Source organism: Ovis aries, chromosome 11, assembly GCF_016772045.2.
Source record: "Ovis aries strain OAR_USU_Benz2616 breed Rambouillet chromosome 11, ARS-UI_Ramb_v3.0, whole genome shotgun sequence".
NCBI lineage: Eukaryota > Metazoa > Chordata > Mammalia > Artiodactyla > Bovidae > Ovis > Ovis aries.
Genome location: NC_056064.1, coordinates 14,624,414 through 15,166,409, shown reverse-complemented (window position 1 = coordinate 15,166,409; position 541,996 = coordinate 14,624,414). Strand labels below are relative to the sequence as shown.

General features: G+C 48.3%; 8 protein-coding genes, 2 long non-coding RNA genes and 1 pseudogene across 31 annotated transcripts; 6 read left to right on the top strand and 5 right to left on the bottom strand.

Annotated features, from left to right (window-relative positions):
- The first annotated feature begins 29,870 nt into the window (after nt 1-29,870).
- Nucleotides 29,871-29,992, top strand: LOC114117055 (small nucleolar RNA SNORA70; annotated as a pseudogene).
- An 83,087-nt stretch (nt 29,993-113,079) lies between these two features.
- LOC121820705 (uncharacterized) lies at nt 113,080-115,193 on the top strand. The gene is made up of 2 exons (XR_006061399.2): nt 113,080-113,355; nt 114,892-115,193. It is a non-coding gene; the product is annotated as an uncharacterized LOC121820705 (long non-coding RNA).
- Nucleotides 115,194-283,632: 168,439 nt separating this feature from the next.
- On the bottom strand, nt 283,633-329,180 carry CCT6B (chaperonin containing TCP1 subunit 6B). 5 transcript variants are annotated; one of them, XM_004012466.6, is made up of 14 exons: nt 328,910-329,180; nt 327,015-327,078; nt 326,328-326,462; nt 323,353-323,526; nt 317,615-317,718; nt 313,774-313,884; nt 313,454-313,613; nt 306,728-306,810; nt 306,123-306,219; nt 305,452-305,599; nt 298,462-298,595; nt 296,619-296,721; nt 294,636-294,708; nt 283,633-294,136 (listed from the first exon to the last, which is right to left on the bottom strand). In XM_004012466.6, exons 1-14 carry the CDS (start codon nt 329,044-329,046, stop codon nt 294,064-294,066), a joined length of 1,596 nt encoding a protein of 531 aa, XP_004012515.1. In that variant the 5' UTR covers nt 329,047-329,180; the 3' UTR covers nt 283,633-294,063. The 5 variants fall into 5 exon arrangements, with proteins under 5 accessions (XP_004012515.1, XP_060250775.1, XP_042111355.1 ...); XM_060394792.1 differs by lacking the exon at nt 326,328-326,462 and adding an exon at nt 323,050-323,148; XM_042255421.2 differs by lacking the exon at nt 326,328-326,462.
- Nucleotides 329,181-329,209: 29 nt separating this feature from the next.
- On the top strand, nt 329,210-334,648 carry ZNF830 (zinc finger protein 830). Its single transcript, XM_012186671.5, has one exon. It carries the CDS (start codon nt 329,238-329,240, stop codon nt 330,357-330,359), a length of 1,122 nt encoding a protein of 373 aa, XP_012042061.3. The 5' UTR covers nt 329,210-329,237; the 3' UTR covers nt 330,360-334,648.
- Nucleotides 334,649-334,755: 107 nt separating this feature from the next.
- On the bottom strand, nt 334,756-350,664 carry LOC132657329 (uncharacterized). The gene is made up of 2 exons (XR_009595318.1): nt 341,698-350,664; nt 334,756-334,970 (listed from the first exon to the last, which is right to left on the bottom strand). It is a non-coding gene; the product is annotated as an uncharacterized LOC132657329 (long non-coding RNA).
- A 75-nt stretch (nt 350,665-350,739) lies between these two features.
- On the top strand, nt 350,740-374,110 carry LIG3 (DNA ligase 3). 5 transcript variants are annotated; one of them, XM_027975290.3, is made up of 20 exons: nt 350,740-350,829; nt 353,142-353,689; nt 355,616-355,759; nt 358,437-358,643; nt 359,258-359,409; nt 360,220-360,386; nt 360,493-360,570; nt 361,104-361,272; nt 362,616-362,771; nt 364,122-364,253; nt 364,618-364,697; nt 365,650-365,737; nt 366,450-366,527; nt 366,782-366,905; nt 367,439-367,581; nt 367,924-367,998; nt 368,647-368,793; nt 369,252-369,459; nt 369,816-369,898; nt 371,120-374,110. In XM_027975290.3, the coding sequence occupies exons 2-20, from the start codon at nt 353,146-353,148 to the stop codon at nt 371,351-371,353; spliced, it is 3,009 nt and encodes a 1,002-aa protein (XP_027831091.2). In that variant the 5' UTR covers nt 350,740-350,829; nt 353,142-353,145; the 3' UTR covers nt 371,354-374,110. The 5 variants fall into 5 exon arrangements, with proteins under 5 accessions (XP_027831091.2, XP_042111346.1, XP_027831092.2 ...); XM_042255412.2 differs by having other exon boundaries at nt 350,740-350,825; nt 371,120-371,638; XM_027975291.2 differs by lacking the exon at nt 371,120-374,110 and adding an exon at nt 370,093-370,232.
- Nucleotides 373,940-448,865, bottom strand: RFFL (ring finger and FYVE like domain containing E3 ubiquitin protein ligase). 12 transcript variants are annotated; one of them, XM_042255416.1, is made up of 8 exons: nt 448,685-448,865; nt 447,678-447,859; nt 394,404-394,591; nt 385,427-385,819; nt 381,359-381,442; nt 380,274-380,484; nt 379,095-379,118; nt 373,940-376,625 (listed from the first exon to the last, which is right to left on the bottom strand). In XM_042255416.1, exons 3-8 carry the CDS (start codon nt 394,581-394,583, stop codon nt 376,444-376,446), a joined length of 1,074 nt encoding a protein of 357 aa, XP_042111350.1. In that variant the 5' UTR covers nt 394,584-394,591; nt 447,678-447,859; nt 448,685-448,865; the 3' UTR covers nt 373,940-376,443. The 12 variants fall into 12 exon arrangements, with proteins under 12 accessions (XP_042111350.1, XP_027831093.1, XP_042111347.1 ...); XM_027975292.2 differs by lacking the exon at nt 447,678-447,859; XM_042255413.1 differs by lacking the exon at nt 447,678-447,859 and having other exon boundaries at nt 448,457-448,715.
- A 7,663-nt stretch (nt 448,866-456,528) lies between these two features.
- RAD51D (RAD51 paralog D) lies at nt 456,529-469,526 on the bottom strand. Of its 3 annotated transcripts, none has more exons than XM_042255409.2 (10): nt 469,254-469,526; nt 468,927-468,988; nt 468,618-468,736; nt 464,249-464,330; nt 463,862-463,996; nt 463,275-463,370; nt 460,549-460,639; nt 460,282-460,433; nt 458,814-458,978; nt 456,529-458,649 (listed from the first exon to the last, which is right to left on the bottom strand). In XM_042255409.2, the coding sequence occupies exons 1-10, from the start codon at nt 469,333-469,335 to the stop codon at nt 458,536-458,538; spliced, it is 1,098 nt and encodes a 365-aa protein (XP_042111343.1). In that variant the 5' UTR covers nt 469,336-469,526; the 3' UTR covers nt 456,529-458,535. The 3 variants fall into 3 exon arrangements, with proteins under 3 accessions (XP_042111343.1, XP_004012509.2, XP_042111344.1); XM_004012460.6 differs by having other exon boundaries at nt 460,363-460,433; XM_042255410.2 differs by lacking the exon at nt 463,275-463,370.
- A 1,551-nt stretch (nt 469,527-471,077) lies between these two features.
- FNDC8 (fibronectin type III domain containing 8) lies at nt 471,078-482,688 on the top strand. The gene is made up of 4 exons (XM_004012462.5): nt 471,078-471,286; nt 479,430-479,796; nt 481,768-482,004; nt 482,536-482,688. The coding sequence occupies exons 1-4, from the start codon at nt 471,078-471,080 to the stop codon at nt 482,686-482,688; spliced, it is 966 nt and encodes a 321-aa protein (XP_004012511.2).
- Nucleotides 482,689-484,560: 1,872 nt separating this feature from the next.
- NLE1 (notchless homolog 1) lies at nt 484,561-494,047 on the bottom strand. The gene is made up of 13 exons (XM_027975296.2): nt 494,000-494,047; nt 493,726-493,869; nt 491,150-491,367; nt 490,461-490,540; nt 489,550-489,626; nt 489,279-489,376; nt 488,754-488,946; nt 488,122-488,257; nt 487,910-487,956; nt 487,006-487,208; nt 485,274-485,433; nt 485,109-485,179; nt 484,561-484,904 (listed from the first exon to the last, which is right to left on the bottom strand). Exons 1-13 carry the CDS (start codon nt 494,021-494,023, stop codon nt 484,892-484,894), a joined length of 1,464 nt encoding a protein of 487 aa, XP_027831097.2. The 5' UTR covers nt 494,024-494,047; the 3' UTR covers nt 484,561-484,891.
- An 8,037-nt stretch (nt 494,048-502,084) lies between these two features.
- On the top strand, nt 502,085-532,652 carry UNC45B (unc-45 myosin chaperone B). Its single transcript, XM_004012459.4, has 20 exons — nt 502,085-502,169; nt 502,785-502,952; nt 503,653-503,689; nt 505,002-505,177; nt 506,585-506,674; nt 510,443-510,610; nt 511,426-511,594; nt 513,415-513,585; nt 516,000-516,171; nt 519,055-519,355; nt 520,601-520,695; nt 520,848-520,989; nt 521,706-521,846; nt 523,421-523,548; nt 524,612-524,678; nt 525,495-525,608; nt 525,932-526,047; nt 527,071-527,188; nt 530,128-530,283; nt 531,817-532,652. Exons 2-20 carry the CDS (start codon nt 502,785-502,787, stop codon nt 532,075-532,077), a joined length of 2,790 nt encoding a protein of 929 aa, XP_004012508.2. The 5' UTR covers nt 502,085-502,169; the 3' UTR covers nt 532,078-532,652.
- The last annotated feature ends 9,344 nt before the right edge of the window (nt 532,653-541,996 follow it).

The following is a 541,996-nucleotide window of genomic DNA, read 5'->3' as shown; positions in this document are numbered from 1 at the left end:
CCACCAAGCTCCTCCGTCCATGGGATTTTCCAGGCAAGAATACTGGAGTGGGCTGCCATTTCCTTCCCAGGGGATCTTCCTGATCCAGGGATTGAACCCATGTCTCTGATGTTTCCTGCATTGGCAGGTGGGTTCTTTATCACTAGGAGAACTTATATGAAAAAAAGAAATATAAAATATATCATTAATAATATTTTATATTGATTACCTGTTTAAACAACAGTTTGGACATCTTGGATTGAATAAATGTATTATTAATTTCTCCTGCTTATTTTTTGCATTTGGAAAAGACCCTGATGCTGGGAAAGACTGAGGGCAGGAGGCGAAGGGGACAACAGAGGATGAGATGGTTGGATGGCGTCACCGACTCGATGGATATGGGTTTGGGTGGACTCTGGGAGTTAGTGATGGACAGGGAGGACTGGCATGCTGTGGTTCATGGGGTCGCAAAGAGTCGGACACGAATGAGCGACCGAACTGAACTGAAAATGTAGACTAGAAAACTCTATACGTGACTCACATTTGTGGCTCACGTATTTCTATCCAATAAGACTGCTTGAGATCATTACTGTCAGGAGAACACAAGTTATATGAAATCCTGATTATAACAACAATATCAGTGATTTTGCTGACATAATGGCAAGAAAGATAAATTTTACGGAGTAAATACGTAATCATTTAAGCATTACTCACATCTTGTTTTTTACATGATTTTGACACTAATCTGTTCTAACTTTCTCATGATTCTGATGTTATCAAGTCTTTTATGGTTGCATTTGAGGTGCAATTTACATACTGTGAAATGCCCTTATTTAAGAATACAGTTGGATGAGTTTGGATCCGCGTAAACACCATATTCCCAACCCTTTAATCTAGATATAAAACAACTTCATCAGCCCACACAGGTCATTCGTACTCCTTTCAATCCCCGGGGAAACGGATTTTTCTGATTTCTATCATCATAGATTCATTTGGCCTGTTCTTGAACATCACATCATCAGAATCATGCATTATCACTTTGGCGTCTGGCTTCTTTTATGTGTCTTTATGGCATTCCTCATCCCAGCACCAGCCCCACCCCTTTAAAGGCCACAGGGACATACACGCGTGGTAATAAAACACTCCTCAAGATTTGCCGCCATAGTCCTGTATATTCTTTTCAGTTTTGTCATTATGAAGGTATGTTTGCCAAGGGAGGAGGAGAAAACACACTTTATTTGCCTGTCTGATCGCTGAATCATTGACATTTCGGTATTTAGACGTGGCATGTGGGCATTATTTGCACTTGCCCAGGGCTCTGCCGATGGTAGGCATGGGCTGGCTGAGGAGGGAGGGGACGCAGAGGCCAGAGCTGCCAGCGAGTGGAGCCTCCACCTTCCGTAGTTCAGGAGGCTGGCCTGGCTGGTGGGACTCAGCCTCCGGGGCTTCCTCGGAGAGGATGCTGCAGCTGTCTGAGGGCCAGTGGAGAAATCCCTTACACAGGAGTTGAGTGCAAAGGTGAAAAGTCCAAGGTGTGCAGGAGACCCATGAAGGGAGGAGCAAAGCAAAGGGTCCTGAGACAGCGAGCTAAAACCAGCCCTGCTCATTTGACTAACAAATACTTCTTGAGCAGCTGTTGTATGCCCTCAGCGTGCTAAGGTCCACGTGGATGACGGAGAAACGTGAATGAAAGACGTCCCCTCTGCCCTCATGGAGCTTATTGGTAATTGATAGAAGATAATCAAATAATCATATCCGCAAGGGATAAAACCTACAGAATCCAGCCCAAACTTTCTAGACAGGCACTCAAGCCTTTGTTCCTGCCACCCATTCACCCAGAGAAGCTCTTCTGGCTCTTTCTTCCAACTACAGAAGCCTGGACTCATTCACCAAAGCTCAGCTCCAGTGCCTCCCCTTTGTGTAATCTTCCTTGGTGTCTCTCATCTGAATTTTCAGCCTCTTCCCTTAAGTTCCTGGAGCACCTTCCCTGAATTTCTCTCCTTGTGTATGGCATGTTTTGGGGGGGTCATTTGTCTCTGCCTCCGTACTTCCCACCACTGGGGGGTAGGGGGGTGGAGAGAGAGTGGGGTGCTTGAGGGCTTTGTTTGAAACCTGGTTCCACCACCTAGAAGCTCTAAGACATTAGCTGGGTGGGTGATTGTGTCTGAGCCTCAGTTTCCTGGTCAGTACAATGGGAACAATGACAGTTACTTTGTAGAGTTCTGTGATGATTAATTATGGCACAGGTACATTAAGTAAATGTCAGTTCCTACACACCACCACCACTCCCCCCATGCCTCCCACCTTTGCTTGGAGGTCCAGGATCCTCATAAAACTGGACTTGACCACTCTCAACTGGCCTTGTAGCCTCTGCAGCCAGCCAGACAGAGCAGATAGGTAGCTAAAGCAGGGAGTGAAGGGCAGAGAGAGGAGCTGGAGGCTCAGGAGTCCCGAGTTCCCTGGCCCACAGAGGAACTCAGTGGATCGGTTCCCATCTGTGTGTGGCTAAGGGTAGGGAAGAGGCGGCTTCTCTTGGGAGCATCTAGGCCGCCAGGTTGGACCCTGTGTGGTGGCAGGACCAGCCCAGAGCAGCTGGGGTCCAGGGGGACACTGAGTGGCAGGAGCAGGCCCAGGCTGCTGGAGCACCGCCCATCGCCACTTCCCAAGTCCCACCTCATCCCCATTCCCGGAATGTGGCAGCCATGCCACCAACAAGCCTGGCAGCCTCTGGCCCCTCGGTTTCCAGAGCAACCTGGGAGCCCAGGACCTTGCCAAGCCAGCCACCACGAGCTGAGGTGTCCCGGCCTGAGCCCTTGTCCATCCCATCACCAGGCTGCATCTGGGCTCTCAGACTTGACTACGGACTGACCTGGAACACAGCCCCAGCCCAGGTCCAGGGACAGCCCCCGCCCCAGATGGAGAAGGCTGGATGGGAGTCTAGATCCTGAACTCACTGCTCCATCACTGATTCATTCTTTGACCTGGGCTTGAGCATCCCTTCTCTGTGTCCACTTTCTCACCTATAAAATGGGAAGAATAAGCTCTGGCCGCCCTACCTCCCACAGCTCTGTGATTGTGAAATGAGACCACGCGAAAGGATGCATTCACGTGTGGGTCCACCCGCTGTGTGATCTCAACCAAGCTGCCGTCCTGCTCCGTGCCTCAGTTCTGTGAGGCAGCGCTTGGACAAGATGAGTGTAGGGCTTCCTCCCCTCCCACCCCACACCTCCATCTTCCTGAAAAGGGAAAGAGCATCTCCTAGCAGCAGCTGCCTGGAAGGAAGGCAAAGTTTCCATTTTTGCCCTTAGAGGAAGCCGAGGCTTGAATTTCACATACCCCCACCATCTCCAGCCATCCTCAGAGATCTCCAGGGCGAGTCCCCGAGTCCTAGAGGAAGTCCAGGGTCTCCTTGTCCAGAGAGATAAGCTCCCAAGCAGATGCCCGCCCCTGCTATCAGCAGCCAGCCTTAGCTGGGTCAGCCCTTCCCTCCCTCCCAAGCCCATTATCGCCATCCCTGGCAGCTCTGCTTGGCAGCTCACACCACCACACCTGGCCTGGCTAAGTCTCTCTGCTTCTATCAGTCTTTCCCTGCCCTACTTCTGTACCTTTTTCCAAAGTCATTACAACCAATGGGGATTCACAGCTGGCCCGCTGAGCTCCAGGCACCGCACCAGGCAAGGGTGACGCACAAGGACCTGAGACACAGCCATTCTCAGTGGGGCATCTGGACAAAACTGACCCCAGTGATGGAAGCTGATATACTGTCTCGTGTGTGTGTGTGTGTGTGTGTGTGTGTGTGTGTTAGTCACTCAGTTGTGTCTGATTCTTTGCAACCCCATGGACTGTAGCCTTCCAGGCTCCTCAGTCCATGGGATTCTCTAGGCAAGAATACTGGGGTAGGTTGCCATTTCCCCCTCCAGGGGATCTTCCCGACCCAGGGACAGAACTCAGGTCGCCTGCATGGCAGGCGGACTCCTCATCATCTGAGTCACCAGGGAAGTCGAGTTTGAGAGCCCAGAAGGAGCCTGATGATGGGATGGACAGAGGCTTTACTCTTGGGGCTCAGGCCAGGGCACCTCAGCCAGTTGTTACATTACAACCTATAATCTCATAGGTCATAGTAACAGCTAACATTTATTGAGCACATCCAGGTTCCAGGGAAGGGCTGAGGGATTTACAAGCATTATCCCCTGGGAACACCACAGCACTGTGATGCTGTGCCGTTACTTAAATGAAACGGTCCCATTGCCATTAATTTTGGCGGGGAGGCCACAACATGCAGCATGTGGGATCTTAGTTCCCTGACCTGGGATCAAACCTGAGCCCCTGCATTGGAAGTGCAGAGTCCTAACCACTGGACCGCCAGGGAAGTCCCCTATTGCTATTTTAGAGATTTGAATACTGAGGCTCAGAAAGACTATCCTTGCTCTGCAAAGAGGTGGCAGAACCAGAGTTTAGACTCAGCCTGCCTGACTTCAAGTACCTTGCTCTTCATCTACTACATTACAATGCAGCTGAATGAAGAGGAGCCATTCATTATGCCTAGGATCGTCTTGAATGCTAAAAGGAGATGACGTTCCAACAAAATTGGCCTTGGTAGATGAACAGGACTTTGCCAGGCAGTCAAGGAAGGAAGGGCATTCCAAGCAAAGGGGCCAGCATGCACAAAGGCACAGAGGTACACGACAGGTCTCAGTTCAGTTCAGTCACTCAGTTTCATCCGACTCTGCAACCCCATGGACTGCAGCATGCCAGGCCTCTCTGTCCATCACCAAATCCCAGAGCCTACTCAAACTCATGTCCATTGAGTCGGTGATGCCATCCAACCCTCTCATCCTCTGTCATCCCCTTCTCCTCCTGCCTTCAATCTTTCCCAGCATCAGGGTCTTTTCCAATGAGTCAGTTCTTTGCATCAGGTGGCCACAGTATAAGGGTTTCAGGTCCTTCCAATGAACACCCAGGACTGATTTCCTTTAGGATGAACTGGCTAGATCTCCTTGCAGTCCAAGGGACTCTCAAGAGTCAATGGGTCTGGGGAACACCAAGCTCTTGAGTATACCAGACCTGAGAGCAATCAGAATTAATGGGGCCATGCAGGTTCTCTTGAGTCACCCCCACCTCCAGCCAGTGAGAAGCTGAGTCCCCAGTGGGCCCCACCCTGAAGGCCAGGCAGCCAGAGCTGAAACCCAGCCCCAGGTTTCCAGGCTAGGACTTTTGCTCCCATGGCAAGCTACCTCTCTGTTTCCCCTCTGTTTCTCCCTCCCCATCTCCCTCAGTCCCTGCAAACCCCTTCCTCCCCTCCCTGCCCCACCCCACCAGCTATGGACACTCCTAACCTCCTGTCACCCAGGGCTCCCCTCTCTCCATCTCCTCCTGCATCTGGCCTTCCGTTCACTGCCCCACCAGCTCTAGTGTGCTTTGTCCATGATGCAGAGGGCACCTTCCTCAGCCTTAGCATGGATCATTTACAAGTCCACGTTCAGTGCTCAGGTCACGAACTGCTCGCCGGCAGGTAAACACAGGTCTCAGATCCTTAGCTTGATTCAGCCCACTTCCGGACTGGGCACAGGTGTGCAACGCACAGCCCCTGCAGTGATGCCCTGTCTGGACCAGCCAGACCAGCCCGAGGCTGTCTATGCAAACATGCAAATGCAGGGCCCCTTTCTTGAGCTTTTTCCTTCGACCCTTGCCCTGCTGTCATTCACATCCCAGCTGATGATAATGCAAATAATTCTTGCCCATGGAAATGCTAATTGTTTTCAGTCAAATGCCGTTGCTTGTTGTTCTGCAGCTACAGATTAGATTTGCCAGGTTTTGCATCTGTTTGTAAATTCATTTCAGGATGACTTCTTTGACTCTATGCGTGAGGTACTTTGAATTCTCCTTCGAACAGGTTGTATCATCTCATGGGGCCCCTCACTAATTAACGAGTTAAATACAATCTTTGACACATGTTCATTTTATTTCAGTATGAGAGTCATGATGGTACTTTTTCAAAATAAATGATCCTTTAATACTCCAGCGGCCAGCTTGGCATCTGGACCCTGGGATGGTGAGGGTTAGGGGCAGGGTGCCCCTAGTGACAAGAGTGTGACCCCAGAGGTCTCACTGGCCCCAGGACTGCTGCTCCTGGCTAGCTGTTCCCTTGCCATCAGGCATGACAGGTGGGGAGCAAGGACGGAAGGGTCCTAGTGATTCTTCTGGACAGTTGGTCCACTATGTTTTCGCTAACAGAAGCATGGAAAGACATCAGAGCTTCCTCCGAAAGGGAAGCCCCAGTCCCACATTCTGAGCAGAAAGGGGCCGTCTTCCCAGTCTTGCCCAGTCCATGGGTCTCAGAGAGGAGGGCTCTGGAAAATGGGCACTCGGGATCTTTCGCTGGGCTCCTCGGGCAGCATTAAATGAGCACCTGCTGCGTGCCAGGAGCTCCAAGAGTGGAAACCACCAGGAGGGCCCCCATCTGGTCTCTTTCACCTTCCCTAGGCCCCAGCCCTGCTGCCACTCACTTCCCAACTGGCCCCACCTTCAGATGGGGCCAGATAGGCCCTCTGTTTCCACCCTCAGCAAGCATGGCCCCTCAGATCCTCCTGGGGATGTGGGGGCTTCTGGACTCCTGGGCAGCTGACCTGTCTCAGCGGCCACTCCCCACCACCCCAGGGAAGACTTCCTTACTTTGGCACCTCCTTCCCCGGGGAGGAGATCAGCACCTTTTCCCACCAAAGCCCCTGGCAAGCCTATGGCTCTTTGGGGCCCCCGGTGTGGGTCAGTGAAAAGAGAAGCGGACAGCGCGTCACGCACCTGTTATTCTCTGAAGGCCTCATGCAGGGGCTTCACCTGTTCATTTTCCCACACAGAGGACAGGACCTCACCCCATGAGGCTGTGAGCATGAACTAGAACCACGCTGAGAAATCTCAGCCCAGGGCCCAGAGCACAGTAAGCTCTGAATAAACGCTGGCGGCTAGCATTGTCTTTATTAATTATTAATGCCCCCAGGAAAGGTTAAGTGAGGTCAGCGTTGTTCATTCCATCCTATAAACTGGCAAATTGAAATCTAGATGATAAGGAGATTCAAAATGTCTCCAAATGTAAGTGCAAGTACAGAGCCAGAAAGCAGGAACCGAGGACCCCCACCCACCCCAATTTGAATTCCCCCCATCAATTCCCCAGGAAGGAAAAAGGCCAGGGCCATTTAATAAGCAGAGGAACCAGAAGGATTATGCTGCTGCAAAGGCCTGGCCATCAAAATCCCAGGAGTCCGGGGCCCAGTTTGCTGTGCCCACCTCAATGTAGTTAGGGGGCCCTGTAGGCAAGCAAACTGCTCCTGGCACCAAGGTTCAGTGCTCCAGGCACCCCCTCCAGGGAGCATAGGGGCGGAGACCCCTCCACCCTACCCCCACCAGCCTCTGCAGGCACCGCTCTGCTGGAATCTGCAAGCTGGTTTCCTGGAAAGCAGGCGATCTGAAAGCCCCCACAGAGGCTCAATAAAGAGCTTCTGAGGCTCGACTGCAAGCCTGGAGATGGAGGGAGGGAGGGAGGGAGGGAGGGATGGATGGATGGATGGGTGGATGGATGGAGGGATAAGCAGGAGAGCAGAGTCAGATCTTCCCAGGAGATGACAGTCCTAATTCCCCCTGGAACCCTTGACCCTTGGGAGCCCCCTTGCACCCCCACTTAGGACCTACGCTCTGTCTCATGGCCTCAGCCTGAGGGTGCACTGCCTCCCAGTCTCGCCTCTGCTCCCCTCCATTCCTGGGTGACCTTGGGCAGCAGGTTCTTTCACCCTAGGCTTTGTCTCTGCAGAAGCAGAGGGTCCCACCCTGAAGGCCCCACATAAAATGACCCTTAAGGGGACCCACCCCAGTGGAGGCAGAGGGTCCAGGACTCTCAGGAACACCCACCCCACCACCCGCTGAGATGCCCTTGCACTGGGGTAGGAGACACATATGAAAGGCCCTTAAAGAGGAGCTGCCCACCAATGCCTGGGGCCTGGTGTGGTTATCCGGACAAAGCTCACAGCATACAGCTGGAGAGAAGAGGGGAAAAGGCAGAGACAGAGACCAGAGACATGAGGGAGATAAATAACAGAGAGAAAGAGAGATGGAAGAGAGAGGGAGAGATGGAGACTTACGAAGAAGCAGAGAAAGAAAGAGAGAGCTAAACAGATTCACCAAGGCAGAGAACACACACACACAGAGATACACCTACAAATCCAAATATAGACCTGGAGGAAGACAGGCGGTGAGAAAAGAGGGAACCTATCATCTATAGCAAGAGAGAGGACGAAGGGAAGGGAGGAGGGGAAAGACAGAGTGAGCAAAAGGGAAAATGGAAGAGGGAAACGGACAAGATGCAGAAGACAGAGCAGCAGAGAACGGACAGACAGAAGCAGGAGGACTGTCAGGACTGGGAGCGGGGCCAGCAGGGGAAAGGGCAGCCGCAGAAGCATCCTGGCCCCGCCAGCCCCGCCACCCACGTGGCTCCTGATTTCCTAAAGGCATGAGAACGATAACCATTAATCTCTATAAATAATTTTATCCACCAAGCCTCCTAAATGGGTTCTCTGTGTCTATGAAAGCTTTTAAAAACCATTTGCTTGGTAAACATGCAGACAGCAAAGAAAGACCTTTTCCTAGCAGTGGAAGGGGAGGCTGAAAGACCAATTAGGCAGAGGGGTAATTAAAAGGGAGAGTGTGCCTGCTAGCCCCGTGCCCACCCCCTCCCCTCCCGGCCTGGGAGCCAGCAGAGGCCGCCTGTCTGGACAGGTTCCTGGCCCTTCATCCAACTCCGCACAACCACGCCCTGGGGCTTGTAGGGCCACACCTCCATCACTGCCCTGCACTGTCAGCCACCCACACAGAGAGGGCATCTTATTCTTTTTAATATTATTACATTTTATTCATAATTAATTTTTTTAGAATATAATTGCTTTACAATCTTGTGTTAGTTTCTGCTGTGTGGCAAAGTGAATCAGTTATACTTAGATTCCCCTCCCATTTAGGCCACCAGAGCACTGAGGGGAGTTCCCGGTGCTATACACTATGCTCTCATGAGTTCTATCTACACAGAGTTATCTACTCTGTGTTAAATACACAGAGTTGTGTATTTATGCCAATCCCAGTCTCCCAATTTATTCTACCCTCCTTCCCTCCTTGGTAACCCTAAGTTTGCTCTCTACATCTGTGACTCTATTTCTGCTTTGCAAATAAATTCATCTGTACCACTTTTCTAGATTCCATGTATAAGCCGTATTATACAATATTTATTTTTCTCTTTCTGACTTACTTCAGTCTGTATGATGGTCTCCAGGTCCAGGCACATCTCTGCAAATGGCACAGTGTTATTCCTTTTTATGGCCGAGTAATATTCCACCATATATATATATATATATATATATATATATATATACACCACATCTTTATCCATTTATCTGTTGTTGGACACTTAGGTTATTTCCATGTCCTGGCTATTGTAGATAGTGCTGCAATGAACATCAGGGTGCATGCATCCTTTCAAATTCTGTTTTCCTCCAGATATATGCCTAGGAGTGGAATTGCAGAGTCACGTGGCAGCTCTTCCCTGGTGGATAAGACAGTAAAGAATCCGCCTGCAATGTGGGAGACTTGGGTTTGATCCCTGGGTTGGGAAGATCTTCTGGAGAAGGGAATGGCTACTCACTCCAGTGTTCCTACCTGGAGAATTCCATGGACAAAGGAGCCTGGCAGGCTACAATGTATGGGATTGTAAAGAGTCAGACACAATTGAGCAACCATCAGTTTTTTTTTTCCCTTGGTAACTCTAGTTTTAGTTTTTAAAGGAACCCCCATACAGTCCTCCATAGTGGTTGTATCAAGGAGGTGGAGGAAAGAGAGTATCATATTCTTAACAGAAGCCCGAGGGAGGTGAAACCTTGGCACTGGTATTCTGATGGGTTTAGCAAGTTCTTCTTTGTCACTAGTCTGAGTCTCTCAGGCTTTCCCACGCCCTACAGCCTTTAGATCTGAGTTTTCCCAGCTTTCTAAAAACGGTGACCTCTCAGACAGGGAGTTTCCTATCCCTGGATTTCAATGTCTAGTATCAGCCCCAGGACCTCCTTTCAAATAGGTTTCATGGCCCCTCCTGTGCCCATCTCTGGATTGGACCACTTTGTCATCCCTCTTAAATCTTCACTTGGAACCAGACTTACCCAAAGAAGAACTGCCTTCCACTTATTTTGGCTCCTGTTTTGTATGACAATGGCACCCCACTCCAGTACTCTTGCCTGAAAAATCCCATGGATGGAAGAGCCTGGTAGGCTGCAATCCATGGGGTCTCTAAGAGTCGGACATGACTGAGCGACTTGCCTTTCCCCTTTCCCTTTGTATGACAAAAGCCCAGAAGTTAGCTGCTTGGGTATCCATACCTCCCCCACCAACCCACTGCTGCTAGGTATCAGCTGACTTATCTGCTAAAGCCCCCAAATCTTCATTATCCTGCTAGCATAGCCTCAAAGCAGGATGTCCTCTTTGTCCCTGTAAAACTTCATCTTGTCAGATTCTAGTCTTTGCTACAAACAACCAAGATGCTCTTGGATCCTGATTGCAGCACTCAGCTTATTTGCAATGCCTTCTGGTCTCCATTCAACCTCTGGGCTGGACTCAGGGGCACTGCTGGGGACACTCTGGGTGTCGCTAAGTACAAGGCTCCTGTGTCTCCCCTTGCTCCTCAGTGGTGATCTATGTGTGTGCTGCTCTGGTTCTTTGAACTGCCCACCACCTTCAAGCGCCCCACTCATGCTACACATAGTGAGTGGCCTAGCTATGCCAGAGAGCAGGGACCCTGGCTTCACTGGGCAGGCCCCCACATGGCCCAACGTGGTCCACTGATGCTGAGTCACCTTCATTCAACACTCTTGGACCCCACAGTTCCTGGCTCGAGGAAATTAGAGGTCACACGGGCTCCAAACAGCAAAGCAGGAGCCGGCACACTCCCACCAGTTGTGATGAAGCAAGAGCCTGCCTTTCTGATGTCCAGAGGCCTTGATGAGAACAGCTGTGGGAGGAGAAGCTACTGGATGGCGGATCATTTCCACGCGCTGTTACTTAACAGCTCTCGGCACAAGGCCCAGGTCTCCCAGGGATGTGGTAGCTTTCCCACATGTGGTAGCTATTCCACCTGTGTCAAACTGAACACAGAAGAATAGCCCAGGACTCCAGCCAGCCTTTCCCTGAGTCCTATGTCCAGCAGCAGCCACAGCCAAGGAGGGTAGGCAGGGCACAAGTCACTGGCTAGAACTCATTCTGGGTTAACAGACATCTCAATTTAGTGCCTTATATCGTGTCTAAGATTGTAAATTTTGTGTGACTGCAGCTCTGCCGTTTGGCTCCCTGAGAAAGTTGCTTAACCTTTCTGAGCCTCTGTTTTCCGATGTGTAAAATGAGAACACTACTGCCGCCTTACAAGGGTCATCTGGATATTTAGTGAGTCCAAGGAGCCATGGGGGGGCGGGGTGCTTCAAGTCAGCCCCACAAACAGGCACAAATCCATTTCCCAAAACTCTTGGAACCAGATTTTTAAAAAATCCTTCAGTGCCTACTCTGTTTCTTTCATGCTGCCCCCAAGGATGCACACCACTGTCAAAGACACGCATGTATCTGCAGAGAATCACGGGACTATTGACAGGAAGCAACGTGAGTAAACAGTATGGTTACAGCCTCATTTCTGGTCAAAGCGTTAGTCACTGAGTCATGTCTGACTCTTTGTGACCCCACGGACTGCAGCCCGCCAGGCTCCCCTGCTCATGGAATTCTCCAGGCAAGAATACTGGAGTGGGTTGCCATTTCCTTCTCCAGGGGATCTTTCCAACCCAGAGATCAAACCCGGGTCTCCCACACTGCAGGCAGATTCTTAAATCATCCGAGCCACCGTGGAAGCCTTCCATTTCTGGTCAAAGTCTCCATGAAATGAGTTTTGAAACAAAGCTCAGGTTTCTGGCATCCTTGGCTTCCTGAATTGCAGGTTCCCTGATGGATGGCTCAGCAGGTAAAGAATTCACTGGCAATGCAGGAGACGCAGGAGATGGAGGTACGATCCCTGGGTTGGGAAGATACCCCGGAACAGGAAATGGCAACCCGCTCCAATATTCTCCCCTGAAAAAAGTCTCATGGACAGAGGAGCCCGGGGGCTACAGTCCATGGGGTCGCAAAGAGTCAGACACGACTGAATGACTAAGCACGTGCACACTGAATTACTGTCCCTATTCAGGAGATGAGGTGACAGAAGACGCCCAGCCCATGTCCTCAGCCCAGGCTGCGGTCTGTCCATCTGCGTCTGGGACCTGAGTCCTTCCATAGCCTCCTTACCTTTTAGAGGGATCAGCACATAATTTTCTCTTCTGCCTCCCATCCAGCGCCTTCATATCAAGTCCTCTTTTCCATCCTGGCAACCTCTGAGAGGCAAACTGGGAAGGTTTAATGTCTGTGAACGAGGCATCAAGCCCAAGACTAGGGCGTGACCTTTGCAGCAACCTTTCCAGGGGTTTGTCCCTTCTGCCCCCGACCTGCCTGCCTAGCTGGCCTCTCTTCCCAGCCCAGGCCATCTCCCAGACAATGTCCCTCCCCCAGGCCTCTCGCAGGCCAGGGTCAAAGGTCCACTACAGCTCAGCACCCATGGGGGCCTGTGTGGGCTTACTCATGAGCCAGAGGCAGGCATGGAGGGGATGGGACGAGGGCTGAGAGCCCTGCCGTGACACAGGACTGTGGGTCAGGGGCATGACTTCCCAGGACTCTGGAAAGCTCTCTCCACCTGGCCTGCATTCATTGCCAACATGCCCTAGTCCTGGCAGGGGGAGCATCACCAGGAATGTAGGCTGGCGATGTCTTCCTGCTGGGCACCTCCCCAGTTCACAGGCAGTGCCTCCCCCAGCTGCCTTCCCAAACCCCAAATGGTCTCAGGTTTACTGACGGTCTGGGTACTGGGCCGCCCCCAGGTTCAACCGCCCCTTCTGTCTCAGTCCTGTGGCTGGGCTCCCAGCCTGAGGTCATCATATGTATCCTTCCCACTTGCATGCTAAGTCGCTTCAGTCATATCCGACTCTTTGCGATGCTGTCTATGGACCACAGCCCACCAGGCTCCTCCGCTAGAGGGAGCTGCCATGACTGCTTCCCAATGCCGCTGTAACACAGCACCACAAGCTTGGTGGCTTAAACACATTTGTTATTCTACGGTTCTAGGGGCCAGAAGCATATCACTTGGCTAAGACCAAGGTGTCAGCTGAGCTGTGCTCCTTCTGGAGGCTCTACAGGAACATCTGTTTCCTCGCCTTTTCCAGTATCTAGAGGCTGCCCGCATTCCTTGGCTTGTGACCCCTCCATCTCGAGGGTAAGTCTTCACCATCCATCCTTCCAACCTCGTTTTTGCCATCATATCCTCTTTGCCTCTTCAGCTTCCTTTCTCCATATTTAAGGACCCTTTTGATTATTGGGGTCCACAAGGATAATGCAAAACATTCTTCTTACCTTAAGGTCAGCTGATTAACAAACCTCATTCCACCTGCAAGCTTAATTTCCTTTGCTATGTAAATTAACACACCCATAGGCCCTGGGGATAAGGATGTGGATGTCTCTGAGAGGCCATTGTCTGCCTACACCATTATGCCAACAACCTTGGAAGCCAGGGAACCAGCGTACTGAGGGCAAAAGAGTGTGGGCTGGAGAGTAAGGAGGTCTCAGCTCACAAACTGTTCTGCCCCTCAGTGCTGGTGTGACCGTAGATAAGTGACTTAACCTCTCTGTGCTTCAGCTGTCTCATTCATTCAACAAGGATGGTGGAATACCTAGGTATGCTGAGCAAGGACTTCCTCTCAAGGAACTATGTCTTAGTGGGAGGGAGATGGAAAAGAACCAGATCAATATATTAAATGTCAGGTGGTAGGAATAACTGTTATAGCGGTAGACCAGCAGGGTAAGGGTATAAGCACTGAAGGGTAGGATGGGAAGCTACTTTAGGAAACATAGTTGAGAAAAGCCTCTCTGGAGAAGTCACAGTTGAGCTGGAAAAAGTGAGTGTGTGGATCAGGGCCTGTGCATGAATATCGAGAAGGACATTCCAGGCAGATGTGAACAGAGGCAAAGGCCCTAAGGCAGGAGTGTGCCCGGAGAGTCTGAGGAGCGGCAAGGAGATCAAGGTGGTAAAAGGAAGCCAGTGGTGAGGACCTTGGAGAGACAATGGGCTTCCCTGGTGGCTCAGATGGTAAAGAACCCGCCTGCGATGCAGGAGACCCAGGTTCCATCCCTTAGTCGGGACAATCCTCGGAGAAGGAAATGGCAACCCACTCCAGTATTCTTCCTGGAAAATCCCATGGACAGAGGAGCCTGGCGGGCTACAGGCCATGGGGTTGCACAGAGGTGGACACAACTGAGTGACTAACACTTTCATTTTTTACTTTTTTGTGAGGAGATAATGGGGGTCACAGTGGGGGCCTGGTGGGCCATGGGGGAGGGTTCTTTGGGTTTTACATTAATTGAGATGGTGAAGTTGAGAGTAATAACCTTTCAGGAATTAATGGTCTGTAAGAATACATAGCACAAGGGCTGAAACACAGCAGCAGCTTAATAAACTGAAATCCTTAACTTCCGGGGCAGAGGCCATGTCTCCTGGTGGATCCAGGAGCTCTCTCGGGGGTGCCTGCATCTCCCCCATCAGACTAGAGCATCCTCCAGGTGTGAGCTACTTCTGGGCCCTGCAGAGCCTCCTCTGAGCTTAGACATCACACCCTAGAGCCCAGCCCTCTCCTGACAGCCTCCAGCCTCCCAGCCCTGTGTGTGTTTTCTCAGTATTTCCCCGCAGCTCCTGTGGTTCTGTTAGTTTTTGTTGCTCCTGTATTAATTGGCTTTTCTGTCCTTGGGATTATTTGATTTCTGCCTAATTGCTTGATGATAGCAAGGCTTATTTTCGTTCTTATCTTTCCCAGAAGACAGGGAAGGTGCCGGAGAGTGGGCCAGGCCGACTGCTCAGGGCCCATCTGGTCTTCTCTGGGGCAGCCCTCCTCTCCCACCCGGCCTCTGAGGTCCCCTTCCCGCCTGTCACCCTAGAGGAGGCAGAGCAGGGAGGCCAGAGGGTGCAGCTCTAAGCTGCAGGTTGGGGCCACCCAGAGTGTTCGCAGGTGGTGGTGGGTGCCGGTGTGGGGTCCGGGGCGGCGGGCTTGCAGATCTGGTTAAACCCCTTCTGTGGAGCACGAATCCAAGCCGCTGGGCTTGGCCTTGAGTACACACCATCACTCACTCTCAGCAGCTGGAAGATGGGAGCCCTAAGATTATGGCTGAGACAACAGAGGCTCCCAGGGAACCTGCATGGGGCCACAAGGCCTGGGCAGGGCAGGAGGAGAGCCAACTCTGCCAGAAGCTAAAGGTGGCCCTCCCTTTTCCGTGGGTGGGCCCTGCCCACTAGAAACTCTCCGAATGGTGACTGACAGGCAGGGGAGCCAATAGTGACCACTGAAGGTAGCCACTGATGGACCTGGGTTTGGGTGGACTCCGGGAGTTGGTGACGGACAAGGGAGGCCTGGTGTGCTGTGGTTCATGGGGTTGCAAAGAGTCGGATACGACTGAGCGACTAAACTGAACTGAAAGCAGGCATCGGGCCCACCCTAGGGCTCAGTGAAAAAGGCAAGTTGAAAAATCTCTACAGCGTGATCCCATTTCAGTTGAGTGAATGCTACACAAATGCACGTAGAAAGATCCATTCTTTCAACAGGTGTTTACAGAGAGTTCTACGTGCCTGCTCTCATCTGGTTACTAGGGATACAGGATAGGGAGACAGATAAGACCCTGTTCTCCTGGAAGTTACATTTCAGAAGGAGCCATGGGTCATAGACGAATAAACTAGTAACTGGTAATTCCAAATAATAATACATGTTGGGGGATAAAATAGGGAGCAACAAGAAATGTCGTGGCAGGGGAAGACCTCGCCAAGAAGGTGGCATTTTTGTTGAAATCTAAGTGATGGGCTAGTCGTGTGATAATCAGGGTGAGACTGTTTCAGGCAAAACAGGAATAGCTCAGGCAAAGGCTCTGAGGTGGGAAGGAGCTTGCTGTGTTGGAACAGACCTTTGGGAGCAATTGCAATTTTCCTCTCTGTGTTGGGCAGAGAGGAAAGCAGGGGCCAGATCAGAAAAGGCTTTGCAGCTATGGTGTGGCTTTGGAATGCTATGTTAACAGGATGCTATGGAAGGATTTTGAAGTCTGTGTAGGAAAATGTCTGAAAAGACATCTGGTATGGTCTGAATGGGCTTCCCTGGTGGCTCAGTGGTAAAGAACATGCCTGCCAACACAGGAGACTCAGGTTCGATCCCTGGGTCAGGAAGATCCCCTGGAGTAGGTAATGGCAACCCACTCCAGCATTCTTGCCTGGCGGGCTGCAGTCTATGGGGTCACACAGAGCTGGACACGAGCTGGCAACTAAACAACAGCAGTGCTGTGAAGAGTGGTTATCACTGAGCAGAGAGGGTTGAGGGGGGTGAAAGAGGAAAGGATAGGGTGTCAGACAGCAAGACTAGTGTCAAGTTATAAGATAGGACGCAAACACCCACACACTCGGTGGGGAGACGGGGAGGACCCAGCACCGACAAGGCAGGAGGCTTCAGCCAGAGGCCTGGGGTGGGGACGGCGGAAGTGGTGCCCCGCCTCCAGTGGGAGGGGCGCTGGACAGAGGATGGGAAGTAGCTGGAAGCTGTGGGTAGCCCCAGGGGACCCTGTAAGGTTAGGACCGACAGGACGTGGGCAGAGGGCCAGCTCTGCAGACTAGGTGCCCATGGTGGGGAAAGGGAAGGGTTGGGGGAGGAAGCGGCAGCCTCTGGCTTTTGGGTGCTGGGTCTCTAGGAACTATTTTTCCATGTGTTCGTTTACTCAGTGAGCACGTTTTAACTGTCTCTGAAGTGCCAGGATCACTCTCATCATCAGGGGCAGGAGATTGAATGCCTTCTCGGAGCTCAGAGCACAGCAGTAAGGGCTGTGTCCACTTGCCAGACTTACCCCATTGAAGAAGGAAGAAGGGGGAGGGAAGGAAGTTCTCTGAATGAGTACAGGTGCCAGGCCTATGCTGACCTCTTACATTCACTGTATGGTTTAATCCTCATAACAGCTCTAGGAGCAAGAACACTGCACATGATTTACACGTGAGGAACCTGGGGCTCAGAGAGCTTAAGGGATTTGCTCAAAGTCTCACCACTGTAAGCGTGAGCTGTAATTGGAACCCAGATCTGTCAGAATCCAAACCCTGGGCTCCTCTGAGGCCACCATGCTGGAGGTGGAGAGGGGTCTTATTTTCCCACGCTGGACAGGGCAGGTATGGACCCATGGGTGGTAGGTGATCACTGGGTGTGAGGTTGAGGGGCCAGCTACCTGAGACTGACCCTACTGGAGGGAGGGGATGCTAGGGAGTCAGACCCCTTCATGCATGTGATCTTGGCCGAAGCCCTATAGGGAGCACCCAAGCAAGCTTCTCTGAGCTGTCCCCTGGCCCTTGAAGCTCTCTCTCTGGGGACCCTCAGGGTCTAAGCTTTGGGGACTTCTCTTCTACTACACTGGTGCTCCCAGGGCTGCTCAGAAACCTCAGTCACACACACATACACACACACGCGCGCGCGCTCACAGTCTGTGCTCTCTCAGCCCAGCATTCAAAGCCCTGCCCAACGAGGCCCCAAACTCCTGAGTTTCATTTCTAACATCTAGCGCCTCCCAGCACACACACCCCATCCTACAGCCACGCAGGGATCGTTGGTGGCCAGGAACATAAAGCCATCCATTCTCATTCAAGGGAGGTTAACGGGAACACATGGTAAAGAATTCGCCTGCTAACGCAGAAGACACAGGAGCTGTGGCTTCAACCCCTGGGTCGGGAAGATCCCCTGGAGAAGGAAATGGCTACCCACTCCGGTACTCCTGCCTGAAAAATCTCATGGACAGAGGAGCCTGGCGGGCTGCAGTCCATGTGGTTGCAAAAGAATCAGACACAACTTAGTGATTAAACCAAGCAAGGGAAACACACAGGACAGCTCATGGGGGCTTCTCTCCGCTCCCTTCTGCTCCTCAAGCACTCCCGCTTCGTCTGCCTACTCACATTCCCTGGGCTGGCACCAGTTCCCGCTCCCGGGATGAGCTTCCTGTCTGTTCACCTGCTCACCACCATCCATCTGACTAGGTCTCGGGGTTCAAATTCCCAAGAGCAGGGCTCTGATTGGCTCAGCATTAGGTCAGGTGTCCATGTCTGGTCCAATCAGCTCCGTTGACAAGCAACTGTGTTTGCTGGACATTGGACTGTGTCCTGTCTAAGGGTCTCTAAGAATGGGCAGCGAGCCTAGAACCATGGTTGACATTGGGCCATTTCTTGATCCTTACACAGACCTATCTGTGCCAGCCTTTGCTCTCGCTGTCCCCTCCGCCTGGAACACCCTGCCCACAAATCTGTGTCCCTCATGGTCTAGACCAAGTATGATTTAGATCTTCATGGTGTAGATCCATGGTGTTGCTCTCCAAGTCCCCCAGCTGGGTAACAACCGCCCACCCTCAACACCTTGGGATGGCCCCCTCTCCCACCTCCCCCACCAGTGGCCTCATCTAATGATTCCCTCCTGGTTTGTCTGGGCTTCCCTCCCACACACATGGATTTGGTCCTGCTCAGCCCCAGTTTGCCCAGGCACCACAGCTTTCACCCCCGTCTATCTCCCCACCCTAACCGCCGCCCGCCCTGCCCACCGTGCCCTGCGCTGATGCCCAGACAGACTGAGTAAAGGAAGAGCCAATGCAAGTTCTGGAGAGCCGGTCAGGCTGGCGAGGCTCTCACTGGCCAAAACCACCCACCAGGCTTTTCCACAGCAAAGCTGACTCCCTCTCGAGACTGAGAAAGCGTATCCTTGCCAGCCCAGCCTTCAAGCTAACCTCCTACCCTCAGGCCAGACCGATTCAGCCAGACTCCCCCAAGGGCCCCCATCTTCCCCGGCTTCTCATCCTGGAGCCCACCTCCTCCCCTTCTTAACACCTCATCTGGAACTCAGGTGGGGGCTCCTCTCCCACCACCCTGCCATACCTGCAAAGACTTCTAAAGCAGAGATCACAGTCAAAATGCTCAGAGGCTAAAGATAATAATCCCACCCACCTTCACTCCCTTTGTCTGCAGAGCAGGGTTTGACTTGGACTTTCCATTCTAAACCCCATTAATTTTTCCCCCTCTCTTCTTTTTTAAACACAGGGTGATATCAATCCTCTTTCCATAGATGAGAGGCTTTCAATTTTGGCACTAGAACTGGAGTTTGATTTATTTATTGTTTGATCTTTTTTTTTTCAAAATAGATTTTCAGAATAGAATTTTCTTTTTCCCAGCCAAAGGGACCCCCTGATCCTCTGGACCAAGCTAGAGCTTTTACAAAAATAATTGCTCAGATCCAGGAGGAGAGGTGACCCGCCCAAGGTCACACAGCACAGGTGGGCTGAGGACCCAGGTCTCCCGACATCCCACTTCTGCACTCCCCTCTTTCAACTGCAGATGGTCATTTTTTATAACTAGCAGAAACTATGTGCTTAAACAGGAGAGAGCTAGACCAATGAGCATCACCCAAGAGAAGGCAGAGGGCTTCCCTGGTGGCTCAGATGCTAAAGAATCTGCCTGCAGTGCAGGAGACCAGGGTTCCATTCTGGATCGGGTAGATCCCCTGGAGAAGGGAATGGCTACCCACTCCAGTATTGCCTGGAGAATCCCATGGACAGAGGAGCCTGGCGGGCTACAGTCCATGGGGTCGCAAAGAGTCAGACACAACTGAGTGACTAAGCACGCACACACAAGAAAAGGCAAAAGGCAAAACCAGCTCTTGCACAGCCCAGCACAATTAGGAGGACAGTCCCTGCAGGACCGCAGACCTGGCGCCTGGGCCCTGGGAACAGCGCTAGACCCACAGCCGCCTCTAGAGCCCCTGGCACCTAAGCAGGGCCTTGGGCCCTAAGAAACAGTGGCCTCGATGCCTCTGCCTCTGATGCTCCAGGTGAGGCCAGGGTCCCGGGGCCTACTCCTGGCCTGGCTGCTGTCATCACAGAGCCTGAATGCGGGGGGTTCACCAGGTGCCAGGCCCTTTGTACACAGAGTCACATCCAGCCTTCCCACTGACCCCGTGCGGCTGGATGTGCTGCACTCTCCAGATGATGAAACTGAGGCTCAGAGGAACCCAGTAGCTTGTTCAAGACCACACAGCAGGTACAAGGTATAGATCTGGGATCAGAAGCCGCCTGGCTCCAGACCCCACAGTCTTCCCCATATTCCTCTCAAATTAGGTTTCTTTGAGTTCCACCACCGAGAAGGAGCCAGGGGGACAGAATCAGAATAGGGCTGAAAGACCATTCTTTCCACTAATTAAAAAAAAAAAAATGCTGTCTGTCAGGAGTGCCCGGGGCCATGCAAATCAGCAGGTGGTTGACCTCATGGCCAACCAGGGTGCACCCCAGCCGGCAGCATCAGCAGATCAGACACTTATCTGGGATCAGGCCTGTCTTCTCTTCCCCTGGAAGCTGGCCCTGCCTGCGTGTTCCCAGCCATTCCCAGGCCAAGACAGCTGCATGACCCAGAAGAGGGGCGTGGTCCTGAACCATGGGGTTGGGTGGCATCAAAGTAAAATTAGATAGAAGTGGTAAAGAATCTGCCTGCCGATACAGGAGACGCAGGCTCAATCCCTGGATGGGGAAGATCCCCTGGAGTAGAAAATGGCAACCCGCTCTAGCATTCTTCCTTGAGAAATTCCATGGATAGAGGAGCCTGGCAGGTTTACAGTCCACGGGGTCACAAAAGAGTCAGACACGACTTAGCGACTAAACAACAACAAGGCTGTGCCAGGGCCAAGGATGGACCTGTCCCCATTCCAGAAAGTCCTGCCCTGATGGAGGAGAGGGGAGAGGGAGGAGGCTCTGGCAGGTGGGAAAATGCAGCTTCTCTCTCCTTGGAACTTGGGTTTTAGGGGGACTCTCCATGGAATTGGTGCTCGTCTGAGTGAAAGCCCACTATCTTGAGATGACCGTCAGGGCCCTGTATGACCTGTGACCTCGCTGACCTTATGCCCTGTTCTGTCCCCGGTGCTGGCTCCTCCCAGCCACATCTGCCACCTCACTATTCCTCAGGTACCCCAGGCCCAGTTCTGCCCTTAGGGCCTCCGCAATTCCAGTTCCCTCTTCCTGCACCTCCTCCAGACCTCACACACTGATTCACCTCTTCTTGTCCGGAACACAATCTAGAATCGCAAGTCAGCCCACAGTTGCCCAACCACCCTTTCTTGCCTTTACGCCTTAACATCTCAGGCCATCTAGTATATTTTGTTCTAACGGATACGTGCATTTGTTTGTCTGTCCCCAAAAAAGCTTTGCGAGGGCAGGGCTTTCATCCATTTTGTTCCATTCTTGGAGTTTCCAACAGTACCTGGCGCATACCCGCACAGCCCTTGAATGAGGTCTTCAGCTTTCCAGAGGCAGGAGCCAGCGTCACCTGAGCCACAGTCTGAGTTGGTGTTTGGAAGCGGCAAACACCAACTGCTTCCAAACACCAACCACTTGTCACATCCAAGCACCTGTAAGATCACCCAACTGTGAACGAGAGAGTGTGAGGGAGGGCAGTGGGAGGCAGGCCAGGGCAGGAAGGAAATTTCCATCGGGTGGTCCCAATTATCACGGTAATTATAGCCTCACATTTCTCTCCATTGCAGCATATGCTCCTATTCAACCCAGAGGGTCTAGACCAACACTGAGGGTGTGTGTGTGTGTGTGTGTGTGTGTGTGTGTGTGTGTGTGACAGACAGAAAGAGAGACAGAGAGTCAGAGACAGAGAGAGGGGGGAGAGGAGGGAAAGAAGGAGGAACAGAGAGAATGGAGGAGAGACAGAGACAGAGAGGGGGAGGGAGACGAGAGAAATTTTTAGCAGAACGTATTCAGCGTCAGCTGGCAGCCACAGACCCATGGTACCCAAGGGGTATATGCCAGCAAGAACAACTGCCTTCTCCCTTCTAGTAAATCCCTCACAGGGGCTGTGGGACCTGAGTTAATATGGAGATTCTAGGAAAGAGCAATTAAGAGCCCCCTGCCCCCGGGCTGTATTTACTTGACATCCAACATCTGGATGAAAAGTGAAAGATCATCATTGTCAGAGTGTTTTATTTTTCTCTGCACAAAGCTCGAGGTATTTAGAAGAAACATCTGGGTGATGGGCTGGCTGATTCTGCTTTTTGTCCAGATGCTCAGCATTACCTGGCTCAGCCTGACTGTGGTTGCTGTAGAGGCAGGTTCAAGCTAAAGGGAGGGAGGGGGATGGAGATGATGGGGGAGAAGGGGGCCACAGTCCTGTCCTTTGACACCGTCTGTCCCTCGGTTCACTTGAGTCTTTACCACCTGCCTCCTCCAAGGCTGGAAGGATTCGTTTTCCCTAACCCCCTCACACAACCCCCAAGATGCACAGGGCTAGGAGACGTTAACGTTTATTCAGCATCTTCCACTGGGAATCGGCGGGCCCAGCACAGAATTAGCTGGCATCTTCCTGCTCTTGGATTATACAGGCAGTGACTGTGATCGAATCTGGCAACCAGATTTATGAATCAGTCGATATTTATTGCGGGGAACAATCCATCTTCATGTCTGGTCTGTGCACACACAACCCTGCTCCAGGCATGCCCAGGGACCTTGGTGCGAAATGTTGGAAAGGTCTGGGTGAACACCTCTAAATAGGGGGCAAACGAGAGGGGTTTGAAACCATAAAAAAAAAAAAAACAAGACAAAATATAACGTGGGGAGGTGTAGCTGGTGGGGATGGAGGGAGGAGGTAGTTCCCTTATCCATCCCACGTTTGTCCTGGTCTGCCCTTCTCAACCCTCTTCCAATCTCTCATATCCTCCAAAGAGCAAAAGTCAATCAATTATGAAGTTAAACAGGTTGCAAAATGTTGATGCAATGTGTTCCAAACCGAACGGAAAGGCTGTGTGTATGTTCTAATTATCTGTGTGCTTTTTCTCTTCCCTGCCCACTGGCCCATTAAAGAGACTGAGCCCGGCAGCCCAAGCCCCCCAGCTCCTTCTGTTGGGCCAATCAGAGAGCCGAGGTTGTAACTCAGCTGGTGAATGGCTGGAGGAAAGTCTACTCAGGATTCCTTCATTTGCATGCTTGCACTGACTGGCTAAGCCCCTGGGGTAGAAAGCAAGCTCCTAGTTAAAGCAGAGGGAATCCAGGCATCCCTCCATCCAATGGCTGTCAGCTCCTGCTGAGGTCTCGGAAGGATGGTCTGAGGCTTCTCAGACTAATTGGAAGAAATGAGAGGTGGAATTTAAGAAGTAAAATAGTGCCCCCTTCTCAGCCCTAACTCTGTCACCTTCCCCAACCACTCCTTATTCCTCTGGCCCTCTCCACCATGGCTACCGCCTTTTAGGCACTGTGCCCACTGTGCCCACTGTGCTCCACAGATCCTCCCCAACCCCCTCCGTGGAACTTCCTGTAGGAAATAAAAGGCATAAGGGACACTGAGGGAAAAGGGAAATGTTTGAGGGGCTTAGTGGCCTTCCAAAAATAATAGAGCAGAGTCACTACCAGGAGGGAGAAGAAAGACATTCTGAACCTTGTTAATTTCTGCAGCTTCACACCATTTAGGATCACGGGAGCTTTTCTAGCTGTGATAGAGGAGCTGGTTGACGGGGGGGTGTAGTCAATGGCTGTGTTGGGGAGAGGGAACCTGGCATCATCTTCACCTACCCACAAGGCCTTGGCCTGAAGTTGAACAGAGGAACTGCTTTCTTGTCTTAGAGAGACGATAGCTCTGGGGGTGAAGAGGGGAGGTCAGGCTCAGGACCTAACTCCACAAATGGTACAGACAGGAAATGGACTGGGCTAGCCCCCATCTCCCAGATGGGAGGAGAATGGAAAGTACCCAGAGGAGATAAGACAACTATCCCCCACCCCATCCAAGGACCAGGACACCTGGGCTTTAACTGGCTCTGGTCAATCACTTTACCCCTGCAGATGGGGGATCACACCTCCCCCATACCCCTACACCTTTCTCACACCTCCCCCAGAGCTAGTCACACAGGACAAGTGAAGGATTGGAGTCTCCATGGCTCCAAAGGACAGAATCTGAACTGATGGGTAACAGACAGGAGATCAGGCTTACGCTCAGTGTGTAAAGGAGCTTTCTGCCTTCAAATAGAAGCCCCTCAGATAGTAATATAGCTCAGTTCAAACACCCAAGCTGAGTTTGGATGACCATCTGTTGCAGAGTATAATTTCTGGACATTTTCAGGCACTGGATGGACTCATCTGTCAGCTGTCTCTAACTCTTGAGGATTCCATGATTCATTCATTGAACAAATGTTTCTTGGTTGCCCACTAGACCTGTCTCTGTCACTGATGTACAGTGTGACTACCAGTTTTCCTCTCTGAAGCCAGTTTCCTACATCCAACATGAGAGCGTTGGGCCAGTGGACCTGAGGGCTCTTTCGGCTCTGAGTGTTCTAAGCAGGATCAGAAGGAATTGCCCCCTCATCCTCCTCCTTCTCCTGCTTCTTCCTATTATTTAGCGGAGTTGGGATAGAATGAACTTCTCCTGGCCTGGGATGCCATGTAAAACAGATGAGCCTGTTGCCATGGAGACCAGGGAGCGACTTGTCTTAAGGGGATAGGAATTGGGTGGGGGTTGAAGGCAGACACGGGTGATTTACTCCTGCAATAGCCCAGCCCAGAATCTACATGAATGTTAAACGGGGTGGCTCCAGGCAACCACTCAGCCAGATGCATCAGAAACCACTTAAGATGAAAGACCCAGAACATTTGTACATCTCGTCCCCAGGGATGCCTGTGACTTTCCGGCTCCCCACCCCCACAGCACAACCTCGGGCAGGTCAGCCCCTCTCTGGCCAAGGGGATCTAACTCAATTCTGCCTCTGGCAAAACTAGGGGAATGCAGGGTCTGTCCTGAATGGGGAGGGGTATGGGCAGTTCTAGAGGGCGCTGGCTGCGGGAGCTGAGGGAAGCTGATTTCTTGGGCTCCTTACAAAAAAAGAGTTTTCTGGCAATCATCACTGTCTAACCACAGGTGGGCTGCCCCAGGAAAGAGTGAGCTCCCCAACCCTGGAAGCATTCAAACTGGGCTGAGAAGATCCTCCATCATGGACTCTGTGAGGCATAAGACCTGCTCTGTAGGATTTTCTGGAAAGGATTAAAATGAAGCAAGGTACCTAAAGTGCTTAGTACAGTACCTAGGCCATATTGAATATCTGATAAGTGGTTATTATTAGTATTCTATAATTAGTAAACCAACAGTGAAATGGGAGCTCCCCATCAGTGACTCTCAAGCAGGAGATAGAGCCTGGTAGCTTCCAAAGGCAGCTGTTTCAATCCTGATATCCTGTAATAGCAGAGACAAAAGAAGAATCATGGTTACAAGCAGGTGCTTTGGAGTCAGACAGGCCTGGGCTCAAGTCCCAGCTCTGCATCTTACTTGCCATGTGACCTTAAGTGAGTTAACTTCCTCTGAACCTCTATTTCCTTACCTGTAAAATGTGAGGCATAACACCTGCTTTGTAGGATTTTCTGGAAAGGATTTAAATGAAGCAAGGTACCTAAAGTGCTTAGTACTGTACCTAGCCCATATTGAATATCTGATAAGTGGTTATTATTAGTATTCTATAATTAGTAAACCTACAATGAAATGGAAGCTCCCCAGATGCATGTTGTTTTTTTTTTAATATTCTACTTATTTGGATGTGCCAGGCCGAGGTTTAGTTGTGGCACACAGAATCTTCCATCTTCAATCCTTGGTGCAGCATGAGAACTCAGTTTCAGGATGTAGTATCTAGTTTCCTGACCAAGGATTGAGCCCAAGTCCCTCTACAATGAGAGCTCAAAGTCTTAGCCACTGGACCACTAAGGAAGTCCCTCCCCAGCTGTTTGGACTGGATTTGGCCAAGACAGTTGTCTTCTGCTCTGCCATCTACTGTGTGATTGTGGGCCAATTTCTTAATCTCTCTGAGTCTCAATCTCCTCATCAGCATAATGGGGCTAATAATAGTGCTCACCTCCTAGAGTTACGGTGAGGATTGATTTGTGATTAGGACTGAGGTAGCCATGTGCTATCATCACCATCATTGTCTCATCCGTGTCCTCGACTCTGGCTGTCTCCCCAGGGCCTCGTACTTATTAGGGCTGAGAGATTGGCTTAGAGACAGTGGTTCCTGAGTAAGACAATGACGCTTCAAAGTTTAGTGGAGATGGCAGAGACTGAAAGGGAGAAAAAGGAAAGGAGGCAGCCGGAAGGAAGACCCGAGAGAGCAAAGCCAGCAACAAACTGGTAACAACAAAATTGGTGATGGAGAAGAAGAAGGACTCAGCAGTGGCTCTACACTCGTAGGGAAGGGAGGGGACTGAGAGAACAGAAGGAAAAGAGCCCAGTGGGAATAAGGAGGAGTGGAGACCCCCGATCTTCATGCAACGTAAATGTCCCTTATTCAGTTGGCAGACGTGTCTTGAGCACCTACAGTGCATTAGGCAGTAAGAATATACATATGAACAGATATGTTCCTGATCTTAGAGGAAATGTTTTCAGCTTTTCACCGTTGACTGTGGTGTTAGCTGTTGGTTTGTCGTATATGGCCTTTGTTATGTTGAGGTATGTTCTCTCTATGCCCACTTTCTGGAGAGTCTTTTTTTTTTTCATCATAAATGGGTGCTGAATTTTGTCAAAAGTTTTTAGTGCATCTATCAAGATGATCATATGACTTTTATTCTTCAATTTGTTGATGTGCTGTATGGCACTGATTGATTTGCCAATATTGAAAAATCCTTGCCTCCCTGGGATAAATCCCACTTGATCATGGTATATGATCCTTTTATTGTATTGCTGGATTCAGATTGCTAGTACTTTGTCGAGGATTTTTGCGGGGGAAAATAATGTTTATGCCAAAATAAAAGGGAGAAAAATAAAGCAAGAAAAACTAAGGGAAAAAAATATGAGGACTGAAGAATGGCTAAGATTCCATGCTCCCAATGCAGGGGGCCGCAGTTCTATCCCTGGCCGGGGAACTAGATCCCACACACGGCAACTAAAGATCCTTCCTGCCACAGTAAAGACTGAAGGTCTTGCGTGCCACGGCTAAGACCCTGTGCAGCCAAATAAATAAATACTGGAAAAAAGAATATGAACAGACATGGTTCCTGCCCCCAAGGACTTTGTAGTATCAGTGGGGGTAGCAAAGACTTCCCAAATACACGCAATGACATGCAACAGCTGCTTTATCGACATTATCTGTCCAAGCAGCTGCTGAACCAGGAAATGATTGATTTCACTAGGGTTAAAGCAGAAAGGTACTCATCAGTTGAGTAGAAGATTTCCAGGAAGCTAGGGGAAAACATACTCTGTCTGAAAGGAAAGCATGAGAAAAATACCAGTGAGTGAAAAGCCATGTCACATCCTAGACTTATAAGTCTCTCTGATATTCAAGACTATCAGATCCAGAACTGAGGCTGGAGATGCCCCAAGGGACTGTGGCCTGGACAACAGTGTGGATCATAATACAGAAAGAGGGAAGGGTCAAGAAGAGTGTTATATCGGGGTATGGTAACCTAAAAGGGCAAGAGATAGGAGTTTATAGTACGGGTTTGGAATCAGACATATAAGAGGAAAATTCGATTGGAGAAAATCAAGGACAATTCTTCCTTTAAGGTAGGAGGGAAGGAAGAAAGTAAAAAAAAAAAAAAAAAAAAAAAAGGCAAAACACTTTGATTTAGAGGGTGGGAACTGACAGGCCTAGGAAGTCCACCCTTGGCCTTTCCAGAAAAGTCAGAGGCAAGGATATTAGTTAAAACAAAAAAACTAGGGAGGGTTAAGGGGCCCAGCCAAGCTAGATTATCAAGGAAAAAAAAAAAACACCACAGTTTCCTAATATCAGGAACTAAAGAGGGACTACATTTCCTATAAACATGAGAAAGGTAAATAAGAACACCATAAACAACTTAAACAGACTGGATACATTCCTTGAGAAATACAAGTTTCTAAAACTGACACAAGATAAAATAGAAAAAGATAAATAGCCCTATCTCTATTAAATAAAGGGAATTTTTTGTCGAAAACCCATCCCATAAACAAAATTTCCATATGGATGATTTCACTATGAATTTCATCAAATAGGAAAGAAAGAAAATTGTCAATCCTACACAACCTCAAAATGGAGGAAGATGAATATTTCTAAGTTGTTTCATGATGCCAGATTAACCATGATATTAAAACCTGACAGAGAAATTACAAAAAGAGGCTGCTGCTGCTGCTAAGTCGCTTCAGTAGTGTCCAACTCTGTGCGACCCCATAGATGGCAGCCCACCAGGCTCCCCCATCCCTGGGATTCTCCAGGCAAGAACACTGGAGTGGGTTGCCATGTCCTTCTCCAATGCATGAAAGTGAAAAGTGAAAGTGAAGTCGCTCAGTCGTGTCCGACTCTTAGCAACCCCATGGACTGCAGCCCACCAGGCTCCTCCATCCAAGGGATTTTCCAGGCAAGAGTACTGGAGTGGGGGGGCCATTGCCTTCTCTGAGAAAATCCCTAGGAATCTATAAAATAGCAACTAGAACTAAGAACTGAATTGAGCAAAGTCACAGAATAAAAGAGCCACACTCATAGATCCATCGTATTCCTCTACACCAGCAGCAAACCACCGGAAAATGAACTCTTTTTTTTTTTTTTCTTATTTTTTTAAATTTCTACTCCCTCTTGAATTTCTCTCCCACCCACCCCGTCCTACCCCTGTGGGTCATCACAGAGCCCTGAGCTGAGCTCCCTGTGCCATCGGCAGCTTCCCGATAGCTGTCTGTTTCACACACAGGAGGGTATACATGCAGTGCTACTCTCCCAACTCGTCTCACCCTCCCCTTCCCCCTCTGTGTCCACACGTCTGTTGAAAGTGAAATCTTTAAAAATTCCATTTATGCTAAAAAGGCCAAAAAAAAATACTTAGGAATAAGTTTAACAAAAGATATGTAAGACCTACACGTTGAAAATGATCCCCTCAAAATACCAGATAAGTTAAAGAGAACTGAGAATAAATGTTCCTGTATGAGAAGACTCAATGTTAGTCAAATGTCATTTCTCTCCAATTTGACATAGAGAGTCAACAGAATCTCAATCCCAATTTCCAGCTGACTTTATTTGTAGAAATTTATAGGCTCATTCTAAAATGTACATGGAAATGCAAATGACCTAGAATGCCCCAGGTAATCTTGATAAAGGAAAGGAAAGTTGGAGAATTTATACTACCTAATTTCAAGGCTTGCTATAAAACTGGTGCGCTGTCATCAAGACTTTATAATGTACAAAGAGAGACATGTCATTCAATGGGGCAGAATTGAGAGCCCAGAAATAGACCCACATTTAAATGGTCGTTTGACTTTTCAAGGAAGAACTGAAGTAACTCTACAGATAAAGCAGTTCTTTCCAACAGGTGTGGTGACCTCCTCTTACACTAAGATACATAAAACTTAATTTGAGATGAATTGTTCCCTGGTGGTTAAGACAGTAAAGAATCTGCCTGCAATGCAGTTGACCCAGGTTTGATCCCTGAGTTGGGAAGATTCCTTAGAGAAGGGAATGGCAACCACCTCCAGTATTCTTGCCTGGAGAATCCCATGGACGGAGAAGCCTGGCGGGCTACAGTCCATGGGGTCGCAAAGAGTCAGATATGACTTAGCAACTAATACTTTGACTTTCATAGATCTAATCTCAAAAACTAAAACTATAAAATTTCCAAAAGAAAACAGAATATCTTCATCGCCTGGAGACAGGCAAAGTTTTCTTAGGAAGGAGGCAAAAAGTAATAATAATCAAAAGAAAATATGATAATGTAGATTTCATAAAAATGTATAACTCCTGCTCATCAAAAACATAATTAAGAAAATGATGATATGCAATGGCTGCAAACAACAGCCTCCTCAATAGTATATGCAACCTGTTGCTTGCATAGACTGCCCTGAGAGACCCTAGAGACCATGCTTTCCAGTGAACAGTTATGTCCGACTTCATGTTGTCACCAGGCAATGCTCTAGACAGGTATTCAGGTGTCTTCAGAAAGCTCCAGGGCACAGTGACCAGGGTCCACCTTTTCCAAGTCACCACGTCTGTCACCTCAAGCTGCAGGACCAGAAGCATGATTGAGGTTCTACACAGCGCCTGGTTCAAGTGCCCTGGTCGCCAGAAGACCCATGTCTCCAAGAAGTGGGGCTTTACCAAGTTCAGTGCAGATGAATCTGAACCTATGGCAGCTTGAACTGTGGCTCATCCTGGATGCCTATGGGGTCAAATACATCCCTAGTCATGATCCCATAGATGAATGGTGAGCCCTGCACTCTTAAGGACTTTGGCACTGCTCCCTCCTTACTCACACCCACCAATAGACCCAACTTCCTGTTCAAAAAACAGAACGGATAACAAGTCACAGACTAGTAGAAGACAGTGCCGAACACTCCATTAAAGGACTTGTATCAAGTATATATAAAGAGCTGCTGCTGCTGCTGCTGCTGCTAAGTCACTTCAGTCGTGTCTGACTCTGTGCGACCCCATAGATGGCAGCCCACTACAATGCAATAAGTAAAACATGACTAACCCAGTAAAAAGAAGGGTGAATGTTTGAACAGACTTTTCACAGTAAGTTAGGTGTACTGAGCACATGTCTGCTCTATGACCCAGCAATTCCACTTGCAGGCATTCACCCAAAAGAAAGGAAGACGTAGATCCACACAAAGATGTGTATAAGAACATTCGTGGCCACTCTGCTCATGGCAGCCCCTGGAAAACAACCTCAAATAAACTGCTCATGAAGACTGATGGATACACAAACTGTTACCCACTTCCTGATGATACAAAAGGGACAGAGTATTAACACATGCAACAGAATGAATGGATCTTGGACTTCCCTGGTGGTGCGGTGGATTCAAACCCAATGCAGGGGGCATTGGTTCGATCCCTGGTCCAGGAGGTGAGGTGGATTCAAACCCAACGCAAGGGGACATTGGTTCAATCCCTGGTCCAGGAAGATTCCACACGCTGTGGAGCAACTAAGCCCGTGCAGCACAACTCCTGAGCCTGTGCTCTAGAGCCCAGGAGCCACAACTACCAAAGCACGTGCACCTAGAGCCTGTGCCCCCAAGAGAAGCCATCGTGATGAGGAGCCCATTCACTGCGGGGAAGAGTAGCCCCGACTCGCTGCAACTGGAGAGAGCCCACACGAAGCAACAGAAACCCAGTGCAGCCAAAAATAAAGTGGATGAACCTCAAAAGTGTGAGTACATATTATCTGATTCCACTGATGTGAAATTTTAGAAAGGTTTTCTTTTTTGTTTTTAATAAAAATGGATTACTTCTGCAGAATGAGAGCACCGATTGACTGGAAAGGGGGTATGAACAGATTTCCTAGCTGATAGAAATGTTCCATAACTTTATACGGATTGGGGTTACTCATGCAAAGTCTTTGTCAAATCTCAGAGAATGCGCCTACAATTTGTGCATTTTACGGTTTCAGGCATGTAAATGTAACTCCCCTCCCCCATGCATATGCACACAAAAAACACATGCAAATATTAATTCTACTTAATTATATGCATGCTGAAGTGTCTGGAATGCAGTATACTGATGGTCTGCATCTTACTTTAAAATATACCAGAAATAAGATGTATTGAATACTAGATATATGGAGAGGTATTTGATGAAAGAGATACAGCAAAATGTTGACAGTTGTAGAATCTCCATGCCAAATACTCAATTGTGAGTATTCAACATCCTATCCAATTTTCTATGCTTAGAATTTCAATAGGGAAGTCAAGACAGGGGTTGCAGGACTGGTCAAGAATGGGAAAAACTCAGAAGAGCCTTGAGGTGAGGGCAGGAAGGAGTGGTCAGCATTTTCCAGGGACAGTGAGGGTTCAGCTGGGGTTCATAGGCCTTATTTGTAAGAAAGGCAGTCAGCATACTTTCCCAAAGACACATGTCAATACTAATCAACAGCCACCCCCAGCCAGCCTGATCCTACCCAATAGGATACCTGAGAACAGAATGGTTCATCACGTTTTCCATCTCCCAGGGGAGGGTGTCTTCCTCTTTGGACCAGAGGTTCTCCAGGGCAGGCGCTAGGTCTTCCCCATCAGTCCAGGAGCTTACTTCAAATGGGACGTAGATCTTTCCCATCACACCAGGAGCTTACTTAGGCTAGAGGTTATGTATCTTCCATCAGCCTGTGGAAGACTAATGGGGACTAATTCCATCATCAGACCAGAAGGCCTCTCTGGATGTATCTGCCACCTGACAGGAGCTGCTCAGAGGGCTGCCAATCATTTCTCTTTATTTCTTTCAAGACTCCCACTTGAGCTGTGTGGCTTGAACATACTCAGTAGAGAGGAGGGAGGGGTGATTGACAGGATCCGAGCAAGACTGCTCTACCTTCAATCATCCCAGAAGCAGACACTCACTTATATGGGTTTCACATTTAGCCAGGGAAAAGTGATATTAATTCACCAGAGTGATTGAGACTTTATATACCCTGAAGTGAAGAAATTCTAACTTGAGGTTCCCCCAGCAACTGTAGCTGGGCAACATCACCCCCAGGCATCAGCAGGAGGTCACATATCTCAATAGCTTATTGGGCAGGAGGGATCGTAGCCACCTCCACACACCTGGGCTTACAGGAACTAAGGGAGGGGTATACCCAGAGACCCAGAGAGTGAGGGTGGTACTGAGGCCCCAGGAAAAAGAACAGGCAAGAGAAGAGAGGGGAAGAGCCAAAATATGTTTCCCCAGTCGCTCTCCTCTGTGTGTGCATGTGTGTGTCTCATGCATATACACACAGAAAGACAAGCAGTTCAAACTTAAATATGATTTCGGTTCACAAGGGTAAGTTCCCTAGCAACTGAAGACACAGTTGCAAGGTGCTACATATAAGACGCTGGAGTAGACACCTGGCTGAGAAATGGGACAAATCTGGTTGCTGTATGGGGTACAAGAGCTATTGATCGCTCATCCTTCAAACCAGTTTCCCTAGTCCCCGCCCCCAACCCACAGATACCTCTGACCCCTGTAAACTTGACTAACTTCCAGATTTTCTTTGTGACTCAGCTTCTATTGTCATGATACTCGTTGTTATTATTATTCTGGGTGAAATGGAGAGAGGGCCATCAAACTGGGCCATGAGAGCTAATGTGTCATTTTCTATGTCAGAGTTTTTCAAAATGTCATCTTGTATTGCTTCCAGAAGTAGCAGACTAGATAACATAAAAGGTCTTTTCAGTACAAAACAACTAACTTTTGCTAAAAGAGACTTGGGTGCATTTCTGGGGTCAACATACATAACAGAATTATGTGGTAGTCCCATCCAGTCCCCCAAATTCACTGAAACTAAGGCAAAACAACTCAAAGGTAGATGTTGGAATAAGTCGAGGATATCTATTTCACCATTGCTATTTGACATTGAACTGCTAGAGCAATTAGACAAGAAAAATAAAGGCATCCAAGTTGCAACGCATGAAGTAAAACTATCTCTATTCATGGATGACATGATTCTATACGTAGAAAATCCAGAATAATCAACAAGAAAGCTACTAGAACTAAAATTCAGTAAAGTTGTAGGGTATAACATCAAAAGATCAGTTGTGTTTATGCACACCTACAGTTTAGAAGGGAAAGTTAAGAAATCAGTCTTAGAATAGCATCTAAAAGGATGAAATATTTAGAAATAAATTTAACCAAGGATATGAAAGATGTATACATTGAAAACCACAAAATATTGCTGAAAGAAATTAGAAAAGATCTAAGTACATGGAAACACATCCCATGTACATGAATAGGAAGGCAATATTGTTTAGATGTCTATGCTACTCAAAGTGATCTACAGATTCAAAACATCCCTTATCAGGACTCCAATCACATTTTGTAGAAAAACAAGTTAATCATCAAATTCATGTGAAATTACAAGAGATTCTGAAGAGCTACATTTTCTGAATATCAAAACTTACTACAAAGGTACAAAAATCGAAAGAGTGTGGTACTGGCATAAGGATAGACATGTAGACAAATGGAGAATTGGAAGTCCAGAAGTAAACTCATACTTCCAAGGCCAATTGGTTTTAAATAAGAGTGCCAAGTCCATTGAATGGGAAAGGAACAGTCTTTTCACCATATGGTTCTAGGACCACTGAGTTTCCACATGCAAAAGAATGAAGTTGGACCCCTACCTCAGAGCAAATACAAATGTGAACTCAAAGTGGATTTATGACTTAAATATAAGAACTAAAAGCATACATTTCTTACAAAACATAGTGGGAACTCTATATAATCTTGAATTTGGCAATGGATTCATAGGTTTGATGACAAAAGCACAAATAACTGAAGAAAAACAGATAAACTGGGCTTCATAAAAATCAAAAACTTTGTGTATAAAAAGGCATTATCAAGAAACTGAAAGGACAACCTACAGAATGGGAGAAATTATTTGCAAATAATTTGAAAAGGGCTAAATCAACTCGATGGATGTGAGTTTGAGTAAACTCTGGGAGTTGGTGATGGACAGGGAGGCCTGGCATTGCTGCAATTCATGGGGTCGCGAACAGTCGGACACGACTGAGTGATTGAACTGAACTGAAATATCCAGAGTGTATAAAGAATTTCTACATTCAACAGAAAGATAAACAACCCAATTTCAAAAATGGGAAAAACGACTTGACTAGACTTTTCTTCAAGGAATATTTACAAATGGCCAATAAATACATGAAAAGATGTTCAACGTCATAAATCATTAGGGAAATGTGTATCAGTACCTCAGTGAGGTACCAGTTCATGTCTACAAAGATGGTATTGATAATAATAATAAATTAACAAGTGTCAGCGAGGATTTGGGAAAATTAGAATTCTTGTGCATTTCAAGTAGAAATATAAAATGGTACAGACTCTGGAGAACAGTTTGGCTGAAAAACCAAAAACTAAGCATAGAATTTCTGTATGACCCAGCAATTCCACTCTTAGGTATACTTTTTCGGTATACCCAAAAGAACTGAAAACAGGGATACAGATAATAGTATGCCAATGTTCATTGCAATAATAGTCACAGTAGCCAAAAGGTAGAAACAACCCATACATTCATCAGTGGGTCAATGGATAAGCAAAATGTGGTATACACACACAATAGGATATTATTCAGCCATGAAGTTGTGATGTATGCTGCAGCATGGGTGAATTACCGTCATATCAGGACTGGGGGCGTGGAGCAGATTGTGTAGACTGCTGGCTTCTACTCTAAGTCAAATGCCATTGGAAAATTCTGAAGGGAGGAGATATGAACTGACTTTTGTTTTTAAAGAACTACTTTGGAGACAAGGAGGGAAGCGTGGAAATCAGTTCGGAGGCTATTGAAATTACCGGGTAAGGAATGATGATGGCTTGACCCAGAATGTAGCAGTCGAGGTGGTAAGAAGTAATTTGCGTTTCTGTAAACAATGTCACTAGGATACACAGACAGCTTGGAGTGTGAGAGAAGAGCCGAGTCAAGGATGACACTCAAAACTTTAGCCTGAGCAAAGGTTCAATGGAGCTGACATTTTCTGGGAAAGGGAGACTGTAGGAGCAGATTTGGAAAGGGAAGAGCAAGAGTTTATTTGCCCATTATTTTTTTCTTTCCTGATCTTTTTTTTTTTTTTTTTTTTGAGGGCTGCCAAAGTGAGCCTTCCTGTTCCTTTTTTATTTTCTTTTTAAATGTATTTATTTTTAACTGAAGGATAATTGCTTTACAATGTTGTGTTGGTTTCTGCCATGCATCAGCATTAATCAGTTAAAGGTATACATGTGTCCCCTCCCTCTATTGTTTGCCTGCTGCTGCTGCTGCTGAGTCGCTTCAGTCGTGTCCGACTCTGTGCGACCCCAGAGACGGCAGCCCACCAGGCTCCTCCGTCCGTGGGATTCTCCAGGCAAGAGCGCTGGAGTAGGTTGCCATATGAGATGTTTAAGAAGAGATACCGGGTAGGCAACTGGTTACATGAGACTGGAGTGAGATATGTCAGAGGTAAGGAAACAAATATTCAGGTTTAAGACACTTCCTTAAGGTCACACAGCTAAAAAGTATCTAGACCCAGGACTCAAACCCAAAACCTGGGTTCTTGACCTCTGTGTTATACTGCTTCCCCAGTAACCCACGGTGAAACAAGACGGGGGTTTTGGTTTGTGTGTTTGACTTGACTGCACTTAGGCGTTGTTGCTGCCTGCGGGATCTTTAGTTACGGCATGTGGGATCTAGTTCCCTGACCAGGGATTGAACCCTGTCCTGGGCACTGGGAGCAACATGGAGTCTTGGCATGGAGTCTTAACCACTGGGCCACCAGGGAAGTCCCCTCAAGACGTGGTGTTTGATGAAGGAGAACAGAGTGGAAGTTTTCAGGCTGATGACTATAATCCCCCCTGTCCCATCCTGAGTTGTTACTCAGGATTCATCTGCAGTCCCTCTCAGCATGCATGTATTTGTCTTTATAAGAAAGCATTTCCCAGGAAATGGGCGTCCCATGTCTCTCCGTGCATGTGAGTGAATAGAGTGGGAGGAAGGGAGAGTTGTTGAAGATTTTTTCTTTCTTTCTTTTCTCCTTTTCTTTTTTTTTTTTTTGAAACTGTCCTGGGGACGTGGTGTTGCTGCTGGTGGTAGCAGCAACTGCTACAATCAGAGCTATTTCGAAGCAAAGAACTAATTTACTGCATGAATGACTTTAGCTCAAAAGAAGAAATAAGGACGATCAGGAGTCCTAAGGGAGCAGAATAATAGGGTAATTTACACGGGGAGATGAGGGAGACGGGAGAAACATGCAGGGTAATTCTTTTGCATAATCTTTATTTTATATTTTTGCCCTTTTTCCCTTTGCATCCTTGGGGGCAGAGCCTCAGCTCAGACATGCTTCTTGGCCATTCCCAGGGTTGATCCCTGAAAAAAAAATGAAAGGGCAAGGAAGATCGGTTGATCAGGCTGTGAAAGAGATAGTCGGTCAAGAGATGGTTTCATGACTGTTCCCTAAAGCCAGGTTCTATTAGAGGAATGGTCTGCAGGAGGCCCCGATTGAGCCTTAAGATTGCTGAGGGATTGCAAAGGAGAGCTTCATATGCCCAGCTGAATGCAGTGTACAGAGTAGATGCCATCTTCCACCAGCCTCAACTGGCACCAAACTAAGAGCTCACTATTACCCCTGCTATGGACTGAAATTCCAGATTCATATGCTGAAAACCTATGGCTCATTGTGATAATATTCGTTCAGTTCAGTTCAGCCACTCAGTCATGTATGACTCTTTGCAACCCCATAAACTGCAGCACGTCAGGCATCCCGATCCATCACCAACTGCCGGAGTCTACCCAAACCCATGTCCATTGAGTCGGTGATGCTATCCAACCATCTCATCTTCTGTTGTCCCCTTCTCCTGCCCTCAATCTTCCCCAGCATCAGAGTCTTCTCAAATAAGTCAGCTCTTCGCGTGAGGTAGCCAAAGTATTGGAGTTTCAGCCTCAACATCAGTCCTTCCAATGAACACCCAGGACTGATCTCCCTTAGGATGGACTTGTTGGGTCTCCTTGCAGTACAAGGGACTCTCAAGAATTTTCTCCAACACCACAGTTCAAAAGCATCAATTCTTCAGTGCTCAGCTTTCTTTATAGTCCAACTCTCACATCCATACATGACCACTGGAAAAACCATAGCCTTGACTAGATGGACATTTGTTGACAAAGTAATGTCTCTGCTTTTTAATATCTAGGTTGGTCATAACTTTCCTTCAAGGAGTAAGCGTCTTTTAATTTCACAGCTGCAGTTACTATCTGCAGTGATTGTGGAGCCCCCCAAAATGAAGTCAGCCACTGTTTCCACTGTTTCCCCATTTATTTCCCGTGAAGTGATGGGACTGGATGCCAAGATCCTAGTTTTCTGAATGATGAGCTTTAAGCCAACTTTTTCACTCTCCTCTTTCACTTTCATCAAGAGGCTTTTTAGTTCTTCTTCACTTTCTGCCATAAGGGTGGTGCCATCTGCATATTAAGGTTATTGATATTTCTCCCAGTAATCTTGATTCCAGCTTGTGCTTCCTCCAGCCCAGCATTTCTCATGATGCACTCTGCGTAGAAGTTAAATAAGCAGGGTGACAATATACAGCCTTGACGTACTCCTTTTCCTATTTGGAACCAGTCTGTTGTTCCATGTCCAGTTCTAACTGTTGCTTCCTGACCTGCATTCAGATTTCTCAAGAGGCAGGTCAGGTGGTCTGTATTCCCATCTCTTTCAGAATTTTCCACAGTTTATTGTGATCTACACAGTCAAAGGCTTTGGTATAGTCAATAAAGCAGAAATAGATGTTTTTCTGGAACTCTCTTGCTTTTTCCATAATCCAGTGGATGTTGGCAATTTGATCTCTGGTTCCTCTGTCTTTTCTAAAACCAGCTTGAACATCTGGAAGTTCACAATTCTCGTATTGCTGAAGACTGGCTTGGAGAATTTTGAGCATTACTTTACTAGCGTGTGAGATGAGTGCAATTGTGTGGTAGTTTGAGCATTCTTTGGCATTGCCTTTCTTTGGGATTGGAGTGAAAACTGACCTTTTCCAGTCCTGTGGCCACTGCTGAGTTTTCCAAATTTGCTGGCATATTGAGTGCAGCACTTTCACAGCATCGTCTTTTAGGATTTGAAATAGCTCAACTGGAATTCCATCACCTCCACTACCTTTGTTCGTAATGATGCTTCCTAAGGCCCGCTTGACTTCACATTCCAGGATGTCTGGCTCTAGGTGAGTGTGAGTGATCACACCATTGTGATTGTCTGGGTCATGAAGATCTTTTTGGTATAGTTCTTCTGTGTATTCTTGCCACCTCTTCTTAATATCTTCTGCTTCTGTTAGGTCCCTACCATTTCTGTCCTTTATTGAGCCCATCTTTGCATGAAATGTTCCCTTGGTATCTCTAATTTTCTTTAAGAGATCTCTAGTCTTTCCCATTCTGTTGTTCTCCTCCATTTCTTTGCATTGATCACTGAGGAAGGCTTTCTTATCTCTCCTTGCTATTCTTTGGAACTCTGCATTCAAATGGGTATATCTTTCCTTTTCTCCTTTGCTTTTTGCCTCTCTTCTTTTCACAGCTATTTGTAAGGCCTCCTCAGACAGCCATTTTGCTTTTTTCTTTTCCATGGGGATGGTCTTGATCCCTGTCTCCTGTACAATGTCACGAACCTCCATTCATAGTTCATCAGGCACTCTGTCTATCAGATCTAGGCCCTTAAATCTATTTCTCACTTCCACTGTGTAATCATAAGGCACTGGATTTAGGTCATACCTGAATGGTCTAGTGGTTTTCCCCACTTTCTTCATTTAAGTTTGAATTTGGCAATAAGGAGTTCGTGATCTGAGCCACAGTCCTCTCCCGGTCTTGTTTTTGCTGACTGAATAGAGCTTCTCCATCTTTGGCTGCAAAGAATATAATCAATCTGATTTCGGTGTTGACCATCTGGTGATGTCCATGTGTAGAGTCTTCTCTTGTGTTGTTGGAAGAGGGTGTTTGCTATGACCAGTGAGTTCTCTTGGCAAAACGCTATTAGCCTTTGCCCTGTTTCATTCTGTACTCCAAGGCCAAATTTGCCTGTTACTCCAGGTGTTTCTTGACTTCCTACTTTTGCATTCTAGTCCCTTATAATGAAAAGAACATCTTTTGGGGGTGTTAGTTCTAGAAGGTCTTGTAGGTCTTCATAGAACCATTCAACTTCAGCTTCTTCAGCAACTGGTTGGGGCATAGACTTGGATTACTGTGATATTGAATGGTTTGCCTTGGAGACGAAAAGAGATCATTCTGTCGTTTTTGAGATTGCATCCAAGTACTGCATTTTGGACTCTTTTGTTGACCATGATGGCTACTCCATTTCTTCTGAGGGATTCCTGCCCACAGTGGTAGATGTAACGGTCATCTGAGTTAAATTCACCCATTCCAGTCCATTTTAGTTCGCTGATTCCTAGAATGTCGACGTTCACCCTTGCCATCTCTTGTTTGACCACTTCCAATTTGCCTTGATTCATGGACCTAACATTCCAGGTTGCTATGCAATATTGCTCTTTACAGCATCAGACCTTGCTTATATCACCAGTCCCATCCACAGCTGGCTGTTGTTTTTGCTTTCGCTCCGTCCCTTCATTCTTTCTGGAGTTATTTCTCCACTGACCTCCAGTAGCATATCGGGCACCTACCGACCTGGGGAGTTCATCTTTCAGTGTCCTATCTTTTTGACTTCTTATACTGTTCATGGGGTTCTCGAGGCAAGAATACTGAAGTGGTTTGCCATTCCCTTCTCCAGTGGACCACATTCTGTCAGACCTCTCCACCATGACCCGTCCGTCTTGGGTGGCCCCACGAGCATGGCTTAGTTTCACTGAGTTAGACAAGGCTGTGGTCCATGATAGTATTAGGATGTGGGAACTTAGGGAGGTAATTAAGTCATGAGGGTGGAACCCTAATGAATGGGATTAGTGCCCTTATAAAGAGACCCCAGATGTTTCCCTCCCATCTTTCTACCATGTGAGGATATACGAAGTAGGCAGTATATAGCCCAGAAGAAGGCTCTTGCCAGGATTCACCATGCTGGAAAATTGATGTCAAAATTGTAGCCTCCAGAACTATAAGAAATAAATTTCTATTGCTCATAAATCATCCAGTCTATGGTAGCATTTTTTATTTTTTTTCTTTATTTTGGCTCCACCACCTCTCAGTTGCGGCACATGGGGTCTTCAATCTTTGTTGCAGCATGAGGGTTCTTTCATTGCAGCATGCGAACTCTTATTAATTACGGCATGTGGGATCTAGTTCCCTGACCAGGGATCAAACCCGGGCCTTCTACATTGGGAGCACGGAGTCATAGCCACTGGGCCACCAGGGAAGTCAGTATGGTAATTTGTTGCAGAGCCTGAACTAAGACCAACCCAGATTCTTGGTTTCCCAGCCCAGAGAAGATCTGGGATTGCAGGATGCTTAGAACACATTTGGTCCTAAACCCACATATTCTAAGTCAAGGAAACCACCAAGGCCTGGGCTCCAAGTCTTATTCCAATACATACTAGCTATATGACCTTGGCTAGACCCTGGAGTCCTGAGTTTTCTCATGCATAAAATCAAGATTGTCATTTTCTTCACTGACACGTATGAGGAGCAAATGAGTTGGTCCCTGACAAAGTTCTTTATAAAATGCAAAGTACCATATAAATGTGAGTTACTGTTACTACTTACTAGTGAAGGAAACTGAGTCCCAGGGGAATTAAGTGATGCATGCAAAGTCACATTGCAAGTAAATACAGATGAGAGCTTGAACCTAAATCTCCAGTGTTCTTTCCGTAGGAAAGACACAGTTGGATAGCGGTTAGGGTACAGACTTTGGAACAGGCTGCCTGGTCTGCCATTTGCCAGCCATGGGACTTTGGTTAAATCAGTTAGCATCCCTGTGCCTCGATTTCCCCATCTGTAAAATGGAGATAATAATAGTGCCAACCTCAGAGAGCTATTATGAATATGTGAGTTAAAATGTGTGAAGCATTTAGAATAGTACTAGCAACTGGTATTTAATACATGTCATTTAGTAACAGCTATCATTGTTACTCAGGAAATATGGGCTAAACCCAGGTAAACTCAAGGCATGTGGGGACCTACACTTGAGGATTCTCTCAAAGACCAGGAAAGGAGAAAAGAGAGTCATGTGCAGCAATAAGAATTCCAGTCAGGGTGAGTTATAACTTCAAGTGTGGTAAAGGAAAATGGTCCTGTTTTAGAGTGAGGAGACCTGATTTCTGGCCCCAGTTCTGCCACCTAAGACAACCTTTCCAAGATCCAAGTGCCTTCTCTACAAATGAAGCTCACAGTACTTTCCAAGCTGTTCATGCTACAGGACTTTGAGTACACCCAAGTGGGACACACCATAGAGTATGAAGTTACCTTTACAACTCCCATACCAGACTGGGAACTGTTTAAAGAAAGGAATTCACTTTATCATCCTTGTGTCCAGATCCCGGCATACCACAGTAGCTCAATTTTTGAGTGAATATTTGTTAGAGATTAGAAAGTGTCATTAACTGTTAGAATTATTTCTGGATAGGTATCAACTGCACCTCTTTGCCTTTTTAAGAACATAGGAAGCAGCAGGAGCCTTACCCCCACAAATACTCCTCTACCCTATGACCTGGGCAGATTGTGGGAGATCTTTAAAGTGTAAAGATTAAAGCAGATAGGAAGAGAGGAGCCCAAGATCAAAGATCAACCCAGAGTTAAGTTCCTGATGCTGACAGTGACCATGAGCACTGAACCAAGATTGGGGTGGGGATGGGGAGGAAACCCCAAAGCCTAGTTCAAAGCATCCTGCCTCCTGAATTCTAAACTGAGCACCACCAATCTGACCTGGGTACCAGGTTCATCCTTCCTGGAGGCAGAAACATGGACAAATCGACTTTGACCACATTTTGTTTCCTTGGTCATGAAATTCAACCTTAGCCACAGTTTTATGTGCCCTGACCTTCCCCATTCCAGACCTCTTTGTCACTCACCATAATTAAACAGTCACAAAAACTCCATAAAAGTCCAGTTATTGCTACAAACAGAAGATTGGGAGTTATTCTCTGTTACCTGTACATAAATGTTCCTACTTAATGTGTAAAAGCACCTATTCTATGATTGAATGGGCTCTAGGTTTATGGTTGTAGCTGTTGCGTTCCTGTAGCCTGTGGTTTTATGGCCCTAATTCCATACTAAACCGTAGTTTTAATTTTCTCCTCCTACCCTGAAGCCAGAGTTTCCTGGATGTGGGGGAAGGGAGAAGGTTCCTGCCCAATCACTCTAGGCCACCTGTCACAGCAAAATTTCTCACTAGAGCCAAACCAACCCACCTGCTCTTCCATCAAAGAAGAAGGTCACCTACCCGGTGGGGAGGAGGCCTGAGCAGCCCAGATGCCCTCTGTGCTGGAGGCCTGGGCTTCGAAAGTAGCAGGTTTGTCCTGTAAGTGTGCCAGGGCAGTGCCAGTTGTTCACAACCCCAGGAGATAGCCAGGCTAAGGCAAAGGAAGAGCAGGGACAGATAAACAGGTCAAGAGAAGGAGACTTGCCAGCTGGAAGACCTGACCCTAGCCATAGGCATAGCATCATTGAACAAAGAGAAATTGGAGGACGGCAGGTAACAAGCTCTGTCTCTGTCCGTGGTGCTGACTCATTGTAACACTTGGTTCCGACTGTTTCTCCCTAACTCCAGGATTCCAGTGACTCCTGTCCAATCTTCCTTTGCTTTCATTTCCTCTCTTCATGACATTTTAGCAGTTTTTACACTGCTGTAGAATACACAGAATTGTAACCTGTGTCTCACAATTGATGCCATTGGTTTCAAGTAATGTTGATAATTCTATCACACTCACAACATTTCCAAGAGTTTTCTTTTGAACACATTGAGGACTCCTCCCCATAACACATCATTTCCCCTCACACAGTCCTTACTCACGATGTAGAGGTGAGAAGTGGAGAGAGAAAGAATGGCATCAGCAGGAGCTATTGGGTGAGCAAAGCTGGTCCCAGCAGGACACCTCTCCACTTGAAGATTTAGTAGTCTAGGGAGCCACCAAACAGCCTTTGTGGAGCAGAGTGGGTTGTTTGGACATTTCAAAATCTGAAAAGCCACTTAGTGTGACCAAAAGAACTCTCCCAAGAGGCATAGTTGGAGGGCACAGATAAAGAGGAAGAAGCCCCACCTCAGCTCCACTCTCCAGAGAAGGGAGATGGATGGACTCGCTCTATGAGGAAATCTGGCATTTTACCTGCTACAGCCAAGACAGGGCTAAGGATGGGAAATGATAGGTGGTTTGATAGGACTCCCTACGGGGATTCTTTCAGGTCCGTTCTCTTCTTACCTGTGGACTTGTCGTTCATTTTGGAGTGGAAGAAATATGAGTTCTGAACTGGAAACAATCATCTATCACTTGCTAAATGGTGAGTTTGGGCTAGATATTTAATCTCTCTAGACTTCGGCTTCCACATCTGTAAAAGGCATGATAACAGCATCCCTCGTCACAAGATTCTCATGTGGATGCAATGAAATAATAAGTGTAAAACACCCAAAGCATGAGGAGGACTCAGTGAATGGAGGGTGAGTCTCTTCTGTCCTCCTTTTTATGCTTCAGTCTTCTCAGATACACAGTGAGACTTTGAACATCTGCTCAGAAACCCCAAAAGGCAAAGGCCCTTTGAATTTCAGATTACTGAAGCTCGAATCCTTACCCTACTCTAAAGATAAGACCAGAGAGGAAAGTGGGATTTTTGAGACCAGTTCTAATGTTCTTAAGACTTCGTGGGGGGGGGGGGGGGGGAGGGGGATCATAAAGTCATGGATATTAGTTATTGGTAAAAGAATCATTGTCATATCATGGAATGAATCACTCACACGCATCCAGTGGGGGAGAAGAGCCATTTAAGTAAATAATCTGTTCCTTTTCTGTTCCGTGTCCCCATAGTTCTCCATGAACCCTTCGTCCATAAAGATGGAAATATTGGGGGAAATAGGCATTAATAGAAGTTTTAATCAATGCAACATGGATATGAACTTGAGCAAACTCTGGGGGGTGGGGAGGGACAGGGGAGCCTGCCATGCTGCAGTCCATGGGGTCATGAAGAGTTGGACATGACTTGGCGACTAAACAACAACCACCACCAATGCAACCAGGTGGTGGACATCACTATAAAGTAAGAGGGTTGGGATAAATGTCCTCTAAGCCGGGAGAAATGTCAATAACCTCAGATATGCAGATGACAACACCCTTATGGCAGAAAGTGAAGAGGAACTAAAAGCCTCTTGATGAAAGTGAAAGAGGAGAGTGAAAACATTGGCTTAAAGCTCAACATTCAGAAAACTAAGATCATGGCATCTGGTCCCATCACTTCATGGCAAATAGATGGGAAAACAGTGGAAACAGTGTCAGACTTTTTATTTTGGGGCTCCAAAATCAGTGCAGATGGTGATTACAGCCATGAAATTAAAAGATGCTTACTTCTTGGAAGGAAAGTTATGACCAACCTAGACAGCATATTAAAAAGCAGAGATACTACTTTGCCAACAAAGGTGCATCTAGTCAAGGCTATAGTTTTTCCTGTGGTCATGTATGGATGTGAGAGTTGGACTGTGAAGAAAGCTGAGCACTAAAGAACTGATGCTTTTGAACTGTGGTGTTGGAGAAGACTCTTGAGAGTCCCTTGGGCTGCAAGGAGATCCAACCAGTCCACTCTAAAGGAGATCAGTCCTGAGTGTTCTTTGGAAGGACTGATGTTAAAGCTGAAACTCCAATACTTTGGCCACCTCACGTGAGGAGTTGACTCATTGGAAAAGACCCTGATGCTAGGAGGGATTGGGGGCAGGAGGAGAAGGGAATGATAGAGGATGAGATGGCTGGATGGCATCACCAACTCAATGAACATGAGTTTGGGTGAACTCCGGGAGTTGGTGATGGACAGGGAGGCCTGGCATGCTGCAATTCATGGGGTCGCAAAGATATCAGACACGACTGAGCAACTGAACTGAACTGAAGCTTCTTCAGCCCTGATTTTGTTACAGGTATACTAAGGCTTACACAAGCTGCTTGTAAGCAGGGCTTGAACCCTGTGCTTTGACACTTGTCATCCTTAGATCTGCTTATAGTGCCTTTCACAGGTGTGCACAAAACTCGATGGCTGATAAATGGGCAACATTATGACTAATTGGCTCAGATATGCCATTCTCATTGGCCCCAAGGTCTTCAAAACCATGGACCTTCATGAACCATGGAACCTGTTCCCAAGAGGAAGTTGGTCGGGAAGACTCACAAAAGAGAAGAAAAACAAGAACAAAACCAAGAATGTCAAGAGCTAGCAGAGACCTGAGAGATTTTCTAAATTTAATTAACCATTTTACAGATGGGAAAGCTGAGGCCCAAAGAGGAGGAAGGACTCTTCTGAAGCCATACAGTGACTAAGTGTGCTCTTATGACTCCCAGACCGTTTTTTGCAAACTCAACAAATACAAATTCCAACAACTTCAACTTGCTAGAGGTAGATGATGTTTCTATGTCTGTCCCCAATTTGAGCTTTTCTGCTCCAAATGACAAGGAAAAGACAAGAGAATCCTTTTCTCAAGGTTTCTTTGTGAAAATGTCTCTGTCAAGCAAATTTAGAAAGTGAGAGTTCCTATCCTGGGCATGAAATTGCACACACACACACACACACACACACACACACACACACACTCAATTCAGTATTATTGGGTTCCCTGCGGGTGACTCATCTCCCATCAGGAGAAAAACCCACCTGAGGGCAGAGACCTTCCTCTTCACCCCAGCATCAAGGTGAATACTCTTCATCAGCCATCTTTTTGCACTTGAACTTTATTTTCCCCTTCCAGCCCCCTAGACTTCTTTAGACCAGCTTTCACTAAGCAAGCAGGCTGTCTTCCTCACTGGCCCAAGCATACCCTCTGGGAGGTAGCCACAAGGTCTCTTTGGGCTGGGGACACCTTCCTGCTAGGAGTTACGCCTCCTTCATCAGGCTCATATTCCCACAGGACCCCAGCAGGCAGAGCCTGGTCTCTTCCTCCTGCTCCTCAATACATAGGATGCTAGGGTAAGCCCCAGGGAATGGAATAATTATAAGAAAATTATACTCGGGCCAGAAGTCTTTTCAGGAACCAGACACCTTTCTAAAAGCATGAAGGGAAGTGCAACACCCAGGAGGCTGAAACATCTCTCACTACATTTTTACAGGTTCGCATCCTACCTCCTGTTCTCCACATTCCAGCCCCAGAAACATCTTCATTATTCAGTGCATCCAATGGCAGGAAAGCATCTGCGATACATCTGGGAACTTTGGTGCTAAGCTGCTAATTGGGCTCTGTGGCTTGGAGGGAGGGGTCAAGGAAAGAGGAGTTGTTGTGCCACCGAGAAATTTATTCAGGCTTCCTTGCACACTGGAGCCCTGAGACTGAGCTGTCTCCTTGCTCCCTTCCTGGTGGCAGACATATACCTGCAGAGCTAGAACCGGTAACCAAAGGACTTGGAGTCTGAAGGTGGCAATGAGGAGGTCCTGCACAGCATGAAGACTCCACTCTAATTCACTGATGACAAAGGTCAGCCCAGATGCTTGGATAACCCTCCAAGCTATTCTTGGTTCTCAACTTCAGGCTGGGGAGGGAGCCCCCAAACTCTCACCTCTTCAGTGCAGAAAGAGCACTGAAAGGGACTTTGGAAATCATCTAAGCGAATCTTCTCATTTTACAGATGAACAAATAAAGGCCCAGAGAAATCCATCTGGCAATTTAGCATTGACATACTTCTCTGAAACTCAGAACTTCCAACTCTTGAGCCACAGAGAGGCACCGTGGTAAAGTATAAAAGGCTCTGGAGTCAGACAGGGCTGATGTCTAAACCCTGACTCTGCCACCTGACATGCTGTGATCTTGGGCTAATCACTTAACCTCTCTGAGCCTGTTTCCTTGGTGATGATGGGGATTGTGTGGATTTAACGAGATGGCACGTGTGGAAGAGCTTCATACACAACAGCTGATCAAAGAAGTGAATTCTCTTTCCCTAGTCTGGATTTCCTCTGCACCAACAGTCTGATCCCCACCCCTTCTCAGTCCCATCAGAAATCTGTTCTCCCCACCAGCCTACAGGACAGCTGCCCTTTCCTTTCCCGCCACCATCAGAGTGCTCCCAACTCCCTCTACCAGAGTTAGTTGGGGAAGGAGGGTTCTTGAGTCCCTTCTGGACTCTCTCCCTTCACTCTGTTTTGTCTTTCCACCCATCTCTGAGGGACAGCAGAAGTTCTAATACAACCAAGCAGAGGCAGGGATCAGAACAAGGTGGGAGGAAGCCAGCAAGGTCAGCAAGCTGGCCTCTTTGTTCCTGGAAAATGAGTGCAATTTCCCTTTCTTTCCACAGGAAGCTGGGTCCAGTGAGGCTGAGACAGCTAAGGGGTTGCCGTGGTGAGTAATGGCCCCGGCAATGACTCTGACCTCGGCTTGTACCTCATGCCCCAAAGATGAACTTGGGGCCTATGAGTCAAGGGGAGTGACAGCTTCAACTCGGCTCTGGCCCTCACCCCAGCCCCTCAATTCTTGGCAGTATGTCTCTTCTCCAGGGAGTCCTCCAATCCCGGTCTCGTGAGAAGCCACCAGAGCTCATTTGGTGCAGAGCAACAGGGGGAGATGGATGCCCAGAGAGGCGCAGGGCCTCATCTGAAGACACATAGCCACTCAGAGCACTGAGACCTCTGAGCCATCAGTGCTCCCTCCAGCAGGGGCCTCGGGGCTTTCTGACACCCTCCTGGGCCCTGCCACTAGCCCACCTGCTTATCTGCAAAGGAAGGAATGAAAACCAGACAGACCTAGATGGAATGTTAGCTTACTAGCTATGTGACCTCAGGTAATTACCTAACCCCGATGTTCCCATCTATAAAAGGTGATAATGATGGCATCTCCACAGCCATCAAAGAGTTGATGGATCGGCTATTTAAAGCGCTGCGCACGATGCCTGCACACAGCAGGCGCTTAATATGTATGAGTTCCTCTCAGCCCCATTCTCAGACCCTGCGCATTTTTCCAGCAGGAAGGAATCCGCCTGCAATGCAGGAGATGTAGGAAATGCAGTTTTGATCCCCGGGTTAAGGTCCTCTGCAGCAGGAAGTGGCAACCCACTTCCGTCTTCTTGCCTGGGAACTCCCACAGACAGGGGAGCTTGGGGGGCTACAGTCCATGGGGTTACAAAGAGTCGGACATGACTGAGAGGCTGAGCACGCGCGCGCGCACACACACACACACACACACACACACACATTTATTTGTTTGCTCATTTTGCTGTCCTGGGTCTCAGTTACGGCATGTGAACTCTTGGTTGCAGTATGTAGGATCAACATGTAGTTCCCTGACCAGGGATTAAACCCACACTCCCCCTACACTGGAGTGCAGAGTCTTAGCCACTAGATCACCAGGGAAATCCCCCAGAACCAACCTCTTAATTGCTCTGCTATCTCTGATGCACTGACCCTTTGCACAAAAAGACACACTGTCTCACACACACACACACACACACACAGGAAGACAGGAAGCTGGTCTGGGCCCTAGAGTGAACCCTCTACCGGGAAAAATGCAGAACTGTGTCTCTCCACAATTCCCTTCCCTTGCCCAGCCCCCTCCATGAGGGAGAAAACCACCCTCCTTTCCCCTCCCTGCCCCAACCCCATCTCCCTAAGGTCCCATCTCCTTGGTCCCCCAGGGGCCTCGGTTGTGTTGCAAAGATGTGCTGGCAGTCAGGAGGCAAGAACAGAATGAAATATATGTAACATCTTATTAGTAAAGGACATCTGAGCCTCTAATTAAAATTTGCCTAATGACCCAACTTCTCTGTCATTTTCGCTCTCGGAGACATTAATTTAAGGTGACAGGTACTTAGGCAAAGGGAAAATTAATTTTTCCTTTAAAAAATTAAAGAGGAAAAGAGTGGCCTGCTCCCTTATTTATTGATTTCTCATTAAAATGTTTATTTTTCAAATTCCCTCCCACTCTTTCCCAATAAAACCTGAGGTGGAGAATAACTTGATGAAGGGGAAGAGGTGGAAGGAAAGCATCATGGGGGTGGGCGCCCAGGTGCCCTGGGGGGAGTGGGCAAGCTGTTGCCCTGGGTGGGGCTGGGTGCGCCCTCTGCCTAGGATCCTGGATGGTCACTGAGAAGCTGGTTGCTGGTGATTCCGGGTGAACTTGTATTTATCCAAGCTGTTTGACTTGGCTGAGCCAATGGTGTCTGTTTCTTCAGAGAACAGATGGTGGGTACGTCTCCCTCAACACCAGGTTGCAGCCTAGCTTTCTGCCAGGGAGGAATTCCCTGAGCAACAGGCTGCAGCCTCCAGCACGCTCCAAGGCTGCAGGGACCCAGCATGAGATGCCTAGGGAGGCAGCCAAGGCATGTCTACGGGACCCCTGTGTGGTCTTTAGCCTCCTGACTACACGGGTCTCCAAGGACACAGGCGGGGGATGAGCCAGGCGTGGGGTGCAGCCCTCCAGTCGGGGAAGAAGGACACGGCCAGGATGACGTTCCAACCTCAGAGTCCCACTGGGGATTGGTCTAGAGAATACAGAAACATTGCCCCACCCCCTCCCCTGTTTATGAATTTGTGTCCAAAAGTCTCCCCTTCAGATTCCCTGATGCTGGGAATCCCCGGGCAGTCCAGTGGTTGGGACTCTGAGCTCTCATTGCTGCGGGCCAGGGTGCAATCCTGGTCAGGAAACTAGGATCCCACAAGTTGCACAGTGAGGCCAAACAGTTAAAAAAACAGTGCGGGGAGGGGGGAGCATTTTCCTGGAGCTTTCTGCCTTTCCCCAGGAGGCCTGTGCCTTTTCCTCTGTATTTCCATCCCCTCCCCAGAAGCTCTCTGTCCCATCCCTGTTCCTAAATCTTTCTAATGCTCTATCCTTCAAGAGGGCTTCCCTGGTAGCTCAGCTGGTAAAAAATCCTCCTGCAATGCAAGAGACCCCGGTTCAATCCCTGGGTTGGGAAGATGACCTGGAGAAGAGATAGCGTACCTACTCCAGGATTCTTGGGCTTCCCCTGTGGCTCAGCTGGTAAAGAATCCTCCTGCAATGCAGGAGATGCAGGTTCGATCCCTGGGTTGGGAAGATGCCTGGGAGAAGGGAACAGCCACCCACTCCAGTATTATGGCCTGGAACCAGGGGTTCATGGTAGACTGAGGTGGGGAGAATGGAGGGGCAGAGGGCAGAGAGGTCAGGAGGAAAGAGACTCTTCCTTTCTAGAGACTGGAAGTCTTATTGCTATGTTACTAACTTCTCTCTGTCTCTCTCTGCCTCTCTGATTCTCTTTGTCTCTCTCCGCTCCTGTCTCTCTCTCTCTCTGCCTCTCTCTGCCTCTCTGTCTCTCTCTGCCTCTCTGTCTCTCTCTGCCTCTCTGTCTCTCTCTGTCTCCCTGATTCTCTCTCTCCTCTCTCTGCCTCACTTATCTTTGTCATCCCCTCTCTCTTTCCCCCTCCAGCGACATGACTGCTGCTGGGAAATCTGTCAGGTTTTGCTTCCTGGGGAGCCAGGAAGGCTTTTCTAGCAATTAGGCCAAGGCCTCTGATCCGAGAGATCGCTGAACACCTGGCGAGCAATAACTCGCTCCACTGGGCCCTGCAGGGGGACAGGAGACGGGGGAGAGAGCCAGAGGGGGAGCCTCCCTCCATCTCCTGGTCAAGGGAAGGCCAACTGCAGGCAGGAGCGGGGTGGACGTGGCCGTGGTAATGTGGGCCTCAAAAAGTCCTACCCCATAGGCCGCCTTGCCGAGGGCCACTGGCCCCGCCAGGCCCCCACCAGGCCCCCGGAGCCGCTGTTCCCCATCATGCATGGGCCGGGTAAGAAGCTCGTGGGCAGAAGAGGCACCCGTGCAGGCAGAGGAAAGAAAATGGGATTTCGAAGCAAAAGAGCCAAGCTTGAGCTTCACCCTTTCCTTCCTGTGTAATCTTGAGCATGTCGCTTCATACCTTTGGGACTCAATGGCTTTGGAAGTGGGGCTTCTCTGGAGGCTCAGCTGGCAGAGAATCGGCCTGCAATGCAGGAAACCCAGGATCAATCCGAGCTGGGAAGATCCCCTGGAAAAGGGAATGGCAAGCTACCCCAGTATTCTCGCCTGGAAAATAAAATGGGAATGTTAGCAGCCACCACCGAGGGCCCCTGGGAGGGACAGGTGAGCCAGTGGACAGGAACTTGGTTTGGAAAGTGACTTAGGACCCCCTCCCCCGCATCCACCCGTGCTGCCACCTCTCCACCCACCGACTGCAATTCCACTAATGCAAGGAGGTAAAAAAATGTGTCAGGGCTTTAAAGATGCCTGTTCATCTTGCTTTGCATGCATTTGCATATTGAGTTCAAGAGGCTCGTCCTAATTCTGAGGATGGAAAATAAAATAAATTAACGAACGCGAGATTAACAAATGGGACTCCTGCTGCAGTTGTCTCCCCGCTGCTCCAGGCTTGACACCTGGGAGATAAAGAATGTTCTCAGGGCAATCAACATTTAATCCTCTCTGGACCCTGCCCCTCCTACCCCCAGCCAGAGGTCGGTACTGGGGGAGCTGGAGGTGGGGATCTTGAAAAGTGGGGGCCAGGCCCAGGCCCAGGAGCAAGGAGTTCCCCTCAGCTTGCTCCACTGTGAATTTGCAGTGCAGGTATGATGTACAAGATCATGCCCCCTGGACCACGCGGCCTAGGTCTGAACCCCAGCTCTGCCACATCCGGCTCTACAGCTTTGTGAAAGTCACTAAACCTCTCGGGTTTTCGATGCCCTTAAGCGTCAAACAGGAAAAATTGTGACACCTAACCCATCGAGTTGGTGTGAGGGCTGAATGAGTTATGTCTATAGTACTTAGAGCTGAGCCCTGAATAGGCAACTTCTTGGTAAGTGTCCTGGTGTTTATTTATCTATTTTCATCATCACCATCACCTCAACATCACCAGCAAAGCCATCACCATCAACAGCATGTGGTAGAAAATGTCTACAGGACTAGGAACCAGAGAGCCAATTCTAGTTCTCACTTTGCCCTTCATCCACTGTGTGGCTTTGGGGAAATACCCTGGCCCTTTTGGCCTTCGTTCCCCAAAGGGTCCCAACCCAGGCCCCATTCAAGCTGTGACACCAACAGATCAGGCTGAGGAAGCTCCCAGCTTGCTCCAAGGCTGCCTGAGAGCAGACTCTGAGGCATCTTGTCATATGCAAAACACACGTAAAACACATAGAAATCACCATCTCCATTGCACTCTGTGGCTCCTGCAGCTCCCACACATGAGAAGGGCCCTTGGGGCCTTCCCTGTGCAGGCCCAGAAGCTGGGACACTGCCTAGCCACCTGAGGGGAGCTCCGTCTTCTTTCTTCCATCCTTGCCCACATTGCCCCCCTTCCCCCCACCACTCTGGCCTCCTTACCCTCTGCCTGGCTTGGCCTGAGAATCCCTCACCACCTGGGAGACGGCAGATCACTTATCACCAAGGTGTATATTTGCCTTATGCTGGGCCCTTCACCCATTTTTTTTGTTTGTTTGTTTTGTCTGTTTGTTTGTTTTCACAATTCTCTCTCACCGCTGGGAGGGTGGGTGTCAAGACCCCCACTTTACAGATGGAAAGACTGAGGCTCAGAATGAAACAACTTCTGAGAAGTCACCCTGATAGGAAGGTGAGTGGGGAACCAGGAGACTCACCATGCTGGAATTCCTTTCCACAGGCTGTGGCTCAGAGAGAGAGAAAGGAGATAGAGGTGGGGAAGACTGTCAATCCTCTTTCCCATCTTAGTGCCCTGGCGGCCAGCAGCTTCTCTGCTCAGGGAGCGGGCACCGGTAATCGAGGCTGAGAATCGATGTGGCTGTCTGCCAGGAGATTCCTGGAGCCCCCACTGATTGATGGTGTCTGAGAGTCACCACTGAGGGCCACCCCCGTGACCGTGATCTTTGACCCATTTATGAGGGCTTCCCCAACTTCCCTCCAGCCCAGCATTCTGGAATTTCAGAGGCTGCTAAGCTGTGTCGGGGGTCAGAAAGCAGATGCTAATAGCCAGGTGCTCCCAATTCCCTCAAGGAATCCACTTCCCCTCCCAAATCCCAGAGGGGCCAGGCTGTGGCCTGGGGAGAGGGTTAGGAGGGAAATGAGACACTCTCGACCATCAGTCAGCACCCAAGCTTCCACTAGGACCCTCCTCAGGCACGCCCTGGCCAGCTCAGCTCTGCCAGGACCTGCCTACGCGCTGCACTCACAGCCTCCGCAGTCGTCTCTCCATCTTCTACCTTCTAAGGCCCTTGTTCAGCCTGAGGCCCATTAAGTTGATTAACAGGCACATTCCAGAATGGCGGGATAAATTTCAGTCCCTAGAGGACCCTCCTTCCCCACCTCCACCTCCTCCTCTCTGTCCTGCTCACCTCCTCCTCCCCCTCCTCCTCCTCCTCTCTGTCCTGCTCACCTCCTCCTCCCCCGCCTCCTCCTCCTTGTCAAGCCCCTGCCCTGCCCACCCTGCTTCTACCACTCACTTTCTGGTCCTCCGGATTCTAGAGACAGAGATGTTGGAAACAGAGTGGGCCAAGACTGGACCAGGCTGACATTTGAGATGTGTAGTTGGAGAAGGAGGAAACGGGAGTTTTTCTGCAGTGATCATTGATTTAATCCTCTCATTGGCCTTTCCAGGAAATGAGTATCCCTGTTTCTTATAGATGAGGAGACTAAAACCCAGAGAGGTTGAGTAGTGCCTTGTCCAAGGTCACCTAGCTCAAGGTCGCCTAACAGAGACAAAACCTCCCTTGTTCTGAAGCCAAGCCCTGCGCTTGTGGGAAGCTGGTTTGACACAGAGATTCCTAAGCCCTCTCGCAGAGATGCTAGGTCCAGCTGGGGTGGGGCCCAGGGATCTGTATTGAGCCACCACTTTTAGTAGTTCAGATCTGTAGACAGGTTTAAAAACCACTTTATTAACCCAAATTCTTCATTTTACAAATGTGAAAACTTGAGACCCGGAGAGGGTATGTGATTGGCCCAAGGTCACACAGGAAAAGGCCAAAGAAGGACCTAAGTCCCAGCTCACCACCTGGAGGACCATTAGCAGAGAGCAGCCCCGGGTCTCCTCTGGCACCACCCCCCACCCCATCTCTACCTGCACTTCCCATAGAGTGGAAGGCCAGGGCAGGGCCTTCTGCAGGAAAGAACAGCTCCTTCTCTGGGCCTCATCTTTTGCATCTGCAACTTGAGATGTGATTTTTGTCTCCTGGAGAGGAGAAGGAAACCCCACAAATGCAAGGAAGGATCCTGGCCAGTTCCTTTGTCCATGTTGGGAGAGCAAGAGGACAAGCTGCCTGCACAAGTGTGGGGTTTATGCGAATGATCCCTACCCTTTGTGTTGTTTGGGTTGAGATCTCGTGGCTGCACCAGGACCCCCGTCAGAGGGACCCTGGGTGGCAAGGAAGCTGCCTGACTTTGACAAATCAGCAGGCCTTCCTTGTGGCTGTTACCCCCCATGGATGGAGGAAATGGGTCAGAGCCCAGAGATGACAGCAAGATGACCAACCAGCCTGGGATTTGCGAGGACTTTCCCACTTTATCACTGATGGAGCCCCACAGCCTCCATCTTGGAAAAAAAAAATAGACCACTGGCCACTCTAGACAATAAATCACATCCTGAGGGTCACACGGCGTGAGTCCCCGCAGCCTCCTTCTCCTCCCTTTTCCAAGAGTTCTTTTCCTTTTTAAGGTGAGGAGTAGGTAGCAGCATCCAGTGACAATAAATAACAACAATAATAATGTGAGGCTTCTTCAGTCCTAAGGTGCTATTGATTTTAAGTGAAATCCAAGTTAACAGCTTTTCAGAAGCAAAAGGAGACCTGTGTTACTATATTATATTATTAATCCATTACAGTAGGATGCTTCATGATGGCAAAATGAAAATGTTAGAAAGATAATGGGGGAGTCTCCCAACTGAGGAAATACAGTTGTGGCAATCACCCTAATAGAGGCACAGCCTCACACGTGTAGCCCCTGTCCTTTGATGAGCACCATGCGGTATGACAGGTGAGGAAACTGAGGCTTTGGGCGGGCACACACCCTCCCAGGCATCCTCCAGCTAAACTCAGCTGAAAGTCTGTCAGTCTTGCGGACGCATGGACCTCTCACTCCTTGGGGCTCCCAGAGCAGACACTCAGCCAAAGAGGGTGGAGTCAGGGGAGGCTCTCTGTATCCTTCTGGGGACTAACAGCATTAGCTCCAGCCGTATAACACCAATGGCCTCGTAATTTATATTATGGTTTTCATTACTTCCCTTCTCTGCAGGCTTGTTCAATAAATTACCATTTTTATGAATTCCAAAGTGCTCGGTGGAGGGCAGAGCTCCACCTAGCTCCGACTGCCGTGGAGAGGACAAAGGAAGGGGGGTGGCTGGAGAAAGGAAAGGGGGTTTCCCACATCCTGCATGCCAGGGACTGGACAGAGGACGGAAAACCCAACAGGCTTGGAGGATGCCAGTCTGGGATCAGGTCACTCCACATCCTGGCATTGGGAGCTGGGGCCTCCCTTCTGCATTTGTAATACACACGGCTTGGCGGGGGGGGGGGGGGGGGGGGGGGGGAATCAGTCTTCCTTTGCAGATCCTGTGAGAGGTCAATAGGATGATGGGCGTAGCATACCTTGTGCATTATAGTGATAAGTGCCGTTTTCCTGTCTTGCTTGTAACCACCTCCCTGCCCCTCTCAGGCAAGTCAGTGAGTTCCCCCCCGACACACACACTCCGTGGAGCCTCTCAGGATTGCCCCCACTTCAGGCCTCCTCTTCTTCTGCCCTTCTCAGTAATATAAGATAGATCAATACTTACTGATATGGAAAATCTCCAGTGTATATCTCAAAGTTTAAAAAGCCAGATGTAGGGGCTTACCTGGAGGTACAGCGGTTAAAAATCTGATTGCCAATGCAGGGGACATGGGTTTGATCCTTGGTCTGTGAAGATTCCACATGCTGCGGTGCGTACTAAGCCCACGTGCTCCAACTATCGAAGCCCATTCACCTAGAGCCTGTGCTCCGCAACAAGAGAAGCCCCCGCAATGAGAAGCCCATGCATGGAAGTGAAAGTCGCTTAGTCTTGTCCAACTCCTTGCAACCCCACGGACTCTACAGTCCATGGAATTCTCCAGGCCAGAATACTGGAGTGGGCAGCCTTTCCCTTCTCCAGGGGATCTTCCCAACCTAGGGATCGAACCCTGGTCTCCTGCATTGCAGGCGGATTCTTTACCAGCTGAGCCACAAGGGAAGCCTAAAAATATCGGAGTGGGTAGACTATCCCTTCTCCAGTGGATCTTCCTGACCCAGGAGAGTGGTCCCTACCCGTAGCAACTAGAGAAAGCCCGCATGAAACAACAAAGACCCAGCACAGCCAAAACTAAATAAATCAATAGGCTGTAGCCCATTTGTTGCTACAAATATTCATTTTTTAAAAAGCAAGACATAAACCAATTTGTAGAGTATGATTCCAATTTAATACAATATATTGTTACATGTATGAATATACAGAGACAGATCTGTATAAGCACAGAAAAATCAGTGAGTAGATTTCATAAGTGGTTCATAGTTTGTAGGAGTTCCCACGTGGCTCAGTGGTAAAGAATCCACCTGCCAATGCAGGAGACCCAAGTTCAATCCCTGGGTCGGGAAGATCTCCTGGAGTAATGGCTCCCCACTCCAGTATTCTTGCCTGGAAAATTCCATGGACAGACGAGCCTAGCGGGCTGCAGTCCATGGGGTCTCAAAGAGACAGACATGACTGAGCACGCCCTTTTTCTTTTCTTTTCTTTTTCTTCATAGTTTGTGAAACTTCTGAGTGATAAGACTTAATGACGAGGGCAGCAATTTTATTTTTGTGCAATTTTCCATAGTGGGATGGAGGTGATTTTTCTTGCAGCAGGTATTTTAAATATATTTTTCACATGGAAAAGGGAAAGAAAATATGACTCCTCCCGTGAAGAATACAAAATTCCCAGTTCCTCGTTGCTCTAAAAAGCAGCAGCCAGAGGTTAGCAGCTGATGCTCCCACGCCGTGGACTCTGAAGCCAGAAATTTCAAGGGGAGTGTTTTACTCTCAAGTGAGCTGGACCCTGGGCCCTGCTCCTGCCCTCCTACCCTTCCCCAGTCTCTGCCCCACTCTCCGACCAGAGGCCTAACCCTGTCTTCATGCCCAGTGAGCACTGCGTGTCAGAGGACCTGTCTGCACACCCCTGGCTCTCTCTTAGAGGGGGACTCAGGGCCAGTTAGGAAGTAGAGCTGTTTCCTTCACCATCTTGATGCACCTGTACCCTCTGCAGTCACCATGGCAACACAACTGCAGCAGGGGGCGCTGCCCAGGAAACAGGTTGCCTGGAAACAGTGCTGAGAATGGGCGGGGTCCGACCAGAGACAGCCCCTTCCCCTCTTTCTGAGGGGGAAGTAAAGAGAGGAGAACCAGGCAAGAGAGATGGCCCTCCATCAGGAGTGGGGAATCCAGCCAGCATCTCCTTGCTCGCTACCTAAAGAGACAAGGACAGAGATTCATCAGGACCACTACAGGTCTTGTAGTTGCTACTCTGTCTGGAGAAGGGTAGCCGATAGCCAGGTTAAGAGTCTGGGCTCTGGAGGGACCTCCCTGGTGGTCCAGTGGCTAAAGACACCGTGTGTCCCATGCAGGGGACCCAGGTTTGATCCCTGGTCAAAGAAGTAGATTCCACATGCTGCAGCTAAGACCCAGCACAGACAAATTATCTAATTAATTAAAAAAAAAAAAAGTTTGGAGTAGACAACTTCACCTGGTCAATAAACTATCAAAAATTTTGGGCTTTCCCTGGGCCTCAGTTTCTTCATCTGTGCAAAAGAGGGCTAATAGAAGTACCTGCCTCTCCTTGTTCTTGTGAGGAATAACTGTCTACTCTATAGAGTAGAAACACAATACACGTCAGCTCTTGTTATTAAAGTGCCTGGCATACATTAAACACTCAATGAAGTGAAAAGGAAAGTATTAATCTTTCAGTTGTGTCCGACTCTTTGCATCCCCATGGACTGTAGCCCTCCAGGCTCTTCTGTCCATGTAATTGTCTAGGCAAGAACACTGAAGTGGATTGCCATTCCCTTCCCTGGGGGAATCTTCTTGACCCAGGGATTTAACCTGGGTCTCCTGCATTGCAGGCAGATTCTTTACCATCTGAGCCACCAGGGAAACCCCTAAACACTCAAAAAGCATGCTACTTATTAATTCCTCTTCATCCTAGTGGAGTTCAGACAGCTTGCACCTTCCATCGACCCTCAACAATTATTTGTTGACATTTACACTCTGCCAAGCTTTGTTCTTGGCCCTGGGAATAAAAGATTTAATAAAAAATAGTAATTCTCCCTTTGTGGGCCTCACAGACTAAGGAGTTGTGGAAACCCATGGAGGGACAATGTGACACCGTGACCCGTGCTGGATGGAAGCCAAAGAGGCCTGGGGGCGGGGGTGGGGGTGGCGGTGGAGCTTTTCCTGAGTCAGTAACACCTGAGCTGAAATTTGATTAAGATGCTGGCCAAGGAGAGAAAGGCATCCAGGCAGGAACAGCATATGTGAAGGTACAGAGGCAAGAAGGAAGCAGCAAGTTACATTTGCAGAATGGTGGTGCGGTTGGAGTAAAGGGGGAGCAGAGAGACCAAGGCTGGAAAGACGGGCAGGGGGCGGATGGTGAACGGCCTCAAATGCCGCGTGAGGGTTTGAAAGTCATTCTGAGGACAAGGAGAGCCCCAGAGAAGGGCAGAAGGACACCTGGAGAGGGCGAGGGTGAAGGCAGGGGGTATCAGGAGGGTCCCTGGATCAGGCAGAAGCCACGGAAAGAGAGGAAGGGCCAGCAGATCTCTGCCCTCTTCCCAGGGCACCATCGGGGGCTCGTGGCCCTGCCGACTTCCCGCTGCAGCCCTCACCCCACGGAGAGCAGGATATGGCTAGAAGAACTGGCCGAGCCTAGTGCCTGGAGCACTTGATCAGCTCCTCCTGGGTCCCTGGGTAGCTGTCACGGCCTTTCCTATAGGGAGCCTCCCAGACAGTCCAAGCAACACAGGCCACCGGAACAAGCGCCATGTCTCCCAAGAGAATGCCAGGACGGTGGGCAGCGCCCACATCACAAAGCCATCTCATCTTTCTGTTCCAAGAAAATCGAGGTGCACGGCAGCACACTCACACCCCGGATTTCAGGTCAGGGCTCAGGTACTCAGGAGCCTTGGAGACCCTGATCTCTGGCTCTTGGAGATGGAGACCCTAGCACCCCTCTATGAGGGAGTCACCCCAGTTTCCGAAGCTCCTTTCTTCAGAGCCAGGAGAACTCAGCTGTTTGGTGGAACTGGAACTGCTGTGAATGGGAAATGGGATGCAAAGGTTTCAGCCAGCGGGAGCCCAGTAACATCACCCTCCCCGAGCTTTGCAGATGAGGAAGCAGAGGGCCAGTGAGGACCCACTTGCTCAAGGCTGCGAGGGGCTCCAGGAGGAGGACTGCAGACTGGTGGGGCTGCTTCAGGAGGCCTGGCTCCCAGAGCTGAGTGCCGCCGCCCCACCCCAGCTCCCCCACCACCTTGGGGGTGACAGGTGAGGAGAACAAACCAGGCTTCAGAGCCAGGCTGCCCCGGCATGAATCCCAGCTCTGCCCCTCCTGAGCTGTGTGGCCTTAGCAGATGAAGTGAAGCTCTCTGAGCCTCAGTGTCCTCACTTGCAAGGTGGGGACCGCCACAGGCCTCTTGTTAGGGGAAGCACACTGATTGAACCCACCCGCCCTGGCCAGGCACCATAGTAACCATTTGCATGAGTTGTTTTATGACAGGAGCTCCTGATAACGAATACGGAACTAATAAGCCACCGCCAACCGGAAGGGTTCAGGAAAGGTTGAAAGGAGACAGTGCATGTCCGTCCATTTCCCAGAATCCCACTTCCCCAGCCTTCCAGAGCACTGGCCGGGCAGTGCCCGCCACCCCAGGCGCTGTGCAGTCTCAGCTCCAACCTGACTCAGACTGCCTGGGCAGCCCGACCTGCTCCTGTTCTTTTTAAAAATCTTTTTTCTTTTAGCCTGACCCTGAGCTCTGCTCAGTTGAGGGAATAAAGTGAGAGTTCCGATGGCAGAAAGGAATGGGGCAAAAGGTGCTGGGAGCGAGATTCAGGTTCCCCATGAGCCCAGAATTTTACCCATTTTCAACTGGGCTCAGGACAGAAGGGGTTTGGCACACAGCCCTAGAAAGAGGCATCACTCAACTGAGAAGAGAGGGCAAGGATGGGAGATCAGGGACCCGGGGACCACCAGCTTATAAACCCTGAACCTGGGAAGATCCTCTTTAAAACAGCTACCAGCCTGAGCCCTCCTGAGTTTCTTCAGGTCTTCCCCAGCCCTACCTGCAGCCTCCCAGGAAAGCAGGAAGGGAAGGAGGAAAAGGAGGGAGGGGAGGCCCCGCCCGCAGACCATGAGGTCCTACAGAGGAAGAACTGGATCTTATTCCTTGTTGGGTTCTCAGCATCAAACACAGTAAACTGCCTTTAATTGAAGTTCAACAAATACATCACAATAGAATCAGCAAGTATTTATTAAGCCCCCACTGTGAATCAGGCTCTCTGCTAGGAGAATTCACACACATCGCCTCACATTAGCACCTCTGTGTGCTCAGAGTGTTGCAGGAAGGGGGACCCCTTCCAGGGCCCGAAACTGGGCTCTTGTCTAACACTCAGAAATGAATTGTCCGAGGAGACACATGTGCTGACAAAGCAAGAGATTTTATTGGGAAAGGGCACCCGGGTGGGGAGCAGTGGGGTAAGGGAACCCAGGAGAACTGCTCTGCCGCGTGGCTCGCAGACTCAGGTTTTATGGTGATGGGATTAGTTTCCGGGTGGTCTTTGGCCAATCACTCTAATTCAGAGTGTTTCCTGGTGGCGCATGCATCGCTCAGCCAAGATGGATGCTAGTGAGAGGGATTCTGGGAAGTGGACGGACATGCGGTGTCTCCTTTCAACCTTTCCTGAACCCTTCCGGTTGGTGGTGGCTTATTAGTTCCGTATTTGTTATCAGGAGCTCCTGTCATAAAACAACTCATGCAAATGGTTACTATGGTGCCTGGCCAGGGCGGGTGGGTTCAATCAGTGTGCTTCCCCTAACAAGAGGACTGTGGCGGTCCCCACCTTGCAAGTGAGGACACTGAGGCTCAGAGAGCTTCACTTCATCTGCTAAGGCCACACAGCTCAGGAGGGGCAGAGCTGGGATTCATGCCGGGGCAGCCTGGCTCTGGAGCCTGGTTTGTTCTCACCTGTCACCCCCAAGGTGGTGGGGGAACTGGGGTGGGGCGGCGGCACTCAGCTCTGGGAGCCAGGCCTCCTGAAGCAGCCCCACCAGTCTGCAGTCCTCCTCCTGGAGCACTTCTGCAGCTACGGCCCCAGCTTCCTCAGCCTGTTCCCTGGAACTCGGCTCCCTGTCGATGCCTCATTCATTGTGTCCCCGAGTAAACATCTACCAAGAAATGGAGATTTCCCAAAATGACTTTTTCAGTGAATCTGACCTTCGGGGCTTGCTTGGAAAGGGCACTGTGACGGGCATGTCCTGGTGGCTGGGGCACTGAGTTGGAGGGTCAGGGCAGGAGGGCATGGGGCCCGGGGAGATGGGCACAGTGTGACCCCACCCAAGTGGCCATCCCATACCTCTGCCACCTGGAGACCGGGGTGCAGGCTCTAAGCGGTAGTGGCCAAGGAGAAGGGAGGGGATTAACCCCCACGAGAAGCAGCAGCGCCTGCAGGAGGAAGAGGTTCTGTCCACAACCCGGGGCTGCGTTTAGTCTTTAAAAAGCCCTGCGAGGAAGGCATTTGGGGCCCCACTATATCTGCAAATGAGCCCTGCAGAAGGGAAGAGACTTTTCCAAAACTACGCAGCCTGGAAGTAGCAGAATCAGGATTTAAAGGCAGATCTCCCTGGCCCCTGTTTTTTCCTGTGGCATCACACTGAGTGGGAGACTCGAGCTGAATGTCCCCTGCAGGATGTTCCCGCAGCCATGTGGACCACACCCAATGGGGAGGGGCACATGGCCTTCTGGCAATTACCCAGCAGATTAAGCCCACAGAGAAACAGAGGTAAGGGGGGAGGGAGGGAGTTGAGTATATTTGCTTTGTAATTCTTACAAACTTCATTCAGTTATCATATAACGTAAAATTCATATAAAATATATTTCATTCAATCAAACCTCCATTCAGTCGACCTCCATCACTTCCTGGATCCCTCCTTCCTGACCTTTAGGGGTCAAGTGTTCCTCTGCTCTGTCACTGCAGGGACCCCCCGCCCCCCAACGACAGACTCAGAGAGCCCACCGGTTTTGCCTCTAGATGGCCATTTGGGACCCTCTCAACCAACCCTCCCTGCATTTGGCAGATGGAGAAGTTGGGGTGTAGAGTGGAGCAGGGACATAACCAAGCCCACCAGCCCATGGGAGGAGGGGGGCTAAGACAAAAATACTCACCCCCTGCCATCCTCCCCTTGTGGGAGGGCCTCTTCCCACAGTCTTGGGAAGGGGGTACCATTTGAGAAGCCTGGGCCTTCAAGCCAGTACCAACCGGTGGGGATTGAGGATGCAGGAATGACTGGATTCATGCTGCCTTAGTCCAGTGGGTAATTAATTCTCAGGGTTTGCAGGGGGGTGAGATGACACAGCATATGCAGAAGATGGCCTTCCAGGGACAGAGGAGGTTCATCACCATGACAAAGAGCTTAGCGGGGGCCAAGCATTCCACAGGCCATCTCATGAAGCCCTGTTAAATGAGAGCATCACTGTCCTGTTTGACCCTGAGGCCCAGATCGCAGGATGAGCGAGTGGCGTGGCCAGGGCCCAAAGTGCCCAGAACGGGGACCCCAACACCCTCCCCATCTCTTGGAGCCCCCGCCTCCTCCCCTATCCAGGTCAGAGTTGGTGAGGATGAAGTGCAGCCCCCCTGCCCAACCCAGGTGCCTCTGAGCACCTGGAAACAGGCTGTGCCGGGAGCAGTGGTGGGGGCAGGCTAGGAGGCAGCGCTGTCAGCTCCCACCTGCGTGGGTTTGACGCCCGCTGCAAATTTCCGCTCCCTTTCAGGGGAGGTGACTGAAGGCACCGGAGGGGAATCGCATCTTCCAGGAGGAGGAGGGGTGTTCACTGGATGATGACTCCATGTCTATTCTTAAGCAGGGGGCTGGGGCCAGGTGCCCCCTCCTACCGTGACCTCGGTTCTCCACTGAGGCCTGCTGTTCCCAGACTGCCCTTTCAATCACAGGAAACCTCCACTGAGACCCGGTGGGTACTCGGGCTGGAGGCTGGGGCTCAGCTGGAACTCTCAGGCTGCCCTTGGCGGGTGAGCAGCCTGAGAGCTCTCCCCAGGCCAGCTCCGAGCTTCCTCTGCGTTTGTGACAACAATCAGAGATGAGAAGTTCTTCATCAAGTTCAACCTGTCATGAGAAGGGCTAAGACACCAACCCAAGAGAAAAGGGACCCAAGTTCCAATCCTGGTTCTGCCACGACCATGCAGGGTGCCAACCCCTGGGTCAAAGGCGCTTGATTGGAGAAACTTTTTTCTTTTTTTTGGCCATGCTATGCAGCATGTGTGGGATCTTAGTTCCCCGACCAGGGATCAAACCTGCGCCCCCTGCATTGGAAGCATGGAGTCTTAACCCCTGGACTGTCAGGGAAGTCCGACTGGGGACTCTCGAAGCCCTATCAACTCATGGTTCAAACCCAAGACTTCCTGCAGATCGTGTTCATCTGTTGCTCAGACCCCCGAAGAGGCAGGTGGCCCCTTCTTCCACTTACCCTGCCCACTTGAGTCACCGTGAAGCAATGAAGAGGGGGGCTACCCCGCAGTTCTCAGGCCCAGGTCACCAGTTGCTCCGTCTGTGACACCAGGGTGTTGACAAGATACCCTCTCCTCCCCCATGAAGAGCTGTGCCTTCTCCATCAGAAGGGGCCTCCGCCAGACCCACAGTGGGTCTCCCACCACCACGAGGGTCCCGTTTACATGGAAATGCTGCTTCCCTCCATCCTCAGATCTTCATTAGGCTCAGACTCCCCCCTCTGCCCCCCTGCCCACCAGAGCTCAAAGCACCAAACCGGGTTGGAGCCTCTTAGAGCTGTACTGCCTCTTGTCAAGGAGATGTCTGATCTGGGGAGCAGTGCATAGACACGCCTCAGACCTTGCTGAAGCTCTGAAACCCCCCCAGCCCTCAGAGAGCCCCTGTGAATGCCAGTGTCCATAGGCCTGGCCTGTAAGCAGGGCCAGAGACCCGCACCTCCCCCTCCCGTGAAGACCCCAGTGCTCCAATCAGAGGAATGGCAGTAGCTGCTGCCCACTGCCCACCAGCCCCCCTCCCCACAGGTCAAGGACAGAAGTGGTATTTCTCCTTCCAGAGGCTCAAGAGGAGTTGGTGAAGGGATAGACCGAGATTGGGGGCTGGGGGCAGAGGCAGCGGGTCTGGAAAGGAGGGCCTAAGGTATTTTCCTGCGTCTCTTGCAAATGTTCTATACAGAGAGCTCCAGGGCACAAATCTTCCAAAAGGAAGCTCTTCAACTCGGGCTGCCTTTGCACAGCGAGATTGTTGTTACTCTGCAGAGGATTCCAAATCAGTGAAAACAGCCAGGCCTCTGAAGGTGCTTCTTCATACTCTCCATGAGATTGAGGAATCATCAGTTGCCTGCATTACGGAAAATCCCACCACGTTAAAGGATGACTTTAGAAGTGGGTGGGGAGATAGGGAGGTTGATGAAATCCTGGGGAAGCAACAGCCATTCTTTCATTTGTTTGTTTGCTTATTTCGCTGCGCTGGGTCTTAGTTGCAGCTTGAGGGATCTTTGATCTTCATTACAGCATGCCGGACCTTTGGCTGTGGCACGTGAATTCTTAGTTGCAGCATGTGGGATCTAGTTCCCTGACCAGGGATCAAACCTGGGCCTCCTGCACTGGGAATGCGGAGTCTTAGCCACTGGACCACCAGGGAAGTCCCCAAAAGCCACTCCAGAAGCTTTGGAGGAAGGCAGCCCCCTTGCCTGGCTTCTTAGAAAGATGAGCCTGGTGAGTCCCGTTGTGGAATCTACCAGGTTTCTCCCCATCCCCTTCTGTCAAAGGCAATTTTCCAAAAGTTTTCTCATACTAAGTCCTGAGTGAAAAACTAGGGTCCCCATCCTCCGAGGGCCCTTAAGGAGCCAGGTCTCCAAAGACTGAGGCTACGCAAGTCTGTCTACTCCTTGGCAGAAACACAAGTCTCCCTGGCTTCAAAGAAAAGAGGCTTAAAAAGGTTTGGGCACCAAGACGCAAACATCAAAAGCCTCCTGCCCACTGCTAACCAGATGCGTTAATTGCAAAGGAAGCTGAAATGTACATATTCAATTTCCCTGGAAATGTACCTGTCAGGCCGGAAGGGAAGTCCAAGGCTCTCCTTGGCCTATTGCACCTGCCCTCCTCCCTGGCCCCCAAGCTCCCAGCTCCTCCCTCCACGTGAGTACTGAAATCTCTTCTTCCTTGGGTTGACTGCTCATTCTCAGGGTGTTTCGGGAAGGGAGGAGAAAGCTCCTCCAGAGACACGTCAGGGTTGAAGGCAGAGGAAGCCTTTCATCTGTAGAAAGTGGGACTTCCCTGGTGGTCCAGGGGCTAAGACTCCATGCTCCCAGTGCAGGGGGTCTGGGTTTGATCCCTGGCCAGGGAACTAGATCCCACATGCTCAGCTAAAGATCCTGCGGCCAGAATGAAAGTCAAAGATCTCACAGCCTACGGCTAAGACCGTCGCAGAGGAAGGAAGGAAAATTGAGGATGCTTTGCTTCTTTCTCTGGAGCAAAGGGGCATCTGCCCAAGGACTGAAAATGACAGAGGCTCTGCCCCATCCCAGGGGTGCCCAAGGCCAGCAGGAGAGACCCAGTCCTGGCACCAGAGCCTTCAGTTTGCTGGGAAAGACACAGCCTAGCTGGAGAAGCAGGTTTCCCCTGGTCTGAAGGAGCAGAGACAATTCATGCTCCCCAGGAGCCCCACCCTGACAGAGGAGACGTAGACCTGACTCAGACTCGCTCCTACTCCGATGGGGGCGATAGCTCTGCCCACGATCCCCAGGCTGATGGTCGGTCCACTTGTCCAATATCTGATGCACAATCAAACGGTCAGAGCTTCCTTAGCCCTGCGCAGTCCCTGGATGAGCCTTTACCAGCTTTGCTACAAGCAAGGACAGCTGCCGGGCGTCTGAGCACCAGATGTTCTTCTCATCTGCTTCGGGCCCAATCCAGGGACCCAGGACCTCTCCCCAACTCACACCTCGAGTCTGAGTGGTTCTCAGCCTGAGCTACCCTGCCTCACTCTCACCCACTACCCCTCCATCTATCTTCCCCACCAACATTCCGGGAAGGCTGGATTCCGAAAGCAGAAATAGTAGTGTCCGCTCAGCCTGGCAACAGTCCCTGAAAATCAGCAACAAAATCAGCAAACATTATCGAGTCCTAACCACGTGCCAGGCATGGGCAATGTGCTGGGGAGGAAACGGCCAATAAGAACGGCCAATAAGATACAGTCCTGTCTCCGCCCCCCGCTCCCAGGGGAATCCCCTGTCCCAAACACCGAGGTGTCACACAATCTGGTGCCTACAGATTGAGTGTGCCTGCATGAATCCTGAGAAAATGCAGAGGAGGGAATGATTAAGTCTGCCTGGGTGGGGGTGGGGTGGAGAGGTTCCTGGGAGGAGGGGCTGTGTGGCTCCAGCCTGGAAAAATAAACACGAATTTGCCAAGTGGATGGGGGAGGGGGGGAGAAGCATTCTGGCAGGAAGAGAAAATACAGGCTCCGGGAAGGGACGTAGTTAGTGGCACTGAGAGATAAAGAGAGAGGCAGACTGGCTGAACAACCTGTGGCCCTCAAACTAGAGCCTGCCTCACCCCCGAGTTTCTGATTCAGAAGGTCTGGGGTGAGTGGGGTGCAAGTGACGGTGATGATTCTTACTAGTCCAGGGCCTATAACTTCAAGAACCGCAATTGTAAAGGACGGTGGCAAATTGCTTTATTATCCCCAGTTCTTCAATTCCTCCTTGTAATAGAATTACATGTCTTTTCCTTTTGTCATGGAGCTCGCCTGCTCCTATTAGAGGAAGCAGAGTATATTTCTCTGCCGCCATTGGGCTTAGCCACGCAACTTGCTTTGGCCGATGAAGTGTTAGTGGACTTGCTATGTGCAGAGACTTTAATCTCGTTATGAGGGTCAGCTTGGCACTCGTGCTTCCGCCATCTGGCATGGAAAGAGCTTGCTTTGGGTAGTTGCTGGTCCCTGGACAAGAGCCATAAGTCACAGACCTGCCCCAGACAACCTGAAGACTCTGGAGTGAGAAAAACAAGGGTTTATGGTTGCAAGCCATTGAGGTTTGGAGGACTGTTTGTTACACAGCATCATCATAACAGAGGCCTGATGAATACGAGGGTTTTGAACAATGTAATAGGAACCTGGGATCAGTACAGGGAGGCGAATAAAACTGATTGTGGAACAGGTCTAACTGGGCAAACTCAGAGGCAGGGAGGCCAGGGAGAGGCTGCTGCCATGTTTCAGACAAGATATGGGATGGGCGTCCCAGTGAGCGGAGGGGAGAAGGTAAGGTATGGAGAGGACAGAGATGCTAGAGCCAAACCCGCGGGGCCTGGCTAGTAACTGGCTGAAGAGAGGAGGGAGACAGCAGAAGCTCACAAGTATAGTCACCCTCCTAGACAGCAGGGAGGAGATGGAGAAGTTCAGAAAGAACACAGAGGAGCCTCCACAATGCTCCAGGGAGGCCTATCACAGCCCGAAAGCCAAAACACATAGAGCTCCCCCTGCCCCCCACCACCCACCCTAAGCTGGGTCCCAGCCGGGTGCTCGCCTAGGCAAGCTTCATTTCCTCCGCCCCCGCCCCTACCCCCGCCCCGCGCTGCCCCTCTGCCAGAGCACCATCCAAGAGCTGCAGGGCGACTTGCCTGGCTAAGGAACCGGAGCCTCTGCAATTTATGTTGTTTTTCTCCGATCCATTTGGTTCTAAGTCAGCTGTAGACGAGCTTCGCCCACAACCGCTAGTCTTTTAATTTAATTGTGTGCTGCTAGGGTGTTTTTCCCCCTGGCAAATACATCAAAATTGTCACATTGTAAATAAACAGCCTTCTTCCACCGTTCAACACCCACCATTCGCTGCCCTACCCTACCGCCCCAACACACACTCACACAGCTGCAACATCTGGAAGGAAAGGAGGCCAGCCCTGGGCGTGGATCCCCCTGGAAAGCAAGGAATCACTTCTGGAAGAACGTGAGCCCTGCCTTCTGAGCCAGAGGACCTCAGGGATAGAGTCCCCTGCAAACCTCTGCCATTTAGAAACTGCCTGGAGCCCTGGAGAGGCTGGGCTGCAAACTGGACCATAGGGGAGCGTTCCTAGCTATCTGAGCCTCGGTCTTCCTATCGGAAAAAATGAGCTTTGCAATGAGTCAGAATACAGAGCTACAATCAGATCTTGTCAATGGCATAAAGTTGGACTTCTCTGGTGGTGTAGTAGCTAGGAATCCACCCGCCAGTGCGGGGGATATGGGTTCAGCCCCTGGTCTGGAAAGAGTCCACATGCTGAAGAGCAACTCAGCCCATATGCCACGACTGCTGAGTCATCGCACCCAGAGGCTGTGCTCAGGAACAAGAGAAGTCAGCACAGCAAGGGGCCTGGGCGCCGCGTCGAAGAGTAGCCCCCACTCAGCACCACAAGGGAAAGCCCGAGCAAAGCAGCCAACACCCAGTGCAGCCAAAACTAAATAAATAAAAGTATAAAAAATTGTACAAAGTTACAGTGTCACAGTCACAGGTGCACGCTTGGGCTTTTTCCTGGCTCCATCATTTGCTGTGTAATCTTGGGCAGGTTATTTATCCTTTCTGTGCCTCAATTTCCTTGTCTGCAAAATAGAACTAACAAAGGTGCCCGAATCAAAGGACAGGGTGAGAAAGAAAGGTGGTACATTTAAAGCATCTAGAACAGGGCTTCCCTTGTGGCTCAGACGGTAAAGAAACTGTCTGCAATGTGGGAGGCCCAGGTTCGATCCCTGGATCGGGAAGATCCATCCCCTGGATAAAGAAATGGCAACCCATTCCAATATTCTTGCCTGGAGAATCCGATGGACAGAGGTGGGCTCCATGGAGCTGCAAAGAATCAGACATGGCTGAGCAACTAACACTACACTAAGAACAAGGAGCACATGGTAAGGGACTGATGAATGTTCGCTATTAATGTCATATCCAGGGGAAACTGATCGGAGAAGCACAGCTTCCCTCTGGGTTACTCAGCCTTGAACTTCCAGGGAGAGGCAGACAGTCTGAGGGCCAGGGGACCACACAGCAAGGATTCTTTTTGGCCGAGTTCTCACCCTTGGAAACCAGATTCACCAAGGAAATCAAAGTTGTGGTGGCGGGCACCCCCACTGGGGGGGGGGGGGGGGGAATAAGTAAAGAAAGGGAGTCCCCATTGGCACATTCCCACAGAACAAAAAAAATGCAAGTCCCTCCTCTTAGGTTGAGGTGCCAACAGAAAAAAAAAAAAAAAAGAAATTCACTCATTCCAGAAATATTAATGCAGCCCCTCCTGTTGGAAGCACTGAGAATAGAGCCGTGAAGAAAACTGGCAATGCCCTTCCCTCCTTGGGATATCCCCTCCGAGGGATGTGATGGGAAAGTCCTGGGTTCTGACTTTAAGGGCCATCTCTGTGGACCCCATCTTGTCACTTTTAGCTTCGTGATCTTGAGTGAATCATTCAACACCCCCTCCTCACCCCAGTTTTCCCCTCTAAGAAGAGGAGGTGATGGCAGCTGCCTGTAATGTTGCCACAAGGCTCAAAAGAGAGCACGTGCCTCCAGGGGCTCAGTAAATGCCTGTTTCAGGGTCTGTTATTTCAGTTCTTTAAATCTGTGCAGAAGGGATGGCTGGTTGTCTCTCCCTCGTCCCTGAGTGATGGATTGGAACTCGGGGTTTTAGCTGGGCTCACAGTCTTCCAGGATCAACTACGTTTCCCAGGCTCCCTTGCAGCTCAGTCCGCACATGTGAGGAGTGGCTGTGCTCTTGGGGAAGGTGACTGGGGGCCCTCCAGCTCCACTGTTCCCTACTCCCTTCCAACTGGCTGGAAGGCAGACCCAGTGGACATGCTGTTGTGTCATCTTGCCCATGCCAAGGAGGGCAGCACCTGGAGGAAGGTGGAATGGTCAGATAGAAGGGATTCCCAGCACTGAGAGATCCAGCCTATAAACACGAGATGAAAGAAAGAAAGAAGTTTTGATCTTGTTCAAGCCACTCTTGTCTGAGGCTTGCAGTACAGCAACAGAAAAAGTATCCCAGGTGAAGTAAGACTATTTTTCCTGAGTCACCACAGCTGTGCCTTGACTGTGAGAAGTGTAAAAAACACGAGGAGACAGGTTTTTGCACACAAGTAAAGTGATGTGTGCCTGCAAGCACATGGCTCCGATGGAACCTGAGGGTGCAGGTAAGAAAGGACCGGTGCGCCATCAAGGATGAGAAGTCTGGGTTAGTGAGGAGGGTGATGAAGACGGAGAAGTGTGTGATGACCTCAAGAGGTCTTGTTTGGAAGATGAGAAGACAGATGATAGAGCTGGCTACAGGGCGTGACGGGGAGATAAGCGGAGGGGAAGGGAGGTGAGGAGTCCAGTCTGGACCCACGGAGTTGAGAGGTGTACACGACCTCCATGCAGGGGAGACTTGGGGGCTGGAGGTGGAGACGTAGGGACCACCTCTCTAAGGCGATGAGGGCTTCCCAGGTGGTGCTAGTGGTAAAGAACCTGCCTGCCAATGCAGGAGACGTAAGAGACGTGGGTTTGATCCTTGGGTCGGGGGTCAGAAAGACCCCCTGGAGGAGGGCATGGTAACTCATTCCAGTATTCTTGCCTGGAGAATCTCATGGACAGAGTGAGCCTGGCAGGCTACAGTCCATAGGGTCTCAAAAAGCTGGACACAACTGAAATGACTTAGCTTGCATGCATACTCTGTAAGGAGATGAAGCCCAGGTCTAGGAACAGGGCCGACCAAAACCTTTGGAAAGGAGACGGACAAACACTCAAATACGTAAGCACATGATGTTATACGTACAGAGAAGGAAAAGAGTCAGATGCTATCTAAGCCAATAGAGAGGCTGTGAGGAGGGGCAGGGCGAGCCTCCAGGACTCGACGATGTTGAAATGGAGACCACACTGTGTGTGGGAGGGGGCTTACCAGTAAATCAGAGGTGGGAACTGGGGAGAGAGGGGAACAGGCAGCTAAAACAGCATAAGCTAAGGCCCTGTGGTTGGGAGACTTCAGCACCATGGACAGCAGGAGCAATGGCAATACGTCATTCCTCTTGGCTGTCCAAAATGAGAATCCCCTTCCTATGTTCGAGGAGGCCCCTCCTTTACTGGCCAGACCAGCTTCCCATCCCAGGCACTAAAAATGTCAAAGAATCACACTGTCAGTCTCCCTTGCAGCTAGGCGGCAGGCGCCTGACCTGGGCCTGGTCACCCGAGGCATGTGTGCCTTGCTCTGTCACCCAGGACCCCATCCTGTGCAGAGAACACACAGACATGTCTGTTTCGTCATTTAGGATTGTGACCTGGCAGAGGAGCCGTACTTTATCCAGATCTCACCCTTTATACAGAGCCCCTCTTTGCCAGACAGAAGTCTGCTTCCTGACCTCCAAAGACACAAACTTGCCATCATCAGAAACCCCTGTGCTTGTTACACAGCCCTCTTCGTGGACCCAGATGCCTGGCCTCAGATACAGACTTCCACCTGGTTCTATAGAACCCCACGCAGCTTCACAGAACTCAGCTCCTGGCTTTTCCACAAACAGATTCTAATACTGATAGGACTACTTCTATTCTCCATCACCCTGGTTGGTTATGCAGAAACTTGCCCGGCTACACAGACTCCTGCGGTTTTCTTTAGAAACATGCTCAGTTGTGCTGAACCCTCGGAGATTTTGTAGAAATCCGTATTTGCAGAATTCTGCTTTGTTACAGAGAAACCTGCTGGGCTCTCCACAGCCCTGCCCCATTAGAGAGAGCTGGGCATCGTTACGGCAGGATGGTTGACTCGGACACCTGCCCTGGGGCTCAGGACCCTGCTGTCGGCCTGACCCCTGCTTGCCAACCATATTGCACCATAGAACCCACTGTGGCTGCATAAAGGCCTCCAGGGAGGTTCAGAATCCTGATTTTTTTAAAAAAATAGATCCCAGAATTGGTACACAGAAACCTAGGGGGTTACACTGAATCCATCTTCATTACGTAGGACCCCAGCCTGGTACATCTTCTCCTGTGAAGCCCAGCATCACCCCTGTGACTTCCCTAAGGATGCGGCCGGCATTCTAGGAGGCTCAGTGGTAAAGAATCAGCCTACCGATGCAACAGATGTGGGTTCGATCCCTGGGTCTGGAAGAACCCCTGGAGAAGGAAATGTCGCCCCGCTCCAGTATTCTTGCTTGGGAAATCTCATGGACAGAGGAGCCTGGCAGGCTACAGTCCAGGTCACAAAAGGGGCAGACACGTCTTGGCAACTAAACAACGACAACAACAAGGGCTGCTGCACCTGTGGGTGCCTTTGTGAGTGGAGGGATGCGGAGAAGGGCTGGAGGTGGTCCTGGGGGCTTAGTCGCTCAGGCATGTCTGACTCTTGTGACCCCAAGGACTGTAGCCTGCCAGGCTCCTCTGTTCATGGGTTTTCCCAGGCAAGAATACTGGAGTCGGTTGCCATTTCCTCCTCCAGGGGATCTTCCTGACCCTGGGATCAAACCCAGGTCTCCTGCATTGCAGGTGGATTTTTTACCATTTGAGCCACCAGGGAAGCCCTGAAGAGCTGAAGGGTCCTCCCAATATCACCTTCCTTTAGGGGAGGCTGGGAGGACTTGTACCCACCCCACACCCGGGGTCCAGGCCCCTTTGCTCCATCCTCCCCTACCAGGGAGGACTTCAGCTTAAGCTCTGCCAAGCAAGGGGCCAGCAGCAACTCTGCTCAAGGCCTCGAGGGAGGGGCCTGAGAATCTACCGTACTTCCCTCCAGTGCTGGCCAGGGCCGCCTGGGCACAAATCTACTTGGACAGAAATAATCAGCCGAATTAATTTAGCTTTAAATAGCAGCACTGAGAATGTTTCCACAAAATTTTCTCCGAGGAGAGCTAAGCAGAATTAATGATAGCACAATATCAGAGAGAAACGTTATTTATTAAGGCCTAATCATTCCGGGGGGGGGGGTTGTCATCATAATATAATAAAGTGGAAATCAGCCAGTCCGATCCAGCCTGGCCCCCTTAGGAGCCAAGGAGCCCTGGGAGAATGGTGGGTATCAGGGGAGCTTCACAGAGAAGCTTCCTGCAAAATGAACAGTTTCTCCTGGGATCTCCCTGGTGTGGGGGGCCTGATCAGGCTCCCTTGTTCCAGCCACATTTCCTATCAGCTGTGTCCACACCAGCCCATCTGCTTCTTAGCACCCCTGAAGGTGAACAGCCTTGACAATCAGTGGCCAAAACTCCGTCAAGAAATGGAGCTCCCTGAAAAGAAGACCTGCCCCACCCCCACTTCCTATTGGCCCTCACCATAAAGCATCCTTCATCCGTTTCTTCTCTCAACTGCTTTTTGGGCTTGTTTTTGTCTTTGTTGTGGCACACAGGATCTTCCATCTTCGTTGCAGCATGTGAGATCTCGTTCCCTGACCAGGGATGGAACCCGGGCCCCCCGCACTGGGAGCATGGAATCGTAGCCACTGGACCACCAGGAAAGTCTCATCAACTGTTATTTATTGAGCACCTAAAACTGAGGGCCCAGCACTGTCCTAGATGCTGGGGATAGAACAGTGGGAAGACGCAGATGAGTAAATAAGCACGATGATACCTGGCAGTAATCGTGTTACGGAGACAACGAAGGGACGGGGGGACAGGAGAGGTGAGCGATCTGGGCAGCATGATCAGGGGGAAGCGCTGAGAGAAGGCAGCAGGGGAGCTGAGACTTTCAAGGAGTTGGTCCTGTGAAGATCTGGGGTGTGAGAAGGACTTCAGGCAGAGGGAACAGCTCGGGCGAAGACCTGGAAGAGGGGAGAAGCTTGGCTTTCTGAAGGAAGCATGAGAAAGGCAGAGGACCGGGGCCTGGAGGGTGAAGTGGGGAGTGACCGTGCCTATGCCTCTAGCTGTGGGACCAAGAGTACAGGGATGGGCCAAAGTCACCAAGGGCAAGATGAGATTCAGGGGGAAAGAGTGAGGGGCCGCTGACTCTACAGCCACTGCCCACCCTGAGATCTCCCTCCCGTTATGCCGCGACCTCCAGTGTGCCTGGCACTAGTGTGAGGCCTGGGAGGTCTCCACCTACACAGGTTACAGGCTACCAGACAAGGCAAGAAATTGGTTCACTTCAGTTCAGTTGCTCAGTCGTGGCCAACTCTTTGCGACCCCATGGACTGCAGCACGCCAGGCCTCCCTTGTCTATCACCAACTATCACACTCATGTCCATTGAGTCGGTGATGCCATCAACCATCTCATCCTCTGTCGTCCCCTTCTCCTCCTGCCCTCAATCTTTCCCAGCATCAGGGTCTTTTCAAATGGGTCAGTCCTTTGCATCAGGTGGCCAGAGTATTGGAGTTTCAGCTTCAGCATCCGTCCTTCTAGGGAAACATTTACTAACCAGTGGCTGCGTGCCATCCTCCACTTTTCTTAAGGGCCGTGGACAGAGTAGGAAAGGTCCGGAAGGAGACAGGCCTCCATGCGTTGGGGACATGCTTTCCAGGCAGCAGTCTGGGCCTGTGGTCCAAAATGCAGGTTCTAGGATCAGAAAGACATTTCATCTCTAAACGTCAGTTCTTCAACTCTAAAATGGGATGAGGGACTTCCCTGGTGGTCCAGTGGTTAAGCATCTGCCTGCCAATGCGGGGAGCTCAGGTTTGACCCCTGATGTGGGAAGATCCCACATGCCGTGTGGCAACTAAGCCGGTGTGCCACAACTATTGAGCCCACAAGCTGCAACTGCTGAAGCCCACGTGCCTAGAGTCTGTGCTCTGAAACAAGAGGGGCCACTGCAATGAGAAGCCCGCACACCACAGCAAAGAGTAACCCCTGCTCGCCTCAAGGAGAGAAAGCCCACGCACAGCAACGAAGACCCAGCATAACCAAAAACAAATCTTTTCTTTTTTAACTCTAAAAAAGTAAAATGAAATAGGATGATCATACCTACCTTGTGGAATTCTGTAGGAGATTGTGGAATCTTGTAGGAATTCTATAGGGTACAAGTCAGTTCCTGTTTGGCTGACTGGAGGCAGACTCAGGGAGGCCACTCTGTTGCAGACGGTGGCAGCTGGGTGGCTTCTGGTTTACGTGGCTCTCCTACTCCACGGGCCAGCCACCTAGTTAGTTCTTGTCACAGGAATGGCAAAAGTGCAAGACAGTAAGGAGAAACACTCCATCTCTTCAAGACTGACCTCAGAACTGTCACTTCTGCCCCATTCCACTGGCCAAAATAAGTCACGTGGCCCAGCCCAGAATCCAAAGGAACTGAAGTCTGCTCTGTCCATTAAGTGGAAAGAACTGCAGAGTCCCATTACCAAGGGCATGGACAGAAAGAGGGTTAAGATTTGGGGACAGGAATGCAATCTACTATGGGTGGTATCATTTGAGTGCCTAGATCCAGCTGAACCTGAGTCAGATTCACCACGTGAGTCCAACTGATTTTTCTGCCCTGTTCATACCTGGACAGAGTCCATCTTTTGCTTAACGTGGGAGGCAATTTTCTTCTAAGAGAGACAAGAGGAGCCCTAGGATATATTGAGTCCCACCATGTGATAAGTACTGTGCTAGAAGCTGTCACTGAACTTTCACACTTGACCCTTATATAGTAGCTCTAATGAAGTAGCTACTTCATTAGCTCTGTGAAGTAGCCCATCTTGCAGGTAGGAAATAGAGTTCATGGGGTGGTGTGACTTGTCCATGGTCTCATGGTGAGGACGGAGGTGAGTGGTCAGGGTTGGAAAGTGCCCAGATGGTCTGCTTGAGAACGAAGCAGGTGCATTTCTCACTCCATAACTGTGATCGTTCAACTTGAGGGTGGGGGCACAGATCAACTGTCCCACCCTCCCTTCAACCAACCAAACTAACAAAAATAACAACTGATTTTCCTGAGTCCTTCCCGTGTGCCAAGAAGGTAACTGCTAAGCACTTTAATGTGTTAGCTCAGGTAACATTTTTTTTTTTAATGTGGAAAGTGAAAAATGAAAGTGTTACCTACTCAATCGTGTCTAACTCTTTGTGATCCCATGGATTGTACCCACCAGCCTGTTCTGTCCACGGGATTCTCCAGGCAAGAGTACTGAAATGGGTCGCCATGCCCTCCTCCAGGGCATCTTCCCAACCCAGGGATCGAATCTGAGTTTCCTGCATTGCAGGCAGATTCTTTATCTTCTGAGCCATCAGGGAAGGACCCTTTCTAAACAGACATTTCTCCAAAGAAGATATATGGATGGCTAACAAACACATGAAAAGATGCTCAACATCACTCATTATCAGAGAAATGCAAATCAAAACCACCGTGAGGTATCATTTCACTCCAGTCAGAATGGCTGCGATCCAAAAGTCTACAAGCAATAAATGCTGGAGAGGGTGTGGAGCAAAGGGAACCCTCTTACACTGTTGGTGAGAATGCAAACTAGTACAGCCACTATGGAGAACAGTGTGGAGATTCCTTAAAAAACTGGAAATAGAACTGCCTTATGACCCAGCAATCCCACTGCTGGGCATACACACTGAAGAACCCAGAATTGAAAGAGACACATGTACCCCAATGTTCATCGCAGCACTGTTTATAATAGCCAGGACATGGAAGCAACCTAGATGTCCATCAGCAGATGAATGGATAAGAAAGCTGTGGTACATATACACAATGGAGTATTACTCAGCCATTAAAAAGAATACATTTGAATCAGTTCTAATGAGGTGGATGAAACTGGAGCCGATTATACAGAGTGAAGTAAGCCAGAAAGAAAAACACCAATGCAGTATACGAACACATATATATGGAATTTGGAAAGATGGTAATGATAACCCTGTATGCGAGACAGCAAAAGAGACACAGATGTATAGAACAGTCTTTTGGACTCTGCGGGAGAGGGAGAGGGAGAGGGTGGGATGATTTGGAAGAATGGCATTGAAACATGTAAAATATCATATATGAAATGAATCGCCAGTCCAGGTTCGAAGCATGATACAGGATGCTTGGGGCTGGTGCACTGGGATGACCCAGAGGGATGGTACAGGGAGGGAGGAGGGAGGGGGTTCAGGATGGGGAACACGTGTACACCCATGGCGGATTCATGTTGATGTATGGCAAAACCAATACAATATTGTAAAGTAATTAGCCTCCAATTAAAATAAATTTATATTTTCTAAAAAAGTATATAAAATAACTAAATAAAGTGTTTATTAAGTTTGTCACAGCATTGCTTCTGTTTCATATTTTGGTTTTTTGGCCATGAAGCAGGTGGGATCCTAGCTCCCTGACCAGGGATCGAACTCCTACCCCCGGTTCATTGGAAGGTAAAGCGTTCACCACTGGTCTGCCAGGGAAGTCCCTGCTCAGGTAATCTTCACAAAGGCCCTGGATGTTAACTATTAGTATTATTTCCATTTTACTGATAAGGAAACTAAGCCTCAGAAATTTAGAAAGCTTACCCAGATAGTAAGTGGTAGAGCCAGGATTCCAACATCTCCTATCTGGAAATAGAGTCCGGCCTCAGAGCCTCCATTTAGACCAAAGGTGAAAGTATTAGTTGCTCTTTGAGATCCCATGGACTGTAGCCCGACAGGCTCCTTTGTTCTTGCTATTTTCCAGGCGAGAATACTGGAGTAGGTAGCCATTTCCTTCTCCAGGGGATCATCCCTACCCAGGGATAGAGCCTCGGTTTCCTGCATTGCAAGATTTTTATTGTCAGAGCCACTGAGCCACCAGGTAGGTTGGACAAAACAGAGGGTCCTTAAAACCCCGGGGGCAGGTGGGAGGGCCAGAGGCTTCAAATCTAGATCACCCCGCCTCTTCCCAGGGGACCATCCCCCAGGCTCCCCCAGATTCTAGGCTCACCCCTTAGTGCCTGGTCACCAGCCTCTGTGCCCATGAGCCAATCCCCTCTCTGGCCGCAGACGTGATAAATAGCTCCAATTATCCCCTCTGAGCTCCCATTTGATGTAATGTTTTATTAATGGCAACCATCAGAGAAAAGCATTAGCCTACTGCGCGCCACGAGGCTGCTGACCTCTGTTCTGAAGCCTGTGCCCGGGTGCAAAAAAGAAGGGGTACAGGGGAAGGGCCCGCCCCCCTGTCTAGGTCCTCGGGCAGAGCAGTGACTTCTCATGCCTCCCCGCGCAGGCCCCAGGCTGAACGAAAGCCACATTTCAGCCTGGCACGTTCCACCCATTGCTAATGCTTTGTTGCTTCTTTGACTGACAAATTAGGGGTTTGAACAAAACTCGGGTGAGGGAGGGGGGAAGATGGCAGCTGCCCACTCTGCAATTAAGAGAGGCTGAGAGAAAAGGGGAGGACACTGAGCCATCCCACAAACATTCCTTCATCTGGTTCGGTTTGGGCTGAGCATTTTGAGTGGGTAGTTAATCACTGATGAATTTTCCACCTGGAGCCTACCGTCTGGGTCATCACACTGATCCAGGCTGAAAGTTCCCACCCAGGTTTCAGACCTGCTGTCCCAGGCCATCTGAGACTCAGGCCGGGCAAGTTCCAGTCATCCCATTAGAAAGATGGAAAACAGAGGTCTGGAGAGAGGCAGTGCCTTCTGCCAGGTCAAGGTGGGTGAGCCAGCACTCGCGTTCCAGGCTTCTGACCCAACCCGGATCCTCCTACACAGCCATGGATGCTTTGCAATGGGGAAGGGGTGTGGGTATGTTCTCCCTACCTCCCATGTAGATGCTGAGTCATCAGTCACCGGGCAGAGCCTGGCAAATCTGGAGGGTGTGTGTTTGTATTCGCATGGATGCAGTGGAACCTCACCTGAGACTCACCTCTTCCCAATATTAACATAGAAAGGAACCTGATGCTACACATTCAGTCAATAAACATGTACTCCCACCGGCATGAGCTGTGGGAAGAACGGGAGACCAGACCAGACTCTGCTCCCAAAGCATCTTCAGATGTTAACAGACCGCTTCGTGCGTGTGTGCTAAGTCACTTCAGTCATGTCCGACTCTGCGACCCTATGGATCATAGCCCGCTGGGCTCCTCTGTCCTTGGGATTCTCCAGCAAGAATACTGGAGTGGGTTGACATGCCCTCCTCCAGCGGATCCCCTCTAAAAATGAAGTGAAGGAGGCAGGCACAGAGGGTCCAGGGGCCCCTGATAGAGGTGGTGTGTTGATAGTTCCAGCCTATGGATGGAAATGGTATTAGCTAGGAATGCCTGAGGCACCCACCTGGTCCGTTTTATTCCTTGAAAGCCCCACAGACGCTTAACCCCACAGGGCCAACTTTGTGGTTGAACCAGAACTTGTGGTTCTCATTGTCATCCAGGACACTCACTTCAGTAAAAACCATCAGGGAACTTTGGAGATGTATCAGTCACTGGTCTTGGAAGGTGCACAGCACACCGGAGGTCCATACTGTGGAGAGAGAGAGAGTACAGACCTGGGGCTCTGTCTTTATTAGGGTCTAAGTGTGAGGTATCTAGAGTTTTCTGGGTTTCTCTTTATGGGTAACTTAAAGCATAGGATCAGGAGTTGGGGTGTGGGAAGGGAGAAGCAAGGCCAGTCAAGCAGTCCATTACGTAGGTTACCCAGGGCTTTCTGAACAAAAGCCTTTCCTGGGTGGGGCAAACTTAATTCCTTACTTGATTGTTTTGTCAGTAGCTGTGCCATAAGCTGGCACTGGGTTTATTCATGATGGATATCTTGTGAAATGGATGCCTTGGCCACCCAAAGCTTAGTGTCAGGCACTTTCTGGGCTCTCCTTGGTAGGACAAGGTCAAGGAAAACCCCAAGGAAGAAAAAATATCCCAGATGGGACTGAAAAAAGAGTGGGAGGGACTTCCCTGGCGGCCCAGTGGTTAAGACTCCATGCTGCCAATGCAGGGGATGCAGGTTCAATCCCTGGTTGGGGAAGTAAGGTCCCACAAGCCAAAAATAAATCAATAAAAGATAAAAAGCATAGACCTAACCAAGTGAAAATGTTAGTTGCTCAGTTGTGTCTGACTCTTTGCAATCCCATGGCCTGTAGCCCACCAGGCTCCCCTGTCCATGGAATTCTCCAGGCAAGAATACTGGAGTCGGTAGCCAGTCCCTTCTCCAAGGGATCTTCTCAACCCAGGGATCAAACCCATGTATCCTGCATTGTAGGCAGATTCTTTACCATCTGAGCCACCAGGGAAGCCAAATAAAGGGGGTGGAAATCCAAGCAAAGGGAACAGTGCAGGAAAAGAATGTGTGAGACTCAAACTCCTAGCAGAAGGAGGCATTGGCTGCAGAGCCCGAAATGACACTGAGCTTGAAAGGGGACAAGACCACCCCCTCCCACCCCCAAGGCCAGGCTAGGAAAGCTGTGCTTCCCCTGCAGGACCCATGCGTCTCTAAGCAGGAAGGTGAGGAACTGATGCTTCAGAAAGAGCATCCTGGCTACAGTGTAGAGAAGGGAAGGGAGGGCAGTGAGAGGCTGTGCCCATGGTGCAGAGCAAGGAAGGCAGGGACTGTGGCCTGAATGAGGGAAGATGGCAATGGAGATTCGACATTGATGAAGGGACTTCTAATTGACTTGCAGAGATTGGACAAGGAAGGAAGCATCCACGTGTCACCCTGAAGGGACAGGGAGTCTGGGAGCAACATGTACACTCTGCTATATTTAAAATGAAAAACCGGGACTTCCCTGGTGGTCCAGTGGTTCAGAACACACCTGCCGGTGCAGGGGACACAGGTTTGATCCCTGGTCTTGGAAGATCCCACCTACGGCGAGGCAGCTAAACCTGCGAGCCGGAGAGCCAATGCTCCGCAAGAGTAGCCACCGCGATGAGAAGCCTGCACACAGCAGCTGGAGAGCAGCCCCCACTCCCCGCAACCAGGGAAAGCCCACAGACAGCAACAATGACCCAGAACACCCAAAATAAATAAGCAGATAAATTTTAAAAAAATATAAAACGGATAACCAACAAGGACATAACAGGGAAGTCTGCTCAGTGTTATGTGGCAGCCTGGATGGGAGGGGAGTCTGGGGGAAAATGGATACATGTGTGTGTACAGCAGAGTCCCTTTGCTGTCCACCTGAAACCATAGCAGCATTGTTTACCAACTATATTCCAATATTAAATTAAAAGTTTTTTTAAATGTCACCCTAGTTTCTAACACAAGATACAGTGGCTGAAACAGCAGGAGGTTTCCCTGAGAGGAAGTTGAGATGGAGGAGACAAATGTCCATATTTTTAATGAATATTTTTAAAGTGTAAAATCAGATAATGTTGGATTTCCTGGGGCCCTCGAGCTGGATCAGATGGATGGTGAAAATGAGAAGTGGTAATCAGAAAGGAAGCTGTTTTCCTTATGACAATAAAACCTAGTACCTCCAAGGCTTGGCTCTGGTATAGGACCTCCTGTTTGGGGAGGGGCGCTGGACCTGTGATTTCACGCCCCTCTGTGATTCTCTCTCTCCCATCCCTGGAGCCTCTGCTTGCTGGCCTGCCAGGGCAGTGTTGCTACCCTTTTAGCTCTTTTTTTTTTCTTTCTCTCTCTTTTTTAAAATATCATTAACATAGAATAAAATTAGCTTTTGCTTGATTATAGTTCTTTGAATTTTAACACATGTATAGATTCATGTTCCCACCACTACAGAGCAATTCCATCACCCCAGAAAATCCTCACGCTACCCCCTTTTTAAGTATTTTTCCCACTCCTCTCACTTGGCAACCACTAATCTGTTCTCTATCACTATAGTTTTGCCCTTTCCAGAATGTCATATAAATAGAATCGCACAATATGTGACCTTGTAAGACTGGTTTGTTTGTTTTTTTTTTACTCAGCATAATGCCTTCAAGACTCATGTAAAGCGTTATATGTCTCGATAGTTCTTATTGCTGAGGCGTATCTCATTGTATGGGTGTACTACATTCATTCATCCCCCAAAAGACAATGGGGTTGTTTCCAGTTTGGGGCGACTATGAATAGAGCTGCTGCTGCTGCTGCTAAGTCGCTTCAGTCGTGTCCAACTCTGTGCAGACCCCGAGGACAGCAGCCCACCAGGCTCCTCTGTCCACAGGATTCTCTAGGCAAGAATACTGGAGTGGGTTGCCATGTCCTTCTCCGGAATAGACCGGCTATACACATTCAAATGCAAGCTTTTGTGTGAATGCAAGTTTTCATTTCTCTAGGGTGGACACCTAGGAGTGGGGATGCTGGGTTGGATGATGTGTATGTTCAATAAGGAAACTACCAAAGTGTCTTCTAGAAAGACTGTACCATTTGCATTCCCACCAGCAATGATGAGCATCGCAGTTTCTGCCTATTCTTCACCAGCGCTTACTTTTATCAGTATTTTCCACTGTAGCCATTCTATTGCTGTGCTGTGCTCAGCTGCTTCATCAATGTTCGACTCTTTGAGGCCCCATGGACTGCAGCCCACCAGGCTCCTCTCTCCATGAGATTCTCCAGGCAAGAATACTGGAGTGGGTTGCGATGCCCTTCTCCAGGGGATCTTCCTGACTCAGGGATCGAATCTGCATCTGCCGTGTCTCCTGTATTTCAGGTTCTTTACCGGTGAGCCACTGGGGCAGCCCTAGCCATTCTGTTACCTAACTAATAGCAGACACGAAATAGTGCCTCACTGTGGTCTTAATTCGTAATCCCATACTGGTTAAGGATGCCAAACATCTTTTCACGCACTTGCTTGCCCTCTATGTATACTCTCTCCTTTGCCCATTTTTTAACCAAGTTGTTTGGTTTTTTTGTTTGTTTTTCGCTTTTATCTTTTGGCTGCACGACACGTGGAATCTTTGTTCCCCAACCAGGGATCAAACCCTTACCTGGTTAAGCACAGAGTCTTTATCCCTGGACCTCCAGGGAAGTCCAAATTTGGGGGGCTTTTATTATTGAACTTTGAAATATACATATATTACAAACCCTTCATCAGATATGTGAGTTGAAAAATATTTTCTCTGAGTCGAATATTTTGTCTTAAAAGTGTCTTTCACTTAGCAAGAATTTTTCATTTTGATGAATTCTGATTTATCAAATTTTTATTTTACAGACAACGCTTTTGGTGTCATATCAAAGAATTCTTTGCCTAGCCCAAAATCACTAAAATTTTCTCCTTTATTTCTTCTAAAGATCTTATAGTTTATGTTTTTTTTACATTTAGATCTATGCTCCATTTTGATTGAATTTTTCTACAAGATATAAAGCTTAGAGTGAGGTTCACTTTTATACCTATGGATACCCAATTATTCCAATACCATTTATTGCAGGGAAAAAAATTTTCCTTTCTCCATTGAATTGCCTTCCCATTTTTGTCAAATGATTTTATTTGTATAGGTCTGTTTCTGGACCTTCTATGCTGTTCTATTGATCTATGCTTTTTTCTTTGCATATATGTCTTTCTTTTTGCCATTACCACACCGCCTTGATTACTGTATAAGTTTTATAGTAAGTCTTAAAATTGGGTACTGTGAGTCCTTCAAGTTTATTCTTCTTTCAGAATTATTTTGGCATTCTATCAATACTTCCTTTGCTTTTCCATATAAATCTTAGAATCAGCTCGTTTATATTTACAAAAAAATCTACTGGATTTTCATTGAAATTGTATTAAATCAATAGGTACATTTGGAGAAAATTATTTTTATATTTTCTTTTATTATTTTTAATCTTCTAATACATCCATATTATATGTCTGTCCATTTATTCAGGCCCTCTTTGATTTCTTTCATCAGCATTTTGTAGTTTTCAGTATGCTAAACTTCTACATATTTTGTTACATTTATGCATCATTATTTCACATTTTTGGAACTATTATCATGAATGATGGTGTTTTTAAATTTTGGTGTCCAAGCATTTGTTGCTCACTTTTAGAAATATGATTGATTTTCTGTGTTTATTTTGTACCCTTGGTTGTAGGAGTTTTTGTTTTTGTAGGTACTTGGAACTTTCTACCTAGACAAACATTTGGTCCTTGAATAGAGACAGTTCTATTTATTACTTTTCAATCTTCAAGCCTTTATCTATTTTTCTTTCCTGAATGCATTGGCTAGAACTTCCAGTGCTGAGTGGACATTCTTGACTTGTTGCTGATCTTTCAGAGAAAACATTCTAATTTCACCATCAAATATGATGTTAGTTGCAGGTTTTTATAGATATCCTTTGTCAGGTTGAGGAAGTTCCTTTATATTCTTATTTTCCTGAGAGTTTGTATCATAAATCAATATTTTAGTTTATTAAACGTGTTTTTTGCATTTGTTAATGTGATCATGTGGGTTTTTTCTTTAGAATGTTCGTACAGTGATTGTTATTTAGGAATTTTCAAATATCTAACCAGCTTGGCATTCATGTAACAAACTCTACTTAGTCAAAGTGTGTTATTCTTTGTATATATTGTTAGAAGCAATTTGCTCTTCCCTTTTTAGTTTCTTAAGAGAGAACCTAACATTACAGATTTAAAATCTTTCTTCCTTCCCAATATATTTGCTTAATGCTATAAATTTTCCTCTTACTATTGCTTTACTACTTGCCACAAATTTTGATACGCTGTGATTTCATCTTCATTCATTTCAAAATATTTTCTAATCTCCCTTGAGGCTTCTTATTTGACTCATGGATTATATAGATGTATGTTGTTTATTCAAAGTATCTGGAGATTTTCTTGTTATCTTTTCATTATTGGTACTTAGTTTAATTTCATTAAGAGAACATGTCTTGCCTAACTTCTATTTAATGTTAGTAATATCTGTTTTATGACCCAGTATACTGCCTATCTTCATGAATGTTCTATGTGCACCTGGAAAGAATGCACAGTCTACTTTACTTGGGTTGTTCTGCAAACAACTATTACATTCAGTTGACTGACCGTGTTGTTCATTTCTGCTGATTTTTTTGTCTATTCATTCTTTCAAAACCTGAGAAAGGTGTTAATGTTTCCAATTTTAATTATGGGTTTGTCTATTTCTCCTTCTAATTCTGTCTATTTTTCCTCTGATGTTAAGTGAATCCATATTAGATTTTTTTGTCTTCTTTGTGAATTAATTCTTTTACCATTATGTAAAAACCCACTTTAACCCTATTAATTTTCTTTGCTCTGAAGTCTACTTCATTTTGTATTAACAGAGCCACCCAGCTTTTTTAAAATTAATGTATGCACAGTATATATTTTCCCATCCTTTTACTTTTAACCTATTTATATCAATATATTTGATGTGTCTTGTAGATAACATGTGGCTTCCCAGGTGGCTTGTGGGTAAAGACTCCACCGGCAATGCAGGAGACGAGGGTTCAATCCCTGGTCCAGGAAGATCCCCTGGAGGAGGGCATGGCAACCCACTCCAGTATTCTTTCCTGGAGAATCCCATGGACAGAGAAGCTTGATGGGTCCAAGGCGTTGCAAAAGAGTTGGGCGTGACTTAGCGACTAAACAACAACAACGGAGATCATTCACATTTAATATAATTACTGACATGTCCGGATTTAGATCTACCATTTTATCAGTTTCCTGCTTAATTCCTCCATTCTTTTGTTACATGTTTCTCTATTTCCTCCTTTTCTGACATATTTTAGGTTAGGTAAACATTTTTTGTATTTCATTTAAAGGTATCTATTATACATTTTATAATATCTCTTTTGTGGCTTATTTGTGGTTGCTCTAGGAATTAAATCATATATATTCTAAATAACTTCTTCATGGTCATTTAGTAAGTGATTGGCAGCCAGAATCCCTACCCTCCACCCCACCCCAGGCAGCCTGGGCCAAAAGCATGAACATAACTACACACCCTGGTTCCAATCTGGCCCTATAGGAAGCCCCATCAGTTCAGTTCAGTCACTCAGTCATGTCCAACTCTTTGAGAGCCCATGGACTAGAGCACGCCAGGCATCCCTGTCCATCAATAACGCCCAGAGTTTACTCAGACTCGTGTCCATTGAGTCGGTGCTGCCATCCAACCATCTCATCCTCTGTCATCCCCTTCTCCTGCCTTCAATCTTTCACAGCATCAGGGTCTTTTCCAATGAGTCAGTTCTTTGCATCAAGTGGCCAAAGTATTGGAGTTTCAGCATCAGTCTTCCCAGTGAATATTCAAGACTGATTTCCTTTAAGATGGACTGGTTGGATCTCCTTGCAGCCCAAGGGACTCTCAAGAGTCTTCTCCAATACCACAGTTCAAAAGCACTAATTCTTTCGTGCTCAGCTTTCTTCATAGTCCAACTCTCACATCCATACATGACTACTGGAAAAACCATAGCCTTGACTAGATGGACCTTTGTTGGCAAAGTAATGTCTCTGCTTTTTAATATGCTATCTAGATTAGTCATAACTTTCCTTTCAAGGAGTAAGTGTCTTTTAATTTCATGGCTGCAATCACCATCTGCAGTGATTTTGGAGCCCAGAAAAATAAAGTCTGACACTGTTTCCCCATCTATTTGCCATGAAGTGATTGGACCAGATCCCATGAACTTAGTTTTCTGAAAGTTGAGCTTTAAGCCAACTTTTTCACTCTCCTTTTCACTTTCATCAAGAGACTCTTTAGCTCTTCTTCGATTTCTGCCATAAGGGTGGTGTCATCTGCATACCTGAGGTTATTGATATTTCTCCCGGCAATCTTGATTCTAGCTTATGCTTCATCCAGCCCAGCGTTTCTCATGATGTACTCTGCATATAAGTTAAATAAGCACAGTGACAATATACAGCCTTGACGTACTCCTTTTCCTATTTGGAAACAGTCTGTTGTTCCATGTCCAGTTCTAACTGTTGCTTCCTGACCTGCATACAGATTTCTCAAAAGGCAGGTCAGGTGGCCTGGTATTCCCATCTCCTTCAGAATTTTCCACAGTTTTTGTGATCCACACCGTCAAAGGCTTTGTCATTGTTAATAAAGCAGAAATGGATGTTTTTCTGGAACTCTCCTGCTTTTTTGATGTTCCAGTGGATGTTGGCAATTTGATCTCTGGTTCCTCTGCCTTTTCTAAAACCAGCTTGAACATCTGGAAGTTCATGATTCACGTACTGTTGAAGCCTAGCTTGGAGAATTTTGAGCGTTACTTCTCTAGTGTGTGAGATGAGTACAATTGTGCAGTAGTTTGAGCATTCTTTGGCGTTGCCTTTCTTTGGAATTGGAATGAAAACTGACCTTTCCAGGAAGCTTCATGAGACACAGCAAAGAGCCCAGAGCTGGTTATAAAATGTCTTGACTCCAAGAGATGAGAAGGGTAGGCCATATCACCCCATCAGACCAGGGCCCCCCAGGGCTTCAGTTACCACGTTTTCAGCTGCTGTAAAAGAAGAAACAGCAAAGGTATCGTTCCTAAGAATGATGCCCCAGGACGCAGCACCTTCTGTCACCTATTTCATCATCAATAACCCATGAAGAGAGTTACTGAGAGCTCATGGCCTTGACTTCTAGGTCAGGATTGAGAACAGTATCCTAGGCTTGCTGATAAATGAGACTCATCAGGAACTCAGGCAGTGACCTCAGGATCAGAGGCAGGGAACTCAAACCCCAAACTTCCTTCCACCCCAGGGCTCTCAGGCTTCTAGGCCCCTCAGTCTCCACCCCTGCCCTGCTCCCTCCCTCTGAATCTTCTCAGCCTCACACCCCATCCCTCCAGCCTGGCCCCTGCCCTTCTGTGGGATCTCCTTCTTATTCATCAACTAGTTTTCCCTAGTTCTTCATTACCCTTTCCCCTTCTCTCCTTCTCAACACTTCCTCCTCCTGCACGCTCCCTCATCTCTCCCTATTCCTTCCTTCTTGTCCATTGCAGATTCATTCATTCATTCAACAATTACCAAGAGCCCATTTCTGGGATAAATGTGGACAATTCCAAGAAATGAGGACATTGTTTTGCCCTGGAGGAACTCACAGTTCTAGTAAGAGAAACAGATGAGAATGCAATATGACAAGTTCTTAAAACATCCAGGCCCCTGGGCTGATTTCAAGAAGCTTTTCCCTCCCTCCCCACACCCTCCTGAATCCAAGCAGTCTCAGTCCCAGTGTAAGAAGCTTCCCAGCCTCATCCAAAGACAAAGGCACCTCTTTCTCTGGCAAAGTGAAGTGAAGTCCCTTAGTCGTGTCCGACTCTTTGCGACCCATGGACTGTAACTTACCAGGCTACTCTGACCATGGGATTTTCCAGGCAAGAATGCTGGAGTGGGTTGCCTTTTCCTTCTCCAGGGGAACTTCCTGACCCAGGGGTCGAACCCAGGTCTCCTGCATTGCAGGCAGATGCTTTACCATCATTTCAGCTCCCACTTGCCCTCTTGGCTAGCAGTCTTTGTGGTGTGTACAACCTACACAACAGGTCATGGCAGCCCTGCCCTGGGAGTCACACCCCAATGAGAAGGCCTGCTTCTCTGGACCTTCCCGGGCCTTTGGGCAGAATCAGAAATGTCTTTGCAAACTGAACAAAGCTCCCCAGACAGATGAGGGAAGATCACACGGTGACTACCAGGTGCTGCCCAAACCTCTACCATCCAGGCTGGCGGGGGCCTCTGGTCTTGCTTCTTTGGCTGAATCCCACTCCTTCTCTTCCTCTCCCCCACTGCTTGAGGCTCAGGAAGACAGTGCATCCCTTGTCTGTCTTCTTTCTCTGCAGTTGGAATCGACAGGTCCTCGGGCAGAGAGACTGGCCCCTCCTCTGACAGCAAACTAGTTCTAGACAAATGAGTATTGGTTTTGCACTGTTTGATTTTCATTTGTAGCTCTCCTTTGATTTTTTTTTTCCCCCTGCAAAATTGGTTAAGCCATGATAGCATGGCCTGGACCTGAAGCTGCGCTGAAGGAGAAGCTCCCGGAGGCTGGCTCTTTCAATGGGCTTTCTGCTTTGTTTCATTTCCCACCCCACCCCCCAACTCACCTGTCTCTTTTGGATTTGTGAGAAAAGCAGGAAGAGAGGGAACTCACACACACCGAGCATCTATTAGTGCCAGGCACTGTGCAGGTGATTGATGCCAGTTGTCTCATTCTAGCTTCAAAAGACGACACTAAAGAAGCCGGTTGGGTGGAAATTATTCTTCTTATTTTTCAGATGAAGAAAATGGGGCTCGGAGAGGTTCGGAAACCTGTTCAAGGTTGCACAGCCAGCTGGGGAACTCCCTGCTTCACCTGCCAGCTGACTAGGTGGCCCCCAGCAAGGGGTCCTCACTAGACCTCAAGCTGCCCCTCGGGGAAATGGAGCGAGTCTGGGAGGACACCTGGCAGAGTGCAGGAATTGGGAGGAGTGGAGGGTGGTCAGTGGGGCGGTGGAGTGGGTTGGCTCCCAGGTCTGCCTGCTGCATGGCCAGGGAGCAGCCAGTCCTCGTATTCAAAGCAGAGACCTAAAGATTTGACTCATTACCTCTCTCCCCATCCTCTGTGAGTTTACGCAGTTGCCAGGCTTTATAGAACCGGGGCTGGGGACTTAGCACTTCCTCCTTCAGGTCCTGGGGTGTGTTTGATGGGGGGATCCTCTGTGGATTGGCCAAGCCCTCAGTGATGTCCAGCTTGAGACAAGCGTAGCCACAACTGATTGCCGGGGTTGGGGAGGGAGAGGGAAGGGACTTCTGGGGAGCAGCAGGAGGTGAAGTGGAAAGGCCGCTGGCTGGAGAGTCAGGAGACTGGGGTATGAGCTGCTCCCATTGCCACACCTCTTAGCTGTGTGACCTTGGATGAGTTATTTCATCCCTCCAGGGCCGTAAAAATAACCAAAAGCAGATATGGGAGGGTTTACTGTCTTCCAGCCACTGATCTAAGCATTTTGCAAATATTAACTCATTTAATCCTCAAGATAGCTCTAAGAAGAGCATCATCTTCACTTTACCCGCATGAAAAGAGGGGAGTTGTGAAGATCAAACAAGGCAAAGCAGTAAAGCAGTTTTTACAGTGTGTGCGGAGGCAGGGAGGCGTGTGTGTGTGTGTGTGTGTGTGTGTGCGCGCGCGCGCGTGCATGCGCACACACACGTGTGGGCAAGGAGAGGACATCATTGCAGAACTCACCTCTGCCAGAACCCATCAGGGAGGAGGAGCCTCCTGAGGCCTGGCCATCCCCAGAGAGGCTGACAACTTCTGTGGAGACCTCCTTGCCCTGGCCTTGGCCTGACCACCATCCATCACTCAATCTGCAAACATTTGAGGGTGGGGCACAGGCCAGGTCTGTGCTGTGATCACAGCCAGAGGGCATTCCTGTCTCTGTGTTTTGGAGAAAAAGAAAGCAGAGTGAAGGGTTCCAGAAGGAGGGTTGGTGGGGGGATTTTTTAAAAGATGACCTCTGAACAGATTCCTGAGGGAAGAGGGGCAGAGGACCGGCAAAGACAAAGCCTCTATGGTGGGGACAGGCTCCAGGGTTCAAGCAGCCATCACCCAGCCTGATGGAGAAGAACAAGCGAGCAGGACCAGGTCTCCCTCAGCCTCGCGGACCACATGAGGACACAGGGCTAGTTGTAAGCAGAGCTTGGAAGATTATGAGCAAAAAAGAGGGTGACACCCTCCAATGGGGAGCAGGAGGTGACTCTATATCTGGTATTGAATGACCTTTCTGGGACTCTTGTTTGAACCTCTCCCAATCCCTATCCTTTCCCACAACTCTTTTGGGGCCGCAGTGGTCCTAGGATAAAGCTCGGGTTCCCGGGTGTGACCCTGCCCTCGTGGCCTCCCGATCAACGACCTCCCTTCCCAAGTACAAACAAGCTCCAGGCTCACTAATGCCCCTCTTCTGCGACTGTCCCTAAACCTTCCTCCTCTAACCCTGCGGACTCTGCCGGGAACACCAGGCTCCCCACCTGCGCTGGACAGCCCTCCCCAGTGCCTCCGGGCTTCCCATCTGGCTCAGCAGCAAAGAATCCACCTACAGATTCAGGAGACTCGGGTTCTATCCTTGGGTGGGGAAGACCCTCTGGAGGAGGAAACAGCAGCCCACTCCAGTATTCTAGGAAATCCTGTGGACAGAGGAGCCTGGCGGGCTATAGTCCATGGGGTCACAAAGAGTCGGACACAACTGAGCAACTAAAGAGCAACACCTTCATCTTCATCTCAGCTCATCGTTTCCCGTAGGAAATCTTTCCAGCCCCGCTGCTGCACAGCAGGTGAGAGCCCCACACGGTGCTCAGGGCCCAGCTGGTGGCTGTTTCTCGAAAGAGCTGGCACTACCTGCCCTCTCTTAAGTCTCTGCCAGACACAGCCAGCTCCTGCAGGCTGGGACTGGAAATGACCTGTCACCGCGTCCCCAGCCCCTAGCATCATGCCTAACGGACACGGGGCAGGTGCCTAGCAAACACTGAATGAACTAATAACAATATTGAAATAATAGTATCCCAGCAAGGCTGCCCCACCTCTCCCACCCCTGCTGCACGAGGCTTCCAGGCTCCCAGGGCGGGAGGCCTGGGGAGAGAGCCCCGTTTTGCTTCTCCAGGGAGAGGCGCACAGGCTGGACCAGGCCGAATCTGAGGGGGCCGGGAACCAACTGCGATGCCGACTTCCAGAGCCGGCCCGCCAGCAGCGCTCGTAAACGGCCCACTTACATTTATAGCCATGTTCTTATTAAGCACCAGGAAAGAAGAGATGAATCATACTCACCCCTCCTGCCCACAGCCTGGGGAGGTGGAGGCCACCAGCCAGCCAGGCCTTAAATCTCAGGAAACTTAAAAGTCACAAGTGCTCAGGGCCAGCCCTGTATCACCAGGGACAGCTGAGAGGAATGCAGTTTCTCAGGCAGAGCCTGGACGTTTGCCCTGCCAGGGTTCAGGCTGAGGGCACGAGAAGGGGAGGGGAGGATGGAGGAGGTATTCCTATGTGAGAGGCATCACAGGCATGCTAGTCGCTTCAGTCGTGTCCAACTCTTTGCAACCCCATGGACTGGAGCTTACCAGGCTCCTCTGTCCATGGGATTCTCCAGGCACAAATACTGGAGTGGGTTGCCATTTCCTCCTCCAGGGGATCTTCCCCACCCAGGGATCCAACCCGAATCTCATGTCTCCTGCATTGGCAGATAGGTTCTTTATCACTAGCGCCACCTGGGAAGTACTAGGAACAGGAACTAAATGCCGTGTGACCTTGGGAAGATATGATGACCTCCCTGAGCCTTTGGGTGACACACTTCTCCTTGGAGAACAGAATCTCGGTGTCTTAGGAAACCACCCCCAAAGATATGTTTTGCTTCCCCTCAATTCGCCCATTTTATAGGAAAGGAAAGTAGAACTCAGAGGGGACCCTGGCTTCCTGACTCCCAGTAACCACTGCCCTGAAGTTTAGAAGTGGGGTCAGTTCATAGTCCTTCATTGGAAGGACTGGTGCTGAAGCTGAAGCTCCAATACTTTGGCCACCTGATGCGAAGAATCAACTCTGGAAAAGACCCCGATGCTGGGAAAGACTGAGGGCAAGAGGAGAAGGAGGCAACAGAGGATGAGATGGTTGGATGGTGTCACTGACTCAATAGACATGCATTTGAGCAAACTCAGGGAGATAGTGAAGGACAGGGAAGCCTGGCGTGCTTCAGGTCATAGCGTCGCAGAGTCGGACACGGCTTTAGCAACTGAACAGCAACGACAGTTCACAGACTGGATGTGGCCTTGAAGGTGAGGTGAGAGACAGCGTTTACAACCACATCGTCCCAGAATCCTCACCCCAGCCCTAATCCAGGAGCCACAAAGCCCATCACCCTCCTGGAACAGAAGAGGGGCCCTTAGGGGATGTTCTGCCCCTCCGCAACCCCAGGCTCACTTCCCTGTAGGGGGGAGGGGTGCGGATGTTGGTACCCATCTTCCAGGGGAGGCAGCTGCAGCACAGAGCACCTGCCAGGCCTGGAAACGTGGATGGAGACCTCCTCAGGCCTCCTGAGGCCTCTTTAGCTTTCTTTTGTATGTGTAATTGATTTCAGCAAGATTTATTAGGGTTTTTAAACCTTTTTATTGTGAAACATAACACAAATACCCTAAAGTGAATAATCCATACCTGTAGAGCTTAATGAATTATCTAAAGTGAACACTCAGGAAACCACCTCCCTGAACCCAGGACTTAGGACTTTGCCAGAAGTCATCCGTCCTCACAGGTGTCTTCTCACTCCCCGCTCAGAGGAATCATGTCCCAACCCTGATGGGAGTTTTTGCTTTTTTTTTTTTCCCCCTGTTCTGTACTAAGCTGACTCACCTAGGAATTTAAGAGAATGAAGACACTCAGCTGGAAGGCAAGAGGCACGTTTCCAGTTCCCCGCCCCTCTGGAGGCCTCAGTTTCTTCTTCTGAAAATAGAGGATTGAAGCCACAGCAGTCAAGAATCCTAACTCAACAGGAACAGTTTCCCCTGGATGAGCGTGTGCGTGCAGTGGTTCGGGGCAGGGGTCAGAAGGAACCTGGACACACCCTGATAGGGTGCTGCTTTCATTCCCGGATCTCTTCCTGCACCCCTACTCCCCTCCCCCTTCCTGCTCTCCAGCCCTTGACCCTCACTTTCTCCTCTATCTCCCTTCCCCACTACCCTCCAGACGCAGAAGGGAAAACGCTTCTCCAAGACAGAGAACAATGGCGGTCAGCTCCAAACTCCTTTGCTCATACCAGCCACTCCAGCCGGCAAAGCGGGGGCCCTGGCTGAAGGCACCTGCAAGGCCTGATGCCGAGGAGATGGGCGCAGGTTGCCTGGTCACTGGACTCCCGGGACTCACTGCTGACCACGCGTGCCGGGGGAGAGGTGTCGGGGGTCCTAAGGCTGAAACCAGCCAGCTTGTCAGCCCTGCTGGGCTCCTGCTTCCCAGCCTAGGTTAAGGTCAGGGCTTCTCAGCAGTAAACTGTGATTGCTCTGTTGCCTTTCCAGCTGAACGATTTTAGTTGAATAATTTTGCACCATCTCAGCACAGTGTGAGAGAGCCCCAACCTGAGGATAAGGAGCTTGCACGGCAGGGGAAGGGTCAAATGGGGATGTAAAGAGCTCCCTACAAACCAGCCTCTGCAGGGGACCCAGGTTTCCTACTCCAGCGGCTGCTGGTCATCACCAGTTACAGCAGCCCCTCCCTCTGCGCTTTGCTCCAAGCAGACCCCAAAAGGAAAGCGCCCATGGGTGGCTCCCAGCCTTGCGTGATCATGGTGGGTTCCACGACGACCAGTGCAGAGGTGCTGCGCTGGCTTTCAGTCAGTTCACTTCAGTCGCTCAGTTGTGTCCGACTCTTTGTGACCCCATGGACTGCAGCACGCCAGGCTTCCCTGTCCATCACCAACTCCCAGAGCTTGCTTAAACTCATGTCCATCGAGTTGGTGATGCCATCCAACCGCCTCCTCCTCTGTTGTCCCCTTCTCCTCCCAGCTTCAATCTTTCCCAGCATCAGAGTCTTTTCCAGAGTTAGTTCCTCACATCAGGTGGCCAAAGTATTGGAGCTTCAGCATCAGTCCAGTGAATATTCAGGACTGACTTCCTTATCTCACTGCACCTCCACCACGTCTACCCCCACCCATGCAGGCACACCTGGAAACAGGCATTGCCATCCCTAACATGCAATTAGGAGAGAGAAGCTCATTCTTGCCTGAGACCCTCAACCCAATCAGGACTGATGGAGCCAAGGTCAAGCCCAAGATTGACCTCAAAAGAGGGAGTGCTCGGGACTCCAAGAGACGGCTCTGGACCTGGGTTGGAAGTGGAGATTCCAAAGCAGAAGGCCTCTCTAGGACAGCAGAGTCCAGTAGAGGACTCTAAGGGGTCTCCCTGAAGAAGAAACGGGAAAGCGTGCAGTTAGAAGATCTGGGAGAAATTTAGAATCACAAGCTACAGCCCCCTAGAGGGCTTTGAAATCTTCTTCATTTTACAGATGAATTCCACAGTAATCCCAGAGAAGTCAAGTGGCTTAGCCAAGGTCACCCAGCCAGGGAGGTGAGACCAGAGCCAAGTGCTCCCAACCCCATGACCCCACGCTGGGCTGGGCCTCCCCTCTTTCCCCAAGGCCAACCCAGCTTCAGTTCCAGCAAGGCCAGGTCAAGCTGGAGCCAGATGAAGAGGGGTGGGGGTGGGCAGTGGGGGGCGGTGCCCAAGCAGGCCCAGGCAAGGGGGGCACCTCCCCAGCTGTCCCACCCCGACTCATTACTATTCCTGGCATCACCCCCTCACTCCCCTTACCGTGGAAACCCAGCAATGCCGAGAGCTGGAATTTGGATGTTTTCCCAGCATTGGGACTGTTAATTAAAACTAATAAATCTGTCACTTGGAGTTGGATTGAAGAGGAGAAAGGGTGAGACAGGAGAGGGAGGGGGACCCAGGCTCCTCACACACACCCCTGCGAGGCTCTGTCCCTTTCAGTCCTGCCTCCTGAATTATCTTCTCCTTCGGCCACTTCCTCATTCCACGATTGAGCCTCCCAGCTGCTAGCCACAGCCTCTTCCCAGGCACACTCTGCTTCATAGAATGAAGGAAGGAAGAAAGACTGGCTTCTAAGGCAAGGGCTGACCGGCTACCCCCTGCCACTCCAAAGGATGGCGCAAAAAGCATTTAAACCAGCTGGACAGACCCGGGTTCAAATCCCAGCATTCTAGTCATGTGAACCTCTGGGTGTCATATTTTCCTCTCCAAGGTTCCCTTTCTTCAAATCTAAGATGCAGATTATATTTCCTCCTTTGAAAGAATATTGCAAAGATGACAGGCAAAAGTATACGAAATGACCTGTCAGCAACTGAAAGGTGGCTCTCTTTCCTGGTCTCTGTGATCTCCTATCCTGATCTGCACTTCCTTCTTTCCCATCCCCCCTGACTCCCAGTCTCACAAGCGCTGTCAGTCATGTTAGTAAGAATAGAAATAATGCCGCCTCATATCTGCAGAGTGTGTGTAGTCACTGAGTGGTCTCTGACCCTGCAACTGTAGCCCGCCAGGCTCCGCTGTCCATGGGATTTCCCAGACAAGAACACTGGAGTGGGTTGCCATGTCCTCCTCCAGGGGATCTTCCCAACCCAGGAATCAAACCTGGGTCCTCGGCATTGCAGGCAGATTCTTTACCATCTGAGCCAAGATACACAGGAAGTGCTCAATTAACATGCCTTGGATGGATGAATGAAGTGCTTCCGCAGCTGCAGGGGACATCCATTCCACTTGTCTGCCCAATACTTTGTCCCCTTTATTTAGTAACGGCTTCTCCTTCACTTAAAGAACTGCACCCCGCACTCCAATGCCGCTGAGTTTTCCTTCCTCTTCCTGCTATGCAGATGGTCATGTGACCAGGCTGGTCCAATCAGAGCCTTTCCCAGGATTTTTTCTCTGGGGGACTGGAAGGGACTCTTTCCTCTTCACTCATGAGGTCAGAGGGTGGGTGGCCCAGCACTAGCTTTTCTCAATGACAAAGGTGAAGTTATACGCACAGAAAGACAGAGATGAGAGCTGAAAAGAGGTTGCCCAGGTCCACTGGTTCTCCTATGACTGGGTTATGTGGAAAAATGGAATTCCCGTTTTTTCATTAAACAGTAAAGCTGGGATTCTGCCATTTATAGCCATCAACTCACAAAACATCTATTATCTCATCTAATCTTCTCAGTAACATCCCCAGTCAAGCCAGGAGGGATTGTCCACATTTTATAGATGAGAAAGTCAAGTCCAGAGAAAGTGAATTCATTTCCTGAAACCACACAGCTGGTAATGATGGAACTAGACCCGGTAACCAGGAGTGGTCTTTCATCCAGGGTGATAGGTGCTGTGATTAGGGGCCCCTATATATTTAATTCCTTATTATCAATAACCCAGCGACATCACCTGCTATCAATATCTGCCCTCACACAGATGGGGAAACTGGTTGGAGAAGTAAATTACCCAAGGTCACCAAACTAGTCAGTGGAGTTGGCCTAGTTCTGTCTGCCCAGAGCCAGTGCCGCTAGTCACCTGCTGCACTGCCTCTAAGTCGAGTCTCTGAGGCCACCTCTCCGGGAGAGAAGCATCTCGAGCCAGTGAAAGAGCACTGGGAGACAATGAAGGACCAGGCACACGTGTGGCTCTGTGCAAGGACTCTAGGGACGCAGAGACAGCCAGACCATGCTGCTTCCCCCAAGGAACCCCAAGACATCGCTATAAATTCCATGCTGCAGAGTGTGAGGGTCCTAATAGATGCTCTGGTGACGTGCTCTGCAGCCCAGGGGAAGGAGAGGTGACTGCAGCTTGGGGAGGGAAAGGACCAGGAAAGCATGGCGGGGCGAAGAGCACTGAAAGAGGGCCTTAATATAGGTAAGATCCGTCCATGTGGACATGGTGTGGTCAGCGCATGGTGGGCACCACAAGCAGAGGGCAATGTGTAAGTGAGCACCTTGAGATGGGAAGTCCAGGGGTATGGCTGGCCAGGAGGAAATGGACCTATTTCCATAGTGTGCATGAATGGAAAAGACAAGACCGAGAAGTGAGTAGAGGCAAAAAGTCATTGGCCTTGCACACCAGGATGAGAAGTGTGGGCTTCATTTAGCCAAAAATGGGGACTCATTGGGGCCTTTTGAGTAGGACAGTGACCCTGCCAGACAGGAACATTAATATCCAAGACAAATTAGGAGGGAGAAGCCAGTTAGAAGGAGGCCATCAGAAAGACAGTGAGGCCTGAAGTAGGCCAGGGGAGGGAACAGCGAGGGACAGCAGATGACCCCAACGACATTGAGGAGGCAGAATGGTCAGGGAAGGGTGGCTGTGGGAGAAAGAGCTCAGATTTGGGCTTGGACCTGGACTGCCTGGCTCCCAGAGTTGCCAGGCAGGTCACCAGGACCTTGAATGGACAGCAAGGACACTTGACTGTCTGATGGCATCCCAGGAGCCAGATCCCAGCCTGACATCTAGTGGGTATTTGATGAACGCGGAAGGAATGATGGGGGTGGGGGCTGTGGATGGACAAGTGAGTGAATGAATGAAGAGATGAATGAATGAGTGAAAGAAGCGGGGGGAGGGAGGTGGAGAGGCAGAGCAGCTTCTTCCAGTGCCTCCAGAGGAAGCTTCCTGACCCTTTTTCCACCTCCCCCAGCTCAATCCCAAGCCTGCACACAGCCCTGGACTGAGACAGGGTTTCCACAGCTGCAGGACATTAGGTGGAGGAGAAGGAGGGAGGGATGAGCGAGAGGGGAAGGCAGAGGGGAGGGCAGGGAAGGTTTAAACATGATGAACTGCTCGCCATGCACCATCGGCATCCCTCCGCCTTCTGAAAAACAGGAGTACTTATTAATAGAAGCAAATGATACTTAAAACCCAGTTAGCGGGGCTGTGATTTAAGACACCTCTGTATTTGTTCCCCACCAGCCCTGCCAGTTTGGGGAACAGATGGTGGCCACTCCTGGGACTGTGACCTCAGCCAAGCCAGGGATCAACACAGGGAGAAGCCCAGAGCTTCCTTGATGTCGGGGGGCCTGGCCCAGGAGACCAATGGTGTATAAGCTCACGTGGGGCTTGAGAGCTGGGATCTCCTGCCTTCAGGCAGCCCTCCAGTGGGGACCACTCCTTCCCTTTCAGACACATCACTCACCTGCCAGTCAGTTATCACACTGCAAATATTAATGGGAATATACAGATGTGAGAGCAGGACCCTCAAGAAGATAGAGCACCAAAGAAATGATGCTTTCAAACTGTGGTGCTGGAGAAGATTCTTGAGAGTCCCTGAGACAGCAAAGAGATCAAACCCATCAATCCTAAAGGAAATCAACCCTGAATACTCATTGGAAGGACTGAAGCTGAAGATTCAATACTTTGACCACCTGATGGGAAGAGCTGACTCATTGAAAAAGACCCTGATGTTGGGAAAGATTGAGGGCAGGAGGAGAAGAGGGCAACAGAGAATGAGATGGTTGGATGGCATCACTGACTCAATGGACATGAACTTGGGCAATCTCTGGGAGATGATGAAGGACAGAGAGACCTGGTGTGCTGCAGTCCACGGGGTTGCAAAGAGTCAGACACAAATTGGCGACTCATCAACAACATTGTGGACCCATTCTCATTAGATCTTCACAGCAGCAGTGTGAGCTCTCTCCTCAGTTCACAGATGAAAACACCGAGACTCAGAGAATGTGACTTCCTCCAGTTCACGCAGTCAGGGGCGGTTGCTGGCCCAACATGAAGCATAAAGGGGTGGCTGGTCACCTCCCACTGCCCCCCTCACATTTGTGCAAAACAGGGATTGGAGAGGGAGAACCAATGCAAATGAATCCTTCCCCTGCCAGGAATAGAAAATGCCACCCAGGCAGGAGGGCAGGCAGAGGAGTCCTCAGAATCGTCGTATTGATGAGAATGAATATTACTGCAGTTTTTTCTTTGTCAGGTCCTCCTGTGCACTAGAAATGAATCAACTCATTTAACCCCATGGGAACAACAGTAACTATCTCTCCTGTACAGGTCACGTCTCTGGGGAGGGAAGAGGCTAGTCCCTGCACAGCCAGGACACGGCACAGCCTGGACTCAAACCCAGGTCGTTCAGCTCTGCAGCAAGGGCCCTACACCTCCTCCAGTTCCAAAACTGCTCTAAGTTTTGAGCAGGGTTAATGCTGCCCCTAAGTTCTCTGGTTGGTTAAGTGGAGACAGTGACAGTACTTGACATACAGCATGGTTATAAAAAGCTAGCTGAGAATATGGCTACTGTGTGCGTTAGTCGCTCAGTCATGTCCGACTCTTTGCAACCCCATGGACTGTAGCCTGCCAGGCTCCTCTGTCTGTGGAATTCTCCAGGCAAGAATACTGAAGTGGGTTGCCATTTCCTTCTCCAGGGTATCTTCCTGACCAAGGCATCAAACCCTGGTCCCCTGCATTGCAGGCAGATTCTTTACCATCTGAGCCAACAGCATGGTTATAAAAAGCTAGTTGAGAATATGGCTACAGACTCTGAGTGAAGTCGCTCAGTCGTGTCTGACTCTTTGTGACCCTATGGGCTGTAGCCTACCAGGCTCCTCCATCCATGGGATTTTCCAGGCAAGAATATTGGAGTGGGTTGCCATTTCCTTCTCCAGGGTATCTTCCGGACCCAGGGATTGAACCCTGGTTTCCCACATTGCAAGCAGACTCTTCACCATCTGAGCCACCAGGGAATCCCTAAACTGTCAAATGCCGTATAGTGGATCTTGGGGGATCATGGTCCCTGGGGCTTGGCTGGCACCTAAGGAGCCACTTTTTGTGTTCAAAAGACAGAGAGGGACTTCCCTTGTGGCTCAGTGATGAAGAATCTGCCTGCTAATGCAGGGGACATAGGTTTAATCCCTGATCTGGGAAGATTCTACCCGCCAAGGGCAACAAAGTTCATGAGCCACAACTACTGAACGTGCTCTCTAGAGCCCCTGAGCTGCAACTACTGAAGGCTTCAGGCCCTGGGTCCTGTGCTCTGCAACTACAGAAGTCACCGCAATGAGAAACCTGGGCATTGCACCTAGAGAAAGTCCACAAGCAGCAACAAAGACCCAGCACAGCCAAAAAAAAAAAAACAGAAAGGAGAGGAATTGATGGGAGTAGACAGGAGGCCAAGCAGGTGTGCGGACAGGGAGGCAGAGGCTGGGAGGCAGCTGGACAGGAGGAGCTGGGAGAGTGCCAGTGGGGAAAGACAGAAAGATCGAAGTCACTGAGTGCAAACTGGGGCTCCTGGGACTTGCTGTCACTGCCCCTCTCTGATCCCAGTTTTCTCCTCTGAAAATAAAGTGAGGCGGGGAGGTAGGGACAGTGTTGAGTGGAGTGAAGATGCTCCCTGAGGTCATGCCCACTCTCTCTGCACTGTTTCAATTTTCCTGAGAGCCGGTCTGCAGCACAGTGGAGCACAAGAAACAGATTTGGAGGTGTGGGTGTGGTATAATAGCCAGCACTTCACAAGCGTTGCTGCTGGAGTCCTAGAACGCCAAGAAAATGTGAATGTCCCCACTTCATGCCCTCCATCCCACCCATCCTATAATCTCCCTACCAACTGCTCCTAGATACTGAGTAAATGGAGCATGGGGGACATAGCAGATAGTCATGGATCTACTCTGAGCCTCAGTTTTCCTCATCTGTATAATGGGGGCAGAGACTGTGGCAAGGTGGTTGCTTAGGTCCCTAACAGCTCTGCTAGTCTAGGGTTCTGGTCTTCAAATGAAGCTTATTTTTCATGAGGTTGTCTGTGTCTCAGAGGATAAGAGCTAGGAGAGGGTGGGAGCAGGGCTAACTCGGTTCTTCCTGGGGCACAACACCCTCCAGAGGAAGATGAGATGGAAGATGGGTGCCCTGTGGCTGAGGAGAGGAGAATAAAGGAGGGACTTTAACAACTCTGTGCTAGATTCTGGATCAGCTTGGAAAAAGAATGCCACTTCCTCCAGGAAGCCCTCCCCGACTGTCCTGGGTGCTGACCACCTGAGTACATGGTGATCATCCCCACCTCCTCCCCATTTCCAGCCCATTCCCACATGGGTACCCCCGCATACTCACAGGCACTGACGCTCCAGCCCTACATGTCCAGGTGTCCCACTGACTGACCACATGTCCCCACCACACTGACCTCTGAGCCCTAAGACTCCCTAGAAACGTGAGAAGTCCCAGCATCGGTCCTGCTTTCTGATTGCCTTCCACTTTGAGTTTGCAGGCTTTTTGACCTCTGGTGGACTTCAAGCTCAGATAATACGCAGCACTTTACAAGGAAAAAAATAATAATAATTAAAGAGAAAGCTGGGAAATAAATACAGAGCCTGCCTCCTTCTTAGGCCACTGTTCTGACTGGGCTCTGGGAAAGATCCTGTGACATGGGGCCCCTAAGAAGCCACTCCATTATGCGAGGTTCCCAGTGTGTTCAAACAATGAGACTTTGCCAAATTCAGCTTACAAAAGGTATGGTATATATTACAACTTCACATTTAGCAATTTAAAGCTTTAACACAAAAATTACAATGTATTTAATATGATCGCTCTATTAACGAAATAATTACAGGTTCATTTTTAATTAATTCATAACATGCTGCAGATGGTGAGATCTGGTTGTAGGACTAAGTTTAAAGTTACAGGTTGAACAGTCTCTTTGGAACCTGTCGGGGGCCTCTGAGACAGGAGAAGTAAACTCATCTGAAGTACACAGCAAGGGTGGAATGTGAGCACAGGGGACCCAACCCAAAAGCATCTCCCACCCCTTCGTGCCCCCCACTCCATTCCCCCGTGACAAGCTCTGCTCCCAAACCTGTCACTCCCCTGAGATACCCTAAAACCTAGACCAGGGAGGAAATTTCTTGCTTAATAGTCCAGATTCCTCCATTGATCAGATGGGGGAACCAAGGCCCTGGGCAGCAGAAACAGCAGTGGATTTGGAGCCAAAAGAGTCTGTTTCCAAACAGACTTACTAATTTCAGTTACTACTTCTGTGGCCTCGGAAAACTCAGTTCACCCCTCTGTGCCCCCAGCCTACTTATCTGTGAAGTGGGCACAAGTAAAGCCCACCTTCTGGGCTTCCCTGGTGGCTCAGAGGGTAAAGACTCCGCCTGTAATGCAGGAGACTGGGTTTGACCCCTGGGTTGAAAAGATCCCCAAGGAGAAGGGAATGGCTCTCCACTCTAGTATTCTTGCCTGGAGAATTCCACGGACAGAGAGGAGTCTTGAAAAGAGTCGGACATGACTGAGCAACTTTCCCCTCCTGGCACTGCAGTGAGGTACGCAGCAACAGACATTGATGACATGACTCCTGTCTGGGACAAATGAGCACAGCATCAAGAAGACCAATAGCAGGACTGAGATTCAGACCCGAGCCAGGGTGCCACGCCTTCGCTGCACTCACCCGGGCCTCCATTCTGAGTAGGAAGTGGACTTGGAGGACAGAGCGACCCCTAAGTCCAGGGTCAGAGGGAGAAGCTCTGTCGCCTGGCTCTCACCCTTCAGCCGTGAAAGCAGGGAGAGCTTGGGGTCATGGAGAAACTGACCACCTGGGAGGTCTACCACTGGGGAGCTTCCCATCCCACCCCGCCCCTGTCAGACCCAAGCAGAGCCGTGTGCACCCAGAGGCCTCTGTCTGTGCAGGAGAGAAATAGAATCAGTCAAACTGGCTCCCGCGCTGGGGGTTAAGGGACACTGGGAAGGCTTGGAGCCTGGACAGAAGGGCCCCCAGCAAGCCCGGCTCTGGACTCCAGGGACTGACTCAGGGACCTGCTCCCCAGCAATCCTCCCCATTTCTCTTTCATCTAAAAACCAGAGCCGGAGCCCCAGGATTCCAAGAGTGTTGAAGAGGACAGCCATGGCCCACCCCTGCCTCCCAAGCCCTCTCTGGGGGGCAGGGGCCGCAGGGAGGGAGCCTCCAGGTTGGGAGCCACAAAGCCGTTCAGCAAGGAGAGGGCCCCCTTCCCTGGCCCCCACCTGCATGGAGCACCCATTGGGCGGAGCCAAAAGCCTCCTAGCGCTGGAGTCAGTCTTTGAACTGGGACCCTCCTCCACTGCGTCCCTTCCCTCACCTGCATACGCTGTTGAGGTGAAGCTTCTAGAACGCAATCTGACCGGGCAATCCTCATTTCATCTCTCATGACTCCCCTCACCTGCAGATCAGTGAGCAGACCGTGCGGCAGGGACCCGCTTCCTCTCTCGTGACTCAGTGCTGGACACACAGTCCGCTGCCCGGGGAGGCCAGCTCTTCTCTGTTGAGCACCTTGCAGGTCAGCCCTTTCCAGAGGGGAGCCTGAAACCCTCAAGCCAGAAGGAGACAGACTCCGCCCCAGGTCAGCAGGTAGCAGGTCAGTAGGTAGCAGGTCAGTAGGTAGAAAGGCCACGAATGTCCCCTCTGTAGGGCTGCAGGGTTATCAGAGTTCCTGGAGAAAACCCAGTTTCAGGCAGAGAGAAAAGAAATCTGACTCCCAGCTGCTACAGCCCTCCAAGGACCCCTCCCACAAGCCTCCCTAAACCAGCCTAACAGGCTGCCCCCAACCCCGGGAGGCCTCTGCCCATCCCCCAGACTCCCAGACTCCCTGTTACAGGTCAGGGCAGCTACCTGGGCCTCCAGGACCAACCCCACCATAGGTCCCACCCGCCTCCTTTCCCACCCCATTCATCATCCCCTGCTTATGCAGTCTGTCCCCAGCTGGATCCAGGCCTCCCACACCCACACACTTTGTCCCAGGGCTTATCCCAGTATTGTCCTGCACACCCCCTAGTGAAAGTGAAGTCGCTCAGTCATGTCCAACTCTTTGCGACCCCATGGACTGTAGCCTATCAGGCTCCTCCGTCCATGGGATTTTCCAGGCAAAAGTGCTGGAGTGGATTGCCTGGGCCCTATCTCCCACCACTTCCCACACTCCCACCGCTCTGGATCCCCACTGACGTGGACATGGACGTAAAAGTCACTCAGTTGTGTCCAACTCTTTGTGACCCCCATGGATTATACAGTCCATGGCATTCTCCAGGCCAGAATACTGGAGAGGTTACCCTTTCCCTTCTCCAGGGCATCTTCCCAACCCAGGGATTGAAGCCAGGTCTCCCACATTGCAGGTGGATTCTTTACCAGCTGAGCCACAAGGGAAGCCCAAGAATACTAGAATGGGTAGCCTATCTCTTCTCCAGCAGATCTTCCCGACCCAGGAACTGAACCGGGGTCTCCTGCATTGCAGGTGGATTCTTTACCAACTGAGCTATCAGGGAAGCCAGATCCCCACTGGTCATTGGCAAATGCACCCACTCCTTGACTTTCTCTGAAGGTTGCCTCCCCTTCTTGCTTGAGTACTGGTTCCCCTCTGAGAACACAGGTTCTCCTACAGCCATTTCAAACAGCATCTATTTTTCTTCCACACTCCTTGCTCGTCAGTTTCACTTGCCAGCAATTTCCCTGGCATCTTCCTTTAACATCTTTGAAGGGCTCGGCATCAGATCCCTACCGCCCGCTCCCCGCTAGTTGCAGTCGTCGACTCTCAGGCGTCTTCTCCAACGTCACAGTTTGAAAGCATCAATTCCTCAGCACTCAGCCTTCTTTATAGTCTAACTCTCACATCTGTACATGACTACTGGAAAAACCATAGCTTTGACTAGACAGACCTTTGTGGGCAAAGTGATGTCTCTGCTTTTTAATACGCTGTCTAGATTTGTCATAGCTTTTTTCCCCTGAGGAGCCAGCATCCTTTAATTTCATGGCTGCAGTCACCGTCTACAGTGATTTTGGAACCCAAGAAAATGAAGTCTGTCATAGTTTCCCCATTTGTTTCCCATTTATTTGCCATGAAGTGATGGGACCGGATGCCATGATCTTTGTTTTCTGAATGTTGAGTTTTAAGCCAGTTTTTTCATTCTCCTCTTCCACCTTCATCAAGAGGCTCTTTAGTTCCTCTTCGCTTTCTGCCATAAGGGTGGTGTAGCAACTGAAAAACACAACAATGATATCCTGAACAACAACAGCAGCAGACCTCACTCGCTGATGAGCTAAGCCCTCCCCTCACAGCCTCCTCCATCAAACTCCAGTCACTCGGCAGCATCCGTGAAGACGGGTCCGTCAGTATACCGGCCTCTCGATTCTTTTTGCTCTCCTTCTTCCATCCTGCCATGTGCTCACTCTCTATACCTTGTATCATCATGTCTTTACCTCTGCTGAAATCTTGATTATAAATATCTCTGAAAACACTCTTCCAATCACCCCTCTCCTTCCAACTCACCCACTGTGGTGCCCTCATCCTAGCAGCACTGACCTCATCGAGGCCCCTTCCACTTTCTCAGATCCGTCACCCTTGATGCTGCCCCCCCTTAACAGCCCTCGATTCCATGGATCAGCCCTCCAGCCATCCCTCCACAAGTGCCCCCCAAACTCTTGGGTGGTTGTAACAGAGGCCTCAGCCGATCCCACAGGAGCTGTGGAGTAGGTTGGTCCTTCCAAGACATCCCAGGGAGGCAGTCAAGCCTTACCACCTGCACCAGCCTGTCCTGGCTGTGGGATGGCTTCCCCAGACCCGGGACGCTTCCCTGATTGGACCAGACAGCTCTCTTCCACTGACCACAATGCCTAGCAAAGGGCTCAGCTGAGAGCGCTCAGTCGCCCACTTTCCTAGCCACAGAGGAGCAGGGATGCAGCTCCCCACCATGGTGCCCGCAGCCTCCAAGACCCCGTGTGCCCTGTCTCCCAGCCCCCAGTGCCTTCCCACCACTCGCCCCCATGTTCATTCTGCTCCAGCCACGCTGACCATCATTCAGCCCATAGACCATGCCAAGCTCGAGAACTTTGCTCATGCTGTTTTCTCTGGATCTCAGTTTCCCCATTTGGAAAATGAAGGAAAGAATCACATCGCCTTACAGGGTGGTTGAGAGGATAAAAGGTGTCAACACGTGTAAAGAGCAACGCTTGGCATGTGGAAGGGTCATGTAATCAATGACAGTGATGACAGGAAACTCATCCCCGTTTCCTGCTGTAAATAAACACCCTAAAATGCACAGGGCAGCTTCCCCTCAACAAAGAGATTTCCAGCCCAAAACATCAGTAGCGTTAAGGCTGAGAAATCCCGATTTCCATGTTGATCTTCTGTCTCCTCCACAATGAGAAGCTTCGTCTTATCCTCCCTTATGGCCCCAGTATTGACACCTTGTAGATGCTCAGTAAATAGCTGTTGACTGGCGGGGCTCATATGCCCTCGATATGGAGCAGGGGCGCTGAAACCTTCGCTATGTGAACATGTGATCGCTCAGTGACTTCAGAGCCTAGGATTTTGGTGAATCAAGCTTGGCTGACCTCTCCAATTTTCAATCTACAATTTGTTCATTTGTGAAACAACATAAATATTCATTCATGCAACCGACACGTACTGAGAGCTCACTGAGTCCTTGCCCATCCACCCTTCAGAACTGGGAGCTCCATGGGTTCATCCTTTGAGGCCTGCTGACATATCACCTCCCTGGTGAAGTCTTCCCCCATCCTCGCCCTCCCCAGGAGCCCACTCCCCTCCTTCGGTTTTCCAAAGCCCTGTGTTTGCAGTGCTGTGAGCTTGAAATGCTCCTTTAGTTCTCAGCCTTATCAGATCCCCCACTTTTATAACAAATAGCTCACAATGGCTCTCTTACAATCCTGAAATGAAATTCATAGACTGTATAACCTACCTAGACACATCGTTTGAAAATAAATCAACATAATGCCTTAACTATAATATAAAAGTAAAATAAAGAACATTCCTAATAAAATACATATTTCAATATGTAAATGCTCAGGTTCAACTACTCAGGAATGAAGAAGTCAGAACTCACACCCACACGCCGAATCAGCATGAGGGCCGCAACCTCAAAGCCTGCCTGACACTCGCGGGTTGGGTCTGGGACTCAAATACCACAAAGAGCGTTGCCATCGGAAATGTGATTTTCCAAAAGTGATGAATAACTCCGGGTAATGTTTCCAACAGAACAAAATACAATCTTCCTTCAATTTACACGGTAGTTGTATTCCTGGAAATTCAGAGTGTATTAAATCTGTGACACAAATGCTTTCTGTTTATATATAAAATGGAGTTAGGTCCAGACTCAAGTAATTATGAACAGGTTTTCACCCACTTAAATGTCAACCAGGATATCTGAAAGCCATGCAGGACGTGAGATGACTCTTGGTTATGCAGGACTATCCCGGGTGGTTTGTAAGAGTTTAGGAATCACTGGCCCTTCCCATCAATGCCAGCAACACCTCCTATAGTAACTGTGACCATCAAATTGCCCCCATTTATTCCCAAAACTCTCCCTAACGGACAGCACTGTTCCCGTGGAGATTCTCTGTTCTCATTCAGTTTTGAATTTTTTAAATAGTTTTTTATTTTCAATATCTTGATAGCTTCAGGTGCAGAGCAGAGCAGTTCAGCAATTCAGCCATACATATCTGTGTATTCACTCTCCACCAAACTCCCCTCCCAACCAGGCTGCCACATAACATTGAGCAGAGTTCCATGTGCTATACAGTAGGTCCTTGTGGTTATTATCTATTTAAAATATAGTAGTGTGTACGTGTCCATCCCAAACTCCCTAACTCTCCCTTCCCCTCGTCCCTCCCACCGGCTACCATAAGTTTGTTCTCTCAAGTTCTCTTTCTGTTTTGTGAATAAGTTCATCTGTACCATTTCTTTTTAGAGTCTATGTATAAGGGAGATCACGTGGACCTAGAGATTGTTATTCTGAGTGAAATAAGTCAGACAGAGGAGAAGTATCGTATTTTCTCATTTGTTTGTCTCTTTCTCCAGACTACGGACCACCAGAGGGTGGATGAACTTGTCCCGTCCATCAGTGTGTTCCCAGAGCCTAAGAGCTGGGGAAATGATGGGTGCTCAGTAAAGACTGATTACTCCAGCCCACCCACATCCCCTCAGCCAAACCCAGAGGCCACCTCCAGATGGGCAGGCCAACTGCTTCCTAAGCCACAGCCTATGGGAGTTCTCTGTCCCCATGGGGTGCCAGCCCATGAACAGGGAAGCCTCAAGGTGCCAGGGAGTAAACCCACCACGTCGGGGGATAACCCCCCAGCTTCCTCCCTGTTCTGTAGCGTGGATCCGGGGGACACTGGGCAGTGTCTCAGAGGTCCCCATGAGTCTGAGCACTGCCATCCTGCATTAACACACCCCGCCTGGCTTCCCCCTCCCCGGTCTCACTTCCTTACTTCTCAAGGCTTCCCGCCATCCCCCCCACAAACACAGCACTTGCCCCAGACTCCATTTAGGGTACTGCGGCTACATTACAAACCACCCCGAAATGGTTGGTAACAGTGGCGATTTCTTATTTCTCCCGATTCTGCGGATGGGTGGGTGGTTCCTGTGAGGAATGGCTGAGCCTTTCAGCTACATTCAGTCTGAGGGTTGAAGCTGGCCTCATCCACATATCAGGCAGGTGGTACTGGCCCTTGACCAGGGAGACTCCATTCTTCCCCTCGTGATGTCACATCCTGCAGTAGCTGGACTGACTTCCATGCATGGCCCCATGGGACAGTACCCCCAGACAGCAAAGGAGAAGGCTGCAAACCTCCCGAGGCCCCGAATCACAAACACCCTTTGCCCTGCATCCTGTAGGTCAAGGCAATCTTAGGCCACCCAGGTTTGGGGAAACAGACTCGTATGGATGGGAGTCGCAGTGAACAGTGTGCGGGCCAGGACAGGAAGGGTGTGATCATTAAGATATCTTCCACTTGGGTCTGCTTTTTTAGGGGGTGAGTTCCACATTAACAGCAGAAGATGGAAGCCTCATGAGAAAGTGCTCTGGAAACCAAACTAAAGCACCCCGCCCCACCCCAGCCTCCGGGGCAGACTTGGGCGGGTAGCTCGTGAGACACACAGGCTGGGAGGCAGCCGAGACCTTCTCAGCATCTCTCGTTCCACCACCAGACTTGTATTTTTCCACAAGACTGCATAGTTCACCAAAGATACAATTACTGAAGGCAGAACATAAACAGCGCGTGCACGCCTGTGGGGGTCTGTAATTCAGATGTGTCTCCAGGGATAATTAAAACCTCCTCTGGAAGCACAAAGTCTTGAAATAGGGCCCCTGCAGTGTGCCCTATGCCTGCCGAACCCTGGGTGGTGGCTGGGGACTCCTGGGGCAGAAAAGGAACCTAGGATGGGAGACGGAGACAGCCAGCAGTCCTCAGAGAATTCTCTCCAGGAGGCCTCGGCCAGAGAAAATGGACACCCCGCTGCAGCGGCAGAAGGGAGTTCAATGGCAGGGAAAACTCATCACCAGGGCCATTTTTCACCCCAGCACAGGGGTGCCTCCCTTGCCGGCAGATGGGAGAGGAGAGATGGAGAGAAGACTTATGGGACAGGGGCGTAAGAGGTGCTGGACGGGCCTTCTAAGGAAGGCCGGAGATCAGGAAAAGGAAACTTCCTCAATAAAGGAGAGGAAGGGACCCTGGAGACTTGCAGACCTGCTCTGTGGCAGGCAATAGCTAGACACTCCACACCCATTCTCATTCAATCTGTTCCCATTTTACAGATCTGAAGACTGAGTCTCAGAGACATGAGCTGCTATGCCCAAGAGCACCACGTTGCTACATGGCAGAGCAGGGACCAAGGGCTTTTGACTCCAAAGCCGATGGAAGCATCTAAATGAGGGCAACAGGCCAGGTGAGATGTCTGGACAGCAAAGAGAGAATGCTTTCCAGAGGGAGCAAACATTTCTGCCTTAAAATACTGGAAGGCTAGTTACAGAAAAGAGACGCGCCTTAGTCTGCACGTCTTCAAAGGCCAGAAATAAGGCCAGGAAGGAATTGTTATCAAAAGATAGATTCCAGTTTGATACAAGAAAGAACTTTTAATAGAAATGTCCCACACTGGAACAAAAGGGCTGGGTGGATAGGGAATGAGCTCCCCATCCCTGGAAGCATGTAAGCACAGCCTGCATGCTCATCGGCACTTCTACAGAAGCGTTTAGCTCTGGTTCCTGTGAGTCTCCTGAAGCTTGAGGATTCCTAAGAGCGGCTAGGGTCCCCTAGCTGGGGTGTCCCTAGAGTACAGAAACAGAGTTGGGGCAAGGGAGGTTTGGTAAGTCATGGACCAACTCTGGGCCCCACTTACTCTCTTTCCTGCCTCCAGACAGCCTCATCTCATTGCTGTTCTCCCAGCAGAGCTAGGGAAGGAGAGGTTGGGGGGACGAGTGGAGTCAGGCAGCCCCCAGCCCCACCTGCGTGCTGAATGGCAACCAGTTAACCTGCTGACCCTTAATCAAAGGCTCAGAGCACAGCAGCTGCAGGATGGATGCAGGCATTTCTCCAGCTCCAATTACTCCACAGGGGGTTCATGCGGTAGCAAGAGGCAGAAGGAGCGGAAGGCAGAGACAGGAGAGATGGAAGGGTCCTGGGGGGGGCACACAGCCATGGTCTCAGCCCGGGGCAGGTGCAGAGAGGAGGAGGGTCTCCTTCTCCATCCCCGACCACTGACGCCTTCCACTCCAGCCCCAGCTCCCAGAGCTCAGCAACCCAGGAGGACCCCCACCTGGGATGGGAAAGACCTGGTATTGGGCAAGGGAGAGAGGAGATTGAGGACCTGAGGCAGCCCAGGCCCTGGTGGTACCAGAGAGGTGGGCCACTGGAGCCATGAACCCCTCCGCCCCCCAAGCACATACTGGGGGCTGGAGGCGGCACACGGGGGCCGTCTTGAGGTTGTGGGAGGCATCTGTCCATCCTGGGGAGCCCTCCCACACCCCATTCCACCTGTGATGTCACCCTGTGTTCTCCTGGGAGTGGTCAGCCCTAAAAGTGGAGGAAGGGCGGCATGGTTAGAACACACATTCAACCCCCAAGATCCTCCCGTCTAGAATTTCCAGAACGAGGTGGCCTAGGAGCCCTGCCAGCTCACCTTATTCTCCCCCCTCATCTTCTCCTCATTCAGAAAAGCCTGACAGGTGGGCAGGGGTCCTGGGACCCAAACCTACCTGTTGGGAGGTGTGGAAGCTCCCATTTGAGAAGTGCAATCTGACAGGGGAGACACAGACCCCACCTGGAGAAAATCCCAGTCTGATAGGGGAGGCAGAGTTCTGAGATCAAGAACCCAGTCTGAGCGAGGAAGACAAACACACAGACAGGGACTCGCAAAGGCTGATACAATGAAGAACACAAACTTATGGTTACCAGAGGGTAAGGGGAGGCAGAGATAAATTGGGACATGGGAATTGACATACACACACAACTATATATAAAATAGATAACTAATAAGATGAGTTGTGTAAACTCTGGAAGTTGGTGATGGACAGGGAGGCCTGGCGACCTGCGATTCATAGGGTCGCAAAGAGTCGGACACGACTGAGCGACTGAACTGAACTGAACTGAAGAACCTAGAATCTGCCTGCAATGTGGGAAGCCAGGTTCAATCCCTGGGTTGGGAAGATCTGGAAAAGGGAGTGGCTACCCACTCCAGTATTCTTGCCTGGAGAATTCCACAGACAGACAAGCCTAGCTGGCTACAGTCCATGGGGTCACAAAGAGCGGGACAGGACTGAGGGACTAACACTTTCACTTTTTCACTGGACAGCACAAGGAACTCCACTGAATATTCTATAATGACCTATATAGGGAAAGAATCTTAAAAAAAAAAAAAAGAGTAGATGTTTGTATGTGTGTAACTGAGTCACGGTGCTGTACAGCAGAGTCTAACACAAAACTGTGAATCAACTGGAGTCCAGGAAAAAAATTGTTTTTAGAAAGGCTCACAGGGCAAGAGGGTCCCCTGCCGTCTGTCACACCTGCAGACGCCCGTGCTGGGAGGGCAGCGTATACGCACAAGGAGGGACAGGGGTCCATCCTGGCCCCGCGCCACCCCCCCCATCACCCCCACCCCCACCCCCGCCAGGAGGATGTAAACTGGGAAATGGCTTCTCTTCCTCCAGATGCCGCCTCAGAAGGCGATTCCCAAGGCTTAGGAGCGCCGGTTTGTACAGCTGCGGGAGCCAAGGAAGAACAGCTTATTAATTTAATCCTTAAGCAAATTTACAAAATTGTCAGTGGATTTGCAGGAAGCCGAAGGAAGTGGTTTCCGGGGGAGCGGGGAGCGGGGAGCGGGCAGGGCGGGAGGAGGCCGCCGCCTCTGCCTTGCACACAGCACCTCCGGGCAGGGCCCCTGACTCTCTGCGTCCCTCCCTCCCAACCTCTTCTCCTGAAGCAGAACCTGCAGACCCGTCAGGAGGACGTCGGCCATGTTGGCCAGGAAGAGGAATCATTCTGAGACACTAAGTGCTTCCGCACGCCGGGCATTGAACATGCACGGTCTCATTTCGTCCTTATCTTTCCTACAGTTCTTTCAGCCTTACTGAGGTATGATTGACAACTAAAACTGAAATTAGGCGGGGGCTGTGTACAATGGGGAAACTGAGTCCTTGAGACACCTATGGCCCAAAGTCTGCGAGGGGCAGAGGCAAGATGCGTCAGAGCCAGGCTGTCTGGCCCCGGAAGTCCGCCTGCTCGCGGGTCTGCATCCTCCTGGGTCTCTCGCCTCTTTCTCGCCTGCCCTTTTGGCTTCTGTCAAAACGAGGAGACACCATCCCCGATTCCTACTTCCCACCCCCAACGGGGACTGTGGGCCTCTCATGCTGTCCCCAACGGCAGTGCCAAGTGTCGGCCTGGCTAACCCCCAGCCTCGAAGCACCTCTGCCCCGCAGTGCCAGGGTAACCGTCTCTCTCTCAATCCTCCCATCCTCCTGCCCCCCTCCCTCGGTCCCCTGCCCTCCCCCCTCTGTCCCCTGCCCTCCCCCCTCTCCTCTCCCCCCTCCTTCCCCCTCCCCCCCCTTCCTCCTCTATTCCTTCCTCCATCCTCCATCCCAAGATGGAAGCCGCCTGAGAACGTGGGCACATGTTCTGAGCCTTTCCCTGGTGCGTGCATGCTAAGTCGTTTCAGTCGTGTCTGACTCTTTGTGACCCTATGGACTGCAGCCCAACAGGCTCCTCTGTCCATGGGATTCTCCAAGAATACTGGAGTGGGTTGCCACGCCTTCCTCCAGGGGATTTTCCTGACCCAGGGATCAAACCCACGTCCTTTATGTCTCGGTTCTTTACCACTAGTACCACCTGAGAAGCTCTCGCTCAGTCCCCAAGGAAGCCAGAGCCCCTCGGTGGAGCCTCAAGGAACCCCTACAATGACTTCCCTATTTGCATAATAAGGTCTGCACCCATTAGCCTTCTGATTTGAAGAGGCTTCTGGGAGCCAGCCGACCCAGCGCCAGCTGACTGAGTCTCAGTCCCCAGGGAAGACAAGACCGGTTAACCTGCGTGGAGAGTTCACTGATTAAGCACCGATGAGAAATGAGAGAACCGCCTGACCAGCCTGCAACCCCACCCAGGCCACTGAGCCTGATCCCTGGTCCAGCTCCAGCACCTCCATCCAACAGATCCCTCATTAGCATCTTAATGTAACAAGCATATGCAATGAGGCATCAGAGAAAATCCCCAGCATTTAAATTCATTAACAGTCTCTGGAAGTCTTCAGTGTGGAGGTGGAATTATCGCTAAACTGCTTTTAACTTACCACCTGTGCACTAAACGGCTGAGGAGCCCGGCTCTAGCGTTTGGGGGCGAGGGCTGGGGGGTGCTGGAGGGCTGTGGCCATCTGGGTGCCCAAATTCAAGCCCGAGGATGCCAAAGCTCCTGGATAGAGAGCTGTGTTTTCTAGATTCGGTCCCACCTCCTAATGATGAGTGAAAAATTCAATCAACCAGCTGGCTGGTCCACTTAGGAACAAACAGCCGCCTCGACTGATATTGATGTGGCTGCCCGTCTCAGGGTAAGTTTTGTGACCCTGCTTTCTCTCTGCTTGGCGTCTGATGGATGATGGAGGAAATGTCTCTCCTTTCCCAGGCATGGCCTCCCTCTGCCTGGCCCGACCCTGCTCATGCATCAGCCACTCCTCCAGGAAGCTTCTCGTGACACCCGTCCAGCCCCATCACCTCCATCACCCTGCGCATCCACCGTCCCAGCGCGCAGCCAGCAGTGCGGCCATGGCCTCACTAAGATCTGTCTCCCCCGTGTGCTCGAGGACCCCAGAGGGCCACATTCAGCCTCTATGTATCCCAGAGCCCAGCTGACATCTGGCACAAAAGATACGCTCCACAAAGATTCACTGAATTAATTAATTGATTAAATGTTCCTCCTTGCCTGCAGTGTCGATCACCGTGCCTGATTCATTGCAGTTTCTCAATAAATATTTGTCGAATAAATGTTGAATGACAGATAAGCCATAGCTGCAGGGATGGGGTGGAGTAAGGAGGTTAGGATTCAGAAATTCAATGCTTTCTTCCACAAATATTACTTGAGTAACTAATCAGAATGATGGTTAATATTTATACTAGGCTTCCTAGCTGCAAAGTGAAAGTGAGTGAAAGTGAAGTCGCTCAGTGGTATCCAACTCTTTGGGACCCCATGGACTGTAGCCTACTAGGCTTCTCCGTCCAAGGGATTTTCCAGGCAAGAGTACTGGAGTGGGTTGCCATTTCCTTCTCCAAGAGAGCTTCTCGACCCAGGGATTGAACCCTGGTCTCCCACATTGTAGGCAGACACTTTACCGTCTGAGCCACCAGGGAAGTCCATTGGTAGGTCGGTATAAAACCCTGACAGGGTTTTCTGCCATAAGCCGTGTGAGGTCACTGCGGAACCGCAGAGCAGGGCTCCTCACTTGCTTCACTCAGGGTGTGTCATTCATTCACACAAGCACACTGTAGAGTTAGTAAATTGCAGCAGAAAACACGTTTGCTAGGAGAACAAAGAAGTAGAGCTCCAAGCATCCTTACCTTGTGCTAAAGAAACCCGGATGAGCCCCCAAGCTGAAAGGTTGCTGCTGAACAACAAAAGATGCTGGGATTCTTGGCCTCCAAAGAAGAAGTCAATCCTGGGACAGTGACGAGGCTTGATCACTTAGACAGAGCATTTGTGTAATAAAGTTTTATTAAAGTATAAAAGAGAGAGAAAATTTCTGATACAGACATCAGAAGGGGGCAGAAAGAGTGCCCCTCCTAGCTGCAAAGCACAAGCTAACTCATTTAATATTCATGACAACCTTAAATACAGAGGATTCTAATACTGTCCTCATTTGACATGTGGGAAAACTGAGGCACAGAGCAATTGAGCATCTTGCCGAAGGTTGTATGGCCAAGGAATAATGGAGTGGGGATCTGAATCTAGGTGTCTAGTTCAAGGCAAGCTGTCAAGAGAAAATGTAAAGGGAGTCATATGTGTAGTTTTATATTTTCTAAACATCCTATTTTAAGAGTAAAAATAAATAGGTGAGATTAATTTTAATATTTTACATAACCTAATATATCCAAAAAACTATCATACCAACATATAACCAATATAAAAAAGTATTAATGAGATGTTTCAGTCTTGTTTTCAAGCTTCTGAGACCCAGTGTGTATTTCAGACTCACAGCACTTCTCAGTGTGGATGCTTAACACTGCACGCGCTCAATGGCCACCTGCAGATGTGTATCAAATGGGGCTCAGCTGAAGTCTGGATTCCTATGCCCTGTGCTCTGCCGTCTCTAACTACCTCGTGTCTCACAGATGCTGAGGACACAAGGATGAATCAGACAACGTCTTGGGAAAGACACACAGGACATGGGGCGGGGCGTGTGGGTGGGATGAACCGGGAAATTAGGATTGACATATATGCACTATTGATACTGTGTATAAAACAGATAACTAATGGGAACCTACTGTAAAGCACAGGAAACCCTACTCAGTGCTCTGTGGTGGCCTAGATGGGAAGGAAATCAAAAAAGAGGAGATAAGTATGGAGGAAATGTATGGAGGAGATATGTATGGAAGGAAATGTATGGAGATATGTATGGAGGATATGTATGGAGATATGTATGGAAAGATATGTATGGAGATACGTATGGAAGGAAATCCAAAAAAGAGGAGATATGTATGGAGCTTCCCAGGTGGCACTAGTGGTAAAGAATCTGCTTGCCCATGAGGGAGACACAGAAACACAGATTCAATCCCTGGGTTGGGAAGATCCCGTGGAATAGTTAATGGCCACCCACCCCAGTATTCTTACCTGGAAAATTCCATGGACAGAGCTGCCTGGCAGGCTACAGTCCATGAGGTCACAAAGAGTCAATATATATATGAGTCATATATACGTGAGCTCACACACACATATATATGTATACATATAGCTGATTCACTTTACTGCACAATAGAAATTAATACAACATTGTAAAGCAACTCCAATAAAAATTAATTTTAAAAAAAGACACATGGGAAGTGATGACACTGTGGTGAGCGTTGGTAACAAGACATGAAAAGATCGTGATAAGAGCATGACATTGTTGACTTGCACAGAAGGAGCACCTGATCAAGTCTTGAGAGTGTGGCCTTCAGAAAGTTAAGAAAAGCTAGAAATCAGAGACCTGAAGTTTGAATAGAGGCCAGCCAAGGAAAGAGTCAGGGGAACAGCACGTGCAAAGGTCCAGGGGTGGGAAAGCAAACAGCAAATCCCTGAGACAGCAGACAGTTCATTCAGAACAGTGGGATCAGGAGTCTGCAGTGGGTGAAGATGCTGAAAGCCGAGGCTGGAGAGGTAGGCAGGGGCCAGAACGTACTGGGTTGTACGTAAATCTCAGTGAATGGGTTTGGACATGATCCTGGGATACACAGGGAGACACTGAAGGATTCTAAATGAGGAAGCAATGGAATCAGATGTACCTTTCAGAATGAGGCCAGAGAAGTTAATGCCACAGACAGGAGGTCGTGGCCGAGGTCTGGGGGATGGAGCAGAGGCCATGGCCCAATTGGAGAAAAGATGAGGAAGTGAAGTCAATGGGACTTGGTGACTGTGTGTGATGGAGACAGAGAAAAATTTGACCCCTGGGTTCCTGACAGGGCTACTGGGTGAGTGATGGGTCCATTCATTGAGAAGAAGGAAGACAGAGCAAGCTTGGAGAAAGGATATAGAGTCTGGATTCTGTCATCTTGAATTTCAGGTAAAGGATGGACAGGCTTTAGAATAGCTTAGGAGAGAAGGCAGGGCTGGAGGTACCAATGGGTCATCGTGGACTGTGGAAAACTCTCCGGACTCTGCACTTTTTGGAAGACAAGACACACACAAATTGTGGCCACAAGTTCTCCTGCGGTTACATGCAGTTAGGTAAAAGGAAGAAAACATCCTGAGGATTTAGGGCCAAAGAGACTCCATTAATAAGGGAATAAGTCTCATTCCATCTGTTAACAGCTTTAGGGAGTAGACAACAGAGGCCCAGAAAGGCTAAGTGACTTGTCCTAAGCCACACAGCCATGTAGGGGTCAAGCCAAAGCCTGAATCCGAGTCTCCCGACACTAACTCCACTGTCCTTTCATCCATCCATGCATCTATCCTGCAGTTACTTATTGAGCACCTACTATGTGCAATGCACTAGTCACTGGAGATGGACAGTTGAGCTCTGGCATGCCCTGTACAGGATTTAAAGATGAGAGAGGGCCGGGAAGAAAGGAGGGGGCCGTGGTATAGACAAGACCTTGTGGTGGGAGCTAGTCACAAGACAGTGAGGGAGGGACTCCCACATGCAGAAGATCCAGGCTGGGGAGGGGGCAGATGTGGAGGGGTTTGCACTTTTGCACAGCCCTGGCCTTGTGGACCCAGACGCCTCGTCTTTCCACACCACCAGTGACTCCGTCCAGCTCTAATGCCAGCAGAAGAGCATGGATGGCACAAAGAAGTCCTGTCAAAACAAGCAGGCCCTCCCATACTCAGTTCTTCATGGGACCTCTCTGCATGGTTCACCCTGGGGACGCAAGGTCCAGTCTGGCTTGGAAGCCATAGCTCATGGCACGGCCTTGCCTCCGCGAACCTCCTCGGCGCAATGGAGATGGTGGACCAGATCCACCCTTCCCTTCCCAGCGGAGCCCTGCAGTCACTTCACCGTTTATCAACCACCCAGACGCCAGAACCCAGCTTGGGGAAGCCATCCTTCCAGGAACGGAGATCAGCTGGGGCTTGGAAAGCTGTGTGACTCCCAAAGACGTCGTCAGCCCAGACCTTAGAGCTCGTGGGATACGCAAGGAGCAGAAGAGGAGGCTGGGAGGCTGTCAGATCAAGCCTTGAAACTCCTGGTCTTCCTCACCCTCCCACTTTGTCCTCACGGTACCCAGTTACACATGAGAATGCTCGGGAGCACAGCCAGCTGCACCCAAGGGCAAAGCACACCACTCTAGTTTGCCCCCATTTTCAGGGGACCATGTGGCCTTCCAGGTTTAAGAAAGGAAACGCAGGATGCCCATTTAAATTGGAATTTCAACCGCAGATAATTTTTTACAAGTAGTGCCCTTCAATATGGGGCTTCCCAGGTAGCACTAGTGGTTAAGAAGCCACCTGCCAATACAGGAGACATAAGAGACACAGGTTTGATCCTTGGGTGGGGAAGATCCCCTGGAGGAGGGTGTGGCAACCCAGTCCAGTATTCTTGCCTGGAGAATCCCATGGACAGAGGAGCCTGAGCGGGAGGTGGGGGCAGTGGGGTGCGGGAGGGCTGCTGCAGTCCATGGGGTCAAGAAAGAATCAGACACGACTGAGCGATTAAGCACAGCACACAGCAGCATGCACACACATCCTTCAGTACTGGCCCAATAGTTAAATGAAAGACTCCCCCAGCCTCTCAGCTTCAGAAAGCAGGAAGGGCCTCCCCCTGGAATTCTCTCCTGTTGCCTCTGAGGAGTGAACAAGAGAGGCTATTTCAGATGGAAACACATGGAGAAGTGTGTCTCACTACACCTGGAAGGCCAGTGGTCCACTGAAAACGGAGCTCATCTCTGGAGCCATCTATGAACAGGATTAGGGCTGCAGCACCCAGCAGCCTAGAGCAGCTGCCTCAGGTGAGCCAGCTGTGATCAGTCACCCCAAACTGCTCCATCACTCCCAGATCACCAGCCCTAGGCCCCACAACAGCAGAGCAGGATGCCCCACTATTTGGAGAGGAAGAGGCTGGGTGGGGAGAGATACGCTGATTAGGACAAGGCCACCAGTTTACAGAGTGGGAGGCCTGGTGACTGAGACTCAGGCCCAGGAGCCCCAGGCATAGGAGGAGACCCTCCTGCTTCGGCTGCTGCTAAGTCACTTCAGTCGTATCCAACTCTGTGCAACCCCATAGACGGCAGCCCACCGGGCTCCCCTGTCCCTGGGATTCTCCAGGGAAGAACACTGGAGTAGGTTGCCATTTCCTTCTCCAATGCAGGAAAGTGAAAAGTGAAAGTGACTGCCTCGCCTGGTCCAACCCAAATGACGGGCCACGAGACAGGGCTCCAAACGAGTGCAGGCCCAGGCCTGAGAAGGAGCTCGAGTTCTTCATCCACAGGCAGTTGAGTAAATCCCTCCCATCCCAACATCATGGCACCCAGTTACAGATAAGAACACTCAGGAGCACCCCTGGCCACACCCAAGGACACAGCACATCAGGCTAGTTTGCCCACCCTAGTTTCAGTTCAGTTTAGTCACTCAGTCGTGTCCAACTCTTTGCGACCCCATGGACTGCAGCACACCAGGCCTCCCTGTCCATTGCCAACTCCCGGAGTTTACCCAAAATCATGTCCACTGTGTCGGTGATGCCATCCAACCATCTCATCCTCTGTCATCCCCTTCTCCTCCTGCCTTCAATCTTTCCCAGCATCAGGGTCTTTTCCAATGAGTCAGTTATTCACATCAGGTGGCCAAAGTATTGGAGTTTCAGCTTCAGCGTCAGTCCTTCCAATGAATATTCAGGACTTATTTCCTTTAGGATAGACTGGTTGGATCTCCTTGCTGACCAAGGGACTCTCAGGAGTCTTCTCCAACACCACAGTTCAAAAGCATCAATTCTTGGGTGTTCAGCTTTCTTTATAGTCCAGCTCTCACATCCATACACGACCACTGGAGAAACCATAGCTTTGATTAGACGGACCTTTGTTGGCAAAGTAATGTCTCTGCTTTTTAATATGCTGTCTAGGTTGGTCATAACTTTTCTTCCAAGGAGACCTAGTTTAGCCTGTTCCTAAACACACACACAGACCTATGCACACACACAGGAACACACAAGAAGTGAGAAGATGAAGAAGAAGAAGAATGCCACTAATATCCCTAGCATTTTCCAGCACAGCCCCCATGCCCTGCCCTCCCAAATCCCAAGACAGACTCTTCACTGTTTGGAGACCAGAAAACGGGTAAGCAGCAAGGCGGCCAGCCCCACCCCCACCCCCTAAAGCCATCACGTGGCCCACCAGCTAATCAGCTGTGGGGTGATGAGAGCCCTACACGCCCAGAGGTGGGCACTGCCATTCTGAGACTTAGCTTCCCTTAATAAGGGGCAAGCACAGCCCAGGAGATGGAGTGGCAGGGTAGGGGCCGGCCTGGGGTGGGGGGAAGAAGCAATATGCCTCCGGAAGCCCTTTATTCACTCTAATTAATTCACTCCGTGCGCTGCAGGGAGCCCAAGAGAAGGGAGAAGGACGTGGGAGGAAGACTGGAGATTGGGAACCAGTGCTGTGGCCTGGAGAAGCATGAGGGAGAGAGCACCTGGACTGTGCAGACGGGGAGAGGCAGGCCCATGAGGGAAGGGAGGCGCCCAGGGCCAGACGCGCTGGGGGCGGGGCTGCTCCTGTTCAGCTCAGCGGAACCCGAGCCCTGATGATGCCTCTTCCGGCTAAAGGGCTCATCCGGAGAGGAGCTGGGGACTGGAGGGGTGTGACGGGAATGGGGGCCTGGGCCGGGTGGCCAGGGGAAGGGCAGCTGGCAGGACCAGGCGGGACGGGAAGCTTTCCATAAAGCTGGAATGGCTGTCCCTGTCAGACCGCGCCCAGAAGCTGCACACACGCTTCCCTCTTGTTGGAAAGACTGAGGCCATGAGTGGGAGCAGCTGGCAGCCTGGCTCGCTCAGGTACCCCCAGAAGAAGGTGTGCCGCAGGGCCGGGCGGGCACCTTCACGTTCCTGCCGTCAGGAGGAGAGGCCGCCTGGCTCACCTTGGGACACACACTCCAGAAAGCCCACAGGTGGCAGTCACGTGTACATACACACAGACCCACACACAGAGCAGTGCGGGTGCAGGGGGTGGGGAGGTGGGCATCTGAAACAACAGCCTGACCCCCAGCAGCCCCACAACCGCCCCCCGAGCCCCCATACTGACCACGCAGGGAGGGGCCCGACCAGGGGTTCTTCCAGCTGGGCTAGTCTCACGTTTATCAGCATCACTGTCTGTAACAGACATTTTGGAATGCCCTCTTGAAGTGAAATTCAGAGAATATGACCTATTTGTCATCTAAACAAAGAATAAATGAGGGGAAAGATTATAATGATATAATGCACGTGGCTGTGTATGAATGCTTGTGCACGACCAGCCACGAAGATGCCTGAGGCAGCCTCACTCTCGCAGCTGAGCACATCATGAGGACAGAGCGACGAACGCCGGCAGGTCAGCGGGCTCTTTTCGGGACTCTGACACCAGCACCAGCGTAGCTGTCCACTGTGTAGTTTCCCAACTGGCCAATGGTTCTCAGTAGAGCACTCATCAAAACAAAATCCAATCTTCCTTCCATTTTCTTGGTGGCTGCATTCCTGGCAAATGTTGTATATTTCTGCATGCGCGCGTGCGTGCGCGCTCGGGCACACACACACACACACACACACATACATATAACACGTTTATAAATATATAAATTCAGGCCCCCAAATAGCAGAAGCATAAATAACACCAAATTAAGTTGTATTGCCAGCAAGTATACACAGGTGTCCCACATACGTGATGTCTGGAATCTTCAGTCCTGTCTGCTAGACGCCAGGGAGCCCTCACTGCAGGGCTGTGGTTCAAAATGCCCCATGGGGGCAGTACTGCCCCCACAGAACCACCTGGGAGCCACCACCACCATCTCTGAGGTTGAGTTCAGGGTGCCGCTGGCCACCTCAGAGGATCGAGGTGAAAGACACAGGAGGACCTAGGACGAGAACTAGTTTGGAGACAGCAGGCCCTGTGTAAGGACGCTCATTACCAAGGAGGCAAAGGCCAGCTGGTGACCACGACTTGAGCATGGAGTGGGTGCAAAGGAGACTCACCCAGGCCAGGCACCTGACACGCATTATCTGTAAGGCAGGCTTGGGGGCTGTCCTTGCACTGGGGGCAGGAAGGGGCGCAACTGAAGCTCTAGGAGGTTAGTTAGTTGAGTCCACGTTTATCTGAGTCCAAAACTCTTACTCTCTCTTTCTTTCTTTTCTTAAAATATTTATTTATTAAATAAATAGAGCTGGACCATAAAGAAGGCAGGCCACTAAAGAACTGATGCTCTAGATTCAAACTGTGGTGCTAGAGAAGACTCTTGAGTGTCTCTTGGACTGCAAGGAGATCAATCCTAAAGGAGATCGACCCTGAATATTCATTCAAAGGACTGATGCCGAAGCTGAAGTTCCAACATTTTGGCCACCTGATGCGAAGAGCCGACTCGTTGGAAAAGACCCTGATGCTGGGGAAAGATTGAAGGCGGGAGGAGAAGGGGACAACAGAGGATAAGATGGTTGGATGGCATCACCGACTCAATGGCCAAGAACTTCTGCAAACTCTGGGAGATGGTGAGGGACAGGGAAGCCTGGCATGCTGCAGTCCATGGGGTCATGAAAAGTAGGTCACCACTTAGATAGTAAACAACATTTATTTTTGGCTTTGCTGGGTCTTCCTTGCTGCACCCAGGCTCTCTCTAGTTGCGGCAGGCGGGGGCTGTTCTCTAGCTGCAGTGCATGGGCTTCTCACTGTGGTGGCTTCTCTTGCTGCGGAGCACAGGCTCCAGGGCACACAGGCTTCAGTAGTTATGGTACATAGGCTTACTTGCCCCATGGCGTATGGAATCTTCCCAGACAAGGGATCGAACGCACGTCCCCAGCATTGCAGGCAGATTCTTAACCACTGGACCACCAGGGAAGTCCTCTTACTGTCTCTAAGACCCTCTTGCCCTCAGGAAAAGTCTCGGGGAGGAACAGGTATTTGCAATGATGACGTGCCAAGGTGAAGTAGGCCAGATAACAGATGGCCTTGAATAGTCAAGTAGAGAGTTTAATCTTGACTCGATAGGGACCAGCAAGCCAGTGAAAGTTCTAGAGCAGGGAAAGAAGGGGCCCAGATCTGCCTTTCTGCAATGCCCTGAACTGGGTTCCACAGCCATTTCTCCTCTCCTCCAGTCTAGGCTCAGCTCAGTCCTACTCCTAAACCAGGCCTCTTCCTGGCGCTGACGCTGTCAAGGAATTCCTCCCAGTTTCCTGGAGCAGTTTTCAAGCCATAATTAATTGCACAGTAACGAGGATCTAATTGCCTTCCCCCTGCCAGCACCCCAGAGATGATGGGCTGTACCTGGAAGAAGGTGTGTTCAGAAGAAACAAGTTAATTAACACCCTGAACAAAGAGGCTGCTAATTGCATTGTCTCCATGACTTGGGAAGACGTTTTTTTAGGAATGGGAGTCTGTTGCCTTGGGCTTACTGTCAGAAGAAAAACCTCGGGTCTCTGGGTGAAGGGGTTCTGCTCCCTCTTCTCCCAACAGTAACAGCCAGCCCAACTGCAGAAGCGACGACCGCGTTGTCCCAGGCAGAGCCAAGCACCCAGGTGTCTCCCTATCCCCATGTTACAGATGGACAGACTAAACCACTAAGACACAAGGCTGTGGCAGCTCAGTAGCTCGGCCGCCTTTCCACAGGGCTCCCGCCCGCCATAATCCAACAAGGAGGGTGGAGAGGACAGGGCGGAACTGGGGCAAATGCTTCTTCTACATTCTCCTCATTCCAGAAGGAGGAAGCATGTGCCAAGAGATTGATTGGGAAGGCTTAGATTTCAGGGAAGAGTGAGAAAAAGCCCTGCTGTTCTCTCCTAGGGCTGCCACCCACCAGGGGCTCTGCCCATCTCACAAGGGAGCCTGGCAGGTGGGGAGTGGGTGTCTGCATTGGGCCCTCCTGTGGACCTCAGCCCTAAGACCCCCTGAATAGGAAGGGCGGGCACAATGCCTCTGGTGAGCCCCTTGGTACTCATCCGTGGACTTAGCATAGTTCCTGGTGTGTGTCCCCTTGTCTGGGCATCAGAACAGCATGGGAGGGGGCTGCCCATGCTTTTGGAACTCACCAAGAGGTTGGTAAAACCCTTTGTGGCCCCCAGACCCAAAAGTCCTCCTGCTCCTCGTCATTCACCTCCCCCAACCCCTACCATGGTTTACCGTCCAGAGTGAGGCCATCACCCTTGTCAAACCTGCGGACCTGAAAGCTTCTTGGCCCCGGGAACCTGGCTTCTTATGGGGGTGGGTGAGCCCACCCCCAGAAGGCTCTCCCACCAGTTTCTCTTCCCAGGCAGACAATCCCCTGGCAGGGGCAGGGAGGGAGAGCAGTACTGGCGGGCAAGCATTTTGGAAAAATCCGCCTTCCATGATGAAATGGAGGGGAAAGCACCGGAGGCTGAGCCCAGCAGAGCTGGCTACAGGCCCATGGCCAAGGCAGGAGGGAGGGAAAGGTCACAGCGGCAGGGGCTTGGCTCTGAGGGTGGGCTCAGTTCAAATCAATTCAGTTCAGTCATTCAGTCATGTCCGACTCTTTGCAACCCCATGAATCACAGCACGCCAGGCCTCCCTGTCCATCACCAACTCCCAGAGTTCACTCAAACTCATGTGCATCGAGTCAGTGATGCCATCCAGCCATCTCATCCTCTGTCGTCCCCTTCTCCTCCTGCCCCCAATCCCTCCCAGCATCAGAATCTTTTCCAATGAGTCAGCTCTTCACATGAGGTGGCCAAAGTATTGGAGTTTCAGCCTCAACATCAGTCCTTCCAATGAAAACCCAGGACTGGTCTCCTTTAGGATGGACTGGTTGGATCTCCTTGCAGTCCAAGGGACTTTCAAGAGTCTTCTCCAACACCACAGTTCAAAAGCATCAATTCTTCACCGCTCAGCTTTCTTCCCAGTCCAACTCCCACATCCATATATGACCACTGGAAAAACCATAGCCTTGACTAGACAGACCTTTGTTGGCAAAGTAGTATCTCTGCGTTTGAATATGCTATCTAGGTTGGTCATAACTTTCCTTCCAAGGAGTAAGCGTCTTTTAATTTCATGGCTGCAGTCACCATCTGCAGTGATTTTGGAGCCCCAAAATAAAGTCTGCCACTGTTTCCACTGTTTCCCCGTCTCTTTCCCATGAAGTGATGCGACCAGATGCCATGATCTTAGTTTTCTGAATGTTGAGCTTTAAGCCAACATTTTCACTCTCTTTTTCACTTTCATCAAGAGGCTTTTAGTTCCTCTTCCCTTTCTGCCATAAGGGTGGTGTCATGTGCATATCTGAGGTTATTGATATTTCTCCCAGCAATCTTGATTCCAGCTTGTGCTTCTTCCAGCCCAGCGTTTCTCAGAATGTACTCTGCATATAAGTTAAATAAGCAGGGTGACAATATACAGCCTTAACGTACTCCTTTGGCTCAGGGCCTTCCAAAGGACCCCAGTTCTTGCAGCTGGAGGTTTCAGGAAAGGCTTCAGGAACTCTGAGGAGGTGTGGAGGGAACGCAGATCAAAGGCTGGGACTGAAGTCAGAGATGCGGGAATCTGGCTCAGGCTGCCTTCATGCTGGCTGGCCTGCTGGTCTCTAACTCTACCAACTGCCACCGGAGCCCAGAGGATCCACGAGGGATCAGTGAGCACAGAGGGAAGGGGCGTCAGCAGGAAGGTGCCCATGGTCAGCCCTGCTCGGGGCCCATGGTGAACAGAAGCCAGAGCTGGCCAGGGTTGGGCTCCACCCTGAGGGTCAGAAGGCCCTTCCCAGGCACCTGGCAGAACCCCGCTCAGTTTATCCTCGCTAGAGGAGAGAAGGCAGCAATAACTTGGGTTGTGGACATCCTGCTTGAGAAGCATCACACCAGACTGAGGAGGGCACCGGGTGCTTGGAAAATATTATAAATATTGAGAGCTCCAGCCAGCCAGTCACTGTCATACTGTTCTTCACGCATTATCTCATTAACTCTCTGGTACAACTTTATACAGTGGGTATCTTTATTCTTGTTTTACAGGTGAAGAAACTGAAGTTCCAAGATGTCAAGTCATCTGCTCAAATCCCACAAAGCCAACAAGTGTCAACTTTGGATTCAAACCCAGCTCTGTCTCTCAAACATGTCCTGTATGTTCAGGAATGATGTTCGAAACAATATTCATTGAAAGGACTAATGCTGACGCTGATACTTTGGCCACCTGATGCAAAGAATCAACTCATTGGAAAAGGCCTTGATGATGGGAAAGATTGAGGGCAGGAGGAGAAGAGGGCGACAGAGGATGAGATGGTTGGATGGCATCATCGACTCAATGGACGTGAGTTTGAGCAAACTCTAGGAGTTGGTGGAGAATAGGGAAGCCTGGTGTGTTGCAGTCCATGGGGTTGCAGAGAGTCAGACATGACTGAACGACAATAACAATGATCAGTCCAGCACAGATGCCAACCCTGGATGCCAGTGTAAACAGCTAGTACAGCTAAATAGCTGGCTGCTTCAGATAATCACTGCGTGGGGGCCTGGCTGACCTTCCCAGCACCAGCCCCCACCCCAAACACATATACTCACAAGACCATCCATCTGAAATACCAACAGGAAGTCATCCCCACATTGTCCTCACAGGTGCGAAAAGGATCTCAAACCCAATGAGGCTGAGCCCCCGGCATCCACCAATCAAATCAAGCCACAGTTGAGTGGTCTGGTGTGGTCCCCAACACACATCATCCTGCGGGCCCTAGTCCCCAGAACCAGAAGACCTGGTCCCCTCCACGCGGTCCCATTCCCGCACGTGCTGGGGGCAGAGCCACAGCTCAAGTTAGCTCTCAGGGAAAGCGATCTGCAGTGCGTTCATGTCCTCCGACCTGGTAACTCTCCTGTGGGAGTCAACCCTTGGGAAATAATCTAAACAGAAAGAAAAAAGGGAGTGTGACAAAGATGTTCGTGGCAACGCTGTTCGCAAGATTGAAAACTTGGCCACCATCCAAATGCCCAACAAAAGCAGTAAGCAAACGGTGGTCGTATTAATGTGTTGTGGTTATTAAAAATGACAGCCCTGTACACTAAGTGGATACAGAACAAACCTTCACGTAAAATACCGTTAAGCAGAAAAAGGAGATGTCTTCTCAGGCTGGCTACCACCAGGCAAAACAAGAGTGTGTGTTAACAGAGGCTGGAGGAGATGAGGAGAGATAAAAGTGGCTTATCGTTCACCTGGGCTGGGTTCTTTTCCCCTGAGAGTTGTTCAGCATCAAAATTTTTCTTAAAGATTTTGAAGTTATCCAATAGCAATGGAGGAGAATTAACTATGGGAGAACAATACTGCCTTCGAATCTACCAGAGTCCTAACTCCCACTGAGTTCTGCTTCCTTGCTGCCCTCCCCCAACCCCCACCCCTAGAAACCCTGCAGACATATGTGCAAATCAGCATTTGCCTTCCTTTCAGAAGGACGGTTAACAAACTGCTTTGGAGACAGGAGATGTCAGGAAGTTCTTCACTGTCCACACATCTCCTGGAGACTTTAACAGAAGTGAAAATTGGATCCATGGAGGCACCTTGGCCATGAGTCCTAATAGAAATGGACCCAAAGGTGAGAGAAGTAGAGAAAAGCCCCGGAGAGATGAAGAGAAAGTGATGGGAAGGAGACAGTGAGTATGAAGCTCCATGAGAGTGCTTTTGGGGGAAATCAGAAGCGTAGCTGGTTCCAGGCCCAGAAGGGATGAGGAAAATCCTTCTGTGCAGAAGCTGCTGTGCAGAGATAGGCAGCCTGCAGAGCGGAACAGGCATCGCATTTGCAGTGAAACTGGGGGGGGTGGGCGGAGGGGGGTGACGGGCCCTTGGCTGAGCTGAGTGAGAAACACAGAAGAGCAGAGAGAGACATAAGGGAAGCGGCGAAAGAGAGCTAAATGCATCCCCTTCCTGGAGGAGGGCACGGCAACCCAGTCCAGCATTCTCGCCCGGAGAATCCCATGGACAGAGGAGCCTGGAGGGCTATGTAGGCTATGGAGTCACCAAGAGTCGGACGTGACTGAAGCGACTTAGCAGCAACTTCCTTGCCCCTCAGCTCCCTCCCCCTCCTTAATCATTTCAAAATTCAGGGCTGTGAGCCTGGGAGGATCATAGCATCTGGAGGGCTTCTGGTTACATCACCACCTCCACCACCATCACCTCCATGTCAGACTGATGAGGACCCCTGGCCTTAAGCCAAGGAGGGAATAATAGAGAGTAACTCCAAGAGCCAGTCCCTCAGGAGCAACCTTGGATGGCCATAGTGGGATCTCCCTTTTACAGATGGAGAAACTAAGCCTCAAGGAGCCGACCTGACTCCATTCTGATAAAGGATGGAGCCGCTTCTTGATCCCAAAGGCTGTATTTTCTGCCATGCCACATATCAGGGAAGGAAAGAGCCCCACCAGAGATAAACAGGGTACTTGGAAATTTGTGACGTGTCCCATTTCTTCAGGCCTTTGTGCTAGTTGAATTATGGCTAAACAGCCAGAACAATCCAGAATTTCAGGACCAGAAACAGCAGGAATTGGCTACGTTGTAGGGAAATGGAAGTTTGGAAGGGGGGCTCTTTACGTGGCTGTCTGAATTTGCCTGTTCATGGTCACAGTCTGGCTCAGCATTATTCTTGGAAAGAGAGGAAGGCACTCAGCGCCAGGTATGTGGTTGTAGGATCCCGCTGGGCTGCTTCGCGAGGAAGGGAGTGGGTCTAAAACAAAGCCCCCCTATCTTGGGCAAGGCAATGAAGTTCACTGTGTTGAGTCAAGCATATGCCACATAGTCAGGCCATGGGCCACTGGAAAACCAAGCAAGGGCTCTCCTCAGAGGTGGCCAGCCCGGGAAGGCCCTCCCTTAAAGGGCTGGACTTGGCCAGTCAGATTCTCCTTGCAGAATTTGAGTTGGAAAATACACACAAAGTTCATCAGGCCATGAGGCTGCCAGAGAGCAGGAGTGACTTAAAAGTTAAGAGTAAGTAGAAACTGTGAGGCGTGCAGATGTTGAGAAAAGAAGGAAGCTGTTGATAGCAGAAGCAGACCCAGAGAGAAGCCTCCATATGGGACACAACTGAGCCACATTCATACGCTCAGCAGAGGAGCCAAGCAACACTCAGTTCTGCGAGGGGAACAAGGAAACCAGATGCCTGGACCCTGAATTTTTCCCAGATCCAATGACTATTGAATCTTGAACATCTCACAGGATTCTTTCCTGTCAACCCTGCTATTGTAGCTTTACAGATATGTTCCATTTGTTGAGGAAACTCAAGTGAACGTCTCTGCTCCTTGCAGTCTGAATGTCTTAACTCAGAGCCCAGACCTCGGTTCGATGCCCTTTAAAATTTTCCCACCCTGCACTTCCCATTCCTGCCCTTTGATCTGGCTCTCCCTCTAGACTGTAAGCTCTCTGAGATGTTGACCTGTGTACCATTTTATCCCTGGAATTTGACAATATTGGGGAAAGAAAGAAGAAAGGAGGAAAAGACAGAGGGAGGGAGAAGCAGGAAGAAAGGGTGACGTGGGCAAGTTTGTGTGGCTAGACAGCCTGCCCAGCTCGTGGCAAGCAGCGCACTGTGGGCCGAAGTTGGCCTCCATCCTCTCCAAGCCGACTGCACCCAGAGCCACCCCTAGCCATCCAAGCTGCGTTTCCCACGGAGGTGCCACGGACATGCTGGGGAAAGCAGTTCTTCATTGGTTAGGATGTCCTGTGTATTCAAAGATATTTTCCACCCCAGGCCTGTCCTCATCAACACCGGGAGTAGCTCCCAGTCATTGAGAAAATCCAAAATATCCCATCTCTGGATGCCCTTCAGGTGCTGTCCCTGGTTCCTCTGATCACATCTTTCCCCCTCAGAAAACCGTGCTTGGGTGCCACAGAGCGCTTGTAACACTGATGGCTAACATCCATAGGATACCTTCTCCGTGACAGGCTCTTTTCTTTTCTTCTTATTGTTGGTGGCACTGGGCATTCGCTGCTGCGAGCGGGCTTTCTCTAGTTGCGATAAACGGGGGCTGCTCTTCACTGCAGTGCACAGCTTCTCTTGCTGTGGAGCCGGGGCTCTAGGCTCACCAGCTTCAGTAATTGTGGTGCACACGCTTGGCTGCCCCTCGGCAAGTGAGATCTTCCCAGACCACGGGTTAAACCTGCGTCCCCTGCACTGGCAGGTGGATTCTTAACCACAGGACCACCAGGGAAGTCCAACAGGCACCACTCTAAGCACTTTAACTGTATTCATTCATTTGCTACTCGGAGCAATTTTTATTGCAAGGTGAGTAATGAGTTTACAGCTGAGGACAATGAGGCTTGGAGAAAGCTAAGCCACATGCCCAGAGCACAGTCCCTAAGTGGCAGAGTCGGGATTCAAACCTGGATGAGTCTGACTCGAGCCTACACTCTTGACCATGACCCCAGGCTCCAGGCTGTGCTTAGTCGCTGGGTCATGTTTGACTCTTTGCAACCCCATGGACTGCAGCCCTCCAGGCTTCTCTGTCCATGGGGATTCTCCAGGCAAGAAGACTGGAGTGGGATGCCATGCCCTCCTCCAGGGGATCTTCCCAACACAGACACAGAACCCAGGTCTCCAGCATGGTAGGTAGATTCTTTACCGTGTGAGCCACCAGGGAAGCCCAGGCTCCAGGCTGGCTGCTTGCAACCAGCTCATGCTCCAGAGCTCTTACAAACCCACCCTGCCCCATCCCACCCACCAGCGCTGCTGGATCACTCACTGCCGCCATAGCACGCTCGCATTTGTTGCTCTGTTGAAGCTCCTCCTGAAGCGTCCTTCTCTCACTCACCACGAATTAGGTGTTTCTCAGCCTCAGAGTTCCTACTTAGATAATGCTTTCTTCGTGAGGCTTGCAAGCTTCCCCCGGGCAGAATAAACTAGGCCATTCCCTTGTCCACCAGTGGGCCCATAGTCACGTCCGGTGAAGCCTGTAATGCAGGCTGCCTTGGAGCCCAGCTGCTTTGTGGGTGTTTCTGCATGGCTGGGCCAGCTCTGAGCACCTGGAATCTGTTCCCAGCACGTGCTGGTGGCCCAGCCTTGTTCTCCCAGCCATCGCCAGCTGTCTCGCTATATCACTCCACAGCTCCAGCTGGCCACGCTCTAGGTGGCCTCCCAATCTGCCATTTCTAGAGATAGCTTAAACCACCACCTTCCTCACTGGTGGCATCCAGGATCCCAGGACCACCACCAGGGTTGTGTCATTTAACCTCAAGCCTTCCTGTCACCCAAGCTGGTGATGGGCAGCTAGGAGCCAGAGTCATCACACCTTCACTCTACCCTCCTGGCAGGCAGCCAGCCCTGTCCCCAGCATACATTTCCCTCAACACAAGACTCATGCCCCCTCTCCCTCAAACTCCAATCTAGGTCCACTCCCAGCCATTAATAATAGCTGCACCATTGAGTGGTTCGTTACTCAGCAATTTGCAATCATTAATTAGTGGAAATTGCAGATTGGGGCCATGAAGGAGGATGGCATGATTAAGCTTGTTTGGAAATCAAGCTAATTGAGCGATGGAGAGGGACGGCTGTCTGGTCCTTCCTGTACTTGCTGAGGCAGCCTCCGGCCTTGGACCAGGGGTCAGATTCCCCCTGGGTGAAAGAGGAAGAGGTGCCCAGAGATACCTCGGAATGTGAAACTGGAGAGTCTAGAAAGACACTGGGATAGACATGAAAGGCTAACACGGCCAGCATGACGATTCTTTACACTGATATTTGTTCCCAAGTTGCCCACTGCCCCCTTGAACCTCTATGGATCCTCTACCTCTCCTCTTAACCCCAGACAGCCTCTTTGAAGTATTCTGAACTCCTTGGGTGTTATTCACCTTTGGAAACTTTGCAGACAGCATTTAAGAGAAAAGGGTTAAACACTCTTCCCCACCCCAGCCCACTCTGGCGAAGGATGCTGAGTAGACATCTCTTCTCTCTCCCAAAGCTGAAAGAAAGATTCTGCTGCCCCGCCCATATTTCTTCCCGAGGAGGCACAATTATCTCCTGCACTTCCTTTTCCAATGAGCAACAAGAAGACACGCCCCTGATATACGGGCAGCCGGCAGGCGCCCTGTGCTGGATAAGGATGCATCTGAGAGCTGCTGCCCCTAAGTCATCCCTCCACTCCTTCATCTCTGGGGACAAATCTCAATGAGGAAGGCAAAATCTAAACAGCCTGGCAGATCCCGGGCAGGCTCCTGGTCTCTCCCCGCTGCCCCCAGCTACCAGCCCAGGACCCAGGGCCTGGAGTTCTCTCCCCAGCAGGTAGGATGATGACCCAGAGGTTTGCAGCCTCCTCTTACTGTATGTGGCCCACCTCCTAGGTGTCCTCCCATTCTAGCACAGGCTGTCCCCTCTCTACGCCTATGCCCAGGCTGTGTTACTAAATACCACTTAGCAACTTCATTATCTGGTCATTCCGCATGCATCAAGTGTCTACCGTTGGCACTACTAATAAAACACTGACTAGGATGAGATTAACAAGCTCCTGCCTGGTGTAACAAAGGAAGACTGTCTCACTGACAAGTAATTAAAATGTAGCGTGGTGGGTGCGATGGTAGAGAAAGAGCTCCAAAGGATCCCTGAAGCACAGGGGTGGGTCCCGGAAGATAAAGAGAAGTTCAGCAGGTGGATAAGTAGCTGGGAGAAGGTTGCGGCAAAGGAATTAGCATATGCTGTGGTTCAGCCATAAAGAAAACGCCCACGTGGGGGACTCGGAGCAGTCTGCGGCTGCAGGATCATGAGGAATAAGAGTCATGGTGAGACGCAGAACCTCAGGGTCTCACTGTGCCAAGGGGTGTGCAGCACGGCCACTGGTGACTGTGAGCAAACACTCGCCCTGGCATGAGTGAGGGATGGCTAGATGGGTGACAGAAGTGACAGAGTGGTGGCAAGGGTTCGGGGGCCCTTGGTCCACCGAGAAGGGCTGAGGCTGGAACCAAGGCAGGGCAGTGAGCACGGTGAGGACCAGTGGACTCAAGGGACATCCGAGAAGGACAGTATATCCACTGAAATCCTACCCAGTCTTCACAGCCCAATTCAAATAACCCCCTCTGCATGCAATGTCCCTGAGTCCTCCACACCTATAATAACGGTCTCTTTGTCCCGTCCTCAGATCATGGACCTCTTTATCAAATCGGTAATCACAATCTACTCGCCCCATCTCTCCCGAATACTGCCTGAAAGTAGGGACGATGTCTTATCTTCTCAGAGCCTCTGCCTTGATTGTGGTTGACGAGTCAAATCGAAGTGAAATACAAGGAGGCTGTAATTCTGGCACGTGGTCCACAGGTGAAGAGGCTGCCCATGAGGGAGAGAACGCACTCCTCACCCTGGGAACGCTCTGGCATAGGCTGGCCTTCCCTCCTCGGGGGCCCTGCAGATGGGACTCAAGTAGGGTGTGAGGTCAGGAGGCACGCCCTCTGAGCCCACGTATTTTAGAGAAGCTACCCTCCCTTCCCCCAGAGAGGGAGAATCACTTACCCCGGGTTGCACAGCAAGTCCACACAGGGTGCAGATGGGTACCTAGCCTGAGTAACCCCACAAAGTGGATTGACGCCGTGTTCAGGAGCTTGGAGTCCCTTTTCTGGAAGCAGCATGACGCCTGTCCACTACCCTTTCTCTACCAAATCCCCAAGTGATATGGCCTGAGCAGGCACTGTCTAGTGTGACATGGAAGTTTTTCTGGTTCCTAGATGTTAAACCTTCCACCCCGGGAATGGCATGACGGGGGAAAATCTGGAGAGAAAGAGAGACACGGCAGAGGTCAAAGTCCAGTGAACAGAGTGGTTGCAAAAGAACTCAGATGCAATGACCCCTTCTTGAATTCAACGAGTATTTGTTGAATGCCTACGGAATACTAGCGCCTGGGATTGGTCCCTATCTCTACCCACTCATGCAGGCTACAAGGCCCCTGCACTGACCCTGAAAACCAAAATGAGGGTGAGGGAGAAACAAAATGCACTGAGGCTCTCTGATTATCTTCAGGTGTAAATCAGCGTCTCTTAAACTTCAGTGTGCACAACCAGTCACCTGGGATTTTGTTCAAATCACGTCCTGGTTCTTTAGGTCCGAGCTGAGGCCTGAGATTCTGCATTTCTAACAAGCTCCCAGGTGATGCCAGCGCTGCTGGTGTGCAGACCATGCTGTGAAGAGCAAGGCTGGATCTCCTTTCCCTCCCACAAAAGAAAAAAAAAAAACACTAAGAGTGTCGGGAGTCCATTTTACAGATGAGGAAGCTGAGGCTCAAGGAGGTAAAGAACCAAAGCAGGGAGTCCTCATGCCCAGGAACTCTGGTGGGAGACAGAGCACATACTCCTAGAGAAATCCCAGCTGCTGGAGGAAGATATGTCATTAAGAGGCAGCCCCAAGTCTGATGAGAGAGATAGAGTTTTATCCTGAGTATGCCCCCAGTAGGATGACAAGTATACAGCCTAACCCAGTGGGAGTCTCCCAGTCCTGTGGGGAGACAAGCCCTTGTCTTGGGAGCCCCAGTCTGTTTGTTAGGGGCACAGCCCCTGTCCTTTGGGAGCTTCCAACTGGCTCAGAGACCCAGGGAGAGGAGAAGGAAAGGACCAGCTCCTGACCCATGCTTCCAGCACAAAGTTCTGCCGCCCACATTGGAGAGGAAATGCAGCAGACAGAGGGTTGATGGGGAGTCCCTTCCCAAGCCACTCTCAAAACCCAGCCTAGAGCTTCCCTGGTAGTCTAGGGGTTAAGAGTTTGCCTGCCAGTGCGGGGCACATGGGCTCAATCCCTGGTCCGGGAAGATCCCCCACGCCACAGAGCAGCTAAGCCGGTGTGCCACACCTGCTGAGCCTGCGCTCTACAGCCCACGAGCTGCAACTCCTGAAGCCCCCGCGCCCGCAGCCCGTGCTCCACAATGAGAGAAACCACCGCAGTGACACATCCTTGCAACGCAACGAAGAGTAGCCCCTGCTCACGGCAACTAGAGAAAACCCACATGCAGGATCAGAGACCCAGCGCAGCCAAAAAAAATCAAAATTAATAAATAAATCTTAAGGAAAAAAAAAAAAAACAGCCTAGATGCATGGAACTCCTACTCTGGAGGGTGGCCCCCAAGCCTGGGTGGGCCCGGCTATTTAACACTGTAAATACCACGCTTTCCTGCAGCCATTAGGCCCGTAACAGCTCCCATCTATCCTCAACCTAGCCCTGCAACAGCGAACGCTGATGGCGCAATTAGGCGACAGAGAGTGGGCCGTAAATTGTGGGTGCGGCCGTGCCTCTGCCAGGCAAACTGAGGAGCCCCCGCCTGTGCTCCCACGTCCCAGGCTCCAGTGAGGAGTGGTGCTGGTCCTCAGGACCCCGTGTCCCCACAGAGACTCCCCTCGGAGGCTGGGGTCCTGAGCACCAGAAAGCCTAGGGCCTGTTAAGGCCCACAGGAACCCAGAAAGCTCTTTGAATAGCTCCACCCCATGGGTATTTTTACGCCAGAAGCTCTGGGGTGCCTCTCTTGAGCTTTTTTAGGCCATCCTCTAACAGCTGTCACACTGTGTCTGGAGGGGAGGCTGGGCCTGCTCCCCCTAGACCATGAGCTCGGCCAGGTCCGTGCCTTCTGAATACATCTGGGTCCAGCACACCCTGAATACTCCCGCTTAGAGGGTGTGAATTCTAGCCCCTGGTAAGGTGCCTCCCCTGCTTCCCTGGGCAAGGTGCGTGCTTTCTCTAGACCCAGTTACCCATCTATCAGATGAGGGGAGAGTTTGCACACTGGAGGCCCACTGGCCCCACCAATGTGTGTTTTTATGGTTCACAAGACGGGGGAAGGGGGAGGCTTTAATTCAATTGTTTGGCAATACTTATACAACGGGGCTTCCCCGGTGACTCAGATGGTAAAGAATCTGCCTGCAACAGGGGAGACCTGATTTTGATCCCTGGGTCGGGATGATCCCCTGGAGAAGAGAACGGCCACCCACTCCAGTATTCTTTTTTTTAATTATTATTTTATCCACTGTTGTTGGCTGTGCTGGGTCTTAGTTGCTACAGGGTTTTCTCCAGTTGCAGCGATCGGGGACTCCTCTCTAGCTGCGGCTGCCGTGGCTCCTGTTGGGGAGCACCAGCTCGAGGGCATGAGGGCTTCAGCAGTTACAGCACTTGGGCTCAGTAGCTACGGCTCCCAGGCTCTGTGGCGCCTCGCGCTCCAGATCTCAGCTTCAACATCACTTTCTCCGGAAGGACTGCCCCAAACTTAGAATCCAGGTGAAATCTCCATACAGTGCCACCTTCCAGCACCTCACCTCTTTCCCTTCATAGCACCAGTTGTGCCTGTAATGACTTAGGCATTTGTGGGATTGTTAACTAATGTCTCCTTCCCCACTGGCATAGGAGCCCTAGGGGGCAGGGTTCAGATGAGTTTTATTCGCCTCTACATATCCACCCTTTAGCATACGGCTTAGTTACACAGTTGTTGAATGAATAGATCACAGAGCCCCTTTTGTCTGCAGGAACTGCGCTAAAACATAGTCTTTTTCCTGTGTTATGCCCATCTCCCAATGACCACCAGGGAGACAGTATCCGATGCAAAAGCAAGAGAGTTTTTATTACCAAGCTCGAGCTGGGGCTCCCACCAATACTGACACAGCAGCTATAGGGAGGAGCCCTGAGCTCTGGGTTACATTGCTTATGTAGGGTATTCTCACCGAAAAATTCGAAAAACGGGAGTCTCCAGGTCTGATTGGTCACCTTCTGGTGAAGGGTTAGGTGTTGAGTTCTGATTGGTTCCCATTTCCCAGGCTTGATTTGAATTTCCCGGGCTGGTCAAGGGTTCTGATTGGTTCGCAGGTGGTGGGGTGAGGTCAGGGGATTTCCAAAGGCTCTTTTCCCGGAAGCTTACAAAATGGAGTAGCTTAGATTCTTCACCGGCAGTAGGCTCATGACTCTGTTGGCTAGTTAAACTCCAGTTTAGCTGAAGTTAAAAGTAATCCAATCCTCCCCTTCTCAATAAAAAAAAAAGTTGAGTGAAGATTCTGAAGCTAAAATCATCCCGTGATTGGGGCAGACCCAGGGCTGGAACCCAGCTCCTCTGCTTCCCAATCCAGCCTCCTCTTCCCTCTGCGGTCTGTCATTTCATCTGCCTGTTAATGGCCACACACATATCCACCTCCATTATCCCATCAGCCCTGCTCCACCATCTCTATTGCTCCATTTAACCCCCTGGGGTTTCTGTTTGCTCTGACTCTACCCCGTTGCTGCTTGCCCGAAGACTGCTGTCTGGGCCTCCTTGCATCTCTGAGTGTGGATGAGCAGGAAGATTTAATGTGGCTGGTTTGGTATTTGTCTCTGCAAAGCAAACCCTTCCCCTGCTGGGAAACTCATCATCACCAAGCATCAAGCTCAAGCTGAGCTCCACTTAGCTGTTTGCAAATGGTGGTGGGGAGCAGGGGCATATGGGTGTGTGAGTGAGAAGCTTGAAGCCCAGAGAGGGGGCCTGGGGAGAAGGGGGGTGCTGGTGAGAACCCACAGAGGTAGGGCAACTGCAGGGAGGCAACTGAGGTGTGTACAGGCATGTGAGGATGGCTGGCTCACTGTGGGCAATGCACCAAGGCTACAGGTCTGCCCTGTCCAAGTCACATCCCTAAATTCATCGTCTTCTTTATCACTTATTTGCTTGTTTTTGGCTGTGCCGGGTCTTTGTCGCTGCGCGTGGGCTTTTTGTGTCAGTGGCTTCTCTTGTTGCAGAGCACAGGTTCTAAAACACAGGCTCGGTGATCGTGGCCCCCCCAGGCTTAGTTACCTGCAGCCTGTGGGATTGTCCCGGACCAGGGATCAAACCCGTGTCCTCGGCATTGGCGGGCAGACTCTTTACCACTGGACCACCGAAGCAGCCCTACCACCTTTGAATCACAAGCAGACACACTGGTCATCCCAGTTTCTGCAGGCAACTTCGGGGAGTGGATCCGTTATCTCACCAGCTGTGAGTCCCAGGGAATTCACTTAATCCCTATGGGACTCACTCATCTTGAAAATGGGAACCTGTGAAGCTGCCCTTGGGATGTAACGTGATCACTCACAGACACACCCAGTGAGGGGGTCACACATCACTGGACCCGTGACCAGCGCGCTCTCCTCTCTGTGACGTGTATCCAGACTCCCTACTTTGACTCACACAACAGTGAGGCTCACGCATCATGACTGGCCCATGACTACCAAGGAGGCCACCAAGGAGGTCAAAATGGGATGCGGTGGGTCGTGGCCATGCTAACACCTCAGGTCCTCATCCATCCCCGCATCTCCTCCAGCCTCACGCCGCCCCTCCTTGTTCCTTCCTGATGCCAATATTCTCTGACTCGCAGGTGGGGTAATTTATTCTGTGGTCTGAGTGTCTTTTGCTCACCCCCCTGCTGCCGTATCTGTCTTAGTCCCCCTCCCCTCCACCCCACAAACATAGAGACAAAATACTCACAGATGAAATGGAAAGGATGGAGTGGGGGCTGGGGGGAAAGAAGAGAGCAGAAGGGGACAAAATCCCGCCACCATCTCAGCCTCCCTAATTGAATGACTCTCCTACCTGACTCTCCTTGTCGGTTCCCATGTTCCTTCATTCCCTCTGATAGCCCTTAAAATCATCCCCCCCCCAATCTCATCAAATCCCTCCCCTTTCCTCCCTGCTTGTTCTCTAAGCTGCAGATTACTTTTTCATAAAATTCAATTTCTAGCCCTTCTCATTACTTACTCACTTAATGTGGCTGGCAAGGGGGGTGGGGGGGAAGGGGAGCGGAGGGGGGTGGGGGAGGTGGTGTTCCACGCAGCACTTATCCAGCCTGGTTACCCAGGCCCCTCGCTGAGGTGTATTAGAGTCTGATACAAGCAGATAATGGACTTTTGTCCCACGGAGGGAGCCAGCACTGGCGTCTTCGAAGATTGCAGCATCGCATCAGAGGGTGGCAAGCCTCACAATTGTCTCCAGTGACTCTTCTCCTGCTGGGAAGAGTCCACTGGGGGAGCCATTTGTTCAACAAATATTTGCTGAGAGCCTTTTATAGACAAGGCACACTATTTGGTGCTGGAAGTGTAGCCATAACGAGAGGTCCCTTACCTGGACCTGGTGGCCAGGGAAGAACTGGGGAGAAAATGACGCAGATGAAAAATCTGAATAGGATTAATAAGCTTAAAGGGGGAAATCAATATCTTAGCTTGGCTTCCTCTCAAAACAAAGCCTGAAACAAGGTCCTGTGAGCAGGTATTATGTCTGGGAGATAATCTCAGGGAAATAGAGCAAGGGAGTAGGGGGCGTGAGGCGGGCAAAGAGAGAAAACCAATCAAGAGGAGATTATTGACCTAGTTGTTTTTACAGAAAACTCAGGGCTGTCTGAATAACCATGCAGAATGAACCTCAGAACTATCCTTTTGAAGGAAGGAGGCTGGAGCATTCACCTGACTGCTGTCCCTGTTGTTTGAGGGTGGTCCCCAGAGGGATTCATTTTCCACACTTCCCATGCTTCATACGTGTGAGTTGAGCACACCTCTGGCTTTAGGGAAAGCTCTGAGTCAGGAAAGCAGAGAGATGTTCCTGTGTATGCTTGAGATAGGATGCTAGCGACAGGCTCAGATTTGTTCACCGGAGCTGCACTGAAGTCAGGTCAGCTAAGGGAATGAGGCAGGGGGCATAGAAAGGGTCCGCTACAGTCCACCCCTTGCAGTGCTCAGATCTGCTCGTTTTGGGCTTAGTTGCTCAGTCGTATCCGACTCTTTGCGGCTTCATGGACTATCGCCTGCCAGGCTCCTCTGTCTATGGGGATTCTCCAGGTAGGAATACTGGAGTGGGTTGCTGCGCCCTTCTCCAGGAGATCTTCCCCACCCAGGGATCCAGCCCAGGTCTCCCACATTGCAGGCGGATTCTTTACCATCTGAGCCACCAGGGAAGCCCAGAGACCATTTGTACTTAGTCACTCAGTCCTGTCCAACTCTTTGCGACCCCATGGACCGCACCCCACCAGGCTCCTCTGTCCGTGGGGATCCTCCAGGCAAGAATCTTGGAGTGGTTTAAGTAAAATTATTCAGGCAGGACAGCTAGTGGGTCAAGGTATGACACCAACTGCCACATCAGGTCCTGAGGCTACAACTGATATTCATAAATTATATCCCCACCACTGATACCGCTTTTCCTTCACCTTCAGTCAGCCCTTTAGTTGGCCTGGGTCAGTTGCTTTCTCCTCGAGAAGGGTGAGCCCTTGCTTTGCTTACCTTCCTCAGGCAATGTTGCTGCAGCTGCCCATTCAGCAGCAACATCAGGCATGGAAACATCATGCCTGTTCCAGTGAATCCCTGAGCTCCAGACCGAGTCCTCCTTGCTCTCACTGGGCAGCAGTAAGCCCCGCTCTTGGTGGAAATCATGGTCAGTTACCCCCACTCTCTCTTTGCTTGCTATTCCACTGACATGAAGAACCCAGCACGCCCAGGCTCGCTCACGGTGTCACCCAGAGTGGAGTCCTGCAGTGTCTGCTGAGAGAACCAGTGCCTTTCCTGCACTAAAGCCTCGAACTGTGCAAACAGAAAGCACACATTCTCCACGGACCTCACTAGAAATGATGGTTCCTGCTGTTGTCGTTTAGTCACTAAGTCATGTCTGACTCTTGTGCGACCCCGTGAACTGTAGCCACCAGGCTCCTCTGTCCACGGAATTTCCCAGGCAAGAATTTTGGAGTGGGTAGCCATTTCCTTCTTCGGGGGATCTTCTCAGCCCAAGGACAGAACCCTCATCTCCTGCATGGCAGGCAGATTCTTTGCCACTGAGCCAGCAGGGAAGCTCAGAAATGATGGTGAGTGGACCCGAGTCTACTTCCACCCCTTGTTTTCCAGACACACGTATCCTAGCTTTGGGAAACACAGCAGCATACATAAGCTGTTGCCTCAATACGTGTACCGTATCCTGGAGGGCAGTACCGCAACCCTACAAAGTGTCTTTCACAAACCGGCACCTTCCCTAAGCCTCTAATAGACTATTCCAGTATTTAGTCAGACCAGCTGCTTCCCGACGGTGTGTTATATAGTAGTGCGTTACATATCTCATAACCATGCTGACCCTTCACCGTGAAATGAGTCTCCCGGCTGAGATGATGTATTTGTGGGATCCCAAGCTGATAAATTGGGCACACTTTAACCCCTCAAATTGCAATTCTAACAGAAGTATTGAATATAGGAACAATAAACCGAATGAGGAGGCCAAACAGATGAACTGAGCAGGGATACAGTGGAGACCACAACATTGCTTTTCTTTTTTGTTATTATTTATTTTTAATTGGAGGAAATTGCTTTACAATGTTGTGTTAGGTTGCGCTCTACAACATGAATCAGCTGTAAGTATACATAGATTCCCTCCTTTCTGAGCTTCCCCCTGACCACCCCCCTCGTCCCACCCCCGCTAGGTCATGTCTTAGACCTTTGCGTGTTTCTTTGCTCCGTCGTGTCCGACTCTGTGACCCCATGGACTGTAGCCCACCAGGCTCCTCTGTCCACAGAATTCTCCAGGCAAGAATACTGGAGTGGGTTGCCATTCCCTTTTCCAGGGAATCTTCCCTACCCAGGGATCAAACCTGAGTCTCCTGTTATTATTACAGGCTAATTCTTCACCATCTGAGCCACCAGGGAATCCTTTAGATCTTTGAGGGTGGCACTAATCTCTGCAATTCCAGCTGCCTAGCTTTTGACCTTCTGTCTTGGTTATGGGGCGGGGCGGGATGGGGGGGAAGTTCCAGAAAGATTCCATCTGGCTCTCTTACCATAAAAACTCTTGCTCCACAGTGAGGGCACCAATGTGAGTGTTCTGCCAATATCTAAGTACATCCATCCCCATAATGCACACAAGGGTAGAGAAATGTCTGCAAGAAGAGCCTATGAACCAATTAGAGGTACTGTAAAGTGAACAGAATCAGGACTCCATTTATCAGCTGGCTTTCACATACCCACAGTCTAAACTGAGGAACTTTGAAGGTGTTATAGGTTGCCTAACATCAGTGATAGTTCAGACCTTGCATCCAATAGCCCTCAAAAGGTCTAGCTATTCCTTTCTTTGGTGAATGGTCATGGGTCCCTTTAGGAAAAGATTAAGGAAATATTTATTGCTTATGCTGTGGAGGCAATGCAAGTTCTCCCTCTAGAGGACTTGGTCTTTCCATCAGTTATGGGCTCTGGGTTTAAGAACCAGGTCAGGACTGGAAAGTGGGTGAGAAATCATGATTTTCTATTGCAGTGGCTAATATCAGCCATCAGTTGTTGTTGTTTTTTTTTTAAATTTCTCCCCTTCATACAAGTCATAGAATCTCCTACTTGGCCACTATCTACCTCGTCCCTAGGAACAGCACGGTGTATTGTCAATCACCACAGTTCCCTGAGTTTTGAGGCACCCTAGTGGCCACTCTCATCTTGCTTCTCTCTATGATAATTATGTCCACATGCAGACCACAGCTAGTCCAGAACTTTCTTGTCCCCACTGACACAAGGGAACTCAGTTCCATGGCTACACCAGCTACCGTCAGCTCTAGCCTTCAGAGGACTAGTGCTCACTAGATCACTGCTCAGTGATGCTAGAAACCCCCTCACTCATACACTCCGGATGCATTTAATGGTGAGTGTCCTCGGACTTCCCTGGCAATCCAGTGGTTAAGACTCTGTGCTTCCTCTGCAGGACGCACAGGCTCGATTTCCGGTTGGGAAACAAAGATCCTGCATGCCACACGGTGTGGCCAAAACATTTAAACATTATTGTTTTAAAAATGGTGTGTCCTATTGGCCCTCTCAGGGCACATAGATTTAGGTGGTGGGTTTCTTGGTTTCATGTAATAAATCCATTCTAACACAGCCACGCCTCTGAGTCTTCTGACCCCATCCTCAGTGCTCTGCCAAGGCCATTCTGACATCCTCAAGGGGCATTTGCAATAGCATGCTAGGACTGGCTCCAGGAGGCCTTGCCAGAGCATTAAATCCTGAGTCATGGGAGAGTGTCCTCATGTCAATAAATCTGTTTCCAGCATATATTCCACCCCACTCCAAGTCTTAACCCTCAAATTCCACTTCCATACAGATTTCCCAGTTTCTACTCTTGTGTATCAGCTAGATCCTCCTACAGCTCTTTCAGTGAATAAGCTATTTCCTTCCTTAAGAGGAGTTATGTGTCTTCCCTTGAGCTAGGCTAAGATTCATCTTCAGTTATTGATCTGGGTGGAGGCAGAGGGTAGATCTTGAGGTTGGACAAGAATCACCTTCCAAGCAGTTGCCTTCAGGCAAAAGGAGACGCAGATCCACTCCCACGAGGGGAGGGGACTGCGGCTCTCAGTCAAGAAGGTTCAGGAAAGCTGGGAGTTCAGCGTCCTCAGGTGCATCACTGAACATCTTCGTCTCATCCTCCGGGACCCGCTCCTCTTTCAGACCTGACTTGAGCCGAGGAGTCCTGCAGAGATTGCACATTCAGGCTCCTTTGCAGTCCTGCTCCCTTATCATTAACTCCCAGGCCTGGGTTCTGGCATTGTCTGCCCTCTAACTGTGCCTCGCCCAGTCCACTGAGTGAGAGTCTCGGGAACTGAGATCCTTCAGTACATCAGAAGTTATTACACCCCCACTAGCCACCTGCAGTGGTAAGGGATGTTCCAGAATCTCATGCGGAAGATGTATTCTCTAGGCCGCTTCTAGCATCAACTGTCAGGCTTGGGATTCCCCTAAAAGCGGAACTTGAGACAAGGTACTAGGTACAGGTAGTTTACTTGCGGGCGGGGAGGGGCTTCCCCAGAGGCTTAGTGGTAAAGAATCTGCCTGCAATGCAGGAGATACAGGTTCAATCCCTGGGTCAGGAAGATCCTCTGGAAGGGGGCACAGCAACCCACTCCAGTCTTCTTTCCAGGAAAATCCCAGGGACAGAGGTGCCTGGAGGACTACTGTCCCTGGGGAAGCACAGAGCCAGAGCCACAACTGAGTGACCGCGCACGCACGCCGTTTACTTGCGAGATGATCCCTAGAAACCAGAGTAAGGAGTAGGGACAGTGAGACAAGAAGAAAAGAGGGAAAACAACAAAGGTACTTGTTTGAGCTAGTTTCAGTGTAAACAACTGAGGCTGCATCCTGCTGGGCCCCTCCCATGGTACATAAGACCGTGCGGAATATACTTCAGAATTGTTTCTCTAGGCTTGAGGTGGGGACTGAGTTCACTGACTCCTAGCCCCTACTAGTGCCCCCACTGATGTAAACTACCCTTCCTCTCCATTCCAGACAGTGCCTGTGTGCAGGCTCAGTGATTTCCTTGGGTTCAGAGAGAGGCCAGTATCAGAAAAACAGGAAGGGAATGCAGCCCATGTTTGAGATGGGGCGATAAAGGGGTACGTGGAAGAGTCCGAGTTCCCTGGTGTCTCAGACAGTAAGGCATCTGCCTACAATGCCGGACACCTGGTTTTGATCCCTGGGTCAGGAAGATCCTCTGGAGAAGGAAGTGGCAACCCATTCCAGTATTCTTGCCTAGGAAATCCCATGAAGAGAGGAGCCTGGTGGGCTACAGTCCATAGGGAAACAAAGAGTCGGACACGACTGAGCGACTTTACTTCACTGGACCAGTCCAGGACAGCTACACTGAAACCAGCTGGGCTGAAGGGGTATGACATGAAATAATAATAATAATAAGCATCTGCCACAAATAATGTTTCTGACAGCAGGAACAGCATGTGCAAAAGCCTGACAGAGAGAAAGATGTTTTCTAAAGGATTTGAGGGGGGAGGACTTGAGACAGAATTCAGGAAGACTCTCACAGGCTGGGTTAAGATTCTGAATTTTATCCTGAGAGAATGTGAACGCCATGTAAGGGTTTTAAGCAGGGGAACGAAATGATGATGACTTTATTGTAGAGCTCTGTGGTAAAAGCCACTAATTGTCCCCAGTACCACCACTCACCTTCCTCAGTGCCTCTGGTTCATCAACAGGCATATGACTGGGGCCCAAGTCTCTCTTGCATCTGTGTGTGGCCACGTGACTCAGTTTTGGCCAATGGGATAGGAGTGGAAATGGTTGGTGTATTGTCTAGGAAGTGTCCTTAAAAGGAATGTCCTCCTCCTTGCTGGCTGGATTGCACATGTAATAGCTGGAGCTGTGGCAGCCATTTTGGTCCATGAGGTGGCAATGTGAAATCAGTAGAGTACTGAAATAAAAAGGAGCTTCAGTACCTGATAATGCCATGGAGCAAAGCCACCATTATCTAGCTCTGAAGTGCTCACCTGAAGACTTTTCCATATAATTTTAAGTCTCTCTTACACTGTAAATTCTAATTGGCATAGGGCTGGAGAGTGAATGCAGACACATTAGTTAGAAAGTCATTGCAAGAATCCAGGCAAAGGATAGCTTGGTCTGGAGTGGTACAGTAGAAATGAATGAATGAGAGAAGTTAATGAATTGGAGATACTTTTGAGGTTAAATCTACAGCTTGGTGTCTGTGGGAGCATATATGGGATAAGAGAAAAGGAGAACTCTAGCTGATGCTCAGGTAACAGGCTTGAGCAAAGAGGTGGTGGTGGAGCCTAGATTGGGAGTGGAGACTAGGTGAGCAGATACTCTTTGGTCCTAAGTGGGGACTGAGATACGTGGTACCAGGTCCCCAGAGGTACCTGTTCCCATGAAGGAGATCTTGAACGAGCTTCCAAAACCAGCTCAACACTCACCTTTTCAGTAAGCCTTCTCAGATCATCCCTGTATCCCCACGCTCAGGACCATTCAACTTGCCCCTTGCATTTGACATACCTAACATCCATTTCAGTGTTTCATATGCATCTCAGAGAATCTCACTGAGCATCAAGTCTGTGTTCTGTGTAGGGTGGAAAAATGGTTTGGTTGGAAGCAGAGTTAACTCAGGTAAAGTGTTAGACAACAGGGGTAGAAATAAAACTGAAGTCTCCACCCTCAGGTGACTCACAGGAAAGATGGGAGATGAGTAAAGTGAATACTCTCAGTTTCAAAGAATCCATCAGTGTTTGTGTGTTCTGGGTACATGATTTCCCCCAAAGAAAGTGCTTGTCCCTGCATGAAAGGTTAGAGAAATCATCACAGATAAGGGAGCATTGGAGTCAGGTTGTGACATTAAGATAAAGGCAGACATTCCTGGCAAAGATATTTGTTGTACAAAGACTTCTGAGAGTGAATCAGTTTCCTGATTTCAGAGAATTGTTAAGCAGTTGAGTATTCCTAGGAAAGTAAATTTTTCATGGTTTTTGGAAGAAAGAGGGATTGAGAACGCAAAGTGCAGTTCGAGACTTCTCTGGTGGTCCAATGGTTAAGAATCCACATGCCAATGCAGGGGACACCAGTTCGATCCCTGGTCCAGGAAGATTCCACATGCTGAGGGGTGACAAAACCCATGCACCTCATCTACTGAGCCTTGGTGCCCTAGAGCTTGTGCTCTGCAACAAAAGTCACCACAATGAGAAGCCTCAGCATCGCAGCTAGAGAGTAGCTCCCACTCACAGCAACTAGAGAAAGCCTTCAAGCAGCAAGGAAGACCCAGCACAGCCAAAAATAAACAAATAAATTTTTTTAAGTGCAGTCAGGACCCATGTCAAAGGGAACTCTATGAGCTATACTATGTGGTCAGGATGGTAGTTATGGCAACAAAGGGGGTGGAGATAAAGAATTTTAGGCAGGAGAGTGCTGAGATATATAGCAAAGCAGTCATCATAATTACAATAATTGCTAACATTCATTGAGAGCTTCCTATGTGTCAAGATGGGTGCTAGGCATCTTATCTAGACTACCTCATGTACTCAACACCCAGTACAGTAAGGATCATTAGCATCCTCATTTTTACAGATGAGGAAACTGAGGTCCAGGCAGATTATGGAACAAGCCCAAGGTTACACAGCTAATAAGTGGTAGAGCTAGAATTCCAATCAGAGAGGTCTTCCTCCAGAGCCCATGACCTTAACCAAGATGCTAAGGCTAACACTAACAGTCCCTCTATTGCTTATGCAATGAGATGTGTAATGAGATACTTTTCTTTGCAACTGTGCTTTAAGTCATTTTGTGTAGAGCAGTGGGGAGAAGGGAGAGGTGAGTGTTTGTACAAAAGGAGTTTTCAATAAATATCTCTGACCAAGGGAGAAATTGAGACATAAATATGGAATTCTAGATGGCTAAAATCAAATGCACTTCAGAGATAACTAGTCTAATTCTCTCACATTCACAGGGATGAAACTGAGGCTCAGAGAAGGGGGTCACACCAACAGTTAGTGGCAGGATCGGACACTGGTATTTTTCCTACGCTATCAGGGGAAGTTAGCAGTGCCCCTGTAGTCTGCTGCAATGCAGAAGAGCCAGGTTTGATTCCTGGGTTGGGAAGATCCCTTGGAGAAAGAAATGGCAAACCTCCCCAGTATTCTTGCCTGGAGAATTCTATGGACAGAGGAGCCTGGTGGATTGCCATCCACAGGGTCGCAAAGAGTCGGATATAACTGAACAACTAACACTTTCACTTTCCCATAGCCTATTCCTTACCACTCTGCATAGCACTATCTTTTTGGAGATACTGGCAAATTACACTCACTCCCTGGAAGTAAAAGAACAGCTTTGTTCTTTTTATTTTTATTTTTTTTAATTTATTTTTATTTTATTTTGCTTTACAATACTGTATTGATTTTGCCATACATTGACATGAATCCGCCACGGGTGTACATGAGTTCCCAATCCTGAACCCCCCTCCCACCTCCCTCCCCATATCATCTCTCTGAATCATCCCCGTGCACCAGCCCCAAGCCTCCTGTATCCTGTATCGAACATAGACTGGCGATTCGTTTCTTACATGATAGTATACATGTTACAATGCCATTCTCCCAAATCATCCCACCCTCTCCCTCTCCCACAGAGTCCAAAAGTTTGTTCTATACATCTGTGTCTCTTTTGCTGTCTCGCATACAGGGTTATCAGTACCATCTTTCTAAATTCCATATATATGTGTTAGTATACTGCATTGGTGTTTTTCTTTCTGGCTTACTTCACTCTGTATAATAGGCTCCAGTTTCATCTACCTCATTAGAACTGATTTAAATGTATTTTTTAATGGCTGAGTAATACTCCATTGTGTATATGTACCACAGCTTTCTTATCCATTCATCTGCTGATGGACATCTAGGTTGTTTCCATGTCCTGGCTATTATAAACAGTGCTGCGATGAACATTGGGGTACATGTGTCTCTTTCAATTCTGGTTTCCTCAGTGTGTATGCCCAGCAGTGGGATTGCTGGGTCATAAGACAGTTCTATTTCCAGTTTTTTAAGGAATCTCCACACTGTTCTCCATAGTGGCTGTACTAGTTTGCATTCCCACCAACAGTGTAAGAGGGTTCCCTTTTCTCCACACCCTCTCCAGCATTTATTGCTTGTAGACTTTTGGATCACAGCCATTCTGACTGGTGTGAAATGGTACCTCATTGTGGTTTTGATTTGCATTTCTCTGATAATGAGTGATGCTGAGCATCTTTTCATGTGTTTGTTAGCCATCTGTATGTCTTCTTTGGAGAAATGTCTATTTAATTCTTTGGCCCAGTTTTTGATTGGGTCATTTATTTTTCTGGAATTGAGCTGCATAAGTTGCTTGTATATTTTTGAGATTAGATGTTTGTCAGTTGCTTCATTTGCTATTATTTTCTCCCATTCCAAAGGCAGTCTTTTCACCTTGCTTATAGTTTTCTTTGTTGTGGAGAAGCTTTTAATTTTAATTAGATCCCATTTGTTTATTTTTGCTTTTATTTCCAGAATTCTTGGAGGTGGATCATAGAGGATCCTGCTGTGATTTATGTGGTGAGTGTTTTGCCTATGTTCTCCTCTAGGAGTTTTATAGTTTCTGGTCTTATGTTTAGATCTTTAATCCATTTTGAGTTTATTTTTGTGTATGGTGTTAGAAAGTGTTCTAGTTTCATTCTTTTACAAGTGGTTGACCAGTTTTCCCAGCACCACTTGTTAAAGAGATTGCCTTTAATCCATTGTATATTCTTGCCTCCTTTGTCAAAGATAAGGTGTCCATAGGTGTGTGGATTTATCTCAGGGCTTTCTATTTTGTTCCATTGATCTATATTTCTGTCTTTGTGCCAGTACCATACTGTCTTGATGACTGTGGCTTTGTAGTAGAGCCTGAAGTCAGGCAGGTTGATTCCTCCAGTTCCATTCTTCTTTCTCAAGATTGCTTTGGCTATTCAAGGTTTTTTGTATTTCCATACAAATTGTGAAATTATTTGTTCTAGCTCTGTGAAAAATACCACTGGTAGCTTGATAGGGATTGCATTGAATCTATAGATTGCTTTGGGTAGTATACTGATTTTCACTATATTGATTCTTCTGATCCATGAACATGGTATATTTCTTCATCTATTAGTATCCTCTTTGATTTCTTTCATCAGTGTTTTATAGTTTTCTATATATAGGTCTTTAGTTTCTTTAGGTAGATATATTCCTACGTATTTTATTCTTTTCATTGCAATGGTGAATGGAATTGTTTCCTTAATTTCTTTTTCTACTTTCTCATTATTAGCGTATAGGAATGCAAGGGATTTCTGTGTGCTGATTTTATATCCTGCAACTTTACTGTATTCATTTGTTCTTTTTCTTTTTAAACATCAGAAGTCCCAAAGCAAAGCCAGAATCAGCCCCGAGAAACTTGGCATACACACTGTGAAGTCTGGGGCCAGCAGGTAGTCAGTTGAAGGAAGGGCAAAACTCTCCCCAAAGCCATGACAGGGAGGACTTGAATCACAAAAGAAGAAAAGTTTGGCGGGTCAAATAAAGAGTTCCAGCAAAGTTCCTATATGCCAGAGTGGGAGCAGGTGATCCTGCCCTGGGCTCACTACCAACCTCCATGGTCAAGGTCAAAGCCAAGCAGACAGGTGCCCAGGGTTGCCAATAGCAAACAGTCAGAACTCTGCATCCAGCCAAGCCATCAGTCCATCACACACACACACACACACACACACACACACACACACACACACCATCCCAGGATGCCTGATATCTTTCTAGTGCTTCCACAAGGAAGTTAAGATGCAAGACATTTCGAATGATGCAAAGGCCAGAAAGTGCACAAAAGCTTATGGGTTCTTTCTGCTTTGCCGACACGTCATGGTTATATTTGTTATATCTGTGCTCTGTGCTCGGCCTGCAAGGGGAGCTCATGGAACAGTACAGAGGAAAGAGCACTGGACTCACAGCCAGAAGGTTCTGGTCCCTGAGCATCTGCTGTGTGAACCTGGGCTTCTTATTTACCCCTTCTGAGCCTCAGATTGCTAATATGAAAGAAACCTGAAGGCTCTTTTGAGTTCTAGGATCTTATTAAATATGATGAGTGAGTCTCCGACGTTCCCCCTTCCAACAGACACCTATCGCTCCCTGCTCTGGCTGCTCCTCTTACCAAGAATGCCCTCCCAGTTCCCCCCCATCAGTCCAAATCAGAGCCCAACTTTCTTCAAGAATCTTCTAATTAATCCCACGACAATGCACTCCTTACTATGGAGCCCCTTAGCAAGTCTGTGCTATTTCTCAAATAAGTTGTGTTACAATTCTCCATGCATGAGGGAATTAGCTCTCCAACTGGATGGTGAGCTCCCCCAGGGCAAGGAGTCCCAACTCCAAATCCTTTCCCCCAAGGGTACTTGATAAATGTCAGATCATGCCATTCTATCCCTCAACCGCCTTCAGTTGACTGTGGGCCAATGCCATTCATTCACTCAGCATGGGTTTACTGAACACCTACTCTGTGCTGGGTACTGGAGATACAACAGTGGAATCGGCACAGTCTCCCCCACCTTCCTCCAGCAAGGATGGTCCATTCCTCTTGCCTTCCCCTTTTGACTTATACTTGGGCCACCTGATGTGGAAAGCCAAATATTGGAAGAGACTCCAAAGCTGGGAAGATTGAGGGCAGGAGGAGAGGGGAGTGACAGAGGATGAGATGGTTGAATGGCATCACTGACTCAACAGACATGAGTTTGAGAAAACTCTGGGAGATAGTGAAGGACAGGGAAGCCTGGCATGCTACAGTCCATGGGGTCACAAAGAGTCAGACACGGCTTAGCAACTGAACAACAATGTTAAATTGTTGGCATTCCCTCCTCTCCATTCCTTTCCATTTTTATAACTCCTAGAGAATGGAGAAGAGAAGGAAAAGAAGGAAGCATGAGAAGAGAAAGCACATAAGGAAACAGGATTATCAGAAAATGTAAACCCAGCCCAACTGTCAAGGGCTTTGAAAAACTCTGCTAAATTCCATCCTCTTGGTTGGGATCAGGAAACCTGCTGCCCAGTGAGTAGGCCAGGGTAGGGTCATCTAGTGAAAGACAAAGTCAGGCCACTTCTCATTCATCCCAGAGATTCTCCCCTGCCAGGCACCACTCACTTTCCTTCCTGATTCATCCATTAGCCCCACAGGCTGTCTATTGCTTCACTCAAGTGATACAGCTGAGTCAGAATGCCCAGTTGAATGGCTGGATGAGCCAGTGAGTACCAGATGCACCAACCCGCCATCCCTGGTATCTACCCTAATTGGATCAAGAACAAAACTCCCTTTCCTAACTTTTCCTCTAATGCATGCTACAGATGAGTGCTCCTAGTGATAACACCCCAGCACCTGCTATGCCGGAGCACAGGAGGCCAGTGGGCAGTGCCCAAAGGCCCAGCACCCCTCTTGCTGGCGTCCCCACCCACTCCCTTCCTGGCCCTGCATCCAGGACATGCACTCTGGAGCCAGAAGAATGAAGGGTCAGCCTCCAGGGGACAGAAGGAGGTCCCCCCCCCAAAGCATTGGGTATCCCTTTTGTGGAGCATGTACTTCCTCTGACTTATCCTCGTGTCCTTGGGCTCTCAGAGGAGAAGATATTTTGGTGGGATGTACATACCCATTAGCTCTTGGCTGCTGGGGCAGAGCATACCATCAGCAACCCCTGCCAACCAACAACTTCCTCTCCCCTGACTCCCAGACAGCCCTCCCCCATAGCACCAACACACAGTGATGAGGGCGATGGGTCTAAGTCTTTCCCGGTCAGATTAGGAGGTCCTTATGGGGAAGAACTTAACCACAGAACCATGAGCTCCCAAAGGACAGAGGCCACTCTTGTCTTCAGATCAGGGCATCTGTGAGTGGGGGCCTTTTATCCCTCTCTAGATTGGGGCACCTTTCCCACAAGACTTTACCCCCTCCATCAGACTGGGGATATGTCAAGGAAAGGTCTGTTCTCCCTCATAGACTGGAGGCTCCCCCAGGACAGGGCCTACTAGATCCAGTTTCTGTAACCCCTTCTGTGTGCCACATGCTTTCCAGAACAAAGGCTGAGAGCTGGTGTGAGGAGTGGCCAGTCCAAGGGAGGCAGCATGGTGCCCCATCCTCAAGGCCAGCAGCTGAGACTGGAGTCACCACTTCTGCACAAAACAACCACCTGAAGAAATTAGGAAGAACTGGGGCTTCCCTGGTGGCTCCGTGGTAAAGAATTCACCTGCCAGTGCAGGAGACACAGGTTTGATCCCTGGTCCAGGAAGATCACACATGCCTCAAAGCAACTAAGCCCAGGTGCCCCAACTACTGAATCCCACGCACCCTAGAGCCCGAGCCCCAGCTCACCACAACTAGAATAAAGCCCAAGCAGCAATGAAGACCCAGCACAGCCAAAAATCAATACATTTTAAAAAGAAAATGGAGTGCCAGTATAAAATGACCTAACTTAGGCAAAAAAAAAAAAAGAAGTGAATGTGTCCAGAACAGGGTAGTCAGTGTCTGTCCCTCTCTGCACAGACTTCAAAGCAGAGCTTTGAAATCAGAATCCCAGCTTTCTAGTATGCAAGCTATGCCACTAGGGCCAGCCTCAGGACCTCAGTTTCATAAACTATAAACTAGAAATAACAAAGTCTACCTGTAGGGATTTAGTGAGGCTCCTGCAACATGAGAGGCAAAGCTAGAGGACTGGGTGCTGACCACCAGGCTGAGGGAAGAGGGACCCTTTCATTGTAACGTGTGCCCATTTCCTAGATTTCAACAATCCCATCGTGGACCATTTCCAACTACCAGTGCGGCGTCACTGAGAACAGAGCTGGGAAGACATGTGCTGAGCTGGCTTTCAGGAGTCAGTTTGAGCTGGTTCCAGTGCATCATCATTTAGAACATGCGAGATGCTCTGGAAACTATAAGCTGTCATGTGCTACCTGGTCAGGTTACAGCTACTCCATTTTTTTTTTCCTTTTTGTTTTTAATGTCTAAGTGTCACACTTAAGAGGGGCCTGGGCAAGCTGGAGTAGGTTTGTAGGAGGGTGAGCTAAGGATGGTATGGTAGGGGCCAAACCAGCTAGTTCACCAAACCATTTCCCATCTCCCATTGGACTCACAACCAGACCGTATTTCCCAGCCTCCCTTGTGGCCAGGGGCAGTCACATGACTGAGTTCTGGCCAATGGAGTGTGGGCAAGAGTGATGTGCATCACCCAGACATGACCCACTCACTGGCTAAGGGCGAGAACTTGACAGTCCTATGGGAGGGCAGAACCTAAGATGCCAGGAAAGAGGATGTGGAATCACAGCCCTGAAGGCTGAAAGCCTGTGCTGAACAGTTAGTTACACGAGAAAGAAGTCAACTCCTGTCCTGTGAGGGAAGCCTCTGGGATTTGGGCTTGGTGGGTCATAGCAGTTACGACCCACTCCGACCTCTACAAATGGACTCACAACCCCACCATGAGAGGACAGCTGTGGAACTGCTGCCCTGGAGGAGAGGAGGTCCAGTGGAGGACTTAATACATTATCCTCAAATCCAGCATTCTTGCCTGGAGAATTTCATGGACAGAGGAGCCTGACGGGTCAATGGGGTCATAAAAAGTCAAACATGACTGAGCAACTAACACACATACACTTAATGACTGTTAAGGTTGTCCTGTACAACCCCAGAGAGCAGCTATAGGACCAGTGGGAGGAAAGTTACAGGGATGCAGATCCAAGCTCAACAGGCAGGAAGGTGTGGGCAGAGGGAGACCTGCAATCCCAGGGGCTGTGCAAATGGGCAGGAATGCCATAGAAGCTACTCGAACATCAGCTAGCAGCTTAACATCAGCTTCATACTTTGAGCCTATCTTCAAGACCTTGGAGTCTGTGATTGTCGATCTATCATTTTCTACTAAGATGCTGCCTCCTCCATCAGTCCTGGATCTTACGAAGGCCCAGGCTTGATTCTTGAATGAGACAGAAAAGTCCTCAGGGCAAAATTCTAATTCTCATTCAGACTCACTCCTGTTCATCTCAGCCCCAGCTCCCAACAAGGACCCCATAACCAAATGTGGGGACAAGACTCTGAGTTTGTGGAAGACCTGGTCACTAGGGTTTTGGAGGGTTTTGGCGGGGAGTTGTGTGTGTGTGTGTGTGTGTGTGTGTGGTTGTTATTGTTGTTTTGGCTGAACCCTGCAGCATGCAGGACCTTAGTTCCCTGACCGGGGATCGAACCCATGCCCCCTGCAGTGCAAGTGTGCATTCTCAGCCACTGGACCACCAGGGAAGTTCCAACCTGGCTGCTAGGGAAAGCTACCTTCCTGAGTGGGAGAGAGGGGTGGGGAATGAACAGACTAGGCTGCACAGGGAGGGCAGACAGGAGGAGGAGACTGACCTGGAAAGCAATTTGAGCAGGAGGAGAGGAGGGCCAGCTGTGCCCAAGCATCCAGCAAAGGCAGAAATCTTCATCTCTCTTGGCTTCGACCAAAGAGGAAGGCTCAGCGGGGACCTTGGTAGCATAACCTCACGAGAAAGAAGCTCCGGCTCGGCTCTCCAGAGGCTTCTTGACGTGAGAACCTGGGCTGTGTTCTCCATCAGCTTCCACATGTGTGCATGTGCGTGCATGCAGACACACGCACACACCCTTCCAACCTCTGCTCTGGCCTGCTATCGCAACCATTTCCCAAAGCCAAGCTCCCAAAAGCAAACTGAAATTTCTAGGAGATCTGGAGGCTGGGTCTGGGGGAGTGACTGGGAAATAGAGAGAAAAGGTGTTTTCCTGAAAGAATCATTAAGCTATATGCAATCCTGAGGTCTCCTCTCCTGCCCATGCCCAGCCCACCTCCACCAGGGCCTCCCATCATCATGGGCGCCGCATGAGGGCCAAATTGAATTAGAATAATTAACTTTTGGTCACACTTTTAATTTGGTGCCGGAAATAAGAGAGCTAATGGAGATTAAACAAGCTCTGATGCTGGAGACCAGCCTGAAAGCTACACAGGGAGGCCCCGGGCCCTGGTGGGGGGGCCGGGCGGTGGGCACACACACAGCCAGAGGGAAGAGGCTGAGCAAGAAGAATGTGGTGTGTAAACCACAGCCTGTCCATGTGAGCTGACGCACGTGTCCCTGCTGTGTGCCCATGTGCACTCGCTGCCTGTGAGAAGGCCTGTGTGTCACGCAGGCAAACGCGTGCTCGTGTGTGCCTGGACATAGGAGGTTTGCACACACAAGTGGCTCTTAGTACATGTGTGAGCACACGTGTGCACACATTGCTTTAAATCCTGGGCAGGCAAAGCTGCCTGATATTTATGGGGTCCTAGCAGTTCTGACCTGAAAGCAGCCTTCATAAATGCCTTCAAACCCACCAGCTGCTTGAGGCTCTTGCACCTCACTTTCCCCAGGAGAGCACACACCCCATCAACCCATGCTTTCCCTGCTGACGAGGGGCTCACCACCCCCACCACCACCAAAGGCGGCCTGCAGAGCCCTGCCTGTGAGGAAGCACTTCCTCCAGTGTTCACCCGTAGCCCTGGATCTGCCTCCAGGGTTGCACAGAGCAAGGCCTCTCCCACTCCCTCAGCGTCACAAGAAGGAGTGACTGTTGCCTTCTGGATAATCTCTTCTCTAGGTGAGGCATCTGGTTCTTCCCTAGGGTCTGAAAGAAAGTGAAAATTGCTCAGTCATGTCCAACTCCTTGCAACCCCATGGACTTCTATAGTCCTTCTCCAGGCCAGAATACTGGAGTGGGTAGCCTTTCCCTTCTCTAGGGGACATTCCCAACCCAGTGATCGAACCAGGGTTTCCTGCATTGCAGGCAGGTTATTTACCAACTGAGCTAGAAGGGAAGCACCCCTCTAGGGTCTTCCTCTTCAAAATGGGAGGCTTATTTTTCTGCTTAAAGAAAATAAAAGAGCTCTGACGTGTATATATATATAGGCTGCATTGAGTCTTAGCTGCAGCATGTAGGCTCTTTCACTGAGGCACATGGACTTTCTATTTTAGTTGCTCTGTGGCATGTGGGATCTTAGTTCCCCAACCAGGGATCGAACCTGCATCCCCTGCATTGCAAAAGTGGATTCTTAACCATCAGACCACCAGGGAAGTCCCAATGACATCTTTTTAAGGGAGAGAAGAACCTCCCTAGACCCTCCTACAGGACTTCACCCAACGTAACACACGCACATGACCCCAAGCACTCTCTCACACGCCAAGGCATGAAGGAGATGGGCTGGGGTACACACCCGCCAGAGACCCTTGGGCTCATCTGCTCCAGCCACGGTCAGACTTCACATGGGTCAGAATCCTCTGGTGGAATTTACTAAAATACAATTCCCAGGCCCTTGACCAGAGGTTTAGATGCTGCAGGTCTCCAAGGGGCACCCGTCCTCTGCACTTTTAAGAAGCAGCCAGCTGACTCTGATGCAGCTTCCCAAGAACTGTCATTTGGGAACAGTTGGAGTCATCCAGAGCTCCCATTTTACAGATGGAGAGACTGAGGCCCGCAGAGAGAGATGCTCAGAGTGAGGTAGAAACTAGGCCAACACTGGTGCCCCAGCTTCAGCCCCTGGCGCCCCGTCCTGCCACCCACCCAGCAGGAGTAAACACAGACTGTGCCCCTCCCACCCTGCTTCCCCCAGGGGAGCCCATCTCCCCACCACAGAGCAGGGACACCCCAGTCTAGGACAGAAGCATCCTTCTTCGAATCTGACATTCCCATCAGTTCCCGCATGTATCCCCTGCCAGGGGGTCAGGAAGAGACAGGCAAGGATGAGCAGCCTCGCATCTGCTAAATGAATTGGTCCCAGCTGAGGAGCTGAGATTCACAGAGGCCATCACTGCATCAGAGGGAAATTCCCATCAGGCAGTGAGAAATGGATAGGGAGGTCAAGACCTCACTGAGGACACCCAGGCTGGGAAGATGAGCCAGACGTGGGGAAGGCAACCTGGAGCTTTCCACCCAGAGAAGACAGCAGACACGCAGGGCCTGGGAGCAGCCAGAGGTCTCACCTCCCCCAGAATCCAGAGTTACCTTCCAGAGGATCTGGCCACATCCATCTGCCACTGTCCACCCAGAGGCCTGAGGTCTTCTGATCAAACCTGGCCCTACAAATGCAGGGACCCGAGAGGACAATTGAGGACGTAAGATCACACAGCTTTTCAAGGCAAAGTCCAGTCTCCCAGCTCCTAGCCTGTGTCCTTTCTACTTGCCACTCTCGTACTTGCTATAAAGCAGCCAGCACCGACTGGAATGATCTCAGATGGAGAATGAAGAAACAGAAATAACAAGGATGACCAGATCTTCTCCCAGCAAAAGGAAAGTAAAACCAAAGTGCCTGAGACCAAGCCAGAAAAACAGTCTTTCACCAACACTGAACTTCCTCGTTACCTACAACCACTATCTTCCTCCTCTGGTCCCCAAGACACCCTCGTCTTCCAGGATTAAGTGAGAGCAAGCATACGCCTTCAAAACTGAGTGCCCCAGACACTGAACGCAGGAGCCTCAAAGGGAAGAAAAGGGAATTTGACTTCTTTTAAGACTGCTCCGTGATTTCATTTGGCCTGAGGTCTTCTTCCTCTTGAGCAGGGCACCGGGGTCATGTTCCATTTCCAAGTCTGCTTTGAAGGTGGGATTCCCCAGAGGAGAAGGAAGGGCATCGCCGGCTGCTTGGAAGTCACTCACTGTCACCGTCACTTGCCGTCTCCAGCAGCGATGGCCCCAGCAAGCCCCAGCGGCCCTCAGCCTCATCGCCCTAGATGAGACAGGCCCGACAGGCCCCCAGGAGACCTGGGTGCCCTGCGGACCAATGGGAGAGTGAGAGCTGAGGGAAATGAGCGGAGGGAACTGCCCGATCCTCTTGCCTTGGTAGCAGAGAGGCAGCAGGGTTCAGAGCCCAGCCTGGGCAGGTCCTTCCTTCTCTCCAGCTGCTGGGAAGGGTGTGAGCAGGGGAGGGAAAAGAGGGGTCCTCAGGGCTGGGCGCTGCCTGTGAGAAAGGGCTTGACAAGGAGATGGTCCAGCTGGGAGATGGGTGCTAGGGTTTCTGCCCGAAGCCAGCCCCCACCCGCTGTGCTCTTGGGAATAAACACCTCACTTTCTCAGGGCCCCACGTCTCTGGCTTCTTCCCCTGCCCTACTTCTGGAGGCAGAGAAGGAGGATGAGAAGGGAACAAGAGACACTGTACTGTTTTGAGTCCAGGGTACAGCGTCCTCCCGGCGCCTGCCCCCTCGCAGGCCCAACTGTCCTTGGCCCTAGTCTCCCCCATCCTGCAGGAGCAGCCTATCCGGGACCCTTCCCGACCCCCGACGCCGCCCACCCCACTTACTTCCTCCATCGAGCATCTCTCCCACCTCCTTTTCCCATCTTTGCCCCCAGGATAAGCACTGACAGAAGCATCCTGAGTTTCTGAATAAGACACAGTGATCAGGAGGCTGACCTCATCCAGGAATCAGGGGAGGCACCCACCCCGACCCCACCCCAAGAAAGTAGCTTGGTATCTGAGACCTGAGAGGTGAGAGGGTTTGCCTACAGAAGGCGACTGGAGAGGCGTGTTCTTAGAGGGACAGCCTCTGAGGTAGAAAAAAGCGCGACTCACTCACTCAAGGATTAAAGCGAGCCTCTACAGAGAGGAATGATGGGAACCACAACACTTAGGAGGAATCAAGGGCCCTGGGGCCCCTGAGGTGTGGGGATGAGGAAGGAGGCACTTGTCAGGCCTTTCCAGTAGACCCACTCTGTCTGGATCTAGAGGCCCCCGCATCTCTATGAAAGTTCAGTCAAAGCTCCTTAAGTACCTAAGCCGCAGGGGCCTTGCCTAGAGAAAAGTGAAAAATACCTCATAAGCTGGTGTGATGCTTTAAATTAAATGACATTGGTCTGAACAGCATCAGCATGTAATATATACTTGACAGAATTGCTTGTCTTGCCCTCCCCTCCTCTGTCTAATTCAGAAGCTGGGTTTGCAGATTCAGGCTTTCTTCCCTCTGGGGTGCACAGCATGGAGGTGAAGGTCAGCAGTCCCCATGACTCCCACCCCTTCTGCCGAGTAGAGCATGCTCTGAGAGCAGGAACCACACCTTTTCATCTGGGAACTGACGCAAGCTGGCTCATGTCGAAAACGGTCTCCCTGCTTCTGCTCCCGCCCTCCTCACACAGGGCTCAACCCAGCCATCAGGGCATCCGTGAAAACTGAAGTCAGGTCCGGGCTCTGCTCCGCTCTAAACCCTCTGATGCCTCCCTCTCACTCGGGGTAAAAGCCAAAGTCACGACTAAGGCCCGCCAGGCCCTACATGCTCTGTTCCTCCCAGTCCCTTTGCCTCATCGCCTACCACTCTCCCCTGCATCCTTCCTGCTCCAACCACACGGGCGCCCTCGCTATTCCTCACCCCTGCCAGGCCTGCTCCCGCCTCAGGGCCTGTACACATGCACAGATATTCACCCGCCCCGCCCCTTTCAGGTCTTTACTCAGATGTCACCTGCCAGGTGGGCTTCCCGGGTGGGCGCTAGTGGAAAGAGCCTGCCTGCCAAACAGGAGATATAAGAGACGTGGGTTCGATCCCTGGGTTAGGAAGATCCCCTGGAGGAGGGCACGGCTATCCATTCTGGTATTCTTGCCTGGAGAATCCCATGGAGAGAGGACCCTGGCGGGACTCTCTGTAGTGTTGCAGAGTCAGACAGGACTGAAGCAACTTGGCATGCATGCATTTAAAAAAGAGAGAGAGAGAGAGAGGGGGGGGGTGGGGGTGGCAGTGCTGGGGGGAAAAGGAGGGAAGTTTCCTCTTCCCAAAGTCCCTGAGGTCCTGAACGTCTCATCTCAGACAAAGGCCTTCTAGTCCTTCAGCGCTTGAGCACATGGTCTGATGAAGAGGACACACAGTCAGCTGTGCCTCAGCATGTGCTTTTGCTCATTCATGCCCAACTCTTGGCAACCCCACGGGCTGTAACCTGCCAGGCTTCTCTGTCCGTGAGATTCTCTCTCCATGGGATATTCTCCAGGCAAGAACATTGGAGTGGATGGCCATTTCCTTCTCCAGGGGATCGCCCCCACCCAGGGACAGAAGCGGCATCTCGTATATCTCCTGCATCGTGTCTTTCCCTTACCGGACGGGCCATCGGGGAAGCTTGTGTCATCTCAGACACAGGCAGGTATCATCACAAAACTGTTCACAATAGCTAGGATGTGGAAGCAACCTAGATGTCCATCAGCAGATGAATGGATAAGAAAGCTGTACATAAGCACAATGGAATATTCAGTTCAGTTCTGTTCAGTCACTCAGTCGTGTCCAACTTTGTGACCCCATGAACTACAGCACGCCAGGCCTCCCTGTCCATCACCAACTCCCAGAGCCTACCCAAACTCATGTCCATTGAGTTGGTGATGCCATCCAACCATCTCATCCTCTGTTGTCCCCTTCTCCTCCTGCCCTCAATTTTTCCCAGCATCAGGGTCTTTTCAAATGAGTCAGCTCCTCACAACAGGTGGCCAAAGTATTGGAGTTTCAGCTTCAAAATCAGTCCTTCCCATGAACACTCAGGACTGATCTCCTTTCTCCAACACCACAGTTCTAAAGCATCAATTCTTCGGTGCTCAGCTTTCTTTATAGTCCAACTCTCACATCCATACATGACTACTGGAAAAACCATAGCCTTGACTAGATGGACCTTTGTTGGCAAAGTAATGTCTCTGCTTTTGAATATGCTGTCTAGGTTAGTCATAAATTTCCTTCCAAAGAGTAAGCATCTTTTAATTTCATGGCTGCGGTCACTATCTGCAGTGATTTTGGAGCCCAGAAAAATAAAGTCAGCAACTATTTCTACTGTTTCCCCATCTTTTTGCCATGAAGTGTTGGGACTGGATACCATGATCTTAGTTTTCTGAATGTTAAGCTTTAAGCCAACTTTTTCACTCTCCTCTTTCACTTTCATCAAGAGGCTCTTTAGTTCTTCTTCCCTTTCTGCCATAAGGGTGCTGTCATCTGCATATCTGAGGTTATTAATATTTCTCTCAGCAATCTTGATTCCAGCTTGTGCTTCATCCAGCCCAGCGTTTCTCATGATGTACTCTGCATAGAAGTTAAATAACCAGGGTGACAATATACAGCCTTGACGTACTCCTTTTCCTATTTGGAACCAGTCTGCTGTTCCATGTCCAGTTCTAACTGTTGCTTCCTGACCTGCATACAGGTTTCTCAAGAGGCAGGTCAGGTGGTCTGGTATTCCCATCTCTTTCAGAATTTTCCACAGTTTATTGTGATCCACACAGTCAAAAGCTTTGGCATAGTCAATAAAGCAGAAATAGATGTTTTTCTGGAACTCTTGCTTTTCCATGATCCAGAGGATGTTGGCAATTTGATCTCTGGTTCCTCTGCCTTTTCTAAAACCAGCTTGAACATCTGGAAGTTCACAGTTCATGTATTGCTGAAGCCTGGCTTCGAGAATTTTGAGCATTACTTTACTAGCGTGTGAGATGAATGCAATTGTGCAGTAGTTTGAGCATTCTTTGGCATTGCCTTTCTTTGGGATTGGAATGAAAACTGACCTTTTCCAGTCCTGTGGCCACTGCTGAGTTTTCCAAATTTGCTGGCATATTGAGTGCAGCACTTCCATAGCATCATCTGTTAGGATTTGAAATAGCTACACTGGAATTCCATCACCTCCACTAGCTTTGTTCGCAGTGATGCTTCCTAAGGCCCACTTGATTTTGCATTCCAGGATGTCTGGTTCTAGATGAGTGATCATACCATTGTGATTATCTGGGTCATGAAGATGTTTTTTGTACAGTTCTGTGTATTCTTGCCACCTCTTCTTAATATCTTCTGCTTCTGTCAGGTCCATACCATTTCTGTCCTTTATCGAGCCCATCTTTGCATGAAATGTTCCCTTGGTATCTCTAATTTTCTTGAAGAGATCTCTAGTCTTTCCCATTCTGTTGTTTTCCTCTATTTCTTTGCATTGATCACTGAGGAAGGCTTTCTTATCTCTCCTTGCTATTCTTTGGAACTCTGCATTCAAATAGGTATATTTTTCCTTTTCTCCTTTGCTTTTCATTTCTCTTCTTTTCACAGCTATTTGTAAGGCATCCTCAGATAGCCATTTTGCTTTTTTGCATTTCTTTTTCTTGGGGATGGTCTTGATGCCTATCTCCTGTACAATGTCATGAACCTCCGTCCATAGTTCATCAGGCACTCTGTCTATCAGATCTAGTCCCTTAAATCTATCTCTCACTTCCACTGTATAATCATAAGGCATTGGATTTAGGTCATACCTGAATGGTTTACTGGCTTTCCCCACTTTCTTCAATTTCAATCTGAATTTGGCAATAAGGAGTTCATGATCTGAGCCACAGTCCACTCCCAGTCTTGTTTTTGCTGACTGTATTGAGCTTCTTCATCTTTGGCTGCAAAGAATATAATCAATCTGATTTCAGTGTTGGCCATCTAGTGATGTCCATGTGTAGAGTCTTCTCTTGTGTTGTTGGAAAAGGGTGTTTGCTATGACCAGTGAGTTCTCTTGGCAAAATTCTATTAGCCTTTGCCCTGCTTCATTCTGTACTCCAAGGCCAAATTTGCCTGTTACTCCAGGTGTTTCTTGACTTCCTACTTTTGCACTCTAATCCCCTACAATGAAAAGGACATCTTTTTTGGGGTGTTAGTTCTAAAAGGTCTTATAGGTCTTCATAGAACCATTCAACTTCAGCTTCTTCAGCATTACTGGTCGGGGCATAGACTTGGATTACCGTGATATTGAATGGTCTGCCTTGGAAACAAACAGAGATCATTCTGTCATTTTTGAGATTGCATCCAAGCACTGCATTTTGGACTCTTTTGTTGACTATGATGGCTACTCCATTTCTGCTAAGGGATTCCTGCCCACAGTAGTCGATATAATGGTCATCTGAATTAAATTCACCTGTTCCAGTCCATTTTAGTTCTCTGATTCCTAGAATGTCGATATTCACTCTTGTCATCTCCTGCTTGACCACTTTCAGTTTGCTTTGATTCATGATCTAACATTCCAGGTTCCTATGCAATATTGCTCTTTACAGCATCAGACCTTGCCTCTATCACCAGTCCCATCCACAAGCGGGTTTTGTGTTTACTCTGGCTCCATCTCTTCCTTCTTTCTGACGTTATTTCTCCACTGATCTCCAGTAGCATATTGGGCACCAGCAACCTGAGGAGTTCCTCTTTCAATGTCCTATATTTTTGCCTTTTCATACTGTTCATGGGGTTCTCAAGGCAGGAATACTGAAGCGGTTTGCTATTCCCTTCTCCAGTGGACCACATTCTGTCAGAACTCTCCATCATGACCCATCCGTCTTGGGTAGCCCCACGTGACATGGCCCTAGGTTCATTGACAAGCTGTGGTCCATGTGATCAGATTGGCTAGTTGTCTGTGACTGTGGTTTCAGTCTGTCTGCCCTCTGATGCCTACTGCCTTACTTGGGTTTCTCTTCCCTTAGACGTGCGGTATCTCTTCACGGCTGCTCCAGCAAAGTGCAGCCGCTGCTCCTTACCTTGGACGTGGGGATCTCCTCTCTGCCGCTCACCACTCCTGCACCATGCAGCTGCTGCTCGGCGTGCCTGGAATATTACTCAGCTATTAAAAAGAACGCATTTGAATTAGTTCTAATGAGGTGGATGAAACTGGAGCCTACTATACAGACTGAAGTAAGTCAGAGAGAAAAACACCAAAACAACATATTAATGCATATATATGGAATTTAGAAAGATGGTAATGATGACCCTATATGCAAGACAGCAAAAGAGACACAGATATAAAGAAGTCTATTGGACTCTGTGGGAGAAGGCGAGGGTGGGATGATTTGAGAGAATAGCACTGAAACATGTATATTATCATATGTGAAATAGATCACCAGTCCAGGTTCGATGCATGAAATAGGGCACTCAAAGCCGGTGCACTGGGATGACCCTGAGGGATGGGATGCGGAGGGAGGTGGGAGGGGGGTTCAGGATGGGGGGCACGTGTACACCCATGGCTGATTCATGCCAATGTATGGCAGAAACCACTACAATATTGTAAAGTAATTAGCCTCCAATTAAAATAAATAAAAAATTTTTAAGGCAGATATCAAATCGTGGCTGGTGTTTTAGGAAGAGGTGAGGCGCCCAGTTCATTCTGAGCACTCCATGATCAAAACCACCCACAGCTAGAGCTCACTCACACAAGGGAAGGAAGCGAGCGCCAGCCACAGGCACCCCTGCTGTGAAAGGCTGGCATGAGTTGGGAATTCACCGTGATGGCAGCCCCCAGCCCCAGCCCCAGGGCAGAATCCAGAACAGCCTCTGGCTTCCGGGCTGAGCCCTCCCCAGTACTGTCGAGATCACCAGGGCCATGAGCAAGCTCTTGAGTGAGGCCTGTCTCGGTGCCTGGGGGCCCAGGGAGTCACTAACCCTCTGATTTTCTATCGTGAGAATGTGAGTGACGATGGTCCCTGCCCGTCCCACCACATGGGCTTTTGCACAGCTCAAGTGTGTGTGAAAATGTAGACTTCTATGCAATTTCTCCTGATCCTTAAACTCTCCCCCACCCAAGTCGATTATTTCAAGATTCAGAGAACGAACACCCCATCTTCCCTTTCATTCCCAAACCAGATTAAAACTTTACATTTTGAGACTCTCCTGGTGGCCTAGTGGTTAGGACTCGACATTTTTCACTGCCAAGGGCCTGGGTTCAATCTCTGGCCAGGGAACTAAGATTCAAGCAACAACAACAACAAATATTCTACATTTTGCAGAAAGAAAACTCATCTCTCTGGATCCCCCTGCTTGCTTCTATCCTTGTGTTTCTTTTTCTTTTTTCACTCAGTTCGACTCCTCTCTCTAACTCAGCCTCCCTTTGTGTCTCCATGCGTGTGGTCCGTGTGTCTGTCTGTCTCTCTGTCTCTGCTTTCCCCTCCTCCATCTCTGTCACTTCGAGCATCTCTGACTCACTCTGCTCATCTCCGCGTGCTCTCTGCCTCACCCTCGCTTTCCGGGTCTCCTCCTCCGCCTTCTCTCTCGTCGGAATCTCCGTTGCATCTCCGTCTGTCTTGCTCTCTCTCTCTGTGCGTCTGTCTCTGTGTCCTACCATCACTCCCTCTCTTTCTCTGACTTTCTTTCCGTCTCCCCCTGACTCTCTCCTCTCTCTCTCTCCCTCCCTCTCCTCTCTCTCTCTCTCTTCTGTCCTAATTGCTTCTTGTCCGCAGGAGGATTTATGTAACTGACAGCGGTGGCGGCAGCCAATCGGAAAGGCTGCTCACAGATAGAAAAACTTAATGCTTCCCCAGCCTCAGGAAAATGAGCTGCCATCCTCCTGAGGGCTCCTTTGCTCAGAGAAGCCTGGGCGGTCCCCCTTCTCCTCCAGAAAACAGAGCGGCAGCACTTTAGACAGCACCCTTATGCCCCAGCTCTGCCTGGGGACCTTTGCATCTCCTGCCTCCCAAGGAGTAAGAGTCACAGTCGGGCTCCACTTCTAACTAACACGGTGGAGACGGTCCCAGGCCAGAGGCAGGGTGCCTAGACTCACCTCACGTTGGTGGAGGCTGTGGGCAGATTATGGCCCCACTCTGAATCTGGTTCCCCATCTGATTATGGCCACAACCCTCTGATTCTAAAAAAAAAACAGGAGGGAGCTTCTGGCTGTAGGGGATTCAAGTGATCCCAAAGCATATCACCTTCTGATTTCAGCAGGGCTGTGGTCAGCGTTTCAACAGAGGAGACGTCAGGACCGACGGAAACCCACAGCAGAGGGGCTAAGAGAGTGGCTTGATGACCAGGGGGTGGAAAGCAGATTCTGGGCCAGGGGCAATGGGGAAAGCCTTCTGCTGTGTTCACCTGCCCTGCAAGTTGGTACCTGGGGTCCCTCCATGGGATCTAGTTAATTTCCCCACCCTCTTGGTCAATGCCCACCTGGCACCCAGCAGATCAGATTCGTGGCAGCAACCAAGGGCCAGAAAGGAAGTAGGAGAGAGGTGGGGTGCAGGCAGGAATGCCTGATTCCCAGAGCGGCTGAGAGAGAGCCACCTACTGAGCATCTGCTCTGTGACTTGCTCGTTGCAAAGCGCAGAACTGAGCTTCGCTCAGAGAGGTTACGCCACTTGGCTGAAGTTGCCCAGCTCATAAATGACCACCCATGAGTTGGAAAGCACACCCCAAAGCCTGTGCCTTTTCTGTGTTCACGGGGACTTTTTAAAGGAGAAGAGGAGAACCTCAAATAAGGAGAGGAAACTTGGAGACAGGTTTTTTCCTACTGTTTTCCCAGTGGCCATCCTCATCTGTGGGAAAAAGGTTAGTGGGGGTGGGCTTGCTTGGTCTGCAAAAGAGAATCTGGGAAGGAGTTTCAGAGAGGCACTCAGTTTCTGCTTTCAGGTACTTGAACGGCTTACATCAGGGAGGCAAAAAAAAAAGTCATCTATTGTCACAAAATAGAGACCCTGGGCCCAGCCTGCAACAAGAGGGATGTGAGCAGACTGGAGGAAAGACTTCCCACCCACCGGAGAACTGGTACAGGCTTGCGTTCATCGCTGTAACTTACATAAATAAGGGAGGGGCTCCGTCCCTGAAATGTGTTGAAAGAATTCTAACCTCTGCGGACACAGGAAAATCCTCCATGTCAAATGACCTGTTAGCAGCTCCTACAACTCTTCAAGCCATGCGTGGTGCTCAGATGCTCAGTAGTGTCTGACTATTGGTGATCCCACTAGGCTATTCTGTCCATGGAATTTTCCTGGCAAGAATACTAGAGTGGGCTGCCATTTCCTCTTCCCAGAAATCTTCCCAACCCAGGGATCAAACCCGTGTCTCTTGCTTGGCAGGCAGATATTATTTTTTTAACCACTGAGCTACCTGGGAAGCCCTCTTGAAGTCACAGGCAAAGGTAAAGACACCACCAGACACATTCAGACACACAGTTCTTAGAGGCTTGAACACAGACTTTTCCCCCATGAGGCTCCACAGCCCACCTGCAGCCCCCACCCCCACTGCCCCTGGGTGGTGGCCCTGCAAGGACAGCTTCCTCCGAAGGGCTGATGGGCACCGGTGCCCCTGCAGACAGGCAGGAAGCTGGAGCCGACAGGGCTATCTCCTCATCGCACCAGGCAGCCACCTCTGAGCCCTCTCCCTTTCAGGAAGCCAAGCCAGGAAATTAACACGGAGCCGAGATGCCGCCAGACACCTGCCCGGAAATTCAAACCTGCAGCTGGTGGGGGCTGGCTTAGGAGAGCAGAGTGTGATGGGAGGGGCTCTTTGCAGAGGAAGGTAGGTACCTGCAGGGGGTGGGCACCAGCTCTTTTTAAAGGGGGTATGGCTGTCACAGATAACCAACCTGGGCTGCCTGGAGAAGGGGCCAGGAGGGACACCGTCAGCTGGTTCTGGGGAGCCTGCTTCACCCAACAGCAGGAGGCCTCAGAGCAAGAGAGTCCTGGCAGCAAGTTGATGACTTGTTCTGCAGCTGCTGCTGCCTAAAAATCCCCTGAGGGAAGCAGGAAGAGGGGACAGAAGTGATGACAAGGCTTCTCCTTAGAGCTGAAAGCTGAAAAGACGCTGCCCTGATTCTGAGGCAAACACAGGTATTACAGCCAGGCAAATCCAGGCTCAAATCCACACTTTGCCAGTTACTGGTTCTGTGACCTTGTGCCTCAGTTGCCTCATCAATGAAATGGGCATAACAATAGCAAGGCAGGCCAACTGTTCCAAAAAAGAACCCCCCAAATCTCAGGTGGCTTAAAAACATATATTTTACTTCTAGTCTAATGGTAATACCTTGAGGGCAAGGAGAGTTGCACTCTATATAGTCGTTCAAGGACACAGGCTCTTCTTTTCAGACTATCACAGGGCTCCGGGACTCTCTAGACCAGGGTTTGTGCACCACTGACACTTGGGATGGCCAGTTCTTTGTTGCAGGGGCTATACTGTGCTTCTTTGTCAGCATCCTTGGCCTCCATCCACTAGGCACCAGGAGCATGCCCCCAAGTTGTGACAACCAGAAATGCCCATGCCTCTGAATACTGTCAAACGTCCCCAGGGAGAGGGGGACAAAATTACCCCACTTGAGAACCACTGCTTCCCATGCCTCCACAGCTAACCAGCAGAAGAAAAAGAGAACACACGGAGCCTCTCAAAAAGGGTCTGAGGGGTCAGCCTGGAAGAGGCAGCATGCATGACGTTAGTCACACTCCAACAGGTTGGTTGAGGTTACCTGGCCCCACTGCAGGGCAGACTGTGTATACAGGAGGGAAAGGAAACAGGGTCTTGGGAGCCTCTTGGGCTTGTTGGGATGATTTGATGAACTGAAAATTTTATGTAAATAAGATACCTGGCATCTGGGGGGGCTCTCAACAGATGCTAGTGACTCACACTCTTGGGGGGTCTGTGTGAGCGCCACTCTACGCTCTGCCCTTGGAGTGCCCTCTCTTCTCAGATCCCCACTTGCTGACGTGGAGCAGAGGTACAGGGAGGGCAAGTGACCCCGCAAGGTCGCGGAGCTGGTGGCTCTGAGATGCTGGCTCCAGCGCCCACCTCTCAGCCCACTTGCTCTACTCAGCTAGCTGTTAGTCTCCAGCCCCAAATCCTCTCTCTCATCCTGCTGTTACATGTAACGTGGTCACCCAACAAATCATAGTTTCACAAGACGCTTTCTCTGCACAAAGACGGAAACCCGAGCCCCAGGAAGGGAATGCCCAGGGCCGCTCAGCTAGAAAGCAGCAGAGCCAGGACGAGCAGCCGGGGCCACTGGCTGCGCAGGCGGCACCCTCTCTTGGGGAGGAGGCCACCTCCATCCTCACGCCATGCTTTAGAGCCTGGGCCCGCAGGATGCTGCATTGGCCCCTGTCACCCTGCCACCCCTCCAACATAACCTTAGCCATGCTCTTCCTTTCCCTCAATGCTGCAACCGTACCAGAGTTCCCAGGATTTCCCTGAAGACACCATTGTTTCAAGCCTCCGTTGATTTGGGCTAAGCTCTTTCCTCTACCTGAATTGTGTCCCCTAGGTGGTGGTGGTTTATTCACTAAGTCATATCTGACTCGAGTGACCCCCATGGTCTGTAGCCCGCCAGGCTCCTCTGTCCACGGGATTTTCCAGGCAAGAATACTGGAGCGGGTTGCCATTTCCTTCTCCAGGGGATCTTCCCCACCCAGGGATCATATCTGGGTCTCCTGCATTGCAGGCAGATTCTTTACCAGCTGAGCCACCAGGGAAGCCCTATTCCCTAGGTGGTACGTAGCAAACTCCTATTCATCCTTCAAAACCTTCCTCCCTCTATCTTTACCACCTCCTCCCCGCAGCAGCACTAATTATAAGAACACTTCACATCGACTGAGGGCTTATGCATTGTCCTAGACCCACCACATGCCTCATTTAATTTTCCAATGCTATCACGTCATGGGAAATAGATGGGGAAACAGTGGAAACAGTGTCAGACTTTATTTTGGGGGGCTCCAAAATCACTGCAGATGGTGACTGCAGCCATGAATTAAAAGACACTTACTCCTTGGAAGGAAAGTTATGACCAACCTAGATAGCGTATTGAAAAGCAGAGATATTACTTTGCCAACAAAGGTCCGTCTAGTCAAGGCTATGATTTTTCCAGTGGTCATGTATGGATGTGAGAGTTGGACTGTGAAGAAAGCTGAGCGCCAAAGAATTGACACTTTTGAACTGTGGTGTTTGGAGAAGACTCTTGAGATTCCCTTGGACTGCAAGGAGATCCAACCAGTCCATTCTGAAAGGAGATCAGTCCTGGGTGTTCTTTGGAAGGAATGATGCTAAAGCTGAAACTCCAGTACTTTGGCCACCTCATGAGAAGAGTTAACTCATTGGAAAAGACTCTGATGCTGGGAGGGATTGGGGGCAGGAGGAGAAGGGGACGACAGAGAATGAGATGGCTGGATGGCATCACCGACTCGATGCACGTGAGTTTGGGTGAACTCCTGGAGTTGGTGATGGACAGGGAGGCCTGGCATGCTGTGATTCATGAGGTCGCAAAGAGTCGGACACGACTGAGCGACTGAGCTGAACTGCACTGAACTGATGAGCAGAATGGTCTTCTGAAAACTGCCCCTCTCCTTAAAGCTAAGTGGGTGCGACCGCCGCACTGCAGCACAGTGATGCGATGTGACTTTACAGGCTAAGTGATAAAAGGTCATGCGGCTTCCACCTTGGGCTCTTGCTTTCCAGACGTTCCCTCTCTCACAATGCTCCCCTTCCCAAGCCCACCACGCCGTGAGAAGTCCCGGACCCACACACAGGCCACTAGTGGCTCTGGTCTCTGGTCCAAGCCGTGCCTTGGAGTCACAGGAGAGTGACGGATGATCCCAGCCCCAGCCACTTTTTCACCCCTAGGCATTCAAGTCTTCCAGCCAAGGCACCAGATTGTGGAGCAGAGACAGGTCATCCCCACTGGACCCCGACCACAGAACCTGTTGATACATAATAACATGGTGGCTGTTTCATGTCACTGAGTTTGGGGAGTTTGTTATACAACAAATAATCATCATAATTCTGTTATGGTCCAACCCATTTTACAGCTCGGAAAAAACTAAGGCAATGAGAGGGTAAGTAACCTGCACAGGATCCTAAAACTAGGAGGGAGTTGAGTCAAGATCGAAACTCAGGCCATCAAATTCCAGAACTGGCCTGCTTATCTGCTTTTCTCATGGCCAATTTCAAACGATGGTGTAATTGACCAAAATTAAATGTCCTCCTCTGACTTCAGACTGAGCTTGAGAGCAGGGATGTGTCTGCTGTCTTGATTCCCTGCAGTAGCTCAGTTCCTGGCACAGAGCTGAGGCTGAGGACGGCTTGCTGCCCTGGCCTGAGTGCCCCAGGGAAGCCCCTGAGGGGGTGGGGTAGGGTGTGGACCATCGAGCTGAGCCTGTCTGTGCCATGGTCTGCTCTCCAGATTTCTCTCACGCTGCCCTGCTGTCCCCCAGGCCCTTACCCGCCCAAGCCTTTGACTCACTGTCTGTTTAAACTGATAATTTTCTGCCCAGTCTGCTCCCTGTGCCCCGGTGGCCCAGCTGACAGCTTCATTAAAAATGGACACGGTTGGCGTCTCTCAGTCCAGCAGAGCCCGCGAGCGGGCGTCATCCTGGACCCATCATCACACCCCAGCCACCTCCCCACTTCTGCCACCAACAGCACGTGGGGCAGCCCAGCTTAGAGTCAAGGGTTTGAACCTCCACTAGTTACAACCAGGAAGCCCTCCCCTCCTAGACTGGAGGCAAGGGACAGACTCCTGAGGGTCCCAAAGAGATGGATCCATGCTCAAAAGCTTCCCCACAAAGGAGATGAAGCCGGAATCAAGAGTCAGTGGAGACGGCTGAGTGCAGACCGTGGCTCCACGCTGGGACACCTCTGGCCTTGGAACAGCCCCCGCCATCTTCTGCTCTGCCTTCCAGCCGCAAGAGGAAAGTCTCGGAATGATTCCTCTGGAGGGGACTTTTCAGGGGCTGCACGAGCCTCCTGGAGGCTGGTTTTTATAGGAGAGGACTTCTCCCTCAGCGCCACTGCCCCCTGCTCTCCCACCGGTGACCTCAGGCAGGACACTCAACTTCCCCTTCCTTATCACCTCACACCAGAGGCCAGATACCCTTCACCTGAGTGAGAAGACAGGTACAGCCAGGACCAGCTCAGCTGACGAAAAGATGAAATAAGTGCCAAGTTTTAGTAACGCTTTCCGATATCTCAGACCCTCTTCTCTGTGCCTTCCCTGCATGAGTTTATTCATCCCAATGACTCTAGTGGGTCAGAAACGAAAGTGAAGTCTCTCAATCCTGTCCAACTCTTTGCGATCCCATGGACCGCAACCTACCAGGCCCCTCTGACTATTGGATTCTCCAGGCAAGAGTACTGGCGTGGGTTGCCATTTCCTTCTCCAGGATATCTTCCCGACCCAGCGATCGAACCAGCTTTTCCTGCATTGCAGGCAGACGCTTTACCATCTGAGCCACCAGGGAAGCCAGTGGGTCAGCACTGTTGTTATTCCCATTTTGCAGATGAGGAGACTGAGGCACAAAGGGGTCAGAGAACTTGGCCAAGGTCTCATGTTCAGTTCGCAGGTGGCAGAGGCAGGAGCCAAAGTCAAGCAGACCGGATCCAGAGTCCTGACCATGTAGCCTTCCCACCGTGCTAAAGCCAATGTGAAGTGCTTAGCACAGTGCGGCACACACAGTAGGTGACCGAGGACACTTAGGCCGAGGCAAGGGCCACACAGGGCCCCAGAGGACACGGGGAGGGTCTGCCAGCCCTCTCCAGAGCAGTGGGGGCAGACTGTCCCCAGCTGCTGGTAGCTCAGCCGCGAGGATGAGGAAAGCAAGGCGGCCCTCTCCAGCTTGCCTCGTCCTTTTGTCCTTCTGCTGGCATGAGAAAGGGATCCAAGAGTTATTTACTGCAGAGATTTCATCGTGATGTCCTCACCCTTACTGTACATCCTTTAAAGGTGAAGTAAAAATATCTAAAGGGTACAGAAAACGTCTTTTTTATTCAGCATCATAAAAGTCATTGGCAGATGTCCCTCTGGAAGGGGAAAAAAACAGCATAAAATTCTACAGTGACATTGCTCTGGGAGAACCCTCATGGCCAGCCCTAGTTGGAGGGTGTGCCTTGGGGGTGAGACTGCTACTGGGACCCCGCACGTGGCTTTGGGCTCCAGCAGGTGGACCTGCAGCTGCATCTCCAGAGCCCACAACTGGACCAGCAGAGTGGGAACGTGTGTGGGGGGTGGTTAGTTGCTCAGTCATGTCCAACTCTCTGTGGTCCCATGGCCTGTAGCCCACCAGGCTCCTCTGTCCATGGGATTCTCCAGGCAAGAATACTGGAGTGGGTTGCCATTCCCTTCTCCAGAGGATCTTCCTGACCCAGGGATTGAACCTGGGTCTCCCGCACTGCAAGCAGCTTTTTTACCATCTGAGCCACAGAGAGGCCCTGGGAGCGTCACCAGCGCTTGTTAGATCGAGGCGTGAACACATGAATGAATACTGGAGTGAACACCTCCCCAGAACTTCCCCAGAGCCTCCCTCTCCAGTGGGAGGGCTGGCCGTGAACCAGAGCATCATGGCGTCTAGTACTCTGAGACTGACTTCCCACCCAATCAACAAACGGAGCACACTCTCACATCCACGCCTTGTGCTCTCTCCTTCCGTCCTGAGGGGGTCTAACTCAGGCCTCCTACCTCCATTTGTCTGCTCAATATCAATTCTCACACCCTCTACTTGCCACCTTTATCTCTAAGGGGCCTCCTCCTCCTCACTGGGGCCAGTGCCCCCCTGAGTGCCCCTCCAGGCTCTCTGCACAGAGTATCTAGGTATCTGTTTTTTTGTTTCCTCCCAGAGAAAGTGTATTCCTCAGAACAGGGCACCTGTTAGGCAGTGCCCAATAAGGGTGTCTCAGGTGAATGAGTGGACAGATGAATGAACAAATGACATTTGCGTGACCCTTGACACTCCAAGAGCTCTCACAACCCCTCCCCTGAAGTGCGGTGGTATCCCAGGACTCCCCTGGTGGTCCACTGGTTAAGAACCCACCTGCCAGTGCAGGGAACATGGGAGGTCCAGGAAGACCACACACACCATGGGGCAGCTCAGCCCGTGCGCCACAAGGACTGAGCCTGTGCTCTAGATCCCGGGGGCCGCGGCTCCTGAAGCCCAACCGCCCGTGCTCCGCAACAAGAGAAGCCGCTGCAACAGGAAGCCCCTACACTCCAACTAGAGAGTAGCCCCCGCTCCCACCGCAACCAGCGAAAAGCCTGTGTGCAGCAAGGAAGACCCAGGACAGCCAAAAATAAATTTTTTTAAAAATATGGCATCCAGCTTTGACATCACAAACCTCGTTTTACAGGTAAGAGAACAGAGACTCAGAGAAAGCAAGACAGTGCCTGAGATGCAATGAGTGTGGGTGTCCTTGAATCCAGTTCTCCATCTTTTACACTTTCACTTTGCCAAGTTGAAGCTCACAGACTGTCACTCCTGCCCAACACACCCACAAACACAGACACAGACACATATGTACGCACATGGATGCCTGTACACATGGACACAGAGGTGTGCTCACATGCCTGGATGCACAGATGCACAAACACAGAGCATCTAGATACATATATGGGCAGGCACACACACACACACACACACACACACACACGCAAATTCATGCCAACAAGCAGAAACGTTAGGCTTGAAAAGAAAAACAGGAGTTGAGGAGAGAGAGAAGTCTCAAAGGCCTCCCTCAGTGCCTCCCACCACCATCAGGCTCTGCCTTTGATTTTCAACTTTTAATTTTCACATCATCAGTTACTACATCAAAGCAATCTTACTTCAGGTGCCCTGGACCCAGGCTGTTTCTAGCCGCCCTGATTCCAAATTCCTCTTCCCACCGGGCCCACGTTGCCAATGGCATTTCACTTCTCATTAAATTCCACGTGGGGAGCATGGGGAAGCCGGGGTGATGGCAGTGAAACCACCTCTCACTTCTGCTTCCAACACTTGTTCACTTTTGTTTAAATGCTGCTTAAGGAATCATGTTGGGAGTTCTGGTTACATGCGCCAGAGAAAACCTCCCCCCCTGCCCAGCCCAGCAGGCTCTTGGGGAGACAGAGTAAGAGGATGGATGTGGATGGGTTCTGTACCCTCTGAAATGCTCTGCACACACGGGGAGGTCAACCTTCACCTCCCTTCCTCCCAACAGGGCACTGAAATGACTAAGGGATTTTGTTAAGACATAAACAAGACGAAAAGAACAGGAGAGGAGGCCATGAAATTGGTGAGGCTGAGGAGGCGATGGGTGAGAACAGACTGACTCTCAAGGCCCGAGAAGGCTGAAACCTCAGTGGGCAGTGGGAGAATCCCAGGCCCTGGCTGCCTCCAGGTGCAGAAGCCCAGGAAGCCTCCAGTACTAGGGACACAGCTGCTTCTGAAAGTGGGGTTCTGGACTTCCCTGGTCTGGCAGTTATGACTTTGCTTTCCAATGCCGGGAGTACTGGTTTGATCCCTAGTCAGGTAGCTAAGATCCCAAATGCTTCATGGCAACAAACAAACAAACAAACAAACATAAAAGAGAAAAAATACTGTAACAAATTCAATAAAGACATCAGATTTTAAAACGGGGTTCCAGTCAGGCTGAAACTGGAAGCACTGGCTGAATGTCTGCATATGAAGTCATCAGAGCACCCGGACACCATCCCTACCCCCCTCCCCCTCCCCCAGCATAAAGAACGATGGGTCTGGACAGCTCTAAACTCCAGCAACAGACCCTCACTGTGAGCAAGATGCTGTTGGAAGACAGAGGTATTAAGTAAAGGTCTACACACCTTCTTCCCCCACTCAATTTCCTGAACATTGGCAGCCCAGCTTCTACCACCAAGCCAGAGCTCAAAGGATTCCTCTCTAATGGATAAAACAGTGCAGACCAAGGACAGACCGAGGTGTCCCCCAGACACCTCCACCCTGTTGCCTCGCACCAGGCCCATGTATGTAGCTTCCCAGGTGGCTCGTGGTAAGGGCTCCACCTGCCAGTGTAGGAGATCCAGGAGACCTGGGTTCAGTCCCTGGGTTGGGAAGATCCCCTGGAGAAGGAAATGGCAACCCCCCAGTATTCTTGCCTGGAGAATCCCATGGACAGAGGAGCCTGACGGGCTATGGTCCACAGGGTTGCAAAGAGTCAGACACTGTTTTGTGACTGAGCCCACACACACGCATGCAAGCCCAGGCACACAAAGTTTCCAGGCAGCCAGAGCATCCAATACAAAATATGAAGGCTGAAACAAACAAAATCTGGGGGAAAGGGGCTCAGATAAAACAGAAGCAGTTGAGGAACAAGCAGGATATCTCAAAACCCTATGGTTATCCTTGGGGAAATAAGAGAAATCTGTGAAACAAGAACAGGCTCCTATTTAAGAAAAAAAAATTTTTTTAAGAACATCCTGGAAAAAATAAAAAGAATTCTGGGAATTAGAGAAAGTAAGAGAAAATTCCACTGGAGGGTTGGTGCATAACACTGAGGAAATCTCCTAGAAAGTAGAACAAAAGGAATAAGAAATTTTTTTTTAAGTGAAAATGATTAAAAAAAATTTTCAGTCAGTCCAACAATGTAATTAATAAGTGATCCAGGAAGAGAAAGAAATCGAAGTAAGACAATTATCACAGAAGTAATATGAGCAAATGTTTTAGCACTGAGGGATATCAGTTTCCAGATTAATGGGTCCCCTGGTACCAAGGTGCTTCGTGGGCCAATTTCAGAACTCCAAGGATGAAGAAAAGATGTTAAAGCCACCACAGAGGAAAGAAAAAAAATCTGGTCACATACAAAAGATCAGGAAGCTGCCTAGCATTAAATTTCTCCTAAGCTGTCTCAGAAATTTTATCTCCCAGGCACCACCAAAATAAAACTATAAACCGAGGTGTGGGATCCAGGAAACGTGATAACACAGACAGAAAAGAAGCATGGAGGTTTCAAGGTAGTGGTAGAGAAACACCAGGATTGCAGCCACGCAAGTGCGTGTTGTAGGAGAAGGCTGGAGGGCTCCGCAACGAATGTCTGCAGAGAAAAAATGAAGCCAAGGGACCAGGTGATGGACACCCAGAGAGCAGCGTGCAGGGGCTCCAGGCTTAGGAGAAGCACGCTTCTTCTAAAGTGCTTTCTTAAGCTCCTAAGATGCTAAATCTCTTCACCTACCACCCCTTAACAGAAAGCAGTTTGTGGCTCACCCTAAAGCACAGCTGGTTGCTATGGAAATGGCTGTATATATAAGCAGAGCAAATACCTTGGGCACTCATTTGTCTCCAGAACTGGGCAGGGGAAGCGATTAAGGCATGGCTTACTCGAATGAGAAGTGGGAGACATTATATTAGGGTTCAGAGACGATGTTTACTTATTTATTCAGAATCATCAACATCAGAGTGAGGTTATCTGGTGAAGAGAGAGAAGACAGCATAAGAAGTTTTAGTGGGAACCTCACTTCTAGGGGAAAAGATGGCCCAGAATTGATGTTACAGTGTTAGCTGCCTTTATTTATTCATTCATTCATTTTGGAAGGGAGAAAGAACTTCAACCATGAAAATTCAAAAAGTCCTGGACATTGAAAACAGGCAGAAAACAAAAGATGATGCAGTGTGAGCCTCTCACGGTACAGAGAGGCGCCTTGGGTCACACAGCAAGTTAGCTAGAGACCAGGACCAGAGACCAGTCTCTTTACCATTCCTGGCCACGTGCTTCCAGAACCTTCTCCAAGGTCACCTACCTCTCATTTAAGCATTCCACCAAAATAGAATCAAGCGTTTATTCTGCACCAGGCACCGAGTGTACTTAAACAAAGGAACACTCTTGTAACAGGAGAAGCATGTCAACAGAAAACAGGCGCGTGTGAAACAATGGGATGTGTGATTCAAGGCAGGTCTGTGCCAAGTGATGTGGAAAGGGAGTGCACGTCAGGCTCTGGGGGTTGGGGAAGGCGAACCCGCCTCCACACCCACAGGGCCTTAACTGAGGGGTTTTCTCCAAGGGGATGAAATGGGGTGGGGCTGGCATTCCAAATGGAAGACCCTGCCTGCGCATAAGCAGGACTGTTCTGCTGGGCTGGGAAATGGACTCAAGGCTGTGAGCTGAGGATGGAAAGACGGGCTGGACTCCAGACTCACGGAGGCACTTTTGGAAGACGTACTAAAAAAGATGTACAAGCCAACCTATAGAATAGGTCTACCAGGACAGCCCAAAGGTGGAAATGGGAAGGGAGGGGGAGGAAGTGCAACTCTGAGGCCTGGGGATAATCAAACATGGGACAGGGAAAGGCTCACTCACCTTTTCTCCCACCCTCAGGTCTTGCCTCCCTCCCTCCTAACTCCTCAACCTCCCATCCCACCCCCAACCACCAGGTCCCAGCCTACAAGGTAATTATAAAGAAGTTAAACCGAATTACACACGCAGGGTTTATTTTGTGTGTTTCTGCTGCTGCTGCTGCCAATTACGGTGCAATTAGACTGCCTTCATTAGCAAATGAGATTAGAATTAACATTGTTAATTACGCGTTCTGTTAAATGGGGACGCGGTGTGGTGGGGAGGGCCCCGGGGGAGGGAAGGGAGGGGTGGAGAGAATGCCCGGCAGGGTGGAGGGAGTTGGCCATCTCCCCAGGGCTCCAGGGCCCATGGGAAGTGGAGGAAACCAGGATTTACCCACTGTCAGGACACAGGTGGGGTGAGATGGGCTAGAAAGCGGATGCTTTGCTCCTTCATGACATCCAGTCTGTGCAGCACCTCACACACAGTACTCACTTCATCCTTGCCTCCCTGTGTGAAGTAGGTCTTAGCATCCCCACTTTAAGAGGGGAAACTTGGTGCTCAGAGAAGTTAGGTGACTTTCCCAAAGTCACACAGCTTTAGCAGATAGTAGAGTCAAGCACTTCTCCATGCCTGAACACCAGGACTTTTGGTTCTCGGAAGAAAGAGGGCCCACATGTGAATTAAACTTTATGTAGTAACAGTTTGAAGTCAACTCTTTTGATACTTAGGTTTGCCCCAAGATTAAAGAACTATTAGCCTCATTTTCTCATGAGGAAGCTGGGAGTCAGAGTTTGACCCAGGGTTGATTTATTGCCCTGTAGGTCAGATCTGACCTACCACTTGTTTTTGTAAATAAAGTTTTATTGAAACACAGCCATGCTCATTTACTTGTATGTTATCCACGGTTTGCTTTCAAACTAAAACAACAGAGCTGAATAGTTGCAACAGTGACCATGTGGCCCATCAAGTCTAAAATAATTACTCTCTGGCCCTTTACAGAAAAAGTTTGCCAATGCCTGGTTTAAACAATTAACATAAAGTCATAAAGTGCCCACATAAACGTGTAGGATTTGATCCCAGTTCTTCTGAACCCCAATCTCAGACTCTTCAATAACTTTTACCCAAAGGGAAAGGGGGCAGTTCTGGAAAAAAATAGGTTCCAGTGAGTTCAGAGACCCTTTAATTGCCCCCCAAGAGGTGACTCATAGCAGACAATTTGAATCATTTCATCCTGACTTCAGAAATTTGATGTTTGGCTGCTTTAAGGAACAATCAACAGAAAATTCAATTATGAGTGATTTTTTAAAATAAAGAGTTCATTATTTCTTATAACAGAAGGCCAGAAGTAAGGCAATTCCAAGTTTGGTTAAGATCCAGGTTCTTTTCTCTTTTCAGTCACCTTTCCCTTGTGATCTCAATGTGGCTGCCAGAGCTCCAGCCATCACATCCTCACCAAACAACAACCAAGGGTGGTAGGTAGCTGCTGCTTCTAGCAAGTCAGTTTTTCAGATCTTGGAAAGCCTTTCACAAAAGGCACCCTGTCTCCCCTTAGTTGTCACTGTCCAGAACTGCACAGCACGCCTGTGCATGAGCAATCAACAGCAAAGGAAACGAGACTATCACATTTTGCTTAGAATAATCAGGATTCACTTCTAGGGCAGGAAGGATCCCAGACTCCCCCGAAAAACATGGCTGCTAGTATCTGAATTCTGATAGCAAGAAAGAAGTAGGGGAGAGAGAGGGCTGTTGGGAAGACAATGGATGGAAACTTGAGAATTCCTATCCCACTGGCCACATAAAGAGTCTTATCCCCTGTGGTCTAGGCAGTAAGCACAATCCTTCTTCCTCATCTCTCTTTCCAAATCCCTGTTGCCTCCTCCTGTGTGGGCGGTCAGGAAGAGCCAGGGGAAGTGTTCATCTCCGCAGCAGCCTAGCCTCTAATTAATTCAGAGTAAGCACATCCCTCTAGAGTCCCTTTGGCCTTTGGTCCTCTCTCCCACATCCCAGGCCAGAAAGGCCAAGGTTTCCCTGCATTCCCCATGGTGTTGTCTCCTTCATTTGTGTTACCTATGCTTCCTGTTCGATGACCTCACAAACCATGAGTTATGCACCAAGGAGTAGAGACCCGAGTGACCCCAGGCAGTGTGCTAAACCCACAGGCCACCCTTGCTGAGAGGGTGCTCAGAACTGTGCCCACCTGGGCTCAGTGCCAGCACTGAAGTGCAGTACAGATGGCCTGGGCCAGGCTGGACAGGGCATATCCTGGGGCTCCAAGCTTCTCCTTCCCCTCCGTCCCTGCACAGGCTGGCCATTCATTCCCCTGCTTCAAGGTTCCCAGCACGCTCTCTGCCTCTCTCCCTTCCCTCCCCTGCCTCCCCAAAACACACTCTTCAGTTGTTTTAGACCCTGGGCAACTGGGTTCTCGCACCTTTGCCAGAACTTCCTTCCTGCCATCTGGACAGGATTGGTGAGGCAGAGAGGTTACCCAGGCATTTAAAGAAAGTTCGGGGAGAAGGATGTCAGGCAAGGTGGGTCCCATCTGGGTGCCACCTGTCACACACAAAGGCTCGGAGGCAAATTCCGCAAGGCCACATGGCCTTGTTAAGGAAGAAGAGTTATAGGGAGTGGGGGGTGAGGGGTGGGGGGACTATACCTGGAGCCAGCGAGCAAAGGCCCAGGTCTCTTTCCTCCTATCCCTGATGACATTGCACTGGAGCTGGGCCACCTCCTGATGGTCACTGCAGACTTGCATTTCAGGCGATGCTGCTGGCAGGCTCAGCCTTGGGGAGCTTGCCATTGTGTAAAGGAGGGGAGGCCTGTTCCCTCCCATCTTAGGTCAGTCGGGCAATGTAGACGCCATGGAAATCACCTCAAACCTGGGGGCCTGTCAGGTGGTGACCTCAAAGAGAAAAAATCTAACTCACGTCCCGGGGGGAGGGGCCAGCCCTATGGGTTAGACAGAGACGTGACAGAGCCCAATGAGAAAAGGAAGAAGAGGTTTAAATGACCTCTCTCCTGCCCTAGTTCAGATTTGGAAAGGCCGGGGGCCCTGGAGGAGAGGTGTACATGCTTGACTGTCCAGAGCAGACACAGACTGTGATGCAGGAACGGGACAGATGGAAAGTGACCCTGGTCCCCCGGGAACATGGGTGACTCACTGAGGCTCAGCTTCCTGAGGGGCTGGAGCTCCCCCAGCCCAACTCTGACCTGCAACTTCCCACAGGCCCCAAGGCCCCATGTGCCGGGCAGCTGTTTCACAACCAACTCCTTCCCACTGCAGGCGCCCACGTCCAGACTGTCTGGAGCCAAGTAGTCTAGATTTTCTCCCCTACAAACAGGTAGATGAGCCTGGGGTCAGGGGGTCAATGTCTCCCTGCAGCGTGCAAACCCCCTCCAGTGCCCACACACGGTCGGGCCCAGACAGCCTAGGGTGATGAGACAGCCTAGGATGATGGGGAAAGCGGGGGCCAGGCCTGCCCTTCTCTTGTTCATCCTGCTTTGTACATTTCCCCTTTCTCAAACAGAGATGCTTCCCAAATGCCAAGTGGCATTTATTTTTGTTTGGGTTTTTTTGTAGGGTTTTTTGTTTTTGCTGCATTGGATCTTCCCCATGGCATATGAGATTGTAGTTCCCCGACCAGGAATCGAATTTACATTCCCTAGGTTGGAAAGTGGATTCTTTACCACTGGACTACCAGGGAAGTCTCCCCTTGTGGCATTTGGAATTTCCAAGTTCCAAGCCCTGGTATAAGTAGCCACACCAAAGATGTCCTACCTGGTCTAAGTTGATACAAAGGGAGAAATGTGGGAGGCGGGAATCTTCTGAGCACCCCAGGCATGCCTAGTGCCTTATGAAAGGGATTCTGAGTGGTCAAGGTCTGACAGCCTGAGGCTCAGTTTCCCCATCTGTGAGATGGACGAAATAACATAAGTTGTTGGATGGCTGAGATGACGGGGTGTGGGGTCTGAAGCCAAAGTCAGGGGGAATTGGAAAGGCCCAGTTCAGGGAGAAGCCAGCCCTCTGTACACTCAGAGAGGAATGTGGTGCCCAGAAAGGTTAATTAGGGCTAAATCCCCAAAGGCTTTGAATACCATGTCAGGGTCTCCAGACTTATCTGCTAGGCAATAGGGAGATATCAAAGGTTTACTAGCAAAGTGAAAGTGAAAGTCGCTCAGTTCGTGTCTGACTTTTTGCAACCCCATGGACTATACAGGTCATGGAATTCTCCAGGCCAGAATACTGGAGTGGGTAGCCATTTCCTTCTCCGGGGGATCTTCCCAATCCAGGGATCGAACCCAGGTCTTCCGCATTACAGGAAGATTCTTTACCCACTGAGCCCCAAGGGAAGCCTCTTATTAGCAAGGGAGTGACTTATCAGAGCTATGTTCCCAGCAGAAAATTAGGATGGAAATTTGGAAATGTCAAAAAATAAAAACCAACAGAAAATGGAGTTTGTCATCTGTCATCTTGGTGAAGAGAATATTCCAGTCCCGGGTAAATGAATTTAAATGACTAAAGACATCCCCCAGTGAGTGGGAGCTGGGTTGCTAAGGCCAGATGGTATGATACCTTCAGACCACTGACAAATTCATCTCCCATAGGTGGCCCCCCCCCCAGAAAAAAATGTCAGCTCCCGGCCAGATCCCATCCACCTGACATTCCTGTTAATAACAAAGCCTAATTAGCATGGCTTTTAAGCATCCATTACATTAATTTAAAGCAAAAATCTAATGGAGCTTTATTGGAATTTTTTTTCAGCAAAATTAACCCTGCGGGTTTCTTACACATGTTTTCATTAGGGGCTGTGAGCAGTGAAGATAGTCAGAGAATTAGAATTAGCCCTTGCGGGTTTTGTTCTAATCCAACTCCTCTGTCCCCGAGCCCCCAAGTATGTAGGTCTTTGTTGAGCAAAACTCTTGCCCCCAAACAAAATGGTCCACATAAAGGACCATTATGATGGTGGGAGATTTAAGCCCCAAGATTTGAGCAGATGTCTCTCTAATTCAAATACATCCCACTCCACCTTAAAAGCTGCAATTCTGGGATCCTGAAGAATCTCAGGATACCAGGATAGGATCCCTATGTAGGGAGAGATTCACCATCAGATGTTTTAACCCAAACCCATTCCCCACTCTTTGTCCTGACTATCTTCCAGCTAGGGGTGGCCATCCTAAAACAATAGGCAGAAGGCTCAGAGAAAGGCATACTTCCCTGATTTATTCAAAGACAAAACTGACTAGAATGCCTTCTACCCATTCATCCTGCCCTCTTCTTCCCACCAGGAACATGGGTGTAAGGTGTGGAGCAGTAGCAGCCATCTTATGCAGTGAAAATAAAAGACCCAGCCTGGGGAATGAAGGCAGGTGGGGGGCATGTAAGGGAGTGGAGGGTAAAGTGGAAAACAGGAAGATTCTGGACCGTGGTACAGTCCTCAGCAGTCTGAGATCGACACGTACACACTGCTATAGTTAACATGAATAACCAACAAGGACCTGTTGTATAGCAGGTCCTGCTCAATGCTATGTGGCAGCCTGGATGGGAGGGGAGTTGGGAGGAAATGGATACATATATATGTATATATGGCTGAGTCCCTTTGCTGTCCACCGGAAACTATCACAACACTGTTAAACAGCTATAAGTTCAGTCACTAAGTTCTGCCCGACTATTTGCAACCCCATGCAAACCTCTGTCCTCCACTATCTCCTGGCATTTGCTGAAATTCATGTGCATTGAGTCGATGATGCTATCTAACCATCTCATCCTCTGCCAGCCTCTTCTTCTTTTGCCTTCAGTCTTTCTCAGCATCAGGGTCTTTTCCAATGACTCAACTTTTCATATCACGTAACCAAAGTGTTGGAGCTTCAGCTTCAGCACCAGTCCTTCCAATGAATATTCAGGGTTGATTTCCTTTAGGATTTACTGGTTTGAAATCCTTGCAGTCCAAGGGACTCTCAAGAGTCTTCTCCACCCCCACAATTTGAAAGCATCAATTCCTCGGTGCTCAGCCTTCTTTATGGTCCAACTCTCACTTCCATACATGACTACTGGAAAAACCATAGCTTTGACTATACCAAGCTTTGCCAGTAAAGTGATGTCTCTGCTTTTCCATATGCTGTCTAGGTTTGTCACAACTTTCCTTCCAAGGCACAAGCATCTTTTAATTTCATGGCAGCAGTCACAGTGATTTTGGAGCCCAAGAAAATAAAATCTATCATGGCTTCCACTTTTTGCCCATCTATTTGCCAGGAAGTGATGGGACTAGATGTCATGATCTTAGTTTATTGAATGTTGAGATTTAAGCGAGCTTTCTCACTCTCCTTTTCACCTTCATCAAGAGGCTCTTTTTGTTTGACTATATTCCAATAGAAAATAGAAAGTTTTAAAAAAAAAAAAGAATCAGTTCCGTTCAGTCACTCAGTCATGTCCAACTCTTTGCGACCCCATGAATCACAGCACGCCAGGCCTCCCTGTCCATCACCAACTCCCAGAGTTTACTCAAACTCATGTCCATTGAGTCGGTGATGCCATCCAACCATCTCATCCTCTGTCGTCCGCTTCTCCTGCCGTCAATCTTTCCCAGCATCAGGGTCTTTTCAAATGAGTCAGTTCTCCACATCAGGTGGCCAAATCATTGGAGTTTCAGCTTCAGTGCTTCCAATGAATATTCAGGACTGATTTCCTTTAGGATGGACTGGCTGGATCTCCTTGCAGTCCGAGGGACTCTCAAGAGTCTTCTCCAACATCACAGTTCAAAAGCACCAATTCTTCAGCACTCAGCTTTCTTTATAGTCCAACTCTCATGTCCATACACGACTACTGGAAAAAACCATAGCTTTGACTAGATGGACTTTTGATGGCAAAGTAATGCCTCTGCTTTTTAACATGCTGTCTAGGTTGGTCATAACTTTCCTTCCAAGGAGTAAGAGTCTTTTAATTTCATGGCTGCAGTTACCATCTGCAGTGATTTTGGAGCCCAGAAAAATAAAGTCTAACACTATTTCCACTGTTTCCCCATCTATTTGCCATGAAGTGATGGGACCAGATGCCATAATCTTAGTTTTCTGAATGTTGAGCTTTAAGCCAACTTTTTCACTCTCCTCTTTCACTTTCATCAAGAGGCTTTTTAGTTCTTCATCACTTTCTGCCATAAGGGTGGTGTCATCTGCATATCTGAGGTTATTGATAGTTCTCCTGGCGATCTTAATTCCAGCTTGTGCTTCATCCAGCCTAGCATTTCCCATGTGTACTCTGCATAGAAGTTAAATAAGCAGGGTGACAATATACAGCCTTGACGTACTCCTTTTCCTATTTGGAACCAGTCTGTTGTTCCATGTTCAGTTCTAACTGTTGCTTCCTGACCTGCATACAGATTTCTCAAGAGGCAGGTCAGGTGGTCTGTATTCCCATCTCTTGAAGAATTTTCCACAGTTTATTGTGGTCCACACAGTCAAAGGCTTTGGCATAGTCAATAAAGCAGAAGCAGATGTTTTTTCTGGAGCTCTCTTGCTTTATCAATGATCCAACGGATGTTGGCAATTGGATCTCTGGTTCCTCTGCCTTTTCTAAATCCAACTTGAACATCTGGAAGTTCACAGTTCACGTACTGTTGAAGCCTGGCTTGGAGAATTTTAAGCATTACTTTACTAGCGTGTGAGATAAGTGCAGTTGTGCGGTTTTTTTTTTTTAATTTTTTAGTCAACAGACCCTAACAATCTCACCCCACTCCAGTAAAATTACACTCCATGACAAGCTTACAAACCTAATTCAATGGAAGGTGTTTAAGCCAGCAAGGCAGCTGGAGCCCTGCCTGAACCAGAGGAGCCTCAGGGACACTGCTAGGAACCAGAGCTTCAAAGCACACCGTTCACAAAACAACCAGCCTTCAAGATGTCTCAGGGCTCTGCTGGCTCTAGTGTCCCCTCCAGAAACATCAAGAAGTTCTGGAACCTGGAGGCCAACGCGGCAGGCAGAGTTCTAGAGCAGTGCCTCTCTGCCTCGAGTGTGCTCACAGTCCCCGGGGGATCCTGATCAAAAGCAGGTCCTGACTCAGTAGAACTGCAGCATGGCCTGATTTCTCACAAGCCCCCAGTGATGCTCACGCCCCTGGTCCATGGACCACACTCTGAGGTGAGGTCTTAATATTATTTTCAGCACCACCATCATCATCTCTACCCAGGCCATTTCTCTTGCCCTGCCTCACATTCCCAAACAGGCAGACAGCCCAGGGCAGTGAGGAGAGTACAGTTCTAGAATCAGGCAGATGGGGGTTGAATGCTGACTCTGCCGCTTCACTCTGGAGCTTGGGACATCTTGCTTAGCCTCTCTGAGTTGAACAGAACAGTCACACTACACAGCTTGGAGCACCTCACGGATACTACCAGGCTGGCTGAGTCAAACTGTAAAGGTTGGCAGGGACTGCAGCTCAGCCAACTCAGTCATCCTTCTGGAGCAAGGCAGCCCAGCAAGACAAGGTCAGGGCTGACATAGGGTGAGGGGGTGGGGAGATAGAAGTCAGCTGGTGGGAGGGAGTGGGAGAGGAAGGAAGAAGTCAGGGTGGGGATGTCAGAGCATTTTGACAATAAAGGAAAGTGCAAATTACATGCAAATGGCATCTCTCGCTAACAGTAATGTGGTGGTGGTTTAGTCAGTAAGTCATATCTGACTTTTGAGACCCCATGGACTGTAGCCCACCAGGCTCCTCTGTCCGTGGGATTTCCCAGGCAAGAATACTGGAATGGGTTGCCATTTCCTTCTCCAGGGGGGTCTGCCAGACACAGAGATGGAACCCAGGTCTCCTGCATTGCAGGCAGATTCTTTACTGGCTGAGCCACCAGGGAAGCCTGTGACTGGATAAACTTACCTCTGCCTGGAGAGATCCCCCGTCTCTGCAGCATGAGTCCAGAAGTGGCCCTGACCTCAACTTTCCAAATACCAATCGCCAAGGTGGGAAGAAGTCATCACAAAAACTTAGCAACCATCTGATCCAACTTTTACCCCCACTCTGCACGTGGAGAAATTGAGACCCAGAGAGGTTAAACAACTTGCTCAAGTTAATTGGTGGCTGGTCTCTTGTCTGTGGCTCTGCATGAAATAGCAACAGAGAATAAGGGGAGCCCTCCTTCATACAAGCCCTAAAAAAGGGGCAGGCTGAAGGAGGCAGGGAGGGTGTGACAAGATGCTATCATTGAGCCAACAAAGACAAAGCCCTTTTGTCCGGCCAAGCAACCAAGACAGGCAATAAAGATGTCAGAGCTCTTGCTCCCCAGTTAGTGTTAGTTAAAGAGAATCTTTAACCCAGCCACCCGCAGACGACAAATCTAGCTGCCCTAGAGGCCCTACTGCTGCTGCTGCTGCTGCTGCTGTGTCGCTTCAGTCGTGTCCAATTCTGTGCGACCCCAGAGACGGCAGCCCACCAGGCTCCCCCGTCCCTGGGATCCTCCAGGCAAGAACACTGGAGTGGGTTGCCATTTCCTTCTCCAATGCATGAAAGTGAAAAGTGAAAGTGAAGTCACTCAGTCGTATCCGACTCCTAGCGACCCCATGGACTGCAACCTGCCAGGCTCCTCCGTCCATGGGATTTTCCAGGCAAGAGTACTGGAGTGGGGTGCCATTGCCTTCTCTACTTCTCACCAACTCCTTGAGGATCTTGGCAAGACCACTAACTGCAGAGCCTGGGGTGGGGAACGGGACTCCACTTTGAACACAGTATGGGAAAAGCACTAAGACTTCGGTGTAACCCAAGCCTGTCTCTGCCACATTCTGGCTGTGTGACCCGAGGCAAGTGCCTCCCCTCTCTGGCCTTCAGACTCCTTGGTTATGAAATTCTCCCACACTGGAAACATTCAACTACACACAAAGGTGCAATGCCTGGCACACACAGGCCCTCAACACACTTGACTTCCTGCCCTCGTCTCGCCATCCAGTGAAACAGACGCTGCCCTGCCCCCGCGGAGCTTTGAGTCTGGGAAGAGAGAAATGTAGTCTTTGAATAATTCAGAAGCCTTTTACTCTTGGGCACCTGGGATGATATTTTCCTAATACTAGAAGATTTTTTTTTTCATTGAGATTAAGGTTTACTCAAGTCAAGATGGAAATGAGTCTGACTTTTTGAGCTCACAGTGAAAGACAATGTTAGGGGAGAGGAATGATCAGAAATGAAGAGTTAGAGATCACTGAGTCAGCTGCCCAGAAGTGGACTTCTCCTGGGCAGCAAGGGAAGTCAAGGGACAATAGGAAGCCTCAGCGAGGCCACCCTACAGGACCTCAGGAAGCGTTGGCTAGAGGCTGCAGGGCAGATGTGTGGTCCAGGCCAGAGAGAGCCGGGGCCCCCACTCCGCTGAAAGCACGGGGGAAGGCAGCAACAGGGGAGGGGAGAGGCGGTTGGTGGCCCCCTGAGAAGCTCCACGCCTCTCGGTCCCCTCCTTGCTGGGCCCATCTGAGTCCTGCCCTCTGGGAGCCCATCCCTCACCATCACAGGAACCTCTCAAATTTCAGCCAAACTTCAAGGTCCTCACAGTCCCCCAGGTACATGGAATCAAAGCTGTGCTCCACCAGCTTTCTGATCATTTCCTGCCCTATTGTCTTTGAAGGTTTGGTCCACTGCTTATTCTTCTCCTGTAAACACCCACCTCCAGGGTGCCAATGAAGCGGGGGTCTAGCTGGTCCACTCTGACAGCTCTCTTGCTCCATGTCACCCCGGCTCCTGCCTTGCCTGCCTTGGAGATGGGGTTGCAAAAGCCGTGTTTGCCCGGGGCCCATCTGGAATAACCAGTCAGAGCACCTCCTGGGCGTGTCCAGCAGTGAGAACAGAAATGGTTCTGCATGGAAACTCAGAGAACTTGTTCTTAGCCCAGTGTTGCTGTGTGATCTTGGGCTCTCACTGGCCCTCTCTGAGTTTTACTTGTAAAATGTCCCCAAGGTCCCTTCTGGCTCTGACATCCTGACCCCCTCCCCACCAAGCCCTCACCCGTCACCAACGGGAAGCTGAGAAGGAAATGAGAGGAGAGCTGGCCTGTGCTGAGGTCACCCAGAGCTCAGGGGACTGTCAGGGAGGTGAACAGAGCTGATATAGGAGCTTGCCTTGGCCCCAAACCATCCAGGGAGGCCGGTGGTCCTGTGGGGAGGAAAGGGAGGCCCCACCCTGCTTTGACCGCACAGAAACCAGTTGGAGACTTAGAGCCGAGAGTTAGCTTAGAGAAAGAGTGGTGCTTATTTGGGTAGTTATACAAACTGATGGCTGCAAAGACTATGGGGAAAACTGATTATCTGATTAGGATGAGAAGGGGGAGGAGGGCTCCACAGACTGCAGTCATCATCCATCCTTCAGAAATTGGATCTGCTGCTTTCCCAGCCCTGCCAAGCCCAGCAAGTTCTTCCCCCATCACAGAGACGTGGCCGTCAGAGGCCCAGGGAAAGTGGGAGACTGCTCAGGGCCACATGGTAGGGTGGACACAGGGCCGACTGAGACCTGCCCCATACTGACAGCCTGGGAAGGCTCTGCCCGCCTTCTCCAGGGAAGCCCAGCTTTCTTAGTCCTGCCACGGGACTGCTCTGGGCTTTTCCCTGGAGGGTGGTGTGGTGTGCGGCCTCCGAGACGGAGCCCGGTGATCCTCGCCTCCTGAGATTCGCTCCCTCGTGCAGTCCCCTCCCAGGTTATGTGACAAAGTAGATGTGACAGAATGACCTGCTGTGGCTTCAAAGCAGGGTCACTGAAGACGCGGCCACGTCCAGCCAGCCACCGCGCTGTGGCTCCAAAGCCGGGTCACTGAAGACGCGGCCGCGTCCAGCCAGCCACCACGCTGTGGCTCCAAAGCCGGGTCACTGAAGACGCGGCCACGTCCAGCCAGCCACCACGCTGTGAGGATGCTCCAGCAGCCCTGCTTCTCCAAGAAGTCCATGTGTGGAGGAGCCCAGGCCTCCCGGCCACGCCAGCGTGAACCGGCCAGGCCCGTGAATGAGCCCTCTGGGAACCGGGCCTCTGCAGGTAGGCACTCCAGCCCATCAAGCCCTCGGATGGCTGCAGCCCCAGGCCAGCATCTTGACTAAAATGAACTCAGGACCCGAAGCTGAGTCTCTGCTAAGCTGCTCCCAAATATCTAACCCAGACAAACAGAGACAGTAAATGTTTGTTTGTTTTTTAAGTCACTGTGGTTGCTTGTTTGTTTCTTCCGCTAAGATTTGCTTATTTATTTTTGGTTGCACTGGGTCTCTGTTGCTGCATGCAGACTCTAGTTGCAGTGAGCAGGGGCTGCTCTTCATTGCAGGGCACAGGCTTCTCATTCCAGCGGCTTCTCTTGCTCTGGAGCTCGGGCTCTAGGCACGCAGGCTTCAGAAGCTGGGGCTCCCCTAGAGCACTGGCTCAGTCGTGGTGGCACGTGGGCTTAGTTGCTTCGAGGCACGTGGTATCTTCCCGGACCAGGGATCGAACCAGTGTCCCTTGCATCGCTGCAAGGACAACCACTTCTGCTGCAATTCTTACCCACCGGACCACCAGGGAAGGCCTGAGTTTTAGGATAATTGTATATGGACAGGTAACTGACACAAGAAGGAACAGGCCAGAGCAGCAGGGAACCCCCTCCCCGCCCCACAGCTTGGCTTTCTATTCAGGCCCCCAGGACTTGAAGGAGTTCAGGGTCCTGAGATGGGAGGCTGGGTGGTGAGGGTTGGTTTTCAGCAAAGAGTAGCAGTGATTTCTAGCAGCGGTTGTGACCATCGAATGATCTGTGTCCCACCAGTGCCTTCTCAGCCACGGCCTGAAGATCCCGAGGGTACCTAGGGCCCCACAGCCTGAAGATCAAGCCCATGCATCTTCACGAGGTGTGAGGACCCTCCACAGCCTCGGTCCTGGCCACGGTCTCCTGCCTCTCCCACCAAGCCCTCCAGCCTCATCTCCCAGCCCTGCCACATCCCGGCCCCGGCATCCCTACTGTCCTCTCACGCTGGGCCTCTCACTGTTCCCTGGACAAGAAGAGCCCTCCGGGGACCCTACACCCTGGCCTAGGCTGCCCCCTCATATGGAGCAGGGAGTCCTTCTCGTTAGTCACCTGGCAGACTCTGGCCTGAAACCTCAGCATAATGGCTGGCCCTCTGGGAAGCACCCAACTCTCTCAGGCCGGTGGGCTCACTCTCGAGCCTGCGCCTGGCACCCCCAGCACCTGGTGATGTGCGCTTCACCTCCCCTTCTCTCTCTCTGAGAGCAGGGCTCTGCCTTTCTCATCTACGAGCCTTCATCACAGGGCTCTGGGCTTGGCATGTTGTCCTTCCCCAATAAACTGTTTTGTTGAGTTAACGAATGAATAAATAAACAAATGTGTCCTTGAGCCATTCACCCTCATTCTCTGGGGCTCAGTTATTCACCTCTAAAATAGGAATAATCATTCTCCCCTTCCCCGTTCACTTCCCAGACTGTCAGGGTGATCCCCTGGGACAGAGGACATTAAAACTGTGAAGTGCGATAAACCCATAAGGAGGGCTTTGCTTCCCTCTTCTGAGACATCAGCACCGCTCTGCCTGACTGCCCTCTCCCGGAGCTTCCGAGCCCAAGGAGCTTTGCAGGACCTTATGGGAGGAATACAGAAACTCGCCCTCCTCTGTGTCCTGACCCCTTCCTTGGAGCAATTCTGCTTCCCATGCAGCCCCCATCTTCCCCAGCAGCATGTGGAGGCCCCTCCAGCCATCATCTACTCCCTCTCCTTTCTTTTTCCCCTCACTCTTTTCAACAAGCAAACTTGAGAAATGGTAAACGTTTTCCCATTATTCAAATGGCATGGAAATTACCTACTTGGCATTCCTCTTTGACATGGAGCCTTTAATTAGCCACTGGCTCCCTGGTCCCCAGGTGTTTCTCCTGCTCCACAGCTCCTTCACTTCCTCGGCCCCCTCCCTCCATTAGCATCCTAATCAGAGATGCCCAGGCTTCCAGGGAAGAGAGAGAAGCAGCAGTGTTTCCAGAAAGAGCCCATCCTCAGCTGGAGCAGACGAGCCTGGGTTCCCATCTCTGCTCCCATCTCCAACGCTCCAGCGACCTTGGCCTTCTGAGGGGTCGAGCTGGACTCAGATCAGGGCTCTAGTCGCAGCGTATACCTCCAGCCCATTCCACAAAGTATCATTGCCCCGGACTCACAGATGCCTTTCCCAGGCTTGCCTGCCCTTGCATGTCTGCACACTCAGTCGCTCAGTCATGCCTGACTCTTCGCTATTCCCTGGGCTGCAGCCTGCCAGGCTCCTCTGTCCACAGAATTTTTCAGGCAGAAATACTGGACTGGGTTGCCATCTGCTCCTCCGGGGAATTTTCCCAACCCAGGGATTGAACTGAGGTCTTCTGTATTGCAGGCTGATTCTTTAGCACTGAGCCACCTGGGAAGCCACTTGCCTTTGGCTCTTGCTCTATCTACTCAGCCTTCCCTCTTTCAAGGGTTTAGCTCCACTGCTTCCTTGCCTATTGCGTTGGGGAGCTTACATCCTGAGGACGCTAGGGATATGGGAGAGCTGATCTGTGGGGTCAGTTCTCAGCCTGGTAGGATACAGGTGGGTGCCCTGTTCAAATCAAGGCTCAGTTCAAGTCAACACATCTTTATTAGCAGGTGCTGGTTCCTGCAGGTCATCCACAAGGAGTGGGTGCCGGGTGTCACAAGCCTGCAGGACCGTGAGCCATTGTCCTGACTCTAAAGGACCTGGCAAACTAACTGAGAAGACTAGACTGTCACATGGGATGCCATCAAGAATAGGAGAGGATGCATAGATTCTGGGCAAGTCATTCCACCTCTTGGGTGTATTCGTTATAACACTCACTGGGGACTTCCTTGGCGATCCAGTGGTTAAGATTCTGTGCTTCCAGTGCAGGGGCCCAGGTTCGATATCTGTTTGGGGAACTAGGATCCCACATGCCAAGTGGCACAGCCAAAAAACAGCTAATGCTAGCTGCCACAACAGGTAAACCTGGAATCTCAGGGAAGTGCTCCTCTTGCTCAATAAAGTCCAAAGAAGCACTAACCGTGTGAGCGCACAGTCTCCCCACAGTCACTGCCAGGCTGTGCGGTCCTCACCTCAGCAGGCAGCTGCCAAGGCCGCCCCGGGCCTGGGCGTGCGGCCAGCAAGTAGGGGAGAGAGGCTGGAGGCCTTAACCAGCTGGACCCAGGAGTGGCACACAAGTCACACCCCATCAGGGAGAACCAGACTAGGAAATGCAAGCCTGTGGGAGCAGCCAATTCCCCGCACAGTGGAGGGGCAACACAGCTAGCTCGCTCTGCCACGTAAGCCTCAGTTTTATGATCTGTAAAATGAGGGCAAGGAGGACTTGTGTGAATATCAGGACCGGAAAGAACCTCTCCTCATTTTACAACTGAGTCCACGGAAGTCTGGAAAGTTCCATGATTTGCCCCTGATCACAAAGGCACGTACAATAATCTAGGTCTCTGGACACCCAAACCCACGATAGAAATTCCAGCTATCACTCACAGAGACCCTCATCACACAGGCCCTTTATAAATGTTGACTCTGATTCTCAAAACAATCTGTGAAGGAGGTATCATGTCCCCATTTTACAGATGAGAAAACTGAGGTTCAGAGAAACCAGCTTGCCCAAGGTCACCTGACTGGTGAGTAGCAAAACCAAGAGCTGACTCTTCCCTAGCTATGTCTCCTTTCACTGCACCAACTTCTTCCCAAACAGCTAGTGATGAGTCCTCCCTACAACAAAGACCAAGACCCCAGGCCTCCCTGTGTTCTGTCTCCTTAGAGCTGAAGTCTCCTTCTTATCCTACCCATCCTTGACCTCTTGCATGGGAGGTCACACCATGGGCAGCTATCGCTATCAACAACCAGCAGAGGCAGAGAGGCTGAGCCACTGCCCCAGTCACACAGCATGGGAGGAACTGCAGCAGCAGGACTGGGTTTAGCTGTGACTTTCCAGCGGTGCCTTCAGTGTCAGGAACTCGAGCTCCATCTGCCTTATTGCTTCACAGCCTCTCTCCTAAGCCCACCTCATGGTCCACCGTGGCTGCCCCGCAACTAGTCACTACCTCTGCACCGCAGCCCACATGAAACGGAGAATAGGGTGACCAGACGTCCCCCCTCCTGTTATGTACACTTACTAGAAATCGTACATTCCTTTGGCTAGAACTTGGTCACATGGCCATACCTTGCTGCAAGGGAACGTGGGAAATGTAGTTTTTGTTCCAGGTGGCCTTGCGTCAGGTTCTTACTGAGGAAGAGGAGAGAATGCATAAAGCAATCCCACAGTCTCTTTCCCAGAAACCAGTTTCTGACTCAGCTCCCAATCCAACACCGGGCCTATGACAACACTGCCAGGTGATGGAAACAAGGGCTGCAGCCTTGGTGCAGCCCCAGGAGAAGAAATGATGGGTCCCCAGCTGACTCCTCTCCAAGAGCCTTGGCTCATATTTCTGACTGTAAGAACTCAGCCCCAGACAGGTGCCTATTGGGAATTAATCCTCAGTGGGGTTTCTCTGGCTTCCATCTATGAGACTGGCTTATCTGTGCATTGGGAATGGGTAAGTGTCCCTCTCCACAAGGGGAGACAAAAAGGTTGTGCCTCCTTCTCTCTCACTGACTCACTCCTCCAAAATACGTTCTCTGCAGAGAGGTAATTTAAAGGGGTCTAAGGCCTCTTCTTGCAAAATTCAGACTTAAATTGAAGAAAGTAGGGGAAACCGCTAGACCATTCATATATGACCTAAATCAAATCGCTTACAATTATACAGTGGAAGTGGCAGATACAAGGGATTAGATCTGGTAGACAGAGTGCCTGAAGAACTATGGATGGAGGTTCGTGACTTTGTACGGGAGGCAATGATCAAGACATCTCCAAGGAAAAAAAATGCAAAAGGGTAAAATGGTTGTCTGAGGGTGCCTAACAAATAGCTGAGAAAAGAAGAGAAGCTACAGGTAAAGGAGAAAAGGAAAGGTATACCCATTTGAATGCAGAGTTCCAAAGAAGAGCAAGGAGAGATAAAGCCTTCTTCAGTGATCAGTGCAAAGAAATAGAGGAAAACAATAGAATGGGAAAGACTAGAGAGCTCTTCAAGAAAATTAGAGATACCAAGGGAATATTTTATGCAAAGACGGGTACAATAAAGAACAGAAATGGTATGGACCTAACAGAAGCAGAAGATATTAAGAAGAGGTGGCAAGTATACAGAGAAGAACTATACAAAACAGATCTTCATGACCCAGTTAATCATGATGGTGTGATCACTCACCTAGAGCCAGACATCCTGGAATGTGAAGTCAAGTGGGCCTTAAGAAGCATCACTACTAACAAAGCTAGTGGAGGTGATGGAATTCCAGTGTAGCTATTTCAAATCCTAAAAGATGATGCTGTGAAAGTGCTGCACTCAATATGCCAGCAAATTTGGAAAACTCAGCAGTGGCCACAGGACTGGAAAAGGTCCGTTTTCATTCCAATCCCAAAGAACGTGCAAAATGCCAGGCTGGATGAAGCACAAGCTGGAATCAAGATTGTCGGGAGAAATATCAATAACTTCAGATATGCAGATGACACCACCCTTATGACAGAAAGCGAAGAGGAACTGAAGAACTCTTGACGAAAGTAAAAGAGGAGAGTGAAAAAGTTGGCTTAAAACTCAACATTCAGAAAACTAAGATCATGGCATCCAGTCTCATCACTTCATGGCAAATAGAAGCGGAAACAATGGAAAGAGTGAGAGACTTTACTTATGGCAGCTCCAAAATCACTGCAGATGGTGACTGCAGCCATGAAATTAAAAGACACTTGCTCCTTGGAAGAAAAGTTATGACCAACCTAGACAGCATATTAAAAAGCAGAGACATTACTTCGCCGACAAAGGTCCATCTAGTCAAAGCTATGGTTTTTCCAGTGGTCATGTATTGATGTGAGAGTTGGACTATAAAAAAAGCTGAGCGGTGAAGAGCTCATGCTTTTGAACTACAGTGGAGAAGACTCTTGAGAGTCCCTGGGACTGCAAGGAGGTCCAACCAGTCCATGCTAAAAGAAATCAGTCCTGGGTGTTCATTGGAAAGACTGATATTGAAGCTGAAACTCCAATACTTTGGCCACCTGATGCAAAGAACTGACTCATTGGAAAAGACCCTGATGCTGGGAAAGCTTGAAGGCAGGAGGAGAAGGGGATGACAGAGGATGAGATGGTTGGATGGCATCACCGACTCAATGGACATGAGTTTGAGTAAGCTCCGGAAGTTGGTGATGGACAGGGAAGCCTGGCGTGCTGCAGTCCATGGGGTCGCAAAGATTCAGACGCAACTGAGCGAGTGAACTGAACTGAAGCCCTCTTCCCCTAACTTCTCCTGGAGCCCCACTGTTACTGTCAATTTTGTAAGTCAACTTGACTGGGCCATAGCGCTTCCAGACATTTCATCCAGGGTTCCTCTGGGTGTGTCTGTGAGAGTGTTACTGGATGAGATTAACATTTGAATTGGTAGACTGAATAAAGCAGGCAGCCCTCCCTAATGTGGGGGCTCCTCCAGTGGCTCAGACTGTAAAGAATCTGCCTGCAATGCTAGAGACCTGGCTTCAATCCATGGGTCATGTAGAACCCCTGGAGAAGGTAATGGCTACCCATTCCAGTACTCTTGCCTGGGGAATCCCATGGACAAGAGAGTCTGGAAGGCTACAGTCCATGGGGTTGCAGAGTCAGACACTGAGTGAGCAACTAACACACACTCCCTAATGTGTGTGGGTCTCACCCGATCAGTTGTGCTCGTGCTTAGTCACTCAAACTGTCGACTCTTGGTGACTCCAAGGACTGTAGGAGCCGTGCCAGGCTGCTCTGTCCACGGGATTTCCCAGGCAGGAATACTGGAGTGGGTTACCATTTCCTCCTCCAGGCGATCTTCCCGACCCAGGGGTCAAACCCGCATCTCCTGTGTCTCCTGCATTGCGGGTGGAGTCTTTACCCGCCTAGCCATTGGGGAGGGCTGACCAGAACAAAAAGACTGTTGGAACTCCTCAGAAGAAGGAGAAGAAGAAGAAGAAGATGGAACTCCTCCTGCCTGACTACTTGAGCTGCGACATTGGTTTTTCCCACCTCCAGACTCAAAACATCAGCTCTTTTGTGGGTCTCGAGCCTGGCAGCTCTCAGACTAGAACTCACACCATCAGTTCTCCTGGCTCTCAGGCTTTTGAACTTGGTCTTCAGCTGCATCAACAGCTCTCCTGTCTCCATCTTGCCAACTGCAGACCTCAGCCTCCATAATTGCATAAGCCAGTTCTTCAACATAAATAAGCATATTATTTATTTATTCACTTACTATATGTAATAACGGAGAAGGCAACGGCATCCCACTCCAGTACTCTTGCCTGGAAAATCCCATGGACGGAGGAGCCTGGTAGGCTACAGTCCATGGGCTTGCAAAGAGTTAGACATGACTGAGCAACTTTACTTTCACTTTTCACTTTCATGCATTGGAGAAGAAAATGGCAAGCCACTCCAGGGTTCTTGCCTGGAGAATCCCAGGGACAGGGGGAGCCTGGTGGGCTGCATCTATGGGGCCACACAGAGTTGGACACGACTGAAGTGACTTAGCAGCATACATAATAAAATATATCTCCATCCTATTGGTCCCGTTTCTCTGGAGAACCCTGACTTGTGCACATACCTGCTTGAGGACCAAGTGAACTGGGGTCTGGGCCAGCCCTGAGCTCTACTTTTTCTCAGCTGGGAGCTCCACAGTTCACCTAACCTGCCTGAGCCTTGGCTTCCTCACCTGTAATGTGGCATCATCATAGCTGACTCATGAGCCTGGTACAAATATTGGATTAAATGGGATTACCAACAAAGTTCTGTATAGTCAGAACTATGGTTTTTCCAGTAGTCACATACAGATGTGAGAGTTGGACCATAAAGAAGGCTGAGCACCAAAGAATTGATGTTTTTGAACTGTGATGCTGGAGAAGACTCTTGAGAGCCTCTTGGACTGCAAGGAAATCAAACCAGTCAACCCTAAAGGAAATCAACTCTGAATATTCATTAGAAGGACTGATGCTGAAGCTAAAGCTCCAATACTTTGGCCAGCCAATGCAAAGAGCTGACTCACTGGAAAAGACCCTGATGCTGGGAAAGACTGAAGGTAAAAGGAGAAGGGGCCAGCAGAGGATGAGATGGTTAGATAGCATGGACATGAATTTGAGCAAACTGCGGGAGACAGTGAAGGATAGGGGAGCCTGGCACGCTGCAGACCATGGGGTCCCAAAGAGTCGGACGCAACGTAACGGGTGAAAAACAACCACCTAATTGAGAGGGCTGGCATGTGGTGGATGCTTCCCTTTCCTTCACCCACCCCCACCCGTGAATTGGCTAGCAAGCAGTGGCTCTATGCTTCTGGAGGTAAAAGTTATCTTGGATTCATGTATCCATATGGGGGCATGCATGAATATGGACACGCTGCCTTCCCTGGAGCTGCCCACAGCCCAGCCTCCCTTGACAGATTAGAAACCAAGTTCCTCATCCTGGTGTCCTTGAGTTTTATGAGGATTTCTGCATTATGTGAATTTGACACCATGATATAAAGAGATTAATAAAGTCTCACTTCATAGGCAAAATTTGAAATAATGTGTATCCCAAACATTTTTTTAAACATGAAGGATGTTGAAGCTGGCAGTGAATTGTGAACTAAGTTTCCACACTCGCCACATGGCAATGCCACTTTAGCAGATGAACCGGAACACCTAGCAACCTCTGTCAGGATTTGCCCCCCAAAGCCCTTCCCACACCAAGGCAGGATTTATACATTTCTGAGATGCCTCCTCTTCTTATTTTTCCCTCTCATCTTAATTCTGGCTCACCTGGAAGGCTGGCAGGGGTGGCCTTGGCTAGAGTCCCCTGTGGCTGTATCCCCCCAGCCACAACCCCCAACCCCACCCGGCTGTGACAATGCCATCCATCTGCCACCCCAAGGGTTGATCAGAAGTCTAACCCAGGACCTCAGGGCCACCCCAAACACTACATTCTATAGATTAAGAGAGAACCAGGGTGAGACAGAGGGAAACCCCATCAAGGCATATTGGCAGGAGGGCCTTTGATCCATCATGATGGTGCTTTGAAGGCCCTTTATGGTGTTAAAACATTTCTGCCCCTTCTCAGGGCAGAGCACCCAGGAGTGGAGGCTGAGGTCCTGATTCTGTCACTAACCAGAAGTGAGGCCAAGGCCTCAAGTCCCTCAGCGGTGACACCAGGAGGGATTAGGTGACCTTCATGGTCTCCTCCAGGCTGATTATTTGATGATGTGAGTGGTGGACACACGCCTCCTTTGCACGTCAGCACCCACACCCCCTTCCCCTTAGCTTAGCCTCCCTGTTGGGAAGCCCCCAACTATGTGTGCTGGGGGCAAGGGTGGAGAGTCCCCTCTGGGGGAGCGTCCTGACTGGGCTGGCCTGCAGCGGGCAGCTGTCTGTCCTCTTCTTGCTCCGTGGCTGCTCCTGGGTTCCTGCTGCCCCCGAGACTAGCCTGCCCACCTCCTTAGGGTCCAGGGAGGCCCTGTGAAATTTACATGCCCATTTTGTTAGTTTCCAGAGTTTCCATTGCTGCAGATAACCTGGCTGATATATAAGCCACGCCCATGCCCTGAGCACACAGAACCATTCTTTAGGATGGCACGCGTGCCCTATAGTACATCCTTTCGTTCTTCCCTGTCCCCACTCCTTTTCATGATTATCAGTTATTGACGTCTTTCCCTACTTTCAAGGAAGAAAAAGAAGGCGGTAAACCCAGGATGAACTATTAAGAAGTATGGGGTTCAGAGAAATTAAAGACCTAACAGTATAGGGACTTCTCTGACAGCCCAGTGGTTAAGACTTTACACTCCCAGTACAGGGGATGCAGGTTCGAACCCTGTTTGGGGAACTAAGATCCCACATGCCATGCTCATCATGGCCAATTAAAAAAACATTAAAAAAAAAAAAAAAGAAGAACTATAACCTCGAAGGTAGCTCCTCTCCAAAAAATATATCATAACCAACAGAATTGCATTGCTTTGAACCAGACATTGTTCATCCAACAGCCCTCTGCTGAGTGCCAGCTGGGTGCCGAGCGCCAGCTGGGTGACAGGCACCATAGGGACAGGGGTGAATATGGACACACCTACCCTGGAGCAGCCCACAGTCCAGCCTCCCCTGACAGATTAGAATCCAAGTTCCTCCGCCCAGTGTCCTCATGTTTTATGAGATTTTTACATTATATGAATTTGACACCATGATATAAAGAGATTAATAAAGTCTCGCTTTATATGCAAAATTTGAAATAATGTGTATCCCAAACATTTTTTCTAAGCATGAAGGACGTTGAAGCTGGCAGTGAATTGTAAACTACATTTGCACGCTCACCACACGGCAACGGCACTTTAGCAGATGAACAGGAACACCTACCAACCTCTGTCAGGATTTGTCTTAAATTATGCAGCTTTCTGAATTATACAGGGCCTTCTGGAGAGTGCGTTTTGCACATGAGGTGACAGGTCTGGTGTTCGGAGTTCTGGCTGTGGCATCAGAATGCCAGGTTTCTACTGCTGTGTGATCTTGGCCGAGGCTCTTGAGCCTCTCTGTGCCTCTATTTCCCCATATGCACAATCAAGCCCCCCAGGCTCCTCTGCCCATGGGATTCTCCAGGCAAGGATACTGGAGCGGTTTGCCATGCCCTCCTCCAGGGGATCTTCCCGACCCAGGGATCGAACCCACAACTCCTTTCTTGGCCGGTGGGTTCTTTTCCACTAGCGTTACCTGGGAAGCCCTCCAGGGGCATTAGAAGGATTAAATGCATTCTTCCAGGCAACATGCTGGGGAGACAGCCTGCCCTGACTGGAGCAGGCGGTGTTCTCGGCATCTCCCCAGGCTATGGGTTGGTCCCACGTTATTATGAGGAACATGAACTGCTGCCCAGAATAGAAGCAGTTGCCTCAGCTCCTTGGAAGACCTTGACCCTTGAGGTCCCCAGGGTCGCACTACTAGAGACCTTCCCCCGCCCCCTTTATCTTGGCTGCAGCACACAGGCCTCTCATCACGGTGCGTGGGCTTCTCTTGCTTTGGAGGCCGAGGTCTCTAGAGCACACACTTTCCTAGTTGCAGCAGAAGGGCCTCTCTAAATGCAGCACAGGGGTTTAGGTGACCCACAGCATGTGGGATCTTAATTCCCTGATCAGGGATTGAACCCACATCCCCTGCAATGGCGGACAGATTCCCAACCACTGGACCAGGAGGGAAGTCCCCCAGAGACCTTCTTTACAGAGGCAGGGCTCTCCCATTCCAGCCACATCACTGAGCCTTCCGGCCCAGGGGGCTATGGCACCAGCCAGACCCTAGACGCTGACCACCTTTGTGCTCTTATTTCAGGAAATTCACAGACACTCTAGACTCTTAACAGAGCCACATCTTCATCCAGAGGAGGAAGCTAAGCAGATACCATGGATCCCAGAGCGAAGCTTCTCGCCAGCACCCCATGGTTCCAAAAGCCTGCCTCTTCAAAGGGCTCATCATAGCTTTTTAAAGTCAATCTAACATGATAAATCCTATCCTGAAGCTTACTCTGGTCTGGGGAAGCAAACAAGGCCAGGAGCACTAGAGAGGCCTCCCCAGAGGGAGGTGCATCTTGAATAAATCCAAGGAGCCCGGTGATGGGATGGGGGTGCCACAGATCAGGCAGAGGGAACAAAGGCATGGCAAAGAAAGCGCTTGGCACTTTCTCGGACTTGCCAGTAGCTCCACACATGATAGGAAGAGAGTCCACCAGGGTCTCACTCACTTCAGTGAAGTGAATTCTGCAGCAAGTGAAGGGGGCTCAGGGAGGCCCTCTCAGAGGGGTCCATGGCCTTCTTTGCGCTGCGGCCGCCTCTGGCAGTCTGGTAAAGCCCATGGGATCTTGCCTTTAAAAGCATAAAACAAAGCATATAGAACTGCAAAGGGAACCAATTACAGCAAAAGTAGTTCTTACTTTCCGAAGATTTTTAAAAATAAATGTGAGCTCCTAGTAATATATGAAGCTCTTTATCAATGCATTAAATGACAAGACCTCGTGGCAGGAAGTAGGGCTGAGCAAAAAATTGTTTTTCAAGATATGTGAGCAACTATGATATGATGAGAAAGCGCCTATGATTTCTAGTGGTGACAAAGCCCCAGTACTGCTAATTCTGCTGTGATTCGTTGCCTACATTCATAATAAATAATATTATACTCAATTGCATAATGATAATGTACCCAACTGCAGTTAAATGTTAGGGGAAATGAAGATGTAATGTTTTCAAATCCAAGTTCCTGAAACCCCAGAATTCTCTTTGTTCTCCTGGGATCCCCAGGATGCCAGAAACAAAACCCTTGCCTTTCAGGAAGGCCCAGCTTTGTTTTCAGAGCACAGGCGTTAAGCGCATTGACCTCTTCCTTCATTACTGCCACAGGACCTCACACCAAAATCCCCACTGTCTGGTGCCTCAGTTTTCTGCGAGGATCAAATGAATTGACAGAGGGGCTTCCCTAGTGGTCCAGTGGTTAAGAATCCGCTTTCCAGCGCCAGGGACATGAGTTTGATTTCTGGCCAGGGAACTAAGATCCCACATGCCCTGGGGCAACTAAGCCTGAGTACAGCAATTACTGAGTCCACATTCTCTGGGGCCCACACGCCACAACTAGAGAGAATTCCATGCACCATAACTAGAGAAGTCTGCTCAAGCACTGCAATGAAAAGCATGCCTACCAGAATGAAGACCCAGAGCAGCCAAAATATAGAAATAAATTTTTTTTTAATTATAAAAGATGAGAGCTTTAAAAAAAAATCATTCATGTTGATGTTTGGCAGAAACCAACACAATTCTGTAAAGCGATTATCCTTCAGTTAAAAAATAAATTTTTAAAAATAAAATAAAATTTTAAAAAATGAGTTGGCACGCATAAAGAAGTCAGAATCGTGACTTACAGTAGCAGACATAGTAGGGCATCAGTAAACGAGGGTTCACTCCTTCCATTCTAATTCTCAGCCCCCAAAGAGAAACCCTCAGAGGGGGTTGCGTTATTTAGCAATACTAACTGAAGTCACGTTAATAAGAACACGACGCGCAATTAGCAGAGTTATTTCAATTCTGAGGTTTGCTTGACTAGGAAAGCCTCACATTTGTCCTTCCCCATATTCTCTGCTAATTACAACGGCTGCCGTCCATTGCAGCTGCCACACGACCGCTGCATCTAAAGTAGTTGTTAAGGCAGCATAATGGCGCGCGCTGACTAATTGGCCATCCCGCTCAGATGAATGGAGTCAGACGGTGGAGGCCGGCCAGGACTGAGCCCTAGGACCCCAAGCCACACAGCCCCAGGGAGCTCTCAGGCCTCCAACTGCCCTCCCAACCTGCCCCTTTTGACCAGGCACGAGATGGGGTAGAGATAGGAGTGCTGAACACACTGGCCCTGGGGACCGTGACTGGGGCCAGCCCTGCCACTAGCTTGCTGTGCAGCCATGGCTTGGCCCCTGAGTGTCCCTGGGCTGCGCTTTAATCATCTATAGAATGAGGAAGTGGAGGCTCTTGAGGGTCCTCTAGCTCCCACTCACCTTACTGTACTTTGATTATTCCATGACAGGTTCTCTTTAGAGTGATTGGGAGTTCTGCCCAGTCCCCTGAGGACGAGGAAGTGTGAGAGGAGACTGGCAGAGACAGTGGTACTCAGGGAACATTCCCAACTTTCTTGCAGTTAGATGAGGCCACATAACCGGTTCTGGCCCAGGTCTGTGAGCAGAGGTGACCTGTGTCACTTCCAGAGCAAAGCAAAGAGCTGGCTCATGGTTGCCCCACAGCCTCTTCTCGTGCTGCGGTCGTGAAGCTTTGAGGGGAGATGAGGAATTGAGCTGAGAGGGGAGCAGCACAGATTGCCAAGTTGCCCCTTGGAGGAGATAGCCAATGGACTTTGCAGCAAAGGTAAGAAGCAAACCTTAATTGTGTTGTGGCGTTAAAGATTTGCAGGTGGGACTTCCTTGATGGTCCAGTGGTTAAGAATCCACCTGCCAATGCGGGGGAAAGAAAGTGAAGTCGTTCAGCCGTCTCCGACTCTTTGCAACACCATGGACTGTAGCCTACCAGGATCCTCCATCCATGGGATTTTCCAGGCTAAAGTACTGGAGTGGGTTGCCATTTCCTTCTCCAGGGGATCTTCCCAACCCAGGGATGGAACCCGGGTTGCCCACGTTGTAGGCAGACGCTTTACTGTCTGAGCCACCAGGGACATGGGTTCAATTCCTGGTCCAGGACAATTCCACAGGCTGCAGGGCAACTAAGCCCATGTGCCACAACTACTGAGCCCCATGCCCTGTTGCCGATGCTCCACAACAAGAGAAGCCGTAGCAATAAGAAGCCTCTCATAGCAATCGAGCTCAGCCAAATATAAATAAAATTTTTTTAAAGATTTGCAGGCTGCTGTTACTATAACTTGGAGAAGGCAATGGCAAGCCACTCCAGTACCCTTGCCGGGAAGGTCCCATGGATGGAGGAGCCTGGTAGGCTGCAGTCCACGGATCGCTAGGAGTCGGACACGACTTCACTTTCACTTTCATGCATTGGAGAAGGAAATGGCAACCCACTCCAGTGTTCTTGCCTGGAGAATCCCAGGGACAGGAGAGCCAGGTGGGCTGCCGTCTATGGGGTCGCACAGAGTCGGACACAACTGAAGCGACTTAGCAGTTAGCAGCAGTTACTATAACTAAACCTGGCCTCTCGCCTCATACAGTTATTTTCCCAAAAGTATTCAAATGATGGGCTTTTAAATAAAGGATTAAGGAAGTAACTGATTCACAACACTCATAGAAAAAGAGGTGTACTATGTATAGCAAGATCCCCTGGAGGAAATGGCAACCTGCTCCAGTGATCTTGCCTGGGAAATCTCATGGACAGAGGAGCCTGGCAGGCAACAGTCCCTGGGGTCCCAAAAAGTTAGACACGACTGAGTGACTAAAGAACAATAGCAAGAGGGCGTGGACTTTCTCACAATGAGGCTGGCTCAGCAACAAGAGGAGTGATCCTCCCAAGGCCCCCTCACCAGGCTCCCCATAACCTTTCGAGTAGGGAACTTAAAAAAAACTTTAGTGCACCAGAAATCTATAAGCAATCCCAACCATGGGAACAGGGTAGAGAATGAGAGATCAGACATTCTCAATTTTCACTTGATGAGTTACAAAGAGGGGGGAAGAAAATGGGTCCAGTGATGGAAGACTCACACAATGAATTTGAATTTCAAAACTGAAAAGCAAATGTTTGGGTATGGGTTTTACTCTCTCAAGAAGGACAGTGAAGAAGAATGAAGTCCAGTTGGGTTTCCCCCCTTCTCAGCCACAAATCTGCCCCCCAGTAGGTTTCCCTTTGCCTTCTCCTGGAGGGGACTCCAGGATGTGGGAAAGAAATGGCTTGTTTCTCATCTCTACAGGGTGAAGGAATACTACAGAACTTAACGCTTCATTAAAAAAAAAAAAAAAAAAAGCAAAAAAACTCAAAGTTCTTGAGTTGGGAAATCATTCTGGATTGCCCCAATCCTAAATCAAGGACCCTAGCATCGATCAAGAGCCTACAGCAGCACAGAATTCACAGTCAGAAGAATCTTAAAGCAATAGAACAGTCCTGGGGAGGAAAAAAATAGAACAGGGTCAGCAGCCTGCTCAGCCCCAAGGCCTAACCCACAGAGGGGCCGTTGGCTTCCTCTTCTTTTTCTTGGAGATGCCCAGGTGAGAGGCAAGCCGGGCCCTAGCCTACCCCTTCCCTGTGCGCAAGCTTCATGCCCAGGCAGTGCAGTGAGCGGTGAGCAAGCTTTTCTTGTGCAGCAAATAAATAAATAAATAGTGTGACTTTGTGTTTGAAGGACGAATGCCAAGTTTCCTCTCCAGGGCCCTCTCCCAAACCTCCGTATATCACCTCCACATGACCAAGCTGTCAGGCCTGCCACCCTGAGCTCTGCTTGGCTGTGATAAACATGAGACAACACGTTTCCTACCCCCTCAGGCCCTGCAATCAGGGAGAAGGGGTGGGTGGAAAAAACCCATCCAAGCCATTCCGGGATTTATGTTTGAAACTGTTTTCCTTTGTCAGGGGAGAAAACAACCAGATGTTCCTAAAGGTGAACCCTATAAATCAGGGCAGATGTGTGGATGCATCTCGTCCTCTTTGGCAACTTGGCTGGGCTTGGTTTTGCACCCAATCCTGGCTGCGCACATCCACACACACCCTGCCACCTCCCTTTGACTTTCCTACCTCTTATCTCGCTTTGAATCAGCCTCAACCCCTTTTCCAGGAAGTCTTCCCAGATAATGCTCATTAGGGCTTCCCTGGTGGTCTAGTGGGTAAGAATTCACCTTCAAATAAATGCAGGGAACAAAGGTTTGCTCCCTAGTCCAGGAACTAAGACCCCACGTGTTTACAGGACAACTAAGCCACGTGCCACAACTAGGAAGCCTTCACACTGCCACAAAGACCCTATATGCTGCAACTAAGACCCAATGCAGCCAAATAAATACATATTTTAAAAAAAGATTATGCTCATCTATTACCCAGCCTTTTAACTTGGGCCCTTTCTCAGCCCCCCGATGTGTTTAGGTCATTCTGTAATTGTTTACTCTCTTCTTCCCATAAATGGCCCAGGAACTCACAGAGAGTGCTCACTGCCTCCCCCACCAGACCAGGAGCTCCCCCGGGACAGGACACATCTCCTCAATCTGTCCAGGCCCTCCTAAGGACAGAAAGCATGCCTCCCCAGCTCTCTCCCTTTGGCAGATCAATCACCCTGCTTTAGGACGCAGGGGGAACAACGTGACTGCACCTTCTAACTCAAGGTTCTAACAAGGGGACATGGTGAAGTCTGAAAGCACCTGCCATATCTCTGGACATACTTGCACTTTTCTGGAAAGGATCCATTGCTGTCAAGCGATCCTCAGATGGATCTGTTCAGAGGCAGGGTGAGACCTCTAAACTTTTAACTGCTGTTAAAAGAAAATAGGATCGGCCAGTACAGAGGCCAGCCATGCAGAGAATATTCAATGAGAGAGGCAGTAGCCCAGAAGGCACTCGGCTTCCCCACCAACTTGCTGTGTGACCCTGGGAAACCATGGCCCCTTTGTGAGCCTTGGTTTTCTCGTCTGAACACCAGGATTTGAGTTTGGACTCATTCATGCGACAAACAATGGATACTATGTAGGTTCTAGGCGGTGTGTTAGGTCCTGGGGATAGAGAGCACAGCTGAGACCAGGAGATAACTGAGAAAGACACAGGCTCCGCTCTCAGGGAGCCTGCAGTCTAGTAGAGAAGCTAAGATTTGTAATAATACTAACAGATAGTAGTATACTATTAGATAATACTGTCTACCAGGCAAACCCTATGACAGAGATGCTAGTATTATCCCCATTTTACAGATGAAGAAACTGAGACTCAGAGAGGTTCAGCAAATTGCCCAAGGTCACACCGCTAGGAAGTAGCAGAGCCCGGATAAGAGCAGAGAGAAAATATTGTGGGTATCAGGAGAGAGAAGGCTTCCTGAAGGAGGTGGCTTCTGACCTGAGCCTTTGCAAGACAGGGGCAATTTGAACATGCAAATACTTAAGGAAGGGGAAATAGGAAATTCCGTTGACTAGATAGTCAATAGGAAATTGCTGTATGACTCAGGGAACTCAAACCGGGGCTCTGGGACAAGCTAGAGAGGTAGGATGGGAGGGAGGTGGCAGGGAGGGTCAAGAAGGAGGGGACAGATGTGTCCCTATGACTGATTGTTGTTGGTGTTTGGCAGAAACCAACACAATAAAGCAATTATCCTCCAATAATAAATAAATAAATTTAAAATTAAAAACAAAAAAGAAATTCTCTTAACTGGAAGTTCCAATAGCACTTGGCCCCTACTCTCTGCCAGAACCACCAAGCATAGCCCCAGGAGAGCGGCAGAACCCAGGCCAGCCCCCTGAACAACAGCGCTGATAGAGGAGGCAAGAAGGATGAGGGGCCGCGTGAGAGGGAGGAGACAGGAAGAAGAAGGCGGCTTCCCAAACCAAGTCTTGGCCAAGCTCCTGGGAACGGGGTGAAGGGGAAGCCAGAGGGCAGTGGGGCAGTTGCTAACAGATCAGGGAGGAGGGCGTATGGCACATGTGGGGAGGGGAAGGCCGTCTCCCCAGCACTCTGAGAATTAAATCCCCAGTGGTGACCCGTGCACACTTGGAACACTGTGCAGACATAAACCACAGTGCTGGGGAGGATATTTATTGACGTGGGAAGAATGTTCACGTATATTTCAAGTGAAAAGGCAGGTTGCAAAATAATATGTATGGTACCATGCCGTTCTTGCAGGAAGAAAAATATCTTTATATAAGTCTGGAAGGATATACACCCAAAACTTCAACAGTGGTTATCTGGGCAGTAGATTGTGGATGGCTTTTATCTTCTTTACATGTACCTATATTTTCTAGTTCTTCTACGATAGCATGCATTATCAGTGTAATTTTTTAAGTTTGTTTTTTTAATGCAGTAATCACATTGAGGATTTTGGCAGGGTGGTGTAGGCAGGAGAAGAAATGGGCCAGCCACCTAGGGGCAGCGGTGGGAGAAGATGGCAGGGCTTCACCAGGATGGGGATGAGGTGGGGATGGGGTAGGGTCGGGTGGGGAGGAAGACCATGTTTCCTTGACAGGACAAGGGACTTTTTCTTTTTAGCTTTTTTTTTTTTTTCTTTTGGCCATGCCATGTGGCATGCGGGATCTTAGTTCCCTGACAAAGGACCAAACCTGTGCCCCCTGCAGTAGAAGTGGAAAGTCTTAGCCATTGGACTACCAGGGAAGTCCTCAAAGGACTTATAAAGAGGACTACCTCATGGGGCCCAGCCTCCTCCATCTTCTGCCTCCCAGTCTCCTCAGAGCCCAGAGGTCTTCCCAGCCTCTGGAAGTGAAGGGTCCAGTCTGGAAGCCCACAGCCTTCCGATAGAGGACAGAGCGGAGGGGGTGGGTCAGCTGGGGGTCCCAGGAGAGATGTGAGTTTGGAAGGCTAAGCTAGTTTAGCCTTTTGGAGGAGAGGGGGCGACAGAGGATGAGATGGTTGGATGGCATCACCGACTCAATGGACGTGAGTGTGAGCAAGCTCTGGGAGATGGGAAGGACAGGGGAGCCTGGCGTTCTGCAGTCCATGGGGTTGCAAAGAGTCAGACACAACTGAGCAACTGAACAACAGCAAAGCTAGTTTTGAGAGAAAGCCGAGCCTCAGGGACAGAAGGGCACCTGGCATGGAACAGGGGCCCAGGGTGTTGGGAGAGACGGCCTGGAAGGTTACTGCAGGGGACCACCAAGGGCAGGACTCGCCAGGGACGGAAGCCCTGGGAAGCGCTTGATCTGACAGGAAGTTTAATGAGCTCCAGGCTGGGGAGGGAATGGAGGGCGAGCCTTCTCAGCTCTTCTCCGAGAGCAAGGAGGTAGGAAAGACTGGGCAGAAGCCACGGTAGTGACAGCCTGCATCACGTGTTTGCTACTCTCTTTACCCCCTTCTGTTTCCCCTGATATTAGTGTGTGTGCGTGCTAAGTCCTTTCAGTCGTGTCTGACTCTGTGCGACGCCATGGACTGCAGCCCTCCAGGCGCCTCTGTCCATGGGCTTCTCCAGGCAAGAACACTGGAGTGGGCTGCCATTTCCTCCTCCGGGGAATCTTCCCGACCCAGGGATCGAACCCGCGTCGCTTATGTCTCTTGCACTGGCAGGTGGATTCTTTACCACTAGTTCCACCTGGCAGTAAAACCCTAAAAATAGCTGGGACTCTCCTGGACGGCATAAGCAGAACTTCTAAAACATCCATGGGCTATCTTTAAAGGTAGTGAGCTTCCTGTCCCTGGAGGTATTCAAAGAGAAATCAGGCCACCATCCTGGCCTGCTTTCAAGAGTTATGCATCAGAAAAACAGTCAGACCTCTGCAGTGCCTCTCATTCCCAACATCGTCTGAGTCAGTGAAAACGGGGTTTAAGGCAGCAGTGGCCGGAAAGAAGGTGCCAAGAGAAAAAAACCTGCCCACCCCCATCTGTGCAGGTCTCATCCGCACAGGGTCTGAGGGGCAGACTGCACACCTGGCACCCCTCCCCTGCTTCAGTCAAAGGGGCGGTCCGGTCTGCCTCGTGCGTATGCTCTTCACGTTCAGGGCCAGGAGGAAAGAAAACATGCCCGGTGTAAAGGGAAGGGGGGTTCACAAGGTCACAGGAAACTTTGCAAATTGAGATATAAGCCTCATTCTAACATTAGTCTTTCAGCGAGTGCACTGAGGTGAAAGCACGGACCCCTGAGAGCCTTTAGTGCGGCCTGGAATAAGAGGAAACATCAGCACCATTATTGGTTGTGAATACAGGAGAATCGGCAAAGCAAAAAAGCTATAAACATGTGGTAGGTCGTGCAAAGTGAACGGATACTAATGTAGTCACCCTGTTTACCACTCACACGCAGCCAAATAGAATAACCACTGCATTGGTTGTTAGATGGGGAGGACTGAGAGAGAGGCTGACTTGAGTTTGCTGGAAGGAAGAACCCCCCAGTTAATTAGGGCGGCCCAGCAGCGGGGGCCTGTCGCTCAGGGAGGCTGGGAGGCCCCTGCCCTGAAATACTCAAGCAGAGGCTGTCCGCGATGGGGGGCTGGCTGGGTCTCTTCCGCTCACCCCTCGGATCCTCTCTCGTCCTCACCCTGCCCTCGGCCCAGCATGGACTCCATCCCAGCCTGACTCCCTCTGCCTGGTTTCTGGATGATTCAAGGGCATTTCATTTCTTACACACTTCATTTCTGTTTCTATTACACTGTGTTATATAATGAAATAAGTATACCACTCACCACAGTGCAGAATCAGTGGGAGCCCTGGGCTCGTTTTCCCGCAACCGGATGGTCCCATCTGGGGCGTGATGAGAGAGTGGCACTGAAGTGTGTAGCTTCCGTCCAGTCTTCTTTGTCATCTCGCTTTGGTTGCAGAAAACCTTCTTCACAAAGATAGAACATTGGAAATGGAAGGAGTCTTTTCGGTGCTTTGTGGCGATCTCAGGAAATTCTGCCTTGACTTGCATCCAGAATGTAAGGAGAACTGAAGTTGTCCCAAACATACTTTGAAGGCCCCCGTCATTTGCCATCTCAAGCAGTTGACACTCTTCTAGCACGGAAGAATTCATCTGATTTATTCAGTCTGGCCAGTGGGAGCCGTGGCAGGACATAGGAGAGGGGAGAGGTCCTTGTTCCCCACACACCTTCCCTGCAGGGCCATCTTGGGCCTCAGGACCTTGAGACAGAAGGTCTCAGCCCCCCGGCGGAGCACTCTGCACCACACACAGGCTGCCTCTAGCTTCCAGGTTTCACTCCGTTCTCCCCATGTTGCAGCCCAAGAAGGGGCATAGACAGCCCTGCGGGGCTGCACTGTCCCTGTGGCTTCCCTACGCCCTGCCCGACCTTTGTAAATTGCACCTTTATTAAAACCTTCCTTTATTAAAACATTATCCTAATGTGAGCATGCCATCTGTTTCCTTCTATGATCCTGGTTGATACATGGGGGCTCCCCATCAGAGAACAAAACTAAACTATATGGCCTCTCCACAGCGTACAATTAATTCAACAGTACCATGAAATGTGAGGCAGAGTCACTTTGTCATAGGCCTTATTTCATTACAGTACTAAACGTTATGTTATCAGCCATTATCAAATGTAACTTGTGGCTTGTGTGTGTGCGTGCTAAGTCGCTTCAGTTGCGTCCAACTCTTTGCGACCCTATGGACTAGTAGCCCGCCAGGCTCCTCTGTCCATGGGATTCTCCAGGCAAGACTGCTGGAGTGGACTCCTCCAGGCGATCTTCCCTACCAAGGGATTGAACCCACATCTCGAACGTCTCCTGCATTGGTAGGCGGGTTCTTTACCACTAGCACCATCTGGGAAGCCCAGTGTGTGGTTTACAACTTCCAAAACCACTGCTGCTCACGGCCACTGTCTACAGACCGGGAAACTGAGGTCTCTCAGAATCTTACCCAAGGTCGCAGCCAAACACAGGAAGCCAGGAACCTAAGGATCCCAGCCCAGGGTGCCTTCCCTGAGCAGAGCAATCCAGTGGGCCCTGGCCATCCTTCCTTGACCCCCTCCTACCACTGAGGCAGCTGCCCCTTCTCTCCCCAGTCTTCTCCCCTCCTCGTTCCCTGGTGGGAGAGGCCGTTGGGAAAATGATGAGGATTTTATAGCATTCCGTGGTAAGCACTTAATAACTCTCCAGGCTATAGATCTGTGCTTCGAATGGGCTGGGGATAATTCACAGTAAAATATGACTTTTCATTTATCACATTGACGTGTAATAAATACTTCCCAGTGAAGCTTGGGCACAAAAGGGGGTGGGGTGAAAGACCTCAGATGAGGCTCCATGACTGGGCTTTGGGGTTCTGGTCCATGGCAGGGGCACCCAGAGGACCAGAACCCTGGAACTGGGAAATTCCTTAGGGATTTCCAGCCAGTGAGGCACCACAGCGCCCCCACCAGCCTCACCACCATTGCTGGGGAATCAAGCACCTCCCTCCTGGAGCCAAACTCCCCACAGAGGCCAGCGGGGGGCCTAAAACCAACAGCCCAAGCAGCTGCCTGCTCCTCCCCTCTCACATCTGGTTCTGAACTGTCTCAAGAGTTTCTTATCTCCCTCCCCTTCCCCTGCCCCCTTTCCATCCCACTGCCACTATGCTAATAACTGGGCATCTAGCTTGTTTCCCAGTTTCTCACAATTAAATAGTAATCATGCTGCTAAGTCACTTCAGTCGTGTCCGACTCTGTGCGACCCCATAGACAGCAGCCCACCAGGCTCCCCCGTCCCTGGGATTCTCCAGGCAAGAACACTGGAGTGGGTTGCCATTTCCTTCTCCAATGCATGAAAGTGAAAAGTGAAATGGAAGTTGCTCAGCCATGTCCGACTCTTCACGACCCCATGGACTGCAGCCTACCAGGCTCCTCTGTCCATGGGATTTTCCAGGCAGGAGTACTGGAGTGGGGTGCCATCACCTTCTCCGAAAGTAATCATACTAGCTGCCCTTTATTCTGCATTGCCCATGGGTCAAGAGCACTGGCTCATTTCATTCTCAAAACTCCTCATGGCACTATCCCCACCCCCAGCTCTCAGGGGAGGGCGCTGACCCTCAGAGGGCTGAATGCCTTGCCCAAGGTCATGCTGTGACCTGTCTGACTACAAGTCCCACCGTCTCCATGGCCAGGGGTCTTAGGTCAGGCTCCTCTGAAGCAGATCCTAGAATAAGGATCTGAGGACAAGACATTTATGTAGGAGGCGAGCCCAGAAGTACCAGCAGGAAGATGGAGCTGAGTAAATGGGGAGGAAAGAAGCCAAAACATAATGTGCTATGAGCAGGTTAGCACAGAAGATGACTGGGGGGCTCTGGGAACAAGATAGAGCACACCTCAGGATAACCCCACCCTGTGAGCGAGGAGCTGTTTGTATCTACCAGGCTTCTCTGTGTAATTAGAGAAGTGTGTTCACTGCCCCTGCTGAGATGGCTAAGCAGATTCCAGGAGCCAGAGAAAGCCCTGGGGCAGAGTCCTAGGTTGCATGCCGGCAGTTGGCAGCCACTGGGTCCCCGTGTGTGAAAATAGTGGGTGCAAGGGGCCATGGGCAGAGCACTAGCAGCAGCACCTCTCTGCTCAGACCCTAACCTGGACTGCTGTTCCTGTTTGCCTGGACAAGCATAGGAGTCACCTAACTGTTCTCCCGGGCTTGGTCTTACACCACCAGACATATGCCCCAGCCCCAGACAATAAGCACATTCCACCTTAGTCCACATAGCAAAGAGTTGGTTGGACAGTCTGGGAGGTAGGGGGAGAGAGGGAAGGTGGGTGGGGGGTGGTCCTTGACCACACGAAGGCAATGACAGGGTCTGAATTATCTTTGAATCCTCACTCAGTGCCTAAGGCGGGATGCGGTGCCCATCAGACACTCAGTGAATTTTGTTCTTGCTCAGTTACTAAGTTGTATCTGGCTCTTTGCGATCACATTAATGGCAGCATGACAGGTTCCTCTGTCCTCCACTATCTCCCGGCATTTGCTAAAATGCATGTCCATTGAGTCAATGATGCTATCTAACCATCTCATCCTCTGCCGGCTCCTTCTCTTGCCCTCAATCTTTCCCAGGGTCTTTTCCAATGGGTTGGCTCTTCGCATCAGGTGGCTAAAGTATTGGAGCTTCAGCATTAGTCCTTCCACTGAATGTTCAGGACTGATTTCCCTTAAGATTGACTGGTTTCATCTCTTTGCAGTCCAAGGGACTCTCAAGAGTCTTCTCCAGCATCACAATTTGAGAGCATCAATTCTTTGGTGTTCAGCTTTCTTTCTGGAGAAGGCAATGGCAACCCACTCCAGTGGAAAATCCCATGGATGAAGCAGCCTGGTAGGCTGCAGTCCATGGGGTCGCTAAGAGTCGGGCACGACTGAGCGACTTTACTTTCACTTTTCACTTTAATGCATTGGAGAAGGACATGGCAACCCACTCCAGTGTTCTTGCCTGGAGAATCCCAGGGACGGGGAAGCCTGGTGGGCTGCCGTCTCTGAGGTTGCACAGAGTCAGACACGACTGAAGCGACTTAGCAGTAGCAGCAGCTTTCTTTATGGTCCAACTCTTACATCCATACATGACTACTGGAAAAAACATAGCTTTGACTATACAGATCTTTGTCAACAAAGTGATGTCTCTACTTTTTAATATGCTGTCTAAGTTTGTCATAGCTTTTCTTCCAAGGAGCAAGCTTAATTTCATGGCTGCAGTCACTGTCCTTACTGATTTTGTAACCCAAATAAAATCTTATCACTGCTTCAACTTTTTCCCCTTCTATTTCCCAGAAGTGATGGGACTGGATGTCATGATCTTAATTTTTTTTTAATATTGAATTTCAAGCCAACTGTTTCACTCTCCTCTTTCAACCTCATCAGGAGGCTCTTTAGTTCCTCTTTACTTTCTGCCATTAGAGTGGTATTATCTGCATTTCTAAGGTTGTTGATATTTCTCCTGGCAATCTTGATTCCAGCTTGTGATTCATGCAGCCTGGTATTTTGCATGATGTACTTTGCATATAAGTTAAATAAGCAGGGTGACAATATATAGCCTTGTCATTCTCCTTTCCCAATTTTGAACCAGTCAGTTGTTCCACATCCTGTTCTAACTGTTGCTTCTTGACTCACAGACAGGTTTCTCAGTGAACTCTGCTGCATTTTAAGTAAATCCTCCCAGGCATGCTTTATAGTGAAGGGAGCTAGCTTCTCTGGTAGCCCCTCTGCACCACTCCTACTGAAGAACTGATCACTCCCCTTTGCTCTGTCCAGTTCAGGCTACTACCCCAGCCTCCAGTGCGTGACTGCCTCTTCGGGAGACTGAGTCTCAGTCACGCCTTAGTGTATGTGTGTAACACACACACATGCACGCACACACACACTCTGCTCAGAGCTGAGCCTAGAGCCTGACTCAGTCAAGCTTACTATGATTATACAGTGGAAGTGAGAAATGGATTTAAGGGACTAGATCTGATAGAGTGCCTGATGGACTATGGACAGGATATTGTACAGGAGACAGGGATCAAGACCATCCCCATGGAAAAGAAATGCAAAAAAGCAAAATGGCTGTCTGAGGAGGCCTTACAAACAGCTGTGAAAAGAAGAGAGGCAAAAAGCAAAGGAAAAAGGGAAAGATATAAGCATCTGAATGCAGAGTTCCAAAAGAATAGCAAGGAGAGATAAGAAAGCCTTTCTCAGCGATTAATGCAAAGAAATAGAGGAAAACAACAGAATGGGAAAGACTAGAGATCTCTTCGAGAAAGTTAGAGATACCAAGGGAATATTTCATGCAAAGATGGGCTCAATAAAGGACAGAAATGGTATGGACCAACAGAAGCAGAAAATATTAAGAAGAGGGTGGCAAGAATACACAGAAGAACTGTACAAAAAAGGTCTCCACGACCCAGATAATCACAATGGTGTGATCACTCACCTAGAGCCAGACATCCTCGAATGTGAAATCAAGTGGGCCTTAGAAAGCATCACTACGAACAAAGCTAGTGGAGGTGATGGAATTCCAGTTGAGCTATTTCAAATGCTGAAGGATGATGCTATGGAAGTGCTGCACTCAATATGCCTGCAAATTTGGAAAACTCAACAGTGGCCACAGGACTGGAAAAGGTCAGTTTTCATTCCAATCCCAAAGAAAGGCAATGCCAAAGAATGCTCAAACTACTGCACAATTGCACTCATCTCACACACTAGTAAAGTAATGCTCAAAATTCTCCAAGCCAGGCTTCAGCAATACATGAACCGTGAAATTCCAGATGTTCAAGCTGGTTTTAGGAAAGGCAGAGGAACCAAAGATCAAATTGCCAACATCTGCTGGATCATCGAAAAAGCAAGAGAATTCCAGAAAAACATCTATCTCTGCTTTATTGACTATGTCAAAGCCTTTGACTGTGTAGGTTACAATAAACTGTGGACAATTCTGAAAGAGATGAGCATACCAAACTGCCTGACCTGCCTCTTGAGAAACCTGTATGCAGGTCAGGAAGCAGCAGTTAGAACTGGACATGGAAAAACAGACTGGTTCAAAATAGGAAAAGGAGTACATCAAGGCTGTATGTTGTCAGCCTGCTTATTCAACTTATATGCAGAGTACATCATGAGAAATGCTGGGCTGGATGAAGCACAAGCTGGAATCAAGATTGCCGGGAGAAATATCAATAACCTCAGATATGCACATGACACCACCCTTATGGCAGAAAGTGAAGAAGAACTAAAAAGCCTCTTGATGAAAGTGAAAGAGGAGAGCGAAAAAGTTGGCTTAAAGCTCAACATTCAGAAAACTAAGATCATGGCATCTGGTCCCATCCCTTCATGGGAAAGAGATGGGGAAACAGTGGAAACAGCGGCAGACTTTTTATTTTTCTGGGCTCCAAAATCACTGCAGATGCTGACTGCAGCCATGAAATTAAAAGATGCTTACTTCTTGGAAGGAAAGTTATGACCAACCTAGATAGCATATTAAAAAGCAGAGATACTACTTTGCCAACAAAGGTTCATCTAGTCAAGGCTATTGTTTTTCCAGTGGTCAGGTATGGATGTGAGAGTTGGACTGTGAAGAAAGCTGAGCACTGAAGATTAATGGTTTTGAACTGTGGTGTTGGAGAAGACTCTTGAGATTCCCTTGGACTGCAAGGAGATCCAACCAGTCCATCCTGAAGGAGATCAGTCCTGGGTGTTCATTGGAAGGACTGATGCTGAAGCTGAAACTCCAATACTTTGGCCACCTGATGTGAAGAGTTGATTCACTGGAAAAGACCTTGATACTGGGAGGGATCGGAGACAGGAGGAGAAGGGGACAACAGAGGATGAGATGGCTGGATGGCATCACCAACTCGATGGACATGAGTCTGGGTGAACTCTGGGAGTTGGTGATGGACAGGGAGGCCTGGCATCCTGCGATTCATGGGGTCGCAAAGAGTCGGACACAACTGAGTGACTGAACTGAACTGATGTGTAGGTCAAATGTATGTCTAAGTGACTAAGTTACTGAACTCATTCTGAGTGGTGCCATGATCCCAGCTTGGGAAATTCTTTGGTCCAGGGCAGCATGTGGCCGCTGGTCCGGTGCAAGGACAAGGAGAGACCATAGATGTTTCCATGATGGTGAGAGGCTGTGAGATGCTCACACACCGTGACCACCAGGGGCGCTCTTTCCTCCTCTTGGAGTTCTGACTCTAAGACCAATGACCTGGTGGGTGTCCGAGCATGGAGACAGGGAACTAAAACAAGGATGACTGGCCGGGGACCAACAGTTGGTTCTGACTGCACTGCATCAGTGCAGACAGCCAGGGCTCTGGGATGCCATTCAAGTTATTTTCCACCTGGAAAGCTGATTTTCCTAACAAAGCTCCATGATTTGATAGGAAAGGTCACTAGGGGACACATGTCTCTCAAATCACATCCTTGCTCCACTATGTAACCCAGTGCAAGTGATAATTTTGCTAAGCCTCTGTTTTTTTAGTTTGTAAAGTGGATGAAATCATTTATGCTGCACAAAGTGGCTGAAAGAGAATAGCTAACTCAGGCAAAGTCCTCAGCTCAGTGACCAACACCTAGCAAGCACTTGTTTTTCTCCTCACTGTCCGCCTGGCCTGGAGAGTCATGGAGAGTCAAAAAGCAACTTGACACCAAGACCCCATTCAAAGATGGTGTGGAATGTTCCCAAGAGCCCAAGCAAGAAGAAATCTTAGGACTCATAGAAGGAGTGCCTGAGCATCCTGACTCTCAAAAAACTTCTGAAACGAACATCTCTGTCCATTCTCCTGCAGCTTCCTACCCTCCACACCCTGCCCAGCCCCAGGTCAGAAGAGGGACCAGCTGAATCCTATCACCAATATTCTTAAACTCCACAAATTCAGGAATTCCCTCAGGTCCTGGGTGATCTTCACAACCTCACTGTCCTTACAGGGCAGAATGTACATGAATCTATTTTTCGATGAGAAGGCTGAAGCTCCAAGAAGATGACAGATTTCCAAAAGCTCCTCAGTAGATATATGGGGAGAGTGGGGACCTAGGTCTTGGTGAAACAGGAGGGAAGGGGGTAAAACCGTCCACCTCAGATTGGGACTTAAACCCTTGTGCCAGGACTTGAACCCAGACAAACCCATGGTCTTCCAACTGAGATCACACACCTGGTTTCAGGACCTAACAAAGCTCAGGTTTTTGATGTCTTGTTGCAGAAAGAATTCAGTGAGAGACAAAGTGATAGGTAAAGAAGTGGATTTATTTAGAGAGAAACACACTCCACAGAGTGTGTGGCCTCAAGATGTGGTGTGGTTAGATTTTATGAGCTGGGTAATTTCACAGGCTAGTGAATAGGAGGATTATTCCAACTATTTGGGGAGGGGTGGGGATTTCCAGAAATTGGGCCACAGCCCACTTTTTGGTCTTTGATGGTTAGCTTGGAACTGTCACGGCACCTGTGGGTGTGCCATTTAACTTGCTGATGTGTTTCAGTGAGGTTCAAGGTCTAGTGGAAGTCAACTTGTCCACCATCTTGGACCTATTTGGCCCTAATCAGTTTACATCATGTCCTTCAGTTCAGTCACTAAATAATGTCGGACTCTTTGTGATCCCATGGACTGTAGTACGCCAGGCTTCCCTGTCCTTCACCAACTCCTGAAGCCTGCTCAAACTCATGTCCATTGAGTCAGTGATGCCATCCAACCATCTCATCCTCTGTCGTCCCCTTCCCCTCCTGCCTTCAATCTTTCCCTGGGCTGTGTTATTCTTTCAGCAGTTGTGCCCTGCGCTCTTCCCTCCTCTTACAGGGGCACAAATCTTTCTATGATGAGACATCAAGAACCAGAGCTTAAGTCCTGAGACCAGGTGTGTGATTGCAATTGAAAGAATTCAAGTCCCAATCTGAGTTGTCTTGTCTCAGTGGGACCGCCTCCTGTGACCCAACCCATGGGCCACCCTGCCCCTAACACAGCTGGATAAGATAAGAGCGTTTATACCCAAATGAGGCAAGTGAACAGAAACTTGCCTCCAGCAGCCAGAGACACCTCCCAACACCTGCTTCCCACTCTAAATTTGAAGCAAAGAGCAGTAAACAATTTGTGGCATTTCTTGCCTGTCGAAGTAGATTTCTTGCTTACAGAGGATATATGGCTTTCTGAATAGTTAAGTACGACACTCAGCTTCCAGGGCCCAAAACTCCAAAGGCACAGGAGAAGCTGAGGCAGAAATTTTCCATCAGCAACTGAGCCAGAGAGTTTGAGAAGTTTGCTCCTCCCGTCTGAGGACCAGACAGACCTAGACTCCACCTGGGAACAAGAAGCCCAGGCTGGAAGGGGTCTCAGGGATGATGTAGGCCCAGCACCTTGTTTTCAGGCAAGAGAACAGAGGGGGACTCACCTAGAGTCACCTGAAGCCCCAGGGAAATGGTAAAGGGCTGAGATAGGAGTCCACACGTCAGGATTCAAATTCAGCTCTCCGTCTTTCTAGCCGTGTCATCCTGGGCAAGCAGCTCTACCTCTGAGTCTTAGGTTTTCTCTTGCGTCAGGTAAGAACAGAACTTTCCACATGTTGGGCTATGTGTAAAGGCTATGACTCTGTGCTCCCGTTGCAGAGTGCCCCGGTTCAATCAATCCCTGGTCAAGGAACTAGATCCCACAATTAAGAGTTCACATGCCACAGTTAAGACCTGGCACAGTCACATATGTATATATGTGCATATATATCCTTTCAAAAATGAAAAAACTTTACACATGTGATAACTCCCACTCTATAAATGAGGGGGGAAACGATGTGATTAAAATGAAAACTGCTGTTAAATTATAAAGAGATTTGCAAAGACGGGCTCTGGAAGTCAGACCTCATGCCTCTGGGTTCCAGCACGGTAGTCTCTTCTCTCCCCACTTCATCCTTCTCCTCCCACCTCTGCTGCCTCCAAGGAAAGACCAAAGGACACATTCAAGCAGTGACAGGAAAACAAGACTGAGTTAGAACCAAAGTGCCACCTTCAGAAGAGCAGCAGAACTTAACAGAGAGGCAGCTGATGGCATAGCTCCTGGAAGAAGCAGAGTGCGAGACCAGCAGACTTAAGGCCGCTCACCTCTCAGGGCTGTGAGGGTGAACAGTCATCATCACTAGCGTCTATTGCCTGCCGACTGTGTGCCAGTGCCAGGCTGAGCCCTTCATGTACTCTGCCACGTTCAGTACTGACAACAGCTCTCTGAGATAAGGTACTCTTCAGTTCAGTTCAGTTCAGTCGCTCAGTCGTGTCCGACTCTTTGCGACCCCATGAATCGCAGCACACCAGGCCTCCCTGTCCATCACCAAGTTCACTCAGACTCACGTCCATTGAGTCAGTGATGCCATCCAGCCACCTCATCCTCTGTCGTCCCCTTCTCCTCCTGCCCCCAATCCCTCCCAGCATCAGAATCTTTTCCAATGAGTCAACTCTTCGCATGAGGTGGCCAAAGTACTGGAGCTTCAGCTTTAGCATCATTCCTTCCAAAGAAATCCCAGGGTTGATCTTCAGAATGGACTGGTTGGATCTCCTTGCAGTCCAAGGGACTCTCAAGAGTCTTCTCCAACACCACAGTTCAAAAGCATCAATTCTTCGGCGCTCAGCCTTCTTCACAGTCCAACTCTCACATCCATACATGACCACAGGAAAAACCATAGCCTTGACTAGATGGACCTTAGTCGGCAAAGTAATGTCTCTGCTTTTGAATATACTATCTAGGTTGGTCATAACCTTTCTTCCAAGGAGTAAGCGTCTTTTAATTTCATGGCTGCAGTCACCATCTGCAGTGATTTTGGAGCCCCCCAAAATAAAGTCTGACACTGTTTCCACTGTTTCCCCATCTATTTCCCATGAAGTGATGGGACCAGATGCCATGATCTTCGTTTTCTGAATGTTGAGCTTTAAGCCAACTTTTTCACTCTCCTCTTTCACTTTCATCAAGAGGCTTTTGAGTTCCTCTTCACTTTCTGTCACAAGGGTGGTGTCATCTGCATATCTAAGGTTATTGATATTTCTCCCGGCAATCTTGATTCCAGCTTGTGTCTCTTCCAGTCCAGCATTTCTCATGATGTACTCTGCATAGAAGTTAAATAAGCAGGGTGACAATATACAGCCTTGACGTACTCCTTTTCCTATTTGGAACCAGTCTGTTGTTCCATGTCCAGTTCTAACTGTTGCTTCCTGACCTGCATACAGATTTCTCAAGAGGCAGGTCAGGTGGTCTGTATTCCCATCTCTCTCAGAATTTTCCACAGTTTATTGTGATCCACACAGTCAGAGGCTTTGGCATAGTCAATAAAGCGGAAATTGATGTTTTTCTGGAACTCTCTTGCTTTTTCGATGATCCAGCAGATGTTGGCAATTTGATCTCTGGTTCCTCTGCCTTTTCTAAAACCAGCTTGAACATCAGGAAGTTCACAGTTATAGTCCCACATTATCAGGACTGAGGTCAGAGAGGTTAAGAAGTTTGCCTGAGGCCACACAGCTAGGAGGTGGTAGAGCCAAGTTTCAAGCAGAATGGTCTGCCTCTGAGCCTCATAAGGGTCCTCATAAGTCCTCTGCTTTTCTGTCTCCTCAGAGCATTAAAGGAGATCTCTCTGAACCCCAGGGACTATATGCAGTTGAAAGACAGGAGAGAAGGCTGTGTGAGTATCCACAGTCACAATTTACAGGAGGTGGTAAAAACCTCCTCTAACCCCTGCTCCTGCCTAGAAATGGAAAAGGGCAAGGAAAGAAGAGGAAGAAAGAAGTTGAATAACTTTTCTGTTTTAGCCTCGCAGGACTGTAAGTGAAGCTGCATAAATCTCGCCGGGGCCAGGGAAATGGAATAAGACAGAGGGAGGGTGGGATCCCATTCATCACAGCCCCCTGCATGTAATAAAAGCTCCCTATTGAAGCGCAGTGAGTTAGCACCCTTCTCCACACACACTTACAGTCCCACTGCCACTGCCCTTTGCCCTGGGAAAAACGTCTTCACTCCAGTGGGTGTCCCCCCATCCAAAGGTCACTGAAAGACCCCCAGGAAATGGTGGTTAGACAGGAATTTCGGGGGTTGAGGCAGGACCCCACCAGGGGCTCAAGTCACAACTTGTTATTGTTGAGTCGCTAAGTCGTGTCCAACTCTTTCGTGATCCCATGGACTATAGCCCACCAGGCCCCTCTGTCCATTTCCCAGTCAAGAATACTGGAGTGGGTTGCCATTTCCTTCTCCAGGGAATCTTCCAGACCCAAGGATCAAACCTGCATCTCCTGCACTGGCAAGCGTGTTCTTTACCACTGGGCCGGCAGAGAAGCCCCCAGGCACAGCCGCCCCTCCCCAAAAGCAGGCAGGGCAGCTTCCCACAATCTCTGTCCAAGCCTCAAGCCTCTCAGGTGAAGTCACACCCACCCCAGGGCACGGGCTGGGGGAAGGGCCTCTTGCAGCCAGGATCCGACTTGAACTCAGAAGAACTGGTGGTAATGAACGTGTTCTCATCCAACAAGCCCACTGACACACAGAGAAATGGAGGCCTGAATTCGAATAAAGCCAGGATGAGAAGTGGTTCTCCTGGTTCCTGATCCAGGGTTCTCTCACTCACCATAGCTATAGCCTCTAGGCTGAGCTATGTAGCTGTCCCTTGGATTCCCCACTGAGTAAGTGAGCCCTGGAGCTGGAAGCTGAGGTGCTACAGGGCCTGCCAATCACCAATAGCTCCTCCACACCACGGCTTAAGAGCAGAGGTTGAGAATGGCAGCCTGGCATAGCAGCATCGATGCAGAATGTTAGTACCAAACAGACCTGGCTTCACATCCTAGCCTGGCTACATTATGTTAGTTATCTATTGTGCTGTGCAATAAGTACTCCAAAACTTAAGAGCCTGAAACGGTATATATTCATTGCCTCACATTTTGCGCAAGTCAGGAGTCTGGGTCCAGATTATCTGGATCCTCTACAAGCCATGGTTTCCCACAGGCTCCAATTAAGGTGTCAGTCCAGGGCTTCCCTCATAGCTCAGTCGGTAAAGAGTCTGCCTGCAATGCAGGAGACCCGGTTTCAATTCCTGGGTCAGGAAGATCCCCTTGGGAAGAAAATGGCAACCCACTCCAGCATTCTTGCCTGGAGAATCCCATGGACAAAGGAGCCTAGTAGGCTATGGTCCATGGGTTTACAAAAGTCGGATAGGACATAGCGACTAAATCACCACCAGAGCCTATAGTCTTATCTGATGGTTTGAACTGGGGAAGAATTCACTTTCAAGCTCCTCACATGGCTGAGTTTCTTGCTATTGCACTGAGGTCCTCAGTCCCTTGCTTCATGGGCCTCTTCCACCTGGCATCTTGCTTCATTAGAGTGTACAAGCCAGAGGACAATAAATAGAGTCTGCTAGCCGTCTATGGGGTCGCACAGAGTCAGACACGACTGAAACGACATAGCAGCAGCAGCAGCAAGAAAAGCAACTTCCGTGATGTCTCAGCGTAAAGAACCCACCTGCCAATGCAGGAAATCAAATGCGGGTTCGATCCCTGGGTTGGGAAGATCCCCTGGAGAAGGAAATGGTGACCCACTCCAGTATTCTTGGCTGGGAAATCCCATGGACAGAGGAGCCAGGTGGGCTACAGTCCATGAGGTTGCAAGGAGTTGGACACAACTTAGCAACTAAACAATAACAACAGTGAGCAAGAAGAAAGTCACAAACTTTGGTAACCAAATCATAAAAGTGACAGCCTATTACCCTTGCCATACATTCCCTCTCTCTCTTTTTGGCTGCACTGAGTCTTCACTGCCGCATGCAGGCTTTCTCAAGTTGCGGCACGTGGGGGCTACGCTCTGTTGCAGTGCGCAGGTTTCTCATTGCGGTGGCTTCTCTTACTGTGGAGCAGGGGCTCTAGGTGTGCCGGGCTCTAGGGCTTCAGTAGCTGTGGTGCACAGGCTCAGTTGCTCTGCAGCATGTGGAATCACCCGGACCAGGGATCAGATCCATGTCCCCTGCATTGGCAGGTGGACTCCCAACCACCGGACCACCAGGGAAGTCCTTGCCATATTCTCTTTATCAGAATCAAGTCACTTGGTCCAGCCCACTCTAAAGGGGAGAGAATTACACGAGGGTGTGAATACCAGGAAGTAAAGATCGCTGGAGACTGTCTTATAAGTCTACCTACCATAGCCTTTGCCAGTCGTGTGTCCTCGGCCACATTTCTTGACCTCTCTTGAGTGTCAATTTCCTCCTCTACAGCCTTAAGGATAAGCGTGCTGTGATCAGCACCAAGCATATAGAAGGAGCTCAAGAAATGGTGATTATTAGCTCTTCTAAGTGCTACTGATAGACTGAGAGGCCAGGAGAGACAAGTCAGGCTGCTGAGCAGCCGGGCACACCCGAGGAAATGAGCAGAGCTAGACACGGGGCAGAGACAGTGGACCAGGTACGCGGACCCTCCCAATCTGGGCAGGGGAGGGGAGATTTGTTAATGAAGTAGAGGAAATCATTTATTTAACTGGATTCCAGCAGCAAGGTAACAGGGAGAGTCCAGGGCATAGAATAAGTGCAGAACCTGCAGATGCTGGACTAGGAACCTCGAGAGTGAGCCACACAGAGCTCCCGTTCCCATCACATCTGCAGGAGGCAGGCTGGAAGCCCAGGGATTTGCAGGCCCAAAGAGCTGGTCTCCTCTAAGAAGATCTAAAGGGAACCAGCACTGAATCCAGCACTGGCCAGCTGGCTGATCATACAGGACATCCGCAAGTCAGATGTCTGCAAGTCAGGGGAGCTTGCACATACCACCAGCCAGTGCTGAGTGAAAGGAGATACCTGTGGAGAGCAAGGACTTTCTTGAAGAGTTCTGCTTCACGCTGTTAGAACAACTGTCTACAAAAACTGCAGCCAGTTGCTATAGGCTGTAAGCCACAGAAAAGGAAAAGAATAGAATCCCGGAGTACCTGAGCTGAAATGACTTCAGAGGATCACAGATGGGCAACAGGGAGCCATGAGCCCTCTGAAATTATTTACCAAATTGTATGTGTGGCCACGGGTTTTGTGCAGGGAGAACAATCTGTCTACCATCACAAACAGATTCAGAGCACAGATCCTGTCCAACTCTCCCGTTTTTACAGATTAGAGACTGGGGCCCAGGTGATAGCAGGGACCTCCACCACCCCGCCCACCCCCCACCCAGGACATATAGTTACCTAGCCGGCGAGCCAAGGTGAGGACCCAGGCCAGCCTGTTTTCCACGTTTCTTGGACAGGCTCAAAGTCCACCCTCTACCTGCAGAAGCTGAGGATCGGCATCCTAATAAGGCAGCGACATTTCTGAATGATGTCTAATTATTTTGCAAGAGAATTGCTTTAATGGGTTGCAGGAAACTTAAAGGATTTTTAATAAAATCTCACCAGCTCTGGGTGCTCCAGTCCCATCCCACTGCCCCCCTTTGTTATTTCTCCTGATCCCATGAAGATATCACATTTGTCACTGTTTCATTAGGAGTCGTGGTGCCCCATGTTATTTATGAGCTTGCTATTTATTGAAAATTGTATTTTTGAGGGGGAAGAAGGGGGGGATGAAGTTTATCACAGAGAAGCCTTGGCAAGAAAATTAGTGACATTTCAAAGTCCCCAAATCCCTGCTCCTATAAAAACTGAATGTGTTCAGTCCCCAGATGTCAAAGCATAACTTCAAGTCCTTTTCCAGGTGGGGGCTGTCACAGGGTCCCTTGATACCTTGATGATCCTTAGAAAAAGAGGAAAGCTTTTATAATCTCCTCCTTCATCTGACCCATGTCTATCTGCCTCAGCGCAAAACAAAAAATACCTCCCAAAACTGTTTTATTCCAAATACTATATGCACAAGGTTAAATACAGCGTCCTGCTAAACTGCTTCCTACTTCCAGATCTGTTCCCCTAAGGCAGCGATGTCTAACTTTTTAAAATGTCTCTTCTTATATTTATCTTCATTTTTCTAAATAATATGCTTCTGCTGATATTTCCTGATGCATCAATTTTAGACACAATCTATTGACTTACTACTGTAACAGACGAGGATTTATCTGTCTTGCACCGCCTCCACCCCCTCCTGCCATGTCTCTACTTTTGGTTCTTCCATTGGCTACCTCTGTGATCTTCTACCCTCTAGAGTTGCACTTTGCAAAAGAGAATCTACACTTTGTAAAAACAGGATATCAATACTCCTATATCCTTCCCTTCACCTCACTTCTCCCACTTATACCTCCTAACTTCTTTTATCCATGTTTACTTTTATGTTGGTGAAGTTGATAATATTTACATTTATTCTATACCCGGATTGGAGCTTCTCTGATGGCTCAGCAGGTAAAGAATCTGCCTGCAGTGCAGGAGACGCAGGTTCAACCCCTGGATCAGGAAGATCCCTTGAAGGAAGAAATAGCAACCCACTCCAGAATTCTTGCCTGAGAAATCCCATGGACAGAGGAGCCTGGTGGGCTACAGTTCAAGGGGTCACAAAGAGTTAGACACGACTGAGCAACTAAGCACATAACCGGATTAAGCCTTTTGGATTAATTCTAAGAATGGAGGGACTTCCCTGGTGGTCCAGCAGATAAAACTGCACTCTCAATGCAGGGGGCCTGGGTTCAATCCCTAGTCAGGGAGCTAGATCCCACACGCCACAACTGAAGACCTCTCATGCCACTACAAAGATACCATGTGCCACAGCTAAAACTTGGCGCAGTCAACTAAATAAACAGATATTTTAAAAAAAGAATTGAAAATCACTAGGCACATTATTATGCCTAAGTAAAGACTATTCACTGCTGAGCTAAGTGGTGTACTATGTATAATTACAGTTCTCTTTCAGGTACAACTCTGTGTGTGTGCGTGTGTGTGTGTGTGCGTGTGTGTGTGTGTGTGTGTGTGTATTTTGAGTTTCAAGTTGCCTTTCTTTTTATTCTTTTGTCCTACTTGTCTTTATTACATTCCCAGTTCTTTTAGAAGTGTTAATAATGCGTGTTCTATCTGGTGCCCCTTGTCATCGGAGGCCACCACCAGCCCTGCCTGCTGGGACTCTTGGTCCTCTTGCTTCAGTCTGGACCGGTTGCTCTCCAGGCCTGTGCACAGCTCTTACCCTGGAACTTGTCCTTGCTCTTCTGATTCTATCTATGGCTTCTTGCCTTCTCAGTCTTCCCCTTCTCCTGGATTATTCCTTCATTTATTGTAATGCATCCTCAAGTTGATTCCTTAAAAAGGATTCACAGGAGATAAACTGAATGAGTCCTTACAATTTGCACAGTTGTCTTGGCTGGATACAGAAATCCTAGATTGAAAACCTTTTTTTTTCTTTCCAGAATTTTAAAGGTATCCGGTGTTGCTAATGAGAGTTTGATGCTAGCCTGATTCTCATTGCTTTGTAAGTAACCTGATTTCCCTCTTGGAAATCTCTAGAATATTTCTTTCTCCTCTTGTTCTTCTGACTCACAATTATTTGCAAAATTGGTGTGGACTTTTCTCTTTTATTGTGTTGAGGATTCAGTGGATCGCTTTTTAAGTTGGAATTTACATGTAGTTTTGTAACTTACATGTTTTAAACTACGGAAATATATATCAAAATACAAACATTTCCAGTACCTAAGGAGTTCGTTCATGCTTTCTCCTGTTTGATAGGTTTCCAAAAGTAGCCCCTATTCTCTCCTCCTATTGCCATGGACGAGTTTTGTCAGTTCCCTGTGAATAAATTTTACAGGATGTATCTTTCTATGCCTGGCTTATTTTGCTTAATAAGATGTCTCTGACATTCATCCATGTTGCTCCATGTAGAGCTTATTCTTTTTCACTGGTGCATAGTATTCCATTGTATATATACCACATTTTATAGAAATGGCAATAGGCCTTTGAATTATCCCCAGTTTTGAGCTAGTATAAACAATGTTTCTGTGACGTTCTTGTGTATGTTTTTGAGTGGAAATAAGTTTTCACGTCCCTTCAGTCTTCATTTAGAAGTAGAACTGTTGGATCACTGGGTAGTCATACAATTTGATTTTTGTAGGTGCTGCCAAACAGCTTTTCAAAGAGTTTGTACAAATTCAAACTATCAGCAGCAATGACTGAGAGTTCCAGTCGCTCCTCATTCTCATCAGGACTTTCAGACCTTTTATTTTTGCCATTCAGGTAGGAGGGTATAATAGTATTTTATTGTGGTTGTAGTTAGCATTTCCAGATGAATAATAATACTGAGCAGCTTTAAGTATATTTATTGACCATTTTGTACTTCTTTTATTGATGTTTTATTTTATTGACTTATTTTGTAAATCTTTTGCTCATTCTTCTGAGCGACTTCACTTTCGCTTTTCACTTTCATGCACTGGAGAAGGAAATGGCAACCCACTCCAGTGTTCTTACAGTTTACTTTATGAATTTGTAGGATTTCTATGTATGCTATAGAGGTACCTTCTGTGTTGGGTATATGTGTTACACATACTTCTCAAAGTCTTTGGCTTGTCTTTTTCACTCAATATCATCTCTACTGAAGAGAAGTTCTTAATTTTAATAGGGCCTAAATTTTGTGATTTTTCTTTTATAGTTAGTGGGTTTTGTATTCTATCTGAGAAATCTTTGCCCATCCCAAAGACATGAAGCTATTCTTCTGAGGTCCCCCCACCCCCAGGTACTATAGCATTTTACTTTTCACATTGAGGTCTACTATCCATTCTGAATTAATTCTTGTATATGGTATATGATCAGGATTAAAGTTCATTTTTTTTTCCATATGGCTATCCAACTGGTCTAGTATTCATGCTGCTGCTACTGCTAAGCCACTTCAGTTGTCTCCGACTCTGTGAGACCCCATAGATGGCAGCCCACCAGGCTCCCCTGTCCCTGGGATTCTCCAGACAAGAACACTGGAGTGGGTTGCCATTTCCTTCTCCAGTGCGTGAAAGTGAAAAGTGAAAGTGAGGTCGCTCAGTTGTGTCCGACTCTTCGCGACCCCATGGACTGGAGCCTACCAGGCTCCTCCATCCATGGGATTTGGCAGGCAAGAGTACTGGAGTGGGGTGCCATCGCCTTCTAGTATTCATAAGTTCTTTCAATATGTAGATTCAAGTCTTCCAGCTTTAGGAAATTATCTTGCATTATTTCTTGATAATTTTCACCCCTCTGGGTGGAGCACTATCACTCAGATGTTAGTTCTGAATTGCTCCTCTTGATCTCTTCTCTTTTCTCTTATTTTCCTTTCCTTTTTTACTTTCTTCAACTTTACTTTTCAGTACTTGTATTGAATTTTATCTCAACAGTAATATTTTTCATTTCCAACTACTCTATCTTGTTTTCCCATTGTTCTTGTTCCACTTTTAGTCGGTACAGGAGAGCTGCCCTTTTATGTCACTCAGCAGGGCGTTCTCCCCTTCTGCAGAGCCTCCTGCACTGAAATGAGGGCTGAAATATCTGGCCTTCATTGGAGTTCCAGAGAGGAACCCATATCTTCAGAAGGTCCATCCCCTTTCCTCCACTGCTCCTGCTTTTCACATCTTCTTTCTTCTCATTCTTTCTTGTCTAACATTGGGTTCTCTTGGAAAATGAAACAGAAATTTACTCACAAGAGATATATGGGAGTGCCCCCGGGATCAACCCTGAGGAGAGGGTGAAGGAAGCAGAAACGGGCAGATGAGGAGGCGGATTGCAATGCACTTGCACCAGAGGCTTCACTTGATTTCCAAAGACAGTTCTGGAGTGGGAAGGGTCCTCCGGTCATCCCACTTCGAGGAGCGGGGCACGAGTTTTATCCTCCCCACCTCATTGTCAGTTGTTGAATGACGCCTACTCAGGGCGGCGTGTGTGTGTGCTTAGTCGCTTCAGTCATGTCCAACTCTTTGCGACCCTATGGACTATAACCCACCAGGCTCCTCTGTCCATGGGATTCTCTAGGCAAAGATACTGGAGTGGGTTGCCATGCCCTCCTCCAAGGGATCTTCCCGACTCAGGGATCGAACCCGCCTCTCTTGTGTCTCCTGCATTTTTGGCAGGCTGGTTCTTTACCACTAGCACCACCTGGGAAGGCCCAAGGCATCTCAGGAAGGGGATGCTAAAGACAGCTTACAGGTATTGGATGCATGTTTGATGATTTAGGGGACAGTTCAATTTTGCTCTGAATTGGCTATTAGGAAGCAAGGGTCCTTCAATGCTTCATATGCATCTGTGATTATGTTCTGTGATCAGATGTCTTAATAATCTAATCTAGAAAGAGGGAGACCAAAGTGAGGCTACAGCCACGGTTGGGAAAGAAGCAGCATCACTCACATTAGTCAGTATAGGATGGTGTTTGGTGTTTTTGTGGTTGGGACAGTGGTCAGGCTCTGCTCGGACAAGATTACAGAGTGGTCTTGTTTTGTGCCTCCCGTGGTTATGGTCATGAGTGGACTCGTCCGGCATTCTGTGAGAAGGTTTACGTCTAACGAGCCTGGGTGTCAGTGCGGGGCCAGCTCCTGGATGTCAGAGGCTGCTTGTGTCCATCTCAGGAGTGAAGGAAGCAGGACTGGGTGGAGAGCGGGGCTGAACTGTGGTACAGCCACCGCAAAGGCCTCAGCAGATCCCACAGCGAGTTATGGGGTGGAGACAGCCCCTGCAGAGCTGTCCCTGCCTGAGGAAGGGGCCGAGCCCTTGTACCACCCTGCCAACAGTGAGCAGTTGTTGAGGGCAGACCACCCCGGGGAGAGGCGAGACCTCGGGTGAGGCAGCTCATTTGTGGCTGCAGTTACCCCAGAGAACAGCATCCACTAGACACAGTCTCTCTCTCTCATGCACATGTGTCCTGGGTGAAAGCAGGACCCTGAAGCTCCCCGTCTGTACTAGACCTCACCCTGGGGAAGTGAAGAAATCCACACGGTGCATTTCCCCCTCAGCCCCATAACTCCCTCTCACTACACCCACACACACTGCTTGGAACCCAAGGATGGGGCAGAGCAGGGAGAGGCTGGAGGAGAAGGGGGTCGAATGACAATTCTGTCCTGGACCAGAGGTGGGGGCTAGAATTAAAACCACCAGCACTTTGGTATCAAAGCCTGCCACCACAAGCCCCAGCCCAGCCCTGTCTTCCCCATCCCTCCTGGGAGCAAAATAATGTAAAATATCCTTCCAAGTCGCTAATCTGCACTACAAAGAGAAAATTGGGGTGGGGAGATTCAGGCTACAGGGAAAGATTCAAATTGAAAACGCTCAGGGGGCCCCATTAATAAAAATAATAATTCCGCTCCTTACTGGGTAATCCCAAAAAAGAAAAATTGCTGAGTCTCCACCTGAGTGAGGAAGGGGACAGGGGATGCAAAATGGGGACAGGTTGGCAGACTGGGCTCTAGCCCACAGAGGTTCCTTTGAGTTTCTCCAGAGAAACATGAAGGCCTGTGGTTTTACTAACCCTTAATGGGGCCTGGGGAATCCCATGGACGGAGGAGCCTGGTGGGCTACAGCCCGTGGGGTCACAAAGAGTCGGACACAAATGTGCCACTAAGCAACAACAATGGGCCCTGAAGCAATCTTTCCCCTGGCTGCTTGCCAGGGGTGTCTCCCAGCTGGAGCAGGGAAGATCCAGAAGCGTGAGCTGACCGGAGACCTGGGTTCAATGAGAGCCTCTCTGCACCTCTCAGGTTTTCTGTACAAAGAATGGAATGGGCACAAACATGGCGGCCTCCAGCTCTGGCTCAGGAACTGTGCTAGCTACTCAGTCCCCTAGCTCCTATATAATGTTTCTTTTTTTTTTTCTTGGCCACAATGTGTGGCTTGCAGGATCTTAGTTCTCCAATCAGGGATAGAAGCCGTGCTCCCCAGAGTAGAAGCACTGAGTCCTACCACTGGACCACCAGGTAAGTCCCTCCTATATAAAGTTAATAATAAAATAAGTAGCATAATCTGGAAACCCAGATGATCACGATGGTGTGATCACTCACCTACAGCCGGACATCCTGGAATGTGAAGTCAAGTGGGCCTAAGAAAGCATCACTACGAACAAAGTTAGTGGAGGTGACAGAATTCCAGTGGAGCTATTTCAAATCCTGAAAGATGATGCTGTGAAAGTGCTGCACTCAATATGCCAGCAAATTTGGAAAACTCAGCAGTGGCCACAGGACTGGAAAAGGTACGTTTTCATTCCAATCCCAAAGAAAGGCAATGCCAAAGAATGCTCAAACTACTGCACAATTGCACTCATCTCACATGCTAGTAAAGTAATGCTCAAAATTCTCCAAGCCAGGCTTCAGGAATACGTGAACCATGAACTTCCAGATGTTCAAGCTGGTTTTAGAAAAGGCAGAGGAACCAGAGATCAAATTGCCAACATCTGCTGGATCATTGAAAAGCAAGAGTTCCAGAAAAACATCAATTTCTGCTTTATTGACTATGCCAAAGCCTTTGACTGTGTGGATCACAATAACCTGTGGAAAATTCTGAAAGAGATGGGAATACCAGACCACCTGACCTGCCTCTTGAGAAATCCGTATACAGGTCAGGAAGCAACAGTTAGAACTGGACATGGAACAACAGACTGGTTCCAAATAGGAAAAGGAGTACGTCAAGGCTGTATATTGTCACTATGCTTATTTAATTTACATGCAGAGTACATCATGAGAAACGTTGGGCTGGAGGAAACACAAGCTGGAATCAAGATTGCCAGGAGAACTATCAATAACCTCAGATATGCAGATGACACCACCCTTATGGCAGAAAGTGAAGAACTAAAAAGCTTCTTGATGAAAGTGAAAGAGGAGAGTGAAAAAGTTGGCCTAAACCTCAACATTCAGAAAACAAAGATCATGGGATCTGGTCCTATCACTTCATGGCAAATAGATGGATAAACAGTGGAAACAGTGGCAGACTATATTTTGAGGCTCCAAAATCACTGCAGATGATGTCTGCAGCCATGAAACAGAAAGACGCTTACTCCTTGGAAGGAAAGTTATGACCAACCTAGATAGCATATTCAAAAGCAGAGACATTACTTTGCCAACAAAGGTCCATCTAGTCAAGGCTATGGTTTTTCCAGTCGTCATGTATGGATGTGAGAGTTGGACTATGAAGAAAGCTGAGCACCAAAGAATTGATGCTTTAGAACTATGGTGTTGGAGAAGACTCTTGAGAGTCCCTTGGACTGCAAAGAGATCCAACCAATCCATCCTAAAGGAAATCAGTCCTAGTGTTCATTGGAAGGACTGATGTTGAAGCTCAAACTCCAATACTTTGGCCACCTGATGTGAAGAGCTGACTCATTTGAAAAGACCCTGATGCTGGAAAAGATTGAGGGTGAGAGGAGAAGGGGACGACAGAGGATGAGATGGTTGGATGGCATCACCGGCTCAGTGGACATGGGTTTGGGTGAACTCCAGAAGTTGGTGATGGACAGGGAAGCCTGGAGTGCTTCAGTCCATGGGGTCACAAACAGTCAGACATGACTGAGTGAGTAAACTGAACCGAACTGATTCTATACTACCTCCTCTGCATTATCTTACTGATCTTCATAACAAAACTGAGAGGTAGACCTATTCATAACCCCATTTTTCTTTGGTTAACAGTTTTGTTGAGGTATAATTCACATATTTCACAACCGGCCCATTAAAGTCCATAATCCCATGGTTTTTAGTATCTTCTCAGAGTTGTGCAACTGTCACCACCATCAGTTGTAGAATGTTTTCATTACCTCTCCCCAAAACCCCACACCCTTCTAATTGTCATCCCGGCCCACCCTTCCACCCTCTTAGAGACAACCACTGGTCTACTTCCTATCTCTGTGCATGCTAGCATGCTAAGTTGCTTCAGTCATGTCTGACTCTAGCCCGCCAGGCTCCTCTGCCCATGGGATTCTCCAGGCAAGAATACTGGAGTGGGTTGCCATGCCCTCCTCCAGGGGATTTTCCCTGGCCCAGGGATCAAACCCACATCTCCAATGCAGGCAGGTTTAACCACCAGCGCCACCTGGGAAGCCCTTTTCCAGTGCATGAAAGTGAAAAGTGAAAGTGAAGTCGCTCAGTCGTGTCCAACTCTTAGCGACCCCATGGGATCCTCCGTCCATGGGATTTTCCAGGCAAGAGTACTGGAGTGGGGTGCCATTGCCTTCTCCACCTATTTCTATACATTTGCCTATTCTGGATATTTGACATTATAGATGGTTTAATATGTGATCCGTTGTGACTATGTTCTTTAACCTAGCACAGTGTGTGCAACAGAACGGTATCATGTATCAGTACTTCAATCCTCTTTATTGCTGAATAATATTTCATTGCATGAGCACACCACATTTTGTTTATCCAGTCATCAGTTGGCAACCATTCCGTTTGTTTCCACCTTGTGGCTATTAGGAATAATGCTTCTATCTCTGCTCAATGTTATATGGCAGCCTGGATGGGATGGAAGTTTGGGGGAACCTGAATACATGTATATACATAGCTGAGTCCCTTCACTGTTCACCTGAAACTATCATAACATTGTTAATCAGCTATACGACAATATAAAATAAGTTTTCTTAAACTTTTTTTAAGTTTTATAAAATTAATATTTTCTTAAAGAAGAATGTCAACAAAGGTCTGTCTAGTCAAGGCTATGGTTTTTCCAGTGGTCGTGTATGGATGTGAGAGTTGGACTATAAAGAAAACTGGGCACTGAAGAATTGATGCTTTTGAACTGTGGTGTTGGAGAAGACTCTTGAGAGTCCCTGGGACTGCAAGGAGATCCAACCAGTCTATCCTAAAGGAGATCAGTCCTGGGTGTTCATTGGTAGGACTAATGTTGAAGCTCAAACTCCAATACTTTGGCCATCTGATGCGAAGAGCTGACTCATTTGAAAAGACCCTGATGCTGGGAAAGATTGAGGGCAGGAAGAGAAGGGGACGACAGAGGATGAGATGGTTGGATGGCATCACCGACTCAATGGACATGGGTTTGGGTGAACTCCGGGAGTTGGTGACAGACAAGGAGGCCCGGCGTGCTGCAGTTCATGGGGTCACAAAGAGTCAGACACGACTGAGCAACTGAACTGAACTGAAAGAAGAATGCTGCTATGAAAATATGTATATAAATTTTTGTGTGGACACATTTTCATTTCTAGTGTATACATAAGAGTGAAATTGCAGAATCATACGATAACTCATGTCCAACTTTTAAGGAACTCCCAAACTGTTTTTCCAATGTGGCTGTACCACTCTACACTCTCACTATCAGTATAGGAGTATTCTGATTCCTCCACATCCTCACTAACACTTGTTACTATCTGTCTTTTACAATTATGGTCATCCTACTATTATAAAGTGGCTTATCATTGTGGTTTTGATTGGCATTTCCCTAATGATTCATGATGTTGAGCATCTTTTCATGCGCTTGTGGGCCACTTGCACATCTTCTTTGGAGAAATGTCTATTCAGATCCTTTCCCCATTTTAACTGAGTTATTTGCCTTTTTTTATTTTTAAGTTGCAAGTGTTCTTTGGGCTTCCCTGGTGGCTCAGCAGTAGAGAATCTGCCTGCAAGGCAGGAGACCTGGGTTCAACCCCTGGGTTGGGAAGATCCCCTGGAGGAGGGCATGGCAACCCACTCCAGTATTCTTGCCTGGAGAATCCCATGGACAGAGGAGCCCAGTGGGCTACAGTCCATAGAGTTGCACAGAGTCAGACACGACTGAAGCAAACAAGCAGCAGCAGCAAGAGTTCTTTATATATTCTAAATACAAGTTCTTTATCAGATATATGAATTGAAAATACTTTCTCCCATTCTGTAGGCTGTCTTTTCACTTTCTTGATAGTATCTACAAACATTTTAATTTTTATGAAGTCTAATTTGTCTACTTTTTATTTCATTGCTTATAATAATCCCACTTTACATTAAAAAAAAAAAAAACTGAGGCAGGTGTTTAGCAACTTGCCCCAAAACAGAGCCAAGATTCTATCTTGGCTCCAAAACTTCCTTTGAGGGCCCAAGGCAGTCATTGTGAGCAGGTGCTGAGTCTCCTGTGGTCCTGCCGGAACTGGTGCAGGTCTCCAAGGCCCAGGAGGATGCTTACTCCTACCCCTGCACACAGGAGTCAGAAGTGGCCCCAGTATCAAGCCCTGGCAATGACATATGCTACCCTGCCCCACATGCGGACACGTGAACCACCTCGCGGCAAGTCCCACAGGGCACAGAAGAGAAACTCTCCTGCTTGGAAAATTTCCATACCGTGTGGCCTGTGGCAGGTGGATGGACAAAAGAAACCTCTCAATCAACCCATGAACTCACCAGAGAGACCAGGAGCTCTCCCAACAATATTAAGAGAGTCTTAAAAAATCCTTTATGCTCCAGTTTAATGTTTCCCATGCATCAACTCATTTTCCCCTATAAATATTCTTTCCTTCAACACATGTGCATCAGGCACCCATGTAAGGCAAAGCACTGGGCTGAGAAACTGGAAGGTGAAGAGTTTTTCTCTTTAGATCACTCTGGCGAAACGGAGGAAGTACTGACCCTGGTTAAGAGATGAAGAAATGGAAGCATCAGAATGTTTCATAACTTGACCAGGGGGACAAAACCAGCCAGTGGTGATCTAATAGAGCTCAGATCCCTGGGCCCTGGTGTCCACGCTCTGTCTACACCACAGTGAACATCATTAGTCCAATGGGGTCACATTCAAGGTTGCCTCTGCCTTTGTTTCCCATCTAAGAATGGGACTCACCCATCAGAAAAATATCACTCAAGCCCCAGAACACAAAGTCGGCTGCAAGTGGGTCTCACAGCAACCATTCCTTCTGATCCTTTTGCAGAAACAGCACGGCAGCTCCACAGCTTCAGAAAGGACCCACTGTGATGCTGATGTGGCGATCTGGCTTCCTGGCTTCCATCTTTTGACTATTATTATTTTACGACTAATTTTCCAGTCAAATCGTTTATTTGCGCAAAAGCCCATCCAGCCTTGAGCACTTTTCTTCTTGTCTTTGAATTTTATCTCTCTTCTTAATTAAAAAAAAAAAAAAAAACCACTCATACAAGGCAGCGCAAACTAGGTCACCATCAAAGACTTCCCTTCCCAAAGAGCCGCTCTACAGATGTTAACCCTAGCACTGCCACTGACGCAGGGGTGACTGTGTCCAGGTCACATCACCTTCCGAGGCTCAGTATTTTTCTCTCAAATCACTGGTTTAGGTTCTGCTCACCTGAAAGTCCCTTCCAGCTCTTAACATTCTTGAGTCCTCATCTAGGCCTGAGCCACAAAAATGTATCTATTCAATACATAGTTGGGATGGGATGGTAGCCACGTCGCACAATGACATCAAGTGCAAACCAAGGGTGCACCTCACCTGTTCTTGAGGATGACAGGCTCATGTATTGAGCCCCTGTTGCATGTCAGAAACCCCATCTTTAATCTTCCATCATCACTGTGAAGGAGCAGTCAGAGGAATTCACTTTAATCATAAGCCAGATCATATCACTTCTCTGCGCAAAACCCTCCAGGCGCTTCCCTCTCACTTAGAGTCAAAGCCCAGATCCTGACATTGACCTACAAGGTCCTACATGAGCTGCCACCTCTCCATCCCTGTGCCCCCTCTCTCCCTCCAGCCCACTCCACTCCAGCCACACTGGTCTCCTCGCTGTTTCATGGACGTACCAAGCACGTTCTCAGCTCTGGGCCTTCGCACTGGTCATCCCCCATGCCTAGAAATCTCTTCTTCTAGACCGGTAGTCCTCAAGCAGGGGACGTCCCAAAGGATACTGTCTGGAGACATTTTCAGCTGTTACAGCTGGATAGAGGATGCTACTGGCATCTGGTGGGTAGAGGCCACAGATGCTGCTAAATGTCCAGCGGTGCACAGGACAGTCCCCCACAACAAAGGGTTATTCCATCCAAGAACTTCCCTGGTGGTCCAGTGATTAAGAACTCACCTGCCAATGCCGGGGACAGGGGTTTGATCCCTGGTCCAGGAAGATCCCATTTGCCTAGGGGCAACTAAGCCTGTTTGCCACAACTTCTGAATCCACCCTCTAGAGCCCGTGCTCTGCAACGAGAGAATGAAAACCCTGCAGACCGCAACAAAGAACAGTCCTCTCTCACCAAAACAGAGGCCCAAGGCAGCCAAAAATGAATAATTTTTAACATAAAAAAATTATTTTTTAAAAAAGAATTATCCCATCTGAAATGTCAGCAGTGTCAAGGTTGAGAAACCGTGACCTAGGTGGTGTCATGGCACTCTCCATTCCCTCCAGGTTCCTGCTCTGCCTTCCATGTATAAAGTAGAGAACGCCTCAACTCAGCAATCTATCTCCTTTCTGTCTTAGGTTTCCTTCATGGAACTTTAAGGAGTCCATACAACTTAGCCCCCTCTGACTCTAGTCCTGTCTCTTTCCAGCTAGAATGTAAGCTCCTGCGTTTATGTTTGTCTTGTTGGCTGCCACGTCTCCCAGCACCGGAAAGAGGTTCTGGACAGACAAATCCATGGCCTCTGTCTCACAGTTATGGAAACTGAGTCTCAGTTAGTCTAAGCAGCTTACTCAAGGTCACAGTATCAATGCTGTCCCTCCAGGACTGAGGTGCTCACTCCCCTGGAGGCCAACACTGGTAGCAATTGAGGCTCACAGTTGGTCCTGCTCCAGGCATTGCCCTCAGCCTAAAGCTGCCTTGTCAGAGCCTCCAACCCCTTCCCTGGGAGCCCACATCCCAGAGACTGGACAATGAGGGTACAGAGATCTGGCTCCTCTCTCTCAATCTGGGAGCACTCTCAGGGGCCACTCCAGCCCCAGGACTTCCCACGGCATCAGCTGAGGCCTCTGTTACAAAGGCACCGTGACTCGGGTTCTCTCTCGGCTCCACCCTGCTGCTCTCACTCCGTTATAGGATTCTCCCTGAGAACATGCCCCTAGAAACCCCCCCCCCACAGACTTAGGTCACAGAAAACGCTACTGGGGGAATCTGACCTTTCACGGTCACGCAGCTCAAAGGTGCCAGAACTTGAATTAGAAATCAGACTTGACCGACTTGAACATCTTTATCATCTCAGCTTTTCCATGCTGCCTCAGCCTTGAGTTTGATCGGCCACAGGTAGGTTAGGGGCTTGGGGATACCCCAATGAACCTGACAGAGTCCTTGTCTTTGAGACACTGCAGTTCTCAGGAAGAAAGGGTTCCCCCGATCAATTCACCAGTGGGAACAGGGTGCCAAGAACAGAGTGGACCAAGCGCTAGAGGGTCCCATGGGCAGCCACACTAGGACATGCCGCCTTGGGATCTAGACCAGGGGTCCTCAACTTCCGGGATCTAATGCCCGATGATCTGAGGTAGATCGGATGCAGGAATCATAGACATAAAGTACACAGTAAGTGTAATGCGCTTGAATCATCCTGAAACCATCTTCCTGACCCTGGTCCATGGAAAAATCGTTTTCCACAAAATTGGTCTCTGGTGCCAAAAAATTGGGGGTTTTTTTGTTTGTTTGTTTTGCAGATTTAGACCACAAAAATCCCCTGGAGGAGGGCGTGGCAACCCACTCCAGTATTCTTGCCTGGAGAATCCCCATGGACAGAGGAGCCTGGGGGGCTACAGTCCACGGGGTCGCAGAGAGTCGGACACGACTGAGCGACCGAGCACCAAGCACAGACCACACACAAACACCTCCTGCCAAGTGTCAGCAGAGCGGGTCCCCTCCCCGACTCGGGACACGGACCCCACAGCGTCCAGAGCGGGTCCTGGCCAGCAGGATCTAGAGCAGCCCCTGTCTGGTTCCCTGGCTTCCTTGGAGGTAATCCTGGATGAAAGGACTCTGAGACGGGGTTTCGATGGAAAGGGACACAGAATTCCCTGTCCCCGACTGGGGTCTCTTCAGACTCAGCCTGGCTCTCGACACATGAAGACCCAAATTCCCCTGAAACTCCCCTCCTCCAGCTCTCCTGGGGCTTGGTTCTGATCTAATGGCCACTTTTTTCTTTACTGTACTTTATTTTTATTCTTTCTTATGCCTCCCCCAGTTCCTGAGAGTGCCAAGAAATTCTCCAAACAAACTCCCCCCTTTCTTACATAATTCCATTGCCCAGTCCCACCTCCCAGTCCAGGCTTCTGCCACTATCCCAGGCTTCTCAGATGCTCAAATGTCATAAAAGGAAAAAGGAAGGAAGAAAAAGGGGGAAGAGAAGGGCTCGGAAAGTGAGGAGAAGCAGATCAAATGCGCAGTTCATGACAGGTTGCCCTATATTTATCTGATTTAACTACCAGGGCCTCTGAAGCATCATTTAGGAATTCGTCCATTGCTCCTTTCCTCCAGGGCAAGTCCTTTGCCTCCATCTTACAGCTGGAAGCACTGAGGCTCAAGAAAAGAGAACGCTTTGCTGAGTACATTTAGAGGCAGCTGCAGGAGATTCTGATCGTGGGCATCCTAATTGCCTGGCTGTGCGGAGATCCTGGGTGTGAAATACGAATGGGCAGTTTCCGCCCACGCAGTGATCAGAGAGCCGGCAAACGGATGCTCACAGAGAGCTGGGCGGTGCGTTAGCAGGAGGCACACTGGCATTCTTTATCGTTCCACCCCTACTGGCTTCGGGTAAGGGCCACAGGGTCCCAGGAGCCACCCAGCTCCTGAGGGGCGACAGCCCTGGTGCCTTCAGGCCGCGCCATCCTCCACTCATCCTCATTGACCCGGCTCTGGCTCCACAGCTGAAGAACCGAGGCCAAGCACCAGTTCTGCCTCCTCTCTGCTGAGGAGCCTTGGCCAAGGCCTTTTCTTCTCTGGCCTCAATCTCCCTGCCTGTAAAGCGTAAAAGCTGGAACCTGATGAGGTTATGTAGGGATCTTTCCAGCAGGAGGACCTCCAGGCTCTAAGGCCCACCAGGTAAGAGGCCCATGCGGGCACCCTCCCATGGAGCTTCTCACCCTTTCACCCAGCCCCCTGGTTGAACTGGATGCTGGCCCCCTCTGACCAAGCATTGCGCAAAGCTGGAGTCCCTCCAGGTGCCTCCCATCCCAACCTCCCTTGCTTTCCTAGGACTCTCTGACTTCTGGTTCAGAAGCTTGGACCGAGGACCTCTCAGCTGGAGGGAAGGAGAAGCGAGACCAGCACGTGCTAAGCACCTCATCTACACCAGGCACAGAGCCATGGGCTTTTACACACATTTCTGGTTGGGATCCTTCCAATGGGTAGTCATCCCCACCTGAGACGTCTAAGGCTCAGAGAAGTGTGGTAACTTACTCATCATCACACAGCTCTTGGTGGGCAAAGCCAGAATTCCCACCTGGAACAGTGCATGTTGCTTTTGCATCATCAGAAAAGCCACTTACAGTGAGAAGCCCCTCCCTGTCCTCCCCTGACAGTCAGAAAACAGCCCCGTCCTTGTTAGAAGAGGAAGACAGCATGTTGCTCTGAGAAGCCAGGCTTCAGGGCTCATGTGAGACGGAGACAGTGGCAGAGACCTACACTCTCGAGGCACCAGCCTTGAGATCAACTCTGGACTCTAGCACTTGCCAATGGAGTCAACTTCAGCGAGTTACAACTTCAGTTTTCTTATCTGGAATGAGAGGACGTCAACAACTACCTCATGGAGCTGCTGCAAGAACGGAACCTGACGATGAATATGAAATACGTGGCACAGGATATGTGATCATTACAACCCTCCTTCCCTTTCCCGCCAGTGCTGCTTCTCTGAGGCTGGTCCTGATTCTTAGGTTTTAAACCCTGAAAGCTGAGCATAGGTGCACCTCCCTTAGCCAAATGATTCTAACATAAAGACACGCTCAAGAAGGTGGGTTCCGTCCGCTGCCCCTGGCCCACAGAGGAGGCCCAGTACAGACAGCGGCCACGGCAGCCACAGCACGGCAGCCAAGCAGACCACCGCGGGCTTCGCCTTCTTTCCCTCCTCCAGCCTGGGTGCCTGCCATCTTCCCGCATTCCGTGCAAGCGGAAAGTTGGCACACAAGCACCGCAAGCCAGCTGTTTGAGTTTTGTTAAGAGTGGCTTAAATAAAGCCTTTAAAACAATAATTCCCAGCCATCAAAGGAACATTTCTCTTTTTGGCTTCATGTCTAAACACACAAGGGTTTTTTAGTTTAGTTTTTTTTTTTTTTTTTTTTTTAAAGAAGAAAAGGGAGAGAAAAACAACCCCTCTACAAAGAAGCAACATTTCTATAAACACATGGATTTTGCCATCAGGCTCTGGCCTTTCTGATACCACCAACAAAAGAGAAAAGGAACTAGGAGAAGAGCCAATTTTCTCCAGCCCTTGACACACACCTGCAGCCCCAAAAAGTATCTGGAGGAACCTGGACAGGTGGTGGCCCTCTGACAAACTCCCGAAGGCAGAGTTTAAAGAGACATAGACTTGGATGGCATTGGTGAACAGAAGAATCTGGCTCCTTCTCCCTCCTGACCCCTCTTCTCCTCCTAACGGAGACTTTGCCAAGAGTGTGCTTTTGAGAAGGACAGAGCCTGGCCCTCCACCTCCCCACATGAGGGCACCTGGAAGGGAGCCCTGACGTTGGATAGCCTTTGTAGTCTGGAAGTGATCCTTGCCAAGGAAGGTGGTAGTGAGGGAAAGAAGCACTTGAGGCAAAGCCACCCGGAAGGTTGTCATGAAGGTAGCTGCACATTTCCAAAAACCAGTGACAATACATTCTTGTCTTAGTGTAAATACCTCCTGCTGCTGCTGCTAAGTCACTTCAGTCATGTCCAACTCTGTGCGACCCCATAGACGGCAGCCCACCAGGCTCCCCCGTCCCTGGGATTCTCCAGGCAAGAACACTGGAGTGGGTTGCCATTTCCTTCTCCAATGCATGAAAGTGAAAAGTGAAAGTGAAGTCACTCAGGCGTGCCCGACTCAGCGATCCCATGGACTGCAGCCCACCAGGCTCCTCCGTCCATGGGATTTTCTAGGCAAGAGTACTGGACTGGGGTGCCATTGCCTTCTCCGAAATACCTACTAGTATAAGTTAAATACTAGATTCCCAGACTGCCAGACCTGGTATAGCTCTAAGAACAGACCCTGTCTAGTAAGAGCTATTAGAGGAAACAGGTGCTCAAAAGTAGAACAATACTTCCGACGACGGTCAGGTGGCTCCTTTCTGACCTATCCTCCCACACATAACAACGATTAACTCTGGATAAGATATTTTAAAACCACCTAAAGGCACTGGTAAAACAAAGGGGACTTCCCTAATAATCCAGTGGTTAAGTATCTGCCTTCCAATGCAGGGGATACGGGTTTAATCCCTGGTAGGGGAACTAAGATCCCACGTGCCACAGGGCAACTAACTCCTCAAGCCACAACTCCAGAGCAGGCAGGCCACAACGAAGAGCCTGAATGCTGCAAGTAAGGCCCGAAACAACCAAAGGATATGAATAAGTAACTAATTTCTTTACAGCGAGCCTGGAGTAAGAAGTCACTTTTCAGGGGAAGCTCTGACTCTGTGGCCAGATAAACGTGGGTCTGCGTCCCAGCTCCACCACTCCCAGCCATCTGAGCTTGGACAGCTCCTGTGCTCCTGTACTTCTCTGCGCTTCTGTTTCCTCATCTACCAAAAGACAATAGCATTGCTTTCCTCCCATAATTACTGTGAAACCAAATTTAAAAAAATACAAAAGTGCCTAGAACAGCATGTTGTACATAGTATGATTCAGTAACTATTTGTTGGCTCTAAATAATGACTCCCAAGTCAACAGTGCATCTTCACCCTTAACTTAGCAGTCTTTAAGCCTCTTCACATTCTATCTCTTCGGTTCTTAAAATGGGAATGTTCCGTATTGTACAACCTGCATTCTGGGGGAACCTTTCTGATCCATTCTAAGGGACAGCCCCACCCATCTATGTCACAAGAATGCACACATCTAGTCATATCTTCAATAGGGCCCTGGAAGAGATTAAGAGAAAGCCACAAGGCCCCATACCTAAAAGTCATTTTATTAAGTTGTTTTTTTAAACAAAGTCCTGCCTCCTCCAAGATCCGGACCCTAAAATCCCTACCCTCAGTGAGGAATGTGTTGATTAGGAACTGAGATACCAAGATATCCATAACATTGGATGTCGTTCACGTTGGAAGGGCCTGAGAGCTGACTCAGTCTAATCTCTTCACAGACTTGAGGAATCTAAAGCCCAGGAAGGAGAGGTGATTGAGGTTGATATCCATAGAAAATTAATAAAAGAATCTACCACCTTGACATAATAAGAGGATTACAAGCACATATTCATCCATAATTTTATTTAAGCTTAGGAGTTGTATGAGTAAGTATATAAAAGGGGCTTTTGGAAAGGAATGTCATTCCCACTTTCCAGAGGAGGAAACTGAGCCTTCAGGGGTGATGTGAAATTTTTCCATGATGCCCAGACAAGCAATGTCTACTTGGGGCTCATCCCTACTCTCTCCATCCCTGATCCTCAGACACAGCCATTTTTATTAGATCATGTGCCTCTGAATTCAATCCTTGGAGTCCATCCCAAGTGGAGGAGACGGGACACAAGGTGGAGCCAAGCTGGGAGGTGGCAGGGACAGGACACTATTGGTCAGCCATGGGAGCAAGGTCAGACTCTCACGCACCCCACCTCTACTGGGACCCACAAAGTTTCTGGGGCTTTGACCTAGGGGTGGCATTTGGGATGTCTCTCTGGGATGCTGGGATTGGATTTATATGTAGTATCTCACCACCTTCACCTGAGGTCCCACCTGGGAGACTAGAAAAACCTCAAAATGAAGCCTGTGGGATAAGAGAAGGCCTCTCTCTCTCTCTTTCTCTCTCTCTCTCTCTCTCTCTCTCTCTCTCTCTGTCTGCTTGGAAGACCAGATAAGCCTCTCAATTCTGGTCTAGTGCACTGCCCCCAAGGCTGGAGAACGCACCCCCTCTTGCCTTCATCTCCCTTCTCTGGGGTACCCAGACAAGGCCAGGCCACAGGGAGAACCAGTTGGGATTTGTGGGCTGGCCCCTCCCTGCGATGCCTGATCAGTCCCGCCCCCTCGCTGAACACCACTTGCTCCGTTTGTCCAGGGCACAGAAAACTTCCCACAGAACCAGCAGTCTGGGTGCTAAGGCTCAGGCTCCCTATGCTCTCTACTGGCACCTCTGCCTCCCACAGCTGTGCCCCCAGCCCTTCAGACTCGTTCTCCAGCCTTCTCCCCCTGCCACCATGCTGCTATTCTGAGCTGCTCATAAATCGTCAAGTTTGACTCATTTTTCTCCATAAATCTGGAGCTTCCAACCTCCTGTATGATTTGTGTTCCTGAATTATCCATGAAATTTTCAATGGCTCAGCTAACAGCCAAGCAGAGGTCCCGCTCAGCTTCTAGAAGCCACTAGAGGCTCAGATAAGTGATGGTGGGGAAACCAAAGTTACGGGTGTGTGCAGGCTCTGGAGAGGGGACAAGCATCAGGGAAGTGGCAAGAAACTTCCAGAAAAGAGTGAGGGGGAGCCATTGACCAGGTCTGGAAAAGCCATTCTGCCCCACCAAAGGAGGTGGAATCAGAGGGGGAAATGGACTTAGCAGAGGTCACACAGCCTGTTCTTGGAATAAAGCTATATCCCCTGGCATTTCTTAGAATCCAAGATCATCAATCAAAAAAACACTAAGACCAGAAGAAAACTACAAATTCCCCTGATTTTTCTTTTAGAATTTTTGTGTTACAATATACATAATAAAATTTTCCACTTTAACCATTTTTAAGTGTACAGTTCAGTGGTATCAAGTATACTCACATTGCTGTACAACCATCACCACCATCCACCTCCAAAGCTTCACCTAGCTTTGCAGACTGAAAACCCAAATGCAGAAGGACGAGAGGACCAGCTCGGGGCTACGGAGCACATCTAAAGCAGAGGCCAGGTTAGAATCTGTCCTCCAGAGTGTCGCCCAGAGGCAGACACCTGTGGGCATGGAGGTGAATATGTGTTCCAGAAGCGAAAGGGCCCTTCTCACAACTCCTCCCCACCCCACAGGGGCCCCCACCTGACAGGTACCCCCTCCTCCTGTGCACCTGCTCATCCCCTTGCTCCATGAACTTGAGAAATGGCTCCAGCTGCATCGGAGTCAGCAAACACAGCAGGGCTCTGAGCCCCCCGGTGGGTTTATGGAAGCCATCCATCCCCAGCTGAGAGCTAAAACATATCTACATAATCAGCTCTCCTCGACCCTGCCGCTCCCGCCATCTCTCAGGAAACCTCGCTGAGACTCTGATTCTTCTCTTTTTTAATCAAAAACATGAATCGACACCACCCTTCCTCCCCCAAGTCAGGGGAAGTGTGGTGCTATTTAGACCAAGATGTGACACGCTAGATTTAGGACCTTGGAAGGGGCACAGGGATAAAATACATCTCCCCAACACACACACACACACACACACACACACACACACACACACACACACACACACACACACACACACACACACACACACACACACACACACACACACACACACACACACACACACACACACACACACACACACACACACACACACACACACACACACACACACACACACACACACACACACACACACACACACACACAGTGTGAGCATTTAATTACCTTGGGAAATCTCTTCCTGACAATAAATGCCACCCTACTTTCTCTGCTCCAGTCAGATGACTTTTGCTGGAATATTTGTCCCCATAATGAGCCCTCGGCCTCTACCTGAATAATTCATACACGGGTAGGGCTGGCGGAGAAGGCAATGGCACCCCACTTCAGTACTCTTGCCTGGAAAATCCCATGGATGGAGGAGCCTGGTGGGCTGCAGTCCATAGGGTCGCTGAGAGTTGGACACGACTCAGTGACTTCACTTTCACTTTTCACTTTCATGCATTGGAGAAGGAAATGGCAACCCACTCCAGTGTTCTTGCCTGGAGAATCCCAGGGACGGGGGAGCCTGGTGGGCCGCCGTCTATGGGGTCGCACTGAGTCAGACACGACTGAAGCGACTTAGCAGCAGCAGCAGCAGCAGCAGGGCTGGATCTTGTAGGGAGGTTTCGGATGAAGTGGAGGAGCCAGGGAAAGCCCCCAGGGCTGGCCAAGGCGGGGGCTCAGGCCGGTCTCGCATGGGTGGGAAGGGAGAACGTCTCTCTGAGAAGATGATGACATTTACGCTGACAGCCGAAAGTCTGAAAAGACCCAGTCGTGAGAAGAGGGAGGAGGGGGCGTTCCCGGCCGAGGGAAAAGCATATGCCAGGGCTGCACAGCTGGGCCACAGGTCTCAGGCCGCCTGCACCCTCTTGTCCAGGCTTGTCTCTTCTTGGAAAGACTTCCCTCTGCCTGGCTCACCACTACTCCTGTCCACGAACAGATAGCAGTGCTTCCCAGATAACAAGGAGTTCCCCCCACCCCTCACCCCCATCAGCCTGTGAGATGGATCAGGAAACATTATTTTATTGTATTTTATGTGTTTATTTATTTGGCTGGGTCGGGTCTTAGGTGCACCTGCGGGCTCTCTAGTTGCTCCTCGGCACACGGGATATTAGTTCCCAGGGGTCGAATCCATGTCTCCAATATTGGAAGGTGGATTCTTAACCACTGGACCACCAGGGGAATCCCAGGGAATCTTATAGAAGAGGAAAGGGCAGGTTAGAGGGTCAGAGGACCCTCCTTCCAGAGGACCCTTCATTCCCACTGCCCACCAGACTCTGAGGGGAAATCAGGGTCCCGGCAGAACAGCCCAAAGAGGAAGGGGGCAGCTCCGGAACCAGACGGCCTGACTGTACCTCCTAGCTCCTTCCCTCAGTGGCTGAACCAGTAGGGCAGCTCCGTTCACCTGGCCCAGCCTCACTTTCCTCACCTGTACAATGAGGTTAATGTTTTCCCCTGCTTGATAAGGTTGCTCTGTAGAGTAAATGCATGGCACAGAGCCCAGCATATAGCAAGCACTCAAAAAAAAATGGCCATAAATAAGATTAGTACTTTTCAGGTTCAGGCACAAGACAAGATTGGGTTTTTTAATTTGTCTTAAAAATGAAACACATACCCTCTGATCCACACATTCACGGTTTTTATGTAAACCAAACACTGTCTCCATCCTCTCCCCCTTCCCCGCCCCCCTCTGTGAATAGCCAGAAACTACTGACCACTGCTCCACGGGAAGAAAGCACCAGGCTGCTTGATGACCCATTAAGATGATGTACACAGTGGCTCCACGCGCTGGATGGGGCCGCACAAATGGCCTCGCTGATGAAGGTGCTCTTAGAGCACCAACCCCATTACCTGATGTTCCCAGACACTACTGGTCCCTCTACTTCTATTTTTCGGTTTTGAGCAAGCAGCCATACAGCTGCGAGCGGAGTCAGGGACAGACCTTCCTGGTATAATCAAATGAAACTTACAACAAAGTTAATCAGCCACATGTGGGTGCTGTGCGTTATGATAATTCTGCTATTCGGAGCGAGAACCTCATTGGTAAGCAACAGCTCAGAGAGGAAGCGCTTATGTTTTTCTCCTTTGTCTGCTCTGAATCTCTGAACGAGGGTGGCATTACACTGAATCCGTATCACAGGCATGAGTGCTGAAAGTCACGCTCAGGAGATTCCAGACCCTGGGCCCATCAGCCAGGGCTCCCTGCTGCCCCGCCCCCACCCAGCACCCACATTGGGTCTCCTTGGGTCCACAAGTGCATCTCTTCCATCCCTCCCTCAATCAGGGTGTCTAGAATGTCAGCTGACCTGCCAGTCTCAGAGGGAGGTACTGAAAGCGTAGATTCTGAATTAGAATATCTCGGATTCCAATCTTGAGTCAGCCACTCGCTAGGTACATGGCCTAGAATGAGTCACTTATCTTCTCAAGACCTTAGTTTCCCTATCTGTACATGAGGTCAATGTAAGGATAAGTGTAAGGATAAATGGGGACTTCCCTGGTGGTCCAGTGGTTGAGAGTCCACCTGCCAATGCAGGGCCCTCAGGTTCAGTCCCTGGTTGGGGAACTAAGATACGCCAGTGGGAAATCAAGCTCATGTGCCATATCTACTGAGTCTGTGCTCTAGAGCCCAAGCACTGCCATGAAAAGCCCACACAGGTAAACAAACAAACAACAACAACAGCAAACGCTGCAACAGAATGGCACGCTGTACAAACCCTGCTATCAGGCCCTTGGATTCAAATCTCAGCTTGGCTACCTGCAGGTTGTATGGCCTTCGGCAAGTCATTTGACCTCCGTGTGCTTCAGTCTCCTCATCTGTAAAAGCTGAGTAGAAACAGTACCTCGCCCCCAGGGTTGCTGTGGGCATAATAGGAAAGTGAAAGTGAAGTCGCTCAGTCCAGTCCCACTCTTTGTGACCCCATGGACTGTAGCCTACAGGTTCCTCCGTCCAGGCAAGAATACTGGAATGGGTTGCCATTTCCTTCTCCAGGGGATCTTCTCGACCCAGGGATCGAATCTGGGTCTCTCACATTGCAGGCAGACTCTTTACTGTCTGAGCCATCAGGGCAGCTCCAGGCACAATAGGGATGTTACATAAAAAATGCTAACAGGAATGTCTGACACGTGGAGCACATCCAACAAATATTTGCTGTAGTGATTGTTAACACGACTACTGGTCCGGGGCTTGGCACGTCTTAGGCACTCCTGTAAACACACAGGCTCCCCGCTCCCACCCAAAGGGATAGCCTGGGAGTCCCTGGAGCCCACAGCCATGCCTGCCTGGCCAGGTGGTGGTAACACCGATACTGGGCTTCCCAGATGGCTCGGTGGTAAAGAATCCATCTGCTAATGCAGGAGACACAAGTTGAATCCCAGGGTCAGGAACATCCCCTAGAGAAAGAGATCTCAACCCACTCCAGTATTCTTGCCTGGGAAATCCCATGGACAGAGGAGTCTGGAAGGCTACAGTCCATGGGCTCACACAACAGCTGGACACGACTTAGTGACTGAACCACCACAACAAATGTGCTTCCTTGGGGATAAGGTAGGCAAGGAAGTCTGGACAAGGCAAAGTCAGGGAGGAAATCAGAGAGGTGGGAAGGCCAGGGCTCAGGCAGCGCTGGCTCCAGATCTCAGGGCTGGGACTGGACAGAGCTGCTGGGCCCAGACATGTGGGTCTTCACCCTTGCAACTCTGAGATGGAGATGCCCAGCAGCCCTGGCTGAAATGTGCTCCACTCCACTGTGATTGAATAATTGACAGTCTTTGATCTTACACTGCTGAGGAGGAGAGGGGGAACACCATGAGGGGACTGGGAACCAGAAGATGGGAAAGGAGAAGAGCCAGTTACTTAACCCCTTGTGACCCATCTGGACTGTCAAGTCTCCTCAGAGACAATCCCCATAGTCCGGATGCTGGCAGGCTCCCTGATCCCTCCTCACTAGGGGACCCTGGCCCGGACATCGGGAGCCACGTGGATATGATTGGCTCAGTGCATCAGGAAGCCTGGCAGGAAAAAGAACAGAAATGTGAAGAGCCCTTGAGCTGCGAACGTGTGATGCTTTAGCAGCGTGGACAAATGATTTCCATTGCTGTCACTTGGATCTCATCTCACCAGTTGGCACACCACTCTTTCTTCATCAGGAAAACACTGAGAGAGCCCTTTCTACACCAGCCTGTGGGTGTGAATGGCACTAACAACACCCAAATATTGCTAGTTCCAAGAACCTGTCTGCCAACAGGGATTCAGGCCTTTGCAAATCCCCTCCCTGCACCTGGAAGCCCCGGCGGGTAGCTCACTCATGAATAGGTCTGCGTTTTCATTCCCTTGATTGCTTTCCAACTTTGCTATGACAAAACCCTCCAATAAATGGCGGGGGGGTGGGGGGGGGGGCGGGAAGGGCGGTTACGGTATCTTATTATTACTTTAACCAAGTATTGCAGAGAACCTACTTTTTTTTTTTTTTTTTTGGCTGCTCTGGGTCTTCATTGCAGCCCATGGGCTCCCTAGTTGTGGGGCTCAGGCTTAGTTGCCCTGCAGCATGTGGGATCTTAGTTCCTCAACCAGGGATTGAACTCACATCCCCTGCACTGGAAGGCAAACTCTTAACCACTGAACCACCACGAAGTCCCTGGACCACTCACTTTGAAGCTGGTACTACTAAGAATGCTAAGTACTCAGCATTCTCCTGCAGGGTGGGAAGAACTTACCCTCGATTGGCATTATGTTCAGATTCAGGTAGGAGGGAACTTCCCAGTGTTCCCAGGAACTTCCTGCCTGCCGATGCAGGAGACATAAGAGACTCGGGTTTGATCCCTGGGTCGGGAAGATCCCCTGGAGGAGGGCATGGCAACCCACTCCTGCACTCTTGCCTGGAGAACCCCATGGACAGAGGAGCCTGATGGGCTACAGTCCACAGGGTTGCAAAGAATCGGACACGACTGAAGCGACTGAGCAACGCAGGCACACACACAAGCAGGGAGCCCCAGCTCAGTGTTGCTTGACTCGCAAAGGGTTAGAGACTAAATGAAATGATCCTTTCAGCCAACACACACGGTTTTTTCCCTCTGGGGACACTTAGGCTCCCGATGTCAATGGGTTCTAGGGGTTGGTGACCAGCCACAAACCTGTGCCCAGAACCACTGACCCTCCAAACCTCAGGCATGCTATAGCAGCCAGCCCTCAACACCAGCACTCTTCAGCCCCTTGCGATGAATCTTCTCTCAGGGACCCCTCTGTCCCCCAGCACTGCCCCTTCCATTGGTCCAGAAGACACAGCTCTGAATATATAACCTCAGTTGTGAACAGTTAAAGGTTTGGGTCCCCTCACTCCACCCCAACTATGTCTTACTCTTCCATGAATCTATGGTTGCAAACAGATGCTTGGGGTAAGAAGGATCATTATCACACGTGCCAGCTAGATCAGAGCCTAGGCCATTCTGGAGGCTGCTGGCTCACTCCCCAGTCCCGGCTGGCAGCCCCCACAGCCTCTCCTGACACAGCCCTTCCTGCGAGGAAAGGAGCATCCTCTAGTGGGAAGCTCTTAAGAGGATGAAAGGTCCCCTTCTTGGACATCACTTCTGTTCACAGAGCTGGGCCTGCTCTTTGCTGAGCATGGCCATGTGGGAGCCCCGTGTAGAGCTTCCTGGGAAGCAGGCGTCCGGGCGTGGGGACCTCAATCTGGCCCTTCTGGCTGGCACCCAAGGAGAGCAGGAAATGTAGACCTCTGAAGAAGGGGGGGTGACAGTGAGCCGCAGAGCCGCCCCACACACACCCCCCAGATCTGACAGCACATCCAGGCCTGGGCATGACCTGGAGGTCCCAGCCTTCACTGGGACCCAGATTTCTGTGGTCTTCTGCCTCCTTCTTGAGGCCAAGTCCCATTCTAGGCCCCTGTTCTGATATCTGCAACGAAACCCTTGAGCTTGAGAGCTTGCCTCAATAGCTAACTAATGAAAGTGAAAAGTGAAAGTTGCTCAGTCATGCCTGACTCTGCGACCCCACGGACTATACAGTCCATGGAATTCTCCAGGCCAGAATACAGGAGTCGGTAACCTTTCCCTTCTGCAGGGGATCTTCCCAACCCAGGTCTCACGAATTCCAGATGGATTCTTTACCAACTGAGCTACAAGGGAAGCTAACGAATAGCAATAACAAAATCAGAACCAAACACTGTGACTTATAATTCATTTAGTCTTCACACAACTTTGTAAGTACTATTATTAACTCCATTTTATGGATTTACAATAGAGACATGTACCCTAAAGCTGGTGGATAGCCTCAGTTAGTAACCCACCCCCTGCTCACAGACCTCACCAAGGCCAGCCCCTCACCTGACACTTCTCGATGACATCTAGGCCAGTGTGTGTCAAAGCTGAAGACTGGATCTGTCTGGCCTGTGCTAGATCTCTCCTCTGGATTTTATTCCATCCTCAGAATGAGTACGGATGGTAAGCAGTAGTGCCCCACTTTGTAGACACCAGCACTGATGCTCAGAGGCTTACAGGTCATGCTTACCACCCAGCTGGCATGTGGCAGAGCTAGGAAGTGTATGGCAGCCTGTCCTCAGGCTTCTGCCAACCCAGCGTCCCTACTACACGGGCATCCAGTGTCTGCAGTTGGCAAGCAGGTGCCCCACCACTATCTTTCCTCCCTCCACAGCTCTGGTCCCGGGGTCTCTCTTCCAGGTGAGACAAGAGGCAAGTGGGGCCCGGGCAAACGCTGCAGGCATGAGGATTTGGGAAGATTCTCTGGACGGCTGCACCCCTCTTCCCTTCCTTCCCCGGGGAATCTTGGTAAGGAGAGACACATGGAGATGAAGGCCTCTCGTAAAACTAATCAAGAAGCCCTTCAAGCTTGATGAGCCGATCCTTTACTCCCTCAACGCCAGGCTCCCAGGCTCAGGTTGGCAGGTGCCTCTCTGCCACCTGGATGAACAAGTCTCTTCAGCATCCTGCACCCTCATCCTGGGACCCCACTGGAAGTGGGAGGCTGGGTACACCCTCAAGCCCTTGCCCTGTGACCCAGCACAGGAGAGCAAGAGCACAGACTTGTCCTGCTTCCCACGCCTACCCTCACCCTCCTATTTCTGTTTCATATAAATTAGCCTCCTTATGCGGAGAAGGCAATGGCACCCCACTCCAGTCCTCTTGCCTGGAAAATCCCATGGACGGAGAAGCCTGGTGGGCTGCAGTCCACGGGGTCGCTAAGAGTTGGACACGACTGAGTGACTTCACTTTCACTTTTCACTTTCATGCATTGGAGAAGGAAATGGCAGCCCACTCCAGTGTTGTTGCCTGGAGAATCCCAGGGACGGGGGAGCCTGGTGGGCTGCCGTCTATGGGGTCGCTAAGAGTTGGACACGACTGAATTGACTTAGCAGCAGTAGCAGCAGCCTCCTTATGGGACCTCCCTGGTGATTGAGCGAAGAAGAATCTGCCTGCCTACGCCGAGCAGCAACTAAGCCTATGGCCACAACTACTGAGGGCTCATGCTGCCACTACTGAAGCCGGCGAGCCCTAGAGCCTGTGCTCTGCAATAAGAGAAACCACTGCAGTGAGAAACACGCCGCAAAAAAAGTAGCCCCGCTCACCAAGACCAGAGAAGACCCGCATGCAGCAGTGAAACCCCAGCGCAGTTCAAAGTAAATAAATCATTTTTTTAAAATAAATAAGCCTCCGTAGGCCAGGCAGCAGGGCCACCTCCCGAGCTCCCTGATCCTGTAGCCAGTCTGTCAAACCTGGCCTCCCACTGACCCTTGTGAGAGAAGGAGCCTTTCCTCAGCAGCTTGCCCAGTTCCACGTCTGCCATCTGGGATGTGTCCCTCTGCTGGAGCTGGAGCCTCCCTGAGGCTCTTGGAAGAGTGGAGTGGCTGCCTTAACTCCCTACGTCCAGGCCTGTGTAAATGCTGTGTTGTTTTCAGGGGACCCACTCCACCCTCCCTGCCCCCAGTTCTGTCTGGTGCTTCAATGCGCACTACAGGACTTCCCTGCCAGTCCAGCGGTTAAGACTCTTCACGTCCACTGCAGGGGGTGCACGTTCGGTCCCTGGTCGGGGAACAGAGACTGCACGTGCTGTGCTGTACAGCCAAAAAAAAAAAAAGTGCAGTAAAAATGTAGATAGTTTCATCCATGTGTGGGCTTCCCTGGTGCCTCAGGCAGTAAAGAATCCACCTGCAATGCAGGAGAGCCCAGTTTGATCCCTGGGTCAGGAAGATCCCCTGGAGGAGGAAATGGCAACCCACTCCAGTATTCTCACCTGGAGAATCCCATGGACAGAGGAGCCTGGCGGGCTACAGTCCTCGGGGCCTCAAAGAGTCAGACATGCCTGAGTGGCTAACGCTTTCATTCCTCACTTTCACCCGTCTGTGCAGCCACCCACAATGACCCGAGGTTCATTCTAACCCGCCTCAGTGCCCTCCACAATGCGCCTCCTGTTGCCATCCCCATCAGGAGCCCGAGCTCCTTGGCAGCAAGGCAGGGTCTTGCTGGCACACACGGGGCCAACACACAGTAGGTACTCAGGTCAGTTCTCCCTTTCTCTGGAGTGAAAGGGCCCACTGGGCTCCCTGGGGTGGGAGCCCTCAGGAGGGGTGGTCCTCAAGCCTTTTAGATCTAGCACTGCCACAGGGACAAGGGCAGACTCCGCCTAGAGCCAGGCACTGCGTGGGCACTCAGCACCACACTCACAGACAGTGAGTAAGGACAGCATTTAACTGGGCACTTACTAGGGTGCTGGGCGCTTCACTAAGCACTTCACACCCATTATCCTATTTACTCGTCATAATAACTAAGTCACGGGGATACCATTAGGCCCATTTTCAGGTGGGGAAATGGAAGATCAGAGAGGTTAAGCTGACAGAGGTGAGACAGCCGCTCAGCGGCAGAGCCAATACTTAACTCAGGTCTGCCCTTGGCGTCACCAGCCCACCCTGGGCATTCACACCCACCTCCACTGTGCAGGGTTCCCCTTGCGGTCTGGGTCTGAGGTCTGTGTGAGTCCATGACTAAAAGGACCAGAAGCTCGGCCAAGACGGATAGTGCCACCCCTGCCCCGTGAGCCGGGACTCAGACTGCCAGGGCACCCCATCAAAGGTAAAACACCCTGGTCAATTACAGGGTCAATTCTCCAGCTCCAGGAGATGAGCCTCACCTGTCAGATGAAAGCCTCACCCCTGGCACCCAACCACCTGCAAATGGTAATTACAGGGAAGCCCAGGCCTCAGAGGCGGCTGAAACTCCTGACTGAGCCCCACAGGCGCACCTGGCCCTGCCTCTCTCAGCTGCACCCACCCAGGCCTCTGTTCTCTTCCTGAACCTGCCTGCCTTGTTGCACCAACCCCCCACGCCTTGATAATCCCACCCCTGGACAACCCAGAGGGAGAGGAGTCATCCTCACCGGCCCTAAGATTCAAGGACTGCATGGCCGGTGGGGGAGGTTCCAAGCTGGAGGCGAATTGGTGGGGGCTCAGGGCCACAACACTTAAAAGAATTTCAAAGTCACTTTTAAAAGAAGGGGATGGTGGGACTTCCTTGGCAGTACGGTGGTTAAGACCCTGAGTTTCCAATGCAGGGGACGTGTGTTTAATCGGTGGTTGGGGGACTAAGATCCCACATGCTGTGTGGTGCAGCCAAAAGATAAAAAATAAATTTAAAAAAGTGTGATCACAAGAAAATCACTTCATCTTCTGAGCTTCCGTGAGCTCACCTGTAAAATGGGTGGGACTCCTGGCAGACCTGTCTCAGATGCTGCCGTCAAATTTATGGCCCTGTTAACCACAAGCTGGCCCTTGCCATGGGTCCCCGCCATCTACCTCTACAAGGATTAAATCATGTGCTGTTGCAACCGCTGATTTTCAACAGCTCTTGAAGGAGTTCAAGGTGGAAAGCAGAAATGAGGCACTCTGTTCTCTGGGAAAATGGGCAAGGCAGGTCCTCAGATACTTAGATATTCTCAGGAGCTGATTTTATGAGACCAATTCTTCTATTTCTTCATGTAGAAAAGCACTGAAATTCTTCATCGTGATGACTGTTTCTTGTGACTAGCAGAAGCTTCATGAGACCAGCAGAAACTTTGTGCAAAAAATACGTGTTTCTATTTACAATAGCGAAATAGGACATGGAAGCAACCTAGATGTCCATCATCAGCTGAACGGATAAAGAAACTCTGGTACATATATACATTGGAATATTACTTAGCCATAAAAAGGGATGCATTTGAGTCAGTTCTTTTGAGGTGGATGAACCTAGAGCCTATTATACAGAATGAAGTAAGTCAGAGAGAGAAAAACAAATATCATATATTAGTGCATATATTGGAGAAGGCAATGGCACCCCACTCCAGTACTCTTGCCTGGAAAATCCCATGGACGGAGAAGCCTGGTGGGCTGCAGTCCATGGGGTCGCTAAGAGTCGGACATGACTGAGCGACTTCACTTTCACTTTTCACTTTCACGCATTGGAGAAGGAAATGGCAACCCACCCCAGTGTTCTTGCCTGGAGAATCCCAGGGACGGGGGAGCCTGGTGGGCTGCCGTCTATGGGGTCGCACAGAGTCGGACATAACTGAAGTGACTTAGCAGCAGCAATGCATATATATGGAACCTAGAAAGACAGTACTGATGAACCTGTTGACAGGGCACCTGTGGAAACACAGACATATAGAACAGACTATGGACACAGGCAGGGGGGAGGAAGGAGCGGGCGGGACAAACGGAGAGAGTACATGGAAGCATATACACTACCACGTGTGAGATGGAGAGCTGGACGGCGAGGAAGCTGAGCGCCGAAGAGCTGATGCTTCTGAACTGTGGCGCTGGAGAAGACTCCTGAGAGTCCCTGGGACTGCAAGGAGATCCAGCCAGTCCATTCTGAAGGAGATCAGCCCTGGGTGTTCATTGGAAGGACTGATGCTAAAGCTGAAACTTCTATACTTTGGCTACCTGATGCGAAGAACTGACTCACTGGAAAAGCCCCTGATGCTGGGAGGGATTGGGGGCAGGAGGGGAAGGGGAGGACAGAGGATGAGATGGCTGGATGGCATCACCGACACAATGGACATGAGTTTGAGTGAACTCCAGGAGTTGGTGATGGACAGGGAGGCCTGGCGTGCTGCAGTCCATGGGATCGCAGAGAGTCGGACACGACTGAGTGACTGAACTGAACTGAATGGGAATTTGCTGTGTGACTCAGAGACTCAAACCAGGGCTCTGTAACAACCTAGAGGGTGGGATAGGGAGGGAGGTGGGAGGGGGGTCAAGAGGGAGGGGACATATGCATGCTGTGCTGTGTTTAGTCATGCAGTCATATCTGACTCTGTGTCCCCGTGGTCTATAGCCTGCCAGGCTCCTCTGTCCGTGGGATTCTCCAGGCAAGAATACTGGAGTGGATTGCCATACCCTCCTCCAGGGGATCTTCCCAACCCACACTGCAGGCAGATTCTTTTCCAGCTGAGCTACCAGGGAAGCCCCAGATGTATGTAAACCTATTGCTGATTCATGTTGATATTTGGCAGAAACCAACACAATACTGTAAAGCAATTATCCTTCAATTAAAAATAAATAAAATTTTTTTAAATAAATAAGTTTGGTGAAAAAAAAAATGTGCTTAATTGCATGTATTTCACCTTTACCAAAATCACATATATACTGTCTTCAGAGCAGTCTCTCAGAGCTAGCTGAGGTGCTGTCTCCCAGGCTGCAGTCCTCATATTGCTCCAAATAAAACTTAACTTGCAACTCTCACACTGTGCCTTTTTTTTTTCAGTAGACACTGCTGTGTGGAGTTCAAGCAGCACATTTGGGGGAAAACTGTGCACGAACCTGAGGGTCATGCAGACGTATGGTTCTGGGACAGTTCACTGTCACAGAGGGCTCATGTGGAGCAGGCACTATTCTCAGTGCCTCGTGCATAGTAACCTATTCTATCCTCAGAGGAACCCTCTGAAGTGGGAACAATTATACAGATGGGAAAAGTGAGACCCAGAGGATCCCTAGGCAGTGTGTGGCTGTGCCCACTTGTGCAGGAGGACGGTCTGGCCCCAGGCTCTGCTCTGACCATGAGACCTCACTGCCTGTCTAGAGCTATGGTCTGAGGGGGAGAAAGGAGGTCAGGGAGTCAGCCAGTCTGGACAAGATGGCCAGAGGGAGCTGCCCCTGGAAAAGCACCTGCTATGTTTCAAGCACTTTCCTCACCTCTCTCTTAATTCAGCAGCCCAGGCAGTGGTGGGTAGGGATGGGAGCAGGTGTCCCAGTCTCGTGGGTGCACCAGGAGATGGAAAGCAAGAAAACCCAAGGTCTCTTGGTTGGTAGGGAGTTGAACAGGGTCCTCTCATGTACCTTCCCGGTTACTTCCAGCCCATCCCAGCTGTGTCTTCCTGAGCCCAAACACCCTGCACCCCTGCATGTCTGGGTGCCTGGGGGACGGGCAGAGAGGTGGGCAGAGAGGTGACCAGAGGCTGGACGCGGACCACGTCCTGCCTTACACGCCCTGCCACAGGGCTCCCACCTCTCCCTGCCCACGTGACCACCGACTCCTACCTCCTCTCCCCACAGCTACGGCCAAACAGTGTCTTCAGGGCACACATCAGGGCCCTGCAGAGTGGGGCCTGGCGTGGCCACAGCCTGGCACTGGACAGCTTTGGAACGCGGTGAAGGCTTCCCCCTGAGCCAGCCTGGCCTTCAGCATCCCCAGGTGCCCCTGCCCAAACATTCAACTGTGCTCTGGGTGCCCTCAGCCGTGATTGCCCCTCCTCTCCCCCACCTAACCCCGAGAGCAGCCAGGCTCCTCCAGGCTCTACAGAGGGTCTGTGGGGTAAGGCTGCCCCCCACAGGCAGTCAGGGGAGGAGGTTGCTTCACTCTGAAATCTCTTTGTATGCAAGGGGATAGGGCGGGGATCTGTCAGAATCTCTTTGTTGGATTGTCCCTGGGACCCGGAGGCTGGGAGAAACCTGTTTAAAGGCTATTAGGAGCAGGTTCAGAGCAGTGGGCTGGGGGGGCGGGGGGGGGGGATGGGGGAGGGTTTGGGGGAGGGGTTCCAAGTCCTGCATATAACCCCTGAGTCAGAACCCGACTCCCCACAACCCCGTGCAGGGTGCGAGGTCATAAGCCACCCTCTGACACCACCCCTTTCACTGTCCCTAAAGATCCCATCCTATGGGCACCATCCCACCACTCCTAATTGTCTGGAAGTGCTTCCTGGGATCTACCTAGAATCTTTCCTGCTGTAACAGAAGCCCAGGTCCGAATGCTCTGGTCCTATTTGGTCAGGGGAGGGGAGATGAGTGAATGAGCACAGCGTCACACCCCTAGGGCTGCCTAAACTGGAGAAGGGGGCACAGCAAGTTTTGGAAGGGAGCCAGTGGGGTGGGGAGAGCCCCAGGAGAAATCTTCAGTCCAAGGGCAGCAAAGCGGAAAGCAGAGCATCTCCTTAAGATGAATCTCTCCGCTGCCTTCGGCTCAAAGCTCCATTTGCATAAACTATCCTCACTTCTCTTGTGCCTAATTGGCAAGGAGCACCTGCCCACATGGATAGGAACCACCGCTAAGCAGCTCATAGAAACTGGTGTGAGCCCATCCCTTGGCAGGACAGGACCGCAATGTGGCCGTTTCTTCCTGGCATGACCTAGTCCCAATCCCAAGTCTACCACTTCTCTGAGTCACAGTTTCTTCATCTGTTAGGGAGGAGGAATAATTCTTGCCTTATTTGGTGTTTGAAAAGATTTCAATGCGGTAGCACTTTGGAAGGTTTCCACGCAAAGCTGGGGACATGCTCAGTGCCCCACACACATCCAAGAACAAGGTCTTCGAGGGATGGCTCATCTGGGCTCCAAACCATCTCAGCCAACTAATTCAGTGTCCTTGGGGAAATTACCCTCAGGATTCCCTGGTGGTCCAGTAGCTAAGACTCTGAGCTTCCAATGCTGGGTGTCACGGTTCAACCCCAGGTCAGTGAAATAGATCCCACATACCATAACTAAGAGTTCACACGCTGCAACTAAAGATCCCGCAGGCCACAATTAACACCTGTGCAGCCAAATAAATAGATATTTTAGAAAATCACTTACCCTCTTACCCAATGCCCACCACAAGGCTGTAATTCCACTTAAGTAAGGCAGCACATGTAAAAGCCCCTGGCAAACAGTAGGTCTGTGCTCAATCAGGATTATTGGTAACCAGATGCCATCAACCTATCTTCCAGCAGAGCAGGGAACCCTGACACTTTGGGTTAACACGCTGAAACCAGCTGAGGGGTTTCCCAATGGCGCCTCCAATTTCCAGTTTCCCTCATCTGAATAGCCCCATCCACCACCCAGGTGGCAACTAGTGGTTAAGAACCCGCCTGCCAATGCAGGAGACATGAGAGACAGGGGTTCCATCCCTGGGTCAGGAAGGTCCCCTGGAGAAGGGCACAGCAACTCACTCCAGTATTCCTGCCTGGAGAATCCCATGGACAGAGGAGACTGGTGGGCTACGGTCACAAAGAGTCGGACATGACTGAGATGACTTAGCACAGCATGCACCATGTTTCAGGGCCCTGGACTCCAGGATCAGAACCCCCAAGCCCTCATCAGGGCAGAAGCAAGATGAGCCTGTGGACCACTGACGTCACCACTGGTTCCCCCAGAGTCAGCGTGGACAAGTCAGCACCCTGGCTGCATCTCAGACCCACACACAGTGCTGCGCTCCCCCCAAGCTCCAGCCCTGAGACCCTTACATCAGCTGTACTCTACGTCTCTCTGAGCCCAGGAACCATCAGGAGGACAGGAGGGGTGAGCTTCTGCCTGGCTCTGTTCAGGGCTGTCCTGGGGAGCCTCCAGAGCTGGCCTGTCCTTGGGCTAAGAGGATCCTTCCGAGCCCCCAGACCTAAAGGAGTCAGGTCATGGCTGGAGACCCAACCACTTCTAAGGAGAGAGCCGTGGCATCAACTCAACAGGACCACTCACAGGTTAGAACAAGGAGTCATCAGCGAAACTTGAAGAGGACCTCAGACCTACTGAGTCCTGGGCCAGGGCCTTGCCCTAGTACATGCCTCTCTCCTGAGGCTAGGAATGGCTTCACTGAGCTGAGGAGCCCTGTCTCTACCAAATGTCACTCGGCGCTAGAGTGCACTGCAGATCTGAGTTCAAATCCTGACTTTTCTACTTCCTGGTTGAGACAAACCCCCTCAAGATCTCTGAGCCTCTGTTTTTCATCTTTAAATGAGAACATAATTGCTTACTTCTCAGGATGGCTGTGAGGATTCTGGGAGATAACGGAGAGGAGTTTGGGACAAGGATGTAGTAAGTGCCTGGTACCTGATGAGCATACAATACGGGGAAGCAGTTGCCACGGCCACCCCTCTGTAAGCTGTCTTCTTTCACACATACACAGATGCATATACACCCTATGTGCACAAACACGCCCTCTCAAACATATATACACACAACACATACTGCGAATATTCATAAAAGAGAAAAAGAAAAACTTCAAGCCAGCAACCTGGGGCTTGGTCCCATCCCTGCACACCCCTGCTTTGGATGGCACTAGACGGAGAGAGACAGGGAAGCGGGAGAACAGGAGGAGGACAGGACCTGAGAGGGGACAGGGATTCACCCAGAAGCGAACAGTCAAAGGGACAGGGGAGACGCAGTCCTCCTCGCCTCTCCCCCGGCCCCTGCTGGTCACCGAGCAACAAGCCTCTCTCTAGAATGTTCCCCACACTGCTGAGAGTCTTCTGCCCAGCAGTGCCCTCCATAACTTCCCCTCGCCCTTCTCCTCCTGGCACAAGCTGCCCTCACCTGCAAATCCACGCCTCCCCTGCCCTCCAGGCCCACCTCCCAGGGCCAGGAAAACTGCAGGAAGGGACAATGGCCAAGGTGCTAGGCTCTGGATAAGGGATGACTATCTGGGTGTCCCACGTGGAGGGGAGGGTCCACCAGCCTGGGACAGTCAGGATCAGGGCCCAGGACGAGGCCCCTAACCCCACCCTGAGAAAGGACAAAGTAGAGGACCCAGGGCCACCTGAGCTCTCACTTCAGCAGGTACAGCTGTGAAAACCCAGAGCTATTTAATGTCTGGGATCAGAGTTTTGGGGAAAGCCAGAGTGGAAGAGGGGATAGAAGAGGAAGACTGTGTTGAGCTTATACTGTGTGCCAAACAGTTCACTCACACACACACACACACACACACACACACAGAATCTCTATCCACAAACCCCTTCGAGGTTGGGACTTGGAACCTGACTTCTCCTTCAGAGCAGCCGAGGCCTCGAGGAGCGAGGTCCCTTCCCCTTTGGTCAAAGAGCACATGGGCAGCAGTCCTGGGGTCGGAACTCATATCTGCCTGACCTCAAGGCCTGGAATTTCAGGGCTAAGTGCTCTCTTCTCCTCTCGAGGGATGGTGGTGTCCACTTCCCACCAGCCCTGGGCTCTGGGCCACCATGATGAATCACTGGGCTCCTCCAAGGGACTCCCCAAGTCCCAGGGTCTCTAACAGGCAATAACCATCCACCCCAGGAGACCTCCTTGCACCCCCGGCAGTCCTGAGCTGCCTCTGAGAGGCTGGGGCTCTTTATTACTGATCCAGCACCATTCCAAGAGGTAGGCTCTGCACGTGGCGGGCGGGATGGCTGCTGGCTCTTTGGAGAGGCAGAGATGGAAACAGAAGTATTAGCTGAGTGTCTGCCCCTCATCCAGGCAGCCAGGCCCCTCAGGGCAGGGCATGGGGTGGGCTGGTGGCATGGAGGCTCCATGCCCAGGACCTGGGTGTGGGGTGGGCACCTGCTCCCCCATCTGCAACCTCACACCCTCCCTGCATCCATCCTCTGTCCACTGCCTCACAGCCCCCTGAACACACCTCCCTCTCCCTACCTTCATGCCATCCCAGGCTCACCCTGTCACCCATTTCCCCATCAGCTCCTCCTTTCTTCCTGTAATTCATCAGATCTCACTGCTGGCTGCACATTAGAATCATCAGGGAGATTCTGACTCCATAGGTTTGAGCAGGGCCTGGGCATCAGCATTTTTTAAACCTTGTCTAGGGATTCTAGTGTTCCAACTGGAGGAACTCCTACTTTTTATCAGACCTCAGGTCAGAAGTCAACTCCCTCCTAACCATCCCTCTATCCCCCAGCCTGGGCTAGATGCCCCTCCTCTGAGCTCCCAGGTCCCCTGATACCTCCACCTATCAACAGCCTTATCACAAAACACTACAATTGACTTTATTACAAGCTTGTCTTACAAAGACTACAATCAACTCCAAGGCCAGAACTGGGTCTTGTTCACTGTTATATCCCCAGCACAGGGCCTGCTATGCAGAAGCTTCAGAAATGTTGAATGGATGGACACACGCATGGACGGACGGATGGATTCATGAATTCATGGACGCATGCATGAATGAACGAAGGAACCCAGGTGCTAATGCTCTGCTCACCGGTGTCTCTTCCCCTTCTTCCTCAGATAAACCTCCCAGATTGCTAAGCTACCCAAGTCCCCTTTGCTTAATAACCCCACTCCAGCTGCCCAGCTGTTGCCTGCACAGGGGTGCCCACCACACCAACCTGGGTAAACCTCTCAGATCATTCTAACTGCTCCAGGAAACCCCCAGGGTAAACCAGGTGGACCCAAACAATTCTTGATTTAGAACACTCTGGTTACCTGCCCCCACACCTGGTCTTGGAGGGTCTGGGCTGGACTGACCTCACAGGTAATAGTTGGCAGTAAATCCAGGACAGGAGTCAAGAGACATGATGAGCTCCTGCCACCAATTTTCTGCGTGACCCTGGGCCAGTCACTTAACCTCTCTGGGTCTCAGGTTTCCCATCTATAAAATGAGGCAAATAATAGTACTCTTCTCAGTGACTTCCCTGGTGGCTCAATGGATAAGAATCCACCTGCCAGTGTAGGAGACACAGGTTCAATCCCTGATCTGGAAAGATCCCACATGCCGTGGAGCAAATAAGTCAGTGCGCTGCAACTGCTGATCCTGTGCTCTGGAGCCCGGGAGCCACAACTACTGAGCCCACGCGTCACAGCTGCTGAAGCCCTACTCCCTAGAGCCCACGCTCTGCAACAAGAGAAGCCGCCACAGCTAGGGAGTACAGCCTGCTCACAACTAGAGAGAAGCAGGCACAGCCATGAAGACCCAGCACAGCCAAAACTTTAAAAAATAATAGTGTCCTCCTGAGAGAGTCGCCGTGGATAAGGAAATGACAACCCACTCCAATATTCTTGCCTGGGAAATCCCATGGACAGAGAAGCCTGGCAGGCTACAGCCCATGGGTCACAGAGTCGGACGCAACTTAGCGGTGGAGCAACAACACAGAATTGCTGTGAGAATCAATGAGTTAATAGATCTAAGGCCTTAGAGCAGGACCGAGCACAGAGTAAGTGCTATGATCAAAGCACTTTGTTAACTATTGTTTTTGTTGTTGTTTCTTAACTATTCTTATCTAACAGTTGAATGTTAACCACTAGACTGAAGGCCTGTCCAGCCGGATGCATTATATTATTACATCATCGGCCCAAGCCCCCACCTGTGGACAAGAACCACCAAGGGGCAGTGACTGGTGGTGGTGAGCCCAGGCTGCTCCCCCGCCATGACCAGAGTGGAGGATGGCCCACACAACAGATGCCAGCCCCAGAGCCCAGACCTACCCAGCCTGCCACTAGGACCAGCAAAGAGCCTTTTCAAACCATCACGGCTGGGGACTGCCCTGGTGGTCCCGTGGCTAAGACACCGAGCTCCTAATGCAGGAGGCCCGGGTTGGGGCCCGGGTTCGATCCCTGGTCAGGGAACTAGATCCCACGTGCTGCAAGTAAGAATCTGCATGCCACACTAAAGACTGAAGATCCCACATTTGGGCTGGGTCTTCCAAAGATCTTCTGGCCTCTAAGACCCAGTACAGCCAAATAAAAATAAACATTAAAAAAAAAAAAAAATCATGGCCACCAGAGCCCCTCGGTTGTTTCTCCTGCTCACTTCTCAGCCTCTATCCCCCTCTCACTGAAGCCCAGTTAGATTCTCTCCACACCTTCTCCCCTCCCCTTAAACAGACGGGAGCATCAAAGCGCGAAAAACATTGAAATTGCCAAACACAATGTCTCTCCAGAGATGACAAATTTGCTGCAGTCTGTACTTCCAACCAGCAGCTGCAGCTCCTGACCAGTTCCAAGGCAGGCTCCCCACCCCCACTGACCAGCTTCTCATAGGCACAGCGCCCCCTCTCCTTCCACCCCTGCAGGGGGGCTCACCCTGCATCATCACTCTAGGGGTAAGCGGGCTGCAGAGGGAAAGGGTCAGAGCTAGGGCAGAAGGCAGAAGAGAGAACCACAAGACAGGGCCCCCAAGGTTCGATCCACCACACCTGTTCAGCCAAGGTCACACAGAGCAGCTGACAATGAGCCTGAGATGGGCTTGTTTGGTAAAGCTCTGCCTCCAATAAACAGTAACAACATAACAGAGCCCAGCATGCATGGAGAGGTGGACCACCCACTGGAATTACAAAATCTCAATTACTCCTCGCTTCCCTCCACCCTGAGAGCTGAGTGAACTTTCTTCCCGTTTTACAGATGAGAGCTTTCCTAAGAGGGGCCATGGGACTGTCCAAAGCCATGCGGTTAGTAAGGCATTTTAAAATTAATTTTTATTGGCGTATAGTTGCTTTACAACATTGTTAGTTTCTACTGTACAGCAAAATGAATCAGCTATATGTATACATACCGCCCTTCTTTTCTGGATTTCCTTTCCGTTTAGCTCACCGCAGAGCACTGAGTAGGGTTCCCTGCGCTATACAGTAGGTTCTCTTTAGTTGTCTATTTCACACGTTATCAATAGTGTGTACATGTTAATCCCAGTCTCCTAATTCATCCCACCCCACATTCCTTTTTGGTATCCATGTTTGATCTCTACATTTGTATCTCTACTTCTGCTTCGCAAATAAGCTCAGCTATACCATTCTTCTAGATTCTACATATATGTGTTAATACATATTTGTTTTTCCCTTTCTGACTTATGTCACTTCTTATGACAGCCTCTAGGTCCTTCCACATCTCTACAAATGACCCAATTTCATTTCTTTTTATGGATGAGTAATAATATTTCTCTGCATATACGCCATTGACCCTCTCACCTCCCTGACTTCAAAGCTGACATTCTTCCCAACCACATCCCATGACCTTGGGTGCCTCTTACAATCTTAATTTTTCTTTTCTGCAAAATGGTTTGGTCCAGGGTTTCTTAAAATACTTTTTTCAATGTATGCCCTTTATAAGTAACATTAAAATCTCATACCCTTTCTGTGATCAGTATTATGAAAAACAATAAAGGGTTTGGAGGTTTGCTTGTTTTCCAAAACAAAATTCTGTTTTCCAAAGAAGAGATTCATTTCCAAAGATCAGAAGGCTGAATTTCTTTTTCACGTGTTACCTCTTCCCAGGTCCCAGGAGGTTCCAATGTGCACCCGCAGGAGAACCAGGGTCTCCAAGGCTCACCCACCGCACTGGGTTGGGGAACCCTGGGCTCAGTCTCTTGGGGGTTACCACTGCTCACACCAGCAGAGAGGCAGCAGAGACTTCGTTAGGGATGCCCCTCTGCAGGGGGACTCCAGGCAAGTCACTTCTCTCCAAACTTAAATCTGTAACATGGGAATAATAATACTAGTTCCTAGCAGTGTTACCGGGATTAAATGAGTGAATACCTGTAACGCACCCAAAACATTGCCTGACCCTCAGCACTCAGTAGGTGTTAACCATGTTAGGTTCTAGAGACGTTTTATCCAGGTTATCATTTGCCTGCCCCCAGGGCAATTCCTGTAGCAAGTGCCTGAACCTTCACTGGGTTCCGGGAGATCACCTGGGGACATGTTACATTGCTACAGCCTCTCGATGGTCAGGAAGACCCAGGATTGGGACTTCCTGGTGGTTCAGTGGTCAAAAATCCACCTTCTAATACAGGGGTTGCAGGTACGATCTCTGGTTGGGGAACTAAGATCCCACATGCTATGAGGCAACTAAGCTTACACGCTGCAACTGCAGAGTCTGAGAGCCACAACTGGAGAGCTTGAGCACCACAACAAAAGATCCCGTAGAACACAAAGACCCCAGGTGCCACAACTAAGACCGAGGCAGCCTAATTAATTATTAAATAAAAAAAAAAAAGACAGACCCAGAATTATTGTGGAGCCCATGATCTGTGAGAATCGAAACAAATCACAGCCTCTGACTTATTTGGGTTTGAGTTCAAATATGAAGGACGTCTGGGTTTTTTTTTTTGGATTTGAGGAAACAGCCATCTGGGAAATATTTTTTAACTTAGATCTTTACCTCACTCCACACACCAAAATAAATTCCAGATGGATCTCAGATTTAAACATAAACAATGAACCCATAAATGTGCTAAAACAAAGAATCTTTAAGTGGGCAAAACACCATTATAAGTAGGACACAAAACCCAGAAACCAAAAAGAAAAGATGAATGAAGCCAACCGCATAAAATGGCTTGTTTTTACATGAAAAAAACGATCAACAAAACTAAAAGACAAATGATAAAATCAAGGAAAATACACTTTAAAACATATTTCAGAAAAGGCCTGTCTATGGCCATACCACCCCGAACACTCCCGATCTCATCTGATCTTGGAAACTAAGCAGGGTCCGGCCTGGCTAGTACTTGGGTGGGAGAAAAGTGCTAATTTCTTAAAGAACTGGAAATGAATGAGAAAATGCCAAAGACCTAGTTTTTTAAAATGGGTAAAGAATATGATAAGACAGTTCACAGAAAAGGACAAAAATAGCTCCCAGACATATGATAAGATCCTCAACCTCATTAACAAGCAAACACACAAAACCTGGAGCAGGATGTCCATGGCTTTTCATCCGCCATTTTTTAAAAACTGTCAATTATACTTCAATGAAGCTAGAAAATTTTTTTCATTTTAAACTTTGTTAAGTCTTTTGGAGAAATAGGAAGTCTCACACTTTGCTAGTGTGAATTGACACAATGTATATGGAAGACGATTTGGCGAAATTTGATTCAGCACCTCCACTTCTAGAAATTCATCCTACAGATTTCATTCCATGTGTACAGAATGGCTTATGTACAAGGGTATCATTGTATAATAAATCCACACCAGTGGGAATAATTAACCTAACGAGGAACCATGGGCAAAATTACTTAACCTCTCTGGGCCTCAGTTTCCTCATCTGTAGAATGGGGATAATAATGGAAACTGCCTCAGAGATTGTTGTCAAATATGTACAAAAGGCCCCTCAAAGAGTCACCCCGGGTGTAGTGAGTGCTCAGCAAATATTACTGTTCGTATCACTATTATAATTAATGTGGTTACTAGTGGAACCCAAACTAGAGACTGGCTCTCTTGGTAGGAGTGAGGGGTTTGAGAATCACTCATTATCTTCCTTTAAGGAGGAATCTCGGGAAGGCAAAGTGAGATTTCAACTGTGGCTGAGTAAGTAGAAACCCAGTCTTTGTATTACGCCCTTTGTATTATAGAAGCTTCCCAGGTGCCTCAGTGGTAAGGAATCTGCCAGTCAATGCAGGAGATGCGAGTTCAATCCCTGGACCAGGAAGATCTCCTGGAGAAGGAAATGGCAACCTACTTCAGTATTCTTGCCTGGAGAATCCCGTGGACAGAGAAGCCTGGCAGGCTACAGTTCATAGGGTCGCCAAGAGTTGGACATGACTTAGCTACTAAAACAACAGCAACAATTACAGAAGCCTGGTCAGCAATATAAACAGGAAAAATGGCTTTCCCAGAAGCAAATCTTGACAATGCCCGCCCTGCTCTCATCCTGGGAGAAAGCATTTTGGCTATTCCTCCTTTCTTGGAAAGTCTACCCCAGTGATGGGTGAAAGCCCGGCTTAATTGAGGCCAACCAGTAATGACGGTAACAGCTAACATTGTTTATACATTTATTTATTTATTTGGTGCACCACGCCTCAGTTGCAGCACACAGGGTCCTCGATCTTCATTGCAGCATACAGGATCTTTATTTGCGGCGTGTGGGATCTAGTTCCCTGAACGGGGATCAAACTCAGGTCCCCTGTATTAGGAGAGCAGAGTCTTAGCCACTAGACCACCAGGGAAGTCCCCCTAACAGCTAACATCTTGTGGTGTTTTCTAAATGCCATACAGACCTAAGCACTTAACATAATAATAACATTCATTATTCCTCATACTAGTCCATCCAGTAGGTTTATTGTTGCTCTTGTTCAGTCACTAAATCGTGTCTGACTCTTTGCAACCCCATGGACTGCAGCACGCCAGGCTGCCCTGTCCTTCACCATCTCCCGGAGCTTGCTCAAACTCACGTCCCCTGAGTCAGTGATGCCATCCAACCATCTCATCCTCTGTCACCCCTTCTCCGCTTGCCCTCAGTCTTTCTCAGCCTCAGGGTCTTTTCCAACGAGTCAGCTCTTTGACATTACATGGCCAAAGTATTGGAGCTTTAGCTTCAGCATCAGCCCTTCCAATGAGCATTCAGAGTTGATTTCCTTTAGGATTGACTCCTTGCTCTCCAAGACACTCTCAAGAATCTTCTCCAACACCACAGTTCAAAAGTATCAATTCTTTGGTGCTCAGTAAGGTTTACTTACTCTTCCTGTTTTATGGAAGAGGAAACTGAGGCTGTCACTTGGGGACATTCACACAGCAGATAAGTGACAGAGCCCGCATTTGGGCCTGCGCCTCTACTGCACCAGCCTTGCCCAGGTAGGCATTTTGTTGTATTTCTCTGCTTAAACCACAGAGTAGCATCTTGGCTTATGTGCATCTGCTTCTTCTATATATCTGTCACTGTGAATCAGCCCCAGAGGCAGGACCTCTCCGAGCACAAGAACAAAATTGGGGTTGGAAGACTTCCTTGGTCGTCCAGCGGTTGGACTCCTTGCTTTCACTGCAGGGGGTGTGAGTTTGATTCCTGATTGGGGAGCTAACATCCCATATGCCTTGCTGCAAGGCCAAGGAGGGGAAAAATGGGTTTGGAGCTTAGGAGGCATGGGCCAGGTCATGGGGCCCAATCCAGCCTATGTGAGACTCCCATTTCTGTCCTCATTTCTGTCTTCAGAAAGAAACGGTCTCAAAGCGGCACTGCAACAGCAGAACCAGCTCACCCTCGCTCCTTCCTACTACACCTCTCCGTAGCGCCCCAATGCCGAAGAAGCCCAGGCAAACGCTGTGCTGGCAGGCAGGGTGAAATGAAGCCCTCCACATGCTCCTACAATGGCAAGAGGGCAGGGTGAAATGAAGCCCTCCACATGCTCCTACAATGGCAAGAGATCCCTGAGCAGAACCAGAATTCCACTTGAGGGCATGGCGGCCCATTCCTTCACACACACACACACACACACACACACACACACACACACACACACACACACACACACACACACACACACACACACACATTCCTTCACACACACACACACACACACACACACACACACACACACACACACACACACACGTGGCTGCCAGCTGTCCTGCTAATTACCTTCCCAATAAAGGAGGGGTCAGCATGGGGAGGGGGATGGTGCACTGTAAGAGCACGGCTTCCCGGAATCTTCGTAGTCCCTTCTGCACAAGATAAATTGTTGTCTCTGATTCAATTTCTTCCTCCCTCACCCCTACCCTGCTTGGCTTCCTAAAACAATAAGAAAACACATTTCTCATCACAGCATTTAATTCTTCAGGCAGGAAAAAGGAGCTACACATCTGGTTCTGTGCACATAATGAGGAGGGAGGGAGCAGGTGGGGAGGGGCAGGTAGAATCCAGGGAAAGACAGAGCAGGGGGAAAAGGCTCAAGAGGAAAATCTCAGGGGTTCAGGATGCAGCTCGCTCTGCTGCGGTCATCACTCTTCCACTCCACTGGAACCCACTGAGGCAGGCCCTGGTGTATGTTGGACAGACAGGAAAGGGAAACACATGACCCAGGATTCACTGTGTAAGGGAAGACACTGATCTATTAGCCACCGACGACTGGGCTGGCTAAAACGTTTGTTCAGCTTTCCCCATAAGATGTTATGGAAACACCCAAACACCCAAATCTATTAGGCAACCCAACAGATTACAGAATTCCATGAACTCTGATAGGGAAAAGTTCTAGGCTTTGAGGGAGCAAGGACATGGGAGGGCTTCACTCTGGCTATGGGAGGTTTTGCAGTGAATGAGGCATTTGTGCAGCCTCTTAGAAATTCACCAGGCTGGTGGCCTGGGAAGGGAAAATGTCACTTTAATAATGGCATTCTCAGGACTTCCCTGGGGGTCCAGGGGTTAAGAATCCACCTGCCAATGGAAGAGGATGCAGGTTTGATCCCTCGTCAAGGAACTAAGATCCCACAACTTCTGAGCCACCATGCCACAATTAGAGTCCATGCACCACAGCATAAGAGTCTGCAACTAAGACATGATGCAGCAGATAAATAAATAAAGACATTTAACAAAAATGTTTTAAATTTAACTGCATTCTAATACTGCAGTGGTAAAACATGTACTGGGCTTTACAGCTAGCAAAGTGCTATTGCACTCATCGTCTCATTTAACCTCATGCCATCCCTATGAAGCAGGGATTATTCTATCACACCCATTCTGGAGAGAAAAAAACAGCAGAAATGGCTTTCCTGGGTCTCCATAGTCAGTCAGTAACAGAACTGAAATTCCAGCTCAGGTTTATATGACTCTAAGATCAGTGCTATTTTCTATAACCCTAGAGATGCCAGTTTGCTTCCCAGGAGGATGCTGCCAGGGAGGCTGCAAGAATAGGATGGAGTCCAGGTAGAGCTAAGGAGGGATGTGGACAGATAGCCATGGCCTCCCTAAAACTGGTCAGCTACAGCCCCAGGCCAACCCACACACACTAGGTCTGGGCTGAGAGAGCCCCTGCCCCCAAGATGACAGTCTCATCCTCGCAGTCAGTGTTACAGTGGGTATGGTTCGTGTTTTATAGAAAGATGTCTTGTCTGGTGGCTTCGTCTCGCTGTTGCCTTATAGTTATGGCTCGTTTTCTCTCTCTCTCGCGCTATGTGTGTGTGTATGTATATATATATATATATATATATATATATATATATATATATATATGATACATTGAATCAGTTGCTATTTTGAAAATGGACTGAAGGGCAAGTAACAAGGATATGGTTTTCTGTAGCACTTACAATGTACTGGGTGATAATCTGTCCATCTCCCTGGCTTCCCTGACAAAACCATCAAAGGAAATACTACAACCCCCACTGTGTAGAGGAGGAAACTGAGTCCCAGAGAAGTGAAGCTAGTTGCCCAAGTTCTCTGACCTGACCCCTGAGTCACTCATTCTTTTTCACCATAAATGTTCAGAAAAGGAACAGAGGTCATCGGGACCCAAGCAGCCCAAGGGTCACTCTGCAGCTTCCTCTTGAACGTCCCAGGGCTCTGCAGAGAGGCCCTCATCCTCATTTTTAAGATGGTTAGTGCCAATGATAATAATTTAGCACTAACACTGATTTATCAGATTCTGGCCATTGTCAGCACAAAGTTAAACCAGACCGCGAGAGAAAACCAGAACTCTGAGGGATGCCATTTTAACATTAAGGGAAGTACGAGCCTAAGAAATAGAAATCATAAAAAGAGAACTGCAGAATCTCCTCAAGGTCAAGGGTTTCTGGAGCCTGGAGATAGGAGGAGATTTCAATATCTCAAAGGCCAACAGATGCAAAGTCTGATTACTTGTGGAGGTAGCCCAGGAAGGGGTTACCCATTTCGGCAGTGGACTGAAGAACTGAACAGTGAAGGGACTCAAAGCCTGCCTGGGGCGTGGAGTGCATGACCACCTCCTTCCTTCTTTTTTTATTTAATTATTCATTTGGCTGTGCTGGGTCTTAGTTGGGATACACAGGAACTTCAATCTTTGTAGTGGCAAGTGGGATCTAGTTCCCTGACCAGGGATCGAACCCAGGCCACCAGCATTGGGAGCGACGAGTCTTAGCCACTGGACTATCAGGCAAGGCCCAACCACCTTCTTTTTTAATTCATGGCGTCCCTGACAGAACATTTAGGCTGGATCTTAGTAGGGTCCATCAATGCCACTGATAAGAATCCAGTCAGCATTGTGGCCAATAACTCTATTATATAACCTCAACCATCTGAGAAGGTGACCCCCAAAACTATTTGCAAAAGCATAATTACCTCCTTAATGTGTAAAGATCTTTCATTCTTAAATACAGAAAAGTTTGAAAGACTCAACCCCACAGGATGAATCTTTTTAGATGCTAAAGTGAAGAGTCTGTGCATATTGGTATCTTCAGTATTTGTAATGTTGGAGAATTTGGCTTATTTGAGTAGCAAGCCAGCCTTTGATGCCAATCTAAATTGTAAAAACTGAGTTAGATATGTGATTTTAAGTTGAAAACAAATCATCAAACTCATATACAGTCTTGGAACATTTAAGATAATTTTGTATTCTCTTGGATTTATAAGAATTACTTAAAATTACTTGGGAAGGTTTATGAGTCAGATAATTTCTCAAATTTCTTAAATTTCTCAAATAGCATTTTACATCTGTGAACGTGTTTGAACAGGTTGGTAAATGAAACAAACATCACCCTAACGCCCCTTAGGAAAAAAAAAAAAAAAAGAAAATTTATAAGCTAAATCTCAAAACTTAAGGAAGAATTAGATTTTTATGAAATTTATAACTTTAATAAATTAAATAATCCTTTTAAAACCCAAGTACAGCAGAAACCAACAGAATACTGCAAAGCAATTATCCTCCACAAAAAAACATCAAAATATCTTCTGGTTATTTTTTTCTGTGCATACAAACTGTCTTTGAAGATTGAAAGAAATCTCACACTGACATAGAGTGCTTCCTACATGCTCAGAGCTAATGCTTTAAATGAATGGTCTCATTTAGTCCTTACGACAGCGCTATAAAGTAGGTGCTATCGTTATCTCCATCTCTGGGCGGAGAATGTGGGAGCCAGGATTCTGAACTGGGGCAGTTGAAATTTCAGAGCCATTTGTCTTACTCCCTGTGCCCCAAGTTCCTGTGTAAGAAAAGAAACCTGTGTCAGGGCTGGCTCGGAAACACCATTAAACAGCCTGGTAGCTGGCCTCTTCATCCTGCGTCCATTAGTGTCTGAGTCACAGCTCCTGTCCTCAGCTCTGGACTTATCTCTACAGCTCTGTTTCTCACTATGTGTTCCAAGAACCAGCTGCCTGGGCATCACCTGAGAGATTGTTAAAAATTCAATGTCTCAGGCTCCACCTCAGTCTTTCTGAATGAGACCTTGTATTCACAGGCTGTCCCGGGGATGTAGCTGCCCACCCAGTTAGAGAAGCCTGGCTCTACGGTATTATGAAAACTTTGGATCAGCCTCGCTCTACCTGGCAAAACAAGTTGCTGCTCCACTGTCCCCTTCCCCAGAAAACTCCACCTCCTGTGGTCAAGCAGTGTTAATAGGAGGGATGCAAAGCCACCTGACCCAGCCCTTTAGTGGCTGCGAGGCTCTTCCACCGTCAAAGTTCCTCCAGCCACTGGCTGCAGAGAAAGGTAAATTTTGTTTGAACTGCCCAAGGCCACACTAATCTTTAATTATGCCATTAATGTCTGTCTCCCCCCAGGTAGCTGTTATGCCAGCAGTTACGGCGGTGCCCTGGCTGGAAACAGCTTGCAGATTTCCTGACAGTATTAATGGAAGTTTTGCAAATTGATTTGGGGAGATTAGGTGAAGAGAGGCTGGCGTGACTTGACATGAAGCCCATTCTAAGCGGCTCGGATCCTCCCGTCCTTGATCTCTGCCCAGGGCAAGGGGAAAGAGTGGGCATCAGTAGAGCTGGGTTCCAGTTCTGGCTCTGCGGTGGTGGACCTGTGTCCTTGAGTCTGCCACTTTGTATCTGAGCCTCGTCTTTAAAATGAGCAGGTTGAGCTCGTCTAGGCTCACCGACGGTTTCTCCCAGCTTGAACGGCTGAGTTGCAGAAGCTGTCAGAATGGCTTTGTTCTTGGAGAGGACAAACTGCCTTCCCTCCTTTTCCTCATCCATTCATTCCCAGTACACATAACTAGAACCACACGAGGCTCTGCAGTCGTCACTTGGGACACAGATGGGAGTTAGCTGCTTTGGGCTGGCATGATTACCCTCAGGGAAGCCAAAGCCAAGTTGTGCTCACCGTGGATTGGACCAGTTTGGCCTCAGGTTCAGACTACACTGGCCCCGGCTCCAGCATCCCCTCTGCTCCAAGACCCGGAGGAGGGAGAAGACCAGAAGAGGCAGTGAGATGGGGCAGAAAGAGAAGTGGCCTTGGCGCCAAGGGCTGGTTTCTGGAACCAGCTCTGGCTGTTAACTGCTACGTGACCTTGGACAAGTCACTTGCTATTTCTAAAGTCTTCTTCTCTAGGATATGAGGGAAATGCAGATGATGATAATTCCTGTTCTGTCTTGCAAGGGGAGTAATTGAAAAGAATGCCTCTTGTGAACCCAAGGGCCTTTTGCATGGGGATGGGGGAGGGTTATTCAGTTGCCATGGAGCCGCCCTGCCCATTTCCAAGAACTCCAGCCAGGGGGCAGAGTTCCCAGGGGGCCAGGCCTTGGCTGAAATTTCTACCACCCCTGTCCCCATCTCATGAGTGACTGTGACCACAAAGCTTTTAAAATATTCCCAGGGAGGCAAGTAGGGGAGGGACAAGGGGGAAATGGACCCAGGATAGAAGGAAGCGGAGTCAGAGCAAGGATGAAGAACTGGGCTCTGCCCCACTCCCTGTGGGTGGTCCCGAGTGGGGGGACTGGATCCTCCAGTGTATGCCCATCTCTAAACCACCCCATTGCAGGAATCAAGGACTCATCCCGACTCCATATCCCAGCCAGGGGATGTGACTGACTTGGGGAAGTGGACCTGGCCCACACCCAGTCGGGGCAATTAGGAGACAACTTGGGCCTCCAGGCTGTTGGCATGCTCAAGGGGTATTCCTCTAAACTGCACTTCCACTACATCTCTGCCCTTGTTTCCCTCTAGCTTTCATCTTTGCTCCTCTCTGCCCCTGTGTACCATAGCCTCTGTGTCTTCATCCTCTCTGAAAGGCTGGCCCAAATTTTGCCCAACACCAGAGTCCCTGACTCCAGACAGAGCCTCTGGCACCTAAGGGCTCTCCATGGCCCCAACCCCTCCATCATCACTGCCACCAGCAGCAAGAAGGGTTTATGGGCCTGGGTTTGATTCTAAAAATAAGTTTTCAATTAAAGTTGAGAGGTGTGAGAGAATGCTGCCTCGGGCAGGCAGCCCCTCTCAGAGGCTTCCTCTCCAACAGATGGTTTGTAGCATTTTTAATTAATGAGAGATGTGCAGATGGGGACCCTTAATAGCCTGCCGCAAAATGTAGAGGCTGGGGAGGGGTGGAACGGAGCTGGCCCGGGCAGACTCTGAGCCAGGGAGTCCTGTCCAGGTTGGAGATGGGAGCCCTGCTCTTAGTCCTATCTCTCCACAGCCAGCCCAGTATGCAGCACCGCGCCAGCCCTGGGCTTTCTCAAGCCCAGCATGAAACCTTGGGTTCTCTGGGCCCCACACCAGCACACGGGAAAGGAAGGCACATGGAAGGGCAAGCAGCTCTGTAAAAACTAGAAGTGCATGAAGGGCCTCTGCACACCTTGCTTCAGGATATTTTATGTCCCTCTCATCTGAACGACCCCTTTCCCCGGATCTACAACTTGAGCAAGTCTTTTAATGTCTCTGAGCCTTAATATTCTCATGGGGGAGATAAGGATTGGAGAATCATAAACCTACAGGCTTGGAAGAATCATAAAATCCAAACTATTCTACCCCCGGGGCTTGAATACCTACCAAATTTCTCCTGCCAAGAGGTGGCCTGGTCACCAAGGCCGAGGCCCCACTTCCTCCAAGTGTCACACAGCAGCCAGTCTTACCCACAGTCAACTCTGATACAAAAGTCAACCTTACGATAAGGTGGACTCTGCCTCCCTAAGTATGATCATTGTGGAAAATTAAGAAGGAGACGTGGTATACAAAGTTGCTTTGCAAACTGACTGTAACTATCTTTAATTATGAGAAAAGATGATCTGGGGCCAGAAGCAGAGAAAGTAGGGGTGGTCAGCCAACACAGAGTCCCCAAACAGCACCCCAAGTCTTGCTACAGAAGCCCCACCAGGTGATAACTCACTACCCCCAATCTACCTCAGATGCCTCTTGGGCTCAACAAATGGGAAAACAGCCACATTAAGTGTGCCTGCTGCTAAGTCGCTTCAGTCGTGTCCAACTCTGTGCAACCCCATAGATGGCAGCCTACCAGGCTCCCCTGTCCCTGGGATTCTCCAGGCAAGAACACTGGAGTGGGTTGGCATTTCCTTCTCCAATGCATGAAAGTGAAAAGTGAAAGTGAAGTCGCTCAGCCGTGTCCGACTCAGCGACCCCATGGACTGCAGCCTACCAGGCTCCTCCATCCATGTGATTTTCCAGGCAAGAGTACTGGAGTGGGGTGCCATTGCCTTCTCCGAAAGTGTGCCTAGGTCAGCATTAACTAGCCATCACTAGATTAACAAAGATTGCTGGAGCCCCTACCCTGAGCCAAGGACTGTTCTAAGCACTGAAGATTCAGCTGGGGACAGAAAGCCATCTTCCATTCTGGTGCAAGGGAGGTGAACAATGGACAAATCAGCATTTTATTTAAATGTCAGGAGGGGATGAGTAGTCTGAAGTAAAATAAAGCAGACAATACAGAGCATGGCAGGAGGCAAGGTACTTCTTTTTTTTAGCAATTAAAAAAATTTTTTTGGCTGTGCTCGAGCTTTTCTCTAGTTGCAGCAAGCAGGGGCTACTCTCTGTTGCAGTGTGCGGACTTCTCATTGCTGTGGCTTATCTCGTTTCAGAGCACAGGCTCTAGGGCCTGGAGGCTTTGGCAGTTGCAGCAGGTGGGCTCAGTAGTTGTGGCTTCCAGGCTCCAGAGCACAGGCTCAATAGTTGTGCTGCACGGGCTTAGTTGCTCTGCATGAGGGATCTTCCCAGACCAGGGAAGAGGGTGTCTTCTGCATTGACCACCAAGCCACCAGAGAGGTCTAAGGCAGGGTACTTCTTTAAAAAGGGAAATGTAATTAAATTAAGTGAGGGAGCAGCTAGTCAAGGGTCTGGGGGAGGAGTGTTCTAGGCTGAGAAAAAGCCAGGTCCCTAAGACAAGCTTGACAGGAGGAGCAGGAAGGAGGCCAGTGTGGCTGGGAAGAAGTAGAGGGGCTGTGGAAGGTGAGAGAGGCGGCAGGAGAGGCAGGTGGGGCTGTGTGATGTACGGCCTGAGGTCACTGTGATGGTGGGTAGGGGCAGGGGATACAGGAGCCCCTCCTTGGCAGGAGTCCCCCTCCCAGTCTGGCCACAGCAAAGCCTTCCCACTCCCAAGCTCGGGCTCTGCAGCTGCTTAAGATTCTGCGGGGACAAGGAGGTGGCCAACTATTTGTCATCCACTGGGGCATCACCAAAGAGAAGCGGAATGGTGAGGGGGAGCTGACTGGACGGTGCAAGGACTGAGGAAGAGGCGCTTCATCATTCATGAGACAGGGGTGTGAATTTCAATGGGGAAGGGAAAAAATAAAAAACATTTTAAAAAACAGTAGACAAAGTAGGCTGAGAGAAAGAGAATGCCAAATAATAATAGCAGCTAACACCATGTGCCAGGCACTCTTCTTAAAACTTCAGTCTTTTCGCCTTCCAAACAATCCAATTAGGTGCTATTTTATGATTCCCATTTTATAGATGAGGAAACTGAGGCACAGAGCAGTTCACTGAGTCGACCTGTCGAGTGAGAGAATCGAGACTCAACCCAGGCAAGCTGGCTTCAGAGTCCACACTCATTAGCTCTGCAGAAATAGAACAAAGACGGAGTGAAGAGAAGCAGGCTGAGCAAGGAGGAGGGAACCTCAGGGGACAGATTTTGCCTCTCATACTATTTCCTCCCCATAAAAGTCAATGGTGAGGCTACCCATTCAGTGCTTGGGAATTTAACAAAGTGCTTTCCTATTTGATCCAAAATGACTATGAAGCAGGTACTATCTTCCTCTCCAATTTATAGATAAGGACACTAAGACTCAAGAGGTTAAGTAACCTTAACTAGGAAGTGCTAAAGCCAAAATTCAAATACAGGTTTGCCTGACTCCAAATTCCACGCTCTTTCATTTATCCAAAAAGCATTTACCAACATTATAAAGTGGCAGGCACTTGACCAAGCATTCAGTCGTGGGAAAGGCAATGCCTTTGGGAGGATCCCTTAGTTAGTGACCGACCCTGTCTCCTACACTCTATGCTCAGCCTCTCTCTATGAATAAAGGACATTCATCTTACTCCTGGCTCAAGCACTCTAGAGCCAGGGGGAAGGAAGGAAAGAACACTCATGAGCTGGTCTCTGTGCTTGGTACTTTCAGGGGTGACATCACTGAGCCCTCCATCAGCTCAGCAGGGGAAGATGTGGCTGGGACTACTTTGTCTACCCAGAGTCATTTATGCTTCCCTACCTCTCATCATGAGAACCCTGGTCTTATCTAGAGTGCCCACGTGCCTCACTAAACACGACATTTCAAAGTTTTATTCCAACTAGGTATGGCCATAAGTCTAAGCTGTGGCTAACAAACTACAGAGGAAATCACTGGGGGGACTTCTGGAAAGGCTCCACAAAACAATGACAGACTCATGAGGTGGGCTCTTTGCACCCTTTCTCCTTTTCCTTCTGTTTCCTGTTCCAAACTGGTTATGATGGTTGAAGTCCTGACAGACATCACAGATCATAAAGGCAATTTTAAAAATGGAAATCACATGCACACAATGGTAGAGCAAAAAAGATTAGGGGCCTGGGTCCCAGAGGATACTCAGTTCAGTTCACTTCAGTCGCGACCCAATGAACCGCAGCATGCCAGGCCTCCCTGTCCATCACCAACTCCTGGAGTCCACCCAAACTCATGTCCATTGAGTCAGTGATGCCATCCAACCATCTCATCCTCTATCATCCCCTTCTCCTCCTGCACTCAATCTTTCCCAGCATCAAGGTCTTTTCAAATGAGTCAGCTCTTCGCATCAGGTGGCCAAAGTATTGGAGTTTCAGCTTCAACATCAGTCCTGCCAATGAACACCCTTAGAATCCTACCAATGAACAAGTCCTGCCAGTGAACACCCTCAGAATCCTGCCAATGAACAAGTCCTGCCAATGAACACCTACCAGTGAACATTCCTTAGAGGATACTAAGGAACCACCATTCAAGCCCTGAGCTCCCTGTTGTCAAGACATAAACTCCTACATGGCTAAAGTTACTTACTCCAGTTGCTCAAAGTCAAGTGCATGTCTTAACAGATACAGTAGTCATTACCATCATCCCATATGGAAACTGAAGCTGGCAGTTTGCTCCAAATCCCACAGCTAAGCAAGGGAAAGCAGCAGCTTTCAAACTTGAATTTGCATGGTTCCAAAAGTCACAATTCTCCCATCCCTTTGGTAAGAGCCTGTTCACTCTAATTCATGAGAAGGCACAAGCAATACAGTAGAGAAGTTTTTTAAAACTGTTTATTTGGTTGTGTTGGTTCTTCTTTGCTTTACATGGGTCTTTCTCTAGTTGCGGAGAGTGGGGGCTCCTCTCCAGTTGCGGTGCAGGGGCTTCTCATTGCAGCGGCTTCTTTTGTTGCAGAGCATGGGCCTGACAGGTGTGCTACACAGGCTTAGTTGCTCTGTGGCATGTGGAATCTTCCCGAACCAGGGATCAAACCCACGTCACCTGCGTTGGCAGGTGAATTCTTAACCCCTGGACCACCGAGGAAGTCCACAGTAGAGTTCTAAATGGCCAGCAACCCCTACATCCCCTGCTCTGGTCTTAAGGATGCCCAGCAGAGCAGACTGTCCTCCTCCCCAGTACACACTCTAGTAGATCAATTAACTCTATACTGGACAGAGGACAGATTTCTTATCTCCCATGTAACATCTCGTCTACCTTCAAGGCCCAAGTTGCCAGGCCTTTTCAGGACTCCTGGGAAAAAGTCCCCTAAACTCATTCTTGTGCAGACTTGACAATGTGCTCTACTCTAAGTTAAAAACTTGTGCATATTAATTCCTTAGAAGTTTCTAGATGCCAGATAGTGGTGTCTGAGAATAAACATAGTTCTACTTCTTCCTTTGCAATCTGATGCCTTTCATTCCCTTTTCTTGTCTACATGCACTAGCTAAACCTTAGTGATATGATAAATCAATGAGGTGAGAGTGGACATGCTTGCTTAGCTTTGTTCCTGATCTTAGGTGGAAAGCACCCAGGCTTTCACCATGATATGATAAATCAATGAGGTGAGAGTGGACATGCTTGCTTAGCTTTGTTCCTGATCTTAGGTGGAAAGCACCCAGGCTTTCACCATGATATGATAAATCAATGAGGTGAGAGTGGACATGCTTGCTTAGCTTTGTTCCTGATCTTAGGTGGAAAGCACCCAGGCTTTCACCATTAACTATGTTGCTTCCTGTCGGTTTTTTTAACAGGTGCCTTTTATCAGGTTAAGGAACTTCCCTTCCACTCTAAGCTTACTGAATCGTATCAAGAATTTTGTAAATGACTTTTTGTGTGCATGTTGAGGTGACTGTGGGTTTTGTCCTTATCCTACTAATATGGAGTATTATATTCATTGATTTGAGGATATCAAAACCACCTTTCATGCCTGGGATAAACCCCAGTTGGTCATAGTGTATAATCTTTTTTATGTGATGTTGGATTTGGCTTGCTAATATTTTATTAAGGACTTTGGCTCAGATATTCTTCTGCAGTTTTCTTAGATATCGGGAATATTGCTGTGTTGGAGAACCCCCAAGACCACCCGCACCCAGGTTCAATGATCCACTAGGAAAATTAAAGGGCACAGCACAGTCATACCACAGCTAAAATTTATTACAGAAACAGGATACAAAGCAACATCAGCAAAGGTAAAGGCGTATGGGATTAAGTCCAGAGGAAGCCAAGTACAAGTTTTCAAGGACTCTCTCAGTGGAGTCAGAATGCTCTTAATTCTCCCAGCAAGAAACTGTGACACCACCTTGACATGTTGCCAACCAGGAAAGCTCATTAGGGACTTGGAATCCAGGGTTTTTATTAGAGTCTGGTCATATGGGCATCTGGTACCTGACACATACCCAAACTCCAGATTCCCAGAGGAAGGCAAATGTTAAGCTGTCTTGCTGACAGTTAAGGCACAGTGAGCGTCTCTTATCAGCTAGGGCAGTGGGATACTCCTCAAATCCAAGGTACCAGATGCCAACCGAGGACCTACTATGGAGGCCTTTCAAAGGACAAGCATCAGGCCTGCTGTGTTAACTCTTGTCTGCACATTTGTATTTATAACAAAAACCCAGAAAGCAGATAATGCTTAATACAAACGAATTCAATGCTAATGTTGGAATTTTAGCCATAGGAGGTCAGGAGGATTGAGTATCATAACGTTCTTGGTGCCATGAATTCACTTCCTTTAGCTTACCACATGAAAGTGGAAAGTTCAAGCCTGTGCCTCTGGAACATTCCATCTGGATTGACAGAAAAAGGCCCCTCAGTTCATGTTGTACATTGTCTGGGGAGAAATACTTTCCCAGCACTGTAGGGGAAAATGGATTTACAGGCCTTTGGTCTTTCAGCAACATTAGTCTCCTACCCCCTTGCCCAGAGCTGCCCAAATTTCATCAGTCAGAGTCTGGGGTAGAGATCAAGGTGTGCCCAAGGGGAAACAGGAGAGTAAACACTCATTTGGCACCCCCTTTGGCACGTGGCCAGGCATCCAACCCACCTCCAGGCAGCGTGATCCTGGTCCTACAGACAAAGCGATGCTGACCACTTACTGAGTTCTATTGGCGACAGCCAGACGCTTGCAGGATTATCCTGCACTAGTCGATTTTACTCTATGTGTGTCACAAACTGTACCTCTAACCCTTCTCTGACGCGTATCATTGATGGTCATGAAAAATAATAATGGCTAAGCAGTTGTCAAGCACAAAGTATGAATTGAACAGTCTGCGAAGCAATTTGCACAAACTTATCCCCTCAACAGTCCTGTAAGATAGGAACAATATTATCCCCCTTTTAAAGATGGAAAAACTAAAAAAAAAAAAAAAGATGGAAAAACTGAGGTTAGGTAACTGGCCTCAGGTCACACAGCAGATAGGTAGCAGAGATGGAGTGAGATCCCATGCACTCTGTCTCCCAAGTCAGCATACTTAACTGCCAGCACAACCATACTTTACAAAGACAACACCACGACCTGGGGTTTCCAACACTGTCCTCCCCACAGGATAGCCTGTCACATCCTCTGACTGGGACTGGGGGTGAGGTCGAAAGAGCACTAATTGAGGCTGAACTTTAGTGAAGACAAAGCATACAAGCAATGATACACAAGTGAGCAGATCATAGACAGTTCAAGCTTCCTTCAGTGGGACCATCTTCCAGAGGACCTCTGGAAATGCAGGGGCATTCTTGGCTGTCACGAAGAATAGGGGTATACCAGCCATTAGTGCCCAGGTGCCAAGAATATGAAACATTCCACAGTGGATAGAATAACAACACAATAAACAGTGCCTCCCAGACGTCAACAGCACTGTCACTAACAAACACAGCACAGCAAGCCGGCTCTTGTACACAGCTCCAGGGAGATAGCAGGAGCAATGGGAAAGATCCTCTGAAGCTCACTGCTTTTAAAGCCTTACTTTATTTATCCTGAGCTTTTGTGAAGCACCTGCCAGGCAAGCATATGGCCCAAACCTGTTCCTCAACCTCACATCAAGATTTATCTCCAAGGTATGGAGAGGAGCCAGATTCAGGCCCACAGGCTATTTGTCCAACAAGACACTTGGCTCCATCCTGGCCCAGGCAATGAGTAGACACAGGGCTATGCCAGCTGACTCTTGGACTAAGCAACTGAGAAATGTTGAGAAAGTCCCAGAAGGAATGAGACTGCGGTCATTGCTCATTGTGATTTGTCATCAGCTCAGTTCTGTACTGTCAAGGACTCTGCTGAGCATGGAGAAGGTGGCAAGTCAGGTCATGAGAAAACAATTCTGACCATCTGTGGGCTCTAGGAAAATACCAGCACCCTGGTACTTCCCTTCCCTCTCTGTCCTCTAACAAAATGCCCTGCAGTAAAGGCTCCAATTCAGGTCCCAGAGTCTCCTTTTTAAAGAAAGGCTAATATTCATGAAATAACTAAAGAGCAGCATAGTTAAGAATCCACAATCAAGTTCATGTTGCAAGGCAACCTGTATAAGTAGCTTAGGAGCATATGTTTGTTTTTCACTAAAGCACTAAATCAGTGATTTTCTAAACACAACAACACTGATCTTCCAGTTTCCCATCTCGGTCCCTTTCCTATGTGGCCTAAACATCTGACCAGGTAAAGTATGATTGAAGATTACATCTAATTCATGAGACACTTGGTTTCCAGGTTGATAAGCTTAAAGACCTCCATCTAGAATAGGATAAGGAAAGCACGGCTATTTACAGAATCACTGGGGATGTCCCTAATGATTATACCCTTGTTCCTCTAGATCTCGTTGACAATTATATGGGCAGCTATAAAGGAAGAGTGAATGGATTGTTACAAGGCCTTAATACTTGGTGATATTAAACTGAATTATGTTCAAGAGCCAAAACCCTGGGATGACAGTGGTATTGTGGGAGGGCAGTAATGTATGACTATCAGACAGGATCAAAACATAAAGCAATAGTGATGGCACCAATAAAGTGATCTCAAAGAAACAGTACTGTCATGGAAAGGACAGTAAAAAAATATATAGGTAGGAAACAAACTGTTAGTGGGAGAATGGCAGGCAGGGGGATAACAGTTCTTGGCTCATGATTCTTTAAGTGAAAGTCAGAGATTTATGAAACAAACTTAGGATAAAGTCTTTTTTATTTTTAATGGAAGTGTTATGAATTTTTTATGTACTCAAAAGTTGGCTACTCTCCAAAAGAGAAAATTAGTTAAACAATCTGCATTAAAAATAGCTAGGCCCGGCAGTTGTAACACAAAGCAGATTTAGCCAATGTGACAACCCTCCACCTCACCCTCAATTCACAGACACAGGAAAATGCCATATAAGATGCAGCATGTTTAAAGCTACATGGCTTATTATGAGAGACCACTTCATACTCATCATGCGTGCTCAGTCGCTCAGCCACGTTCGACTCTTTGCGAGCCCATGGATTACAGCCCTCCTCTTGCCTACGGAATCTTTCAAGCAAGAATACTAGAGTGGGTTGCCATTTTCCTCCTCCAGGTGATCTTCTCAACTCAGGGATCAAACCCACATCTCTTTTACCTCCTGCATTCACAGGCAGAGTCTTTACCACTAGTGCCACCTGGGAAGTCTTCATACTCATTAGGATGGTTATTATTTTTTAAAATCAAATAAAAAATGCTAAGTGTTGGGGAGGATGGAGAAAAATTAAAACTGTTGTAGACTGTTTTTTTAAAAAATCAACTCTACTTCAATTAATAATTTTGAAAAAAAGGAAAATATATGGTAGTTCCTCAAAAAATTAAACACAGATTATCAATATCTAAAATTTTCACTTCTAGGTATACATCAAAAAGATGAAAATAAGGACACAGATACTTACATACATGTGTTTATAGAAGCATTATTCACAATAATCAGAAGGTAGAAGCTGGACTTCCCTCGTGGTGCAGTGGAGAAGACTCTGCCTGCCGATACAGGGGACACAGTTTCGATTCCTGGTCTGGGAAGATTCCACCTGCCCTGGAGCAACTAAGCCCATGCGCCACAACTACTGAGCCCACGCACTAAAGCCCTCAAGTGACAACTACTGAGCCTGTGCTGCACCTACTAAAGCCTGTGAGCCTAGACCTGTGCTCTGCAGCAAGAGAAGACACCGCAACGAGAAACCTGCAGACCACTAGAGAGAAGCCCTGCATGCCTCAACTAAGACCCACGAAGTCAGATACATAAATAAATTACTATCCAATAGCTGAGGGCCGCTAGGGCCTTTAGAGGGAAGAAACCCTGCGAGTATTACCAGCAGATCCGCACTAGGACTAGGATATACATCAGAAAGAAAGAAAGTGAACCCCGCTAGAAGGGTCCAGTTGCAAGGAAGAACGGCAAACAAAGAAGTGAACTGAAAACAAATGGAAAATACAAGCAGAAACTGTTTTATTGTTGTATGAAACAATAATTATTATTATTATGACTAACTTAGGGGATTTAAAAGAACGGAAATAAAAAATTGAATAAGAACACATGGTAAACAAGAGAGGATAACTATATTTAAAATGTTTTAAAGATTTTGTATTGTTGGGGGGAGCAGAGAGTTATTAACTATATTAAGTTAACAAGTTAAAATTTTTAAAGTAATAAATAAGATATATCATTTCCAAACTAGCAGAGGGAAAAGAAGAATTAATAAACTAAATTTTAAAATGTGGTCAATCCAATAGAAGGTAGTAAAGCAGAAAAAGTATCAAAAAGGACAAACAGAAAGTATTAAAATTGTATGACAGAAGTAAATTCAGTAGGTCAGTAATCATAAAATACTAACTAAACTTGCCAGTTAAAAGAAATGTCAGACTGAAGTGATTAAAATAATAAAAATCTAGCTATAGGCTGTTTTTTGAGACATTCTTCTCAAAACAAAGTACTTCAATTAAAATAAACTATTTTTAAAAATCAACTATACTTCAATTAATATTTTTTTAAATAAATAAAAACAAAGAAAGTAAACAGACACTAGAAAAATCTTACCCTCTCTCAACCCCAACCCACCAGCTCACCATACCAAAAAGAGACAGCATCTCTAGAGTAATACACAAAGGGTAAAAGCATCATTTTATAGAAGATTTCCTTTAAAATATAAATTATGAAAACAGACTCAAAAGTAAACAGAAAACTCAAGACCTAAAGCAATGAAGAAAATTTTATCAAGAGTCAAAATCTATCCCTCCCATTTAAAAAACTACTGGGCCAAGACCAAGCTGTCAAGAAAGAGATAATCCTCCATCTTACTGACTCAGACTGTTTCAAAGAAAAGAAAAAGAAGAATAATTCTCCATCTCATTTTATGAGGCTAGTATGTCACGGATAACAAAACTGGACAAGGATAGTGAGTAAGTAAAATTATAGACCAATCTTGCTTATGAATACATACAAAAACCTAAATAAAGTATCAAGTCCAGCAATATATAAAATGTTAATACTATATTTCACCACATCAGAAATGTCACTGATTGTAAGATATACCATTACTTTCATACTAAGAAAGAAAAATCCTGTCACTTCAGCCATAACATAATGCTTTCTTATCACCCACATTTTATTTTATACTCACTGAAAGGGTTTTTTAGACTTATTTACACTTACTTTTATTATCTATCACTCTTATACATTCATAATGAGGAAAATATAAGCAAAGTAAATAATGTTAAGATCTTCATATTGGAGTCCAACTCTTCTAAATCACTTTCAACTCAAAGGCTTTCATATTTATTCTTGCCATCAAGAGTGGGTGGTATGTAATATTTCATAAAATAGTTTCTGCATTTTCTTCTAAGTCCCTGATGCATATTCAGAAAGTTTTGCTGCTGAAATTTTCTTTACCAGAAGTTAACAACAGAAAGTTTTCAGGCCACAGTTAAGACTCCTATTCCTTCCTCAAATGGTTGTTAACTAAAACTACTCAAAGCATCACCAGCTCGATAGACATGAGTTTGAGCAAGCTCCGGAAGTTAGTGATGGACAGGGAAGCCTGGCATGCTGCAGTTCATAAGGTCATAGAGTCGGATACAACTGACCAACTGAACTGACCTGGTAACCAAGTTCAAGCAAGAGCAATTAGAAGATGCCATTGACTGTAAAACATATTCTAATTACAGAAATGTTAAAATATAAAAAGTCTGCATCTTAGAATCAACAAACATGATCAAACATCACAATCAAAAAGGACTTATCTCAGGAATACAAGAATAGTTTAACATTAGGAGACTTTATTAAACAAGCAGGCTTGCTTAGCAACAAAACCATGCAACAGAAGCACAGGACATGCCCCAAACAATAAACAATGGTGGCATGAGAGCCACACATCCTGACCCGTGAGCTCAGCAAGTTCATGATCCCTAGGACATGCTCTCTGCACACATGAAAAGCTGTGATTTGCGGACTAGTCTGACAATGTAGGAACAAAAAAACTTCCCTGCTCAACCTGGAGGAGCAACTGATGATGGAAGCATGACATCTACTCAAGAAAGACAAAGAAGTTCTTCTCCCCCTCCCCACTTTTCCTTTGATTATAAAACTGTAGCCCAGTGAGTTCCTGGGGTGTGGCATTTCTCACCTGCCCGCTTGTAAGCCTCACAAGTGTCCTAATAAATCACTTATCTATCAAAAAAAAAAAAAAGAAAGAAAGAAAACTTATTAAAGAAAACAACTCAAAGCATGAAGAAAATCATTCGATAAAGCTCAACAATCAAAACATTTTTAAAAAACCTCTTATCTAAACAGAAATACAAAGGAATAGTCTTAACTTTATGCAGCTGACTACCCGCCAAGATTTCACAGCAAAAACAAAATGAACAAAAAACAGTAAAATGCTAGAAACATCCCCTTTAAATGCAAGAACAGGATAAACATAATTGCCATCATTGCCTCTGTTCAATATCATACAAAGGTCTTAGGCAGCTCAATAAAACAGGAAAATACTAGAGATAATACAAAAAGTGGGAAAGAAAAAAGAACTAACCTGTTATGATCAACCCAGGTAATCCAAAATAAACTACAGACAAACTATTGCACTAATAAGACAGTTCAGCAAGGCTATGAAATACAAAAGCCAATATATTAAAGCCCACAGAAGGCCCATAGTACAGCAATGTACAATTAAAACTATAAATTTTATAAAAGATGGTATTTATAATAGCTTTAAAAAATATATAGGAATAAATTTAACCAGAGATGTGATACATTTTTATAGGAAACACTTAGAGCTTCATGAAAACATTTACTAAAATTTAAAAAAAACAAATGAAGCACTTAGTAAGATACAAAATGATATAAAATATTTATGAGTGGGAAGAATACATATATTTCTACCTGATATAAACTATAAAGTCATTGAAATTCTAAAATTCTAATCAAAACATACAACAAGCTGATCCTAAAAGAGGGAAAACAGATCTAGGAATAGCCGAAACAATTTTGAAGAAAATAAAGAAGGGATTGGTAACCTCATCCTACCACACATCAAGACTTTATTTATGAAGTTTTAAGAATTAAAACAATGTGGTATTGATATAATAACAATTACTAGACCAATGGAACAAAATATTCAAATGAGAAACAAAAACCCAGGTAAAGATAATTCAGTCAAATGGAATGCAAAGGACACTGGTATATATTCACAAATCAACAGGTGTAAGAACACTTGGTTAACAATATGGGGGGCGGGGGGGAGAAATGGATCCATAACATATACCATAGAATACAAAAATAAATTCCAGATGAATTAAAAGCCTAAATGTGATTAAACTTTTAAAACTGATGAAATATAAGAAAACATTATGAAGCAGTAAAGAATTTTTCATAGAAGCACAAGAAATATAAACTAAAAAGAAAAACTGATAAATTTCAGTATATAAAAGTATGTGTACCAAATTCTTTTGCATACTTTTCAAAAGTGAAAAAGTTTCAATCTGGGAGAAAATATTGTGAAATATAGATAGATAGATAATCTAATTCCAGAAAAACAAATCCAAAAAAATAAAATGGGCAACAATATGAATAGATAACATTATAGAACTGAAAATGGTCAAAATATTCATGAAAATATGTTCAATTTCACTAGTAATCAAGGCAATTGCTGTTACGAGGAGATATAATTTTATATTCTTTAGATTGGCAAAAATTTGAAGTTTAAAAATACCAAGACTTGGCAAGGTTGTAGGGACATGGAACTAAACTGGGAAGAATGTAAACTGGTATAACCACTTAGTAAATATAAAGATGAAGAGCTCTAAACCCCAGCTCCACTTCTAGGTATAATCTCTACAAACACTCTCACATGTGTTTCCAAGGAGACACGTAGATAAAAATTCAATGCTATGATGTTTAAATGATGTAAAATTGCTGCTGTTGCTTAGTCACTAAGTCGTGTCCAACTCTTTTGCAACCCCATGGACTCTAGACCACCAGGCCCCTAAATCCATGGGATTTCTCAGGCAAGAATACTGGAGGGAGGTGCCATTTCCTCCTCCAGGGGATCTTCAGGACCCAGGGATAGAACCTTTGTCTCCTTCTTTGCGGGCGGGATTCTTTACCACTGAGCTACCAGGGAAGCCCTGATGTAAAATTAGAAATAATCAAAAGGCCCATTGATGTATAAATACATTATAGTACAGACATACACTGGAATACTCAGAAACAGCTAAAAATGAAGTGAATGGATGAATGAACACATAAATTTCAAGTGTAGCTATTAACTTGCAAAGATCCTGACAACACATTAAGTGGGGGAGAAAGACTATAGGACTACATGCTTTCAAGTAAGGCATCAAATGGTTAAATGAACTTTGCCCTACATGCACTAATAGGCCAACATTCCATTAATGCACCTTCCATATTTTAATCTCATCAACTTGCATCCACAGATAGACATTAACCAAAATAATAAAAACTACGATATATTAATTCTAGTATTTTGAATAAGAAAGAGATTGTAATAATACTGATATAGAATAGCTATATTCAAAGCCAAAAAAAAATTTCCCAGTGTTGGTGCCAACAATCCCAGCCTTTCCGGATGAAACTTGTTCTATCTAATCATCCAGTCAGAGAGCTACCAGAGCTATTAATAGAACAGTGACGTAAGTTGCTGGTCATACACACCAAAGAGCAAGGTAAAATCTAATAAAACTATACTTAGAATAAACTTTCAGGGATCACTAAAGCAAAGCTATGCTCACAAAGTGATGTCATGTTTATTAGCGGAAAAAATGGCAGCAGGAAGTTACTGGAGGAATTTTGAGAGAACAAAACATTTTTCTCTGAGACTCTGACAAATTGGAAATTGACTTGAATGCTCTAAAACCTGTGCTCCATATTTTCTTCATTAAAAGTTGCCCAAAGGCTGCAAGAATCAGAATAGATTATATTTTATGGAAACTGCAATAGCATATTAAAGGAAAATTGTTTCCTCTACTCACAACATTTGAAACCAAATGTGTGGGGGTTTTCCCACACCAACTAATTCTCTAGCTCTCCAGACACAACTGAGTGTCCTACAATTCAATCTGACACTAACTACCAAGACTTGGCAGAGACTCCACAGGTTAAGGGCTCAGTTCCACAATATCACCCCCTACCTCAGACACCAATCAACAAGCAGTGGGTCCACATGTTACTCACACCTCTGTCCAACTTCTGTTCCCATAATCCCCTCCATCTCAGGGTTGATAATTTGCTATGGCAGCTCACAAAACTCGGGGAAACACTTACTTACACTTACTAGTTTATTGCAAAGGATATTATAAAGAATATAAACAGCCAGATGCAGAAGTATATATGGGGTGGTCCATAAGCGTCCTGAGTACAGCAGCTTGGTCTTCATGGAGTTGGCATGCACCACCCTTCCAGCACATGGATATTTGCACTAACCTCTCCAAAAGCTCTTTATGAGGCTCTCCAAACCCCACAGTTTAGGGATTAGTCTATAGAAGCTTCGTCATGTAGGTATAATTGATTAGTAACTCAATCTCTAGCCCCTTTCCCTTACCTCCCAGGGCAATGAGGCTTAAAGTCCTAACCCTCTGATCACATGGTTGATTCCTCTGGTAACCAGCCCCCAGCCTGAAGCCATCTAGGGGGCCATCAAGACTCACCTTATTAGCGCACAAAAAGCACTCATGAATTCCAGAGATTTCAAGGGTCTTAGAAGATCTTAGGAACCAGGGACAAAGACTAAATACTATAATAAAAAATGTTCCCATCACCCCCATTACTCAGGAAATTACAAAGGTTTTAGTAGGTCTTGTGCCAGGAACTAGGGATAAAGACCAAATATGTTTTTCTTGTTATATCAAAATATCATACATACAATAAAGGGTAGGGAGTTAGAACTTCTAAGGGAAAACTATTTTCATCAATATTTCTTTCCTGTGAAAATATTTCTTAAGTTCTTTATACCTTGATGAATAAGACCAACAAATATAAACTGCATTTATTGTGTAAAAATTAAGAATGGCTCAGGCTCCATAGTGGGAATTGGATGTAAGACGTGCTAAGTCTCAGCTTCTAGAAGAGTTGATTTTGAACTCAGTCACCCTTTGAGAGAAGACATACCAGCTCGCATAATTTCGTCAACCAGGAGAATATTGGTGGCAATCACAGTGCTGAGGGAAAAGATGACAGGGTGAGTAAAGCTCACCAACTCACTCTTACCTTTCCCCCCAGAAATCTCCAGCTACCAAAGGCACTTTGTTCTGCAATGATGTTGGTGTGAGATAAGACAAAGACATTATAAATAAAGACTCCTGTATTATAATTCCATCTCCTTTGCTGATAAAATAGAAGCCTAATCTTATATCCCAGCAAAACTGAACTCATTTTTAGCACATCATTTGATTTTTTACCCACTATGCATGTGGTACTATTTCAGTAAACTTCCTTCCTTTCCCTCTCAAATAAACAGTAATATTAACATTTCCTATAACTTCCACAGTTAGAACTAAAATGTAAAAGGGACTGGAAAACAACAGGAGCTGGTTTTAATAACTGGATACCATGCCTTTTCACCATTTTCCACTGTAGCGTGGCAAAAATAATAGAAAAATCTTAATGTTAACAATTATGTCCCTAAAAGTCTTTCTCTTCTTATTAATACAAACTTACCAAGAGTGAAGAAGTTGTTTTTTCACACAATAGTTATCCCACACTCCTGCATCTGCTGCTACCATTGGCTCACCTGCAAAGCAAAAACAATTTCAATACTACAGTCTTGACATATTCTGTTAATACTGACTATATATTCTAACAATATCTCATATACCGCCAGAACTACTATTGTCAGGGTCACCGATGGCCTCCATGGTGCCGAACCCAAAGGTCGAGTCTCAGGCCTCATCCATCAGCAGCACTTGGCACAGCCAATTGCAGCCTCCTCACTGCTCTTTCCTCACTTGTCTTGCAGGGTGCCACACTGCCTGGTGTCTCTCCCCGGCACTAGTGGCTCCTTTACTGTCTGCTTTGCTGGTTCTTCCTCTTCCTCCTGAGCTCCTGATGCTGGAGTGCCCAAGGCTCAGTCCTAGATTCTTTTCTCTCTCTATGCTCACTCCCTAGGTGGTCTCACCCAGTCTACTGGATTTGAAACACATACACTCTGGGGCTTCCCTGGTGGTCCAGTGGACAGGAATCTGCCTCGCAGGTGACAGGGATCTGATCCCTGGTCGGAGAACTAAGATCCCACCTGCCACGAAGCAAGTAAGGCTGACTGCCGCAATGAGAGATCTCACGTGGTGCAACCAAGACCCAAATTAAACAAAAGATCTAATGTTAAACACACACACACACTCTCTGACGACTCCCAAGTTTTCATCTCCAATCTGGGCCACCTTCCTGAGCTTCAAACTTATACATCCAACTGTCTATTTTAAAGTCAACAGATAACCTCAAACTTAGCCTTGTCAGAACTCAGCGCTGACCTCTAGCCACAACCTGCTCCACAGTCCTCCAAAGCAGCCAACGCCAATGGCAATTCCTTTCAGTTGTTCAGTTGACTCCTTACCACAGAATAGCAAGACTGATCCTTTTAAATACATTCAAGCCATGTCACACCTCTGCTCAAAATTGCTCCCTGTTCCACCACAGAAAGTCAAACTGCACACTGGTCCACACATCCTCTTGTGATCTGACCTTCTATCACCTCTCTCATCTCCCATCTCCTCCTCAAAAAACACCAGACACTGGCTCTCCCACCGGCTATTCCCTCTGCCTAGGACATTCTTTCCCTAGTTCCCACGTAGCTAATTTCCTAATTTTCTTTGACTTTGTTCAATAGGCATTCTCACTGAGGCTACTCTGATCATTCTCTTTAAATTAAAACACCCTCCCCATGCTCTGTTCTAGGATTCACAATCATCCTTATACTGTTCCTTTATTTCTGTCATATAATTTATTACCTTTAAAAATGTTAAAGGTACTTACTTATTAAGGTTATCATTTACTGCCTATCTTTTCCTGCTGCAACATAAGCTCAGAAGGGCAGGGACTTTTATCTATTTTTGTTCTGTGTGAATCCCTGGTCAAATACAAGCACTCAATAACTATTGCTTAAATAAATGAATACCTGCTTTTAAGAAGTTCAAAAGTAAACTAAAGGCACCCATTCTTTAAATATAAAAGTCAGGGCTTCCCTGGTGGCTCAGTGGTAAAGAATCTGCCTGCCAATGCAGGAGATACAGGTTCCCTGCATCCGGGAAGATCTCACATGCCTCAGAGCAGCTAAGCTTGTGAGTCATACTGTTGAGTTTGTGGTCTCAAGCCTGGAAGCCCCAACTACTGAGCCCATGTGTTTCAGCTACTGAAGACTGAAAGCCCTAGGGCCTGTGCTCTGCAACAAGAGAAGCCACTACAATGAGAAGACCAGGCACCACCAAAAGCGAGCAGCCCCTGCTCTTCACAACTAGAGGGGGGAAAAAAAATTAAAAAGGCACTCACAGCAATGAAGATCCAGTACAGCCAAAAATAAATAAATATAATTTTTTTTAATATACAAAAGTCATCCAAACCTCCACATCTCCCTCTTACTATAAATTCTGGGTCACTGTAGCATAACCTCTTTTTTATGAAGCAGCTAAGTTTTCCTCACTGTCTTACCTGTGTTCAGATCTATGCCAACAGGTTGTTTTGAATCTGAATGCTCAGCCTGAACTTTTACTAGTGTTTCCTGCAGGTCATAACCAGAATTCTGAGCAAGAACCTGTACAAATAAACATAATAATAAATATATGGATAGAATGTCTTCATATATATTAGAATATCAGATAAAACATAAGGCACTGCTTTCCAGTCTTGTGAAAACACACCCATAATGTAGTAATCATCACCTTTCAAAGAATTTCATTCTTAATGTAAATTTAATTATTTTGTGTACCTAGTAATTACTATATTCACTTCAACATTTCCCCTATGTACATCACACTAAATTCTGAAGACATTAGAGTTTCCCCAACCCCAGCCTGCTAAATTAATTTCCCTCTGTTAAGGACTAAACCAGCCACCCTGGACAGGCATAAAAATAACCACTTGCATAAGTTGTTTCACAACAGGAGGTCCCGACAGAGAACAGGCAACTGACAAGGTGCCTCCAAGACCAATCAGAAGACTCTGGGAGGGGCCAAAAAGAGGGACCACATCAGCCCACAATATGTCCTGACAACCTCCCAGAAACTCTCCATCTTGACTGAGAGATGTGCACGCCCACCAGGAAAGGGCCCTGGGCTGGACCAAATAGGAGCACAAGCAAGATGACTGGCCGCAGACAACCTGGAAACTAACCCCAGCACCAGAAAGCCGAGACTGAGTCAAGAGGAAGAGCAGGTCTCCCGGGTTCCCATACTCTGCTCTCCGCTTGACCACTCCTTCCCAATGCAGTCTTCTGCTTTGTCAGTGCATGTGTCTCCGCGGACAACTTGTTTCCCAGGACTAGGCAAGGGCCCTTGACGGGGTCCGTCTCCATAACAACTCCTTGCAAAAGATTTTTTTTTTAATGGAAAGAAGTAGGAAGGTATTGTCGTTTGCTTGGTCCCTCTAGCCACACGTTTTCTGGTTTTTCCTGAGCATTTGCTAAAGGAAATCTGCTTATTTGTAACATATCTGTGCCCTTTGTTCACATGAGTCATGACTTCTAGCAACAGAGATGGTGATACCTGCAATGCAGGCCAAGTTCACTCCCAAGTGGTCCTAAACCAACAGCAGGTGAGTAGAGAGGTACCACTCAATGTATACTCAAATTTACCAATGTGTAGCAACTACTACTGACTTTGCCTCTTCAGAGAAAGAAAACTATGGATATCTAATTCACAAAAATTCAACAAATTATGAATAATTTTAAAGCAATTATCAAAGAGATTTTGCTAATATTTTAGTAAGATGGTTTAAGTCATGTTAATAGTATATTTGAAATAGTTTTCTGTATTTCCAAGTAGTTCACAAACAGATTAAGGCAAAGGGGAAAAAAATGGTAGTTCTCCATCCTTCTGTTGATACGGAGAAAAAAAAAAAAAACTGGTTTATCTCCTTTTCTAGTACTGTATTTAGAAGTGCTAAACAGCCAAAAGTTCTCACTTCCCATAATTTAAAGTGCTCGTACTTTGGATACCACCAACAAAATAAAGATCTACTCAAAATCTAGTTAAATTTTACATTCTAAACTTCTCCATTATGATTAATCATGAATTATTTTTGAAAGAAATTTCTGGAGTTAACTTCAAATTTTGGAGCTCAGAGACAGAAGCAAAGTAGCAATTTAGCCATTTCTTGAAACTCCTACAAGTATTCAGAGCTGTTATACTAAAAACTTCGCTGCTTCATCTAAAACTATGTAGGGAAATACAAGCAAACACCTGTCTTTCTACTCTACTGTGATACCTAATATGGGTAATTTCATTAGACATCTTATGTCCAACCAATTATTCTTTGGCCATTAGGATAGCTGTACCTTAGGGATAATGAGTAAAGCATCAGCAAAAGCTTGGACTCCGAGACGAGCTCTTCCTTGTATCGTGTGCTTGTATGTAACTAGAGCTTCAGCTATTGCCACTTCAACGGCACCTGCTCCTGGAACAACACAACCTATTGGGGGGAAAAATGATTGGCAAGACATACCACACAGAAGAAACAGAGAAAAATGCAACTAGATATTCATGGTCTATTATCTTGCCTGCATCTAAAATGTATTTAAATACAGAGAGAAATAAAATAAGTCACACAGCTCGGTGATTACTCAGATGTCTTACGAAACATCCTAAAGTTATACATCATTAAATAATTAAGCACAGTACAGATGTGCTATGCCAAAGCCTTTGACTGGGTGGATGACAACGAACTGTGAAATTCTTCAAGAGATGGTAATACCAGACCACCTGACCTGCCTCCTGAGAAATCTGTATGCAGGCCAGGAAGCAACAGTTAGAACTGGACATGGAACAACAGACTGGTTCCAAATCAGGAAAGGAGTACATCAAGGCTCTATATTGTCACCCTGCTTATTTAACTTATATGCAGAGTACACCATGAGAAATGCCAGGCTTGATGAAGCACAAGCTGGAATCAAGATTGCCAGGAGAAATATCAGTAACCTCAGACAGGCAGATGACACCACTCTTATGGCAGAAAGTAACGAAGAACTAAAGAGCCTCTTGATGAAAGTGAAAGAGGAGAGTGGAAAAAGCTGGCTTAAAGCTCAACATTCAGAAAACTAAGATCATGGCATCTGGTCCCATCACTTCATGGCAAATAGATGGGGAAACAGTGGAAACAGTGTCAGACTTTATTTTGGGGGGCTCCAAAATCACTGCAGATGGTGATTGCAGCCATGAAATTAAAAGACGCTTACTCCTTGGAAGAAAAGTTATGACCAACGTAGACAGCATATTAAAAAACAGAGAGATTACTTTGCCAACAAACGTCCATCTAGTCAAAGCTATGGTTTTTCCAGCGGTCATGTATCGATGTGAGAGTTGGACTATAAAGAAAGTTGAGCGCCAAAGACTTGATGCTTTTGAACTGTGGTGTTGGAGAAGACTCTTGAGAGTCCCTGGGACTGCAAGGAGATTCAACCAGTCAATTCTAAAGGAAGTCAGTCCTGAATATTCATTGGAAGGACTGATGCTGAAGCTGAAGCTCCACTACTTTGGCTACCTGATTAGAAAAACTGACTCATTGGAAAAGACCCTGATGATGGGAAAGATGGAAGGCAGGAGGAGAAGGGGACGACAGAGGATGAGATGGTTAGATGGCATCACCGACTCAATGGATTTGAGTCAGAATAAACTCCAGGAGTTGGTGATGGACAGGGAGGCCTGGCATGCTGCAGTTCATGGGGTCGCAAAGAGTCGGACACAACTGAGTGACTGGACTGAATTGAACAGGTAACAGCTGGCTACAAACAGCTTATTTCATTGTTTATAAAAGCAGACATACCTTCATCCTTCTCCTTTATAACTACACTTAAAATGTAGCTACTTAAAATTTATTGTTGCAGACAACTAATAAAAGCATTTGATTTGAAAAAAAAAGCTAGGCCAACATAAACTGGCCATAGTTTTTGGTATGCAATTCTCAGAACTCAAGGAAGTATTTGCTTCCTTGTACAAGCAGACCCAAACTGTTTGAGAAAAAAATTAGGTGTTATTATTCTAAGGCAAAAGCTCTGGTTAAACACATCAATTTTCAATTGAGGATATAACTCTTACACCTGCTGGTATGGTTTTATAAAGTTTATTTACTCTTCTTTGAATTAGTAAACTTGCTTTGGAATCATCCATGTTTAAAGTAATAAACACAAAGAGAATCTCTCCTTTTATCCTACATCATTCTTTAATTACAACCCCCTTTCTCTGCTTCATTGTACAACATAACTGCTCAAGAGAATTGTCTACCCACAAGGTAATTAGAGCCTCACCTCCCATTCACACTTTCTAAAAGCTCCTTGTTAAATACTGAATAAACACAAGAGTATTTACATGTATAAGATATAAAGAATAAATATACAAATAAATGTACCCATGTACCTACCACCCAGTTTTAGAAACAGAACATTACCAATAGCTTTGAAAACTTCCCAGATCCCATTCTCCTGTAAAAACACAACATACCAATAAGTGTGGGAAGTTACTAAAGCAGTAACTGAAGAGAAATTTACATCACTAAACACCCATATTAGAAAAGCACAAAGGTCTCAAACCAATGAAGAACAAATGAAAACTAATGTAAGCAGAAGAAGGAAAATAGTAAAGATCAAAGTGGAAATCAATGAAATAAAAATGATCCATGAAATGAAACGAGAACAGTGCAGAAATCTGTCACTACAGATTCTACAGATATTAAAGGGATAATAAAGTAATATTACAAACAACTTAATGCCAGTAAATTTGAAAACAAAGATCAGGGGTTAGCAAACTTTCTGCAAAAGGGCAGGTAATGAATATTTTAGGCTCTGTAGGCCATGCCATCTCTTCTGCAACTATTCGATTCTGCCAGCATAGCACAAAGTCACAGACAATACATAGCAAACGGGGGCATCTATGTTCCAATATAACTTTATCTACTACAAATAGGCAGCAAATCAGATTAGTTCAGGGCAGTATGATCTTAACTTAGATGAAGTGGACACATTTCTTGAAGGGCACAAAGTACTAAAGCTCACTCAAGAAAACCAGACAACCTGAACAGTCCTGTAACCATAAAAGAGACTGAATTTGTGGTTAGAATCCTCCCATGAAGAAAACTCCAGGGCTTCCCTGGCGGCTCAGTGGTGAAGTCTGCCTGCCAATGCAGATGAGGGGTAGGGAATTCCCTGGCAGTCCAGTGGGTAGGACTTTGGTCACGGGTTCAGTCCCTGTTAGGGAACTAAGATCCCTCAAGTCACAAGCTGTGGCCAAGAAAAAAACAAAGAATGGATAAATAAAATGTGGTATATATCTAATAGAATATTATTCAGCCTTAAAAGGAAGGAAATTTTGAAACATGCTAATAATATAACATGGATGAACCCTGAAGACATTATACTCAGCAAAATAGCCATTGACAAAAGGACAAAAACTGTATGATTCCATTCATATCAAGTACATAGAACAGTCAGATTCATAAAGACAGAATGTAGAATGGTGGTCTCCGGGGGTCGGGGGAGAAGAGAATGGAAAGTTATTGCAGGTACAGAGTTTCAGTTTTGCAAGATGAAAGATGTTCTGTGATAGATGGTGGTAGAGACTGCACAAACCGAAGACTGACAGTTCTAAAAGAAAAATGTTGCGACCTTGGGTAGATATAAGATTTTTTAGATATCACCCAAAAGCATAATCCATGAAAGGAAAACTGATAAATTATACTTCATCAAAATTAAGAATTCTTTTTGAAATACACTGTTACGAGAATAACAGAACAAACTACAGAGTAGCAGAAAATATTTAGAGATCACATATCTGAAAAGGTATTTGTATCCAGAATATATAAAGAACTCTCAAGCTCAACAATAAGAGAACAAACAACCCAATTTTTAAAAGGGCAAAAGATCTGAACAGAAACTTCACCTAAGATATGGATAGCAAGTAAGCACATGAAAAGATGCTTAACATCAATGATCATTAAGAAAATGCAAATTAAAATTACAGTTTCATTTTTTTAATTTTAGAATGGCTAAAGTTAACATGACTGACCATACCCAGTACTATTGGTAAGAATGCAGAACAACCAACAGGAATGTAAAATAGTACATGACAAAACAGTTGAGCAATTTCTAAAAAGTTAAAACACAGCATTGCTTTCCTAGCCATTTACCCAAGGCAAATGAAAGCATCAGTTCAGTCGCTCAGTCGTGTCCGACTCTTTGCGACCCCATGAACTGCAGCACACCAGGCCTCCCTGTCCATCACCAACTCCCGGAGTTCACCCAAACTCATGTCCATCGAGCATATGTCCATACAAAGACTTGTACACAAATGTTCATAACAACTTTATTTGCTATAGCCAAGAACTGTAAACAACCAAATGTTCATCAATAGGTGAATTTGATGAAATAAACTGTAGTATATTAATGTAATGGAATACTATCTAGCAATAAAATGAATGAGCCCTGATCAATATAATAACATTAATTAATTTACAATAATTATGTTGAGTAAAAGAAGCCAAGCAAAAAAAACAGAATACATAGTGTATTATTCCACTCATACAAGATTCTAAAAAATGCAAACTAATCTATAGCAACAAAAGGCTGACTTCCTGTTGCGCCCAGGAAGCTGCCTACGGGCAGGGTGACACAGGCAGAGGAGGAAGGAAGGATTACCAAGGGGCAACGGGGTAACTTTTCAGGGTGATAAATATATTCATTATCTTGACTGAAGGGACTGTTTCATGGCTGTATGTATACTTTAAACGTGTAGTTCATAATATGTCAATTACCTAGATAAATTATTTCTTAAAAAACTAAGAGGTTGAAGTGATTTTTTTTAATAGTCCATTTTTCTTTGTATTCTAAAGCCTAAGAACCAGGTTGAACTACCAAAGCCTTCATGCTGAATCATATGTTTATCTTCTTTAAAAAATACTACTAGCTTTCATCAAAAGTTACTATAAGAAGTAGACTCTCATACCAACTCCCATATTTTTTCAATTTAGGAACTGCTGTGATTTCTCCTTTTCAATAATGAAAACTATGGAGCTGATTGTATCTCTATGTTCTGGCAGATTAAATATTACAGTGACTATTATGTTTGCTATATCCATATTCTATTTTCCCAGGTTCTAATTTTCCATCTCAGCTTCTGTTCTACCATTATTTCACATTTATGCTTTTGCTTATCAGACAAATCTGATATATTGTTTATAGAGTTACTCTATTTTTTTGAGATACAATTCACATACCGTAAAATTCAGCCTTTTACACTGGTGCAGTGGTTAAGACTCTACACTTCCGCCACAGGGGCCGTGGGCCCAATCCCTGGTTAGGGAATCCCAGATTCCATGCTATGCAGCCAAAAAAAAAGTGTACTTCCCAGTAGTTTCCAGTATATTCACATGACTCTGCAACCATCTCCATTCTAATCCCAAAATACTTTCCTAAAAGTACCCTGTACCCACTAGCAATCATCCCCTATTTCCTCTTCCCCCAGCCCCTGACAATCACAACTACTAATCTACCTTTTATGGCCTTGCCTTTTCTGGAATCATATAACACACAGACTTTCGTGCCTAGATTCTTTTACCTTATAGAATGTTTTCAAGGTCACCAATATTGTAGCATATATCAGTATTTATTCCTTTATAATACTCCATTGTATAGACATACCACATTTTATTTATCTATTCATCAGCTAATGGATATTCGGATTGTTTCCACTGGCTGGCTACTATGAACATTCATGTGTATTTTTGGTGTGCACATACATTTTTACCTTACTTGTATGCACACCTAAGAGCTGATGTGCTGGTCACAGACTAACTATATTTAATCTTTGAGGAACTGCCTGTTTTTCAACAGTTTCCACCAGCAATGTATAAAGGTTCCAATTTCTCCATATTTTCATCATTATTGTCCAGGTTTTTGATTACTGCCATCTTAGTCACCATGAAACAGTATCTCTTGGTGGTCTTGATTTTCATTTCCCTAATGAATAATGATGTTGAGCATTTTTTCATGATGGGTTTCCTATTCTCACTTACATAGTATGTTATTGAATTATCTAACCCTAACTCCTTTTAGAAGGAAGCTGGTAATAAATTATCAATAAATATTCTTTCCTAATCTTCCTTAAAATTATACTGCAATGAGGAAATGGAATGGGTCCTAAGCGGTAAAAGCATTTTCATGATTTTAAAAATAAATTTCTAAAAATAAAAAATGATACTACAATATTAAATCAGTTTTTTCATTTAATAAATAGAAGTTAATTAAAAAGGCAGCATACTATTAAGAATATTTCAGTACATCCCTGGTGGTCCAGTGGATAAGAATCTGCCTGCCAATGCAGGGGACATGGATTCCAACCCTGGCCGGGAAAGATTCCACAAGCTTCGAAGCAACTAAATCCATACACCACTGAGTCCGTGCTCTAGAGCCCGTGAGCCGCAACTGCTGAGCCACAACTACTGCAGCCTGCAAGCTCTAGGGTCCATGTGCCACAACTACTGAACCTGTGCACCTACAGCCTGTGTTCCACAACAGGAGAGGCCAACACAATGAGAAGCCCCGTGCACCACAGTGTACCACCCCTGCTCGCTACAACTAGACAAAGACCCAGCACAGTCAAAAAAAACATCTTTTTAATTAAATGAACTATAGAAAAGACTATCCCGAAGGAGAAAACTTCACTATAAACAGTCTGAAGTGAAATAAGAGAATTCAAAAGCAGAGACATTACTTTGCCACCTAAGGTCTGTCTAGTGAAGGCTATGGTTTTTCCAGTAGTCATGTATGGATGTGAGAGTTGGACTGTGAAGAAAGCTGAGCGCCAAAGAATTGATGCTTTTGAACTGTGGTGTTGGAGAAGACTCTTGAGAGTCCCTTGGACTGCAAAGAGATCCAACCAGTCCATTCTAAAGGAGATTAGTCCTGGGTGTTCTTTGGAAGGAATGATGCTAAAGCTGAAACTCCAATACTTCGGCCACCTCATGCAAAGAGCTGACTCATTGGAAAAGACTGACGCTGGGAGGGATTGGGGGCAGGAGGAGAAGGGGACGACAGAGGATGAGATGGCTGGATGGCATCACCGACTCGATAGACGTGAGTTTGAATGAACTCCGGGAGTTGGTGATGGACAGGGAGGCCTGGCGTGCTGCGATTCATGGGGTCGCAAAGAGTCAGACTCGACTGAGCGACTGAACTGAACTGAACTGAATCATTCATATCTTTTAAAATACTATGCATCCCATAATAGATTACTACTTTAAAAATATGTGAGGTTCGTATCTATCACAAAAAAGAGCTTACCATCTTCAATGGCATTTTTGATGGCACGAAGTCCATCCCTTACAGCATCCTTGATTTGTGTGAGAGTATGCTTATTTGGTCCCTTAACCAACAAGGTGACAGAGCGAGGGTTAATGCAGTCCTCAATAAAAGTGTACTTTTCCTCACCCTAAAAGGTAATATAAGGAGATATAACTTTAATACTTAAAGCCATTATGAAATCAAGACCTAGCTGATACTATCAGAATCCAAACTTTGTATGAATTTTTCTTATCAAGTATAACTAAATGTGGGCTTCCCTGATGGCTCAGCAGGTAAAGAATCTGCCTGCAATGCAAGAGTCGCAGGAAGCATGGGTCCAATCCCTGGGTTGGGAAGATCCCCTGGAGGAAGGCATGGCAACCCACTTCAGTATTCCTAGAGAATCCCATGGACATTGGAGCCTGGCAGGCTGAGGTCCACAGGGTCACAAAGAGTCGGACACAACTGAAGCAACTGAGCACATCACATAGCATTAACCAAATATGTGTTAAAGCAGTTAAGTTATATCTGAACTATTAAGAAACATTTAGAAAGATAAACTGTAAAATCTATCCTGTGGATTCTCATTAAATAAAATGTGAATTTAAAAGTTTAGGTTTTTTTTTAAGTTTCCTGTTCACATTATAACCACTGCCCACAGAAATACTCACTAATGTATACTCATATACAAGACCAGCATGTCCCAAGCAATCTATACTGAGGTCTTCAACAGAATTCACAGCCACTCCACCACAAGCAAGAGAGAGTCTGAAATTACATATATGACACCATAGCTTTGGTTATGAAAAATATACAGACTAATTTGTTAAAGCTGAAAAAGATAATCTAACACAGAAGACTGCATTGTCATTATATTGTATTATTTTCAAATATGTTTTAAGAAAATGAAAACCTTCTGAGGATCTCATGAGAAAAAGTTGAGATGTATTAACAACCTTGATTTTGAACACTTCCATTATTTACTGAAATTATGAACAAAATTTGAAATGTGTATGCTACTATTTGATGCTTGGATGGCATCACTGACTCAATGGACATGAGTTTGGGTAAACTCCAGGAGTTGGTGATGGACAGGGAGGCCTGGCATGCTGCAGTCCATGGGGTCAAAAAGAGTCAGACACGACTGAGCCACTGAACTGAAGTGAATGTTACTTTTTTTTCAACAACACTGACATAAAAGCTAAAAGGAATACACCGGATAATTTCAATTTAATCTATAAAAAAACTTAAGATACATAATTATCAGCAAGCTTACCTTTCCATGTTTCTTCTTTTTGCTCTACGAAGAGCTAAAATGCCATGTTTTGCAAGAGCATCTAAGGAAAATGGATCAATTCCCTATAATCAAATTAGCATAAAAGTTATAAGCATGTTTTAAGCCAATAGTTCTCAAAGTTTTTGGTCTCAACACTGCTTCACAATATTAAAAATTACTAAGAACCCAAAGAGCTTTCGTTTATGTGGTCTGTATCTATAATACTTATCATATTATAAGTTAAAATTATACTGTGGGAAAAAAGATAGTGGAGCAGAAGGACGTGCACTCATCTTCTCCGGCGAGAACTCCAAAATTACAACTCGCTGCTGAACAACCATCAACAGGAGAATGTGGGATCCCCCCAAAAGAAGATACCCCACGCCCAAGGGCAAAGGCGAAGCCCCAGCAAGATGATAGGAAGGGCAAAATCACATTTAGAATCAAACACCATACCCACCAGAGATGCTCTGAGGGCTCAAATAAAACCTCTGTGCACACCAGGAGACCCCACAGAGACTGAGCCTGCCTCTGAGTGTTTGAGTGTCTCCTGCAGGGGTACAGGGCAGCAGTGGCCTGCCGCAGGGGCAGGGGCTCTGGGTGCAGCAGACCTGGGTATGGCATAAACACTCTTGGAAGAGATCACCATTAACCCCACCATAGAGCTGGCAGAACTTACACAGGACTGGGGATAAAGACTCTAGGAGGGCACAAACAAAACCTTGTGTGCACCAGAACCCAGGAGAAAGGAGCAATGACCCCACAAGAGACTGACTGAGACTTGCCCGGAGTGTCCAGGAGTCACCAGCAGAGGGATGGGTGGTCTACTGCAGGGTCGGGGTCGGGGAGTGCAGCAAAGCCTCCACCAGATCTTTTGAAGGAGATTTACCTTCATTACCATTATCTTTATTACCTCCACCATAGTTTGGCCTCAGGGAGGGAACACAGCCCCGCCCATCAACAGATATTGAATTAAAGATTTACCGAGAATGGCCCCGCCCATCAGAATAAGACCCAGTTTCCCCTTCAGTCAGTCTCTCCCATCAGGAATCTTCCATCCTTCTCCATCACAGGGCAGAATGAAAACCACAATCACAGAAAACTGACCAAACTGATCACATGGACCACAGCCTTGTCTAACTCAATGAACTATGAGCCATGCCATATAGGGCCACCCAAGACGGATGGGTCATAGTGGAGAGTTCTGACAAAACGTGGTCTACTGGAGAAGGGAATGGCAAACCATTTCAGTATTCTTGCCATGACAACTGCATGAACAGTATGAAAAGCCAAAAAGATAAGACACTGAAAGATGAACTCCCCGGGTCGGTAGGAGTCCAATAGGCTACTGGAGATCAGTGGAGAAATAACTCAAGAAAGAATGAATTGACGGAGCCAAAGCAAAAACACCACCCAGCTGTGGATGTGACTTGGGATGGAAGTAAAGTCCGATACTGTAAAGAGCAGTGTTGCATAGGAACCTGGAATGTTAGGTCCAAGCAAGAGAGAACATTGACTTTATAGGAATGAGTGAACTAAAATGGACTGAAATGAGTGACTGTAACTCAGATGACCATGATATCTACTACCGTGGGCAAGAATCCCATATAAGAAATGGAGTAGCCCTCATAGTTAACAGAAGAGTCCAAAATGCAGTACTTGGATGCAATCTCAAAAACAACAGGATGATCTCTGTTCATTTCTGAGGCAAACCATTCAATATCACAGTAATCCAAGTCTATGCCCCAACCAGTTGCTGAAGAAGCTGAAGTTGAATGGTTCTGTGGAGACCTACAAGACCTTCTAGAACTAACACCCAAAAAAGATGTCCTTTTCATTATAGGGGACTGGAATGCAAAAGTAGGAAGTCAAGAAACACCTGGACTAACAGGCAAATTTGCCCTTGGAGTACAGAATGAAGCAGGGCAAAGGCTGACAGGGTTCTGCCAAGAGAACACACTGGTCATAGCAAACACCCTCTTCCAACAACACAAGAGAAGACTCTACACATGGATATCACCAGAAGGTCAATAGCAAAATCAGACTGATCATATTCTTTGCAGCCAAAGATGGAGAAGCTCTGTACAGTCAGCAAAACAAGACCAGGAGTTGACTGTGGCTCAGATCATGACCTTATTGCCACATTCAGACTTAAATTGAAGAAAGTGGGGAACACCACTAGAACATTCAGGTATGGCCTAAATCAAATCCCTTACAATTATACAGTGGAAGTGACAGACAGATTCAAGGAATTAGATCTGATAGACAGAGTGCCTGATGAACTATGGACAGAGGTTCATGACATTGTACAAGGAGGCAGTGATCAAGACCATCCCCAAGGAGAACATGCAAAAAGGCAAAATGGTTGTCTGAGGAGGACTTACAAATAGCTGAAAAAAAGAAAAGAAGTGAAAAGCAAAGGAGAAAAGGAAAGATATACCCATTTGAATGCAGAGTTCCAAGGAATAGCAAGGAGAGATAAGCCTTCCTCAATGATCAATACAAAGAAATAGAGGAAAACAATAGAATGGGAAAGACTAGAGATCTCTTCAAGAAAATTAGAGATACCAAGGGGACATTTCATGCAAAGATGGACACAATAAAGAACAGAAATGATATGGACCTAACAGAAGCAGAAGATATTAAGAAGAGATGGCAAGAATACACAGAAGAACTATACAAAAAAGATCTTCATGACCCAGAGAACCATGATGGTGTGATCACTCACCTAGAACCAGACATCCTGGAATGCAAAGTCAACTGGGCCTTAGGAAGCATCACTACAAACAAAGCTAGTGGAGGGGATGGAATTCCACTTGAGTTATTTCAAATCCAAAAAGATGATACTGTGAAAGTGCTGCATTCAATATGCCAGCAAATCTGGAAAACTCAGCAGTGGCCACAGGACTGGAAAACGTCAGTTTTCATTCCAATCCCAAAAAAAGGCAATGCCAAAGAATGTTCAAACTACCACACAGTTGCACTCATCTCACACACTAGCAAAGTAATGTGCAAAATTCTCCAAGCCAGGCTTCAACAGTACGTGAACCATGAACTTCCAGATGTTCAAGCTGGATTTAGAAAAGGCAGAAGAACCAGAGATCCAATTGCCAACATCCGCTGGATCATCAAAAAAGCAAGAGAGCTCCAGAAAAACATCTACTTCTGCTTTATTGACTACACCAAAGCCTTTGTGTGGATCACAACAAACTGTGGAAAATTCTTCAAGAGATGGGAATACAGACCACCTGACCTGCCTCCTAAGAAATACGTATGCAGGTCAGGAAGCAACAGTTAGAACTGGACATGAACAACAGACTGGTTCCAAATCAGGAAAGGAGTATGTCAAGGTTGTATATTGTTATCCTGCTTATTTAACTTATACGCAGAATACATCATGCGAAATGCCGGGCTGGATGAAGCACAAGCTGGAGTCAAGGCTGCTGGGAGGAATATCAATAACCTCAGATATGCAGATGACACCACCCTTATGGCAGAGAGTAATGAAGAACTAAAGAGCCTCTTGATGAAAGTTAAAGAAGAGAGTGAAAAAGTAGGCTTAAAATTCAGCATTCATGAAGATGAATGATCATGACATCTGGTCCCATCACGTCATGGCAAATAGATGGGGAAACAATGGTAACAGTGACAGACTTTATTTTGGGGGGCTCCAAAATCACGGCAGATGGTGACTGCAGCCATGAAATTAAAAGACACTGCTCCTTGGAAGAAAAGCTATGACCAACCTAGACAGCATATCAAAAAGCAAAGACATCACTTTGCCGACTAAGGTCCATCTAGTCAAGGCTATGATTTTTCCAGTAGTCAAGTATGGATGTGAGAGTTGGACTGTAAAGAAAGCTGAGCACCGAAGACTTGATGCCTTCGAACTGTGGCACTGGAGAAGTCTCTTGAGAGTCCCTTGGACTGCAAGGAGATCCAACCAGTCAATCCTAAAGGAGATCAGTCCTGAATATTCATTGGAAATACTGATGCTAAAGCTGAAACTCTAATATTTTGGCCACCTGATGGGAAGAACTGACTCATTGGAAAAGACCCTGATGCTGGGAAAGATTGAAGGTGGGAGGGAAAGGGGACGACAGGATGAGATGGTTGGATGGCATCACTTACTCGATGGACATGAGGTTGAGTAAGCTTCAGGAGTTGGTGATGGACAGAAAGCCTATGTTGCTGTAGTCCATGGGGTTGCAAACAGTCGGACACAACTGAGCAACTGAATTTCACTGACTAAAGTTTAAATGGACATTTTTGCAATATTTATTAATCCCTTTAAAATAAAATCATTCAGTTCATGTCAGTCACTAGAAGCCTCTCAAGAGTCTTCTCTAGCACCACAGTTCAAAGGCATCAATTTTTGGAGCTCAGCCTTCTTCATGGTCCAACTCTCACACCCATACATGACTACTGGAAAACTATAGCTTTGACTACATGGACCTTTGTTAGCAAAGTGATGTCTCTACTTTTCAAGATGCTTTCTAGGTTGGTCAGAGCTTTCCTTTCAAGGAGCAAGCATCTTTTAACTTCATGGCTGCAGTCAGCATCCACAGTGATTCTGGAGTCCAAGAAAATAAAATCTGTCACTGCTTCCATTGTTTCTCCATCTATTTGCCATGAAGTGATGGAACTGGATGTCATGATCTTAGTTTTTTGAATGTTGAGTTTAAGCCAGCTTTTTCTCTCCTCTTTCACCCTCGTCAAGAGGGTCCTCTTCACTTTCTGCCATTAAAGAGATATCATCTGCATATCTGAAGTTGTTGATATTTCTCTTGGAAATCTTGATTCCAGCTGGTGAGTCATCCAGCCTGGCATTTTGCATGATGTACTCTGCATGTAAGTTAAATAAACAGGGTGATATACACAGCCATGTCATACTCCCCAAATTTGAACCAGTCTGTTGTTCCATGTAAGGTTCTAACTGTCGCTTCTTGAATCACATACAGGTTTCTAAGGAGACAGGTAAAGTGGTCTGGTGTTCCAATCTCTTTAAGAATTTTCATGGTTATACAACATCAAAAATATCACATTTGCTAATATCATCACTAATATCATCAGAGGAGTCTTTCAAGTATTGGAAAACTGTCAAGCTCAAAGTGACAGGTACAAGTTTTCCAAAATTCTAACTTTTGTTTGAAAGCTCAAATGTTATTATTGCCAATACATACTGTCTATTGTTTCCTTGAAGGGGCAAGACTGTTTCAGTCATTTCTGAGAAAAACCTACCAAATACCCATGTCTAAACAACCATCCTGTCAGTCATTCTTTCAAGTAAAAATGGCATTCCATGAAAAAAGTGGCTATGCTAGCTTGCAACTCAATTACATAAGAGCTTCAAGACCCTTATTTTGATATGTAGCAAAAGTATTTTGTCCATCTTTCAAATTTTGTGACACAGAATTATAAAAGGATACATCCACTTCTGGGTATATTTCCAGAAAACACTAATTCAAAAAAATACATGCACCCAATGTTCACAGCAGCACTATTTACAATAGCCAAGACATGGTGGCAACCCAAATGCCCATCAACAGATGAATGGATAAAATTGTGATATATATATATGCAATGAAATATTACTGAGCCATAAAAAAGAATGAAATACTGCCATCTGTAGCAACATGAATGGACCGAAAGAATATTGCGTTCAGTGAAATAAGTCAGAGGAAGACAAACACTATATGACATCATTTATATGTGGACCTAAAAAGGAATACAAGCCAATGTATGTGCAAAGCAGAGACAGATTCACAGATGCAGAAAAGAAGCCTGTAGTTGCCAAAGGGAAAAGGGAAAGCGAGGAGAACCAGATCAGGGTGTGGGATGGACACATACAAGCTACTATACATGAAACAGATAAGGGCTTCCCCAGTGGGTCAGCAGTAAAGAATCTGCCTGCCAATGCAGGAGACATGAGTTCGATCTCTGATCCAGGAAGATCCCATATGCCATGGGCTAACTCCCATATGCCTGTGTGCCACAACTACTGAGCCTGCGCTCTAGAGCCCATGCTCCACAACAAGAGAAGCCACCAGTGAGAAACCTGTGCACTGCAACTAAAAAAAAAATGCCCAACGAAGACCCAGCAGAGCCAAACATAAAAAGAAGTCTTTAAAGTTTTTAAAAAATAGATAAGCCTTCTATCTTTTATATCTTTTATCTTTTACATATATCAACAAGGATATACCGTATAGCACAGGGATGTACCTATTATCTTATAATAAACTATAATGGAGTATAATCCACAAAAATCAGGCGGGTACTTTACCATCTGAGCTATCAGGGAAGCCCATTATGCTGTACACCTGAAATTAACACAATGTTGTCAACCAACTATACTTCAATTAAAAAATAAAAAGGTGCAATTTCAAGGATCAAAATTTGATAAAATTTTTAAGTTTTCCCATTTCATCAAAACAATCTTAAATGAAACTGCCCTTTTTGTATGTGGGTGATGTGGCAATAAAGAATATGATGACTAGTTCAGTTCGGTGCTACTGCTATGATTTGTTCTAAGGTGCCAGGGGTTTTACCTATTGCTGCTTTGCATCATCATTGCAGACACCAACACAATGTAAAAGGCATTATTATTACTATTATGAAAATAGTTTTGACCTCACAGATATGCCCTAACATGGGGCCCACAAACCACTCTTGGAAAAACACTGAGGAATATTTACAAACAGTTAAAAATCTAAACTTTTTTCTCACCTTTTGATTAATGACAACAAATCCTTTATTAGACTGAGCACAGACTTTGTCTTTCAAGTCTATTATTTTTTGTACTCTGTCTTCAATAAATTTTCTTTCCGCTTTTACCAATTTCTCTTTCTCTTCTGCAGTTTTATAAAAGAAACCAGAGCTCACCTCACTAGAAGATTAATAAAGACAAGCTAGTAAAAGTAAGGCAGGGAAAAACAGGAAGGTAGAAAGGGTTTATAGTAAACATTCGGTAGGTAAAAATAGGGGTTAAAAAACAGTTTTAGAAAAAAACAATTGCAAAGAATACAAAGAGTAACTGGGACACTTACGTTTTTTCATATTCTAGTGATACATTACAGGTAAGGATAAATGCATCATCTACTCGTTTCTTCATATCTGGATGACGGGCACCATGATCCAGAACTAGCCCTTTGATCAACCTAGTAAAATTATGCACTGTTTCTTATTTTGAATATACACTCTAAATTTAGTATAAAATTAAAATTATACTCTTACAATGGCAACGGAACTGCCATAGCAATTGTTACACACTATTGCTTTATACCAGCTTTAAACCCAACACATAACTAATAAAATTAGAAAAGAGAACCTAGTTTAACACAGTGTGACTGTGAAGTGACAATGAAAAGTCAATCCAGAATTATTCTTTAAATTATGTGCCTCAAAACATGTGACACAGCTGATCAAGTAATGAAAGGGAGACACACAATGAGTTTCTAAGGAACATTTGTTCAAACTAATTATATGGAAAAACTAAAAACTGTTAACCTAAATGTCCAACAATAGGACATTGTTCAGCAGACAATGACTTGACTATGGGCTAGTCATGAAAACCATGTAATAACATGAAAAAAATATCTACAGGGGTAGCTTTATTTATAAGCAGAGAATGACAAATTACCTATAAAGTATGATTATCACTATTCTTAATAAGCTCCTTGGCATTGAAAAGGAAAAACAGAAGAAAACTAAGAGTAGGATTATGCTTGGGTGGTAGGAACAGAGATAATTGATGGGGGGCGGGGGGGGGGGTGGGGGGCTTTTTTCCTGTTTTCCAAATGAACTTTCAAGAGCAAATATTTCTGTAACTTTCAAAAATTCATTTACACCCAACTAGGAAATGCATTTCTACTTATGAATCTTTTATAACCAATATTTGTTATTCATTAATGTAAAGAGGTGATTTTTTAAATAGTTGAACATAATTATAGGGAAGTTTACAAAATTTTCCTCTAACTGGATTACTCCAACTCCTAACTGAATGTGAAGACATTTTATTTAGGAAGAAAGAAAGAAACTACATGTTCAGTATTCTTCACTCTTCAAGTCTCCTTCACTCTTCTACTGCTTCTCACCCTCAGCAAATGACTTTGCTTGAGAAAATAAACACTCTGTCCCATCACGACCTCTACCAGCACCTGAACCTCAAGCTCCTAGGAACAGAAATGACATGCCCATGCTCCCTCCTCTCTAAGGTCGACTCCCCAACCTGTGGACTGAATTCCATTTCCCCTCTTGGCTCCTGCAACTGTCCCCTCTTCCCCTGCATCAACTGTTCCTGCCTCCACGAGCATCCTCATGAGGGTACACACTTGCCATAGTAATTCTCATCTTTAAAACAAAAAATTATTCCCCTTTGACCCCATTCCCATGTTCCATTCGAGCTACTGCCCCACTTCTTTGCTCCCCGTTAGAGCTAACTCCTCTGAGTTGTTGGTGTTTGCATCCTCACTTCTCTCCTAACCATTCTCTCTTGAGCCCACATCAATCTGACTCTCACCCTCACCCCTTAAACATTCTCCAAATCTAATGGCCAATTAGTTTGCAACTTGCTCAAGCTGTCAACAGCAGGTTACTCTCACCTTCTTGAAACCCTTTATCCTCTCAGCTCCTGGAACACTGCTCTTTCCTGGCTTTCCTTCTTTCTCACTGACCACCCTTTTTCAGTCTCCTTGTTCAGTCCTCCTCATCTTCTCAGTTTCTAACACTGCAGTTTTCAGGGCTCAACCTTTAAACTTCCTCTTTTCTCTACCTTTATCACTTTCCAGATGGTCTAATTAACTCTCAGAGCTTTCAGTCATCCATACACCAATGACTGCCAAATATATATTTCCAGTCCAGACCTCTAACCTGAATTCCTGACACCTCCCTCCAAATCCCTACTCAGCATCTCCACATGGACATCTAATAGGCACCTAACACATAACAGTCCCCAAACCAAGCTCTTGATTATTGCCTCACACCTGCTCCTTCCCAAGAAATGGCATCTCTGCTTTTCTAGCTGCTCATTCAAAACCCAAGAGACATCCTTGAATCCTCTGCTTCTGTCACATTCTATGTGGAACCATCAACAAATCCTGGGGCTCCCTCTTTCTAAGTGTACCCTGATGCAAACCTTTCTCCATCTCTCACCTGTATTACAACAGATTCCTAACAGATCTCCTGCCTCTGCCTCTGCACTACACTCCCTGCTCCACAGTGTCCTTGCCACAGAACAACCACTGAGATTCTTCTGAAATACAAACCAAGAACTTCTTGCCCTCAGCAGTAGTAATTTGGACCAACTTTACTACCAAAAACGACTAAAGATGCTGGATTAAAAACAACAACAACCCTTAAAAACACTGGAGAGCCACAAAACATACAGAGCCACAAAAGTTTTCTTTCCAAAACAGAAAACAAAATAGAAACTCCAGAGGGTAACTAGAAAACTGCAGGTACTCACCCTAAAGCCATCTCACAATTCAAGCATATCTGAACTTTGATCTTATAATGAGGGGGGAAAGAATTAAAAGCTCAAGGATTACCCAAAGTAGAGAGTATTGTAGAAGACTCTTTTCACATTAAGTGAACTTAAAAGGCTACATACTCAGGGTATAAACCAGCAGCCCTCATGTGAACTTGTAGTTAGAATTCGCAACAACTGGATATTCAATAAAAACCTCAAGCTGTGGCTTTAGTTTAAAGCAGTCTCTGGGCTTCCTGAAGCAGCAAACTCAAACCCTCTTCGAACAAAGGCAGCTTCAGCCTAGGTCTCTTATTTCTACAAATACTTTTTTCAACACAATCAATGGCACACATTGGAAACAAAGCACAATGAGTGAGAACCAACAAAATACAGTAAACAACAGGAATAGAAAGGACAAAACTTTAAACATTGCAATATTAAACGTGAACTCTGTTTAAAGAAGTGAAAAGTAAGTTTGAAAAGATCTGCATGGAACAGGAAACCATACAAAATGAAAAGGCAGATTAAAGGACAAACCAAACAGAACTTCTATAAATACGTAAAGACACCCACACATATATTGAAAATAAAGTATTTACAGATAAAATACAACATCTGAATTGGCTTCAAAATAATCCAAATTTGGGACAAAATAAAGGAAAGAGAAGTATAGAAAGAAAGAGAAGGGTGCATATAAGGTGAAAATAAGACAAACCATATGTTGAAAATTGATAAAGATGAGTGACAGATATGTGGGAGTTCATTCACTATTCTATTCTACTTTTGTATGTGTTTAGACTATTCCAGAATAGAATGTTTAAAATAAGTTAAGTCCAAAGTCAACAAGGGGCTATTCACTCTGAGTACATACTACATACATACTTAGACAATGTTGACCATCTTACCTCTCTGACCTCATCTTCTCCTTTTTTTCTCTTCCTATGACCCAGGCACGCTAGAACACCTCAAAACACACCTACCTTGGGACATTTTCCACTGTTATCCCCTCTGCTTAGAGCACTCTTTTTCCAGATGTTCACACGGCTATCACCCTAATTTCTTCAAAGACTGCTTTAGATATTTAGTTTACTTTCTCATCACAATGTTCTTCCTTGACTATCCTAAAATCACACACATGCTCACACACACAACTGCTCTAGCCTCTTTACAGCACTTATTAGCATAATGTGCTCACTATCTCTTTCAATTGGAAATGTAAGATTCTTAAAGAAACTGTTTTGTTTACTCTTCATTCCTAGCACCTAAAACAAGTGAATGGTTGCTGGTTAAGTATCCAATTAATATATGCTAAACAAATGGAAAGATGTTGAATAAAAGTAACTAAAGAAATTAATGACAGAATATCTGCAGATAATCAAGTATTCTAGACTCTATGCACTGTCAAAGTTTATGTCACTTACTTTGTATCTGTTTCCGATTTATGCTTCATCTCCATGATTTCTACCATGAAGAGATCAATAGGATAATTCGGTCTCCTAATTGCCAAAACAGAATCCACAACAGCCTGAAAGAGAAATGAATTACAACAGTAAACTATTTGGTCTACTGAAAGAAACCACTGGCCCTAGTAATTGATCACTAGACTAAGCAGATAAAGTGCTTCAGGCTCCAAAACACAGGGCAAGTCAAAAAAATACCACTTTCTCAGGGACACTTGGAGAAGGCGATGGCACCCCACTCCAGTACTCTTGCCTGGAAAATCCCATGGATGGAGGAGCCTGGTGGGCTGCAGTCCATGGGGTCGCGAAGAGTCGGACACAACTGAGCGACTTCATTTTCACGTCTCACTTTCATGCATTGGAGAAGGAAATGGCAACCCACTCCAGTGTTCTTGCCTGGAGAATCCCAGGGATGTGGGAGCCTGGTGGGCTGCCGTCTATGGGGTCGCACAGAGTCAGACACGCCTGAAGCGACTTAGCAGCAGCAGCAGGGACTCTAATGATAACCAATGCCAATGGATATTTTAGAGCCTACATGAACTTCAGAGATTATCAGGTCCAAACCCTTTAAGAATTACAGTCTTAAAACGAAGTCTAACAGGTAGTAGTGGAGTCAGGACTAGAAATCAGAGGTGTCTTTAACTGCCAAGCCTTCTATACCAACACTACTCAGACTTTTCCACCAAAGGACACCTTAGTGGAAAAGAAGGAAATGTAATCTAAGGAAAGAGGTCAAATTTGCTCACTCTAACAACATGAAATTTTTAAGTCTTCTCTTTTACCATGAAATGTTTCCCTGTCATGCCACAATATATACATTTGGTTTTTGTTTTTAATTTTTACTGGAGTATAGTTGATTTACAGCATTGTTTTGCACATTTGTTTTAACGTGAAAATAATGCTTTTTCTCAAAATTGTAAAGTAAAATTGACACTCCAGAAAGATATGTCTCATTTATTCTGCCAAATATCCCCAGGGGTATGAAATTTGAGAAGCACAACACAACACAGCCTATAGCTTAACTCAGGAAGTAATATGAAAATAACTGACTAAAGAAATTAAGTGCAATAGTATAACCATGCTAAAATATAAATAAAGGGGGAAAAATCTGTATTTTCAAAAAGTTTACTGAGGGAATATGATTTAGGGGTTTGATGCCTAATGAGGAATAATGATAAACCACTGGAAGGTGAGAGTATACAGTGTTTTTATAGCTCCAAAAGAGAATGGGGGCCCTAATTAGATAGCTGGAGGATGCTGGGCAAAGTGATATATGTAATCTAACAGCAGAAAATATAGCAGTCTTTATATAGACTCTGCTTAGCAAGAAAATGCCTTAATTTCTTAGTTTGATTTCCCCAGTCAGTTTTCTTATTGGTAAGCAACAGTGAGGGAACACAGCCCTGCCCATCAAAAGAAAACTGGATTAAAGATTTACTGAGCACAGCCCCACCCATAAGAACAAGCCCCAGTTTCCCCCTCTGTAGGTCTGTTCCACCAGAAAGCTTCCATAAGCCTCTTACCCTTCTCCATCAGAGGGCAGAATGAAAACCACAATCACAGAAAACTAACCAAACTGATCACATGGACAACAGCCTTGCCTAACTCAATGAACTATGAGCCATGCCATATAGGGCCACCCAAGACGGATGGGTCATAGTGGAGAGTTCTGACAAAACATGGTCCACTGGAGAAGGGAATAGCAAATCACTTCAGTATTCTTGCCTTGAGAACCCCATGAACAGTATGAAAAAGCAAAAAGGTATGACACTGAAAGATGAACTCCTCAGGTAGACAGATGTCCAATATGCCACTGGAGATTAGTGGAGAAATAACTCCAGAAAGAATGAAGAGACAGAGCCAAAGTGAAAACAATACTCAGTTGTGGATGTGACTGGCGATGGAAGTAAAGTCTGATGCTGTAAAGAATGATATTGCATAGGAATCTGGAATGTTAGGTCCATAAATCGAAGCAAATTGGAACTCGTCAAACAGGAGATGTCAACATTTTACGAATCAGTGAACTAAAATGAACTGGAATGGGTGAATTTAACTCAGATGACCATTATATCTACTACTGTGGGCAAGAATCCCTTAGAAGAAAGGGAGGAGCCCTCATAGTCAATGAAAGAGTCCAAAATGCAGTACTTGGATGCAATCTCAAAAACAACAGGATGATCTTGTTCACTTCCAGGCAAATCACTCAATATCACAGTAATCCAAGTCTATGCCCCAACTAGTAACGCTGAAGAAGCTGAAGTTGAATGGTTCTATGAAGACCTATAAGATCTTCTAGAACTAACACCCAAAAAAGATGTCCTTTTCATTATAGGGGACTGGAATGCAAAAGTAGGAAGTCAAGAAACACCTGGACTAACAGGCAAATTTGCCCTTGGAGTACAAACTGAAGTAGGGCAAAGGCTGACAGGGTTTTGCCAAGAGAACACACTGGTCATAGCAAACACCCTCTTCCAACAACACAAGAGAAGACTCTACACATGGACATCATCAGAGGGTCAATTCTGAAATCAGATTGATTATATTCTTTGCAGCCAAAGATGGAGATGATCTATACAGTCAGCAAAAACAAGACCAGGAGCTGACTGTGGCTCAGGTGAACTCCTTATTGCCACATTCAGACTTAAAATTGAAGAAAGTGGAGAAAACCACTAGACCATTCAGGTATGGCCTAAATCAAATCCCTTACAATTATACAGTGGAAGTGGCAGACAGATTCAAGGAATTAGATCTGATAGACAAGGTGCCTGAGGAACCATGGATGGAGGTTCACGACACTGTATAAGAGGCAGTGATCAAGACCATCCCCAAGGAGAACAAATGCAATAAGGCAAAGGGTTGTCTGAAGAGGACTTACAAATAGCCGAGAAAAGAAGAGAAGCGAAAAGCAAAGGAGAAAAGGAAAGATATACCCATTTGAATGCAGAGTTCCAAGGAATAGCAAGGAGAGATAAGAAAGCCTTCCTCAATGATCAATACAAAGAAATAGAGGAAAACAATAGAATGGGAAAGACTAGAGATCTCTTTAAGAAAATTAGAGATACCAAGGGGACATTTCACGCAAAGATGGACACAATAAAGAACAGAAATGATATGGACCTAACAGAAGCAGAAGATATTAAGAAGAGATGGCAAGAATACACAGAAGAACTATACAAAAAAGATCTTCATGACCCAGAGAACCATGATGGTGTGATCACTCACCTAGAACCAGACATCCTGGAATGCAAAGTCAACTGGGCCTTAGGAAGCATCACTACAAACAAAGCTAGTGGAGGGGATGGAATTCCACTTGAGTTATTTCAAATCCAAAAAGATGATACTGTGAAAGTGCTGCATTCAATATGCCAGCAAATCTGGAAAACTCAGCAGTGGCCACAGGACTGGAAAACGTCAGTTTTCATTCCAATCCCCAAAAAAAGGCAATGCCAAAGAATGTTCAAACTACCGCACAGTTGCACTCATCTCACACGCTAGCAAAATAATGTGCAAAATTCTCCAAGCCAGGCTTCAACAGTACGTGAACCATGAACTTCCAGATGTTCAAGCTGGATTTAGAAAAGGCAGAGGAACCAGAGATCCAATTGCCAACATCCGCAGGATCATCAAAAGCAAGAGAGCTCCAGAAAAACATCTACTTCTGCTTTATTGACTACACCAAAGCCTTTGTGTGGATCACAACAAACTGTGGAAAATTCTTCAAGAGATGGGAATACCAGACCACCTGCCCTGCCTCCTAAGAAATACGTATGCAGGTCAGGAAGCAACAGTTAGAACTGGACATGAACAACAGACTGGTTCCAAATCGGGAAAGGAGTATGTCAAGGTTGTATATTGTTATCCTGCTTATATAAATTATATGCAGAATACATCATGCAAAATGCCAGGCTAGGTGAAGCACAAGCTGGAATCAAGGCTGCTGGGAGGAATATCAATAACCTCATATATGCAGATGACACCACCTTTATGGCAGAAAAGTGAAGAACTAAAAAGTCTCTTGATGAAAGCGAAAGAGGAAAGTGAAAAAGTAGGCTTAAAACTCAACATTCAGAAAACTAAGATCATGGCATCTGGCCCCTCACTTCATGGCAAATAGATGGGGAAACAGTGGAAACAGTGACAGACTTTATTTTTGGGAGCTCCAAAATCACGGCAGATGGTGACTGCAGCCATGAAATTAAAAGACGCTGCTCCTTAGATGAAAAGCTATGACCAACCTAGACAGCATATTAAAAAGCAAAGACACTACTTTGCCAACAAAGGTCTATCTAGTTAAAGCTATGGTTTTTCCAGTAGTTATGTACGGATGTGAGAGTTGGATTATAAAGGAAAGCTGAGCACCGAAGAATTGATGCTTTTGAACTGTGGTGCTGGAGAAGACTCTTGAGAGTCCCTTGGACTGCAAGGAGATCCAACCAGTCCATCCTAAAGGCAATCGGTCCTGAATATGCATTGGAAGGACTGATGCTAAAGCTGAAACTCCAATACTTTGGCCACTTGATGCAAAGACCTGACTCATCGGAAAAGACCCCGATGCTGGGAAAGATTGAGGGCAGGAGGAGAAGGGGATGACAGAGGATGAGATGGTTGGATGGCACCACTCACTTGATAGACTTAAGTCTGAGCAAGCTTCAGGAGTTGGTGATGGACAGAGAAGCCTATAGCGCTACAGTGCACGGGGCTGCAAAGAGTCGGACATGACTGAGCGACTGAATTGACTGAAGAACTGAGTAGAAAGAACTCAGGTGTTTCAGTCCATTTGGTATTTGTATTTCTCAAAGAAAATTAGTAAGATACAATTCTGACTTATATGTCAATGTCTTATGATCTCTTCATTCCTGATACACTAACACACTCAAGTTTCAAAAACGGTAAAGCAGAGGAACAATGATAACATCATCAAACTATAGGTATCTAATAAAAAAACCTTCCCAGAATCCCCAACTTTGTCCTGATATTATATTTATATATTCTACCTTTACAAGTAAACAAGTATGCATTTCCAAGATTTGAATATTATCTATCAACTCCCTCATGTTCATTAAAGTGGTAATCTCAATTACAAGGTACACTGTCAAAACTATGTTCCCAACCTCGCATAATAAATATGGACCTCTAGCTTTAGGAAAACAGTATATAACTCCAATGGTGTCCAGAGAGGGTGATCCACAGGCAGCCAAGCCCAACTTTTTTAACAGAAGGTTTAATATGACACTTTTGAAAAATTACACATACTATTCTCACCAATCAAATCTATTCTATAAATAAGCCTATAAATAAATGTCCATCTTCTATATTTTATTGTATGTTCAAAAGAACCACATGTCATAGTTTATTGGGGGCTTCCCAGGTGGCACAGTGGTAAAGAATCTACCTACCAATGCAGGAGACATAAGAGATGCAGGTTCCATCCCTGGGTTGGGAAGATCCCCTGGAGGAGGAAATGGCAACCCACTCCAATATTCTTGCCTGGAAAACTCCATGGGCAGAGAAGCAAAGAGTCCATGGTGTCACAAAGAGTAGGACACAACTGAGCGCACGCACATGCATACACACACACGCGCGCACACACATACACAGACACACACAAGCACACACCAATAGTTGATTATCTTATAAGAAAAAGAAAAATGTCACCGTGTGTTAGTCTGCACTCATTCTGCAAAGATTTAACTACATACCTCTGTTAACACATCAGCCAGTTGAGGATGAACCTTAGTTTGTAGAGATGTTCTAGCCACATCTAAAAGGATTTCTCTTTTCATCTCTTTTTTAATTTTAACTTGTTCCAAAACTTCAAGTGCCTTTCTTTTTGCAATTTCAAAGCCTTCAGCTATTATTCTAGGGTGCAGGCCCTAATACAACAAAATAAAACTATAAAGTAAGTTATACAAAGTAAAAGTAACAATCCTTTCCTATTAATAGGATTGTCCAAAAAAATTAATTACCCACATCAATGCCACTAAATATAAGTGTAGGTATGTAATTTATAAAAGTACTCTTTCGGTGCTTCATATTTAAAACAATCTCAAACTTACAGAAAAATTGTTTATATTATATGACCGTACAAAAAACTACAAAAGTTATTCTTATTTTTGAAAACTATAACACATTGTTGTGTAGTACTCTTCCAAATGAGCACAAGACTCCCTGTAATGCAGAGGAAAAGAACGGGCACAGTTTGGAGAAAAATGACAGATAGGCAGCACTTTCACGAAAAGTTCAAAGTTAACGCCATAGCATGGAACACACACACACTATGTGCCTCCTGATAAACTGCATTAAGACCTCAAGAGCACTTCCATGGCATTCCTGCCCAAAGTTCATAACCTGAATCTGATCGTGAGGAAACAGACAGATCCAAACTGAGGGACTTTCTTCAAAAAAAAAAAAAAAAAAAAAACAGCCTATAATCTAAAAGTAGCTATGTCAGCAATGTCATGAAACACAACAGATGGCTTAGGAACTATTCCAGCTTAAAGAAGACTAAAGCTATATGACAACTGAATATGAAGCATGAGCCTAAATTTTCTTCTGCTATAAAGGACAGTATTGGGATAAGTGATGAAATTTGAACAAAACCTGCAGATCAGATAACAGTACTATATCAGTGTGTTTATATTAATGTCCTGTTTTGATCACTATACTGTGGTTATATATGAGAATTCCATGGTTTTAAGAAAGATACACTGAAATATTTAGATCACCATGTCTGGAACTTATTCTTATACCATTAGAAAAAATATGTATATTACTATATAAATATATGGTATATATATATATAACATATATATATATGAACAAGAGAGAAATGTTACCCTTTGAAGTATTCTTGCAAATTTTCTATAGGTCTGACATTATAATAAAAATTTTTTTGAAAAAACACTATTGCTTATTGTGGAAAGTAATACATAAACTTATTGAAGGCTGGAACAGTTCTAATTTATTCCCATCCTCCATTCATTTACATCAGTCCTACAGTAACTTCAAAAGTTGACATTTATTGAGCATTTGTACCAGGCACTGTTCTAAGGACTTTACATGTATTATTTCAGTCCCCTCAACACTATGAACTGGGTGCTGATATTATTCCTGTTTCACAGATGAGGAAATTTAGGCTTAAAGGCTTAGATCACCAGCCTAGTAAGAGCCAGAGTCAGGATTTAAACCCACAAGACCTGATGCCAGAGCCTGTGTTACTAATCATTTTCAAAGCATTTCTTCAGCCTAGGACCTCACAACTTCTCACCTGGACTACTAGGAAAAACATCAGTCTTGACTCTCTTAAACTGTCCCCTAAATATCTGAAATGCCCATCTGACCATTAATTAACTCATTAATATGTGAATATGAATATTCTTCTTGGTTAATATTAAGTGGCTATTCACTACTGTCTGCATCACTTTAAACTCCACCAACGCCAAACTGCTTGCAGCTGTGGACACACACCAGTTGGTTCTCTTTTCTGTGCCTCTGCCCATGCTGTCCCTTCTGCCTGGATGTCATTCTCCTCACCTGTCACTCTTTCATCAGGCTCACTCCTTCTTATCCTAAAGATTCAGCCCAGGCCTATTACCTGCAGAGAGTTCTTCCTGATTACCTTTAGATTAAGTCAATTTCCCAAAAACTGTCATTGGTTTAGGACGGACATAAGACCGATGTTGGCCCAATCGTATGAAGGAAGGACTTTTGTTTCATACTGACTGAACTGTTTTCTCTTGTCCTCTCCTGCTGAGGATTAGTAAGGGAAGCAGGGGGCCTGACCTCTTCTGACAGCCTCTCACTCAGGATGGAAGTAAGCCCAGGATGAAACAGCATCGTAAGTGCAAGAGCTGAGACAGAAGGGACCTGGGCAATTGATGACTTGGCAAATTTTTAGTCAATGAACCCTAGAAGCTTGCTTTATTGCTCTATTTTTTGCTATGGGAGAAAATTTTTTACTGTTTAAGTGACTTTTAGTCAAGTTTCTACTGCTTACAGCCAAAAGCATCCTAAGTTGTATGCACTGAATTAATAGACAATTCCCAATACTAAATGAAACACAAAGAAGTGATCCTTTGAGCACTTTGACCAGATTACGCTTTGCTAAAATGGTCCTATAAAGAGCAGAAATTCAACTACTTAACTAGAAAAGACAGGTAAATAATATTAAAAAAAAAAAAGACAAATTGAACAAAGGCACGGAGGTAGAAATGTATGTAATTATTTCACAGGCCAGTGAACGAAGGCATCTGGCTACAGTAGACTATTTACAAAGGGAACTAAAATTAGAAAGGTAGGTAAATTCACAATGTGGATAAGCTTCAATAATTTTCCTCTAGTTATTTTTTTAAAAGGTCCATAATTTGGTTTCAGCCTTATCAGTGATATTTTCTTTCTTAGGCCATTAGTCATGGGTACATGGCTAATTTTTTAACTTTTATGTATCTCAAATACTTTATTTTTTAGGGTTAAGGTTAGGTATATCATTTCAATAAAAAGGCATTATTTTGGCAAAAAGGCTCATTGTTATTTCTATTCATAACTGTCCAAAAGTATCTTGATAAAAATTAATTATTGCAGTCTAAAATTAAACCATTTTACTAACAAAAAATAAATAACGTTCTATTCAAAAATAAAATACCACATGAATGTGCATTCTATGAAATTCTAATACCTCAGAAATATAAAGATCAGCTTGTTTTAGTAACTCTCCAATGATTAGAACATTTGAAGTAGTACCATCTCCTGTAATGTCATCCTGGGCTGTTGCTACTTTTGCTATCAAGGAAGCTGTTGGGTGTTGAATTTGCTGAAAAAAGTAAGCAGATTACAAAAGAGAAAGAATGAGAGAAAGAAAGAGTCCACCACAAGCAAGCTAACATAAGGGTCAAAAGTAAAATTAAGACGTTAAATAAGTTCATTCTATTAGTTCACAAGTTCTGTATTGTCATACATAATAAATGTCAAAACCAAGCTAAAAACCAAGAACTAATGAGGTTTGAACATTTTATAAAAGCATCTTTGCTTCAGAATGCAATGACATTTCCAAAATAAGATTAAATCCTTCAATCTTGAAGATGAATATATTTACTAAAATTGCAAGGAATTTTTTTCCCCATGATTACAAAGAACATACTGCAGTGCCTTTTAAAAATGTAACTAATTTGGAAGTATCCCTAAGCTATTATGTGTAAGATTTGAAAACAGTCAAAAGACTTTTTTTCCCCCTAAGGTTTAATCCAACAAACATATCTCATGACAGCAGTATTTAGCTGATGGCCTTTGTTTAAAGACATACAAATTGTACTATGTCCTCAGTTATGACTTATCAAGGTTTATTAAGTCAGCAACATCAGCTCACCATCTCATGGAGCAGCACATTGCCATCTTTGGTGAGTTTGACATCTCCTGCACCAGAAACAAGCCTGTTCAGAAAACAGTGGTTATTAACCTCATATGGCAAGAGCCAAACAAGACACTTCCAGTACTTGCCACTCCACTATCTTTAATATAAGTAACTGGGTGTGGAAAACTTCCATTATATCATGGGGGATACCACAGTAATTACCACCATTTGCAACCCACAATATCACTTCTCCCCAGATGGACTGCAACGGTGGTTTCATTTCCAAAGGAGGATTTACAAGTCTAAGGTTAGAAGCAGTTGATGAGTTATGAACAGTGGTTTGGTACTTGGGAAAGTACTTAGAACTACAAACCACATATTTGTGAATTTTCTGCAGGTTTCTTATTTTTGTGAAATGTTACATTCATTCACTGAACTATTTTTTCCTTTTTCTTTCATGTTTATAAGATCAAGTTCCGTCAACCCTACAATCTAAAGGTCTCTTGAATCTACCCTCTCCTGTCATTTCCACTGTCATCATCATCTCTAATCTGGACTACTTAGCATCCTGCTATTTCTGAATTGGAATCTACCCTCCACACTGCATTTATCTTTCTAAAAGACAATGTGATTCAGTAAGCTACCTGAAAAAAAAAAAATTCCTTCCACAATTTTCATGTTCTCCATCACCTTCAAGGTAAAATCCAAGCTATTTTACAATGACATAGTTTACCTTTCCCAATTTGGGGAATGTCTATTCCTTTCTACTTCTTCTACCAAGTGAGATCTTGTGGGAAAATCGTGTGGTTCCCTTAATAAATCATGTTTGATTTCGTTTCTGTTGGATTTATACCATTGGGCTTTCTTGGTCCTGAAGTTATTCTATCTAGACGGCCTTTACTCCCTTCTCTAACTGGTGAACTCTAATCCTCTTTCAAGATTGAGGAGAAATTCTATTATTTGAGAAGCTTTCCTTTCTCCCTTCTGTCATCAGTTATAATCCCTTTCCTCAGTACAATATATGCTAATACATATATGTGTGTGTGTGTATATATATATATAACCATTAGCACATTCATCTCTACCAGAACTCCTTAAGAACAGAAACTGTAGCTTGGTCATCTCTATATTCCCAGCATCCCAACTAGAAATAATCAGTGCCCTCTTTTACTGTTAATATTAATTACTCTGCTCATTCTTCTGAGACTGTATCTCTCCTGTTACACTTCATCATTGCCCTCACTAGTCTCTTCCCCTCACTCTTTTTTTCCTGGTCACACCACGCGGCGTGACGGATCTTTTAGTTCCCCCACCAGGGATCTAACCGCTCCCCCTGCAGTGGAAGCCGGGAGTCTTAACCAGCAGACAGCCAGGGAAGTCTTTTTCCCATCCCCACTCTCTTCTAAAGCAAATAATGGTCCTAAATAAATACATGCTAAAGGATGAACAGATATGATGAACCGTATGCACAGAGCTTTCAACTTGCCTAAGGACCTAAAATCTAAAGGAGAACTTGGATTTGAACCCAAGCCTGCCAAGCTCCAGAGCCCGAGCCCTCTCCACTACAGCACACTGCCAAACAAAACCCAAACTCTTTAAAGGCAAGAGAGCTAGAGAGCTTATGTTTCATTCCAGACACAGAATGAACTTTTAACTGCATATGAACCTAAACAAGAAGTTGGGGGTGGGGGCGGGGGGTGGTCGCCGCTTCACTCGTGAGCCCTTTCTTCGGGGAGCATTTCTCCTCCTCAACCAGGCAGGAGATGAACTCAGGGCAGGAATGAAAACGAGGGAAAGCAGGCCCACAAATGCGTCCACATCGCTCCAAACTGCGGAACCTCTGCCTCACAGGGCGCCCCGACGCCCAACAAACCCCGATGCCCTAACCGCCGCTCCAACGGCCGTCTCACATTTTCATGGTGCCCTTGGGACCCAAGTTGGTCCGCAACACATCCTGCAGCCCTCGGGCGGCGCATATATTGACGGCCAAGGCCGCCTGGGCTCGTGCCACCTCAGCCTTGGAGTTTATGGCCTTTATCGCAGCCATGAACAGAATATCGGTGAAGCGACCCTACAGGCAAAAATCGCCTGTTACTGAAGGGATATACGTTACTAAAGGAAATCTGGGCGCCACCGCTCACGTCCCGGAGCCTCAGCCAATCCGCGTCTGGACAGGAAGTCACGTCATCAGGCGTCGCCGGGACGGAAGCAAGGATCGCCTCCGGTCGGATCGCAAAGATGGCGTCGTCCGCCTCAGCTCGGCCTGCCGCGGGGAAGCGAGTGGTGAATCAGGACGAACTGAGGCGGTTGATGAAGGAGAAACAGCGTCTGAGCACCAACCGGAAACGGATAGAATCTCCATTCGCGAAGTACAACCGCTTGGGGCAGCTGAGTTGTGCCCTGTGTAACACTCCGGTTAAGAGCGAGCTCCTGTGGCAGACTCACGTCCTGGGAAAGCAGCACCGAGAGAAAGTGGCCGAGCTGAAAGGCGCGAAGGAAGCAGCCCAGGGCCCGTCCGCCACCGCAGTGCCTCAGTCCACCAAGAGGAAGGCGCCGGACTCTGAGAGCCAAGATGCCAAAAGAGCGAAGGCCTCCCTGGTTCCTCAGGTACAGCCCTCCACGTCCGCTTTGCCCACCAACTTCGACAAAGCCGGGAAGGAGTCCACTAGGGCGACCGTCGGTAAGGCTTCGGGACTCGGTTTACTCCCTGATTATGATGACGAGGAGGACGAGGAAGAGGAGGAGGGAGGAGGAAGAGGAGAAGGGAAGAAGGGGGATGCCTGTAAGCAGCCGTCCAATTCACAGAGCAAGGAACACTCACTCTCTTCCTCGCGGGAGGCAACTGGTAGTAGGCTGCCAAGCAATTTCTCGGATACAAATCCTCCCAAGGCCCCTTTAATCCCTCATTCCGGGTCAATTGAGAAAGCAGAAATACATGAAAAAGTAGTGGAAAGGAGAGAAAACACTGCGGAAGCATTACCGGAAGGGTTTTTTGACGACCCTGAGATAGATGCGAGGGTACGAAAGGTTGATGCCCCAAAGGACCAGATGGACAAAGAATGGGACGAATTTCAAAAAGCTATGAGACAGGTCAACACTATTTCCGAAGCCATAGTTGCCGAAGAGGATGAGGAGGGACGGTTGGACCGACAGATTGGGGAGATCGATGAGCAGATTGAGTGTTACCGTCGAGTGGAGAAGCTGCGGAATCGCCAGGATGAAATAAAAAATAAGCTTAAAGAGGTTCTGACCATAAAAGAACTGCAGAAAAAGGAAGAGGAGAATGTTGACAGCGATGACGAGGGGGAACTACAGGATTTATTGTCTCAGGATTGGAGAGTGAAGGGAGCTTTGTTATAGGGTTTCAGAGACCCACGATTTTGTACTGTTGTGTAGAAAGTGCTGTCTCAGTACAGTACCCTTTACTCCATGCTTAGAGACTTGGTAACCTAACTGGATTGTTGAGATACAATGAGCCTGCGAAGAGACCACTTTGGAAAATTGGTGTAAAATATTTTTGAGGTAGAGGTGTTTTTGAAGTATTACATACTTAAATGCCAGTTTTTTCACACACTTATATAGCTAAAGTTTGGGTTGTAAAAACTGTAAATGTTGTACATACTAAATATATATTTACTTAAGAATTCTGGTTTGAAATTTATAAATTAATAGAAGTCAGACTAACAGACAAGCATTTAAATGAAAACCAAGTGTGGCGTTTGCGGTATATATGACTTGTTCTTTTCCAACTCCCTAAATCAAATTCAAGGTTATTTTGTTGTTTTTAAGAACACTGCTCATGAATAACAAGTTATTCAGAACTAATTAGTTCTCTGTTTTATAAAACCATGTTCCAAGAGAACATAGTGAAAAATACATGCCAAGCATGATCAACTACCTTAATCCAGAGTTTCTGTATTAAACCAGTAATTCTTGGTTGTAGGTGCACATGAAAATTTCATGCAAAGTTTTTTAAAAAGTGTACGTGAATCATGTGTGAAGCTTTTTTTAAAATTCATGTGCCCCTACCATTGAAGAGATTCAGTAAAGCTAGAGTGGGGCTCAGACACCTGTATTAGTTTTGATAGCTTCCCAGCTTCTGTGAGAATTCCCAAATGGTCCAGTGGTCAGGGGTCTGCACTTCCACTGCAACCGGCGCCGGTTCAATCTCTGGTACCCTAATCAGGAAACTAAGATCCGGGAAAGCTGTGAGGCTTGGCCAAAAAAAAAAGCAAGCTTCCCATTATTCTAATAAGGCTAAAATTCGGGCACCACTGTGCTAAATCCAGAACACATTTACATTTTCCCAGCCTTTTATTTCTTTAAATGACAAATCCCACAAGTTTACTGTCGCATAACAGAAATACTATGTTTTATGTATATTCCACCTAATCTTAGATTTTATTGTTAAATATTGTGGTAAATTAGGGTTCAGAGTTAACAGGTTCTATCAGTTGTAAGAAGGAGGTAATAGCTAAGACTTTCTTTCAGTATAAGCCAGGCAGAGTTCTAAGTGATTTATATAAGCTCAGTCTGATTTCCCTGAAGCCCAGGTTTTAGGTCCAGGGTTAAGGTATGAAAAAGCCTTGAATGTTGAACAAAAGAATTCTTCCTACAGACACTGGGCAAAAAGAAAGTTTTCAAGCCAAGAGTTACATCTGCAGAAAATACGGAAGATTATTTTAGTTGCAGTATATAGAATGGAATGAACATGGGTAGGGGGCAGGAAGCTGGGAAACTACTTGGAAACTAGACTTTAAAAGCAAAGCAACTAAGACTAACTAGGTATGTACTGAAAAAAAGGTAATAGAATTAAAGAATTTCATAGGAAGAGCTAACATCTTAGTGACTAGAAGTGAAGAACAATAGAAATACAGATGGAATTCAGGGGTTTGGAGTTTTTCTAGTATGGGTGCCTGTAAGAAGTTATCTAAATGCTTCCAGAGCATTTTAATTGTCCTATGCCTTTGGCAAAAAGGCTTTGCTTTCCTGATGTGTCCCGCTGATCTGACAGTAACTTCAGTTTGATAATGTAAAGGGTATGTCTGCATCAAATATATGAACCCAGACTTAGAATTTTTTTATCATTTATCATATTATTTCAGGATGTGAGACAGTACAAGGTGGGGCTTGAAGGGTGGGCTCACTTCTACACGGGCCTAAGAGAGTGGGCTAATGATCTAGAGGGGCGCTGTATATTAAAACTAATTCAAGGGACTTCCCTGGTGGTCCAGGGGTTAAGACTTGGCCTTCCAATACAGGGGTGCATGTTTGATCCCTGCTCAGGGAGCTAAGACCCCACATGCCTTGCAGACAATAAATCAAAACATAAGCAATCTTGTAACAAATTCAATAAAGACTTTTTAAATGGTCCACATCAAAAGAAATCTTTTAAAAAAACGTATTCTTAATTAAAAATCAGTGGCTCAGCAGTAAAGAATCTGCATGCAGTGCAGGATATGTGGGATCGATCCCTGGGTCAGGTAAATCTGGAGAAGGAAATGGCAACTCACTCCAGTATTCTTGCCTGGAGAATTCCACAGACTGAGGAGCCTGGCGGGCTGTAGTACTGGGGTCTCAAAGTCATATACAGCAGCGTCTGAGCATACACATATATAAAATGCAAGCCACATACATATATTAAATTTTCTAGTACCTACATGAAACAGTAAAAAGAATGTGAAATTAGTTTTCACATGGGGCATGGGCTGGATCCCTGGTCAGGGAACTAAGATCCCACATGTTGCACCAAACAGCCAGAAAAATAAAGGTATCCAGATGGAAAGTAGAACATCCTCAGGAGGTAGTGAGCAGCTTAATTTAACTGGAACAGTGTTCATTCCTGACAACAGGAATTGCAAAGGGAGGGGCAATTGCAAAGGTAGGTTACAAACCAAGGAGGGCCTTGAGTGCTGTTCTCTAAGGAGCTGGCACTTTCACTAAGTCAACAGTTGAGTAGCCTTAAGGTTATTGAGTCCTTTACTGTAACAGTTGAAGAAGAGCTTAAGGAGTGCCAAGCATGTAAACCCCCCACTGGGTTTTTAGGAGGACCCAAAAGCTCTCAAAACTCAGAGCATGAGTAATGGGTCCTTGATCAAAAGCCAGTGAATTCTTGTTAAATCTGAGATTGATGTAGACAGCAACAGGAGTTGTTGAATCCTTCTTGATCCTCCATGCCTTGGAGAGCTTCTTTATACCTCTTAGAGCTATGTGAAACAGGTTTTGCATTAGACTGCAAATACCAACCATGTTCCCAAATTCTAAGAATTGTTCCCAAAGATGTCTTGTCATGTTGTCTTTTTAGAAACTTCCCCCTAAAGACTTCCCTGGTGGCTCAGATGGTAAAGTGTCTACCTACAATGCGGGAGACCTGGGTTCGATCCCTGGGTCAGGAAGATCCCCTGGAAAAGGAAATGGCAACCCACTCCAGTACTCTTGCCTGGAGAATCCCATGGATGGAGGAGCCTGGTGGGCTACAGTCCATGGGGTCGCCAAGAGTTGGACACGACAGTGACTTCACTTTCACTTTTCCCCTAATGCAGCCAGGGCTTCCCAGTTGGTGCAGTGGTAAAGAATCCACCTGTCAATGCAAGAGATACAAGAGACATTTCAGTCCCTAGGTCAGGAAGATTCCCTGGAGGAGGATATGGCAACGCACTCCAGTATTCCTGCCTGGAAAATCCTATAGAGAGAGGAGCCTGGCAGGCTACAGTCCATGGGGTCACAAAAGAGATGGACACAACTGAGCATGCACACGGGCACACACACTAATGCATCCAACATTTACAGACACACCTCAAAGACGTTGCAAGTTCCATTCCACACCACCGTGATAAACAATAAAGCAAGTCACACAAATTTTTTGATTTCCCAATACATAAAGTTACTGTAGTCTATCAAGTGTGTAATAACATTATGTCTTGAAAAAAAGTATTGATACATATCTTAATTTAAAAATTCTTGTAGAATATGCTAACCATCATCCGAGCCTTCAGTGACCACAGTAGTAACCTCAAAGATCACTGATTATAGATGACCATAACAATGGTCATGTATGGATGTGAGAGTTGGACTATAAAGGAAAGCTGAGCACCAAAGAATTGATGCTTTTGAACTGTGGTGTTGGAGAAGACTCTTGAGAGTCCCTTGGAATGCAAGGAGATCCAACTAGTCCATCCTAAAGGAGATCAGTCCGGGTGTTCCTTGGAAGGACTGATGTTGAAGCTGAAACTCCAATACTTTGGCCACCTGATGCAAAGAGCTGACTCATTTGAAAAGACCCTGATGCTGGGAGGTAGTGAAGGCGGGAGGAGAAGGGGATGACAGAGGATCAGATGGTCGGATGGCATCACCAACTCAATGGACATGGGTTTGGGTGAACTCCAGAGTTGGTGATGGACAGGGAGGCCTGGTGTGCTGCAGTTCATGGTGTCGCAAAGAGTCGGACATGATTGAACTGAACAAATACAATGTGGGAAAAGTTTGAAATATTGTGGGAATTATCAAAATGTGACACGGACACAAAATGAGCAAATGCTGTTGGAAAAATGACACCAATAGACTAGTTCAATGCAAAGTTGCCACAAACCTTCAATTTGTAAAAACAAAAGCAGTACTACAAAGTGCAATAAAATGAGGCATGCCTGTGTTAGAATGATTGTAAGTACTGCTCTGTACACCTCTCACCCTTTTCACTTATCAACTGAATGTATTCCCCCTAACTTGGAGGGAAAGAAAAAATTGCCAATCTCCAAACTAGGCTTCAAATGTTTATTTGTCCAGTGCCTTACGATTTATAAAATACTTTCACATATATCTCATTTAATGATAGGTAATGACTACTTTTTACACACCAGGGAACAAAATTAGATGCTATGGAGTGAAAACTGTGCGGAAAAGTATAATTTAGGCCTAAAACTTTTAATGTAGCACTCAGTAGATTAGTATGGAGCAATGGAAAGAACACAGGACCTGTCAAGAGAAAACAAAAGACAAATTCAAGTTCCCACTCTACTTTTTCTTTTATTGAAGTATAGTGGATCTACAATGTTGTGTTAATTTCTATTGTACAGCAAAGTGATTCAGTTATATATATTTATTCTCATATTCTGTTCCATTATGATCTACCACAGGATGCTGAACAGAGTTAGCCCCACCCTCTACTTTTTAACATCTGGTGATCTTGGGTAAGTGGCCTCTCTGAAACTTAGTTTGCTGTACTAGAAAATGATCATGATACCTGGCAGAGTGTAGTGAAAGTCTAATGACGCATGCATGTTACAGGGGTTTATAAACTGAAATTTATAAATAAAGCAATGAAAGTATTTCAACTAGTAGCATCTGGTCTAACCCTGCCCCATGCTACTACTAATTTGCTAACTTGAGTTATGCTAATTTAAGTTATGCTAACTTGATCTTAGGCTAATAGTTTAATGCCCCTAATTCCCTCTTTTGGGCTTTCCAGGTGGCTCAGTAGTAAAGAAGCCGCCTGCCAATGCAGAAAGTGCAGGTTCAATCTCTGGGTTGGGAAGATGCCCTGGAGAAGGAAATGGCAACCCACTCCAGTATTCTTGCCTGGAGAATCCCATGGACATACATGGATATAATTGTGTACACATGGGGACTTTCTATAGAAAAGGTGTATGGGTTCATTACATATTCTAATGTATTATCTATAGATTATAAGATAAAGTCAAGCATGTACCTGCTGATACTTTTTAAGTTGACCTGTCTTTATACTTAGAAATGTCTCTTAAAAGTAGGCTTCCCTGGTGGCTCAGATGGTAAAGAATTTGCCTGCAGTACAGGAGACCTCTGATCCCTGGGTCGGGAAGATCCCCTGCAGAAGAAAATGGCAAACCACTCCAGTATTCTTGCCTGGAGAATTCCATGGACAGAGAAACCTGGCAGGCTATAGTCCATGAGGATGCAAAGAGTCGGACACAACTGAGCGACTATCACTCACTTGCTCCAAAGTCATCCAGTTGACAATCTAGAGACAGAGATGGCTAAGGTATTGTTACCAGATTTGTCCAGGAAAGTCCCAGGTGTCTTGGTATAATTATGATTAGTATGTTCTTTTACTCTCAACACTGTCCCTTTTGGAGATATATATATAGATATAGATAGATAGATAGATAGATAGATAGATAGATAGATAGATAGATAGATAGATAGATATTCATCTATGTAAAAGTTTGACAGGAGGAAAAGCCACTTTCTAATGAATGGAAGGTCTTAATGGAAATAGTATGCTTCTTGACAATGATGCACCAACTTGGCGGAACATTTTGTAGAGGGGTTTGAGAAAATACATATGTGGGTAGGAATGGTGGCCAGATAGATGACCTTAGATTGCTTTTTCAATGTTGAGATTCTAGTAGCCCACATGATACCAGGAATTTAGATACTTTAAATTTGAACAGGAAAACAAAATTCCTCTAACTCTGCATTTTATTTCCTATCTACATTTCCTCCCTCAGTGACCTCATTCATTCCCACGGGTTTGTTTCGGTTTGGTTTTTTAAAGCATTTATTTCTTTTTGGCTGCGCCGGGTCTTCTTTGCTGTGCTGGGACTACTCATTGTTGTGGTGGGCGGGCTTGTCACCGGGGTGGCTTCTCTTGCTGGGGAACACAGGCTCTGGGGCACAATGGCTTCAGCAGTTGTGGTGCACATGGGCTCAGTTGCTCCGCAGCGTGTAGAATCTTCCCGGACCAGGGATCGAACCCGTGTCCCCTACAATGGCAGGTGGATTCTCATCCACTGTACCACCAGGGAAGTCCCTCGTGTGTTTAAATAGCATCCATATCGCAGCAACATGTATGGACCTAGAGACCACCATACTAAGTAAAGTAAGTCAGAGAAAGATAAATACGTGATGTTGCTTATAGGTGGAATCTTTAAAAAAAAAAAGAGACAAATGAACTTATTTGTGAAACAGAAACAGAGTGCCAGATATAGAAAACAAACTTACGGTTACCAGGGGGGAAAGAGAGAAAGAGGGATACACTGGGAGACTGGGAGTGACGCATACAGGCTGCTAAATATAAAATAGTAAGGAGCTACTGTATAGCACAGGGGACTCTATTCAACACTCTAACGACCTTATGGGAACAGAATCTTAAAAAGAGTGGATATATGTCCATGTATAACTGATTCACTTTGCTGTACCGCAGAAACTAGCACAACATTATAAATCAACTACACTTCAAATTAAAAAAAAAATAGTATCACCCATATACTGATGACTCCCAATTTATATCCCCAGGCTTGACTTTTCTCCTGGGATGCATCCTTCATTACCTTTGCTTTTCCAAAGCTAAGGCGTTAGTTAAGTCCTGGCAACTCTACCTCTAAAATATGCCCAGAATCTGTCTACTTCTTTCTGTCTCCACTGGTCCTAACCACCACCAACAGCCTTTGCATTAATTGTTGGCTGTCCCCCTCCCAACCACAATCTGTTATCTACAAAGTAGAGTGAAATAGATCAAGTCGCTCTGTCACTTAAAACCCTTCATTATATGCTTCCATCACACTTTGGGGGGAAAAAAGAATCCAGGCCCTTCCCAGCCTACAAGATGCTCTGTAGTTCAGTTCAGTCGCTCAGTCGTGTCCAGCTCTTTTTGACCCCATGGACTGCAGCACACCAGGCCTCCCCGTCCAACACCAACTCCCAGAGCTTGCTCAAACTCGTGTCCATTGAGTCAGTGATGCCAACCAACCATCTCATCCTCTGTCGTCCCCTTCTCCTCCCGCCTTTAACTTTTCCCAGCATCAGGATCTTTTCCAGTGAGTCAGTTCTTCCCATCAGGTGGTCAAAGTTATTGGAGTTTCAGCTTCAGCATCAGTCCTTCCAATGAATATTCAGGACTGATTTCCTTTAGGATGGATTGGCTGGATCTCCTTGCTGTCCAAGGGGCTCTCAAGAGTCTTCTCCAACTCCACAGTTCAAAAGCATCAGTTATTTGGTACTCAGCTTTCTTTATAGTCCAATTAATAGCTCTGAAGTTCCTAATTCAAATATTTACTATTTGACCTACTTCTGACCTTGAGCCTCATTAAAGGAGGTTGGGAGCGGACAAGTGAGCATATAACTGCTCTGTGTTGAAATCAAATGTTGTTTAAGAATGGAGGCCTGGCATGGCCAAGTTTAGTTTAGTTTTGTTTTGTTTTTTCCAAGAGAAATTGCAAGTCAGGATCATTTTTGTTTTTAGTGAAATCTCAAAAACAGCATGTGAGCTAAATATGATCCAGGGGACCCCCACTTTGTGAACTACTTTCTAACTTCATGTGCTTCACGCTCCCCTTTTATTCTCTGTGTCCCAGGTCTCAGCAGCTAACCTTCTCTTCCTCAAACATGCCATTTCAGGACCTGCGCCTGGCCCTCTGCTCAGGACCTATCTCAAATAGTATGACAGTCCTCTCATCATTCAGTTCTCAGTCTTAATGTCCCTTTCTCAAATGATGTAAACAGCCATCCCACCCCCCACTTCCTGTCATTTTATCACATTTTCCCTATGAATTCAGTAAACTTGCGTGCTCAGTCGCTCCAGTCATGTCTGACTCTTTGTGACCCTGTGGACTGTAGCCTGCCAGGCTCCTCTCTCCCTGGGATTCTCCAGGCAAGAATACTGGAGTGGGTTGCTACCACTATCTTAAATTAGCTTGTTTATTGATACATAAATTTCATATCTCCTCACCAGAATGTAAACTCCACAAGGGCAGGGAGCTCATCTGTCTTATTCACAACCCGAAATAATGCCAGGCACATAATAAGGCTCAGTAAATATCTGTGGAGTGAATAATACCCAAAAGGCAGGAAGTGGCTTGGAAAAGTGGTCAAAAGATCAAACTGACTCACGGACATCGGAACCCAAACAGAAGTCAGTTCAGTACTTAAACAAAGGGATGAGAAATCTGCTCTGGGACTTCCCTGATAGTCTAGTGGCTAAGACTCCACGCTCCCAGTGCAGGGCACCAGGGTTTGATCCTTGGTCAGGGAACTAGATCCCACATGCTGCAACTGAGAGTCTGTAAATAAAGATCACATGTGCCGCAACTAAGACCCGGCACAGCCAAATAAATACTTGAAAAAAACAAGAAAGAAATCTGCCTCACAGGGAATCCCCTGGTTAGGACTCCGCACCCTCATCACCGAGGGCCAGGGTTCAATCCCTGGTCAGGGAACTAAGATCCCACAAGTCACCTGGCATGGTAAAAAAAAAAAAAGCCCAATCTGTCCTGCGTCTCCTTTCTCAGACATATGAAAGCCCTCATCTATACTGAGGGATGGCTGTTTACATCATTTGAGAAAGGGACATCAGGACTGAGAACTGAGAACTATTTGAGAGCTATGTATACACCATAGCCCCGCTAGTACAATGTGCCATCTCTGCATTTAGCAACTAAAACAAATTCTTCCTGGCACCAAACAAGCTAAAAGGGAAGAAGGTCAGCAGGAGCGGGTGGGCAGCCCTGATGGCCTGGAGGCCTCTCAAGCGGAGAGAAGGAGGAATAAAGTGACTCCGTAGCAGAGTTAAGACCATTGTCTCCCAGCTCCCCTCAGCCCCTTCCCTGCTACCATCTCGTGTGGCTCACCCCTGTCACTTGGCAGTCAAAGCTATTTCCCAGTGAGTCTTTGCACCAAGCCATCATCCTGCATTGAAAGCACTCCCAGCCTCAGAGGAGGAACAGAGTTCCATCTGGCTGCACCTCCAGTTTGCCACAGCCTTTGGTGGGCTTCAAGCACCCTGGGGAGCCAGTGGTCACCTTCAGGGGAGTTCAGCGGACCATGATGTTTGGGTAGTTGATGGTGGTGGTTGTTGCTTTTTGTGTGTGTGAGTACTGCTTGTTTGTTGTTCTGCCAAATGTGGTGATACAAGAGTATCAAACCAGGTTGTCAAGTTATTATTAATAATAGTTACCATTCACTAGATTCCTACCATGTGTTTGGCATTGGGCTTAACATACACCATCTCTAACCATCCCAACAACCTTGTAAGGTACGCAGTATCTTCATCTTACAGATGGAAAACTGATGCTCAGAAGTAAAGGAATTCAGCCCTGCATCATTTCCCTGATGCCTCAGCGGTAAAAAAAAAAAAACAAACCCGCCTGCCAATGCCTGCCACTGCAGGAGAGAACAGGTTCGATCCCTGATTCAGGAAGATCCCCTGAAGTAGGAAATAGCCACCCACTCCAGTATTCTTGCCTGGAAAATTCTATGGACAGAGGAACCTGGCAGGCTACAGTCCATGGGGTCACTAAAGAGTCAGACACAACTGAGTGACTAAGCAACAACAACAAATTATTAAATATTACCTTGTATTTGCATCATGAGAGGTTTATTTACTCAGCAACCTTCGGACCGTGCTAAGTCACTTCAGCCGTGTCCAACTCTTTGCGACCCCATGGACTCGCCATGGACCTTCAGGCTCCTTTGTCCATGGGATTCTCCAGGCAAGAACACAGGAGTGGGTGGCCATTCCTTCCTCGAGGGGATCGTCCCAGTCCAGGGACTGAACCCACGTCTCTTGTTTCTGCATTGGCAGCTTACCACTAGCACTGCCTGGGGAGCCCAGTTTTCTTCCAGTCTCAACATCCCCTGGAGAAAACCATTTTCACCTCCATTTTAAATGTCTAATTGTTTGTCTAAGGTAACTCAGCAAGTTAATTGCCAAAGTAAGTGTAGGTGTAACTTGAGTCCCAGTCCCGTGTTCTCTATTTAATAATAAAATGTGGGAAATGGGAGGGGATACCTGCAAATAGCAAGTTAAGATTTGGAAAGTTTACAGTCAAGGTTAAGGAAACTTGGTGCTGTTCAGAAACCTTGGTTGGGCTGGGAAGCCAAATTTTTTTTTTTTCTTTTTTTCTTGCTTTGCAGGCTTTTTCCTGCAGAGCACGGGCTTAGTTGCCCTGCAGCATGTGGGATCTTGGTTGCCTGACCAGGGATTGAACCCAGTGGAAGGTGGATTTTTAACCACTGGACCACCAGGGAAGTCCTGGGAAGTCAAATATTTTGAAGTTTGTTATCACATTCTCTCCACATCACCCTGCCTTACCCGCCTCCCCTTTCACCAGCAATAAATTGTACTGCTAGTGGTCTCCGATCAGAGCAAGAAGGATGACTTCAGTTCCCAGACATTCCAACTGGGAAACAACAGATATACCAGGCCCGAGGTCCACTATTTTTAAATCGGGTGACCTTGATTAAGTTACTTCACCCTTACTTTCCTCAACTACAAAACACAAAGAATAATAGTTTCTATCTTCTGGGATTATGGAGAAGATTAATTGAGCTAAAAGCATGTAAATGTTTTTAGTACCTACACGCAAATAATGTTAGTTGAGTAAATAATCGAAGGCATGGCCCTTGGACTTGCCTTGTGGTCCAGTGGTTAAGAATCTGCCTGTCAAAGCTGGGTAAACGGATTTGATCCCTGGTTCGAGAAGACTCCAAATGCCACGGAGCAACTAAGCCCAAGCAAAGCAACTTCTGAAACCCACGCCTCGAGCCTGAGCTCCACAACAAGAGAAGCCACCACGATGAGAAGCCCGAGCACCACAAGGACAGAGCAGCCCCCGCGTGCCACAGCTAGGGAAAGTCCCACCACAGCAACCAAGGCCCACCACAGCCAAAAATAAATAAAGTGTAAATGGAATTTTTAAAGTGAATAAATTTAAAACATGGCCCTTACCATCAAGAAAACTGCAACCTGGCTGTATTGTAAACAGTGTAAGAAATCCAGCAGTTACATGTGGAATCTAGAAAAAATGGTACAAATGAACTCATTTACAAAACAGAAATAGAGTCACAGATTAAAAAATAAACGTACAGGTATCGGGGGGAAGCAGGAGGAGAGATACATTGGGACATCGGTATTGACATATACATCCTACTATATATGAAATAGATAACCAATAATGACCTACTATAGCACAGGAAACTCTTCTCAGTACTCTGCAATGACCTATGCAAGAAAAGAATCCAAAAAAAAATTAAATACATGTATGTATAACTGATTCACTGTTGTACAGTAGACAGTAGCACATTATAAATCAATTATACTTAAATTTTTTTAAAAAAGAGAAAGCTATCCAGCAGGACTTTGATCAAAAGTCTAGGGTCAGAATACTCCCACTCACTAGTTACGTACATGAGTGTGTTCTAAGTCACTGCGGTCGTGTCTGACTCTGTGAGACCCTATGGACTGGAGCCCTCCAAGTTCCTCTGTCCATGGGATTCCCTAGGCAAGAATACTGGAGTGGGTTGCTATTTCCTTCTCCACATTAGTTATGTGGTATCTATTAATACCTAGTCAGTTTCCTCCCCCAGCCTTCTTTTTACTCTCTCCGGGTACTGGGCTTTACTCTCTCTGAGTCTGAGTACTCCCTGAGGACAGTCTCGCCTTTATTGTTAATATTGTGATTTATAATAAGAAATATGTATGTTGGCCTTCATCACCATTTTTGGCACAGAGTTCATAAAAGCCTTGCAATTTCCAGTGATTAGAGAGAGAAGAGTGGCAATGGCGTCATTTGTTTTATATATATATATAAGTCCCTTTCAACCACACCTGAGTTTATATTAATGAGGCCCTCGAGAAGGGATTGGAAAAGAATACACTGGAAAAAAGTTTGAGCAAACTCTGGGAGATAGTGAAGGACTGGGAAGCCTGGAACACTGTAGTCCATGGGGTCGCAGAGTCGGACATGACTTAGTGACTGAGCAACAAGAATAGATGCTGTTTACATGGGAAGCCGACCCTGATCAGAGGGCTAGAATTTTCACTCTCACTACCCGACCTCCAGGGAGGGGAGACTACATTCAATCACCAATGGCCCCTGATTTAACCGATCATGCCTGTATGATGAAGCCTCCATCAAAACCCAAATATGGCATTAGACAGCTTCTGGACTGGGGAACACAGGGTGCAGGAGGGAGGTGTTGGGAGGATTGTATGCCCAGAGAGGGCATAAAAGCTCTCCACCCCTTCCTGCATACTTTTCCCTGTGCATCTCTTTTGTCTGGCTGTTCCTAAGCTACATCCTTTCATAACAAACTGGGAATCTAGTAATTAATTTGCTTTCTTGAGTTCTGTCAGCTGCCCTAGCAAATTAATTGAACCCCAAGGATGTGGTCTTGGGAAATTCTGATCTATAGACAGTCAGAAGCACAGGTAACAATCTGGATTTGTGATTGGCATCCACGTGGTGGGAGGGGGCAGTCTCAGGTAACTGAGCCCTTAAATGTGAGGCGTGACTCTAGCTCCAGGTCGAGAGCATCAAAACTGAATTAAGTTACAGAACACCAGGAATTCCCTGACAGTCCAGTGGTTAGGATGCTGGGCTTCCACTGCAGAGGGCATGGGTTCGGGTTTGATCCCTGGTCGGAGAAGTAGGATCTTGCATGCTTTGGGACTCAGCCAAAAACAAAAAACAAACAAAAACAATAAATTTCAGAACACTGAACTGGTGTCACAGGATTGCTTGACATTTGCAAAACCCACACATCTGGTGTCAGAGTTAAGTAGTACTCAGAGAGTACTGTGTATAAAGCAAACGTAAACAAGAGGTTTTTTCTTTTAAAATCTCAAGGCAAGACTGAAGGCAGGAGAAAGAAAGCATAGCGGGCTGCTTGGTCAGAAGGCTTCGGTAGGAGAGCTCGGGGGGAACCTTCTAGAAAAGAGGGCCTGGGGCTCTCCTGGTTTAAAGTAAATGACACAAGGAATAAGAGAGGAAGGAACCCAGCCTTCAACCTCTGCTGCACATCAGCACCGGAAAACCAGCGGTCATCAGTGCTCATCGACCAGCCCACAGTCCAGTGGAGGAGAACTTACTTCCCAAACAGTCTCTCTTGGTAAAATCAATTTTCCCCTTGAAAACTGTTAACTTACGCCTCTTAAAAAACATAACCCCCATGACTTCATACTAGAACACCCAACCAAAAGTTCACGAAGGATGGTAGTAACTTTGAGTCTTCCTTGTTCTGTGTCTGTGACCCCAGTCCTGCCTAGAAGCCCCGACTCTGTGCAATGGATCAACTTCCACCAAAGGCACACCTGACTCCTCTCAGCTGTCTGGCTTCAACCTGGCAGCTGCACCACAAAGATGTTCAAAGGAAAGAGGATGGGGGGGAAAGTCCTCTGGTTAAGAACCAACCTCCAGACACTTCCCTGGTGGCCCAGTGGTTAAGACTCTATGCTTCCACTGCAGGGGGCACAGGTTTGATTCCTCCCTGGTCAGGGAACTGAGATCCTGCGTGCCCCACAGTGTGGCCAAAAAAAATAAAATAACCTCCACAGTCTTTATTGAGAATAAAGAGCCATGGGCTGATATGAATTATTACATCTTTCTACAGCTGTTCCCTTTTAAATATTTATCCTGGCAAACACCACCACCGTTTTTCACAACTTATTTTAATTGTGTGACTATTAAGCAAACCAAACCGTAAAATCAGCTCTCAGTGCTGAGATTTATGTGATTCATAGACCAGAGCTTATTAAAAAGGGAATCCACAGAGTGCAAACTAGCTTCACGAGTCCCCCCAGGCTGTCTCTAGGCAGGTGTGAAGCCTTTTCCCTATTACTGCCCATGGCTTCCAAGCTTCCACAGTGGGTGGCATAAAAAAGAACACAGTCTACACAGTTCCCTGTGACTTTTTTTTTTCTTCTTCTGAACAATCCTAATGGGTGAAAACCGGAGGTCAGGGATACTACAGTCCTAAAGGGGATGGCAGAAGCTCTAAGAGACTCTCAAACAGGATCACTGGCCTGGAAGATTTAGGATCAAGGTCTCAAGGAAGGACTTAAGCATGGGATTTTGAATCACCAGCAAGCATCCTGCATATTGGGGCTTCCCATGGGGCTCAGAAGTAAAGAATCCACCCGCAATGCAGGAGATGTAGATTTGATCCCTGGGTCAAGAAGATTCCCTGGAGGAGGGCATAGCAACCCACCCCAGTATTCTTGCCCGGGGAAATCCCATGGAGAGAGGAGCCTGGCGAGCTACAGTCCATGGGGTCGCAAAGTCAGACTTGACTTAGCAACCAAACAACAACAACAATCCTACATATTTGCTACCAAGGTCCTTCTTCTTCCTCTTCTTTGACATGCTGCATAGCTTGTAGGATCTTAGTTCCCCCACCAGATATTGAACCCACGCCCTCAGCAGTGAAGGTGGAGTCCTAATCACTGGACCTCCAGGGAATTCCCCCAAAGTCCTTCTTGATTTGGATCATGGAACTGCTTTGAGACTCCAGTAGTTCTCCCTCCAAAAATGCACTACGCACAAATATTTATATAAAACTGCAAGGGGTTCAAGGACACCTGAGCCTATCCACAGATCCCGTATGGGTCCACGAGCCTTCGGTTATTACTGCTTTCACTGTTACCACCCAAGCTGCCCCCATTTCTCCCTTTCACAGCCGTCAACTAACTCATTTTCCAGTTTCTCGACACAGCAGGCAGAGTGACAGCAATGTTGTTAAAACCTAAGCAGATCATGTTACTTCCCTGCTCAATGTTACCCACTAGTCTCCCATTTCACCTGCAATAAAACAGCTTCTTTACAGTGGTTTATAGGCCAGGGTCTGTCTTCAGATCTCCTGTGGATCTCATCTCCAGTACTTCTCAGCCTTAACTCTTGCTGCTCCAGACACACCCATCTCCCTGTGATCTCTCAACAGGACAGGCACAAGCTGGCCCTGGGCCTTTACTTGCTACTCCCTCTCCACCTGGCTCCCTCCTTCATTCCTTCCAGTGTAGCCGACTGTCCGTTCGTTGGCAAGGCTTTCCAGTGCCATGAATGTATCCAGGCTGGGGAGTCAGGGGGAATGTACATCTTCTGAAATGCCTCCAAGCGCCAAGTTTGCTGTATCTGAAACACTGTATTTGAAACTGCGACCTGCAGGAACTCCCTGGCAGACTAGTGGTTAGGACTCTGTTCTTTCATTGCTGAGGGCCTTAGTTTGATCTCTGAGGCCCTAAGGTTGGAGAATGAAAATACCACAAGCCATACTTCCCTGGTGGTCCAGTGGTTAAGAATCTGCCTACCAATAGAGGAGACACGAGTTCAATCCCTGGTCTGGAAAGATTCCATATGCTGTGGGGCAACTAAACCCATGGACCCCAACTACTGAGCCCACCCTCTAGAGTCTGTGCTCTGCACTAAGAGAAGCCACCACAATGAGAAGCCCCCACTCTCCGCAGTCAGAGAAAGCCCACGAGCAGCAACGAACACCCACACAGCTGGGCATATAATATTAATAACTGTTTATTAATTAAATATAATGACGACAATTTAATAATTATTGAGTAATAAAATATTGTTAAAATTAATAATAATTTCAAAAATAAAAAGTCCCACAAGCCTATGCACTGCACAGCCAAACTCAGGAATCAAACTGGGATCTCCTGCATTGCAGGTGGATTTTTTTACCAGCTGAGCCACTAGGGAAGCCCAATTTACAATATTAATAATATTGTAAATAAAAATATAATAATATATTAATTAATGGTAATTTAATAATTATTGAATAACAAGATACTGCTAAAATTATAAAACGTCCAACAAGCTGACACAGCACAGCCAAAAAAATTAATGAAAAAAATAATAGTAATAATAAACATCCATCCCTATCCTGCCCTGCCTGACACCTCCTGTCCATCTCTTCTTTCTTTTTGTTCATAACACCCATCATCATGTCCGACTCTTGTGACCCCAGCCTGCCAGGGTCCATGGGATTCTCCAGGCAAGAATACTAGAGTGGGTTGCCATTTCCTTCTCCAGGGGATCTTCCTGACCCAGGAATCGAACCCAGGTCTCCAGCATTTTTACGGCTGAGCTACAAGCGAATATGAACGTGCCTTTTCCTTACTGTTTACTATCTATCTCCCACACTAACCAGTTAGCTCCAGGAGGGCCGAGATTTTGTCTGCTTTGTTTCAGTGCTGTATTCCAGTTCTTGGAATAGTGTCTAAGCCAGAGCAGGCGCTCAATCAATACTTGACAGACTGATGACTAACTGAATGATTAAACTCTGCAGTGCATGAATGTATCCAGGCTGGGGAGTCGGGGGGAATGCATGTTTTCTGAAATCCCTCCAAGTGTCAAACAGTTTGCTAGTTAATATATGTCATTTCGTTTAATTGCCACACACAATCCTAAGAGAGAGTTTTATCCCCATTTCACCATGAAAACTGAGCCCCTGAGAAGTTAAAACAAATGAAAGTTATACACAGCCAGCAGTGGAACATAATTCAAACCTAAGTCTGTATGTCTCCAAAGTCCCACTATTCCCATCACACATCACCTCCTTCTCCTTGGTGGCAGCTCCCACTTCTCGAAGGTCAGGCAACTGCCAGCTTTCACACCTCATTCAACTGCATGGCTGGCGTCTGAGTCAAAGATCATTAAGGGGTTCCTTGGAGCTCTAATGAAGCTTAATATTTATTTTTTTAACATGTTCACATATTTATTTTTGGCTGTGCTGGGTCTACATTGCTGCCAGGGGGCTTTCCCTAGTTGCAGTGAGCAGAGGCTGCTCTCTAGTTGCAGGGCATGGGATTCTCATTGTGATGGCTTTTCCTGTTGCAGGGCATGGGCTCTAAACCTCTGCTGCTGCTGCTGCTGCTGCTGCTTAGTCACTTCAGCCATGTCCAACTCTTAGCAACCCCATGGACTGCAGCCTACCAGGCTCCTCCGTCCATGGGATTTTCCAGGCAAGAGTACTGGAGTGGGGTGCCATTGCCTTCTCCTGGGCTCTAAAGCTCAGGCTCAGTAATTGTGTAACATGGCCTGAGTTGCCCTGAGGCATGTGGGATCTTCCTGGACCAGGGATGGAACCCATGTCCCCTGCACTGGCAGGCAGATTCTTAACCACTGGAGCACCAGGGAAGTGCAAGCAGAACATTTAGAGCCTAAGTCTTTTTGCACATTTACATCCAACATTAGATACAACATAGATACAACATAATGAACATCCTCCTGAGGGAGGTTTATTACTCTCAGACTCATTCACTTATAGGTTTCATTCATGTACTCATAAACACTTGCACAGTGCCTACTATGCACCAGCTACTGTTTTAAGCACTGAGGATAAAAAGATGCATAAGGCACTGATGTCACCCTTCACAAACAGGTTTGTGAAGTCTGGGGTGGTGTTCTGTTAGATAGCACCACAGAAGTGGTGCTGGGGCCACTTGCAATTTGTTTTTGGCCACCTCATGACATCTTAGTTCCCCAGCTAGGGATCCAACCTGTGCCCCCTCCATTGGAAGTGTGTAGTCTTAACCACTGGACCGACACGAAATCCTCCTCTCTTGCAGTTTTATATTCTCTCCTCACTGCATTTTCAAAAACCTAAACCGTTAAAATTAATGTGAATAATATATTCTTATTGGACCCAACATATCGAAAATATCATTTCAACACGTAATTAACAATGTATCTTACAGTCTTTTTTGGATAATACGTCTTCAAAAATTACTGTGTGTTTTACGCTTATGGCACATCTTGATTTGGATTTTCTTTTTTTTTGCCACGCTGCTTGCAGGATCTTAGTTCCCTGACCAGGAATTGAACCCAGGCATAGCAGTAAGAGTGCCAAGCCCTAAGCCACTGGACTGCCAGGGAACTCCCCATGGATTTTAATTGAAGTGCAATTGATTTATGTGTTTTGTTAGTTTCAGGTGTATAGAAAAGCGACTCAGTTATAGATACGTATTTTCTCAGATTATTTTCCATTATAGTTCATTACAAGATACTGGGTATAGTTTCCTGTGCTATACAGCAGATCCTTCTTGTTTATCTATCTTATATATATTGTGGATATGTTAATGTCAAACGCCTAATTTATCGCTCCCCTCGCCCAGCACATCTCAAAAAGGACTGGCCACATTTCAAGAGCTCAACAGTGATGACAGCATCGAACAGCACAGGGACAGGGAAAAAGTCAGACGCAGTCTAGTGGACTTTCAAAACAGTGTAGTAAACACAGTGACACTATATTCAGGATTGCTCAACCTCCAGAGTTGGACTTGAACCTCCAGGGACCTTCTAGCCCCAGACCTGTTCATGCTGCCATACACAAGACTTTGCCCACTTCAAACAGTGACCTCATGGCTGGCCTCAACCAACCGAAACAAAATTCATCCTCTTACTCAAAATACCTCCTGCTCTCATTTTCTATCTCAGTTAATGGCACCATTATCTATCTGTTCATTCAAGTCATCTATATTACATCTTTAAACAAATGAGCACTTTACCTAGAAGATAATTTAAATTTTAAATGCTTATCAAACAATGCATCCATCCCAACTAACTGAGCTTGTCCAGGGCACTTACTTTCATCTTTCACATGGGTCACTACAAGCACCTTTCTTCCTCCCCAGTTTTACTGTGAAGTAACTGACACACGTCACTGTGTAAGTCTAAAGTATACAGCATAGTGGTTTGATATGTTGCTGTTGTTTAGCCGCTAAGTCATGTTTGACTCTTTAGGGACCCCATGGACTGTAGCCCACCAGGCTCCTCTGTCCATGGGAATTAATCAAGAATACTGGAGTGGGTTGCCATTTCCTTCTCCATGGTTTGATATAGATACCATAAAAAACAAAAACAAAAAACTTTCCTTAAAAACGTGAACCTCTTCACGAATTTTTATGGGACCCTTGTATTGTTCAGTCACTAAGTCTTTTGACTCTTTGCAACCCCATGAACTGTAACTTACCAGGCTTCCCTGTCCCTCACCACCTCCCAGAATTTACTCAAACTCATGCCCACTGAGTCAATGATGCAGCCTTGTATGGTGCCATGCTGACCTCTGTCATTCCATTTTCACGTTCTGCCCAAGCCAGCACTGGTTGACTAATTCCCTCACTGCTTCTTAAGCCCCTTAATGGCTCTCCATCCTCTACATAACAAAGGGCATGACCTTTTTTTAAAATTTTTTGGCTGCACTCCAGGGCATGCGGGATCATAGTTCTCCACCAGGGACCCAACCTGCGCCCTCTGCTGTGGAAGCCGGGAGTCTTAACGACAGGATCCTTTTCAGAGAGCACAGAATTTTCCCCAGGGTCTGACCTTTGCTTACGTAACAATGCCCAGTTGCTCTACCTTTCCTAGACCGTGAACAAGTTCTCTCACCTCCGAGTCCACTATCCTTTTGTAAAAACAGCCGTTCCAATCTCTCAAAAAGTTGACCTTAAAAGCTAACCTGAGGTTTAAAATAAATACACAACACACCATCAAGGGTTTACTGTACCCATGACTCCTTAATATTGTATCTATCCAGTGCCCCTTTTCAATTCAATAATATTTACCAAATATTTACCATGCGCTAGGCACTTTGCGGGACACAGACAGAGAGAATACAGAAAAATAGAATGAATCTTTGCTTTCCCCAAGCTCATTACAATATAGTCTCTCGACCAGGACCTTTAAGGACCAGATACTCTCTAACACCAAGAGCCAATGGGGTAAATTGGGAGGGGGTGGGGTAAATTCTCAGAAGTTGAGAACAGGATGCGCCTCAGGGCGCCGCCACATCTCGGCACCTCTGCTTTCTCCAGCCGCAGTGGCACCTCGCGAACCAACCCCACGGACCAAGCCGCACTCGGAGCACCCGGGCCACCTCCCACGTGGCAGGCAAGGGGCTGGGACGCGTGGCGCGGCTGCGGGGGGGGCGGGGCCTGGGCCTCTGCGCCTGCGTGCTGCGGCCAGCTCGAGGACCCGGATTTAAAGAGACAGGCACTACAACCGTCGTGGCTGCGCGCGGCCTGTGGGCGCCTGGTCCGAGGCCTGAGGCGGCGCCGGAGCCCGGAAGGCAGGTGAGGGGGCGGCGCGGCGGGGCCGGCCTGCGGGAAAGGGGGGCGGCCGAAGTGCGGGGCTCGGCGCGGCCCGGGAGCCAGCCCCGTGGTCTCCTCCCCCGCCCGCCGGCTCGCAGAGCCCGGGGGCACACCCTCCGTGACGTGGCGGCCCCCCGGGAGCCCGCGGGGGTTGGCTCCCGGGACCCCCGCGGCCCCACGCCGGGGAGGCAGGGCGCCCCCGCGGGGCTCCTCTGGCCGGGTCCGCCCAGCCGCCGCCCGAGTCGGTGCGCTGCGGACGGAGCTTGGGAGCCTTTCTCTTCCCGCCGCGTCCCCTTCAGCCCAGCCCGGGGCTGTGCTCTGGCCGCCCCTCGCCCTCCCCGCGGCCCCGGCGGGTAGCCGGTACCCCCTCCCGAAAGGGGAGGCCCCTCCGGGAGCAGCGGCCGCGGGGCTCTCACTTCCCGGCCCGGCTGCGTTCGGGCCTCAACGGCTTCCCTTCTCGGCTCCCTCAGGAAATGCTAAGTGGCGGCCGCGAGGGGCCTGTGAGCCAGGCGGGGTTCCCCAAACGGTTCCGAGCCTCCTGGTGGCCCAGCGCCTCCCGGACCCTGCGGAGGAGGGGCGCGGCTAGGTGCCTTCCCCACCCCCCCCCCCACCCCCCCGGCTCCTTGGCGTCCTGGGGGCGGCTTTTCATAAATCGCTTTCCAGGAAGGTGGTGGACCCTAATTTTTTTTTTTTTTTTTTTTTTAACTTGAGCGCCTCTTACGGGCCTGCTCTACTTTCACATACTCTGTGGTTCAGCATCTAGGGGTTACAGAGCCCTTTGTGAAGTTTCATGAAAACGTTGACTGTTTCTTCCCCAAAACGTACAAGGCTGAATGCGCACCTTTTGAATACATTTGCAAGGGAGTTCAGAGCCCTACCCCCCACTCCCATTCGCCCATCCACGGACCCAGTGTCATTTCCCCCCTTCCCTTGAGGTAGATATTTTCCCTGTCTTAGGAATAAGGAAGCTGACTCGGGGAAGTTAAGGGAAATTCTCAAAAGATAACATAGTCTCTGAACTGCACGGTCACACTTGCGCTCGCGTCTCTGATTCCCAGTTACCTGCTGTTCTCTGCATCACGTTTCACTTCAGCAAGTAAAGCCTGCTTTTCATTATCATCCGCAAGCAGTTTGACGACAAAGCCTGGTGCAGGCTGAAAATAACTTCCAGTCTGTTGAAAGCTGGAACTGGGAGGATATTTTAGAAAATAAGGATAAAAGAAAGTGGGGGATACTATGTGGATATGGTCCTTGTTACCATGTGGATTGATTGAGCAGTTCCTTTGATTCTTGCTTGTCCAGTTACTTCAGCATTTTCAGATTGAAGTTGCTGAATTATAACCCGGCTAGTTGCACACAGGGAGCCTTTGCTTAAAGGATAATCGCTTCATTGACTATATAAGGGTTTTTATTCTTAGAATGACAACTGTCTGAGTTAGGTACTATTATTATCCACATTTTACAGTTGAGGAAATTGAGGAACTGAGAGATTAAGGAAATTCCCAAGGTCTTATGACCGTAAACTAGGATTTGAAACCAGGGGGTTAGGTTTTAGGCTCCATTTAATTGCCTCTCAAAATAGGGCTTCTGATTTAATCACAGATCTATATAGTGGCTTAATTATTTTCTGAGGATAACAAATATTTTATATTTCACATTAAAGGCTTCCTGAAAATAATGTCTTTTTCTTTTCTTTTTTTTAACTGCACCACTTGGCTTTCAATATCTCAGTTCCTCCTCCAGGGTTTGAACCCTGGCCATAGAAGTGAAAGCACTGAGTCCTAACCACTAGGCTACCAGGGAACTCCCGACGTAATTTTTCTTGATGTTTAAAAAGAAACTTTAGAATCTTATGCTAAAGGGTCACCATCCATTTTAAGGCTTAGGGTTTGCTGGTGGCCTGAGAAAGGGTTTTATGTTACTTGAATTCTCTTGATTGTGATTTACTAGATATACATTAGATAATATCTAAATTTTCAATTATGTAATTGAACATCCTGTTGCAGACTGAATTTTTCTGTACTGGAATTGTTCATCCTGTAGGCAATAAATCTTTCATACCTGGTCTTCCCTGGTGGTCCTGTGGTTAAGACTCCGAGCTTCCACTGCAGGAGGCGGAAGTACGATTTCTGGTCAGGGATCAGACAGCAGCCAAAAAAAAAAAAAATCCTTCATACTTTGGGAGAGGTTTGGTTGGTCAGCATGGATTATTGTGTTAGGATGTCAGCCTTTGAGGAAATTAGAAGCCTAGCTCCTCTGTAACTCACTTTTCTGCCTCTTCCCCTTCCATGCAGCTGTATGACTTTGGCTTTTAAGATCCTCTTCCCACCAACTCTCCGTGCACTCAGGAAAAAAGAACTGTGCCTATTCCGAGAACATCACCGGCCAGACATAAGACACTTTGGCCAGTGGTCAGAGACAGTTCTTCGTGGACACCACCACCTCCAGAGAAGAAAGCCTGTTCCGTCCTTTCGGGAAAGCAACCTAAGACCACGTGCCGCCTGCCTTGTTTTCTTGCCAGGGTCGCATGTGGGACTCTGCAGTGGTCCCTGTGAGATGGCAGAACAACGCTTCTGTGTGGACTACGCCAAGCGTGGCACCGCCGGCTGCAAAAAATGCAAGGAAAAGATTGTCAAGGGCGTATGCCGAATTGGCAAAGTGGTGCCCAATCCCTTTTCAGAGGCGGGGGGCGATATGAAAGAGTGGTACCACATTAAATGTATGTTTGAGAAACTGGAGCGGGCCCGGGCCACCACAAAAAAAATTGAGGACCTCACCGAGCTGGAAGGCTGGGAAGAGCTGGAAGAGAATGAGAAAGAGCAGATAAGTCAGCACATTGCAGGTAGGGTGGAGAATACTGCTTTCTCATCTTACTGGCTCTGAGAGGCAACGAGATGAGAGTAGAACCCAATTTCTTTCTTCCTGTCTTTCTTTAAGTTTATTGTTCAGAAATAACTTCAAACTCAGGAATGTTACAAGAATAAAAATAGTACATAGTACAAAGAATGCTCATGTCCCCCCCCCCCCTTTTTTTTTTTTCTGGCTGTGCTGTTTTTTCATCTGGCTGTGGGATTTTAGTTCCGTGACCAGGGATTAAACCCAGGTCCTCAGCAGTGAGACTATAGAGTCCTAACCTCTCGACCTCCAGGGAGTTCCCTCAGATTTACCTGTTAACATTTTGCTCTCTGCTTTATCATTTGTGTTCATGTTTGTGCTCACTCTTTCCCTCTCTGTTACTCTCTCCTTCCACACAAGTGACTTTTTCCCCCCAGAACCATTTGGGCATGCGTCATGGTCCTTTGCCTTTAAATACTTCAATGTGTATATCTTAAGAATAGGATATCGTGACTATAATACAGCTATCAACCAGTAAATTTATCTTTGATATAATGCTTTAATCTACCGTCTGTATTCTAGTTTTGTCAGTTGATCAGATAATTTATAACTTTTCTCTCCCTTCAGTATGGAATCCTGATACAAGATCAGGTATTGCACTGAGTTGTCGAGTCTGGCCTCCTTTAATCTGGAACATCTCTGAGGTCTTTGTTTTCTTTCATGACATTGACATTTTTGAAGAAAAGAGTACCTACACTACTCCCTTTTCTCTCTCAACTTATTTTCTGTATGGACTCAGATTACTGCTTTTTCCTGATGGCTTATCATTGTCCTGTACTTTATTAATTTGGTGCTAAATTGTCCCATATTTGGTCAGTTGGGAACCCCTTTGAGCTAATTTTTGTCCTTGATGTCCAGATCACTTTTTAAAAATTGTTTTAAAGTACTCCCTTGCTTTCTGGCCTAACAGTATGCTCGCTCTTAGCATTACCTATCTCAGCCGTGAAATCAGCCGTTTCTCTGAGGAGTCCTTGTTCCTGTTATGGGGGAAATGGCAATAGAGACAAAAATGTTGATGCTGTGTGTCCTGCGTGCTTCTGGGCCCTTTCAGCAGGCAGAACTGGAAAACACATGTTTGTATATACACAAAAACATATGTGCACACACGTGTGTGTTCAAATGCATGCAGATTTTAGAAATCTGACACTGGCAAATCCAATTAGACCTTTCCGACCTTCAATGTCATTGCAATATTCCTGTCTTCAGTTTAGTTCTAGTCAGTATAGGGGGACTAAAATGGACCTCTGTCCTTTTCCTTTGAGAGGACAGTGACTTCAGGGAGAAAACTAATACATTTTTTTTTTCCAGCTTCCCTCTTGCCCTGCCCAGCCTTAGCCATTGGCTTCACACTTTTTTACTTCTGGACCCAGCTCATTCAGAGGAAGAAAAATACAAGGGAGAGTTAAACTGTCACACAGCTCAAATAACTCAGCAGCTGCAAGTTTTCCTGCATGTACCAGATCAACATGCTCTGTTTATCCAACTTCATTTTACTTTCTTGTTTATCTTTAAATTGAGGCTAATTCCATAAGCTGAGGTCCTCACATTTTATCTGTTGACACATGATTTCTGACTTCCTCTGAATAATCTGAAGGTTATATATGAGATAAGGGGTGGAGAGTATTGATGAATATTTAAGTTACTAATAAAAGTAAAGAATACCTGGGTCTTTTGTCCCTAGAACACCCTCGCCCCAATACCCTAATACCTAGTACTTCCAGTCAAGCAGACCAGCCAGCCAACAGTCACCTTTCGGTTAATACCATGGTAGTAACTTACCTAGCCAGGCTGTAAGAGCAATTGATAGTCTTTGAAAGTTTTCTCAGGGATTTTTCACTGAAAGATATTTTCCCTTCTTTTGGGGGTCCTACAGATCTATCTTCCAAGGCAACAAGCACACCAAAGAAGAAAGCTGTTGTCCAGGCTAAGTTGACAGCCACTGGCCAAGTAGCATCTCCAGTGAAAGGTGCCTCATTTGTCACCAATTCCAATCCCCGAAAGTTTTCTGGCTTTTCAGGTAAGAGAGGTTAGGGCTACGTGAGCTGTTGCAGTCCTTTTAATTAGGTATCCTGGGAGACCAAGATTTGGTACTCCGGTTAAGTGACCATTCTGTGCCATCTAGCCTGCTTAATACAGTTGACTATTAAACATCCCAGGCAGTAGGGGCTCCAAATCCCCTGCACAGTTGAAATGCCAGATGTCATTTATAGTCTGCCTTCTTGTCTGAGGCTCCACTTTATGCATGGTTCCACCATGCCCTCAGTTCTGCATCCCTGGGTTCAATCAATTGCAGATTGTATAGTACTTATTTGCTATTGAAAAACTCTGTGTGTAAGTGCAGTTCAAACCCATGTTGTTCAAGAGTCAACTGTAATTTGCTTTCATCTGAGCAGAGAGGTAATGGCCAGCTAATTCTCAGCGCCCCACATGTATCGCATTTTTTTGTATATTTTAATCTCTGTTGCAGCAAAAAGATGTTTGTTCTTTCAAGACTTCTTCCCCTTGAAGTAGTTTACCTGGATCAGACGTTATTACAACCTGCCATTTACTTCCTTGTTTTGGGGTTTTTGGTTTTTTAACATTTATTTATTTACCTGGCTGCACCAGGTCTTGGTTGTGGCACACGGGATCATTCCTCTTTGCTGCGGAATGCAGCATCTTTAGTTTTGGCATTTGAACTCGTAGTTGTAGCCTGTGGGATCCAGTTCCCTGACAAGGGATCAAACCTCAGGCCCCCTGCATCGGGAGCATGGATTCTTAGCCACTGGAAAACCAGAGAAGTCCCACTTCCTTGCTTTTTGATATGGAAGAATCGTGAGAAGTTGCATCCCCTACTTGCCCAAGTTGGAGATGAAAGTAGAGATGGAGGTGTCCTGCATGTCCTTGGGTAGCAGACAGCGTTGGGCTGGGGCTTTTGCACGTGTGGTTTCCTTTGTTCTTCACTTAACGGTGAGGAGTACTTTTATTAGGCCCATTTTATGAATGAGAAACCCAATGCTCAACATCATTATGGAGTTTCTAACAGTTACACTTCAATACCTGTGCTTTTTTACCCTCCAACTTGTTACCTGTTTTATTTGGAGACATTCTTGTGACTGCCTCAGCTAAAGAAAATAAAGTCAGAACTTAGGAGCTCAGAAGTTGTTCCAGGAGGTTGCTCTGTATGAGTGAAAGAAGCCTGGACTTGAGGTCAGAAGACCTGGGTCCTGGTCTGGGCCTCTGTGGCGTCATCTGTGAAGTGGGAATGGCAGCGCCTGCCTTGTGAACCCCACAGTGTCTCACAAGGAATAAAGAAGAGAAAGTTGCAAAAACAGTGCCTGACTCTACAATTTTTTATCATTTTTAAACTCTGAGGTTTGCTTGGTTTGTGCCTAGTGGTCAGCCAAAGAGAGAAATATAGAAGAGTGCAGGTGACAGTAAGGGCAGTGTATTCCTGGAAGAGCCAGTTCTCGGGAGGGAATTTCGGGGAGGGCAGGTGTTCCATTTTTTCCAAGCTGCCGAACAGTGACACTTTGGAGATTTTGTCCCTTGAAGTTCTCTTTAAATGCCAGGTCAGAGATGAGGATAGATTTCTAATTTACAAACCCCAGGCAAGAAGACGCTTACATCAGCAGACAGCGTGGTAATGGCTGTCTGCTGCAAGCTTTCAGGGTGAAATTTACTTTGTAAATGGTCACAAGGAGGTAACAGAGGATCGCTTGAGAGTTGTTTGGGGTGTCTGGAGAAAAGTCCTCTTTGTTGCCCACCTTTTTAAAAATTTTTATTTATTTATTTGTCTGTGTTGGTCTTAGTTGCAGCCTGTGGGATCTAGTTCCCTGGCCAGGGATCAAACCTGGGCCCCTGCACTGGGAACGTGGAGCCTTAGCCACAGGACCACCAGGGAAGTTCCAAACCTAGAACTTTTCATTATTGTTGTTAGTCGCTCCATGTCTTAACTCTTTGTGACCCCATGGACTGTAGCCTGCCGGGCTCCTCTGTCCACAGGGATTTCCAGACAAGAACACTGGAGCGGGTTGCCATTTCCTTCTCCAGGGAGTCCCTTCTGACCCAGGGATTGAACCCACGTCTCTGGCATTGCAGGCAGATTCTTTACCACTGAGCCTCGGGGGAAGCCACCTTTCGTTTTTATAAGAAGAAAGAAAAAGAGTGGTGATGAGGGTGGTGGGGAGGGGCAGGGGGCTAGTGGCAACGACTGGGAATGCTTCTATCCTCAGGCCTTGGTCTCTTCACCGATAAGAGGAGGTTGAACTAGATCATCTTGAAGGTTTCTTCCAGTTCCAACAATCTGCAGAAGAAGTAGTTTCAGAGTAACTAAGGCGTCCCTTGATTTCTTTTTCCTTCCTGATTCCAACTTTTCTGGGTTTTTACAGTTGCTCTGAGATCGTCCTGACCACTCTTGGCTTGAAAATGGCCCTTGTTCTTCAGTAAGCACTCATATAAGAAATACACATCAGCTGGTCCTTTGCTTCAGTGTGAGGCAGTTGTTTACTCTTAATAGCTGTGAGATTTGAGGAAATCACTTGACCTCTGTCTTTTCACCGACAAAATAGTGCAATGATATCTACTCCCAAAGGGCTCTTTGGGAGACTGAGTGAAGCCGCACGTAGAGAACCAGCAGAGTGCCTGTCAGTTTCTCTTGCTTCCTTTTCGGCAAGGCCAAGCGAGTCACCTCTCCCTTTTTCTCTCCCTAACAGCCAAGCCCAACAACTCTGGGGAAGCCCACTCCAGCCCTACCCCTAAGACCCCTAAGACCAGTCTGTCCTCAAGCAAATGTGACCCGAAACACAAGGATTGTCTGCTGCGTGAGTTTCGGAAGTTGTGTGCCATGGTGGCTGAAAATCCTAGCTACAACACGAAAACCCAGATCATCCAGGACTTCCTTCAGAAAGGCTCAGCAGGAGGTGGGCCTCGAGCATCCTGGGTGGGCTTCTCGCAAGAGCTCAGAGTCACGGCCAGCCTCACGGGCACGTGAACTGTACGGTTGCGCAGGCCTCGCGCCTGGTTTGATGCTCTGCTGTATTGCTGTCTTGAAATTCAGTGTGTAGCCAGATCTGTTCCAAACACATGGGCATCTTTCTTCCTTCCTTACTCTGCCCTCTAGGAGGCCAGAAGAACCTATCCCATTTGACCAAAAGGAAAATTCACTCTCCTGTTTGATTTGGGTTTTGTGAGCCACTTGCACAGCTTGGAATAGAATCTCCCAACTGTGTTCCTTTTCATTCGTCTAAAAAATGATCATTGAACATCTGTGATGTGCCCATCACTGGGAACATGACAGTGAAAGTCATGGCTCTGCCCTGCAGGGGTTCATCCAGGGGCTACAAGGAGGCGGACGCACAGACCCCCAGCTGCCGGAGGCCATGGCCTCTGCTGCTGTGCTGAACGCACCCCCTCCCCCGAGGGCCTGTGCAGCGAGGCCAGCGATGCAGACAGCTCTTTTGGTTCTTTGGGTTTATGTATTTATTTGTTTAAGCTCCATGTCTCAAGAAAGGTTTCTTTCTTCTGTCTCCTCCAGATGGTTTCCACGGTGACGTGTACCTAACAGTGAAGCTGCTGCTGCCGGGTGTCATTAAGAGTGTTTACAACTTGAATGATAAGCAGATCGTGAAGCTTTTCAGCCGCATTTTTAACTGCAGCGCGGATGACATGACACGAGACCTGGAGCAGGTCAGAGGAAGGGGAGGGCAGGGGGCCTCCACGGGGGTTCTGCTGAGCCCGTCACCCGCACTTTTTCCTGGTGGAGCACATAGTGTTTCAGAAAACTGAAACCCACGTGAGCAAGCATTCGTTATGAGAGGAGTTGAACGGGAGGCTCCAGCTGTTAGCTTCACAAGGTTCTGAAGACTAGACTTACATTACTGCTGAGCCTCAGAGAAAGACCTAGACTGCGAGGGTGGATCTTAGACTTCCCACTCTCTCTCCAGGGGCTCTTGTCCTAGACCCTTATCTGGCCGCACCATGTGGCATGTATTAATAGGGTCCTGGTTCCCTAAAAGGGATCGAACCTGTGACCCCTGCGTTGGAAGCTTGGTGTCTTAGCCACTAGCAGGGGATTCCCTCTGGGCCCTGTGTTTTCCTAGCTTTTTTTTCCATTATAACTTGGGCTTGCCATTCAGTTTTGGTTTGTTCATGACTCCAGCCTTGACACCTAGAAAGTTGCTGTCCAAACACCCCCATAATCTGATGACTGTGTCTGTCTTGTAGTTCAGATTCTAACAGGACTCACATTGGCTTGGCCCTGCATTAGTTCTTACATCACTTCTCAGCTGAGGCAGGGGGCCAGATCCTGTGGAGGATGGAGGTGCCCTTTCCAGGAGCTGTGGGTGGGATATAGTCTCTAAACAGTGAAGTCGATATTTGTGAGTTTCGGACAGGAGCAGTGATTGAAATCTCTAATTCACCTGTAGTCATGAGGGCTTGGGGGTTACACATGGCCACTTTGGGGTTGCTGCATGGTATTTTGGTTTTTGGAGACAGGGTGACGTGTCAGAGACAATCAGAGTCTTCTTTGAGCAGAGCAAGTCTTTCCCTCCAGCTGCCAAGAGCCTCCTTACCATCCAGGAGGTGGACGAATTCCTCCTGCGGCTCTCCAAGCTCACCAAGGAGGATGAGCAGCAACAGGCCCTGCAGGATATCGCCTCCAGGTGGGGGCACTGCCCACTGGGGATGGGCCTGGGGAGATGGAATCACTAGGGGAGGAAGGTTTGGGAGTCCAGAGCTTTGTAAGTTGAATGTGCCTCATCACTCTAGGTGTACAGCCAACGACCTTAAGTGCATCATCAGGCTGATCAAGCATGATCTGAAGATGAACTCAGGTGCAAAACACGTGTGAGTACCAAGTCGTCTGATGGTGGAAGCTGCCCACTCCCTGTGTTGTCAGCTGGTCTCAGAGACTTGGAAGCCCCGATTTGGGTTTGACCTGATTGTGCCGCCTTCCTTCCTGTGGGACCCGTCAGTTGACCTAGCTCAGCCTCCCTTTTCTCATGTTAAATGGAGATAACAGTACCCTTTTCACAGAGTTGTTAGAGTCAAACATAGCAAATATGTTCAAAGTTGCTTGCCCACTCCAGCTCCCTCTTTGCTAGGGCAGCATCCAGGTAGCATGGTATCTCAAAAGAGCTGAGTTTTCCAAGATCTCTTTCTCCTGTGACAGTCTTTAGATAATAGGACATCACCACTTCCCCATGTATTGGGATTCATGGGGTCCCAATATATGGGGAAGCTGTTAGATCCCAATATATGGGGAAGCGGTTATGTCCTGTTGTTGCCAGACATGATATGTTGCAGCATATTGCTGCTATCCAGAGCGATAAGGTCAAGAACAGTGGTGTTTGTTTCCTTGCTCCTGTCGGCCTCGGCAGGTTAGATGCCCTAGACCCCAATGCCTATGAAGCCTTCAAAGCCTCACGCAACCTGCAGGATGTGGTGGAGCGGGTCCTCCGCAACGAGCAGGAGGTGGAGAAGGAGCCAGGCCAGAGACGAGCTCTGAGTGTCCAGGCCTCTCTGATGACCCCAGTGCAGCCCATGCTGGTAAGGACGTTCCTCTTGCCCTGCTTTCTGCTCCTGTGTGAGGTTACTACCCTCCCCTTGTGAGATCTGAGAGGGTATGATGCTGAAGGCTGTGCAAGAAAGATGGCTGGAAGATTTGGGGGAAGGAAGAGTAGAGTTGCAGGGGGTGTTTCTCCTAGGAGAGTATGGCAGAGGGGGAGATAGTGTGACCAGTGGAAAGACCTGAGAACTCAGCCATCTCTGCCCTCAGCCAGCTGTGGAATCTTAGGTGAGGTCCTTAGTCTCTCTTGATTTATGTGAATGGTATCTGAAGTGTCTGCCCTATGCGGTTCATCAGTCCTCTTTCCTGAAGTCAGGTGGATGTGTGCAGTAACTCCTGAGTCTCTATGACATGCCCCAAAGTAGCTCTGAGAGTTGGTGACAGAGCCAGCCTTCCTGTGAGAGGGTACCTTAGGTCTCCTTTTTTATCTGGAAAGAGAAGAAGCTTCAGGAATGAAGACCAGCTCTCCTTGGGCCTCTGCTTCTTTCATGATAAATGGGACGTCCTTCCTGGTGTGGGTTTTCCTATGCAACAGGACAGTCCACGCCTGCTGCTGTGCCTGCTCTGAGAGCCTTTGTATTCTTTCAGTGGGGTGGACTGCTGTCTATGAAGCAATGCTTTCTATGGTGTTTTCCTGAAGTCCTGGTCTAGGGTTCTGTGTTGGGATAGCCAGCACCAAAATAGTAAGATCTCCACTTGAAGGACAGGACCAGTTACCTCCATTAGTAGACTTTCTGATTTTTATAAGAATTTTTCTTGGAATCTGTTCCACGGTCTCATTTGAACCATGGCATAGCTTATACTGGGCTTCCCTGGTGGCTCAGTGGTAAAGAATCCACCTTCCAATGCAGGAGACGCAGGTTTGATCCCTGGGTCGGAAAGATCCCCTGGAGAAGGAATTGGCAACCTACTCCAGTATTCTTGCCTGGGAAACACCATGGGCAGAGGAGCTTGGCAGGCTACAGTCCATGGGGTCACAAAAGAGTCAGATACAACTTAGTGACTAAATAGCAACAATAGGTTGCACAGCTTACTGGTCAACCACCCAGGCTTTGGAGTTGGATCTAGATTCACATCTCATTCCTGCCCTTCACTATCTGTGTAATAGAAAGTAGGCACTTAACCTCTGCGAATTTCAGTTTTCTCATTCATAAAGTGAAAACAATATACCAGAATATGACGCTGCCCATCCTTTTCACTTCCTCCTGCCCTGAGGGTGTACTCTGGCTGAGGGGCCCCGGGCTTCGCGCTGTCCCTGCCGAGCCGCCTCTCCGGGAAGAGCACCTAAGACTCCAGGCTTGTCTCCCCCTCCTCTGCCCCCAAGGCTGAAGCCTGCAAGTCCATCGAGTATGCCATGAAGAAGTGTCCGAACGGCATGTTCTCTGAGATCAAGTACGACGGGGAGCGAGTCCAGGTGCATAAAAAGGGAGACCACTTCAGTTACTTCAGCCGCAGTCTCAAACCCGTCCTGCCACACAAGGTACAGACCCCTTCCTTTCTGCTGGGACTCTTCTACCTGTCTCTAAGAATCTCAAAGCCTGTGTTCCATTGCCATTCCAGCTCTCATGCAAAATAGAATGTTTTGTATTTGTTGAATGGAAGAATGAATTGATTTATTCATTTCTGGAATCTTCTAATAATGTGGGGCTGTTCAGGAGGAACAAGAGAGTAGCTGGGGGTCAGCCATCGTGGAGCCTAGGGGCAGTGACGCCAGGACAGCGAGTTCAGCTGGTGACGACTTGCATGCTTGTCCTCTGCCTTTCTAGGTCCTGTGTGCTCCCCCTGAGATATGTCGTGGCTCGGGTACAAGGAACTGTTAGGCAGTCAGTCATTAATTTGTTCAACTTTTTTTTTTTGACGTTTTGTCTGTGCCACACAGCATGCAGTATGTTAGTTCCCCTACCAGGGAGCAAACCTGTGCCCCCTGCAGTGGAAGCACAGAGTCTTGGCCACCGGACTACCAGGGAAGTCCCCTGTCAACAAATACTGATCAAGGGTTTATGCTGGGCACTGTATAAGGTAGTGGGCATCCGGCATTTAATGAAAAGTTTCAAAAAAGGACGAAGTTCTGTGCCTCCAGAGGCTTACATTCAAATATGAACACAATCCCATGGGGGCTTCTGAGACCCCAGCTCCTGCCTTTAATCAGGGGGCATTGAGAACCTCGCCCCTCGGCCCTTCTCAGCTCCCGGGGCCTCTGGGAGCCCTTGGGGGTTGTCCAGGGAAAAGCAGTGGGGACAGCTGGCTCCGGTAGCTGGGGGGTAGGTGGCCCTCCTGCGCCTGCTCCCCCTTCTGTCTGCTCAGAGTCCCGGGGGAGGGGACGCATACACCCTTGCCCAGCCTCGCCTGCCTGGGCAGTCAGGCCAGGCCGTCAGTTTCAAGTGTTTCTGAAAGCTGAGCAGGACCTCCTCGCGAGCATTAGTGAAGACCCTCCTCGTGTTTTTTTGTTGCTTCTAAGGGAGTCCATTTCTCTCTTTCCATCCTTTTTCCCACTGGTGTGTTCTCCTGCACGAATCCCGCCTGCCCACCTTCCCTCCCTCTGTTCCATGTTTGTCTGCCTCCCTTCTTCCCCTCATTTTCACCTTCAATCTTTTCCTTTTTCCTGCAAATTCTCTGCAGCCAATAGAAACTGACCGCGATGTGAGCTGACCTCTTCCAGGGTCTGGGCTGAGGCCCTGAAACATGGCTGATTGTTCCTGTCTGGCCAGCTGCCAAGACCTGAGTCTGTTTTGCACACCAGCTAGGCTGTGTTGGTGCTCCGTGTTCCCTCGGGGGCCCGGCTTTTGCTTTCTGTGTCCTGGCTCCCTCTGAGTGACCCTTCTGCCTCCAGGTGGCCCACTTTAAGGACTTCATCCCCCGGGCTTTCCCTGGGGGCCACAGCATGATCTTGGACTCTGAGGTGCTCCTGATTGACAACAGGACAGGCAGACCACTGCCCTTTGGGACTCTGGGAGTGCACAAGGTACCTGCTCAGGCCCAGTGAGCAAGAGTGAGTGTGTGCATGAGTGTGTGCTTTCAGTCCAGATGCAGAGGGATGTGTCGCTTACTTGGGGTCAAGCTTATCTTCATCTTTGAGCTGGTACTGACTTCAGCCCTAAGTTTAGATGTGTTTCGTTTTTGTGTTTTGCATAAAAAAACCTTATAGTGGCACCTGGCTTATAACTGGGTCAGTCTCCACTTAGGACGTGACTGCCAAGTGCCTTTATGGCCCAGGGGCTTCACAGCACAAACATGCATTATGTTCCACACGCTTCAGAGGGTCTGTGAAAGTGGACTGCTTCTCCCGTGTGTCCCTCATGTACCTACTACCTCATTTTCCCTTACAGAAAGCTGCCTTCCAGGATGCTAATGTCTGCCTGTTTGTTTTTGATTGTATCTACTTCAATGATGTCAGCTTGATGGATAGGTGAGGAATCTATTTTTCATTCCTGGGTAGGGAGGTGGGGGCTTGAGATTGGAAAGGAGAGCAGGCAAGGGCTGGCGGAAGTGCCTCTGGGCCTAGGAGCTGCAGCAGGAAGGAGCGAGAGGGAGCACAATTACTGCACAGCCGGCTCCCCATTCAGTGTTAGGAAGAGCCAGTGTGCTGACTAGATCTCGACTCTGAAAGCTTAAGTCACAGAGGAAACCGCGCCACCCACAGCAGAATGGACTGTTGACGAGATACCCGACCACAAGCACTGTAGGGTTTCAGTTTCTCTCTTCAGAAGCGCCTCCAGGTGCATAAGGCAGATGAATTTCAGTTCAGAGGCTTTAGTCTTGGAAGAGGTTGCCAACCAGAAGCTTGGGATTGTCAGGCTCTGTGGTTGGGACCACCTTCGGGATAACTCGCAGTCTTGACCTCTTGAGTCCCAAAAACCATTTTGGCCCCCTCTTCCCTTAGAGAAGCATCCCTGCCCCCACCCCCACCCCAGCCCCCAGCCCTGAGTGTGGAGGGGGAGGGAGATGGAAGGAGACAGAACTGCCAGGGTAGGAGCTGGGGTTTGGGCTTGAGGTCCTGAGGCCTGTCAGCCTTCTGACCCAAGCACAGCCCGCCTGGGGCCTAGAGAGTGAGACAGGATACAGCAAAGGAGAGTCAGGGTTATTTTTCAAAGGGGACCAGGGTTTACACAGGCTGTCTGGGCTGATGAGGTAGAGACAGGACCTATAACAATGAAGTTACTCTGCCACAGCTCATACCATCCGTCTTTGGTCCCGACGGAGCCCTGGTCACCCTGGGCGGGCAGAACTGATAGACACGAGGGCCCAGAGCCATGGCAGACCTCTCAGGAAACTAGTCCATCCTTATCCCGTCTCTCCTCAGAGCTCTGGGGGGTTGGAGGAGCATCCTGGCCTGACCTCAGCTCTTCTGTCCCCCTCAGGCCTCTGTGTGAGCGGCGGAAGCTTCTTTATGACAACATGGTGGAAATTCCCAACCGGATCATGTTCTCAGAAATGAAGCAAGTCACAGTGAGTGAGGATCCCACCCTCGCAGTGTCCTCATGATTTGAAAGCAGAGCAGAACCCCCCATGGGTCCAATGTGGTTGGGAGGATGAGTCTTAGTTATTTTTTTAAGAGGAAGGCTGATGTGGATACGAGCAGACCTTGGAGATACTGTGGGTTTGATTCTAGACCACCACAGTAAAGCAGTATCACAAGAAAATAAGTCACGTAACTTATGAATTCCCAGTGCACAGGAAAGCTACATTAACACTCTAGTCCATTAGGTGTGTGATAGCATTATGTCTAAAATAACATTTTTAGTTAAGGTAAAAATACTAAAAATACTACTTAACTAAAAAAACTAAACTAAAAATACTACTAAAAAATGCTTACCGTCATCTAACAACATTTTGGTGAAAAAAAAAAAAGGAAAAAACAGTAAGTGCAAAAGGCGGTAAAGCAAAGCACAGTAAGACAGGCCCTGCCGGTGTTCGTGTGCGAGTCCCCACCTGGGAGGGCAGGGCGTGAAAGGCCCTTCCCAGGTGGGCGCCCAGAGTCACAGCTGAAGCAGCTCTCTGGCTGGTCCCTGCTCCGCTGGCCCTTTTGTTCCTTGTATTCAAGTCAGGGTGTTTCTAGCAGGCACTTTGCTAGTGTGTGAAAAGGAACCACCTCTCCCTCGCTTCCATAGCCCTTCTCTGTTCTCACATCAATCTCAGTGTCTCTCCTGTTCTCCCTCAGAAAGCTTCCGACTTGGTGGACATGATCAACAGGGTGATCCGAGAGGGGCTGGAAGGGCTGGTGCTGAAGGACGTGAAGGTAACATGGTCACATCCTTGGCTTTCTTCCGCCCTGACAGGACGTGGCTGTGGCAGTTGGCGGTGCTTGAGGGGGTGGTGCCTTTGCAGGATTCTGGATCGAAAGGCTGGGTTTGTGTTTGTCTCCTGAAGTGCGTTGGTGGAGTGGGAGGGCACTGCGACAGATCCAGGGTGTCTTGTGAGCAGGTGAAAAAGCCCACCCTCACAGAGCCTCCATTCGCGTTTGTGGTTTCTCTCTTGCTTGCTTCCCCTCAGGGTACATATGAGCCTGGAAAGCGGCATTGGCTGAAAGTGAAGAAAGACTATTTGAACGAGGGGGCCATGGCCGACACAGCTGACCTGGTGGTGCTTGGGGCCTTCTACGGGCAAGGGAGCAAAGGTCGGTGGCCTCTGGCCCCTGGGATGGTGCTTCTTTGAAAGGCACCACTCAAGGCATAGGCTGGCCCTTTTCCTGGCTGGACGTGCTAGCACGGCCAGTCGTGACATCGGAGCTCTGGCTTAGGGGCCCTGACCTTGCCCATGCCGCCTCAGGCCGGAACAGGGAGCGCTGCAGACCCAGGCAGGGAGTGGTCAGGTGAGAGTGCCCTGGGCTCGCTGGCCCAAAAAGACTCCAGCCACTGTGTCTCCAAGGCCTGGTGGCTTTCTCCTCAGGGAAAGTCTCCCATTTCTGAACTGGAGGGGAAGCTGGGGTCTCAGGAACTAGTAGTCTTGGCATCTGTTTCTGGGCGCCAGACGCTATTCAGCTCCTTTTAGTCCAGCATTCAGTGTGATTGCCCCAAATTCACTGAAGTTGGGACTCCAAATGGTGAACGTCACACGGCTGGTGTGGGTCCAGGAGGTCGCCAGGGCTCCGACGCCGAGGCCCGGGCCCCTCCTCCGCAGGCTGCCTCTCACAGAGCCTCCTCCCCGCAGGTGGCATGATGTCCATCTTCCTCATGGGCTGCTTCGACCCGAGCAGCCAGAAGTGGTGCACCGTCACCAAGTGTGCAGGAGGCCACGACGACGCGACGCTCGCCCGCCTGCAGACCGAACTGGACATGGTGAAGATCAGCAAGGTGAGGGGGGCCCTGGGGCCCTGGCCTCTGGCCCAGCCGTCACTTCTGAGACGAGCAGTGTTGTGGGGCGTGGCGGGGAAGCTGTAGGTCTCGTTTGTCTGTCTCCACAGAAAAGAGCTGCTGCTTGCATAGGAGCAGTGTTAGACCCTCAAATCCTCTGAGGACCTACCCTGTGGAAACTGGCCTTTGTGCCGTCCAGGCCACAGCCTCTCTGGGCAGGGAGGATGCCAGGGGTGAGGGGCTGCCTTTTGTGATAAGGCACCTCTTCTCACAAGCCTGTGACCAAGAGCGCGTTTAAGTCCTGTTTTGGCAACAGCCCAGGACAGCATCTTTCTCCTCTAGGATCCCAGCAAGATACCCAACTGGCTGAAAATCAATAAGATCTACTACCCTGACTTCATCGTTCCAGACCCAAAGGTATTATCCCGTGGCCTGGGGTCCTCCAGCCCCCAAAATGAGCTTGTACATTCTCTACTGCCACAGAGACATCATTTCAGCATCAGTGACAGTCCACCCAGGGATGGGGAGCCAGGTGACAGGCACGGAAAAGACCAGTCAATGCTGAGGGGCCATCCTCAGCAGACAGGAAGGGCCTCTCCTTCCTTGAGTCAGAGAGTCTGTTCGAGACGTGGCCTGGCCCAGTCCTTCCTGCACTGACAGAGAGCTGAGGCCCAGGGAAGACCCAGGACTCCCTAGGCCACACAGCATCAGCAGTGGGGCTAGAACTTGTCTCCCTGTGGTTACCCACTGCCGTTTCGCTTTTAACTGTGCTCTGTTGCTTTTAGCTGGGCTTTCAGGTAAGGCTCAGTGGTAAAGAATCTGCCTGTCAAGCAGGGACACAGGTTCAGTCCCTGGGTCAGGAAGATCCCCTGGAGGAGGAAATGGCAACCTTCTCCAGTATTCTTGCCTGGAGAATCCCATGGACAGAGGAGCCTGGCGGGCTGCAGTCTATGGGGTCACAGAGAGTCAGACACAGCTTAGCACTTGAACAGCAGCAACACTGCTTTCGCCTGATTGGAAGGTGTTTTCTACTTAACCAGTGAGTGACCTGACTTCTCCTGACAGAAAGCTGCCGTGTGGGAGATCACAGGGGCTGAATTCTCAAAATCTGAGGCTCACACAGCCGATGGGATCTCCATCCGATTCCCTCGCTGCACCCGAATCCGTGATGATAAGGACTGGAAGTCTGCCACGAACCTCCCCCAACTCAAGGTGCAGGCGACTGGGCTGCGCGCGTGTCCTGTTCCCCACTCTGCCGGCACCTGACCACCTGCGTCCTCCCCTTCCCCTTTCTCCAGCATGCTGAGAGGCCAGGAGGGCAGTTACTAGAAAGGGAGAGCAGCAAATCCCCCAGGACAGAGCTCCGCCTGCATCAGGCCCCCTGGGCAGCCCTGGGCCCTGTCTCACAGCCTCCTGAGGAGGACTTGCCCCCCAGGCTTCAGTCTCCACATTGCTGAGAAGAACTGGGGAACAGAGAACAGTGATCTGTGCAGATTACTCCAGAAACAGGGCCAGAGCTAGAGAAGCACCGAGGAAGCCAGCTCCTTTGGCCTGCTGTGTGTCCTCCTCCCCTCATTTTCCTCAGCCCGGGCACCTAAAACAGACCACACAGACTGCCTGAGCCCCGAGGCTGGGAAAGGAGGGATAGCGCGGCATTCTCCCCTTCCCAGGAGCTGTACCAACTGTCCAAGGAGCGGGCGGCCTTCGCCATAACGGCCGGGGATGAGGGGAGCTCCGCCGCAGGAGGCAGCAGCGGGGAGAGCGAGGGCACCTCAGGGCCGGCTGTGCCTCACAAGGCCCCGAGAGCCTCCCCCAAGCAGCCTCCCGCCAGCGCCAAGAAGGCTGGGGGCAAGCCGGGCGGCTGCACCAGCAGAGGCGGTAAGGAGGGAGGGAGGGGTTGGGGCACTGAGGAGTGGGCGGGGAGCCCTGAGGTCCTGGGACCCCATCTACTGCCGCTGTCGATGGCTGCGTTCCTGCTCTGTGTGCATCTGATGGCCAGCCACTGATCTGTGGGTTACCCTCCTGCTCTGCACACCTGCCAGACAGGGTCCCCAAGAGCCCATGGGAGCTGAGGATGAGCCGCCTCTGAGCTCAGGGCTCAGTGGACAGCCCTTCCTGTCTCACCCATGCTGATAGCAGAGGGGCCTGCCCTTCTCTTAGCTCCCCTGACTTCAGGGACCATTATCACCGCTTCTGTCCTCTTCTTGGTTCTCACCCCAAGCTTTTGCCTGCAGGCAACCTACCAGATGCAAAGCCCTCCCCTGTGAGAGTAGGGGTGAAGCGGAAGGCTCCTGATGTGACCCCGTGCCAAGCCAAGGTGAGGGCAAGCACCTCGCATTCCCAGCTCTTTGCACTTGGACGCTGCGCAATGGGCAGGGTGTGGTCGCAATGGGCAGGGTGTGGTCGGGCTGACTGCCTGCCCCCCCCCCGCCCCGCCCTCTTGTAGCACCCTGGCCTCAGGCAGGGCTGCAGTCCGCTGGCTCCACCCTGTGCCCTCTTGTTGCCTTGCAGAGGCGGCCAGCCAGCAAGCAGAGAGGAAGGAGAGCTGTGCCCACAGGCAGGAGATAGAACAGCGGGGAGGCTGCAAGGACCCACCCAGCTGCTGGTCCCAAATCCCAGTTGACATTAAAGGGGAGGAAGCCCAGCCTGGGTGTGGGAGTGCAGCCGTGTGAGTTTGTGAACAGGGCCAGCCAGTGAGAAGCGGGAGAGCCCTGGTTCAGTGACTGGCCTCCTCCTCTCCCCTCCTACTCCGCTGTCAGTTTAGTTTGACAACCGCTATTGAGCACTTACCAAGGCCAGTGACTGGGTTCCACCCTGGAGGCACTGATGGCTCAGAGGCAGATAGAGGTGTCGGCATCTGGTCACGACAGGGAGGCTGTGCCACCCCCACCCCCCGCCCCTGGCAGTCAGCGTGGAGGTCACGACACCCAGGTCCTGAACCCAGTCACCATGTCACCCAGAGGACCTTGCCGTGTTTCCCCTACCTGAAGCCCTGGACTCCATCAGTCACGAGCAGGGCTCCCGGCCCCTCAGCACGCACACAGGACTGCTCGTGGGTCAGGCAGCATCACTCCGGGCCCCACAGGCCCTGCCCACCAGTCCTTGGGTGGCTCTTGAGACGTGTGCTTCCCCTTTTCCAGGTCCCTTATGGGGACCCGTCCCTTCGCCCTTCTTTTCCTCTCAGCAAGGATGGAAAGGCATGTCGGTCATGCATAACCTGGAGTGGCCGGAGGATGGGGGTTTTGGGGTTTTTATCTTTACTTGGCTGTACCAAATCTTAGTTGTGGCACACAGGGCCCTTACTTGTAGGACGTGGGACCTAGTTCCCTGACCAGGGATCAAACTTGGGCCTCTTGCACTGGGAGCTCGGTGTCTTCGCCACTGGACCACCCAGGGAAGTCCCAGGATGGGGGTTTTAGGCCATTATCGTTTCTCCTGTAAACGCTCTCCCCACGTCCCAACCGCTAGTCTCCGTCTCACAGCTCTTCCCGAGCGGGGTCAGAGCCCCAGCCCAGCCGTGACTACTGTGCGTTTGCAGGTGCTGCTGGACATCTTCACTGGAGTGCGGCTCTACCTGCCGCCCTCCACGCCAGACTTCAGCCGCCTCAGACGCTACTTTGTGGCATTCGATGGGGACCTGGTGCAGGAATTTGACGTGGCCTCAGCCACACACGTGCTGGGTGGCAGGGACAGGAACCCCGAGGCCCAGCAGGTCTCCCCGGAGTGGATCTGGGCGTGTATCCGGAAACGGAGGCTGGTGGCTCCTTGCTAGGACTGCTGCCCACCCCTCCCTTGGGTGTACTCCCCGCCGCACTGCTTCTGGGCGGATGGGCGGTGGGCGGACCCAGGGTAGGGGCAGCTCTCTTCTCCAAGCTATGCATCTTCCAGAGCCCACCAGCCCCGCGTGCTGTCTTCCAGACTGGAGTGAGTTGCTGTGTGCCACCACTGAAGTCAGGTTCTCCTGCCAGTTTACATAGGTCTTTCAGATCTGGGTGCTGGTTTTGACCTTTTTTTTCCTTTGAAAAGCTTTTTTTAAAAAAAGAAAAATGGAACCCTTTCAGAGTTATCTGTGTCCTTCCCCAAACACCTCCTATAATTCTAGTGATTAAGGAATGGAGGGGAGGCTGGCTGTTGAAGTTCCCCTTCCACTTCCAGGCTCCTTTTAAAGTTGTATTTATAAGAGTATCCTCAGAAATGCTTATAGTGGGCAAAACTTGTATTCAGCCTGGCCATTTTTGCCAGGAATGAAATTGCATCTGAAAGAAAACAAAATGGATTTTTATGTCTCACTTTTCCATGTTCTCCTATTAAACAGTGTGTGGGTCCTGGTTTGAAGGGAGGGGACCAGGAAGGAAGGACAGGGAGCTGGTGTGGGCTCCGGGGCCACGGGCTCAGGAGCAGCTGCCCCCACCCCATCTGCAAACAAGACCGCTCTTTAGAAACCCACCTGAGGACAGATCTCCACAGCCTGCTTACAGAGAACGGCTCCTGTGCCACTTGAGATGGATTTATTTGAAGAGAAAACAATTGAGCATAGACGAGTCCAGTTCAGTAGAACTTTCTACAGCACTGGGAGAAGTGTCCTGGAAACCTCCACTGGCTGTCGGGAATCAACCACCTTCAGCTGCCGAGCATGTGAAACATGCTGGTAACATAACCGAGGGGCTGAACTTACATCTTCATCAGCTTCAGGTAGTCACGTGAGGCTAACGATGCTCACCATGGACACTGCAGGTACAGACAGAGCCAGTTCGAAGCAAGCCCTGAAACTGAACAGCTGTAGCCCTAGAGGCGCAGACTGGAAGTGCACCTGAGTCGTAAGGCTGCTGAAGAGTGAGTGAGCCGAAGGAGCAGCTGCGCGCATGGCGATCTGGAGTTGGGAAAATCAGCCCAGCTGTGTGGGCCTGGCCTCTGCCTGCAGGGCTGCCAGACGCCACAGCCTCGCGCCCACGCGCTACTGTGAGCACTCTGGTCTGCGTGCAGGCTCCTCACCTCAGCATCTGGTGCTGAGGGTCCATCCTGTTTCTCCTTATCAACAAGTTGGCAGGCTGCTTGTCCAACCCCTGGAAGTGAGGTTGCTCTGGAGCTTACCTGAGTAAGAGGCTAAGCAGGGGCCACTGCCTACCCCCTGCCCTCCAGGGTAATCAGCTAAGGTCGCTACAGCCTGTCTGACCTGGGTTCCCACCTGCTGTTTGCAGTGTTAGGGGGAAGGGGCGGGGGAGGCACCCTGACAGCAGGCCAGGACATTTGGGGTTTCTGAATGGGGACCATTCAGTCTGGCTTCACTGCTGAGAATAAGACACTTTTTATTCTATCCTCTCTGGAGACAAAAGCTGCTGCTCCTCTGAGCACTGACCTACATAAATTTTCACCCCCTCTCCAGCCTCCTCAGGCCAAGCAGCGGGACAGAGCTCTCCTCTGGGGATTTTTGCCTTTGGCTTGGCTGGTCTCCCGAGGGGTGCACCTGCGCAGCAGAGGGGGTCATTTCGGTCATGAGCTCGGCCCCTCCTCACCTTGTCGGGTGTGTTACCTTCAGCTTACCGTTCAAGGTGTTGGTTTCCTTCCAGTCTTTCTGATCCATGTTTCTCTTTGCTGCTGAGATTATATATGATTTTGTATCCATGTATTTCACAGACCGTAAGCAACATCATCTTAAACCTCCCCAGCAGGGTGCTGGAGGCCTGCCCTCCTTTGAGCCTTTGTTTACTTGCTGGTTGGCAGCAGGCAAGAGGTCACCCTGGGTGCTGAACGGGTCAGCCTCCCAGAACAATGAGGACAAAGCGCTGTGGCTCAGCCTTGAGCCTCTGCGCCCTTTGGGCAAGATCCCTTCCTGCTCCAGTCACAGGGCAGATCTGCACTCAGTCCGGCTCTCCCAAAGGCTGTGCTCTCAGGAGTCCCCTCCCCTGTGCACCTGGTCTGACAGGCATACCGACCTGCACGGAGACACAGGGTACCCTGCCCTCGAGGCCAGGCCAACCTCTGAGCCACAGTCCAGCCAACACAGCTGTTTGCACAACTCCAGCCATCTCCCAGGGTCACCTGCAGACGCCAGGGCACCCCGGCTGGCCTCAGACTCCTTCCCACCCACATCTTTAAGGTCTGCTTCTACCAGATTGGTGTCCATGGCTGAACTCAGTTGATGCTGCTATCTGGGCTTGGTCCTTTTTCCTGCCCAGCTCCCATCCTCTACTAGGCTTTCCCATGTCCAAGGCCACATGACCCAAACATCTCCAAAAATAACGCAGTCTCACAAGAGCAGGCCTGTGTGCATACCGCCTGCGATTAGCCTGTGGCTTGTGAACTCATGTCAGTCTTAACTATCAGACCTCTGGCGTCCTCACACCAGATCGGACAGGCATCTATGTTGAAACTTTATTACAAAATTATAAAGCAGAGCTCTGTAACAAAAAATACACATTTGGGTTTCGTCTAACACCCAAGTAAGTCTGAGAAAATATAAGCCACTTGAAATAACACATTCACGTCCAAAAGGTTTCAACAAATTTATACAATATACATTGAGCACTAATTCCTGTACAGCTTATTCTTTCTAGTTTGGATCCAGCTATTCCAATGTATTATGAACCAGTCAGCTGTCCTGTCTTTTAAAACAAGTCACAACTGAAATCTCAGAACAATCAGCAAAAGCCATGGGATAATGAAAGAATTACATGTTTCCATGGTAATTAAGACCAAGGAGCCATGAGGGGCAGGAGAGAGCATCCAAGGATAAAAATCAAGTTTGCTACCTAGGTTAGATAGTAACTGAAATGGTATCTTAAGAATTCCCAGCCTTTATTTGGTGTAGTAATAAGATACAAAGTGGGAAGGGGGGGGGGGGGGGGGGCGGGGTCGCGGTTAGGGTTAGGTGGTTTTAACACCTTTTCTCCTAAATGGAAACCTTCACCAAAAGGGATTAGAAGACTTAAAGGCAAATTCTTTCTCCTAGATGAGTAAATGCCATCAGTTCTGATTCTGACTGAGGTTACAAACCAACCATCAGGATACTGTTAACTCATGTCTAAGAGGGAAACTGGGAGGTAGGGAGTGGTAAGGCCTCAGCAGAGAAAACAAGTTTTAAGCAGGGAAACAGCCAGCTTCTGCCCTGAAGTTATTGCTAGGTTGTAGCTGAGCTGCTATGTGCAGACCTGTTTGTTTCACAGTGGAACTAAGGAGTAGCTGAATTCTTTGTTAAACTGGTAGGCACCGTAAACTATAGTATTTACTGTCCAGCAGAAAGATGGTATCTTTACAGGGAAATCTCCATCCGCCACCCCCCACCTCCCACCCCCAGTTCCTACAAAGGCTGTAGCCCAGAATCAAACTATCTAGGACTTGGTATAATGTCAAGGTACGTGGTTTAGTGGTTGATGGAGAGAAAGCATTAAGCATATCCTGTACCAACCAACAGGTGCCCTTACAGGCTTTCCAAAGTCATGATTGGTTCTTCTGGTCTGAGAGAGCTCGGCTGCACAGGGTAGGGGCAGGGGTGACTGCCAAAGCCCTCAGCTGTCTGAGGGTGTGCATAGCGGTAATGTCCAACAGTAATGGCGGCACACACAGCTCTTCGGATAGTGCGCAGAATGTATGTTTGTGCTTGGCTAAGCTTCTCCAGCAAACTTGAGCTCTTCCAGTGATGGAGAGACCCTGAGAGGGCTCAAGAACAAGACTCACTCACTGCACGGCCCTTTCTAAAGAGCCAAGGGAATGCTGCTTCCTGACCTGCCCCTAAAGCAGCAGGCTGAGAAAGGAAGTGGGAGTCGGGAGTCCCTCCCAAGCTGGGGAACAGAGACATGCAGCTGTCTGCTCAAGGGCTCATACCTCTGAGTGCTCGGTCTTACATGCTTGTCTGACTGGAGCAGAATAAGGCCCTTTGCCTAAGTCTCTGTGTCTTCAAGTAAAACCATGTTTAAAACCTCCATGGGCAAGAGGGACCTCGTGCTCAGGGGAAAATGGTTTAAGGCTGTCCACTGGAGACATCAAAGCCAAGCAGAGAGCCACTGCTTCCACCCAACGCTTTCCCTTTTCCTCATCAACTAAAACAGGATGGCACAAAGTCAGACCCCAGGAGGAGAAGCAGAGGTGACCCACGTACTGTCTTTCAGAGACTGGAATCTCCCAGCAGTCTGAAAGCCAGATGCTTTGCTGACTCCCAAGGTCAGCTCAGGAGAGGGATAGCTTCCCATCCCAGCACTTAAGGAAGCAACTCTTAATGACTTAAGGTTTTCCAATCGCATTTGCGTTTCATTTCTCACCAGAAATAAGTTTACTGGTACAAATTTCTGTCCCTAGGAGGATCACTATGGGTCTGGTAAGCTACCATCTTTTTGGTCTAAAGAAACAAATGGATTTTAGGTAAGGTATCAAGAGATTTTAGCAAAGGTCAGTTAAAGCACAGAGAACCACAGAGACCAGAAATGAATCCAGGTGTGCCGGGGAGGAAGAGAGCCGTTCCCACCAGGACTCATGGTGGGTGAAACCGAGGAACGCCGCTCAGGGGGGTGGGCGGGCTACAGGAGGAAGGGTGAGACTGTTTAGGTTTGCAGAGGAAGGGAGGAAGATATGGTCAAAATTCTGGAAAGTCCTCTCCACCAGTTACCATCGTCACCCCAAGATCACCACAACAGGGACTGGCCTGTGCGATCTGTACCAGTTTCCACTGGCCTGGGGCTCGGCCAGCGCACAGTGTACCTCTGAAGCAAGACAGGCATGCCCAGAGATGACACAGCATCCTTGCTCGCCCTGGTCTTGGGAACACTGCGCATGTTCTGGTTAGCTTGCCCGTCTGCAAGCTGGCCAACCGTGGGCCCAGACACCTGGAGCTCTGTCCCTGTAAGGCACTGCAGAAGCTGGCACGGGCCCTCAGGATCGGAAGACGTGCACGGCTCGGATCACGTACTGCCGGCAGATGGGGCACTCGTTCATGCGCTTGCCGCACTTGGTGCAGGTGACCATGTGGCCGCACTCCAGCAGAACGCAGTCAATGGGCGAGTCCATGCAGATCCGACACAGGTTCTCCTCCAGGCTGGACGGCACTGCTCCCCCTGGACACAGAGCAGAGAGGAGAGTAAGGGGCGCAGCCCCCAGATCCACACACTCCCCTCGGGGAGAAGGAAGCACCTCCCCAGGAACTAGCTCCACCTGCTTGTTTAATCTGCACCTCCACAGGTTAGGCTATACGTTTGAAGAGTCAAGTACTTGTAGATCAAAGACTTCCCAGAACATGAGATGTTTAAGGCAAAGGCCTCAAAGCTTAAAAAGAAGTAACGTTCAGACAACTGAGGCTGTAATAAAGCCAGGGAGTGCCACGGAGGGACTCGATATTCCCTGAGGCAGAACGTGCTGAAAAGATATAAAACTGGCTGAGAAGAGTTTAGGTACCAACAGAGTTGTAATGAACGGCTCATGAAGGATCATGCGACTCCTCTGTAAACATACCCCCAACTGAATAAAGAAAGCCAAGGATTGCAGGGCCCCAGCCATGCCATGGCCTGCTGCCCCGGAGGAGACACCGTGGTGCCAGAGCCCAGCAGAGACTATGGCTCCCTCCTCTCTGCCTCCCACACACACTTCATCCACACCACCGTGACTGCTGCTCAGTGCTTTCAGAATTTGTGAGTTTGCTCCTTGTCTCCCCCACTAGGAGATGGGCTCCTAAATTCAACAAATGGAATCAATTTCTATTGAGATAATAATATACTTAGTATCTACTGTGTGCTCTGAGGGCTGATAGTCATCTTGAATGCCAGAAACCAGCCCTGAGGTGAAGGTGAACAATGTAGTCTGACTCTTTGTGACCCCATGGACTACAGCCAGACAGGTTTCTCTGTAAATGGAATTCTCCAGGCAAGAATACTGGAGCAGGTTGTCACTTCCACCTCCAGGGGACCTTCCTGACCCAGGGATTGAACCCATGTCTCCTGCACTGGCAGGCAGATTCTTCACTACTGAGCCACTGGGAAGCCCCAACAGAAACTGTGAAGTAGGTACTCTCGTTACTCGTTTTATAGGTGAGGCAAGCGAGACCAAAGGGTTAAATAGCTTGCCCAAAGATTCAAATCCAGGCAGGCTGGCTTCTAGGAAAGTGGCCTGAGGGCAGGGGCTGCGAAGACAGTACTAACTGCTCAGTGCACAGTTCTCAACAAGGCTAACTGGCTTGTGCGAGTGGGAAGACACAGTGGGCATGACCTACATCCGGGGTCAGCTGTAGGAACAGAAAAACCTTCATGTCCCCAAACCCAAGCTTCCCAGCATGTTTTAAATGGCAGCCTGAATCAGGTAGCCATAAACAGGGAACTGGTCTTATAACAGCCGCCTCTACGGTCCCACAGGGAGCTCTCATACTCCACTGTTTCTGCACTTTCTTTACCTGTTCCTTGGATTATTCAGAAAGTCAGGCTGTGAGGCAGTGAAACCTATTTACTCCTGTGAGGAGCTGGTGGCCCTAACAGGGAACATTTGGAAACAACTGAACTATATAAACACCTATAAATATAAATAGGAATACCTATATATATAATGGGTATGAGCTATATAAATAGCTCATCCATAAATATATAGATGGGCTGGAGTAATTTACAGAATTTCATTACAGATTACTTTTGTCAAGATTAACAAATTCATTAACTCAGTTGCCAGCATTCTCCCAGGGAATCAGAAAGACCCCAAGTGGATGGTCAAACTTTGGTATCAGGTGAGGGTCTAGAACTCCAAATGCTCAACTCTTGGGAATGTATCAGCCAGAAGACCGTGCCCCATTCTGAGCAATATGGTGAGAGCTCTTCCCCAAGAAAGGATGTTCTCAGAGTAGTGTAGGGGCCTGAAAAGCACTTTAAAACTTTTTCAGAAGACACTCCAAATTTGTCACTTAGTAAAATGGCTGTATAGCCTTGAGGCTTTCAGAAAAAGGTCTAGCATGTTTTAGAGTGACTGTATCTGCAGTCAGATTCCTGCAGTGCATTCTGGGGGTGCCCAGAGACCTGTGGGTGGTCTTTAACATACAGGTTGGTACATGGCAGCTGAGTGCCACGAAACACGCTATACATACAAGGCTCTTAGCTCACCACCCCTGCTTTTCAGTTGGTACCAGAAGCTGATGAACATCCCAAGTGATTTCCCTGAAGGTACACACAGAGACCCTCCCACACAGACCAAGATGGAGTAAAAGCTATGGTGCCTGAGCCCCAGGACTATGGGCAATGACCAGAAGTGCCAGCCCTTGGCTTTGCCGAAGATTTTACACAGGCTGGCTTCTGAGCTCTGACAACCAGAGGCCTGCAGATCAGGCTGCCCGAGGTGTCCTGCCACTCCTCCCTTCGCAGGGACGGGGATGGGAATTTAAAGATGCTGACGAGTCCTGGTTCCCAGGGAACATCCCCCCCAGTACCGCTCCCCCGCCAGGATGTGGATATGCTCAGAGTTCTCAGAAGGCTAACAGGAGTAAAGGCTGAAGGGGAGGAAGGAGAGGAGAGCGAAGGGCCTCAGCCTGATACCAAACAGGAACAGCCACGTACCGTTTTGGTCTTCAGCGCTGCACACTGCAAAGGGAAGGAAAGAAGGTGTCTGAATACGTGACGTCAAGGAAAGCATCCAGCCACCCTGGCTTCACTCCCAAACTCAGACTGCTCTCCTGCTGGGAACCAGGCTACCCTCCTCAGACCCTCCACACACGGGAGACTCACCCACCGCCCCTGCTGGGGTGTCTGGTCTAGTCTTAGACTAAGGGCTTCCACTGCTTTGCCGTGAACAAAAGTGCCAGGCAGGAAGGAGACTGCACAAGCTCAGTGTTCTTTTCTTCTATCACTTCGGAAGCCGGAGTTAAAGTCAAGAAAGGAGGAACAGTCTGCCCTGGTTGGACTCCCCAGAGGAGCCATCTCCTCGTCCCTCATTTGGAGGTTCTGGGGACCATCCAAAAGCGAAGAGCCTGTGATCAGGTGACCAGGCAGATGTCCCCTAACTCTGATGAATCTGAGCTCCTGGGAGAGGAGAACCTGAATCTGACTTCAACCACCGTGAGCAGGCAAGTCAGCACAACATTGACCTGCAGGAGCCCATCAGCTGGGGAGCGACTGGGTGAAGTCATTTCAGGAAATGCAGAGTTCCAGACAGCTAGACTCGTCTCTCGCCTGCAGGGCTTCTCTGCCTTGATTGGTACAGTCTTCATCTTACCACAAATCGGCAGCACGGACATAATAGCAAGTTTTTTTCTTCCCCAAACTCATTTGACCACAGACCTTGTTTTATTCTGCATCACTGAAAATGATACCATGGCAAATGCTTTGGAAAATGAGCAGCCCCGGGGCAGGCAGGACACACACAGGGTGCCAGTACCTTGTGTACAGAGTTTGAGCACGGCCAGAGGCAGTGATGAGTCTGACGGGGCGACATACGGCGGGAAGGGCCATGGACTTAGACCCAGAAATCCTCAGGGCCAATCTAGGCTCTCCAGTGAAGGGAAGATGCTAACAAGGCCTATTTCACAGGCTGCCCTGAGGATTAAATACATACACACGATGCCTGACCCCCACCCGGGCATCAGCTCCAAAGGACAGTTGTTACTAGAGGACGCAAATGCGCAGGGTGGCCCCTTCCTCGGCTGAAGCATGGGAATGGAGTGGGGTCGCTGTGGCCTCTAACGCGCGGCAGCAGGCGCCCTGCAGCTCTATGCCGCTGCCGCACGCACAGCCCCTCACCCAGGTGCTGGAGTCCCTTCTGGTCCTTGTACAGCCGCGTCACCCTCTCCATCAGTTCCCACTTCTCACAGCAGCCCTTGTAGTTGACGAAGTTGCGAGCCAGGATCTCCTTGAGCTGTCGCACGGTGAGACCTTCAATGTCCTCCAGGTCGGTCAGGTCAGACAGAGAGGCCCTCCGGCCTGGGACAAAGCTGTCCTCTGAGTCGACGGACTGAGAAGGCAAAGATGGGATGAATGGGCTCCACTCCCCCGCCCCCGCCCCGGCTCTCACTTCCAGGACCCCAGAGCTCTCATCACTCTGTGCTTTTGGTGACTGGCCTCAAGGGAAGCAGGAATGGGGGCATATAGAGGATTACATGGCGCCAGCTATGCATCGCAAGACAGACCTCCATCTCTTCCTGACCCAAGAGCTGTGCTCAGGCCCAGCCGGCCACAGCCCCACCCCCAGTGGCCGGGCAGGAGGGGCAGCACCAGCTGAGGCAAGAGGTTTTGGATCCCGATTGCTCCACTGACTGATGCTGAGCAGCACCGGGCACGATGCTCACCTCCCTGAGCCTGTCTGCCCCAGGCTTCCCATGGAGATTAAACGAGGCAGCACGAGAGACTACCGCACGTGGTCTGGGTCTTTCTCCCCTGGAGAGAGTTCTGCTTTCCCACAGAAGCCTGCTTCCTGCACAAGCATCCTCTCTGCACACTGGAGACCACAGCTCTGCGGCCTCACAGCAGTGCCCTCTCATCTTTCCCTCCTGATTATCTGACCTCCTTCCCCTGACAATGGCCACTGTGTGCTGGAAGCAGAGAAGAACAAAACTGACTCAGCGGCGCCAGGAGCCTGCCCTCCAGCTGCTCTCAGCAAGTCAGCAGACTGGAAACCAACGGGCTGTGCCGCTCCGTAGCCTCCACTGGGACACAGACGCTCCCGAGGTTCACCTGGAATGCTCACACTAAACGCCGCCCCCACAGACAGGATTTCAGGACTGTCACCACAGCCTGCTCCTCCCCTCTCCCCCGTGAGGCCGCCCAGAGGGTCCTGGCGAGAACAGCGGTGAGAGCAAAGGCGGAGGCACAGACCCCACAGGGCCCACCTGGGTCTCGTCCTCAGCATGGGCTCTGGCCGTGCGCTCCAGGTAGACGGGCTCCTCTTGGTCCTGAGACACATGGCCATTGGCCTGTGGGGACAGAAAGATGCCGTCACATCCGCAGAGCTGTCCCACGGATGGCATGGGGCCCTTGCCAGCTCATGCCATATCCAAATGCATTCTCACCTCCCCGGGAACCTGGAGTCTCGCATAACAGCATTATAGAAGCCTGACTCTGTCAGGCAGGGAAGCGACATGCATATATTTCAACTCTAGCCAGGACGGCATTAACTGCCACTCACCGTCAGTGTCGGCTCAGCTTGCACACTCCGATTGGAAGGAAGATCCCACGGCCGCTCCTCTGCCGGACCGCCGTCAAGCCCGTTCCTGACACTGGCGCCACAATGCCAACCCTGCAACCTCTGCCCGCCATCCCTGGTTTTGCACCCAGACCCATGTCAGCTCTTTGCTCCCCAACTGTTCAAACTATGTCTCCGCTTCTGCCACACGAAATCGCCCCGGCTTCCTCATCTGGCCCAGGTGAAATCAAAGTTTCCAGACCCTCACCACCCCACCCCTCTCTCTATGGCTAGTCGCTCCTCTCATTAGAAATTCTAGAAATATGCTCCAACCAGTAGGGCAGACTATTACTAAGAGCTGTCTTGAAACCCAGTCAAAAATTATTCTAAGGCATCAAATAGTCTATTAGCCTGAGACTATATAAGACTAATTAATGCCTATGCTTAAGAAGTTTCATTCGGCTTAGAATTCTGACCTCTCAAAAGGTTTCCTCTGGTTTTGCCAGAGTAGTCAGAACTGGGAGCCACCTAATCCTATCACCATTTAAGCCACAAATCCCTTCCTAGATCCTCTCCACCCACTGCTCCCAAACAGGCGAAGGGTCTGGTGGGAGCCCAGAGCAAACAGGTGTCCGAGCTCACAGGCCTTTTCCAGCAAAGGGACAACCCGGGAAACCAGTCACTCACTGGCCCCCGCTGCTCACCTCAGGTTAGAATGCATAATATGGAGCTAATTAAGAAAAGGCACGCAACCACACAGAAATGAAGAGTAGAAATAACAACCGTCACCAAAAATGCCAAGTGACGATAAGGTCCTGTACACAGCACATGTGGGCAGAGATGCTTCCCAGACAACGTCCAGTTTTCTCTTAGCTTTACGTCAGTGTGGTACCCACTGGCCTCCTGGTGTCACCTTGGAGTTACAAGAAGCCATTCAGAGCCTAACCTTTTCCTAAGTAGACAGTTTCTGTATGTCTTCTCTTTTCCACAAAAGAGAAATTCTTTTGTGCTGCAAAGTATGCTCCTGTCTTTTCAGGATGTCCACTGGCTGAGCCCTAATCTACAGTGAGTGTCTGTCTACAGTTGGCTTTATTCCATGCGCTTCCTTCACTAGCAACTACTGCCAGGGGGTTACAGGCACAGGAAGGGGCCCTGGTGAGGCGAGCGCTGCTGCCAGCAGACACACAGCCTGCGTGCCGCGCGCTGCAGAATCGTCAGGCAGCCCCACACGAGTTACTGCGCTTGCCCTATTTTTCTGGCTGGCAAAATGCGGGCCTTGCCAGAACAGGGGACGTGAGCTGACCTGAAGGCCTTCTGGAAACATCAGAGAAGCACCCAATGAGCCCTGGTCAACTTCTGATTAATGAAAGGAACCCACCTAAAGGTTCCTTCAGGGGAAAAGAGAAAATTTCCTCGAGGCACTCTTCTGACTCCCCATAAACAGAGAGAAAACCCTGGAGCAAGCAAAGGGAGGAAGTCATGGCAGGCGGCCCAGCCTGTCCAGCAGACAGAGCAGAGCCGAGGGAGAGTGAAGCCCCAGAGCGCGCTGGGGAGAAAGCCAGCTCAGGCCGATGAGGGAGCTGCGTGCGTGTCCTGCAGGTGAAGGTTGCGACCACAGCGGCCTTTTTGGCTCAGTGCTCGTCAGAGCTGAAGCAGGGGCCCCGTCCCAGCAGAGGCGGGGACCAGAACAGGAGACGGCAGCCCTCCACATCCTGTGTGGGAGACGACGACACTGGTGCATGCCGGCTCTGGCGGCTCAAAGCCCTTCAGACGTGGGGTCACGCTGCCAGTCAGTCGTCCCCACATCCTGGCAGGAGCCAAAGTGGTCTGGATTACTAACCTCATCGCCTTGTTAAAGGCTCAAACCTCCCCCAAGTGACCCGAGAGTCAGTGCCCAGCTGGATGTGGAAACTGGATCTCCTAGGTCCTAATCCTCCCACTGTTGCCCAAGTCAGTGAGTAAAAGGCTCACTGAGGCACTGAAGTATAGCTACAGGACGTCAGCACGCCCCGATGATGACAGCAATCCTGGCACTTCGGGGGTGGTTAATATATGCTCACTGAATAAACGAACGCACGGAAAAATAGTTCCTAGAGACCCAGCACACGAAAGCCAGAGGCTGCCACTTTCTCCCCCAACCCTTCCCTTTTCCCACCATGGGCACCTAGTCTGCAGAGCTGGCCCTCTGCCCACGTCCTGTCGGTCCTAACCTTACAGGGTCCCCTGGGGCTACCCACAGTTTCCAGCTACTTCCCATCCTCTGTCCAGTGCCCCTCCCACTGGAGGCGGGGCACCACTTCCGCCGTCCCCACCCCAGGCCTCTGGCTGAAGCCTCCTGCCTTGCCAGTGCTGGGTCCTCCCCCGCTCCCCACCGAGTGTGTGGGTGTTTGCTTCCTATAACTTGACACAAGTCTTGCTGTCTGACACCCTATCCTTTCCTCTTTCACCCCCCTCAACCCTCTCCTCTGGAGAAGGCAATGGCACCCCACTCCAGTACCCTTGCTGGGAAAATCCCATGGGCGGAGGAGCCTGGTAGGCTGCAGTCCATGGGGTCGCCAAGAGTCGGACATGACTGAGCAACTTCACTTTCACTTTTCACTTTCATACATTGGAGAAGGAAATGGCAGCCCACTCCAGTGTTCTTGCCTGGAGAATCCCAGGGATGGGGGAGCCTGGTGGGCTGCCATCTATGGGGTCGCACATTGTCGGACACGACTGAAGTGACTTAGCAGTAGCAGTAGTAGCAACCCTCTCCTCAGTGATAATAACGATATCGTTTAGTCACTAAGTCGTGTCTGACTCTCTGCAACCCTATGGACTGTAGCCCACCAGGCTCCTCTATCCATGGAATTCTCCAGGAAAGAATACTGGAGTGGGTTGCCATTTCTTTCTCCAGGGGATCTTCCTGACGCAGGGACAGAACTCAAGTCTCCTGTATCGGTGGGTGTATTATTTACCGCTGAGTCACCTGGGAAGCCTGAGGTCCACTGGCATCACTCTAATGCAGCAGCTGGTTTCCACATCTACCTTCCCCCTTAGAGGGGCTTTCTCAGCGTAGAAGCAACATAATCCTCGATTCCGTGCTTTCCGGGCCCGGTTCATAACTCAGTCCCTGTGCTGCCCGGAGCCTTCCGTCCCCAGGCCCTGCTGGGATGCAGATAAGGCCGCCTACTGTTCAACAGCCCTGCAAGCACACCCCAGCCCAGCCAGCGCGGGCAGGAGCGGCCGGCCCCGCGCCTCGGCCACAGTGTTTCCCTCCGCTGCCTCGCCTCCACATCCTCTTTTTGGCCTCACCACGCGGCACGCAGAATTTCCCCAACCAGGGATCAAACCTGTGCCCCTTGCACTGGAAGCTCGGAGTCATAACCGCTGGACCACCAGGGAAGTCCTGCGTGGTCCTTTTTCTCCCTGGTGCCTTGTGACGATCACTGAGGGACTGAGGTCCCCGTCGGCCCAAGAAGGCCATGGGGAGAGAAAGCAGGAGGGTAATTTGATCAGAACCAAATGTGAAGACCTAACAGTGAATTTTCTCAAAATGTTTCTAGACCAACCAATTTTTAAAAACTAACTGGGATAGGAACGTATTACAAAGAAACAGAAAAACACAATAACCCAGCACCGTGCATCCGTTTCTCTAAGAAAAGCCCAAACATGAGTCTGAAGTCCAGAAAACTCCAGAAAGGCGTCCCGTCACCTGTGCAGCCCCTCTCCCGCAGCGCTGGGGGAGAGGAACCGGGGCCCACCCTGGAGAGAGGGGAGGCCGCACTGGCCGTACCTGCTGCCGGCCTTGCGCCTGGCCGGGGGGTGCGGATGGGAGGCCGGGTGAGGTAGGTGGCACGGCGCTGGTGTGGGGCCGGGTGAGGAAGGCCTGCTGCTCGGGGAAGTCGGGGCCCAAGGGGGGCACCTGAGTCCTGCCCTCCTGGGAGATGACGGGCTGCTGGCCGAGCACCAGGGACACCAGCTCCTCCTTCTCCCGGCACATGTCAGTAGAAATGTCGTGGAGGCTGAGATAGTCCCTCAGGTCCTTCACCTTCATCTTCATGAGCTCCTCCCGCCGGAAGGCCGTGGCGCGGAAGCGCTGGCAGAGAAGGCAGAGGCGGGGCCCGGCGCCCACCTGGCTCGAACAGTTCGTGCAGAAGTTCTTCTTACAGTCCAAGCAGGTCTGCTGCTTAAGAGCGAGAGACAAAGGAAACCATGTCAGGCCGTGAGGACAAGACAGAGCGCGACAAGGGCTGGGCACGACCGCCCCTGTGACTTGCCCTTTCACCGAGCTCCTCCTCTACCCAGGGGTCGGGCCGCCGGGCAGAGTTTAGGATCAAAGCCCCCGGAGGCAGCAGGGCCCCCGAGGGTCTCCGGCCACCACAGGCAGGGCGCCGCGGGCAGGATTCCACTGGAGGCTCACGCCACTCATGCTTCTCACCAGCAGAGAAACAGAGGCTGCTAACTGACAGTGACAGCTTCAGGGTAAGAAAAGCCCTGCCTTTACGAAGTCTCCCTCCCCGTCTCTTGTGGTGTCACCTTGGGGCTGTAACTGAGCCTCTCTGGCCCTCAGTTTCCTCATCTGTAACGTAGGGGGTGATGAAAGCAACTACTTCATAGGACTGTTGTAAAGTTAAGAGATAATGCACTCAGCATATCGGACACATGAGTCTTCCATAAGTATTTAGTGTTTTAATTATTATTTCTAGGAAATACAAGCCAATGATGAGAGTCAAGATTCAAATCAGTATCGTGGAGCAACCCTCCTTCAATAATTGTATTTTGTTCTATACTTCTCAATACTGTACAATTATAATCTTTGATAATTACTACTCCAAAAATATATATATTATTAAATGACTGAGGGGCTACTATGTGCCAGAGCTGGACTTGGCTTATCATTCAGGTCTGAAAGCAGGTGTTTTCCTGCCTCCCTGCGTCCGGGACAGGGCGTCCGCGGCCTGGAGAGAGGAAGGCGCGTCCTGAAGGGCGGGCAGGGAGCAGCGGGTCTGAGGCCCACACCTGAGGGGTCTGGGTTTGGTGCTCACACTCGCGCTCTTTCCACCAAGCCATGGGACTGACTCAGCCCCACGCCAGCGCCCAGCCGTGCTGAGCCAAGGGCCTGGCTCTCCCTCTCGGAACTCCCGGCCCAGGGCCCCGTCTGCAGGCACTGGGGCCCAGGCCCCTGCCCTACCCCGGGAAGGCCAGCTCCAAGTGCTGGGAGCGCGGGGCTGCCTGAGAGCAAACCCAAGACAAATACTTAGTGACAGGAGGCCCTCCAGACACAAAGGGGGAGCTCTCGTCTGTGGAAGTACAGGGTGTCTAGGGCGGCTGACGAGAGGGCCGGGCAGGCGAGCTGGCATCGCCTGGCAGCAGCTGCTCCCAGGATCGCGGACAACACAGGGCACGAGGGTGTGCTCAGCCCCCAGGAGGCAGCTCCTGGCCCCTCGGCCCGAAGGCTGAGTGAGCGCAGGGTCATCCGATGAGCCCTACAGCCACGAGTGGGCCACACACCACCACAGGGGTGAGCCCTGGGCCCCCAGCGCTGGTCCTGGAGGGGCACTCACTAACCCTTTAGAGAAATTAACAACTTTTCATCCCAGGGTGACTTCAGCATTAACCTAAATCCTTCTACCCCCTCTTTTCTAAGTATAGAAAGCTGTTCAAGCAAACAAGAATGCCCAGGAGACTCACATTCCCGGAGTCGAAATCACAGGCCCTCTGGTGCGGCGCTGAAGGAGAAGTCTGCAGAGTGGAGGGGGTTATATTTAGACTTTTCTAAGTGTCATTCAAGCAGTAAAGTGAAGCGAACAAAGGCTGTGACTGCTGACACTCGGAAGGACACATGTCAAGCTCCCTCACTCTCCACACAGTGCTAACCACACAATACAAAGTTCACACGGCTACACGTGCTTTAGAACAGTTCTGGGACCAGTCGCCACTCAGATGGAAAGGAGATGTTTTGGGGTATTTGGGGGGTTCAGTCACATCTAAAGCTTTTCTAGTGGGTGATGTGATGTGTTTAGGATGACACAGTGAAATTACAAGGCTTCCATGTCATAAAGCTGTAGGTCCTGACATGGAACACTGCTTATACTGGTACCGTTTGATAAGACTTCAGTTCAGTCACTCAGTCGTGTTCGACTCTTTGCGACCCCATGAATCGCAGCATGCTTGACACAACTGAACAGACCCAAGTTGCTCCATCAGCCAGATCTAAGCAACAGTCTTCTACGGTGCGCAGCGTACTGGATACCAGATCAGAAAGCAAAGACAGCAACCCACCCAGCTTCTCCAACCCCCCAGGGGCTCTGAAGTCCTGGCATCTGAAACACACCCGACAGGAAGCAGTAGGCCAGTGCTCACTTGAGGCTAAAACCCCAGTTTGAAGAGTCAGGAGAGAACAAAGGAGAAGGAAAAAGCAGCTGTCAACAAACGCTGGCAGAACAAGTAAAGGAAACACTCAAATATAAATTCCAGCAAATGGTACACACTGAGTAGTGAGGTGGCGAGAAAGACGACCTAGGGGAGCCCGGGTGCCCGCAGAGACACCCGGAGCATGGGGGCCGGCAGGGATGCCGGCATGTGGCTCCCCCTGACAACCCACCCTTCCTCTGCCACCCCCACCCCAGCCCTGCTCCCTGGCACAGGCCAGGCCCACGTTCTCAGCCCTCTTCCTGCCGTCCTCCGAGAGGCAGCCCCTCCTGGGAGAGAAAGAGCAGCAGGGACACGCTAGGATTAAGTCCTGGCTGGCTGCGTCCCCACTGGGGGAACTTGTGCAAAACAGACAACTTCCTAGAGTCTCAGATGCTCACCTGCAAAGCCAGGTTCTCAGGACTTCCCTGGTGGCTCAGTGGCCAAGAATCTGCCTGCCAATGCAGGAGACACAGGTTCGATCCCTGGTCCAGGGAGCTCCCATATGCCGCAGAACCACTAAGCCCATGTGCCTACACTAAGCCTGTTCTCTAGAGCCTCAGGGCCTACAGCCCGTGGTCCACAGGAGGAGCGGCCGCCATGAGGGGCCATGCACCGCAACTAGGGAAGAGCCCTCGCAGCAGCGAAGACCCAGCACAGCCCCGAATAGTAAACAAGCGACTAAAGTGAAAGTCGGATGCTGAGCCTGCCTCGAAGGGCTGCTCAGGTACCACAGGAGCTGATGCACAGTGAACCTCAGCATGCGGTAGGCATCCCACACAGTAACAGTCACCTCTAGTTCCCTTCCCCTTGGGCCAAGACCGAGGAGCCACCCCCTCTTTCTACTCTGAGACTTGATTATCTCTCCATGTCTACAAACACAACCTCCCTGCCAGGCCACCCTATCCTCCCCTTCCTCCAGTTGGTCAACTAAAGAGGCTGGGCGCCAAACCCCCTCCAAAACCATCAGGGCTGCTGCTAAACCACATGCAGGATATGTCGCTTCCGGCCAGTCCTGTCCTGCAGTTTCCAAGACTGGAAGCTCTAGGAGGCCAGGGCTCCGTATTTTTCACGGCCTCTCTTATAAAGTCCTTAGTGCTAACTGGGCTTTGTACCAGTGAGCATTCAGCAAATACTGACCACAATGAAGAAAGGAAAAAGAGACAAGAGGATCCATGTCATCATTTCAATTCCACCACTTCAAGAAAAGACATTTTGAAAGCTTGCAGCTGTTAAATGCCAAACCCTTGAGATAAGATGCCGATCCACTTAAGCATGAAATTACAAGTGCAAAACTCTCATAGGAGAAAACATCCTTAACATTCACAGAATTCACTGTGAATTACACAAAATTAATTCGTCCCCTTGTGGCAAGAAAATATTGTACCAATAACCATCTTTTACCTTCCAACTGGAACTTCCTTTCCCCCTACAGAAGCTCTTCTTGGGACTTGCCTGTTGGTCCAGGGGTTGAGAATCTGCCTGCCAATGCAGGAGACACGAGTTCGATCCTTGCTCCAGGAAGATTCCACATGCAGTGAAGCATCTACTGAGCCCACGTGCTGCCAACTACTGAGGCCGCACTCCAGAGTCTGTGCTCCGCAACAAGAGGAGCCCAAGCAACGCAACCAGAGTAGGTAGCCCCCACTCGCCACAACTAAAGAAAGCCCAATCGCAGCTGCAAAGACCAGTACAACTAAAAATAAGCAATTACTTTTTTAAATAAAACTTCTTGGTACAGAAGCTTTCCTCCCGCCTCCTCACACAGCTGCGCCTTTGCCCTCCTCTTCCTGTCAGCCTTCGAGCTCCCTACTGTGGAGGGATGACTCTCTTCATCTTTACCTTTCCACCCCAGGCAACACCTAACACACCGTAGATACTGAATAATCTATTTTTCACTAAATAAGGGAAAAATTACTTTATTTTTTAATTTTGGCCACGCCAGGCAGCTTGCAGGATCTTAGTTCACCGACTTGGGCTCAAACCCACACCCCCTGCAGTGGAAGCGCAAAGTCTTAACCGCTGAGCCACCAGAGAAGTCCCTGGAGTTCCTTAGTTTACTCAGTGTCATGCCTTATTTTAGTCAGACTGATACCCTGCCTTCTTCAGTTCGACCTTCTCCTCCTCCATTTCATCCGTCTTCGTCAGTGGCGTGCCCTTGTATCTTAGTAGCTAAAGTGCCTTTGTGTCTGAGTCTCTTCTTTTTCATCTGTAAAATGGGTTGACAACCACTCCTTCACAGGGTTCTGGCACAAAGAGCTGATCACCAGATAGAAGCTGCCTGGATCGGTCTCGGCCTCCCCCAGACCAGGCTCTAGTAACTTCCCGCTGGTGTGCAAGAGCTGCCTTAGCGCCTCTCCTACGGCTCCAGCAAACCTCCCTCCTCGTGAAGCCATGTCCGCTCCCTGAAACAGGGTCAGCCAGGTCGCTGCTTTGTTCAGAACCCTTCAGTGCCTCCTTGTGGCCTGGTGGCTACAGGCTCCTTACTGCAGAAGCCCTGGTCCTTTACTACCGAGGCCATCTTTGCTGCCCTCACTCCCCAGTCCCCTGCACCCTGGAACAGGCCACGCACTCTTCCCAGGTCCAGCCTGCATCTGCTCCACCTCTAGTGCTTTTACCTCGGCCACTGCTTTGCCAATCAACAAGCTTCCTTCGTGGCTAGAATGATCCATTTACCAACAGTGCCTGGTGCCCTAATACTTAACTTATACAACTGACTCTCGTTAGTTCTTTGTAAATGGGGGCCTCCTTAACCAGACAGTAAGCTCCCCAGGGGAACGCCCTATGTCTTGGCCCTCTCTCCACAAAAGCGTGACCTCTAGCAGCTAGCACGCTGCTGGGACAGAACCGGGCCCTCAGTGAAACTCTTCAGCGTGGAAATGCCAGCCGTAGAGTGAAAGCAGACACTCTCTGATCTACTTCCTCTTTTGCAAATTCTTCTCAACAGTCCAGTCATTCATTCATTCATTTGAAAAACTGTATTGCCCACCTACCATATCAGTCTAGATAGACACTGGGAAAAACTTGTGGACAAAACCGGCAGAATCCCTTACTCTGTGTATCATCTGAGAAGACAGGCAGTCCACAAACACATGTATGCTGGGTGGTGAAAACCGCTATGAAGAAAATAAAGCACCTTCCCACCCCCACTCAACCATCCCTCTTTCTTCTGGGGCCGGTCCCCTCATCCATCCACTTTCTCTCTTCTGGCTGACCAACGTCAAAAACATGCTAGATCTCCTGATTCTCCCAAGTTTGTTTGTTTGTTTTTTTAATTGGAGGATAGTTACTTTACAATATTGTGACTGTTTTTACCGTACCTCAGTATGAATCAGCCATAGGCATACATTTGTCTCTCTATCCTGTACCCCACCCTTCTACACCCCAACCCTCCAGGTTGTCACAGAGCACCAGCTTTGGCCGCCCTGAGTCACGCGTCAAACTCCCAATGGTGACCTGTTTTACATATGGTAATGTATGTTTCAATGCTATTCTCTCAGATAAGTTCCCAAGTTATCACCACTTATCTGTGCTTTCTCTCCATTTCCACTCCAGAGAATAACTGACCTTAAAAAAAAAGCTGCAAATTCACGCTGCTGCTTTTTTTTTTGGTCTGTGTTGTATGGCTTGCAGGATCTTAGTTCCCCAACCAGGGAGTGAATGAACAGAGAAAGTGCAGAGTCCTAACCGCTGCACCACCAGGGAATTTCCCATGCTGCTTCATTCAGACAAGGGTTTTCCACATTCCTTTCCTGCCAGTTACTCTGCCACTTCTGCTGGTCGTTCCTAGCACTGCTCACAACGTAGCGATGAAAACAGCACAAGCTCTGGCCATCTAACAGACTTCTGATGTGCTGAACGACTGCTTTAGATAAGGAGGACAATTTCTTCTTCTGTTAAATGGGAAGACACAACAGTAGCATAACGTCACGGGGTGGTGTAAGGATGCAGGGACACCACGCATCTGAAATGCCTAGCTTGGTGCCAGGCACGTGAACAGGACCCCACGGCCCTCCTTCCATCACCTCCGATGCTCAGTCCACCCACAGTCTCCACCCCCAGCAGCACTGAGACCGCATGGCCCCGAGTTCCCCCTGCTCTCCACCTCAGTCTCCATTTTCGGACTGAACCCCTCAGTCCACGTGTACGAGGAGGGGCGCCCCTGCCCACGGAGCCACAGCCACCTGGCTTTGGCAGCCTCTCCCGCCAAGTTCTCAGTGACCGGGGTAGCCACGCAAATGGCAACAGAGCCTGGCTGTGTGCTCCCTTCCCTGCATGGCAGTGAGGCACAGGCGAAATATGACCAACGAGGCAAGCTGCCCATCCTCCACCGTCTTACAGGTACAGAGGGGTGGCTGGCCAGCACTGCGAGCTGCACAAAGTCTGACATGCTGTCTTCGGCGGGAGGACTTGAGAGTCAGAGACATATGTTTGCATCCTGGCTCTGCCTTTTAATAACCACACAGTTGTGGGGCGCTACCTAAGCAGAGGGGAAAGAATGAGTATTTTCATGTCTAGGAAGCTATTTGTCAGGAACTTGACAGATACAGTTTCCTTTTACTGTTAAACTTTAAGCCTTAGTTTCTCATATGTAAAGTGGGAGGTCAGGGCCCCTGAAACCTACATCAGAGAACGTCCCTGGGGGTCCAATGGTTAAGACTCTGCGCTTCCAATGCAGCAAGTGCAGATTCAATCCTCAGGTGGGGAATTAATATCCCAAATGCCATGTGGCATGGCAAAAAGAAACCCGAAACAAAAAATCTACATCATAGAGGTACTGCGAGGATTAAGTGAAACCAAAACTCTACAAATCACTTAAAATAGTCCCTGGCCCACAGCAGATGGTTTAGAAAGTATTTTTTCTTCTCAAAGTTCCCATTATCGTCACTGGAACATCACATTCTGGGCTGCACACTTCTCATTCTGTAGAGTTCTCTCCCAGGTCAGGGCTCACCTTCTGCCCCCCGGTACGCTTGCCCAGACAGAGGGGAAGCCCACACCTACGCACACCACTGGCCTGGCCAGCAATTTCACTTCCTGCCCCTACTCTGGAAACCGCAATCATGCATTTTAAATAACATGGCTACAGTAAATAAATAAGCTCCAGTCTTCACCTTGTCAGGGTCCTGGTGTATCTGAGATGTCCCTGCACTGCCTTCAATTAAAAGAACAAGTTCATCTAGAGTCAGGCTTTTTACGATGGCAGCTAATGAAGAAAACAGCAAGTGCCTGCTGCACCCCAAGCATCGCGCCGGGCCCCCTGAACAGCTTAGCTCACTTTATTCCCAGGACACTGAGATGTGATTTACATACAACTATGATATCCCCACTTCACAGTTGGGAAATGAATCTCAAGAGGTGAAGTCATACAGCTAGGAAGTGGCCGAGCTGCTATCTGAATTCAGATCTGCTGCTGCTGCTGCTAAGTCACTTCAGTCATGTCCAACTCTTCGCAACCCCATGGACTGCAGCCTACCAGGCTCCTCCGTCCATGGGATTTTCCAGGCAAGTGTACTGGAGTGGGGTGCCATCGCCTTCTCCGGAATTCAGATCAGCTGTGTCCAAATCTCTGCCGAGCTGCTTTGCTTTTGCTTGGTTAGTTTTTTGGGGGGCATTTAGCCATACCTTACTCTTGCCTGGAAAATCCCATGGACGGAGGAGCCTGGTAGGCTGCAGTCCATGGGGTCGCTAAGAGTCAGACATGACTTCACTTTGACTTTTCACTTTCATGCACTGGAGAAGGAAATGGCAACCCACTCCAGTATTCTTGCCTAGAGAATCCCAGGGATGGGGGAGCCTGGTGGGCTGCCGTCTTTGGCGTCGCACAGTCGGACACAACTGAAGCGACTTAGCAGCAGCAGCAGCAGCAGCCATACCTTGCAGCATGTTGGATCTTAGTTCCAACTCTTTGCAAGTTTCAACTTAGCTCCAACTCATTTTGGATCTTAGTGCTGACTCTGCAACCCCAAGGACTATACAGTCCATGGAATTCTCCAGGCCAGAATACTGGGGTAGGCAGCTATTCACTTCTCCAGGGGATCTTCACAACCCAGGGATCGAACACAGGTCTCCCACATTGCAGGCGGGTTCTTTACCAGCTGAGCCACCAGCCAGGGAAGCCCTTAGTGCCCCAACCAGGCATCAAACCCATGCCCCCTGCACTGGAAGCACACAGTCTTCACCACCAGACCTCTAGGGAAGCCCTCTGCTTAGTTAGTTCTAATACTCGTGTGGAAGGATGGGTCAGGTCTGGGTTGCCAGCTCTGCACCGCCAAAGGAAGGGCAGGCATCAAGGAGGGGAGTCCTGCCCGAGGACCCATGGCTACAGTGGCTGAGCAGGCCCAGAAGTCGACACTCACCTTCCTGGCCATGCTTGCGAAGTGGGCCCCACAGGCCTTGCAGCTTGGTTCTGAGCCCGTGGGAGAAGGGAAGGAGCTGTACCCAGGGTTGGAATAGGCCTGTGTCCTGGCTCCCTGGGGCGGTGGGGCCTCCTCAGGCTGTCCATCCAGGCAAAACCAGTTGCAGCAGGCTGCCCACATGATAAGATCTGATATGAGGGAGAGAAGGGAGAAAGGTCAGAATTAAAAAGACACACCTCGACTGGGTTCCCACCCCCAAGGGCACAGGTGAAGGGCCATATAGGTCTATACCTGCCGCCAGAGGCAAGGTGAGGACGGGCTTTCAGGGGCCACATCAGCACCTCCCCTCAGCTGCCCTTCCAGTAAAGGCACACACAGACAGCTGACCCGCCAGGACAGGCCAGCTCAAGCGGCCGAGCCAACCTGCTACCTTTGAAAGGGTGCTGATGTCTCTTTGGGTTTCATCTGAGATCTTTACTTCAAATAACATCTTTTGTCTTAGCGATTACACGTGGCCTGACAGCTCTGTCATTCAAGAACATAACCTTGCCCCTAGAGCTCAGACAGAAAGAACTCTATCCTGCATTTCCACACTCAGACTGACATGAGGCGGAGGGATCAGTATTTCCTTTACTTAGATGAGGCAACCCAGGCTCAGAGGGATCAGCGTCATACCTAATTACAGAGAACTGAGATTCGAAAAGCCCAGCTCTTCTGACCCCCCACCTAACACTCTCTCCCCTGTATTACGGTGCTCCCTGGTTTCCACGCCCACCAGCCAGCAGAACTCGCTGACAGCTCTTACATGTGTGCCTCCGACTCGACATCAGCTGCCACCATGGCACCTGTAATACTTATGCTTTTTTCTACTCCTAGGCCATCCATTCTTTGAGGACAGGGACCACTTATTCACATCAGTCCTGGGCACAAAGCAGACACTCCACAGTTATCGGCTTCCTTGCTGAATCAGTGCCTCTGCGGACTTCATAAGAACTTTTGGGTTATTATTCCCATTCTAAGTATCAAATACAGGAATTAGGGGCAAGGGGGTTGATGCTTTTTTTGAGATCACCGAATAAAGCGGATCCACTCTCTCAAATGTCAGAATAAACTAAACATTACGAGGGGTTCCACTAAAATGCCAACTGCTGCTGTGATAAAGTAAGATGTGCTGTTCTCAGTAGACCGAGGCAGCCAGGGTGACCTTGTAGGCCTGAACTCTTCGCTCAAGGGGATAATGAATGAAACATGTAGCATAGTCATAATCAGCTCACACAAAAGAAGGGTACTTTCAGCTCTGCCTCCTTACTCACTGAAAGTGCCTTTGTTAGACTGGAGTTCAAAGACCATAGTGAGCTGGAAGGAACTAAGAAGCCACTGGTTCCACCTTAGTTATTTTTTAAGAGGAAGGCCGAGGACAGTGAAGAGCTTCCTGGTTCACGCAGGTATGATCTTCGACCTCATGATTACTCCAGAGTCTTTCCAGCTTCCTAACACTGCCTCCAACGCATGCATTCATTTCTGCAGGCATGTCCCATTAGCACCTGTCTCGGCTGCCTGCCTGTGACCCCAAGAGCAGGGTCTATGGCGGTCATGCAGTGCCTGGCAGATGGGCGGCTCAACCAGGACTCCTGATGAATGAACTGCAGTATTTAAAGCTTCACTAGCCACACATGCATTCTGTTTCCTGCACATCAAAAACATGTCCCTCTGGCTCACTGTGACTTGTCTCAAGACTCTCAGTTCCCAGAAAACAGGGACCTAACCTGCCTTGTGAATTCACATGGTATAATGCAGCCAAGAGCACTTAAATAAGCGAGCTATTTGTTGGCAAGAGACTGGAGGCAACAGCAGAGTATTAGCCCTTTGAAAGAGGAAGTTTGTAACTCTTCTAAAAAAAAAAAAAAATCACCTGTTGGGCTTCCCTGATGGCTCAGGGGTAAAGTCCACCGGCCAATGCAGGAGAAACAGATTCAGTCCTGATCCAGGAAGATCCCACATGCCTCAGGGCAACTAAGCCTGCGCCACACAACCACTGAGCCTGCGCTCTCGAGCCTGGGAGCTGCAACTACTGCAACCTGCACACCCTAGAGCCCGGGGTCCACAGGAGGCCCGCGCAGAGAGAAGCCCACACGCAGCAGCTGACAGCAGCCCGCGTTCGCCACAACTGCAGAAGAGCCCGCTCAGCAGTGAAGACCCAGCACAGCCAAAAATAAACACATAGCATTACTTCTTCAAAAAATATAAGAAAAACACCTTAAAAAAAATCCCCAAAAAAGATGTTGATGGAAACATCTGAAACAGTGTGGAATAATATAAAGATCATAAAACCTGGAACCAGAAGACCTGGGCTACTACCTACTGCCAACGAGTCACAGCCTTTCTGTGCTTCACTCTTCTCGGCTGGACATTCTTCAGTCTGTAACGCGCTGAATGAACCTCAGTGACCGCCACTAGCATTGCAATCATGCTTTCACTGCAATCTCTCTGGGAAGGCGCAGGTAAAAAGTAGGCCTAGAGGGACTTCTCTGGCCGTACGGCGGCTAAGACTCTACGTTCCCAACTCAGGGGGGCCCAGGTTCGATCCCCGGTCTGGGAACTAGATCCCCCATGCCGCAATGAAGAGCCAGGATCCTGTGTCACAACTAAGACCCGGCACAGCCAAGTAAATTTTTTTTTTTTTTTTTAAGTTAAACCCTGTGATTTCACCACAATTACCATTTGGCTTTCCAGGCTTGTCCCAAATGTGGACAGATTTCTGACAGTCAGCAGGATGTGTCAATTAACAGAATGAGGTAGGGGGAGGGGAGTAGCAGAACAGCCTGGAGACAAGGCTGTGGGTGGTTCACTAAACTTGTCAGGACCTCCGCTCATTTGTGCCTGCAGCCTTTAGAGGGGCCAGTGCTTTGCTGTGGTAGGCGAGTGTGATCGAGCACCTGCCCTCATGGAGCTCATGTCTAATACGGGAATTAGAAATGTAAAACCAAACACTGAAATTTCAGGGTGCTTTAACAGAGGTCTGCGTAGTGCAAGGGGGTGTGTGCATGCTCAGTCACTTCAGCAGTGTCTAACCCCATGGACTGTAGCCCATCAGGTTCCTCTGTCCATGGGGTTCTCCAGGCAAAAGTACTCAAGTGAGTTGCCATGCCCTCCTCCAGGGGATCTTCCCAACCCAGCAATCAAACCCACGTCTCCTGTATCTCCTGCAGTGCAGGCGGATTCTTCACCCACTGAGCACCTGGGAAGTTGGGGGGTGGGGGAGTGAGGGGGGTGGGGGAGTGAGGGGAGCAGGGAAAGGGTGACAAAGATGAGAACAATGATCAGCTCCTTCCTCCGGGGTGGAGGAGTGACCAGGGAAGACAGACCTTATTGAGACAAGCTGGGACATGAGACCCTTTGTCGCAATGCCTGTGCCAGGATAAACATCTCCTCGAACCACAAAATACAAAGGAAACTGTAAGGGATTAAAAATAACTTTGTGCATGTGTTGGGGCAAATTATGGGCAACAAGACACAAAAAGACCAAAGACATAACTGCCACTGCTGAAGAGCTGGGAGCAAACGCAGGGCACTGAGCCTGCCCTCTGCGCACAATGCCACCCAACGGGCGGGCAACCACCCAGGCCACCCCTCCAGCCCAGGAGGCACCCTTCCCTACTCGCACCCATTGAAGGAAGAGCTCTACATGCCCCTCAGCAAGCAGGCAAGGTAACCTGCTGCTTGGTCTCACTGCCCCCTGCTGCAGCAGGGGCCCTAATAAAGCCTTGCTTTGATTTCTTGTCTGGTCTCTGATCAACTTCTATTAAGGAGACCAAGAACCCTGCTCAGTAACACTATTATGGGCCAGAAAGTCAAGAGCAAAAAGACTTAAAAAAACAAACAAACAAACAAACAAAAAACCAACAGCATGGACCAGGACATCAAAGAAACTACAAAATGCTTGGTTGGGTCAAAGGTAAGGGTAGGGATGGATGAGAGTACAGCAAGTAAACAAGCAGCCACTCAAAACCTTCCATTCCAGGCCTTCCCTGGTGGCCCAGTGGTTAAGAAACTGCCTGCCAATGCAAGGGATGCAGGTTCAACCCCTGGTCAGGGATGATCCCACCTGCCGCAGAGCAACTGGGCCCATGTGCCACAACTACTGCGCTTGCGCTCTAGAACCCGCAAGCGCTAACTACGGAAACCTGCCTGCCTAGAGCCCCTGCTCCGCAACGAGAAGCCCACGCGCAACGCAACTAGAGAGTAGCCCCCGATCTCTGCAACTAGAGAAAGTCCACGTGTAGCAGTAAAGACCCACAGCAGCCAAAAAAAAAAAAAAAACCACACACAAAACTTTGTATTCCCTGGTAAGGAGGCTGGAATTTATCCTATAGGTAGCGCGACACCATTAAAGGTTGAGGCCACAGCTGCTACAGCAGTAAGCAGTGTGGAGGACCAATCTGTGAGGGGGCGGGTGGGAAGCAAGATATGAGGATACAGGCAGAAGAGAAAGGGACAGAGATCTGCGACAGGCTTAGCAGGATATGGCCAAGAACCGAAGGGCTGGGCGGGGGGTGGGGGGGGGGCGGAGTTGCGGGGGGGAAGAGACCAGCTCTCTGAGTGACACAGCGGGAGCAAGTAGAACCCTTGATTGAGCGACAGCCCTCAGGAGGAGCACGTCTGCGGGAGGAGGGGCAGGTTAAGACTCTGAGTTGAGTTTTAGTACCTGTGGGTGCCTGCGGATGTACAAGCAGCACCACGTCCGCTGAAGATACAGGCTTGGGGATCCTCGCCTACTGGAAAGTACCGAAAGCCAGAGAGGGGCAGGAAGATGGTTAGACCGTCTGGGGCAGAAGAGAGGACCGGCTGGGGGAGCTCTTAGGAACATGTGATCTAATGCGCAAGCAGCGGAGAACCAACCAGCGCAAAGGAAGGAACCATTCTCAGAGGTGAAAGAACTGGAAGACTGTCTGGAATTTCAAAAAGAAATGTTCGACGCTGGCAAATGACCCAGAGAGTAGAATGCGCAGAGGAACATGATGGACCTAATTTTAGGAAACTGAGTGTGCTCCATGCCCCAGCTGTTTAGGAAGAGAGAAGCTGATGGATAACCATAGGTTGGGAAGCAAGTGAGAAATGAGGATTTGCCAGACTCCAAGGATAAATTATTCTCTCTCGAAACTTTTGACAGTGAAGGGAAGAGAGAAGGCAGCAGGTCTCAAGATAAGAGAAAGGCCGACATATTCAGAGACCACAGAGGAAACCCCACAAATACTCAAAGCTGATAGAGGAAGGGAAGGGAAGCTGGCAATAAATATGGGGACAAGGGCCATGAGGGAGAGAAAGGTGACCAAGACATGGGGGTGGACTCCCCCAGGGCAGGAGAAAGGTCACCTCTTTCCCCAGAGACTGGAGCAGGGGTGAAGACAGATGGAATCAAAGCTAAGCTGACAGCACTAGCAGAGAGAGATGAAGGATGAAATATTTAACCACAAGAAGAAAACAAAGGGCGGGACAAACTGGAGACTGAAACTTATATACACTGTTGATACTATGCATAAGATAGATACTTTGGCCACCTCATGCCAACGAGCCAACTCATTGAAAAAGACCCTGATGCTGAGAAAAATGAAGGCAAGAGAAGGGGACAAGAGAGGATGAGATGGTTGGATGGCATCACTGACAATGGACATGAGTTTGACCAAACTCAGGGAGACAGTGAAGGACAGGGAAGCCTGGTGTGATGCAGTTCATGGGGTCACAAAGAGTTGCACATAACTTAGCAAATGAACAACAACAATAAGATAGATAACCAAGAACTTACTGTAGGGCACAGGAAACTCCTCAATGCTCAGTGGTGACAAAGAGGGCTTGTATGTATACGGATAACCAATTCACTTTGCTGTACAGCAGAAACTAACATTGTAAAGCAATTATATACTGCAATAAAAATTAATTTAAAAAAAAAGAAAGAGGTAAGGACTTGGCCACATCACAGGTAGACCCCACTGGGTAAGGTACCATTTGGGAGGGAAAAGTGGAGAGGTGGCCAGCTGTGCAGTGTTTCAATTCCTGTACTTTTACAAGTGCATGGGAAACACCAGAGGTGCTGGGCCCCAGGGAGACCAAAAGTGATTTCCACAAGGTCCTTGCCCCCCCCCCCCCCCGGGGACTCTGGCCCCATCAGGCATGATATATATAGCTCAGCTCAGCTCTCTGGGTACAATAGCTAAGAAAGCTCTTCCTTAGCTGGGAGTCAAGGGGACCTGTCTTCCTCAGCACTATTTTCATCCTCTTAACTTTGGCTCTAATCTCAACTGCCTCCTCTGAGCCCCTCTGAAAGAAAAAGCTGTCAGCCTGTCTGAGTATTTGGCTGCACTTATAAGGAACTGGTTCTGTGGGAAGATGTGAAATTTGCCCCGTGGTTACTCCACAGGCCCCATTTGTGGGTGGAGAATGTGGCCTCATTCTGGGGATGTGGGCGTGTGGGCAAGGGGTCACTGGGGAAGAGACTCCAGTGCTAAAAATAACTGAGGCCTGCCCAGCCTAACAGAACAGGTTCACCAAGGTTAGCAGACAAGGCTTCAACTCTCTGTGACGTGTATTTAAATACCAACACACATTTCTTAATGAGAGTTGTGCCAAAATGGAAAGCCATAAGCCTACATAACAACTATGATGCTGTTGTCTACTCACTAAGTCTCATCCGACTCTGCAACCTCATGGACTGCTCTGCATGGACACCTCCCCATGGACTCTGCGACCCCGCCAGGCTCCACTGTCTGTGGGATTTCCCAGGCAAGCATTTTTTCCTCCAGGGAATCTTCTTGTCCCAGGGATCGAACCCACGTCTTCTACATCCCAGGTGGCACTGCTGCTGCTGCTGCTGCTAAGTCGCGTCAGTCGTGTCCAACTCTGTGCGACCCCATAGACGGCAGCCACCAGGCTCCCCCATCCCTGGGATTCTCCAGGCAAGAACACTGGAGTGGGTTGCCATTTCCTTCTCCAATGCATGAAAGTGAAAAGTGAAAGTGAAGTCGCTCGGTCATGTCCGACTCTTAGCAACCCCATGGACTGTAGCCTACGAGGCTCCTCTGTCCATGGGATTTCCCAGGCAAGACAACTGGAGTGGGGTACCATTACCTTCTCCAAGGTGGCGCTAGTGGTAAAGAATCCACTTGCCAATGCAGGAGACTCAAGAGATGCAGGTTTGATCCCTGGGTCAGGAAGACTCCCTGGAGGAGGAAATGGCAATCCACTCCAGTATTGTGGCCAGGAGAATTCCACAGACAGAAGACCCTGGTGAGCTGTCCACGGGGTACCAAAGAGTCAGACATGCCTAAGTACACACACACACTCCTGCGCTGGCAGGCAGATCCTTCACCGCTGAGCCATCAGGGAAGCCCAAATAACAACTATACCCAGGGTTATTTCAGGAAGGGAAAGCAAAAGGTTTATTATTTTAACACTGCCAAACGAAACCTTTACTTTTCTCTGGGGAATATGTCTCGTCCTTCAGCTCTTAACAGAGACACACATGTGGCATCCAATTATGTTCCTTAAAGACAGAAAGTGGAACTACCTGTGGGGTATACAAAGAATTTTCCCCCAGAAAATAAAAGTAAAACAGAATTCTCCCTGAATGGATACATGTATGTGGTTGGCTGAGTCCCTTCGCTGCTCCCCTAAAACTAGCACAACACTGTGAATCAGCTATACCCCCATACACAATAAAAGGAACTTTCCCTACATTGACAGCTTCGAACAATCTCCCTCTGTGATCTGCAAGCTTCCTCCTGATCTGCAAAGAAAATCTGCAAAGAACCCATGTCACCTAATCTTTGCCAAGGGCTTGAAAATTCCTTCCCCAACATCCCTCGCCCTCTTCAGAAAAAAAAAATGGACTTGGCGATTTAATTTTCAAATATAGTCTGACTGCTCTTTTACTACTAAGTTTGTTTGAAACCTACCAGGCTCTCCCCTTCCAATTTGCCTAAAGGGTAAAAAAGGTGGGAGCTGTAGGGCTGGGGTGAATAAGAAAATTTACCATTCCCTGTGGAAGAACCCTGTGGTCTGAAGCCAGAGTGGCTAGCTGGCACACATGGGGTTCTGTCAGCTTGGTAGACCAAACCCTGTTGAACAGGAAAATAGCAGTGCTAACAACAGGGTAAGATAAATGACCTATTCCAGGCAGACTGAGTACAGCCAGTTAGAGGTGAGAAGGCAGATCATGTGATTTGTCCCTGTGAAGTCCTAGAATCCTGAGTAATTTGAAAACAATCACATCTCCACTTGTCCGCCCCACCCAACACAAACGATTTTAAGTGGGATCAGGGGTGGCCATGGACTCTCCCATGGAAGAGAGAAGGGTCAGAATGTCAGTATCCGAGGAAAATCTCCAAGTTTACAATGCAACCTCACAACCATCTTGCTAACCCACCAAAATCCAAGGCGTTACACTTGAGGTCCCCAAGGTTCTCATCCAGTTTCTTTCAAGTTTAGTTAACTGCTCTGTGAGCCAAGGTACTTCTGCAAAAACAGGCTTTACCCTGATACACCGACAGCAACATCTTCGAATTAGGATACAGTGAACCCACTGTATGTTGTCACCATTGTTTAGTCACTAAGCCGTGTACAACTCTTTGCGACTCCACAGACTGTATCCCGCAAGGCTCCTCTGTCCATGGGGTTTCCCAGGCAACAGGACTGGAGTGGGTCTTCATTTCCTCCTCCAGCGGATTTTCCTGACCCAGGGATTGAACCCATGTCTCCTCAACTGACAGATTCTTTACCACTGAACCACCAGGAAGCCCTCTCGAACACACTATATAAGACATTGTACTGTGGCGGATTCATGTTGATGTATGGCAAAACCAATACAATACTGTAAAGTAATTAACCTCCAATTAAAATAAATAAATTTATATTTTTTAAAAAAGACATTGTAAAAACCCTCTGGAAAAAAACCTAATTAAAATGCCCCTATCCTCAAAGAAGTATTTTTTATTTTTTTAATACGTACTTTTCTGACATGATTTCCCTGGTGGGTCAGATGGTAAAGAATCCGCCTGCGATGTAGGAGACTGGGGTTCGATCCCTGGGTCAGGAAGATCCCCCAGAGAAGGAAATGGCAACGCACTCTAGTATTCTTGCCTGGAGAATTCCATGAACGGAGGAGCCTGGCGGGCTACAGTCAACAGGGTCACAGAGAGTTGGACACATCTAAGCAAACAACCGGAGAAGGCAATGGCGACCCACTCAGTACTCTAGCCTGGAAGATCCAATGGGCAGAGGAGCCAGGTAGGCTGCAGTCCATGGGGTCGCTAAGAGTCAGACACGACTAAGCGACTTCACTTTCACGCATTGGAGAAGGACATGGCAACCCACTCCAGTGTTCTTGCCTGGAGAATCCCAGGGACAGAGGAGCCTGGTGGGCTGCAGTCTTTGGGGTCGCACAGAGTTGGACACGACTGAAGCGACTTAGCAGCAGCAAGCAAACGACACTTTCACTTTCAGACACAGCAAATGAGAAAATGGCTAGTTGCAAGCCTTACAGAATCATCTCCAGTTTTTTGAGGGTGGTTTGCTTGCTATCGGACTTCCCTGGTGGCTTAGACGATTAAGCGTCTGCCTACAATGAGGGGGACCTCGGTTCAATCCCTGGGTAGGGAAGATCTCCTGGAGAAGGAAATGGTAACCCACTCCAGTACTCTTGCCTGGAAAATCCCATGGACGGAGGAGCCCGGTGGGCTGCAGTCCATGGGGTCGCGAAGAGTCGGACACGACTGAGCGACACTCACTCACTCACTCGCTCGCTTGCTGTCACTACCGTACTGCTAGAATTATCAAAAGTGTCTATGCTACTAAGTGTAGAAAGGAAAGCACCCCCAGGTTCTGCATCGTTAATATAGAATGGGCCTTGCTTCATCTTGTATATTATCCTTAAAAAGCAATTAACATAGACCCGCAATGACTTTGAAAGAAAATGCTACAAAAACCTATCAATATGGCTTAGCCATGCCTCTTTGAAATAACTGTAGAAGTAATAACATTTTCTAAGAAGTAAAGAAGAAAGTACCATTCTCCACTGGAGGACTAAGTCTCATCTCCAGGCACTGAGCTGGGTTAGGCAGGACCTGGTGTTATCTCATATGGTCCTCACAAGAGTCTGGCAAGGCAGGTTAGCTAGTCCCATTTTCAGGTAAGAAAACCAAGGAGAACATAAGTAACTTGCTTACCTAAAGGTCATACCCAGAAGATAGTAAAGCCAGAATGTGAACCTAAGTCGCTTCGACCCTAAATCCCACACTCTGTAAATCACAAGAAAAGTGTTCTCAATTCCACCCCACCCTCGCAAAAAAAAAAAAAAAATCAGGGCTTCCCCGGTGGCTCAGTGGTAAAGACTCCCTCCGCCTGCCAAAGCAGGAGACAGAGGTCCGATCCCTGGTCTGGGAAGATGCCACATGCCAAGGAGCAACAAAGCCCGTGCGCGACAGCTACTGGGCCTGTGCTCCAGAGCCCAGGGGCCGCAGCTACTGAGGCCCCTGAGCCCTAGGGCCCGTGCTCTGCAACAAGAGGAGCCACCACAGTGAGAAGCCTGCAGACCACAACTAGAGAAGAGCCCACTTCTTCTAGAGAAACCACTGCAAGTAAAGAAAAGCCCACAGTGATGACCCAGCACAGTCCTAAATAAATAAACTTAAAAAAAACCAGTCTGTCTGCCCTGCCGCCCATTCCCCTCTGAGCGCCTGTTTTCTACCTCTACTGGAGATCTCGCATTGGCATACAGGCACTGTCCAGGACCTCCCAGTTCAAAAGACTCTTCCCTGTCTTAAGTACAGGTTACAACCACACAGTGTTATCACTGAACACCCACTGGAATGGCTGAAATGGAAACGACAGATACCAGCAAGTGTTGACAAGGATACAGAGTAACTGGAACTCTAACATGGCTGGCAGAAAAGTGAACTAGCACCACCCCTTGGGAAACACATATTTACACACACACTGCTGCTGCTGCTGCCAAGTTGCTTCAGTCGTGTCCGACTCTGTGCATAGACAGCAGCCCACCAGGCTCCCCCGTCCCTGGGATTCTCCAGGTAAGAACACTAGAGTGGGTTGCCATTGCCTCCTCCAATGCATGAAAGTGAAAATTGAAAGTGAAGTCGCTCAGTTGTGTCTGACTCATAGCGACCCCACGGACTGCAGCCCACCAGGCTCCTCCATCCATGGGATTTTCCAGGCAAGAATGCTGGAGTGGGGTGCCGTCGCCTTCTCCGATTCACACACACAGGGCTTTGCAATTCCACTTCCAGGTATACACCAAACGGAAACATGTTTCTTAAAAGAAGTATACAAGAATGTTTGTAGCAGTACTGTTGTAAGAGCCTCAAGCTGGAAAAGATCCAAACATCAATCCATAGTAGAAAGGACAAAAAGGTCTATTCAGACAGCGATGAGAATGAAACCACTGCTCTATGCAATGGGTTGGAGATGAATCTTATAATGCTGACAGAAAGAAGACAGGCACAAAAGAATACACATTAAATTATTCTATTTACATAAAAGTCAAAGACAGGCCAGCCTTTCGGCTCCTCAGGGACGCCAGGCTCACTCCTGCCTCGGGACCCACACTTGCTCCCCTGCTGCTGCTACTCTCCTTCCCAACCGCAGTCTCTGCTCAGATGGCACCTGTTTGGAGGCGGCCTCCTGTCACCCACTTGCTCAGTGCCCTTTCGGTTTCCTTCAGGAGAATGATCATAATCTGTAGTTACATCTGTCTGTCTACAGCGTAAACTCCAAAGGCAGGAACCTCATCTGTCTTCACGTTTCTATCCATGTCAGCTAGCACAGGGCTACTTTATAGCAGGCCCCCAAATAACTTGCAGAATGAACAAATGGAGAAATAATCCATACTCTATCAATACAGCCTGAGACAAGGACTAGTTATCTCTCCTTAGGGCCCAAAGCATTTTGCCAATATTTATAGTGATATAAGGTGACTACAACAAAGTCCTTTATCAAAAACAAAGGTAGCTTTTGGACTTCCCTGGTGGCTCAGCTGGTAAAGAATCCGCCCACAATGCAGGAGACCTGGGTTCTATCCCTGGGTTGGGAAGATCCCCTGGAGAAGGGAACAGCTACCCACTCCAGTATTCTGGCCTGGAGAATTCCATAGACTGTATAGTCCATGGGGTTGCAAAGAGTCAGACACAACCGAGCAACTTTGACTTTCATGAGCCTTCCCTGGCAGTCCAGTGGTTAAGACACCACACTTCCAATGCAGGGGGCACGGGTTTGATCCCTGCTCAAGGAACTTAGATCCCACATGCTGCACGGTGAGGCAAAGAAATTAAAAAGCAAAAAAGAAACAGGACTTCCCTGGTTGGGGCACTGGGTAAGAATCCACCTGCCAGTGCAGGTGAGATGGGTTAGATCTCTGGTCCATGAAGATTCCACAGGCCTCAGAGCAACTAAGCCTGTACACCACAGCTACTAAAGCCCACCTGCCTAGAGTCTGTGCTTCTCAGTAAGAGAAGCCACCGTGATGAGAAGCCCACGCACACAGCTGGAGAGACGGCGCTGCTCTCCGCAACAAGAGAGCACCCGAGTGTAGCAACGAAGACCCAGTACCACCAAAAAATAAGTATTTTTTCTTAAAAAAGAAACAACAACAAAAAAGGTAGCTTGCCTTGGACAAGCTCCTTAAGTTTTCTGAGTCTGTTTTCTCACCTGTATGAGATGGGTAACACCTCCCCTGCTGGTAACTACAGGGATGAGAAATAACCAAGTGCCCAACCTACAGTACATGCTTCACAAATAGCAAATCAAAATAAATGGTCACTGAACTATACGTCATTACAAGTGTAAAATGGCAACAGCCAGGCTGTCCAATGGCGATTGTTGGCTGGCAATCCCAACGTCCCTCACTCCCTCTGGTCACACAAAGCCCGAGTTCCCCACGGCCCAAGGGGCCGGGCTGGACGGGGCCTCTGACACAGCTATCACATCACCCACACAACAAAGACATGATCATCATCTAGAGAACTCACCTGAAGTTTAAAATCATCTCTCAGCTTGGAAGGCTGCTGATTTTTAAAAAAGAAGTTAGTGTGGAAAGAAACTCGAATTCCCTCGAAAACTGTTTAATGTGAAAAAAACAGGATCTTGGTGTGGCAAGTGGAATTTTCCAGGAAACCTGCCTGCCTGGGGTCCATCTCAGAAGGGGAAGATTTAAAATGCTGCTGACAACACAATGGGCATAAAATAGGGTGCTGTGCACTTGTAAGCAGGCACCCTGCGGGGCTCACCACACTAGACTGCTCTCCCTCACTGGGCACGGGCTGGGGAAGCATGTTCTCTGTGGTACTGGGACTATCTCTGAGATGTTTATTTCAGAATGAAGAACTCAGAACACCTAAGTCACAGAGGAGACAAGTATCCTGTGCAACTTTAGAACTCCAAGACCTGAACGGGAGCAACAACTCTGCTGAGGTGGTGTACGGGCTGGACATAAACAGGAGACACTTCAAGGCTGAAACATTTCCAAAGCTAATGGGGGTCTTCCACCCTCCAAGGCAGTCCTTTAGATGTGGGTAACGGAAAATGCATTTCCTAGATAATAATTCTCCTTTCAGGCTGAATTTTTAGAAAACAGAAGAGTAAAAGTATATATATGAGAAAAATAAACTTACCAGCTATGTTTTACTTTGGTTTTAGGCTCAGTCAGTGTGTGCGTGCATGCTCACTTGTGTCCAGCTCTTTGCGACCCCATGCACCGTAGCCCTCCAGGCTCCTCTGTCCATGGGATTTTCCAGGCAAGAATACTGGAGTGGGTTGCCATTTCCTTCTCTGGGGGTATCTTCTTGACCCAGGGATCGAACCTATGTCTCCTGCGTCTCCCACATTGGCAGGCAGATTCTTCACCACTGGACCACCTGGGAAGCTGCTTCTCTGAGTGTCACTGCAATGGATACACTCACCTGAACCTCCTGCATTGAACAGCGGACACTAGAATAAGTAATGGTCAAGACCACTGAGCCTGCACCACCAAGACGACCTTCCAAGGCACCTGGGTCTGGCTCCCCTCTCCTCCAATCCCCACATTACACTTCAATACAAAAATGACCAAAGCTTCTGGTGAGGAGATTCCCTGGTTGTCCAGTGATTAGGATTGTGAGCTTTCACTGCTGAAGGCACAAGTTCAATCCCTGGTCAGGGAACTAAGATCCTGCATGCCAGCACCACACAGCAAGAAAAAAAAAAAAAAAGCTTGGGTGGGAGAGAGAATTGCCTGTGCTGTTATTTGAGGCACAGGCAAGCGGAAAGCTGGAGGGAGGCATTCAGACTCGAGGGTCCTGAAGTCCCCCCTCAGATGATCCTAGAAATTTTTATTTTTTAAGGAAAAGGTAAAAACACTACAGAATACTTAACATGAGCCAAGTGAGTTGTTATATTTCCATCTCGTGTCTCATTTAATACAATAATACAGCCAAAAACATCGGAACTGAAATGCTCATTTTGTAAATGAACACTGGGCTCAAGAGGGACGAGGGTCGCACCAATAGACGGCGACCGGATGTAAGTTCAGGTTCTTTGAGTCCTCTGTGGTCCTTCAGAAAGCGGGGTGAGGGGCTGCTCTCACCATCCACACTCCCCACCCTGAGTACCAGGGCTTCAAGGGCCTGTGCACTGGGAGAGGGAGGTGAACCATCAGCGAACAGTCGGCCGGGAGAAGATGACGGGCAGCCTCTCAAGGGGGCGGTGGGGAGAAGTCCATCGCACCAAATGCTGCCCCGCTCCAGGGACGCCCAAAGGGGCACCTAAGCATCAAGGCAACCTTCCCCACTCGAGGGCCTTGTGAGAGGCACCGCAGACAGAAAAACCCTCCCCGGGAAGCCAGAATTTTAATTCACATGTCCAGAAAGTCATCTTCATTTCCTGCTCACTACCACTTTCGGGCACCACTGCGTCACACAGACATCCACTTCCTGAAGATAAAGCTCTTCCCTGACATTTGGAATGTGTTTCAGTTTCTACTCTTGCCTACCTGTGCTGTTCCTGTGGAGGACAGAGGGCTTTCTGACTTAATTGTCTCAAGTACAACCAATGCTCTATTAACTTTCCTTTTAAGAAGTGCTTTCACTGGTAACCACTGAATAAATGAAAACCAGTCATTGGTGCTCTGGGGCCCAGCTACCCTGCTACGCCATCAGTTCCCCAAATGCCAAGCTTACGGCCGCCTCAGGACCCTCCCCCCAGCCCCTCTCTCAGCCCCGGTGACCCTGCTCCCACCCTGCCTCCTCCAGCGGCACTTACTTCCTCAGGGGAACCTTCTGGGCCCCAACTGTGCTCTCACAGAGTCTTGAACGCCTCCTGACAACTGTCACGCATTCATCTGCTCAGCCCTCGACCAGCCGCTAGTGATCCCAAAAGGACAAAACCAGGCATGGTCCCCACGCGCCACGGCGAGTGCATTCTCAGAGGGTGAGTGTTGCGGAAGCGCCGCGTAAAGCACCTGGCTGATGGTTTGTATGATTCTCTCTCGAGTGTCCGTCTCCCGTAGTTAGGGAGCAGAAAGTGAAACAGGAAACAAAAGCGAGTCACTTTATAGCTTTATTCCCAGCCTCAGTGCCAGGCAAATGTGATCATCAGGTATTTGTTGAAGTCTGACTAATGATAACAGCACCAGGGCTTTCAAAACTGGGGGGAAGGGACAAACATTTGCTCCTGAAAACTCCACCATCGTAATTCCAGGGTAGTGAGCAAATGACGGGTTTTCAACCCATAGAACCACAGCAGTCCCTTTAAGGAAAGCTCTCATGATAACGTGCCTACCCCACACATGCTGAAGATAATTTAGGCGTCTGCTAAGATTACTTGAAAAAAAGAAAAAAGAAAGGGAACAGACTGACCTTCGAAAAGTAATAGAAAAATGTTACAACTGGCAGTTATTACCACATTAAAAAACCGGAAAGGGAGAGCCTGGAAGATGGACACATTCTTCACTTCCATCCCGCCCCTGCCATCTAAAGGCAAAGAAGGCATCAGTGCCCTCCTGGAGGCTGTGGTCTGAAACGGTGCTGCAACGGACCGGCAAAAATACACACAAAGATGGAAACAGCACACGGAGAAGATAACAGAGAAAAGAAATGAGACAGACTTTGAGCAGACACAGTCTAAGCAGACGTCTGCCTGTCGCTACTGAGCCCACAGCCTGAGCCAGGTGGGACAGAAACAGGACAAAAGGCAGGTAAGAACCAGAATAGCACAGGGTCTAAAGGGGAGAAAGGATCACAATGACAGCAAGAAGGGAAGGAGGAGAGGGGTTTCACTTTCCACCAGTAACAAATGAGTTCTTTTTCTGAAGTGGTAACTGACTGTTGTAAACAACTGAAAAACATACATAATAACCACAAGTTATAGATGTTCCTGGAAACTCCCTGGTTCCAACTAGTGGATGGCACATATCTGCGGAGGGACCTCTGCATCTGCTCTGAAGTTCAGGGGAAAGTAATTCTAACCAATGGAGCTGCGCCAAAACAGCACCCTTGGGGTCTGACCGATTAGATGGCTGCTTCTTCACCCGGCTTTCAGCAGAGATGACAGACGGAACAGTGCGACGGAGAAACCCACACATTTCATTTCAGCCCGGGCATTCTGCCCCGAAGGGCGAGTCAATCAGGGAAGAAAGCAGCGCAGAGTGAAGTCTTCAACAACACTGAAAACAGAATAAATGGATCTGCAGTTTAATTACTGAGGATGCGTCTTTCCATCAAAACTGATGAGGAAGACTATCAAGATGAAAAAGACTCTGCTTCTCCTTGTTCTCTCAGTGGGGGGGACAGAATTTACCAGATAAGCTGTTCTGCACCTTCTGACTGAAGGATTTGCTTTCACTAGATACTGGGACTGACAAACTGGTAATCAAGTCGAAAAACATTCACAGAGGGAGGGACCAGTTGAGAGGGTTTGTATCCTCCTGTGCCCTGGGGAAAGCCAGAACTTCCAGACAGGGATCCTGTCTGGTATCAAAATGATGTACTTGATGTAACCAAATGTACTGGGTGTGGAAAGAACAGACTCTAGATTCCTTGTTGCTGCTGCTAAGTCACTTCAGTCGTGTCCGACTCTGTGCAACCCCAGAGACGGCAGCCCACCAGGCTCCGCCGTCCCTGGGATTCTCCAGGCAAGAACACTTGAGTGGGTTGCCATTTCCTTCTCCAATGCATGAAAGTGAAAATTGAAAGTGAAGTCACTCAGTCGTGTCCAACTCCTAGCAACTCCATGGAATGCAGCCTACCAGGCTCCTCTGTCCATGGGATCTTCCAGGCAAGAGTATTGGAGTGGGGTGCCATCGCCTTCTCCAAGATTCCTTGTTACTTTCTTCAAACCTTCATTTCCTCAAGAACCTACTTCACTGAAATGGTAATTGAAAGGACTAAAATAATAAGCATTTACACTGGACCCTAGTACATAATAGGTGCTCAATAAAATAATTTAAAGAAAATCTTTCTAAGGTTACTTGTGACAATTTATCTGCTATATCCCCTACTTCAAAAAACAAACTCTGATACCTTAGAACTAAATGACTCCAGTTCCCTCTCACCAGCTCTTAATTTATAATCCCTGAAGAACTGTCTCCAAGGTGGTCAGAAGTAGTTTATCAGAAGTGCCTGCCAGCCTGCTTAGTCACTGACTCTTCAAAACCCTATAGACTGTAGCCCATCAGGCTCCTCTGTCCATGGGATTTCCCAGGCAAGAATACTGGAGTGGGTTGCCATTTCCTACTCCAGGGGATCTTCCCGATTCAGGGATCAAACCCACGTCTCTTGCATCTCCTGTATTGGTAGGCAGATTCCTCACCAATGAGCTCCCTGGGAAAACCATCTAAAGTGCAGCCCTACACTGCTACATTCCTTCCAATTCAACCCAATTGCTAATGAATTTATCAATTTTCCCCAAAGCCCAGAGACAGCTTAGACTTTTCTCCCTTAGCTCCTCAACGCCTCTCAGTTAACCAAATTCAGAGAGGAATGGAAGATACACACTTCCGGTTCCCCCAACCCGGTGCTCTGCAACTGTGTGCTGCCCTCAGGTCAGACGGGATTCGGGGATAAAGGCAGAACAAATTCAGACGATCCCCTAAAGACCTTTGGGTGGTTCGATGTCTCCATCTGAAAATTATGCCGACTTTCTGAAATGTTGTCTGCTCATTCCAGGATGTGAAATGCCCAGGATCTATCTCAAGAAGCAGAAATGGAGATTTCTAGTTCACCTAGAACCACAAAGAAAACCTTGTATTCACTCCATACTATCTCCTAGTGAAGAAAACCTGTGCTTACCCAGCCTTCAAGTTTCACTCTTTGCCTATATATCCCACAACAGAGTGCAAACTGCCTCATGTTCATCACTCCTTGACAGATTCAAGAAAACAGACATCCATCCCGATACCAGGAAGAGATGCTGTTTTCATGGATGTTGGGATGTACTGCTATTTTTATCCACCTGCTCCTGCAGTTATCAATACAAAGTAGCAGGACAGTATTCTTTGCAATGTGGAAAGGATACAGGTTACACAAAATAATATTACCCAAAGCTTCACCTGCCCTAAACTCATTAGTTCACCAGAATGGTGCTGTTCTAAAATAACTCAAGCATTTTTTAATAATCCACAAAGACCCTAAGAGAGACATAATAAAAGCAGATTCCACAGTGGAAAGCAATGAGGAATGGAGAGTCAGAAAACAGGAGTTCCGAAGATTGTTTACCAGCTGAGTGACCCCCAAGCAAATTACTCCAGAAACTTGCCGAGGTGTAAAACAGTTCAGCAGTTACAATTAGATCGAGCCTCCAAACTCCAGGAAATTTTGAAAGACTAAAAAGACCCTGGGGTTATTTGTAAACTACCTAACTCAGGAAACACTCAAAAGGAGATTTAGAAATCCTGGAATTCAATAAAAGGAACCTGTAATTTAAAAAGTGACTTAGAGGCTAAAATTTCCTATTGTTATCAAAAAATAAATAAATAACCAAATACAGCGTGAATCTTGCATCTATCAAAAGTAACAGATTAGCAGTCAATTCAGGGGTTTCATTTTGTAAAACACAGATGCAATCTGGTGTAAGCTAGGAAGAACCACATGTGCCAGGAAGAGTGACCTGATCCCCAGAAAAAAAGATCTGCACCTCTATTGAGGCAAGGGCAGTATAGGTCTTCTTGCCTTAGCTCCTTTTCAAAGCAGAAACAGAGACTCTTCAGCTAAGCTCAACTCTTGACTTATTAACCACACCAAGTTTCAAAATGCAGGCGTACAAGTCACAGTAAAGACAAGCACATCCTGTTTGCACTTGACTTCCTGTTCTGGGCCGTCTGATCGCTTTACAGGGCTGCTCCCTAGCCACTAATGGGTAACCTTTCATATCTGCCAAACCACTGGTTCACTGGACAGCATTTCAGTGACAACAGAATACACAGTTCTAGGAGTCGGGTGAAAGATGCACCTAAAAATCACCCAAAACCCATCATCAGCCTCTCAGACACTTCCTGGATTTCCTAGGCTTCTTCATACTGACATCCGACTTGGAGTAAACAATAAAAACTTAACACAAATAGTGCTGAGATAAGAAAAGTAAGCCTGGAACGAAACTTAGGATGTGAGGGCTGGGAAAAAGAACAAGAAAACTTGGAGATGTTTTCATTATTAAACGTTGGCTTCTTTTCAAATGTCAAAGGCCAGTCCCCAGTGAGCTGATTCTCAGAAGGGAACCTCGCCGAGCGATCACAACAGTTAACAGGACCCTTCTAGTGAACTTGGTCCCTGATCCAACCTGCTACCAACCTCAGTCTACTTTTCAGCACTGCAGAAGCCTTCAGTTTCAGAGACCTGGAGCCTCCACTTCAAGCCAAACTTCCACTGTTTTCAAAGAGCCCGTGGTTCCCCCGAGCCACATTCAGTGTTGGGAATAAACGCTGGACAATGAATACCCCAGTGTTTATGGACGAGTCATTTAGCTTCTTTGCATCTGCTTTTCCATCTGCAAAAGAGGACAACTGCACTACATTCATCTCTAATGTCTCTTCCAGCTGTGGAAAAAATGCAGGGATTCATCAATAACAGCAGAAGATTCCGTGGCTTCCTGCATTATTCCCTTGGTCAACAAGATGCCTCTAACATCCCATACCCCGCAGTGTGAATATACACCTTGATCTACCTTCTGAGCACCCAAGGATTTTTTTATCCCATTCCCTTGAAATGGATATCAGAAAGTTTCTCACTTGAAAGCCATATATTAACAAACCTTGAGGACACCTCTTTACACATGGTCTTTTCATTAAGATTAGAATGTAATTACCACTTGGTTCCCATGTTGGTCATAGGATTCCTGGAGAGAATTGGAAGCCACAAAGGATGGATAAAACTGACCAACAACATGTGGTACTCCCTCCCACACAGTGACTGCTAATGGGGAAAGAATGAGACAAATCTGGGTAAGAAAAGGGAGTGGTGAACACAAGTTCAGTGAGTCAGTGCAAAGAAAGAAGGAAAGCAAAGGAAGGAGAAGCAAGCAAGAGGGAAAAAAGCTACGCCAGTGAGGTTTTTTCTTAAATCTGAAATTCTGCTTATCCACTTATCCACCAGATATCCACTGCCCACCATGTGCAGGGAACAGACCTAGAGTCTAGAGGAGAAACAAAGGTCAACCAGATAGACCTGTTCAACTATGTCATGGTCTAGCAGGAGAGAGAAAGGCATGCACACAAACAACTGAAATACACGGCATAAAGTGTGCTGTGCCATAAAGGAGACATAAAAGAATCCTCCACGGTGAGGCTCAGAGGAGGAAATGATTACTCCCAGGGAGAGATAAGACAAGGCTTCATAGGAAGAATGACATTTCAAGCTGAAAACACAACAGAAACAAGGGCACGCAAGTAGGAAATCAAGGACACATAGTTTCGGTGAGTAACTAGATTTGATTAGAGACGTAAGTGGCCATGAAGAGAGAGATGGTAGTAATAATAATAGCTAAAGGACCCAGAGAGCCGGGGCTCAACTGGACAGCTAGATTGGAGCCAAACTGAGTATTCCAAAATCAGATTCAGAATTTGAATTTAAACCCAGTGGAGAAGGGACGGGAGCGGGGACTAGAGCTCAAGGAATCCCATAATTTAACCTGTAAAATTAAGATAATAAAATCATCACAAAATCAATGTGTGCAGATTCCTGAAGTCCGTCTGAAGAGATGCAATGTCTTCCAAACTAAAAGCAATGAAGAAAGGAGGGTAGAAAGGCTTGGATGATGGCATTCATATATTTAAACCAAGAATGCGGTCACATCAAAGTGTGGTCAACAAATGAACCTAGAAAAAAATCGAAGGGGCCACACTGACTCAGAACCAAGCAAGGCAGAGAAATACTGCAGTAAGGTAACACACCATCCTCCCTGCAGTGGGACAAGGTTCTTTCATGAAGCTTAATGGAAACATCATGTAGCAGCAGTTACAGGTATGGGTTAGATAGCATCACCCACTCAAAGGACATGAATTTGAGCAAACTCCAGGAGATAGTGAAGGACAGGGAAGCTTGGCATGCTGCAGGCTCTGGAGTAGCAAAGAGTCAGACACAACTTAGCAACTGAACAACAACAGCAGGGGTTATGAGTTTTTGGAGTCAGAGGGACTTGGTTCCAATCTCAATTCAGCCTCTTACCAGTTTAAACAGAACCTTGGTTTCATCTGTAAACTGAGGATAACTGTGTCTCCTTTGCAGGAGGATCACTGAGAGAGTTAAATGTCCTCCTTCAGGCAAAGCATTTGGGGTGCTACCTAGCATATAACGTGCCATCAAGAATCTCAGCTTTTTTGTAACTGTGTTCTCTCCTACCAACTATCCTACCACATTAGTCCAGGCTCATGAAAGCAAGCCTGCTATTATTAAACATCAGCTTTCAGATCTCTTGATATGAACAGCAATGTCCCAGACAAATCCAGGATCAAGTCAACAGGAAAGGAATCCACTCGAAAATAAAAATTGGCATTCCACATTTCCTCGCAGCTCAGTTGGTAAAGAATCTGCCTGTAATGCAGGAGACCCGGGTTCAATTCCTGTGTGGGAAGGATCCCCTGGAGAAGGAAATGGCAACCCACTCCAGTATTCCTGCCTAGAGAATCCCATGGACAGAGGAGCCTGGTGGGCTACAGTCCATGGGGTCGTAAGAGTCGGACACAACTTAACGACTAAACCACCACCACCACTCTGAGCTCAGTCACTCAAGTCTGAACACAATCCTGTCTCCAAAATCCTGATCATTTCCAGGTACAAAACGAAATCCATTCAGGAGAACTAGACCTAAATTGTAACGACCAAAACCCTCAGACGGCTTCCTGAGATGCTATATGGAGCTCAGCAGGCCAGTCCTACGTGATGCCACCTCCAATCTCCAACGAGCCAACCTGGACAATATGCTCCCACACTTCTCTTTGCCTTCCACCTCTCGCACACCCTCCAGTCACACGCTGTGGCGAAACACTTTATCCATCTCCCTCTCTAACCTTCTACAGGTCACAGAGCCCATCTTATCCAATCTTATCCATCTCTGCATTCTTTTGCTCCACATCCCAAAATGCTGTGCATCAAACAGAACCACAATAAATATTTGTCATAACAATGAACTTCAAATACGACTTTTCTTAGATCCATTTTGATCTACCATTCCCATATTCTGAGGCCCTCTTCCAATTTACTGAATTCTTATTCTAGCCCTTTCTTCCCCCTCCTTTCCTCAATCTCTCCACACCTGAGCTACCAAATGTTACAGAAAAGTCAGAAGACTTTATTAACTGGGTTTCCAACAAATTCATACAACTGGGACCCAGCCATTCTTGGGCTTGGAAATCTTTATTCATCTCTAGTTAATGTCTCATAGCATCTCTCTGAAGAGCAAAGCCATGCAGGATTTAGGACATGGGACCTGGAGTCAGACAGACCTCAAAGTCTTCCTGTGCGACCTCAGCTGAGGTGCTTAGCTTCCCTAAACTTCATCTTTCAGATCTGTAAAATGCAGGACCTAAATGAGGTAATGAACCCAAAGCCTTAACAACACAGTAAGAGCTCAAAATATGGAAACCATTACTCTTCTGCTTTGTCTAAGAATCTTCTAACCCCTGCGCCCTCTTCCACTCTTTACTTTGTCAGATAACCAGAAATCTCTTCTACTTCCCCAAAACAATTCAGCTGGGTCCCATCCACTGGAGAGGCAATGGTGGTACAGTGGAGAACGCTGGGGTCAGGAGTTCATCTGAAGCCTCAGATTCCTCAAACTGCAGAATAGTTATTTTAATCTGTTCCTTGTAGAATCACTGTCAGCTTTAAATGGAAAAATATGAAAAAGCAGTAAGCAGAAAAAGAGCGGGGAGAATAAGAGAAGTGATAAGGCTTTCAAGTAAAACCGATCCAGTTTCACATTCCAGTCCTGTCACTGAACTTGTGTGATCCAGGGCAAGTTAATTTCTCTAGCCCTCAGTTTCCTGTCTGTAAAATAGGGGAAATAACTTCACAGGCTTCTTGAGAGGTTTAAAACACTGTGTAGCCTAACTGGCATGTTAATTTCCCATCCTTCTCTCTCCCTTTGCTTTCCTTTCCATCTCAGTTACCAGACCAGTAGAATCCACCATTTTTGACCACTAATTTAAAAAAAAAAAATTAGCACATCTGCAATATATTTATATTTAACAGCAAATTAGACAAGAATTGCACAAAAAAGCTCTTAATGAACCAGATGTGTGGGTCTGGGTCATTGGTGTGGTCACTCACCTAGAGCCAGACATCTTGATGTGTGAAGCCAAGTGGGCCTTAGGAAGTATTACTATGTACAAAGCTATTGGAAGTGATGAATTCCAGCTGAGCTATTTAAAATCCTAAAAGATGATGCTATAAAAGTGCTGCACTCAATATGTCAACAAATTTGGAAAACAGCAATGGCCACAGGACTGGACAAGGTCAGTTTTCATCACAATCCCAAAAAAGGGCAGTGCCAAAGAATGTTCAAACTACCGTACAAGTGTGGCCATTTCACGTGTTAGTAAGGTTATGCTCAAAAGCCTTCAAGCTAGGCTTCAGGGGTACATGAACCAAGAACTTTCAGATGTACAAGCTGAGTTTAGAAAAGGCAGAGGAACTAGAGATCAAATTGCTAACATTTGTTGGATTGTAGAGAAAACAAGGGAATTCCAGAAAAACATCTACTTCTGCTTCATAGACTACGGTAAAGCCTTTGTGTGGATCACAACAAACTACGGAAAATTCTTAAAGAAATGGGAATACCAGACCACCTTACCTGTCTCCTAAGAAATCTGTATGCAGGTCAAGAAGCAAGAGTTAGGAACTGGACATTGAACAACTGACTGATTCCAAACTGGGAAAGCAGCACATCATGGTATATATTGTCACCCTGTTTATTTACCTTATATGCAGAGTACATCATGGGAAATGCCAGGCTGGATGAATCACAGACTGGAATTAAGACTGCCAGAAAAAAATAACAACAACCTCAGATACGCAGATGACACCACTCTAATGGCAGAAAGTGAAGAGGAACTAAACAGCTTCTTGATGAGGGTGAAAAAGCTGGCTTGAAACTCAATTTAAAAAAAACTAAGATCATGGCATCTGGTCCCACCACTTCATGGCAAATAGAAGAGGAAAAAGTGGAAGCAGTGACAGACTTTATTTTCTTGGGCTCCAAAATCGCTGTGGACGGTGACTGCTGCTATGAAAATAAGAGACTCTTGTTACTTGGAAGGAAAGCTATGACAAATGTAGCAAACGTATTTATTAAAAAGCAAAGACAAAGGTATGTACAGTCAAAGCTATGGTTTCTCTATAGTCAAAGCTGACAAAGTATGGTTTCTCTAGTAGTCATGTAAACATGTGAGAGTTGGACCATAAAGAAGAATTGATGCTTTCAATTCTTTCTTTCAGTTGATCGCCGAAAAATTGATGCTTTCAAATTGTGGGGCTGGAGAAGACTCTTGAGAGTCCTTCGGACTGCAAGGAGATCAAACCAGTCAATCCTAAAGGAAATCAGTACTGAATGTTCATTGGAAGGACTGATGCTGAAGCTGAAGCTCCAATACTCTAGCCACCAGATACAAAGAGCCAATTCATTGGAAAAGAGTTCGGAAAACATCTTTCCTTGATGTTGGAAAAGACTGAAGGCAGGAAGAGAATTAGGTGGCAGAAGATGAGATGGTTGGATGCATCACTGACTCAATGGACATGAACTTGAGGCAAACTCTGAAAGATGGTGCAGTCTGTGGGGTCACAAAGAGTTAGACACAACTTAGCAACTGATCAACAACACTACACAAATAAACTGTGTTCTATCTAAAGCATAATACTAAAAAGAAATTTCAAAGGGTAAGATAAAAACATAGAAAAACTTAGCTCTAATAATTTCTTCCCATACTCCAAAGGAAGGTTATATCTGTCCCAAGAATTTGGAAATTCATCTTGGAGATCATCATACTTCTATGGAAATTGTTTTGAGACAAAGGTAAACAGAATAGACTTGGTATAGCTCCCAGCACCGTGAATGATACAGAATACATGCTCAGTAAATACTGGTCCATCAAAGATTTTAGAAAACCTGCCTCTACACACACATTTCTCTCTACACACACATTTGCACAAACTGAGCTCTCAGTTCAGTCTCTCTTCCTCTTCAATCCCCAGCTTCCCCCTGCTCCCCCAGACAGATGGTGCTCCACTTCACTTCCACACCACACAGTTGTTCATGAACTCTGCTCCTCTCTGCTAAAAGCCCTTTCTCCAAGGTCATCAATGATCTTGTGATAACTAAATGCGTGGCTTTTTCCTACATCAAACCTCGACAAGCTCCCAGATACCAATGACCTACCTCGTTCTTCCCTTTGGTTCCCACTGAAAACACAATAGTCTGGCTCTCCTTTGAAGAGCCATTTTCCTCCCTGTCCTTCCCTGGCTCCTCCTTTTGTCCCCTAAATGTCCCCTGGGGCTCTGCACTAACCATTCTTGCTTTCCTTCTCTAGTGAACGCTGTTGGATTTACTTTCAAAATATATCCTGCAAACATCCTGCCTGTGTCCATGGCCATACCCTGTCTTACATGTCACTATCTTTCTCAAGAACTAGAGCAAACTCCTCCTCACTGACCCCTTCATGTTGTTGTTGTTGTTTCGTTTTTTTTATATTTATTTATTCATTTATTTTTGGCTGCATCGAGTCTCAGTCACTACACGGGGGCTTAGTTCCCCATCGGAGTGTGAGATGTTAGTTCCTTCGTCCCCTGCATTGGCAGGCCAATTCTTAACCACTGCGCCACCAGGGGAAGACCCTAGCGCCCTCTTTGCCACTCTATTCTCCACACAGTAGTCAAAGTAAACTTCTCTTTTAAAATATGTATTCTGGAAAAATAAATCAAATACAAAATACTGTTACTCTCCTGCTTGAAGGCCACCGTGCCCTCTTGTAAAGCCTACACTCCCTATATGGCCTTCAGAGGCCCCAGGTGATCTGGGCCCTGCCTGCCTCTCCCACTCTACCCAGTGCTGCCCACTCCCATCGGGGCTTCCCTGGCGCCTCAAACTATAGAGCCTGCCTCCAGTGTGGGGGACCCGGGTTCGACCCCTGGGTCGGGAAGATTCCCTGGAGAAGGAAATGGCAGCCCACTACAGTATTCTTGCCTGGAGAATCCCATGGACAGAGAAGCAGGCTACATGGGGCTGCAAAGAGTCGGACACAACTGAGCAACTAACACACACACCCACCCTCTTCACCAGCCATCATTCCCGTTCACCTCACTCTACACCCTTGGTGGTCTCCTTTTATTTTGACTCCCTCAAAAAAAAAAAAAAAAAGTTTCATGTATTACTGTGGCTCCTCTCCTGCCAGGAGCATCCTCCAGAGCTCTTCACAAAGTCAGCTCCTTATCGGTCAGGCTTCAGCTCACCCTCCGGACAATGCTGTTGTCTGGCACACAGTGGAAGCTCACTAAGTCTCTGGTGAACAGATTCCTCCGTCTTAGTCAGACAACTCCAAATCTAAGTATCTGGACTCAATCTCACCCTTCAGTGTTAGCAGCAATTTCCAAATGGCTGCTCAACATCCAGACCTCAAATCTAGCACACCACGGACACTCAAAACCAAACCCTTCATCTTTCCCAAACAAGTTCCTCCAATCTTCTGAAATTATATGGGTAACATAACCCACAATTTCTGCTTCAGGAATGTGAATTTCCCATTCATTTGCTACACCTGTCCAAAAATTCTAATCACCCATGAAAACCAAATTCAAATTTCACTTCATTCATTCACGTTTTCAATCAACCACTTATTCATTCAACAAATAGTTACTGAGTACCTTTTATGAGACAGACACTATGTTAAGATACTGGAAAGCAAAGCAGACCTACTTTTATCTATTATATACCAGTCAAATAATCACACAAATATTTCATTATAAACTAGGAATTGCTATGAAGGAGAAAGTGCTATGAAGGAAAACGAACTTTGAGAAAACATAAGCGAGGCATCAAGAAACACTCCTTCGGTGCTCTATTGACTCAATGAGATGTAATTCACAGGCTCCAGCCTGAAAGGTGGAGGCTGCAAGGCAAAGGCGTCATCAGCCAAGTCCTAGAAGCACGAGGACGCCAGCAGGCCTATTTTAAGGCGCCTACCGTTCTTCTCCTTCACTTCCCTACTTAAGTGGTTGCACTAAGCCTTAGTTGTACCATGTGGGATCTTCAGTTGCAGCATGTGGGCTCCAGTTCCCAGACCAGGGATCAAACCAGGGCTCCTGCATTGGGAGCCAGACGTCTTAGCCACTGGACTATCAGGGAAGTCCCCACCTGCCGTTCTGCTTCATATGCTATACCTGCTCCATTGGTCTTGCTCCCTCCCCTCACCCCAGCCTCATTTTACTGACAGTTACCTGAGAGAAAGGACGCAGAATGTGTGAACACCCGCAGGAGATACTGAGTCACATGTGTGATGCCTAAGGAGACTGTGCTTATAAAAATCTCCCAGATGACTCTAATATGCAGCTGAGTATGTAAAGTACACGCCCAAACCACCTACTCAATAAATATGCATTGATATAATTATCTCACTTAAAATCTCTAAGGTCAGTGTGGCCAGTTGTTTCCAGAACTGACCACAATAATCCCAAGCATGCTGCATGCCCTCCTGCAGTGTGACTGACACTCTACCCTGTAAGAGGTGGCACCCACGTCCCCTCCCCTTGGATGTGGGCTACATGCGTGACTGACTTAGACCAAAAAACTGGGGCAGAAGTGTCTGCATGAAACACGGGCCTAGACCTTAAGAGGACCTGCAGCTGCACGGTGGCCCCCTGGGAAGCCCAACAGCACATGAAAAAGCTGCCCAGCCTGGATTAATGAACGATGAGAGGCCGTGAGAGACAGGGACCTCACGGAAGACAACCAAAATGTCCCAGCCAACAGCACCAAGGCCCAGACGTGAGTGAAGTCATCTTGGATCCTCCAATCTAATCAACATCAATGGAGCAAAGTGGTATGTCCTCCTCCTCTGAATTACTAACGCACCGAATCACAAACAAAATGTCACCTGAAGCCACCAAAAGTTTTAGGACGCTCTGTTACATAGTCATGGATAACTGACAGTCAGAAATTCAACGCTCTTTCAGCAGTCATTCAAAGCTTTCCCAACTTTGATGATCAAGAAACTCTTTCTCATATTCATTAAAATCACTCCTCCTTCAACTGAAGCCCATTTCCTCTGAAATCTTTGAAGTACAAGAAGACCAATTAATCAAAATCCTCCTGGCAAAAACTATTCTTATACTTGAAGATGGTAATCAGCCACCCCTCAGCTCTTGCTTCTCTAAGCTAAAATCTTTTTTTTTTTTTTAACATATAACAATAAGGACTTTTTAAAAAACTTTTAAATTATTTTTATTCTTCTCTTAAGTATGGGAGGACCAAAATTGGATCCCACATGCCAGTGTAGACCAGAGGTTATGTCCCTGATGGTTCCTCTTTTTATAATCAAATTCCACAGTCCCACATATGGCATGTTAGTCCCCCAAAAGTTGTGAATAAACATAATCATTTACTGGAATTAAGGTGAAACTCCTTCTGTTCTTAACACTCAGCTTATCCCATTTTGTGATGAGTCCCTTCATTCCTCAACCTGGTCTGACACTCCACTATTGAGTAGATTTTAATAACTTCTAGATATTTGAAGCACAACAGAAAAGCTTGAGGCTGGAGTGGGAGTACCATTCCTTTCGACCACGGTCCAGGCCTCTTCAAGGCCAAGCAGGCTCTAGGCACCTCCTCCATCCGCCCTGAAGATAAAGTGACCTTACAGAAGGATAAGACATTTAGCACTCACTTACTGAGCAAAGGCACCTTTCTGTCCGGGCTTTCTTGGTGGTGCAGTGGTAAAGAAGACACCTGCCAATACAGGAGACGGGTTCAATCCCTGAGTCAGGAAGATCCCCTGGAGAAGGAAATAGCAACCCACTCCAGTATTCTTGCCTGGGAAATCCCAAGGACAGAGGGGCCTGACAGGCTACAGTCCCTGGAGCCACATGTATGGACATGACTTAGCAACTAAACAACCACCACCTTTTCTATAGAACACAACAAGGTATATTTAACTACAAAGAGAGAAGCCAGGTGCTTACAGCAGTGTAAAAACATGTTTTCCCTCTGAATCTTACATGAATGTATGCTTCAATGTCAGAAGCAGCTTTACAATCACCGATAAAATAGGCATAATAAAGCCTACCCAACACAGGGTCTTATAGGTATCAAATAAAATGACACAAGGGAATAATTCTGTAAGGTACTGTATTACTTAGGTGATGATCTAGAACTAGGTTTCAGGAAGTCCTATCAATCTTCAAATTAATTTTGGATGGTTACCTGAGGGTTCCAGGTGACATATACGGAACTAGCACTATGGGCTCAAGTTCATTAAACAGGAACCAAAACCACGCTTTCTAACTAGAGAGCTTATGGGTTTTCTAATACTGCCAAGTCTAATAAAGATGTTTAGGCTAGTGGTTTGACCTTCAGCCACTGTCTGACGGTGCTGAGCTTTAGGTCAAGGACCAGGTTCAGTGAAGGAATTCAACAATCCAGCAGAAGAGACAGGCTTTGCTGCAGAAGTTCAAATAAGGAAAAACTCTACCAGAGGAAGTCAGGGAAGGTGTAACATATGACCTAGGTCTCCTAGGGGATGACTAACTTTGCCTGTCAGAGAAGGAAGGACCCCCTAGAAAAAGGCACTGTCCTAAAAGGACGTGGTATAATCAGGGACTGGAAAAATGGAAAGGTCAGTGAGGTTGAAGAAAGGAGAGGGAGGAAGATAAAACAAGTAAGAGTTGAGACTTCCCTGGTGGTCCAGTGGTTAAGAAAGACTCTGCCTTCTAATGCAGAGGGTATTGGTCAATCCCTGGTTGGGGAACTAAAATTCCACATGCTACAGAGTACAGCCAAAAAGTAAAAAAAGGAAAAGTAAATAAAATTTAAACATTAAAAATAGAACAAGCAAGAGTAACAGGTAGGGTATGGTCAAACTGTAAAGGATTTTACCTCTCCAGCTAAGGAGGAAACAGGGACCCAACGCCACTCTGACATCCTGACGGTAAAAAGATTAGATTTGGCCTTTAGTAACACAACTTTCATAGAAGGCGATGGCACCCCCACTCCAGTACTCTTGCCTGGAAAATCCCAGGAATGGAGGAACCTGGTGGGCTGCAGTCCATGAGGTCGCACATGGACACAACTGAGCGACTTCACTTTCACTTTTCACTTTCATGCATTGGAGAAGGCAATGGCAACCCACTCCAGTATTCTTGCCTGGAGAATCCCAGGGATGGGGGAGCCTGGTGGGCTGCCGTCTCTGGGGTCGCACAGAGTCAGACACGACTGAAGCGACTTAGCAGCAGCAGCAACACAACTTTGGCAACAAGAAATGAGAAGCACTGGAGCAGAGGAAGGTGCAGGGTGACACGACAAAAGCACCTAAGGTCTGATAAGGCTCTGAATCAGAAGGTACAAAAGCAAATCCCTAGAGGCAAAGTATGTAAAACGTGACATCTTCATTGCGTAAGACCGGGGAGTATGTGTAAGCCGGGTGGAGAGCAGGCCTTGCCTCAAAGTGTTCACACGCAAAATTTTAAGCTTCAGGGCTGGTTAAACAAAATATCTAGTTTTTGACCTCTGATAAATGAAAGCAGTACAGTGGGAATGAAGGAAAGACACACATCAAACAGCACTCTGATATAATCGAAAGGGTTGAGCAACCATAGATTTAGCATATTTAGAGATGTGAGGCACAAGGAGAATGAAGGAGGAAGATCTGGTGCATATAATCAACAGACTTCAAACACACAGCAACATGAGCAGATAACAGATACTGGGGAGGGGAGAAAAATGACTTGTTCTGTACGTGTTGAATTTAAAATGGCTTTTGAATGACCCTGGTAGCTTTGAACGACCCAGCTGGAGCCTGTCAAGATTTGTCAAGCTGGTACTACTTAGTCATAAAAAGGAATGTGCTTGACTCAGTAACTAATAAATAAGGTGGATGAGCCTAGAGCCTGTTATACACAGTGAAAGAAGTCAGAAAAACAACTATCGTATACTAACGCATGTATGTGGAATCTAGAAAGATGGCACTGACGAACCTATCTGCAGGGCGGCGGTGGAGATGCAGACACATAGAACAGATTTGTGGACACAAGAAGGGAAGGAGAGGGTAGGACGAACTGAGAGAAGAGCACTGAAACCTATATGTGCAAAATTAGACAGCAAGTAGAAATTTGCTATATGACACAGGGAGCTCAAAGCCAGCACCCCACGACAACCTGGAGAGATGGGATGGGTAGGAGATGGGAGGGAGGCCCAAGAGGGAGGGGACGCACGTATACCTACGGCTGATTCATGTTGGTGCATGGCAGAAACCAACACCATACTGTAAAGCAATTATCCCCCAATTAAAAATAAGTAAAAAATTCTTAAAAAGACTTGTCAAGTTGGAAGTAAGGATCTGAAGTTTGGGAGACACAACTGGGCTGGTAAGGCACACTGAGGACAGACAGCTGAATTCATGGACCTATCTGAGGTCTTTAAAGGAAGCGGGCGGGAGAAGAGGGAAAAGAAACCCAAGACAGAGCCCTGGAGCATGCCGACATTTATGGACTAACCAAAAGAAAATGAGAATAAACAACGGAAGGATGCTCTGGAGCCTCAAAGCCACAGGAAGAGGGTTGCTGGGGGCGGGATAAAAAGACCAGTTCGATAGTGCCAAATGGTAGGCAGAGATTAAGTGAGATGGAGGCTGAAATCAGGACCAGGACACTGGGTCTGGAAATTAGGAGTTTCCTTGCAATCTTCAGGAAAACAGAAGCAGGGGGATGGGGACAGAAGTCAAAGTAACGAAGAGCTTCTAACAGGATCAGAGCTGAGGAAGCTCAGTGCAGTTCATGATCATGCTCCCCTTCCTGAGAACCGAACCTGTGCCAAGCACGCTGGATGTAACGCTAACAAAACTGGTGCTGCTTCTCAAACATATCCTGTGATGAGGGAAACACAGGGTTCTCCCGAGCACTCATCCAGTCTTGGTGAGGAAGAGGAGACTTCCCAGAAGTGACGTCCAGGCTAGAGCAAGTTGGCCGGCGTATGCTGGGTCAGGGTGTCTCAGAGATGGCTTGCTTGTACAAAGGCCTGAAGTAAAAGAGAACACAGACCCTACAGGGTAACTGCAAGGAGCAGGGGCAAACTTGAAAGGGCAGATGGATTACTGCCCAGTGATGAGGCTGGAGCTCTATGAAATTGAGAGGTGAAGAACAGGAAGAAAATCGGGCAGCAGTCTGAACAGAGAGCGGGAAGAAGGGGAGGTTCTTCATAACACGTCGGAAACAGCCTGCTAAGATCGTGTTCTCTGCAGTGCAGTATCACAGTCAGTGAGCAGAAAAGCAAATGTGTCCACCCCTCTCTAACAATGGGTTATTGTGACTAAACTATTTCTTACAAGACACAGAAAGAACAGAGACTACGAGAGCAAAAGACAGATAAAGCTGTAAACCTAACATTTTTTATTTCTCTGAAGTTATATAAAAAACGGTCTTATTAGGTCCAAAACCACATCCCAAACAAAATGAAACATCCCCTCACATCCCCTCTGAAGAGCTCAAGGACTGACTTTCAGACAACCAAATCAATCTGGCGTTGACTCACGTCTGAAGACTAAGACTCACTCCAGTTTCTGCTGCAGCTCGGTCTAGCTCATGACACTCAAGAGAAAAGAGTCAGGGGTTACCTGATTTTGCCTATTTCAAAATATGGCCAGGGCAGACAGCCAGCTGCCTCCGGTTCCTGCCGCTGCTGAGGTCTTTGGAGGCCCGTTGAGATGAGATCATCTCGGGAACCAACAGCAGTGGCTTTCAGGCAGTGAATGGTGCTGCCTGGGGACGTATCTTTGGTAAGCAAGATTGCAACAGAGCAGGCGGTTTACCCAGGGCAGTGCTGACTCATGCCAGGCAAGACTCTATTTCCCAAACAACTCAGCCTGAGCCAACCGCAATCAACTGCAATCCAGAAAAGAAGAGGTGCCCCACTGATTCTTTTTTAAATATGAAGCTGGTTATCAGGAGGCCGGTGGACCTATTCCCAGGCTGCTGATCATCAGGGAAGCTCCTGTGGCCAGTCACCTTCTGAAATTTCATCTGAGAGCCTCGGGGCTCTGGACAGCAAGATTACTGAAATTCTGCAGATTACCCCAAGAAGCTGATAAGGAAGTCACTTCACGTTTACAAATTGGAGCATCTGGGTCAGAGGACTGAGGGAACGTGCCCAGGCCGGGCTAGCTGGTCAAATCATTAGAGTGAATTTTGTCAGTCCCGACCAGGCTCGTGGCTCCTTCCCCACCAGGCCTTCTTTGACCTCTCTGATTCTGGAGACAACTCATGTTCTCTAATTAACGCAGATACACAGGAGGGTTGTTGTTGTTATTGTTGTTGAATCAGCTGCCACATATTCTCTATGCTAAAGCTCAATTATCCACCATCACACCTACTAGATGTTTAAGGAACCATAGGAGGCTATGAAAATCACATTGACACTTCTAAAAGAAAAAAGAATCCTTAAATTTATGGCAAGTCTCATTTATTGGTCAGCTTATTAAAAAAAAAAATCGATTCTAGAACAACTGGCTCATCAACAGCTATTAATTATTATTGAATTTGCTCTGACAGGCGAGAACTGGCAGCGGTGCCAGACAAAGAAAACAAGAGATGAAGTCCTTGCTTCCCCGGGTGTTCACTTGACAAGAAGGAAACTAGAGTTCACATCAGATCCTTCTGTTCCCTGCTCCAAATTTCCCACAGACATCAGCTATTCCTCAGCATGGACTCTCAAAGCCACCACACCTAGCCTTGTTCATCCCGTCAGGTAGGTCTCTCAAGGTGTCGGACTCTGGATGTAGCTGCCAATCCAGTCTGTCCTTTGGTAAACGTTAGGATTCATTAAATTGTACATGTAGATTGTCAGAATTAGGGTTTCAAAAACTATGCTATTTAATTCAATTCCTTTTCACGGAGCTAGTTAAAAAAAAAAAAAAGGTATTTATCCAACTCAATGTCCCTTAATTACATTATTCCAGCAGGATAACCATGCTGGGCTTTTAGGTTTTATAAAATGTTCCCTCCTTTATTTCCTCCTCCTCAGTGTTTTCCTTTTTTCAGAAAATAGCTGTGTTTAAAGAAGTTTTCCTACGGTATGTGTTAATTAGTCTTTCCAATGACAGAAGCATCTTTACAGCCATTATCTCACAGACCACACTTTAAAACATATTTCTGTCATTGACGATAAGTCACAAACATCCTAAGATGGAGCAGCTTTCAAGGTACACAGAGTAGAGACAAATACGGAAACAAAGACAGAGGATTGTTAGACCCTTCTGACTCATTCTCTATTAGCAAACTTCAAATGAGGAAGATAAAGTCCAGATGGTTCTGTGCCCAGGAAATAAATGTAAACGATGTGAGGAGCAACACAAGCATGGGAACTTCCTAATTCTGCTAAGACAAGCACCGCTCAGCAGGTGAGGAGGGCTGTCTCAGATTACCCTTTCCCTCCGTGGGATTTTGCACAGTTCTGAACAGTTCTCCCCGCCGCCCCCCACACACACATATAACCACACTCCATCCGTGTTCCCTCTTTTAATCAGGAAAAGGCTGAGAATCACAGATGGACAGCTTTAAAAAGACGTTACATTTGAACTAATAGCTTCAGGCACTTGAGATTTTATAAGGTTAAATGGAAACTCTAAGAATGTGAGACTGGGGGACCTCCCTGGCCATCCAGTGCAGAGGGCATGGGTTCGATCCCTGGTCAGGGAGTGAAGATCCCACATGCTTCATGGTCAAGCAAACAAAACAAAACAGAAGCAATACTGTAACAAATTCAATAAAGACTTTTTAAAAATGGTCCACATTAAAAAAATATATCTTAAAAAAAACAGGAATATGAGACTGTGTGAGAAATAAACAAGATAGTCGTGGCTTTGTGCTTAAGCTCTTTCAATATACTATCTTAAAACTCAGAGCAAAAAATGTATATATATAAATAAAAAAATAAAACTCAAACAAGTGATTCAGCACCCAAGGCGCTATAGGTTTACTTCTGATGTGTAGTAATGAGATATTTAATATATGCATGTATGTATGCATTTGTGTGTATGTACATATACACACACACTCACTCTCTGCAAACATCATCCCCATTGTTTTACGTGAACAGAAATATGTAGTGTCATTTATAGCCCACCTTTGGTTTTTTGTTTTTTTTTTTCTGATAGATCTTAACATTTTAAACAAGCAGGTGTCAAAAGAAATTAAAATACTCATTTCTTAGGATTCTGTACTCTTCCAAATCCATAAAAAGTTACCAAATATGTACAAAAAGATATGGTGGGGAACTGAAATGGGAGCAGATCAAGGAGGTATTTTAGCTTTATCAATGTCTGAATGCTCTTTTTACAACAAGCATATATTCAAATATTCCTCAGCTGATCACCAAAGAATTGATGCTTTTGAACCGTGGTGTTGGAGAAGACTCTTGAGAGTCCCTTGGACTACAAGGAGATCAAACCAGTCAATCCTAAAGGAAATCAACTCTATTCATTGGAAGGACTGACGCTGAAGCTCTAACACTTTGGCCACCTGATGGAAGAGCCAACTCATTAGAAAAGACCCCGATGCTGGGAAAGATTGAAGGCAGGAGGAAAAGCGGAGGACAGAAGATGGGATGGTTGGATGGCATCACGGACTCAACGGACATGACTTTGAGCAAACTCTGGGAGATAGTAAAGGACAGGAAAGCATGGCGTGCTGCAGTTCATGGGGTCCCAAAGAGTCAGAGATGACTGAGCAACTGAACAACAAATTTAAAATCCAGTTTAAAGTTTTAAATTGTTTACTGTTTATAAACTACTTGAATCTTTTCCCCTTCTCTTTCCTCTCCACGCACCCCTTTTACCTGCTTCCCCATTTCTGGCATCCTAAGTAATACTGCACATTTCCTCTTTTTAACAAAATTAATCTTATTTATGTCCACATCCTTCTTCTATTTTTTCCCCCACATCCTTTTACCGATTGAGAAGACAGTAAATTGATAAACCAAAATTTCCAGGAACCAGTGGCTTTCCTACTTTGTTGATAATTAGAGACACTGACAAATTATAATCCTGGATGTTTAGGAATCTCATAACTCCCCTCTTTTTTTTTCTTTAAATTAGAGTACCTACTCTTCAAAAAAGACAATGAATGTCAACCAAATAGCAATCATCTAATAAATCACAGAAATTAAGCATGAAAATGAAGAGGACTTTAGGATACTTGAGAATCAACTCTAGGGGTACTTGAGAATCAACAGGGGTGCTTACTGAAAAGTTATCACTTCCCAATCCAGTCTCTCAGACACTGAATTAGCAGAAGTGGAAGGAGGCCCCAGAATGGGAATGTTTAATAAGCATCTCCCTTTCCTAAGTGACTCTGACACAAACAGCCATGTCATGTTTTGAGAGGCAGGTCATAGTGCTGTTCCCTAAGCGCTGTAAAATAAAGCGTGTTTCCCTTGGTAGTATTGTTACCACTCCCTCCCCCTATCCCCCACACCCACCAAAGACCCCCAAACTGAACAGGAGCCTCACAGGGCAGGTCTTAGACATTAGTCCCCTCACCCACAAGAACCATCAAGAATATTAACAACTGGACTTCCCTGGTGGTACAGTGGATAATAATCTGCCTGCCAATGCAGGTGTTCCATCCCTGTTCTGGAAGATTCCACATGCCTCAGAGCAACTACTGAACCTGCACATTCTAGAGCCCATTCTCTACAAGAGAAGCCACTGCTGGGAGAAGACCATGCTGAGAGAGCAGAGAGCAGGCCCTGCTGGCCACAACTAGAGAAAACCCGTGCAGAGCAACAAAGACCCAGCACAGCGAAAAATAAATAATTGTTTTAATAAGACTATATAACAACTGAACTGTATTTATTTTGGACCGGTATTTTCTTCAAGCCTCCAGAGGCAATTATCCTAACTACTCTTAAGGATTTTCGCTGTCACCCACAGCCCTGTTAGACAGAGACGTTTTCACACCTGGGATGCAATACAAGGAGCTTATTGGAATTTTTACAGCTGTGAAAATTAAAGTTCACTTGGCTCAACAGAATAGTCAAATACAACAAAGGAGAAAACCTCCCCGAAGGCATGGGTTGAAAGGAGAGGCTTTCGATTTTCTGATGAGGCCGTTTTGCCCAGAAATTCAAACCATGGGGTGCTATAGAGCTCATATGTCTTGCAAGTACCCAGATGCCAACTTATCACCACAGCATCAGCCGCCGCAGGCTTTCTGTAACGTTTGGAAGCACAACCCTGTGGGATAAGATGGCCTCTCCTGGGAGTCACAGGCTGTCGCCACAGCAGGGATCTTTCCATCTTGGGGCCAGAAGGACCAGGCAGTCGGTCCTTTTAATCTTTAACGAGCCACTTTAGTGTCTGGATATAGGGACCGACACTGAATGAGGCTCAACCTGCTTCACAGCACTGTGCTGCAAAACCACCCGCGAGCTGCAGGAGGGTGTGGATGCAAGCCAAGCCTGTCCCCGGGGGTACAGCTCCCACAACCTGTTCTATAATGCAATCTGGGCACTTTATTATCCACTGCGGCATAATACTTCAAAGGACAGAAAGGTATCCGATACCAAGGGCACTGCAACTGCCTACCTCGGGCACAGTGAAATGCCGGGAACTGAAAAAGGAGCAAGACCACAGGAAGGAGACTCCTAAGCTGACGGGACACAGTCTGACGACCTGATGACAAGTCTGGGAGAAAGAAGTCTGCGACATGACCAAACTGCTATCCTGGACAGCTCTCTTTAGAAACCTGGCAACAGAAATCTTGGAAGTCACTGGATGGGTGTAATTTTCTATACAAAGCTATTTCTTAATTTTTTTACCCCCCTGAGCTGCTAATACAGAAGAAGGGCAGGGAGAAGGCACCTGTCATCTAACTCCATCAACCAAGCAACCCCAATAGCTTCATAATGAAGTGACTGGTAAGCTCATGTCCTATTCCCCAGGAGCCACCGTCTCAGAACAAAGATCCTGTAATTCAACTTTGAAGACTTCCTTAATTCATAACTCTTTTTTTTTTTTTTCCTTTTAAAGATTTTTTTAGGAACTTCCCTGCAGGTTCAGTGGCTAACACCTGGGTTCGATCCCTGGTCAGGGAATTAGACCCTACACGCCTCAAGGAAGACTGAATATCCTGCAGACCAGTACTAAAACCCAGTGCAGACGAATAAATTAAGAAAAAACAAATTATTTTGATGTGCACCATTTTCAAAGTCTCTATTGCATCTGTTACAATATTGCTTGTTTTATGGTTTCATTCCTTGGTCCTGAGGCATGTGGGATCCTAACTGCCCAAACAGGGATCAACCCCACTCCCTGCATTGGAAGGCAAAGTCTCAACCAGTGGACCTCCAGGAAAGTCCCCATATTTCTTATTTACTCTGTAGCTCTGGATTCGTCTCTTCCCCAAATACACATCCACACATTCTCTCTCTCTCTTTCCCCTCTCCATCCTCTTCTCATTTTGTCTCTCCTTGCTCATGCTCTGCCTCCAGTAAGTCAAAGTTCCTAAATTTTTCACCCGGGTTTCCACTAAGAATGCCACCAGATAAAGTTACCTTCCTTCAGCTTCCTAAGTCTAGAGGACCTTTGTTGACACGTGTTTCATCTTGATGGGTGATTGCTAAGCCATGCAGATAAAATTACCTGTTCACCTACAGTTACCCTTCATACTGGCTTCCATAGGCTATGGAAATAAAAAGGGTAAGGCTTCACAGCCCGAATGTCCCATCAAGGTAATCAAAGTAATGGAAGAGGCAGAGAAGACAGAAGGAGAGATTTCAAAATAAAAACCAAGTTGTGCATTTCAGCAGCACTTAAGAAAACACTCCATCTGACTAAGCAGCCAAAGAGTGGACAAACACCCAGAGGACTATACACTCTCTTAATGATTACTGCACTCACAGTTCTTGCTTCCTTCAAGGCTCTGCAAGAAATCACATCATAAAGTCAGACTTGCATTATATACAACAGACTGGAGAGACAGAGCCCAACACCTAGAATTCTAAGGATTTACTTGCAAATAAAGCCACACACTTATTTCAATTCAAACTCAATTAACAAGGAGTAAAAGACATTATTTGGGTCTTTTAAAGTTATCACTCTCATCTTTTTTACAATAGAGAAAGGAACCCAAAGTTTTGTGGTGGCTCAGACGTCTGTTTGCAATGAGGGAGACCAGGGTTCAATCCCTGGGTTGGGATGGTCCCCTGGAGAAGGAAAGGGCACCCCACTCCAGTATTCTTGCCTGGAAAATCCCATGGACGGAGGAGGCTGGTAGGCTACAGTCCATGGGGTCGCGAGGAGTCGGACACGACTGAGCAACTTCACTTACTTCACTTGAACATTAAAAAATGAATCACAGGGGAAAATGCCCACAATATTCCATCCATGGGGGTTGGGGCGGGGGGGGTGGTCAGTACAGGCAGCAGGTGGAAAACACACACACATACACACAGAAGACATACATACATATAGAGAGACAGAAAACATACACACAGAAGATATATATACATAGAGAGAGAGACAGAAAACATAGTTCAAAAGTCTAGAGCCGCTCAACAGCAGTTACTTTTGGTAGGGGTGAAGGTTTATTCTTTGTTTTCTACATACACGTTTGTGCTATTTTAGTACTTAAATGAGCAGTGTTAAGCTAATTAACGTTATCAGAAATGAAGTAAATAAAGTACCTAAGATCACTGGACAAAGAAAATGAAATTTGAAGGACAAATTGTCAGTTTGAAAAACTGAACAAGTTCAGAACAATTTGAACAAGTTCTTAGGGCCATTCTGGGCCAAATTTTCAGCATATTTAAGGCTGCATTCACTGAGGTAAACCTGTAAAGAATTAACCAGAATTCAGTGTTGGGACAGCAGCTGGTTCATTCAGCTGTCATTCTGAGGCAGGTGCTGAGATGTGCCAGGTCCTGCCAGGGAAGGGGGAATGTGAATCTCATGCTCAGGGTCCCTCAAGGTTAGTCTTGGTTAGTCTTCCCTCTCTCGAGGACACCAAAGTGAAAGTGAAAGTCGCTCGGTCCTGTCCAACTCTTTGTGACCACATTGGATTTTACAGTCTATGGAATTCTCCATGCCAGAATACTGGAGTGGGTAGCCTTTCCCTTCTCCAGGAATCTTCCCAACCCAGGGATTGCACCCAGGTCTCCCGCACTGCAGACAGATTCTTTACCAGCTGAGCCACCAGGGAAGCCCAAGAATACTGGAGTGGGTAGCCTGTCCCTTCTCCAGCGGATCTTCCCAACCCAGCAATCAAACTGGGGTCTCCTGCATTGCAGGTGGATTCTTCACCAGGGCAGAGGATTAAAAAGCAGGTCGACAGACCACTGACCACTGTCCTGAGACACAGCCACATGGAGGGCTAACCACAACTCAAAAATCTCTGCTCTCTGGCAATCAAATCAGTTTTACAAGTAATCTGATGAATTTAAAAACCAGATACGCTACTTGTTTTAAAAAGTTAAAAAGTGGGAACAATACCAAATGCTGGCGAGGATGCAGAGAAACTAGATCTCATACTCTGCTGGTGGGACAGACTGCAAAATGGTAGAGTGCTGGGCAAAACAGTCTGGTAGTTTCTTTAAGAGACTGAAGATATACTTACTCTGAGACTCAGCAATTACATTCCCGGGCACTTAACCCAGAGAAATTACAGCCTGCATCCACACAAATACCTGTATACAAATGTTCATAATGGCTTTACCTGTAACAGCCCCAAACTGGAAACAACTCACATGCCCTACAATAGGTAAATGGTTAAAAAACTGTGATACATCCAAGGCATAGAACACAAACTTATGGCTACCAAAGGGGAAAAGAGGTGAGGGAGAGATAAATTCAGAGTTTGGGATCAACAGATACAAACTACAACATGTAAAACAGATAAAACAAGGTCCTACTGTACAGTGCAGGGAACGATATTCAGTATCTTGTGATGAACCATAATGGAAAAGAATATGAAAAAGAATATCATATATATATATATATATATATATATATATATATATGCTGAATCACTTTGCTCTACACCAGAAATGAAAAGAACATTGTAAGCCAACTATACTACAATTTAAAAAAAATAGTGACCCATCCATACTACTTAGGCTATTTAGCAATGCTGCTACTGCTAGGTCACTTCAGTCGTGTCCAACTCTTAGTGACCCCATGGACTGCAGCCTACCAGGCTCCTCCGTCCATGGGACTTTCCAGGCAAGAGTACTGGAGTGGGTTGCCATTGCCTTCTCCTGTAACTGCATAGTGATACACCAATTCAACTTACTGCTATGGGGGGAAAACACCATTTAATGAGACATGAAGACAAAGCACAAACCCGACTAAGTGGACACACGCTGTGGACCACAGCACTGCTATGACCAGAGCAAGTGGGGGGAGAGGGGAGGGGAGAAAGCATTAATAAATACAGCTAAATACAACATGACTAAATATAACTTGGATGGAGGGCATCATGCTAAGTGGAAAATGCCAATCTCAGAATGCCACATGCTGTTACGGTTCCATTCCCATAACATTTCAGAAAGGATAAAATTATAGAGATAGAGCACAGATTACTGCCAAGGCTTAGAGATGTTGGGGGAAAGGGACGTACGTGACCATAAAGGTGCAATTACAATTACTCGTCCAAACATCCAACCACTATGGGGAAATAAGGAAGGCGAATCGTTTGTAAGGCAAGCATATTATTTCGTATTATTCTGCTGTCCCTTCGACGCCAGAAATAAAAAAGAAAAAAAGATTCTTTAAGTGTGGGTTGGTTGCTGGCTCAACCATCTGAAGTGTATCTCAGATGTTGCCTGTGCCCCATCCCTCCCGGGGCTTTATCAGAGCTTCCCCGGGGCCAGAAGCAAAGAGCCAGGAGGCAGCAGAGGTAACCCATGCAGAGTGAACTCTCACCGCAATTTCAGCTCAGCATGCGGCCCAAAGTGCCCTGCTTGAACTCAAAAGCATCTGAGAACTACGGCAATTAGACAAATCAACTGTGAAAGATGTGGTTACCAGATCGGGTAGGCACCTCACATGGGACAGGCTTCTTACTACAAATAGCTTTGGCTACAAACGTCTCTAAAACATGAGGGTGAGGTTGGTGGGAAAAATGTCAATGATGCTTCCTCTGCGATTCTCTCAGCCAGTCATCACACGTATAGAAGCAGGACACACGCCTCAAAGGACACAAGCCTCAAGCTCAAAATTTTACTTTCTATGCTCATCTGGGCTTCTTCCTGAAAGTGATCTACCTCCATTTCTCCACCATCACTTACAACACGAGAACCCTTGGGGTAAAATAAGACATAAGGAGAAGTACTGTATGGTTATAATGACCCAAGTCCTCCGTAGGTGGGCACACAGCCCAACAACATGCTATTCTACTGAACAGTCACTAACTAGGAAAGAAAAGGCCCAGGGAATCAATAGTTTCATCATAATCCCCCTCTATCCATCCCCATCCCAGTGAGAAAGACAGAGTTTGTTCTGGAGATGCTTAAAGGAAAAAAAAAAGCTGGACTTAACTTAGACACACGTAACACCATTCTCCCATTTCTTGGTCTCCCAACTAGTCCGGAACAACCATAGACATTCTGGAATCAGAAACACAAATTGTTTCCCAAAGTGTTAAACAATGCTTGTCCAAAGCCCCCAGTAGAGCTAGTAGTTTAGACAGCTGTGCTAGGAGCCACAGAAGCTGCATTTTGTAACTAGTACCGCTTCTGAACAATTGAAACTTTCTCCAGAGCAAAGTCCAAACACAGGGAGCAGTGTTCCTTGCAAACATCCAAACAGTTCCATTATTGTTTAACCACCAAAATAACAGCTCTAATAATCTATCAAGTTTGACATTTCATCCAACCAAGCAATTAAACCATGACGCAACGCATGGATGGAGAGGTTTTTCTTGCCCCCTGCTCCAAATCAACACTCATTTTTACATTATGGCCACAAACACTAATAACCCTATTTATAAAAGGGTTCTAAAAACCAAGCACTCTGAAGTGCCTCAAAGAAACGGCACACCCTTAAACATTATTTTCAGTCTCCCACCTTTAAGCATCTTTATTAACTGTAAGTCAAGTTACAGGCCAGAAAAGTTGGAAATGCTTTTCTAATATTTAGTCAAAAGAGGTAAATATCCTTTCTGATGTAGGTACCAGATGCAAGGTCTATCAACATATTCTCAAATACATTAAAAATAAGAGTCCTAGGACTCCCCAGGAGGTCCAGTGCTTAAGAATCCTCCTACCACTGCTGGGCATTTGCGTTCAATCCCTGCAGGGAACTAAGATCCCACAAGTCTTGGGGCAACTAAGCCCGCGGGGCCACAACCACTGACGCCTGTTCGCCTAGAGCCTGTGCTTTGCAACAACAGGGGCCTGCACACCAAAACTAGAGTAGCCACAGCTCACCTCAACTAGAGAAAGCCTGCACTCAGCAACAAAGATTCACTGCAGTCAGGAAAAAATAAAAAAAAAAAGGTGTCCTCACCTTTTCTCATCTAGCAGGTCACCAAGTGGTAGAACTCTCCCCAGGTAAGGGAGTTCTTGGTTGCTTCAATTACAGGTAGCCTATCAAGCTCCTGAATATTCGTTGGAAAGATTGATGCTGAAGCTCCAATACTTTGGCCACCTGATGGGAAGAGCCTACTCACTGGAAAAAACCCAGATGCTGGGAAAAATTGAAGGCAAAAGGAGAAAGGGGCGACAGAGGATGAGATGGTTAGCCAGTATCACCAACTCACTGGACATGAATCTGAGCAAACTCCGAGGGATAATGAAGGACAGGGAGGCCTGGTGTTCCACAGACCATGGGGTCTCAAAGAGTCAGACACCACTTAGCGACTGAACAACAACAACATCAAGGTCCTAAGATGTCCTCAGAACTACCTAGAACAATGCTACTCAAAGTGTGCAGTCACACATCATCCACTGAGATCCGTAGTAAGGTAAACACAAAAAATTCATAGTAGGTATACACTGCTGTGCATCCAAGTGTATGACTTCCTGGTAATTCATTTTTGTTGTACTTTATAAAAATATTAGTTGGCGATAGACTGGATAAGCACTTCACAAAGCTGGTCCTTCACCACAGTTTCAGAGGCACTAGCTTTTCACTTATAAAAATGCCGATTGTGTTGTTTATTGTTCTGAAGGAATCAGAGCATTCTTGCCCTATCCTACAGCTTCTGATTTAAGGGCAATTAGAGAAATCAATGTGCTTTCCAGGTGGCGCAGTGGTAAAGAATCTGCTTGCCAAGCAGGAGACTCGGGTTCGATCCCTGGGTTGGGAAGATCCCCTGGAGAAGAAAAGGGCAACTCACTCCAGTATTCTTGCCTGAGAAATCCCATGGATAGAGGAGCCAGGCGGGCTACAGTCCATGGGGTTGCAGAGTCAGACAAACAGGACTGGCCATGAACACACTAGTGAGGAGAAACCAATAAGGAGATACACCCTGGTGTAATCTCATGGAAACAGTATCCGCTTAGACTCAACAGACCTCATTGCTGGTCTGCAAGGTCCAATTAACTTGGAGACTCTGGGTGAACTGGAGATTTTTTTTTTTACTTCCCTATGCCTTGAATTCCTCCTCTGCAGAATTTTTAAAGGCAACCCCCTAATATCAGCATTTCTCAACATTGTTCATTTTTTTAAATGTGTGGTTCCTTCTGACAGCAACACTGTTTTCAAGTGTGGTCTGCAGATAAGCTACATCAGAATCCCCAGCTTCATTCCCAAATTCCCAGATTCTATAGCTGTGGGCTAGCAACCAGGAAAGAGCAGTTTTTATAAGGACCCGACGGCAGTTTTTATAAGGACCCAGGAGACTCTGATACTTAAAAACTCTGCTCTACTGCAATAATAATCTAATGCCTCTAAGAATTTTTTTAAAAAAGGTCACGATTTGAGTGAAATCCCAGATAAATTACTTTAGGTAAAAAGTATTTTTTAAATCAGTATATTAAAACTTACAGAAAGCGGACTTCCCTGGTGGCTCAGGGGTGAAGAAGCCACCTGCCAATGCAGAAGACACGGGTTCCAGCCCTGATCCAGGAGAATGCCACATGCCAAGGAGCAACTAAGCCCATGCGCCACAGCTACTGTGCTCTAGAGCCCAGGAACCACAACTACTGAGCCCGTGTGCCCCAACTACTGCAGTCTTTGCACCCTAGGGCCTGTGCTCCGCAACAGGGGAGGCCACTGCAATGAGAAGCCCCTGCAACCCCGCTAGACAGTGGCCCCCACTCGCAGCAACTCGCAGCCCGTGCAGTAATGAAGACCCAGCACAGTCAAAATTAAAAAAACAAAAAACTTACAGAAAGCATATTTTAACGTGCTTTTATAATATCAGTAATACGTAACAACAAATTTCAACTTTTCCCCATTAAGGGGAAAAAAAATGCTGTTTGGTTGGGAAGACCAAATGTATATTAAAATACACGTAAACATTTACAGGCTATGGTATCAAGATCTGCTTTCTTGACATGATACTCAGAACTCTCAAATTTTGTACCAGTCCCCTTCCAAACAAAACTAGTAACTTATTTTTATGTCCGTGCTGTTTCTGAAAACCCGAGAAGAGAGATTTCAGGGAGCTATTTCTGAGCATTTCCACAAATAACAGTGCAGGTGTGGATAGTTGGTATCTCAAAAACCAAATTAGATGTAAATGTCAAGATATTTTCATTTTTAATATTAGTTTTGGTAGTACAGGAGACATGGTGATGTGCTGTACAGAAAAGTTTATTCAGATAAATAAAATTTAGGAATCTGATGACGAGCATCTGGGGGTGAAGCTGCAGTGTCTGCTGCTGCTGCTAAGTCGCTTCAGTCGTATCCAACTCTGTGCGACCCCATAGATGGCAGCCCACCAGGCTGCCCCATCCCTGGGATTCTCCAGGCAAGAATACTGGAGTGGGTTGCCATTTCCTTCTCCAATGCACAAAAGTGAAAAGTGAAAGTGAAGTCACTCAGTCATGTCCGACTCTTAGTGACCCCATGGACTGCAGCCTACCAGGCTCCTCCGTCCATGGGATTTTCCAGGCAAGAGTACTGGAGCCGGGTGCCATTGCCTTCTCTGGCAGAAGTGTCTAATACCCCACTAACTGGCTGGTTCACATCACTATTCCTCAAGCTGCCAGTCTGCATCTCTGTCACCAGTCCAGGCAGTTGGGAAACACTGAACTAGATCAGTGGGCGTGGGAGTGATGACTCCATATGGTGAGGGAGGTAGGGAGGGTGGCCGTGCCCTTGTCAAGCCCTCCCCACCCGCTCTGCAGCAAACACTGGCCAAGGTAAACTTCAGATGTGACACAGGATGACTGCAGGTTTTTCCATCAGTATAGGACAAAATGGCCAAGAATGGCACCTAAATCTAACCACGCGCAAGAGGTAGAGAGGCAGACAGAAGTGAGAGAAGGAGGCCCAAGAATTCTCCTCGTCCCTCAGTTATTCCTTCCCACCCCACGCCCCCAGCACAAAATTTTAACCCCTAACTGCTCCTCTGCATTTCCATAAAGTCCAAACTGCCCAAACCACAGCTGCTGGTCTGCAAAAATCATTCCCAAGGCAATTCCACCCCCTTCCTGAGGGACATTCTTGACTGAAGATTCCTCAAACTGGCTGAATAAAGCTGCGCCCACTCTCTCCAAAGCCCTGGAAAACACTCCACCCTCTTTCCCCAAATCAGAACACTCCTTTCATCCAGCATTTTCAAATAAAGGCTCACCCTCTAGTGGATCTTCTTCCACGCCTTGAAGATAATTCAGCATGATCAAGAGGGGGTGTAATTCACTGGCTACGGAACCACTGACTCAAGACCCAGGAAAAGGTTGGAAGACAACATAAGATGAGGTCTGGTTATTTCTCAAGCAGATATCTTAATCAGGAAGAAAGTTGTTTGGTTTTTTTTTAAGAGGGGAGGGGGAGGTGGAATTCACAGAAATTGCTGGAGGGACAAGAAGCTTTCTTATTGCATAAAATATACTGATTCATATGCCTTATCAGGACTAAGACTGGAAAGATTTTTCAAAGTAAATGAATAGGGGAAAACAAGAAAAAGCCAGGATGGCAGAGGAGGCTGCTCCATTTCCTTAAGAAAAGCTTTTCTTCTAAGTCTTTTAACATAATCCAGCAGTTGCAAACAAACAATGGTGCTGATTACTAACTAATTACATTTAACCACTGGGGGTGGGGGCGGGGGCGGGGGCAGCAGAGCCTCCAGTAGGCCTAACTTCCTGTAAATTTCAGGATGACTAGGCAGTATTTCATCAAAGTGGATCAAGACAGTTAAAATGTTTCAGCAAATCAATCTGGCTCCAAGTAGTTCAAATGGGGTGGGCTTCCCCTACCCTGAGAACTGGCCTGGTGGAAACAAACGGTTGTCCTAGGAGACCCGACCATTGGATGCACGCTCAGTTGCTCAGCCCTGTTCCTCTCTTTGCGACCCTATGGACTGTAGCCTGCCAGGCTCTCTGTCCATGACCACTCAGTCCACAACCCAGAGATAATGAAACCGTGTTCCTACATGCCGTTCTAGAAAAACCATGTGAAGGTCAAACTAGGAGATGTAGGCTTAATCTGTAGCACTAGAGAAGAGGCAGCTTTTAAAAGTCAAGTAACACCAGCTCAAAAAAATTCTGTAAAGTTCAAATTCAGCACATGCGTGCTGAAAGCGGCTGAGAGAGCCAAAAGATTTTGCTTATCTTTTTACAGGAGAGGACAATGGAGAAATTACCAGACCAACGTCACTTTCCCTTCAGAAAAAAAAAAAAGTTAGCAGGCTTAACCGAGATAAAAACCTTCATAGGTCATAACTCCATGAAATCAGCAGCCTAGGGAGAATCTCTCCAAGAACGCTGTAGGAAATTAAGTGCGGATTAGCCTAATTAAATGTAAAGTCTCCTTGAGAGAGACTTCTGCTCCTGAAGACTACAGCCATCTCCGTGAAACGCATCACAGAAAAAAATTGTGAAGAGGATTTGCCAGGCATCACAGCCTTTTCACTTTCACATCAGGTCTGCACACGCTATGATCTAAAAAGAACAGAGTGGTGATTTGCGGAGAGAATTAAGTAATACAGCTTATCAGAGAAAACCACTCCATTCTCTAGTCTTCGCAAAAGTTCACATGCTCATGTAATATACTGTAACTGTAATATACTTAGGGGTTTCCAAAAATTACACACATTTCCTCAAAAGAGATATAGGAAAAAATAGAATCACGGGGTAAAGGCCAAACATTGTCTCTTCTGAATGCCTGAATAGCCAATTATGGGTCTTAATACATTAATTCTAAGAAAGAAAAAGAGACTATTACAGGAATGTTGAGTAAGACATCTTCAAAACTGTACCCTCGGGCCTAAGTCCATTGGACTCACAGTAAAATCACCCCCTCAAAAAAGCAGTTTTATGCAAAATTTTGTATTTTAATTTCCCAGCTGCCAAGAGAAATATATAAGGAGCAGAAATTAAACTAATTATGTCAGCAGCACAGTGAACAAAACCTTAATTGTATTACACACAAGTTAGACACTGCCGAACAACACAAAGGCACGTAAGGGCAGAAACTTCTTTAGAATATAAATGGTTCCCAATCAATATGACAAAAATTAGTCTGTCTGGGCAATAAGCAGATTCACACGTGGAAAAATCCACCCAACATCCTAATTCAATATTAAAAAAATGAACGTAGAGTATAAGAAACAAATCTCCAAAATGGCTTAAAATCACTTGGTCATTGACATATATTAGATCATTAATAGGTCCTTTAAGCCAATATTGTACTTATCAGCTTTTTTAACCTCCTGCCCACAAAAGATCCTATTCATTTAGCTGGGTGGACAGGTGTTAGCAACCAGCAACCTTTTTTAGCCTCAGAGTTCCAGTGGCCTGATCTGTGATTACTGTGGCCATGATTGGCAAGTCGAAAGGAAAGGCAGTTTAAAAAGGGGGAAAAGGAGGAGAGAGGGAAAGACGGAAAAAACCAAAAAGGGAAGGGGGAGAGGAAGATGAGAAAAGAAAGGGCTGTCAGGTGCTATTTAAAGAACCCCCCTCCCCACCCAAGCCTGGGAGCCTGAGTTGAGCTCTCAGGCTACGGCCCAGACACTGGAGGCAGAATTTGGATAATGTCATGCATTTATTCCCGCAGTCATTCTGGATATATGCCTACACTCCGCTCGTTCTAAGAAAAAAATTTTTTTCAAGTATCTGTGACTCATTCCTCTTTACCATATTCTCTCCTTCTTGAGTCCTCACTCTTTCATACGTTTTCTAAAAGAGCTGACAGAGTAGATATTCCTGGAAGGAGACGGGGGAAGGCTGGATTTCGAAAGATATCTGAAGCCTACAGAATAAAAATCCCCTGAGAAGAGAACGTTCATTGAGCTCCATACAATGTACAAAGAAGAGATTTGCTCTCTCTTCATCCACTGATCAATGCCACCAGATATTATTTTCATCTGGCAGATGAAGAAAAGGAAGCCCACAGAGGCTGAGTGACGTGTCTAAAGCACCCGCGGGTTTGATCCCTGGGTTGGGAAGATCCCCTGGAGAAGGAAATAGCAACCCACTCTAGTATTCCTGCCTGGCAAATCCCATGGACACAGGAGCCTGGTGGGCTGCAGTCCATGGGGTCACAAAGAGTCAGACACAATTTAGGAACTAAACAACAACAAAAGAAGCCCAGCCAGGAGGTGGAGGATTTGGGGCTCAAAGCCAGGTTTGTCTCTTTTCTAAACTTACATTTCCCCCAAATTTAATTCCCTAACATATTAAGTGCCACATTCTGCTTTAACTCAGAGGGCTCTGGATTTCACCTTTTCTTCCTTCCATGAACTCGGCAAAGGACCTGTGACTAAATTTTATTGCCTATTAAGCATCCATCATATCCAATAAGCGCTTCAGTTAATGTAGAAATGAAACATCTGGCAAACTGGCTATATTTTAAAATCTTACATACAGAGGCTGACCAGGCAGCTCTCCTATGCAACACTGGTCAGAACTAGATTTGACTACCCGTTCAGTCCTCCAGTGGTTTCCACATTATCATTCATTTGTCCACTCAGGAAATACAGGAAGCTACTCTCACCAACCCTCCCTCATGACTCCTGACAGATAATACGGCAGACAGGGCCCCTCTGGAAAGTAATTTACATAAAAGTTATAAAAGCTCTTTGTTATCTGTCATGACTCAGAAATGGACTATTCTAGCAAATCAAACATCCTGAATAACATAATGACGCTTTTAAAGGGACTACCAATTTATAAAGACTTTCAAAGCGATGCAACACTGGTTCCTAAACCCGGTTGCAGATCAGAATCACTCGGGGAGTTTTTTGTAAGTAGCTGCCCAGAGTGGCTTTTAAAATACAGATTCTCAAAAAAAAAAAAACAGATTCTCGGTCATCACTTATCCACTCAAAACAAAAACAAAAAAACACTTCAGGAAGTGGAGCTGGGAAATCTGTATTTTTAAAGAACCCCTCAGTGACAAAACCGCTTTGTAGCGAATCTTTCAAGGAGTGGCTGGCTTTGGGAACTCCTTGTAATAAAACTCACTTTTTAGTTAAAAAGGCTAAAGCTACACTGAATACAATGTGACCTTCTTTTGATGATTTGGGAGATCTTGGGTTTTCCCGTGCCTCTGGATCATCATTCACTAGTCACTGTACTGGCAAAACCAGAATAGAAGAAAAGGTTAAGAATAATCATACTGGTAAAAAGCTGGAAAAACCAGATTTTGTTTTCCTATTAGATTTTTAAAGAGCTGATTATCCCCAGAGGAAACTCAAGATTTTTATGCTTGCCTTGAAAAAGGAATATGTTTAAAAACAGGTAGATTCTCTTAACCAACCGCTCCAATTCTGAACGTTAATGGGCCCAAATGCATTAAACATGTGGAACAGTCACCCTGAACTAGAGAAAGCAGAGAAACTTCATGACAGTCTTAACAAAGATAAAGGAGGATAATGGGTTTAAGCTAAGAATGGCATCATGAGGATTAGATAAAACCACTGTCCTGACCACAGCAGATAAATCCTGGAAACTGGGAGAGCTAAAGTCTTTCAACACGTAAGGCCAATGATTCTAAACCATCTAGGACGGCTTTCATGTAAGATACAATAGGATACTCTATTAAGAGCCCAACAGGTTTTAGGGGTTTAAAACTCCAAGTAATATAAACTCACAAAACAAGAAAGGGGCCACACCATCTCCCTACTGAAGGAATGGGAATTTGTGATTGCCTAGAAAAAGACTGTCCTTCAGAGTGCCAGAATCTTTCTTACAGAAACACAAGTCACACCTACCAATAATCAGTAACCAAACAAAAATAACCAGTAACCACTACCAAACAATAATGAGGAAGCTCACACCTCGAGGCTTCAGCAACAGCAATTTAAACTATGCATTCTCCTTAAACTCTAAATTATAACTCAATTCTGTATTGCAGAGGTTATGAGATTTTAAGGTGCAGAGGTTAAATCTTTCCTCTCAAAACATAAACCTATAGCCAGTACAAGTTTCATACAAAAGTCTCTAATCTTTTAAAACAACAGCAGTATTTATTAAAGGTTCTAAGAATTAAAAATTGAGGTGGAATTAGTTTCCTTAACACTCCTTGGGTTTACGAGGGTGTTTTCAGAAAGTTCTAGGCACAACACATTTTGTGTACTAAACATCACAATGGACAGGTAATTAGGGAAGAAACTGTACCCGTTCTTTGTTATTGCTGCTGTTTGTCTTTTTAAATGTTGGTCACTGAAAATGGTTTTTCCACTGCTGTCTTAAGATAGTGCTAAGCAGAGTGGTATCAACTGGCTTAGTCATGATAAAATTTTGAAAACAAATTAATTTCTAATCTTTTTGAGAACAGCTCTCTTTTTGTGTATGCTATTTCAGCAATGGGTTAAATTAAGTCAATTTCAAAGATTTACAATCCCTGACCCCAAGGTAAACAGTCTGGATAACAGCTGTCTCCCTGATCAATATGGAAGTTTCTAGTGGGCTGATCTTCCTAAACAGACATTAAAATGTGTGTGTGTGTCCAAGATTACATGGAAACCTTCTTCATGCACAATCAAGTTATTACAGTTAGGCTTTGCCACATCAAACTGTAATTGTCATACCCAATTTTCAAACTTAAGAAAATAACACCTCTAAATAAACTGTAATTTATGACTTGTACTCTGAAATCCGGAATTATCAGGAAATACGCTATAGAGTTTCAGAAATGCTTGCCATCATCTATTTCCTTGAATGTGAGGCAAAACAATCAAGAAAAAAGGATAAAGAAGTCGTCAAACCTGAAATCCCCTGAACTAGCTCCCAACCCTAGAATTCCAAACAAACTCGGCCAGCACCGTGTCCCCTGCCTGCTTCCATTCCTAGAAAAATGTGCCCGTCAGTGGACAACCTTGGCCACACTATCTTGAACCGTCACTGAGAAAACAACTACTCCCCACACAGTTGCAGCCAACAGGGGGTGACAGGAGGTGTCTGCCCTCCAAACCATGTGTAAAACGGAATGGGCAAGAAACTTACTTTCTTAGAAGGCCACATAACACCTGGGGATGTTTGTTCCTTAATTTCTGGTGGCCTTTAGCCAGGGAGCAAAGTGACAGTTGTGGGTGAAGCCCTCTATCAGAGCTAACAGTTATTCTTCCCTGGGGTAGACGGGGAGGAGCATAGTGCACTCTTCCTTGATTACACAGGCAGTTTTTCCCCTAGAACAAGTGACAGGCCAACAGAAAGGAAAAAGTACACTGTTGTTTCTATCTTCAGCCAGCCTGACATCAAGCTCTGAGCAGACAGAAGCCTGCGAGGCTGTGGCTCCCCGGGGCCAGCACTCTTCCCCATGTCTGGTCAAATGTCTCGTGGGCAACCCAGCTGAAGAGGCCCCACCGTTCCTCTCTGTCTTGGCCACTGGCGGCCTCATACAGGTTACCTCAGGGGAACAGAAGCCAACTTCCACCAGTGGCCCCTAGGTGGGGAGGGGGGCACGTGGGTGGGAGAAGCATATCCCCAAACTTCTCCATCGAGCCTCCGAACTCCAGCCTCCACCTTCTTCCGAGAAGCCCGCGGGGCTCCTGCCCTGGAAAGTAGGGTCAGGCTAGCTGCTGAACGCAGGCCGCCGCGCGCACCTGCCTCAGTTTCCTCTGCTTCAAAAGCCGCATCTTTCCCCCCAACCCCCACAAGTCAACTGAACCTCCCGATCGGGGAGGGCGTTTGGAAATATATGATAACACACGTCTCCCGTTAGTGCCCCCACAGGTGAAGTGCTTCCGTGAGGGGCACTTTTTAATGGGACAGGTGCGGGCTACCTTGAATGCGCAGACTTTTCAGCGACGGAGGGCTTCCCCTCATTCCCTGTGGGCAGCGAGCGTCTCAGGCCGCGCCCCGCACAGAGGAGGCGCCCCCGCCCCCACCCAGGACCACAGCCTGGCGAGACCCCGAGGCCGAGCAGCGCTCCCCGACTCCGGACTCCCCCAGAAGCCCAGCCTAGGCCGGGCGCCCCGCGGACGCCAGCGCGGGCGCCGCTGCCTCCTCACCTGTCGCGGCCGCCTGCCCGGCCCCGCACCTGGGAGGGGAAGGGGAGGGGAGGGGAGGGGCCGGATCCGGGCCGCGGGCGCCTCAGGCAGGGGCGCTGCGGGCTGCGCCGCGGCGGCGTCTCTGGGGCTGAGGGGCGCCGGGGGGCGGTCGCCACATCCTCGCGGGCGGCCCCAGGAAGTTGGCCCCCCCCGCCGCCCCTCAGCCATCCCCAGCCGCCGGGGCCGGTCGCTCCCGCCCCTCGCGCAGGCCCCGCCCCTCGCGCAGGCCCCGCCCCCGGAGCGGCCCCGCCCCCTCGGGAGCGCGCCGCCGCCTCTCCTGCCGCGCCCGAGCCACCATAGAGAGGCGAGAGGCGCGGGGCAGACCAGAGGGCGGCCTCCGCGCGCGCGCGCGCGCCCCCTGGCGGAGCCCCGGGCCGCGGGCGGCCGACCCCGGCCCAGGAGCCTAAGCGCATGTGTGTGGCGACGCTACTCCGCTGTCGGGGCATCTGCTGCTTCCAAGTCGACGCGGGTCACCGCACTCTGCGCGGGGAGCTGAAGGGTCCAAACCGTGGTCCAGCTTCGAGAGCCTAAGCCCTGTAACATCTCAGAACTCGTTTCAAAAGAAAATTTTAAAAGTTGCCTCACTTCCATATCCCATTGTTCCTCACCACAACGGCTATCAGCAGGTGATGGCTCCCCCAAGCTACAATGAAAGAAACCCAGGCCCATCGAGGTTCGCTATCTAATTCAAGGTCGCATGGTTGGGAGGTATTAGAAGCCAGGTCTGAAGGACATCAAAACCCGTGTTTGTCCCATGCACTCTATGGCACCTCCCTCTCAAGCATTTCCCAGTCTAAGGGCAAAGAGTTAGCTAATTTCACCTTAAGAAAGTGAGGAAACTCCTCAGAGGGAGGCCCTGGTAGAATGAAGACTCTGTAGGGAGGAACCCACCCCAGCCGTTCATCATCAGCTGGGTACCTTTCAGCAGGTACTTAACATTTCTGAACTCTCCTTGCCTCATCCCTGAAGAAATTGGTACTGTTGGTGTGAGGCAGGTTGTTATGAGGATTAAATAAACCAATACATATATTCAGAAGTGCTTAGCAAACTATTAAGGGGGCTTCCCTGGTGGCTTGGTGGTAAAGAATTTTGCCTGCCAATGCAGGTTGGTGAGTTCCATTCTCGGGTCTGGAAGATCCCCTGGAGAAGGAAATGGCAGCCCACTCCAGTATTCTTGCCTGGATAATCCCGTGGACAGAGGAGACTGGTGGGCTACAGTCTGTGGGGTCGCAAAGCACAACTGAACAGTTGAGCATACACACAGTAAACCATTAATACAAAGCACTAGAGTTGCACGGAGAATTGTTACCCAAGGTGGACTAATTTTCTTATGCCTAAGTTTCCTATGGAGACCTCTCAGGGTTGTCCTAAACAATTTGTATTTTAACATAAGTAATATCACAAAGAAAACTAGAGTAAAATGATATCATTTATACATGCAGACTCTGTCACTTTACAAGTATTATTTCCAGTTTTTACAACCCAGCAGACTGAGTACTATTATTCCCACGTTTGTTTTTTTTTTTTCAATATTTGTTTATTTGGCCGCAACGGGTCTTAGTTGTGGCATGTAAACTCTATAAATTGTGCAGCATGTGGGATCTAGTTTCTTGACCAAGGATCGAACCCCAATTCCCTGTACTGGAAGTGAAGAGTCCTAGTCACTGGGCCATCAGGGAAGTCCGTCAGTCAGTTCAGCTCAGTTGCTCAGTCATATCCGACTCTGTGACCCCATGAACCGCAGCACGGCAGGCCTCCCTGTCCATCACCACCTCCCGAGCTTACCCAAACCCATGTCCATCGAGTCGGTGATGCCATCTAACCATCTCATCCTCTGTCGTCCCCTTCTTCTCAATCTTTTCCAGCATCAGGGTCTTTTCGAACAAGTCTGCATCAGGTGGCCAAAGTATTGGAGTTTTAGCTTCAACATCAGTCCTTCCAATGAACACCTAGGACTGATCTCCTTTAAGATGGACTGGTTGGATCTCCTTGCAGTCCAAGGGACTCTCAAGAGTCTTCTCCAACACCACAGTTCAAAAGCATCAATTCTTCAGCGCATCAATTCTTCAGCGCTCAGTCTTCTTTATAGTCCAACTCTCACATCCATACATAACCACTGGAAAAACCATAGCCTTGACTAGACAGATCTTTGTTGACAAAGTAATGTCTCTGCTTTTTAATATGCTGTCTAGGTTGGTCATAACTTTTCTTCCAAGGAGTAAGCATCTTTTAATTTCATGGCTGCAGTCACCATCTACAGCAATCTTGGAGCCCAGAAAAATAAAGTCAGCCACTGCTTCCACTGTTTCCTCATCTGTTTGCCATGAAGTGATGGGACTGGATGCCATGATCTTAGTTGTCTGAATGTTGAGCTTTAAGCCAACTTTTTTACTCTCCTCTTTCACTTTCACCAAGAGGCTCTTTAGTTCCTCTTCACTTTCTGCCATAAGGGTGTTGTCATCTGCATGTTTGAGGTTATTGATATTTCTACCAGCAATCTTGATTCCAGCTTGTGCTTCCTCCAGCCCAGCTCAGTCTTAGTCAGTGTTTCTCCTGATATACTCTGTATATAAGTTAAATAAGCAGGGTGACAATATACAGCCTTGAGGTACTCCTTTTCCTAGTTGGAACCAGTCTGTTGTTCCATGTCCAGTTCTAACTGTTGCTTCCTAACCTGCATACAGATTTCTCAAGAGCAAGGTCAGGTGGTCTGGTATCCCCATCTCTCTCAGAATTTTCCAGTTTGTTGTGATCCACACAGTCAAAGGCTTTGGCATAGTCAATAAAGCAGAGATAGATGTTTTTCTGGAACTCTCTTGCTTTTTTGATGATCCAGCAGATGTTGGCAATTTGATCTCTGGTTCCTCCACCTTTTCTAAAATCAGCTTGAACATCTGGAAGTTCATGGTTCACGTATTGCTGAAGCCTGGCTTGGAGAATTTTAAGCATTACTTTACTAGAGTGTGAAGTGAAGTGAAGTTGCTCAGTCGTGTCTGATTCTTTGCAACCCCATGGACTGTAGCCTACCAGGCTCCTCAGTCCACGGAATTTTGCATGTGAGATGAGTGCAATTGTGCGGTAGTTTGAGCATTCTTTGGCATTGCCTTTCTTTGGGATTGGAATGAAAACTGACCTTTTCCAGTCCTGTGGCCACTGCTGAGTTTTCCAAATTTGCTGGCATATTGAGTGCAGCACTTTCATAGCATCATCTTTCAGGATTTGAAATAGCTCAACTGGAATCCCATCACCTCCACTAGCTTTGTTCGTAATGATGCTTCCTAAGGTCTACTTGACTTCACATTCCAGGATGTCCGGCTCTAGGTGAGTGATCACACCATCATGATTATCTGAGTCCTGAAGATCTTTTTTGTACAGTTCTTCTGTGTATTCTTGCCACCTCTTTTTAATATCTTCTGCTTCTGTTAGGTCCCTATCATTTCTGTCCTTTATTGAGCCCAACTTTGCATGAAATGTTTCCTTGGTATCTCTAATTTTCTTGAAGAGATCTCTAGTCTTTCCCATTCTATTGTTTTCCCTATTTCTTTGCATTGATCGCTGAGGAAGGCTTTCTTATCTCTCCTTGCTATTCTTTGGAACTCTGCATTCAAATGGGTATATCTTTCCTTTTCTCCTTTGCTTTTTGCTTCCCTTCTTTTCACAGCTATTTGTAAGGTCTCCTCAGACAGCCATTTTGCTTTTTTGCATTTCTTTTTCTTGGGGATGGTCTTGATTCCTGTCTCCTGTACAATGTCACGAACCTATTCCCATGTTATTAATGAAGATCTTCCTTTTAAGAAATTTACCCAAAGCCACACAGTTAGCAAAAGGCCAAACTGGAATTTGAAACCAGGTCTTTCCACCACCAGGAACACATGGAAAGACTGGCCTGCTAGCGGCCTCCAGCACCTGAATTAACTGTGCCCATCTTTTTCCTGTCTGGCTATTTTGCTCACTTTCCCTGATGCACTGCCTTGTTCCCTCTGCTTCTCCCCAGGGGTTTAGCTTCCTCTAGCAAAGGCATTTATTGTCTCCTCTTTCCCCTTCTCTGCCTCTTTTTCTCTTTAGATGCCATCCTCTCTTATTTCTGAAAGGGCTTTGTGACCCATGATTAAGGCACGTCTATTCCCCACCCAAACTCTCCTTCTCTTGATGTTATTATCATAGAAAGTTAATAGGTCCAGAACAAGGATGGGGTGAGACCCAGAGATGTCTTTTTGTAAGCTTAGTTTTTAAGCTTAAGTGCACAGTTTCGAAAGGGAGTGCACTTAAGCCACTGATGGGCCTGATAATTGGAGTCAGAACTCATGACATCCTATGGAAATCATTTTTTCTGGGCCCTCTGGTCTGTATTACAGATAAATCATTGAAATGCTGCTAACTAATATGCGTGTCGCTAAAGCAAGGAGAGGCTCAGAGCTGCATTTACCCACACACCTCCTTTCTCCACCTTTCATATTATCACCATCATTATTTTTCATCTTTATCGTGCCCTTCCACAGAGGTACTCCATAATGTACCCGTTGTGCAAGTAATCTGAAATCCTTTTCAGCAAGCAATAGTATTTAGTAGTAATAAAACACTAATTTGTCTACCAAGTGACATATTTATAGGAGCTGTTTACTTTGACGTATTTTTATTATTTCTACTCATTTGCTAAGTACTTTCCGATACATATTTATGAAGCACGTACCTTTCCCCAAACGGCAATGAAAAAATAAATCATATTATTTCTTGTATTAGCAGCAGAGTGGCTTGTAAGTCCTAGAGCCCTGATTTTTGTTATGTTTGGCAAGAGCTGGAAGAATTAATGGTGATTGAGCACCTACTATGTGCCAGACTCTGCAGCAAGCACTTTACATAAATTATCTGTTTCATTTCCTAAGACATTTACTTTACCAGTGAGGAAAATGTAATTCCTCTGCAACATATATTTTACCAATGAGACAGAGACATTACCTTTTCGAGGTAATTTAGCCAGGAAGAGTCCAGCAGGTTTTGAACCTAGATTTTCTCCTGACTCCAAAATCCCAGAGGAGAAGGACATGGCAACCCACTCCAGGATTCTTGCCTGAAAAATCCCATGGACAGAGGAGCCTGGTGGGCTGTAGTCCATGGGATCACAAGAGTCAGACACGACTTAGTGACTAACCTACCGAATCCCAAATCATCATTCCATTTCATCAGCCCCCTCTCAACTTCTCTTAACCAATAAGTTGTATAAAATATAAAGTATTGCTTTCTGAGAGAGGCTATGTAGATTATCCCAGAATGGAACACTAAAGTCTATCAGTCGATAGACACAGGATGCTAACTCCAGTTTTTCTACTGGAAATTATCCTCTGGCTGAATTCAATTCAGTTCAGTTCAGTTCAGCCGCTCAGTCGTGTCTGACTCTTTGCAACCCCATGAACTGCAGCACACCAGGCCTCCCTGTCCATCACCAACTCCCGGAGTTCACTCAGACTCACGTCCATCGAGTCAGTCCCTAAGAAATCAATGGTAGGGTGTTTGCCAAAACGAAGGGCTGATACAAGAGTTCAACTCAGGACTTCCCTGGTAGTCCAGTGGTTAAAAATCCACCTGCCAACACAGGGGACATGGGCTTGATCCCTGGTCCGGGAAGATCCCACATGCCATGGGGCAACTAAGCCCGTGTGCCACAACTACTGAGCCCACCCTCTAGAGCCCACACGCCACGTGAGAGGCCACCACAATGAGAAACCTGCTCACCACAGCTAGAAACTAGCACCTGCTCGTGGCAGCTAGAGAAACCCATATACAGCAATGAAGACCCAGTACAGCCAAAAATTAAATAAATAAGAGTTTTCAGGGGACAGTGCAAATGTGGGACCCTTGTTCAGACAGTAGTAAGAATTTCTGAATGGCAACAGAAAAGCATTTTTTTAATTAATTTTTATTGGAGTATAGTTGCTTTCCCTGGAGCAGGGCATGGCAACCCACTCCAGTATTCTTGCCTGGAGAAACCCATGGACAGAGGAGCCTGGAGGGATACAGTCCATGGAGTAGCAAAGAGTCAGACACAACTGAAGCCACTTAGCACACATGCATAGCTGCTTTACAATGTTGTGTTTCTACTGATAGTTTCTACTGTATAGCAAAGTGAAGAGCTATACGTATACATATATCCTCTCCTTTTGGGATTTCCTTCCCATTGAGGTCACCACAGAGAATCGGGTCACATTCCCTCTGCTATACAGGAGGTTCTCATTAGTTATCTATTTATACACAGTATCAATAGTGTATATACATCAATTCCAATCTCCCAATTCCTCCTACCCCCGTTTTCCTCCTTCGATATCCATACATCTGTCTCTGCTTGGCAAATATCACCTATACCATTTTTCTAGATTCCAAATGTGTTGATATACAATATCTGTTTTTCTGATTTACTTCACTCCATATGACAGTCTCTAGGTCCATCCATGTCTCTGCAAACGATCCAACTTTGTTCCTTTTTGTGGCAGAGTAATATTCCATTGTATCTATGTACCACGTCTTCTTTAGCAACTCCTCTGTTGATGGACAGCAGAGCTTTAAACTCAGCTCAGGGCTCTGTGCAGCTGCACTGGTCACACTACCATGAAGCCAGCCTTGCCTAGACAGAAGGAAGCCAGTTTCTCCCAGGTATCCTAAGCCTTTCACGGAATATGCAACTGAGGGCCTATGATATGCCTGGGAAAGTATCTGGCATTTGACATAAGCTATATGACCCTAAAGCAATTCTATGCAATAGGCATTATTTTCCCCTATTTCCCAGTGGATGAAACTAAAGGCTTAAAGAGGCTGATTGATCCGATGGCATACAGTAAGTGTCACAGCTAAGACCAAGTTAGAGGAGATGTAAATCTTATTCCTTGACTTTGTATCCTTTTCACCATACACCTATTGTCTTCCTGCAAACCCCGGCTTATGTTGAGACTCACACCCAGAAACTAGGGAAGCAGGGAAGAGCTAGGATTCAAAGGCTACTCAAGGAGTCAAGTCTGTGCAGCAGGTCAAGTGCACTTGTTCAGCCCCGAGATGCACTGAGTAAGATGTGGACAGGACTTCCCTGGTGGTCCTGTGGTCACAGCTCTGCTCTCCCAATGCAGGGGGCCTGGCTTTGATCCCTGGTCAGGGAACTAGATCCCACATGCCACGACTAAGGCCCAGGGCTAGCTGCGAGGGGCAAAGTCCTGCTGGAATGTCACGGGCTAGTCTGGAGCAACAGTGAACGGTGCTCCTCCTCGTGGCCAGAAAGGCTGCCTGAGGGAGGCTCTCTGGCTGGAGTAAGTCCCTACTGAGGGCGGAACTGTACCAGTTGAAAACTAAAGGCAACGTGGACACCGAATCCTGGCCAAGGAACCGAGAGTCCTAGGTTCCAGCCCCTGTTCTGCCGCTGGGACTGTCATTTCTGCTCTTGGACCTCACTTTCCTTCTCGGCTAAATGACAAGATGGGGCATATGGTCTTTATTTATTTGGCTGCCTCATGTCTTAGATGCGGCATGTGGGATCCTAGTTCCTCGACCAGGGCTCGAACCTGCATCCCTTCTATTGGAAGACTGATTCTCAACCAGCACCCCACCAGGGAAATCCCAGGGCATGTGATCTTTACAGGCCTCTTAAATCTACAATTCTAGGGTACTGAGTCAGGGACAAAGCACCTGACGCCACATTCAGGAAACATGCAGATGTGCCCAGGGCAGAGATGGCAACCAGGCTCCACCCTGAACATCAATTTCAGCTGACTGGTAGTGTCTGCCTGGAGTGTCATGTGGAGAAAAACGAAAATTGCAAAGGTCTCTAAGCTTGGCGAAAGAGAACGCTTGATTTATTGCTGATGCCTGCGTGGGTTCAAGATTCCCAAATGGTACAAATGACAGCGATGTGCCATCCCCAGCTTAACATTCTGTTTGCTACTATGGTTGCAATGAGCTTCCTCGGTGGCGCGAGTCATAAAGAATCCACTTGCTAATGCAGGAGATGTGAGAGACAGGAGTTCAGTCCTACGGTCAGGAAGATCCCTTGGAAATGGCAGCCCACTCCAGTATTCTTGCCTTGAGAATCCCATGGACAGAGGAGCCTGGTGGGCTACAGTTCATGGGGTCGCAACAGACACAACTGAGGCAACTTCGCTCGCATGCACAAGGCTGCCATTCTGTACTCACTGCTCCCAGCAAGGAGGCCGCAGGCTCATTTCTCCCGAGAGCCTGTGGAAGCACCAGCGCCAGGGTTCCTCCAGTCTTGGCTCACCAAGCCTGTCCTCACTCAGGCAGATACCCTCGGGCTGGGTTGCCACTTGCTCCCAGTCCTCCAGACCTCTTCCTTTTATCCCTCCTGTGCTCGTCATCTGTAAATGTTATATCTTCTGCCTCTAACTCTGACCCCGCTTCCTGCAGCCAAGACACAACTAATTAACTACACAACAGGCTCTCAAACCAAGAAAGGCAACCTTCCTTTAAAAAAATGTGGTCAGTAAACAATCCTGATCATGTTCTGCCTTTGATTTCTCCCTCCCTGCTGTCCTCCCCTCCACCCAGCCGGGGCTACAGCTCGCAGAGAAATGGTCCCAGCACCCGTAACAGACCAGGGCAGGGCGGGGGTGGGGGGACTATTTCATACACTGTGGTACAGCTGGCAGGAAGAGAAGGGTAATTACATTGCATCTTGGAGCCACCAGCAATGAATTTCTGCATAAAGGACTAGATTTGCCGTGTATCATGTACGCCACCATCAATTTTCCCAGCTGGCTCTACTGACTGTGCAAATTCTCCCGTTTATGGGCAAGGCCATGGTTCAGCACCTCGGCTTACTCTGTACCATGGAGGGGCCCCACAGAGCACCATGCACGTTTAACAGGCAGCTGGATTCACTGGGGCCAGGTCACATCTTCCCTTCCTGTTAGATTATATCCCTGGGGCTGCAGGGAGCTCCCGGTTTCACCTGGTCACGGTGATGCACGCAGGTGTCTGAAACCAAACCGACAAGAGGGAAAGAGGAACAGGGGTTCTCTGGGGCCTCACTCGGTGACTGAAAAGCCACTGTCGGGGAAAACAGATGACTCTGCAGCTCAGTGAATTTCTTTTGTATTAATATGTTTTTAAGAGCAGGATCTAGATAAGGAAGAGTTTTGGCACTAGTGGTAAAGAATCTACCTGCCAACGCAAGAGACGCCAAGAGATATGGGTTCAATTTCTGGGTGTGGGAAGATCCCCTGGAGGAGAAAATGGCAACCTGCTCCAGTATTCTTGCCTGAAAAATTCCACGGACGGAGGAGCCTGGTGGTCATGGGGTCGCAAAGGGTCAGACACAATTGAGCACACAACATGGGTTACATTTACAAGGTTACTTCCACCCAGTAAGTCAAAGACAGAGTTAGGGGGAAAGAAGCCCCATCTTACAGATGGAAAAACAGAGGCAAAGAAAAAAAAAAAAGAAGGGAAACAAAGGCAAGCCAGAGGCCTCAAGCTCAGTCACTGTGTCAGGATGGAGGGTAGGATGGTGATGTACAGGGTTAATCCGTCCAGGCACCAGAGTGCCTCTTCAGAGATGTCCAAGTCCATGAACCCGGCTCCCACTGGAAACGCACGTGGTAGAAACAAGGGAAGAAAACTTGGTACCAGCATGAATTTCTGGGTCCTTCCACAACAGCATCCTCTCTTGCCAGTAGCACTGTGTTTCCAGAGAGAGGAGCTGAGGGTGAGATGGCTTCCCAGCAAGGGAGCGGGGCTGCTGGCAGTGAGCAGCAGGCATTACTGTGCAGGTGAGTTGGGGGCCTAGCGGCCTGCCCCTTCCCCCATCAACAGCACCGTCACGTGTGATCTCCCTGGAACACTGGGCTCTGCTCCCAATGTCCTTTGTGATCTCCCTGGAACGCTGGGGTCCCCCAGCTCCCTAAGTCCACCGTCTCCTGGCAACCTGTTGGCTGGAAGAAGACAGGAGGGAAGCGTGAGTGTTTGAGTTGAGCAGCCCACGTGGGTAGCTTCTTTGGCTGCAGGGTCTCAGCCTTCAGGAATTCACAGACATCTGCAGGCACGGAAGCCACCCTCAAGGGCCTGGATTCCTGGCTTTCCCCTGGGGCTGGCTCACCAGGCGGGGGGATTTGGTCAGACATGCCACGCGGCGGCTGCCCAGAGATCCTGAGCCTTGGGTGCTGTCCAGGAGAAGCCGGGTGCTGGGCACAAAGCTCCAGGAGCGTCCCAGGGCAGGTTTGAGCTGCCCGCTGTCCCTATCTCGGGTCATGTGATTGGTCACCTGCAGCAGAAAGAATCAAAGGCTTATAGACCCATAATGCTGGTACAGAGGACATTTGCTCCTATGGCTTCATTTTACAGATGGGAAAGCTGAGGCCAGGTACAAGGAAACAATTTCCCCAAGGTTCCATGACTCATCACCAGTCTGGAGTCAGAACCCTGGGCTCCTGACCTGCACAGAGCTCTTGCCACTAAACCACGATGCCGGGACTTCCCTGGTGGTCAGTGGTTAAGACATGGGTTTGATTCCTGCTCCGGAAAGATTCCATATGATGCAGGGCAACTAATGCCTGTATCACAACTACTGAGCCTGTGCTCGAGAGCCTGTGCTCCACAATAAGAGAAGCCACACAGTGAGAAGCGTGCACAACGCATCGAATAGTCCCCATTCGCCGCAACTAGAGAAAGCCCGTGCCCAGCAACAAAGACCCAGCGCAGCCCCCCACCCCAAATATGCAGCTGCTAAAAGTAGCATTCTTAAAGAATCTATTAAAAGATTCGAGAAATGGTGTCTTTTTAAAAAAAAAAAAAACCACAAGATTACCGTTTAGTTGGAAAGTTGATTAAAAGTATATGTATATAGGCAGAGAAAAAAGATTCAATGAAGGTATATTAAAAAAAAAAACTAATATGGTCTCTGTGGATGTGGAGATTGATTACAAACTGGACACTCATATTTAACTATTTGTTACCTTCTTCTATGAGAAGCGTGAAAACTTTCAAAAAATTACTCCATAAGCAGAAAAAGTTACTCTAAAAGCAAAAAAGATCCCTTTCTATGAAGCTCTGGAAAAGGCAGAGCTTCATAGAAAGGGACAGAAACCAAATCAGTGGTTGTCTGGGGCTGGGGGATCTTTCTGGAGTGATTGAAATATTCTGTATCTTGATCTCGCCAGATACGACTGTATCAAACCTCAAAGAGAAGTTACTCTGTGTGAATTACATCTCAAGAAACCTGACTTAAAGAAAGTAAAAAGAAAAACAAGACTGTCCCTGGGCTTCCCTGGTGGCTAAAACTATGTGCTCCCAGTGCAGGGGGCTCAGGCTCAGTCCCTGGCTGCAGAACTTAGATCCAGCATGCCGCAACTAAAGATTCTGCAGGCTGCCACTAAGTCCCAGCGCAGCCAAATAATTACTTTTTTAGAAGTGTTAAAAATGACATTGCCTGATCCCCTGGCTATTTATGTGTCTGAGCCCCTCACAGTCTGGCACTCTAGATGAACCACAGAAGTTGGGCTATGACCCTTTCCCAAAGGGTCACTCTGGGGGTTCAGAAGCTGCTGTTTTAAGGAAATAAAGAGCACCTGGAAAGAACACCTCCCCACTTGGTGAAGTCCAGGGACCAGAGAGAAGGCTAGCATGGCTGACCAAGCCCACTTCCTCACCAGCACTGCCACACTGAGGTCCCGGGCCAAGGTCTTCAGCTCTCGGGCCAGCTGCACCATCAAGGCCAAGCCTAGAGTAGAAAAAGCAAAGAGGGTGGGCAGCGGGGACCAGGCTGGCCGAAGACAGGACTCGAGCCGGCAGGCAAGATCACGACCCTCCACCCTGCGCTCTGCCACACCACTCACCTTCCCTCTGCTGACCTCCCAGAAGTGGGGCGACCACCGCAGCGACCGAGTCCACAACCACCACCTTCAGAGTCCCGGAAGAACTGCGGACCTGGGGGGCAGTGATGGGAAGCAGGTGTCACCAACCAGTTGGCCTCCAGGGGGCGCCCGTTACCAGACAAACCCGCACCTCTATCAAAAACTGGTAGGCAACAACCTCTCCCACTTCCCTGGTGGCTCAGAGGTTAAAGCGTCTGCCTCCAATGTGGGAGACCCGGGTTTGATTCCTGGGTCAGGAAGATCCCTGGAGAAGGAAATGGCAATCCATTCCAGTATTCTTGCCTGGAGAATCCCATGGACAGAGAAGCCTAGTAGGTTACAGTCCACGGGGTTGCAAAGAGTCACCCCAAATATAGCTGCCCCTCTAAGATGGAACTCTGGCAAAGCCTTTTCCTTCCACCCTCATGTGAGTGTATAACAGATTATACTGAAGACTTGGGCTTCCCTTGTGGCTCAGCTGGTAAACAATCCGCCTGCAATGCAGGAGACCTGGGTTTGATCCCTGGGTTGGGAAGATCCCCTGGAGAAGGGAAAGGCTACCCTACTCCAGTATTCTGGCCTGGAGAATTTCACCGACTGTATAGTCCATGGGGTCGCAAAGGGTCGGACACTACTGAGCGACTTGCACTTTCACTGAAGACTTGGATGGACCGAGAGAGTTTAAATCACAGGATGTCAGATACTCTAATTAAATTTGAGAAATCCCTGCTCAGATCCTATGGTCCCTGATCAGAAAATCTTTCCTTTCTTTTCTGGTTTTTAAAAGACTTTTTTGGTGTCAACCCTTTTTAAGCTCTTTATTGAGTTTCTTACAATATTGCTTCTGGTCTATGTTTTAGGTTTTTGGCCCCGAGGCATTGAGATCTTAGCTCCTCGATCAGGGATTGAACCTGTACGCCCTGCATTGGGAGGCGAAGTCTTAACCACTGGACCACCAGGGGAGCCCCAGATGTCACTCTTTTGATTAGGCTTCATTATATGTCAGAAGGAATGCACTGCCAGCCCATGATCACACTGTTACACAGGACAGCCTGTTGCATTTTGCTCTCACATGTGTGCTGTCTTGCAGGAGCAAGCAGCCTTGCTGTGAACTGCCCATGGAGAGCACCACATGGCAGGAATAGTGGCAGCTTTGAGGACTCGAAGATGGCCTCTGCCAACAACCAGCTGCCAGCAAGAAGCTGAAACCTCTAGGAAATGAATTCTGCCAACAACCTGAATGAACTTCTAAGTGGTTCTTCCCCAGCTGAGCCTACAGATAAGAGCACAGCCCACCTACCACTTTCATCACAACCTAATGAGACCCTAAGCAGAGGACCAGGCCAAGCTGTGCCCAGACTTCTGACCTACAGAATTTGAGATAATAAATACATGTTGTTTTAAGTCATAGTTTGCAGTAACTTGTTATGCAATAATAGAATACATATCATCTAACAGTGCTACAGTTAAAGGAAAAAAAAAAATGTCTTTTGACCTGGGAGTTGAGAGGTTTGGGTTATAAGCTTTGCTCTTAATGTGAAAAAAAAAAAAAAAATTTGGCCATGACGTATGTGGAATCTTAGTTCCCCAACCTGGCATCAAACTTGTGCCCCTTGCAATGGAAGTGCAGAGTCTTAACCACTGGACCACCAGGGAAGTCCCTAAGCTTTGTTCTTATCCTAAATATGCGGTGACTGTGGGCAACTCACTGAATGTTTCTGGCCCCCACTTTGCTCGATTCCAACGAGAGGGTTGGATTAGGTCAGGACTACTTCACATCTCAACGCATGGGGAGGCATAACCTGCTATGATTCCTATGCCAAGTATTCATTCAACCATTATATGGTCTAAAGCTTGTTAAAACGATTTATGTTACATACAACCCTAGGTATGCCCATGGGAAACATGATATCCTTTGGGGTGAGAGGTAAAGTTTAAGATAAATTAAACTAGTCTCTCTAAGGTGTCTCCCAAATGTAAAGGTATATATATCATGCACCATACATCCTATCCAAGCACCCATCAGGTATATCAGGGTACCAACGCAAATGTCATTTCTAACCTCCCTCCCTTGTCAACAGGACTCTGAATGTATTCAAGCACTCGGCAGAAAATCTGACATCAGGGAAGGTGCACCCAACCTCTGGACTAGGACATAAAAACATAACTCAGTTTTTGCCAGTTAGATGTAAAGGGAACTGAGAAGTGTAATGGTGGGTTCCAGAGAAAGAGGTACAGAAAAGAGGCATCTATCACTGCCCTGGATATGGATGTGTGAAGACATGATGCTCGGAGCCACGGCAGCCACTCTGCAATCATGAGGGGGAAGAGCCAGAGAATCAAGCACACCAACCTAGAGCCCTGATATTATGGGTGTGCCAACCTCCAGACTTCTGTGAGATAATTAAATGTCCTCAAAGTTCAAGTGTCTGTCAGATAGACTATTATTTGCAGCTGAATGGACCTAGTTGGAATGCAGAGATGAACAGGACCTGATCCTTGCACTCAAGGAAGAGGCTTAGTCTTTAGTGGGGAAGATGGGCTTGTGAACGAGGAGGCAAAGAATTGAGGAAAGAGAGAACTAAGTATCCAGAAATCCCATCCTGGGAATGGCAGGCACAGCTAGAGTCACCGGATTGCACACCTGCCCACACGCAGACAGCATAGGTGGGCTGCGGGGAGCAGGGAAGGCAGAAGGTCAGGCTCACCTGCTGGGACACAGCGCCTCGCAGGTCCTGCAGCGCGCCCAGCATCTGGAAGATGTCAAATGCACGTACCACCTGGATCCTCTGGAGAGCTCCTGCCTGAGGGGGCAGGAGAGAGAAGGGAGGGCCTTGGAGAAGAAGAGCCGGGGGTCACGCACGATGAAGAGGGATTTTGAGGTTGAGAGAGAAGAGGCGCTTAGACACAAGGACTCAGGTACAGATGGCAGTGGGCTTTGTCTGCTGGGCCAGTTCACAATATGCTGGCTGCCTGGGTGCTGAGCTGCAGAGCCAAGTCAGAGCTCCATGGGAAGGAGTGGCAGTGATCTGTGTGTCTGCCCTGGGCAAGATATGGGGGAGAAACACAGAGGGGATGCCAGGGGTTGGGTTTCTAGGAAGGATCCTTGTGGGTAGCATCCAACTGGGATGATGTCATAAAGGGGAGGCTTTACAATACAGGAAGCATTAGTGGAACAGCAAGTTTCAAAGCCAGAAATGACTAGTCACCCAAATGGTCCAAATTCTTGCCGTGTTAGATAATGGGGTCTTATGGTGTCAGAACCTCCAAGAAACCCAACCTTCCTGCCCTTTACCTGCTCCTCCTCGTCCAGGGTCCTGGCCTGAAGCAGCTGGAGGATGCGGGAGGCTGTGAGCCCTCCGTTGGAATCAATGTAGAGGACGTTCTGCTGCAGGCCATGGGCCACGTTTGCTGCCACACAAAGACATACCTGAGTAGAGACGGGCCATTGGGTGAACCTGAGCCCTCAAGAAGGGCCCAGAACAGGAGCCCCCCACCAAATCTCATCCAGATCCCAGAGGCGCGAATGGGCCCTGAGACGCGAGTTCAAGTCCCACTCCTCACCACCCGTCTTCTCTCTTCCAAGCTCTGAAATCACAGCATCCTGGCAGAAGCTTCCCCAGAGATCCAGGACTGTGCATCCACCTCCCTCAACCCTCCTGGCTGCTGGCTGCAGCTGTACCTGGGTTTTGCCGCTACCCGGGGCGCCTACAATTTCAGTCACTTCTCCAGTGTAGAGACCAGCATCTAGCAGTTTGTCCAGGCTGATGGCAGAAGAGGAGGGAAGAGCATCAACGGAAGGGACTGGACGGGTGGGAGGAGAGGAGGGGAGGAGGAACAGCAAGACATTCCTTCCAAGCATTGTTCTGTCCAGAGACGCTCTGACATCTCTGGCCAGGAGACTCCTCCTTGTGGAGTCTCCTTTGGGGAAAGCCAGCACGGCCGAGTGTTCCCCCTCGGGCCCCTCATCCTTTCACTCTCGCCTTAAAGATCACCTCTGGGTAATCACTTCTCTCCGGAGGTCTCTTTGCTGCCCCATTCAATGGTTCTCCTCTCAATCTCCATCACAGCCCCTTCTGGGTTTCCTTGATAGCACTGCCCATAATTTGTCATGTTTTAAACTGAGATAATTATAGATTCACAGGAAGTTGAAAAAAAAAAAACAAAACAAAACCATGTCGTGAGGTCCCGTGTACCCTTCAGCTGGTTTTCACCAACGGTAGCATCTTTTACTCTGAGATGTTTTGTACCACAGCTTAGTGCAACAGCAAAAAACAGCACTGGTGCAGTCCAGAGAGCTGCAGCTCAGTCCTTCCACGTGCGTCCGTGCGCGCAGTTCTCCGCCGTTTCACCCCACATGTGGGTTTATGGAACCACTGCAACCGAGGCAGAGCATTCCCATCTCGGCAGGGCTCCCTGTGCCACCCTTCTATAACCACACTCCCCCCTAAATCCCTAGCCAGCCCCTGGCAACTGCTTAATCTGTTCTCCATTATTATCATGTTATTTCAAGAATGTTGACTTCCCTGGCGGTCCAGTGGTTGAGACTCTGCGCTCCCAGTGCAGGGGGCACAGGTTCAATACCTGGTCAGGGAACTAAGATCTCACATGGCGTGGCCAAAAAACAAAGAATTTCTAAAGGGACCCAAGCATGAATATTTCTTAAGCTTCCCAAATAATTCTAATGAGCAGCCTGGGCTAAACCACAGGTCTGGACTCTACAATCAAGAATCAATTGCATTCCTGGCCATGAGGATCTCCATAAGGAATTCCCAAATCCACCTCGACATGGACAGACCCCCCTCCCTGCCCCCCTGCCACCTGCCTTGTGGAACAGAAGTACAACTGAGCCTAACACCGTTTTGAACACAAGTGCTGTCTGGAATTTATCCTCCACCTTCCCCCCAAACTGGCTTTCGTTTATTCTTTCAGTCACTCATTCAAACATCGCCTGAGTGTCTCACATTTCCTAAAGGCCTTTTTCTAAACCAAGCCGGAGGCAGAGATGAACAAGACACAGCTCTGGCCTTCGAGGAACCACCCTTCTTCCCCGGTCAATACAGCTACTTCCGAGGCTTGCTGCCTGCTCTCCCACTTGTAAAGATGCCCCCAGCACTACAGGCCGTGAGAAGACCTAGAGCAGAGGGACTTTCCTGGTGGCCCAGTGGTTAAGACTCCTTGCTTCCAAGGCAGGAGGCTCAGGTTCAATTCTTGGTTGGGGAACTACGATCCCACATGCTAAGTGGTATGACCAAAAAAAAAAAAAAAACAGAGAAACCTGCTTCATTTGATTAACCAGCATTTCGTGAGCTGTTGACTACAGAACTCCCCTCCCCTCCCCTCCTGTGTCAGTTAATACCCATCAGTGTCCAAAGACCACTATGACAAAGACTAGAAGCCTAGGGGTCATCTTTGATTCGCCACTTTCGCATCTCCCCAGCAGGAAGGCTCACAGCATTTCTTCAATATGCCTCCTGCTGTCTCCCGCCCCAGATCCACTCACAACACCCTCCCCTGCTGTATCCTCCTGGGCCTCTCCTGCCAGCCTCCCCTGCCCCATCCACCCCGCCCACCTCTAACTGTAACTCCACTTTCACAACACAGCCTCCTGCCCGGAGGCAGCAACAGGGCAGATGCCTTAGAGCTGAGTTCTTAGGCTTAACAGCGTGACGGGTGTGACCTCAAGGGCCTGGTCCGCCACTTACCCACTGCAGGATCTTTTTTTTTTTTTCCCTTGGGCTGTGCCACCCCACTTGTGGGATCTTAGTTTCCGAACCAGGGGTCAAACTGTAGTGGAAGCACAGGAGTCCTAACCGCTGAACCACCTGGGAAATCCCTAGCTGGGGGATCTTGAGCAAGTCTCTTAACCTGAGTCCCAGTTTCCTTATCTACAGGATGATGGCTTTCATTTCTTTTTTAAGATTTTTTTTGATGTGAATGAAGCATTTTTTAAGTTGCTACTGCATTTGCTACAATGTTGCTTCTGCTTTATGTTTCCGTGTTTTGGCCCCAAGGCATGTGTGATCTTAGCTCCCCATCCAGGGATTGAACCTTTACCCCCTGCACTGGAAGGCGAAGTCTTAACCACTGGACTGCCAGCGAGGCCCCAGGATGGTGATTTTCATCGCAACAGGCTCACTGTAGTTGTCAAAGTGTTAGCCGCTCAGTCGTGTCCGCCTCTTTGTGACCCCCATGGACTGCAGCCCACCGGGCTCCTCTGTCCATGGGATTTTCCAGGCAAGAATACTGGAGTGGGTTGCCATCTTCTTCTCCAGGAGCTCTTCCTGACCCAGGGATTGAACCTGCATCTCCTGTGTCTCTTTACCCACTGAGCCATCAGGGAAGTAGATGGATAAATGAAGAGAAGATAAATGAAATAATGTACCTAGAGTAACAGTGCCTGCTTCCTGATGAGCACTCAGAGAAGGCCCATCCATTCCTCGCTGCACAGAGCGGTCCTGAACCTCTCTGATCTCCTCTGCAGTGACCTATGGTGGCTGCCATCCTGCCAGTTTACCACCTGACCACTCTCTCTGTATACGCTGGCTTTATAAACTCCCAAAGGCCAGGCCTGCTTCCTGCTAATCACCCCCTCCTTAGCTGCTGGCACACATGCTCACACCTCTCTCGTGTCCACCTGCTCTTCTCTACCCAGTGGACCCCAGGCTCCTTAAATGCAGGGGCCTCACCCATGCCCATCTCCGGTACCCATGCTTGACACTGGCTACTGCCTGATGAACGACAGGCCTGAACCCTCAACCCAGGGAAAGCAAGCACTGGGTTGTGTGAACCCTGCCAAGACAGCGTGTTTTGGAAACAGCGAGGGCCAAGCCGATCCAAAGACCTTTGTGGTGGCAGAGTTCTTTATCAAATTCCGCACAAACAGGCCAGGGAAGAGGTCAGCCTCCCTTGGCCAGAAGCCGCCTGTTTTCTTCCAACTCTTTCTCTCTCCAAACACTGCAGAAGGAAACTACTCTCACCCCTTTCTGCTGCAGCGTACAAGGAGTGAACCAAGTTCAGGAACAAGTACCCCAGGGCTGGAGCCCCACCACTGCCCCTAGTTCCTCTTGTGCTAAACTCAAGTGGGGTTAATAATCACCAACTCACAGGATCACGAAGAGATTATACAACCTATTGTATAACCTTGCTGTTGTTCAGTTGTCCAGTTGTGTCCAACTCTTTGCGACCCCATGGACTGCAGCATGCCAGGCCTTCCTGTCCTTCATCGTCTCCGGAAGTTTGCCCAAGTTCATGTTCATTCCATTGGTGATGTCATCCCAGCATCTCATCCTCTGATGCCCTCTTTTCCTTCTGCCCTCAACCTTTCCCAGAATCAGGGACTTTTCCAATGAGTCAAGTGTTTGCATCAGATGACCAAAATACAGGACTTTCAGCTTCAGCATCGGTCCCTCCAATGAGTATTCAGGGTTAATTTCCCTTAAGATTGACTGGTTTGATCTCCTTGCTGTCCAAGGGACTTTCAGGAGTCTTCTCCAAGCACCACAGTTTGAAGGCATCAGTTCTTCAGTGTTCCACTGTATAATCTACTACAAGTCAATGGCTGGTACTTAACCTAGTCCTGCCACACTCTCTTGCCCCATCCATCCTTAAGTGGACAGGGAGGTAGGGCCAGAGAAGAGTTGCTCTGATTTGCTGAATAATAATGAAATACTGACATCTTGTGTTTCAGTGGTTCTCAACCAGTGTAGATTTTGCCCCCAACCCACCCAGGGATCACAGCTGGAGATATTTTTGACTATCAGACAAGGGGAGAAGGGAGGTGCTACTGGCATCTAGCAGGCAGAGGCCAGGGAAGCTGCCAAATGACCTACTAAACACGCAGGACAGGTTCCCCCTACCCCAATAATTCTGCATCCCCCAAAGTTACGAGTTATGAGAAACGTTCTTACAGGGTAAGAGAACTTAGAAGTCCTGACCATCCTCAGCACTGTCTGAAAGGGCCTGCTGGCTCCAGACTCCAGCATCGAAAGCCCAGCAAGAGGAAGTCAGGTCGCCCTGCTTCTGACTGTCCCGCACGTACACACACAAACCTTCCAATGCCGGTGGACAGGATGGCCGTGGTGGTTTTCAGTTCCTCGTAGAGATCAGCGCCATTGAAAGGGAAAGCTGAGAACTGAGCCAGCAGCACTCGCCTCAAGGCGACCAGGGCCTGCGGAAGGGGCGGGGCAGCTCAGGATCCGGGCTGCAGCAGCCCCAAAGAGTTCTTAGGCAACGACCCGTCAAAGGAAGGGGCCGCCCAGGGTCTCAAACGCCGCCGTTATCAATCCTTAGGAACCCCTCTGCTCGGGGATGGGCATTTAGAGACACCCAGGTGTGGAGCGTGGAGATGATCAGCTCACCTTGTAAGACAGGCCACATTTCTGGGCGACCTCCTCCAGGTCTGCAGAAACCAGCTCCACCACTGAAAACGAAACACGTGGGGTTGATGGGCAGGGAGGGAGGCCCGGGGCGTCCGCACTCGACTTTCCCGCGCCCGCGCGTACTGGCGGAACCGTGGGACCCGGCGCGGTGGCGGGCACACGGTGGGGGGTTCTACCCTCCCAGGGGCGTGGCTCGCCCCCGCCCGCGTTTCCGGGCTCCCCGGGGGCGCAGGAGGGAGGAGAAGGGCCCCTCCGGGTGTGCCGGGGCCAGCCCTGTGGCTCGCAATGGCGCGCGCCCGCGGTCACCTGTCTTGATCCCGCCGCTTTTCAAGAGCTGGACCATGTCCTGGGTGAGGCCCGGGCACAGTCCCGCCCGGAGCACGCCCATGTTCCCTGGGGGCCTAGGGCCGCTCGTCCTAGGGGCATCCGTGGGGCCCTCTCCAGTCGTCCCCACCCCGCCCCCGGCGCCCCTTTCTGGACGGGCGAGGAATGCGGGAGGCAGCGACCGCGCGGAGAAGGCGGACCCTTCGGGAGCTCGGGCACCCAGGGCCAGCCCGCCCCGGCCACGCCGCCGCTTCCGGCTTCCAGGCGCCAGGACCCGGCCTGCGGCGCCACCTGCCGGCCGCGGCGCGGACGCGCGGGCCGGGCGGTCGGGGCGGAGACAGCTCGGGCTGCGCGAAGCCGGGCTCCCAGCGCAGAGGTCGACGCGCCCGGCTCGGAGGGTCGCGGCCCGCGTGCGCCTCCGCCTTCTCCTGGGCCACGCCCCCCGGTGCAGCTTTCGGTTCTGAACGCTGGGCCAGGACGTTCTATCGGATCGACCATCCCTACGCCCAGGGACCTACCTGTTAGCGAAAGAAGGCAGTAAAGAGCAAATCAAATAAATCAGATAATTACCGAGATTATGATGGCTGCTAAAACGCAGGAGAGCACAGAGAGGGTATCTGCTTCTCTAGTTTCCAAACAAAAGAATTTTTACGTATACAACGATAAAACCCCTGAGTGTATAGAAAACACACACACATACGAATTTTAAATGTCCTTGGCTGGACCTCATCCTCTGGAAGAAACAACTTTACAAGGTTGGCTCCGCACAGTCTAGTGAGGTGGTGGTGGTGGTGGTTTAGTCGCTAAGTCGGGTCTGACTCTTGCGACCCCATGAACTGGCGAGCCGGCCAGGCTCTTCTGTCCATGGGATTCTCCAGGCAAGAATACTGGAGTGGGTTGCCGTTTCCTTCTCCATCTAGTGAGGTAGGTGCTATGTTTATCCCTGTTTTACAGATGAGCAAAATGAGGCTCGGAGGTGAAGTCATTTGTCAAAGGCTTCACAGCCTAGGAAGCTGTGGGCAGAGCTGGACTGAAGAGCTCACGAATCCCCACCCAGGTGCAAAGCCATTGCTGTTTTAACAGCTGCCGGGTTCCTCACCCCACAAAGTTATGTGTATGTTTTCCTCCCCGTGACATGGTTTCCCTGAGAACAGAAACAACCTCTGGCCGATTTCTGTATGCCTCTGCACCACCCACTGTGGTCACTCAGTACCTGAAGACACTTGAAGTGGAGGTCAGACAATTTAGAATTCCAGCAGTAAAACCTGGGTGTGTGGGCGCTCTAAACCCCATGAGCCATCCCAGCTTTCCCGGTGCCCACACAGCTGGACACGGGGTTTGCTGCCTCCGATGTCTGGATATGAAGTCTCAGAATTCTATCGTCAAGGTGTCCCACTCCCAGGGACCCAGTCCGTCCAGTACTGCCTGCCTCCCTCCACGCCCAGGCGCCACTGTCTCACCATCCACCTTCTCCTTCCCAGGGCAGATCAGAAGGGCACAGGTGGTGAGCATTTTGAGATCTTCAGAGAAGAGCAGGGCTGCTGTAACCACGGAGCCTTAGCCCAAGTGGTGTCGTCGACTATTCTGGGGCTCTGCCCGCTCCTGACGTTGGCCCTGGGCTGCAGCAGCCCCCGGTCAGGGGGGAGCGTAGCCCCTAATTGTTACACTCTGTGATAATTATGAAGTCAGCTCATCGCACCCCCATCCCACCGCAACTAAGGGTGTGTCTGCTGCCTCCAGTTTCTCTCTGCTTCCTGTCAGCTTGGTTGTCCTGCATGGTGCCGGCTGCGGTCCCAAACAAACTCAATGGCATCAGAGACATTCTACAAAGTGGGAGATGGGGAGGAGGCCATGCTGAGGAAGGAAACCCTCAATGTCTTGAATGCGCTCAGTCAAATGCCGAAGACCTTTCCAAACCCCAAGTCAATGAACAGGACCGTCACGACCAAAGGCCTCCCACTTTCCTCGAGGGGCAGTTTGGTGAACTTCTTAGAGGAGGGTGCCATCAATCTACCGTAAGACACGAGTCTGGTCCTTTTCTGCTTTCTAAGGCCAGAGCTGGATGGGCGGAGGGGTTGAGGAGGTGGGGCGGGGGCGCCGCAGGGAAGAGGGTGTTGAAGAGGCGCCACTCCTTGACCTATCCCAGTCGAGACTCCCAGGGAGGAGCATGTAAGCAGGTTGCCTGTGGATTCCTAACCCCAAATCAGTTCTTGGAGACATGCCGGCCTCCAGCTCCGGGAAGCCTTCTGGGATTAACTGGAGATGGATTGGCGGTGCTCATCATCCTGTCTGGTCCTCACCATGAAGCCCCTCTCCTCTCGCCATGGTTCCTTTGCTCATGGAAAGGAGCCTGGTTATGTCCTCCCCCCAACCCCCAGGAGCCTGCCTGCCTTCAGACTGAGGTCTGTGTTCCTCCTCAGTGATCACGGGTTTCCTTCACTTCATTTCACAAAACTCTTTGGGCACCTACAAGGTACCTGGTCCAAGGTTAAGTTCTGGGAATGCAGAGCTGGAAAGCAGTCTCTACCTTCAAGGAGTTCCCAGCATGGGGTGTGTGTGTGTGTGTGTGTGTGTGTGTGTGTGTATGGTGGTTGGGGTGGGGGGCTGTCAGACAAGAATTGAGGCTATTACAGCATGGTCTGTGCTATGACAGGGACAACTGGAGGAAACAGAGGGGATTTAGTATAGTTTGGGAGGGGGTGAAGTTAAGGGAGGCTTCGTGGAGGAGGTGACTCTCAGAGGAAGGGAAGGAGTTAGCCAGTGGTGGGACAGAGGGGTGGGTTGACGTGGGCTGAGGGAACTGTCTGTCAGGAAGTTTCACGGGTATGTGACCTGTGCAGTTAAACACAGCCTGACACTTGGAAGGACCCTGTTTAGTTTAATGCTTGGATGTTACTGTTTTGAAGGTCTTAATGATTTCTGAAGAAGGGACCCCACAAATTATGTAGCTGGTCCTGATGACGTGAAAGGGGATACAGTGGTTACTCCCTTAGGTACCTGTCAGTAAATAGGTATGGCTAAAGTGGCAGATGCAAGTAGGAAACTTCCTGGTATAAGAAAGTCTTAGACTGGGAACCAAGTTTTAAGCCAAGTTCTACCACTTAGATATATGACCATAGACAAGTTCATTAAGCTCAGGGACCCTTGGTCCCCCATGTGTAAAACGAGACCAACACCATCCAGCAGGGCTGCTGTGACGACCACAAGGAGTTTTTCTCCAGCATGTAGCCCAATGCCTGGCTGCCCCTTCAGCACTGGTGTTTCCAACAAGTAAATCTTCAATAGAGATTCCTTGGGGCTTCCCGAGTGTTCCAGTAGCTAAGACTCCATGCTCCCAATGCAGAGGGGCCCGGGTGTGATCCCTAGTTGGGAAACTAGATCCCACATGCCACAGTAAGAGTCTGCAAGCTGCAATTAAAGACCCCGCATGCTGCAACTAAGACCTGGTGCCGCCAAATAAATAATTTTTTAAAAAATAATAAAAAAGTAAACTAGAGATTCCTAAGAGTTGACTCATTGGAAAACTCTCTGCTGCTGGAGGGATTGGGGGCAGGAGGAGAAGGGGACGACAGAGGATGAGATGGCTGGATGGCATCACCGACTCGATGGACGTGAGTTTGAGTGAACTCCGGGAGTTGTTAATGGACAGGGAGGCCTGGTGTGCCACAATTCACGGGGTCGCAAAGAGTCGGACACGTCTGAGCAACTGAACTGAACTCAACTGAAGGACAGTTTATGGACTTCCCAAGTGGCGCCAGTGGTAAAGAACCCACTTGCTAATGCAGAAGACATGAAAGATTCGTGTTCAATCTCTGGGTCAGAAAGATCCCCTCGAGAAGGACATGGCAACCCACTCCAGTATTCTTGACCAGAGAATCCTATGGAGAGAGGAGCCTGGGGGGCTATGGTCCTTAGAGTCACAAAGAGTTGGACACAACTGAAGCAACTTAGCACATAGCACAGGACAATCTATAGTATAACTGACATCCATACCCAGACTCTTGGGCCTATGAAGGGCCTTGGAGGGAGAGTCATCTATTTCAAGCGTCCACCAAGGGCTAGTATAGGAGGTTTGGGTTGATCAGGATTTTGCAGGAGGAGGTTGATGGGGCTGGGGCTCAGGGAGGAAAACTTTGGCCTTGATCAATCAACCTCAAAGCTGGAGGCTGGCCGGGTGTGAGGGATCTAGGGGTATGTGTGGGTCACTGGATCTGGCTAGAGCAGCCAGGGGAGGTGGGGAAGGAAGCAGGGGAGGGGAGCCAGAAAGCACCAGGGGCAGACAGGAGCTGTGTAGTATGGGGCCCAGGAGATCCAGCTTCTGGTTCCAGCTCTGCCATCGACTACCAGGGTGACCTCAGTCAAGGTGCTTGGTGTCCACAGGCCCTGTGGCCACTTTCTCTAGACAGGGCTCTTCCAGCTGAGGGCTGTGACCTATGAATGTGTCAGGAACTCATCTGAGTTGATGGAGACTAGTATTACAAAAATGAGCGAAATAGAATTTAAATTCCAGTGTACATCACACACACAGTAAGTATGGGTTTGAAAAACCAGTTAGTACTGGTTTGTGAAACATTTTAGTTTCATGTGTGTGTGTGTGTGTGTGTGTGTGTGTGTGTGTGTGCATACACTGGGGTTTCCCAGGTGGCGCTAGTGGTAAAGAACCCGCCTGCCAATGCAGAAGACATGAGACTCAGGTTCAATCTCCGGATCAGGAAGACCCCCTGGAGGGGTCGTGGTGATCCAATCCAGTATTCTTGCCCGGAGAATCCCATGGACAGAGCATCCTGGCAGGCTACAGTCCATGCGGTTACATGCATTCGTGTACTAGCTTGTCAAGAAATATGTATTTCTTTCTTTCAGTTCAGTTCAGTTCAGTTGCTCAGTCATGTCCGACTCTTTGCAATCCCATGGACTGCAGCACGCCAGGCCTCCCTGTCCATCACCAACTTCCGGAGTTTACCCAAACTCATGTCCATTGAGTTGGTGATGCCATCCAACCATCTCATCCTCTGTCGTCCCCTTCTCCTTCGACCTTCAATCTTTCCCAGCATCAGGGTCTTTTCCAATGAGTCAGCTCTTTGCATCAGGTGGCCAAAGTACTGGAGTTTCAGCTTCAACATCGGTCCTTCCAATGAACACCCAGGACTGATCTTTAGGATGGACTGGTCGGATCTCCTTGCAGTCCAAGGGACTCTCAAGAGTCTTCTCCAACACAACAGTTCAAAAGCATCAATTCTTCAGTGCTCAGGTTTCTTTACAGTACAACTCTCACATCCATACATGACCACTGGAAAAACCATAGCTTTGACTAGACGGACCTTTGTTGGCAAAGTAATGTCTCTGCTTTTGAATATGCTGTCGAGGTTGGTCATAACATTTTTTCCAAGGAGTAAGCGTCTTTTAATTTCATGGCTGCATTCACCATCTGCAGTGATTTTGGAGCCCCCCAAAATAAAGTCTGACACTGTTTCCACTGTTTCTCCATCTATTTGCCATGAAGTGATGGGACCGGATGCCGTGATCTTTGTTTTCTGAATGTTGACCTTTAAGCCAACTTTTTCACTCTCCTCTTTCACTTTCATCAAGAGGCTCTTTAGTTCTTCTTCACTTGGTGTCATCTGCATATCTGAGGTTATTGATATTTCTCCCAGCAATCTTGACTCCAGCTTGTGCTTCTTCCAGCCCAGCGTTTCACATGATGTACTCTGCATGGAAGTTAAATAAGCAGGGTGACAATATACAGCCTTGGCGTACTCCTTTTCCTATTTGGAACCAGTCTGTTGTTCCATGTCCAGTTCTAACTGTTGCTTCCTGACCTGCATACAGATTTCTCAAGAGGCAGGTCAGGTGGTCTGGTATCCCCATCTCTCTCAGAATTTTCCACAGTTTCTTGTGATCCACATAGTCAAAGGCTTTGGTATAGTCAATAAAACAGAAATAGATGTTTTTCTGGAACTCTCTTGCTTTTTCGATGATCCAGCAGATGTTGGCAATTTGATCTCTGGTTCCTCTGCCTTTTCTAAAACCTGCTTGAACATCTGGAAGTTCACGGTTCACGTATTGCTGAAGCCTGGCTTGGAGAATTTTGAGCATCACTTTACTAGCGTGTGAGATGAGTGCAATTGTGCAGTAGTTTGAGCATTCTTTGGCATTGCCTTTCTTTGGGATTGGAATGAAAACTGACCTTTTCCAGTCCTGTGGCCACTGCTGAGTTTTCCAAATTTGCTGGCAGTAAATACTGAGTGCAGCACTTTCACAGCATCATCTTTCAGGATTTGAAATAGCTCAGCTGGAATTCCATCACCTCCATTAACTTTGTTTGTAGTGATGCTTCCTAAGGCCCACTTGACTTCACATTCCAGGATGTCTGGCTCTAGGTGAGTGACCATACCATCATGATTATCTGGGTCGTGAAGATCTTTTTTGTACAGTTCTTCTGTGTATTCTTGCCACCTCTTCTTAATATCTTCTGCTTCTGTTAGATCCATACCATTTCTGTCCTTTATCGAGCCCATCTTTGCATGAAATGTTCCCTTGGTATCTCTAATTTTCTTGAAGAGATCTCTAGTCTTTCCCATTCTGTTGTTTTCCTCTATTTCTTTGCACTGATCACTGAGGAAGGCTTTCTTATCTCTCCTTGCTATTCTTTGGAACTCTGCATTCAAATGGGTATATCTTTCCTTTTCTCCTTTGCTTTTCACTTCTCTTCTTTCCACAGCTATTTGTAAGGCCTCCTGAGACAGCCATTTTGCCTTTTTGCATTTGTTTTCCATGGGGATGGTCTTGATCCCTGTCTCCTGTACAATGTCACGAACCTCCATCCATAAATCATCAGGCACTCTGTCTATCAGATCTAGTCCCTTAAATCTATTTCTCACTTCTACTGTATAATCATAAGGGATTTGATTTAGGTCATACATGAATGGTCTAGTGGTTTTCCCTACTTTCTTCAGTTTAAGTCTGAATTTGGCAATAAGGAGTTCATGATGTGAGCCACAGTCAGCTCCTGGTCTTGTTTTTGTTGACTGTATAGAGCTTCTCCATCTTTGGCTGCAAAGAATATAATCAATCTGATTTCGGTATTGACCATCTGGTGATGTCCATGTGTAGTCTTCTCTTGTGTTGTTGGAAGAGGGTGTTTGCTATGACCAGTGCGTTCTCTTGGCAAAACTCTATTAGTCTTTGCCCTGCTTCATTCCGCTTTCCAAGGCCAAATTTGCCTGTTACTCCAGGTGTTTCTTGACTTCCTACTTTTGCATTCCAGTCCCCTATAATGAAAAGGACATCTTTTGGGGGTGTTAGTTCTAGCAGGTCTTGTAGGTCTTCATAGAACCATTCAACTTCAGCTTCTTCAGCATTACTGGTCGGGGCATAGAATTGGATTACCGTGATATTGAATGGTTTGCCTTGGAGATGAATAGAGATCATTCTGTCGTTTTTGAGACTGCATCCAAGTACTGCATTTCAGACTCTTTTGTTGACCATGATGGCTACTCCATTTCTTCTAAGGGATTCTTGCCCACAGTAGTAGATGTAATGGTCATCTGAATTAAATTCACCCATTCCAGTCCATCTTAGTTTGCTGATTCCTAGAATGTCGACATTCACTCTTGCCATCTCGTTTGACCACTTCCAATTTGCCTTGATTCATGGACCTAACATTCCAGGTTCCTACGCAATATTGCTCTTTACAGCATCAGACCTTGCTTCCATCACCAGTCATATCCACAACTGGGTGCTGTTTTTGCTTTGGCTCCATCTCTTCATTCTTTCTGGAGTTGTTTCTCCACTGATCTCTAGTAGCACATTGGGCACCTACCGACCTGGGGAATTCATCATTCAGTGTCCTATCTTTTTGCCTTTTCATACTGTTCATGGGGTTCTCGAGGCAGGAATACTGAAGTGGTTTGCCATTCCCTTCTCCAGTGGACCACATTTTGTCAGAACTCTCCACCATGGCCCTACATGGCATGGCTCATGGTTACATTGAGTTAGACAAGGTTGTGGTCCATGTGATTAGATTGGTTAGTTTTCTGTGATTGTGGTTTTCAGTCTGTCTGCCCTCTGATGGAGAAGGATAAGAGACTTATGACAGCTTCCATGGGATAGACTGACTGAGGGGGATACTAGGTCTTGTTCTGATATGCGGGGCCATGTTCAGTAAACTTTTAATCCAATTTTCTTACCTTGAAAGTGAAAGTGAAGTAGCTCAGTCATGGCCAACTCTTTGCGACCCCATGGACTCTAGCCCACCAGGCTCCTCCTTCCATGGGATTCTCCAGGCAAGAATACTGGAGTGGGTTGCCACTTCCTTCTCCAGGGGATCTTCCCGACCCAGGGATTGAACCCTGGTCTCCCACATCGCAGGCAGATGCTTTAATCTGTGAGCCACCAAGGAAGCCTGAAAGTTAATTTTTTTGGATCCTGTACTTCATCAGCAAAAAATTTTAAAGAGTGGGGGAACATGGGCAAGGTTTTTTTTTGTAACAGCAAAGAATTGGTAACAATACAAATATCCATGTAACAGAACACCATACAACCGTTAAAATGACTGAACCAGAGCAGATTAATCTAAAAAATACAATGTTTTAAGTAAAATAACAGCCTAACTGCACATGAATATGTACTGACTGATGCCGTTTATTTATATAAAGTTTAAATTATGCAAAATAATAACATACACATCTAACCTATAAAAACACTTGGGGAATAATAAACACAAAATTTTAAATTTACTGCTCAGGCTGCCTCTGAGGGTGAGGATCAGGAGAGGGGTAGGGGAGCAGAGTACACAAGGGGCTTTAGCTACACTGATACAGCTTTAGTTCTGAGTTGGATAGAAGCTAAATGGAAGCTTAATATAATATGATCATTTTTTCCAGTTTTATTGAGACACAGTTGACATTTAACATTGCATTAAAGTATGCAACATCATTTGATAATTGTATGTATTGTGAAATCATTACCCCAATAAGCTTAGTTAACATCCATCACCACACAGTTACAAATATTTGTGTGTGAGATGAGCACTTTTAAGACCTAGTCTCTTAGGAACTTTCAAATATACAATGCAATATTGTTCATTATAGCCACCACTTTGTGCACTGGTGTGGTGGTGGTGGTTTAGTCACTAAGTCGTGTCACTTTGTACATTACTTCCCCATGAACATGTTATCCTTGATATCTTGAATGAGACTGAAATATTTTATAATTAAAAAAAAAAATTAGAGGACTTCCCTGGTGGCTTAGTGGTAAAGAATCTGCCTGCCAATGTAGGATACATGGGTTCAGTCCCTGGTCCTGGAAGATCCCACATGGCACAGAGCAGCTAGGCCCACGCACCACAGTTAATGAGCCTGTGCTGTAGAGCCCAGGAGCTGCAACTGCTGAAGCCTGCGCGCCCTAGATCCTGTGCTCCTCAAGAAGAGAAGCCACTGCACTGAGAAGCCGAGCTCCGCGACTAGAGCAGCCCCTGCTCTCTGCAACTATAGAAAGCCCGTGCGGCATTGAAGACCCAGAACAGCCTAAAATACATACATAAAGAAATAACTTAAAAAAAAAAGAAATAACTTAAAAAAAATTAGAATGGAAGAAAAGTTTTTGAGCATTCACCCCAATAAATATATGCTTATCTGTGCAGTTAATTTTACATGCTGTATATTAATACATATTGATAAGTGTCATAAAAATCTAAGTAAATAAATGTAATTACATATTAAACAACAGTAAGTAAATATTTAATAAAACTCATTATTTTTCTTTTAGATACTTTTAGATATTTTTCCATATCCCAGTAGATCGTTATGGTCATTCCCTGGGGTGTCTGCACCCTACCTTGGAGGAAGGACTTGGAGCTTTAGTGGTGTTTCTAAAACTGGTTCTCAGAACACTTGCATCAGAATCATCTGAGGATCTTATGAAAGATGCTTTAGCAGCTTCCCCAGTGCCATCCCAGCTGGGGACCAGGGACCAGGAATGTGCATTTTCCACTAGTAAGTGTCCCGGTGAGTGTGACCCACTGCTGCAGAGCAAGAATGTTCTGAGCGGCTCAAAAGCAGTTGAGGGCGTTGGTAAGTCCTGCTTGCCACTGGGAGCTTCCAGGCGGCAGGGGCTGGGGCAGCTGCCTCCATCTGTCTCCCCTCTCCCCTCCCCCTCCAGGAAGCACATGCCAGTGGAGGATTCCGAATGCAGCTCCGATGACACCAGCATCTCCCCCATGTCATCCACCTTGTTGAATCCCATCAAGTTGGCCGTGACCCAGCCCAACAGCAGCTTCTTTGCGGGCATGCTGGAGGGCGAGCTGAACAAACTCAGCCTCTCCTCGATAGCCAAGAGCACAGAGAAGGGGCACCTGGCCCTCTGCCCCCAGTCTAAGTCCCAGATGGCCCCTGGGGGCCTGCTGGACCTCGACAACCCTGAGGTGGACACGGACACGTCCTCAACGCCCTCGGAGTCCTCTGTGGTCTTGGATGTGCCGGAGGCGCCCTTCATCTGTGAACACACGGTCAGCGACTCCACAGCTGTGGTGCGTTTCCCCCCAGGTGCATCTGGTGAAGGCTTGATGCCCTCCTCCATCCCCCCCACATGCCCGGCACTGAGCTGAGCTCACTGGGGAGCCTGTGGATGCCTACTGCCTGCATCCTTAGCTCTAGTGCATGGGTTAGGAGAGAGGGCGTGTCTGTAAAGAACTCCAGCACAAGCTAGAGAAGGTTCAGTGCTGTAGGGAAAGTTCAAACCGAGTGCCACTGGGGATTCAGAGGGAAAGAAACGTTACTTCCAGCTGCAGGGAGTAAGCTTTGGTGGCGTTCAGTGACATTTGAGCTGGGACTTAAACATCTAGAGATGAGGAAAGGCATTCTGTGCAGGGCTGACACTAGCAAAGGACGTGGGAGGAAACATCCACGTCCTAATTCAGGGTTGCTCACACTTTCCGGCACCTGCAGATCTGATCATCATGTTACCAAGAAGATTCCTCATTCCTCAAGGTTCTGACTCAGTAGGTCTGGGGTGGGGCCTGAGACTCTGCATTGCTAACACATTCCCAGTAGGTGCTGATGGCCCACGGACCACATGCTGAGTAGCGTTGTTCTGGATACAGGAAGGGAACAGCAGGAGGGGGTCATTTTCCAGAGGTCCTGTAATGTTAGGCTGCTGCTGCTGCTCCTAAGTCGCGTCAATCGTGTCCGACTCTGTGTGACCCCATAGACAGCAGCTCCTCTGTCCCCGGGATTCTCCAGGCAAGAACACTGGAGTGGGTTGCCATTTCCTTCTCCCGTACATAAAAGTGAAAAGCGAAAGTGAAGTCGCTCAGTCATGTCTGACTCAGTGACCCCATGGACTGCAGCCTACCAGGCTCCTCCATCCATGGGATTTCCCAGGCAAGAATACTGGAGTGGGGTGCCATTGCCTTCTCCGAATGTTAGGCTACTGTATGGATTTTAAGCAAAGAGGACTAGCTCTGTGCAAAGTTTTCTATCAGGTGAGAGATGTGATATGAGTTACATATTCGAAAATACCGTCTGGTGGCTCAGATAGTAGAGAGTCAGCTTGCAATGCAGGAGACCGGGTTTGACCCCTGAGTCGGAAAGATCCCCTGGAGAAGGAAATGGCACCCCACTCCAGTACCCTTGCCTGGAAAATCCCATGGACGGAGGAGCCTGGTGGACTACAGTCCATGTGGTCGCCAAGAGTCGGACGTGACTGAGTGACTTCACTTACTTTGGAAGATAAACCTGGAAGGACCATTGTTGGATAGGCCAGCACAGCGTTTCTCAAAGTGTGGTCCCCAGACCACCAGTAGCATCTGTATCATATGGCAACTTGTAAGAAATTTAAATCCTTGCTTTCCCCACCCTCCTGATTGGGCCTGCTGAATCAAACTGGGCACAGGGGCCAGCGGTCCTTGTTTTAGCAAGTCCTCTGGGGTATTCTGATGCATACCAAAGTTTGAGAACAACCAGCTTAGATGGAGGAGAAACTGGAAATGGGAGACAAGGCAAGTGGCAGCAGGGCCAGGAACCTGCAGTGTTAGAAAAGCCCTCTGCAGTCCTTAGCCTGGCTTGGCAGCCACGGCGGTAGTACAAAGTGGACTCAGGAGCTCCTGATCTGAACCTTGACTCCGGTACTTAACTGCTGTGTGGCTGCAGGCCAGGCACTTGCTCTCTCTGAACTTGTAACCCCATCTGCAATGAGTGAGGTGGACGAGATGATTGCTAAGGTCCCTTTCAACGGACACACAGTCTATAGAGTATGGAGTTGAGGGTACCCTCTGAGGTTGGTGCGGCTGCGGTTGGAGAATGGCTCAGGCTTTGGGCTAGTGGGGCCTCATCTAACGTGAGGTGGGCCTACCATCCTCGGACACACATGCCTCAGCTCCAGCGGGAGCAGGGATGGGAATGGGGTCTTCTGACGCACATTGCAGAGGGGCTGGTTGCATGGTGAGGGGAGGCCAGGCCAGGCCAGGTCTGAGGAAGGCTTGGGGATTCTCTCCTTCTAGATTTCCTGGACCTACGCCCCTGGCAAGCAGCAGGTCAGCTTCTACCAGGTCCTGTTACAGGAGGTGGTCAGGAAAAACAGCGGTGAGATGCCCAAGGCAAAGAACCGCCCCTGGATCTTCAATAAGATCCTGGGCACCACCGTCAAGCTGATGGAGCTGAAGCCGAACACGAGTTACTGCCTCACCGTCCGCGCAGCTAACACCGCTGGGGTGGGGACATGGTGCAAGCCCTACAAAGTGAGCCCTGGGAGAAGAGGGGCCCGAGGGTCAGGGGCCCTAGAGGTTGGGAACACTCCTGTACCACCAGGACCTCTCCTCCTGCTGGGTTTCCCTCTCCCTGGGCAGATAAGCCTCAGTTCCAGGCTGTTCTCCTTGGAGAGGGTTAAGGAGTAAGTCACTTTGGGGCCCCCTGGAAACTGACCTGTTCATTCATCCCTAATGTGTGTCTCTCAAAGCCAGTGGCTTCTGGATTCTTCACCTTAGGTATCAATGATTGTGAGTGGGTTGGGAAGTCAAGGGCACCAAGGGAAAAACAGAGGGAAGAGGCTAACAGGGGGCAAAGCAGGGAAGAGCCTGGGGATGGCAGGGCAGGCCCGAGTAGACACTGCTGAGCTTGGAAACAGCACACAACCGGGGAGAAACAGATGTCAGTGAGTAGGTTGGAGGGCACTCGGGGACCCCATTTCACAGACGAGAGGTGGCAGTGTGGAAGAGGTGAGGTCAGGGTCAGCTCTGCCAAGGAGTTCTGAGGACTTTGGTTTCTTTCAGTTTGCAACCGTGGCCACTGACTTGAACAGCTTCCCCGAGAACAACCCCATCCAGATTACCGTGCAGCGCAAGGAGCCCCAGCGGAAGACCGTGTCCCTCGGGCTGGAGGACATGCGCAGGCTCGAAGATCTGGAACACCTCTTTCCCTACTAAGGGGGAGGGCCCCAGGAAGCCCCTCACCCACCTTCGGCTTCGGCCCAGGGCCCTCAGCAGTCAGAACCACGAGATGTACCACCAGCCCTTAGCCAGGGAACCACCAACCACCCTGCTGGTCCCAGGCCTGGGGCCGAGGTTAGAGGGGAGCTCTGCTCACCCGGAGCCTCTGCAGGCCAGGCCAGATCAGCCTCCACTGCCCGTAGCTGCTAGGCTTCCTTCCCCAGATCTGGGCTGGTCCAGGTCCCTCATTAAAACCTGCAGGTCACCCAGCACCCTGAGATTCTGCTTCGTGCCAGTGACGGCCTCAGCTGGGCCGCGGCCCCTCACCCTTCTGGCTTCTGCCAGGACCGAGAGTCCAGGTAGGTCAAGGGGACATGGGGTCATGAGATGCCATCAACCTTTCCCCGTGAGAGAAAGAGATGGTCCCCAAAGACTGCAGCGCTCGCCAGGAAAAACAGTGATGCTGGACAGAGGCAGTGACAGCCTGCACACTGTCAGCCCGACTTGAGCTCAGGGGGACATGGGGCAAAGTGCCCGAGCTCTGATGGGAGGGTTTAATCCCTTCTGTTTCACTTCGGCTCTTCCTGGATGTGACGGCTCAGACAAACCACGTACGCTTCTGGGGCTGGATTTCCTCGTCAAAAGTACGGGGATGTGGGACTTCCCTGGCTTCCAGTGGTTAAGATGCTGCACAGATGCCTTACAGTGCAAGGCGTGAGGGTTCAATCCCTGGTCAGGGAACTAGATCCCACATGCTGTGTGCCGTGGCCAGAAAGAAAAGGTTGGGGCAGGGGGCGGTGACAGCACAGAAACCTGCTTTACTTGGCTTTAGCCAGCATTTCCCAAGCAGTTGACGACAAAATGCCCCTCCCCTCCTATGTGAATTACATTCATCACGTGTCCAAGGAATACTAAGGAAGGCTAGAAACCTATTTGGCTCTTTGTTTCTTCACATCTGTACCCCGCCCTGGGGATGTGGCATGGTCCTTCCAGGCACTGCTGCAGGGTCACTGTGAGGCTCAAGTGAGAGCCCAGCAGCAGGGAGCCTGGCACAGAGTGGGACCTCAGAGCCCGTTGCCTCCCTTCACCCCACACGCAGTCCCACTGCAGAGACCAGGCAGGTGGAAGCCGAGAACCAGAGCCAGGCAAGGTGCAAAATCATAAAAACACAGATGTGGGTGAGGGAGGGTGAGGAGGACCAAGAAGTCAAAACAGGCTGTCGCCCCGAGTGCTCCATACAAGGATGGCTGGAATTCAACCCGGGTAGAGGCACCTGGTCCTGGAAGAGAAGTGGGGGCAAGACCTTGCTCCAAGGTCTGAGCACGTCCTGGTGGGGGTTCCCTTCTCCCTGTGAGTCTTTGGGGGGCAGAGAGCCACCCTGCCCATCACACCATCCCCACTTCTGCCCGAGCCTGCACCACTGCATGACCCATTAGGGGGAGCCCTCGGGGACCGCCTCTCTGAACCCCGAGAGCCCAGTGACCCTGAATGAGGTCAGGGAAAGCCCTCCAGAGCAGCAGGGCTGGCACAAGTCCCTGTGATGGTCATGGCGTCCTCACCCTGTGCAGTCCAGACCAGGAAGTAGCCTCGAGCTAGCGCGACAAGAGCATTTCTAACTGGGCTGAATTCTAGTTCACGCAAACAGCTACACGTGGCTCATGCCGCCAAAAGGGACAACACAGCCTTAAGAGCCTCCTCTGGCTACTACGAGACGGGCCTCAGCAGGTCACCCCAGCCTCTCCCTCGTAGACACAGTGGCGAGAAAAGAAAGGCCGCTTCCTGCTCAGCATGGTACTGGAGTAGCCCAGCTGCATGAACTGACCCAGCGTAGACCCCTGGGCATCGAGGACAGGAATCGTAACCCAAACGCACAAAATATAAATTATTTATTTGGTCACAGAATCCAGGGCCTGACCCTGAAGAGAGACAGCATTTAGAAAAAGCAGCAGCTGGTCATCGCCCGGCTTTTCACAGCTGCTCGCGCCAGCAAGGTACCAAATGATGGCCAAAGACTGGGCTCAGTGACGACATCCTGTGACCTTCGACCTCCCGTTCTGCGGAGGGACCCCCGTGGGGTCTGACCGAGGACAGCAGGCCACGCTTGTTCTCAAGGTCATCGCCCAGCCTGAGGCCTTCCGTCAGAGCAGGCAGCGGGCGGAGGCTGAGTCCAGGTGGGGATCCCAGAGACCTTGGGGGCTTCTCATCGCCTCCATCTGTGAACAAGGGCAGGGAATGGGATGGTGACCCCAGCTCAGGGAAGGGAGGCACCACAGAGTCCCAGGAGCCCACGATGGGGGAGAGCCTGGGCAGGTGGAGAGCCCGTGGAACTCTCCACCACGGGGGACGACCACGAGGGCAAGGGCGGGAGAGCCAAGCACACCGGCCGCCACTGCGCCCCACCCTACCCCCAAACTCACATCCGGAGGCACTTGTCCTTCCCACCGCTGGCCACTCTCTGGCCGTCAGGACTCCAGTCGACAGCATATACCTAAACGGGGGAGGGAGACAGCGGTGCAGTGAGCAGGGCTGAGGTTGGGCGGCAGGCTTCAGTCCCCCGCTCAGCCCACGCGGGTCGGCCGCACCTCATCCGCATGGCCCGGCAGGTCCGTGGACAGCTTCTGGGCCTTCACGTCCCACACCTTCAGCGTGCTGTCGCTGCTGCCGCTGACCAGGAGCCGGCTGTCGGCCGACCACGCGATCTGGTACACGGCAGCCACGTGGCCGCGCAGGGAGGCCAGGTACCTGGGCCGGGGGAGGGGGATGAGGACAGATGTGAGACCTGGGAACACGTCTGAAGGGTCCTCGAGGCCCCCAGCAGTCATTCTTAACCGTGGCTGCATGTCAGGATTACCTGGGAACCTGCATAAAATCTCACTGCCTGGCCCCTACCCTGGATCAGTTTAATCTCTGCTGGTCATTGCGATTTTGTAAAAGTGCTCCTAGGATGCTTCTTGCCGGGCTTCCACGCTTGCTCAACTTTGCAAGCCTTGGACTCCAATGCCCCCATCTCTTGGCCCCATCTGCACGACACCCCCTGCTCTCCCCACCCCAGCAGGTGCCTACTGACAGGTGGCATGGAGGAACAGTGGGCCGGGCCACTGGGACCTGGTCAGGACAGAATGACTGTGTCTGCTGGTGCAAGTTGTTGGGCCTGAGACTGTTTCCTTGTCTTAAAAAGGAGCTGGGGACTTCCCTGGGGGTCCAGTGGTTGAGAATCCACCTTCTAATGCAGGCGACTCGGGTTTGATCCCTGGTTGGGGAACTAAGATCCCACATGCCATGGGGCAACTGAGCCCATGTCTGCAAGAAGAGAAGGCTACATGCCAAAGTGAAGACCCCTCACGCTGCAACTAAGACCTAACCCAGACAAGTAAATGAATTTTAAAAAAAGGGAACCGAACAGCCTATTTCAAGGACTTTGGTGTGGAGATACACGGAGACGGACACGTAAGTCCCCCTTTGGCCTCAGGAGTGTTTCCCCACTCCTTCCCCAACCCATGCCTCGACCTCTCCTCCTATCAACTGGGAGGGCACTGTGCCTCGTCACACCACTGCTTCTCAGACCTGAAAGGTGACCTTAAATGGTGGGTTCTGATCCCCAAGCTCTGGGCTGGGGCCCAGGGTTCTGCAATTCCACCAAGCTCCCAGACAGGTAACGCACTGTCAGATCTGTGGACTCCACTGTAAGGAGGGCCAGATGACAACCAGACCACAGACCTACACTACCCGCTGCATCCCCGGCCCTTGGCCGGCTTTCAGACCATCTCTCTCCCGAGGCGTACAAGGAACTAGCCATTTTCCGCGCCCGCTTAGTGAGGGTGCTGAACATACCACCTCATTTAATCCTTGTGATAAGGCTCAGAGGTAAGGGGTCTGCACACTCAGAAGAGGAAAGAGGCTCAGAAAACCCAGGGACTCCCCTGGTGGTCCAGTGCTTAGGAATCCGCCTGCCAACGCAGGGGATGGGTTCGCTTCTTTCCTGGTCTGGGAAGATCCCACATGCCTCGGGGCAGCTAAGCCCACCCCGCGTGCCACAACTACTGAGCCCGCCCACCTAGAACCTTCACAACAAGAGAAGCCACTGCAATGAGAAGCCCGCACGCCACAATCAGAGAGTGGCCCCCGCTCACTGCAACTAGAGAAAGCCCGTGAGTGGAAACGAAGGTGCAGCAGAGCCAAAAATAAAAACGAAATAAATAAATATTAAGAAAAAACTCCAACCACTTGCCAGAGCCACACAGTGAGAAAGCAGCAGAGCCGAGCTCCGTCCGGAGGGGGAGCACCCCTCCTCCCGGGCCCACACCCCCCACTCACTTGCCCGTCCTGCCGTCCCACAGCTTGATGGACTTGTCGAAGGAGGCGCTGGCGATGATTCGGGAGTCTGGGGAGAAGACCACCTGGTTGATGAGGGCCTGGTGCCCCGTCATCCGTGCCAGGGGCTTCTTGTCCTCTGCCGGGGACCATAGGAACAGGGTGAAGTCGTCTGAGCCAGACACCAGCCTCTCTGGGCCCCGGCCCTGCGGAGGCAAGAAAGCGCACACGGTCTCAGGGAGGAGACCCGACCTCAGAGGCGAACACACCACTGTCTGCTCAATCGTGGGCTCTTAACCACCGGACCGCCAGGGACGTCCCACAGTGGGATCTTAAAAGGGGGGAGGGTTTTATATGCGGGCTTGTGTGCGTGTCTATCTGCACCGTGTGTAGTGTCTACACGTGTATGTGAAGTCTCGGAAAGGAGACACGAGACACTGGGAGCGCTGGATGCTTCCAGAAGGAGCCACAGAGATGAGAGGCTCTCCATCACCTCCTTCTTTCGTGTTCTTTGAACCCTAGACTATCTGAATGTGTTACTGAAACTAAATGAAATTTTAACAAGAGAGGGACTTCTCTGGTGTCCAGTGATTAAGACTCCATGTTCCCAATGCAGGGGAGAGGAGGTCTGTCCCTGGCTGGGGAACTAAGAGCCTGAATTCTGAGGCCAAAATAAACAAACGGGTACCTTAGAATTACAAATAAATAGATAAGCAAAACAAACAAACAAACAAACAAAAAACCAAAGTGAAATAAAATGATCCCCAGCACACTAAGATTTTAGAATTGTAAAGGAAGAACTTTGGGGGGACAGTACATTATGTACTAGGGCTAGAACTGAGCCTGTGCAGGGTTTGGGGGATGAGGAGAAACCCCACATGGAGTTGGGGATGCTGGGGACGCTCACCCGCACGAGGTTGTAGCGGCTCAGGGCCTTCTCCTTCAACTCCTGCACTGTGACCAGGCACCAAAGGAAAGAAGGAACAAGGCTGATGAGAAAATTCAACACGGACAGCAAGCACCCCCCCATCCGGCCGAGGCTGGCCCCTCACACGTGAAGCCACAGAGCCAGCTCCTTCTCAAGCAGCCCTTCCTCCCTGCCTCCTCCCGCTCACTCACAGGACCCTCGGAGGTCTTGGGCGTTCACTGAGGCCTCGGCAGGCTCAAAGGCCCCCGTGCGCAGGGCGTAGTCGGTGCTGAGGGCCATGGTGTTCACCCAGTGGCCGTGGCCTTGCAGAGTCCGGCACAGCACGCCCTAGGGTGGACGGAGACAGGTCAGATGCCCACAGAGCAGTCTGCACCCCTGGGAACATGAATGTCCAGGTCAGCCCCAGAAGACGGAGGTGCCCACAGGACTCAGAAGCAGGGCCCTCATTCACTGTGATCTGAATCAAATCACCCATCAGATCACTCACTGTGATCGGAATCAAAACTCAAACCCTCTGGTCGGATCAGTGTTTCTGAAAATATGTTTCACAGAAGAGAAATGTCAGGAAAAAGGGCTCTAGTCCAGTAAGTTTGCGATACAGCAGGTCTGATAAACCTAAATAGGCTTCCGACAGCAGGAAATTCCAGGGCCTGACCATGCTCAGGGGCCCTGGACTCTCCGCTATAACGTGGCACCGACCCCAGGACCCACTGTTCAAAAGCACCTCCCTGAGCAGTTCCCGGAACAAGTTCAGGAAACACTGGTTTGACATCCCTGACCAGCGATTTCCCCAGGCTGGTTCCGGACCCTTCCCAGCTCTTACATCATGAGCCCTCCAGACTTTGATGGTGCGGTCCTGGGAGGCCGAGTAGAGAAGCCCGTCCCCTCCCCACCGGAGACAGGTGACTGACTGCGTGTGCCCGGTGAGGATGCGCTCGCAGCGGCCCGCGGTCGTGTCCCAGACCCGCACGCTGCCGTCCTTGGAGCTGCTGGCCACGTAGCGACACTCAGGGTTGCTGGAGAGGAAGAGACGGGTCCTCACTTCTGAGCAGGCAATGCCTGTCTTCCCACGCTGCCTCCTGATGCCCAGCTCGAAGGCTGGGGATAACGTCTCGACGGCTTCCTGACCCCACCATCTGGTGGCGCTGCAAGGTGGCTCTCAGGGCCTGTGATGAGCATCCTCCACCCCCACTCGCAGGTGCAGACGACCTTCCCCGCTGCCTGCCACGCCGTCACTGCCAGTCAGAGCCCCCACCCTGTCCCCTAAGACTCCTCTGCACCGAGCACGGGTAGGGTACAGCTTTGAACCCCTGGCTCCCAGTTCACCCCAGTTGTCAGTGTCACTTACGCGTGGAGGGGCTCCCAGCTCAGGGCTGTGATCCACTTGCTGTGGCCAGCGAGTGCCCTGCCCACTTGCTTCCCTGTGCTTGGGTCCCACAGGAGAATCTGCAGGACAGAAGATCATCAAATAACCCTCCCCAACCTTCCCCTGGCCCCACCCAAGGTCCTCTGCCCATAGCCCCCAGCCACCCCTCCCTAAAGACCCCAGTACCTCATTCTGAGGTACTCCCAGGAAGGGACTCCAGGGTTCCCACCTAAGTACCCCAAGCATCATCTACCTGGCCATTCTTACAGCCTGAAGCCAGCTTCTTGCCGTCTGGGGACCAGGATATGCTAAGGACCCAGTGTCTGTGTCCTGGGAAAGCAGGGAGGGGAGAGAGGGGGGCCACACCTGTCTTTATCCCAAACACTCAGCAATGCCTGGCATACTGCAGAAAGTGCTATAGCTAGCTGCCAAATAAATGAACGCTCAAACACCGATCGAAGGGATGAGACTCCCTAGGCAAATGGCAAACCCTCCCCAAGGGCCAGAGCCATGCACCTGCTGCACAGATAACACCACCACTTTCTAACAGCTCCTCACATGCCACGTGATATAAAATTCTTGCACACGTCAGCCCCCTTACAATTCTCACGATAACTCTAGAGTATGGAACAACGCAAGAAGTATCACTCCCATTTTCCAGATGAGAAAACTGAAGCTTAGAAAGGAAGCGAGGCCTACACACAGGTCACCTCACTAGTGTGAGGCTCCCAGGCCAGCAGCATCAGTACCACCCGGCAACTTGAAATGCAAATTCTCAGGCCACATCCCAGACCGGAGGAGACAAAAATTCTGGGGGTGGGACCCAGAAATCTGTATTTTAACAAGCCCTCTAGGTAATTCTGATGCATGTTCAAGTTTAAGGACTACTATGGCAGAGACCGGACTTAAGCCCAGTTCTCCTTGCTACCAGCCAGCCAGTCCCTGCCCGCATCCTCACACTGACTTTTGGGTCCAGTCTCTGCTTGTTTGTAAGTGGCTAGTGGGGCTCAAGGGTAAAGTCTCAACCTAGGAACTGGCAACCGCTAACTGGATATTAAGAGGCTGGACTGCGCTCTGGGCCTCCCAGGAACTAAAGAGCTGAATGAATCATCCGCGTGCCACTGTATCAACCCCTGCTCTGTGGGTAACTGTGTGCGCACCGACCCTGGCATGTGAAGTGTGGCGTCTCAGTGCTGAGATCCCAGAAGCGAACTGTCGTGTCTCCGGAGCCACTGGCCAGGTACCTGGGGAAGAAGAGGGGCAGCCTGACCTCTGCACTGGGGACAAGGGGTTGGTTTGGGCCCCACCCAAAACACTGCACATGTACATTCCAGCAGCCTATTCAACTGTCTTCTGGGAACAGAATCTGGGAGTGGAAATTTCTCTCTCTTCTGAAAAGGAGAACTATAACACCCAGGCCATCTGGGAGAAGACTCAAGGAGGTAATTTCTCTCCTTGTCCTTCCTGAAAGGAATGGCCATAGCCATAACCAGTTTAAGCTTCTTATTATCCTCAGAGAATTGTGAGAAGCAAATAAACCCTGTTTCTCAGAGGAACAACTGACTCAGAGAGGTTAAGTGACTTGCCGAGGTCACACAGCAAAGAAGGGGCAGAGGTGAGCTTGCAGCTCAGCTCTCCTGAGAGCAAGTCCAGGAAGGGCTCCTCCAAGGCAGGTGTCCTTGGCCTTTGGGGACAAAATTTCAGTGGGTAAGTCACTTACTTCCACCCTGAGCCCAGAGCTTGGGTCGAGGAAAGGCAGCCAGAGGCCCCACTGAGCATAACTTGGGGGGTCCCCCCACCCCAGCCAACAGCTGCATCCACACTCTCCTCCATGACTCTGCAGCTGTCCTTACTTTCCTGTGGGGCTGAAGGCCACGGAAATGACCGCCTCACTGTGACCCTCCAAGGAGCTGGTGCAGCGGGTCACAGCGCGAACCCTGAAGATAGCTTGTGGCTGGTAAATGATGTCCAAGACCTTCTCTGTCTCCACCGCCTGGGACTCCAGGGTCCTCCCCAGTGAGGAGACGATCTCGGCATCATGGACATAGAAAGCCAGTGGCAGGGGATCCTCCTGGAGGACGACAGAAAAGGGAAACCCCCTATCAAAGGATGGGCAGGGCAGCCTCCACCGGGGGACCCTCCCCTCCCCACCTTCTGCAAGCTGTGTGCAGGCAGCCTTCTTTTCAGCCACCCTGCTTGGGGTACCCCCATTATTACCCATTGAGCAAGACCTTTTCAGTCCTTCAAGATCACCTCCAGAATATTTACAAATCACTTTAGAATCCTTTATCTGCATCTCACAACCACCCTGACAGATAGGCATTCATACAGAAAAAATAGAGCAACCAAGTGATTCGCCCAATGTCCTACTGCTAATGACTAATTCAGGTTCTTCAGACAGAAGTCCAGGGTTAGAATTAGTATATAGCATTTAAGGCATTTTCTAAACCACCACACCAGGCTCTATAATGTGCAAGAAGCATTCAAAAAGCTGATTGAAAATGCAAACTCTCTGCTTCACCCTTGGGTCTGGTGTAGTAAGTGTGGGGTGGGGCCCAGGTACTGCATTTTTAAGCAACTTCCCCCACCTCCAATGTCGTTGTTGTTGTTAAACTGCTAAATCCTGTCTGACTCTTTGGGTCCCCATGGACTGTAGCCCCCCAGGTTCCTCTGTTCTTGGAATTTTCCAAGCAAGAATACTGGAGTGCCTTGCCATCTCCTTCGCCAGGGGATCTTCCTGACCCAGGGACCGAACCAGTGTCTCCTGCACTGCAAGCTGATTCTTTACCACTGAGCCACCAGAGAAGCCCACCGCCAACAGAGGGCAGCATCTTGATAAACACTAGCAGCTTAGGGTGGAGAAGGCAGTGGCGCCCCACTCCAGTGCTCTTGCCTGGAAAATCCCATGGACGGAGGAGCCTGGTGGGCTGCAGTCCATGGGGTCACCAAGAGTTGGGCACAACTGAGCGACTTTACTTTCCCTTTTCACTGTCATGCATTAGAGAAGGAAATGGCAACCCACTCCAGTGTTCTTGCCTTGAGAATCCCAGGGATGAGGAAGCCTAGTGGGCTGCCATCTATGGGGTCGTACACAACTGAAGCGACTTAGCAACAGCAGCAGCTTAGAGGAAATCAGTCCTGAATATTCATTGGAGGGACTGATGTTGAAGCTGAAACTCCAACACTTTGGCCACCTGATGCGAAGAACTGACTCATTTGAAAAGACCCTGATGCTGGGAAAGATTGAAGGTGGGAGGGGAAGGAGATGACAGAGGATGAGATGGTTGGATGGCATCACCAACTCAATGGACATGAGTTTGAGCAAACTCCAGGAGTTGGTGATGGACAGGGAGGCCTGGCGTGCTGCAGTCCATGGGGTCGCAAAGAGTCGGACACGACTGAGCTGACTGAGGAGCTTAGGAGAGCAGAAGTTTTGAGTCTGACATTTTGAGTTCCAACTCCAAATCTACCACCTACGGCACAGCATCTTACACACAATCGAATGACCGTAGGCATCACTTCATGGGAAATAGATGGGGAAACAGTGGAAACAGTGTCAGACTTTATTTTTCTGGGCTCCAAAATCACTGCAGATGGTGACTGCAGCCATGAAATTAAAAGACGCTTACTCCTTGGAAGAAAAGTTATGACCAACCTAGATACTATATTCAAAAGCAGAGACATTACTTTGCCCACTAAGGTCCTTCTAGTCAAGGCTGTGGTTTTCCCTGTGGTGATGTATGGATGTGAGAGTTGGACTGTGAAGAAGGCTGAGTGCCGAAAAATTGATGCTTTTGAACTGTGGTGTTGGAGAAGACTCTTGAGTCCTTTGGACTGCAAGGAGATCCAACCAGTCCATTCTGAAGGAGATCAACCCTGGGATTTCTTTGGAAGGAATGATGCTAAAGCTGAAACTCCAGTACTTTGGCCACCTCATGCGAAGAGCTGACTCATTGGAAAAGACTCTGATGCTGGGAGGGATGCGGGCAGGAGGAGAAGGGGACGACCGAGGATGAGATGACTGGATGGCATCACGGACTCGATGGACGTGAAGCTGAGTGAACTCCGGGAGTTGGTGATGGACAGGGAGGCCTGGTGTGCTGCGATTCATGGGGTCGCAAAGAGTCGGATACGACTGAGCGACTGAACTGAACACTGTAAAATGGGGAAATTAATGACAACGGGGAGACAGTGGGGGGCTGAGACAAGGAATCACTGTGATTGATGATGCGCCCAATGTGTTCAAAACCCGCGGTCCCTCCGCAGGTGGGCCCTGAAGATGGGCGTGTAAATCGCTCACTCGAATCACATCTTCCGACCCTCCCCAAGGGAAGACCGCAAGGCCCGGTTGTCAGCACTTCGGGGGAGCGGAGGGGGGCCTGGTACCAAGACCTTCGGCCTTCCGATCCCCCGCGTGCCCGAAGCTCACCTGGGCCAGCAGAGCGTTGCATACGAGCTGCAGCTTGTCCGGGGTGATGTCCACCGGCACGTCGAACGGCGAGCCCAGCAGCTGCCCACCCTCATCCTGGAACTGCACGAGCAGCCGCTGCACGTCGCGCGTCGCCGCCTCGTCCTGTAAGGACAAGCGCGGTGGGCGTCACTCCCGCGGCTCAGTTACCCGAGGGCCACCACTCCCGCCTCCCTCCGGCCTCGGGAAAGCGGGCGCGAGAGCCCGGCCGCGGGCCCCGCCCGCACTCACGCACCCCCACCGCGGCCGTGGCCGCCATCCTGCGTCCCCACGTGGAGGAGGTAACTCCGGCGTGATGGAGCGCCGCTGCCGTGGTTCAGCGGCGCCGCAGCTCGCCTCATCGCCCCCTGGTGTCTCGGCGGGGAAGTGCCGCGCCCCGCCAGGCCTCTGGCATTGGGCGTGGGCTCAGCTGGTACCCTCCTCCACACCCTACGCTTGGCGGACAGGTGGCCGCCTCGGCGTTCAATCTCTCCCAGTGCTTTGCAGGATACTGACAACCTTTTGTCTTTTCAGAATAGCGATTCTTAGCCCCAGTTTTCAGTTCAGTTCAGTCGCTCAGTCGTGTCCGACTCTTTGCGACCCCATGAACCGCAGCACGCCAGGCCTCCCTGTCCATCACGAACTCCCGGAGTCCACCCAAACCCATGTCCGTCGAGTCGGTGATCCCATCCAACCATCTCATCCTCTGTTGTCCCCTTCTCCTCCTGCCCTCAATCCTTCCCAGCATCAGGGTCTTTTCAAATGAGTCAGTTCTTCGCGTCAGGTGGCCAAAGTATTGGAGTTTCAGCTTCAACATCAGGCCTTCCAATGAAAACGCAGGACTGAGCCCCAGTTTTCAGTTCAGTTCAGTTCAGTCGCTCAGTCGTGTCCGACTCTTTGCGACCCCGTGAATCGCAGCACGCCAGGCCTCCCTGTCCATCACCAACTCCCGGAGTTCACTCAGCTTCATGTTCATCGAGTCCGTGATGCCATACAGCCATCTCATCCTCGGTCGTCCCCTTCTCCTCCTGCCCCCAATCCCTCCCAGCATCAGAGTCTTTTCCAATGAGTCAGCTCTTCGCATGAGGTGGCCAAAGTACTGGAGTTTCAGCTTTAGCATCATTCCTTCCAAAGAAATCCTAAGGTTGATCTCCTTCAGAATGGACTGGTTGGATCTCCTTGCAGTCCAAGGGACTCTCAAGAGTCTTCTCCAACACCACAGTTCAAAAGCATCAATTCTTCGGCGCTCAGCCTTCTTCACAGTCCAACTCTCACATCCATACATGACCACAGGAAAAACCATAGCCTTGACTAGACGGACCTTAGTCCACAAAGTACTGTCTCTGCTTTTGAATATGCTATCTAGGTTGGTCATAACTTTTCTTCCAAGGAGTAAGCGTCTTTTAATTTCATGGCTGCAGTCACCATCTGCAGTGATTTTGGAGCCCAAAAAAATAAAGTCTGACACTGTTTCCACTGTTTCCCCATCTATTTGCCATGAAGTGATGGGACTGGATGCCATAATCTTCATTTTCTGAATGTTGAGCTTTAAGCCAACTTTTTCACTCTCCTCTTTTACTTTCATCAAGAGGCTGTTTAGCTCCTCTTCACCTTCTGCCGTAAGGGTGGTGTCATCTGCATATCTGAGGTTATTAATATTTCTCCCAGCAATCTTGATTCCAGCTTGTGTCTCTTCCAGTCCAGCGTTTCTCATGATGCACTCTGCATAGAAGTTAAATAAGCAGGGTGACAATATACAGCCTTGGCGTACTCCTTTTCCTATTTGGAACCAGTCTGTTGTTCCATGTCCAGTTCTAACTGTTGCTTCCTGACCTGCATACATATTTCTCAGGAGGCAGGTCAGGTGGTCTGGTATTCCCATCTCTTTAAGAATTTTCCACAGTTTATTGTGATCCACACAGTCAAAGGCTTTGGCATAGTCAATAAAACAGAAATAGATGTTTTTCTGGAACTCTCTTGCTTTTTCGATGATCCAGCAGATGTTGGCAATTTGATCTCTGGTTCCTCTGCCTTTTCTAAAACCAGCTTGAACATCAGAGAGTTCACGGTTCACGTATTGCTGAAGCATGGCTTGGAGAATTTAAGCATTACTTTACTAGCGTGTGAGATGAGTGCAATTGTGTGGTAGTTTGAGCATTCTTTGGCATTGCCTTTCTTTGGGATTGGAATGAAAACTGACCTTTTCCAGCCCTGTGGCCACTGCTGGTTTTCCAAATTTGCTGGCATATTGAGTGTAGCACTTTCACAGCATCATTTTTCAGGATTTGAAACAGCTCAACTGGAATTCCATCACCTCCACTAGCTTTGTTTGTAGTGATGCTTTCTAAGGCCCGCTTGACTTCATATTCCAGGATGTCTGGCTCTAGATTAGTGATCACACCATCATGATTATCTGGGTCATGAAGATCTTTTTTGTACAGTTCTTCCGTGTATTCTTGCCACCCTCTTCTTAATATCTTCTGCTTCTGTTAGGTCCATACCATTTTTGTCCTTTATCGAACCCATCTTTGCATGAAATGTTCCCTTGGTATCTCTAATTTTCTTGAAGAGATCGCTAGTCTTTCCCATTCTGTTGTTTTCCTCTATTTCTTTGCATTGATCGCTGAAGAAGGCTTTCTTATCTCTTCTTGCTATTTTTGGAACTCTGGATTCAGGTGCTTATATCTTTCCTTTTCTCCTTGGCTTTTCGCCTCTCTTCTTTTCACAGCTATTTGTAAGCCCTCCCCAGACAGCCATTTTGCTTTTTTGCATTTTTTTCCATGGGGGCGGTCTTGATCCCTGTCTCCTGTACAATGTCACCAACTTCATTCCATAGTTCATCAGGCACTCTATCTATCAGATCTAGGCTCTTAAATCTATTTCTCACTTCCACTGTATAATCATAAGGGATTTGATTTAGGTCATACCTGAATGGTCTAGCAGTTTTCCCTACTTTCTTCAATTTGAGTCTGAATTTGGCAATAAGGAGTTCATGATCTTCGGCACAGTCAGCTCCTGGTCTTGTTTTTGTTGACTGTATGGAGCTTCTCCATCTTTGGCTGCAAAGAATATAATCAATCTGATTTCGGTGTTGGCCATCTGGTGATGTCCATGTGTAGAGTAGAAGCCACCAAAATGAGAAGCTCTCATGCTGCAACAAAGAGTAGCCCCCGCTCGCCACAAATAGAGAAAGCCCACTCGCAGCAATGAAGACCCATCACAGCCAGAAAAGAAAAAGAAAGATGTTATTGCCTTGATCCTTATCACATACTCCTGCATGACTATATAACCTCTCCCTACTCACCAGAATTGGCCTGCAATGCAGGAGACCTGGGTTCGATTCCTGGTTTGGGATGATCCCCTGGAGAAGGGAAAGGCTACCCATTTTGGCCTGGAGAATTCCATGAACTGTATAATCCATGGGGTCCCGAAGAGTCAGACACGACTGAGTGACTTTCACTTTCACTTTTCACTCACCAGGGCAGTGGGGCACAGCACTTGAAACGCTAGTGTACCGGTACTGTGTTCCCCCTTTGCCCGACAAACTAATAGAGTCACTCTTTCCTTCTCCTCCACAGTTCTGTCTGCATATTGCTGTTCAGCATCAGTGCACAGACAGCCGAGATTTTGGCCACAATACTGGTTCCTACAGTCCCTACATTTGCTTACCTGTCTTTACCCTGCTTCCTCCTCTTCACATGGCAACCAGGGTGATGTTTCAAACCAAAACTCTGCTCAGTTACTTTCTGTCTTTGTTACCCTACAAAGCTTCCCATTACAGGCGGGAAAAATCAGACTCCTTAAATGGCCCACTCAGCCTTAGTTCCCTCATGCAATTTTCTGGAACTGGTATGAACTGAATTGTGCCCCCACACCTCCAATTCATAAACTGAAGCCCTAACCCCCAGTGTGACTCTATTTAGAGACAGACTCTAACGCTGTTGTTCAGGTGCTTAGTCTGTCCAGCTCTTTGCGACTCCATGGACTGCAGCATGCCAGGCCTCCCTGTCCTTCACTCTTTCCCAGAGCTTGTTCAAACTCATGTCCATTGAGTTGATGATGCCATCCAATCATCTCATCCTTTGTTGCCCCCTTCTCCATCTGCCTTCAATCTTTCCCAGCATCACAGTCTTTTCCAAAGACTCTTTGCATGAGGTGGCCAAAGTATTGGAGTTTCAGCTTTAGCGTCAGTCCTTCCAAAGAACACCCAGGACTGATCTCCTTAGAAAGGACTGGTTGGATCTCCTTGCAGTCCAAGGGACTCTCAAGAGTCTTCTCCAACACCACAGTTCAAAAGCATCAATTCTTCGGTGCTCAGCCTTCCTAATGGTCCAACAGGAAGTAATAAATGTTGAGTGAGGTCATAAAGATGGCATCCTAATCTGATAGGACTGATGTCCTTTTAAGAGGAGGACACACAAGAGCTCTCTCTCTTTCTCCTTGTCTCTCTCTTTGCTCTCACACAGAGAAGAGGCTGTGTGAATACAAGAAGATGGTTGTCTACAACCCAGGAAGTGAAGTTTTACCAGAAACCAACCCATATGATGGCACCTTGATCTTAGGCTTCTAGCCTCCAGAATTATGAGAAAAGAAATTTTTATTGTTTAAGTCATCCAGTTCAGTTCAGTTCAGTCGCTCAGTTATGTCTGACTCTTTGTGACCCCATGGACTGCAGCATGCCAGGCCTCCCTGTCCATCACCAACTCCCAGAGCCCGCCCAAACTCATGTCTGTTGAGTCAGTGGTGCCATCCAACCATCTCATCCTCTGCTGCCCATTTCTCCTCCTGCCTTCAATCTTTCCCAGCATAAGGGTCTTTTCTAATGAGTCAGTTCTTCCCATCAGGTGGCCAAAGTATTGGAGCTTCAGAATCAGCATCAGTCCTTCCAATGAATATTCAAGACTGATTTCCTTTAGGATGTACTGGTCTGATCTCCTTGCAGTCCAAGGGACTCTCAAGAATCTTCTCCAACACCACGATTCAAAAGCATCAATTCTTTGGCGCTCAGCTTTCCTTATAGTCTAACTCTCACATCCATACATGACTACTGGAAAAACCATAGTTTTGACTAGATGGACCTTTGTCTGCAAAGTAATGTCTCTGCTTTTTAATATGCTGTCTAGGTTGGTCATAACTTTTCTTCCAAAGAGCAAGCGTCTTTTAATTTCATGGTTGCAGTCACCATCTGCAGTGATTTTGGAGCCCAAGAAAGTAAAGTCAGCCACTGTTTCCATTGTTTCCCCATCAATTTGCCATGAAGTGATGGGACAGGGTGCCATGATCTTAGTTTTCGGAATGTTGAGTTTTAAGTCAACTTTTCATTCTCCTCTTTCACTTTCATCAAGAAGCTTAGTTCTTCTTCCCTTTCTGCCATAAGGGTGGTGTCATCTGCATATCTGAGGTTATTGATATTTCTCCCAGCAATCTTGATTCCAGCTTGTGCTTCATCCAGCCCAGTGTTTATCATGGTGTACTCTGCATAGAAGTTAAATAAGCAGGGTGACAATATACAGACTCAACGTACTCCTTTCCCAATTTGGAACCAGTCTGTCATTCCATGTCCAGTTCTAACTGTTGCTTCCTGACCTGCATACAGGTTTCTCAAGAGGCAGGTCAGATGGTCTTGTATTTCCATCTCTTTCAGAATTTTCCACAGTTTGTTGTGATCAGCACAGTCAAAGGCTTTGGCATAGTCAATAAAGCAGAAGTAGATGTTTTCCTGGAACTCTCTTGCTTTCTCAGTGATCCAGCAGATGTTGGCAGTTTGCTCTCTGGTTCCTCTGCCTTTACTAAATCCAGCTTGAACATCTGGAATTTCATGGTTCATATACTGTTGAAGCCTGGCTTGGAGAATTTTGAGCATTACTTTACTAGCGTGTGAGATGAGTGCAACTGTGCAATCAGTGGTATTTTGTTAATGGCAGCCTAAACTGACGAACACATACAGAAATAGTTCCTTGTTCTTCAGGTCTTGCCTTAAATATTTGTTCAATCATTTAACAAAGGTCTCTGCCAGACATTGTTCTAGGAGCTCTACATATGTTAACTCATTTAATCATTTCCTCAGGGAAACTTTCTCTGAAATAATGTCATGATTCCTGATTGTAAGGTTTGAAAACTGTTTGGTATACGTCAGAAATCACAGATACACGGAATTCTTTCATGCACTCATTAAACAAATGCTATTGAGCACCTAGTACCTCCCACTCCACTATTCTTGCCTGGGAAATCCCATGGACAGAGGCACCGGTGGGCTACAGTCCCTGGGGTCGCAAAAGAGTCAGAGGTGACTTAGCGACTAAGGCAACACCCGCTACATACTACACACTGTTGCAGACACTTGGAATGTGTAAGTGAACAAAACACACAAATCCTTATGCCCAGGAGTGTTTTCTGCTTCCGTGATCATTCACAGTTCCTGGTACATGATAGTGGTATAGTCGCTCAGTCATGTCCGACTCTTGCAACCCGATGGACCGTAGCCCGCCAGGCTCCTCGGTCCATGGGATTCTCCAGGCAAGAACACTGGAGTGGGTTGCCATTTCCTTCTCCAGGGGATCTTCCCGACCCAGAAGTTGAGCCCATGTCTCCGGCACTTTAGGCAGATTTTTTTACCAACTGAGCTACAAGGGATTTCCTGGCAGATAGCAAATGCTTAAGAAATGCTTGTGGAATGAATTACTGCATCAGGATTTTAATCCACAGTCCCCTGGACTTGAAGTCAATCTCCACCAACGGTAGGATCTTTTAACATTTTCTGTCACTGCTACAGAGAGCTGTCCGCAAAGGGGTTCAGGGTTGGCGACACCATGAGGGCAGGGAATTCACCCATCCATCCATTCATTCATTTATTCAGCCAACGAACATTTATCAGGGCTGGACTTTGTGTCCAGCAGGGCAGTAGGACTTGTCCAAGGTCACAGAGCTGTGTTTTCAAGGTGACAGAGCTAAGAGCAGAATCTAGTATGAGTGATCCCGCCTACGCTTTTTTCCTTCAGTGTCTTTTCTCAGCTGCGGTCAGGTCAGTTTGAAGCAATATGGGAGAGGGGGTCAGAATGGTAGTGATGTGAAGCAAAGTGTCAACACAAAAAACTCATTTGTTCATTCATTCATTTAAGAACATGCATTGGGCACTGATTCTTCCAGGCTCTGTGCCAGGGAAAATCAAACTGCATGAGACGCTGTACTTGTCCTCTGGGAGGGCACTCACTGCCTAGTCTCAGGGACACAGAAAGCTGGGAGAATTCTAAATCCAAGTGGGGGACAACCTCATAAATTTGTCTCAGTTGAATAAGGAGAAACAATTCCTGTCCCAGGGGAGACCCTCTCTGGTGGCAAGTATGTAGTGATGTGGTTTTTTTAAATTAAGAATTTGTAATTTAATTAAAATTTCAGCATCACGGTACAGTTGAATTACAATAGTGTATAAGTGTCAGGTGTGCAACACAGTGATTCACAATTCTTAGTGAATATACAGTTCTCGTCCCAGGAAGCCCCCACCCCCACCCCTCTGATGAGGGGGACTCAGCAAGTCCCAGTCAGTTAGTGGGCACGGTCCTTGGTTGCAGGGAATTCCCAGGCTTCCTGGGAGTCTTTGGGAGAAGATTCAGTCCGGTGGGGGACATACAGAGCCCATCCTCAGGGAGCTCCTAGCCTGGGGCCGGGGGAGGGAGACCAAATACAGCCCCTCCATGCAGACAGGGAAGAGCCGCCGAAGATGCGCAGAGTGGAACAAACACCCACTTCCACTCAAGTGAGATGGCAAGTCCATGGATCTTTCTGAAAAACAAGGACGTTTTCAACGGGTGGAAGGGGCGGGGGGGCTGTGGACAAGGGGGAGAGGGGAAGGAAACTTCCTCCCTCCCTCCTCTTCCCTCCTCCCTCCAGAAGGGCATTTCTGGAAGTCTCCAGCGGGCCTGCGACCTGGGCAGCTGCTCTGCATGTCCAAGCCTGCCAGCCCCTCAGCTGTCACTCTGCTCCCAAAATAGCAGGCGTGGGGGGAGGGGAGAGGAGGTTGTTTATCTGGGAAGGAGGTGGAGAAGGGGGCATCCGAGCTGTGCCTAGGTAGCGGGGGTCTGCTGGGGGTGCTCCTGTCCCTCTGGATCTTTCTATCATTCTTTGGGGAGTTAGGAGCCCCTGTTGCCCCCAGGACTGGCCCTGAGTGGGATGCGGGGACAGAGGTTCATTGGAACCTCCACGTGGTAATGACTGTCCAGTCTGGGGAGGGGGAGGTCCCGGAGTATCAATGACAGACGCCAGGGGCACCTGCCCCTGTGGCCAAATATGGTCTGGAGCCACTGGCTGGGGTGATAAAGTCTCCTGGGTGGGGGCTGGGAGGGGCAGACTGACGCTGGCCGGCTGGGGGTTCACACACAGAGGAGCCGCACCCCAGGAGGACGGAGCAAGAACATTGTCCTTGAGAGAAAGTGAGCTGGCCTGGAATGTTCCTGGGACCGGGGAGGGGGAAGGGGGGACCCAGGCATTTTAAGGCCTGCAATGAGAATTCAGGCCCTTGGTGTGGTGGCTTTACCCATCCTGCTGGGAGGGAGATGGAGGGAGGAAGAGGGACTCTTCTTTAAAAAAATAAAAAAATCAGAGTATAGTTAACAATTTTGCATTAGCTTCAGGTGTACCAAGTGATTCAGTTATACATATAGCTATTCTTTAAAAAAAAAAAATTATTTATTTTTATTTATTTAGCCACACCAGGTCTTACTTGCAACAAGTGGGATCTAGCTGCCTGACCAGGGATGGAACCCAGGCCCCCTGCATTGGAAGCATGGAATCTTAGCCACTAGACTGCCCAGGGAAACCCCTTCTTTTTCAAATTCTTTTCCCTAGGAACAGAGACTCTGAGACCCCTCTCAACTTGGGCCCCACTCTTAGCAGACGCTGTGATGTCCTCCTGGACAGTGGATTGGTGGGGGTTGAGGGGATGGGCATCATCCCCCCTTCCATCGTGGTAGGTGGGGACCCTGGAGCTCCAGACTCAGACCAGGAGCCCAGCCCTGGGTCTGGAGGGAGCTCTCCTGTCCTGACAGATGGCCGAGGCGGAAGCGATGCAGCTGAAGGAGGAGGGGAATCAGCATTTCCAGCTCCAGGACTACAAGGCCGCCACCAAGAGCTACAGCCAGGCCCTGAAGCTGACCAAGGATAAGGCCCTGCTGGCCACGCTCTATCGGAACCGGGCGGCCTGTGGCCTGAAAACGGTCTGGGAAGGAGAGGGCTGGGGAGCTGAGGGCGGGACTGGGATGCGAGTGAGGGGGCAGCTCCCTCCTCCTGACAGTCACGCCTGTCCTCCCAGTGTCCTCTCCTGGAACCCTCAGGTTGGAGCAGAGAGCCTCCCCTGCTTTCCGGTACCCATCGCCTGACCCACTCCTCTGGGAGACGGGGAAGTCATCCATGGAGACAGTTCTCATCTCGTGGGAACTGGCGTCCAGACAGGGGCTTTTCAGAGCTTATTTCATGGCATCTTAGCCACAGACCATGAGGTCGCTGCTACTCTTGTGCCCATATTGCAGATAGGAAGCTCGAGACTCAAGAGGAGGGCTCAATAACTTCCCCAAGAGCTCTAGGTAGTTAGCAGCAGTGTGTACATGCTAAATCACTTGAGTTGTGTCTGACTCTTTGCAACCGCATGGATGATAGCCTGCCAGGCTCCTCTGTCCATGGGATTCTGCAGGCAAGAATACTGGAGCGGGTGGCCACGCCCTCCTCAGTCAGCAGCAGAGCCAGGTTCAAGCCTGAGTGTGCCTGATGCGTGCCCGCTTCTCCACACTCAGCGAGGAACCTCTGGCCTCTGAAAGTGGCAGCGGCCAGCAAGCCCTGTCTCCTCACCTCCGGGACCCTCTCTGGCTGTCTCTGTGTTGGGCCCACATTAACCAAGTGTCTTTCTTCCCTGTTTCTCAGGAGAGCTATGTTCAGGCGGCTTCCGATGCCTCGAGAGGTGAGCCCTCGCGCGCTCTGACCTTGCCCTCCTTCCCTCCCCCTCAGCATCACTGTTTAGTCTAAGAGGCTCTTGACACTCACAGATTGTATAAATGCCACCCTGGACATTGTAGGCAGGGCTTCAGATGGACCTTGTGTGAAAGGATGCTCCAGGAAAGCCATCCCTAAGTCACATCTTTACACATTAAATGTGCTGGAGCCGCTCCTGGAAATCCTTTTGTCACAGCAAGGACACAGGCACTTTGGTGGAGGTGAGGATAGGTTCCTGGGGGAGGGGCTGCTCCCTAGAACCACTCTGTGGGGACCGGGTTTCCTAAGGGAAGGAGGGAGGTATTAGTTTATTCCACAGACACTAGGAGAAATAAACACACATCAACACTGTTTTCGGAGTGCCTCAGGTTCTGGGAGAACTTAGATTTAAGAGCATGATCAAAATGGGAAGACTTCTGGCTGCATTTTTAGGGTTATAATATGCAGAACGAAGGGGATTCTCCTCTGCATAGGTCTGTGTTGGCTTTTGATTGGATCACTAATTTTTAAGGAGAGACAGAGATAGTCTGGAGTGAGTTCGGAAGGGAAGGTCTTAGCTGGAGAGGGGACTAGAAACCCATCCTGTAAAGAGCAGAAAAGTGGCAATATTTAGCTCAGAGAAGGAACTCCCAGGTGGGACAGGGAGCTGCTTTCAAATTCCTGAAAGGCTGTCACAAGGAAGAAGGATTGGATTTCATCTCACAGTTTCCAGGACTGGACTTAAGACAAAAGGGCAAAGTTACAGGGAGATAGATATATTTCAGGTTGGAGGAGGGAGGGGCTTTCTGAAGAAGCTGTCTGCCTTGAGATGGAAGGTGCTCCGCACAGCTGGAGGTATGCGAGCACCGACTGGATTGGTACTTGGCAGGGATCAAGGAGCCAAGACTGGAGAGTCAGGAATTGAATGAGATGACCCTTAAGCTCCCTTCCAACCTTGAGACAGTGATTCTTACCACCTCCCTAACTGCGGGGATCCTAGGACCAGATGGTCTACCTCAGGGGTTTCCAGTCTCCGGGATCTAATGCCTGATGACCTGAGGTGGAGCTGATGTCATAATAATAGAAATAGAGTGCACAATAAATGTAATGCACTTGAATCATCCCCAAACCACACCCCGCTTCCAGTCCGTGGAAAAATTGCCTTCCACGAAACTGATCTACAAGGAAGCACACTCTCCAAGGGAGAGACAGAAGCCCTGGAGTTGGGGGGGTGTTGTGGGGGAAGAAGGAAGGTGGTCTGCCTCCCGGCCCCCTGAGCCTCTGCCTGCTTCCCTTGCTAGCCATTGATATCAACTCCTCGGACATCAAGGCTCTGTACCGGCGATGCCAGGCACTGGAGCACCTGGGCAAGCTGGACCAGGCCTTCAAGGATGTGCAGCGCTGTGCCACTCTGGAGCCACAGAACCAGAGCTTCCAGGAGACACTGAGGAGGCTCAACACCAGCATCCAGGAGAAGGTGAGCTGGATCCGGAAGGTGGCCCTTCCTATAAGCCTCGGCCACCTCTCCCCATTCCCAGTAGGGACCAGTTAGGGCAGCAGGACACCAGGGCTGGCCTACCTCCACTCCCTTGGATGGAGTGGTCACGTGGCACAGAACAGCTGGGCCGGTGCCCCTGTCTGTGAGGATCAGAGACGCCGTGATGCTTGTTCAAGGGTACAAGCCAGACAGGACTAGCATACCAGTCTTCTCAATTCCAGATGGAGGCTTAAAAAAAAAATTGCAACTTAGTATGTCTTCCTCTTAGTATGATCTTCCTCTCTTTCTAGGAGGACAAAGGCAGCATGAGAAACCTGGGAACTGGGGGGAGGATGTTGCTGGGGGATGCAGGAGAGTCAGGAACCAGCAGGAACAGGGGCTCTTTCCTAGGAAAATGGAGTGGCCTCAGGGAACTGGGACCAGGGATAAGGGGTCCTGCACCCTCTGTCCTCACTTAGCTGCCAGTTTTCTGAGGGATGCCCTGGGGTGCCAGCTTCCCCACTCTGAGAGCAGAAGGGTAACTTGATCACGCGTCTCCTTGCTCCGGGTCGCAGTGACGTCTGGATGCCTGGGGCAGCCCCATGGAGGGACCACAGTGTTCTGTCCAGAGTGCAGACTCCAGAGCTGTCAAAATACAGACCAACGAGTGATCAGTGAAGGGGTGGTGACTGAGCGACTTCCTGAAAGGAAATGACCGCAGGGGGGAAATAGGTGGCACTGTGGCCCAGCAGAGCAACGCTCAGAGCACTGGGGTTGGGGTTGGGGTTGGGAGAGTGAGGGATGGAGACATTCCAAAATAACCGTTCAGGGACTTCCCTGGTGGTCCAGTGGCTAAGACTCAGCGGTCCCAATCCAGGGGCCTGGGTTCGATCCCAGGTCAGGGAACTGAATCCCACATGCTTCGAGTAAAGATCACGTGTGCTGCTGCTACTAGGACCTGGGCACAACCAAGAGAATGAATGAATGAACGTTTAAAAAGGAATAAAGAAGGAAAAAATGGTTTACATTTGTTTCAAGTGGTACTTGAAAGCTGCTTCATGTCTCTGACCCTGGAGATACTTTCCTGTTTTAGCCCATATTTAAATGTCTAACAGTGAGGCTGCAAAATTGGGGTGATGATCTTTTTGCCTTCCAAGACTTGTGAAGACTAAATGGGACCTCGAAAGTAATTAAACTGTAAGCTTTGTGGAGCAAAGACTTGATTTTGTTCTTGTCCCACCCGTAGTAATGACAGTTCAGTTAGATGATTGTTGGATGGATGAAAGAGTGATGGAGGCGGGCACGAAGACCATACCCTAATATTACCTGAGATGACCTTTGAGTGGAGTTGACTGAAATGATGGGATGCCCACCTGCCTTCTTCCCCACTCCCCCCTCTCTCCTCAGCTCCGTGTGCAGTTCTCCACTGATTCGAGGGTTCAGACGATGTTTGAGATTCTCCTGGACAGAAACAGTGAAGCGGATAAACTGGAGAAGGTACGTGCTGGGCAAGCAGCGAACCAGAGGAGGGCGCTCTGGGGGCGCGCAGGTAACTGCTTCCTCTGCGGACTCCGCCCTTGTGTCCGGACCGTAACGTCCCCGACTCGTGCTGGCGGGCGGCTCCTTGGAGAAGGGAGACAAAGATGGGCCAAAAGATAAGCACTTTAGAAAACAGTGTGAACTCTAAGAAGGGCCAGGGTTAGGGTGAGAACCACGAAGAGAGTCACGCTCAACACGAGGAGGTGCTCATGTTGAGTCATGCTCAACAGTTAGAACGATGAGGGTTGAATCCTGTCTTTGTATTTCTGCTATTCTGTTCAGCGTGTATTGTTTTTTGCAGTGCATGGATTTTGATATTTTAAAACATTGCATTCAATACCATTTATCTTGATTACAGAAGTTTTTTGTACCCCGTAAAATCTGCACCCAAGGTAAGTGTCTTACTTGCCTCACCCTAGTTTTGGGCCTGAGAAACAATGACATGTCAAAATAATGCTTTACTCCATTTCAAAATGGAGCAGCATCATTCTGAATTATGAAGATCATTCTGCAGCATCGTTCTGAATTATGAAGATATTTATTCCTAATATCTTCTTAACCAAATTTGCTGCATTTTTAAATGTTTCTTTTTTCCTCCTTCAGAGGGAAAAAATGAATATCTGAATATAAGAATTTAACAGAAGATGCATGGGGAATTTTTGTTAGTTTTATGATCAGTAATCATATAATATGCAAATATCAGGGCTTCCCTAGTGGTCCAGTGGTTAAGACTGCCTTCCAATGCAGGCAGCTTGGGGTTGATTCCTGGTTGAGGAACTAAGATCCCACATGCGGCAGGTGCAATCAAAAAAATTTTTTAATATGCAAGTATATTTTATAACAAACTCTTATGAGGACTTGATGAGCTGTTATATATATATATATGAAAGGAGCACTTTGTACTCTGAAAAGTACAAAGCCCTTGACTGATAGAGTGATGATGGTTCTGCTCATGCTTGCCTGAAATTCTTTAATCAGCCTGCTCCCCAGCCTCTTGGGGGGTTCCCTGGTGGCTCAGATGGTAAAGCATCTGCCTGCAATGCAGGAGAAGGGGGTTCAGTCTTCGGGTCAGGAAGATCCTTGGAGAAAGGAATGGTTACCCACTCCAGGATTCTTGCCTGGAGAATCCTGTGAACAGAGGACCCTGGCCAGCACAATCCATGGGGTCGCAGAGTCAGATGCAACTAAGCATGTGCACCAACCTCTTACTCTCTGCCTGTTTGCCCACCTCCTCCTTTTCTTGCATCATGAATTCTTTGCCCAATCTCAGGGTCTCAGGTCCTCCTCAAGCCCTCCTCTCCAGAGCTGGAGCCTTTTAAAGGATTTCAACACACAATTGGTTGCCTGCAGTTCGGAGGGCCAACTGTACTACATTATTTTATGTAAGGGACTTGAGCATCCGTGGATTTTGTTATCCACCAGGGTCCTGGAAGCAATCCCCTGTGGATACTGAGGGATGACTGTGAATGCATCCTTAGGGTGGAAGGTTTTATATCCTTCTTTTGCATCCTCCGTTCAGTTCAGTCACTCAGTCATGTCCCACTCTTTGCCACCCCATGGACTGTAGCACACCAGGCCTCCCTGACCATCACCAACTCCTGGAGCCTACTCAAACTCATGTCCATTGAGTCGATGATGCCATCCAACCATCTCATCCTCTGTTGTCCCCTTCTTCTCCTGCCTTCAATCTTTCCCTGCATCAGGGTCTTTTCCAGTGAGTCAGTTCTTCACATCAGGTGGCCAGAGTATTGGAGCTTCAGCTTCAGCATCAGTCCTTCCAATGAATATTCAGAATATACTTTATAGACATATATACATACATACATATATATATGTATATACATACATACATATATATACATGTATATACACACACAAATATACATATATAGAGAGAGACTCTGAGGACTCTCTCACACACACATATACAGAATATCTTATATATATATATATATATATATATATCATATGTATATATATGTCCTCAGGGTGGGAAGAGACTTGAAAATGCAGCTCAACTGTCTATTTTTATGGACAGGGATCTGAGACCCAGAGAATGCTATGCCTTGCCCAAGGTCACGTGGCTAGCATGTGGCAGAATCATCACCCAGGGCTTTCAAATCCCATCTAGCATTCTCTGCACACAACCTTCAATCCTCCTGAGAACCTCCTGCAACTTTAGATTTTCTTGAACAATAAAAAATGCCAAAACCATATTCAAGGAATATGTTTGATGGAAAAGAATCCCCAATGTAAAAACTTCAATTCTGTTACAAGATAAACTAAGATATAGTAAAAACTCTTTAAGAGTTTGAGCAAAATTTGTTTGAACTGGGTAGCGTAACGCGGAAGTGGTTGGGAGTATTCCACCAACAAGAGCTAGGGAAAAGGCTTTTCTAGAAAAGAGGTGAACCCTGGTGGTTCAGTGGTTAAGAATCCTCTTGCCAGTGCAGGGGATGTGAGTATGATCCCTGGTCAGGATCTAAGATCCCACGTGTTGTGGGGCAGCTAAGCCTGAGTGCAGCAACTACTGAGCCCACGTGCTGCAAATATTTAAACAAAACAAAACAAACAAAGACAGGAAAGAGGTGGAAGCAAAGCAAGGGGGTTATTTGATTGGCTGTAGCTTAAAAATGTGCATGCTTAGTCGTGTCGAACTCTTTACAACCCCCGAGACTGTAGTCTGCCAGGCTCCTCTGTCCATGGAATTCTCCAGGCAAGAATACTTGGAGTGGGTTACCATTTCCTTCTCCAGGGGATCTTCCTGACCCAGGGATCGAACCGACATCTCTTGTGTCTCCTGCTTTAGCAGGTGGATTCTTTACCACTAGGGTACCTGGGGAGCTCGGGCTATAGCTTAAGCAGTTAGCATTATTTGGGAAAGGCTCGTTAGCTGTTTGTGATTGGTTGTCCTTCAGTGTCTTAACCTTGAGACAATACAGGGTTAGGGGTTTTTCATTTAGTTGTTTTGTTTTTAAATTGAAGTACAGTTGATTTACAAGGTTGTGTTAATTTCTGCTGTATAGCAAAGTGTGGTTTGGGTTTTCTTATTTAGTTGCTTAGGCATTGAAGCCACTTCAGACTGATGGGTTCCTTGATTAATTAACTTAACATTTCCCTACCCTTTTCTTTAAAAAAAATTTTTATTTGGTTGTGTTGGGTCTTCGTTGCAGCCCACGGGAAATTTGTTGCGGCATGTGGGGTCTTTTGTTGCAGCTCACAGGCTCAGTTGCTCCTCGGCGTGTGCAGTCTTAGTTCCCCAACCAGGGTTAGGGTTAGTGCGGGATCTTAGTTCCCCTCCCAAGGATTGGAAAGTGGGGTCGTCACCACTGGCCCACCAGGGAAGTCCCTTTGCTACCTTTTATAAGTCCTTACCCCCAAGCAGATACGCACAGTTTTATTTTACCCAAAGTGCCATCAGCGTGAACCTGCAATTCTGTTCCTGCAAACCAATGCTTTTTTCCAAGTTGCCTCTGAGTCTTCTCATTTATATCTTTGATGGCTGCAATATATTTTCATCCAGCTGGTCTTTATTGCAAGTTACTTTGTTTCTTGTTCTGAATTATGTTCTTGGGCCACATTCCCAGGAGCAGGGTTATAGGGCAAAGGAATATAAAGAAGTTTTGAAGCCCCGGTCCTTGCCCCAGCCCCTGCACTTGGCTCATGGTCAAGGCCTCAGTAGCCAGACTTCCCTCCTGACCTTTGTTGTTTCCTTTGCACCTTCAGGCCGCCAACAACCTCATTGTCCTCAGCCGTGAGGAAGCGGGGGCCGAAAGGATCTTCCAGAACAACGGCATGGCCCTGCTGATGCAGCTTTTGGACACGAAGAGGCCTGAGCTGATGCTGGCTGCCGTGCGGACCTTGTCGGGCATGTGCAGTAGCCACCGAGCTAGGGTGAGGGCAGGGGCGGGGCTCGTGGAGCAAAGGGCTGCCAGCCTGAGGATGGGGCGTTGACCTGTGGGCAGGGCAGGGCATGGCGTGGATAGACCCTGATACAACGTCTAAAGCGGCCCCCCTCAACCTCGGTTGTATGGTCCCAGATTCAGCGGAGACTGATCCTCTGGTTTGTTTCTTTGAGATGAAAATGGGTCTGACTGAACAAAGAGTAAGGGCTTCCCTGGTGGCTCAGATGGTAAGGAATCCGCCTGCAACGCAGGCAACCGGGTTCGATCCCTGAATTGGGAAGATCCCCTGGAAAACGGAATGGCTACCCACCCCCGTATTCTTGCCTGGAGAATTCCACAGACAGAGGGGCCTGGCCGGCTACTGTCCATGGGGTCACAGGGTCGGACACGACTGAGTGACTAACGCTTTCACACTTAAACAAAGATAAGTTTATTGGAAGTGGTTTCTGAGGAAGAGCTGAATGCAATGGCTGTGATAGTTCACTGCTTTTCATACTAAATCTTCAAAACCCAGTGTGTGTTTTACACGCACAGCCCATCTCAGTGTGAACTTGCTGCGTTACGCACGTTCAGTGCCTCCCCTGGGGCCAGAGGCCACGGTACGGGAGGGCGCGGCTCTATCCCTCTGGAAAGGGGCATGGCTTGAGTCCGGGGCTTGCCGGAGCAACAGGCCCCGTGAGACACCGGTTGCCTGGGCTTCTGTCCCGACTGCATGGGGCGGCCCTCACCCGCTCCCTAACCTGCACGGCAGCTGGAAGGGAGGGGCAGTCAACTGACTGTGTGCTTCCCGCTCGGGGCGTCTAGGCCACAGCGATCCTCCACGCAGTCCGCATAGACCGAATCTGCAGCCTCATGGCGGTGGAGAGCGAGGAGATGTCTCTGGCCGTCTGCAACCTGCTGCAGGCCATCATCGACGCTCTGTCTGACGAGGACAAACAGGAGCATCGGGGGAAGGAAGAGGCCCTGGTTCTGGGTAGGAGACGGTTTTCAGCTTTGGTTCGGGGGGCTGGGGGCAAAGAAGTGCCAGTTACTACCTCAGACTGAGCATTCGTGTATGTGGAGGTGGCCCGGTTATATTTTTCCATTTATTTTTTTTACTATAAAAGTCACAGAGGCACAGTCACATTTACGAGAGCTAAAACGTGGAAGCAACTCAAGTGCCCCTCTATGGATGGAGAAATAAAAGGTGGTGTGTGTCTCTACAATGGAATATTGTTGAGCCTTAAAAAGGCAGGAAATTCTGACACAAGCTACAACATGGATGAAACTTGAGGACCTTATGTTAAGTGAATAACCCGGTCACAAAAACACAGATACTGTATATGCCACATATAGGAGGTTTCTTTTCTTTTCTTCGTTTTTCTTTCAGCTGCAGACCTTAGTTTCCTGACTAGGGATCAGACCTGTTCCCCCTGCAGTGGAAGCATAGAGTCCTACCCACTGGACCACCAAGCAATTCCCTGTGTTTTCTAAAACAGTCAAACTCGTAGAAACAGAAAGTTGCATGATAGTTGCCAGAGATGGGGGGAGGAGGAAATGAGTTGTTTAATGGGAATTTCAGTTTTGCAACTTGAAACAGTTTTTAAAAGTAACTGGTGGTTCAGTGGGGAAGATCCCACCTGCCAGTGCAGGAGACGTGGCTTGATCCCTGATCCAGGACGATCCCACACGCCTCGGAGCAACTATTGAGGCTGTGCTCTAGAGCCTGGGAGCTGCGTCAGCTGAAGCCTCTACACCCTAGAGGCTGTGCTCTGCAACGAGAGAAGCCACAGCAAAGCAAAGCCTGCACCTGGCAACTATAGAGTGGTCCCATCCACCACAACTAGAGAAAAGCTCATGCAGCAACGAACACCTAGCCCAGCCAAAAACAAACAAAATTATTTTTAAAAGTAACAGAGGCTTATTGGAGAAACTTGGAAAATTTTAGAAATATGTAAAATGAAAAAAAAAAAAAAAAACCCAGTGACCTGTAAACATCCCTCCAGATAACTACTATCGTCACTGCCATGTGAAACTTTCCAGCCTTTTTTCTGTTTTTAAAAACACATTTTTCACATTACTTAGCTTCCTAATTTTATTTTTGGGTGCGCTGGATCTCCACTGCTGTGCATGGGCTTTCGGTGGTGCATGGGGGCTGCTCTTCGCTGCGGGGCAGTGGCTTCCCTTGTTGCACAGCCTCTAGGCACATGGGCTTTAGGAGTTGCGGGCTCTAGACCGGGGCTCAATAATTGTGGTGCACGGGCTTAGTTGCTCTCAGCATGTGGGATCTTCCCAGACCGTCCCAGTAAGATGTCTGGATCGAGCCTGTGTCCGCTGCATTGGCAGGCCAATTCCTATCCACTGTACCACCTGGGAAGTCCCTTTCCAGTCTTTTTTTTCCCCTATCCATTCATTTAAATATCTATTTAATGAAGCTGGAATTCAACTTGGATATTGTTATTCAGTCGCTAAGTCGTGTCCGACCCTTTGTGACCCCATGGACTGCAGTCTGCCAGCTTCCCTGTCCTTCAGCATCTCCTGGAATTCGCTCGAATTCATGTCCATTGAGTTGGTGATGCCATTGAACCATCTCATCCTCTGCCACCCCCTTTCTGATCACCCTTGGGGGTGTTGTCTAGAATCCTCCCTCCCTTCTTTGGAATGATACAGGATACTCTCCCGGGAAATTCCAGGATCTGGGAAGCAATGGATTCGATATTTCCAGAGTCCTTCCAGAAGCCCCAGCCATCCCTGGTCCTATACACCTCAGACGCCCTAGTCCTCTCCATCCACCCCTGAACTCTCCTTCCTCAGACTCCAAGAAGGACCTGAAGCAGATCACCAACCACCTGCTCGACATGCTGGTCAGCAAGAAGGTGTCTGGCCAGGGTAGGGATCAGGCCCTGAACCTGCTCAATAAGAACGTCCCCAGGAAGGACCTCGCCATTCACGACAACTCCCGCACCATCTACGTGGTTGATAATGGTGAGGAGGTGGGAGGGTCTGGGGCTCATGCCAGCCTTTCCAGTGGGCACCGGGGAAAGGCAACAAGCAGAAGGTGGAAGGAGTGTGGCTCTTGTCTGAGAGAGGTCTTCATTCCCAACTGAAAAGCCAGGAAAAGACATTAGCATGTTAGGATCCACCAGTGGGCTGGTGAAGGCGTAGGTCCTGGCTCTGAATTCAGAGCCTGAACGCACACAGAACACAGTCAAAAACATCTGGGCGGAGTTTCCTGTGGCAAGCACCAAAAAAACAAACCAAACTCCACCAATGGGAGTAACATTTCTGAAGTCTCATGCTGGCAAAATGCAGGCCTTCCAGAAGGGAGAAATGGCATCCATGTACTTTATACAAAGATCAGTAAGAGTGCTCCAGAAAACATCCATTAAATTCGTCAGCTCCAGGGCATCACCCCGGAGATACCCTAAATCACTTTCAGTTGTTCAGGAATCATACTTATGGCTTTATGATCTGCTGTGATAAATTCTCCCAGAGGTATCATGACATTTAGACCATACCTTTTCTAAAATGTTCAAGCCAGCTTTTATCACCTTGACCTTTATTCTGTTTTGATACAGCACTTCTCTCGTTTGGTTTTCACAGATCTCAGCAAAGTTCATGTGCTTAGACTTGAACATATTACTCTAGTGCTTAAGCCTCCTCCACTCAACACTCCCCTCCCTCCCCATCCCAGCTATGGTCTTCTCTGCACATATCACAAAGGCTGGGCATTGACAATATGCTTCTCTCTGCACTAGGATCTAGGCCCAACAACACGGTTTATGGGATAGAGTGGGTGAGGAGCAGTATCTGTTATGCTAGGCACCGAAGTGAATAGCATTTAGGTTAAAAATAGTGTAGACTTTAAAATATCTAGGTATCTGGTGAAAAGCTGCAATGCGGAAGTTGTTTGTTGTGAAAATTGGGCTGGGGGACTTGGGTAGGGGAGTCACCAGGATGTCAAGACTGAAGTGAGTTTCTGGGTTCAGGGAGGGGCAGACACGGACAAAGGGGAGGTCCAGGGTGTTCTAGCAGAAGAGAAATGAGATGCTCAAGATGAGGGCCGACTGAAGGGAAAGCTAGCAGGTGAGGCTGGGGACGTGGAGCAGCTGCATTTGCTGAAGGCTTTGGAGAGCCAGGCTGGGAGGTGGGGTTGGTTCATCAGGCCCAGTCTTGCCAGTGCTTCTGTGTGTGTGTGCTTAAATACAGAGCACAAAGTTTACTGCCAGGCACGTTCACTGCCCCTGCCCCGGGCCAGGGTATCATGCCGCCCAGTGTTTACCTAGATTGCCCCCCTCCCACTTGACCTGTGCCACCCTAGGTTTGATCAGCTCCTAGCCACCACTACGACCTGGCTCTGAAATCAAGCTATCGTCCCCGAGGCAGTGGAGCCTCACAGTTAACATCATGGTCTTTTAAATCAGAGAGGGTCCCCGCTATGTCACTTGCCAGCATTGTGGTCTTGAGCAAGTTACTTGACTTCTTCATGTCTTGGTTTTCTGCTCTGAAAAATGGCAATATTAATTTCTGCTCACCAGTAGGGTCAATGTTAGGATTAAGTGAGATAGCGTGTAGAAAGCTCTTGGCACACAGTAAGATTACCTTATTGTAATGTTTATACATCTGTCTTCTCTATTGCATTGTGAGCTTTTTGACATCAAGGTTGTCCTTTATTTTGGTAGCTAACACCTCGTTTACTCATTCATTCTTTTATTCGACAAATATGTAATGGCTGGATTAGCCTGGTGGGTAATAGGAAGCCTTTGAAGGTTCTTCAACAGGAGAAGGGATAATAACCATGATGGTAAATATCCTATTTGCTAAATAATTAACAAATATTTAGTGTCATGATGTGTCTAGATTAGCACTAGGCCAATGTTTCCGCACATTACCTTGGTGAACCCTCAAACTCTATGAGGTGGGTAGTATCGTTCCCATTTTACAAAAAAAGAAACTGAAGCCTGGGGAAAAGAGAATATAAAACAGTATTTGAGGAAGATTATAACGTTAGCGCTGGTCAGTCAGTTCAGTCGCTCAGGCGTGTCCGACTGTTTACGACCCCATGGACTGCAACATGCCAGGCCTCCCTGTCCATCACCACCTCCCGGAGCCTACTCAAACTCTTGTCCATCGAGTCGGTGATGCCATGTAGAGTCCTCTGAGCTCAACTAGTCTTGACTGTGTAAATGTGAAAATGAGGCCCCTGATGGGAGGCGAATGGCTCAGGTAGGGGCAGAGGCGGGTGTGGAGCCTGGGTCTCTAGGCTGCATTCCAATGCCCTTCACGCTGGATGAGCCGCGTGCTGCCAGAAGGCGGGCTGCAGAGAGCTGGGCGAGGAGGGGTGTTTGTGAGGACAGGGCCTGGCCGGCATCTTATACCTGCTGCTGTCTGTCCTGCAGGCCTAAGGAAGATCCTGAAGGTGGTGGGGCAGGTCCCAGATCTGCCGTCCTGCCTGCCCCTGACTGACAACACCCGCATGCTGGCCTCGATCCTCATCAACAAGCTCTATGACGACCTGCGCTGTGACCCCGAGCGCGACCACTTCCGCAAGATCTGCGAGGAGTACATCACGTGAGTCTCCCGGAGGGTCGTGTAACCAAGTGGGGGTCTGGCTGTTGGCCTTTCGAAAGCCAATAAAGAGGCAAGGCTGGTGGGAAGGAAAGCTTGCTTTACTTCAGAGGCTGGCAACCTGGGGGTGGAGGGGAGGGTGGACTCCTGTCCAAAGGCTGACCTCCCCTCCCTCCCCACCACCACCCTGCTGACAGTCAGCGGGCAAGAATTTTTAGAGATGGAAGGAGGGGTGCTACACATAGAAACGGCACAGTCAGCTCTGGCAGTCACCTGGAAACTGGTCATCAGCGGTCTGACCAGCATCATCTTGCTCAGTCCAGTTAGTCTTTAGGGTCAGTTTGTTCCTGTTTCTTTGAGGCCAGTTCTCAGAACCGTGGCAGCATTTATCACGGCCACAGTCCAGTCATCACGTAATTGACCTCTTCCACCTGGCGAGGGTTTCAGTATCTTTAAGACAGCTCACAGGATATGGCTCAGAATATTATCTGTGACCCTTGAGGAGAAACTAAACCCTTGACTTAGCTTAATGACTAAACTATTATTATTTGGTTTCATTTGACTGTTTTCCTTTGTGACTGCATTTTCTCACTTCTCTGATTAAATTTGTTGTTCGGCTAGAGTTTTTCCACAGACCAAAGGCAGGACCATAGGTCCTGCTCCATTTCAGTCAGGCTCTGTATCAGTCAGATTTAGCAGTGTAAAACAAGAAACGTAATTTATTATCTCACAATAGGACAGCAATTTGGCAGAGGTTCGGCTGGGGGGTTCTGGCTTTGGGGCTTACACATTAGCCACATGTTGTCCTGGACTACTGTCATCCGAAGGCTGGACCGGGGCTGGGAGACCTTCCAAGACGTTGCATTAAAGTGGCTGGCACATTGGTGCTCGCTCTTGGGTGGAAGCCACGGTTCCTCCCCATGTGGATCTCTGCTTATGGTAGCTGGCTTCTCTTTTCCTTTACTCCAATAATCCTCAAACTTGGAAACTGTTCAGATTTCTGGGACTCAGTAGTCTGGGTTGTGGCTCAGGAAGCTGCACGTTTTAAAAGCACTAGGGGAGTCTTGGGAGGGTGGAAACTCTCCCTTCACTCCGCTTTCCTTTCTCTATTCCAGGGGTTGACACACTTTTCCTGTAAAGGGCCAGAGAGTGCGTTTAGGTTTTATGAAACATGTAGGTCTCTAACACAATGAAAAAGAAAATAAACAAAACTACTTTAAAATGTAAAAAATGTTCTCAGCTTCCTGGATCCGGGGCCCAGCAAAGTTGGCTCAATCCCATCGTTTCTCCTGATCCCGACTTTGAGTCACTTTTAACGCTCCTCAGGGCTTCTCAGTGGTCTTTTTCTACCTCAGCTTCAGTGTTTGCAGCTAACTTGAGTCTTTCATGAAGGCCCGAGCTGAGTTCCAGTAACTATCTCCCAGCCAGTTAAGTTTGGATAGCGGTTTGCCTGTGAATGCTGCCTCTGTGGTCACCTGACACTGAGTCGGGGGGGGCGGGGGGGGGGGGGGGGTTACCACCTTCAACAAGTGGAGCCTGAGGCTGCCACCTCCCACCCCCTGGGGGTGCTTTGTCAGGAGCCAGGGGCTGGGTGGAAGTTCAGATGCCAGCTGGCATTGGTTTAAAGGGCAGACCTCAACTCCTTATTATTTTTTTAAATTATTTGTTCATGGCTTCTCCGGGTCTTCGGTGCTGCGTGCGGGCTTTCTCTAGTTCCTGCAGGCGGGGCTGCTCTCTAGCTGTGAAGCCTGGGCTCCTCCTTGTGGGGCTCCTCAGTAGTGCAGCTCTCAGGCTCGAGAGCACCAGGGCTAGTTGGGGCACAGAGGCCACAACCAGGAAGGGCTCTGGGTGCCCCAGCACCAAGCAGGAAGATGAAGCACAGGGCATGGACTCTGGGCTGGAGGGGCTCTCGGAGCTCCCAAAGCCTGCCCCTCTCCCCCAGAAGGACTCACCCACTCGCCCAGCCAGAGGCAGAGGTGGGACCGGAGCCCAGGTCTCTGACTCCTGCGCCATGCTCTCCTTTCACTTATACCCCTCTGCTTTTACACTGTGTACATCTGCCCTGATCCCCCACAACGAACAAACCTGGGCAGATCTCAGAAGGATCGGGTGTCCCCAGACAGAGGTCTTCCTGTAGAGTAGATGATAGTGGATTTTGAAAGCAACACAGAACCTTCCAGCTCTTCTAGTCCAACCCCTCCCCCTAACTCAACGGGAGAAAGTCTAGGACCAGACAGGGGAGCGGCTGGGCCAGGCGGCGTCATGATTCAGCCGCGTCAGAGAGGCAGGTGGTGTGCCAGCCACCCTGGTAGCCCTTTCTGCTGTCCTGTCCCACCAGACATCCCAGCTTCTGGGAAGCCTCTTGGCTGACAGCTCTCACCTGTCACCTCTCTTTGGGGACTTGGTTCAGCTAAGGACAGCTATTCACCTTCCCAGGGCAGCCAGCACCCAGTGGTTCGTCCCTCTCTCCAACCTGGAACAACTTTGAATGGTTTCTCAGCTCTGGAACTCTTTGCAAGCTGAGGCTTCGTCATGACTGCATCGTAGTCCAGCGCCTCCTTCCATCCAGTCCTGATTTCTTCCCTTTCCCAACAGGTGTTGATCCCGAGCTCTCTCCCTAACAAATGTCCTAAGTGTCAGTCCTCATCTGGGTGGGACTCTTGAGGAACACAATGCCTGGCACATCCGTTTTGTCATCTATCCTCATCATAACTCTGAGAAGCAGTAGTGCTATCCTCAGTGTCCAGATCAAGAGCTGAGGCTCAGAGAGGTTCAGTGACTTGCCTTAGGCCACAAAGCATATGAGTTGTGGATCTAGGATGCACAACCAAATCTGCCTGCCCCAGAATCTCCCACTCCCCTGACCACACTGGCCTTCCATTTTAGGGGCACGTTTGACCCCCAGGACATGGACAAGAACGTGATTGCCATCCAGACGGTGTCGGGGATCCTGCAGGGCCCCTTTGACCTGGGCAATCAGCTGCTGGGACTGAAAGGTGTGATGGAGATGATGGTGGCGCTGTGCGGCTCGGAGCGTGAGACGGACCAGCTGGTGGCCGTGGAGGCCCTCATCCACGCCTCCACCAAGCTCAGCCGCGCCACCTTCATCATCACCAATGGTGTGTCACTGCTCAAAGAGATCTACAAGACCACCAAAAACGAGAAGATCAAGATCCGCGCACTGGTGGTGAGTGGGCTGGGTACCAGACCCTGCACCAGGTACCAGGGATGCCAGAATGAATGGGATGTGGCCCCTGTCTTTGAGGAAACCAAGCTGTAGGCACCCAGACCCACCCACAGGCCTCTGCAGAGCAGGGTGGTAAGCAGAAGACTGTGAGAATGTGGATTCAGGATGGGAAACCATGCTGTATAATGACTGTCTCCTTAATTTTTTTTTTTACCATGGGGTATGCAGGATCTTAGTTCCCCCAACAATGATCAAATGCCCCGTGCATTGGGAGCAGAGTCTTAACCATTGGATCACCAACAAGTCCCTGCTCGACGCCATTGAATGACTCAAACACTGATGAGCCTTTGTCCAGCAAGTACTTTCAGTGCAGACTCCAAAAACTCAGTTTTCTTACTTGGTTTCTATATAGCACAGTTAAACCTATTGCATTTTTTCCCATTTTCATTATATAGAAATCACTTTCATTGACCTTTTTCTTGTCAACAATTACAGTGAAGATTTGAGTCATTGATCTGTTTTTCTTTTTTGGTTTATATCAGTTTTTAAAAAAAACTGATTTTAGCTTCTACCATTGTGAGTTTTCTCTTATGGAAGACAGACTTTTGTTTTCCCCAGCAAGAGTCCAGTTTTTCCTGGGTAAAAATCTGCACATCTGAATCTTCCCCCACCAAAGTGATTTCATGACCAGGTTTTGTGCCGTAAGTTTTATCACCGAGGTTTCTGTTGTGTTAATATTTGGGCTTCCCTAGTGGTTCAGATGGTGAAGAATCTGCCCGCAAGGCAGGAGACCCAGGTTCAATCCCTAGGTCAGGAATATCTCCTGGAGTAGGGAATGGCTACACACTCCAGTATTCTTGCCTGGAGAATTCCATGGACAGAGGAGCCTGGTGGGTACAGTTCATGGGGTTGGAAAGAGTCGGATACGACTGAGTGACTAACACTAGTATCATCCTAGTGTTTTTCAAAATGACACGACACGAAGCACCTATGGGGACAAAATAGTGAGCAGAGGGCAAGGGGTAGAGTAAAAGCCTCCAGCTTTGTGGGCATTCACTCTAACCTGGAAGCCTCAGGGAAGGCATTCTGGGAGAGGTGCCACCTGACCAGAGTTCTGTAGAATGCAGAGAGGTTGATCCAGGCAAAGCAAGGGGGCAAAATATTCCAGCCTCAGGGACGTGTCTGAGCAGGGCCTGGTCCCCAAGCCTGGTGTCTTTAATCCTACAATCCTCTCCTCCTCCCCAGGGACTCTGTAAACTCGGCTCGGCGGGTGGCACAGATTACGCTCTCAGGCAGTTTGCTGAAGGCTCGACAGAAAAGCTGGCCAAACAGTGTCGCAAGTAAGGGTTTTTCCCCAAGCCCACCATCTCCTCTCAGGGATGTGCCCTAGTGGACGCCAGATCCTGAAAGACCGCCCACCTGCCTGCTCCCCTGGATCTTTTCGCTCTTGCCCGAGCCTCGGGACCCTTCCCCAGTGCCTCCCTTCCCCCAGGTGGCTGTGCAATGCATCCATAGACACCCGGACCCGGAAATGGGCAGTGGAGGGCCTGGCCTACCTCACGCTGGACGCAGACGTGAAGGACGACTTTGTTCAGGACATCCCTGCCCTGCAGGCCATGTTTGAGCTGGCCAAGGCAAGTGTGGCCCTGACCTCTGGCCCCGGGATCTGCTGGATTCAGGCCCGCGGGCTGTCTGCTGAGCCTGGGAAATTGGACGTCCTCCCTTCCTCATCCCGACTCCACCCCCTTCTCGTCATGTAAACCTGGGTTGGTCATTTCCCTCTGTCTGGTCCTCATCTTTCCTGACCGTGAAATGGACTCACAGCTCCTCATGCCTTCCAGGCAGTGGGAGGGTGAGTAAGATGGCGGTAGTCTTTTTTCCCTGGAACCCCTTCCGGGAGTGAGGTCTTCAGGGACCAAGAGGTCTTTTATTGGCCCCTTCCCTCTTTCCCAGTCCCTCCCAGATGCCTTTCTTCCTCTGTTGGACCACCACTGGACCCCGTGTCCCCCACCAATGGCTCTTTCTCACCACAAAAGGCAGAAGTGTGGGAGGGCATTTCCATCAGAGGCTGTCCAGGTCCCACCCCATCCCACTGGGCTTTTGAAAGGAGCACAAAGCAATGGGAACACTCAGAGGATGTCCATGCATGCTCTGGGTGCTGTTGAGGCGGGCAGGAGAAATTCATGTGAGCAGAGCCAGTTCCTCTGCCTTGGGGCCTCACCAGCCACGCTCCTCCCAAAGCAGCCTGCCTGTGAGGGAGCCTCTGGGAAGCAGTGGTTTGTTCTCAGGTTTCCTTTCTTCCTGTCTCCACCGCCCCCCCACCACCACCATCCGCCACCTCTGTCTCCAGACCCCCGACAAGACCATCCTGTACTCAGTGGCCACCACCCTGGTGAACTGCACCAACAGCTACGATGTCAAGGAGGTCATCCCCGAGCTGGTACAGCTGGCCAAGTTCTCCAAGCAGCATGTGCCCGAGGAGCACCCCAAGGTGGGGATGAGGACAGCCAAGAGGGGGAGGAGGCTGTCCACCGGACCACCAGAGAGGTGGGACGGAAAGTTAGTGATATTTGGGTGGTGTGTGTGTGTGTGCGTGTGTGTGTGCGTGTGTGTGTGTCTGGGAGGATTTGGCAGATGATGCAGATAAAGTGCAGGCTTGGTGGCTCAGATGGTTAAGAACCTGCAATATAGGAGACCCGGGTTTGATCCCCGGGTTTTAAAGATCTCCTGGAGAATGAGATGACAACCCACTCCAGTATTCTTGCCTGGAGAATTCCATGGACAGAGGAGCCTGGCGGGTTACAGCCCAAAGGGTTGCAAAGAGTCAGACACAGACGGAAGTAACAGCACGCACGCACGCATGCAGATAAATTGAAGAGGAGCATGGTCAATTTCCCCCACTAGGTGGCACTTGTGTTTTTTCTTAGTTTAAATGTTCCACTGAGGTGGAGGGGGAATCAACTATTTATAGTCTGGGAAGCCAAAGGAAGCCACGATGGATGTTTTGCAGCGTAGGTGGTTGATTTCACGGACACAGGACAGTTCATTATAGTTCACGTTTTCAACATTCATGCAGATTTTATTTTCTGGGATATCTGGATTTTGGTGTGTTGCATTAACTACCACTTTTATCCTGTGCTTTAAAAAAAAAAAGTTATAATCGGAATGTATCTATCATCTTGTATCCAGTTTGGGGGAAATACTTCAGGTCTTTAGGCATGCAGGATCTCAGTTTCCTCAGCAGGGATCGAACCCAAACCCCCCTGCAGTGGAAGCTTGGAGTCTTAACCACTAGAAGTCCCACTGAATAATTTTTTTTTATTAATTAATATTTATTTTTGGCTGCACTGGCTCTTTGTTGCTGTGCAAGGCTTTCTCTAGTTGTGTCGAGCGGGGAGCTACTCTTCATCGCGGTGCACAGATTTCTCATTGCAGTGGCTTCTCTTGTTGCAAAGCACAGGCTCTAGGCCAATGGGCTTCGGTAGTTGTGGCTCAGGGGTTTAGCTGCCTTTCAGCATATGGGATCTTCCTGGACCAGGGACTGAACTCACGCCCCCTGCACTGGCAGGCGGACTCAGCCACTGGACCACTAGGGAAGTCCCTGAATAATTTTTTAAAGCTGCATAGGAGTTCACGCAGGCAAGGGCATATAGCTAGCATGTTCTGCCTCTGTGAAGTTCAAATGTGGCTACCAGAGACAGTCCACAGCTGTCAGCAGCCTCTTCTCAGACACTCTGAGGATTATCTGTGAAAACTGAAGTCGCTCAGTCCGACTCTTTGCGACCTCATGGACTGTAGCCTACCAGGATCCTCTTTCCAGGCAAGAGTACTGGAGTGGTTTGCCATTTACTGTTCAACCCTGAGGCTGACTCTGGGTTTCTGGCAAAATCCAGTCCATTGTTTTGTCGGTTTTATCTGCTCTCTCTACCCTCTCACTCTGCCCCCACGCATAGCCTAATGAAAAGCCAGCCTTTTGCAAGAAAAGGAACACACAGGTCATCTACTGTTTGGGATGATCTTCCTTATTCCAGGATTGATCTCCTTGCCACCTTTTCATCTCCCCAGGACAAGAAGGACTTCGTGGACATGCGAGTGAAGCGGCTTCTGAAGGCCGGCGTCACCTCAGCGCTGGTCTGCATGGTGAAAGCTGACAATGCCATCCTCACCGACCAGACCAAAGAGCTGCTGGCCAGGTGCTGCTGCGGTGGCCCGGAGCTGGGGTCTGAGGGCCTGCAGGCAGGAGGCTGGGTGGGGACATAGCGATGGCTGGGGGAGTAAGGGAGGAAGGGAGCCACTGGGGCCTGGAGAGGAGGCTGAAGGGGATCCACATGGAAGAGTGACGTGTCAGGGTGGGCCTTCCCGGGTGCAAATTTGCACTGGGAGGAAGGAGGTCACTGTCCTTTCTGGTGACCTGGTTCCCAGACCCTGACATGCCAGAGGGGAAAGGCACAGTTTCCGTACAGCCTGATGGGGAGGCAGACAGGTTCACAGCTACAACACAGCGGGTGCCATGATGGGGATAAAGAGAGACAAGCAGTGGCAGCCCACTGGCTAGAGGGGAGGGTATGTAGGTGGGCAGCCAGGAAGGCCTCCTGGAAGATGTGACAACTCAAGGGAACCCTGGAGGAAAGAAAGAAGCTGCTCACAGGCAGCGGAGGGAAGGGTTCCAGGCAGAGGGAACAGCATATGCAAAGACCCTGAGGATAGAGGGAGAAGGAATGAATGAGGTCACAGTTCTCCAGGAATGTGTCTGGAGCACGGAGTGCACAGGGGAGGGTGGTGCTAGATAAGACCAGAGAGGAAGGCAAGGGCCAGATCATGGAGTTCCGGGCTCCCTCCGGGCAGAAGAATTTTTCCTGGGTGATGGACTGTAGCTTGAAGGGTTCCTTTATCCATGGGATTTTCCCGGCAATTATACTGGAGTGGGTTGCCATTTCGTTTTGCAGGGGATCTTCCCTGGGATTGAACCTGGGTCTCCTGCATTGCAGGCAGACTCTTTACCATCTGGGCCACCAGGCAAGCCTAGTGAGCCATTTGGTATCTCCCTAAGCAGGGATGGGGCCACTCTTTGCAGCTGCCTTTGGCCTCTCTTCCTCCCCAGCCACTCAGGTCCATGGCAGTATCTTCCCAAGGTTAGTTCTGGGGCAGGTGCACAGTGGGAACGCTTCCCAGGGTTTTACGGTCTCACTGGTTGGCCTGCTGATGCCTGGGAAGGGCGTGCTCACGTCCTGCTCGTCCTGTATCCTTGCCCTCCAGGGTATTCCTGGCACTGTGTGACAACCCAAAGGACCGAGGCACCATTGTGGCTCAAGGTGGTGGTAAGGTAATTGAGAGGGATAAGGTTCTTGCCATCCAAGAAGGTGCTCCACTGGGGAGGAGCTCTCTCTCATGTTTGTGTATGTATCTCTGTGTGTGTGTGTGTGCATGTGTGTAATCTGTGTGTATGTGTGTGTGCATAATCTTTGCCTGGCCCAAGAATAATGCACCCCCTGCCCCCGCCCGACCTCTTGGGATACGGTTATTCAGGAACCTGTCTTGTCTGTGCCTGAGTCTGTGGTGTGTCATGGGATTTACTGTGGAATCCCATTTATCCTCCTTGCTAGTGGAAGCAAACAGTGCAGATAGAGACCATGGGCTTTGGTGTGGGAGGCTTGTCACTGAGTCCTTGCTTGTCCCTTTTTAACTGCACAACTTTGGGCAAATTACTTATCTCTCTGAGTCATAGTTTCCTCTCTGTAAAACAAGGGAAAACATCCTACAGTCATATTGTAGAATGTCACAGGATTAGAGAAAATACACTTTAAAGTGTTGGCTCATGGGAGGTACTCAGTGAATGGCTGCTCTTATGCTTAGGTTTGACTTAGGCAGAAAGGAAAACATCAGCGTCTTGATTTTTCCAAAAGCCAAATGAATGTATGTGGGCTGGGGAGAGTGCCTGCAGAGACCTCCATGTGTGCTGGGGACCAGGGGGAGTGAATCGATGATTAAGAATTTAACTGTTTTCTGTGATGCTCAGGAGTTGAATCTGTTGCTGAGTCTTCTTGAACTTCTGATGGAACAGACAGTGGCTGGACAGGGAGGCTGGGGCGAGAGGCTTCTGTATATGTGACCGAGGAGTGCTTCTGCCCTTTCCTTGCAGGCCCTGATTCCCCTGGCTTTGGAGGGCACAGATGTGGGCAAGGTGAAGGCAGCCCACGCCCTAGCGAAGATCGCCGCGGTCTCCAACCCAGACATCGCCTTCCCCGGGGAGCGGGTGGGTGGCCAGGGGTGAGGGGCGGGGAGGTGATGGGAGGAGTCTGCTCCCAGGGACCTTTCTCCTTATCACCTCCCCCTGGCTTGGGAGGGGGCATGGTGCCATCACAAAGAGGGCGATGAGTTGGAGGGGCATGGATTCCAGCCCTGGCTCTGACAAACAAGGCTGCAAAGTAAAGGAAATAACCCCACCCCTCAGGATCGTTGTGGAGGTGGAATCAGGCAATGGGCGGGCAAGTGCATAGGAAATTCTAGAGCCGGGCACCTGAAAATGACTGGTGGAGATGGGCTCCATCTGACGGCGCCTCGACCCCTTCCGCGTAGGTGTACGAGGTGGTGCGGCCCCTCGTGAGTCTCCTGAACACACAGAGGGATGGCCTCCAGAACTATGAGGCTCTCCTAGGCCTCACCAACCTGTCCGGGAGGAGTGACAAGCTCCGGTGAGTGGGGGCGTGGAGGGGACGGGTGGAGAGCGGTGTCGCCTCAAGTGTCGGAAATGTCCCAGGAACTGTGTGCGCGCGCCTACGAGGATGAGCTGGAAGGCCGTGGGTAGAAATGGTGGTGGGAAGGATGTGAGTTAGCGCTTGGAAAAACAGCAGTTGAAGGTGCAAAGCCAAAGGCGACTGGAAAGACGTCCTTCTGAAGTAGTAAAAGATATCAGGTGGATGAGGGGTGGGATAAAGTGTATTCCTCCTTGGAAGCAAGGAGGAGGTGGAATTGGGCTGAAATTTTTAAGTGGCAGAAAACTCAACTCCAGGTGGTCTCAGCATAATGGGAATTTAATGATTCAGGATATTGGGAGTCATAATGTCTCCTCTAGGATAGTCCAGACTCGGGCAGCTTGATGCAGGGGTTACAAAGCTGTCCCAGAATCTACTTCTCTCCCCCTCTGCTATCTGTATTGTCTTAATTCTCAGACAGACTTTTCCCCTTTCTCATGATCACATGAGGGTTACTCCAGACCTCACATCATGGTTTTATCTCCAGCAGGAGAGAGAAAGATATTCTCCAGCGATAATATAGGAGGATCTCCAGCTAGGTGATATGTTCATCCGAAACCCCAATGCTATGGCCAGGATGCTGTGCTGTGTCACTGGGGACCCCTCCTGGGGGTGGGATTGTTGGTATTGTATCAGTCACCAAGTCATGTCCAACTCTTCTGAGACCCCATGGACTATAACCTGCCAGGCACCTCTGTTCATGAGATTTCCTAGGCAAGAATACTGGAGTGGCTTGCCATTTCCTTCTCCAGGGGCTCTTCCCAATCCAGGGATGGAACCTACGTCTCCTGCACTGGCAGGCAGATTATTCGCCACTGAACCACCAGGGAAGCCCAGGGGTGGGATTACCACTATCTAAACGGTGCTGGCTGAGGATGTTGGAATGGCCCCTGGGGGCTAAAACCCCAAGTGGTCTTTACAGAGGACTCAGCAGGCTCTCTTCCTCCACCCCTCACACCCTAGGAAGAAGATCTTTAAGGAGAAGGCCTTGCCGGACATTGAGAACTACATGTTTGAGAACCATGACCAGCTGCGGCAGGCGGCCACTGAGTGTATGTGCAACATGGTGGTGAACAAGGAGGTGAGGGGCTCAGGATGCGCGTGACCAAAGCGTGGAAAGCGGGGCCTAGATGACAGCTCTCCTCCCCGAGGGGCCCCAAAGGAGACGAAGGAAAATATGCAAAGTGGTGTTATCCCTGGCTGAAGCTTGGATCCCAAAGCTTGGGCAGGACTGGGGGCGGGGGGAGTCCCATTTCCCCAAGTTATTTACTAAATAGTCTCATAGCAAAAGACGAGGCCAGGGTCTCTTGGAAGTCAAGAGAGGTTAGACCATTTGTAGCTGTTGAAGTGCCACACATATAAAAAAATAAAGAAATGCAACAAGTTGCAAGCAATTTTGGATTATGTTAAATGGTAACATTTAATGACAGATCGCTGTTTCCATAGAAACTGCAATGCATTATAATGCCGTTTGTCGCAGATTAGTTATAGAATTTGTAAAAATACAATGAATTCAGAACACATCAATGGCTTCACAGTCCAGTACTAGGAGAAATCATCACCACGTGATGAACGAATGTCTCTTCTTTTCCATCCTGGCAGAGCACTGCTGTGCTGGTAGGTTGAACCTCACTAGAGGTAACAACAGGGTTGAAATCTGAGGCCCTTTGTGAAAGTGACACCCTGGCCAAGTGGCCCTCCTGGGTCCAAGTGTGAGACCCACTTCGTTCCCTGTTAATTTTTTTTTTACTTTTTTGACTGTGTCCCGTGGCATGTGGGACCTTAGTTCCCCAAACAGGGCTTGAACCCATGCCCCTGCATTGGAAGTGCAGAGTCTTAGCCACTGGACCGCCAGGGAAGTCCCGCCCCTCAATTCTTAATTCAAGTCCTAGACATTCTCACTGTTAAAGGAGGAAAACTTGATCCATGAAAACCTTTTAAAGTCAAAAGAAAGCTATTGTGGTCCGCCAGGGAGCTGGTCTGAGGCTGGGCTGGAGGCCTGGCAGCCGCACAGGAGAAGAGAGTGTGTCCAAAAACAGCAGAGGGGAGAGTGATGGGAGGGGAGCAGCTTTCCCCCGGGGAAGACCAGCTGTGACAACAAACAACCAAATGAATGCTGGTCCCAACAGGATGGACGTTCATTTCTCTGTTCAGTTCAGCCGCTCAGTCATGTCCAACTCTTTACGACCCCATGGACTGCAGCATGCCAGCCCTCCCTATCCATTGCCAACTCCCAAAGCTTACTCAGGCTCGTATCCATCGAGTTGGTGATGCCATCCAACCATCTCATCCTCTGTCGTCCCCTTCTCTTCCTGCCTTCTTTCCCAGCATCAGAGTCTTTTCCAGTGAGTCAGTTCTTCACGTCAGGTGGCCAAAGTATTGGAGTTTCAGCTTTAGTATCTGTCCTTCCAATGAATATTCAGGACTGATTTCCTTTAGGATGGACTGGTTGGATCTCCTTGCAGTCCAAGGGACTCTCAAGAGTCTTCTCCAACACCACAGTTCAAATGCATCAATTCTTCAGCACTCAGCTTTCTTCATAGTCCAACTCTCACATCCATACATGACTACTGGAAAAAAACATAGCTTTGACTGTAAGAAACCATAGATGGACCTTTGTGGGCAAAGTAATGTCTCTGCTTTTTAATATGCTGTCTAGGTTGGTCATAGATTTTCTTCCAAGGAGCAACCGTCTTTTAATTTCATGGCTGTGGTCACCATCTGCAGTGATTTTGGAGCCCAAGGAAATAAAAGTCTCTTTCCACTGTTTCCCCATCTATTTGCCATGAAGTGATGGCACCAGATGCCGTGATCTTCGTTTTCTGAATGTTGAGCTTTAAGCCACCTTTTCACTCTCCTCTTTCACTTTCATCAAGAGGCTCTGTAGTTCCTCTTCACTTTCTGCCATAAGGGTGGTGTCATCTGCATATCTGAGGTTATTGACATTTCTCCCGGCAGTCTTGATTCATTTCACATCTTTCTTGCTCACGCTGGGGTCAGGTGGCTTGCTTCCAAGCAGTGACTTGGGGTGCAGGTTTGTTCGATCGTCACCCTGCCCTCATCCAAGAAAGAAAGGACTGTCTCCCCCGCTGCCCCTTGGGAGTGGCCTCCACTCAGATGGGGATGGGCAGACAGCCCATGAGAGACTCCCCTAGCACTCTGCCGCGGTGGCCTAGCGGTGACACATCACTTCCCTTCACGTTCTGTGATGAGAGCAAGGTCCTGGCCACAGTTAGTGCAAGAGGTGGGCACGCAGTTCTTCTGGGGCAGCTGCTTCCCTGTCACACCTGTCCCCGTGAGGGGACTGTACTAAGCATCACTGCACTCTTACCTCTGAGGACCACTGCTCCAGCTTCGTGCAGGTAGAGGTTTGTAACCTGAGCAGCTGTGACCTTTGACTCCTTTTAGCATTTCACTTCTAGGACACGCCGCCCAGCAAAAATGCCCTTAAACTTAACCAACCAGGTTTTACTGCAAAGCAGAGGGGCAGGAGGCTCTTCTCCTGGCTCTGGGCACCTTGGGAAGCCTCATCCCCCACCTGGTAAACGGTACAGCAGCTCTTGACTACCATGCAAACTACCCAACTACCCAGAGATGCTCTTGCCAAGCCTCTGTGCCTTCAGGGACCGCAAAGGCATTTTATGGCAGACAGGAAGGCCCATCTGTTGTGGGAGAAACATTCCAGTTTTCTCCAAAGGGAAGAGATGGGGCTCTACAGGCAACATCCACCCTTCAGGAGTCTGTACCTGCCCTTTCCCCAAGGGTGGAGAGCTGAATGCAAACAGAGGTGACAGCGAATGCTATGTAAGGAATTCCTTATTCTCTATAACGTTTAAACTGGAGGAGTCTGCAGTCTTTTCATCTAGCTAGTCAGAGAAGACTTCCTGGAGGAGGTGTCAATGAGTGCTTTGCTCAAAGCAAAGCTCTGAGTAATCCTGAGTCAGAGAACACGGCTCCAGATGCGTCTTCCCCTCCCCGGGCTGGGCTTTTTTCTCTGAGCCGCGTACCTGCCTCCCATAGGTACAGGAGAGGTTCCTGGCCGATGGCAACGACCGGCTGAAGCTGGTGGTGCTGCTCTGTGGCGAGGATGACGACAAGCTGCAGAACGCGGCTGCGGGGGCCCTGGCCATGCTGACAGCATCGCATAAGAAACTGTGCTTCAAGATGACTGAAGTGGTGAGAGCAGGCCCTGGGGACCCCCGGCCCCGGACCACACTGCCCTGTGCGATCCTCTGCGGGGGAGGCCAGCCCCGGGGTGTCTGTTCCTGCCAACGCAAGAGGGGGATGTTCATGCTGCGACCTCTACACTCCTTATCTGGACACCCTAAATGTGCGAACTCACTTTGGTGGTGCTCATCACTCATTACGCAAGAATAATAACAATAATAACAGCACTAACTACTGCCATGGAGCCCATAAGCTCCTCAAGAGCAGCGGGGATGAGGATGGGGTGCCATAGGAGCTCACAGTTTGGCAAAGAGGCTCTTAGATTCTCTTAAGAGCACATGGTGGCCAGACCCTTTGTGGGACTGTGGCCATTTCTGCACGTGTAATGAGAGTGATACGGACATAGCTGCAAGCATAGGGTGCAAAATGAAACTTTCCTTATTTCACCAAACTGAAGTTTGTGAAGAACTGATGGTGAAAAGATGCAAACATCTCAATTCAGATGTATTAAGGCAAGTCTGCTTTAAAGGCAGGCTCTTCGGTGCTCTGTGACAACCTGGAGGGGTGGGATGGGGAGGAGTTGGGAGGGGCATTCAACAGGGAAGGGACATATGAATACCTATGACCAATTCATGTTGCTGTGTGTCAAAAAACATCCCAATATTATTAATTATCCTCTAATTTGAAAATATATATATTAAAAAAAGAATAAAAGGCAAGCTCTTTTAGATAGCCAGCTCAAGGTGGGGCTATGTATGTGTGTGTGTGTGTGTGTGTGTGTGTGTGTGTGTGTGTTCTAAGTTCCATGGAGGCTTATACTGTCCTGGCACTGGGAGAGGGTCTCTTTCCTGGATATAGCTCATCCTGCTTGGTCCCTGGCCTTCAGCCCTTTCCATAAGGCAAGTTTCTCAAAACTGTAAGGTGTGTAAGAGTCATCGGGAGGGCTGGTTAAAAAACTTTCCCCAGGATAATTCTGACTGAGTAGGTCAGAGGTGGGGTGCTTCCAGCCTGGGGACCACAGGCTGCTGCGCTAAAGCAGCGTTTCTCAGGGCACACGGGTTGGCAGAAGCAGCCGCTGTGCATGTGCCCAGAGTTAGAATCCTCCTTTCTGCACACCCTCCATCCCCATTCCGCTTAGGCATGCAGCAGGCCTGTCCCTCTGCTTCTCATGATGCTTAAAAATTAAGTGGATGGGTGGATGTTTATTCTGTACTATTTCCAGATGTGTGACTGTAGTTAAGTTACTTCCTCTCCCTGAACCTCAATCCCTCCACTTACAAAATGAAAAGGACTGGATAATTTCACGTCTCTTCTAATTCTCCAACTCCTGCTCTGGTAAGGAGATGGGCATCATCCAGCTAGTTCCAAGAGGCTCAGCTGGGCATATGCTGAGGCCATAGAGATAATCAGATATGCACTTGCCCTTTCAGAGTTCAGAATCTGGGCTTGGCCAATGTCTTTGTTTATCTTGTCCAGAATCTCCTTTCTCTGTCCCCTCCACTGATTCCTCCAATCTGTCTTTATCCTCCTCCCCATCTCCAGACAACTCAATGGTTGGAGATTCTACAGCGGCTTTGCTTGCATGACCGGCTGTCAGTTCAACACCGGGGCCTGGTCATCGCCTACAACCTGCTGGCGGCTGATGCTGAGTTGGCCAAGAAGCTGGTGGAGAGTGAGCTGCTGGAGATCCTGACGGTGGTGGGCAAGCAAGAGCCAGACGAGAAGCGGGCAGCGGTGGTTCAGACAGCTCGGGAATGTCTCGTCAAATGCATGGATTATGGCTTCATTAAACCAGTGTCTTAGACAGGGGCCCAGGGGGAGACTGGGGCTGCTCCTGTTACTGTGCAGAGTTCTGAGCTGAGAACTCTTGGGGTATCAGTTCCATTAGGGATCATTGCAGCCACGATGAGGTGTCCATGTAAAAGAAGGACTCTGGATTGTTCCCTGAGTTGTACATCTTCCCTTTTGTTCTAGGAAAGTTTGCATATTTCATTAGCTCTCTTGCTCCTTAACATCTGTCAAGTTCCAGAAATTCCTAGAATAACTTTCATCTGTGATTAGGAAGGCAGGTTGGATAATTCTTTCTGTACCCATTCCAAAGGCCAGGATAATGGACTGGAATTCTTTACATTTTGGAACTGGATTGTGTGGTGGAGTAGGAGCTGACAGGTCCTACTATAAATGTGTGAAGTAGTGTGACTGTAAAGGTTAGTGCTGGTGTGCCTGGATGCTGGTCTGTCTGGTTTTTATACCCTGTCTCTCCTGCTGTTTGAATAGGGCTGCCTATAACTGCATGTTTCAGCGGCAGCACCCGTCCCAGACCCGTGTGCATTCCTTTCACCTAACTATGATGGAAATACAGCTGATGTTCAATAGTCTGACGTGACTTTTGCAATTTGCTTGGGGAAATCTTCTAAGCAAGATGGATGTGATGAATATAAATAAGATGAACTCAAAGTACTTCAGGTGAAAAAAAGATTCATTTGTTCATATATTTTGTCAATACAGGGAAAGAGTTGACATTGTTAGAACTAGTGTTCAAACATTGTCATCCAGATTCTTTTTTTTCTGTGTGAGGGTGTTTTTCTGTCTCTCACCCCCCACATCTTGGTTTTTATTTCCTCTGGGTTGGGCTTAATATCTGGCAAGCTCTTTCCATGTGGTGAGATAGTCCCCAGAAGCTCCATAGTTTTGGAAAGCTCCAGATTGCCATAGTTTTTGTTTGTTTGTATTTTTTTCCCCTGTGACTTGTGGGGTCTTAGTTCCTTGACCAGGGTTTGAACCTGGGTCCTTGGCAGTGAAAGCACAGAGTTCTAACCACTGGACCGCCAGGGAATTCCCACACAGTTGTTATAGTTCATAATTATGCAAGAGAAGAGAAAGGATCATTCTCAGTGATCCAGCAAAATTCCCAGAGACGACTCTGATATGTCTAGCATGCATCACATTTCCATATAGCACATTAACAGAATGAGGAAAAAAATGATTATTTTAATAGAGGCAGGGAAAACACTGGATAAAATTAAACAACTCATGATAAAAATTTCAGTAAACTAAAATTAGGAGACTCCTTTAGTCTGGTAAAGATTATCTACATAAAAGCTACAATTCAAATGATATTTGAAATCCACCTGAGATTAAGAATGAGACAATACTTGCTATTACCAATTTGATTAGGCTTTATATTGGAGGTTAAACTAGTACAATAAGAAAAGGAAATGAAAAGCATAAAGACCGAAAATCAAGAAACAAACCTTTCAAATTATTCATACAACAGGTCTGTACATGTATATGGGAAAAGTCTACAGATAAACTCAGAAATAATAAGTGAATTTAGATACAAGGTCAGTTTACAAAAATCAATTCTGTTTCTGTATACCTGTAGTGATTAGGAAATTTAAATGTAAAAATGATGCCATTTACAATAACATAAACCACATCAAATACCTAGGAATGAATCATGTGAAAGATGTTGAAGGGCTCTACATAGAAAACTATAAATTATTATTTAGAGAAAGAAAAGAAAGCCTACATAAGTGAGAGGCATTACCGCAATCATGGACTGGAAGGCTCAACATTACATTGGATATGCAAATTCTTTACAAATTGACATAAGGATTTCATTAAATGCTAATCTAATCTGAGCCTTTGGGGGACAGAGATTGAAAAGTTGTTTCTAAAGTGTATATGAAGCACCTCCCTGGCAGGCCAATGGTTGAGACTCCTTGCTTTCACTGCAGAGGGCGTAACTACAATCTCTGGTGAGGGAACTAAGATCTTGCATGCCCCATGGATGGCCAGAAAGTTAAATAAAGAAATAAATGAAGTCGAGAACAGCAATGCCTATCTATCTAGAAGAAGAAGAAAATTGGAGCAAACATCGTGAACAGGCATGTCATAAAAGAGGCCAATAAGTATATGAAAAGATGCTCAATCTCACTAGTCATCAAGGAAATGGAAAATGAAAGTAATGTGAGATGCCATTCTAGACTTATCAGAATGGCTAATATTAAAAACACTGACAAAATCAAGTGCTGGTGAGAATGTGGAGTCACTGGACCTCTTACACACTGCAGGTGGGAATTTCAATTACTACAACTGCTTAAGAAAATGTATTTGGCAGTATCTCCTAACAGAGCCAGCAACTCTTTCAAGTACAGAGTCAACAGAAATAGATATTTATATGCACTAAAAAGCATGTAGGCAACAAAAGAGAAAATTTCAATCACGGCTCCAAAGTGGAAATAATCCTAATGTCCATAGAATATGGATAAGTTGTTCCATCCTCATATGAGAGAAGATGACCCACCAATTTAAGTGAATAAACTACTGCTACACACAAGGAGGTAGCTTACATAATATTTCGTGAAAGGTGCTAGACTTAACACCATGTATTGTATAGAGAATGATTCCATTTGAAATAGGTTCAAAACCAGGCAAACTAGCTTATGGTATTCAAAGTCAGGATACTGTTTACAGTACTTGTAGGGAAGAGGTAGTGGAGAGTGATGGAGAAGGACTCTAAGAGAGCGTCTAATTTTAAGTCTGGATGGGTTCACTTTCATCAAGCTTATGATTTGTGCACTTTTCTGTATGTTATTTCATTCTCTGGTGGCTCAGACGGTAAAGACTCCGTCTGCAATGAGGAAGACCTGGGTTCGATCCTTGGGTTGGAAGGGTCCCCTGGAGAAAAGAATGGCTACTTACTCCAGTATTCTGGCCTGGAGAATTCCATGGACTGTACACACAAAGAGTCAGACATGACTGAGTGACTTTCACTTCAAAAAGTGAATACTGTTTTTCTCCTGATTGTGAGGATTACATAGAAGAATTGATCTCAAGCAACTGGTGCGTAGTATATGACTACTCAATATTAGTTAGTTCCCTTCCTTTCGTCTGATTAATATTCCCTGTTCCTTAGGGTACAGCGCCCCAGTTGACTGCTGTGTACTTCAACAGGTCAGTCAAGGGAATGCGAGACTGGTGAGTAAGCCAGTTCATATTTGCAAATTCACTCAAGGAATGGCAGCCACCTGGCCTCGGTGTGTTTAGGAAATGTAAGGGTTCTGGGCAGGAGAGCTAGCGGTGGTGAAATGGAGAAGCATCCATTCACTGAGTTTCCAAGGCAAAGTGGCCGCAGGGCCATAAAAGCAGGAGCTGGAGCTGGAGCTGGGATTGCACTCAATGACACCGGAACCTTACGTATTGCTTACTTTCCCAGAAGTGCAGTTTCCCATGACCTCCCCCTGCAGCCTTCTTAGGCCTGTCACCTCCTTCTTCGGTGTGGTTCTGCCAAAAGCCACTTTGGCAGTGATCTTTGAGGTTCTGAGGTCTGTGGGTTTCCCTCTTACTGCTGAAGTTCAAAATCCAAGCCACTGAAACATCAGGGTAATAGATTTCCTTGTGGTTCATAAAAGATTTCGTGTTTTATGAAAGGTTTTAGTGCAAACAGCCACACCACTAGCCAAGGCTCTGGGATCCAATGTAGGTAGGTGAGTTCTGGGTCTTGGGGAGAAATAAAGTGAAAATCGCTCAGTCATGTCTGACTCTATGCAACCCCATGGACTATACAGTCCGTGGAATTCTCTAAGCCAGGATACTGGAGTGGGTAGCCTTTCCTTTCTCCAGGGGATCTTCCTGACCCAGGGATTGAATTCAGGTCTCCCGTATTGCAGGTGGATTCTTTACTAGCTGAGCTATCAGGGAAGCCCAAGGGTAGAAACAGCCTCCTGAAATCATTTTACAGTGGGCTGTGTTCCAAATGATGGCCTGTGAGCTACTGTCTTTGAAGTCGTTGAAAACACCAGCATTGGATGGGGTGGGCAGGAGGAGATTTCTTCTCCCATTTACTCGTGGTAGGAGTGAGGGCTAGAAAATGAATCTCTAGGGCAGAGACTGTATCAGGGAGCAAGGGGGTTGCTTAAAAATGGGTTGAGGATTGTTCCCTGGGGTCTGGGAAGGGCAAGTGTTAGGACATAGTTCAGGGATTATTGGGTTACTGCTCCTAAGAGTTGGTTGTTGTTTAGTCACTGAGTCATGTCCCGACTCTTTTTGTGACCCTGTGGACTGTAGCCCACCTGGCTCCCCTGTCCATGGGATTTCCCAGGCAAGAATACTGGAGTGGGTTACTATTTCCTTCTCCAGGGGATCTTCCCAACCCAGGGACTGAACCCGAGTCTCCTGCACTGGGGCAGGCGAAGAGCCGCCTGAGAAGCCCCTGTGATACAAATCCCGAACACCTACCCACCCACCCAAAGAGCATAGTTCCCATGACATTCCGACTCCTTCCTTTTTGTCTCTCTTGAAAATCCACCACCAAGCTTGGGGACTTCACTCCAGTGAAATTCTAAGTGTTGCCAGGTTTTCATGTAAGATTCTTGTTGTGGTGTGGGTAGCTGTGACTGTTGTTGGGGTGTGGGTAGCTGTGATTGGTGGATGACTCATATAGCCATCCATGGTTACCAGTTACACTGAGTTGTAACCCCATTTTTGCTTTCTGTACGACAAAGTTTTGTAAACATACTCTTAAAAAAAAAAGTAATAGAGACCATGGGAAAGAACGAAGGAGCTCGGCTGTCAACGGCAGGTGGCAGTGCAGGGCGCACGCTGGCCGGCACAAGGGGAACCGAGCCGCCAGTTTCTTGGGGATGGTGTGACAGTTCCAAGTATCACACCAGCAGGGAAGGTCAGCAGCGCTTCCTGGGTAAGAAATGTTCATTTAAATGAAACATGAACTCTCAGACTCTTAGGAAACTTAGCAGAAGCACAAGTTTTATTATCTCCATGCACGTGGGAGACAGGAAGAGCTTCTTCTCCCGGCTTGAAAAAGCAGATTTGTAAGTGCGTATCCCTTCCAGGAAAAAGGTGTCAGTTTAAATGTTATCAGCACTGTACATCATTTAGTTAAAAGAAACCAATCAGACTCTTTAGCAGTTTGTGATTACTTTCATAGGAGACACCATCAGTCTCTGAATTCCAGGGGTCTATACAATTCTCCTTTGTCAGAATAGCATTTAGAAAGGCAGCTTTCTGAGTCATATCTGCTTTTTATGCAGCTGTTAAGGTATAGGAGGTCTTCCCTAGTGGCTCAGATGGTAAAGAATCCACCTGCAGTGCAGGAGACCTGGGTTCTGAGTTGGAAAGATCCCCTGCAGAAGGGAATGGCTACCCACTCCAGTATTCTGGCCTGGAGAATTTTATGCCCAGAGGAGCCTGGCAGGCTACAGTCCATGGGGTCACAAAGAGTCAGACACGACTGAGCGACTTTCACTTTTCACTTTAAGGGACAGGAAGATATTATCGGCTTATCTTGCTGAGTTTTTGTTCTCCACCCAGTTCAGTAATTATCCAAACCAAGCAGTGTAGCCTCACTAATTGCTTTGGAGAAAATGAATGCTAGACTCCAAAACTCAAAACTTAGAACATGCAGGGAGAGGTCAGGACGGGATTTTATTATTATTTGACTGTAGATTCTGCAGTGTTTTATATTCACAGGACTGCCAAGGATCTGGGACTATAAAACACAGATGGTATCAGAGGCCCAGGATATATGGGGGAAAACAGGAGACAAGCACATTGTCTTAATACTTTCCAGATAATTGGAAATAATTTTTTATAAAATTAAAAGATCAAAGTTGCCCAAGCACTTGGTACTGAAAGTCAAATAGTTCTCGAGGCTTATGATAGAATCAGTACACGCCTGTTCCACTCCTCTCGCTGCTCCTAGAAGTGATCACCTTGAAGTTTCTTTTGGATACACTTTTCTGTAGGTGCAGTTTGGGGCTTCACATGGGCATTTATCTATTTACTTCCTGAAGATTTAGTTCAGTTACACTCCCTCCTGTCTTCCCCTCCCCATATCCTGCCAAGGTGCTTTTATCACCGTTTTGGGTTAGAGCAAACTTCAGTGTATACCTTATTTTCACTCTTTTCACAGCTGTGTTAGGTGATAGCCTATGTGTACATTTCATTTCCTGTACAATTTTCTGCTTTGCTCAGAATTTATAATCATCTGACTTTTTGTCTGTTTAATTTTATAAGTATCTAATTTATCCCAAATTCTCTGCCTCATACAAGGAAACTTTTTGTTGGTGCTGTTAATCAAATGCATTAAGTATATTATCAATTAACATCAATTTCTATTAGGACATATGCCCCCTGAGCCCTTTCCCCTGGGATCCTACCTGGGGCCTCTCTGGGCTCACTCCTGGGTTCTCCCTTCATGTACATCCTGTTTTTGTTTGTTTTGCTTTTCCCCGGGGCTATATCCTTATTTCCTCAGTCACGCTGCTGCAGAAGTAATGGGCGGTAACAGGGTCAGGGAAATGTTTCGGGCACCAGAGTTTCCCTGTACGTGCTTTGAAAGTCTCTCCAATCCATTTAGCCTTTAAATTTTCTCGGTTTATACTTTGATGAAACAAAATCTCTAATATTTTTAGGAAAAAAAAATTGCCTATCACCAAATTATTATTTTTTCTTTAAGCCTGAAGGAATAAGAGATGGTGATACAGTCTGCTGGGGTTCCCCTGACAAACAAGACTTAAGACCTACTATGCATGGAAGAGAGCTTTCAGTTTGAACACAGTTACTTTACCAATAAACACAAAATCGGTTTAAACTAAAGGTTGCAATACATGGGGAAAAACTTTAATGCTTTGAAAGCTAGATGTCTCAGATGGGAAGTTTTTCCCCCTAGTAGTTCCACTACACTTTTTTTATTTGGCCACGCTGCAGTTTGTGGGATCTTAGTTCCCCAGCCAGGAAACTGAACCCAGGCTCTTGGCAGTGAAAGTGTGGAGTTCCAAACAGTGGCCCACCAGGGAATTCCCTATTGTTGTTGTTTTTATGGGACTTTTTCTAAATAATCTTCAAGCATCCTTTAGTACACAAGTCACAAATATGACTTTTCACAAAGGATGTTTCCATTAGACAAGTGTATGTGATTGTGAGAGTTTTGGTCTTCATTTACATATAGATTCTGAGAATCCACCCACCCCACCGTGATATCCTGACACCTGCTACCTTTTTCTGAACCAGCCTTGTCAAGGTCGCTGTTAATGTACAGTTTGCTCTATACAGCTCACCAATGTTAATATACTGTTGTACTCCTTACCAGGCACTGGACACCCCACCTGGAAACACCCACATCCCTGGGCTTCCCTGATATAACTCTCACAAAAGTTTCCATCTTAAAGGGTACAGTTCAATAGTGTTAAGTATATTCAGATTGTTGTCGAATACGGCACAGCTGTTTCATTTTGCAGAACTGAAACTCTACCCATTAAGGAACTGTGACTCATTTCTCCCCTCCTCCCGGGCAATCACTCTTCTCCTTCTGTTTCTATGAATGTGAGTACTCCAGGTATGTTGTGTGAGCAGAAGCATACAGCATATGCCTTTTTACGACTGGCTTATTTCCCTTAGCATGATGTCATCAAGGTTCATCATGCTGGAGCACGTGCCGGGATTTTCTTCCTCTCTAAAGCTGAATAATATTCCATTGTATATATTTACCGCATTTTGGTTATTCATTCATCTGTTGATGGACATCTGGGTGTCCACTTCTAACTCCTGGTTTTTGTACACAGTGCTGCTATGAACATTAGTGTACAAACACCTCTTCAAGATCCTGTTTTCAACTCTTATGGGTATATACTCAGAAGTGGGATTGCTGGATCCCATGGTAGTTTTCACTTTTTGAGGAACTTGCATACTGATTTCCACAGGACTGTACCATTTTACATCATGAGAAATGCTGGGCTGGAGGAAGCACAAGCTGGAATCAAGATTGCTGGGAGAAATATCAAGGACCTCAGATATACAGATGACACCACCCTTATGGCAGAAAGGGAAGAACTAAAGAGCCTCTTGATGGAAGTGAAAGAGGAGAGTGAAAAAGCTGGCTTAAAGCTCAACATTCAGAAAACTAAGATCATGGCACCCGGTCCCATCACTTCATGGCAAATAGATGGGGAAACAGTGGAAACAGTGGCTGGTTTTATTTTGGGGGGCTCCAAAATCACTGCAGATGGTGATTGCAGCCATGAAATTAAAAGATGCTTACTCCTTGGAAGGAAAGTTATGACCAACCTAGACAGCATATTCAAAAGCAGAGACATTACTTTGCCAACAAAGATCTGACTAGTTATGGCTATGGTTTTTCCAGTAGTCATATATGGATGTGAGAGTTGGACTATAAAGAAAGTTGAGTGCCAAAGAATTGATGCTTTTGAACTGTGGTGCTGGAGGAGACTCTTGAGAGTCCCTTGGACTGCAAGGAGATCCAACCAGTCCATCCTAAAGATCAGTCCTGAGTGTTCATTGGAAAGACTGATGGCTTAAGCTGAAACTCCAATACTTGTGGCCACCTGATGCGAAGAACTGACTCATTTGAAAATACCTTGATGCTGGGAAAGATTGAGGGCCAGAGGAGAAGGGGATGACAGAGGATGAGATGGTTGGATGGCATCACTGACTCAATGGACATCAGTTTGGGTAAACTCCAGGAGTTGGTGATGGACAGGGAGGCCTGGCGGGCTGCGGTTCATGGGGTCACAAAGAGTCAGACATGACTGAACTGAACTGTTCCACTTTACGATCTCACAAACAGTGCAGCAGGGTTCCAATTTCTCCCCATCTTCACCAACACTTGTTACTTATTTACTTTTTTCTGATAGTGTCTTTCTAATGGGTGTGAGAAAATACTGGCTTGTGGTTTTGATTTCCATTTCTCTGTTGCTCTGATGATTAGTGACATGGAACATCTTCTCATACGTTTGTTGGCCATCTGTTACCACTTCTGAAGAAACGTCCATTCAAGTCCTTTGACCACTTTCGAATCAGGTTATCTGATTTTTTTTTCTGTTAAGTTGCAGAATTTCTCTATATATTCTGGATATTAACTCCTTATCAGATATATGGTTTGCAAACATTTTCTGCCAGTCTGTATGCTGTCCTTCCACTGCGGTGTCCTTTCATGCACAAGTTTTAAAGTTTGATGTTAGTCCCATTAGTCTAGTGTCTCTTTTGCGGCTGTCCTGTTCACTTTATTTCCTGAGTATCTCCCGGATGTGCTCGCGTCTCTTCTCCTCCCCTGCCACTGGTCTAGTCTACATCACCGCCTCCCAACAAAATGCCGCAATGACCCTTCCCCCTTTGCTTTTAGTCTTCATTCCCCACACCTTCCCTCCACCCTGAGTTACTAATATGACACTTTAAAGTGCAGACTGGAGCATGTCTTTTTCTTACCTAAAGATCTTCATAAAGGCATAACCCATTGCTTCAGAAGCCCGTGGGTCCAAAAGACAATGGATCTTAAGGGTAGAAAAATGCATCTTGAACAAATGAATTGTTTTTACTTTTATGTTCTCTCTGAATACTGTTAGAGCTTTGATGACAGAATCGGGTTTGGCATATAGCAGTTATTCAGTAGATTGCTGAATGAAGTGAATGAGAAAATGATTGTTGAGTGCTCCTAAGATTACTGTCGTTAAGCCAACAACTATTTACTAAATCACAATGTGCAGCGCTGTGTGCTGTCTTCTTTCAGCGATACACAATTTCTCTTTCTTTAAAACTTACAATGCATTCATTTATTCACCAAATATTTATTGAGCACCTACTATGTGGCCATTACTGTGGCAATGATGGGGATACAGTGCTGTACAATATACCTGACCTCATGGGACCTTTGGTTTAGTAGGGAAGACACCCATGAAAGCAA

Bases quoted from the DNA above. Each gene is read 5' to 3' on its own strand.
- CCT6B (XM_004012466.6), bottom strand. From the start codon at position 329,046: ATGGCTGCGATAAAGGCCATAAACTCCAAGGCTGAGGTGGCACGAGCC. The intron at 327,079-328,909 runs GTGAGACGGCCG...TTTTCTGAACAG, and splicing joins CCCAAGGGCACCATGAAAAT to GCTTGTTTCTGGTGCAGGAG. The intron at 306,220-306,727 runs GTAAGCTTGCTG...ATGTAATTTCAG, and splicing joins AAAAGAAGAAACATGGAAAG to ACTCTCTCTTGCTTGTGGTG.
- ZNF830 (XM_012186671.5), top strand. From the start codon at position 329,238: ATGGCGTCGTCCGCCTCAGCTCGGCCTGCCGCGGGGAAGCGAGTGGTG.
- LIG3 (XM_060394791.1), top strand. From the start codon at position 351,321: ATGCTAAGTGGCGGCCGCGAGGGGCCTGTGAGCCAGGCGGGGTTCCCC. The intron at 359,410-360,219 runs GTCAGAGGAAGG...TTTTGGAGACAG, and splicing joins TGACACGAGACCTGGAGCAG to GGTGACGTGTCAGAGACAAT. The intron at 367,999-368,646 runs GTATTATCCCGT...TTCTCCTGACAG, and splicing joins TCATCGTTCCAGACCCAAAG to AAAGCTGCCGTGTGGGAGAT.
- RFFL (XM_042255413.1), bottom strand. From the start codon at position 448,499: ATGAGGGGAAGCCCTCCGTCGCTGAAAAGTCTGCGCATTCAAG. The intron at 394,592-448,456 runs GTAGCCCGCACC...CCCTCATATCAG, and splicing joins GAAAAGTCTGCGCATTCAAG to ATCTTATCATGTGGGCAGCC. The intron at 380,485-381,358 runs GTGGGCCCTGTG...TTGCCTTCTCAG, and splicing joins ATGCTGAGGACGAGACCCAG to TCCGTCGACTCAGAGGACAG.
- RAD51D (XM_042255409.2), bottom strand. From the start codon at position 469,335: ATGGGCGTGCTCCGGGCGGGACTGTGCCCGGGCCTCACCCAGGACATG. The intron at 463,997-464,248 runs GTACAGCTGCAG...GTCTCTACTCAG, and splicing joins CGGGTAGCGGCAAAACCCAG to GTATGTCTTTGTGTGGCAGC. The intron at 463,371-463,861 runs GTAAAGGGCAGG...CTGCCCCCTCAG, and splicing joins CCCTGGACGAGGAGGAGCAG to GCAGGAGCTCTCCAGAGGAT.
- FNDC8 (XM_004012462.5), top strand. From the start codon at position 471,078: ATGGCATCAGAGACATTCTACAAAGTGGGAGATGGGGAGGAGGCCATG. The intron at 471,287-479,429 runs GTAAGACACGAG...CTCCCCCTCCAG, and splicing joins GAGGGTGCCATCAATCTACC to GAAGCACATGCCAGTGGAGG. The intron at 482,005-482,535 runs GTGAGCCCTGGG...GGTTTCTTTCAG, and splicing joins CATGGTGCAAGCCCTACAAA to TTTGCAACCGTGGCCACTGA.
- NLE1 (XM_027975296.2), bottom strand. From the start codon at position 494,023: ATGGCGGCCACGGCCGCGGTGGGG. The intron at 489,627-490,460 runs GTCGGTGCGCAC...CTGCTTTCCCAG, and splicing joins GCCACACTTCACATGCCAGG to GACACAGACACTGGGTCCTT. The intron at 485,180-485,273 runs GTGCGGCCGACC...TCCCCCGTTTAG, and splicing joins TGCCGGGCCATGCGGATGAG to GTATATGCTGTCGACTGGAG.
- UNC45B (XM_004012459.4), top strand. From the start codon at position 502,785: ATGGCCGAGGCGGAAGCGATGCAGCTGAAGGAGGAGGGGAATCAGCAT. The intron at 505,178-506,584 runs GTGAGCTGGATC...CTCTCTCCTCAG, and splicing joins ACACCAGCATCCAGGAGAAG to CTCCGTGTGCAGTTCTCCAC. The intron at 523,549-524,611 runs GTGCTGCTGCGG...CTTGCCCTCCAG, and splicing joins ACCAAAGAGCTGCTGGCCAG to GGTATTCCTGGCACTGTGTG.